We start from the raw sequence: 564,124 nt of genomic DNA, 5'->3' as shown, positions 1-564,124 counted from the left end.
GAATCATTAATCCACGAGGGACTAGCATTCTTACAATGCATTAAATGTTTTCGGAATACAGACAGCAATGGATGGTTTGAACATTCCCGTGTAGATCCTTCTTCCAACTCTTTTTATAAAACACCAAAGAAGAACATTTTGATCGGAAATAATAAGGATTTTGCAAAGGTGCATAGAGAGTACCATTTCATTCAATACTGTGTCATCTGATAGGATGCACACACACACTCTGATTTTTTCTTTTTATTAGATAGAATAAAACATATCAAATGAAACATAAAAAAAAAATGTGTTACTCAATGCAACGTGTGGCTTATTTTGCTCAAGGGAATGAGTGGAGAGATGTACTCTAGTTTCAACACAAGGTTTTGATGCGGTTAAGACTGCATTCAAAGAAACGTTGTCTGTTTTGGAACTCACCCATTCAGCCACCTTTAAGTTACTCGTAAAAGAATGTGCAGAGAATTTAGCCTTGCTTACAGAGAGCTCAACTATGAAATAAACCATTAGGAAAGTCAATGAATTAGCATTAGCAGTTATTTACAGACCGTTTCGATACTAAATAACCCCTCCCCTAAACCAATCACTACACATGGTCAAAATTCTATGGGTAGCATAAATGGACAGAACACCTAGTGTCTAATAATATATCAATTTACATTTTATTTAATTTGTGTTAATATTAATCTGAAATGATTATTTCCTAGTTTCATAAATGTATTAAATAAGATTTGTTGAATTTTGTGGTATGCTCATTTTATTAAGTAAACAATTTGTTGAATGTGTCCTGTCACTCAAAAAATAGCTCTTTGGTGGAACATGAATCAGTGGTTCCACATGTTTGTGTCACGTTTCCTTAACATGAAATGAACAGGTACACTCTACTCAGATACTTCATGTAGTGGGAACATGAAATAATCAAGTAAATCCAACAAGATTTACAAACATCATAAAAACTTGAATGAATCACTTTTGATTCATATTCTTTTTTATTAAAGTTAACATTTTTCAAGGATGCAAGTCTAGAGCTGAGACTAAAAATACAATAATCACAAATGCTCTACTCTTCAGCACAATGGTAACCTCTTAAAACCACCAACAGAACAAAAACATATTTTAAATACAGACAAAACAGAATACTGAACATTAATAAGTCTCCTTATCTCATCTTCATTAAAAAGCATAAAATAACACTTTATTTCGACATTATTCTGGCAAATGCAAAGCATGATGGGAACTGGCAGTTGTGACAATATTTATTAATAATTTGTTTTGAATCAACATGTTTTAATCATGTAAACTGAATTTTACCAACTTGATTGAAACATGTCCTTTCGAACTGAAAACATTGTGTTAAACCAAAATTAACCATTTTAAGTCAGTTAACACGATTCAATCTCCTATAAATGGCATTAAATCAAAAACAAATGTACAATTAAAATGAATAGCATCAAAAAATCCTGTTTTTGTGTAGTTTGGTTGCATTAAAAGAAACCGTCTGATACATCGATATCTAGCGGTTGATCTTGGTATCGCACTCTAAATTCCAAATACTGGAGAGACAAGTTTAGCCAAGTAACAGTTCTTCTCGGTTCCTTTTGCTTGTTATCAGAAATAATCTACAGTTACTCTATTGTTTGTGAATGTGTAGTAACATTCGTTTTTGTTGTCACTTTCCATGTTTTGGAATATGTAACTGCATGTTAATGTTCCACATAGCCAAGTCACATGGATGATATATTCAATTTAATTTCAGCAGAACATGCTTTGTTTTCCTCATCCAGTCTCACAGTATTCTTTTGAAAGCATTTCCATTAGTCACTTTGGTGTGTAATTTGTCTCCTTGGCCAATTACAGCTGTTCCAATATCCTCTGGTTATTTTGCAAACACGGACAGCATCTCCAATGTGGTTAAGAATTCTTCCCACTTTTTAATTGTGCTTAATTGTGTTTATTAAAGTTGCTTAGTATAGGGAAAGAGCTCTCTATGACAAGTGGATTGAGGAGAGGGTTTTGGGTGCCATTTGTCAAAAGGAAGCCATTACACAGTTATATTAGTACTCAATGAAAGTTTATGCCAACTTCTTTTGGATTGCAGATAATGGTTCCAGAAAGATTCTTATTCTTCAGTAATGACATCCATCCTATCATTGTCCATGTTCCATGTTGCTTTGTTTCTTCAGAGATCTCCACCTCATCAGCAACAGACTGGAAATCTGAATTCCAATGCCTGACTCCTCTTTAGCCTGTCCAGTGCTCTCTTTAACCCCTCATCCAAAGTACTCACTCTGGTCCCAAAGCACGCTTTTATGGACCCTGATGGGGCACACAGAAAGATAACACAGAGTTCTGTCTCTGGCAATAGGCCCGCGGTCGACTGTGTTCTCTCCTTGAGATAAATTTATAGAGTTATAGGTTTGCTGTCTCCAAACCTCTCCAGCACAGACTGTCTTTGACAAGTAAACAACTCAATGGCCTCTCTGGAGATGCACAGATTCAAAGAAAAAGAGGAAAACGGTGGTTGTGAAAATGGGGGAACGTTATGAATCACCTCGATGAAAGATTGTGATGCTACCAATTTTCTAAAGTGTTCAGCGTACGTGTTCTAATGTGTGTTGGGTTTGTGTTACGGTGTAAAAGATACTACAATTACAGTAGCCTATAACCCTAAGAAGTCACTCATAATGATGACAGGAGTCTTTTATTCTTAGAAATAGAATAAAAGTCACTGTAGAAATTATTCAAATAATACAAAATTATATGAAATAAGTGCCCTAAGTGAAGTACTTAAACACTCTGTCGCTATTCTTGCTCACTTCTAAATGATGGATTTAAACTCATTTTCAAATATGCAGGTAGTTCACTACCACTCTTGAAAGCCTTAAACCACCAGTCAAAACACTTATAATTTATAAAGCCATCCCTGGAATATTTGACCTACACTTGATGTGTGATCTCTGTTATGTAATGAGGTGCTGTATTGATCTGTTGAGTACAGAATACAGTGCAGTAAGCCATCAGGCAAACTTGACTAATTCAGACCGATCGCATCCGCATCAGCATCAGAACAATGATCCAACACCAGCACAACATAGGCCTATGGGAGCTGTTACCATGGTTGCAACCATAAGCTAGCATCACAACTTTAAAAAATGTACTTACAAAGCATTTCGATTTTTTTTGATGTCATCTCTTTTGTTGTAATAAAAGTTGAACATTATGCAGTGCATTTGACTAAGAAGGGGAACAAGATGCAAACACAAACGTGCTGCTTATGCAAACAGTGTGAATGCTGTCATCTGTTGATTTGGTTGCCAAAATAAACATGCTGCTTTAATAAACAGTGTGAAACAAACATTACAAAGTACCGAAATACTATATTGTCATGAATTTGTACTTTGATCAATAAGTATGTAAAAAATAATAGTTTTCTTTTTTTAGATTTGTTAAAGGTTGAGGATATTTCCATTAAAGTGATATTTCAACCAAAAATAAAAAAATCTGTCATCATTTACTCACCCTCAGATTGTTCCAAACCTGTATTCATTTCTTTGTTCTGCTGACCACAAAGGGAGATATTTGGAAGAATGTCATTAATCAAATAGATCTCATCTCCGTTGACTTCAATTTATTTGTCCTACTATGGCAGTAAATACGGGGATGAGATGTTACTAACAGTCTTCCAAATATCTTGGGTTGGGAAGCAGATGGGGCCTAGATTTTTTTACATCTACTAAAAGAATTCCCAAGCACCCCTAAATATCCATAAAAAATCCTAAATAAATGTTATTTCCAAAATTACTTGCCATATTCTTGGGAGAATTTGGTTTCCAGAACAAACCTGATACACATTCTGTCCAATTCTACATGCTGCTATAATTTAACAGACTTTAGATTTCCCTTTCAGGTTTTTTCCATCAGATTGAGCGGATAGTTTTTACAATGATAGTAAATTATGCAACTCTGCAATTTTCCTCAAGGGCTTTCCATTAGCACTGTAATTGCCAACAGTTAATTTGCCCCAATAGAGCACAAATGAGAAGATGACAGAATAAGAAAGTGGGGGGGCGTTATTATAACATTGCCTGTTCTCACATCAACACTAACAATAATTTTTTCATCGGTGAATGCGCTCATTTGCTTGCTTAAAATTTCATAAAAACAACAAATTAAACTTTGTTACCAGTGTTTTGCTCTTGTTTCACAGTATAACAATATAACACATCCCTAAAACAGCATTGTCCAACATAACTTGTTTTCACAGAGTATATCATAAAGGGGTCAGATGGCGCCAACACATGTTTTTCTGTGTCTTTGGTGTGTTATAAGTTGCCCATGCATAACTTTGCAAACTTGCAAATATTAACGTGTCGGAACAAAAGATGAATTCTATCTAAAAGTGAATGCTCACCCAGACGTGCCTGAAACGCCTCGTGTAACCACACCCCCACAAATCTACGTCATTTTGTGTTATGATTTGACTAAGACCGCCCAAATATATACGCAAGTAAGATGGGCATACCTGTCAGTACTATTGCTTTGGAACCTGATGTTCCAAATATGGTAAGAGGCGTTACATTTCTGTCACACTTGCAGTATTCAACCAATCACTACACACTGGTTAACTGGCCAATCATTGCACACCTCACTTTTCAGAGCGATGAGCTTTGTTAAAAATCTGCGCGTTTTAGAAAGGTGGGTCAAAGAGGAGATACAAACATGCACAGTATGTGGAAAATACTGTGTTTTTAACCTAAAATCGTGTATGCATCGAAAACAATCGATAATACTTGTTTTAGCCATTACATTTACATTTACACATTTGGCAGACGCTTTTATCCAAAGCGACTTACATTGCTTTATCCTATACATTTTACATAGGTATTTGCAATCCCCTGGGATCAAACCCAGAACCTTGTGTTGTTAACGCAATGCTCTTACCACTGAGCTACAGGAAAGCATTTAGGAGCCATGTCACATGAGTCCTTTAAAACTTTGTTTTAAGCACAAAGTTTAAGCGATGATCCTGAAAAATGATTTTCAGAAGAATAGCAGATATTTAAAATGTATTTATGATATGCAGAGCTGTTTACATCTTCAGATTTGTCACTTCACATTCTGTTCTAAATGCCTGCTTTGTTTTATAGAGCACAGTTCTCATCAAAATAGAACGCTGCTCATATTTTATATCAACGATACAATCTGAGTTGAATCTTTTTGGCTTCGATAAACCTGTCAGAGGCTGATTCATGTAACACTGCATATTTCAGGTGGAGAAAATGATAGCCTCAAAGCTGATCCATTTCCTTCTCTCTTGCTAATCTTTCCCAGTGGCCATCCTATCCGATAACACTGCTGAAATGCACTTTGCAGGTGGGAACTATATGGCTTATAAGTCACTGGGGATGTCGATGTGTAAATTCAAGAGAAAAATGTTGAACACTGTTTAATCCAGTTCATGCATTAGGTTCGATAGCATTGCTGGAAGGTTTCCATTACAAATATGAACCATCAGATGTTCAGCATTGAACTATTACCAAATTCCTTTCTGTAGTGTGTTTAAGGCGTTACTCCAGTAGAATTTTACAGTGTGCTACACGTTCACACACATTTCCAATAGAGACCAATCCACTGCCCATTATACCCCTTTCAATTCATTTTCTGTGAAGTTTACTCTTTAAAAAAAAACTTTTGGTCTATTTGGGGATTTCTGAAGCCAAAGACACGCAAAGTATTTCTTGATAGTTATTTAATTACATGCAGGTTAATGTCCAGTCAGCTGTACTGTCCGTGCAAAAATACAGACAAGTGAACTGTACATTCACCTTTATTATATAGTCTGTGGTCTTAATAGCATTTTAATAAACAAATACACAGTTGTTTGCTCAACAGTAAGCAAATATATATATCTTATAGGCAATACTTTTTTTCACATGAACAGCAAGAGATGTTTTTCATGTTTATATCTTCCTTTTCCAGACTCTCTCATGTGTAACAAATATAATATATCTACACTCCACACTAATTGACTGGAGATGTTCTGAAGCATTTTGACCAATGAATAAATGATTGGGAAGTATCCGGCTATTGCACTCAGAGAAAATCAAAATGCACTTTAAAAGACACTGGCTTTACTGTGGGTTTAATGAGAAAGGAAATGATTTCCCCCTGATTGCCTCTGTTTGGACCACCTTTGGTGTCAAAAATAACCTGCACACAAAAAAGACACTTACTGTTCATGTGACATTCTACTGCCATCTAGTGGCTGAAAGCTGTATTAAAATGAAACGTCTATTGACACTTGGAGAGGAGTAAAGATGATATTGTATACAAGCTCAAAATAAAAAGACAGAAATTATATTATGCCTAAACACCGGACAAAATTATGACAGTTAACAACAACAAACAAAATATTACAACACTTTAACATTTCAATTTTATTAAAATCTAAATTACTGACAGTATGACAAAAATAATGTATAAAACAATTAATTTGATTATTCATTTTATATGTATCATTAAATGTTTTATTTGTAATTTATGATAAAAATATGTATATATTACATTTATGATTATTAATAATTCATTTTGCAGTACAATAATGCAGGGAGGGTAGAAGTGCTTAATTTGGATAATAATATTGCAATAGTTCTTATTTACATCTATACGTTTATAAGTTCTGTGAGATTTCCCAAGAAATTGTGAATTTATATCACCACAACCACTTCACCACAGAGTTAAATCCATGCACACGGACACACACACACACACAAAAGAGAGAAATGACAGTAGACAGTAATGAAACATAAGTCAAAAATGTTTTATTTATTTGGACTCAAGTATGGTTCACATCCAAACAGTGGGGTTGTGTACGACAACATCACGGGGGATCCAACCATTCAAACACTCATTTGAGAATATCATTACCAGACAAAAAGTGTTTAGAGGAAAAACCCAAAATGACAGTTTTCACAAACCACTATTAACAGACAAACGGCACTTTTGCCCCGTGGAACACTGCGTCCAGAGAAGGAATCTTACTGTAGCATACATACAATAAACACCCACAATGGCATACATACAATACACGCCCAATGAAGCATACGTTCCCAAAACATACTTCCAGAAATATCACATATAGTCTGTTAAGAACAGGGATGCACCGAGTGCCTTAGTAATCGTGCAAGTACCATACAACATCCTATTATCAGACCGGTGAGGTCTCAAATACTGCAATGCATTAGCTTGGGTAGAAGGTTTAACTCAACAGCAAAAGGATAAGCTTTTCACAGAACAGCCTCGGATCACTTGGCAGAGGAGAGGTAAACTGAAAAGACGTGAATTATGGAAATGTTCGATTTATTTAATATGATATCACCTGATATTATTTATGATGAAATAAGCCCTGCTATAAAGTCTATGTACTATCCTTATACTAGATGAGTCATACAACAGATGTGGGAATGTAATGCATTGAATTTCCCAGCAGCAGAGAGAAAGACGTCAATGCTAATGATACTCAAACACACGAGTTATTATAACTCTCAAAGGCAGCGGAAAACAGCATTAGTGAAGATACTATGCAAATCCAAGAGTGTGAATTTAATATTTGGTGCACGGCTGCCAGTGCAAGTAAGAGTTAGGAATGACTATGATAACAAAGACGAAATATGATCAAAATTAAGAAATTCGTTTAGAAAATGTCAAACAAACAGTTCTGTGTCTGCCAACTGTGGTGGTAGTTGCCCATCACCCTTTATCCATTTTTTTCCTACAGAGGGAGTGAGTAAGCCAATTTTGGCCACTAGAGGGCAGCATTTGTTTTAGCCCTTTTAATGTGAAGGAAGGCAAATAATCTGACCATCAAACTAAACAAGATCAATCTGATACTTTCAGGGTTATACTTTTATATTTTATGGAAGCCTATCATCATTAGGATTTTTCCATTTCTTGCTAATTGTTATTTAGATCCAAGGAAATGGTGCAAATTTTCAAATTGGTGTGAATTTTATTTACAAAACATCAAATTAAAAATCAAATACAATTTTTAGATATCTTTGAGTTTTCTATTCACATGGGATCCATATACTGCATATCAAAGTATGAACTTTTTTGTTTGTTTTAAACAGCATTGCAGTATTACGCACACTATTCTTACTGTAAACACATTTTTCCTGTAATTATATAAATTAGACACACGGGTGTAAATTCAGATGAATAGTAAATTTTAGTCTTATGTTATAAGTAACGATGCCTATTGGGAAGTGATACTTGCAAACATATTTGTGAATGCTAAGAGTTGCTACAAAATCAGAATCACTTCCTGAGATGAATTCAGAGCAGCTAAAGTTCTGGTTTTCTCAAAATATTTAGTGATGTGTGTTTAATCTAGGAAAAGGCACCACTAACAGTCCTTAAACTGTTTTATCGGATGGTGTTACTTGGTAAAGAAAAGCATGTGCAAGCTGGTCACCCTCACATGCGATCAAAAGACCCATGCAACTACAAAGCTGAGGCATTCAGACACCAGACGTTGCGAAAATCATTCGTTGAAAATGATTCAATTTGGCAGCGACAAGAAGTGATTTGTTAACGTTCCTTATGCAAAATAGTATGGCACGTAAAAAATGTTAGGCAAATAAAGATAAGACATCTAGTATACTTCAACATATTACAAAGAAAAAAACTGTGCGCAGAAACAGTACTTTTCAAGCAGAACTTTTTTGTAATCCATGTTTACACTAGCTTTTTCACATACTGTCATTCTGATTTGAATACATGAAGCTGTGTCTCCTAAGGCAAAGTGTAAAGTCGGCAAAAATGAGATTAAAGCTACGGGCTCAGTGTTTGTCCTGTATGGGGATATGTAGGTCAGTCGGGCAAATTTTGTGCACGACTGGGTATTCCCTCTTCAAGCACAGCTCGTGGAGGAGGGGAAACGCTGAAGATGAACTGGAGATGATATGACAGATTGGGGGCAGCGGAGTTTCTTGGAGCTTGTTTCTTTAGGCTGTTGAATATTCACATCGGAAGCCGGAAACATCCTCATCAATTGAGATTTATAAAAGAATCATTCATTACACTGGGAAATAAGCTTCCAGTAGAAAGTCATATAATTGGCAAGACCCTTTTTGGGCGACTTAAAAAAAAAATAACATCCAGATCACATTTCACTCGAAGCAAAAAATCATAAAATTGATAAGATAATGGATTATGACACGATTTTAAAGGTATATTCACCCAAAAATAAATAGTCATATCAGCGGTACCCATTGACTTGCATTGGTTCCGTGTCCATACAGTAAAAGTGAATGGGTACGGCCGTTGTTCGGTAACCAACATTCTTTAAAATAACTTCTCTTGTGTTCTGCAAGAAAAGACCATACAGGTCTAAAATGACGAGAGGGTGAATAAATTGACAGAGTTTTCATTTGTGGGTGAACTATCCCTTTAATAACATTTCATATTACTACAATGCATCCCAGTGTTTAATTTAGCTGTTTTTCATTTTTACCATTATTTCACACTTCTGTAATGTATTAATGATTAAACACTGATATCATTTGAAATATGTTTCTTATGACTTTGAGGCAATGTACGACCCAGACATTATTTCCAGGTTTTGTGAGATTCAACCTTATAGGAAATCACAAATTTAGGGGACACAAATCTATAGCAAAACCATTTAAAACATCTTTCTTTAACATATAATGAACCAAACAAATTTGTTTTCTTGTGACTTTAAAAGACTATAACTTAAGTATCAAAAATGCAATTATGCTTTTGAGTTTAATACGCTTTAACCCGCATAACTGGGGTATGAAGAACTGCTTTCTGAATGTATTATTATTATTATTATAACTACTGTATTCAAAAGAAATGCAAAAGGATGGACAAGAAATAAGCAGAACACTCCCAAAACTAACATTAATGGCTCAGACTAACTGATTCATTATTTATGTCCTTACGATTGTAAAGGTTTTGTTTCGATTCTAGTCATTCGGTTCTAGGCCTCCCTGCCTTTTCGCTCCTAGGCTATACAAGATTGACACTAAAAAAAGATTCTACCCAAAATGTATATACAAGTAAAACTACATTTTACCACAGGTTTCTTACAATTAGTTGGTATATTGGTTTTCTGCATCTCATATATGTTTACAGCTTGGCTATGTTGTTACTTAATATATCGCTTATTCTACAAACGAAAGGTATTACAAGTTCAAGTACAGTATATCTCTATATACAACAACTCGGTTGTAGGCCGGCCTTGTTAAAGACGGTCTTTAAGTTCGATGCTATGTTATATGTACAGTCCAGTTCTGGAGGGCGGGGCTATACCACAATAGTCCTCCAATGAGAGGAGTTTATTCCCCTCTAAATAAACAAAACTTTTGGCCAGTGCATGCAAACAAATGCATGTTTAATCTTGCTCCAACTGAAACAATGTCTAAAACGTTAGTAAAAAAACATCTGAGGTAAATGAAAAGAAAAAGTCAACGGGAGATGCATTTAAGCATTTCTTTTGTCTCAATTTTCCTTCCATACTTTTCTCTCTTACATATATTTCAGACTTTTTGCCTCTTTTATTCACAGAAAAAACAGAAATAATGCGAAGAACAGAGCAAATCACCTGAGCCAGACTCGTCTCGTATCTCCAGCACAAAGGCTCAACATGTCAAAGCACAAGCATTGACCAACAGGACACGGCTCCACCCGGTGGGCATTTCTAAAACTTTCAAAGGCTCAAAAAAGTATAAAAAGAATAAAAGGGGGTGGGAGAGCTTTTTCTGAACCTGAACCTTCCTGGCTTGGGCGTGAGTATCACCTCACCGACACAGGCAGCTACACCTCACCATCAGCCTGCAAGTGCTACATGGTTCCAGGTTTTTCTCCCGAATTGGCAGAGGCTGCAGCGCTGCTCGAGTTGTTCGGAAACATCTTCTCTGTGGGGGTCACGGCTGGACTTCCCACCCCGGAAGAGCTGGAGCTGCTGGATCGGTGTTGTGTGGGTGGAGGTCGTAGAGGCCTCATGGGCGGGGGTCTGAGTTGGGCCCCGGCGAACCTCGCCGACAGCGCCGGTTTGAAGGTCGTCATCATCTCTGTGGTGGAGCTGCTGCTGCGTCTCAGGGCCGCATCTGGGTCTCGAATCATGATGGTGTGTAAGGGACTCCCTGGCTCTGAGCTCAGGGGGTTCTTGAGGGGTTCAAGAGTATCCAGAACGACGTCGGGAGCCTGTTTGGCCGTGTTCTGACGTTCCAGTTCGCGTAGCTCATGAAGTGCAGTGTTCATTGTTTTCTCAATGTCCTGCAGCACAATATTATCCACAAGTTAATAACAGCAAGTGGTTAGACAGTTGAATAAATCAAGTGGAGCTATTTGTCAATTATTGAGACTTGTCATAAATAATGGCTGTTATGTAATTGTAATAAAGCATCTCTATGTCATTTTATTTTTTTGTTAAAGATGCTTGGTCAGGCAAAACTTTCTGCCATAATGCACAATGGTTGCTAAGTTGGTTGCTAGGTGATTTCTAAGGAGGTTGCTACTGTAGGGCATTTCTAAGGTCCTGTTACACATCTACAATACAAGGTTTGGTACTAGGGTATTGTTTTGTGATGCCTGAGCACTGTTCGGGGCAGTTTTAAAAAAAACGATTTTTGACACACTGTAGTCTTCTTCCGTGTATGCCTAGGGTTTATTTTGACCTGTTTATGGTCTGCCAGTTAAAAATAACAAGTCTGATTATTATCATTCAGATTATAAGGCACACCTTTCCTCAAAAGCCGCTTGATTTGAGGTATCATTCAAGGTTATTAGTTTCCTAAAACTATTAAAACATTACTATTAATTGAAATCATATCAAATATCTTAATCATATAAAATAATTTTATTTGAATGTGAACTAAACAAAAATGAGAAATATTTAAAAACTATACTAAAACTGAAATAAAGAAACTTGTATAGCAATAAAACAAATAAACAAACAACAAATAAAATTATGAAATCACCAAATCGCTAAAAAATGTAATTAACATGAACAAGGTTTTGTACATTTTTGTCATGTTTTCTAGTGCAAATTTCTAAACATTCTTAAATCAAGATACATTTTCTTGAATTAAAAAGTGACCTCAGATATAAAAAATATTTTCAACAACCTTAATCAAGGTTTTTTCTCACACCATTGACAGATTTGTTTTGCTAATTCTTATATTTTCTAAAAATCTTAGGTCATTTTTCTTGTGACGGAAAATCTTTCTTGATTTAAGAATGTTTAGATATTTGTACTTTATGCTTAGCTAAATAATTTTTTGCATTATAGTCAAAATACGCTGTTAAAAATCTATTAATATTATTTTTGTAATGTTGTATGTCTGTGACCTATTAACCTTCCCAAAAAGTCAATACAAATTAACATTAATAAATCTAATTCATAATATAAAAAAAAACTGAAAACAAAACAATAAATCTGGTATCATTCACATCCAGAACAGTATGCTATGGCAAGTTACGCAACTTAATTCTTATATTTAAGGGTTTATTCAGCGTTAGTGATGCTTGCCTTACCACTAATACTGTACTAATATGGTAAAAGAAATGACTAATAATTGTAATTTGTCTGTTTCCGAAAAGTTTTTCCTGCTCTATAACCTTACTGATATTTAATCTCGCACTTTATTTGAGGGTTTTGTGTAGTAGATCATAGCAGCAGATTATGTTTCAGATACACACACACAGTGTCCCGGCCCATCTCATGGACTATAAATTGACTCCGTGCATTTCCTCGTTCATCTCTCTACTCTCTTACATCTGAGTAGACCATAAAAATGTAATGCCCAGAAGATAAAAGGCTTACAAAGACCCCCACACACATACAGAATTTTTTTTTTTATTACGGGCAGATGCTACACGCACCCAGACACATTTACACTACCCGCATGCCTTAAAACAGATATCAAGCAGTAGTATAAATCAAATAAATCAATGTGTTCTTACAAGGCAGTTTATAATATTGTTTAAATACACAAATGTCTTTGAAGCAATATACAGAATTTGTTCATTTTGATATCTCTATCCGTAAACTGTAAATCACTTTCATTTATTAAAGAGAGCAAAGACAAAAAGAAGCTATTATGAAAGATCATTAACTGTTCCGTGTGTCACTGACTTTATTATTTAACGGAGTGTAAGTGAAACAGATGGATTAGTGCCAGCCCATCCCGTTCACGCTGATATTCGCTCACTAGTGCCAGCTCTTTGTTTCTGCTGGAAACATCCTGCCAGCTTCTGCAGGCACATAGAATTCGAGGCTAATTGCACGGCTGACAAGAAAGAGCCAAACCGCTTTTATAAATACAACTTTAAAATCTCTTTAAAATTAGAGCCTTGATAATGCTACAAAATATAAGAGGATTTATTTATGTCACATTTACATTGAACATAAAAAAAATATCTCGAAGTAGCATGCGCTAGAGATTTCTGAAAGTATTATTTTTCTGACAATAACTTTGCCGTTTACATTTTATTTTTTAAGGATTCTTTCAAATTGTTAAGCGTGTTGAGGAGAGGGGTGTTTTCAATGTGATTTGACATTTTGATTTTCACCCTTCAGATGATAAAATGGGAAAAAAATCCCTAGAGCATAACAGCTAGAGATGAGAACATCCAGACACTATAGTGTGAAACTTTCCTACGGAAGGCATTACATTAAGCAACCACCCAGAAAGTAACACGAATGCCCTGGCAACAACCTAGAAAATATTACAGCTCAAAATACATAGCAAACACTGGGGAACGGGGGAAACTTCTTTTGGAAAAAAAATGTAAAAAAAATCGAATACTTTGGGTTGCTCTTAATTATGTACACATCATAAATTATGTATTAATATACATGCATATTAATATTTAATACAGCATGTTTTTATTTTAAAATGTAATATTTTATGCATCTCTATTAATGAGGTCATGAGAACAATTTAACGATTCAAAAATGGATGGAGGAAAACATGTTACAATGAGACATTTCAATGTATTTTAATGTATCTTCAATAATAAAATATATAACTAATGCATAAACATGTAAATATACCATTTAATCAAACTGAACAATATAATAGTGTGATTTTACTGTATGGATTGAGGAACACCCACCTCTGCTAAAGCTTCAGCCTCCAGAGACTTATGGTCTCCTAGACTGCTATGCCTCGTCGTGCCTGGGACAGGTCTGAGCGGGTGGCCCTCAGGATAGATCTTTCTCTCAGGGTAGTTAATGCTGCCCGCACTGCCGAATGTGCCCAGACGTCTCTTCTCTGGACTTTCTATATGGCCCCTACTAACGGCCACCTTATGGGGGCTGCTGGGGCAGGCGGCGGCCCGTGGCGGCGTGTCCCGGGGAGGGCTATGAGAGTCCGTGCCGCTGCGACGGCGGGGAACAGCAGACCCGTCAGAACGCAACCTGACACTGCAGAGACATATAATTAGACGGTAACACTTCAACCCAGAGCTTTAATCACACAGTTTTAAAGTTCCCTCAAGGAAGTCAAATAAGAAGGAATATTTTAAGTATGTGTGTCACAAACAACCCTTAAGAGAAGAGTAAGTAAACAACCGGGAAATGGAAATAGAACAAGATGAAACAGTATAAGTGGGATCATTAATTCATCCGGAGGATGGAAATACAAGCATAATTCAGTATAATGAGTCAATGGGCTACTGACCGGCCCATAACCCCACTGAAGTTGTAATCTGATGAGGGTTCACAGGGTGAATGAAGATCGTTTTTGGATGAGGCTTTGTCGTCTAGTAAAGGTCCGCTACTGGCCTCGCTGTCCGCCTTCTGGCTTAGACTATCAGAGAACGCATCATCCCTGGAAAGATGTTACGAAAATCATCAGAAACAGAAGCTTTCAGAAATGATACAATTAGGGCTGTCAAACGATTCTTTTTGACTAATCGTATGCTAAATAAAAAATCTGCTTATATAATATATGCGTGTTTACTGTTTATAATGTTTATGCATATATAAATACACACATACATACATACACATATTAAGGAAATATTTAGGGCTGTTAAACGAATAATCGCAATTAATTGCAATCGGAATAAAAGTTTGTGTTTACATAATACAGTATTTATTCTGTGCATATTAAATTCATATTTATAAACACATTCACATCCATATATTAAAGAAAAGTAATATAAAAATGAATCAACATTTAAAACATTAGTAAATATAAATAAATACATGTGAATTTTTTCTAAATATGTATACATGTATGTGTATAGAATGTGTTTAGAAATACAAAATGAATATGCACAGTACACAGACATATATTATGTAAACGCAAACATTTCTTCTTGATGCACTTAATCGTGATTATATACATTTTCATCATGTTTATTTCTATATACACAATTATTATACACAGTACACAAGCTTATTATGTAAACAAAAACTTATCCTGCATACGATTATTTACGTATAATAGTTTGACAGCCTTAAAATACACAATATAGTAACAGCTATAAAGAAATTAATTCACTGCTTTCCATCACTCCTCAATACCAATAAAAGACAACTATTAGCTTTGAATTGAATGAATCTGATTAATATAATATTTTATTCATGTTAATATTAGTAGCCAGATAAGAAGATAGATTCGATTTTTCTTTGTTGTTTATTTTTTGTTCAACAAATTTTTCTAGCAGTTTCTTTACAAAGTGACTTTTAATACTATTTGGTGTCCTTTTTTATCCGTCTCCGTGTTCCTTGACCTTGGCGTTATTAGAGCAACGCTGTACCAGCAAGTAAACATCCACCGCTCACACATACACTGCATGTTCACATGCTGTTTTTACAGTTTCTCTGTGTCATCCTCTGTGAGTCGGCAACAGAAGGCGTGTGGCAATCCGAAGCTGTTGAATGTGACTTTCATGGAAAAAAGCCTAAAGCACAAGCGTTTCATTATGTAACCATTCCGCAAACTTGTTTACTGTTTAAAATGCAATGCATGATTGTTGACCTTTAAATATCTGCTGCCTGGCAGTCTCCATTTTTTCGATCGATGGGTCAGATTCATTTTAGCAGCATCAATTTTCCTTGTTTGCTGTCAAATTTTGCAATATTGGAAATAGGTCTTAGATTGACCGATTTAATAAACTCTTTTGTCAAACTGACACGGGTTCAACATTACAAAGAGATAATGAGCGTGTCGTCATTTTAGCAATTACTGAAACCTAGTAGAGTAGTTAATATCAGTCCGGGGCTTAAATATGATCAACCCGAGAACATTGCAATTCATTTTCTTCACTTTCCTATTAACTCGCATATAAAACTGCATCTACAATGCCTTTAAAAATTATGAGTTGAGTATGTCATGTCCAGTTTCAATCACATGCCTAGGTACTGTATGAACCTCAAACCATACATTAGTACACCACTAATGTTTTCCTCACAGACCACACACACACAGACACACATACACACACAACGCTGGTATTTCAGATACATACTCAGATTCATTTAGACCCTGCCAGGGACATAAAAGCATTCTTTAACTGCCACTCAATGGTGTTTAATTTTAATTAAATTCTAAAGTGTTAATGGCAGAAGCTATTTGATTCTCACTTATGACTGTAAGCTATTACGAACAGAGCAGCAGATGGCCTTGTCCATTAGTCATCTATTACCCAGAGGGCAACACTTTGGCAACATGCATTGAACTGTATATTGCAAGTATCATCCAAACTCCTTTGCATTTTGTTATTTCCTGTAGGGTGTTGAGGTTGCTTGGCATCCTACTGCTATGCGGATGGAAAGGCTTTCTAAGTGATTTTTAGCACGTTGCTAATCTGTTACTAGGGTGTTGCTAAGTGGCGAGTTAACCCTTCTCTATACATACATAGTTTAGATACTCACATGTCTTGTACTACTATGTACTGGTGAGGTATAAGTCCATCAACGCCATTGTGCCGTCCCTCCCACCAGTCTTCAGACGCACGGTGATACAGCAAGAGGGACGCGCCTTTTTTAAAGGACAGTTCTCGAGGGGTACGACCCATGTAGTCAAACTTTGCGATGGCTTCGATCTGTTCCACCTCTGAGAGAGAGAGGGAAAAGAAGAGTGAGGACTGGAGGAAAGGCTTTGTGGAGAGAACCATGTCAGTACATTTGCAGAGGGCTATAAAAGATGTAAACTGACTCCATTCGGGTGAACTACCAGCTGTTTTGTTGCATGAAAAAAAATACTCATGGGAGAAACAAATTGTTTTGACTGAACGTGAAACCGTCATTAAACGTCCAGTGAATGAAATTTAGCGACATCAAGCGCTGAGGTTGCAAATTGCAACCAACATCTCTGTCCATCTCTCACCGCTCCTTTTTGAAGCACTAAGGCGGCTGACACAGGACAAAGATGTTTTTCTCATTTTCGCTTCTTTGCCGAAGGAGATAACGTATTAACAAAACGCTTTCTGTAGAGCAGTTTGTCCCATAAGGGCTACTATAGAAACAACAAGGCTAATTCCATGCAAGGGGACCCGCGGTTTATGTATATAGAAATAGGTCATTCTGAGGTAGTAAAAACATAGCAGAATAACATGCTGCCACAATGACCACATCAAAAAGGGTGTGAGCACTTACTATTGAATCACAGACCCACCCTGAGGACAGAATCGTCACGTTAAGGTTATAAACAGCAAAGGAAACACCCTCATATTTTATCCCATCAAGGCAAGATCCTCAGCTGCTAAAAATGCAAAGTGGACTTTATCTAAATCCTATCAAAACTGCCACCCAGCTTCCATTTAGCATGACCACTATCATCACCATCATCGTCACAGATCAGTTAACACCCTTCATCTCCCAGACACTGACGGGGGGGGGGACAAACACACTTCTGGGTCAGTCTGGGTTAAGAAGATATACAGAGCAAATCAGCGCTTGGCAGAAAATCTCCAAGTCGACTAGAAATATCAATCAGTTTCATTAGGGTCTCCATCCAGGGGTGAAATTAAATGCAGGCGTCGCACAGAAGGGGAAGAAAACATCAGAAATGGAAATGGAAAGATAGAAGATGTCTCAGAAAGTATGCATGTCGACTGATTGTTTCTATGGCGACTGAACCCTATTGGCGGAAGTCTAAAAATCCTAATGGGGATGTTTAAGAATGTGTTGAAGGTTACAGGGTAGGGCTCCACGATTCATCGAAAAGACAACACACGATTTGAACTCCACGATTCATCGAAAAAACAGCACGCGATTTGACAGTTGGCTGCGATGTTTTATGCACAGTTTGTCAGTGAAAAACTGATAAATGCAGCTGCATCCGAAAGCCAGAGGAATGAAACACAGAAACTACTATGCGCCATAGAAGAAGTACCGCATGTATAACCAGGAAATGCCTTCTTCCTATCTGCATCTGGCATCCTTCTATCACTGTTTTTCAAACCTCCTCATGTATTTTCATGATAATAAGTACATTTATAAGGATGATGTTTGGCGGGTGTTACTCTTTAAAATGCACGTTTTAAGCGAATCAAACGCGCAGTGCTTTCAATTGGAGTAGCATTACCAAAAGATCACAGAGCCGTGCTTCATGAACAAGCTGCGTATAAAACACTGTCACAGCCTTTAAGATTTTACAATCGCTACAGCCACATCGATTTAATCACGTTTTGAATGGGAATTGCAATTAATTGTGCAGCCCTAATAAAGGACATGCGATGCTCCTGTTTTAGAGCTAAAGGTAAAGCGTGTGACTTTAAACTGATCTGAGGATGGGTTTCCAACGAGCCAATCAAATTCTAAAGAACAAAATCAAGCTTCGCCCTACATTTCATTTTGCAACCCAGAAGCTGTTTGATGCAGATATACGTCACAATTCTTAAAAAACAGTTGCAACTCAGGACGACTTTAAATACTGTATGAGTAATAGTGAGTAATATTAATAGTGTTTTGCCTAAATGAGTATCGGGATCATTTCATATCAGTCTACCACTACTTTTCATCCAATGATTTAAGGCTGAAACTGAAGTAAATCCCGTCTCCCTCCACGAGGAGCCAGCTGCATGCAAGAGATGCTATCAGTGATGTGTCTGGTGTTCTGGGTTGTCAACAGAGTGCAGCTCCATCAAACAGTAAATGAAGGGAGAAGAAGGAAACCCCAAGAGACCTGTTTTCTCACCCATGAACAAAGAGAGAGAGCAGGCGTGCGTGTGTGGCGGGGGGACAAAGTGATAAAAAGCAAGGGAGGAGGCAATTAAACCGTGAAACTGAGAAGAGAGATAAAGTGCATAGAGTACTAACACTGAGCCGATAGAGATATTTCTGTCACGTCTTGTATGTACCCTTACTACTGGCATATGGAAAATACTGTATTCTATTCTTTAAGAAAATATTAAAGTTTATGAACGATTACATTATTTTCGTATATGATATAAATACCATCAGATTTGTTTGATAATTTATTATTTATATTGCATACCAGAATATTACATGTTTTCAAAGTAGAACTGTTATGTATGAGTGTGTTTTAATACAGTAAAGGCTCTGAATAGACGTATCTAATATGTTCCAGTTCAAAGACCAGGACTTCCCCCTTAAACTATGTTTTGGTTCTCGGCCACCTCTGACTACCATAGTAAGAAAAAATTGCAATGGTAGTCAAAATTGTCCCAGAACTGTTTGCTTTTTCTACATTCTTCATAATATCTTCTGTTGTGTTCAACAGAATAATGACATTTATAAAGCAATTTTTCCTACCATGGTAGTCAATGGTGACCAAGAACTGTATGGTTAGAATCATTCATCCTAATATTTTTCTCCTTGTTCACCAGAACAAAGAAATGTACACAGATTTGGAGCAATTTGAGAGTGAATAAATAAAGACAGAATTTTCATTTTGGGGAAATTGTTCCTTAAACGCTGCATCGGAAAATATATATATTATAGAAAGTACTATACAAATACACTGAATTAAAATAAAATAATATTTACATGTGCTTCTCCTTTCTAATCTAGACAATACATGTACATATTTACGTATGGCGAATGAACAGGAAGGGAGAACAAGAATGAAAGAAAATTTGTTTCTAAATCCCTACCCATTGCTTTATAAATCGGTGTTGCCAGGTTTTAATTTAAGATCATCCCTCTTATCTCCCCATAGCCCACTAACCAATAAGAATGGAAATTGCACTTAAGACACTGCTGTGATTGGCTGAGCTACACACCCATCATGAACAATATAATCTGGTAGGTATTTATTTCGCCTCCATTTCTTTTAGTACAAAACACACTCGTGTTGGCTGTGGGTGTATGAATGTTTTTTGTTCATGAAAACTGTGTTTAGATCAAACTGAATATGACCCAGATTTCTCCAAAGCCAGGTTAGACATTTGATTTCAATTGGTTGACACGCATCTGCATGCACACACATGAGCCAAAAAGGATAGCAACACCGCAATGCTAATCAGCACATTATCTTTCAAATACAGGGAAAAACAATGTGTCTTTAAAAAAAAAACAGCTTTTGGATCCCAAAGACTTGGATCTAACCGTGCTTCCATTTATTAACTAAACAAACAAATCATAACACAGAATTTTGCCTCTGTTTATATTCTGTTCTGGTTTTCCAAGACAATAAAACATAAAATCATGAGAGACGGCCGTGGGTGTGTATAAAGCGATGGATGGATGCTCAAATAAAAAAACAAAAATAATCTTGCTCTCGTCTGAGCGTACCGTCATCGCTAGTGTGCGGCTCAGTGCCATTGTCTGCTTCATCAATGGTGCCTGGTTCACTGTGAGGGCTGTCACTGTATGAACACACACAAACAGAAAGAAAAAGAGAGAGGTTAAAGAGCACTGTAAATAGTCTCCCATGGTACATGCAAAACAAAGCAGAGCATTAGTGCATTTTGCAAACATGATTTTCGCAAATTATAGTACAAACAGGCTTTCCAAAGTATTCCAATAAATATAACATAAACATAGTTAAGAAATAAGTATAACACTTAAGCCACCGCTGGCTTTACTGTAAGAATGATGACATTCCTGAGTAACACCAAAATCCAGATTAAATCCTAGAGCTCACCAGTACTCCTCTCCTCCAGTCATGCATTTCTCATAGACAGGGCCATCCAGCTCCCGGTGGTTGGGGAAGATGACCTCATTGTGGATGATGATGGTCTTGATGACCTCATTAACTTGAGCCTGGCAGGCCACGGGGTCCTGACCGTCCGGAATGGGCATCAGAGTGGGTCCGAAACAGATGGCTAGGTTATAAGGGTCCATCATGTTCTCATCACTGTACTGGGACAGACTAAGGGATAAAAGGAAGAAAGCGTAAAAATAATGTCTATTTATGTTGCAATGTGTTAAATGTGACGTGTCAGCAAAAAATTAATGGTTTCCCAAATATTCCTTAGCATTGATACTTCTCTTCGTAGGAAAATCAACCTACGAATAGATTTTATAAACTTGTCTCATTAAACTTTGCTCATGGTAAAAGTATCATTGCTATTATTGTTCCTTATACAGAAACTGTTCCACATTAGCATGCATCACCACAAAAAGTTGTGGATGAAAAAAATCTGTAGACACATCTATCACAGAGTGAAGCTAGAAAGTCCAATACTCCCAATACAATTTGTATTCAGTAGCCGGTTCTGTCTTTGTTATGATTTGTGCACACAAGCAAAGGTCAGAAAATCATTCTTACAAATGTATCTTGTATTCGCAAATGAAGTGATTACTTGAATAAATTAATTTACAAGCCAACTGGACAGCAACGCCTTTTAATCCACTAACCGAAGCCAATTTTGAATTGCATTGGACACGTTTTAGATCCTGGGCGGAAGGAATGTTTGGGAAACCTATTTGGAAAATCTGATTGGTGCCCACTTCCCCTTAAACTTCAAATCTGTCTCTTACACTTCACATACAGTATCTAATTTCAGCTGCCTGTTTCAATACATCCATCCGTAACTCTGTCCTAGGGAATTCATCTTTGTGCACAGTGCATTATCTTTCAATAGAGCTGAACTCATTCAGTCCCTCATTGGATGTTCTTCTGAATGCTCTAATGAGTCACAGTTGCGAGAGCTGTAGACATGAAAAAAAATGAAGGGGGGAATTCATATAGAAAACTTCAAATTTTTGTCCGGTCGGGCCGGTGGCGAGGAAGCATCAATAAAAGGCTAGCAAAAGGGGACCGGTGAAGTACAGAGTTAATATCCTCCAAAGCAGTCCTTGACAGACAGGGTCATAAATTAGCCTGGAATTGAGGGGGGGTGTTGAATGGCGCTTTGTAAACAACTTATGACTTTGCTTGTGAGTGCTTCTATTCATAAATGCTGATTTGCTAGATTTATAGTCTTAAAACAGAGATAATTTTGAGGCCGTGTCATAAAATTACATATTAGAATTTAAAGGGCTCATTGGATTAAACGTTTAAGTGCTATAATTGGGTGCTCAATGCATCTACCAACTCAAAAACAGGAACCCAGTAAGTTTGTTTCGGTGTTCCTTTCCCTGCAAGCATTTGAGAAATTGAGCAGTTCAGATTTCGTGCCTGTTGTGACATAGAGGGAGGCTCTCCTTATACTGTTTCCGCCCCTTAATCTACACAATTCCGAACGAAACGAAACTAACCACAGAGGAGTTCAGGAAATATCATATAGCTAAGCGACTGTCCTGGCAGTACTACGTTTGTGTTGATACACCGGACGGAAGGGGGTGGGGTGCGCTGTAACTCATTATCATTTAAAGAGACATACACCGAAACGGGTTGCTGTGAGCATAGCTATTTTTAACGAGGCAAAACGGTTTTGTTTACACAGCCATTGAGTTTTTTTAAGACATTTCATGAAGACCCTAATAAATCCTACCAACTAGTTGAAAGTGCTCATCCGATGAGTCTTTTAAGCGTATATAAAGTATATCACCTTGATGCGAAGCAGTTGAAATATAAAGCTTACTGATTTAGGAATGCAAACAGGTATCTCATGACGATGATGACGGTACGGGGAAGGGTGACCACTATTTGCTGGATGTGGTGAGCTCTCTCCACCGACAATTCGAGCTCTGAAACGAGAAAGAAACATCAACAATCGTACGATATACAAAGAACACAAAGTCAATATTGCCTATGACCTCCACAGCAAGACTGAATACTTTTTATATTTTCGTGCACACTGCCAAATTACTTTGCCAAGTAGAAAGAAAACAAATCAAAGATAAAGTCAGCCAGCAATAAGGCCATACAACAAATCACAAAACAGCTATCTCTGGTCTCATATCAGGCCGGAACACGGCGGTGATATTTTGACCTATATTAAATGCTGGAGATGAAGGCAACACTCACTGACGGTGGACATGAGATCTAAGAAGCGTTCCTTAGGGAAGAGGGGGTTCTCCAGGCCTCTAAAGTAGAGCTTCAGAACACCTGCCACTGAGTTAATGTCGTGATCGCTCTGATCATCCACCAGTGGATCTTCGCCTGAAATACATGGTTATAAAATGTAAGGTGGCTGCTGGAGAACACGACCATTATTCACAATGATTGTTATGGAAACAAGAGCTGAATTGATGGCAAACTTCTGTATGAAGCTACTATGCTTCCATGACATGAGATGTAAAAATATCACATTTTTATGAATATGCAGTATTGATATAAATATTTAAATTTATTTATTTAGCACATGCTTACAAAATATTAATGGAATTGAAGTTAATATAATGCAAGCAGTCTTCCAGTGACACAACACCGCTTCGGTGGCAGGGAACCAAAACCCCAATGATGAATCAATGGAGTAAAAAACTTGGTAGAAACTAACGCTACTTTTTAGTGTGTTGACAAAATGTTTGTATGCTCTCCCACTTTAAGTCATTTTGCTAAAAAGTGTCTGCCAAATGAATAAATGTAAATATAAATGTGAAACCAGTCTCAGCCGGGGGGGCAGTTCTCCTCTAAAATCGTACATATTCGATAACATCTTAAAGATATTTGATTAACAATTTATGTCGATAATGAAAACCTCTGTTGGTTTTATTTTACATCTACAAAGTCGTCTATACTTTAGTACAGCGGTTCTCAACGATTTTGACTTAAGTACCCCTTCGTATGATTTTTTTCAACCTAAGTACCCCTTGACCAGACAATAACATTTTAGTTTAAAATACAGTGAATTGAGAATCAAAATCTAAATGTATTCATTTATTTTTATGCATCTTTGTGTGGTCCTTATAATATAAAAATACTATTATCATAATTTATTGATTTTCATTATTTATTCCTAAATATCAGTTTCTCTAATGTACCCACTGCTTTAGTATACACTACAGTAACGCAAAAACATTATTTAGCCTTTTACAACACATAAAATAAATACATGCAACGAGTAAGAAAGGGTATCAGACTATATTAGGTTTGAATTTGCAAATATCACTCAATCTATCCATCTATCTATTTGTTTAACAGGAGAGCTTCTTACAGTACATCAAACCCTGCTGTCATATTTAATCTCCCACCGAAATTTACACCGTGTGTTCTCAATAAACATCAGATGTGCGGAAGAGACAAATTCACATTTTGAAGAACACAAAGAGCAAAGCATAATTACTGTTTCTCTTGAAGCGACTAACCTCTCTCGAAGGAGTTTTTAATATCGTTCACTTCCACCTGAGATCCAGGAACTCGGAATATGCCTTGCTGTTGCAGCCCTGACAGGGGAAAATAAAAAGAAGGCGCAAACTTGTCAGGGTTTGACATCGCATTATTTCAGCCGCACGGCTTTCAGGCAATCAGAAAACAACCTTTTTTTGACTCGGCCTGTTTTTTTGGGACAGGTGGCTTTTGTTAGAGGGGTTTTAATCATTAGCAATAGATATACTGAAATAAAAATAAGCTACAGCAGATCACGCTGATCCCTGTTATAAGTCGTTTTGTCTTTACTTGACATCTGTAAAATCCTATAGTCTTATAACCAGCAGGCCGTAAATTATAAATCACCAAAGCATGTTTTACAGCCAAACTGATGTCATTCCTTCAATTTACTGATTTGAGTTTTACCCTGACAGATGGACTTTATATGAAACTATTTGCAGAGCGTCACGGGATCACTAAAACGTACAACAGATGAGTTCTTATTCAGATCAGCATCTGTGTCTGTTTCAGGTTCAGTCTGTAGGGCCATCTCTGAATGACAAGAGCTCCTGTTGTTTTTTGAGAGCTCTCTAATGGTTTCCAGTAGATTTCAAGTCAGCACGTTCAGCGGAAATCAATTAGTGACCTTTCCTTGAACCTCTTACCGTATAGATTAATGTACCGAACGCAGCTCTCCACCACTACAGGAATGGGTTGACCTGAATCCTGAAAGACAACAAGTATTACACAATGGTATCAATTTTCGAGCAGTGCTTGAAAGTCTAATGGTCTCTAATGATTAATAAACACATACTGAACGATAAATATATATTTACCCTTACGAAATTTACCATGGTTTAACTACAGTTAAAACCAAAAGACCATGGTTACTGTAGTAAAACAATGGTTATCACAAAATAAAAACCACAGTAAACAATGGTTACTGTAGTAAAACCAAGTAATCAATACACCAAAAAAACATGGTTACTACACTAGTACCACAAAAAAACATGCTTAATTTTCATAAGGGTATGTAACATCTGAAAATGTGTCATTAATGTATAAAGGTGCCCGAAGTAATATTGTCTTTATTTGTTTGTGTTTGCTATTCTGCTTTAAAGATGTAAGGGACGGTTCACCCAAAAATGAAAATTTGTTATCATTTATTCACCCTCTTGTCATTTCAAACATGTATGACTTTCTTTCTTCTGCAGAACACACGTCTATTGTTCGGACACAAAACTAATGCAAGTCAATGGGTACCGCCGTTATTCGGTTTCCAACATTCTTCAAAATATCTTCTTTTGTGATTTAAATGACAAGAAGGTGAGTATACATTGACAGAATTTTCATTTTCAGGTACACTTTAATCCCAGTGTAACATACAGGCACAATTGTAGGTAAGCCATTTATAGGTTATTTTCCCCAAAAAATTGGAACCCTGTGGTTTTGGGACTTTAAAACAAACTTTGTTTGAGCATCCAGTGCGATACAACACCATTGGCTCAATTAATAGTGTTTGTTTGTCAAAACTTTCTGTTTGTCTAACCAATGACACACTGTTAGGAAAACTCATTCTGTGATGGAGAAAATACATACTTCCGCTTTGTGAGCAATTAACTTTCAACTTTTAAAGAGAAATTTATTTAGAGCACCTTCAAACAACAGGAATGTGTTTTACAATTTCAATAGCTTTAAAAACAAACATTGAGTAGTCGTTTTAGTAGAGAATAAAGCAAAGCATTAAGCATATCTTTCCTCAAGAGCAAACAAAAACATTAGAGGTTCAGTCAGGGTTGGAGCAGGACTATAATTATTAGAAACATTTCTGCTACTCACACAAGGTCAATACAGAACACTTTTGCGGTTTGTTTTTGAACTCTTGGGGAAAGAGGCGATGACGTGCCATTGAAGGGAATGCATTACAGTGCTATATGACAAAAAAAGACAGTCCATGCCTGGCCCTATTCTAAAGTACCTGGTTGCGGGTACGAGCATTCCGTCTTCCCCTAGGACAAAAGCAGCGTAGAGCAGAGCAGCGTGAAAAGAGTTGAGAGATTCACAGTTAGAGAGGAAGTGACTACAGAATCGCCATGGAGACGACAGTGTCGCCGTGGTGACTGGGTAGAATAGCATTAGGGCAGCTGCTGGAATGGCTTTAGATGCAGCAAAGGGAGGCGTGAGGAGAACATGATGTCCCTTTAGTTCATTATTTTATACTTTTAAATATATGGCGCTAGCAACGCCAAGGTCATGTGTTCAATCCCAGGGGAGTGCATATACTCAGAAACAATGTGTAGTATAATGCAATCCAAGTTGATTTGGATGAAGGCGACTGCCAAATGCATAAATGTAAATGTACAGTATCTTTAAACCAGTTCTAAAATTAGTCAAGCACTCAAATGCATAAATGAAGTATTTTATTTTGAAACTACTTAAGCGGGGGGCATCACATGCCACCCTTTTTATCTGCATCATGGCCACCTGGTGAAAAAGACTGAATGAAATTAACAGGAGCAGGTAGAGTGCGTGAGGGCATGAGTCAGGGGTAGGAAAAGTTCAGAGACAGAGCTTGTGTCAGCTATCCCTCCAGCCCACTAGGGGCGCCACAGTCGGTTATTAAACTACCTTAATGAAACTCTCCATATTGCCGTTAAACAGCTTATGGTTATAGATGGAGCGAGGCCTCGGTTTCCGAAATTTCTGTGGTTTTGGGGGAAGGGTCGGGGGTCTGAAGAATAAAGATGGTTAGGTGGAACAAAAATGAGGACATAAACAAACGTAAAATTATACATCCTGTATTATATTCCGTAGCAAAATTTCATTGTGATATCTATGCACTCATTCTTTTAAGTACTAACTTATGTCTCAGCAGAGGTAAAAGCCTATAATAAGGGGGTTTAAATAAGCAACAGGCATTAATTGTTGTTTCTAATTACATCCTAATGCGTTTGACCTCAAATTAACAAATACCAACTGCGGGGAGTTTTCTACTCCCTGAAGGTGCCACAATTGGCCCCCTATTAAAACATTTAGCTATGGAAACATAATCGCTGTTGTGACAGGCTGGTCAATTTAATCATACTGGAAAATGAAATGGCTCAGTACTATGGCTGTAAACATGAGGGCATAGCATATGCTGTTGTTTATATTTGCCTATTATTAACATTAACAAGATGGAAGGTCGTTTTCAGTGGAAATCAATGCCACATTGAAAAATATCCAAAGGCAACAATCCTAAAAACAGATCTCAAACATTTACTTCCTCACTAGTTCAGGTCTGAAAAGCATGATCAACAAATGTGTGAATGCAAATCGTTTCATTCATTAAAACATTACGTTTTAAAATGTCATCATTCATATCCATAACCCAATGCAAATGTGTTGCATTCTCAGCGCCCCCACAAGGGGCAGTAGTTTGACCATTAGCATAAATGCATTAGAAAGTTTAGATCAAATATTACTTCTTGAACATGTTTTTTTGAACAAGTTTTCTTGAACATGATTTATAGGCTTCATGGTGCAGTCATCTGAAGGACACTCTATCGCCCCCTTGAGTATTTTGAGGTTTGTTACCGCCACAGTGATGCAAGTACACTTGCAATGCATAAGTCAAGCAATCACAGTTGTGTTATACGTGTGTATATCAAGTCCATGAAGCCCATCTTTTATGAGCATCATGGACTTGACATTTCAAAATAAAGGCCTTATGAACATACATCTGAACAGTGGTGTGTGTCAACCAACTGAGAGGTAAGAACGGGTGCAGATGTGAAAATGATGCTCTGCATCTGTTTATCATGAAATTAGTATCCTCAGCATTATTTGACTGTCTGAGGACATTCTGGACGAGCCAGCGTGAGCTTTTGAGCGTGAGTCCTTGCCAGTGACAGCTTGAGGACAAACCTCTATCTGACCGTTGTGCAATATCTCTGTGGGCTGCCAAACTTTTATTTGTCCTTTTTGGGTTTTACTATGGCTTGTTATGGGTTTATGAGTTGTTTTATCAGCTAAAGTCGCAGCAAATGGACTAAAATGGATTTTTCCAAGTACAAAATAACAAAAATATCACACAGCTCTATAAAAGCCTTCCTGATTTTAAGTCAGTTCATGAGGGGGAAGGAGAAATGCGGGAATCTTAATTCACATCAATCTTACCTTGTAGTTCCACATTCGGCTCTTTCTCCTGGAAATGAGATAGAAAAGAGGGCGGAGTCAGAAACAGCATTATTAGTATGATCTCATGCAGGGCGTTCTAAAGCTCAGTCGGATTGCACTGACAGCTATGGTGAGAGTGGCCAGCCCCATTGAAGGAGAGATGAATGGCCGAGCAGCCACACTGCGACTGAGACAAAGAAGAGCACTGGTCACCGTAGAAACCTCGGAAGGACCCTGTGGGGTGTCAGACGGATCACAGAAGGGACCTTAATAAGCGTGTGTGTACGTGTTTTTATGTGTATGTGTATGAGAAAAGTAAGTGTGGGTGTGGGGGGATTACTTCACACACTGGCAACAATGACTGACGTTTGTGACGGCTCACTAAATCCTTTTTATCAATCTCAATCTACCCAAAAGGGTCCCCTGCTATCAATACGATGAAAACAGTGGACAACGTACAACCCCACAAACCAAAATACGCAGGACATTCACAAAAATGTATCAGAATATTAACATCAGTTTTTCAGAGCCAAATTTTAACAAGATTTTTGGAACAAAATACGATTTTAGTGATGCTAGGCCACCCAATGTTGAATGTTGTGGCTGGTGAGGCAGTGATGGGTGTTGATATACAGTTGCTTAGGTGTTCAGAGTGGTGTCAAAGGTGTTGCTATGTGGTTACTAGGGTGTTCTTTAGGGTTGCTTAGAATGCTGTTAGGTTGTTGATCACCATCTTTGGTCAAAAATATAGAAGTTGAAAATGTAGATTGAAGTATCAAGCGTCCAAGTACTATGCATTCTGTATGTCAAAAATATAGCATGATTTTCTGCATTTATGGTTTTAGAATATAGAATATTCCCCCTCATGCAAATCTCAAGCATTTCCACCACCGAATATATGGGATTTTTTGCTGTTTTGTCAACACCTGGCAAAATAGGTTGGGAAAAGTAGACACATATTTCTTTAACAAGCCAAGCAATTTGAAGAATATGTTGTGTCCCTTGCACAGTGAGGGATCATTAACATGAGAAAACGTGAAAAATAGTACTAGTAAAATGTGTATAATAATGCTACAATTCAAAAATATTTTACCATTCTATTTATCCGAAAAACATAAAAACATGGCATTGGAAGAATAAAACAGTCTTTGGACAATTACTCAAGACAGGAGGTTAAAAGCCAAAGTAAAGCTGTAATTTTATGCGGCGCTATACAATGACAATAAAGGCTTCCGATCTAACTAAACACAAGAGTCTGCTCACTCTCAGTCATTACCAATCCAGCCAAAAACACCCAAATTACCATCTCGAAAGCACCTGGCCATGTCTCCACATAATGCAAACAAAGCTCTCCGTCTGATTCTGAAGCGTCATGTAATGAGGTGGAACTACAGATGTGTCTACATAGGGTCTGCAGCAATGTGAAGTGGCCCTCAAATCATTTCATTTCATTAAATCTGCATATCAAATGAAGTGGTTCCAGTCTGCGTAATATGCTTGCCCTCTAGAATCACTCCAATCACTAATATACCCTTTTGTCCGGACAGCTGAAGGGTTAAAAAAAGATTCAGAGCCCATTCACATTTCTGTGAAATCTCTTTTTTAAGACACTTCGGTTATGCAGATGCTTGGAGCACATTCGTGATACTCATTTAAATGTCCATTTAAGCCAGGTGGCTGGTGCCGTGGCAACCCTTGATAACATTAAAAGATGTGCCAAACTAATTGGCTTAATGGATCTAGGATCAATTAGGTGAAAAATTAAAAACATGGGCGGAACCTGCTGCAACCGTATGTGCCAAACTCGTGTAAATGCACCACAGACACACACACCTGAGCTCCAAATCGCTTTGTGTGTGTGATGTTAATCAGCCAATGATGTCAAGAGTAAATGAGCACACGGAGACTGGTGAGGGTTGGAGAGCAGGACTGGTCAACGATCGTATTAGTGGATGGCTGGACTCAGCTGTGCCATCCCACAGCATGTCGCCATTAGATTGGGAGCAACCGCACATGCAGCTGCCGAAATACGCCCCCTCAGGTGCTGCCGGCTGATTGATTGGGCGTAAACTGCCCGTAACCGAAGAGACAAGAGGCCTTGTGGGAAATGTGGCCGTGAAAGCAGGGTCTCTATAATGATCTGACAAACACATGATTCACGCTTAAAGGAACACTTTGGGTATTTTTACAATATTGTCTGTGGACCCCATCTGTGCAATTCTGTCAATTACCAAACACAATAATTATCGGTCTATTGCTCAGCTTCCAAAAATGGCTGAAATAAAAATACGTAAAGTGTTAATGCACTTTATGATTATGAATAACAATTTCTATCATCTTAAAGGGACAGTTCACCCAAAAATTTTGATTCATGTCATTCCAAACCTGTATGCCGTTTTTTCTTCTGCCAAACACAAAATAATATATTTTGAAGAATGTTGGTAACCAAACAACATTGGACAACATTAACTTCCATTGTATGGACACAAAACCACTATGACATTTCTCAAAATATCTTCTTGTTTCTTTTCCTTTTTTTGGTAAACTACCCCCACTTTGGGTAAACTTTTTTCGTGTGCTTTATTATAAAATAATGCATAACTACTAATGTTCATTAGCAACAAATTCCTGTTTTGCATCCAACTGAGAACAAAGTTTCATCCAGACAGTTTCATTCCAGACACTTAACATGCTGGCAATGCTGACGCTTACAATTTCCACAGAACGGAGAGAAGCTTATTTAATAAAGGGACTGCTCACCTTCCCCCAGGGTCTGCTTCAGCAGGTCATGCTTGGCCTGCAGTTTAATGATGAGGTTGCTGCCGTTCAGGTACTCCTTGAATTTCTGCGGAAACAGATAAAGGCGTCAATGAGCTAATGATTTTAATAGGATGTGACTGAAACAGTGGACTGACGTCTGCTGCGGGCAACAGAGAACAGATTTCGTCGTACTTTGCACGCCACAAATTTAATCTGTTTCAATTGGAGGATTTAATTTCCGTCTCATTGGCGAGGCATGGGTGCTGTCGCCAATGTTTTGAGGCTTCGTGTGTGATGCGTTTGGACAGATAGATAGAATAGGATGGGTAGACTTTCATATCGGTACGCGCAGGTGATGAGAACCACGTAATAAAAGATTAACAGATAGCTCAGGGATCCTGGAGACCAGGTCCCCAAGAGTCTCTATAAAAAGAAGATATGAGAATCTTATCAAACAAACTTTGAAGTAACTACTGTGTTCCGAAACCTTATAAAATGCCTACAAAGTCTCAAAAGATAGGATCTTAATTGTGAGTAATATAGACATGGAAACAAATAAGATCTGCATTTCTAGATTTATTTTGGCTATTCCAGTCGTTTGAGGAATTTTAACAAAATCAAACCTCAGGAGTGAAAGTCCTCCAACAGCATTGTGACTGACATCATGACAAGAGGTCATCACATAACTTTTTCTAAATACATGTACAAATATGACTATAAATGAATATAAATGAATATAAATATTGTATTGCTTAACAGTGAATATTAACTTTTTTCTTTGCTGTATTTGAGGTCTGAAAAAATACAAAGCATCTTTTCTGTTATATTGATCGTTGTCTCCAGTGTTCATTTTCTGCAGAAATATTTCTTGGGAGAAATATAGTTAGTTGTTCACAGAATTAAACAAAAATGTTCATTTTACTTAATCACATACATCAGCCAATAATCGGTATTGCCTTATTTTATGATCAGGGACGATATATCCTGTCAATCAAAAGAGGACAAAAAAATCCGATGAATTTGTGCCAGGTCAATAGAAAATGTTCAGAAACATCACCAGTTTGATGTTAAATATTTATCGTCATTATATGAATAAATAACATATTAAGAAAGTTAAGAAATATTAATTCAATCTTCAGATTCGGTATCGGCAGGTTTCACGCTGAATTATCGGCTATCTGTGTCGGTGGAGAAATGTTATTAATATTCATATACTGTCATAAAGAACTACATAAAGTCTCGTTGGTTATTGGCTGAAAAAATAAGACCACTCACAGTGAAGTAGAAGACTTCCGTCTCCTGCTGATTGGCTCTTCTCTTTGCGATGTTTAACTTGCTCATGTAGCTCTCGGAAGCCACCGATTTAATGGACTCTGTGGAGCGGCTGTGCTGAAAGGCGTCTGACACATCAAAGTCCTCCACCGTCAGCATGTCTTGTAAGGTCTGCATGGTGGCATCCAGGGTCTTGCGTACCTAATTTAAACACAGCGGGGATGAGCCGAAAAAGAGGCCAGTGTGAACTTTGGAGTGAAGGTTATATTTAACTTTCTTAAAGTTTGACAGTGACACACTGTAAATGACTTTGCGATGGTACAAAAATGTTTCAAACATACAACTCTGACTGAGATCACCTACTTACATCAGCATATATTTTATATAAGTTGTAGATTTTTTTATTATAACTTTGTGGAATATAGTTTTGTTTTTTAAAACATGTAGCACTTTTAAATTACATTTTCTGTGCCCACATTCGCTTGAAAAGCACATAATAACACGTAATAACAGGCACTTGCCATATTAAAACCCACAATGCGATCTTAAGAACATTGAGATATAAAAACTATTATTATAGAAATATTAAACTTCCATACAAGTATAACAGACAAATAAAGATTGTGATAAATGTGCTTCACTGTAACATCTGCAATAACACCGTGTCATTTTCTTACATGTAAGCTAACAGCATTAAATATGTTGCTGCTTCTCTTCATATAAAACCAGATTCCTGGAATGTTTATGCAGGTAAAGCTTTTACAACCTTTGAGTGAGGAACAGCTCAGACAAAACAAAACAAATGTGAGCAGAGCCATTTAAAAAAGTCATTGATTCCAAATCACAAGTGACCTTTTAGCAAATACTGCAGTGCCGAATACCCCAAGCAATCCCCAATGATCTTTTCGAGGTCGGATTCCATTCGACCCTGGGTTTAAAGATCACTCACAGCAATGTCTGAAATGAGGATTGTGTGAATGCTATAGGGACCCGTGTGTAAATTGGCCGTGGGCGCCGGCTGCGTGGCTCACAAATTAATGTGGCACATTCCCTTCATGACACAAAATCATCCATTACAAGCTGGTTATGAGACGCAAAATGATAAGGGCAAGATGAAGTCATCAATACACACAGACGGCAGCTATTATAAAATCCATTAGCACCTGCATACACTTAGTTGCTCGGTAATGTGCCCGAGTTGTATTCTGCTCTCTAAAGACACCGAATTACCCTCACCAAAGCCTAAACATGGAGATAACTGTTTAATCCCTAAAGAAACACACAGTTACCAGATGAAAATTCTAAAAATACACTCTGAGTTCCCAGGAAAGACAGACTAAATTGCAATGAGTGTGATTGCTAGTCTGAAGTATTCTCTGGAGCGCTTCAAAACAGCAGAGAAGAAATGTGCGCGATTACAGCTGAGGGCTCGATGAGCGCTAAACACTCTCTGCAGTCTTATGAGTTAAACCCAAAAAAGTTTGACGGCTTATTAAAGTGAGCAGGTGTAGCATCCATATGTGTAAATGAAGCTGTACAGTTTCTGAAGCAATTGGTTCCAACAGTGGGATATGTAAATTGTACAGTACTGAGATATTAAAGCAAAATCTGTTAGGTAAATTTAAATAAAACATTTTTATGTAAAATATCTGGGCGCGTATTCATGAAAAATCTTAGTGCAAAGAGTTGCTCCTAGTGACAAATTCTTAGTGTCTGTTCAGACCAAACGCGACTTGCGCCAATGAATCGCGCGTAGTTAGACGCTTAAACATTTTGACTTTACTCGCTTCATTCGCGCGTCAAATTCGCTTCATTCGCACGTCCAATTTATTTAACTACAGATGTGAAATCGCGTCATGGGAGGGGCTTCTGCTACTCGCGCCGCAAGTAGGTCTATAGCGTCTTTGCATTGACTTAACATGTAAATCACTCGCGCAATTCACGTTTGGTCTGAACACAACATCAGATATGTGGGCGTTTCCCCTTAGAATTACAGAAAAGATTCTAGTAAAGAAAAAAAGTAATTCACAAACCATCTTAACCCTTAAAAGTTAAGGGTCAAAAAGTTTACGAGTTGCGAGAAGGACTTTTAAGAGACTTAGAGTTACTTTAGCAGAAGAGAAAATGGATGAAACACAAAAAGTAAGAAGAAATTGTAAAAAGTGCTATAAAATAAAATTACATTGAATTGAATTACAGAGAGTTTATAAGACGCAACACATTAGATCGTGCAGGGTTTATGTTTGTGACCGATCCTATTAGAGACACGCTAACATCTCCAAGACAGCGCAGAAAGGACCAGAAATAGAAGAAATCACTGCATTAACATATATAGCAACTGCAGAAATGCAGCTATGCAGAGATGATTTGATTCTGTCGTAACCTTCTTTGGTGATCACAAAAACAATTACAGCACTTAAGGAAACGTATTGTGTCACTGTTCATTTTCTATCAAATACGTTGACATTATTTAGATTTTATTAAAATAAAATATATACATACTATATATACAGTCTGTGTACTGCGTGTATATGATGCGGTAAAATAGGAAAAATACATGTGCAATTTCAAACTAATGACCCTATACCTAAAAGCGTTCTTTGTCCTTCATGGTCACCCAACCAATCACAGTTTTTAAAATACTGTGTCATTCATAGCAATGGGGTCAGCCCCGCCTTCTCAATAAATATTAAAGTTTTTGTCTTTTTCTTGCTCAAAGTTTCTCTTAGGTTGGTCCTGAAAAGATTTTAAGCTAAGACACCTACACAGAAGTATTATTTTTGTTTAAGCTACATAAAGAGCTTTCTTAGAGGATTCTTAGAAGCTTTCCGTGTGTTTTATTGTGCTGTGTTTTATTTTAAATGTAAAAAAGTGTTAAATAATCATGATCTTAGTACTGGTCAAAACAATCATGTTTATACTTTTTTTGTCATAATCGGACGGCATTACTAAAAATCGCACAACATTTCACCATCAGTTTAATACTAGCTCAACTAAGTATGCTTAATATTTTCGATGCAAACAACCTAGTGTCTGATCGCTCTCAGTAGGTACCAACCTCTTCGTTCTCGATCTTGAGCGTGGCCAGTCGGGACTGTAGCTGGTGGTAACGCATCAGTAGTTCTGTCTGCACTGGTTGCTGGGCACTCACCTGGCACACCTGGGATGCACCGAAGAAAATACACAGCAATAGCATCGTCAGTTGTTATGATCTATATCAGGTGTCTGCAGTCAGTCTGCGGTTTTACAGTACACATGAATTAGATCATTCTATTTTAAGATGATATTGGAGACACAAGTTGAAGTTCGATACCTCATCTCCCATGTGTGGCAGGAACTCAAAGCGCATTGGTGGGCAAAAGACCTGATTGTACATATCCATGATCTTGTGCTTATCATTGCGTGGGTCCAGGTTGTCTACAGCGTTCTCGATGATGTCCAGACCCTCGTGACGGGAGGTCTCCAGGTTATACTCAGCAGACAAGTACGTCCTAAATGTCCGTGCCAAGCTAGCGTGATATCCGAGGTCACAGCACTGTAAAAATGAGGACAGGAGAGATGAGACACATTTCACAGCGAACCTGTCTGACATTTAGATGAACAAAACGCAATCATTATCTCGGTGAAGGTTGGTTAAACTAAACTTTATTTGCAAAATATGTTTCCATGGTGATGCCTATTTTTAGCGCTCACACGACTTCACAATTTCACATTCTCTCAGGGCGAACTGTACAACAGGTAGCATCTCCTGAGTGTGGATGGTGGTGTCATAAAATTGACATGATCTAAATTTGTGAATAAGAGCCTGACGAGAAATTAGATCTTCTATGTCTATAGTTAGAAACACAAGCACAGTGGGATATCTTAGCTAATTGGTTTACCTGCTTAACAAATGTCCAACTAACCTCTTTTAGCAATGTAGAGCCAGTTTAAAACCTATGTGAACCATTAGGATGTGGCACTTATCTCTACTGTTTAACTGTTAAACTATAGGAAGCCTAAAAGGGTTTGCATCCAAACACAAGATGGTCAAGTCCTTAAGCATAGACTAGATGGCATTACAAGGCAGCTGGAGACAATGTGTTTCTTTAGAAATGTAATCTTTAAATGTCATTACATTCAAGTGTGTGCGTGTGTGTACAGCATATACTGTACAAAGCAATGCTACGCTCATCTCAATTGTTGATACTCATCTGTCCCTATTTTTTTAATTTACAGAAACGTATTTGGTGGCATAAAAAACTGTGAAAACGAACAATTGTCAAGCATTGAAATCAGTTAAAAAAAGTTGATCATCATTTTAATCACAAAGCTCTACTGGTTCAAGTTGTCTAGGTCACTTTGGAGAATGTTCTTAATGTTACATTGTTCAGATCAAGTTTTAAAAGCAAAAAGATGAAGTCCCACTTTTAAAGAAACATAGAGCTTAAAAGGACCTCCAGTTATTTTGGAAAAAAATTATTGAGAGCATGCGAAAGCTCACCCAAATTTTCACTTAAAAAGTCCAACCATTTAAAAGATGGCAAGTGTCAGTAACAGGAGGAAACAAAGAGGAAAAAACAAATTGCACTACAATGAAAGAAATATAAATATTAACTGCACAATATCACATTCTTGTTGCATGTTTAAATAAATGCACTGTTAATGTTTCAATGTACTTAAAAGCACAGTATCGCACAGTATTTGCACCGCAATATGCACACTTTACACACAACACTTTGTGTGTCTTCCAGCAGTAGCATGGGTGGTCACATTTTTTGGACCAGCAGGCTTAACCTGAATTTTTCTGGTACAAGGTAACCTGGAACCCTAATACACCACAGCAGCCCACATGTACCACATGAATTTTTATATATACAGTGGTGACTATAGAAAGTTCTGTGAGTTTGGGTTTAGAGGTTTTAACCAATTAGCGGTTTTAAAGACAAACCCATGTTTACATTGGCTATGGCAGTGAGTCGGTAAAAATATGTTTTCCTTTTCTTTTTTAACCTGTACAACCATGCAAAACAGTTTTTCGCCTCAATGAAATTACAGCGTATAGCAACTACTTAAATGATTGTGTGATGGTATTTCAATACCTGACATGCAAACTGTAACTGAACGGTTCTGTGCAAAAAAAAAGTAAATAAAACGTATCATCTTGGGGTCCTGCATAGTACTACAAAATGCTAAGTGAGAAAGACTTGGCTGTGTTGCATCGTGAATAGTATAAATATTGAACGAACATATTGTACATATATAAAAAGCTGCAAAAAAAGAATGCATCCACTAACAATCATTTTAGGTGCTTATCTACAGCAGCGATTCCCAAACTTTTTCATTCCAGGACCCACCTAGACAGGTATAAACTACCACCAAAATAAAATGGTGGAAATATGGGGAGAAAATACACATTCATAATCTATAAGTAGAAGAGTTTTTATTTTCCCTAAATAGAATAAATAAAAAAAAAGCTGCAATGTCGAATTATATCTAATGATAAAATATAAAAAGCTATTATTGCCAGTCATTAAATGGACTAAACAGTTTATTGGTGTGTCGTTCAAAAGCCAAGTGACTTTCCACGACCCACCTCATGCCACTGTGCGACCCACAAGTGGGTCTTAACCCACAGTTTGAAAACCCCTGATAAACAGTATAGTTTCTTCTCCATTTCGTTTTGTTTTATAATGTGTGTGTGTTCTTAATCTGCCATAGGATATCATTGCATATTGACGGACAGCAATGTGACAACACACTTTGCATCTCTCAGCAAAAAGCCACAGAGGTTTGGTTTTGATTTACAGCACACATACTACTGTAATTCTAACATGACAGCAAAGATGATCCAACAGAGTAAATACTTCAGTACACTGCACATCACTGCATACTTTCCTAGCTTTAGCAGATTTTTCACAGTATAATATCTGCTGTTTGATATCTGTAACAGTTAAACTAATGCCTGTTGACAAACATCCGACAAAACAACTAATACGAAGAAAAATCTGAAACGGAATCTCCCAATTATCTGTTGTGTTTCTCCTAAACAGAAATGAGAAATAATCAGGGAACAAATAATCCCTGTGAACCGGAAGTTCCGATTGTTTTTACTTCTGTATTTTGACGAATTTTCGAGTGAAATGTAATTTTGAATGAGAAAAATAGTGGGTGTGGCTTTCGTCTTTCTTCGCTATTTGATTGGATCTATAAAAACAGCAGTTGCAAGTGGCAGCAGACTGACAGTTGAAGGGGAGGAGTTAACGGATGCTTCGCCCAACCCGTCTAACATACATCATCTAAGATGGATAGTCATTACAGGACATAAGTGCATTTCAGATTTTAACTAAAGATTCATTTTTAAAAGAGAATGACCCACATTGATAAACAATTTGCAATAAATGTGCAAAGTTTCATGATAAAATAGGAATTTAATGGACTTGATTATTCTTCCCAAACGTATCAAGCAATAACATTTTTCCATCGCTTATTTGCAGTTAAGTTAGCCAATTAAATGCTCATCTTTTAGATCTGACAAAAATAATTCTACATGGCACAGTAACAGTCTTATAGGCATTTTGCTACTGAATAAAACCAGATTAGGTGACAGTAATGGAGATTATGAGTAATAAATCAATAAACACGAAATAACATGGAAAGAGGAATAAAATCAAATTCACAAACAATTACACTCTAGAAAATGCAAAGCAAACATTTCGACAATGCATCCAAGGCAAACCATGTTAGAACACACAAAGAGGGCAACAGATGGAGTTGAGCCCTCAGCAGTTCAACAGTGTTAAGACAACACGTTTAAACACCCCTGCTAATACACACAAATAAACACGTGACTCATTTCACATACTCACATCAATCATATCCGAAACGTCATGGATGTAATATTTCGCCACAACGGCATTGGTGGCTGCCAGGTTCAATAAATAGTCATTGCGAGCTTTTGTGCATTTCAGTTTGTTCTCCGAGTACTTGGCTTGCCTCTGAAAGACATAGACAAAAAAGAGAAAATTATATTAAGATATTATCTGTTTTCACAAACAGATTTTGATGTGACAAAAGCAAAAGCTTTCCTGTAGCTCAGTGGTTAGAGCATGGTTCTAGCAACGCCAAGATCATGGGTTCGATCCAAGGGATTGCACATACTCTGATAAAAATGTATAGTATCATGCAATGTAAGTCGCTTTCGATAAAAATATATGAATTAGCAGAGAAAATAAAAGCGTTTGCCAAATGCGTAAATGTATGTAAATGACTATATGGGGTAAGTTGTTTTTGGGTGAGCGGTCCCTTTAAATAAATTACTGTACATGTTATTTGAATAGATTTTCAGCATAAATTTAAACTTCATAATAATGAAACATACATACATGTAAAATAAAACAAAAGCATTTATTTACATGTAGTAAATGAAAAATTATAAAAACACGTAAATATGCAATGAAGCATACACAACTAAAAAATATAGTGTAAAGACATAAAGCATGAATAATTATATATCGCTTTCAAGCTTTTGATGAATATTAACAGAACATACAGACTGAGTCTCATCTACTGATAAGTTCCAGATGGGTCCTGCTGAATTTTTCAACAAAACACAGGAACACTCAAAGCAGACAGCTGCTGTAGTACCATTAATAACGCTGCCCAGCTGACAGCTACATGATTGTTTTGACTAAACAAAATATTTAAAGGAAGAACAAACATGTAAGTACTAACATATTTGATCACTGATCAAATGAGTTGAGTTTCACGCGATTACACAATTACTGTTAGACAAGACATGTCATATTCTGAATCATATTAAATGTATGTCCACTTGATTGGATATCAAACCGTAATATTAGATTGCTTAGTATATTAGATATTATAGTTTATCAAGGTCATTAGGGTTGCCTGCTGGGTGTATTAAGATCATGCAAGCCTGCAGAATCAGGTCATGCGGCAGAGACACACACAGAGAGCATCCATGACTATGGTGGTTATAAATAGTGTGAGGCTGAGCGACTTTCATGCCAATATCTCTACGCATTGCAGGCAGAAAACAAAGGAAGATAGAAAAACGTGATAAATTCCTCCTATGATAAAACAATTCATATATATTTATTTATAGATATTTTATACGGTGCTGCAGTCACTAATAACTAGCTTCAACTGTAGAGCTTGTTATGAATTAGCATGAATTAAGGGATTTATAGCTGAAGTCAGTGACCTGAAATGTTGAATCTGGTGTGTGTGATTACCCAGCCATTCAGACTCCAGGCTGTCTATGGTCTCACTGACCTCATTGTCCATTCTTAGATAAATCTCAGAACAAACTCGTTTTTGTAACCGTCCATCAGGTTCATTCAAACTTTACTTTCAAACTTTACTGTGTGCATTACTTTAGGGGATCTGAGAAGAGAACAACTATTCACTGCTTTTTGAACTATAGCCACTTAAGGATCATCCTGAGGACCATTTTCCACTAGTTATGTGTTACGACTCTGGCATTACACTGAAAACATTTTTGGAGTAAAAATGGCAGATTCCGTTATCTCACTAAAGGCTAAAATACACTACGAGACTTTGGCTCAGATTTTGCCCAGATTTTCAATCTGGATTTTTTGCAGAAAGTCTTTGCCAGTCTGCAGATTTGATCAGTTTGTGTATTTCTATATGAAACTTTCAAAAAGTCTGCAAGTGTGTGATGTCTAGTTAAAAAAAAATCTGTTCAGATTTTACAAGTTTTGTAGTGTATTCCAGCCACAACACTAATTCAAAGTGATAGTTTATAACAAAATGGAAATTCTCATCATTTATTAACCCACTCGTCATTTTTAACCTGTATGTTTGGACAACAATGCTCACGACACATGCTCACAAATTTTTATGTTAAATTTCTTGACTTTGTTTTCTTCAAAATACAGTAATTGTCTTACATTTCATGTCACATTGATAACAAGGTACACTAGTTTAAAAAAAAAAATTGTGGCGGTTGCTTGATCAATACATTGTGCCACAAGAACCCTTAACCAGATGCCCCGGGGCCAATGTAAAACTCCTTTCAATATGATTAATGATAATGGACATAAACTTCAACTTCAAAGTCATGATGTGATAGACATCATTTGAGAGCCTGTCTGACCCTCCCTTGTATAGACCCACTTGAAATAACGTTATCTTTGTCTTAAAGAGTCTTAATCATACTTAAGACTGTTTTTAAAGAAAATAGCATGGCATTATGAGCCTGGCAGCTCAGGAGAGCGTTCTCACCTTTTCCTTCATCTTCTCAATCTTTCTGACAGAGCTGCGGCGCTGGGGTCGGTCCTCGTGGCGCAGGAGGTTGACGTTGAGGTCTCCAGACTTGCTAAATTGCTTCTCTTCTTGTTTCTCAGCCTCCTTTAGCTTGCTCTCCGCGCTGATGCTCTCCGTGTGATACATGTGATACGTCTTCATCACCTGGAGGAGAGAAGGTGCACAGGATGATGAATAACGCAAGTTAAGCTCGAGTTACCGCGAGTCATTCCATCGCATTCATTCAGGATCAGCATTCATAATTGAGATATGACTCAGATGAGCTTGCTAAGTGGACGGCTCATTCAGAAAGTGATTACTTGTGTTGAATATTTTGTTAATCAGTTCTGTCGCTGCACTGTTTAGCTCTCACCCACAACATCTTATTATCATCAAATATTGTCTAAACTGATAGTCTGGCATTTCATGCATTTACATGTACATTGCAATTGCATTTATGCAAAACACTTTGCGACTTACAGTATTGAACATTATTCAATAATGTTTTGGATATTTGCATTGCCGGGGGGCTGTTTTATATGAAAATGTCTTTAAAGGCATATGGTATCATTTCTGCTCCACAAGCAGCACCAAATGGAAAATAATGATTATTTCCTAGCGTAAGTATTTTAAATATTTGAACATAAAAGATATGTAAACTGTAAACACATGTTGGTTCTTTTATACTACATGGAACCAAATCCTGAATTATAATGTTTCATATTTTATTATGAATGTAAATGTTACTCTGTGTTGTGGCAATAACACTAGGTTTCGGTTTAATGTTCACCAACAAACGAAAATGTTGAACAGAAATGTTGTTTTCACATTTGCAAGACAGTCTATGCTTTGATCACGAAGAGGAAAAATCTCAATGAAATGATCTCCAAGAGTTGCATTCCAGGGCAGCGTTACAGTTCAACGTCAAAGAGACTCAGTTGTATTCCCATCAGCACAACAGAAGCAGGCCACCTCATGAATATGCATGAGAGTATAAACTTGGCACCAGAATTACCCATAATCCTCTTTTCCACTACAACTCCAAGGCTCCCATTCAGACTCAAGAAGACACAGAGCACTGAACTAACAGTGGGTGACAAACACAAATCACAAGCTTGAAATGAATAAGAATTCAATCAAAACCATTTGCTTAAAATCGCATTTAAATTAAGGATGGGTTGAGATGGTCGACTAGTCATCCAATAACTGTTAGCCTAGTTTTTTTATGGGTAGGTGATTTGAACAGAAGCATTTACCATCATTTATAAACCTCATGGTAGGTCTGTCTTTAACAGTTTAAGGTATGGGTAAAAATCAATTCCCCTAATGGGATTTTAACTTCCGGAACCCGTCCGTTGCGCTCTATTGGAAATTTGTCAACACAGGAAAGAAAACTGCCCTCTTCATGCCTGTTCATGGCGACCATAAGACAGATTTGACTAACTGTTTGGGGAACCCATTAACAATAGAATGGAGACAGACATGGGCAGGGAAACGGAGAATGAGAGAAGTGAAATGAGAGAGGGACCGGTGCCCTGCTTTATTCTTATCCCCATAGCCTGCAGACGCCTGTCTGAATTTTTTTTTTCAATAAAATGCTTATTAAATCTGCCAGCCTGCAGGCGTCCACTGACTTCTCTTCAGGACTGACCCTGACACTAATGTGCATACAACTCAGCATTTTGACTATCACTTTACACACACAGATCATCACTTTATACCAAAGGTTGTTGAGTGCATCCACAGGATGGCACTGTACTATATATTCAATCGGCCAATAAGGTATTTTGTAATATATACAATTTGTGAGACTTTGTGGTCTATATTTTTAGCATAATATATTAAAAATGATGAACAACGAAAAAGCCGAAAAAATGAATCATACCAAACTATGCAATGATCAGATTATAGGTTTTCGAATGTTATCCAAGCAAATATTTAAACCGCATATTATGTTCCACCTTTTAGCAATAGCTTACCAATTCGATGGACTTTTACGCCAACATTATGACTTTAGGTCTGTTTAACAATATTAATGTTAAATCAAATTTAATTTACAGTTTTATTACTTCCATAAAGGGAAAATAAATGAGACAGAATATAACCCATATTTATAAAAAAAAAAACATATCACTCAATATACATTTACCCAGAATTCCAAATTAACTTATTCCAAACACAACATCTTGTTGGAAGTTTCTACAAAGACTTTTTTTATATGAATTGCACACATCATTTATATCTGTAAGACTAAAGATGCCCTTTTTAAAAAAAAAATCCATCAAACCATTTTTCCCTTATTTTTAACTAGACCATCAGTCCTGTTCTTTAAAATAATACAAGATCTTCTTATTATATAGTACACAGGATCCGGACCCAACGTCCCTAATAATTCCTGTTTCCTCAAACCCATTAGGAAGAGGATGCAAAGTCTAATTCTCAGAGAAGCGCTGGCTGTGTCTTGCCTCAGGACGGATCACCAGCCCTTTAACAAGGTCTGGTAAACATTCACAGATGTGAGAGACGTCCAACAGCTAACCAATGCCAGGACTTGTGTACTCTCCTGATTCACATGTAGTTGTTTAAATAACGTAGCTGTTAAAAGGATGATTAAACATCAGTGTTCTATGCCTCATGCTACATCAATGACATTACATCCAAATATTCAAAAAAATCCTCACTGACAGCAACATATGTATGTACCTTCATATCCATAAGGATATTTTGACCACCATTTTATCATTTTCAATCACATTCTTTGTATCCCTCAGCATAATCTCTTCTCACTTGTGGCAGAAGAATACCCTGTTCACAAAACCCACCATGAATGAAAATCATAGCTGCCCAGTAAAACTAAGGGAGTGCCTTCTGTTCATTGACTTGACAGGATCTACGTTCTCTAGCACCAAAGAAAAACTAGGTTAGCACTCAGCACCTCCTATAGCTGTCAACCATCAACTCATAGCCCTAGACGAGAACACATCAAAGGCAAATATTTACAAGCAGGTTCGATGGACATGCCTGGCAAATCTCCAGCAACACAATCCTATTACAGACATGGTGAGGTGAGGTGAGATGACCTGAGCTTTGAAGAACAATGTTAGGGCAAGATTGACATTAGATACAGCAGTGGAAGCTATTGCAATATGCACGCTAATGTTCAAAACTTAAGGGTCACTTGACTACTAAACTACGTTTTTGTGATCTTAAATGAATTTCTTTCATTAAAGACATAAAAAAATTATGGAAAACTTGGGACAAATAATGAAGAAAAACTAGTCCTGTTAAGCGAAAAATTTAAAGTTACATTTGTGTTTAATTTTAGGGTGAACTGTCCCTTTAAGTTTCACCGGACGTCTTACCTACATTTCAAAGAAAAAATCCCATTTTCAAATAAACAACCAATATTCCAATGCAGTTTTGCTTTGATTTATTCACAAGCAAAAACCGCTGAGCAGTCACCCTCCACAAATGAACAAGCATTGCGGTACTTTCAATAACAAAATACATAGCCATACCTCGACTTCCTGTAGCTTTCATCAGATTAATCTGGATGAAAAATCATTTTTGTATTCCTCATCAGGAAATCAAGGCCCATCTATCAGACTAATACACAAACACAGCTGCACCGCAGTGCAAATATTACACTTTGTGAGTCGGGGCAGCAGAATCTTTACATTCATATTTCTTATAGCCCATTCCGAACACATAATACCAAGCACAGGAAGGAGGTAAATGGATCAATACTTGAGGCTCTCAGCATCAATTGTTATGGTCTATAGTTCAAGAACAGCTGATCGTTGAGCACAAAGTATGTTGGCTACTCAGAAACCTATTCTTTTAAAGTCTATTTATTCCATTACCGACAAAGTTTACAAAGGCATAAGTGGTCAACCAATATTTATAAATCATTGTAGTCAAGGGCCAATAAATATGATATTAATCTAACTAAAAGGCATTGTTATTGAGCAATATTTATCTCAGAATTGCCAAATATTATCAGCAGAATTTTTGGTCAATGTTGATCAATAGGTCTATTAAAAGGATATGCTTTGATTTTAGTTCAACTTAATTTGTAAACCATACAGAGTTTATACTCCACATTTCATTGTCTACTTAACCTAGAAACAACACAGAAATAATTCCTAACCCCAATGAGGCAGAACGTAATAACATGGATCATTCTGCAGGGATTCAGTTTAGCGACACAGTCTATTTGAAGGGAAGAGAGGAGAAAGGAGGGCTAGCAGAGGAAGGATAATGATCCTCTCCCATGTCTTCTTCAGCGATACATTAAATTGCCTGTCAGTAACCTTGAAACACACCAGCATCACAGAGGCAGAACTAAAACGCATATGTGTGTATTTATGGGAAGAAACAGTATCTACCTGAATTATAAGCATTGTGTCTTCCCTCGTAAGGTTTTTAAGAAGGGTTGTAAGACTCTTTTACGGAAGGGGGTAAATGTGTAACGTGCCATACATGATTTATTACAGTAGGATGACCAGAAATTAAATTACTTGCAGACGCAGTAAAACGATGACAGGAAATAAGGAGAAGTAAAAACCAGATGGCTGGTGAGCAGGACACTATTCAGGCAGTTGTCAAATACATAAAATGTGCGCTGACACAGTGCTTAAATGTCCAAACCATTCCTAATGCACACACGACCAAGAAAATGATCTAGATTTGTGTCAGATTTTCATCAAGGTCCTTTGGACCCCCTAAGAAGAGAAAATTTGTTTTGGGTTCCCTCGTCACACCGTAACATTTGCGAGAAAATACATGGAGTCATGCAAAATGTGCCTCAAAGAAACATCAACAATTTCTAGGAACTCCCATTTTTAGGTGTAGGGCTCAATTTTAAATATATATTTTTGCACAGAATGTTATAATTAACAAATGAAAATCAAGTTGATGATAGGAAGCTATTTATCTTTGCATAAGTTACAAACAAGCTTGTAAAATATTTAATTATTTATTTAATATTATGTACCTCAAGGTCTAAAGTAGCTATCTAATAAGTGAAATAATGTGCAGTACATACATTCAGATTGTTATTATCACAAAACAACACCCTTTATCTCCCTACCAGGATAACAACCAGCTGAATGTACAAACATTATCGTTTACATATGGGATTAATAATATACATGGGTTCTACCAATTCACCAATAGCAGACAGGGGAAATGTTCATGAAACCTCAAAATACATTGAAACTGGGATTAGTTCCATTCCAGACTTTAAACGGATGAAGCATGCTGTTATGCTACCTGCAAAGAGATGCTTGGGGACATCTGGAATAGGACAAGAAATAGAGATGTGTGACAAATTTCTCTCTGATGCCCCATCATGAGTGACAACATTAATCTCAGCCTGCTCTTCTGCACTTTGGATTACATCCAGGGCAAAGGATCCAAAGAAAAACGCCTTTTAAGGCCAATAGATTTTTTTTACAATCAAAATACTACTAAAAATAAAAACTTTATTAAATCAAAATAATTGATGTTGTTGTTGTAAAAGAGAGTATAGATTATGTAAGAAATCTGAAACAGATGTACTATTGTACTGGAATCTTACAAACAGACCACGTTTGATTGTATCATCTATCACATAGTCCAGATATAATGTAAACTGATCAAGTTGCAATCTGATCTCAGGAAGAGGTTTAAAAAGCACACAAGAAAGACGCAACTGTAAAGAAGATGATTGTTTAGGCCACATGCTCCTTTCAAACGGAACCGCGTCAGCACAGCGACTTGACATCCCCACCAAGGGCCAAATGGGTCATATCATAGAAAGTGTTGTTGTATGGCTTTACTGTAACATCACTATCAGCAAGTGAATTCTCTCATAGCTGCGAGTAGTTCAGCAATAATGGAACAGATTTAAATCCATTATATAGAGACACATTTAGATGGCTCAATATAACTGAAATGTGCTCATTACTACCACCACTTAACATTTACTATTCCCTTAAAAACATCGTAGGTAGTTCACCAGAAAATGAAAACTCTGTCATCATTTACTCACCCGTTTGTCATTTTAAACCTTCGATCACAAAAGAAGATATTTTGAAGAAAGTTGGTAACCGAACTGCACTGGACCCCATTCACTTCTTCACACAAAGCCAATGCGAGTGAATGTCCACAACATTTTTTCAAAATATTTTCTTTTGTGTTCTGCAATGCTAAAAGTAAATAATGACAGCATTTTTATTTTGGGGATAACTATCCCTTCTATTTGTTTTTTCCATCCATTGATATAAACCTTATTGATGGAACGGCTTCTTTCTTCCCAAACCTGTCGTACAGCCAAAATGTTTTTGTTTCTGGCCAGTGTCTGCATAACCATGATGTAATCTTAGGGCATAGCGGCTGAAAGGTCCATTCAGAGAGAGAGAGAAAGAGAGAAAAATACAGAAAGAAAACAAGGGAGAGAAAGATTGAGAGATATAATACTCACAGTGTACAGCTCATTCGTCACCTTCACTAGCTCCTCGTGCATCTGAATCCCAATTTCTTTACTCTGCAATAGAAAGAAAATGGGTTATAAATATCAGCCAAAGTCTAAACTAAGTGTCAGGTAAAATTTGGTCAACATGGTAAAATGTACAATAGTCTTTCATTTGCTTTATTAAAGCCTTGAGCTTGAGAATTCGGGCTATTTGATTTGGTTGAATTTTCTTAGATTTTATATCTTTAAATCTGTTAAATCATCACCCGACTAACAATCTCAAAATGGCAAAAAAAGTCTCTAATGTTCACTTTATTGATAATAATTTGAATAAATATTTAAATGACAAATCTATAGAGCCTTTCGGTAAACAAAGCATTCAGATAATTGGCAGCACACAGTCAACCTCTGACCAAGACTATCAAAACAACTACATATGTATTGCTGTTCTAAAAAAACACTGCATATAATAGTTATACAATTAAGTGAAGCAGAAAAGAAGTCAAATCTAAGAGAACAGAAAACATTTTCTCCTCCCACACACCCCAGCTACTCATGCATGTGTGTGCGAACGAGCGGCCATGTGACCGAAAAGCGAGACAATTTTCTGCATTTAACTTAAAGTAGGTGAGACAATCTGGTAGAAACAGGAGGACTGGAACTCCAGGGAAGCTAGAAATCATTCACTGCAGGCACAAGTTGTTTCATTAGTCACAAACCAGTGAGACCGGGCCAGATTAACACATTCTCAGACTGACGCTGAAAAATGTCTGGTGAGGAAACCAAGTAAAACTTCAACACCGACAGGTTTAACGGGTTCAAGCATCCTCAATCTTCACTTTTGTTATCACACGAGGATGCATGAATGAACCAAGACTTTCGATTTTGGGATAATTGAGTCAAATAAAATCTTTGTATATTCATTTCACATTTTATATGTCTGCTACAGAGCTGATGTCGATCCCAATGTTGACTCAAACATCATTTATACATACAGTATTGACTGTATTTTTGGGCAACAGCTAGAATCAGTATAATAAACTGCATCTAATCCATCTTAAGAGGAAGATATTTCTGTAACCTATTGCTCAGATGTTGCTCTTTCAAAGCGTTGGATCCACTGGAGGAAATAAAAATGAGGAATACAGAGCTGGAAAGGATAAGCCAGATTGTTTTGTCATGGAAGTGTTTAAAATGTAAAATATTAATTCCAGGTTTTTGTATGTTGGCAAACCTGAGCACAGTATGAGGCATCGATAAGACCTTTCATGAAACTTCTCAAAAATTAAAAAATCTGTGATTTTGTCTGACAGGTACACATTTGAAGCACTTGTTTGAAAGCTGAAATTAAGCATTTATATTATTCTGTCATGCCCAGAATGACCAGGCAACAAGCTTTAATAGCTAAAGTACTGTTGGCGATGCTTGAATAGTGCACTACGCCTAGATTTGATTATGGCGGAGTAGAAAAGACACCATTGTTACACTTAGGTTACATTAGCCTATTTGATACACTTTAGCGTACAGGTGTCAATACACATATTCCGACTTCTTTATTAATCAGAATCATTATTAATTGACTCATGGGAATTGGGAATCTGTATTGCTGCCGTGTACCTCACATTAACAGCTGGGAATATCTAGCAATAGCTCTCTGATGCAATATTAGGAAAGAGCCACAAACTCACTGCAGTCTCACACCGGTACACTGTTCAGAATCCTGTCAAGCTACATGTTTCTCAGAGGCCCTTCCTGCTCATTCATCCATAACCAAGCCACCAGAGAGATAGCACAAGTCAATGTTGATGTTAGCTCAGCTCAGGTATGTTACACATTTCTCATTCTGTTTTCTAACATTTCTGTCTCAAACACATAAAAACGAAGTACAAAGAAGATTTTAAGAAAGCTACTAATTGTCATTGCAGAGCAGTCACATTGTGGTGTTACTTAAGAAAGGGTTTTTTGTTTTGACACCCTGAAAGTAATTTTTTTTTTAACTTCTGTAATTTCTACCCGGGCATACATACAGTAGGTTGGGAGCAATATAGTTAAAAAATTACGAAAAAAGGGCTGGCTTGGGTGAGAAAGGGAGATCATGACATTGATGGGAGTTGGATTTGAACCTTTTTGCCCATAAGCACGGAAAGAAACCAGCGCACATTGGCTCCATATACTATCTGTTTCGACTTCAATGTGTCTGGTTTCAATATTAGTGTCTAGTCAGTTAAAGAAGGATGGAAGGCCGCTGTCAACTAAAAACAGTGGCACATGATGGTGTGATACTATTAAACTGACAAAAGCTTTGCGAGGTTTTTTTTAAACACTGCTGTATAAAAATGATTTGAATAAATGACTTATTTTCGCACATGCCGTTTGTTTAGACAATGACACAATGATTTTATTCTGCGCATCTGTTCTATTGCAACACTCTCCATAAATCTTCATGACGAAACTAAGCATGTCATATCACAAAAACATTCAAACGTAGATTCATTTTTAGCTGCGGGCTGAGATGGGCGACCTCGATTAGACAACAATCAATTAATGGTTTCCCAGGATGCCCTAGGTGTGTTCTACTGATTTGCCTTCAGCCCACCAAAGCGTTTTCCTACTGTATGAATGGCAGCTGGAAGCGGAGGGCTTCACCTACAGGAAAAGCAGCCAGGTGTAAACACGCTAGTGGTGTTTGGATTAGACCACAGGAATCTGGGCTATGTGTTGACAACGTGCCAACTCATATAGCCTAGACCCCATAAGGCATACTACTGAGAAAACTGCCAGTGGTGGCACTCCTCACCGCAGTATGATTTGACTCCAAAAGGGATGTGCATAAATTGGGTGTAGCCACGCTGTGAAACAGCGTGTGTTTAGGCATGCCCATTCATTTTGGCGCATGCTGGCTGTATTCCCCGTCTGCAGACATTGAAAATGAAAGGCCTGGAATTTCAATACGCCAGCTACTGTGGGCAAGAAGGCAGGAGGTTGCTGTGAAAGAAAAATTTCTGCCAAGAAAACGCAAGCAAACGTCAAAAATACATGGTGATTTTTGAACAGGGGTAGGTGTAGAGGTCTCCCACATTTGAGGAAGGTCTGTGCTTTACTACTGCAGGAAAAATACACTTTTGTGCAATTTTGGCTTTTTTCCTGTGTATGGATTTTAGTGCATTTGTAGGCTACATAAGCTCCTGAAAGTTGATAAAAGAACCATAAGCAGACCTTAAGCATATGCATTCAAAACAGTCTAAAGGCGAATTCACATTGATCCGACAAACGGCGACAAACTTGTTCATCCTAAATCCAACAGGCAACTGCAAGCGTTTGTGAGGTAACAAACCTTTTTGAAGAGCCGGATGACATCATCGCTGATCTGAGCAAGGCGAACGATGACGTTGTTGATATAGATGTCATTAAGCGTGGCATGGTCTCTGCTCTCTCTTCGAGTCTGGTTCAGTACCAGATACCAGCAGTTTACTGACGAGAGAAGGTGTTGTTCTTTCCTACAGAAACGGACAATACAAAAAAAAGTACAATTACAATACAATTGCAAGTTTGCTTGGTGTTTGTTTGCAAGCCCTGATAAGCTTATAATTCACCTACATGATGCTTATGATTAAACATTCGTTAAAATAATGACTTTGGGGCAAAGGCAAATCATATTAAAACAAACAAATGAGAATGTACAAATTCATATAAAAGGTCCACTGTATGATAAATTTAGCGGCATCTAGCACCAAAGATAGAAATAGCTGTAGATGGAAATGGGTCATTCTAAGAACAGCGCTTCAATATGTAAGGTTGTTATCCAACTCTGAAGACATAGTTATGTATAATATATCGCATTTCTGTCAATAGATCCACTAAAAAGTTACACATTGTACCTTATAATAAATATGAATTCTTGTAAGATTGTGCTGACACAGTACATTCATGTAAAAGATACTTCCTTTTGTAATACATCAGATTGGAAGTCGATTGACTTTACTCAATTACTTCAATTTCATACAATGAGATTGACACGAAAACGCAAAAATTGGTGTCCATGAACACAAACCAGTATAGATTATAAATTACATGTCTTTTTCATGAATTCCTATGAGATTTTATTGCAAATATAACAATAACATAACAGAGCAATAATATCATGGAAATCACTTTAAGGGCGATTTTTCCAGCAAATTAACAACAAAACATTCACAGCCAATCAAAATTAATTTGAGTTAAAAGGGCTACAGGAACTACAGCGCGCAAGCCTAGAATAACTTAAACGTTGTCCGTTAGTAAATTGCTATCCTCATAGTTATTGCTTTTGGTGTACACAGACCTTAAGTCTTATCTCCTTAACCAATCAACAAGCTGAAGTAGTGGGAGTGGAAAAAATAAAGTAGAAAGTATTGAAACAGGAGAGAGAGAGATAGCGGGTTGAGGTTTGGGATAAACTACATGAGGAGCAAAAGCAATTACTTCAGAGAGTGTGCAGATTGGGGAGAGAACATCAAAGTGTGGCCTCTTGCGAGACTTAGTGAAATGCTAATCGCTGCTAATGAGGAACGTATATCTCTCTGCTCCATGTGGCGAGCGATATTAGCCCTGTGATCTGCCCTCAAATAGGGATAAACAGTAAACAAAGACGAGTGTGCTAACAGGCATCCTATTAATAATGTTCTTTTGGGATATGACAAGCTTACCAGAACAGTCTAGATGGTTTTAGTCAATTATGGTACATATTTCTGCCACAGAAATCACAACTTTAAGATGATTTTTTTATGTTTGTACGTCAATTAACCACACTGATGTGGATCAAATTATCCGACAATTTCATGTGACTTGCAAAACACAAAGGCAACCCAGTTTACACAGTCAAACTCGCAAAAAAAGCAGAGCCCTTTTAAGTGTATTATCAGAAGATTCGCATTGAAATTATGGGAAAGGAAGAGATATAGGGAAGAGAAATACAATGTGAATGATCAAACACGCAACAGAAAATAAGAAGGTGTCCATTCAGAGAGCTGAAAAGCTTTTGGCTGAAAGCAGCTCAAATCTGTGGGAAATTACGTCGGTTTTTTGGCCCATCTTTTGAAACAGGTTATTGTAGTATTTGGCCAGAGGCTAGATCTACAGCTGATTGAAATAACCCCATTTCACCCAGAACATTTTCTCCTCATTTACTTCTTTGTCATTTGCTATTTTTTCAAATTCAGAGAAGAGATCAAAAGCACCGCTCCAATAAAGGCCAGAGAAAAGGGATAGGATATCATATGATTCATAATCTTTTTCCTCCATTCCTTTTCTTAATGTTCACGGTCTACAATCCATTGAACGGGACAAAAGATGATCCCTCACAACACTGAATCGAATTTCAATCCATTGGGGGAAAAAAAGAGGGAAAAAGCTGTGGTGCTCATATGAACTGGTGTTACACATACACATACTGATGCACATTATAAATTGGGCAGTTCCGATTTATTAATTTACAAAATATTTGTAATTTCTGTGTGTAATTTTTTGGATGATCTGTTGACGGAAATGCTTTTTTTTCTTATTTAACGCCTTGATCAATGTATAATACACATCTATGTCTTAAGAGGATTATAAAAACCTTACATAATGAAGCCTTATGTTTTTTTAACCTTAGAATGAACTGGAAGATTCCCTTTTTAAGAGAGGGCTGGAGTGAGCCATTGGTTGGAATTCACAAACCTCACCGCTAGATGCCGCTAAATTATATACACTGGACCTTTAAGTTCAATCTTCATTGGTAAATACTGTATAGAACACTCTTCAAATGTTTAGACTTCAACGTTGCAGATCTGTGCACCTCCACAGAAAATCTGACCACTCATTCTGTATTCTTGCATAACTTTATATAAAAAAATGATTTGCAGATTGAAAAGCCCTTTCAGCTTCTAAATATATAGGCAGCTGTTTTAACATGACAGGAGCCTTGAGCTTGTCACAACACACCTTACTGTTATTGTTTGTGACAGGAGAGACAGGCTTCTGGATTGTAGTGTTATCCTTTTTGCGGACCACTTTAGTCCCCGGAAAGCTTCTGGCACAATAGCAACATTTTAATCCTTTTTTTAACGCATTGTGACTGTAAACATCACAGCTTTGATTATTCAATAATATATGCATCTCAAAAGTTTTGTTTAAAAATGACTTCTTTACCCCCCCCCAAGAATTAAGTATCTTATAAAATAAAGTTAATCTGATTTGGTTTCAAATGGGAGTACTTGTGAACCTGACATTCAACAATTTCTAGTGGATTGTTCACTTTTCTTATTGAGTTTGTTTTAACATTTTTACTGTATACTGCAGTGGAGGTCTAGAGTTTTTTTATGAACATGTGTATGTAAGTTTTGTACCTAAAAAATATCTGACTGGGGTTGGAAAATCACTTCACACTTTGCTTAAGTATGGCAATACAAACCAATAAACACAATAATACACCCACCCCCAACTGCCTGCCACAATATTCATTCAAAAAAGCGCTGCCTGTTGTAGTGCCAAACTCAATATAGCTATATCAAAGGGCTTTTAATCCAGTCTGTAGTGGCTTATCTCCTGACGGAAACGCAAGGGAAGAAATCACACGCCAAATCCAAGAATCGTAGTAGAGAGAGAAAAGGTGACACACAAGTCCCGGTTCAGACACATTTCCGCCTTTTAAACAAACTTCAATACGCCACAATGGCCATGCATTTGCACATCTTTCACCAAACCCCCAATCCTTCAAATAACTGACAACACACCCAACCCACAAACACACAAAATAAGGCCAATGTATGATTGCTTCCAGCTGTAGCCCCCATGACAGCAAGAAAAAGAGTACATTTCGTGTGGGGAATAGAGGGGCGAAGATAAGATCAAAGCGAGTCTGAAATCATTAAGGAACACTTGGTTGACCCAAAATGTTTAATGCTGTCATCATTAACTTTATCACCTTCATGACAGTGTATACTAGTTTGATATTCTTACTTCTATGAAACAGGAGAATAAGAATAGGAGAAAGGCTGTACTAAGTGAATAAAAAAGAACCACAAATGCATCATATGACTTAGTCAATCATATGAGGGTTGTCGAATGACGTGAGTGTGAGTAATTCGTGACAAAATTTTCATTTTTTGGCCTAAGATGATATAACAGTCAGTAAACGATGACAGATTTTTCATTTCGGAGTAAATTAATCACTAAATCTCACAGTCACACATACAGGAAAGGTAGTGAATAAAAATGGAAAAATGGATATCTATCAAAAATCAGCTTAAAAAGAAACCCGTTTTCAAGTGTTTAGATGCATTGTAATAAACCGCCTATGCAGAAAACCGCATCTACACGGAAGTTTGAGACTTTCCAGGTTTCTCGCGTGCAGTTACGTCATCATCGATAGTCTGTTTTGTAATTAAAAATGCAGCGGGAAAACGGTCAGAAGCTGTATTTTTATATCTCTTCTCATGTCCGCTGTACCTGAGATCAAAAAGCGAGTCTGCATAGGAGTACCTGCTTATTTAAAAAATAGTTCTTAATTTTGAAGTTTCTAAATCAACTGCATGATTCGAGAGCGGACTTTACTATTACTTCTGTTTGGGACTTTAACTACTGCGCTTTCATGCGCACATAAACAAAACAGAGAAAACCGGTAAAGGCGTTTACATCCAGCGCAAAATCGGAGTAATGGGCAAAATACTACCTCTGCCGATCGTTTTTTTCTTAAGCCATTCATGACCTTTCTCCGATAAAAGAAAACCGCTTTACGCGTTTACATGACCTTACATATAACAGCTTATTAAGCATAATCGGCGTTAGACTGTGCATGTAAACACGCTCAATGATGTCCCAGAACTGAAAATGGCCAACATTCTTCAGAATAACTTTCTTCGTGTTCAACAGAACAAATAAATGTATGCATGGTTTTGAACAACTTGAGGGTGAATAAATGAAGACAGAATTGTAATTTTTGGGTGAACTATCCCTTTAACCACAGGCTGCGTACAGCATGACAAACTAGCGCTGAACCTTTATTTTGCACTGAGGTTTATTGTCCGAGAGATCTACTTTCCTAACATGCAAGAGCTCTGGCACGCTGTCTGAGTGGCCTGGCGGCAAGTGAATAAGGCCAGAGGTGGAAGGCAGGTGGTGCCGTGCGAGGAGCAGATTGCAGCAGGAACGTGCTGCAGGACAACTTTATTTCGGGCTTGTGTCCAACAGGCTGCAGCAAATCTAGCCTGCATGCCCCCCCCATCTAAACCAATCCCCAAATCATCTGCATCTTCCTAACGCTACTCAAAATGTCACCAGTTACCCACGTGGTTTCTTTCTCCCCAAATTAGAATTTGATTGCATTAATATTCATGATGCAATTTACAATATGTACATGTACAATGAAAAACAATCACAATTCAATATGCAAATAGATGAATGATAGCATGGTTAAAAAAAGATTCTGGCAGATTGTAGGCATTGCTTTGCCCCATTGGCCAATTGTATAAAGTCCATGCATACCTTATAGCAATCAGTATAAACTCACATATTCATAAGATTATTAATTTTTTGTAAGGAAATAAATGTCATTAAGATCATGAATTATGGAATATGTAATTTTAATGCAGGAGGTTTGACAAACAGCTTATGGGTCAATGACGTGTTTTGTGTCCAAATTCATTATTTTCCTAAAAAGAATTTGAATAAATACATGTCATATATCAAATGGATCTACAATATGTCCTTTATAAGAAACCCTTTTCATTTTATTGAAATTCAATAGATTTTTTGAGTTTTGGTGTTTGAAAGACCAAAAATGTCAGGTGGTGCGACCGTCCGAACATACAAACAGAGAACAAAACTGAGAAATAAATGTTAATTTTCTCAATAAAATTCTTAATAAAATATTTTGGCATGATTTTATGTTAAATTTCTTATATATGAGGGGAAAAATACTCAGTGCTAAATACATTAAATGTATATTATTTTAAATTAATATATGGTCGCACCACCTGACATTTTCTTATTTGTCATTGACCCTTATACCGATTCAAATGCACTGTACATTTATGTTGGTTATATAAATGAATACTCTCATACATACATCAAGCCCCTTTTTGTTTTGAAATAAAATAATAAATAAATAAACAATTCAATTTTTCCTGTCATATCCAATTAACAAAACCTGGCCGAGTAGTTTAAATTCCTTTCCTTTCTGTCTGCCTGCAAAAAATGCGGCAGCCCCACTTCTCATTCATGTATAGCCCCTAAGTAACCTATGGATGTCTGAATGTATAGAGACAGTGCAGAACTGCAGAGCGCGTTGGATTAGTATTCAGACAGTCTCTGCAGCAACACGCATCAAATGAGAATGCAGTAACAAACATGCAGGCCGTGGAACGAGGCTAGATAACCACAGGAAACAAGGTGAAAGTAAAACAGAGTGTGTGCAAACACATACACACACACACAGAGTAAAGCTCAGCGTGGGCGATAAGTCTGCTTTGTGGAGATAGCAAATGGTATTTAATGACTTAAGAAACAGAAAAATAGCCATTAATGACACTATTGTGAACAGACTCTTATCTTCTCTAGACATGTTATAGTCTGTGCAGAAGCACATAAGCTTTGGTGGGTTTGTTTAATGCAGGGATTTGTTTTTACTTCTTCAATAGATATTTATATTATCTATTGTTTTGACTTACTACACAGGTGACGTTGAGCTCTTTAAGCTAATCTTGCACAACCTGCAAGTCTATAATGTCTATGAAAGAAAAAAACATACCATTGAAGCATTTGGTTGTTGTGAGGTGGTATTCCATGTCACTTCCTGGACAATTATGTCATTAAGGAAGTGGCAATGATAATGCAAGAACATGCCACTGACTGAAAACACGGGTAAGGAAACATAAAATGTTTACCTTGAAAATACCTTCTAATAAAACTTACTATGAATAAAAATGTCTGTCAAATACAGAGGACTAGACTAGACTAGGCCAGACCAGACCGGAACAAAAAAGAAATAGAAAAGGGAAACAGTTTAAATGCTTTACTTTTTCATTCACTTAATTGTACTAAAATAATTTCTTCCTTTGACATGTACCTTATATTTTCATTTACATCTATCTAGTTACAAAAAAAATATATAACATAATAAAACGTTTTTAATTGTATGCATTTTTTAAAATATTATGTATGCGTGTGCACGTACGTGTATTTATTTTTTGGCATTAGTCAGCTGAGCCTGTGGTCAACTCAAAAGCTGACAAATAATGAAAAAAGGAAAAATGAGGAAGCAAAAACATTGAAAAGAACCACAGAACTGCTTTAGTTAACAACCACAAAAAATGGTAAGACCAGATGCAGGGTCAGAGAAGCAGGAGACATTGGCACTGGCATTTCTCATTGTTATCTGCAGTAATGCAGTCAGTGATGCAGAGAGACTGGCCCACAGGAGCACACACACCCCTCTTCTACCAGCTGCTATTCATTTAACCCCACCAATCCTCCTCCTACATACATGATATACAATTATGATACAACATATGCACAATATGAGCTCAGCAACATGCTCTTTAACACAAACTTCATCTTAAAACATTGCTAGTTTATTGAATTTCTTATTAAACTGATACGGTATGTGTTTTTCAGTCCCATTCTCAGAAGAGGACTCAATAGTCTTGTTAGCAGACGTTTTAATGCAGACTCTGAATTTATTGTTGTCTATAGCCATAATGAAAGAGAAACACCCTCATACGGTTCCCACTTTAAGCCAAATGTCAAATTCCCTGACTTTCACTGACTAAAACTAAGTTAAATTTCCATGACCTATGAAACCCAGTCTTTGAAGTGGTCGTTTTTAAGCCAAATCTCTTGAAATGTACATTTCCCTGGCATTTTGCCTTAGTTAAGAGCTACAGGTGACTGCATTTGACTCAAGTGACTCAAGGGAAAACAATGGCGCTGAATATATCCATAACTATACGCTAAAAATTATAAAAAACACAATTAAAAAAAACAGTATAGAAAATTAAAAGTGACAAAGAAAAAGCCCTGATATTCCATGACTTCAACAAAACATATATACATTTCCATGACTTTCAATGTCTGGAATAGACCTTTTAAAATTCTGATATTCCAGAAATTCCATGACCCGTTGGAACCCTGTGAAGAGTGAATTGTGATCGGTTTTAGAGGAATTAGGTAAAAATAGTTTCACTATGGAACCGAGTATCTTGGAGGAACACAAAGCAAAGCAAAATTACTTGAGGAAACAATGAATTTAAACAAGCATTTAATTCAAAATACAAGGCAAAGGTAACTAATGCCTATAGGCGTGTAACAACTTTCTAAAAGTCGATGGAAAAAGGCTAGTGAGAATCAATCCTTGTGTCAAGGACGACAGCATGAAGCAGAAGGAGAAATTTACCAGAAGCAATTTCTGCTCTGATAAAAAGAGAGGCAATTGGTAAAGCCCACTGAGAAGTTAAAATAAAGGAACAGTTCAACAAAATTGAAGAATCTGTCACTGTTTCCTCAACCAAAGTTATTTTTACATTTTTAATGTGCTAATTGAAAATATACCATTTGATTCCTGCATATGCAAGAACAATTTGGTCCTCAATTTAAAAAAAAATCATTTCAAATGTGGTGCATAACTCATGATGGTATCAATTTGTGTTTGGAGTTTGACAACCGCTGGTCACTTTGCACAGGAACTGCATTGAAAATAGTATTATGTCTACTTAAAGGGACAGCTCGCCCAAAAATGAAAATTTAGTTTGTTCCAAACCTGTATGTTTCTTGGTTCCGCTAAACACAGAGGAAGATATTTGGACGAATGTCAGTAACCAAACAGATTCACACCCATAGTATTTATTAACTGAGGGATGAGATCTGTTTGGTTACTGACATTCTTACAAATATCTTTCTTTGTCTTCATCAGAACAAAGACATTTATATAGGTTTGAAACAATCTGATGTAAATGATGACAGAATACACATTTTGGGGGGAACAATCCCTTTAAAAAATGAAATGACAACATTTTTTCAAGTGAACCGTTCCTTACACACGCTCAGATGCAAACAGATACACATCAATGAGTCTTACCTCGGGCCGCGGATCTTTGAAGAAAACCTCTCTGCTAGTTTCTCCAGACTGCGTGAATACTCCAGCTGGATCTCAGCCTTGCGGCGGAAAAACTCCTGTAGGTCCTGCAGCAGCTGGATGCGAGCCTCCGACTGTTGCTCCAGACACTTGAACTGCTCCACCAGCTGATTACGGATTTCTGGGTAACAAAGCAAACAAACTCATCAGTCTGACTCAGCACACTTCCCAAACATCTGCATATACCTACTTGAAAAATGAGACTGAAAAAAGCAAGTTTGTATTACAAGCAAAAATGTTGTACTTCTGGTTACAATTGCAATACGATTATTTGATGATTCAATATTTTACAGGAAACACGACAAAATAGTGATTTTCTGCAGTGTGCTTTCTGCAACTGAAATTCTACCCACAATATCAAAGCGCAGCTGCTGTAAGAGTAACCTTTACAATGGAGGGAAATATCAATACTCTGACCTATGCTGTCCATATGTTTTTTCCAATCTGTCTGTGTCAGCTAAAATAGGAGATGCACCAAGTCTGGGATCTATTGGTACTTTTGAAGACCAGGTAGCCTCTTTTTTTAGATGCATGAGGTCTTCAATTTGCCTTGTTAAAGGAAATGTAACATTTTCTGTTCTGCAATAAATCCTAAAATGAATGACATGAGGGTGATTAAATGATAAAAAAATTCATTTTTATGTTGAATTTTTAGTGTTTTGTGCTATTCCTTTAGTAAAAAACAACTTGATCCCCTTGTAAAATTACAATAAAAATGTATTCAAAGTACCTTCTTCGTTTTATAGCATCAGTCGTCACTCAAAGAATCTACTATGTACATTTATATTACATACATTTAGTCATTTGGCAGACGCTTTTATCCAAAGCGACTTACAGTGCACTTATTAAAGGGACAATCCCCCTGGAGCAGCATGGAGTAAAGTGTCTTGCTCAAGGACACACTGGTGGTGGCTGCTGGGATCGAACCAGCAACCTTTGATTTACCAGTTCAGTGGTTTAACCCACTAGACCACCATCGCCAATGTAGAAGCAAAGCCTTTTTTACAGAAATACGAAAGGTTTCCTGCCATAAACGTGGTATGTTCTTCAGATGGCAAAAGAGAGCAAAATAAGAACGAAAAGCGTGAATTATACCAGCATGATAGCAAATTACAATTACAGTAAGTCACGTCCCTTGGGCAACCTGTTTTCACAGTGTTTAAACAAAGCTTCTTTCATGTATCCTTTGAAAGGCAACCTACTGCTTTAAAGTCTTCCTTTGATGCAATGCTTTATTATTTCCCATTCTCTGGTCTAATGTTAACAGTACAATTAGAAAACAAAATGTAATTTGGCAAAGTAAATCAAAACTATTGCTAAGCTATAAAAAAATACCACAAGTATTATTGACTATAGGGCTGAAACTAGAAATCATGGGGCATAGGGACCAGACACAATTATAAGGATGTGCGTCAGTCTCAATACACCCATGTGTCCCCGCCACCACAAGGCCCGCTATTAGTTGTCCCCTGTAAATGCACTTTTTCACAAAAACAATGACTTTTCTGAGCTATTTCCCATTTTGTTTGCACAAAATGATATAAATTTTAAGGATGTTTTATTTTCCTATGACATTGTGCTGGGATGTCAAGCCACAGTGTAGTATTACCATCTCTGGTACACCACCAAAGCTAAAGACTCTTGCCTGCCAGCACTACATGTGGTTAAGGCCCATGTGGGCTCTATTTAGAGAAATCTTACGTATTGAAGAAAAACGCCAACCAATCCCAGGCCCTGCTGATTCCATTCTCTGAAACTCAGACTGCCTCAAAACTTCAGCATTTCCCCAGACAGTTCTTCATTCTTTCTCGCCCCTTTTTTATTTGTAAAGCCTTTTCAGCGTGTATTTGGTGACAAAACAAGAGAGCCTAGGGGAACGCCCCGGCAACATATGACACTGCTTCGCATGAATGGCAGGCAGGACATTTTAAAAAATACTCTCGTAAAAGGAGTGGGTTGAAAAACCTGCAGCAGCGCATGAGCTGTCAGCCAAAGCTGGAAAATAGGTCACGTTGTAAAGGAGCCTCTCGTGAAGACCCCGAGCGACAATTATTCAGGAGAAATAGGATTCCAAGTGTGCCGCGATTTACTGTAGCTCAACCAGTAAAGGACGGCGTTAACATCGCCAAGGTCACGGGTTTGGATCTCAGGGAAAGCACATGCTAGAAAAATATATCTTGAGTGCACTGTGCAGTAAGTCAACAGCCAAGTACTTGAATGTAAATTATCTGTCTGTGGCTTCAGGTTTTGTCCCGAAGTCATAGCTCCACTCACATTTGGTCTCTGAGAGGGGATTATTTTGTCATTTCCCGAACGGTAAAATCACAAAATTACTCTTCCAAAAGATTTCTACCGAATACCCTCATGCGCTGAGACGCAACTCAATCGCGACCACTGCCTCAGTCTCTGCAAATACCCAAACCGACTACATCATCACCAAATGACACTTTAAAGGGAACCCAGTGTATAGAGAGATTTATTGCTTAATACGTTGTAAAAGCCTTACAATACTAGCATTTGTCGATTAAAAAAAACCTAAATCTAATACTCATTTTAACCTGAGGACGCCATGTTCTTTTTCGATGACGTAAAATAGTTGCACGCACTGGCAGCTTAACTTGACAGAGACACACTAATCAGCTCTTCAGTAAATACACGGTGCTGTAGGATTAAAATCTATATATATAAATAATGCTAAAATAATAAAAAAACGCTGTTTGGAGTATTTTCGTTTATTTTAATATTGTTCGTCAGAAACAATACAAACATACATATTAATAACCAAAATCATTTAGAATTTAATATATACACAATGTTTTTAGCCATTGTTAAATGCATTATATCCAGATTTTGACTTTTTGATGTTGTCTTTTCTCTCTTTCTGTTGTAAACAGACGGGGGCTAATTTCACGTGTGCTCTAATTCAGAATAAATAACCAAACCGCAAGCAGTTTATCAGTATATTCCATTATGTATAAAATATACGTCTTAAAGACAGTCGCTTAAAGCTATGATTTAATGCATGTTTCCTTGAAAAAGATGCTTATGCATTCTTCTTTCATGGCAGGCTGGCTGGCTTGTGTCAATAGTACATAAGGCCACCTACTCTCCCTGTGTGTTTGTATACATTATCTGATCTTATGTTTGACATATCATATTTTACTGTTATATATGGAAAACGTGTGCTCCGCTGTTTCAAAAGAGAACAGGTTGCAACCATTTGACGTCACGGATTTTGACGCAAACGAAAATATTTTTTCAAAGTTTATGAATACTGTGACAGTTTCATAGATTTTTGATTTCACATTTATAAAGTCAATGCCATTATTAATACATAAAGCCATACATCTCTCTATACCCAAGGTTCCTTTTAAAAACAAACACAAAGTCATGACCATTTGATTTCCATGAAAAATAAATAGTGTCTCGAACATAAGCAGGGCATGATGACTAAGCCATCTGAGTAAATAAGAAGTGATGAACCCTTATTACAGAGTAGACAGAAAGCAGAAGTGAAGGGTCAAATACACACAAAGCTCATCATAACTTTTAATTTAAGGGTTTCCCAACAGATCTTGTAATTTGATTAAGTAAACCTGTAATTATCCTATATACCAAGCACTTCCTCTCCCTATTAAACATTTCTATCTGAACCTTCTGTCCTTCTGACTGTGGGGATTGAGATCTTCTTCTCAGTCTTTAAGAAATGTTCACTGCAATTACAACTCACCAGACGTGTTTTCAATAGTTGTTGGTCTACAGTTAACCTTTCCTCTCAGGAGGACAGAAATGTGTAATAGGGAGGGAGGCAATATTTTCTTTTCACAAACACTCCAGGATACGTTTAATACTCTTCAAAGTATTGCCTTAGCAAATACTGATTTAATGATTTCCCCTACAAAGAGAGAAAAATGTGCAAGTCAGTGAGGAAAATCTAAGTTTTGCGTCGTGTGCATGATATAATAAGAAACTTGTCCATGTCAAATACAGAATCTGTACAAATGCAGCACTAGAATTCATTCAATTCGCTTAACAATAGTACAATTTGTGGCTCGGGCACTTTTCGAGCAAAATAAATCGATACCAAATGGTTCCACCGAGCAAAAAGCACTTGACAGTTTCTACTGCAACACAATACTAGTGATGCACACTTTACATGTAACTGAGAGCGCTTAAGACCCTAGTCTTTGCATATATAATGCGTTTACTGTATATGCACAAATGAATCTCAGACTCACGATCACTTCCTACCCCCAACGTCTCCAACCGCTGAATTTGTTTATATTATTAGACTCAATTTAACAGCTTATCTATCTTTTCATCGTGGGTACTGCTCATCCATACAATAGATATCCTGCTAAAAATCCTCTCCAGATAGACAGTGACTCACACGTACATTAACTGTGTCAATGAGGCTCTCTGTGCTGGAAAAGGGCAAACAACATCCTTGGACAAAGAGATGAGGGAAATAAAGTCAGAGGAAATATTTAAGCGGATGAGCATGGGTGTTATGTACTGTTTGTCACTGTCTTTTCAAAGGAATGTAAAAGCGTGATTCATCTGTGCTCTTATAGCTGAAGCCATTTTTTTTTTAAATTACAATATTTTCTTTGATCAAAATATAAAACTTAGAGAATTCTGCCATGTACGTCAATGAAGGTTGAATTCCTGAAAACTGCACTATTGAAACATGGCGATTAGATCAATAAAGCTTTGTTTGACAAATGAAATAAACATCACCAAATGTCTTTCACTACCATCGTCAGCCCACAAACATGAGCATTATGCTTCATATGCACCTTTAGAAAGGAGAAAAGTGAAAGGCAGAGGCTTCACTTTCACAATTTCTTCCGGTCTGTATATAGTCTCTCCTCCCGAAACGCTCTGATTGGTAAAGCTGACCAGGTCTTTTGTGATTGGCTTCTGCTTCTCAGGCTATTCTGATTGGCAGGTGCCCCTCTCACGTGTATTCATGAGCTTTGGCTTTTAGCAATAAACAGTAACAATGGTGTCAACTTCACTTTATCAGTTAAAAACATGCGGATTGATCAAAGTGTAACGAAGGTCTATTAGTGCATGACCAAATGTCAATCTTTGATAGAGATCTCACATATTTTTCCTACTATGGCGAGGGAAATAACACCGGACCGAATGACGTCAGACCGGTTATATTAATTAACACCATTGAGAGAAGCGTTAGTTTTGCTTTTTTATATTGGACCAGAATTGGATAATAACAGAAAATTGGTTATCTTAGAATGTGTGTAGCCGAATTCTTATTACCAGCGCGTAGCTCAATCAAATGTTTACGATCTCTGATAACCGAACACTACTCCAGTTGCTCTTCCACTTCTCTAAGGAAAACCTCGCCCCTTTTTGGCGTATTCGTGAGGGCGGAGGTTATTAAAACCACTCGGAATGGTGACATCATGTACCCGGGAAGTAAAGGGCTGTAGTCCGATCCAGCCGTTCTCTGTAGTCCTTGAAAAGCTAATTCTGTTAAAGACAATATCTCACTTGGCACTGAACTTTGAGCTTCATCATTTTGCAGGTATTATTTATGCTCTAACAGCAACATTTCACACTAACTAAAGGTCGAAAAATGGGATCGCGGGGAAGGGGTTTCTTTAAAAGTGAAAGTTGACAGAAAAAATTAAGATTCTGTCATGATTTATAATTTATCATATGACTTTCTTCCACATAACACAAATGAAGATATTTTATACCGAAAAACGGCAGTACCCATTGACTTGCATTTCTTTTGTGTCCATGAAACAGTGAATAGGTACAGCTATTGTTTGGTTACCAACATTCTTTAAAATCTTCTTTTGTGTGCATACAGGTTTGAAATGACTGGAGGTTGACTAAATGATGACAGAATTGTCTTTTTTGGGTGAACTATCCCTTTAAGACACCAGTTTTATATATACTTCAGTACTTTACTAACTCAGTTATGCAGTTCTTCCTAATACTTCTCTACACACAGCTTTAACTAACAATAGCTGAATCAGCATCCTTCCCAATCGCTGCTCACATTCACCAATAAAAATGTGCAAGCAGTGGTCATGAGTTAAACAGGGGTCACTGCTGACCAATATTTAAACCTTTGGCAGGGAGCATTCGATCTCTCTCGACACCACGTTCTCTCTCTCTACCTCTCAGCACCCACTTTTCTCCAGCCATCTGTAAAGCGAGTCCATTGCAGCACTTTCGAACAGTTCACACTGAAGGTTACATAACACGCACCGCAGGCAATTAACTTCAAACCGAATCTAATAAAGCCCCCTGTTGGTTCTACTCACGGCCATTCATTAAAGACAGCAAACCTGACCTTATAAGACCATTAGCTGAAATGATTACCCACGTAGGAAAAGGTGAAAACAGACCGATGGGGTGAGATACGGATTTACCTTATGGAAAAAGTGCAGCACTCCGGAGAATAAAACTATAAATGACATGTGAGCCATCTACATACAGTAGACTAGTCTGCATTCTATCATTTACTGAACAGAGCTCCTTGAAGTGCCTCGAAAAGGCCACAGATTTATGTTTATATGCTTGAAATGGACCGGTAGATATTACAGCCATCTGACACAATGTCGTTAAAATGATGCTGTTATGATGAGGATGATTCATATTGATGTGGCCTCATTCTTTAGAGCAAAGGACCTTTGATGGGCATTTATATGAAAGTTGCAATTACAATTAACTATTATGTCATCGCGGTGCATTGAAATAGAGATGAAATGCAGTGAATAAGACGGAAGTACTTTTTTCCCTCAATATCTAAATCTTAGCAGAACTGCTGTTACATCGAAACATTAAAGGGACAGTTCCCCCCAAAATGACAATTTTGTCATCATACTCTCATTTCCATTGGAACATTCCGTCATGTTCCAAACCTGTTTAAATTTTATTTTACACAATATAAGACATTTTGAAAAATTGTGGGAAACCAAACAGTTTGGGTCACCATTGAATAACACAGTTGTGTTTGTGTTGTACCCAAACCCTGTTAGATTGTATTATTTCGAGGTTAGCCTGGGAAGTACCTACAGGTTTCATAATCCAATATCATTCCTGACTGAAACCAAACAGTCTCGCACTCCCTTTAATGCAGATATAGATCGCCCAACTGATTCAATGCACGAATGTTTGCATTCATATCTGAACATGGAAATTGTCCATTACATGCCTGATGCAAAGTGCCTGGAACAGAAATTAGCTGAAATGATACGATACAGTTTCAATATACCTGTCCAGGAAAAGGATAATGCGTTCAAAACACGCAGAGAAAACAGGTTAAAGCACACAGAAACAAAGATGCAGACACACAGGCCGTCTAACTTCCTCTCCATTTAACGCATTGATTTGTCCTCCCCGGCTGGAGTATTACCATCAGCATAATGTCATGTGATCTGGTTGCTTTAGAGAACTCGAGACGTCCCTTTAGGCAGTGCTTTCAATCACAGCTGTCTCCATGCCAGCCACACTCAGAGAGAAAAATGACTGTACATTGTCTCTACGGCAACGGACGGGGTATTCTCCCGGGAGAAGGTCTGAAGCGGAGAGAGAGATGGAGGGCGCCGAGATGTTGACACGTGCACATTTACACAAGGCAACATGACAAAACAATCTGACCTCTTTTGTTCCCGCGTGCCTCTCGTGTAGCAGTGATTTTCCATCCACCCCAACGTCTTTATTAACTTTCAAATTTCAACATATTTATCAAGATAACAAGATTTTTTATTAACTTTAAATTGTTATTAGTAACAATATATCACAACATAGTAGATGTTAAGTGTTTGCTTTAATGGATGATATTATAACACGATACAAATAAAAAAGAATACTTGGATAAATTATCAGAATCACAGTATTAAAATAGTGTAGGTATTAAGTATTTATATCACTGTACCAGTATATAGTTGCTCTGCTGGAAATCCAACCATAAAATTTGCTATATCTCACACATCCGAGTAGTAATTAATATTTTTTCATAACTGAATGACTTTACACATTTTTTTTCAACATGAAAGCTTTTTTACCTTTGCACAGTATATCCCCTCATACCATCCATCTCATGACTCACATTACGAACATTTTTGTTACGAACTTGATACAGTTCCCATTCCTATTTATTAAGTACCTTTTTTTCACTCTACTCGAAGATGCCAAATATCAACCCCTGGCTGACTGACATATGGTACTATCAGGCAGTATAGCACAGTGGGGCAATTCACCACAATGGAACGATTCACATTCGATTAATATTCTTCTTCAGATTCAAGACCACATCAGAAAGTCCAGAAGTCTGCAAATGTAAAAATATCTTCCTAACTTCATTGGTCTGGCTTTAACAGTCCTGCTAAGAGGAACAAAGAGGACGATTCACAAAATGCCTTTGAAATAAAGTTCAGCAATGTGTTGCCTTGTTTTCAAGACATAAGTGGAATTTTAAAACTGTGTCTTGTCAATTATGTATTTAAGGAGAAAGAGAAGCTGTATTTAAAATGCATATCAGCAAACGCTCACGATGGGCATGAGCTCTTTTCTTTAAGTGCTATGAAATGCTTTTAGAAGGATGCAAAAGGGCTTCGTTCATTAATCAGATGTAAATGATGCATATATGCTTATCTGTTCAAGTAAGATTTTAGGTTTAAGTATTGTGTTAAGCATAAAATGTAAACTGCTTAAATGAGCGATGTGGAGATTTTAGCGGCATCTAGTGTTGAGGTTGCGAACTGCAACCAACGACTGACTCCACCCCTCCCTTTCGAAGCACTACGGTGGCTGACACAGTGCAAAGATTTCATCACGTTTTCACTTCTCTGTAGAGCAACATCCCGATGTATGGGGCAATGTAAGATTCTATGTAAGGGGACCCGCAGAGTATTTAGAAATAGCTAATTCCTATCAATAGATTCTGCTACATATTACACACTGGACCTTCAAAGGGATACAAACATGTTTAACTTAGTCTTTTCTCCTTGGAACATCTGCCTCTTTTTTATACTATAGAAGTGAATGGTGACTGCGAGTATCAGTCACAGTCACTTCCTGGCATTCCATAAGGAAGTAACATAATTTTGCATCAACATCAGGATATGCACATTACAAATATAATACATGACTTTTATTTTATCTTCTTTCTATATTGAAAAACATGTGGTCCATAGTGTATTACCATAAACACTTGCCAATCCTGACTATTCAAGTTTTGCTCCATGATCTGACATAAGAAAACTCTGAAAGACTTGGCTGGAACTTTTTGTGTTGAAGTCATTTCAACTTCCAGTAGGAAAGGCCCTTGAAGAACGGCAGCTGCTTTTGACTTTCTAATTATGAAAATCTTCAAGAAACACTGAGAGAAGAGCAAGTTCTGTCAACCACTAAGCAATCTGATAAATTTAAGCAATCTATGTTTAGCATCTCAGAACAAGGAAGCCTGTGTAACATTTGCAACAAAAAAATACAAGTAACACATGAAGGTGTGTTGACACAGGAAAATGAACAGAAGCTTGCTGGACGATGATAAAAACCTACCACACGTACACAAGTATCTTCCTAGTCTCTTTATGTAAAACTTATGTTAAGTTTAGCAATGACCATTCGGAACTGTCTATACTCTTACAGAACAGCGTCAAATTAAGGAGATTGTGAGTCCCAGCCATGAGGTTTTAAAACAGTTTGGCGCCAAAGACCCCGGCCAAAAACACAAACCCCCTGCTCTACCCCTAACACACACATCGGAGAAAATATATATGGAAAATGACAGAGGTGGAGTTGAAGACAAACCGAACTCAAACCCATAAAAACACAAGCTTAGAGCGTGCCACATGCCTGACACCATACGACCATGAGGACATCAGTGATTTAAAGAATAATTCACCCAAATATGTAAATTCTGTTATTGTTTACACCCCCTCGTGTTGTTTCAAATTTATATTACTTTTTCCTCAATAAAACAAAAACGTGCAAATTCGGAAGGTTTGTGCTGCTGGTTATTTATTTACGTGTTTATTGGTTTTTCGCAAGTGACTGTTTATTTTTCCACTTTTAGGTGAACTATCTCTTTAAAGGTCCTGTGAGTAATTTTTTGGAAGATCTATTGACAGAAATGCAATATAATATACACAACTGGAGGTGTATAAAGTGCTTACACAGTGAAGCGTTGATTTTATTATCTTAGAATGAGCTATTTCTATCTACATACACTGCGGGTCCCCTTGCATATAATTTGCCATGTTCTGTCACCCGTCATAGTGTTTCGACCTGAGGGGTGGAGTGAGCAGTTGGTTGCAATTCGCAACCTTGCCACTAGATTTCACTGACTGGACCTTTAAGACGGTCTAAAAACGTGCATTTGGATTCCCAGAAAAGTACTGTATGTCATGTAATACAAAGATACCATATATCAACTATTTCCAGCACAATCTCATGGCGTGTGTAACTATTTTACAAGGTGGTTAATTTGTATGATTCTGTAAAATCTAGGGATATAACGATTCACTGTTAGCCGGTTGAAAATGTATTATAATATGTGACGATTAAAGCCGGTTGAGATGTTATTTGAATCGCAATACCTGTTTTGAACTGCAGGGGCCGCTGTGTTTACAGTAAACTTGGAAAACGTGGATATGCTAATATTTCTTAAATAAAAAAATCCAAGAAAAGCGACTCTTTCTGCATTAAACAGTTTCATATTTCAAAACAAAATTGTCTTTCCCAAATAAATTTCCACAATCTGGTATTGTGTCTGGCTACATAAACACCTGCGAAGCAAAAAAATCTAGTATCTTCATCAGAAATTCATTACAATTGTAATTGAACTGCTTAATTCCATTGTGTTTTAACTGCATTCCTTTGGATTAAAGAATCTGACGAACGCATAAATGCGATTTTCAAAACACTTAAACAGACTGAAAGCAAATCCTACATACAGTATACAGTATAACAGTACATCCAAATATTGGAATCACAAAAATATCTTCACTGTACTAAAGGAATTGTGAATCTCATGTAGCAGCGCTAAAGGGGCAACAGGAATGCAGCAGGCCCTCACAGCCAAATCTTGACCCATTACATAATACGCTTCCTTTACTGAGAACCTGATTTTGACAAGACTGAAAAGGACAGAGGACAAGCAGGAAGTCCTCACCCATCCTCCCCATTGCACCGTCCTCTACGTGAGGGGAAAGACTAAATGTTCAATTCTGGATCTTAGCTACTTCTCGACTTGGAGCCTCTCTATTTAAATGCAAACAGAGCTGTGCGACAGCTGAACAGCTTGGATGGAGGTGAGGTGCACGGCCCCCTGGTCCCTCTGGGAACCGTGGCCAGGCTCTCATCCGTGGGGTCCTAAAACTATTTACCAATAAGCGAGCAGCTATTAGAAAATCAGCTCACGACTCAAGGACCACAGATACTTTTAGATGTATGTATGTGAGGAAGAGATATCGTCCCCTTAAAAATGAATAAAACTCAAACGCTAAAGGAAAAAGTATTAAAAAGAAACAGTCAATAGTTAGGAATAGGGCTCTGTCATGTAAACTGAGGGAATAAGCCCACAAATTCTGTACACCCTAACAGGACTGAACACTGGACGGGTGTTGCTTTTGTCCGATAGATATCCTTGTACAAGGCTTTGATTGAATATGAGTTGCTATGGCGATACTCACTGTCCTCTCGTATTCAGAGTGAATAGGAAGGGCATTCTATGAATCCCATGAGTGTGTGGTGCTAAAAAACCCTGCACAAACTATTAAGTGTACGAGCGTGTGTCTGTGTGCCGTAAGAGCATGAATCTTTGGGTCTGTAACACATTAACCTGTCATTTACATTCCAGCTGTGTGATGTATGGTCAAACGGGGTTCACAACCCAGTTTAAGAGCAGGTAGACCAATTCATAGTCCACATATGATGAAAGGACGCCGTTAAAGCCAAAAGGAAAGCCAGACGCTGAGGCGCACATTTTTCCCACTTGTATTGTAATTTCATAATAACAGGGAATTCAAAGACATTTTAAGAAAAAAAGCTATTTAAATTCAGATTGAGAAGAAAACAGTTTATTCACGCACTAGCTGTTTCCACTTCAAAAAGAATCTAACACCTCATGAGATAAAGCCTCAAGCCGTTGACAGACACATATCGTGAATCGTTTATCTTGTTTTCTTAGTAAAGAGGAGAACCTGTAATTCATCAAGGTGAGAAAAGTTTCAGGGTTGAACAGACATCTGGTTAAACCCGTTTTATAGACGTCACGTTTGCACATACCACACATGCTCTTAATGTTTGACATGACTAAAAAAAACGTTAAGCCTGTAAAAAAACTAAAAAGACTAAGAAACAGGCATCATATGGGGAAAATATGGTTTTATTTTTGCTTGCACGTGAAATCATTTCAGAATAAGCAATTCTATAAATGCACAGAAAACTCAAAGCCCGCACATTACAAACTCTCTTGCACGAAGAAATGCGCATTTGTAATGTTAATTTGCAATATATATTGGCATGTATTGACAACCCTATTTCAAACATACCAGACTTGACTGATTTTCAGTGAGCAACGTATTAAAAAGGATACTAACCCCATAATGTATTTCTTTCTTCATGTATGTTGGTAACTGAAAAATGGCGGTAGGCCTCCCATTCCCTTCTATTGTATGGACACAAAACAATGAAAGCCAATGAGTCGCACCGTTGTTCAGTTACCAATATTGTTTAAAATATCTTCTTGTGTTGTGCAATAGAACGAAAGACTGACAAGAGGGTGAGTAAACGATGACAGAATTTTCGTGTTTGGCTTAACAATCACTATAAAGCTATATACATTTTACTTGCATTCCCTGGGAATCAAAGTCATGACCTTGACGTGGCTAGGATCATCACACATAGATGCTCTACTATGACATTACATAAATTCTAAAGATATCCAGACCAATTATGGCCCTTATCATGATAAAACTACGACGTCAACTCTTCATTGGACTAACAAATTATTAATCATCTCATCTCTGACACACAAATCAAACCAGGTCGCAATATCTCACGGCATAGAAGCTTTTTAAATCTGCATTTCATTACTAGCTTCTTAAACAGCCCTAAAGAGACTCGACCTTCATAAACCAATCACAGCGCAGAACCGGCACTATACGCGTTCTGGCGAAATCCCCGATTACGATGATAAACAATCCTTACAAGCTGTCGAGAGCGAATTAGCATAAACCCACCCACACCCTGGTCTTGCCTTTCTTCCATGTGGAACGTCGGCTAATTAAACAAAAGCAAAGCTGACACGTGTACGTGCAAACTACATAATTAATGCTAAAATTCACAAGAGCATTTCAAGCTGTCAGGATATGTACAGAAGAGGGTCAAATGCAAATATTGTATCATAAACATGCTACATACTGTAATCGACAATTACATTGCGGTATTGTAATTTGTCAGGCGAGGGTTAACCAAAGCAATAAAATGACTATAGTTAAATACAATGATTATTATCATTTTTTTTGGAAACTTTAATGTTTCATATGATTTAGTATGAGATGACACCCTTTAAAGGAATATTTGAAAATTACTCTCTTGCTCCAATCTCCTTTCTATCCTTTCAACCTTCATTCTTACATAATTCATTCTTAAGACTTGAATTATTCAGACCATTTTTTGAACCGCCAAGCTTTTCAGCGCTTTGCCAGACTTTTCTCATCTTACTTTTCGAACATTACGCAGGTGAAATGTTCGATGATGATTACACATGCTGCTTTTCTTCACCAGCTTACTTATCTGAATACTCGCTCAACATGGATCTCTCGGGTTTTATAGCAACATGTGGTTTTCAATAGGTGCCAGACAGACCGTGTTAAGAGTTGGGCGCTTTGCTTTAGTAGCTTCAGAGCTGTTTCCACCCTCTGAACAATGGCATATCAGAACAGGTTACACTTGGTTCATGTTTAAATGTATTTGTACAAAGAAATCCGCTTTTTACAGTATATTAAAGGGAAGTTCACCCCAAAATGAAAATTTTGTCATCATTTACTCATCCTCTTGTCATTTCAAACTTGTATGTTTCTCTTCTGCAGAACACAAAAGAAGATATTTTTAATGAAAGGACGTTTGGTAACTGAGTAATGGCGGGACCCATTCACTTCTACTCTATGGAAAAAAACTAAACAAATCAAAATAAAAGCAGTAATACTGACTACCATCATTATTTACTTGTTTCTGTGCATGCAAGACGGGTTTTTCAGGAAATCGGGGGGCTCGGCCTGCTAACTGAGCCCTAACATGGGACTGCGTCACAGAGGCCCATCTGGCATTAACAAGCCACTCAGTGTCATTTGAAGCTTGCTGCTCATAGTGGTCTTTCCAATGATAGACCAGTGCAGAAAATACTCATTACTATTCCAGACTACACCTCCCCTATGGAAATTAAGACCAGACTATAAAGCTTCTGGCTATGGTGACCTTCCGAAGATCACAAAACATGTCTACAGTACCAAACTTCTACCCAAAAAAATCTATGCAGCACGTTGAATACTTTTATAAGATAAGATTTTTACTATTACCAACAACTTAATACTAATGTTTGTACACAAACACAAAAACCATCCTAATTCTGAAAAAAAAATTATATCATTTAAATGAAGTTCAAAGCATTTTATTTCAGTCGGAAGGAGTGCTGTTCCAGATTTTAATGTTAATAGCATTTGTTCAAGAAAAGAGGGCCCGTATTATAGATCACAACAGTTATGTAAATCAAAGTATGGGAAGGGCCCCTTTATGCATGAGAGCTATGTGGCCTCCACAAACAGCTAGGGCCAAGACTCGCTTTGAACAAAAGCTACTCAAGCGAGAATCACATCAGACATTTGCTCATCCCTTAAACGTGGAAGGACTCTTGAGCTCAATCCTGCCAGCATGCTTCAATAACATTTAATAATTTGATTATCCCTGCTATTCATTTTACAAATAAATACAAATCTGGAAAAGAGATCTCAATTGAACATAAATGCAAATTTCCGTAAATCTAAATCCACCAATGAATCCAGCTCTGATGTCAAAACGCTTTGCACTAAAGGGTTACTATAAACCATTAATAGCTCTTAGAGAATCCAAGTTACCGTTGACACCATTTTTTTATGGGCTTTATTATTCACTCACCCTTTTATATAAGTGAGTGTCTTCAGCATCATTTATGGGGTTGTTTCTGCAACGCCCTTTCAGACCAAGCCTAGTGAATATCATGCACATATGCAATCGACACTGGAGCTCTTCAAATGTTTTGTGAATGGAAATATCTGACAGAACATTAACAGACATTATTTAAATTAACTGAGACGGGGAAAACCTCAATAAATAGGGAGAACAATATATAGCATCTTGTCCACAACACCGGATCACCAGAATACGCTGCGAGCCTTGGACAGGATCTGCACGAGCGCACTTGGAGGTTATTTTTATTGATGTTAGAAAAGCTCTTCGTACATTCCCTGTGCTTAACTGACATTTGATCTGCTAAAAGGTCTGCAAAATTGTAAACAAAGGGGGAAGAAATTAACGGAGCTCGCTGGTCCACCCATCTGTGCAGAGAGCGCGACACTACAACACCTCATTCTACCCAGCAACAAAAACCCTCTTTTCCTCTAAAACACAATATATGCACAAACACTTCATGTGCAATAGCGGGAATGCGCAATGGAGCGAGTGCAACTGGTATAAAATATATATGTCCACATTACACCGTTCCTGTGGTTCGCGACACCCCAGCAAAACAATCAAAGTTGGGCTGCTGATGTTGTTTTCTTCGGAAACATTTCTGAAAGGACCACAAAGCGGCGAGGACATCCCCCTGTATAACCGCACAAAGACGCAACTTCGACCAAACAAGCACAAAGTCGTACAACGCGTTAAAGATGGACTGCAAAACGACCAGGTCTCGATGCGCAAAAGCCGAAGCAGTGCAATGTGGCACGGACATCGTGATCTTGGCTTAGTGATGTTATGCATCGATCCAAACTTAAAAGCATCTAGCCAGGCCACCTGAAACTATCGGGTCAATCCCACATACCTTTCACTTGCGTTTCATACTCCGCAATGATCTCCTTATCTTTCTTCATCCTCGTTTGAGATGACATTGTTCTTGAGGTATTAATGTAGAATCCAGTGATGTGTTGAGCCTTGCGCCAGAGCTCCTGAGTGTCACCGTTTTGTTGCCTTTCTCCCCCTTCGCCACTTCGATCAAAAGTGTCCCTTTATGCGGTTGATAATCCTCAGAAAAGACCTCGGCCAGCTTGAAGGCACCTCGGGCACACCTGCGCTTTCTTAGATCTATTCCCTTGCGTTTAGAAGAGCTGCCACACTCGGGGAGAGGCTGCAAGATATGCCATCTGAAGAGAAGGAAGAAAATACAATTCCTGCCTACAAGAAGAGGACACTATGTGGATGATGGGGCTTTATTTCTGTGCCCATGCCGTTAGTATTATCCTCAGGTACGCATCCTTCAGAGGAAGAGTTGAGATGGCATAATCTGTGCTTGCTTTTTGGCTCCGCAGCGTTAGAATCTCAGCAGCAGAGCGAAGAACAAAATTGCGCCCGAGCGTCGTATGTGACTCCTCCTATTGTACAATGCACTCGCTCGACCAATCCAATCTGTTCCATATGCACCCCTCCTAGGACACACACACACAAACTCAACACACACAACAGTGACTTCTCACAGATGCAATTGTTTTCGTGAAAGATAATGAGTTTTTCTTATTTTCTATGCTGTAAAGACGTACATGATTCAGCTGATTTATGTGCCTTATAAATAGTTTACACAGATCCAAAGGTCCTTTGGATGTTTTTGTACATTAGGATATTTTGAAAATGTATGCAATCCATAGACACACAAACACGAGGTGTTTCATAAACAGTTTCATTTTATTGCCAATTTGTTTGGCTGAAGGCATTATTCATCAGACGCATTAGGGTTTCATTAGAGTTATCTTTCATAGATGTGGCAGCTTTTAAATGAAATGTGACTGCCTACACATAACTGATCGACGATAGCTGCGAAAACTGATTATTTTATAGTCAATACATGCAACACTTTCACAAAATGACTGGAGAAATAAACAAACGGCACAAATAAGGGGCTTTATATAAGAGAGTGAGATAACATAATGAAGTCAGAAAGGGGGTAGTGTGATAAAAATGATAATAAACGGTATAAAATAAAGGTTTTTAAGGAATTACTTAGCACTGCATTTCTTAAATTTGTCAGAAAAGGGGTTGTTGCCTCGATGATTGACAATGGACAATAATTATTAAATCACACTCCATTCGTTCCAAAAATATCAGATCAAGAAGACATTATGAAGTCTAAAATAATAGTGGCATGTAGTAACGTTTTATACTGTTGCTAAGGGGAATAACAAAAAGGCATAGAGGTTAAGTTCACAGTTTCATAAATGTTTAATTTACATATAATTGTATAAACAGTATATGCAGCATGCATTAAAATGCATTTGGATGTGTTTACATGTTTAACTTTTGTGTATACATTTGGGGAAACATCCAAAACACAATTGAGAGCTTGTGACACAAATTCTGTTCATTCAGTCAGAGAAACAATATTCAACATTTTGAAATTCTGAGAACTAAGGAGGGGGTCTGACAGTTCCTGTCATTGAGATGCTTAAACCTGTGGTCTGAGAGACCCACATCACACAGTATTTTTTTCTTGCAGAGCAGAAGAAAAGCTCTCAGTTAAATGGGTTGTGACCAGAGTGACAGTGCACGCATGTGTAGCAAAACTTGCAAAATTTTGTATGCTTGGTTTTCCTATAAGAACCATAATGTTCCTCAATGAATTCTTAAAGGTCCAGTATGTGATTTTTTTAAGTATGGTACAGAAATGCAATACAATATACAAAACTTTGTATTCAGAGGTGTATAAAGACCTCCAATAATGAAGTGTTATGTTGTTTCTACAGTAGCCCTGAATGGCCTCTACAGAACGTTTTCGTAAATATGTTTTCTCTTTCAGTAAAGATACGAAAACTTGACAACATCTTCTTTGTCAGCTGCTGTAGTGGAGAGATCCGTTGGTTGGAATTCAGAAACTCACCACTTGATGTTGCAACATTTCATACACTGGACCTTTATGTTTACTTAAAGGGGACATATGTGAATACGTGTTTTTCTGTGTTTTGGTGTGCTATAAGTTGCCCATGCATGTATTAGACACGTAAAACTGCAAAAATTAAAGTGTCGGAAACAAAAGATGAATTCTATCTAAAAGTGAATGCTCACCCAGACGTGCCTGAAACGTCACGTGTAACCACACCCCCACAGATCTACGTCAGTACGTGGTATGATTTGACTAAGACCGCCCAAATATATATGCAAGTAAGGTGGGCATACCTGTCAGTACAATTGCATTGGAACCTGATGTTCCAAATATGGTAAGAGGCGTTACATGTCCATCACACGCTTCAACCAATCACTACGCACTGGTTAACTGGCCAATCATAGCACACGATGAGCTTTGTAAAACATCCACGTGTTTCAGAGAGGCGGGTTAAAGACGTGATGCAAACATACACGGTATGTGGAAAATACAGCATTTTTGAACCTTAAATCGTGTAAACACATTGCATTACATCTTAAACAAACGACAATATTAATTTTAGCCGTGTCTTGTAACCCCTAAACGATCACAGATTTGTTTATTTTTTTCCAAATGCGAAATTAGAATTGCATAACTCAACTAATATGTTGTTACTCGGTACAGCATGAATATGTGTGTGTTTTCCTTCTACGTTGTTGTGTATTTGTAATTTGTCACTTATTTATTTCATATAAATAAACAAAGGTCAGACATTTCTGCAGCCGACCTCCACAAGAGTCTTGAGCGTTGTTTAATGTACAACAGTTGACCTTTTCAAAGAACACTTTCACCAGCATACCACAGGAATTTGTAGTGCAATAAGCAAACCAAGCCAGATGTAAACATTTCTCTGCAAAACTCTTTTAAAACAGATGATGTTTGTGTGAACAAACATATGCAGAAGCCTTCGCATGAGTTCAAAAGCTATGGAACAGTCTGAACATCGATGACTTCTCTTAAGGGGGAACACAACAGCTCAATCATTGATTCATCTTTGATTATTCCAACAAAATGTTTTTTTATCTTTAGCATCAAGGTGAGAAAATTCTAACTGCTTATTTCTCAGCTTGAACATGCCGCTATAGGACATCATGTGCTCTCTGTGCCAATCAGCTGTGATTGTGCGGCAGTGAGAGTCCCTGCAGAGGCACAAGAATGCATCGTACCCTTTTGTTCGTTGCAAAAAATTACCAAGCAATTTATCCAGCCCTGCGCCCCTCCTCTCTCTTCATCACATCTAGTCATCTCAGGGGGCATTAGCCTGGGAAACTATGACTTCAGTGTTTTTCAGGGACAAAGCAGCATTGTGAGGTTCTTCTCAGTATTTCAGCTTGAAGAATTACTGAGATAGAAAGCTTCATTCAGGAGGTTCGGAACACCAGACTGAGACGCAGTTGAAAATATATATCCCGGAAAGAACTCTGTTTGGATGACTGCCATGCTTTTAGACAACTGAAGCTCATTTCCATTTGGATATGAATTGACTTAATTTCAGCAAATTTTGATTTTTTCAAGTTGTTCAATTTAAACAATACTCAATTTGCAAATGATGCTCAATGTAAGCAGCTGCAGCTAAATACTTAGCATTCATTTATCATCCACGTATGGGATTCAGCTGTATTGACCTACTCTGTTACTTTTCGTCATTGTGTAATGAGCCTACAGGCCAAAGCTTATTATGATATTTCAACAGGGGACAAAATACTGCGTGAACCAGTTCATGAAAACTACATAAATTTGTGATTTTCTATATAAAATTATACATATTGTAAAGAACATTCTGTAAAAATCGAATCTTGATATCTTTCATTTTGACTGCATAAAGGTCAAAGATTCAAATCATAATGAAATGAATGGTTGAAATTAAACTCATTATCTCATTATTTTCACAGACTGAGTCAGGTGTTATTACAATATATATAAATATATATATATATATTTTACATTTACAATTGAAGCATAACTTAAGAAAGCAGGAGTCATGCAGAAGACAATCTCTTATCTAAACAGTACTGATCTTGTGATAGTTTTGAGCTAGAAAGTCAACAGACAACAAATATATTGAAAATCAGAAAAAAAGCAAGTTTGTTCCTTAAAGTAAAAAATTCAGTCACCATTTCCTCACCCTCTTGTCATTTCAAACCTGTATGACTTTCTTCTGCAGAACACAAAAGAAGATATTTTGAAGAAAGTCGGTAACCCAACAACAGCGGTACTTATTGACTTGCATTGGTTTTGTGTCCATAGAAGTTAAAGGTATACTTCATGAATTACTCAACCTCAAGTTGTTCCAAATGTGTGTTCTGTTGAGCACAAAGAAATATATATGGAAGAATATTAGCAACTGAGATTCCTGGGGCACCATTGAATACCATTAAAATGGTTGTCAAAGGTGTCACAAAACTGTTTGTTTTCTTAAATTATACAAATTATTAAACGAAGTAAAACACAATAATTTTTCCTACTATGATAGTCAAAGGTGCCCCAGAAATCTCACTGGCTAACATTCTTCCAAATATCTTTCTCTGTGTTCAGCCAAACAAAGAAATGTATACAGGTTTCATACATGGAGTAATTCATGAAAGAATTTTCATTCTTTAGTAAACTATACCTTTAATGGGTACTGCTGTTGTTCAGTTTCCAACATTTCTCAAAATATCTTCTTTTGTGTTCTGCACAGGAAAGAAGACATACGGGTAAAAAATAAATACGGGGGAGTTAATGATAATAGAATAATTTCTTTTTGGGTGAACTATCTTTTAAGGGCAAAATCCTTAACACGTACACCTGTAGAATATAAGAAATAAAAATACCTTTTCGGGATTTTTAGCATTTTTGTATTACTTCTGTCTTATGTTGATGAATGTTGTGTCTAATGTAAGCTTCAGGAGGTAAATATTTTAAGGGTATTGCACTCCTCATTTATGTTGAATATTTTGTGTTGAAATACTTAGTACAGTCCCTTTGAACTGTGCCTTGTCAAAAAGTAGCAGTATTTGCAGTTTCTTTAAACGTTCAATTGTCTGAGTTGAACTTTACATCATCATAAGCCAACAAATCAAAACAAACTTTCTTTTCTTGGCAGAGATCACCAGTTTCCCATAATTACACACACAGTGTGAGCTATTATCACAGAGTTAAAAACCTGGGTATGATATATGCAGTAGTCTGCTTTACTTTTATTTTTTACCCTGGTTTATTTCTTCATTTACATACTTTTCCTTCCTCTTTTGCTTCTTTTCTTGTATCCCCACTTTCTTTCAATTCATATTTTTTTGTTTCACTGTTATTACCTCATCCATATTTTTAGATGGGGTGAGGGAGGGTCCATGGTGTCCATGCTGATTGTCCGACTGTGTTTTGTGGTAAACACATGACTTGCAGTTGAGTCATGTGCACTGGTGCTCACAAATAGACTGCGGCTACATACTGCAATCCCTGCAGCACACAGTAACAATCAGTCCCATCTGGCTGACAGCTCCAGGTCACCCTCCCCCACTCTATTCTCCTCTCACAATATCTCTGCAGCCTTCTCCCTTTCACTCAAGACTAGTGCAGACATCTCACAAAGTCTTGTGGGAACTTCTCTCTTTAAAGACCCCCAGTTTGAGGAACATTTCAAAACATGTATTCAATATTATATCTCTCTCTCTATATACAAGATGCATTGTTATTGATAACAGTTGTCTGTTGTTATCATAACATAAAGCATCTTGGCAGGACCATTGTTATTCGCTCTTTTATTCTGTTTCTCATTCATTGTTTTGCGTCCACACACCCATTTATATTTGTTTGCTGGTGATGTTGTCTTTTAATATATCATTGCATCAGTAAATTAATGACTCAGAACTTTTAATGTCATTTAAATAACTTTTATTAGCAATATGTGAGCATTTTAATACTCCAAAATTGGCATCTCTAAACATAAAGCAGTTGCGCCCTCTGATGGTCATGTTAGATCAACAGTTTTTAGGGAATTGAGCCAGACAATTCAACAAGTTTAATAAGATCTATTTAAAATGTAATATGCGAATGATGTTGCTATATACATAAACGTTTTTGTTTTTAACACTCTAGCACACGGACTGTCAACAAGATGCTTGTCGCATTGATCTATAAGAACTTTTATTTTGAAATCTGTCAGAACTTTCATTATGTATGTGGTTCATGTGTGAACATACGATCTGAAGCATGCGCTTCAATGCAGAGGATACTGTGTTTTTATTTATATTAGAGTCCTTCTAGTGTCATTTGTCAGACGTCAAATCAGCCCTAAATTTAAGGCATCCACGAGTCACCTACCGTTCGTCACGATGACGTCAAAGAACATGTGGTTTCTCGGCCGATTTATGCATCGACACAGAGGAGTTTCACAACTGAGCGTAAGTGCTTGTCTGACGCTCTTTGTATTTGATCGTTGCTTTACAGTTTGCGATTGACAAGATCGTGTGTGATTCATGTGTGACAATTCATACAGAGTTTTTTTAGTTCTACGTCATGTGCAGCAGAGGGCGCTGTTGCTCCTCCAGTAGACTCCAGTGTCACAGCAGAGCAGGCAGTCAGACTGTGGGCACAACACTTCACACTGCACGGCATCTCTGAGCCCCTTCTGTCCAGTCAGTACATCATAGCTCATGTACTTGGCCACAAAACGGTGAGATTTGGTTTTAGGTACCTTATGCACGGAACAATTTCATTTGATATAATATCTTAACTTATAATAAGATCATACGGATCTTTTGATGTGGGTCGTTGACAAATAAAGTGCACATGTACACTATGGTGTGACAGCAAAAATAAAAATGAAGATAAATCTCTCTTATGTTATTTTATACTCTACATACAAATATTAATAAAAGTAAGTAATATATTATTAACAGTTTGTTTTCTAGATTTTTAGGACACATGGTATATTTGTTACCTACCCATATATATTTTTTAATCAAGTCGGGTTATTGTAATTGCTGGTTATAAAAAGATGTCTTTTGTTACATATGTTGTGTACAGAATCGATCAATTCTTCTCTCTCCTTTTCTCCATCAGAAATATTTCTCTTTTCTTGTAACTCACTTTCCTGGTTTCTTCTCTGATTAAAGTTCGATGGTGTGGACAGGAGACAGCTGAAAGACCCACTGACTGACACACAGAGAGTGAGCGTGTGGAAACTATGCACTAAACGTCTAACAAGGTATTACATATAGATTTTTTGCTACAACAAGCTGGAAGTAGATTGATGTTTTTTGGTCTCACAAATCACATAGGAAAAGATAAGATTCCAAGGCATCCACACGTTGAAGATTAAAAGCATATAGCTTTAAAGTCAATACTAGCCAAAGAGTTTTTATTTTATCTTTAGCAAATAAATTCCTTGATTTGTTTTTTCGAGGGTTTTCTTATTCATCTAATAATAATACAATTAGATCATATCAGAGAAGAGTGAAAGTCTTTTAAATGAATTTGTGTGTGTGTGTGTGTGTGTGTTAGTATGCCAGTACAGTATGTGATAGAGGAGTGGGACTTCAGAGATCTTACCTTAAAGATGAAGCCCCCAGTTTTCATACCCCGTCCTGAGACAGAGGTGACAAACAATTTTACACTTCTCACAATTCTAAGTCTATAAATGTGTCATAGATTTTACTCATTCTGTGAGATATTATGGGTGGGGAGATAACCTTTTAACAAGGATTTTTATTTCCATATTTTGCCATACGAAGGCTTGGCATTTATGTAGGTCATTATTTACTTGTATATAAGAAACACAAAGATGACTAATCAGAATTTTGCAACAAACTCTGATGGACTTCAAATGAATGCCACTTTTTGTATAAACACAGACTGTGTTTTTAAAAACATATATTTCCGTTTGGGCTACTGAATCTCATGAGCGTGTGCTGTATGTGTGTATGTTGTTCCAGGAGCTGGTTGGTCTGGTTCTAGAAAACCTCCGGTTAATACGAGGAGAGTCGTACGGGACTGATTTACGATGTCTAGAGTTGGGCTGTGGATCTGGAGCCATCTCGCTCAGTTTACTACACAACATTCCACAGGTTAACACTCCCTGCGTGTCCCTCCTAATTATTTATCTTGCTGTTCTTAGTAATGTACCGTGTCATCCATTACATGTGCACCCATAATTCTTTAAGCTCAGGGTATTTGCGTTGGACCAAAGCCAGGCAGCAGTTTGTCTTACGATGGAAAATGCAAACAGGTGATTTCCTGCACAGACTGTGTAAAGCATCTGCCTATATTCAGATAATTGATTATCATCTTTAAATACACATTCGTGTCATATTCTCTTTTTTGTATGTTGCAGATTGGGTCTACAGGACAGACTAGAAGTTCAGCAGTTAGATGTGATGGGCGGTAAGAGTGTCATTTCTAGATGACTAATAGATTTGTTTTTTGCCCTGTCTACATAAATCATTCTTTTGGTTTGAGTGACAATATAAATGGAAAGTATGTTATTACTTTAATGATGCAGAAGACAATAATTATTTCTTTGAAATGAATGAATCATGCACAATAAGACCAGGGCCGTATTCACAAAACATATAATCTTAACACTTAGAGCTCTACTAAATTGTTTTTAGTTAAGAGTTTCCACTTAAAGTTCCCACCTTGCTGAGAGCAACTTTACTAAGGAACAGAGAGAAATCTTAAGATAAGAAAAAGGGTGGGGTTGACCTTGTTAGTATGGATGATGTCAGCAAGCTTACCGACGTTGACGGCATGACCACAGTGATCGGCTGATAGAGGATGGTTCTCTGTCCGTCATTTAATCATAGAAATATTAATGAGGTCTCATGCTGATATATTTTAATTAAGATTTTAAAAATAAAAATGTTGTCATAGTCAAATAAAATATATTGATATATAATTATTGCCGTATTCAAATTAAGATTATAAAATATACACAAAATTACTAATTCAACAAGTGAAGAATTCATTTACAAAAACAGATAACTCTTTTTTGTTTTTATCATGCATTTCTATTAATATCAATAAAACCATTTAATCTTTATTGTTTTTAAGAAACAATAACTTGTAACAGCTCACAAATACAATTAACACATGATTACGCAATAAACAACTTGATTTTTGAATTATTTTAAAAAGGAGTTATCTTTTGCCCACAAACTGTATGTTCATATAAAGTACATGTTCAGCTAATTGTAAGCATTTTGTAAAGAGTCTTATAAACAGTTGGCAGATATTAGTAGTCTTTTTGGTTAAACTCATTGTCATGAAATCTTTCTAAAATGATTACGTTTCAAGGTAAAATGCCAGTGTTTCAGCCATTTTAGGATTGTTGTGAGTTGCTCTTAGTGACTTGGAGTCCTCTTCACTACTCCTAACGTCGCACAGGTTTAGGGGCTAGTTTTAGTGCTATAAAGCTTTGAAATTCTCCTAGCACATACATTTAGGTGTATTAAAATTAGCATAGACAAGCCCATTATTTTCATAATCAGCAAGTACTTTGCTACTTTTAGAAATGTATTTCAGGAAAATAAATAAGTTGCATTTTGACTTTATGGATTTAGGATTTAGGATTACATCTCATTTTTATTCAGGTTTTATTCATGTGTTTGTTGTTAGTAAATTTGGTGGAGAGATTTTGTTATTATAATTGATACAAATGACAAATCTTTAAAATGCCACATAAAGGTTCAGGAAGGGCAGCAGATGAAAATACACAAAGGACAAAAGTCATTAGAAGTTCCATTCTAATTAATAGGTTTGGCTCTTTCAGTTATTTCATTAAGGACCTTGATGCATACAATGGTGTTCTACAGAATGTTTTCAAACTTTGAGGAAACTGTTTGGGCTGGGCCATTTTCAATTCCATGAAGACGATTAGCATAAGCATAAAAAAGCAAGGCTCACACAGAAATGGTTTCTGGTCTCCTCAAATCTGACTTCAACTGATATTGGTTGAATTGGTTAAATACAGAATGTAAAACAGCCTGTGAGACAAGCCCCATTTATTCCAAGGAATAGTTACATTTACATTTACATTTAGGCATTTGGCAGACGCTTTTATCCAAAGCGACTTACATTTCTTTATCCTATACATTTTACATAGGTATTTGCAATCCCCTGGGATCGAACCCACAACCTTGCGTTGTTAACGCAATGCTCTTACCTCTGAGCTACAGGAAAGCTGTAGTTCACTCGTCCACACTTTTATCTCCAGAACACAAAAGAAGATATTTTAAAGAACGCTGGTTGCCAAACAATGACCCCCATTGACTTCCATTGTATTGACACAAAACCACTGAGACGTACTGAGATTCTGTTCCACGGATAAAAGTGTCATACAGGTTTTAAACAACATGAGGGTGAGTTCAGCTCAAATCCTACAGAGGTCTCCGAGGCAGTGACGTGGAAATGTTTAGCTAATTCCAGGGATTTATTGGGCTTTTCCTGTTACAGCGTGTGCTTCTCTTTCCACTACACAGCATTAAATGTCAGGTTTGTAACTGCGGTAGAGTGACCTACCTGCATTCTGTCATTATCTGAACTGATAGACACATTTTCCCTTAACTGCTGCACTTCACTGGTTGTGTAAATGGAAGTAGTTAGACAGAAATGTTAGTTCTAAGGACGCGTTTTATGAATGATTAAAACATTTGTTTTAAAGAACCAGTCCATTTTATACGCCATATTGCATAATACATAATTATATATTGCACATTTATATACTACCACCATATGCTTTAATTTTGCATATGGTATTATCTCTTAATTCAGATATAAACCAAATTCTCTTCACACCTTATGGACATCAAAATAGATTTTTATAATTATTTTTAATTAGGGCTGTCAAACGGTAAATATGTGAAATATGTGATAAATCGCATCTAGAATAAAAGGTTGTGTTTACATAAAATATATCCGTGTACTGTGCATATTCATTTTGTGTTTATTAACACATAAATGCATATATTTATGAAAAATTCGGTAAATATAAATAAATACATCTAAATATTTCCTAAATATATAAACACATATGTTTATATACATATATAATTATTTGTGTATGTCTATATATATATATATTTAAACTGAATAAGTGTGTGTGTATGTATACAGTATATAAATGCATAGTAAAAATATATTTATTATGTTAACACAATCTTTATTCTGGATGCGATGAATCTTGATTAATCGTTTGACAGCCTTTTTTAATATCATTGGTTGGCTTTGAATTCATATACAATTGAATTCCCTATTTAGTATTTTCGGTCTGTTCTAATTTTGGTTATATATTCACAGCTGTGGAATTGTTTAAGTTTTATATAAGAGATGTGTTTTCTATTCCCAGATTCAGATGCGCTACTAAGCAAATGCGGCCCTGTCCACTTTCTAGTCAGCAACCCCCCGTATCTGCTCACTCAGGAGATGCAGTCTTTGCAGACGGAGATAGTCAGGTTTGACACTTCAATACAGTTTTAACCTTTGATGTGTTTGATTCCATCATGTTACCATTTAACCGGCCTGCCCGTTTTTCTGGAAGGTTTGAAGACCACGCGGCATTGGACGGGGGTTTGGATGGCTTGTCTGTTATTCGCTCAATTCTGGTTTTAGCCTCTAAGCTCTTAATAGAGAGTGGGTAAGAAGGAATGTGTTTGTGTTCGTACGTAGCCATAATATGTGGTCTGGCAGTGTGTTGGGTTTCTTTGAATATTCTCTCTTGAAAGTGTCTTTTTAGACAAACGCAGCTCAAACAGGGTGAGGTAATCTCTCTAAGAGGCATTACCGGCATATCTTAAACGATTCAGGGAATCCAGCGCTTCACAGTTCTCTGTAGTTTACTAGATAACAGTTTTCCAGGGACCAGAACATTCTCCCTGTACTGCTCCACACCCTCATCTCTCCCAAGACACAAATACACACGTACACAATAATTAAAAATATAATTGGAGTTGGTTTGGTAATTACAGTTGACAAACCAGGCATGAGTTACATGCTCAAACAATGACAGATTTAAGAAATATTTAATTGTGTAGCAATAAAGTTGGGCTTAGCACGGTTGTGAGTACTGCAACTTTTCTTTCACCTTGTTACTGTACGACTCGTACCTCTTACAGTCGCTATTCTTATGACTAATGGCTTGTTTAGGTTGTTTACATCCTTATCACCCGCCCATTTCCTCTCCATCTCTTTTGATGCCTCTTTTGTTTGCCCAGGCGTGTTTACCTCGAGGTTGCCCAATGTCATCCTCCGGTCATTCGGCAGATGATAGAGGAGACGATGCCGGGCTTACTTTATCTGGAAACTCGCTGTGACCTCACTAACAGGTCAGAATGTTATACAATGTAGCTTGTGATTTTCAAGGAACAGTTCTCCATTCCAAAAGTATTGGAATTTTTCATTGTCATGTCATCAAGTTCCATAAATAGAAATAAACGATGAAAAGGGAGGGTAATAGATTAAATTTTTTGCGGCGAGAATGTTTTGCGGTCTCTCGTGAACAAGAGCTTTCACTGTTTGTGCGAGAACGCAAGTATGTTCGCAGGAGAATTCAAAAGCATTCAAACATATTTTTCCGTCCCACCTCATATATATATTAATCGATCTTGTTCCTTCCAAGAATAAAAACAAAACCTTTTTAATAGATTAAAAACACAAATGAGATCATACAAATTCCTTAGTTTGGATTAACATAGATTGTGGGATAGTTCACCAAAAATGAAAAAAAATGTCATTTACATTAGTATTTTCAAACCCGTATTACTTTCTGTCTTCTAGAAACCACAAAAGAAGATATTTGGAAGAAAGTTGATCGAACAGCGCCGTCACTCATTCACTTCTATTGTATGGACACAAAACCAATGCAAGCGGGTGCTGGTTAACAAAATTCTTAAAAAAAACTATTTTGTCTTTTGCAGAAGTAAAAAAGTCAAACGGTTTTGAAATGACAAGAGGTTGAGTAAATGATGACAGAATTTTCATTTTAGGCTGAACTATCACTTAAATATAGCATTTGGATTTATCATTAATATATATAGGCCTATATGTAGATCAATAAAACACAAACTACATTTCAAAAAACACTAAGGGTCTTTATCATTCTGTGTCAGCACACCACATTTCGCACACATTTCATACCATAAAACCAAGCTGAGGAGATAGACTTAAATGATGAAACTCGGTGGTGTGAGCAACTGTAACGCCCTTTTATCTCTATGTGTCAAGTCAGCAGCATTACATGTTTACACTACACCTCTTCTGTTTTACAGGCCACGATTCTGCATTATACAGAGGAGAGCATGACAAAAACAAAGGACAAAGACATTAGGAAAGACCAGATATGAACGGTTAAATGCTGTATAAATAAAACAAGAATAGAAATAACACATTAATAAGCAGAGATTCTACCATTATGAACTGCCAGTATTAGTGGCCTTTACCAAATTGTTGATGGCACACTGCCAGTCACCTGGCTGTCCCAACCAACTCCCAGCATGCATTGCTTTTCGAAGAATTAAGAACCTGCCGGCCCTACTGAGAAACCTCTTCCTGAAATCCGGCAACCGTGTGGTTCTGTTTTTTCAACCTACCGTTGTTTTTTACGTTTGCGCGCGTTTTAATTGTTAAGCGTACTTGTGGCTGTGGTTTGTTGTGGTTAGATTGCATTGATTGTGAGTATGCTCACAGCGTGCAAGTGTCAGTGTGCAGTAGGCTGAAGGTAATTATTGAGGCCTTTTCTAAGAACTCCCCCTCCCAGTCGCACACTAGTCTCTCCCTAGAAGTAATGCACTCGTTCTGCGAAACAGCTGGCCCGTTGCCGCCAGCACGCTTACTCAGCTAGCCCACAAAAACAGACAAACAGACAACCTGACATGCCCCGCCAAGATAATGTAAGTGCACACAATAGCTGTCTGTTGTAGTCTATGAATGAGTGACACAGGATCACACCCACACATGTTGTTGTTTTTAGTTCTGTTGGAAAATAAATGAAAGCTTTATTATTTCTGTAGGCTTTTTGTAGACTTCTTTTGTTCAAATTTGTTGTTTACTTTGTTAAATAAATTCAGGATCAATGCATTGCTGGCAACTGCTTAATGTACAATCTTGCTAGTCTGATTTTTAAACAAGAATTGTTGTGTTACAGAAATCAATCAATTATTCCAATCGATATAGGCGATTGTGGATGTTTTGCTTATAATTATTTACATATTTTGGCTGCCAGGAAATTGATGTGAGCTTGCGTTTCACTGAGTTCCAGAAAAAGCTGTGCCTCTGTTTCTAGGAAAGACTAATCGCGGTATACTGAAAGAATGTTTCGCTATCGGGAAAATGGGATCTGAAAACAATGCTGTTACGTCCCTATATATGCCTCATTCAATTGTTATGTTGAAAATTCCATTATGCTTGGCCGTCCTACGACTTGTTCCTATACACAAACATTACATGCATTTTGTCAGAGCCCGGCCTATATTACATTACACGTGGTGTGTTGCAATACTCTTAAAATTTAAATATTTCATCATTTTTATATTTCATACATAAAAATCGAAAAGAAAAGTGTGAAAAATCTCTGAAAAATATTGTTGTATGTATCTTTGCAATAGCAAATGCATTGAGTTTATATCCAAATACACATTAATTAGATTTACTCAGAAATTGAGCTGAGAACCAGTGCTTTTAAGCAGAATACATCCTGAAATAACGTATTACAAGGAAAACATGTCCACTGAATTCCGCAGCAATTCCATGCACATTTGTTCATCTAATAATCCTATTATTCTAAGATTAGAGCTCCGAGTGACCTTGTTTGACATGCTTACTGGAAGGCCAGTACTTCGCTTCAGCATTCTGTATCTAGTTCCTTCTGTGAAAAGGGTCTATTTTCGTTCTCTAGTTAATCTCTAATGCCCTCTTTTTTTCTGCTGTGCTTTCTTTCCATTACAATCTTTCACCACGCCAAAGTCATCCATGTTTCTCAGATGTGACAAATGACACCGATGTCAAGTAATTTGATTGTCAGTTTTATTATAAAAGATGAAAATATTTTTATCCATAAATAACATACAAACTCCACATTGTGGGGATAGAAAAAATATGCAAATCTTCATTGATTGAAACATTTCACTGCATTTCAAGAAAAAAGTCCCAGTCAAGGCACCTCAGTAAATTTCCTCTGTTCCGGAGACCGAGCTATGTGCTCCTCGTATGCTCGCCGTGATGTCATTTCGAAACCTTTTTAAGGAGGTCACGTGACCCACACAAATTTCACGAACATTCATCATGAAACCTCTCTCGAGCTTATGGCTTCACTTTCAGCAGTTAGACATCGAGGTCGATTTATGACTTGCCACTGATCAATATTTGGACACACCTTGTCTCAATCCCTTTTCATGTAAAGTGTCTTTCTGCTGACCATCAAAAATCTGCTCCTGTATCGAAACAGTCAAAGATGACATCGGAAAACTGGTTTTAACACTGGTTTTGGGTCCAAACATCTTGTCTCTTGGGGCTGTGAATCCAGGCCCCGTTTGCTTTCTTTATACATCAGAACCATGTCATTATGTTGGCTTTGTGTTTCCAAAGCAATATCAAAGCTGGAAAGGATAATCCTGTAAGTACTGTAGTAACGGTTTTGGTAAAGGCAGATTCTCAGTGCTGGTTGAGTGTCTGTTAATAACCAATCGTGTGAGATGTTGCAACGAAGGAAACGCTTGGCGACAGCGGATTGGTTTTTTCAGTTTCAGCAACACGGCACATTGCTTGGGCATTGGTGAAGGTATGGTTTCGAACTCTTCAGCGTTTTCCCCCTTCTCTCCGCTCTTGGAGCCCACGTAGTGCTGCACAAGACTAGGTACGTCAATGAAAGACAGCAGGCGAGATTTGGCAGGGGAACTGGAGTCCAGAAAGAAACGTCCAACGTTGTACCCGATGCGAACATTGGTGGGTCCGCGGCCTGTTTTAACAGACAGTGTCAACAAGTAGAGAGGATGACTGCTGTCCCGTACCAGAAACGTCCCCTCAGATGCCCCCTGTAGGACAGAGTGGGCCTCGCTGGCAGAAATGGCACCCCAGTACCAACCTGACGGAAAAAATGAAGAGGATTATTAAAACATTTGTTATGACCCATGACGGTCATGCAATTTGTATCGGTTATTTACGTGGTTAAGGAGAGAAAGTGTATTCCACCTGAAGCTTCCAGATATGAGAAATTGCTGTAGATCGATGTAAAATCTTTTTTAGGTTCCCACCGGATGGTAGCTGAAGGGTCGATAATTGCTTGAGATACGAAGATCGGCTCCGTTAGGAAGGTATTGGGCAAACGCATCCTTGGGCTGGAAAAGAAGGGCGTCAAAATAAATTGGCATGCATCGCTTTTGTGTTCAATTCGTTTTTGCATTAATTGTTCACATTTAATTTGGGTGATTCTTCATTTAATTGGTATAATTTAAATACACAGTCAGCAGATTCGTAATAAATAATTGAGCATACGAGGGGAAAGGTCCCAGTTTGAAAAAGCCCATTCTGAAAGCAACACTATAGCTAGATTAATCACGAAATCACGGTTCTTCATTATGGCTCCTCAAAACCTATAAGTATCAGAACAGGGTGAATGTAACATACTCCGTCTGAAAGAAAATACATTTAAAGACCATCGCCTATATAGTATTTGAAGGTCTTTTTGTTCCTATTGTTTGAATATTAACAGGACCCTAAGCAACGTTAACAGAAATGTGTGATCTCACTATAGAATGTGCAGATAGCAAACTTACCCATCGACGCACAGAATCATTGTGTCCGGTTTGATAGAGTAGTAGTCCAGAAAGTTTCTTAGTTCGTGAGGTTTAGATCGAATAATCTCGGCGATGACAAGCTCAATGGTGTTTCTCAACCTTAGGCAGGACGTAAAATAAGGTCATGAATCTACCGCCGTCTGTCATATAACAGCGCCTTGTTTGAAAAAGTACTCGAGTTGATAACAAAACGAGTGGCGTTTCTCTCAGGCTCATGCCCAACACTAAACAAGAAGCGGAACACGGCACGGTTTGGCTTGTTCGCTTCGTCTGACTTCCCAGAAGGGCTTTTCTGAGAATCATTCCGCGTTTAGCGCCTCTGACGCCATCGGCTCTGTGAAACCCAAAGAATCGATTCCCTTTTCTCACTCAGTCAACCATACAGACTAGCAGCAGAATGATTCTGGAGTGAGTCATTTGGGAGTCTTTTTGTGTGGTTATGATCGGTAATTGTTTCCTGATGTTGTGAATGACGTTTCAACGTGAAAACGGCGTTTCTATTGAAACTGCACTGCTAGCGTTCCAAGAACTTTCCAGGAAAATCGAACGCCTGTAGGGAGGTGAGCCAATCAAGATCCTCCCATCGCCGAGGCCCCGCCTATCTGTCCGTGCTCCAGACTTAACCATTTGCTCACTGTTTAATTAATTAACAAAAATATTAAAGTCCAATAAATTGCATTCTGACATCTTTATAGTTTGCGACACACCACGGAGATTGTTTAAAATTTGTATTATTAATAATTACAATAAAAATACGCTTTATCATTAAAATTATTATTATTATACAATTGATTTGACTCTTTTTTTTACAACTATGTAATAACTGATAATCTGAGAAAAATAAGTAACTATTGCTATTGTGGTAACTATCGTTGTTAATGTAGTTAAAACACTGTTAATTTTATTAAGGGAATACCCTTGAATTTGACACATTTTTGTCAAGTTTTGCGTTAGTTTCTGTTCATTTTGATATATTTTCTATTAATGGTTTTACACGTGTTGAGTTTTAATGTAAAGTTCGAAACGCTTGCATTTTCTGCCATCTAGAGGATGTCGGGTGTATCGTATTCTTTCCCTTTACTCCCCCTGTATTTTGTGAAACAGAAAAAAATCACCAAACATCGGGTTTAAATGTTAAATAATTTTTATTTATTTAAAATTATGTTCATAAGCATTGCAGAACTGTTTGTGGTGTATGAAATTGCAACATAGTCTGATTATTAACCTTGAGGAAGCCTTTTAGATGTAAAATAGAAAAGGAACATTTTGGGGGGGATCACAGATCAGTTGTTCTGTCAAATATTCATGACATGCCCGATTTTAAAAAGGTGTTGATATTTGATATATTGACAAGTTTTATAATCAATTATCTTTCTACTTGAAGGTGATGAAATTTAGAATAATTTTGTAAATATGTCAATTGATAGGTTATTATGTCAAAAAGGAGTAAGAAAATTGTTACTATAAAATGCATGTCCAGTTTTGTTTATGTGTCAGATTTGGCTATGTGTACTGTATATGCATATGTGTGTATAGATGTGTTCGTCGACTCATAACAGCTTCAATGTTTAAATGTTTGTCAAAACATGTCTTCCTTTTTCTTTACCAAACTATTAATACAAACCTCAAACATGTTTACCACATTTTAAGCTCCTTGCCATCTTTCACAATAACACTTTTAAAATTATGAATTCTATATCAAAATTATATAGAAGAATTTGAAGAATTTGAGTACCTGAGTGTTCCTCTTTCTCAAAGATATACATGTAAGCACACAAAATGAAAAATATCTAATGAGATACAAGAGTAAATACAAGCCAAAGAAAGTAAAAACACAATATTCCAATTATCGACTCTCTCCAGCTTGAGCAGGTTAGAAAAGGCAACTGGGGAACATTTCGGCTACAACTGAAGTTCATTTCTCTAGTTGCCTCCCCCTCCCTTGATGAGACGTTTGTTTCCCCTCTTCCCAGCAGGCCCGCGGGGTTTGGCGAAGGCTTGCATGTGAGCGTGCTGTTTAGGATGGACCTCATCGTACAGATACTGTTCTGTCAGTTCCTCTCCGCTATCTATCTCCAGCTAAATAAAACCACAAAAACATTTAACACATTTCGGAAAAGCTGAAGTAACAATGCCTAAATAGTTTTTTAACAACATCCCAACCAGCCTATGTGACGTCAGCCAAAAAAGTTGTGACTGATGTTTATTTTAAGAAGAATTAAAGGAAAAACATTTTATTAGAAACAAAAAAATGCACTAGAACGTGTATCTGTAAATGGGATGCCTCAGTGTGACATCAAAGTTTCTTCTGAGCCTTTCACCAAAATAAAGTTTGCTACCTTTTTGGCCACTTGTAGGTGGAAATCCCTTTCAACATCCTCCAGCAGTCGACTTTTGCAGCTAGAATACAGCATCCTTTCCTTGATACTGCAGCTGTATCCAGGCATGGAGTATATAAACACTGTGAAATTCATAAGAAAGTATTATAAAAATGAATATAGATGAGGTCTGTATGAGAAACAACTAAGAAACAACTAACCCACAGACTCCAGGTATTCTCCCTCATGTGAATGTTTGTAAAGGAAAAAGTGATATCTGGGTGTATCCAGTGGGATCCGGCACGGTAGATCGCGGATGTCTGTCGGGCTGGTGTGAACCAGGTCAATGGTTTCCTTCTCTGTGTCCAACTTCTATAAACACAACACATAAACGTGTATAAAAATGTCCCTACTGAAAAGCACTTTGACGGTTTTCGGGGGCAACAGAGAGTGGTTGCATGTGTATCGTACCAGTTGGATGTAGTTGATCCGTCTCTCAGCGAGCTGCTGTAGGGCGCGTTTCGCTTCAGCCTTTAAAGGGAAGGCAAGACCCTGTAGAGTTTGATGTTTAGGGTCCACGCTGATCTCAGTTTTCACCTAGACACCCACATACAACAACAGAACCAAGCATATGGTTGAAAAATGTTCTGCATTAAAACACTCTGGTTTGACATGATATCGTTTTAATACAGTGATACAATTTCATGCAGAAAAGTTTAATAAATGGTTCATATTGGCTATCCAGGGCTCAGAAAAACTGTTCGGTTCAGTTTAAAGGATCATTTTATGTCGGCTGAGAGTGAAAAAGTAATTGAGTAAAGAGTTGTAATATAGTGAGTAAATACATAATCACAGATACACACAACATTGTGTTTCACCATGAATAAGGTGAACGATGTGCTTTATGCCAACCATTGGGTTTACAGGCACTCACCTGTTTAACTCTACCCTGCAAGCACAGAGATTGAACAAAAAATGTATTAAAATTCATATTTACCCTCTCTGAGTTCTGTTATTCACAACTTAAAGACAAAACGCCCTAAGATATGCATTAGGATTCTGTTAGGATTCATAAAGGTGTAGTGTTGTTTCACCTCTGAGATTTTTATTCGCTGTAACTCCTGTTCAGCAGCTGTCAGGGGGGCTGGTGCAGAACAGGATGTCATGTGATGCATGTACCCCTGAAGACAAACATCTTCCTGGTGATGATGAGAGAGAAAAAGAAAAAGCATTTATTTAACTTTTGTTTCAAACCAAAAATGTTGGGTTTGTCTCTTTTTTAAGGCAACACTGGGTTGAAAATAAGCCAACATTTTTTTAGAGGGGTACAGAAGATGATTGTTTTGTATTCATTCCTTCGGCACATGTTTTAACCCAATGTCACTCCGTTAGTCTCGCAAAGTCACTTTCAAAGCATTCATTTTATCAGTGTGTTTTCTAGGAATCAAGCCGGTGACCTTTGTGCTGCTGACTCAATGCTTTACCGAGCTTCAGGAAAATTTGTGTAAGGATGTTGAATATGAGTGTGTGAACAGTGTATATTTAGTTCTCTCTGTGTTGACCATGACAGGTAATCAATTCCAAGAACATCCCTAGAACAGTCCCAAGTGTCCCGTTTCTAAATATAGCAACATGGTGGTCCACTCTGTAAACTTTTTCAACTGTAAATAATACAGTTTCAGGGTATTTGACAGACAAGTGAATGCTGATAACAGGTGGAATAGTACATTTCGATTTCAGCATGTGGTCTTTCAAAGAGATAGAAATCATGATGTTTTACTTGCAGTCAATAAATCACATTTTGAATTTACAGACACTATGAAAACCTTTGATCAATAATAATAAATGTGCTTTATTGTTAAAGTTGCAGTGTATGTTAGTACCTCGGCTGTGCCAAACATCTCATCTTTTACATGGCCACCACCAAACTCTTTTTTCACTGTGGCTCGGGTGGCCGCATACAGCATCTTTTGTCGGACCTGTACCAAAAGGAAAGCATTTATAACCAATTCAACAGAGACAGAACATATAACAATTACCTAGATTTATACGTTTTTGATAAAAATCTAAAAAGTATAATGCTAGCTTGTCTCTATGCAAAGACGCTCTAAATGTTGCCATGTGGTTGCTAGGTTATTCTTTGTTGAACTGGTTGTCGGTAATATCCAGTAACAAAAAAAATAAAAAATCTCATGAAAATTCCTAACTTTTTACAGCATGGCTATGAATATGCACATCTTTATTCATGAATGAATTATTTATTCAGTTCTGCTTTCGCACAAATGACTGTTAGATTTCGTGGTATGGTAAGGGGTGGAGATTCATGTTGTATTTTTTTTAATAATTGTATGCTTATCAAGGTTGTTTTAGTTTACTCACATTTAAACTAAATGTGTCTGATCATTGAAATTAAGTAAAATATTGGTCTATTATTAGAAGTGAATGAAAAATGTAAATCTTGACCCAGAAATAAAAAACTAAAATAATGCACTAAAATTATAATAAAAACAAAACCTAAATTTAAACTAAACTAAAAATAAATTAATCTTTAAATTTAAAATATAAAATGGCAAAGGAATATAACAAACAAAAAATAAAAATATGAATACAACTAAAAACAAAACTATAGTTATTATTACTAAATTAAGAATGACATATTTAAATATAGAAATAAATATGTTGGAGCCGATAGCCTGCTCTGACACGTGGCACGGTTGTGCATCAGGTGACCCGCCTTTAGTCTTTTTTTTATATATTACTGCATTATGTTTATCGCAGGTTTGGTCCTCCACACAGATTTTTATGATTCCGATTGTACATGTTCATACGAGTTACCTCATAAAAAGGTAACGATTTCAACAGCAAACATCAGGCATTCGGAACAAATGGGTTTCCCAGCACAGTGTAAGTTTAAAGGTTGATTGTAAGACTTTATTTGAACCTTTGTTTATCAGAGGGTGTTTATGGACAGTTTTTATTGTTTATATGCTAATGACGAACGGAACAAACAATCTAGAGATCTTCATTCCATGGATGTTGAACCTACTGGTGACTGGTCAGGTGACCAGGAGATGAAGAGCCACTCATATCCTTGAGCGTTCTTCGAGTCCAGTCGGTATAATATGTAACAGGGTTCGTGGGGATCCAGCAGGGGGAGCAGGACGTGGTCATAGTCTTTATCCCAGGTCTGATGCGGCTCTCTGTACGCCCCCAGCACCAGCTGCTCTGAAACACAGAAAAAGCTCTCATCACAAACCTAGTTTCATTTCATAATGCATCGTGTTGATCACTCCAAACATGTTTACAAGGCTGGGCACATACTGATAACAAATAAGTGAAATATTATCCATGATCTACCTTGTGCTATAAAAAGTTCAAGATACACCTTGTCTCTTACACCCAATATAGCAAATGCAGCTTAGAGACACATTAATCTGCAGTTATTTATAGATCAGACAGTCCAATAGTGGTGGGCGCCCTCAATTTTGGACATTACTAAATGTACAGTTTCACATTATCCTAAAATATTTTTCTGTTAAGCTCTTATGCAAAAAAGTTTGAAATTAGTTTTGTTGTATATCCAAGATGGGCAACAAAAGAAGTTGAAACATTGCATTGCCAGCCTGTTGAAGGATTTCTTGCCTTCACTGGAGCCTTAAAGGGATAGTTCACCCAAAAATGAAAATAGAGAAAGATATTTAGAAAATTACAGAAGGCAAACAGATCTCATCCACCATTGATTCCCATTGTAGGCTATTTGTTTCCATGCTATGATAGTAAATGTGGGAGGAGATCTGCTCGGTTACTGACATTCTTTCAAATATCTTCCTTTGTGTTTAGCAGAACAAAGACATTTATAAAGCTCTGGATAAGTAAATGATGACAGAATTTTCATTTTGGGGTGAACTCTCCCTTTAAGCCATCACATAATGAAATAATTACGCACTAATAACTCCCATATTTCCATTTGTAATATTTCACACTTTTGATGTCTTTATACTAACAGCAATATTATGGGTAACAGGGGCAAACAACAAATCTACTTTTACACATCATATTTATGTTTTATAGTGTTGATATACTACAATATAAAGTATATACTGTAATATGTTTATAAACTTTTACAATCTTTTATAGTCTTATATTATTTGACCTACTTTTGTGTTGACTTGAGCCAATGTTATAGATACAATATAATATTTTATACGGTATGCCCGTAAACTCCATAATTTCTATAATCGTTATAAATCATAAGGTCAATTGTTTTTTAACATACTAGATCAGTTTATTCTATGAAACATTATAGAAAAAAATAAAATTGAAAGTAGAATACAGAATTGTTGCTACAATTGACACTCCTGAAATTTACTATAAAAGAAGGAATGTGTAGATGGTTTCCTGTTTATGGAAATGCTTTCTTGTTTTACAGCAACTTTGATAAATTGGATAATGGATTATGGTTTGATACACTTTGCATAAAACCACACATAACACAATGAATACAGTACTCACATCCCATCATATGTAGCAAGTAAAATAACATTATTTTTTCTATTATACAAATAAGCAGAGACTAAAAGATCAAAGCTAAAATATAAACGCCAACATTCTGAAAGGTTTGTGTCAGCGTTAACACTGAAAGCAATAACATGTAACGTGTGATTTTTAAAGCCCTTTTGCCATAAAACAAGCATTATTGTTTTTTATGATACTGCCATCATAAAGCCATCACCACAATACAGTTCCAAGAATCAATTCAACCTCGAATGAAAAGAACGATAGATATATAACACACAAGCATCTATAAATGCACAGTAATAAGGGAAGTTTATTTTAGTGCATGCTGTCCATCTAAATTCAGTTAAAAAAGATTAGCCAGTAGCATGCTAAGTCTAAAACAAGATATATTAAAGAGCAGTTCACTCAAAAAGTGATTTAGAAGATATTTTGAAGAACAATGGGTACCAAACAACACTGACCCCCCTTGACTTCCTTGTAGAATTAAGGGGATTTTTTGAGAAATGGTTTAGTGTCCATACAAGGTTTACCAGTTTTCACACCACTGTATTTAACAGCCAACATCAACACACAGGAACTCACAGTCAGATAAATACAGCACAACACATAAATGATGTAAGCACATTTAGTGTTCCAGAAATCCCATCTGATCCTACTGGTCCTCCGTGTCATTAGTCTACTGTCTCAGCTTAAAACTTTACACGATCAGATCACACGTGAATACGTCACTGGGTTCCTGAAACATTCAGACAAACACAACCTCAGTAACCCTCATAATGAAGAACGGGTTACCATTCTCCGAACACTGCCCTGGATTCTATTATAGTGCGTCTCTTATCATGTCAATAATCTACAGTGGTCAACAGTGTATCTGTTTACCTGTTTCCCAGTTTCTCTTTTTATCTACATACTACAAATGTACTAATAAACTAAAAGCTGCTATCTAAAAATGTATCTATATATATATATATATATATATATATATATATGTCAGAGCTATATTAGTATGGAGCCCAATTTTAATTGACATTGGACAAACATTTTTAATCAAGGTAGATCATGGATTAAAAAACATTTAATTTGAATGCAATGACATTCAAGTGGTCAAGGCATCTATATGCTGTGTAGACTCATTGAAGAATATGTACCTGCACTGATCTTATAATGTGCACTTTGTCAATAACAGCATATCAATAATCACATCCATCGCAAACCCCATTTATCTACATAAACGTAACCAATGAGAATGACCTTGGAGGGGGATTTCCTGATGCTCTTTTGCAGAAGCTGCTATTCTGAGGTCGCACACATTCCAGCTTTCAGCACTGACACATAGTTTCCATGAGCTTTTTGCATACCCCTTAACACACATGTTTGCCCACACGTATGTGCCAGTTTCAAAAGACAAACATCGCCCGGGACTCTGTCATACAAATATATTTGTACCAGCTGAGTGTCATATTTTTGCTTTGTCAGTGTTAACAAACAATATCCTATAACATGAACGTTAGCAGCTGACCGTGTGACTAGTATCACTGGCCAATCAGAGTTGAGATGACTCAGGAACCGTGTCAACAAAGGTCCAAAACTGCGTTGGCCTGTTTCTCATTCCAAATCTCCCTGAAATATCATCTCTGTGAGACCAGGTTTGAGATGAATCCGTTACATATTAAGGTCTAACAAAATACACTGTAAAAAAACGGAAACTATCTGTCAGCTGGGGTGCACAAAATACCGTATATCGCGTACTATTATTTAAAAGCTGTATTGTAAATCTGCATTATTTTCTTTATTTTGATGTAGACAGTTTTTACAGCATTTAAAAAAAATACGTGAAAAAGCAATAAGCAATACAATTCTGTAAGTAAATTCTGTGATAAAAAAGTTATATTTGAGTTTTTACACTATACGTGGAAAACCTGTAAAAACACTGTAAATTTACAGCTTTTACATTATACATGGAAAACCTGTAAAAATTCTGTAAAATTACAGTTTTTACATTATACGTGAAAAGCCTGTAAATAAATAACAGTAAAATTCTGTAAAATTACAGTTTTTTAGTGTAGTATCTGTGTGACAGCAAATCGTCTGGCATAGCTTGTTGAATTAATGCAAAACAACCAAAAGCTGATTGAACAGTCTGATTATAGAAACGGCGAGAAGACCTACACGCTCATTCAGAAGTGAAGTTAGGTAATGGCAGAGTGACTTCACACAAATTCGATAGTGTTTTGATCTTTCCTTCTAAGCAATTGGATCTTGTCACCTGATAGTGAGCTAGCGTTTCAACAGCACTTGACACTAACGGCAAACGCACATCCACAGCAATAGAGAATAGGTCATCGTTCCTCTGACCTCTGCACAGTTAATCTCTCCTGAACCTTCCAGTTTCTGCGTCATCTGACCGAGCTTGTGAACTCGGATGTTTCACAATCAAAACACATTGTGAAACATGTTTTGTTTCTCTGTCCTAATATAACGGCAAAAACATAAACAACAGCCAATATTAAATAAAAAATAAAAAATATACAACAAATAATTGGTTATAAAACGAAAATGGGATAAAATTATATAGAATATTATGTACATTTTGGTGTCTTTATTTTAGTTTAAGTTTAGATGTTGCTTGAGAACACTCTACATATCGTCGTTGTCCTTCCTAAACCTATAACCTGATATCCAAATTCGCTGTTTTTAAATGATGAAAGACTGTGTTGTCAAAGTTGACAAACACTTTTTAATAGATTTTATTGGTTAGATATTTGCAAAAACCAGGGACAAACATAAAGGTTGACTAATAATAATGATTAAAAAAACACAAAATATTGCAATTTCCAAAGGACATTAGTGATATTTTATTTATAACGGTCCTATTTTGTCCTCAACACTTTAAAAAATATAAAGATGCTTAATAATGCCATATAGAAGAACCTTAGTCTGTATATGGTTCCATAAAAGATAAATTAGCATTCAAATAATCTTTCTGTGGCACAAAAGGCTCTTTGTAGTGAAACAAGATTCTTTAGACTATAAAACTGAAAGAAAGAAATGTTTATTTTAAAAAGTTTTTCAATTTTAGGGGGAATCATAAATGATTCTTTATGGCATCATGGTGAGGGAACCTTTTGTAGCAGCTTTATTTTGAAATGTCTAAACTTTTAACTGAATTGTCTACAAAAAGCCACTTAACTACAAAACTAGAATGGAAAATCACTGCGTTTGGTAAAAGATATCAGAATTGCAGGTGAAACAAAGGTTACATGTTCATATATTTCTGAAAAGTCTTTACTTAGTTCCAAACCAATATGTTCAAGACTCCATTTTCTATTAAGATTTCATTGGTACCACACAGGTAAGAAAGTTAGAGATTTAATTTTACTCAAAGTTAAAAAGGAACTAGTGCTCTACTGTAATTACCAAATATTTATCACCATTTAATTTCCATCCCACTTCCATTCTCTTTTCGATACTGTATCTGTAGATGAAGACAAAGTGAGTGATCACATCAGAGGCTCTGCTCACTCACCGTCTCTGATCAACACCTGGATGAGGCGGACAGTTCCACTTCTTGCCTTGGCCAGGAACTCCCTCAACTGTTCTGTGACCACCAGGACCAGAAACATGGCGGGTCAGCGTGGTACCTTCCTACCCGCCAAGCAACCCTGAAAGTCGGATGAAGCTGGAAGCACAGGTTGGTTCAACTGGACAATCTTTTCGAAAATCTCGGCTTGTTGTGATCAGTGTGTTAAAACAGCATGTAAAAACACAATATACAAGTGACAGGATGAACCAAGAGTTTGGTGCGTGACAGTGTGTGCGCTATCCGAGCTAGAGAGAATGTGAGAGGAGCAAATGTGTGAGAGAAGGCTCCTGTAACTGGGACAGGATCGTGTGTGCTTGCTGAAGAAACCTGATCCCTCTTGCCCCAAATTTAGCATGCACACTGTCTGGCCATGGGTGACGACCCGACCATCCCCCAGCACAGCTTGCTGTTTAAGTTTAAAATGTAGTCTTTACGGATAAATTCACCGGTGTAAGTGTGAAGCTTTTAGCCAAAACGACTTGACTGAGTGTAATATCACTTGGTTTGGATTATCACCCTCTGCTGGGCAGGTAACAAACTGCACAACTGAATAAGCTATAATGTCATTTGACAGTATTCATGCAGCATTTCACGCAGACACAAAGTTTCCTCAAAAGGATGTCCTATTATAATACGAGGAGTAAAAGCAGGACAGCATCTAGTAAATGCCTATTAATGGTCACAGAAAATAATTGACTTTTACAGTAATCCACTTGGAAATCTATACAGGCCAGGGTATGCACGTGACGACACCGCGCTCGAAAGTCGTGCCCACTGAGTGGCAGAAAGACTGAATGCAGCTGTTCTTACTGTTATTTGTACTCTATTTGAATGGAAGAAGTTATCGTGCAAATTATTGTACAAACTAATTGCTGGAATTTGCTGAAACAAATGGAATACTGAAACGTGAATGCTTGCTAGCCGTTTCATATCAGATTTATCAGTTTGTTAAGCCCCTAAAGGGGTTTTCCTCAAGCAGAAATTTTAGTTGCGGTTTCTTTCTTTCTCCTGTTGAAAGCAGCCATTTTGCTGAGTGATGCCACTCAAGTGGGTGTGTTCGGGCGTGTTCACGTGACAATAAATAGAATATCAGATGAATATCAAATTTTTTGTTAAAGCACTTTTTATAGAAAATGTGTTTTCCTTATATGATTAGTTAGATTGAAATAAGATTAAACAAATTGCACACAAATTGGGCACTAAAACCGGCATATGTAATTTTGCAAAAATCTATCGAGTTCTATTAAAAGTAAATCTTAATATAAATTTGTTTACACACCACATTCACACACTATAGATGACAATCTATGCAAAATGCATGATTCCTCAGGTCTCGACACAATTGTATCATATCGCTGATGTCCTTCTGAAAGCTTGTATCTCCATATTTTGTGATTTTAGTTTTTGTCATTAAACAGTATTAGTCACCCTTAATGTTTGTCAGTGGGTTTTGCAAACATCTAACCTATAAAATTATTAAGACGTTCTCGTCAACTCGGTAGTAATCATTTAAAAAGTAAAGAGTATTTTAATTTCCTGAAAAACAGCAAATTTGAAGGTACAAGGTTTTGGAGAGCAATGATATTTTATACTTTCATTTGCTTCACTAACCTTTATATCGCTGCAGTCCTTCTGAACCCTCGTATCTCCATTTTTGTAAATCATCATTATCATTAGTCACCCTTTATGTTTCTTAATTTGTTTTGCAAATATCTAAGCAACATTAAGAATTTAAAACGTGTCAATTAAGACAACAGTTATAATCATTTAAAATGTTTAGTTTTCCATTTCCTGAAAAATAGCAAAGGTACAAAAATTGAAAGTACAAGATTTTAGAAGGACAGCAACAATATTTGTAAATATATTTTTCCATACATATATTTTTCTGTTATTATATATAGATTTTAATGCAAGTGTTTTTCATTGTTACCCGAGTACACCATATTTTCCAACTTGGATTACCCCTCATTGTCCCCTTAAATTATTGTGAAATGCCAAATAAATAAACAAATAAAGTTGTGTTGTCAGTGTATATTGATTCATTATGAGATTGCATTTAATAAAAAAAAAATCACAATATTGCTGGTATTACAAAAGTAGAATATACACACGCACATATATATATATATCTATATAAAAACAAGCCGAACCAAAAACTCCATTAAAGTAATCTTTCCTCACAGACGGATTATATGAGGATGCACATCAGCAAATTGTACAAACACGTTTATTAAAAAAAAATGTTCCAATGAGATTTCTTAGGACTGCACAAGATACAGGTGCTGAATTCTGCCATAATGTTTGATTAGCGATCAGTACAGATCCACAAAAAACTGTCGTCATACCTCTTGCACACATTTGGTTCTATAGAATACCAGCTACTACATCACAAACAAAACAAAGCAAACAGATTATTTTACAATGTTTTACAAAAGAACAAGGTTTGGTGAAAGATTGTATCTTTATCACAGAATGATCTGAAATACAACAGCATCAAGACCAATATATTTACAGTTAAAAAGTCCAAATATAAGCTTCTCCTATGTGTCAAAGATCAGGGTGTCTGTCGCCACCTGCTGGAAGATGATATCAAAAACGTCCTGAGACATGCTCTTTAGTCATCGATCGTGGGTAACCAGAATGCCTACGGAGGTGAGATTTTGGTGAGACATTTCAAGCAAACTTGTACACTATGAATACTCAAACTATGTTCAACACCTTTTACATTTGATTTATACACCTTACTATTAATAGGTTCTTACCATGTTAGAACAAGCGCTGGCAAAGGTCATGAATTTAGGGTTAAACTGTAAACAGGTCACGGGACCGGTGTGCTTCCCATCAAGAAGTGCTACTTTCAACCCGCTCTCGGCATTCCACACATGGATCTTCCCGTCCTCTGACCCTAGAAATTTCACATAGTGAAGAAGTCATCACTCTGTATGTCATCTCTGGTATTGTGTTATGGTCACGTTAAGACTTACCAATCATAGCGAACTGGGAATCTGGAGTGAACGAGGCCTCTAAAACTACGCCTTTGTTATTATTATAGCCCTGTGGTAATAGAAAAGAACTCCATGAGACACCAGCTACAATGCAATAAAAAAGCATGTTTAAAAATAACTGTATATTCTCACCCCAAATGAGTGGAGAATGGCTCCTTTGAAGGCATCCAGCACTCGGAGCGTTCCTCCGTTTGTGGAGACTAATATGAGCTTTCCGTCGTTGCTAAACTTGAGACCCGTCCACTCGCATGTGCGCTCGTACTGTAGTTTAAATGTGGCAAATGGGCCCTAATGTTGGAGATAAGACAAATTTGTAACTTCTTATGATATTTTAAGGATATGATATTATTGTCTCTAGGGTAGTTTTATGCAACGTGCTCTTATGTTACCTTATCAAAGGAGCGTAGGTCGTAAAGTTTGACCATCTCAGAATTAACCCCTGCAGCAAAAATCAACCCCTCGGGATCGAATGAGCAAACAGGCTTCCCTTGGAGATGCATGAGGCCCTGTGAGGAGAGCCAAGATTTGAGTCAAGCTTACATTATCTGCAAACTCGACAACTAGAAACAAGCAAATTGCGAAACTGCTGAAATAATGTGACTGTGACAATTAATGTAAGTTACGAGCAGCTGGATTTTGAACCAGTGGGGTTACACTATGAGCGGAGCTACTCAGGACAGAACAGAAAAGTGATCAACCAAATGTTTATTACTTGTCATAGTCATGGCTGGTTAGATCAAAATGCTTGGACGAAGTTAAGGCAAGGACCAAAGAGTTACAAAAAAAACGAAACGCCATTCAATTTCAAGGAAGAATATTGCTTACCTGACAATTTGGCGATCGCAGATCCCACAGGCGAATAGTTTTATCAAGTGAGCCAGATATGAACGTGTCATCAACAGGAGACATAGACAGCGCAACAACCCTGTGAAAGCATGAAACACACAAACCGAACATAAGCCAAATTACACCATAAGAACAAAACGTTGCTTGGGCATTGAAAGTAATCGATTCTTACCTCTTATTGTGTCCCGGAAAGTAGCGAATGTACTTATTGTCGTGCAGAGAAAGGTATCGAATAGTATCTGCAACAACACATTGGTAGAGGGACCGTTTTAAATAAAGCACGCAACACAAGATATAACCAATGAATTTCATGGTAATGCTGGAATCTGAGGGTATGAGGTGTCAGACGAACAGGCTCAACCCTGGGCAAGGCAGTAGTCTGTACAGTTAGCTCCATAATAGGGCCGAATAACAGACCCTAAAAACTGTACAAACAACTACCTCAGGCCAGAGCGGGCAGGGGGTTTGAGGAACACCTTCATCCATCTTCACTTCATACAAATCAGTGAAGTTTGCAGACTTCCAATCCCCTTATTTAAACAATATGAAGATAATACATAACACACCGAAAAAGCAAAGCGATACTTCAAAAATAACATCCACTTTCCATTTCTCATCAACATTTTCTATATAAATGATCTGGATAATTTTTTGCAAGAGTAAGAAAAGCAGCCGCATTTGTAAAGCCCACTTCACAAGATGATAACACAGGCCTAATTTATTTTAAAATCGAACATATATAATATAATGCTCCATGATATAACACACCAAAAACACGTATTTGCACCATATGACCGCTTTGATTTGGTTATAAATATTCAGTTTATTGTATTTTGTTCAAACGTTTATGTTTGAAACAGCGTTGATTATGTTTTCTGAAGTGGTCTATTGATAAATCTCATGCAATAAAATAATATGACTGATCTATATTATAATCCTACACCTACCATCAATTTTATTGGAGCTGTAGACGACAGTGTTGGCAGCATGAGTATAACGGATAAGATCCACACCATACTTCTTACTGTAGAGGGTCCGTTTTGGTCTGACACAGAAAACACACAAAAAAAGAAAGTAAATTCGATTACTTAAACAAAAATACACTTATCTATAACTACCACAATAAGTCAAAATAACAGCTGACCCTCCACTTAGGCTTTCCAATTAAACCTTTTTTATAATATCCATGTACATTTTCATAAACATGCGCTTGGTTTTGTTATGGCGAAAGTGTAACCATGCTGTTGACTTCAATGATTTATTACCATGGTATAATAATAGGTATTCTTGTAAGATAATAGTAAATCTGAGGTAAAAAGGGAGGTTAAAGAAGTGGTTTTGACTGCTAGGCGGGCTAACTGTATAGTGGATCTCAGAGGGAGGCGTGGATGCTAACAGTTAGCACACGTTTAGGCTAACGTGTTACACACATGGATTCAAATCAACAATAAATGTCAGTACAAACAGATTCACAAATGTGTTTTTATATTGCGGGTCTAAACTATCTGAATCTGCCGCTTCTCGCATAGTAGCACTGCTGTAGCAAAGATCAAAGCTGTATATTCACGTTAAGGCCAAAGCATCGCGGAACATGTAACGTTATGTTCATGTATAACGCATGTTATAGGGGACTTACTTTCCTTCCTGGCAGTCGTACAAGACAATCGAGTCGTCGTCGCTACTAGATATAACCGTCTCGCCGTTCGAACTAAAATCAAAACAGTTTATTTTGTCGGAATTCTCCCGGAAAACCTTTGCAACCCTGAAACTCCGCAACACATTGTCTGTGAGTTTCATTGTGGCCTTTATGCCTGGCCAGGCGCGGGCGATCGTCTAATTAAAAACACCGAGTAGATCGGCCTTCTATAAATCAGTAATAGATGTTACAAATGTATTTGAATGCTTTGTAGATGAATAGAGGCTTCAGATGTGCATTTCTGTCATGTTAAAAAAGCCCGCCGACTAAATTCGTCAATGAACCAGGTTACGGAAGACGGGGGTGACGGCAGGAGTAGTAGACCGGTTTGGAAAATGGCGACGATGCCTGCGGAAGTTTTAGAATAAAAGTCCCACTAGTTCAGCTGAACGTTGGCGTGACATATTTTAAGATTTCAATCTGTCACTAAAGCGTTTGGTTTTTCCTTTTTATAACAACCCTAAATTTAGTGCCAAAATAAATAATTACAACACAAAACAAGAAGACTTGTTCTGACAGCTGTGACAAAGACGTAGAATGTCACATCAGCTCTCTAGCTTCTGTATTTGTGTTCAGTGTTGCTAGGCTTAGTCACAATACTTCATAATCATAATCTATTCTCACATTTACAATCATCCAGTATCATATTAAATTTCCCTTTTAATCTTCTTGAAAAGATATATTTGTAAAGATAGGATTCCTAACAGACCTTCTCAAATAAATATAGGGTTGAACAGACACAATTTATGGATATGACCTCACAAAACCGATTTCATTTTCTCTCCCATTTAATAAATTCACCACATAGACATCATGCAAGCCTCACCCACCCAAGTGTGGCCACTCACCAATACTCAGCCAGTAGTATAAAAGTCATTGCACTAATACATCATAAAACTAAGAGTAGAGGATTGGGAACATAAACATACAAAGTGAGAAGACAAAAGCATTTTCTTAATTTTTCTTAGCGAGCACTTTTATAATGGAAAGCTACGATTCACAGGTGAGTTTTGTTATATTGTCAATGTTTGTGTGAAGACCTCTGAGAACAAATGTTAACACAACAAAGTGTATGGTAGTTAGAGTGTGCATTAAGTACATTAATATGATAGTATATACTACTAACCATGAATATCTTTTTCAAAGGGTAAAATGTGTATGGTGGGAGATAACTACATATTTACAGTGTATGTGGGAGAGTTTGCACCAGAAGAAGTGATAATAACGTCCACAAATAATTCCATACAAGTCTTTGCAAAAAAGGTAAGCAAAGTCAAATCTGATGACAACATAAGCTTTTACCCTTTATCTGATAACACAATGCATATGGATCTTTGCATAGGAAAGATACTTATCTACCATTGGTCTTTTGTTTAAATTAATTTCTCTTTTGATTAATTTATAATTTGCCAATTTCCCCCTACTAATACATCAGTTGGCCCCAGATGGAACAAGTGACAACACTATTTGTCAAAAGTGCCAATTCCCAGCTGATGTGGATCCAATGTCAGTCACGTCTTCTCTAGGAAAAAGTGGGATGTTGAGTATCAAAGCTCACAAAGCCTGACAATTATTGATGAATATTTTGAATTATATACTTATATAATTTTAAGATCAGATGTCTTGATTGTTCAACTAAAAATATATATTTTCTTTATTTACATTATATGTCACTTCATGTATGCATTTGCTAAAGCATTGTTTCATTTGTTACAAATGTCTTGAGAAGTAAAATATTTAAAGGTAAAAGGTATTTTAAAAAGCAGCAATATTGTGTCATTGATTAAGAAACGTCCTGTGTACACATGAATGAATTCAGAAAACATTATATACATAATATTTTAATATTCTTCAATACTATACAATGATCTCCGTGTCTGTTTGCGTGAGGCCCGCAGTGGCGATAGACACAGATGAAGCAGCTATACAGTCCTGGTACCACAGGTTTTCTGCAAGGGCATTTAGGAGGGGTGCTACCTCACCAAGCCCTGAGCTCACGTCACCTCCCACGCGGAACACCGGAAGACCCCACACCTCTTTAAACCGTGTCACATCACTCTCAGTCACATCTGTGTGCATAAATAAGTCAAACCTGTATTGTTAAGGTCCATGTCAATGATCTGATTTAAAAAAACAAACCTGATTTATGTCAACTAACATATTGCAAAATAGATGCTAAAGCAATGTGTTCCAACATGTCAAACACTGCACTCAAGAAAATCTGAAAGGATACTTTGTGCCAACCACCAATTTAACCACTCGGTCTGAAGATTCTGTTATCCGTGATATCTGATTGGAAAGATCTTCAAAGGAGCCACGGTCAGTAAAGGAGAACAGGAAAATCATTGCATCCACTTGTTCCTTACAGGACTGCGAAGAGAAGGGTTGACATCAAACAGATGTCATCACAGAAAGTGTAGTTTAAGAAAATCATGTAGGGGTGCCTCACCGGTAACATGTGATCAAATCTTCGCATGGCACTTTCTCCACAGTCCCAAAACTCGAAGCGGAAAAACAGAACACGGTCACTGTCCTTCAGCTTTACAGGCCAAAACGTCACTGTTGTCTCTATGCCTACAAGAATTTATTACAGTTCTGAGATAGTAAATTTGATTTTTTATTAAACAAAAAATTCTTATATTCTTTCGTAAATTTAACTCTCTAATGTCATTCCTCAGATTTATACACACCAGCAATAAAAGACAGAGTTATGTTATCAATGTTTTTGTATGATATTCAATATAAATGTTTTCCTTGTTCCCATTTTGAACAATGCACTTATCACACACCTGTGGTCTCATAGTGCATTTTGGGAATATCAAGGCCAGCCAGACGGGCAGCAAGAGCGCTCTTCCCCACTCCAGTTTTACCGGAGATGAACACCTTGTAGCGAACGGTGTCCACATTCATATGAGGAGGCATCATTGGAGCCTCCAGGAGACCTTTGCAATATTTAAACGACATTTATTACAAATTACAATGCGTCTTGCTACTGACACCTACTATGGACTACACTAGAAATATACGATAGAAGGTACGTATTAATATAAACAGTAACAGTGATGCCTGAACTGCTGTATCCATGGAGATCAACCATACCAAACTTCCGTCGTCTCTTCTTATGCAGTATTCTGCTGAAAAACTCTTTGCTGTCTGGGAAGCGATGCCAGTCTGACACGATAATAGACCCAGGCAGGACAGACATTTTGTTTAAGATAAATACAGAGATTTTTTGGTTTATTTTATGTGACGGGAACTAACTGGATCCGGGCGAACGTGAAGCTTTAATCAACATAAGCTCTGACGCCAAATTAAAAGTCTGGTCTAAAAATGTGAATTGAAAAGAAAAACGTATTTACAATATATGTACATATTTTAAATATTTTTTACAAGGTAATAATTGTCTAACTACGCAACAGACAATATATTGGACGTCAGACACCTAAGTCACACTTTGAAACGTCATAGCATAACATTTCAAAATAATTTATGCAACTTAACCAGCAAGGTATTAAGCTATTTACAAGCTATACGTTATACATTTAAGCTATGTACAAAACAATCTAGTGGATATATAAAGCTAACTTAATATTCTGCCATATGCAACACAACCACAGGGTGGAGCTCAATTTATTGTCCGTAAATATCTTTCTGTAGGTTTGATACAACCACATTATTTTCCAAAAGTACATTCATACTTATTGTTTTAAATAACTTAAAATATTTCTTCATGTCAATTAATGTTAAGTGTGATTCACGTGTCCAAATAATTATCGGGAGCACTTTATTGTATAAAAATCAGTGCTCGAATTGAAGGGGGACTGGGGTGACCCAGGACCCCCCATAAGGCATTAGGTACCCCATAAGAAGTTAAAAACAGACTTTGTGGGGGTCCCTCAGATATTTGTACTTGAGTAAAAATTATAATGACAAATGTGATTAAATGCATGCAATGGATATTGTCAATTTTGTAAATTAATTATTTACAATCATTTAAATTAAGTTTATTTATGGGCTAGTTGTCATTTCTCTTTAAATTTGAAATGCCCCACCCCACGTCTAAAGAACGATAAGTGAACGAATCAGTGAAGAAATTTTAATATAATATATATTTTGTGTTTTTTGTATAAATTGTACATCGCGAGACTAACCCCCACCAACAAAAAGTCTTATGAGGGGGACCCTCCATAAGACCTGATTCAATTCGATCACTGATAAAAATACTAAACACAGTTTAAACTGAAACTATAGTTCAAACAGATCTAAACTGAATTTCAGAAAAACTTCCAGTTGAAGTTGTAAATCCGGCTCCTAAAAGACACACAACAAAATCTGCTGGAATATCAGTACATCATGTTATCTTTATTGAGGCCACAGCTCTTGCATATTACAACTGTTGGCTTTGATAAGGCAAACGCAAGAATGAATCCACCAGCTAATTGACACAGAAAAACAAAATGCTTTTGGAGAAGGTGGATCCCAGAGGCATGCAGCAATGGCTCAGAATGCAATGTACAGCATCATATATACAAAACAATAGTGAGACCCCCCAAAAAATGGCACGTTGCAATCTCAACAGATCTATGAACATAAGCAGAATGGCTTTGACCGGACTTACAAACTTAAAAAAGAGAGAGAGAGATCCTCTGTAAAAATCAAACCGAACCCAAAATATACATAGTTTTGTTGTCATTTCTGACATCTAATTAAAAGACGTCTCCAAAAGGATATCAACATGGAGGTATAAGGATATTGCATTTCTAGAATACCAATTCGTTTTCATTTTGAGATGCCCGTGACACGATGCTTAGTTAGTTATTTGCAACACAGGGTCAAAGAGCCTTGACACGAAAAAAGGAAAAAAAACGTACAATGAAAGTGTGCAGACACAGAAGACATTTACAGTTAACAGTTCCGAACTTAAATACAGAAGTTCGTTTTTAGTTTCGAAGCAGTTGGCATCCACTTTAAAAACAGACAAGACAAAGATAAGGGTCCATACACTCATCTTCACAACAATGTATCATCAATGTATGTAAGAGTACGTCAAAGAAGCGCCATATATGTTATCGCATGGGACATAGGGACACATCTAATAATCTCACTCGACATTATCAAACAAATGGTACTCCATATTGCTTAGGAACACATAGAAACAAACTGCTCAAACGAATGAGTTCAAAAATCGGTGCTAGTTTGTTGTTCTTTATTATATTATGACACAGCTAAAATTGCCAATCATGGTCTTTGAAACCTTTTTATTCACTACGATTCTTTGATTTTTATTGTTTTTCAGCTTTGTTTGTGGGCAATTCCAGCTGATGGGGGAAATCCTAGAGTGGCTAACTGGGTAATGAAAGTTGTTACATGCATCTTATCAGGCTAAGTTTAAAGTGTTGGGATGGGGTAGGGATGGATAGACAGGTCGGGTACGGGGCGGTGGGCGACACCGGATGGCTCGATACTCTAATCGTCATCCTCGTCCTCTTCATCGCTGTCCTTCATCGAGATGCCCTGCATTCCTCCCTCTCGGACGGAGGCAGTGGCTTCCTCAAGGGTGAGCCGGTTTCGTACCGTGTCATACGACTTGCTGTTCAGTGTGGAGTCGAGAACACCTTGCAGCCTAAAATCGCGGTATTTTTTCTAAAAGAATGAGACATCGGCAAGTGTTATACCCTCTTTTGCACATTTCGTTGTTGATTATAAGAGAATATACTTTAGAACCAAACTTAAATTCAAAATTGGGACCCCTTTAGGCCAAGATTAAAGGGATAGTTGATCCCAAAATAAAATCTGTGATAATTTACTTACCTTCTTGTCATTTCAAACATGTGTGACTTTCTTTTTCCTGCAGAACACAGAAGAAGATATTTTGAAGAATATTGGTAACCGAACAACGGTGGCACCTATTCACTTGCATTGGTTTTGTGTCCGTGCAATAGAAGTGAATGGGTTGTTGTTCGGTTACCAACAATCTTCAAAATATCTTCTTTTGTGTTCCGCAGAAGAAAGAAATGCATTCAGGTTTAAAATGACAAGCGGGAGAGTAAAGGATGACATCATTTTTTCAATTTTTGGTGAACTATCACTTTAATGAAACAACACTGCGGTCAACTTTTGAGGACTGGAATGATTCATAGACACGATTTTGTGCTACTGAACTGTCCAATCAGAAAGCTCGACTTGAAATATCATTTTAATTGATAAATAAAACGTAGGAAATACATTACTTGCACCTTATATTGCACAAGAAGGGTTATAGATAATTTGTTGTTTTTTGATCAAATTTTGCTTTGTTGCTCCTGATTATTAAGTGCCAAACAAGACCAGGAAATACTTTTAGCAGCAATATGTGAAGAATATAAAACTAAGTGATCTTACCATTACTAGAACCCTTACATTTACAGATTTGGCAGACACTTTCGTTTTTGCATGGCTTGGAGTGTCATTCGGAATGAAACCCATGAGCTTGTGCAATGTTCTCAGAAACCGACTCAAGCCCAGTTTTACAGTACTATAGAAAATAAGATGTTAGAAATAATACCTTTACAATCCTGATGAGGATTTTGAGTTGATAGACATGAAGCTGTTGTTCCATGCGTTCAGTCAGCCAGGTCGCCAGCAGATTCATAGTGGCTGTATACCATTGCTGCAAAGCACAAAAACACAGCCTTCTCCAGCAAAACACAGACAGACAAACAAACGCATGCAAGAGACCAGCATGTGTAGACATACATATAGACGTAGCCGAGGACATACAGAGAAAACACAAAATTTGGGGAAACAAACTCGCACGCACCACTCATTCACACTTATCCACGTACGCACAACTCATACCGACATTTACACAATCACAATCTTACTGAAAACCAAGGTTAGTCAGACACTTTAAAATTAAATCTCAAGAGCTGCTAATATGGGCATCTGAAAAAATAAATAAATCATGCTTTAAGAAGTTGCAGAATTAACAAGAAAACAAACACTTAAAGGGATAGGCTACCCAAAAATGAAAATTCTGCCATGAATTACTCACCCTCAAGTTGTTCCAAACCTGTGGAGTTTTCTGGGGCACCATTGACCACCAAAGTAGAAATAATTGTTGTATATTTTTTGTTACGTTAAGCAAAATATGTTTTAAAGAATTAAGGAAAACAAACACCATAAATCTTAGTTGTCTTTCTTTGTGTTCAACAGAACAAAGACATTTATACAGGTTTTGAACTACTTGAGGTTGAGTAATTCATGACAGACTTTTCCTTTTTGGGTGGAGTATCCCTTTAATCTGCCCTAGATACAGTTTAACCTGTAACCTAAGGTTCAGATTACTTAAATAAAAATAGCGGGAATTTAAATAAAAAAAATTCAGATCAAAAGTCTTAAAGGCTAGGAGCAAAATTCAACAGATGAAAGAAGTTTGTCTTAGAATTACCCATGCTGAATGTTATAAAACAGCAATAGAGAATTATCACACTATAACACTTACAATAACCTCTAGTCCCCAAGAATCTAAATAAGTGCAATCATAGTCTGTATACTAGGACCCAAACTAATAAAAAGAGGAAAATATGGCATTTGCAGGCAAAGGTGTGTTGTACTGTTATCTTAAACCAATTCTGAAAAATACAGTAAGATTTTAGTTTTAATCTGAGCATCATGCATATTCAGAATTCTCAATGCACGGATGAAATTGTACTTGTAGTTCAAAGAGAACAGCACACGTGTGGTTCAATGGATGACGTGTTTTCTAGAAGGAATGTGCTGTATCCTATGGAGTGAAGAGATAGATCTGAGAGTTTTGAAGTGGGCTATTTTCAGTTCAAGCTTGTGGTCATAGGCTATACATTTTAACTGGGCATCCAATTCATTAAGAATAAAATGTTTTTATACAAGTATTTCCGGATTTATTCTTATTCTGATAAACTTTCAAAAACCAGATCTTTGTTGTTGTATTTAGGTCATTTTATAGTTTGATAAGTGATAATTTTTTTGCCTGTCCACTTCAAAGAGTTTACTGGTTGGAGCGTGCAGTGCATGCATAGAGAGCATGTGAGTGTCTAGGCCAAACAACTGTGTGTGTGCATGAGGTGGGATTTTTAGGAGGTGGGTCATGCTAGAAGATGTACACAGGAAGATTATTTGATTAGAACTCATGCCACTCGACAGAATGTGATCAAACAGCAGGACATTTAGAGATAAGTTCCATTTTGTCTTAGAAGGAATGCAGAATGAGTTGGGATGCTGTCTTAGGGTTAGGCTGTCGTGAGTACAAAGTGTTTAAAGATAGGGATGATGTAATGAAAATAATAAAACAGACATACATAAATGTAGCTGTGGGCGACCAGAACAGTTAACACAGGCATTACATAAAAAAGTATATGTGTACATTATTACAGTACTGAAAGGAATAGTCAGCTGGGATGTTGTAGAAAACGGCAGTCTTAAAAGAACTTCTGTTCAATGTATATCTGCATATAAATATATTTTATACAAATATGTGTTTATGCAATAGTAATAGTGATGCATCTGAATTTAAGGTTAATAGTTAAATAAGAACGTGGACGCAAGTAATCATTACTTTTAATTGTTTTTGACGTACAGCCCTCAGCTGAATATGTCCTTGGACCTCATAAGACCACCAGGAACCATACACGCTTCCACATTTTCAGTCTGTTTGATAGAACTGTCCAAACAAGAATTCAAAGCCAACTGGCATGTTCCGAAGAGCTTTCCGTGAATCACGGCATGCTGCTGGATGCTTTCTTTAATTTGATAATAAAACTTTAGGCATCGATGTTAACGCTACAGCAGACACCATCATAGATTTTCCTGTTTTAATAATTGCTTTTGATTTCATGCCTTTGGGCACCATTTTCAACTGCTGAGTCTTTCACTGATTGTGATTAGTTTGGACAGAATTCTTGTGAAGACGGCGCTTTTACCGCAACAGCGACAGACTCAAATTATGGACTAAAAACAGATGCGTCGTATTAGATCCATTGTGGGCCTTTAAGGTTGGATGCATTACTACCAACAATAACCAACAAAAAATGAACCAAACGAATAAAAACAAAACAAAGCATAATCGGAAAGCAAAAGTACAGAAATGTAAAGAATAAATACATAACAGCAGATTTTACAAAAAAATCTGCAACAGGCATGCATTAGATGTGTGTGCATTAGAAATCTTAAAAACAAGCAAAACGGCAAAAAGTACAAAAGATCTTGCTAGTTCTCAAACAGACACTCTCTCACACACAAACACACTTTTAACCACAGTAGACGAATAAATACAGCTCTTTACATTATGATATTACACACAACCGAATACTCACACGCATACAACACTCGCTAATGAAAATATAAAAAAAAAAATATAATTACGCACGCACGCACACACATATCTGAATCACAACCACTGGTCCACACATCTGTCACATTTCTTAATATATGAACACACATGAATGCCATTGTGTAACAAAGACACATGTTCACAATTCACACAGGATTATTTCGCTAAATCGAACAGTGCTCTCCTTCACCCTAATAGGTTAATACATCAAATCTTTTCTATGCATTTGGGTTTAAATTATAGACACATCTTTTGGTTTGTTTACACCTCTCATTAAAACTACCTCGGGTGACTCGACCGCAAGTCAGGAAAACAAATCTTAAATATGAAACAGAATTATCACTTGGAGTGGTTCATTTTGGGTGTCACGTGACTTGTCATTGCAAGTTGATATCAAGCAAACCTCAGAATAAGATGTACAAGACTTAACAAAAATGCTAAGTATTTTGTCATCCTTCCTATCTTTCTGCTGTTTGGTTTATATCTTTATGAGTCATAACTTGCATTGATTTACAGGTGAGAGGTGGTCCTGTTTTCCATTTTAGACCACACGTTCCAGACATTTCGAATCGTCCGAAACAGATTTTAACGCCAGGAGTAAACACAGTCCTTGTGTCAGGAAATGGAACCTATGCCAAAAATTTGTTTAATGAGATAGTTCGCCCAAAAATTTAAATTCTTTCATTATTTATTCATACTCATGTCATTCAAAACATGTATGTATTTCTTCTGCAGAACACAAAAGAAGATATTTTGAAGAATGTTGGTAACCAAACAACATTTGGCCCTACTGACTTTCATTGTATGGACCACCATGACATTTCTCAAAATATCCTCTTTTGTATTCCATATAAAAAAAGAGTCATATACAAGTGTTGAACTACATGAGGGTGAATTAACGATGACAGGATTTTTATTTTGGTGCGAATTATGCCTCTAATGTCACATTTTTTGGTATAAAGTTCACTGTTTGGAGAGCACTGTCTTTAAAATAATCCGCTGGGTGGTAGTGGTGACACTTTGCCTCTTAAACAAGAAACCTCAATGGTGAGCAATAAAGTCCAACGCACATTAGCTAACACAACACCAGAGCATAAAGGTCCAATGCATCGTGGCTAATGAAACAGAGCACAGAGAGCTGGAACAGGAAGTCACAGCAATGACACATTAGGGAACTTCAGGTCATGCCTGGCCCGGATGTAAAATCTCTAGGCTCGGCACTCAAAATGTGACTTATCCCTCTTATGCCACCTTGTTTTGCCACATTTTGGATGGGCCCTCCATTCATAGGCACGGAGGTAACGGCATCTTACTTACATCAAATAACCTCTCTATATACACCTCCTCATTGACCTTATCTCTCAGAATGTCCTGAGAGTGACGGACAAAGGTCACATAGCCATCCGCAACATCCATTCCTGGTTTCTGTGGAAGTGGCATTGGAGAGAAAGAGAGAGAAAGAGAGACGGAAAGATGGTAAATTCATGAAGTTTTTCATAGAAGGAATGTGAAAAGACAGGAAGAAGTATGTATAATATTTAATACTCACAGGGACATCCACATACTTTGATGCTGCTTTGACCTGAAAACAGGTTTAGAGAAATATTTTTATAAGAGATTAAAAAAATATTTTTTTTATCAGCTCAAACTTATATAAATAAAATAACAGACTTTATGCTTACCGTGAAGGAGAGAAAAGACGAGAAGAGAGTTCCCTCATCATACCTGGAGATCTTGGCAAGAACACTCTCCAGAATCACCACAAACTGTTCCAGTGGCACAAAAGCACAACCGGTTTAACAACAACCAGACAATTCAAATAAAAACTGATTTCTACACAAACGCCTTGGGTCCATTTGTGTGGACTGTTATCCCAAAACATACCTTTGCCACCAAAAAGGAAATCATCTCTTTTACAGTCTCCTCAATAAGTTCATCGATATGAGAATGGTACTGTTTCTGAAAGGTGGAGACAGGTTCAGACACTTAGACAAGAAAATACAGAAGCAGACAACAGCATTCAGTGGATTTTGCAGTCGCCTGGTGCATTAACTGCACAGCTGTACAAACAAAGTCTAGATGGAAATAGAAGAGATGACTCAAACACGGCTAGTTATTTTTATATTCATAAGAACAGCATTTGCATCTAGATAAAACTAGATCAAGCTAAAGGTCCAGTGTACGAAATGTTTTCGGATCTAGCGGTAAGGTAACTTTGACAGGGACTGTTATTCAAATCTAGCCTGGGTTGTGTCCAGGTCCCATTGTTTCTCTCTCTCTGAACTTATTTTTCTGCTTGCACTATGTTGAGCCTTCTACACGCATACTGATACACAATAGTATACACTTTTATATATTTATGCTTAGTTTTTAAATCTGATGATTTTATATAAGAAAATCCCTTATAGACCAAGCACTGGTCTATCACAACACTCAGAAAAAGTTTAGGCAAATACCTCCTGGCCCAACTCCATGGCACACAGTTTAGCAGACTGGTCCTTGGCGTCCACCATCACATTAAACATGGTGCATAAGGACAGTGGGATACGGAAGTCTGTGGAACGGCTGCTTTTGGTCAGCTTAGATTCAAACGCTCCCTTGGTGCTGTTGACCAATGCATTGAAAAAATGTTCTGATATTTTAAAGCTTGGTAAGAACTTTCAAATCATATGTTATGCTGGTACGTACCGTTTCACACTGGTTTCGATCATGTCGCTTGACATGAGCCTCATGCGGTTGTCAAGGTGCTTGGCAAACTCTTCCTCTGGCCAGTGTAAGTCTCGGATGAAGGTTTGTAGGGCATCCAACTTCCAGAATAGATCTTCCGACGTTCCTGAGCCATTGCTGCCGGGCACAGTGAGATATTAGAGGTCAAGGTTCTGTTGACCTGCTACTCAGGAATGGAATGATAGAAAGATGCTACACATCACAGACTTTATTTATGCATTTTTTATTTTAACCATACACCAACTGGATTTATTTACCAGGGATCGCACCATTAGTGTATGGTAAAATAACAAGACAGGTGTGTTTCTGAAACAACTTTATAGAACTGACCTGAATTCATGCATACTTTGCTCTGTCACATTGCTATAAATGGGAGGGGTCTTGGAATGTCATGGTGAGAGAAGGCTCGGAGAGAGAGAGGCAACAAAACCCAGCCCCCTGTCTGTCAGACCAATATAAGCTATGTTACCAGTGGTTTTAAAGGGATAGTTCACCCAAATATGACAATTAAACATTTTACTCACCTTATTGTAGTGTTCCAAACCCAGATCCATTGACTTCATGTTCTCTTATGTCCCACAGAAGAAATAAAGTCAAAACAATTTTTGGGGTGAACTATTCCATTAATGACGTCTCTGGACACAACAGTATGAAAAATAAAGCTTAACAGAAATTGATGTTGAAGAGTTCTTAAAACGCCATTTGAATGAAAATTCTGTCTTTATTTACTTGAATGACTTTCTTTTTTTCAGCAGAACACAAAAGAAGATATTTTGAAGAATGTTGGCAACCGGCGCTCGTGCCTTTACATTGGTTTGGTGTCCATACAATATAAGTGAATGGGTACCAAATTTCTTTCTATAAAATATCTTCTTTTGTGTTCTGAGAAAGAAAGAAAGAATGTCATACAGGTTTGAAATGACAAGAAGGTGAATAAACGATGACAGAATTTAAATTTAATTTGAATCCCTTGAAGTAAGACCGAGCCCTCTCTCACTATTCATGCCCACCGAGGCTAAAGGAGCTTCCAATATCAAAACACATCATGCAGTTGACTCTTAGGACGCTGCCATCCCGAGTAGAAATACTTTAGGTGAGGGGTCATACGGCCAGAAAAGAGTTAAAACATTAGAGTGACCTGTGTCTTGTGGAATTGCTAAAATTGAGAGTAAGATATATATGTAAAGTATAGGTATCACTGGAAATGCCAAAATAAAGCCAACTCTGATGTTTGAACTCTAGGGGGTCAGTTTCTACTGCCTTGGATGCCAGCTACACTGAAGTACCATCTACTTCAGAGCATCAGCTACCAAAGCTACCAAACCCATGACAGAGCTACTGTACGACCAGGCAGGGAGTTCTACCAACCCACACCCACTAGAAACTTTCACACAATTTTCTTTAGAAACATTCTTTCTACCATTGACATAAAAAATACAAAAAACCTAATGTCGCACCATACTAGACACAGACCTGCTAAAATAGAGCAACTAAACATGGAATAAAATAGGATTGAGTTATAAGTACCAAAGAAACTTTTACATGAGTTATCAATGAAAGTTGTTAAATATCTATAGAAATGATGGAGATAACCTTCAGATGTTTGTAAAACTTAGGATATCCTGAGTTGTCTGACTTTGGAGATGTAAACAGATTGTGCTTGGATCGTATTGGACTAAATCTACGCACTGGCCTGATTGTAGGTTTGGGTTGCAATCCAGATCTCACCACCTCAGTCCAACCTCAATGGCATGCACATTGAGGAGGAAAATGAAGAGCTTTTCAGTTCTCATTTCCAATAACAAATCACATGAGCCTGTCTGGACCCTTCACAGGCTACTTGACATGAGAATGATTTTAGAGGCACGTGTTCTTGGCCAGTAGTTATTCTACATCCGTTGCTGATGATCTCTAACATGGTCTTATATGTCCTTCAATTTTGGCAAAAGTGTAAGAGTACAACAGTACAGTATCTGACCAGCGATAATTACCTTAACTCAAAACATTTTCATGCCAAGAAGACTTTTGAATGCATCAGATCTCAGGTAAATGCATTGAATACACACTCAGAGTCATAAATAGCAGCCATCCAGGACGGAGTGGAAAAGCTAGGCATTTGTGGAAGGTTAACAGATAGTCCTGCTACTGGCACGGGAAGATTTGGTACTTTGGGAATTTGAAGGTTCACATTTGGCAGATTCACATTGGGCAGATTACTTGTTAAACTCCTGCAGAAACAGACAAAAAAAAGAAAAAAATCCATAACAGTGGCAAAGTGGAATGCTGCAAATAAGCAATGTAAGACATACAGTACAAAAAAGAGAGAAACGTAGAAATGAAAAACACCATCTTTAGACGTAAACAGCACACACATCAACAAACCGGTCATTAAATGTAGGGAGGGAATCTAAAGCACATTTAAACAGAAGACCTGAGTAGAACGAAACTCATGATCGATAATATTGATAACAGCACACGTGTATATGTATATAAAAGGAAGTAAAAGCAGAAATCTTTTAACAGCAAGAACAAACAGCAGCTTGGGATGTTTGGGGACAGTTGTGACGTTTCACACATACAGACAACAAATAAATGAGAATAAACATGTTGGATATATTTCTCAAGGGGCATCAATTTGGTTTCGAATATTTAGACAGGCTATATCTTCTCTAAGGATTCCAGCTTATCTACAGAATGTTATCGTCACCGGGAACCGGCGGAAAATCATTAAAATCAACATGCAAACCAAAATCAAGCATGACAGAAGAATTGATTAGGACATAAAAGCATTTTGTTTAAAGCACACAATATGAGTGTTAGTTCATAAAAAAAGGATGAAAACTTGCAGACGACTTAAATCTATCCTGATAGACGGTGGACTCTGTAAACTCGGATGCTGGGCAAATTTTACATCTATGACTGGTGATGATGTCATTACACTTAATAAATACCATTCGTTATGAATTAGAAAATGAATAATAATAGTTCTGATGGCATCAAGGGAGTCATTATAAATATATATTTTTGAAGAACACCTCTCTAATAAAAATAACTTATGATTGGGATGTCTATGCCCCGCTACATGGGTTAATTTGTATTTGTTTGATGTTTTTGTCCTGAAAGGCCCCGGCTCCCGGCCAAAGCCCAATTTCTTGAGGAAGTGGTGTCTTACTTTACAGGCTCCCATGATTCCCGCTCAAATCCCCTGTTAATGGACTGAGCAATGGAGGACTCCATAAGATCCACATATCGCACCACAAGAGGGGCGTACAGGTCCTGCAGATGCTTGTGAAACTTTCCGTTGCACAGGTGATCTGTGAAAACAGACACAAAAGAAAAAGAGTAACTCAATAAATCTTGAGCAGTTAACAAACAAACAGCATCTAAGTGGCATGTATGTGTACCGTTTACACATATTTAGACAAACATATTAGCATCCATTAAATCAAAATTGGTTAAAGCAATAGTTCACCCAAAAATAAAAATTCTGTCATCATTTACTCACCCAGAAGTTGTTTCAAAACTATATAAATGTTCTCCTTGTGCTGAACACGAAACAGTAACCATTGACAACCATACTAGCAAGAATAACTGCTATGGTAGTCAATGGTCAACTGATTGTTTTTTCCATATTCTTCAAAATAGCTTCTTTTGTCTTCAGCAGAGCAAATACATTTATACAGCTTTGACGACAGAATTCAATGATGACACTATGGGTGAAATATCCCTTAAGATACATTAAATCATTGTGGCAATTATATCACTTGGAACTTAGAACAAAGTGTCGTGCTTACAGTCGTTACGGAGGAAATCATTTAGAAGTTGAAAGAGCGGAAAACTGTCCCAGCTTTCAGGAGACTGGATCTCAAGGGCGGCATCCATTTCGACACCGTAGAGAGACAGGAAGTTCTCAGCATGTTCCACCATCAGGTCTGACCACCATGCAAAGGCCTTGACGTCCAAAGAAAAAGTTGGAAGTGTTAGATATAAAGAGTAAAAGGCAATGTCAGACCATTTAAAGCTAGTGAACTGGTTATGTGTCCTCTATGTGAAATGCAGATTTCACAAGCTTCAATCTCTTTCTAATTACTCTTTTTATTAAAGAAAATGTTAATGTATAATGAACGTGTGTTCATTATCAAGCGTACACAACATTTAAGTAACCAGTTTACTAGGGTAAAGTTGACACATTTGCCGTTATGCCATTTGAAACCTTCTTAAAAGTGTTTATCAATTTGCAACACAGAACGTTTTACATAACATATTCCAAACTAAATGTAAAAAAACATTTCACCATAAGAAGACATTTTTAATGGATCCTCTATATAATAGTTACATATCTCAATTCTGAGACCTTCTAAGCCCCTTCCATATGTAATGAAGAGGGTATTCAATTTATTTATATAAAAAAAAAACTAAAATCTTGTGTTGCAAATATATAGGTTTGTATATACTGTAGGTCACTTGATTTTAAAACAATGCTTCCCTTATCAGATTAATTCCCGGTGGAGTCAAGATGCTAGCAGAGGTGCAGTTCTCATGCAAGTGGGGTAGAAATCCCTGCATGCTTTTGCCCTCCAAATGGACGATGTGATTCAACTTTTCACATCACTGCATCCCTACCCTTGGGATGGGGATGTGTTTCGCGATCATGCAACATTGCAGTCCCTGATACGCCGAAGACTGCAAGCAAGCAGCAGGATTCTTTACATGGTTAATGACTAAATAATTCTCCAATACTTAGCTTTAATCTCTTAAAGCGATAATACATTTTCGACCGGTTGCGGGATGTTGAATTGGAGTTTCTTAGATCAATCGGGGTTGCTTGCAGTCTTGGCATAAAACACTTTATGTCTATTAAAAAAAAACTGACCAGTGATTAACCCATTCAGGTAACTGATCAGCCTTTTCGGAGGCTTATTCATTACATCTGGCTGCATGCTATGTTCTTTTAATGCTATGTACTGTCATAAACCCGCAGCTTTTATGAGCCCCAAAACGTTTCCGCTAAATCCCCTGTGCTACAGAGGAAGTAGTAAACACTTACCATTTCACTTACCTTAAGTCTTTATAAATAACTTGAAAAGACTATATTGATCATAACGGTCCAATGAATATAGTATTTGCTAGAGTAGCAAGATTTCGTAAGGCTTAACTTAATCACCAAATTGAAGCAACCCATAAATCCTTTCCGAAGACCCATCTTGCACATCGGGGAGCACTTGGTAGGCAATAGCATTAGCAAACACCTACTGTACGCATTGTGTCCACTTTGACAGAATGCAAAAAATTCAGTTTAATTTGAATATTACAGCAAATACTGTAATTCTGCAAGATTGGTCGTGAAAGGACGGTTCTGTCATGGCATTAGTTTGGTCATTCATTGAGAGAGACACTTTAATTTTGAAAGGTATACTAATGGAAAGGGCAGAACAGCTAACTAAATATACAAAAAACATTCCCCTGGAAGCAAAGGAGTCATTGTGCGGGTTGGCCTTGCCGGTGGGGTTGCAAGCCTCACTTTAAAGGGAGAGTCGACAGACACAAGCTGAGGAATTCAGACAAACCCATTTTGAACATGGGGATAAATGTCCTTACATTGACTGTGTGGGACGGGAAAATATAGGGTAAGGGAACCCTTCATAGCTCATGCACAAGCTGGTAAGGGGCTTTTTCCATTGCATTCACTTTAAGCACATACCTCTTTGCCTCCCTGCTCAACCATGGATCGAATGGTGAGAAAAACATGAAATGTAGAGTGATGTATGTGCAAGGTGTTAATGTACAAAATGTTTATTCTGAACAAAGGTTCAAACTTTTGGATCATGAATAATTCATTGTGAATTCCCCTGTAAAGGCTGCACAACGATTAGTCACGTTCAGAGCCGTTGAATATGAGAGTTACGACCTCTATTGGAAGAATGGAATGCTGAAGCAACTCGCGTCATGGAGCGTCCGATAGTTCCAAACATAGCACAGGAGGCCATTCATTTCAGTGTTTCCCAAATGCATTTGTTGTACAGTTGGTGAAATTACTGCATGTTTTTACATTTTAACGACATGGCAGTTGAAATGAAATGTCAAAGTTAGAATACAAAGACTGATCTTATATTTGCATTACTTCCAAGATAAAATGCTGCTATAAATTTAGTCAAAATTAGTAATCAAAGAACACAATGTGAATATGTTTTAGCAAAATAAATGCAAATACAGTCCAGCTTAAATCCATTTAAATAGGTTGACAGTATAGAGCGCTCCATGAACCACGTGACAACATGGTGGCGAGATCGAGTATCGTAACTCTCATATTCAATGGCTCTGGTAACGACTAATCAAAAGCAAAATATTAGTTTTGGTTTACATAATATATGTGTGGATAATGTGTATAATAATTATATTTATATTTATAAATAGTATGTACCTGCATGTATAATTTTTGGAAAATATATTGATATATGAAATAATTATATACAATATAAATTATATATAAATATGTATATACACGTGTAAATATTTCGTAAATATGTACTGTACATGCATGAATGTGTGTATATCTATATATGATTATTTTACACAATACACACCTATATGTAAACAAAAACTTTTATTTTGCTTTCGATTAGTCTTGACTTATCATTGTGCAGCCAATTTAGCTGATCTCGGAAACCAGTCTTTTTTATTAAAAACTGTAAATTTGCTTCAGTTTATTCTTTCAGCAGGGACGTTCTTTATGTGAAAAGTGAGTTTGTAAATGATTCTGTGTAAATGTATTTTGCCTCATATAGTGCAGTCTACAGCAAGTAAAATTTGACAACAGTGAAATTCTATGCAGTGTTATTCTATAAAATTGAACGTGGCATATTCTAAAAAACATTTAAAGAAAGCTTTAAGCATTTCCAAGGCATCCAAGAGACCAAAACTAAACATTTAATGTCAAATCTGTCATATGTATATTCCTTCTGCAGATTTTTGCAACTGTCCCCTCCACCCCGACAAAACAGAAAAGCCTTTATCTGCGTGAATCGACATGCTTGAGGGAAAAGGTACACTATGTGATGACAACTTAAGAAAAAAGAAACATGATACTGTACCGATTGGTCTCCTGAACTTGTGACCGCAGCCTGTTAAGCATATTCAGAAAGATACAGTAAATCTATCAATCTCAGGTAGACCGTTATCTAATATGCCAGTTATGTACTGGTTTGTAGTACTGGTAATAGTCAACTGCTGGAACATGCAAATTGACCAGTTACTGCAAAAGATTAGTTCTGAACACCCTGGTTGTCTCACTATTTATAATGCTTTGGGATGTTCCTTATGCATTTTCATGTTTCCCAAAGGAACTTGTTTAACATCCAGAATACAGAAACAACCTGCATTCTCATGCTGCCTTCAAGGTGTAGATCCAGAGAAAGTGGTTGAGAGACTGGATCTTATGGGTGAGTTAGTGTTTGATATTTTACAAATTCGCTTCTAGCTATCAACAAGCATGTATTATAGGGGAGTCATTTAAAGGAACAGTTCACATGAAAATATAAATTCGCTCATCATTTACTCATCCTTACGTTTTTTCAAACCTGTATGATTTCATTTCCTCCATAAAAGAGAAAGAAAGAAGATAAGTGAAATGCCAACCCATCTGTTTCCATACAATGAAAGTGAATGGTGACCAGGTACTATATTCCAAAAGTCTCCAAAATTACCATAAAACAGATCAAAACAAAGCCAAAAAAGTATTCTAAAGCCATACTGTATTTATAGACTAAGTTTATAGTGCTTTAATTGTCATTTTTAGCGTGACCACATCGGTTACCATTCACTTTCATTGAATGAAAAAGTACAGTGTGACATCACATCCTGCCTTCTTTTGTGGTCTACAGAAGGAAGAAATTGATACAGGTCTAAAACAACATAAGAGTGAGTAAAAGATAATACAATTTATATTCCCAGTCCTACATACGCCATTAACTAGATAAAAAAAGAAGTGAGAGAATATTAGATGAACAAAGACATGAAGCTGACTCACCTCGGCGTGATGATCCTGGTTCTGCTGTAGTACCTCTATGACTAACTCTGCCAGGCGGATCACATGCTCCAGTTTCTTAGCCGGCGTAGCTAGGTTAGCTACATTCTCTGGAGCAGAGCAGGGTGATGGGGAGAAGAGGAACAGTTAATATTAAAGCGGTCGATTAATAGATTTCTTCCAGTTATATCTAATGTCATGACCTCTGGAATGCAGTCTGAGGAAGTCATACGTGCTTAACTGAGCATGCAGGAATGACAATATTGTTGATGACACTCATAACACAAAGATGCGTAATTGATGTCAGAGAGACTGCTGAGGGGTATTTTAGTTATTTGTGATCTATCACACTGGATGCATCCAACCACTTTCTAAGTGGGTAAATAAACCGACTTGCCACGAAGGGAAACTTTATATCGCTAATGTGGGGTATTTACAAAGTATGGAAGAATAAAAAACTATAAATATTCAGAAATGACAATCTTTCATTAGATTAGCTAATTAGATTTAAACAGAAAAAAAAATGTTTATATTACTTTGGCAAGCATGTATTAATAAACAATGGGGTCCAAGACAATATGTGAATATATTTCTGTCACATTTTTCTTATTTAATTCAATTTATTACAAAAGATTTATTACTCAAGAATTTATTGTGCAAGAAATGTCATTTGTATTGTTTATTTAGTATAATTTATTGAACAATTACATAACCAGCACAATCGTTCCCCTCTGCTTATGTGGAAGCAAAGAAATCTGAGCTATGGTGCAGACAATGCGGAACCTTACCCTTAAATTTTTATGATATATTTATTTATATTCTCAATATTTCATATTTGTTAAGTTTGAGGTTTAAAAAAAGCTTTAAATCTCATTTGTTTAGACTTTTGAACCCCACTGTGTATATCGGCCATTAATGTTCATATTTTAACTAGTGAATTTGGCTGAAGCTATCATCTAGATGTTAAGGACAACACATGAGAAAAAGAGCAGACCTGATATAGTCAGACAAATGCAACATTTTGATGGAATGAAAACAGAGGGACACACCTAAGTGCTTCTGATTTGAACATATAATTAAGTTTCGCCCGAACAAGATGAAATGAATACGACAGAAAAGCAAAAAAGCGAGACAAATACGAGACCAACTCAGCAATTCTGAGCTCTCCACTGAAGGAGAAAAGAAAATCTTTAATTTATTGACTAAAACGCTAGACCAGTCATGAAGGAAATGACTTATTTATCATTTTGTCTGACTCCTCGATCTTGGAGTCTAGAGTGTGAAAGGTTCACTTTTATGCTATTGGTTTATTGCTCTGTTGCATTCTTGGGTTATTACTGAAGGAAAGGGAGGAATGCGGGGAACTGTGCAAGTATTTACTACTCAGTGGGCTGTGAACCATATGTGACCCTGGACAACAAAACCAGTCTTAAGGGTCAAATATAAATAAGCTTTTCATTGATGAACGGTTTGTTAGGATAGAATGATATTTGGATAAAATCTGGAATTACAAAAATCCAAATATTGAGAAAATCGCAAAACGAAGTCCTTATCATACCATATTACTAATAAAAAATAAAGTTTTGATACATTTACAGTAGGAAGTTTACAAAATATCTTCATGGAACATGAGCTTTTACTTAATATCCTAATGATTTTTGGCATAAAAGAAAAATCTATCATTTTGAGCAATACAGTGTATTTTTGGCATGTTCTAAAAATGTTCTAAAGCCATGATGTCATCAACATAACACGATAAAGTAATGATGACGGATGCGATGATAATCTGTCATTATCATCATCCAAGTTTCATACTTTATCCATTTTCAATGTGTCCAAAATGTTCTGGAATGCTAAACAAGACTAGGGAATAAAAAGAAAACTACTAAATGGTGAATCCGTGCATGCAATCATGTAACGTGTTTTGCATCCTCACTTTTGGACACAGAAAAAATTTGCAACAGAAATATTTGTTTGCATGAAATAACTAATATAATGGAAGATTAGTCTTTACAAAGAAATGTATTGATCAAATAATACTATCTTTACAAAATACTGCACAATAGTGGGCTGGATGTCATGGTGTGCACAGGATTTTCACACTACAAAAGTTTTTCCTTGCATGTGCCGGGATGTGTTAAGGCATAAAGGATGATGTCATAGCTTCACCTGGATCCTTCTGATCCTTTAGTGTTTTTTCAACTTGAGAGAGAGAGGAGAGAAAGATAAATAGAACGTCAGAGCAACATAAAGAATACTGAAGAAAAGAGAGAGAGAAATAAAGAGAGAAAGAGGAAAAGTGAAGTTTCCTCAGGGTGGCATGTTTTCTCTGCTAATTTCACTCTTGATTGTTCTCCAGAGGATCTTGGGTATTGGATATAATTATAAAAAAAAACAATGGAAAACAAATACAAACACTAAGATTTTTACCTGGACATAAAAACATGGCAAGGTAGCAACAGAATGACATACTGAACAGAGACAATAGCCATTTGACAAATTGACAGTCATCATAATGACAAACGAGACAAACTTGTGATGTTTGAACACATAAGTCATAGCTCGTACACATGTACTATTCTCCTGCTCTCCCGGTAGCTCTGTCACCTGTTGATGTGTTCTGGAACCCCCCAGTGAAACCACCTACCACACCACAGCAACGATACACACTCAGACAAAGTCAAACAGCGAGCAAAGTAAAAATGCATTCAAGTCACAAACATGAGCCTCAACCAAAAGCGAACAAGAGGAAGCTGAACGGATGCATTAGTCATGTCATATTACAAACAGATGAAACATCTCTGCTAAATCGTACGTCACGTATTCGTTCTCTACTCAATGTCGGTCATCTGTATGGAGATGGTAAAACGATAATTGACAGTTCTGGGAACGACGTGACATGGGAGGTTGATTTCATGGAAGAGGTAGAGAATAATGGGGTGATGGGTTGTTACTCACGGATGGTTAAATCCATCACTTGTGTAGCCAAGGAGTAGACAGGGTGATCATACATTTCCCTCTTTTTTCCTACAGAAAAAGAGGATTCCGGCATGCAAGAGTTTGGGGTCAGGAAAGGGGGTTCAGGGTCAAACATGGAGAAGCGATGTCTTGTCTAAAGGGAAGTTCTCATTAAGAAAAATAAAGCAGGTTTTTGAAAAATGCTGAGTAATGCGACATGATTCGATGGCTTAACTCTTAAACCACAACCACTCTTCTGTTTTACTCAAAATGAGAGATAAAGTAAACATTTTAGTAACACTTTAACTTACAGCTGCAGTCCACAACTTTTATCAAATAAAAGTATAAAATATATGTGAAACACATTTTTTAAACTGTCTCCTTATTTAACACCAATTCACAACAGTAAGCTTTTAATAATGATTTATAGTTTGAGCTGTCAGGTAACATTGACCAAAAAAATGACAGTTTGAGTATGTAAGTATCTTGCAATTTTGTGTTTCAAACAGAGATGGCGGTATAGAGAATAAAGTAATGGACTGCTGCTATATTGTTCTATTTTAGTTTAGTTGTCAGAATTTAATATTCTTGGTAATGTTAACTTACAAATGCACTCTTATATTTTAATATACTGTATACCTGTACATTGTTATTTGGCATTAACATATATATCTAAATATAATATATATTTATAATGTTATAGTGCATATAGAAATTAATTTCTACAATGTTTAGATTAACATTAACCAAGTTTGTTTAACTTTTGTTTTTGTACACAAAGTGTTGCTAACAAGTGGAGGTGGAAAAAGTAGCTTTTAAAGGAACAGTTCACCACAAAACAAAAATCCTTTCATCATTTACCGTAATGTTCTTTTAGCCGTATAAATGTAGACATTTTGGAATATAGTTTATGAATCTATTGCAGTTTTTGTATCTTTATTAACTTGTCAGCCAACACCCATTTGTGTATATGCTTTAGGAAAAAAAGCCAACAAGGGTTTCAATCAACATGGCAGAATTTTCATATTTGGGTAAACTGTCCCTTTAATGAAATGATGTCACTTTATTGTCATCAGGGAACAAGCAGCCGAAGTCTTTCAGAGACTTGAAAACAGATACACTGCGTTCTGAAAGATGTCGGCCATTTGTCGCATTAGTATCATTGGTTTGTCACCCTCTTTGAAATAAAAAGTGCCACAACCAATGATCTGATGAAGTAAAAGGCATTCAGAGAGAGACAGAGAGAGTGAACAGAATCAGCTGTCACTTTTCATTATCACAATTTAATGTAACACAATCACCCTCCTCAAAAACAGCCCGCAGTGCCTTTCACCCCTCCGCATGCAGACATCTCTCCTTATGGCCCATCTTTAGCTTCTTCGTAATCCTCTTTCACGCTTGTTGCCCAACATGTTATTTTTCGAGGTGGCACTGCCTCCTCCCCCTGCATTTCACAGCTTCTTTCACTCGCTTTGCTGTAATGTGTTTTCAACCGTTGACTCTTTCTACCAACACACCTCATAATTCACCCTCATTTCTATCTCGCTTCCTATTAACAGAGTTATTCTTGTAGACTCATTTTCGTCTTCTGTAACTATCTTTCTGTAGCCTGATGTCCTTTCTCATTCTGATCCAAGCCACAACAATAATAGAAAAGAGAATGTGTGAAGAACATTCGAACAAAAGTCCCTTGTGTCCCATTTTTCAGCGTTATCTTCTGGAACAGATAGGAAATGGTAATAAGCCATTTCTTTGTGTGGTTTTGAATGCATTTTTACACACAAGTCTACAAAAGGAAAATGGACGAGAAGACATTTAAATTTCTTTGTAAAAGGCAAGAAAAAGGCAGACTTTAGAACTTTGTGACCATACTGTAGATTAAACAAGGTAGAGGCAGGACAATTGAAGGATGACTGTACTTAAAGTCCCCGTGAACCGGAAGTTGCGTTCTTTTTTACTTCCATATTCTGACACATTTCAGAGTGAAAAGAGAATTTCGAGGAGAAAACTAGTGGGTGTGGCTTGCATTTTTCACAGCGAATTGACATTGATTTTGTAATGAAACTGGCATCAGACTGACAATTGGGGGGAGGAGTCAACGGCTACTCTGGCCAAGCCGTCTATTTTACGTCATGTGAGATGGATACACATTTCAGGGTAGAAGTGCATTTTCAGATATATCTGAAGATTATGAGGGTAATATTTCATGAAAAATAAGAATTGTCATTTTTTATCTCACTGGGACTTTAAGTAAAAAATCCAAACAGGCGAATATATCAAACCCTCAAATAACCAACAAACAAAACAAAACCTTACAGTAACTTAAAGGAAAATCTTACTGGGGCAAAGGCAAATAATCTTTTTTTTTAAGTGTTGGCAAAATATTCCAGTATTTTGGGAGGGAAATGAGATGACCTGTATTCAGAGATTGACTGTGAGTAGGCAAAATGTTCTGTAGCATTCGAAAAAAGAACACAGTTATTTCCCTTCCATCCCAGTTACTTACCTAAACAAACAACCTTTGGCTCTCACAAAACAATTGAAATATGGACCACAGTTAAACCCATTTGCATTATCATGTTCAAAAGAAAACTGCATTATGATTGAATAAAAAAAGACGGCATCGATCATCACCTTCAACTGTGGCGTAGTCTGTGATGCGCTGATAGTTGATTTGAGCTGCCTGCTCTAAGCATTTACGAATGACCCCTTTGACTTCCTCCTGCGGCACTGGGGTCACAATGTCCTTCATAAGCACCTGTGAGAAAACACAAATCAGTTAACAAATCTGTGTTATCCAGAGTCAGAAATGCATCAGAATGTGTATGAATCAGCATTACGAAGCAAACATTTGTTTGAAATAATGATGGATGGAAGAAAACGGAAACGTAAATAAGAAGGAACATCATTTGCTTTTCTTTCGCCTTCCATCGCTGTCACACCTTTGACTATGAATCAATATAAGCGGTATGGATATTATTACCCGCTCCAGCAAAGACAGAGTGGCTTTCAAAGCTCCCTCAGGGCGACCGAACGGAAAGCAATACCTACAAAAAAGTAAATAAAAACAGTGTTGAGACTGAAGAAAGTTCTATCCCGTTTTAATTTTGGATTTTTGTTTAGTAGATAACAAAAAGGTTTCTACCAGTGGTTTTATGTTAAAAGTTAGAGTTTAAAAGGATAGGGGTGCGATACAGAAAATGCAAGTAATAAAATGTCATTGCCTATATGAAAATGCATATTTAATAAAGAAAATCAAAAACAGGCCCATCATCACAGCAATATCATTCATTCTGCATTAAAGGGATAGTTCATCCCAAAATGAAAATTCTTCGACCATTTACTTACCATCTTGTCGTCTCAAACCTGTATGACTTTCTTTCTTCCGCATGACACAAAAGATGATATTTTGAGGAATGTTGTTACCCATACAGTGGATGTATTTTCACTTCTATTGTATAGACACATAACAATGCAAGTGAATGGGTACTGCCTCTGTTTGGTTGCCAACATTCTTCAAAATCTTCTTTTGTGTTCTGCAGAAGAAAGCAAGTCATACAGGTTTGGAATGACAAGAGGTGAGTAATTCATGATAGAATTTTCATTTTTAGGTGGAGTCTCCCTTAAACATCTTTCCTTGCACATTGGTATATTAATGGTATATTAGATGTAGTGACACTTTTAATAAAACCCTTCCGTCTACATACCTAAAGTTTGTGATCTGATTTTCCAGAAGAACACGTAATCGTTCTTTGATCTCCTCAAAACGCTCTTTTTCCTCCACCGTAACCGTTCCGAGACCATCAGGCCTGTTTGACATGCAAAACATGACATTGCACATCGGTTAGGATTCACTTGCAAAAAGATCAATTTTGAAAGAAAGTTTATTTACACACCCCCCCCTGACAAATAAAATCCATAAACAACTAATGATGACACCGTGTTACTACATTTCAAACGGCCTGCAGTATATACCCGCTGAAAGCAAATCAAATCACATTAACATTTCAGTAAGCCGTCATACTTGAAACAATAAAACACAATAAAATATAGCCCTGGCACACAAAGTCCAAGGAGAACATCTAACCAGGAGCTATGTCTGGCTTTCTTTAATCTAATACGGTGGCTATAAATGTATTTGTACCCAGCAGATGGGACCCTTCTGTGATACTCGTGGGGGAGATTGTTTCCAAGCCATTTTTAAAATTTACAGCTATCGATGTCACAGCACTCCACTCGGGCATCATATTACATTAAAATACATTTAATACACACCCAGCCGCAGAACAATAATAAATATACCTTCAACAAGTCAGCGGGAACAGAATCATAGCTTGTGAATGGTTACAACAAAAAATGTTATACGAGTGCATATGAAAGCGCTTCTAATGCTTAAAGTCAACATGAAACAATTGACCAATCAGCATCAAGGACAACAGTTATCCATTTTTAAATTCAAAATGTGAACGACGTTTCATGTTGACTTATTGAGTCAACATGGCTCAATAAGTCCAATCATTAGAAACCAATCATTAGACATTTGTACAGGATATGATGTGAGTATGTCCTCGATAAACCCTCTTACCTTGCACATTCAGGGGCCAGTTGTGTTTTACATTTCCTCTTTTTTTTAGACTCCTTTTTCCCTCCTGGCTTTGAGCCAGCCCCCTGTAACTCAGACCCCCTCTGACTATCAGGAACATGTAATGAAGTGAGCAACACAATGAGATTTGGAAAGTAAAAAAACTGAAAGAGAGAATGGAAGGCGTAGTGGTTGAAAGAATACTGCTGAGGTTTGGGAAGTGAAAAGAATGATAATGATCGAGAACAAAGACACAACAAAATTTGACAAAATTATAAAGAACATTCACGGGAGAAAAAAACGCGTAAGCAAATCAAAGTGCAAAAATGGGCTGATGATGTAATCCGCCTCCTTTGAACCTGGATCTGTATCCCGACCAACGCTGTGTATCAGTGCATTGGATGTCCAAACAGTCGTGTGATTTATATTAACATATAACGTGAAGATGTGATATGTGGTACCTGTTGCCATGAACGTGGGACGCACAAAACGCGAAGCTGTAGTGGAGCAGCGTCGGGTCGATCATGTGTCCCGTGTCTGCCCTCTCCAGCAGGTCACCCAGGTAACACAGATGTCTGTGGCACCCTCTCACCCCATTCCGAGCGCAGTATTCATCCAGGACAAACACCTGACCTGGGCTAAACCATCCCTGGAAACAACAGAGTAGACAGTTTGGAATTGTTGGAGTAAGCTCTCGTCACATTCTTTGTTAATCATAATTTAAAGGGATAGTTCACCCAATAATGTAAAGTCTGTCATTTTTACTCTCCCTCAAGTTGTTCCAAACCTGTGTAAATTGTATTGTTCTGCTGTACACAAAGAAATATATTTGGAAGAATGTTTGTAAGCCAAAAGGAAACTAATTAGTTCTGGGGCACCATTGACTTCCATAGTATGGAAGAAAACTAACATTATAGTCAATGGTGCCCAAGAGCTATTTAGTTTCCCACACGCTTGAAAATATCTTCTTTTGTGTTCAACAGAACAAATAATTTGATACAGTGTTGGAACTCTTCTGAGGGTGAGTAAATGATGACAGGATTTTCATTTTTTGGTGAACTATCCATTTAAATTCTAGCTTTATAATGTGTGGCATGCCGTCTATCCATTAACCCTCAAAAATATATCTTATTTCTTATTTTAATAATAGAATATCCAAATCCAACTAAATAAAGCGTTTTGAATGGAACTAATAAGAACCTACAGTATGGGTTTAGAATGACATAAAAAGTAAATTATGACACGAGTTTCAATTTACTTTGAAATGTATTTTATTTGAATACTTACCAAGCATGCAAAGTTGTCATTTAGCCTGTGGTCCAGCGTGAGCCTTTGCACCATCTCAAACAAGGAGGCATGATCAAAGCTACATGGGTTAGCTGAGATAAACTCATCCATGCCATGCTTCTGTGCTCTGTCAGCGTCTATCCAGCCAATCACGGGAGAAGGATCAAGGAGAAGGAAGTTAGCATACAGTAAGGGAAATGAATTATTCTCCTTTCACCACAAAGCTAAGTGCCTAAGGAAAGTTGTCTAATGGCAAATCAAGAACATTGAGCTTTCACATTGTCAACTTGCAGCAGAAGTCAAGCAGAGTTCAATCGGACTTAGCGATGTGGTACTGAGCGGTAACCCTCAGCTCACATTCAGTCTGGATGTGCATGCACGAGCTGGACTGTGCGTGATCACTTCCTGTTCTCGCAATCAAAGCGCTTGAACGTACGGCAGGAGGTGGCGGAATTCCAAATGATGAATTTGAATTGGTCTTTTACATGAACACAATAGATTCTGCCATTCGCAATTGATTCATGAGGAAGAGAGAAGATGGATTGTGTGCTCGTGAAAATAAAAAAGCCAAAATTTTAAGGGCGAAGGGTTAGCTAATCATTATAGTATTGTAATAAACCAAATTTATTTACTCTCAAGTGATCTAATACTAGTAAAGCAATACGTTTTCTATGGGCCATCGATGGGGTTCATGTCATAGTCATGATAATAAATTAAGTTTGTGCAATTTGTCTACAACTTATGCAATGTGGTGGGATCTGAGATCACTAGAGAAAAAAGCTTGTGCTTTGGATTTTTCAAAATACAAATTATATTATCTGCAATAACAATTCACATGTAGCAATTTGAGTGAAGGTTTAAAAAACAAAAACATAATTATCTTTTTTACGTGTTCTCAGACTCTTCCACCCCACTGTGTTAGCTGTGGAGTAATGGTGTGGGAAAAATTAAAACTTATTCCTAAAAACTTCCCCCAGATGAATGACTTCATTAGTGAAGCAATGATAGAATCGAAGTCTGTGCAGTGATGATGTGTTTTAATGAGGGAAGAACGTGGAGAAATATATTCATCGTGTAACAGCATGATCGGGGCATGTGTCGAGATAGTGACATAATGATCTCTCACCATTTCTGTGAATGCAAAGGGCTAAATTAAGTGCTTGATCTAATACAAACACATGTCGTTTGGAGCCGGATCAGGTTGTATAAAGCTTCGCTAGAATTACAGACTCTAAAAGTTTGGACAAAAAGTAAGAGGCACAAAAAGGACATGTAAAAATAAGAAGAACGGTGAGGAAATGAGGAAGAGAGAGGATAGACAAAGGACGAACTTAATGAGTAGAGAAAAGATAAACATCAGGTATAAAAAGCCATCTGTTATGATGGAAAATAATTAAGAAAAAGTATGTTTAATAGATAACAGAATATGAGCTTTGGGAACTATGGAATCGAAAGGAAATAAGAAAATTATACTGGTGGCTTAAAAAGGTATCCTACTTAAAGTGTACATACGTCTTTTGGATTTATTTCATAATTACATTTATTGAAATACTAATTCCAAAGTGAAGCACCATACAGTTTTAAACTGGACTACGTGCAAACGATTCACATAGGAATGTGGCCAACAGAGATGAAAATATTTTACGAATTTGCTAGTCTAACTCATTATCTACTTGTTGTTTTTGTAATGTTTGTGATATTTCATTAAAAATGAATGTCTGTAACATGCAGGGCAACAGTGAGACATTACCACTGTGCTTTGCAATAACATGCAAGTAAAAGGAACAAGAAAATGTGTATATCCATTAGCATTCCGTATTTTCTCTTAGCATTTGCAAGTTGACAATACTTGAGAAATAGTTCAGCGTGATATTAAGGCTGCCGAGCACACTGACAAGCAAGCCACCTCGGTGGCATGCTAACAGGCTAGCAGTACAGTTCTGCTGCGACTTTAGCATTAAGCTAACATAGGCTAAAAAGTAATTCATTCATTCTCTGGAAAAATGGAGAGTAAGTAAAATGTAAGGAAATTGACTTGTCTTTCCATCAGCATCTGAATGGATAACATGACATCAAAATGCTCACCTACTCAAGCAGTAAGGGCGAAACACACAGGTGCAAATGGACTAGATCTTTTGCTAAGTTCTACATTGGGTTTAGGGTCTACTTCACAGAGGCCCATATTCTATACTAAACATATTCAGGAGTATTTCTTGGTGAGGAGGGACGGCAGTATATGCCCCTTCACATTAGCATTCAGAATACTCCGCTTACATATTTGCCAACTCTTTTAAACCAAGTTCAAAAATAAAGAAATAAGTTTCAAGGCAAATGAACCCTCAAGAGTAAAGTTCATACAGTCAAAAATGTAAAATGCTTTAACAGACGCCTACGCGTTCCAATGAAAGACCCCATGAAAATACTTTCAATGTAAATTGATTGTGTTTTTATTGATGCGTTTAGGTACAGTAACGTGTTGAAATGTTTGAACCTTTTTGCAAGAGGTCTTGCAAAATGAGCCCAAAATATATTTTGTCTATTATCCCAAAAGAGAAAGACTATACATTTGAAATGCATATCTGAAAATATGCTAAGCGTCATATTTCTCAATGTTTACATTTTTTGTCAACACTTCTTTTTATTTCATAGGGTCTGTAAGACTGGCTCAAGCTTTTCTAATTCAAATAAAGTTTGGCATAGTTTTCTCAAATACATTTATCTTCTTATTTGATTTATTGAACAAATCAATCATCCATTTCAATTGTAAACAATACGACAACCTAAACCCCGTCCTTTACTCTGAGGGGTCTTAAAAAGGTCTTTATATAGAGAAGGCAATTATGCAAATAAATCATAAACCATATTAACGTAGCTAAATGATAAATACAAACGCACTAATTTACATGCAGCCTAAACTGGCAAGAATAATGAAATTTTGTAGTTTTATCCTCCAAAAAGTTCAACGGAAAAGTAAAGAAATCTACTTGTAGGTCTAAGGCATGAAAAGTGAGATTTGAAAGGAAAAGAACTCCAAAAAAGGATAAAGAGAGCACATTCAATTGGTCAGATAATGGTTTTAGGATTATCTGACTGGTGCTAGCTAACAGGTTAGCACTTACCCTTGAGTCCAGCTAGAAGACAGCAGGGTAAGAAGGGACAAACCAGAATAACATAAAGACTAGCAACAAGGCTGAAGAAAAAGCAGACACGAAAACCCTGACTCCACTACAACTGCAGGACTAAAGAAGGGTACAAGCAAAGCATGAACGTAGAAAAACGTAAAATACAACCACCTGCACTGACATTTAGTGCAGCCTGAACTGGTGGGTAAGAGAGACAGAAAGAGAGAGAGAGAAAGAGAGAGAGAGAAAAAAAAGAAAGAAAGAAACTATTTTCTGATCTGCTGCAGATGATTTTGACAGGATTCTGAGCTTTGTGCAGGTGCACTGGAACACTAATATGATGAACATCAGACTACACTCCATCACTAATACATTTACTAACACTGTACTGGCAAATACACTTACCTTCTGACATTAAGATTTCAATGCTGGTTAAATGTGTATTTGATGCCAGTAACAGCTTCTAAACTGATTCTATGAAGGTGCTGCATTCGGTACAAAAATGTAGTCAAACAAATCAAAATGATAAAGTAATTGTTATAAAACAATTCAGGCTGCCAGCAAACAACATTCACTGTCTGCAAAAGTACAAAGAAAAAAACAAAGTGTTCGGGTATTATATATATTTTTTTAAGATATTATGCACTTTGTACTCATTTGGAAAAAGATTTCTTAATACATTCGTATTGTACTTTGATTATTTTATTTTACAATTAAAACATTTTCATAAAACCTTCATAGTATTCTAGAATCTGCAAAAACCTTCTGCAGCAAAGTGCTGTGAAGTCTGCATGTGTGTATGTAGTTTGTTGTATTTTCCACTAGTCTGTGCCATTCAAGACCACCTAAGGGTGTGTTAAGGTGGAGGGTGAAACATTTACACAACGTAATAATGTTTCAGACTGAAGAGGGTCTGTGTTACAGTGAAAACAAATTGAATGGCATCTGAACTTGTGAGGGAATCATCTGACCACAAGAAACATTCACAAACAGGACAAAATCAATGGAAACACAACACAGAACCTCTAGCTTTAGATTTTGTTTATGCATTTAAAACGTATGTTACCACTGGTTGAATGTATTTTGAGGTGGATCGGTTACATTGCTATGGACAGATGCGGAATTAGATGCACACCGAAAGACAAGATTCTGAATAGCAGGATCTATTATTATTTACACAATAATGTAAAATAATGTTTTATTTTGTGGAAATAATGTTTACTTTAGCAACAGATGGTTCAGTTGTTCGTGAGAACTGTGGCACAATACTGGCTGAATTGTATTTCAACGCAATTCTGCGATTATTTAAAAATAATGACACCATTATATTATTTTTAGAATGTGGGGTATAATTCATGTAGCAGAAAAACAATTTCTGTATAAATCATTCATACACCATTTTTTGTCACATTGATTTGAATGCAGCTCTACCTGAAAATATATTTATGAACGATTTACACAGACATTTGTTATTTTAACTTCGATTAAATGCGTAAAGGGAGAAACCAGTGTTTGAATTATTGGGTTGGGGGATGTGAGACCCTCAACTGGCAGTCATAGACCCCCTAGATATCCTTTGTCTGACCTTAAAAAGAAGTTTAGATACCCAACTGCACTGTGAAGCATCATTCACATTTACTACAGAATTTGTTAGTAGAATTTCTAATGGGAAATATACCAACATTCTATTAACTGTAAATATGACCCTGGACAACAATACCAGTCTTAAGTAGCACGGGAACGTTTTTAGAAAAAATACATTGCAGGGGTAAAAATGATAGATTTTCCTTTTTGCCAAAAATCCTTAGGATATTAAGTAAAGATCATGTTCCATGAAGATATTTTATAAATTTCCTACCTTAAATCGATTAAAATCCTTTCTTTTTGTGAGTGGATGGCCTGCTACAGTGCCTCAGATTAACAACTTCAAAGGCGATTTTCTCAATATTTTGCTATTTTGCACCCTCAGATTCCAGCTTTGTTAACAGTTGTTGTTCCGCCCGATAGTGTCCTATCCTAACAAACCATTTATCAATAGAAAGTTTATTTCTTCAGCTTTCCGATGACGCAAAAATCTCTATTTTGAAAAAATTACTCTTAAGACTGGTTTTGTCGTCCACGGTCACAGATATGAAACAAAATTATATTTATATCTCTCAATCATTATCACTGAGCTGTTCCCAAAACTAAAGGATTGTGAGTTATATTGACAATACAACACTACATAATAATACACAACAACTAGAATTATTGTGTACATATTGACATATTTATTTGCATTCACAAACACATGCTAAGAATTATTTCCCTAAGAGCAGAACATATATATATATATTTATTTATTTATTTATGTGTGTGTGTGTGTGTGTGAAGCTTCTACATAGTTTCTAAGAACTAGTAGCTGCGCCATTTTCTATAAATTCCTTTCTTACAAATTGGGCCCCAACACCCCCCAAGACACTTTCAAACCCTGGAAGAAACAAAGACAACATCGAATCTACCAAACTGCTTTACACTACACATTCACTCTTACCTTTTAGTACGCTGAGTTCAAGGTGACATCACTAGGACATCATGAGTTAATAAGCAATAATACTTTGTACTTAATTTATGACGTGGTGTCACTAATAGACGGTCCTCAGTAATTATTTTGTGGATCTACTATGTGACTGAAATTATGCTGTCAATTATACAATGTCACTGCGCGTGAGTAGTTAAGGTTGAGGGCTAAAACATAAATAGTCACCAGTTTACAAAAGGTTTGCCTTGCTCGCTAATAATTTATTCGCCATGTCAGCTTCATTGAATTATTATGTAAAAATAAGAAAAAAACATAAGGGCAGCTTTATCAGTTTTTGACTGTAACGAAATGCTTTATTTATTCGTTTACTTACAGAACTGAGAAATGGGGGCATCCATCTGTGCTGAAGCTCCGCCCTTAGAATTCAGTTTCTGGACCTGGGTGGGCGGGACGGGTTTGTGTGATTGTCCAGTTGCCCGATACATGGCCTGCACCCATAGGATGCGGTCCTGCTCATCATCGCTGGCAAAGATCACAGTGTCGCCCTCTTTCACTGCGTTGAAGAATGTCCGGCCTCCGTCTAGACCTGCGAACATTCGAAAAATAACGAGATCGACTTCGAAAAACTTCAGCTTGGGCTCATCAGAGGAGGTTGGTAATAATAGCAAATGATATCCACTTGCCATCACAATACCAATAGCTATTATAAAACAAATCTTAGTCATGCTGTGTAAAGGTACGAATGTGTGAGTTTTACCTGGCTGTGGGTCAGTGTAGTCCACGGTATAGCCATCCAACTGAAGCAGCTCCTGGGGTTCTGACTTCTTCTCCCGATAGCTGCACATGGCAAAGGTGTACTGACTTACCTATAGCAAAAGAGATGCACAGCGAAAAAAACATTTATATGCTTGAATCGATTACGCAGACAAAAACATGTTTCACCATTGACAGCCACTGAAAAGTAACCATGTATCCGCATAAAGAAATTTCAGGATATAACAGAAGTGTTCTCATACAAACTAATCATTTATCACAAAACATACTAATCCATCCGAACATACCTGGACCAGAACGAAGAAGCGTTTCTTCCAGCGTTTCCAAACATTTTTGCCAACAGCCCATAAATACCTAAAAGAACAATCACAGGTTTCATCAACACTGCATTTTATTCATTAAAAACCCAAACCATGAAACAAAAACAATCACGAAATCCAAAGGTAAAATGGCGTGAAGAAAATTTGATGTCATGAATATAATATAATAAAGGGGCTTATTAAACTCATTATAAACGCTTCGCTGAGATGATGGAAGAAAAGTTGAAGAAACATGACAGATAATACATTTCCTGACCTTCTAATGACACTGGAGGAAGGAAAGTGGTCTAAAAGCAGCACACAATGTCTGCTTTACCTCCAGCAAATACTCAATGAAGTTGGAATCTCTTACCCACAAGCCTTCATGTTCTGAGGCTTATCCATGCGGACAGCGAGTTTGATCTTCAGATCTTGATCAGGGCAGGCCTTGGTCACCGTCATCTTATGCAGCTCTGCCTGCTTTGGGCTGTTTGGAGTCGGGTGAAGGACAACCTAATCATTCAACATGAAAAAAAAACATAAGACCATCAAATGACCAACATCAGACCAGACCAGTGTAAAAGGTGTTTACCTACCCATTCATATGATTGTTTTTTGTAATTTAAGGAACACTTTATGGGCCTTATCAGCTTGGCTCATGACTGTTAATAAGGTGATGTAATGCTCGCTTACTGGACATTTTGTAGACAAGGCAGAGTGCACGGCCCTAAATCTGTATCACAGCCACCTAAAAAAAATCTTACATTTGAATTTATGAAATGATATTTAATTTATGAAATGAGTTATGTCCCTGCTTGAATCTTAACCTTTGTATAAAGGTCCAAATGCATATATTTAACATGTAATCGTATAGCGAGCGCTTGCCCCGGAAACTTTTTCATTTTCACACACTCAGTAACCGGATAAAGAGTGGGTGTGGGAAAATATCCCCAGTCTGTGTGTGAGCTGATAATGCCAAATTACTTCACCAGTCAGCGTTTTGCGCGAAATTTCTCAACACTCAATTAATTTTGGCTCATGTGTCTATGTACCGAGACTTAGAAGCTGCTGTTCTTCTTTTGGCACCTTATCAGAGAGTTTCTCTCTTAGTCTCCACTGTGTGTTTTTCATTCTGGTTCTCTCTCTCTGATGAGTTGGCGTAATCTTTTTCTCAGCAGAGCTAAAGGCTTAGAGATGCCTGCCTACCTCAGCCTTCACAGAGACACATTTATGAAATCTGAACCAAGCATCCGGCATTAGTCACAGTCCAAAAACACGTTAGCGGATCGCAATTAAAGGACATCCGGGATCTATCTATCTATCTATCTATCTATCTATCTATCTATCTATCTATCTATCTATCTATCTATCTATCTATCTATCTATCTATCTATCTATCTATCTATCTATCATCTATCTATCTATCTATCTATCTATCTATCTATCTATCTATCTATCTATCTATCTATCTATCTATCTATCTATCTATCTATCTATCTATCTATCTATCTATCAGAAAAGTCAAGTTAGGGAGGTGCATGGGTACACGGACACGACAGCGACCATCGATGATGAAAACGATGATCGTTTCACTTTGATAAACCTGACGATTAATCGATTAATCGATTAATTAATCGAGTACTCGTTTTTCAAACCTGTCCTGTACTCGAAATGAAATATGATAAAAAATGCCCATCCCTAAGTCAAGTCAAGTAAGAAGTGTTGAATAAGTGTTACCCTGCCGAGCTCCTTGTCCTCCAGGGCCAGAACTCCAGTGCTCTCTGTGAAAAGTTTCACTTTGACTGCTGGCAGAGGGTGTGTGGAGGTGAAGTCTCCTTGAGTTCCCCAGCTGTGAACACACATACACGAACACTTTTCACATCTTTGATTCATGGCCTTTTGCACTTGCCATCTTCTGGCCACTGTTACACACATTTCTTCTATCTCACACACATCATACTCTTTTTTTGATGCTATGTGGATATCTCGCTGCCCCTTGTTTTCATTCTGTTGCGTTTGGCGGTGAAACAAACACTCTCCGAATTCCTGCACACCCACACGACGGTGCTGATGAAATCTTTCGCTAACAAATCATTTGATAAGGTCAGAAAACTCCAGCACTGAATGTCAAGTGCATGCGAGACAGACGGACAAGTAAAGTGTATCATTTGAAGTTTTATACAAAATACGTTCAGCAGATGGATAGGCTTTGGTGATTACAGGTACGAGATTCGCCCACACAGCGGACAAGGCTGACATTTGAAAAATAGACAAATAACCAAGAGAAGATTACTAGAGTTCACAGCTACACTAACATTTATGCTAGAGCTGTCACGATATCAGATTTGAACAACACGTTTTTTTGTGGTCAAAAGTATTCACTATAACAACATTATTGTTATAATGATATCTACTGGATTTAAACAATGAAATATTGCTCAGTTAAATTCATCTGTAAGCTTGTTTATTTTTTTGTCAATTAAATAAAACATGAGTAGAGGAAGGTGGAGAAAGAGAAAGTTTGTAACTTTTGTGACTTTTAAAGGGATAGTTCACCCAAAACACAAATTCTGTTTATAGTTGCTCACCCTCCTGACATTTTAAACCTGTCTGACTTTCTTTCTTCTGTAAAACACAAAAGAAGAAATTTTGTAGAATGCTGGTAACCAAAAACGGTTGGTCTCTTCAAATTTTAAATGGGTGCTGGATAATTTATAATACAGTATGATCATATATAGAGTATTAACACAAGTTCAATAGTTATTTTATTCATTAAATATATCAGTTTTAATATATCACGGTTATTGTCAAATTTTGGAGAGTTACATGACTTATTATTACACACCGTTTGGAATACTTGATTCTGACTGGGTATTTACAATATTGATTCTTGATTCTAATTGTCTAGTTTACGTCATGTCCCTATCAACCTTTTAAGGTTTATTCTGCAATAAAATCTTATTTTGTACATTATCCCTCATTTTTTACACCCCTAATTTATTCATCTATACGCCACTTTTTGCTGTCTCTGTAACCATTAATAATTTCTGTCTTCACTGCATTACTTAATAATACTGTATATGTATGATAAAGCCATTTTAAAGATGAAATATAATAACTTAAAGTGTTGTTCTGCTTTGCTTCAAGCTTCTGGCTTCAATACAGCATATATTGACCGCAGCGGATGAATCCAATTTAAAAGAACTCAAATGTGCTTTACATGATCGTATTGACTGTGTAAATTATGTATACGTAAGAAAAATTGAATCATGCATTTACATTCACCTAACAAAACATCGATACACTCTCTCCCCTTCACACACGCAGAGTGAGGGGTACAGAGTTGGCCTACTAAAGCTGGAACACGTGACTCGATCCGCTACCGTGGAAACAGGCTGCACATTTCAGAAGGAGCAGTCAAATGCGACAGATCAGAAAGTGGGGAGGGAAAGAGAGGGGGGAAGGAAGAGATGGAGCTGGTGTTAGAGGGAAATCTGCTATGTGTGGTGGGAAGTGTGATATATCACAGAGACAAGTGACAAATTCAGATTCAAATGATGGGTGAGCACAATCGTCAATCTGCTTGAGAACCACCAGGGGGCAATAAAAAAAATGCCTGGGCTGTGGAGAATGGATTGAGACCATTAGCAACCACCCTTGCAAAACTGTTTATCCGTGTCAAACTTCTGAGTTATATGTGTCATTTGCATGCGAAGATATGAGCTTGTACGGAACATTGCTCGCCAAATGTCTGCCAGAGGTTCGCCACTATATTATTGTAAGGCTTTCTGAATATTTTATGTAGCTGAGTCAGCCATCAGGACAGATTACGTTTATAAACTGGTAAAATTTTCGTTTTCTGGTCGAATGTACTGTATATATGGTCTCCATGGAGACAAAGTAGTTAGCATTCTAACATCGCTAACGGCAAGTGTCAGAAGGTTGCTGATGTTGCACATGGCCTGGCTTTGCTGAACTGTGTGTACAGTATTTCTAAGGCCCGGGGGAACATTTTTATTACTCAAACGTTGTTCTTTCAAAGCGTGAAGGATTTCATGAAGACTTTTATGGAGATTCATGATTCTTTTAAGTAACGATTTTGTTCTGGATTTATCTCCTAAAGAAGTAGAAACAAACACAGAAACAGACATACAGTGTGTGAAATATAAGTGTGGATACCTATAAAATGAATTTAGTAAGAAATATAATTTTTAACTTCATATAAAAATCTTAATTTTTACACAATTTGCAGGTATGTTAACAAATTCTTGAGATTGTATAGATATTTTCCTCTAATGTTTTGAGTTAAAAACAGACCGTAAAGAAGTATAAATAATTCAGCTCTCATATGTCTTATAGCTGTGTAAGAGAAACAACAGAGATATTAAAGAGATCTCATTTCAAATGTTTCTTAAACTTCTGATTGTTAAACTAAAAAAGAATCGTCAGAATGTCCGATTTGATGTTCCCGTTCAGCATCTTCTGCCATCCACAGTGCTTTTAATCTCTTTCCATCACTATGTCTGTTTGATGTGACACATTCTTGTGTGTCCATTAGCGCTGTTATGCTTTGCCAAAATGAGCCAATTCTCCCTGTTTCCAGCCGGCGATGGCAGCATGAATACATGAATACAGACCAAGTTCCATGACTCACACTCATGAGGCTTTTATAAGAGCTAAGTGATTTATTCTTGAAAAAGAAGTGAAAAGTGAAATTTGAGAAACCAATGGAGTGCTGAATCAGAATCATGGATACAGAAGAATAGAAAGGCATGGAAACTGATTCGGAAAGAAATTCAGGCCGGGCATTACACAGAATATTCACAATACTGTGTGAATGTGTGAATATCAATATTAATATGTGTATCAATTGAGCAGTTTCTTATTTTACGACACTAGCATATTCAATTATGATTTTAAGCATCTTTAAATTTTAACTTCAACATCGCAAACAAGCTTGTATGGTCAACGAATTGAGGAATCAATTCAAAACTATAATTAATTTGCATCATCAATCTAAAATACTGTAAGCAATTTGTCATATATTAAAATGTTTTAGTAAAAGTTAAACCCATGGTAAATGTAGGTAAACTACTAGGCTATGCACTGTACTGTATTAGGAAAGGTCCCATTTGTATTTTTTGGGAGAATCTATTGACAGAAAGTCATTATAATACACAAAAACGTGTCTTCAGAAGTGTATAAAGACCTTATATAATGAAATGTTGTGTTTTTATTACCTTAGAATGAGATATTTCTATCTACATACACAGCGGGTCCCCTTGCATGGAATTCGCCATGTTGTTTTTACAGAAGCCCTAAAGGGACAAACTGCTCTACAGAGCGCGTTTCGTGAAAATGTTATCTCCTTCGGCAAAGAAGGGAAAACAGCAGGAAAGAGTATAGAAAAGAAACAATGTCCTTTTACAACAATGCCTCATTCTAAGTCTTCCTTTGTGGGCCATGAAGGTGACCTTGTTTATAAAAAATGTATCCCCATCCAATGACATAATGTGTGTATGTGTGTGACTTTGCACAGAAATGCTAATTCTCACGTGACGTCATTATTTTTCTCTCTCTTTTCTTCTCTCTCTCGAACCTCCACAGGGATACGCACTCCTAATAAGTTTCTTCATAGCTGATTACTTTTCCGAGAGTACATGGAGGCTGTCTCTTATTCTGTGATTCCGTTCTCTCTCTCTCTGCCTACAACATTGGCCCTCCTCTCTCTTTAGTTCATTGTAAATTGGCATCTGATCCAATGATGGAACGCGGGGTCTAAAAATAGCCCCACATCATGTGCTTATCCCTTGAGTATCAGCCCCTGGCCAAATAAAAATAATTTTACTCGGAGGACATAGAATCTGAAACTGTGTTGTCATCGTGAACCGTCCCATGTTATGGATGTAATCCATACCGGTAATGTTAAGGACTAACAGGTATTTGCATAAAATGATGACCGGTATTGTAAAGCAACACATTGCAAAATGAGGGCATTGAGTGTACTCCAGAAGTGTTACAATGATACATAATATAACCGATATATGAATGTATAATAGCTGTTAATATTTGACACCTGATATGACAACCCAACAGAAGCAATATTTTGCTCATGTTTTTTTCCAAAATTTACTGTTATCTTTACTGGTCATTAAAGGGATAATTCACCCAAAAATTTAAATTATGATGTAATTGACTTACCGTCTTGTCATTTCAAACCTGTATGGTAGAATGGTGATGACAGAATTATCATTTCTGGGAGAACTATCCCTTTTAAAGAAGGCGCTGCACCACATTTTGTATGTTATATGTTATATTATAACAATATAAATGGAATTAGCATCCATTTAAATATAGTCCTCAATTCCAAATTAACCTACAAATGACACAATAGAAGAAAGAATATGGTTGGCCTACGTTGGTTTGGAAGCCTCAGCCTGGTCCGTCTGTAGCTTCTGTCCACCTTCCACCTCCATTGTACAGTAGACAATACGGTTGGGTGCCAGCGACTTCAAACCCTGAACCTCCATAATCACCACCTGCACAGGAGGAACATTCATCCCATGAAGAACATTCATCTGGTTTCCACTGGCAGTTTTACTTTTTTAGCACTTATATAAGAAATGATTACTTGCATGCTGTTGTTACAGCACAGTACTGCGTGTTCCCCTTGCTTTTACATTGTTATTAAACACCGTTTCTGACACTCATTGAATAAGCGTTGTTTACATCTGTCCTGAATCAATCCACACCCAGAGCACCTGTAACTTCTGCTACAGTAGCTTAAAGCGCCCCAAAACAAAAGAGACTCCAAAGACTCAAACCCAGCCTATGAGATCTATAAAACACTGTCACGTCTGCCTCTGTGACTCCTAAAGCTCTGCCACATTATTATCAACTGCCCTGAAATGGATCTAGCTCAGGGTTGTATAACTAAAGCAAAACCTTGGACCTGAGTGCAGAGATTTCTCATCGGCATTCGATATTCTCTGGGATCATTTATCAAAAATGCAGTACTGTATAACCCTTTTCTAATATGTCGCAGCCCTTTCTGTCTGCCGTCTCCTATCTATAATTTATGCATTAGCAAGACTTCAAACCCCAGAAAAGATTAAAATCTCAAAGAGCCATGTGTTAAACTAACACCGCAGCTGGTAATATTGCTATATTTATCACTCCTTCACACTCTAATGTTCTATCAAAGCTCTGTTAATTCAAAACAACGAAAGGCAACCTTTAGACTATTTACTGTACGATCTTACGGTCGAGGTTAAATTTGACATTATGCAACATGTTTTCCCACATTTTATATAAAGTGGGCTACATACATTTATTGACAAATTATTGCTCAAGTCAGCCTATTAACAGCACAGTACAATGACTTAACACCAGATAAACCCCAACAATAATTGAAGGTGAAGTGTGTAATTTAAATAAAAGTTGGTTAAGGTTGAAGCTACTATTGCATAAAACTGGTTGAACTATTAGGAATTATGGGCAGTTGACAAATATACTGTAAATGTGTCAGCAAAGATGTAGAACAAAAAAAGAAAAAATGAATATAAATCTCTCTTGTGCTATTTTTTGTGAGAAATATAAATATATAAATAATATAAAATACTATATTATTAATAGTTTGTTTTCTATTTTTTTCATGTCAAACCACAGGACACATGTACGGTATTTGATCATCAAAGATGAACATTCTCATAAATAACTCACTGACATGCCATCCCAGATGTACATAATTTTCTTGTCTCATGACAAAAACATATATATATATATAACAAATAGGGTTATCACGGTACCATAAACATACAGTATTTTACGCTACTTTACCAGCTGAGGAATCAAGATACAAAATAGTATCACGATACTGTGCCAAGTTCTTGATTAAAATATACAAATGAAACAATTTTCTTTATTCTTTAATACACATAGGCTACACAATACAATAATCTGAATGAAGCATTTTGTATTTACTATAGAAAAGATTATGGGTAAAATGATTATCACGGTTATTTTGCTCAACATTTTAATTGCGATTAATAAACACAATTGTTTTGCCAGTTCAGAACTATGGTTTTAAATTTAACTCCAGCATGTTTATTAGGCCTGTACTTTGGAGCGATGGAACCATCCTAAAAAGCTAACTCGCTTCCGGGGTTTGCAAACAAAAAATCATCATCTCTGCGGCACCCTATTATTGAACCGATTCGTTCAAAATGGCTGATTTATTCAAGAGCGAAGCAAAGTGTCTTGACTCACTGAATCATTATCTTTTTCGAGTCGTTCAAATTTATGAGAGAAACACCACAAAAAGACAGATATAAGTTGTAAAAAAGAACGTTACACATTCAACATTACTTCAGGTACTACGATACTACCGTTAAAAAAAAATCAAAACAGCATCGCAGGTAGTTTTAGTATTTTGAAGCTTTAGCATCGTGATGATACTGTAGCAAGACACAGAACAACCAATGAGATTTAAAGTTATTGACCTGCAGCCACATTTGAAATTAGAACTGAGATCAGCTTGTTTACATTGAATTTAGCTAAATAGTAAATCTGCACAAGGGTGAGAATATTATGGGGTATATTACATTTTTATAAAAAAATTAATAACAATTTAGGTATCCATAAGTTCAAATAACTTACACGAACCTATTAAATATTTCGCTTTAGCTCTACAACTTTTAGGAGATGATTAATACAACAAGTCTATATAGGCGGTTCAGAAAAGGTCAGTAGATGACAAGTCCAAGGAGCACAAAAAGAAGCACAAAAAGAAAACACTGCCCGAGGGTTCCTACCTCCAGCGTAAAAGACAGCACAACATCAGACTTGGACAGCTGGTTTTCATCTTCCTGTCCCATATCAATGATGGAAGTGTTGTGTCCCCTCTTTAGCTTTTGCAGTTTGAATTCTCCTCCCTTTGAGACAGGCATGCTCTCGAGGTTAGCCATGAGCTGGTTCACTGAGCTCTTGAGCTCTTCAATATACATAGCCTCCATCTCCTTTGACACAAACTTGAGAAATTTGCCAGCCTGAATGAAAAGAAAATCATCAATTTCAAATATTAATATTATAGACGTTTAAAACTGTTATTTGAACAATTGTGCTTTTGAAATGACTGTTTCGGATATTTCAGACCTCCCGATCATCACATAAGACATTCGTATTAATGAATACTATAAATGGTCATGTAAAATTACTAGCGCTTAATAAATATTCATAAACTTTGCCATTTCGTAACGTCACAACCGGAACATCTGTGAAGACCACCCACAGCCCAGCTGTCCCCTTCACTTTTAAAACAAAGTGACGGCCGTGGTTTGTTTGACAGGAATGTTGTTCCAGAACCAGCAAAAGATATTGATTTAGGACCACGTCCTATTTGGCAAAATCACATCCAGCCAGTCTGAATTATGAAGTAAATTTGGGTACTTAAACTGAATTGGCGGAGATGCAACAGAACTGTTGCCAGTTTTGTTTACAGCACCTCGAGTGCTTCTCTGTCTACGTGTGAGTGATCAAGTGATGAGACTTACCCGAGCAATCTGATCAGCCATCTGCAGACGCCCATCCAGTTCTCTCCTTATCTGAGCGGCTTGCTCGTCCAGATTATCCAACTGTGAGAACACAGATGCATTGCATTAGGTACCATCACACCTCAAGGCTTCATGCCTTTCTATACATCTTCAGAAGGCAGATGATCAATTCTGACTCCTGTAAAAGCATCCCCGCACCCCATGATTAAATTAACTGGGGTCACTGGGGTCACACTTTGAAGAGCTAAATGGTCACACAAATCCTGAATAGGGCTGAAAGGGTAAGCTCCTGTTCTTCATTATTGCAGGTAATTAAACTGTACCCCCTATTGTATTTTGGATACATTTCAATCTCATCAATCTGTCCAGAAATTAAACACATAGAGTGTGTGACTTTACTTTCATGAAAAAAACCCGCCTCCAGTTTTATTACTAAAATGCAATTCAAGTTATCGTAAAAATGCAATGATATATAATACTCATAATATAAAGTGATAAAAATATTATGAATGAATGAATTTTAAATAAAAAATAATTATGTATAAAATCAAAATACATTAAATATATATATATATATATATATATATATATATATTATAAATAAATAATATATTCACATACAAATATATAATAGAATATAAAAACTAAGAGTGCATTTGCAAAAACAGATAACTCCAAATAATATTAATCAAACTGCATTTGGGTTGTTTTGATTAAGTAATTACCACAAAAAATATATTTACCTAACACAATAAAACATAATAGCATAATTAAAACATAAAATGAGTTTTTGCAAATAATCTCTTCAAATAAAAACGAATATAAGAAAACTGGAAGAGGGAGTACAAATTAAACGGAAACTAGCTTTTTCATTTACACTTTATTCTCTTATTTATGTTTTTTTATGATTCACCTAAAAGAAAAGGTAGATCTTTTCTTCTTTGAAGATTCTGTAAACTACACATACCCATTAAAAAACTCATACATTCCCATCTGTAACCATTTTTTCCACTGCTCAAATATACAACGGCATCTCATACATACATATATGGCTATAAATTCAACAGTAAAGCATAAACTACATCAGCATGCCATGGACTCCGGGAAAGCTTGGAAACCCCTATGGAGAAGTAAATCTGATGTGTTGGAACAGAGATAATCTCTTCACCCCTGATAACTCTGTTGAGTGTGCGTGGGTGTGCGAGCGTGTCACTGCCTGTTAGTGTGTGTTATGACATACGAAGCGTCCCCATCACTTCCTGTCTATGTCACTCTCCTGCTCTGGTCCTGACAGAAACCAGGGGCGACAGCATCACGGCAACCCTTGCCATGGCGACAGTCATCACGGTGTGGGGAACCCTGTCACATGGGAGTCTTTGTCCCCTAGAGTCCTGTCTATCTTCTACTCCGCTCTCCAGGGGCTGTGTTCTAATTAAACATGGCTCAGCAAATAAAGGTGTGTGTGGCCGTAAGAATAGATCCAGCGAAATCATGCTATTGAGATAAGGAATAGAATTCACATTTAGACTATTATAAGGCACAACCCTCAGATCAACTAAAAGCTTTTGTTTAAATTATTGAGCATAACCCCTTTTTTAACATCTGTCACATTGAGTATTTCTCTTTAGCTCTCAAAGTTCACAAATAGGTCATTACTTAAAAGCTGGTCAGGAATCGGCTGCATGTACAGTATGCAAACTGAAGGTGAAAGAAGCAGGATTTATTCAGCAGGTTTTCGTTTTTCTTTTAGTACAAGGTAAACGTCTCTTTCATCAAAAGTCAGTTTAAATATTAAATGCCAAACAAAACATTGAGGCTAAGGTCTCTGGCTTTTTCTTTATAGAGGTCATCATTCGTGTATTTATTTATCTCTGTTTATTTAAGAGACGGACCAGCTGCAGCTCTAGTCTGGCATGACATGGACGCGCATTAAAACATGCAGTGCCTTCAGAAAAGTATTTACGGGTAATTGATTGAGTTTTATCAAAATGTATAGACGTTTTCATCTTACGCACATGCCCGCTCTGAAGTTAACTTCTGGTCTGAGTGTGGTTATAATATAGCTATTTATTTTATATTTAATCTATATAAATATTCATTTAAAAATACTTAATGTATTTTAATTGTATTAAATTACATAAAAAGTACTCAACAGTTATTGATTCTTTGTGGAGGTTTAGCGGTTACGTTTGGGTCACATAATGTTTGTTTATGGTGTTGCTGCCAACAGAGTCTTGATTTTGCAAGACTCAAACAAAACTGGTCCAGAAGAACTTCCTGTTTCAGTTTTTTAACACTTCACAAACATTTGAACAATATACAACTAACAGAACATTTATAACCAAATCAAAATGTTAAACTGATATTTTTAAGATTTAACTATACTAATAATAATGAAACCGGAAGTGTTTCTGGACCTGTGTTTACATCCTGTGAAGTGGTCTATAGAGTAAAAAACTGAAATCGTCATAAAGTCCCCAAACTACATAATTTTATATAAATAAAAAATACAAATAAAATGAGATAAAAATAATTACATTTTCACCAATTTTTCAACCTGTAAAAAACGAGCATGAAAAACATATACATTTGGAGCAATTATTATTGAAGGGATTTCCTCAAATGAACACCATATACTGTATGTGATAATATGTGAAAAATGTCAAACACAAAGTCTAAGTAATTCATTAGTTGGTGTGTTGTTTATCTGTGGAGAGCAGTAAACAAAATTATTCAGTCCTGCTCGAGACACTGAAATCAAATTCAAAGACTCCTAGTTAGAGTTTGAATCCTCCTAAATTATTTTCAATTCCAAACCTTCTGTCTCATGTCCAACATTAACTCATTTAGCACCGGCAAAAAATCGGTGATTTACACTTTGAGTGCAGTTAACCTGATGGAATGAGACACGGTCTCAATCCGAATGAGCTTCCGACAGCTGTTACCCTAGATTTCTCCTAACAGAGACACACTGCATCAATAATACATTCACACATTTAGATTTGCTGATGGCAGAAACTGTGCTCAGCCTCACTTCTCTCCTATCCCCCCTCTCAATGTTTTCTGCTGTCACCACTCTTGTTCACAGTGTTTCTCTCTCTCCATCACAACCCACCCGCCCCCCCCCATCTTGTTTTCTGTCTTCCTTAAAGGCTACTGTGTGCGTGTGGGAGACTGACATCTGTGATACCTTGTGAAGTAACAGGACAGATAGCACGAGAGTCGAGTGACTGCATCCTACAGTCTGACCTTCAGCTGTCCAGTGATATATTCAAACCCTGAACATCTTCCTCACTTTATTATTGATCTGCTGGCCAATCAGGCAGATAGGAAGTGACAGACATTGTGTGTGCGTGTGTGTATATATATAAGTGGGGTGAAAAAACTGAGAATCAATGATTCAGTGAATAACACCCGCTGAAAAAGAGACTTTTCCAAGTTTTCATTTAATCAGCATTTCTAGATGTATTGTGGCCATACCAGTCTAGTGTCTCTTGAATTTCAACAAAATCAAAGCTCAGGAGTGACATAAAGTCATCTAACAGCAATGTGAATGACTGACAGCATCACAAGACATGTGAAAACTGTGATAAAAATGATTACACAAAAAAAATATTTGTAACTTTTTCTAAATACATGTACAAATATTGCTGTTGTATTGCTTAAAAGCAAACATGAACTTGTTTTCATTGCAGTATTTGAGGTCTTAAAAAATTCAGAGCATCATTTATGTTATTTTGATCTGTTTCTCCAGTTTTCATTTTCTGAAAATAAATGGAAATAAAGACAATATTTTTATACGAAATTTATGAGAAATTGTTAATAGTTCACAGAATTAAAACAAAAATAATAATTTTCCACAAACACGTGACTTTAAATAGTACATTCAGAAAATAATTTTGAAATGGTCTCTTAATTTTTACCGCGACTGTATATACATACTAAAAATATACTATTATGAGAAACAAATGCATTGTTAGCGTGAATGTGTGAATGATAATTTGCAGACGCTTGTGTGTGTATGCGTGCCGTAACCCTGCTGGTTCATTCTGAGCTGTTGATTAGTGGAGCACATAATCAGCTCCTGTCACAGGCTGCATTGACCCAGCCACTCTCGACCTCTCTCTCTCTCTTTCTATTGAGAGTCTGCTACTGTTTCCTCTATGCAGTACACACATACACATTAAGGAACCGCTTCGGGTTGTTGGGTCAGCGGGGCTGCCTGGCTAGAATTTGTAACAAGTTTTTCAATTGTTTTTAAGGAGCTTTAAATACAAGCACTTTAAATGCAAATCAACTGGCATCACAAATAAAAGATGTTGAACTTTCACAGAGAGAGAAAGAGGTTGTCTTGCCTGTATTTCAAAAACACACTATAATTATACAGTCTCCCACACTAGGGATTTCCAACCAGGCCTGCCATAGAGGAAACTTAAACAAGTTTCAGTGGGTTTACATTTAATTCAAACCTACAGAGTAGAATTACAACATGTGTTATTGACTTACAAAAGTAAAATCCCCATATAATAAAAATTTGAGAGTTTTGGGTGTTAGTATGAATCTGTTAGCCTTAACCCTGATCGCACACATACAGTACATCTCAGGGACGTCTATTTAAAGTCTACACTTTTTTTGACGTTTGCTCATCTGCAATACGTCTCTGAGACGTTTCCTGCCACATTTCATATAGACATCTAGAAAATGTCTGTAAAACGTTTAGGATATAGAATCTATGTAAAACTGCATTTTTTCTACATTACGTAATGTTTATCAAATGTTTCTACAAAGCAGATTTTTCCAGATCTCCTTTAACAGACATCTTAAAGACGTACCAGTGCTATCTGGGTAAGGATATACAGTACAGTATATAAACTAGTCTCAAAATGGGTTTTTAAAAGAAATAAGCATTCAATCTCGTACTCTCTCATTTACATCAAGATGGATTAACGTTGAACATTTTTCTGACATCATTCTGGACTTGAGCTTCTCATCAAAATCTAGTCTGTGGGGTGAACTAAAAGCTATTGGCTATTTTTAGAGTTGAGAAGCCAATCAATATGTCCCGCCTTAACTTCCTGTTTCAGTGAAAATGAATCCGATGCATCAGACAGAGCTGCACATTTCATGCTTAGCTGCACATTCAATGCTGCGCAATGCTTGGTTATATTATGTCCAGTGTGCATAAGATAAAATAAATATTGCCCTAAACAACAAAGAATAGAGAAAACACGAGAGAATAAACAGGAAAGGCTATTGTATTGCTGGGGCTTGCCTGGTAATTTAATCAGCCGGCTCTTGAGAGGTGTGTGTCGCAGAAAGAATCTATTTGTGACTGCAGGGAAATGAGTGTGAATGGGCCGGTTTATGAGCTAGCACTAACTAGGCCTATAGTGCTCAGCATATTCGGTTTTCTATTATATCTGTGCGATTTAAGCTGATGATTTAGGCAGTAAAGATATATTTATTAGTGATCATTATAATATTCGCATAATTCAAAAACTATAAATCTTATATTTATATAATTTGATATTATAAGATACCAAAATGTAGTTTTCTGTCGCTATGACACCGACAAGCATTAAAATGCTGTGTTTGCAAACACCATTTGCTGAAACACTCATGCCCGCCATAGTTCATTAACCATTGTGTGGCAAAATAATCAGAGAGCAAAGCTAAATTCCTATTCATTCATCCTCCTTTGACAGGCATCTTTTAAAAGGTTTCTGTCCATTAATGCCGACAATGGCCGAATATTGCATCTGAATTTAAATGGCACACATGTGCAATGAAATATTCAGCGTAAATGTGCACGTGTCACAAGTCCTTGAACTACATGTACTCGAACCAGACGGAGTTAAACAGATCATAATTTATTTATGTTAATACAGTGTGCCAGACAATTTTGCCCATTAAGTTTGATTATGCTTTCATTAAATACACCACAGGTGGTGTATGAAACGTTCTTTTGACAGCAGAAGAGAAAACGCCTCCCACGCAAGGCCTTTCGCGACCCGCATGGCAAAGTCCTTCCTGAGGATGAACTGAATGAGCAAAAGATGCTTTCGGTTATCCTACAAAGGCACAATATACTTGGTTTGATGTGGAGTGGCCTCAGCTGTTGCACATTTTCACATGTTCATCTAAACAGCTAGGGATGCATAAACCTGTAATAATGGAGGCGGTGAGAGATATTGTTCTGTAACACACTTAAAGGGATAGTTCACCATAAAAGAAAGTCTGTCATTGATTACTCTCCCTCGAGCTGTTTCAAATCTTTATAAATGTTTTTGTTCTGATATACACAAAATATGGAAGAATGCTTGTAACCAAACAGTTCTTGGCCACCATTGACTATCATAGTAGGAGAATATATTCGTTCTGGTGAACACAAAAGAAGATATTTGAAAGAAAGTAGGAAAGCTAGCTCTTCTGGGGCACTAGTAATTTTTCCTACTATGGTACTCAATGGTCACTATGGTACAACTGTTTGGTTACAAGCATTCTTCCAAATAGGGGTGGGCGATCTAGAAAAAAAATTCAAATCACGATTTTTTCCAGATAGATCACGATTCACGATTTTATCGCGGTTCTTCTTCAAGTTGGTTTTAAGACTATTTTGCAAATTAAAGGGGCTTCAATACAGCCAAACTAAGTCCCCATATAAAAATATACTCTTTACCATTTATATTATGAAGAATATTTTAATCAAGTTAATATTTAATGCAAGTGCAAGACCATAAATCAGCTGTTAGCAAAAAACTTTACATTTTGAATTTGGTTTTTCATCTTGTTGCGGCACTCGGAGTAAAGCTGTTGAATGGACGTGGATTTCGTAACGTGGATCTACGACTTTGAGCAGTTTTTTAAAGCCCTCATTTTCCACAGTCTTTATGGGAATCCTGTCTTTGGCCAGGTAAAATGCGACCGCGTCAGTGACATCTTTCCAGCGCTTGTTCATTCTGTCATACGGATACGTGTTTTTTTTTTCTCAAATGGTTCTTTCGCTAAAGTCGTTGTTTAAGCCTTTTAGTTTCCGTATGCTTGGTTGTACCTGATTTACTCGCGTGGGATCCCTTTATAATTTGACTGTCGGCATACTCTTTCAGTCCCTTTTATTTTGAGGTGGTTAAAAAGGTTCGTTGTGTTGCCTTACGACGCTCGAATCTTATCATTGCCACATTTGCAAATAACTGTTGTTTGGGCCGTGTCAGTTGGGGAAAACCCAAACCATTTCATTATTACTGATGGAGAACTTTTTTTAGGGACCAAGTCCTCCGTTTTCCCCTCCATCTTCACTGACCGCGTCACTTAATCTTCCTGAATTCACAAGCAACGTATACGAGCTTGTTAACATGGCGCAATCTATCGCAAGTATGTTGACGAATTCTATAGAACAGCACTATATAGGACGATTTAACAATTTTCCCGAAAAAGTGGATCGTGCAGTCATTTTAATCGTTCGCGATCTAATATCGTCATATCGCACACCCCTACTTCCAAATATCTTTCTATGTGTTCATCAGAACCCAAAAATCTAAACAGATTTAAAACAACTTGAGGGTGAGTAAATGATAACAGAATTTTCATTTTTGGGTTAACTGTTCCTTTAAAGGCAGAGTAGATAATTTAGAAAATGCTAACGTTTGTCAGCTAGCAGTGCAATCCTACGATCCTGCCCTCTCGCGAATAACCATCCAAAGCCACGCCTCCTCCAAAACACATGAGAGCTCACAGACCAGAAGTTGTTGGATCAGTTCCAGTGAAGCCATGACGTATCATTGATGATCCAACGTTTTTTGATCCTACGCCTTTCACAGACGATATATAATAATAAAAATACCAATGTTTCGCTATACTTATTGATTGATATCAGGATGTTAAGAGACTTCCAACCAGCATGACAAAAATGTTACTGGACAGGATTGCCTACTTTGCCTTTAAGCGCTTTCGAGGTAAAAAGAGAATCAAATCAATATGACAAAACAAAATACTGACTTAAATACCTGGTGTTTTATTCAATAACATTTACAAGTCTCTCATTTCACAGGTCATTCACGTTTTTACTTGTTCAAACGCATAGGATGTGGTTTCCTCTTGTGTCCTTTATTAATAATTTTAACCCTGTTTATAAATCTCGTTTTAACTTTTATCCGTTTAGTACCTACAGTACCATCTGCGTTTGATAAACAAAAACCTGAACATGGCAGAAAATTAGAGGAAAACCTTGTTTGGTTCATATGGCAAATTCGTTTTATCTCGCTACCTCTACTTGTCAAATGGAAATGGTAAAAATGGCGGTTGTTGTGGGCTTTTTTGTCAGCAGATGCAGCAATTTTGCCCCTGCCAGCACTGTGATATTTTGACTCCACTGACATGGGCACCGTCAGCGTTGAGCAGATTTTTATGCTGAACTTCCTCTTTAGATTCTCATTCTGTTCCCATCATTCTGTCTGTCTGTCCATCATGATGACACTTTATCAGGTGATATGGACCTATTTACGATTTTCTCCCTGAAAGCATTTTTAGAAATGATATAGATCCCCTAAGTGCTTTCAACGAATGGCTATTCGTTCGCATTTACAAATGAAGGAGAATTAATTTGGACGAGAAAATAAACACAGTCTCTAAGTAAAAGCTTCGTGTAAACTTACATCCCATCTGAGCAATATAAGATCCATTAAGACCAAAATGGACTAACCCTGATTTTCTGTCACTTTAGCAGTGGTTTTGTTGGCTTTCTGAGCGACAACGTGGGGAGACTGAATGCTAATTCTCCACCCTGAAGTCTGAGCTTCCAGCAAAGCAAAAGTGGGTTAGTCATCTTCAAAGCACATTTGAGAGAGAGATTTAATGGCTGGCTGGTGTGATGGGAGGGGTGCTGCTCAGATGAGATCTCTCTCAGCACAGCTGAGGAAAAAACGGCTGAATTATGAAGACCATAAGATTGTGATGCTGGAACTTGTTAATGGTCGAGGTTTGAACTGAACTTTTGGTAAGGCTGTATGTACCCTTTGGGTTAAGACGTGTCATTTTTTTGGAGCCTAAAGACTTTCTCCTACTGCAGGTGAAAACTATAAAGAATTCATATGAAATGGTGTTGTGTATTTGGGGAGTTGGAATTCACTTTCGTTTTCCATTTTCATCATTACTTTTGTACCCCATTCCCTATGGTTACATTTTTTTCTGTACCTGACAGGCCTGGTACAGAAGCTGGTGCTCAAACTTCTTGATTCCGAGGATCTGCTGGAACATCTCGTAGAGCTGGTCTTTGCTTAGGATGAGCTCAGACGCAGCGCTGGCCGTCATGCGCTGCTGCGCCTTGCGTGGATCCTCGTCTCCGCGGTAGATGGTATCAAACTTAGCCATCCAGGAGCTCAGAACCGTCTCCTTGCTCAGACCATCGATCTCCGGCAGGCTACGAACTCGTTTCTCGATGTGGCGCTTGAACACCTCGCGGCAGTCCATGGCAGACAACCCTCCCGTCTGGACCATCTTAGCCACACGGTCGCTCTTTAGAAAAACCTGCGGATACATAATTAACGGCATTGATAAAAGCAGAAAAACAGTTCTGACCTTCAAAACGCTTCGCTTAGGTGACTTCAAAACATTTCTCATCTTGTTTTCAATCAGTCCAGTCTGCTGGAAGAAATTATGACTCGGTGGTTTTCTTTAATATTCTATGCCGTGATAGATTCAACATCATGTACAGTGATATACTGCAGTAATATAACCAACGGCATTAAACACGTGGACGGCAATGGCATCTGTAAAATTTTAGAGCTTTGAAATTATGGGATGAGTGTGGAGAGAAGTGTTATATTTGTACGTGCTCCTCCCTCTAAATTATTCAGTGCATCTTTGCTTATTCAAATTTGAGCAACATTTGTGATTTTTTTATGTTTTAGCCAAACTGAAATGGCTATTGAGAATAAAGCAAAACATCTGACTGCCATCCAACTGCCACCTCTCTGGTCCCACTTGCAGCATTTCACATCAACTTTTATAGAGTTGCAAGTAAAATGTGATTTATGCCGTTCCTCAACAATTGGAAGCTTGGCAGCTGCTCTTCTTTGTTCCTTGTAAAAGCCCGTCAATCCTTCTCAGTTCAAGAAGACAAATAGAACTCTAAATTGCTATCTGGTTCGAATCCAGGTTGCAATTCACCATGGACTTCTCTGCCTGTGGCCTGTTATGTCAAACTGATTTGTAAATTAACTGTTCTGCAAACAGACCCTGCAATGACTTCAGTCTGACGTTGAAACATTGTTAGATCTTGAGACACTGACAAGTAAAGACAGGAATGATTATATTCACTCTGATTTGTCATTTAAAGGTCCAATGTATGAAGTATAGGGACATCCAGTGATGAGGTTGAGAATTGCAACCGACAGCTCATTCCACCCCTCCCATTTGAAGCACTACGGTTGCTGACACAGGACTAAGATGTCGTCAGGTTTTCGCTTCTTTGCCGGAGAAGATAACATATTATGAAACACAATGCATAACGCTTCATTGTGTAAGGTTTAATTTAATAAACATAACTATGTCTTCAGAGGTGTATAAAGACCTTACGTAATGAAGCGTTATGTTTGCATTTCTATCAATGGATCCTCCAACAAATGACACATTGGACCTTAACTCTTTCACCGCCATAGACGAGTTATCTCGTCATTCGAAAAAAAACGGTTCCCCGCCAAAGACAAGTTTTTACGGCAATCAGTGTTTGTACTGTTATACATCAGGTGGCGCTATTACACACCTTTGGGAAAAAGTACAGAATCCCAGAACCTAGAACGTATATGTTTTAGCGGTTTTTAATGATTGTTCTGAGTGGAATCTGGGCAGAATATTTGACAAAAAACGTTAATTATCATCTACGGAGTGATAAAAAACGACCAAATGAAGATAGAAGAATACGGTTTCTTTTGATTAAAAGCTGAGACTTTGTTCTTCCATTTGACATATTGTTTGTCCATATATTCTTTACAGAAAATGTACTGTGAGCCATTAAAATTGGGTGAAAATGTTCATAAACACTGGCGTAGGCTGGCATTTTTTTTTTAAAAGGCTGGCGGGGAATGAGTTAAGAATCCAATGTCAAAGAAATAATGTTAAGCAGTTCACATGACAAATATCATATAATATTTCATAACTTACAGTTGACACTCTTACACACCACAGACAGCATCAATATGTATTTACTGCATGTGCATATCATGCATTTATAAAGTTCTCAGTTAGTGATTACATAAAAAAACTCTTGAAAACTTTAAACTGCCACAGGCACCAAGATAATAAATATTTACTCTAATGAAAATTAAACAAAGTGAATAAGGATTAAAGTTTGCTAATTGGCGGTAGCTCTCAGCTATTCAGCATCCCAAACACTAGCAACAGGATGCAATGTGGTGACCTTACCGCAATCCTCTAATCCATTAGCATAGCAATTTCTCCGCATAGCATGTGTAAACACTTGAATTTGAGATGTGTTTTTAGCTAAGGAGAGCCTTCCCTGAAGGGCTGTTTAAGCAACTCTATGGTAATTCACTTATACAAAGGCGTGCCATCATCTAAATGTTTCGTCTAATCGGCAATGCGGTAACTACATCTGGATACGTTTCATACACACTGTAGAATAATCAAACGCTTGCTTTGTAGTCGTCTGTTTTCGTTGGCCTGAGCTAATGGCCTGAAGGAGAGGTTAACGTTGTGCCTTGACCTCACATGGGCAGCAGAGAAACTACATTTGTGGTAATGAATTCAGTGAACGTAACACTCGAGGCCATGAGAAAATCACGGGAAAAAGTGTATTTCACCTTGACTCAGGTTCAGCCAGACTTCACTCTACTTCAGTTTCTTCACACAATAAAACACAATAAATTTTACTTTAACAATGCCACAACGTATTTACATATTTTATAGCTTAGAAAAAATGCCTAACATATGACAAAAAATTTGTGTTGAGACATCAAACCGGTTGTTTCTCACCAGTCATGACAGTCAGGGCCCAATTGATTGGCTTAAAAAAGAAACATCAGACGTACTTGAGGTTTGGTAAGACCGAATTTGCGGAAATGTCTTGGGGGACGGACGTCTCATATTTCAAATCATTCATCCTCGGGCTCAAGAAATCCCTAACAGCATCCAGCGACTCGTGGTAACATGTGTGTGTGTAAACTTGTCAATGTCTGGATCCCTGCTAAATATTTTGTATACCATAAAGTACATTTTTAGCAATTCCTTCTTTTCCAAATAGTGACTTATATCTGAGAGAAACGCCTTCTGAAATGAGAAAAAAAGTAGGGTGGGACTTGATTTCGTCCATGGAGAACTAATTGGATTGTTGAAAGTGCTGCGTTACTATCAGGAGTTTGCTTTCAGTTTGCTTTGTCCGTCATCGAAGCCCCACCCTCACACCATTACTCATGACCGAAAGTGTTGAGAGGTTGTTTCGAGGGAAGTTGATGTTAACATTTTGGATTAAAGTCCCCGTGAGCAAGAAGTTGCGATCGTTTTTACTTCCGTATTCTAAAACATTTCCGAGTGAAAAGAAGTTTCAAAGGAGAATATAGTGGGCGTGGCTTGCATTTTTTTGAATTGTCATTTTTAATATAACTGGGACTTTAAAGATTTTGAGGGCACGTACTTTAAAAACATGAAACGCACAGATGAGTCATTTATAAAAAACACTACAATATTCCGTAAAAAAAAAAAATCACTTTTAATTTCATGGTGACTAAATATACATTTCTGCACTAATCCCATTTAAAAGAATTAACAATGAACACACCAAATATTTATGTGTAAGTGATTTCGTATAAATCATACACTGAATTACACAAAAAATCATTTGACTATTACAAAAAAGCAAGTGTGAAGACTATCCCTAAACCTAACCATCATCGGGTTGAAAGTATAGTGTACGGTAACGTGTGAATAAGATTGCATTAATTCATGCAAATTACCCTAAAACGTCATTTTCCTCTTTTCAAACCAAACACCAAACTAAAATAGTCTAACAAGTCCTCACTTAAGTTTGAGGTCAAAACATTTAAAGTCCAGTAAACAGAGTAGCCTATAAGTGTTTACTTGAGCCAGACAAGAGTCAATTTCCTTCACCCATAATACAGTTACAATGATACTTCACCTCAAAGTAGCTCTGAACTGCGTTGATGAAGGCTTCATCCGCCACAATCTGTGTGTCTCCTTTGAGAAAAGACTCAAAGCGATCCTTAGTGGTCTGCAACTGCTGCTTGGTGATCTACAAGGAGAATAAAAAAGAAAACAATAGCACAATTCAGAAATTGATATCATCTGCACGCTGCACAATCCATTTTTTTTGTGAAGATAATACAGTTTTTGAAAGACAAATATTCAGCCAATGTATGATGATCTGTTACAGCAACAGTGCTGGTTATTCTTCAGATAGAAATGACAAAGAACAGTGGGGATCTTATCTTAGCCAGGGATGCCTAATGCTTCCTTGTTTTTCCCGAAACACATAAAGATACACAAAGACAGACAGTCTCTTCTCAAGTCTACACTTAAAAATACCATTTCTTCTTGAAGCAAAAAAAACCCACCCACCTTCTTCTTCCTCAATAACACATAACACACGTTCTCTTCATCCTCACAGCCAAATCTTTCTCGCACTCACTCTCTCGCTCAATTTCGCTCATTCCAATATCAACTCTCCCTCACTTTGTGTTAAACTGTATACATAAATCCTTGATATTTTTCAGATATGCTGTTTTTTCATGCATAATACATATTATTTCACCACCAGGCTGCTCCTCGCTCTCCCCCCTCTATCTCTCTCTCCCTCTGATTCATCATCATCTCTGAATGTCATCGGGACACAGGATGACTGAGTGATGAACAAGTAAGCAACAGAACGAGAGTGTTATGAAGGAGAAAAGAGATAAGCAAGCCAAACTGTATCCTCCACCTCCTCACATTAAGCACAAGAGCAAAACACTGACGTTTGTAGTACACTATAAAAAAAGTAGTGCTATATAGCACTAAAAGTGTTCTTGGTGACCGAGGTGATATATAGCACTGTTTCCGTATACAGAACCCGGTATGGTTCTTCAGCGGGTATATAGCACCTCAGTCATACCAAAGAACCATTGAAGCATCAAGATATGGTGCTATATAGCCCTAAAAGGGGTTTCCTATGATTACCACTGGATTCTATGTATCAAAGTTGTACCAACACAGGATCAAGCTAACGGGACAGAAGTTGACAAAAATCATCTTGACCATGCAACTGAAGTCTAAAAAATATTATTACCAGAACACTTTTATAAATGCATAAACAGAAAAAGAGTTACCTATCAACATATGAAACAAACACACTCAATGAGAAATGTAAAGCCATTAAGCGCATGAAGACATTAACAACATTTCAGCGCAATTAAAAAACAGCGCCTGTAATTCCCTACACAAAAACATTGTGCTCGGCACAAACCGTGTCGAATGTTTATTGTCATGTGAATCTGTAATGCAGTCGTATTGAGAAATATCAGATAGCTGGACGGCCCGACTGACCAATCACAATCAAGTATTTTAGAATATGTTTGTGTGTGTGCTTCACTGTATAAATTAGAATGGTAGATTTTCAACATAACTGTTACTTTCATATGTATTCCGTGTCGCTCTGTGGCCTTTCCCACTTACATAATAATATAATTGTAAGTCATATCAATATTTAATGCCCATTTATTTATTCATTCGATAAGTAGCAGAGTAAAACCGGGAAAATGTAGCCAATAATCAAACAGTCACTTCAAAATAAATCCATTCAGGGAGTCTGATCGGTAGTATGTTGGAGTTTTGTTATGTTGTAAATTCTGTATGCATCATTTCTGCAAAGAAAAGTTATGTATTTTTTACTAGCTTAGCTTACACCCCGGTTTTCTCTTTAAACATTTGCTCTGTCATGCATATGATTTACCAAGCATCTAAAAAAACATTAAGGTTAACAGCATGTTGTGTTTATGCTGAAAGCACCAGTGTGACAAAATCCAAAGGAAACAGGGTTTTCTGTGTGCGACTGTGTAGGAGGAAGGTGGAAAAGTACAAAGTAGCATGTGCCCGTGAGGCATCGCAGCACCATCTGTGAGTTCGGCTCTTTGCTACCCTGCTACTGTCCCCTCTTCTTCACACACACACACACCCGAACATACAGAACTCTTGACTTTGTCTGCTGTGTATACACAGAATACTATAACATTGAAGGACATCATGCATACCTCAATATTCTATTTCTTTACTACTCTAGAAGATTTATAGATTTTTTGTTATAACAACAGTTTTTTTCTTAAAAGCCATGAATCACCCAGCATATGATGTCTGGTGACACAATCATGTGTGTGATTGCAACATGTCACAAGTGTAGACACGTGTACATAATGTAAATCTTATTCATTATCTTATATCCTATTCAAATCTTATTCATCAGAAGTATGTCCCAAATAATAGTATGCTGAAATGAGTATTCTAAAAGTACCCGGATGGTCTGCTGAAAGTGTTGTTCCAGGGACACTCAAACGACTGATATTACCCACAACGCACCGTGAGGGGGTTTAGTCAAGCGTCACTGCATTTATAAAACTAAATAAGAGATGCCTGGCTGAGTAAATAAATGTAAGTATACAGTAAACATTACATACATTAATAAATAGTTACATACAAAGAAAATCTGCATTTTAATGTTCATGACAGTTGTCGATCACAATGTCATCTAGGCAACAATGACCTCGTCCATTTCAATCTAATCTCAAGGGAATTCGTAACAATTTTACGAGGTGGCTTTTTCATATAAATTTGTAAGCTGCGAATCGTGCGATTATCCAAAAAAAAGGAATTCCTAACCTCTTCTCTAACCCTACTGAAATGTACGAATGAGATCGTATGAATAAATACGAATTAGCTAAAATTAGCCATTTTGTAAAATAGTTACGTTTTTGCTGTGAGATTGTTTTGACCATTTTGCGTCAGTTAGCCTGTACAGAATATCTCTGTTTGAAACATGAAATCGCAGTTTAGCTCACATCCCTATTTTAATGCGCCTTGACATAAAATGATGTTAAACTGAAATTTCCATCAAAATTGTACCTGATAGGTCAACTTTAATATTTAATTTTTAAATTTAATTTAATATTTATAATTCTTAGCTTACTTTTTTATATAGTTGGTCATCCATCCATCCATCCATTTTCTACCGCTTATCCGAACTACTTCGGGTCACGGGGAGCCTGCGCCTATCTCAGGAGTCATCGGGCATCAAGGCAGGATACACCCTGGATGGAGTGCCAACCCATTATAGTTGGTCATTAGCAACTTTATTTTGAACCCTAATAAACTTGATTGTAGTTCTACGTCAAAACTACAAACAGCAGCATATCATTTCATAAAGGCTTTATGTGTTTTGGTGTCAGATTGGTGTAACACAATACAGAACATTGCTTTTCTTTGTATAATTTAATTAGGCTGTCCAAGCAGTCCTATAGTTCTCTCTATTGAGCACTTAGACGTACGACTGACCAATTTCCATCAGCAGTTTAATACAACCTCCACCCCCAACCACCCTATCGATTCCTTTCGGATTCCTCTTATCATGATTGCACTGTAACAGCCTGATTCATTCGTACACACATCAGAGAAGCCAAACACATATTTCAACCTTCGTACGTCAGGAGAACGCACACAAGCGTGTTTCTGTGCGCAGTTCGAGACGTAAGTTGTATCCTCCTATTCCCATATAATTAAGGAAAAACACCGAAATCAATTGATATTTAATCTTAAATTGGTTGGACATTTCTTGTTTTAATACATCGTTTAAAAAGCATCCTGGCAGTGAGAGAAATGTCTCCAGAATGCAGTTCTGCAGAATCAGTTAAAAGACATCAATAAAACCCCAAGACGGTTCGTCTGGGCTCTCATGTTGTCGACTTACATTGTCTTTTACAGTAGCTAATCAAACACGAGACATTTGAAATACAATCACAGAGTTTTTAGTTGAACCTCACCTGACGAAACCATAAATTCTCCTGCTATAACAACTTCATCGCCGCAGGCTGTATGTCATTTATAAGCCCTATACATATTATTTGGGTGAAAAACAAAAGTGTACGTTTTCTACTGTGTGAACGAAGAGCAGGTATACAGTGCGTGTTCGCGTGAACACTCAGGACCAGACTGCAAAGTCGTTAGTAATTATGATAATTGCATGAGTGCAGTACCTATTGCTGAGGGCCAGAGATGATGCATGAGAGATAGACAGAAAGAAGAGAGAGAGAGAGAGAGAGAGAGAGATCTATAAGGTTATTAAAAAATTATAAAGTTATTTTAAATTTTACTCCACTGAGGGAAAATGTATCCGATCAAATGCATCTTACTACTTTAAGATATAATAAAATCAAATTAAAGCTTATTTGATTTCAAGTCATCTAAACGTGTTGTTTTGGTATGCTTAAGGTTTTTCTACATGCATTGCCAAACAAGGGGTTGAGGAAAAAAAGACATGTTACATAACTGAATGGGGGAGATAAAATGGAGGTGCCAAATTTAGATCCAGACAGCTAAATGAAATAGAACAAGAGGCTGAATTTAAATGAAACACAAGAGCAGATACCTGTAAGTCGTGTAAGCCTGTGACTTTCATCAACTACATAATTACATACTGTCGATCTCACCCGCCGCATTTGATTTTGATAATTTATTTATAATTTATTTATTATTTATTATCCTTTACAGTGTAAGTTTTATGTTGGCCCAGAGCTCAGACATTGGCACGAAAATAGACAAACATGACAAAATTATTTGTTGGACAACCAATAAAGAGTGAAAGAAGACTGTTATGATGCACCAGATATTAAAGGTGACCTTGCGTTATGTAATGTTTCATAATATTTCTATACAATGGATGGCTATTAAATAATGAGGACAACAAGACATTTCATAGAAAACTATACTCCACATAAAACTAAATGAATAAATAAGAGGAAATAATACAATGCAGCATCAAAGTGATACTGCGTGTTCTACATGATCCCGGAGCCAGTCGCGCTTTTACGCCTCTCCCCTCCCTGCATTATGGCTTTTTTCTATGTTTAGCATGATGGTGAGAGCGCAGAGGAGCGAAGACCCATTTCACCGCTGCTGACGATAGCAGCTGGCTAGTTTTGGTGTGCTCTGAGCCACAAGGCAGAGAGACTAGTCCTCGCCGTACAGTCCCCATGAGCACGTTACAGCTAAAATGGATAACCATGCAACCACCATAATGGCCCAGGCTTGCATCTATTATCCTGTTTGAAGGGCATGCTGGGAGCTCCATTTTGGATTTCATTTTGAATTCATGTCCTTCAGCATAACAGCTTATTATATATTCACCTTAGTTAATGTGATTGAGTTAAGCATGTTTTATTCTAGAAAAGGAAAAATATTAAGATAAAGCATATAAAATTTGCAAAATACATTTCTTAAGAAAACATATAAATGCTTGTGAGTCTCCAAAAGAAGAGTTGTTTCTTAACATTGTCATGTCTTGTTTTTAGTCATGACCAGACATGTCCAATCACAATTTAGCATGCTTCAAAGTCATACAACAGACTAGCAAGCACTGTGACATATGATTTGCTACCTGCTAACTGCTAATTGGTTGCAAGACACAATGAAAGCCTATTGGCTGTTCGAAAAAAAGGACCCCACTATCTAACCCAAGTAATTTCATGGTTCATTAATTGGTTTAGACCAGTTTAACCCTTTTCATAAAAACAGAGTAAACCATTAAGAAAAATAATTTTTCTACACACTGAAATAAAATGTGACTCTCTTGTTTTCTAATGCAAATATCTAAAAAAATTAAATCAGGATGCATTTACTTACTTTACAAAATGTAAATTCTGACTAATTGATCAATTTCTATTATCAGTTACGCACCCTCAAGTTGTTTCAACACTGTATTTTGTTGTTCTGCTGAAAAAAAAAGAGAATATTTTTAACCCATTACCAGATTTTTTAAAGCTGTCACTTAATTTTGAGGATTTTGTTTTCATAAAACAAGATTTAGGGTGGTTTCACATTTAGTTCGAATGCCTGGTCCCTCCTCCCCCTCCTGGACTTCGTTCATATTATTTGATATTGGTCCGAAGCTCGGTTAATTTGCATCAGCAAGCCAGCAGCTGTTTACCCTGTCGCTTATAACAACGACGGGACTGTAGTACATAACCGCACTTTCATCTGTCATACGAATGTACTGCAAATGCTCTTAAAAACTCAAAAGAGATATACAGCTCTCTGCTTGGAGCACGTCAGTCAAAGTGGGTGCAACACACAAAAACACACATTTTTACCCAATAATATGTTATAAATAGCAATTGACTTCCACGATTTCGTGAGATTGCGTTCATAGGGCTCAACATAAAGAACTCCCCGATGGCCCGGGGCCAGCATGGGAGATTCTCGGGCCAGTTGAGAGAACTGAGCCTTGCCCGATCGGGCCAGTGCTGTATTGTAATGGAAAATTATAATTTGTACATTTTTGATACGTGTCCTTTTAAATATTCCCAAGAAGATGCAAAAGAGAACAAGATTCGGTTCTCACGTCCTGTTTGAGAAATGTGCGCTGCCGGAACGCCGCATCAGACAACGGGCAAAATACTGAATTGAATTCTCTTTCACGTCTTCTTACTCTTAATCAGACATATCGACACAAAATTATGCCAAAATGCCAATATTACCAATTATCATTGTAAAAAGTAATCAATTATGTCTTACGGGAACAAAACACATGTGGAAACAAAACAGGTTTGGTACATTAAATAAGAACGTGCATCTCTTAATTCATCGCCATAATTAATGTCTCAGTTTTATTCATCAAATAACAAAGAACGAAGACAAAAAACACATTAAATTATAACTTTAGTAAGGTTAAAATAATATTATATTTAATACAGTGAAGAATTTATAAAGTATAACTACTATTATAAAATCAACCTAAAACACCTGAAATGCACAGATTATTTGTATGTTTGCTTTATTACATTTATCTGTGCTATTGCAAATACTTTGATTACTTGATCTTATTTTATTACTTAGTGATTAGTTGTCTTCAACATTATTTGAAATTTTATAGTTAATAAAATGTTATAGTCTAATAGATTAATGGTGTCATACCCTTCTTTATTAAGATTACATAGGTAAATAATAAAAAACAAATAACTAGATATTATTGAATACTTTTTTGTGGTGGGGCCAATAAAAATTTGGCAGGGCCAGTAAAAATTGGGATCACCTGTCCGACTGGGCCAGTAGAAAAAATCCTTACCGTTGAGCCCTGGTTCATATTAATAGCATACCATATTGGAGTTCACATGAACCGCACCCCAGATCTCCCTTTTTAAGCGGACTTGGTACAGTTTCCGTGTGCGAACCAGGGTTCTGTAGACAGCATTCACATCATCCAAACAAACCAAACTTTGATGTTAATCTAACCCGGATGCTCACAAAATGTGCGATTGGGAAACCGCCCTTACAATAGTAATCGTGCAATTTGTCATTCTTAAGTAAAAGAATCCTAATTTAAGAATGTTGAGATATTTATACACGAAAACAAGGCAAAAATACTAAGAAAAACACATTATTTTGCAGAGCAGTATGTTAAAAGAAACGCAAAGGGATTACCTTGCATTTGCTTTAAGCCAAACCTTAATGCACAGCAAAATGCCTCTTAAATACATTCAATCCCTTCATGTCACCTGGTGTGTGTACACTACACGAGTCATGTCACATGTGCACATCATCTCGCACTCTGACGCTTCATTTGCATACTAACAGCCAATAATACTACATTATAAACTGATGAAGTATCTTTTAGGGTAAACAGGCGAGTAAAGTAATGTATCGTGAAAATATTTAATGGCAGAGCGTTGTATTCACATCCAAAAGACAGAGCTTACATCCAAGCACATGGAAAGAAAATATGATCAAAGTGAGCCAGGAAATAAAAGTGAAGAAAATAATGGGCGAAGCTAAAAGTATCGTGTGATGGAAAGATGGAGAGAGAGTGGCTGGAAACTTGGGCGCTCGTATGTGAGCTGAGAGGATCTGTGAATGTGTGTGAGAGACAAATCAAAAACGGGCGAGATAATAGGAGTGAGTGTCTCAGACTGTCTTTGAGAAAGAAAGAAAATGTGTGTGTGTGGTAGGTTGTGAAAGTACTTGCCTGAGACACCACTAATCCTAAAAATAAGAAACTGTGACATGAAGACATGTAAAATGGCTCCCTGTGAAGAATGAAAGATGTCTGAACCAATCAAATTTGGAATTCAAATCCGGATCAAAAATATAAGAAGTACTTACATTCATTTGCATGATTATTTAAAATTTACAAAATAAGGTATTTTGAAGAACCGCCGTTGTTTATTTACTAACATTCCTCAAATATCTTTTTGTGTATTCTGCAGAAGAAAGTAAGTCATACAGGTTTGAAATGGCAGGAGGGTGAGTAAATGACAGAATTTTAATTTTTATATACAGTATAGAATATGGGGACTGCAAGAGTATAAGATTCTCTTATTTTAATGTGTTCACAGCCCTTTAGGTAAAGAGAAGGTTTTGCTGTCCTGCCTAGAAATGGAGGAAGAGTAAGTGAGGGAAAGAACTGCTAGTGCTACTTAATGGATTATAGGATATGAAAAAAGCTGGGTGCATGGGGGTGTGTGGTTGCAATGTGAGGAGAAAAATGTCTCAGAGGCTTTAGAATAAGGGCCCAGTCAGCTCTCTAACAGAACAGTGTTATACTGCCACAACAACTAGTATCTACTGCTGTTCATCACAAGACTGTGACACCATCCTCCACCTCCACTCCTGCTAATACTGTTTCCCCTCATCCTACTCTCTTCATGTCTCTAGGTCAAAACACCCCGCAGGCTACTTGCTTATCCAAACTACTGTTCTGGAGCGAGGCTGGTGATAGACCAATACATTGCTAAGTCAAGTAATTGGCCGATATTTGGCCATTTTGAGGTTACTGGCATGAGCAAAGTGTTAGGTCTTAAAAACTGATAATAAAAATTTGTTTTCTTTTATGGATTATGGCAGATGCTTTCACTAATAAGTGTTTTTACACAGTGACATACAGTGCATTTAGGATTGGGACTCAAACCCATTACCTTGATGGCACAATGCTCGACCTGAAGCTTGAAAACGCAGAATATTTACCAAATATTGAGGAAAACGCATATAATCTAGTATTTAATGTGCATTCATTTATTTATTTGGAAAAATCCAGTGTAAACTGTGTTAATATGCAGTCTGTCCGTCATTAAACCCAGCAAAGTGATCAGGACCTCCTTGTGAAATGAGAACCCCTCAAGGGTTTTATTTTATGTTACGATCAGCTGACTGTACATTATCACCTACTTAGTATATATATCAGCAGAACATCAGACAGCAGCGCTTTAGAAAAGTGTTGGCATCAGCAATTGAGAAACTCATATTAGTTAACCGCTACTCAAGACATAAATGGATATTAATATCATTTAAATTTAAACATTAAACATTCAGTGACATTCGTAAAGTAGTTTTATTTCCAATTCCTAATGATTGCACCATTACAATACAATTTAGTCAACACAAGAAAACATTTAAATGCTTTCCTGTATCAGTTTGGTAACACCAAGGTCATGGGTTCAAAACTCAAGAAATGCAGACATATGCTGACAAACTAGCTCTGGATAAAAGTGTCTGGTACATAAATGCATTTTTTATATGGAGTCTGCTATTGATGTTTCATTGACGAGCACAATTATAACCATTTATATTCAACATATTCCTTTATACCTCAAAGCAAAGTTTGGTTGAGGGTTAATGTCTGAGCTGTGGTAACCAAAGAGGGTTATTATCATTTTTCCGGCTTATATAATTGAGTCGTCTATCTTCAAAGTGCCCAAATATGAGAGGCCAATTAGTGCTGAATAGCAACATAAATTAGACACAAGTTTTGCCTCTAACTGATCTTGGCCAGGACACCCTGTTTTCATGAATATTAGGGAGTCTCATTAAGAGTTTTTATTAGAAACGAGGCTAAAATGTAAATGCATATTCATAATGTTAAAATCATGCATTTAACAGCCTCCACATATTTCAAACCTGAAAATTACAATAAAGACAAACACACATGTAAACTTGACCTGTAATGTAAATGCACTTCATAATATTGAATCTTTGGGACTCTTATTTTGCTCGAATACTGATAGGACCCGAGCTGACAGCTAGTCTGTTATCTAAACACCCCAGTTCTCTCAGAACAACACTTCTTTAAATAGCCGTGAAAATAACACAAATTCAAACAACACACATCCCCATGGACCACAAAAACCAACAAAGATTTTTTCTACAAAAGCCGGCATTTTTTAATTTAAATTTTTAGTCTAACCATTGGGTTTTATTATTGGCATTTTATAAATGTAAACATGTTGTTCCAACCAAATTAAAAACAGCCTGCAAAACAAGCTTCAATTAATGAATTAAGAAACATAAAACCTTCCCTTGTTTACATTCACACAGCTGTATGCACGGAAATAAACAGTGCAATGACCTCTGACAGCCGAGACTAATCTAAAAGAAAAAACCTCATCCATCTCTATATTCCATCTCCATCTACCCATCCATTCGCTAATCAATACATCTGTCTGTCTGTCCTAAAATATTGCTCCCAAATCTACATTTAGAGCTTCAGGAGAGGCTAAATTTGTTCCCTAGTTGGGTCATAAGTTAATTAAAGGATCCCTTAAAATAGCCACCATTTATTCTGCTATTTAATAATTCACACACAAAATGTGAAAGAGCTGCTATATAAAGCAAATTTAGGGACCTTCCAGCTGGATGTTTATTACTTCGGACAAAATGAATCTGCCCGTCTCTTCCGTTTCTCACCTGTCCTTTCTCTCGGTGTGCCTAATGAACCGATAAATTCCATCCCTCTTACCCTATTATATTAATAAGGTAATTTCAGAATCTCCAAATCTCTTCTGAGGAGATCCAGCACCGGTCTTTCAATCAAACATCCTCTTATCTCCACGGGAACCTCTCCTAACTAACTCACACGTCTCTCATGGTCTTCTAATCTCCTTTATGACCTCCACTGCTTTTCTATAACAGTCTGTCATTGTTGTGTCCTTTCTGTTCACTTTACATCAGACCATATTCTTTCCTGCAGTATATTTTCTCTGTATCAATGCCCTGTGAAACTTAAGAATGTGATTTTTCATCCGAACATTGTGGAGCATAAGAATAAAAAGAAATGTATAATCATTTTTTGAATTTCAGTGAAAACATCTTAAACAACTTAAAGAGATATTTCACCCCAGAATGTAAATTCTGTCTCTCTATGGGCCCTATTTTAACAATCTAAGTGCATAGTCTTAAGCGCACAGCACAGGTGCACTCAGGGCGTGTCCGAATCCACTTTTGCTAGTTTAATGACGGGAAAACAGTCGGCGGGCCAGGGCGCATGGTGTTAATGGATTGTCCCGATTCTCTTAATGATTAATGGGTGTTTTGGGCATAATATGTAGTAGACCAATCAGTCTCATTCCATTCAAATTTCGCCATTTAAATAGCGAATCCACTATGGCACGAACACAACTGGCTCCGGGGAAGGGTAGATGAGACCCTAATTGGTGTGCATGTTTTGCCCAAAACAAACCCATGACTCATCTCGAGATAGGGACAACCCGTTAAGACCATGCGCCCGGTGCGCAGACCGTTTTTCCCGTCCTTAAACTAATAAAAAGTGGATTCGGACACGCCCTTTGTGCACTCGCGCCCTGCACTTTAGACCATGCCCTTCGATTTGTGAGGTTTGAGTTGGTCTATGGCGAAGTCTATTTTCAGTTCCTCAAAATAGCAAGGCACCAACAATGCGCCTGAAAACACCTCTTTTTTAGACCAGCACGTCCATGGGTGCACAAATGAGCGAAAATGCATTTGCTATTTAAACAACGTGGCGCAGGACAAGAAAATGAGAACTACGTCGGGCTGAAAATAGCAAAACACTTGCGCCGGGTGTACGATAGGGCCAATGTTGTTCCAAACCTGATTTAATTTCTTTGTTTCGTTGATCAAAAAGGGAGATATTTGGAAGAATGTTAGCATTTGACATTACCGGCGCATCATTTACTACATAGTAGGAAGAATAAAAAATATTTTTTGTTCTTGGGGGTGAGTAAATCATGACAGAATAAAATTTTTGGGTGAACTATGTCTTTAAAGGTTTTTTTAACAGGAAAAACAAGAGAAAAATACAATTAAGATTAATACCACACTTGAATGTACTTCATAATGTCACAAATCTGCCATCTGCAACAACACTAAGTCATTATTGAAGCCAATCAATCTGTTCCCATCTCAGGCAGATGTTTTTAAGGCATAGAGGTACAGCTTTAACTATATAGAGATTGAGGAAGGACTGCAATCTCCAAAACTATAGGCCAAAAAAATGTCTAACCACACACTTACGTATGTACTGTGTAACTGGTGCTACTGATCATGTTGCTATTTCACAACATACACAAAAAAAAACACAGTTTGAATAAGAATTTCAAATGACATGTATCTGGGCTTATTAAAGCAAACTCAATTTTACAACTATTTTTTTTAAAGCCAATCATAAACAAGACCAAATGCGACCTGTTATTTCCACAGTTTTCACTGCTCTGAAAATCCCATCTACATAATATTAAGATGGTTTACATCCGTACTACTTCAAAGCTCGTTTTATTCAGCAAGATGAGAAGTGGAGGATAAGACTTTATGAAATGTTCCATTTTGTAGAAGCTTCAAACGGACACAAATCAAACCAATGATTTATTGGTTTAGTCTTGTTTAATAACCTCCTGAGCTTTTTTTATAACAGTCTTCATGTCTTTCAAGATCTTAATTTCTCCTCTTATATGTTTCAAACTGTGTCACCCTCAGTCTTTCTGCATTAACAGTTGTTTCCCATTTCACAGACTGCCCTGCAATTAAACATATGTGTGCATGTGTGTGATTGTGGCTGATGTTTCACACACGCGCACAGCCGCACACAAGCGACATGCTGGTAGCGCTGCTCTGTAAAAGGCCTCAATTGGAAATCAGTGGAGAATGAAACTGAATTTGTGAGCCTGGCAACTCGATACAGGCACACTAACTTCATTCATCATACAAAGCTGCTCTGATTTGCCTTCATGTCAGAATCCTTCCTTTGAGAATAAAATCATGTGGCCAGCAGCCGTACCCGCTGGGGCCCTAAGACCATAAAGCAGACCTTTGGGGTCAGTCTTATTGGGTTTGATTGCGCTAAAGACTCCGATTGAACCCAAACCATCTTGTTCAATAAAAGAAAAAGTACATCAGTATCTGCTTTCTCACGTATCTTCTTATTTGGAACTGGCATTATTTCAATGTACATTACATACAGGCTCCCGTTTTAAGAAATTGCATAATTTCTAGATGCTGCATGTCATTATGACTGCACAGCTTCACTGAGACCAGCAATTTGCTCTGGGTAGCTGTTTGCGACGTAACAAAACACATTAGATGCACAGCACATACATCCCGGCATCTAAAATCTAGCCAAAAGCAAAAGCCTTGCAGGAAAGTAAATAGTCTAGCAGTGAGTGACAGTGCAATACCGCAGCCCCTTTGTGCTCTTTTCACAAGGTCAACAGCCTTTCTAAAGGTGCGGCGATGAGACCCGAACAATAGTCAAGCTTAGCCTGTCATCATGCGTTATCACATACGCACACTGTTACTGTGTCAACGAACCTCGATGCTGATGTGAAGCTTCAATACAGATGTTTATATCTTATTCTGAGCATTGAAGCTTTATTCAAACGGAATTTAATGCTGTTGAAAGACATGTAATTGATTTGATGCTGGTAAATATGAAATTCAACAACACACGTTTGTGATTTGACATGTTCAACAGGAGAAGTGTAATGCTTTTGTAATTTAAACTAGAACATATTGAGCTTGGTTGGCTGGTTCGCAACCCCTTAGTCTTGGACTATGATCGTACAACATTTTTAACCTCCACAAGATTATCATATTTCAGTTTCCTTTGGAACCTTCCTCCAAAAGAAAGGTGAACTGATAAAAGAAAAAGATACAGATTGCAACCATATTGCACTTCCACGAACAGGTAATGGTCCGAGATCTAAAATAGCAGGTAATTAGTTAAAACATGAAAGAAGGTCAAAATAAATACGAGGAACAGGGGCGAGGGGCGGGAAAAAAACTCATCTCCAGATAGGCTGCTGCTGAAATGACATCAAGATTTGTTTCGCCAGCTAAGCAGAAGACAATAAGCCCTTGAGAGCTGTCACTGCCAATGTTGTCCTGAGAGGAGTCACTGCTCACACACAACTCAGCATTTTGTAAAAGAACGAAACAAAGCTCAAACAAAACATATTTTCATGACTTACACTAACATATTTAGTAGATGTTTCCTATCCAAAGTCTCTTGTAGTGCTTTCAAGGTATTCATTTTTATCAGTATGTGTGCTGCCTGGGAATCATACCGAGAGCCTTTAAAAAAAATCTTCTTGTTCATTGATCTCTTTTGCTTACTCCAGCTTTAATTCTCTTAGTAGCGTGGCCTTGTAAACTAACGGTACTGTTCGGCGTGTTGACAAAATATTTATATGCTCTCCTACTTGTAATTCTCTTTAGATATAAGCGTCTGCCAAATTAATAAATGTAAATATAAACTACAGGAAACTTTAGACTTCAAAGCTAACTAAAATAAACAGAATTCAACAGAAGTGGAAACTAAAAATACTGATAAAAGAGTCAAGCAAAGTGTGAAATCATATACAGGATTGTGGTGGCACGTATCATGATACAAATAATACAATATTTAGTGTAGCTTCTGCAAATTTTAAATATTTTTTGATGATGCTTAATGCTATTGCTTGAGCTGGCAACACGTGGCCTGAGTTAATGTGTTTTTTTAAACATTTATTTTTGGCCTTCATTCAGTGAGAGAGAGGACAGAAAGTGGGAGAGGATTGGGAAAGACAATGAGACGGGAATTGAAACCGATTACCCGATGCGCAACAGTACCAGGTATCCGAGCACTTCCCACCTTAAAAAGTTCTCTCTTAGGGTTTAGCTTCCCTGATTCCTATATGAATTCAAAATTATGCTTTATTTTTCATGCTTTATTTTTTATTAGTATCTTCTATTCAAATTGTGTCAATTCTGTAACATGTAGAGACAAAGAAATGCGTCTTTACAAAGAAATGTCATTAAAATTGTCAATGTTTTGAAAACAAATCTGTTTTGTATTTTACATTCATTTTTCAAGTTATGTCAAAAAAAATTACATCAACGTATTGTGAACCTAGTATCGTATTTTGTATCGCATCACGAGCTGATTGTCAATGGTTGTCTCTGCTGGTTCTAGAGTTGACAAACACTTCAGTGTAGGACTTTGCAATCTGTTAGTTGCTCGACATCTTTATGACGTGTTCATGTTACGGGACCACCTTATCTGCTGGAAGGGGCGTGCATGTACAATCAGTGATGAAATCAAACACGGGAAGGATACAGATAATTGAAATTCTATCTTCCCTCAAGGCCTAAGACCAAAACTGCTGATAGATCTCTATCATGTGCCTGCATCATTTAAGGTTCAAGCCAGGGCTGCCGGCCCAGACCAGGAGCTCATGAGAGGAGATACAGAGATGCTGTGGTCAGCATACCAATCAGTCAACGAGAGAGCAACAAAGTGACTGAAGGGAGTAAAAATGTGTTTTACATGCAAGAGACAACAAGGTTCTCATTTAACGGAAGACCACATTACTGTCACATAATTGAATGTTAATGGATCAGGTGTGGTAAACAGTTTGAGCAGTTAAGGACATTAACCTTTCAGATTCACCAAAGATGAATGAAACGTGGATACTGGGCACTAGGAAGCTATAATGCTTTTGTGAATAAACTAGAATTGAATGTTAAGAGTTAAGTGTTTATGTTCCATGACAAGCTTGGATGGAGCTTATGACAGGTTTTTGTACATTCGCCAACAGAACAACAGCTAAACTCAATGGAGCCCAAGGGTTGAGATGGATGTAGAATAAATGACTTCTTCATATTTAATCATAAAAACCCAAAATCAGGGAATCAACATTTGATATTCTGGTGGTCATAAAAATAAAGCAGCATGCATAATGTTACTGAATAACCAGGTACTTTCTATTTTTTTGATGCACATTTTCTTTTTCTTTTAGATACTTATGGCTCGACAGAAAAACTCTGAACGCCTTATGAGTAAAACATAAACTGCATTAATTTACTTTCAATCCCACAAGCTCCTTTGAAATTACATTGCTTGAATACGAAATCATTAAACAGTTATTTTCTTCAAATATTAAAAGCAGCCTATATAGAGAAAACACATTTAATTATGATTTTTAAAAACGATTGCATAATAATAAATGAGTTCTGATATAATTTACTATGAAGTTAAATGGAACGGCCGCTACCCGCCTGCAGCATGAACATATGGAAATGCCATTGTTTTTTGATAACACATTTTTTCACCCGACATACTACTTAATTATATTGCTGCCCTTTAAGACACCGTTTGAAAAGACTTTTCTGCTTTGAACTGGCATTTAAGCCAGTTTTAAGTCATTTTTCATACTTGCCGAGTTATTCAAAGAACCTCATATAAAGCACAGTTGAAAAAAAAATCCTATGTGTCTTGCATCCTAAACACAAAGAACAAAATGGTATATTTCCTTTTCCCTCTTGATATACATGGTGAAGATTCACATGAATGATTCTGAGTCACTAAGGTGATTGACTGAATGACTCTACTAAACTAAAGAGACCAAAACACTGACTCACTCAACTCTGAGATTCATTGTAATGACCTAAATACCAGCAGGGCTGATTCATTCAATTGAATCAGCGCCTATTGTGCGGATCAAAGCTTTGACCTGTAATAAGAGTAAAGACAAACAGCAGGTATTCCAGTGCACGTCGTATTGATCAAAGCTTCTGCATCTATAATGGCTTCCGTGACCCAGTGAGAAAGCTGAGCATTGAAAAACAATATGGAAGAATAAATGCACGCACAGCTTTTCAACAAGGTCTATTGTATACTGCTCTGAATAAGCTGTATTGCACTAAACCCAGGGCTGTTCGTAGCTACCTTATAACAGTAACTCTAGCTGTTAACTGCAGTTTCGGAGCATGTTGTAAATAGTCAGGAGGATCACCTTGGATCAATACCCGAGGGAAATTGGATGGGACCTCTGATACCTCTTTGAAGCGTTTTTACGGTCAGTAACTGAAATCTATAACAAATTTCTTTTTGTTTCCTTCATTTATAAGTCAATAGTTTGCCAATGGGAACAGTGCTCGTAAAGTCTCAGTGTAAATGATGAGCACAGATTTGGTCGATTTTAAGATGTGTTACATTTTATTTGTAACAGATAAATACCCTCAGTAAAACAACAGTGCGTCTTTACTGAATGATGAGGGGGAAATAATAATATGGCGAAATATTTGCCTCGGGTCACATGACACATCTATCGATTGTGTTTTTTGACCTTGCGAACAGTTGCATCGCACATTCGCATCTGTTACACCAAAAGTCACCTTGGAAGATGAATGAGCGTAGCGTACGCAAACGGGGCTGAATATCCCATCACCGCTTGACTGCACACAACCATTGACTTCCATTGAGAGCGAGTCACATGACTGTACTACGGCAACGACACCGCTTTATTTTGGTCCATCACCCTCTTGAAGAATATCTATTATTAGAGCTCGTCTCGTGCGCCCGAATGTGACCGAACGTGGCCGAATTCGTTCGCGACAGGACGCTCCGAGCGGCCGTGATTTCGCAGCCCAACATTTCCGTTTGTTCCGATCCCATGCAGGAGTCCCATTAAACAATATGGTGCATTCACTTTAACATTTAACTCATCTCACGCATGCAACGGAATGCAGCGTTGCTGATAACGACACGAGCTTCAAATAAAGTGTGAAAGACGCATTTCTCAAGGTGAGACCTTATTTCCACTTTCCACATTCTTACCTTCAGCTGTCGCCTGGCCATATCGGTCGGCTGTTTGGCGTTGAAGGGATAGGCGACGCATCGCATCACAAAAACATAGAGTTGCAGCTTCTTTTTTCGTTCATCTTCTTCCCTCTGCAGTTTCTCCACGTCCTCCTTCTCCTGCTCGCTGACGGCCGACGGGCTCGGGCTGGACGGACGCACGCTGGAGCCTCGGCTGGTTGGTTGGAGCCTATCTGAGCTCTCGCTGGTCCTGCTGGGGGAGATGCGAGAGGATCCGGACTGAGGGGCCGTCACCTCTCTGCTTTCCTCTTCCACTATCCCGTCCGATTCTTCCTCGCTGGACGACGGATCCAACATTTTTGCTCTCGACTAACCGCGCGAGCTATTTAAACGCAAGTCGGGATATTTGCAGCGTGAAACCTTTCAATTTGTTGAGGTGATGCTCGGCATTCAGAGGGTCTGTCGAGCTTCGGTTATTTTTTTATATCCTGAAACACTTCGCGTGCTGTAAGAATGTGCACGAGCAGGATGCGGAAACAGACACTGCAATCTCTTCACACGGCTTGAGCAAAGATGCTGGTGCTGCTGCATACGTGTTCCGTGCCGTGCGTCCGTTCGCCAGTCATTGCGAGGGAATCGAGAGGAAAGGGGATGGGAGGGGCGCACGCAGTGAAAAGAGCGAATGGTGGCCACTTCCTGCTGAGGCTCGCGTGAGACGCAGGCGCTGTCCGTGGTGCTGCTGGCGAGAGCGGGTCATCTCGTTCGAAAAAATGGTGAGCTTCGTTGACCCTGAGTAAGTGCTATTATTCAAATGAACCGACACAAGAAGGTCCTTTTACATCTCTTTTTGTTCACAAAATATAGGCCACAAAACAAAACCTTTTTTACTGCACCTGCCATGTTAAACTCAAAAATATATTAAATATTATTTAAATGATTTATTTAGCCAATAATGAAAATTCTTGCCTTCATGTCATATCTTTTTATCATCTGTAAAACACAAAAGAACATATTCTGAGAAATGTCTGAGTGGTTGTTGTCCATACAATGGAAGTCAATTGGGGCCGATGTTGTTTGGTTCTAACCTTCTTTAAAAAGTGTTCCGGAGAAGAAAGAAACAAAGCCATAAAAGTTAGAATGACATTAGAGCGAGTAAATGATGAAAGAATTTTCATTTTTAGGTGAACTATTCCATTTACCTTACTATGTTATGTAACAATGACAAAATGATTCACTGTTATATCATGTCAAGTATAAATACTCTCTTGAGGTAAAACACCTGGACATTTTCACTTATTACAGTGTGTTCTTGGAAAAGAAATGTCACCTGAGCTTTTAAATGTCTGGGTTGGAATTACATCCTCATATGATTTCATTTTGTGCAAGGATTACTAAATATGTGTAAAGTTTCACAAAAGGTACATACAGTCCTCATGAGCTGTTTTTTGAAGGGGGAAGGGGACATTTAGCAGAAGCTTTTATTGGGGTATAGTGTTTTGCCCAGGGGATGGATGATAATAAAGTCACTACTTAACACAACACGCCTTTGGGTCATTTTAAGAGCATTTCTGAAGTAGAAGTAAGCTATAAAACACTATATAAAGGGCTGATCCCATAACAAAACTACCAGGGAATGTTACCATAGTCACTATAAGAATAAAATCAATAAACAGCAAATCAGTCAAAGAGAAAGAAAAATCTGATAAATAACAGTAGTGGCTGATCTGAGGACAGTTTGATTAATGACAGACCAATATGTCACCCCATATTTTTTATGTGAGATTTGCTTTCCTAATCTTTTGATCTCCTTATTTTTACCTCTTTGTCTTCAATCCTATTCAACTATATTCACAGATAAACATGTCTTATTTCATGTCTTATTTCTTGATATCAAAGAATTCACACTAGAGGATTAAGGATTTGTTGCCATAAAAACAAATGCTTATTTGTATTTATACAGTATACATACTGTACATATACTGTATTTGACAATATTGAATTTCAAAGAGCTCTGGCTTACACTGTAATAAATTCCCCAAATCACACATCCCTGTGGCACTGAATATTTGCAGTCCTATCCAAAGGCGTATGGGTTGTGCATTTTCTTGATGGATTGGAAAAATGTATTCCAATCATTTTAGATTAATACTCACTCATATCACATTTGTCAAGATTAAAAATCCATTGTGAAATCACATGTAAAGCCACAGTGAAAGGTTTGTATTGCACTGTCCTTGGATAGATCATATTTAAAGAGAGATTTGAAAAGGGGCTACATAATAATTATACAAAGGGGCTGCAAGATTCCTGGCCATAATCGTGAAGAATAAGAGACAATATCCAAGTAAAAAAAAATCCTCATAAACGCAAAAATGCTTTAAATGCAGCACATACGTTTCCCAATGGGTTTTGTGGGAAAATTAGCAGTTAGAACTATAAATACAAAATCCCAATGGTTTAGACTATCATACCAGATGTTTCATAAGAGTGGTGCTTTCCAAAACACGTCTGCATGTTCACACATTAGCTAAATATAACGGAGTGTGTTTAGTTCTTTTTTTGAAAAATCACGCTCCCGGAGTGTTGTGATGAACCCAGCCGATATGAAAATATGTCTCACTGCAACAAAAGCAATTATAACTACAGAACATATTTTTTTTTCTCTTCCTAAGGATACCTTGCCAAACAGTTCTTTTGTTCAGGCATACACCAGAGTTTCTGCTATTCAAGAAGACCTTTTCCACTTTTCATCTTATGATCTAATGTTACTTTCATTTGTGTTTTACCCTTATTGATTCTCTAAATTTGTGTTTCTGTGGCTCAACTGTTAAAGTGCAAGCAACTCCAATGAAAAAAAATCCACTCTAGGTCGTTCTGACTAAAACAGCCACATACAAAACTGTAAACTATAGATCTTTAATGTAGCTTATCAATGCTCTCATCAGATCATACTGGTGAGGAAGTTTGCTTGCATGTAGCACAGATATTGGCATTCTAGACCGCCGAACCCACTGGATTCTTTGTGGAACAATAGGACCAGTACATCCTGTCCAGGCATTCTCGAGTAGATTCTGGCACAAATGGTCCAAACACCCCCATCTGCAGCAGCACACTCTCTGCATCTTAACCATCAATAATTGATTGAGTTTCTCTCTGCCCTGCTTTACTTCAGCTTCAATGTATACAAAGCTGTAAATTGGAGAAACCTGTAGGGTAAACTAATATTGGTTCTCCAATAGCTGGTAATGTTTTACTTTCTGTTAAATGCTTAAAGTATATGTATAAGTACATATGTTATATGTTTACTATACATTCATACAGCTGATGCTATACTATTACTGTACATTACTTATCTTATGCATTAAAGACCATAACCTGTCTGGTAAACATGTAAAAGTAAAAAAATTGTATAACATTTCAGAGGCATGTTGTGTATTGTTAATTTGGAGTTTATTGGTGTTTTGTTGGTGGCTGCATATTTTATAATTCGATTTTAATATTTGCCAATATGTCCACGATTAACAAACAGCAGAAGCAGAAATAGTTCATTATACTTCCACCCTGTCTTTTTCTGTGAAAGGAAAAAAATGGGTTATTAATAGAATGATTTAAGCTGGCCTTGACCCTGTCCTTTTTCTCGTCCTCTCTTACTTTAATACCTCAGTGCCATGACAGTTCCGTAATTGCATTCTCTGCAGAAGTTTTATTCAAGTTCTTTTTCTTTACCCTTCTCTTTCTCGATCTCTTCTTCATTTTTACATCTCTAACAAATTAATACTGAACACTAATCCCAAGCTTGAGAGAGTTTGATGTTCCTTTAAACACCATGTTCCTCAGTGCCAGCCAATACTTATTATTGGGTCATTATTAGAATTCTGGGACATTAGAAAACATTCCTACTGTGTTCATTTAAATTCCTGTAAATTCTCATCACTCTATAGAGTAAGTAAACAGAAAATATCACGATTTGGCCGATAATGATAAGTGATAATTCTTTGACATTGGAAGCTGAAAACCGATATTTTGTCCGATGTACAGTATATGTACTAAATATTATTATAAAATTCACTAAGACTGAAACAAAAGGTAAAAAGTGGACAACTTTTAGCTTATGACAAGATCAATGCTAGATAAAGGTTACAAATTATTTGTTATGAAGGTAAGTGTTTTGTTTTCATTTTGTGTTACTGAAGGTGCTAGGATAAGAACTTAGATATGTAAATTCTAGCGAAGTTCTTCTTCTTCTTGTTTGTTGCAAATGGATGTAATGATGCACTGCTTTGCGAAAAGGCGTGAGTTAAGTTAAGGCATTGTGAAAAGGGCCCATAGCAGTAAGTGAATGATCATGACAGAAATATAGTATAGAAATATGTTTTTGACCTGTGAGCAGCGTGCAGCTGAAGATATTTAACCAGAGGAAATGATTTATGATTTATCGGCTATAATACTATATAGTGGCCTAAATGTTATTATTGGCACATAATGATAACATTAAAATTTACCATTTCACTTTATCGGCCCCTAGTGTACAATCCTTTGTTCTCTCTTTGCCTTTACATTATTCATACACATTTGTGTTCAAGATTCAGGCATGCTAGACACGTGCATTCCACAAATATCTTCTTATAAATATTGTTTCCTCAGTATGTGTGAGGCAATTAGACCTATTTGAAATGAAACAACAATGAGGTTTCACGGGGAGAGGTTTACTGTTCTGGTAATCAATCAACTTAAAACCCTTCATTTGCATATTAATCAAACCCAGCGCTCATACCATGGCAGCCCTAATACATATGTATTAAAAAATATATTGTCATAAAGGTTTCTGTTGAATTTCTATTTCTGAGACTGAGCCACATCACCTTTGTGAGTGACAAAACTGTTGTTTTCAAGCCATTTCATGGTGTCTTTAAGCCAAAAACCTTCATTAAATCGTAATACGGTTTTGAGCACAAAACAAGCCTTTCTTTCAAACTGTGTAATGTTGTTAAAAATGCATGTGTGTGTTTGTCTGAGTACAAGGGAGAGTCATGGGAAAATTACAGGACCTGTGAATTTGAGCAGGTCCATGGCGAAGGCTGAGTGCTGGGTTTGTGCTAAAAAAAGCTCTATAAAATATTAAAACATTGAAAAAATCAATGTTTTTTATTCTCCCACACTCAACAGACATGGTGAAATGGGATAAGTGCACTGTACTGTACGAAAAAGGCACCTATCAAACGGTTTCCATGAACACAGTCGAGGGACCTTTACGTGTATTCCAAAAATGCAAATGCTCAGATTTTATTGATGAGAATTAGCCCTATGCTTCATCTATCAGATGTTTATTGTTCATCAAAGACTACGATGATAAAACCAGCTTTACATTCATCCGAGGCATTCCCTCTCCAGCACTTTTCTTCTGGCAGAACAAAGTCGGATTTAAGAGGACAAGTGTTTCCAAATATGAAGCAGTAATGCACTAGTCCTTGATCTGGTACAGCACCAAATAGAACACCAAAGGCCTTCCTTTCCACATTTTTATCTGGATTGTAAAAACCAAAACCATTATGTTTAGATCAAAGTGGAATTACAGTGAAATATGTATTCTGTTTATCTAGTCTTTAACAGCATGGGATCATTCTTTCGTCTCCCTTTTGCACCAAGGCTAGATAGAGACAGAGGAGAGGAGAGAAGAAAGCCTGAAAAAAGAGTCATTAAATGTGCAATGAAGAGCAACATCCTTCCTCACTTAAGGCATAGTAAAACAATCTCACTGATGTGAGAGCTTCAGACCTGCCAACCACCAGGAAACACAAACTCCTTCCACGCAAAATCATTTCATATTTTAACACATCAAAAGAGTGAAATAAATCAGAAATGTTTTTATGCCTTATATGCACAAGATGCAGTTTGGAACATTATCAAGTCATGCTGGGATCACAAGGATCATTAGGTTTTTCCACAACCTTTTGGAGTCATGCCAGTTTGAGTGGGCATTGCCATTAAGCCAATTTAAATATTTTTAATATGTACATTTTACGTCCAGTTAAATTGTTGCATATATATATATGTCATAAAAAGCAAACATTTTTCTATATAACAAAAAGCGGAGATCTTGGGACGTATAAACCTTAGCACAAGTAATGGATATACACATGCTTTGAAACAAAGGATGCTCTGAAGCGTTAAGATAAGGATCAATACAAAAATACCTGTAAACAAATCTATAAAATGACAGGTTACCCAGTCAATTACATAAACCCAATGCTATACATCAGTCTTCACCTCTAACATAAGCTCTCTTCACCTATTAGTCAATCGCAGTGTATCGCCTTATAAAAGATTTATACCGCTGACATGCCCAAGACAAGCACCAACTGTGCTTTGATTCATTGAACACTGTGCACCATTACATACAGTACGTGAGATAAAGGGAACCTGTAAAATTGCCTACAATTTTCTCTTTTCAAAAGCCCTTTTGTTACCTGCATATTATGATATGTCCAATTAGGCACTACACAATTCTTTTGTGTAATCAATTTTTTCCTTTTCTTCCTACTTACACAATCATTGATATTCAGTACAAGCATAATTAAATGAATATGCCACATTATAGTTGAATATTTGAGTTTATGTTTGTTTTCCCTCTGCCTTTAGAATAGTTTCACAGATAAGCTGATGTTCCAGCAGCAGGCCATTTTATAGTTCTCTGTCTCCCTTGTCTTGGCATGGGGTTTGCTTGCCAAAGGAAGCCCCCATCACTGGCGTTATTCTGGAAAATATAGTTGTTGTCTACCCTAATGCAAAAATTCCACCGTATGTGAAGAGTGAGGCTGATAGGAAGCCAGAATGAAATTAACATCGAGTGGATACTGGCACATGAGCGATCTAAAGCAACAATGAAAAACAAGAGACAAGCAACAGAAAAAGTCAGTAGAAAAGAGAAGGACAAAAGTTGTAAATAATAGTAAAATTAGACAATCGTGAACACCTAGAATTGAGACTATTTGTTAGTATGTTTTTGACACACCCTCTGACGTTGAAGCTGTTAATATGGAGCATCAGGGACATCATCCTACAGCTTTTAAAAGATTTGAAATCCATTGGAGTCAACATTAGAAAGGTTAGAGGCTATCTCACTGAGCATGCGGCACAACTCCTTGTCCAGGCCCTGGTATGTTTTCAAGGTTGAACTACTGCAATGCTCTCCTTGCTGTTCATCCTGCAAAGGCTATCAAACCACTCCAGCTGGTTCAGAACGCAGCATCACGCCTCGTCTTCCAACAGCCCAAAAAGGCTCATGTGACACCCCTTTTGATCTCTCTCCACTGACTACTGGTGGAAGCCCGTATCAGATTCAAGTCACTAATGCTTGCCTACTGGATCACTGGATCTGCACCGGCATACTTTCACACCCTCCTACACTCCTACACCCCATCAAAAAGCCTGCGTTCAGCAAACCAGAGGCGTCTTGTATTGCCTTCTCAAAAGGGCAGTAAGCACTTTACCGCACATTATGCTTCACAACTCGTTTCTGGTGGAAAATTCTTCCTAACTTAGTCCGGTCAACCACATCTCTCACAACATTCAAAATACTACTAAAAACCCATCTCTTCTGTGAATACTTGAAAGACAAAAAAAGAACCCTCTCTCTTTCTCTCACAGGTAGTAGTCTAGCTTTTGTTGAAACAAATAACTTTGTATTAGCACTTGTATCAGACTTGTATGCCATATCGCTTATTGCTCCCTGAACTCTCTGTAGGATAAAAGCGTCTGCTAAATGACCGAATGTAAATCCAGCTGACAACAGGATCAGGGCATCACAAAAATAAATCTTAATTCAATTAAAATACGTTTCCTGGTTAAAGCAGAGACAACAGGCGATTAAAGGGGTCAAAGACACGGTTAATACTGATATTTTCATTTTTTTTTTTAGATGTAATGCAACACGATTTAAGGTTTGAAGGTCCGGTATGTTCCAAATACTGTGCATGGTTTTAACTCCTCTTTCCTCGCCTATTGGGAACTATTGAAACTGTGTAAAATCTGTTCCATTGGAGTCAAAGTAGAAGACGCGACTCTCTCTACCAATGGCTCTGCTGCAATCGTGTGACGGAAATGTACACCTCTTCCCATATTTGGAAAATCCGGTTCCAAAGCCACTGTACTGACAGGTTCGCCCACATCTGGGCGGTCTTTGTCAAATTATACCAGAACTGACGTAGATTTGTGAGGGTGTGGTTACACAAGCCATTTTTGGCATTTGTTCCAACACTTTATTTTTTGCAATTTTACGTGTCTTATACATGCATGGGCATCTTTTAATACACCAAAGACACAGGAAAACACGCTTTGGGGTTGTCCAGCACCAGGGTTGCGTTCAAAAATGTTGCAAAACGTTGTTAAACGGAAACGGTGGTGCGGTTGAACAACCTGTTGGGATGACGCAAGAGTTGAACTATGGCAGCTGAAGCCGGAGCTGATGAAATCAGTAGAAATACGTATTGAATACTGGAAAACGCATGTCTTCTAATATCTTAAATTGTTGCCTATACCTAGCGGACACATTTGTAAACAACTTTACTTGGACCCATTGTGCGAGTTGTCTCCTCAATACCGGTGTGTATATGTTGCTTCGGATTGTTCTGACATTCTTGACACACCCACCAAACATGAGAAAAACGAATCTCAAGCCCTGTTGCACACCATTTCCAGGATACTTATTTACGTTGATAAAACAACATTATTTTAAAAATTATTTCCAACACAACATTCCCCCTAGTGGTGAAAAATATTAACTGCACCTTAAGATTCGGGAAGTAGTCTATGTGTAGACAAAAAGAAGAGGAAAAAATGACACTAGTAAACTATTAAGTAGTTTTAGGGACTTTTTCAAGAAAGTCATGAACAATAAAAAACACAACCAAGTGCATCTGATCTGAATGAGACATGAGTGTGAAGCAGCAGATGGCAGCATTGCATAACAATACAGGTAATGCATCAAAGTATCAAACCAGCCTCTCTCTTTCTATCGCTCTCCATCCCCTTATGCCTTGTTTCACGTCATGTTTGCGTTTATATTTTATATATGTGAAGAGAGGAGAGAAAAGAGAGAAACTTTCCAGAATGAAACATCTCGTGTTTGATCATTGAATAATGTTGAATACATTTTACTGTAGGCTTATACTTAAATACTTTTATTGGGTTTTTTAAATGCATGAGCCCCATACAAACGAAAGAATGTTAACTAAATAGTTACATAGTTCCAAGCAATCCAAGCTGAAATTATAACTGTCACAATTGCCATGGATACAATTTTATGTACCCTTACCTGACAGTAGCACAGAGGACAAGTTTAAACTGTGCGTGGTTAAATCATTTGCATTAAAAGCCCAGATGTCTAGTCATTAGATGGTCAAAAATATGCAGGGAAGAATACATTTACCAAAATAAGCTACATTGCATTGTAATCATTTGCTGTAATTAAAGAAAATTGAGGGCCATTATTGTGGAAGACTTATCATTTATATTCATAATCATTTTGGTCTTGTATGCAAATGACTAAGATGATGCCCGGCACATCCATTAAGGTTTAGATTAATTGGGGTAGATAAATACATACTTCCACATGTAATCCTTTACTGTAGCCAAACTGAAGTATTTTTTTGAGTACATGTGCAAATGCATGTATGATCATGTGTGTACCCAGTTGTGTATGTGTGTGCGTGTGTGTCTTTTCTCTGCCACACAGAGCATCTCCATGGTGTTCAGTCACTCTGTATCTCTGGGTTTGGCTGGCAGAGGAGCTCAACACTCCTTCATATACAGACACACAGGCTGATGCTCAATCCTCTTCATCAATGTGTATGGTCATATTTGCTCCGGTAAGACTGTTTTTCTAAGAACTGGTTTGTTTTAAAACATTTGTAATTGTTGGCACCACTTGTCTAATACGGCATAGTGTGGTAAACTTTGCAGTGTTTTTGTGTGATCAGTAAGGGAAAAAAAACGTATTGTAAATAATTGATGTTGGTTTTTAATGACCTGCATAAAATCGCACAAGTTTTTAAACAAGACAATGCTTACAATTTGTGTGCAATTTCTCGCAGTATTCTCAAAATGGCGTGCTTATGTGAACACATCAAGAAAATCAGATTGAATTATTGTCTGCTCTTTGGTACCTTCGCCCTCTCTGTTTGAAGTCTATCTTGCTTGAATAATTAATCTGCTCTTGTTGAAATGTGCAAAAGATCGATGACAATCAGCTCTTAACACACACCTTAATGATGTATATGTGCTCAAAAGAGCACAACTGCATGTGTTTCATATGTATATTGTCATGCATGTATGTGTACATGTGAGTTAATTAGTGCGTGTATGTGTGTTTGTGTGTGTGCGCTGGCAACCCCTGGGTAACCTTTGCATAATTCACTGAGTCTCATCAGAAACTAATCAAAGAATTGACTTTTTCTTCTGTGCTGATATGTAGTCTGTCATGATACTGTAAAGACATTATTATTCTTTTGGGATATCATTTGACTGTAGTTCATGAATTTCCGAAGCACTTGCTTCTATCAGGAGATAAAAACAACATATGTCATTGAATCATTTTAATTGTAATATTCTGTGTAAACACCCTTTATGCTTGTTGTCACTCTATATGTCAATTAATGTATGTTACTCTTTCTCTATCACACACACACGCGCACACACGCACACACACACACACACACACAAGTATTCAACTATTACATCAACATACACAGTGAAGGCATTAAATCTTAATTAAAAATGCCTGCTTCCTCTCACCTGCTGTATCATAGTATTGGACAGACAGACAAGACCGAGGGTGAGAGGAAGGAAGGGAAGAGAGAAGAAAGGAGACAGAGGGAGAGGGGAAAAGAGAGAATAGCAGGGGACTGGGACACATATCTTATCAAACACCTGTGTCCACAGAGAATAAAGGCCTGGCACTCTTCCAGTAAACCTCTAACCTTTTAATTTAATAATCTGAAGACAACTGGTGAACATGATTAAAATCATCTCACATCATCTTGTTTGCACTTGTTATTCAGACTTACAGTAACTATACATTTGTGTCAAATTTTGGATTGTTAATTGTGTAGCGGTTGGATAACAGGTCACTGAAACTTATTAAAAAACTGTTTTTTAATGTTCTGTGGGGTTAATTTAAATCAGACTTTGTCTGATGATGTAATGCGTAATTATGTTAAAGAGAGTGAAGGGAAATAACCTTTTTCACCCATGTAAAATAATTGTACAGTGTATGGGCAAAATTAACTTGATTTGGGTCAATTTGATAAAATCTTTGATTAAATGAGATTTTTAAACGAAATCTTAAATAATATTGACTTTCGTGACTTGGAAAATATGAAATCACTTTGTGACACTGTTGAGAAATTGGAAATTCTAATGGATACTTTGGTGTGATTTCTATTTAAGACGCAAGAGACTTAGGCAAACATTTCATTTTCTGTCCATTTAATCTATTTGTCTATGTCTAGGATAAATAATTGAGACATTAAAGAGATCTCACACTGTATGTGATGTTTGTTCTTATGGAATCAGAGACAGGTTTATATGTTAATGGAACGGTTCGCCCCTAAAAATGAAATTTTGTCTTGTTTACTCACCATCCAGTTGTTCCAAATCTGTATACATTTCTTTGCTCTAAAGGACACAGAGAAAGATATTTGGAACACTCCTTGTAACCAAACAGTTCTTGGTCACTATTGACTATAGTAGAAAAAATGCTTTATTAATTTCTTTGTTCTGTTGAACACAAACAAAGATAGTTTGAAGAATGTAGAAACTCAAACAGTTATGGGACACTTTTGACAATCATTGTAATTTTTCCTACTATGGTAGTCAATGGTGGCCAAAATGTTTGGTTACAAGCATTCTTACAAATATCTTTCTCTGTGTTCATCAGAACATCAAAATGTACACAGATTTGGAGCAACTCAAGGATGAGTAAATGACAACAGAATTTTAATTTTATGTTGAACTGTCCCTTTAACACAGGTCTTATCACTTTTCTGTTGTGTTCCTTTTTCGCCACAGCTTTGTGCTGTTTTAGCATTCGCAACATGTGGGGGATATTCAGGCCAGATAATGGTTAAAGTCGAATGTTTGAACAAAACCCAAAACAACATCAGCATCAGTTTCAACTACCCATTCAGGCAAGTATTCTTAATCATTGCAGCACAACATAAGTATTATGTTCGTTTTCTGTTTTGGGGTATTTACCTATTTTTTCCCATTCTACCTGACAACATAGAAACTATGCTGACGTGATTTCTTTATTTTGACTGTATATTTCTACAGATATTCTTGGAAAATCAATAACACATTATATTGAAAAAGAAAGTAAACATCAGCGAGAGCTGAAAGTGGACAGAGAAAATCTGATAATGGCAAGCAATTCACCATGTTCACCGTGATCTTCCCCATGGACTTATTGAGAGATAGATGTAGCTTGCAGTTCTGGTAATGCAATGATAAAAGGAAGATAAAAGGTTGATGCCATAATGAAAAAATTGGTACAGAGTCTAAAAATCGTTTTTGTTTATTTCTGTCTTATGACAACATACGAAAGCACATCCTAGAAAAATACTGAATGTTCTGTACATGTCAATAGGATAAACATAATTCAACTGCAGTCATGTGGATACAATGCTAAATAAATAAATTAACTGCTTCAGCTGTTAAAATAATAAACCATGAATTCATTTCTTCTCCTTCTAGACTCCAGCAGGTGCATTTTAATGCTCCTCTATGCGAAGGCACCAGAAAAGAAACTGTCTTTCTCGAAGGGGATTATTCTTCATCCACTCAGTTTTTTGTTACCGTGTCGGTCCTGGCTTTTCTCTATTCTCTTTTGGCCACAATAGTTTACATCTTCTACCAGAACAAATACAGAGAGAAGAACAGAGGCCCAGTAGCTGTGAGTTCATTTGGCAATAAGCATTCGGAAGAAAATGTCTCTCTCTTTCTCTCTCTCTCTCTCTCTCTGTCTCTCGTGTACAGACTTTCTTGTTTTCAATCTCTACAGGACTTCCTGGTGACTTTAGCGTTCTCTAGCATGTGGCTGGTTAGCTCGATCACCTGGGCGAAAAGTCTGTCTAGTGTGAAGGCGGCCACTGATGTGAATCAGATTCTGCTGTTGATGTCTGCATGCAGAGCCCAGGAGAACTTGTGCGAGGTCTTAATGGAGCCAGTTTGGACAAATCTTAACATGTCTGCGGTCAGTAGAAAAGAAAAAGTGTCTGTCTGTAGTATTAAACCGTTACACCAAATAAAGTTGTACAACTTTTTTTACCTAATGTCTTTTAGGAAAGGCTTTGTCAAGCCAACATAAAAATTTCAGACTTTCTTTTTCCAGCTGGTACTTTTAATATTAAATGGTTTCTGTTTAATAATTCTAATTCATCTTTGTCTGTTCACAGGCCTTTGGTTTTTTAAACTTCTTCCTTTGGGCGGGTAATATTTGGTTTGCCTACAAAGAGACAGGTTTGCACAAGTCTACCCAGCGCTACCCATCCCGGACTCCCTCTGAGAAACGCGGCAGCTTCAGGCAGTACAGTCAAACCAGTTTTGATCAATCCGGGACTGGCTTTGGCCAAAGGCTCTACAATCAGGGGAGTTTTGACTTATCAAGTGGAGGTTTGAGCCTACCCCAAACCAATCTAGGACAGCCAATGTTTTACCGACAGGTGGGAAGTCCTACGTCCAGAGGCCCTCTTATATTTGTTAATGAGATGTGAAAGAGGAGGGAAGGGAAAGAGAGAGAGACAGCGAGAGAGAGAGAAGAAATGTCTTCTCAGTAATAACAGATCATTTGTGATTGAGAATTTGATATAATGTGATGCAGAATATTTTGTAATAGAAGTTGGTATAATGTTATTTATTTGTTAATAATGAAGTCCTGTAAAAGTGAATAATCTGCCTGCATCATCTTTTAACCTGATCTCATGGGAGTTCTAAACTATTTTGCGAGGTAGCTAACTCGTATGATTGTGATTGTGTTGCATCTTTTGTATCTATTATCAATCTAAATATGCATACAAAATTAATTATTACTGTCTCAAATCTAGATTGTGTTTTCCCAGTGATAACTCTGCAGTTTTTGAATGTGATTTTAGCATAGCGTGTCTACAATCTGACAGTTTACACTTCATGTTTGAATTAGGAATTTCAAACAATTAATCGCGATTAATCGCACCCAGAATAAACGTTTGTATTTACATAATACATGTCTGTGTAATGTGCATATTAATTTTGTATTTATGTAAACACATACATGTATATATTTAAGAAAAATATAAAATATAAAAATGAATAAACATTTATTATTGGTAAACATAAATAAATACATGTAAATATTTTTAAACATGTATGTTTTTGTCTACTGTATGTTTTTATAAATACAAAATAAATATGCACAGTACACAAACATATATTATGAGAACACAAACGTTTTATTAATCGCGATTAATCAGCAATTAACCACAATAAATCATTTGACAGCTTTAGTTTTAATATCATTTTAAAAGAAGTTCTGTGGTAATATCACAGTACTTTAATATGTTTGAATTGAATAAACATATACATTTAGCATTAGTGGTATTGTCATGGTATGTCTATACCGCTGATTTGTTGCGTCTGCTCTGTTTTGAAATGTTAAAGAAACCAGTCCAAGGCAAGCGGATTTGTTATGAATAATGATGAATTACCAGTAGATAGTTGAGTCTGTGGATTAAATTGGCACTGTAGACTAAGGGTGATGTCTGTCAGAGATGTTTTTTAATGAAGCATATTGTCTTACCGCACAGTGGTTAGTATCAGCGGATGCATACATAAGCATGCAAGTGTCTATCACATAAAATCCAACACAATACAGTCTGACTTTTCCAATGTATTGTAGAATTTAAATAAGTAGAAACGTTCCTATGTAAGATGATTGGAAATAAGGTAATAAAATGATGCTTATTCCAGTTAATGTCTGTTTTATGTATTTCACTCGATCCCTCTTCTCATTACCATTTTCATGTTTCTTGAAAAACTAATTGCAAAAGCCAGCGGAAGAAACTCAAACACTCAAACTCTAAAACATCCCCAATGGGGTTCCATAATGAATTATCATGTATTGTATCAGCGCCGCTCTTGTGCGGTTTCTTTGTTAGCAGTGTCCTCTCAACAAGAGACAACATCCACTTGTTTTCTCCATTAAGCCGTTTAATGAAGGGTTGTAAAGGGGCAATTAGAATCTTTTGGCCTGTCAGAGCCCAATAACAGCCTCATGGTTAACATCCCTGTATATACAGAATATATACAACACTGTGTAGAGCAAACTGCTTGCAGCTGCGCGGGCTTCAAATTGCAGCTTTTGGGTGATCAGGAGATTTTATCTACTGGCATTTAGCTTGTGGGAAATTAAAGGTTACGACTGAGAAACTCTACAGATGTTCAATTACACGTCTTGGCGCGTACTGCAGTGTGGAAATGAGATTCAAAGAGACAAGAGGAAGAGAGATGAGACTGTGAAGGTGGGTTGAGTATGTATAATTTTGCTTTACAGGTGTCAAAAAAGTCATGTTGTGGAAAACAAGCTTCAAAGGTGGTCATGGATTAATTAAAAAGAGAAGTTTTGTCGACTTTATACACCAATAGCGTTGCTAAGTGTCAGAATCTCTGATGCAAATGGACTGTTATTTATATAATGGCAGAAATTACATCCAACATGATGACACATGATTCAGTACAGCAAGAGAACGTATGTTTTACTCTAGGGGATTGAGCAAAAGCTCAGACTTCATGGTGTTAGATTAGTAGGTACAAGAGTGTGGGAAGAGAACGTTGGAATGACCCTCACTGCTTTTCTTCTTTAGGCCAGATTCTTCATTCTGTTCATCCATCTGTCACTACTGGCTCTTAGACAGGACTTTGCTCAGATGCTTAAAAACAAAGAAATCTAAAGCTATAGCTACATATCTGCTTTTAAAGCTTAAACCCTTGGGGCTTGTGTCTGAATGCAACCACCACTGCCATCATCTATAACATGAAGCTGTATTTTAAACTTGTACTTGTAATGCACTTTGAGTTAAGTAAATATTAAATAACTATCTATGGCTCTGTGATGGGTATTGTAATTGTCTTTTAAAATTGTTTTTTTTCAATAATATAATTTTACGAAGTTGATTGTAATTATGACTGCCAGAATTAAGAGGCCGGGCTTTTAACTGGTCAAACAAAAGTCCTTAAATGTCTATTTCCATATGATTTTTTCACACCAGAGATGAATTCTCAGACATTTTTCCCATCAGCCAAATCTCAGTTTCTTGCGTTATTTGTTAAAAATAGAACGGTCAAATATGTACTAATAATCACCATCACAGTGAGAAACGGTGTGCAGAAGGATGTCTGGCCCTGGCATAACTGGGTATCTGTCACACAGAATGAGAGAAATTATCAAAGCCTTTGTCACTTTCCAGTTTGTTTTCTGTTCTTCTGTTTCTCCGTACAAATCCTCTTACAGTCGTATGCAGAAATACTACTGGGTAAGGAGACAGATTGTGTTTGACGTTAACACATTGTGAAGCAATGTTTATTTCCGTATAAGTTTTATATAAAATTGTGTTTAAAAAAAGAGAGACTGCCCAGCACAGAATGGTCTACTAATGTTTGTAATTGGTTCTCGATTGGTTATTTTTCAGAACATTTCTGCGAACGCTTTTGAGGCTTTATCTTTTGCAATCATAAAATAGCATCTCCAGAGAGCAGAATGTATGTGAAATATAGGAGATAACTTATAATTATGTTTTTTACTTTCATTAGTCTACAGGGCAGAAAGTATTTTAAGGTTTGCATAACTATTAGAAACATTGCAAAATGGTTTTAGTTTTAGAATGATTTATTATAAACACTCTATAAAAAGATTTCATGTAAATTCCATCTGTACTAAAAACATCTGCTAAAATATAACCAAGCAAACGTTAAATAAATGCAATGCTTTACTGGGGAAAAGAGGAGACATCTTTATTTCTTTATTTAAATAATGTATCAGATACCATTTTATGCTTCAACTGATGCGGAATCAAGTGCAGAGGATTGTGGGATAAAAAATGGCTACATCAAGTGTGTAGCTACATTATGCTTCACTTGTAGGAAACCGTAGAGAGAAATACATCTGTTGTGAAAGGGTGCTTTGTGACCATTAAAGTTGAATTTGCCATGATGCCATTCTATATGTACTTCTGACATTTTCTTATTTCTTTAAAGGTTATGGACCCCCTGGATCGCTTTTGCTTTGTTTGACAGCCTTTTTCATATACTGTGATTCACTGTAATATATTTGTGTGCATGCTGTTCAGATATTGTGTATAGTTAATCTGTATGTGTGCCAGTAGACATTGCTTTAAGTGCAAAGTTTTTTATGTTAAGACTCACATCACCTCTCCTACATTGTGATTCAGTTCTGGTTCATTCAGCTTTCCTGTAGCTCAGTGGTAATAGCATTGAGTTATCAACGCAAGGTTGTGGGTTTGATCCAAGAGGATTGCACATACCTATGTATAAATGTAAAGGATAATGCAATGTAAGTCACTATGGATAAAAGCGTCTGCCAAACGCATAAATGCAAACTGACACACGGCCGCTTGTGTATTGGTATGACTTACACTGATCCCATGAAGCGGAGCATGTTTGCCAGCTGCATCCCCAACCATTAGCCCACATTAAACAAACAGCATCAGCACAAATATGGCCATTTTATTAATTTTAGGTCATTATTTTGTTTTCACTATTCAAAAGGAACTAGCGTATTGTTTCAGCTGAAACGAAATCTTACTTGTGAGTATTTTTGTAACTGAACACATTAAACATTTTTGTTCTAGCCGATGGCGTATCAAGTCAAACTCTTGATTTCTTTGAGTTTAAAAACGATACCACTTACACAATATTTGAGAAGCACAGCTGAGCTTTAATGTTTGGAAATAGGCAATGAATTCAGATCTCAAACCTAAGCAATTTAAGTGTGACACTGCCAGGAGAAAACAATTTAAGCATTTTGTAGCACAATTGGGCAATTGTCCCTATACTATATAGTATTCTGTATTGCTGCTATTCATTTAAATAGAAATTGGTATTTTGATCGTAGAATAGAATAAATCTCAATGTGTGGAATGAGATTTGTAAATATAATGTAATGAAACTATACAAGCTGTTTGCATGCAATTGTTTATTGAACTATTTTACAAAAAAATATACAAAAAATGAATCAGCTGCATTTCAATGTCTGAACATCCATCACCATTTATAAGACAAACAGGCTTGCTTTTTGCCACGATGGAGAAGCAAGTTAAACAGTTTAAACATGTTATTTCTTTAGCCAGAGAAGTCAGGTTAGCGTTTAATAGAGACGAGCACCTTTGCAGATCGGATTAAATAGATCTTCGTCTTATCTTTATCTTGTTGTGTCTTGCCCACTGAAAAGTAAGTGTTGTTCCTGCTGCTGTCAGAACTGATCTTATAATCCTATTGGTTGTCTCAGCTAACCGTGAGTTCAATGACTGTACATTAACTGTACATGACAAGAACAAGTAAGAAGGGGAGTAAGTCTCGGGTGCATAGACAATTTTCTGTTATGCCGGAGAAACTGAGGACACCTCTGTTTTGCTTGTTGAAACAGAAGAAGCATCGTCATCACCGAGCGGGTTCTTGCCACAGAAAAGAGTGGTCAACATGCAGCTCCGGAACTAGGAGAGAATGAAATAGTATTAGTATGCTACAATATAGCTCTTATGGTGAGGAAAATAACACTTAGTGAGTTGGAGATTTAGTGAATACCTGCTTGTTTAGCAGCACATAGATAATGGGGTTGAATATTGAGGAGCTCTTTGAGAAAAAAGCAGGAACAGCCATGAACTGAGCACTGAAGGCAGCTCCCTTATTTAAGAAAATCCAAGCTGCCACACTAGCATAAGGGGTCCATGCCACCAGGAAACCCAAAACCATCAGGATGACCATACGTGTCACTTCCTTCTCAGCTTTTTGAGTAGATGCTGAGTCTTGCTGTTGAGCTGCAGCCTAACAGAGAGTATAGTTCGTCTAATAAAGTGTAAGAACTATGGTTGGAAAATATGTAAAAAATAGACAAAAACTCACCGCTCTCACAGTGCACACAAGGCATCCGTATGTGAAGAATATTATTGTAACAGGAACAAAGAAGTGACAGGCGAACATGTACACAACGTATGATTCATTGTGATATTCAGGGTTTAATGTGTAATAATCTGGTCCGCATGAGCACTGCATTCCTTCAGGAATATACCTGTGTGTAAACAAACAAATCTGATTTTTAGGCAGGTTTGTAAATGAAAATGTGTTATCTTGATAGACTCATTAGCAGAGTTAAATTAAGTGGATTTATCAAGTTCATGGGTTTGACACCAATCAAATACTGACAGTATAGAAACTGTACGCACAGTAATACTCATAATATTAACTTAATTAAAGTTAACTTATCAAATCTATGGATAACACACAGATAATTTAGGGAATTACTCTAACGATCAATCAAACCTTTCTAGGAATTTGCAAAAATGTATGCATGCATTTTATCAACCCTTTTCTTGAAGTCTCACTCAGAGATTATCACATAGTCTGAACCCTTACGTGGCTGCTTTCCCATTATTCGGTCCAAGTGCAGTGAAAAGTCAAACAATTAACCACGATTAATCACATCCAGAATTAAAGTTTGTGTTTACATGATTATGTGTATTGTGCACATTTATTTTGTATTTATAAACACATACACACACATGAGGAAATATGAGGAAATATTGACATGTTTTTATTTATTTTTACGAATAATTTAAATTATGTAAACATTTGATTCATTTTATATACAGTAAATACAAAATTAATATTCACAGTACACAGGAATATGTTATGTAAACACTTACGTTTATGCTGGATGCGATTAATCGCAATGAATCATTTGACAGCCCTACATTTTATTTTGTAGTAAAATAAATAACCCTTGTGTTGAATCTGTGTAACCCACTGTTTACTAAATAATACATTTCAACCTCAGAGATTTAATATTTATTCTAGATAAACATGTTTTTTTACAAAAAACAAATAGCATCTTTTCAAAAATTATTTGCCAGTGCTGTTTATCTTTTTTCTAATTTGGTTAAAGTTAAAATCTGAAAAAGTATGTATGCATAATTTTTGTGGCTGTGTTGATTTTAAAATAAATAAGGTTATGGTTCAATGTATAGGCACAATCATATTTTACTACAAAAATCATTTTTAACATTCACATTTAGATCAAATTACTTTTAGGATCATGAGAAACATTTTAGTAAAGTGACTTTTATTAAAGACGTTAGTAAAAATGTAAGTTCAAGGATGTGCAGTACTAACCTGGACCATCCCACAAGTGGGGGAACAGCGCAGCTAGCTGCCATGATCCAAGTGAAGGCAATTCCTGACAAAGCATGTGAAGATGTGAATTTGAAGCTACCCATGGGCTTACACACAACAATATACCTTTCAACAGCGAGCACCACGAGTGACCAAAGAGCGACTTGACCTAGAGAAATATCAAAGAAGAAAAACATAATTGAGATTTTAGGGAACTACCATCAAATTCAAACAAACGTTTTGAACTTACCTCCAAGCGTTGCCATGAAACCCTCAATAGCGCATCCCAATGGTCCAAAGACAAAGTAACCATTAACAGCAGAAGCGAGTGTGATAGTAAATCCAAAGACGACCATGATCATTCCAGCCACAGCAAGATTAACCAAAATAAAGTTTAATGGCTGTCTGAGCCTTTTGTGCTGAGCTGTTACTAGCAACGTCAGACCGTTGACAGGGAGGCCCAAACAGATGAGAAAAAACATATAAACTGCCAGTAGTTTGAATTCCCACGGCTCACCCAAATAATACTGAGTATATTCAAAGGGGCTCCGCACGAGCCCTGTCCTATTGGACATCGGGATGTAAAAGTTATTCCCCTCTGTCCCGTTCATCCTTGCGCAGAATAAATCGTATTGATAGGGAGGTCAGACAGCAATGAAGTGAAGAAAAGCAAATCACTGGTCTTCTGTCTATTCCTATGGTGACCCTTGTGGTTTTTATACCTTTCTGAGAGATTAACAGCAAGTGGCCAGATCAGGAAGGAAAGAAAAGCAACAGCTTATAGTCTAATCATTAGCCTGCTTATTCAATTTTCAGCACATGAAACTTGCTTGAACGTTGCTTTTTTAAATTCACCCTTTCGCTCTTGATATTTGTGATAGTGATGGTTCACCCACAAATGAAAATTCTTTCATCATTTGATCACCCTGATAACAAACCAGTATGACTTTCTTTTTTCTGCAAAAGACAAAAGAATGTAGTTTGAAAAACATTACTAACCAAACAACATCGGACCTCATCGACTTCCACTGGAGACATTTCTTAAAATATCTTCTCTTGTGTTCCACAGGAGAAAGAATCATGTGCAAATTCTGAACGTCATGAGGGTGTATAATTGATGACAGAATACATTTTTTGGGGTAAACTGTACCTTTAATCGTATGTTGTTTGGCTAGTATTGTTTTGATGCTGTAAACATCACCGTAAAACTTTGCCGTAATTACGCAGCAGGTTTTCCAGTAACTTACTGTAAATTTTGTTTTATGCAAATACTTACCTAGTTTATATATTTTTCTTTTATAAAATAATACAAAATATCTTGGGTCATTTTTCTTGTAATTTATATCTATCCTAATTGAAGAAGTTTAAAAAAAATTAGAAAACAAGAGAAAAATGCATAGGAAGAATGTTTTTTTTGCAGTGTTGCTGTGCTAGTGCCAGTCTCTGCTTGCTCATTTTAAATCTCAAAAGTCAAAGTGTTTTAATTTTGATTAAAGTAATTGAAAGCAATACTAACTGGAAAGTCAATTAAGTAGTAATTAAATCTACAGTAAATTACTGGCAAACCTGCTGCAAAAACTACAGAAAAGTTTTACAGTGGATGTTTTTTGTCTACCAGAAAAAACTGCTAAAAGGGATAGTTCACTATTGCTATATTCAGTTCATGAGATTATTAGAAAGATGCCATTTCTAAAGTGAGAATCTATATTCTATTACTGTTGAATTTAAACAACTGTCAGAAAGGATGTGGCCCTGGGTTAAGCTCCTAAAGAGATAAACAGTAGTCAGTTTTCATATGGAAAGTTTATATATGGGTATAGATGGTGCATTCCATATATAGTATTTGTGTTAAATGCCAGAACCACATACAGTATGTGTTTACAAAGCTTCTGGCTAAATTACAACTCCCTACTTGATATAATAGGTCTAATTTGTACACATTTTCTGACCTTTATCCTTTTTTGTCCAGCCTCATGTTGTTCAAGCAATTACATGACTCACAGCACCTTATTCGTAATAATATGTGGTTTAATTTATTTCAACACTGAGAAAAATTAATCCGTGGGTTTGTAATTGTAAAAAGAAAATTTGGTATTTTGCTTTTATATTTCGAGTAACCAACTTAATGTCAAAGCACACACACTGTATATTTTTAAGAATAAAATGTTGTATGTATTTTCTTGAAAAAAACTTGACAAGGCTTTTGAGATCTGTGTTCTTTTGACATACTATTTCATTTCCTTTCTTTTAAAAATTAGATTAAACGTTATAAAGACATGACTGGGCAGATGATTTCCCATCATGCCTTGCATGACACTGAAAAAAAAATGTAGAATTGCATTTTTAACATAACAAGAGAAATAGTCTTTTTATTGTTTAGGACTCTGATGTATTGATATATAAAGAGTTTTGGTTACATTGGTGGTTTTACCATTGTGCTGAAGAATAGATTTTGGGATGTTGCCTTGATTGAAAGGCATTATGTTAAAAATGGATGTGAGGTCATTCTGTGACAAATAAGATCTGAAATGTGAAACTGGGAAATATGTAAGGCTACTTAAAGGACAATAGACAATGTTTGGTGAATTTGAAACTATAGTTTGTAAATTTATACATTTTAGTTTCCATTACTTAAGAATACAAGTTGAAAACATGAGATTTAAGGGCATACAAAATTAAAATGAGTTCAAAATATTCTAAATTAAGTTTAGTAAATCAGGCTCTATGGGGGAGTTTCACAGACTGGGATTATTTTAAACCAGGACTAGGCCTTAGTTTAATTAGCAAGTAGTTAAGCAGTTTTAGCAAATAGAACTTCCTAAAACATTACTTGTGTGCTTTTTGAGAAAACGCAAAGGCACTGATGTAATTTAAGATATGTCAGTGCAAGTTGTTTTCAGTTTGGACAGCTCTTACATTTATTTAAATCTAGGACTAGTCTAATCCCTGACTGGGAAACTTCCCCATATGTTTTACAGTAAATAGGCTATATCTAGTTCTCATGTTAGGACTACAGTTAAAGGGACAGTTCAAATTACAGCGATGAGCTTCATTGATTAACATAAATATACATACATTTATTAATTTAAAAGCTGCTTTTATCCAAACTTACTAACAATGTCAAACGGTGTAACTGTGTTACTATTTTAAATTTTTGGTGAGTTTCTGTAACTTGAAATAGCTTAAATGTTATTTTGTACGTTTTGAAGTTTGTGATAATTTAAGTGTACAAATTTAAAACAATGAGATGAAATGACTTGTAAAGCCTATCTGCACATAAATTGAGGCAAAAATAATACAATAAAATAAACAATTTATGTTTAAGTCAAACTATATTTTAGTGACTAGTTTTGTCAAACGTCTTTGTTTATGATTTTTTTTTAACTTTGTTTTTGTTTTCACAAACCAATTTTCAGAAAAGCATCTTTTCAGAGGCAGATGTGTTCATTGTTTTTCATATTGCAGATATTGTAGCCTAACTCTGTATTCCTTGGGTTTTCTCTTGGACCATCTCTTGGAATGCATTCCAACTCTAATCCAGATAAAGCCCATTACAACGGACTAATGCCACAAAATACATTTGCTCCTCATATAGCATTCTGAAATGCAAACACTGTGTCACTATTCATTTTTCAGACTTAAAAAAATCCTAATGTACCGCTAACAACAGACTATTATATCAATTGAATATGATATAAATTAAAACCGAGATTTATGGAGCTCCCATTAAGAGTCTGATGCAGCAGTCAGATTTTACAACGGCCCATGAAACAGACATTTGGCCGATGTTCATGACATAAATAAACTTTCATCGCTTAAATTCCATAATGTGCTTTTAAGTGCCATCTGTTTTGCACCAACTAGCAAGCTTATACGTGTAAATGCACAATCAAACTTAAATAATGCTGTGATTGAAACAGAATGTCCTTTTTGGATGTCAAAGCTCAAGAAACATGTTAGCTTATACAGAACATTGAGTTTGGACAAACAGGAAGGAGCCTCCCATCTGTCAGATCAACATCACTGAAGTATGTCAACACCTTCAAGAAGGATTTTCAACTACAAGTAGCTTGTGATGATCTCATTACAGGCACAGAAATCACTGACAAGCTCTTAACACCATAGGCGATTCCATCCTCTCCTAATGCTTCAATCCTAACTGATTGGATTCACACTTTGTGCACAGTAAGAAACTCCTTAGTATGTTGGACGGTCAGAGCCAAACCAAAGCATGCCCATGACATCTGGTCCATTTATAATTAAGGCAGCAAATAAAACACACAACAACATCTACATTCAATCGCTTTAGAAATGTCCCTGTATTTCTATTTTGTAAAATAGATGTTTCCTATATAAAGCACTGCTAGTATTCCTATTTTCAAGAAAGAACTACAAAAAAAATCAACCATTTTAAATAGGTCCTTGAAACTGAATTAAAGTACTGAACGTAAGCATTACATGAAAGTTAACATTTATATTGTGTGTACAGTGTATAATTTATAGATTGATACAATCTACATAATATTTTGTTTCAAACTTAAAAGCCCCTGCATGTTTCTGGAAAAAAGACTCCTCTACATCCTAACAGGTCAACCTAGATGTTGTTAAGATGTCCATCAGTCCTTTCGATTTGAAGACCGCAGAAGTTTCGATAAAATCCCTTTTGTGGTATATATTCCCTCTATCACACCGCTTCCCGGCGAGGTTAGAGCACATCCGAATGTCTCGACACTGAGACTTTAACTCAAAGTTAAAGCTCCTCTGTTCCCTTTTAAATTTCCAAATAATTGTATTAGGTGTCGTAATTGAATTTCTTTCAGTAATTAATCTGAATTAGTTTCTGATCCAGAGCATGTCACCGGATTAGATAAATTAAACATGATTCTCCAGGAGAACTCACAGCTAGTTTCCCAAATAAATTGACAGAAACAGTTTCTACTGCTTTATTTATTTTATCCATGGGCTTCTGGGGAAAACATAAGTGTAGAATTTAGAATGGTATGCTTTACCTTTGAACAAACGCTGGCACATGTACTGACATACACACATATGCCTGGACTTCTCAAAAGCTGAACAATATTCTACAACAGAATCCAATTGCAAATTTAGAGATGCACACACCATCAAAAACAATATATATTACATGTTTATTAAAACACAACACACACACACAGATACTGTAAATGTCAACATGTTAGACAGCTTGGTTCTTGGTTTTGATATTTTCACTGACGAATGAGACAAAACTGCTGGTCAAGTAAAAAAAAGTTTAGGGGAACTAGTTGTGCAGGTCGGAGGGAAAATATTCAATAAGTACGAGGCGTGAGAAGTCACACATCCCATCACAGGGATTAACAGTATGTTTGGCTTTGAAAGAGATGGTTTGGAAGGATGCCATCATCCACCATCGACAGAAGCTTTTCCTATCAAACCAGGTCAGTGTCTAAGGCAACTGTCTACCTGCTGTTACTGCACCCTATAGCCCGTTTATATATGTAGATCAGTAGTTTATTTTAAGGTAAAACACATTTCACTCATTGATTAGGAACATATAGAATGTTTGCCATACTATGTAAAATTTGCATTTCTACACTTCATACAGTAGGTTACATAATTAACATAGACAAATGCTATATTTTAAAAAGGATTATTAGATTTATAGAATTATAGATCCAAAGAAAAGCCAAATTTTTATTTTTAAGGTGATATCAAAATAAATTTAAATAACTTTATTGCTTGGGTGCAAAGGAAGCTCATTGCGAAAGCAATATATAAGGTCACATCATATGGTCACACTGATCCACATGGTACATATTTTCGAGCCTATTGCCATTATACTAAATTACACTGTAAAAAAACTATTTTCTGAATGAAAATACTACAGTAAAAACGTATAAACTATATAAAACTACACAAATATATTGAAAAAAATTATCACAAGATAAAAAACGATAAGTTTTAGTTAAAGATATGAAATATCATGTATTTAAGGTGAAAATATTTAGATGGTCTGAAATATTTGTTTAAATATATTAATAATGAAAATATATTTTTATATTATAATACAATAAATATAAATAAAATTAATCATATTATAATATTTATGGTGAAAGACATTAAAAGTATACTTTCCCCTTTTCCTGTGTGACTCTTCACATTTAATTTTTATTTATTTAAATTATCGTGTTTCATATATCTGTTATCCTATGTTATGTTGACCTATGTTCATTTTATGTTGTTTAATGTAAGAATGCACTATTGCAATGCTTATATTGATAACCCTGCAAAAGCGAAACAGAAACTTTCTTGTCCAGTAGATGTCGCAAGAACGACACTTCATTTGTTTTTTTGTTGAACGTAGAGTTGCACCATCGTTTTAAATACATCATTTTATATTCATTTTAATTAGATAAAATAACTTGTCTTAAACAGGTTTATTGAGAGTGCAAAAAGAAACAGTTCTGCTCCACAAAATAGTATTTCACTGCTGTACATTTGTACACTAGGTACATTTTAAAACATGAAGCCTATTATACAGGTCAGAGTTTTTAAAAAACAGTAAAAAGCATTTCCCTCTTACTGCTTATTACATGGCGATATTTTAAACATACACACACACACACACAAAGATACGCACACAAGCAAACACACACACACGCACTCACACACACACACACACACACACACACACACAGACATATCTGCACCTGTGCTCCATATTGACTCACAGGTACTGCATGAACATTTCAAAAACAGTTACATTATTGAACCTAAACTTTATGAGAAAAACATTTTTATTGACATTCAAGTCGCATTACTATTCCCAGTTTTTTAGATGTTGTGTAAACAAAACAATGTTTTCTGTGTTACTTTGAGAGTTCACAGGACTGCGGACAGAAATGCTGGACAGTTAGATGATGTCTGCTGGATGAATTGAGTTTGGTGTGTGAACAGTACGTAAGGTCAGCAGGTCTGTGAAGGTCTCAAAAGTCTGACTGTTTCGCTCCTTTTTAGGACATTTAGGATCTGGCAGGTCTTTAGCAGGTGTACATAAGACTCTTACTCTCTGATAAAAAGGAAAATTGCAAATTATAATAGATAAATTATATAATCCTAATAGCTAATAAAAACATAAATGATATTCTTAGTACTTAGATTTATATTGTTCCAAACATGTATTATTTTACATACTGTAAGCTCTAAGAGGCCCGGTTGCATCTTTCAATCCACAAGCACAACACACCTTTTAAAACTTTAAAAATGACTAAAATGTTAAATCTGTACCTGTCGCATAGAACCAGGCGTAGTGCAAACCAAATAAATCATCCACAGTGGAACCAGCAGAGTGGAAGAAAGTGTGAAGAAAGCCCCAATGGCGTAACCCCACCAGGGGTACTCATACACATTGTTGAACTTCAGAGGGGTGTATTTAATCAGGGAGAAGATAAATGTTCCCTAAATACACAGGAGAGGTGATAATTCGTAACAGGGACCTATCAGTTGAGTTTGAATGTTGTCACAATAAGTCAAATCCACATGAGAAAAGTGTTTGTTTTGAAGCACTGTCAGTATAAAGACAGACACAAGTGACAGGTTTCAGGCACAGACCGACAGGTGGCAAATGCAGGAGTGGATTCTTACTTAAGGTCTAGGTGTTGCTCTGAGGGCGGTATCCATAAATACAGTACACATATATATACAACATTTACATTCTTATCCAAAGAATCTTGAAATCATTTGTGTTGGAATTAAACTCACAACCTTGGGGCATTTTAAAACGTGTTAGACTTGATACTCACTGTGCATATAGCTGGTGTTAGATATTTCCAGCAGCACTTCATGAACGGCCAGGGCCGGTGTCCAATCATGTCCTCGATTCCATCATACAGACGATCTGCACCTAAAATACAAAACACAAGTGAAAATGATATGTTACAAATAACTGTCATGTTTGAAATTTCTGTTTTACACTTAATTAGCAAAAATCTATGTTATTTTTAAAATGAAAGTACTGTTAGGTAAACTCCAGTAAAGATCTCAAAACTTTCAACACATGCTTTCTGTCTCTAAATATCAAACTCAAAAACGAAAAACAAAGTTTGTAATGTTTTTACCATAAACCCATCCAACACAGATAGACTGTAATATGCCAAAAGTAAGAAGTGTCATTCCACTGCATGCGTAGTAGTCAAACAACTGGAAAACGTACAGACCGCCCTGAGAGTACCAGACACACAACAACCAATCAAAATGTTGTCTATTAAAATGAAATGTGTCATTACCATTTTGTGTTGTGTACTCAAGCGTGACTTTTATACCTCTGTTACCATTAGCAGGCCAACAAGGAAGCTGGCAGCGCATATAAACAGGAGAAGAAATTTACGCCGATGTCCAGTTTGGAAGAAGGAGGGATACATATCTGTGATAGATGTTACCAGAGCTTCATGATACACAAACTGACGAAGTAATAGAAAAAGAGATGCTTTAACGAAAACATTTCTAAAGGCTTTACTAGTGTGAGTTTTCACAATCCCTGACAAAAATATATATATAATAGACCAGTGCAAAATTCAGCTATACCGTTCACATCCCAATATTCCAATTCCCAATATGGTGGTACCATTGAAATATGATTTAGATGTGTATGTCTACGAACCAGACAATTTGTATAGAGCAAGGCATAAAGCAGTCAACACTTTTTTGTCATAAATGGAACCTTAAAATATTCACATGCCTAATACAGTCATTAACATTTAGGCATCTGGCAAACACTTTTATCCATAGCAACTTACATGAGTGAACAAAAAATCTATTATATCTGTGTTAAGTTAATCATAATTTTAGTTAATCATAATTTTTTAATGTTAAAGTGCTGTGTTGCTGTTACTGAATTGTTTTACCTCACTATCCAATCCCAAGAATATGATCATGATGAAGAAGAAGACTGCCCATAACTGAGGGAGGGGCATCAGAGACACAGCACGGGGGTAAGCAATGAACACCAAACCAGGACCTACCACAAACATCACAAGTCATTAATAAAAAAAATAATTCTTTTGAAAATCTTGACATGTCCATTAAAGGTCCAGTGTATGAAATTTAGCAGCATCTAATGTGAGGTTGTGAATTGCAACCAATGGCTGACTCCCTTTCGAAGCATTACGGTGGCAGACACAGGACTAAGATGTCGTCTCACCAAAGGAAATCATTTATATTTACGAAATGCGCACTGTAGAGCAGTTTGTCTGTTTAGAGCTACCGTAGAAACAACATGGTGAATTCCATGTAAGGGGACCCGCGGTGTATATAGATAGAAATAGCTCATACTAAGGTAATAAACACATGAAGCTTCATTACATAAGGTCTTACCTCTGAAGACATCATTATATATTTTGCAATTATACATTGCATTTCTGTCAATAGATCCTACAAAACATTCCACACTGGACCTTTAAGCATGTAAGTGTAAAATGCAAAAAACTACTGAATTACTTTCAGTAGCTAATTGAAATTGTAAAGGCCAAAACTATTTCAAAATGTTAAAGGTTTATATAAGACCTCAAGCCCTAAGTTTGGCTTTACCTGACTCAGCCACCATTGAAATATCCATCCCCTGTTCATCTGCCATAAAGCCCAGGACAGAAAATATAGCAAAGCCAGCCACAAAGCTGGTAATGCTGTTGAGCAGACACAAATATACACAGTCTCTGAAAGCAAAAAAGCAAAAGAAAAGCATGGACAATTATATGACTCATTTATTTACCTATTTATTAAATACATTTATTTAAAAATATATATATATATTCCTCAGCATCAAACTAAAGATACATCACTGTGTGCCACTAGATAATCTAAAGTACCTGTAGCAGTTGTTGTCATATTTATTGTAGCTGCCCAATGTGGTCAGTACCCCGGTACAAAGTCCATAAGAGTAAAATATCTGGCTGCCTGCGTCCATCCACACCTTAAACAAAATATTTTGAAAATGTCTCAAAACAAACAGTGGCTATTAGCAAATATGTTTGCAAAATACACAGAACTTAGAGGAAAAACCAGACTTCCTTCTAGAATATTTTTAGTAAAAACATTTTAAGGAATACAGTGGAAAAAAGTGCCTGAGGGTCTGTGAGACGCGCTGGATCTGGGTAGAGGTAGAACGTGATCCCATTTTTTGCTCCGGGGAGAGTGATTCCTCGCACCAGCAGCACTATTAACATTAAATAAGGAAAGGTAGCAGTGAAGTAGACCACCTAAGAATAGAAAACGGAAGATCATTTCTGTTTGTTCCTGTAGTGGTGCTACAGTATTGTATTTACAATGCTAAGGTCATAATGAAGATAATGTAAGATGTAAAGCAAATGAAGATGTAGGAATAATATATACATTAAAATGGGAAATTCTTGTTTTTTATTCGCCGAGTTATAAACATTAAAAGTAAAAAGTTCTCACCTTGCCCGTGGACTTCACTCCCTTCCACACGCAAAAGTAACAGATGATCCAGGCCAACAGAAGGCAGAGAGCCAGGTCCCACCGAACATTACCAATCTGTTCTATTCCCTCAGACAAACCCAAAATTCTTCTCCTGGAAGCATAAAGAAAATGTGGCTTTGGAATTAATTTCGACTTTGTGATTAGCTGAATCAGCTGTTCGGTCAACTTACTCCCAAAACTCAATAACAGGAGATGTGGTTTTCTCTGGAAAATAATCGGTAACGTTGCTCTTGATGAACTCTTTGCAGTGCTCTATTATGTGAAAGAAGGCGACAATTCAAATCACATAACACCTGAAAAAGGTCAAATGCAATAGCTGTTAATGTTTGCGGTACCTGTGTTCCAGTAGTTTTTGCAGCTGGCCCATGGAAGCTCTGAACTAAAGGAAGAGAAGAGGTAGAGGAATGCCCAAGCAAGAATGATGATGTAATAGACTCCAGTATAGAGAACGACAACTTGGCTGCCATAACCAATCCCTATAAAATATTAAAAGCACAAAGTATCAGTATATTTATTAATATTTAATTTCTATCACTACTGTTCATATTTGCACTATTGCTATTGTGTACTTTTTGTATTAATAACTGTTACATTTGCACTGTCTACTGCACATCTATTTCCATTTGCTGTTTACTGTTTACATTCTCTGTGTAATTTGTATGTATGTATTTTAACTTGAGAGCCTAAATTTAGTTGTAAAGCCGTATAATGTCAATAATAAGGTATTCTATTCTGTTCTATTCTATATAGAAATTATTAAAATATCTGCAAAGTAGCATTATTGATGTTGGTAGTAATCCATGACAATAGTCTCACAAACCCTACAGCAAATTATAATAATTGACCAATTTAATTTAAATATTAAAATCTACAATTTGGAGAAAAATATATTGAAAAAGATCAAATAATTGCATTCTTCTCTTCTAATTTGGTATAAAATACTGAAAATCAATGTTTGTAACGTTATAATTTGATTACCTTCAAAAAGTGGGCAGATCTTCCGCCAGCATGTGATTCCACCCTGACTGGTGAACTGACCCAATGATGTTTCCAAAAAGAACAGTGGAATTCCACAAGTGATAAGAAACAATACATATGGCACAAGAAATGCCCCTATATGACAGAATGGAAATACTATGAGTGTTGACCATGTCTATCAACAGTGCAGCTGCAGTTAGACGCTTGCCCACATTATTTCACGCTCATGAAAACATTTTTATTCTCCTTATTAGAAGTATACAGGCATAGCCGCGGGAAATAGGGGTGCTGTGAGCGAAAGAGAAAATCTGAAACAGTGACAGAAATAAATAAATAAAGGCATTGACTATTTGCAATAGGTCTGCCCACCAATATTTGATTGGATTAGAGAAAGTGTAAGAACAACGCCATTTCAAACACCGACTCTAGCTGTGTAATAAGCGGGATAATGTACAAGCAGGCCTCCGCTTCGCGTTGGGTCCTGATCACACTGTCAGGGCTTATTTCTGCGATAACAACCGGCTGCGCTTACATTATCCCTTCCTTAATGTGTCTTTTCACTAATATGCATTGAAAACATTAATAACATGACTGTTTTTGTTCTATAACATTACAGTTACAATGACAACATAAGTGTCTTATGACGTCACGGGCGGTCTTGTCCATATGGCACAAAAACTATCCTCATCAACCTCATGCAGGAGTTCATCAGTGTCAACCCAGAAAGAAAGGCCACTTTTGGAGTTTTGCATGAAGGCTAACAGTAATGGAACACAATTATTTCTTTATTTGAGACCGTGGCTAAAAGGTCTTTACATGCAGAATGTGTACGGGTTGATTTCTAAGTGCTGTCACCGTGCAGCATGCAGTTGTGTTTAATCGTGAGACTGGTTTGCCCATGGTTTATTATTTCGCGATAGTCATACATACTGTATAACATGCGTTTATGTGTTTGTTTCCATGCTGTATCCTATACTGGCATCATTCTTTAGGCAACACATTTTTGCCTACGTTATTTATTAACATTAAACTTAAGCGGCTCGCCCATGGCACAGTCATAACTTCTGCCCTGGCAAAATAAAATAAAAATCCAACACCCCCTGCTCAAAATACGTTCCTATATATATATATAATATAAACATAAAAAAGCAGTTTCTATATGAAAGACTACAATTTTTTTATTTCACAGTAAAATCAGCAACTTACACACTGTAAAATAAAAAAATGTGCTTCATACTCACCTCCACCATTCTTGTAGCACAAGTACGGAAACCTCCACACGTTTCCCAGGCCAATAATGTGACCCGCCACGGCCAAGAGAAACTCCAGCTTACTGGCCCACTGCTCTCTTTCGTGAGGTTTCTTGGGGTGCACTAAGGCACCATCCCCATTCCTCAAGTTCAACCCGCCCTTTGGATCCATGGAGCTGTGTGGATGAAGACGGTTGGTATGACACTTTCTCTTTTTCGGAAGGTGTCTTACATTTATTATCCTAGATATCACATATGGGCAATTTGTTGAAAATGTCAACCTTACCACAAAAAAAGTATGTCTTTACCAGCGGTTTTTTCTATGGTAACAGTGCAGATTTTAACATTTGGTGGTTCAAGTACCCATGTGAGATCTCTCTTCAAATTAAGCATTTGTTTCATTTTTAGTGCATGATTTTTCATAGTCGGGTAAGTGCCATTTTCAGGATTGTCAAATCCATAATGCTACATATTCCTCATAAATGTACACACGAAAAATTAATATAAAGTAACTATTTGATGTTCTATAAAGAGGCATCCCTACTCCATTCATTGGGTATTATTGCTTCAGGATTGTGCATTTTATTTTACAGAAATCCTACAAAGTTTATCGTCTCCCAAAAACTGCGTCCTTTTTTGTCACATCCATAACGCATGTTTTTTTCCCTTTCTTAAAAATATATATATTTTTCATAGACTGACGTTTTTGATGTTTAGACTACCAACAACGGTCCGGCAAAATATAAACAGATGGTTCAATATAATCTTAACAAATTCATTCTCTGAGCATTTTATGCGACGTCCACAACGCAAAATGTCACATCCACGCTGGAATTGACCATATATATTTGTAAATTAATGGATTTTGTATAATTCGTGTTGTATTGTTATTTAAAGAAATACTTACTATACTCTTTTCTTGTTATAAATGTTCCATTTAAAACTGATGAAATATGTTGCACACATTGTAGTCAAACGTTTCACCTATAGTACATCAGTTTGCAGTTTACACCTTACAATAAGTAAAAAAAATGGACTTAATATAAGCTACACCCACAATAGGAACCCCCAAAAACAACAAGTGTTCATAGGCTACCGTTCTTTAGATTAAAACTTTTATTTCCTCAATCCTCCTCTGTTCTTGATGACTAATTCAAGCCTCCTGGGGCATGTAAGAAATCAGTGTTGCAAAATCTTTGGGGGAGATGCTGTGAAACTGTTTGCTGAAGAGGTTTCTTTACCTTTCTTTTAAAATAGCTCAAAGGCATTCGGTTCAAGTCAAGCTACATACTCGGCATGGAAAGGTGACGCCTTTTACTTTTTTACTCTTGCATTAGTTTGGCGGTGTGCTTTGGATCATAACCATGCCGAGGTATTCCTTTTGATATGGGTTGATATGCCGGAACCCATCTGAACTGAACAAACTTTTCTTGCAGTTTTACACTAAAGAGCAAGAAATAGTTATTTCTTGGAAACTGTTTATAAAGGTTTGAAATGCATTGCTTACACACTTCTCAACACATTTTTAGTTTTAATACCTTTTCCTTTCTACAAGTAATTGTTATATGCTGTGTTTACAACACTATGTTAAATGGGGCCTGTGCGTGTTTAAAGTTTGGGCCCCATGAAAATGATCATATCAAGGGCATCTGTGAACAGTTTCACATTATCTCACATGTTTCTTGCATGAATTTGTACCACTGGGTAACACTAATATAGGACCAATGTTGATAAGATGTCCATTTGCATCTGGTTTTACTGTTATAAAAACACTTTAAAAAGATTTTTTTAACCCAAGACATTACTAAATTTTGTTGTAAAAAAACATTGGGAGCCATCTCCAAAACTTAGTTAATAGATCAATTGAGGTTTATGTTAAATGATTCATTATAATGAGTAAACAACTTTCTGAACTGCAAATTCACATGTGCAAAAAAAAAATCTCTTCTTTAATTAGTTACAGTGTTTTGGCAAACTTGTAATACGTTGTAAGCAACCCACAACTGTTTAAGAAAAGTCTGTGTTCATCACTGTCTTTTGGAGAAATAGTGAAACAAAACTACTGCCATCATCACTACACATTTCAAGACCTTTCACAATGCACAACCCACACTTAAAAAACCAAATACAAAGGTTGTCGTGTATATCTCATCCCAAACCGGTTTTCCTCCTATAGATGTTTCAGTGGCAACAACAAACAAACGTGATGTGGCCCAAACCTTTAGTAGTTTTTATTAAATTCAATACAATTAATATACAGTAAAATATTATAATAAATTCATATTAGTATAATTTTATATCAAATAAATTGTTATAACCAAACACAGAACGGAAGTTAAGTTAGACCCATGCACGTGCGCCAGATGAAACCTATATTGATACCTCAGTTAAAGAATATTTTAGGAATTAGTTTTATATCTTACACTCTCAGAAGAAAGGAACAATAGCTTTTAATGGGGTAATATACCCTGGTGGATTCAATTTTTTCCTCCAGGTACAAAAACCTGGCTGTTGTATTCTAAGGCCCCTTTGCGTACATCGAATCCCCTAACAAAACAGTACCTTCAAGGTACCTTTTCCAGATAACAAAGGTGATAATTAGAAAAAGGTTGTATTTTTTTAACAGTTGTACAGTACATGGTTCAGATAACAGTACTAACAATGAGCAACATATTTTTTCGTTATTGAATTATCTTTTTAATGTTAGTTAATGCCAATTGTTCATGTTAGTTCCATCTGCATTAACTAATGTTATCAGATAACATCTATTAATAAATGCTTAACTAACATCATTAACCGAATGGGAAGTATAATCCTTATAAAAGTGAATGTGTTCTTGTCGTCACTTGTCTGCTCATTTCATGCATGCTCGGCTAAAAATTCATAAGAAAACTTCAATATAGGCAGGATTTTGCTGAAACCATGGCAGTTACTTATTTTTTAAGAACACTAAAGTATTTGTAATGTTGCACAACAATAACCATAATGACACAATGCGGCAAGATGCAGTTAAAACGTACCTGTGATATGAGAGGAGCTGTCTTGCTTGACACCTTTATCCAGTGACTGTATGTAGGTTGCCGGTTCAAAATAATATCCTCAAAGAGAATACCACACTAAAGGCGTGGTCCAACCAGCTTCAAGCCTCTTCTGTTTCTGTGCTCAGGTTTATTGTTCAAAAACCTTCTACAGCATTCAGTTTTAAACATGACCGTGTCAAGATCGAAACTTTGTATCTAGAGTTTGTAGGATCATCCCCCTGTTTTATAACATGTTTTGAAGAGATAAAACAGAAATGTCTTATCAGTAAAGCAACGCTCTCTCTCTTTCTAGTTATTTTCGTCTCCTTCGATATCTACAAAACATGCATAATGACTTGAGTGATTCTACTCTGATCCAAGTGAAATGTAGCCTACTTAGCGGTGTTTATTAAGGTCTGGATCACGACAATGCCGTTGTTACTTCCTTGAAAACAACATCCTAGTGAGTTTCACTTAAAACCTGTTGAATTTGAAGTAACTGGACACCTGTGATCTGTATTATCGAAGCCTTCAGGGAAGAAAGAATGCTGAATTACAAGAATAAAATGTGCTTTGTTGGTAGAAATTTTAGAATGTAATGAAAGGTTATTAGGAACCAGAAACAGTTATAGCTCAATGTACAGATCATAGCACTTGTCTTTAAGAATTAAGGATACTGGAACCTCAGCTTATGTTGTGACTGCCAACACCAAACAAACTGAAGAAAAAACAGAAAGAGCTTCATTGCCAAGTGTGCTTGGACACACAAGGTATTTGTATTGCAGGTTGACAAGGCACAGGAAACAAACGTTATCATAAATATGTGTGTGACAATCCACATTTGTCAAAAAGGACAATATAAGACAAAAGGCAGTATATTGTATGTACAGATTATGCCGTGTTATAAATAAATTATGCAGGGGAATGTGGATAGCTGAATATTATATCAATGAAATATGAATACTAAATAGGAGTTTATATAGTTGTGTATTGCACATGTTTATATTTCACAGAACATTTAGCTGTTCATTATGGCCTAACCTGAGGGAAGAAACGTTTCCTAGGTCTGGCTGTTTTGGTGCTCTGTAGCGCAGACCAGAGGGGAGCAATTCAAAACAGAGAGTGTGCTGGATGTGAGGGTTCAGTGATTTTGCGAGTTCTTTTACTCAGTTTGAGATTAAGGAAATATTAAAAGTAAGAATATAAATTCTGAAACTGACTCTTTTAAATCCATGGTTTTGCCTGTGCTACTATCTACCATGTTAGGAGTGATATTAATTGAGAATGCTTTCTTTCTTTCCTATCAACGCAGAACACACAACATACATAAACGACAGAGGGGCTTGGTTTATACACTCAACAGTGGCCTCTACTGGTAGCCTCTAGTATCTTCATTTAAAGGAATGGCAGTGTTGCCAGGGTCGCTGTTTTCCCTCACAATTGGGCTATTTTGAAAATGTAGATGCGGGAGAAATTATGGAGCCGAGGGTTGCTGGTTTTTGGGCTACTTAATGTACTGCGCCCGCCAACGCGTTTATCTATATTCTAAGGATAAATGTTAATTGATGGGTTTCTTAACGTATATTCACACTTAGAATGAATACCTGGCAACTCAAGAACCGGACCCGTTCTCAAAAGTGTGGGGAACGAGTGTCTGACAGGTATGTTGCAGTACAGGAAGGGACGCAGCATACCTATAGAATATTTAAGCAGCGCTATACGCAGTCTAGAACTACTAAAACAGCGAGCTTGTTCACATTATACATTAAATTTAACCATGCTTATTTATTAGGCAAGTTCTTGCAGGTCTTACAAAGAGAAAACACGTTTTTCATCCATTTCGGTGCGTGCCCTCGAGCACACATGGGATTTTTTTTTAAAGGGACACTCCACCCAAAAGTGAAAATTCTGTTATTAATTACTCGACCTCTAATTGTTCCAAACCTGTGTACATTTCTTTGTTGAACACAATTATATTTAGTTGAACGTTAGCTACAAATGTTTTGGCCATCATTGACCACCATAGCAGAAACAAATTAAATGGCAGTCAAAGGTGGCCCAGGAATGTTTGCTTTCCTATATTCATGAAAAAACATATTTGGTGTTCAACCGGACAAAAATTATATATAATAGGAAACCATTCAGAAAAGTCAACATTGCAATAGAAACATATTCTGGTGATTGTTAACCTTGATTTGACACAGGAAAAAATTTGGCTAGTTTCCATTCTTTTTGGGCACTTAACACAAAATGAATTCATAATTAACCTAATTTAATCAGAGTGGTCCCATTTAGCTTGGCAAAGAAAAAAGCAAAAACCGAAGCGAATAGTCATCACATGTCTGCCGTAGTCGGGGAGTCTGCTATTTAGCCTGTTACCTTGTTTTAACTGTTGAACTGGACTGTTGCCTGTTAAGATTATTTGAGCTTGTTTATTTAATTATTCGTTGACTGATTGCTAGGGTGTTAGCGTTTTTGTTCCGTTGGTACTGAAACTACTGGATGACAAGCAGTCTGGCTTCAAAACAAACCACTCCACTGAGACTGCAATAGAAGCACTGCGGCTAGCCAAGGCAGAACCTAAATCCTTGGTCCTGATCCTGCTAGACTTACAGTATCTGCAGAGTTTGACACTTTCAATCACCAGATACTACTAGCAACCCTGTCATCTCTATATCAGGCTCTCCTCTCCGCTGGTTCAAATCCTACCTCTCCGGCAGATCCTTCAGGGAATCATGGAGGGGCTCGCTGTCCACTGCTCACCACATGATCACTGGGGTCCCTCAGGGATCGGTGCTTGGACTGCTGCTTCCCCCCCCCCCATCTACACAACATCCTTGTGACCCATCATACGGACACGTGGCTTCTCATATCACTGTTATGCTGACGACACCCAGATCCTCAACTCGCATCACCCAGACAATACGACTGTAGCAGTTCACATTACAACCTGCCTAGAGGACATATCAGCTTGTTTGAAAGATCATCACCTCCAGCTGAACCCGGCCAAGACTAAACTACTCGTTTTTCCGGCACATCCCACGGTGCAACACGATCTCACCATACAACTTGGCAATACCACAATCACTCCTTCCAAAACAGCCAGGAACCTCAGAGTTATATTTGATGAACAGCTGTCCTCGTCACAAATCGCAGGGTAAGAACCCAGATGCAGCTAGTGGTACGGGGGTCGAAAAACAGAAAATTTAATAAATACAAACAAAAACCCACGATGGGGGAAAACCAGAATATATTACATATATATACAAAACTAAAACAAAACTTCTCACAAGGGAGACAAGACAGGACAGGCAGATGAAATAAAACTAAATACCAAACAATAAACAAGACTAGACAAGGAAAATAAATTAAGGTAATCAAAAAGCGTATCCACAAGACCAGGTAACGAGACCGTGAAATACGGACACCATAAAAAACGAACGAGCACAGGACTACATACACGAGGGCATTTTATAGGGAGACTAACAAAGGGTAATTAACAAGGGACAGTTGTTGGGTATGAAGCACTGATGGAGAGCGAAATAAGGAACGATAGGGCGGGAACAGAGACGAGACAGGAGAGAGCATATGTATCACCAATTGGGACCAAAATACCTCTCTTAATGACTACTTTCTAAACCGGTGGTTCTAAACTCTGGCCCGCGAGATCCATTTTCCTGCTGAGTTTGCCCTAACTCTGATATAAAACACCTGAACCAGCTAATGAGCGTCTTAAGGAATAGGAGCGTTCAATTTAATGCAGCGCTGCGCAAATCTATCAGCGTATGAGATTTAAGTACCGCGATAGCGATTCAAGTGCAGATTGCTCGGTACGCATTTGAATCGATCTCGCGGTACTTTAAAGCGCCATGCCAAACAATCTGCGCAGCCCCGCATTAAATTGACCCCGTCTGATCCTGAAGTCACTGATTAGCCTTTTCAGGTGTTTTATCAGAATTGGGCCTAAACTCGGTAGGAAAGTGGATCTCGCGGGCCAGAGTTGAGAACCACTGGTCTAAACTATAGAATAAACATGAATGAAAAATACCTAAATTTGATTTAAGAAAACAAATGAAATAACAAATTATTAATACATATACAAGTAAACATCACATAAATCCAAGCTTTATTTCAATTTATTGTTGTAACAAATTATCCTGTATCTACATGCGTTGAACCCACATCCTACTGCCATCTCGCAGCTGCCATTTTAAGGAGCGTGCTCATCTGTCCCTGCATTTAAATGTGGAGGTAGTTGCAGATGTGTTAACTAACTGTTTATTCAACTCACATTTTCCTGAATTCATCAACGGTACTTATGGACAAATAAAATATCTACATTATGTTTAGTTACTTAAGTAAATGTGTTTATTTACATTACTTATATGTAGGCTACAGTGAGGTAAATAATTATTAACAAGCTTCTGGCTGTCGCCTATTCAAGGTTTGTGCAGGTGTACAATCTTGTCACTGACATCCTTTAAAACCTATTTGGTCTGGACCATGGTGCTGGAGAAGTTGAAATGGCGGTTACAGATTCTGTTGGCAGGTATCTTTTATATACATAACAAGCTGATTTAGGAGTACTTTCTTAAAGTGACTGGACAATCTGCGGTCCATATAGGCACAAAACTAACCTGTGGAGCAAAAATTCTTGCTTATTGGTAGGGGATCAAATACTTATTTTACTGACTGAGTTGCAAATACATGTATAACCTTTATATAAAAAATCATAATATTTATAAATATTCTGTATCTAAAAGTTAAAATAAACCTACCACAAAATTATACACCCTTAATTTTTTATAATCAGGCAAATTTACAAAATCAGCAGGGCCCTGTTTTTCAAAAGTAATCCAGTGGGATTTCGGATCACGGATTGGATCAAATGTTGGAATGGGTTTTTAAAAGCAAAAGAGGGATTCCGAATTTAGATCAGATCATGTAATCCGATCTAACATTTGATCTGGATCAAACCTGCCCTTTGGGTTTTTCAAAACTTTTGACTCGGTTAGGGATCTATTTGATTAAAAAAAACAGGATTATCATGATCCCATCAGAAGGGTGGATACAGTTGTCATTTTTCAAACCAAATAAAATCGGAGAGGTTTTTTACGTGAATGATCACAAAACCAATGTTTACTGATGATATATACATCATATAACGTTCCTCAGCTACAAAACAGGCTGGTGACGGCTATGAGTTGCTTCTATAAAAATCGTATAAATACATCTCCTAAAGGCAGAGATAGAAAGAGCTGCTATCTGTCCTGTAAATTATTTTATTATAATAAAATATTGGATAGTATTCTTTTTGTTTTGTTATTTAACATTTTAGCAAAATAAGGAATGTAAAATGTTTCTGTTTATTACAGTGTTTCTGTTTCTCACAATTAAAAAAAACAATGGCTATTTGTGGCTACCGGTATTTTGCCTACATGTTGTTCTTTGCTAAACCAGTAGGCTACACTGTTGGTTTCATTTAAGGCTCTGGTAAACAGGATTTGGTAATCCTGAAATTTGGTATTTAGATCACAGTGATCCAATCCTATGTTCCTTTAAAAAACGTGCATGAAAGTAAGATGGATCACATGATCCTGGATAGCAAAACATAGGATTTCCAAATCCGGATCAATTTGATCCAGATTTCAATTTTTGAAAAACTTTGCCCTGGGGATCAAATAATTATTTCCCTCACTGTATCTATGCCAGCACTGAACAATGTTTGTACCACATATTAACAGACGTATGCAACGTGATGTGTATTTCATGTTGTTTCATCTGATGCTCATGTGCAATACTTATTGAGAAAATACCAGGTCACATGTTACACAGACATTAAAAAGTGTCTTTAACTTGCGTATATGTTTTAATATATGTATTGTTAAGTCTACTTAGAAAACATGTGTGTTCATGGAATGCCCTTTAGGCTAAACATATTTAAATACTGCATTGTCACAGCAAAACCACAAATGTACTTTACTATGTAGCATCTTCCATGTTAAATTCCATGTTAATTAACAAATGTAACTGCAACGCGAAAAAAAGGCGTTGTTGGCTAGTAATTCTCACTGTACTTGTTCGCCTACTGCTTTTCTATATAGTATGGCAGTATGCCATTTCAGACTCAGCCATAGAAACCGGTTCGCCAGGGCAGCTGGCATGAAATTTAGCCTGCACATTTTACACAGCGGGGTTAAGGCTTGATTTGTTGCAGTCTCCGCCCAACCAACCCTCTAATCAAGCATCCAGAGAATGAACTAATCAGTCAGGAATGAATTGGTATCATAAAGCTTAACTTTAGTTCATGCGATCCTACTAATTCGAACGAGGCTCAGTAAATCAAGATAATAGAGTGCACACGATATAATTCATATAAATGTATTCATACAGCCTATTTCAATACAAATAAATTAAATCATACATAATCTTATTTACAAACATTAATTCAAACAGTAAGCAAGGAAAGGGTTATTAAAATATATTGTACAAAAATGTTAAACATTCGTTACTTGTTTTATAAAATGTATTACAATACAGTGCTGTGCAAATGTCTAAGGTTACCTCTAGATTTCAGCAACGGTATAATGTGCATATAACGATATCTTAGCCTTAAAAATCAACCAGAGTAAGAATTTTGGTATTAAATAACAAATCTACTGTATCTATGTCTTAATATATGTTCACAGAGTTCTAATTTACAGTACTCACTTTGCATATTAGATTGAAGGCCTATTTAGTCATATGGTGCTCATTGTGTGTTTTCCAAATATTGTTGTCAGCAGGAAACCACTAGCCCCTCTTAGGCTGGGACCACATGTTACAGGGAATATTAAGTCATTACATCAACATGTCAAGAGCGTCCCATCAAATAATTATTTCTGTTCCAACAGAATGAGACAAAGAAGGATACAAGCTGTTTCTCCTCACAAAAAGGAATGCTCTGTCTGGAACATGCAATTCATTTTTTTTAAAGTTTAACCTGAAAATCCAACAACTGGAAAAAAATGCAAGAAAATCGCCATAAGAGAGTGACACATGCGCAGTTGTTTCAACACGGTTTAATAGTATGCTTACTCTCCCAACAAGCAGCCTCAATCTACAATTAAATAATTGTATTAACCTGAAGGAAAGTGAAAAATTAAAGATAACATTTTTTATAAATGCTTGTTTAATTGTCATCAAAAATCAGCTTATTGCCACTTCAGTCCTTCTCAACAACCATCACTGACAGCATCTCTCTCAGACAATAGACAACATACACAAGGCATCCCATTTTAACTGGCCATTTTTGGTAAATGTAGGTCACTATAAATTATTTGGATTTAGATACTAGATCATTTTGGACAGTACAATTGTTTGACAATTCTGTTTCTAGCTATTATAATATTTTTGTGGAAATTTTTAAATCAAAACTTTATTGACATTAGTTTAAACATTTGATATCAAATCAATATAATCCAGCACACATGACAACAGACAGTATATTCCTTTAGTATTGTGGTCTATAATTTATTTAATTGATCCAATTCTTTAAATGTTTAATTATAATGTTCAATAAAGTATAATATTGCATCATGAGAATTAATGGTAATATTATCACATAACAGGTCAATGTTAACTGACCTCTAGTTAAACAACAACTACGGCTTAGCCTGAAAGTTAGCTTACCCTGGACCAGGCTAGTTTCCCGGCATAAGTTGCCATAGTAACTGTGTTATGAAACCGATCGACGAACAATAAGTCTGACTTAGCAAAATAAGCCTTGCTTATTATATTATCTTGTTTTATGGAACAGCCCTCTGTATCCACAGAAACAGAGGCAGCATCAACACAAAGCTACATAAAAGTGGATTTTAGGGCAGGCACAAGATACCAAAGAGGCCTGATGCCTCGTCCTTTGTTCAGAGCCATGATATAAACATAAAATAAATCATTAAACATAATATAATTTAGTATCAGCAATCAGCCTCATCATAAACGTGCAGGACAAAGGTTTATTTAAATCACATTTAAACCTGTAATAAAAACAGATTCTTTAAAATGTTGTTGCAAACTCCACCCTTGTGATTGTGTGGGAAAGTACGGGATTCGTGATATTCATTTAGAGCAGCTGCATTCAGAGTATTTTAACTGCACCAATGCGCATGGAACACCAAATTGTCCCTACCAGTAATTTTGACCAACAATCAATGTACATTCATATGTAACCTCTGATGTCCGGCTGTGTCTTGTGGTTTTTACTTATTAGTTATTTTATTTAACATTCATGTATCCAGGAATCATTGTGTATAAAATGAGAGCTTTGAATTGATTAGATGTCATGCACCAGCAATTGTCTCACTTTGTCAGGTGAAAGTAGCCTTGCCAAGCTTTTACCTAGGTGGAGAGACAGGGGCAGGGTCACGTGTGATAATGACTTATGAAACATGATTATTACAGTACGTTATTTGTTGTGCACCATAGTAAGGTTTCACTGTTATAGAGGTCTTTTAAGCACCGTGGTTTATACAGTGTAGGCATAAATAAGTATGCATATAAAATGTAGTTTAAGCCAGACTGTAGATGCAGTTTAACATACAGTAGTTAATACTGAGTGGCTAATTTCTAAGGAAACTGATCCATGTGTAGATCCTGATGTAGACAGCAATAGACAGTGTAGCAGGTGACAAAATTTAAGAACTGTGTTTTTATAAAACATTTTTGAATAAAGCTATTTTAATTATTGTTAAAATTATATTGTCAAATCATAATTTTATTCTTTTAAATAAGTCAAGTAAACGAGGCTAAACTTTAGGGAAAGTGCGGCTTTGCTGACCAATTTCATGCCACTACCTCAGTCAAAATTAAACTTACACCCTTAAACGTAGGCCTATAACAAAAATAGATTCAAAATAGCACACGCATGCTTTTCAGAATTCAGAAGCAAATGAAAGTGTTCTTGGGTGTATTGCAAATAATCATACGCCTCAAAATGACAAGACGATTGTGTTTACCCACGTGTTGTTACGTAGTGCTTTACAAACTGTTGTGTTTAGCCCCGCCCTAAATTTACACGCTCTCTCACGCACACACAGACACGCATGCGACCAACACACTCTCAGTTCTGTATGGACTGCTTTACCGCACAAGTAGAAGGAGAGGGGTGGGCTTCAGCAACATTACAGCAACCAAGCGACTGAATTAACCTTAAAGTTTATGGCCAGATTAAATACGGTAGAAGCGGCGTTCACAACTTCCTGACCGGTTGCCACAGCGCCAACCTTTGCTTTCTGTTTACTTCATTGTAACGCTTCTTAATTCACTGAGGAGCTTTGGTTGAATGATGAAATGAACTGCGTAGTTTGATCAACGGCGTTTATTTCAGGAGTGTTTCGTTTGGTCCCGGCGTCTCATCGGCGTGGGTTCGAGCGCATTTTTAGACTGAACAGCCCAAGTGTCCGGCTGCTGAATGTAGGATAAAGGTCATGAACAAAAGCTCCGTCACAGAGTGAGTTTCTTTCTTCATTTTCACATCTCTGGGTACTGTATGTGCGATGAATATCACGAAGATCATTTATGTGCGCAAAGCCTATAAATACAAATAAATGATCATTCATTCCTTCATGTGTTTCTTAAATATTCAATTTGATAAAGTAGAATGTAAATATTATAATTAGCCGGAAGTCCAAAAAAGGACATTTGTGTCCGTTCATAGGCGTAATTGTAAGCGCAGTAGCGCAGTAATCTCTATAAATATACAATGTTGGTTGAAACAGTAGGACTTCAATGTATGGTTGTAATTGTTAACAGTAACAAGGTTTATCTAATCAGACTCCACCAGAATTGCAGAATATATGAAGAGTTTGGTTCCAAAATGAGACTACTCCCGTTTTCAAAACTTTTCAAAGATCATGTTTTTTCATTGTGCTTTCCAATTAATATAAATCAAACTGAAGGTGTTTTGTTTTGATTAAGATAACGTACACAATAAAACACAATAAAAACATGAAAACATAATAATAAAAAACGTGATTTTTGAAAAAAAAATTGGAACCAAACTATACACTAAGGATATGTTAACACGAATTGTCATTGACAATTCATAACAGTTCATGACTTAACATTACATTTAAGGGACACAAAAATGACACACAAAAATGAAAATTCTATCATTAATTACTCTCCCTCTAGTTCTAACAAAAATTTATATTTTGAAGCATGTTTGCACACGACAATTCTGAGGCACCATTGACTACCATAGTAGAAAAATGTATTGTGTGATTTTATTCTGATGAACACAAAATAAGATATTCTAAGGAATTTAGGAAAGCAAACAGTTCTGGGATACCTTTGAATACTATTTAAATTATAACTACTATAATAGTATGGTTTGTACTACTATTGCATGTCAAAAATGTACACAGGTTTGAAACATCTACTAGAGTAAGTTAGTAATTCTTGACAGAATAAAAAATTTGGGTTAAAAAAGTTATCCCTTTAAGACTATGATCAACCTTTAACTGTGTGATTTAGATTATAATGAACTTCCTGTTATCCAGTATTGAATTGTGTTAGCAGTGCAAGTGTCAATGGTCCGATTCCAGGGAACATGCTGATGAAATGAATAGTTAATGCACTGTAAATTGTTTTGGATAAAAAACGTCTGTCAAATGCAGACATGTAAATGTAAAAGACTAGTTGTAAAAAGTGCTGTACAAGTTTGGATAATTAATGTCTTCACATTTATGCAAATATTAGTAAAGATGTATTACGGTGTATAGTTTGTGAATAGTGTATAGTGGCATAGTTGTTCTATGCTCAGCTTTAAGAATTGAAAAAGGTGACTTGACAATCAGACTTGATTTAAGGAGACTTGACAAAAAATTACATACAACCCAAACAAATGCTCAAACTTTATTTAAGTCAAGGCCCAGAAAAAAATCCCTTTTTAAACAAGAGAGGTTAAACCCAATATTTATAATGCTAAAAGTGTATGCATTCTGTGCTTTGTGTAAAACCTATATTGGCAGATATGCTTTAGTTTGAGGTTTTTGCTCTACAATTTTGTCAATATATAACATCTCAAATCAATAAAAAAATGTGGGAATCATTTACTCATCACTATTCTGCTTGGCAACACTAAATAGCAAATGTTTCATATCTTTCCCATTTGTAAATCATATGCTGTGTGTGAATATGATTAGTCTTAAAATTTTTCTTTAATCATTTGAAACTTTTAAAGAGATTATTGTAGTTAGTTTGTATTCATGCATTATAAGGATCATAGGACGAAGTAGTGAAGGCAGTAGAAGGAAATGTATTCCCCTGCAGTGCCTCCTGTTTACGGGACAGAAGATTATTCCAGCTGTGAAGAACTGCACAAGCGCCATGTAGACCAATATTTGTCTTTAAAGCACTGTTAAATATGAAATGTAAGGGCACAGGTTAGCAGAGTGATTATAGTAAGGGTTCACATAGTAAAGTCAGGGTCCACTACAAAGTTTTAACAGTGACAAACACGTTTAGTTATGGGACGTTCGTGTCCATGCACTTTGTCCATATAAAATCTGATTGTTTCATAGGGCCTGCCCAATTAAAAATTATGTTACCCACATATTCCTGTTCTGTGACCATAATGTACATTATGTGGTGGGATTTTTTACAGTCTGTACATTTTGTGACTTCTAAGAAGCCACAAATCAACCAAGTCAAATAGAATGCAAAAATCTTATTTCAAAAGTGCTCAGAATGCAAATACAACTGTATCATTACATATCATTTGCAATAAGAAGAGCTATAAGTACAGACACTACAGAAAGACAACTACAGACAGCATTGGAAAACTGAAGACGTATCCTGACTTCTAAACTTGTTATTTGAATTCCTCATTACAAATGTAAGTGTTGGATTAACCAGATGGTTCTGGAAAGACAAAGTCATTGATGTTTTTGACCTTTCTGTTCTAAACATTTTTGGGCTTCAATGGCTTCACTGTTTTGACAGATGTTTGCAATGCTGTGCTTGTTTTGCAGTTACATGGAGATGCAGCATGGTCCAGAAGTGCAGTTTAAACTGGCTTACCCAGATTCAGAAAGAATCGACCCTGGGCCCAAAACCCGAGTGAGGGGCCAGTGGTCCAGTAAAGTGGAGTTTATCTTAGCTGTTGCGGGACAGATCATCGGTTTGGGAAATGTGTGGAGGTTTCCATATCTCTGTTACAAGAATGGAGGAGGTTTGTGAGCTCTTGAAACAATCCAGTACTATAATTCCAAGTCACTGCTGTCTTTCAAAAATAACAGCTAAGGTTCTCTTTTTAGGAGTGTTTTTCATTCCATATGTGGTTTTTCTGTTCGCCTGTGGCATTCCTCTGTTTCTCATGGAGATTGCGTTGGGTCAGTACACCAGCCAAGGGTCTATCACCTGTTGGAGGAAGATTTGCCCACTATTTGAAGGTGAGCAGCACATAAGTGTTAAAAATGACTTGTTGTATATCATTGTGATGTATCTTTACTGTTAATATTTGCTTTAGTTTTACATTAAACACCCGTACAAAGAAGCAACGAACAGTGGTGGTATGAAATGCAAGATTTTTCCTGCGTGTATATTGAGAAGAAAAGAAACTTGAATGAGGCTGCTTTGGGTTCTTGAGTTCTCAAAATTCCATATTTGTTTGTATATCTTTAATTTGGTATGATCTTGTTAATCGGTTCATGAAAAACATATTTACAGAAACTGCACTGTGATTTGTTTTAATTTGTTGTTCATAATTTATGTGTTTTAAAATGCTTTTCATTTTTGTAAAGTTGAGGTATTGATGTTCCCTATCAAATGAAGTTTTCTTCTTTTGGTACATTTACATTTAACATTACCTTTCAGTTTAAGCCTTGTCAGTAAATGTAAGCGATCAAAATGTGCGGACGAAAACAGAATAATTAGTGTTGTGACCGCTTCTGTTTAGGTCTGGGTTATGGAAATCAGGTGGTCGTCTTATATTCCAGTATCTACTACATCATCATTCTGGCCTGGGCTTTCTTCTATCTTTTCTCTTCTTTTAGTGGTCAATTACCGTGGGCCAGCTGCAGTAACTGGTGGAATTCAGGTATATGTTGCAAAACTAGTTTCTGTCATAAAAAGTGGTTCTCATTTCTGCATTCACATCTATCACTCGCTTACAGACACCTGTGTTGAGTTTGATCGGAGGGATGGCACGGGAAATTTGAGCTTTGCGGAGAATGCAACATCACCTGTTAAAGAATTCTGGGAGTGAGTGTTAGCCAAACCCAAAAGCACTTACGTCCACATTATCATACATAATCATTTAAAGATTTGCAACTGACATACAAATAGAAATCTCTAGAAATTACAATGACTGAAACATTGTTTTTATAGGAGGCGGGTATTGAATATAACAGGAAGTGTGAATGAGCTGGGCAGTGTGAGGTGGGAACTTGCTCTGTGTCTTCTGTTGGCCTGGATCATCTGTTACTTCTGCGTGTGGAAAGGAGTGAAGTCCACAGGAAAGGTATGCTCAAATTAAAAGTCAAATTAATAATGCTCAGGGAAATTGTATTACTCCAGTGGAATTCAGTTGTCTACTTATTAATAGTAACAAACAGGGTAAAGAAATGTGGCTGTTGTCTCGAAGCGCTGGAACTTCTTTGCACCGGAGCTCACAAATTTGCCAATGGGCCTCTTTTGTACAAGAATAGTAAGCTACAAGCATGTCACTGCAGTGTAAAGCAAGTTCCCATACAGATTTAAACCCATTGTAACAGAATGCACTTGTGTCATTTAAAGCTCCCTATGTTTATTTGAACTGTTTTTTGCTACTTAAATATATTTTTAACATAAAATTGAATATCTGTTTGTTTATCTGTTTTGTGCACTCAGACTGCTAATATTGTAACAACAATAATAATAAAATAAATAATAAAATAATATTATAACGTAGTGTTTTGAGCTTTACATCCTAGCTCGTGTGTTATTTAAACATGACCGTGTCACTAACATAGAGTGCGACCAGGGGCGGACTTATAATAGCGAATTCACGCAACGCAAAGGCATTAGCGAGTTCGACACATACAGTATGCATGAAACTAAATGCAAACGTTACATACAGCACCCCTACCGACCCCTCAACTCCCCCGTCGACAGTTGTGATGGAGGACCGATCCGAAACCCACAGCACCTACCCCCTCTGAATTTGCTTCCTAGTCCGCCCCTGGGTGTATCTCGTTAATATTTGTAAGAACATAAGATATCATAAACTGCTAAGGTAAGGTTTCTTTTTTTATTGTAAAAAAAATATTATTTTTAATTCATTCATAAAACCAAATGTAAAATGGTATAACTTAAAGTGTGAAAATGTAATAAATGTGGAACTTTAAAATTAACCAAGGTTAAGAAATATTTAGACTTTATTATTAAATTCTTATCATAAAATGCTTTATTGTCCTTCTCCAATCTTTTAATGGGTAGCTTTCAATACTGCACATAAGATTATAATGTTCCTAAATAGTCATGGTCTTCCGATTATTTTAAGATACTGTATAAATAAACAATTATTCACTTCCCTATCACAGTATCCCATTGCTCTCGCTCATAAAAAGTCTGATGTTATATAAATATTTTTAATAATGTCATAAGCACTAGCGAGAACAGACAACAGAAGACATTTTTTGTCATTTTCTGAAACAGAAAGTGTGATGCTAGTCTGACGGGAGGGATTGGGTGATGTCATTCCAGCACAACGCGCTGGCTTTACTGTAACGGTAGTTTAGTTTATCTATAAAATGCAGGACCAGAAAGACCTAAAGAATAAAATGAGACAGAGAACATCATCTCTCGATTTATTACATGCAGTTCAGTAGTTAAAATCAGCAAGTACCTGCCTCGGGTTGCTGTCCTGTAAACAGTACAAAGCTAAAATTAAGACCAAACAGCAGTACCAGAGCCCCTCTTAGCTGCGAGTTGTTTTTAAATTAAGATCGTTACTGAAGATATTTAATCCAGACACTCTTGTTAGACTTGGATACTGCTGCAACCAGAACATTGTTTATCCTGTGTCGAATGATATGGAAGTCAAAAACCTGGAAGCGTGAAAAAGGGCTATTAATGTCACAACAATTTACATGTTCTTACAAGGGCTATTTGTAATGACCTAATTTGTGTTGTTTGATGGATATTGACACGGATTTCAAATGGGGGCTTGTCTTTTGTCTTTCAGGTTGTGTATTTTACAGCTACGTTTCCTTATGTCATGCTGCTGGTGCTTCTGATTCGAGGTCTTACGTTGCCCGGGGCCATAGATGGCATCATCTTCTACCTCTACCCTGATCCAACACGCCTCGCAGACCCACAGGTAAACAAATCTAGGGACATGCTGAATGGTAATGACAAACCATCATATCGGTACAGATCTTTTAGGGCACTAACCTTAACATTTTTAGGTTCATCTAAAAATACAGTAGCAGTTGTTTATTACAGTTTTCGTACTAATTAAGGACTATTCCTATACCCGGTTAAGCTTTTGACATAATCATTGATAAAAAATACACTATTGAACATACCCAGTGTATCTCAGTATGTTCTGTCTTTATTTGACTGTCTGTGAACTTGTTCTCTCTCGGCCTGTAGGTGTGGATGGATGCTGGAACACAGATCTTTTACTCTTATGCTCTTTGCATTGGGTGCCTCACAGCTTTAGGAAGCTACAATAAATACGACAACAACTGCTACAAGTGAGAAAACTCATGAGAAATTACTTACAATTTTAAATGTTTTAAGGATTATTTCGTTTCCATATTCCAACTCTAAAATGCAGACAAAAGCATTTAAAAAACGGACCTTAAACTTCACTTATCCCATCCTACTGCGAGAGCCTATGGACAGACTTGACCATCACAGCTCAGGCAATTCCAGCACCGACCAAGAGCAAAGACACACTACTTGTTGTCACATAAATGCTAAACAGTTTTTACAATACTTAGTATTTAATGCTAAACTTACGTCACATGACAGCAGTTTGAAGTTATAGCTGCACTCAGTTCCATTATGCCACTACTATTTTCCCTGTTTATAACATTCCTCGGTTGTCTGTTATCGGTCACAAAATTAGACCTAGACAGTTTCAACAAAGGAAATTTCCTAGATCATAACTAATAAGGGTCTCCCTGTTATTCATAAACATTAACTTCTCAGTAACTTTTAATCAAAGTCACTGAGTGCAGCTGTGACATTTCAGAGGGGACCTGGCCCTCCCGACTGAGATGGATTTCTCACAAGGTTTTTTTCTGCATTTATTTATCATTGGAGCTTGGGTTCCTCGCCACAGGGCCATGTTGACTTGCTCTCCAGGAGATTGTTGATATTAGATATATTCTGTTTTTATTGAGATTTTCTCCTGTAAAGCTGCTTTGGAACAACGCACATTGTGAAAAGCCCTTTATAAAAAAAAATGAAATAAATGGTGGTGTATGTGCAATAATGGAAAGTTGGTTTTCAAAACGTGTTCTAAATATAGATGTTTTTAAATACATTTTAAATTAAAATATGAAATCTATTTGCGTTATTTTAGTAATAAACTTGTGATGATTTTTGTTAATATTTTTTCCTGCAGAGATTGTATTTATCTGTGCCTGTTGAACAGTGGAACCAGTTTTGTGGCTGGCTTTGCCATATTTTCAGTTTTGGGGTTCATGGCGTACGAGCAGGGAGTAGATATTTCATTGGTGGCTGAGTCAGGTAACTCAAAGCTAAAAGCAGCTCTTGCATGTCACGGACGCTCTTAATTTGTCTGTGATTTCCCGACACTTTAAGCCTCAGCAAATTCCACTTGTTTTGCCAGGTCCTGGTTTGGTCTTCATAGCGTACCCAAGGGCCGTGGCAATGATGCCTATGCCTCAGCTGTGGTCCATATGTTTCTTCATCATGATTATTCTGCTGGGGCTTGACAGTGAGGTGAGTGATTGAGATGGGTGATGATATGTTTGGATTTAGGTCACTGTTGCTGTCAGTAAATTCATTTCTCTTTTTTAGTTTGTATGTCTGGAGGCTCTTATGACAGCCATAACGGACATGAATCCCAACTTTTTCCTACAAGGACAACGTCGCAAACTGTTTCTCCTCCTCATCTGTGTGGCCAGCTTCCTCATTGGCCTTCTGATGGTGACAGAGGTATTGTTTTATCATGTTTAAATAATTTGGTTTTGGACCTTGTGATTATGGTCATGTTCTGCATAAGAAAGTCATACAGGTTTGGTATGACATGAGGATCAGTTAATGATGAAAGTGGTTTTATTTTTATGGGGACTATACCTTTAGGATACCTTAATAATAATATGAAGAGCCTAATTTACAGTGCTGAAACCTTTATTACAATATGCAAATAACAATGACATAATTTAAATACTGCACCGCACATTTTTTATGTTTAAAGGAGCTGTATGTAATATTATTTACTGTATTAAATCAAAACAATACCTTAATATGTTCTTATACATTTAGGAAACATGCCAAGTTTTTATATTGGTTTGTCCAAAAAACAATGCTATTGCTAGTTATTCCCCTCTGAAATGTGCGTTCAGTGCCAGAATGTCTGTTTTTGTTTTGATCTGTGTGACCCCGCCCACTGATGATTTACCCACTAGTGCAGTGGTTCTCAAACTGTGGTATGCGTACCACTAGTGGTACTTGAAGAGATCCTGGCTGTGCATTTTGTGTTTTAAATACAATGTTAAATGTTTCATACATGATCGATAGATATGGAAAACATCTCAGCCTATGTGCAATTTGAATATAAAACTTGAATGAATGATTGTTTATTTATCATTGGTGGATGTAACTTAGCGCGTGACAGGCAGCTCAAACACAGAGCGGGAGCAGACAGGTGCTTGTGAGTTTCTCACTCTCTCTCTTACGACAAGCTTCGTGCAAATAAAGTTTCTTAAGAATTTCTGCACTTGAAATGCGGTTTAAAGTTGTTGCTATGGCTGTAAAGTGCTAATTCAACTTGCGTCTGCAGCGACTCAAGGTAAAATCAATGAAGCGTGCATTTTGATTTAGTTTTGACGCTTTGAGAAGCCGCTACGGTAAAGTGTGAGTCTCTGTTTGTTATATACAGCGGTTCTCTTGATGTTTAAGTATACATACAGTTTATTTATTTATCTTCTGTGTTAAATATTCTTTCCACATTGTTTGTCTTTAATATAAGTTTGCAGTCTTACCGCAAGTCCCCACAGAGTTAATAAATCCCCCATACTTACCTGTGCACTACAGAAAGTGTTTTTTGTCCACTATTACTCCTGACTAACTTGAAAAACTTCTTTAGTTTAAAAACTGATCTGAAAAGTTTGACAACCACCGCACTAGTGTGCCAGCTGGTGACAAGCACAGCATATTGCAGCAAACAAATGATCTGGGACGGAGCAGATTCCACCCTTTCCGGTACTTATTACTTTGCAAACTTAGAAAGAACTACTATATTATTTTACAACTTACAAGGAGTAATATACAATTTTATTATGGTTATTTAAACGAAACAACAATATGGCCTGTAAATGCAACCTCCAGAGGAAGCAAACTCTTCAACGAGCTGCTGACTGCAAATGTATAAATAATCAGATAAACTTACAGTGTAAGAGTTGATGCTGTCCATTACACTCCTGTAAGTGTCTGGCAACTCCTACAAGCGTCCAGTCTGAGGAGGATTGGCGGGGGAAAACCCTCCCTAATATTTTGAATTTGGACTGCGATACCAAGCTCAACCGCTAGGTGTCAATGTAACATACGGCTCCTTTAATAATATATACACCTTTATGAGTAATTGATAGATAGCAGGATCTTTCAGATTTTAGATTAAAATGTATATGCAGGATAAGACATTGTAACTTATGGTAAATGTTTAAATGTGTCAGAATATATTGTCACACTTTTAGACATTTGCAATTTTACTTTAATAGTCCTTTGGTATGACAAAATACAAGATTTTTAAACCATCAAGACATAGATTCACAACCACATGACATGCTTTCCTCATGCCCACTATACTCTTAGGTAAATGTAGTAATCTTTTTCTTAAATCTGTTCCACAGGGTGGTCTGTATATCTTCCAGTTATTTGATTATTATTCCTGCAGTGGAATGACCCTCCTGCTGTTTGCAATTGCACAGTCAATGTGTATTGGCTGGTTTTATGGTGAGTATAACATGTATCATCATTGCTGGTCTGTAGGTTGGAAGGATATTCAACACATCCGGCTATTAGGGTTAAAGTATGTAGCAAATTATTTTGTGTTAGGATATTTTAAACTGTAGCGGAATCGTAAAGTTAGATCTACTATTAGTAGCACATTCTTCATGTGTCACATCAGTGTTGCAAGCTTCAGGGTCACCCTTACTTGGGTTTGAACCTGTGATCTTTGTTTTGAGAGAGCAGATTCTCAAGCAAAAGCCTGCCTTCACCATACTGCAATGTTGTGTTTATAGTAATGTTCAGTCATGTGATGAATCATGAATACTAGGAACTAATGACAAAACCGAGTATGGTGCTAGCAACACCATAGTCATGGGCATAATTCCCATTGAATTCATGGACTGATAAAATGGATATCACAAATTAGTGGTTATCAGTGTCTGGATTCGAAAATGAGTGTGTATGTAAATGACATGATCAGTTGTTCAGATACTCGGGCTCAAAAATTACAATACTATTCCCTATTTGTTTACAGGTGCAGATCGTCTTTATGAAAACATAGTAGACATGATCGGCTACCGCCCTTTGACGCTAATGAAATACTGTTGGAAGTACATCACTCCTATTGTGTGTCTAGTAAGTAAAGCTATATTCTTAGACCCACTGCCCTAAGTGTAACGTTATGGTACAGTATATTTTATATTGCTTTGCATTGGTGTTAATAGTTAGTAGTTTATTCACATGACAATCTGATGACACACTCATCATCACCCCACTTCCCCTATGTGGTCTGCTCTGTAAATACAGAAAACCGTCGGCAAGTAAACATGTCTAAAAATCTTCTGATCGACTAAACAAAGGATTCGACTTTTGGCCTAGTCACATTTTTGTCTGGCCGCAAACAGCTGTGGTATCTGTAAGGTATTAGAGGCATTTTCTGCATGTCGTAAGGTCGTGTGCAGTTTTATGACGCTCGAGGCGCTGCTGGAGGTCAGCAAGTGATTTTCCTCCATAGGAATTCACAATCTCAAAGTACCTGAACGAACTGAACAGTAATAATACTAAAAATTACAACTACGGAAAACCAAAATAAATCATTTGTTTATCGCTGATATCAAACATAAACATAATAACAGAAAAGGTTTATATTCTCAGTTTGTCGCTGCCTTAAGACACATTATGTGGTTTCATTATAATGAATTTAAATGAGTAACATGCTTAATGTGCGACTATTCTTATTCGTGGAACAAGTGCTTGTTCTTTTACCAGTTGCTACTCAACTCAACTTTATTTATATAGCACTTTTACAATTTTCATTGTTACAAAGCAGCTGTACATGAGACACATTGAATACAAGTATGAATTCTAAAGCAGCCCCCCGGCCAGGCAGATAGTGCAAAACAATATGCAAATGGTGGTGAGGAACCCAAAACTCCCATCGAGAAAAAGAACCTCAGGGGAACCCAGGCCCAACCAGGGGATTCCAGTTCCCCTCTGGCAAAAGCTGCTGCCTCTGCACAAGCTCAAACAACTAAACACTAGTTGCTAGTGTTTAGTAAAATTAAGGTTTAATAGAAATTTGTTTTTAAGTGGTTGTTGTTTCGGTACGTTAAGCGGTTTCATTTTAATGGACTATAACGGGTGAGATTTATCATTTTATCCGTTTAATCAGGACTCGATCTTTGCAGCACCATGACACGGTTCTTGAGCTGTAAATTTGAGCTCATCTGTTCGGTGTTTAGAAAGTCATCCTGCTAGGCGACTTTTATTCTCGTTTCTGAGTCAATACTCGTATTTTCCCCCTTCATAAACATCAACTTTTGCTACACAATAAAAACACCTTTCACGGTTTGATCGATTTGAACTGTCAAAAACAACGCAAAACACAGGTATTTTGAGATTGTTGTAGTGAATTCCTATGGAGAAAATCCCTTTTCTGCCTTTCTGGTCATCTGCACACGACCGATTGCAGTTGCTTTGAATATGATATCTGAAATAGCAATTTTCTTAGTTTCCTTAAGTAGTATTTTTTGACGAAGAACATCGAACCCCCTTATTTATCTTATGCTTGGAGTTCAAAGATTGTTTTTCTTTTCTAGGGCACATTTGTTTTCTCTCTGGTTAAATTCACTCCTCTGAAGTTTAACAACACATTTGAATATCCATGGTGGGGCTATGCTGTCGGCTGGTGGTTCACCCTCTCCTCAACATTGCTGGTTCCCATATGGATGATCTATGTTATCCTCATCACACCTGGCACACTGAAACAGGTAAGATACGAAAGTAAAATGACAGAAGAGATCTCTTAGATATCTCAGTTGTTTCTTCTAAACAGCAATGAAATTAAGTTGATAGCAAATGAAAACACTTGCTTAAACTTCTGTGTCTCATAGGTTCTCCTTAGAAAGACCTCTATCTGTTTTGTGTTCCAACAAATTTAGGAGAAACACCTGAGACAAAGTTGATTATTAAAGTAAACGCATCTGAGTGCATGATTCACGAATCAACATCTGAGCAATAACATTTTTCAATGCGTTTTCAAGCATGATAAAGCACACTGAACATTTTAATGATTGAAGAACAAGGTATACAGATACGTTTAAAAAGGGACTGGTAGATTGGCTCTGACCCACATTTGAAAAGCTTTGCCTTTGCACCCGGTTAATCTTCTGCGAGGTTTAAGCTTTTTACTTTCAACTTTTTCAGAGATTGAATACCCTCTGCACTCCATCCAGCGACCTGCCAGCAACATCAGCAAGTCCGAAAGAAAACCTGTGACCCAAAAGTGGAAGTACTGTATACAGTATACTGTCCTGATAGAGAAACTGTATAAAATATTGGCTGTAAATGGACAACTGTAGATAGTGTTAATGCTTTTAAAAATACACGTTAAAAAGCTCTGAAGAAGGCATAACTCAAACTGTAGCTGACTATGACAATCAACAGTATTTTAAGGTTACTTAAGGGCGATTTTACATAGTTACTTTGATTGTGCCCACCAATAGTTTGGTTTATTTGCACATGTTATGTTTTTTTACACCAGAAATGCTGAAGGAATCTTAAAAGTCAGGTAATGGCACAAACATGGCCAAAGTTGGTGTTTGCATGGCACAGAATGCCAGTTTGAAGGCCGGTGTCATAAACATGTGAGTCTCCCCAGATGAATGAGTCTGTCATGGGACACCATAATGATAATAGAGCTGTGTACTCTAGTCAAGTGCCTGATTATAAAACCTTATCTTCAGTACCGTATGACCAATCATTTTAAATATATATATTGAAAAATAGTATAGAAAAAAGCTACAGATCATATAATGGTATAGTCAATAGGACTGTCTGACATCCCTTTAGCACATAATAATGAAAATCTTAATATGCCTTGTTCTTCATTATCTGTTGTGATCAGGAGATCATCTTGCTAAAATAATCTATTAACCACTGCCAAAAGCAAATAGCACAAGGTTTTGCGAAGGACACACAAACTCTAAAGAGTCTAATTTACATAGAAAAAAGTAAAATCGCTCTGAAAAGTATTTGTGACTTAAAAATATGCATCTAACAATGACTTTAGAAACGGCATAATTTGTATGTGAATTGATAGATTTTTTTGCTTTCATAAATGAATGAAAGGTACTTAGTTATGAGGCATCTCAACCTTTAGTGATCTGTAAAATGTACAAGAACATCTTCAATGTCATCTGTGATGTCATCACGACCTTACTGGATTATAAACAGCTGCAAGATATGCGACAAAACACAACTGATACGAAAAACATCACAAAAATGAGGGAGTGGACCAGTGACATTTTGAAAGGACCAATGTTTATTACAGTTGGTATACAAAACTTTTTTACTTTTTCAGATAGAGAGACATTTATTGTTTAAACCAGAGTGGCTAAAAAACAATAAATTCGAGGTATGTTCTGTAAATCATCTAACTTTCATTTTAATAGCTTTACAGATGATACTGAAGGGTAGCAAAACGGTTTAATAGAAAAAACATTTCACACAACTGTCAAGTCCACTCAAACCTGAACAGTATTTTAAGTAAGGAATAATTGGTTACGGGCAGTCGGTTCAATTATTCGAATGTTAATGCACACCCTCAGGTCGCGTCTTGGCCGTTACACCTCAGGCGTGCATTAACTTTTGAATAATTGAATGGACCGGAGTCAATTATTCTGCTTATACCACGGTTACCACACCACAGGACATTGTTCAAATGTTTAATTTCAACGTTTGTCATGTTATCGTCTGTGGAGGGTAGGACTACTTCCTTGTACATCCCCTTTCAAGCGTCCATTAGAGCGAACAGACTCGTAGGCCTGATCCGCTGCAACGTGGTGTGTGTGTGAGTGAGTGAGAGAGGGGAGAGCGCCCACACCTGCGTGTTTGCATTAATATGACAGAACATAATAATATGAGTTATTCCTCTTATTGTTTGTATCACCAGCAGTAAATAAAATCACACATACTTTTGAAAGAGTAGGTCTATCAAAATATATTTGTTATCAGTCATAGCCAGAATGTAGGAAAACAAACCAGTAGGCCATCAGTGTTTATTAATTCATTTAGTTTCTCTATTTAGTTATTTTATTTATTCAGTATATGTATTTCCATGTTGTTTTTTTAAATGTTTTGTTTATTGAAATGAAACTGTGCACGTGAAATGACATGGAACTGTAATGCGGTCGGCAGACCTGGAACACCTTCATATGTGTGCATTTACTGAAAGTTAAAGGGGTCATATGACATGGCTAAAACTAATATTTTATTTTTTTTATATGTAATGCAATCTGTTTAAATTATTTAAGGGTAAAAACACTGTATTTTCCACATACCATGCATGTTTGTATCTCCTCTTTGCCCCGCCTCTCTGAAACAAGCAGATTTTTTACAAAGCTAATTGCTCTGAAAAGCGAGGTGTGCTATGATTGGCCAGTTAACCAGTGCGTAGTGATTTGTCGAATACTGCAAGCATTTGACGGAAATGTAAGCCCTCTTACCATATTTGGAACATCAGGTTCCAAAGCAACTGTTCTGACAGACAGGTACGCCAACCTTACTTGCATATACATTTGCCCGGCCTTAGTCAAATCATACCACAAACTGACGTAGATTTGTGGGGGTGTGGTTACACGAGACGTTTCAAACAGGTCTGGGTGAGCATTTGCTTTTAGATAGAATTCATCTTTTGTACCGACACTTTTATTTTTGCAATTTGGCGTGTCTAACACATGCATGGGAAACTTATAACACACCAAAGACACAGAAAAACACGTATTTGCACCATATGACCCCTTTAATGCACACCCATAGAAAGTTTGTTAACCAATCAGATTGAAGCAATCAACAGCCCCGCGCTATAATATTATAATAAAGTACTGTAAATTATTTCATAATAATTTTATATTATTATAATATATAAATTAAATATAATAGCACATCTTTGTTGACTTTTTACCTGGTCTTTTCTTTTTTGTAGATCATGTTGTGGGTTCACAGGGTACTTACATCATTTGTTTTTTACAGAATTTAAGTATGTATGTTAAATAGAGTCATATTTTGCTTCTTAAATCTTTTTTAATGTATAGTATCTTTATCTTTTTAGTAAAATGCTAATTTCTAGGGTATTTCAACTAAGATGTAAATGCACTGATACTGTATACTGGAAAGAACTGTTAAATAATCTGCCATACGACTTCAATAAATGCTCTTTTGAAAATTCACAGTCAAATGACTTAAACTGGTTGCTCCATGTCTGCAGGTGAATGAGTAATATCTCCAGGATCTTTGAACATTGGTTGCTCTTTCACAAAAATCATTTACAAGATTCATTAGACTGGTAGGCCTAGTGAAATTCTAAATGTAAATGCTCAGGATTAAATTTGTTAGATGGTCTGGTATGGGTTGTCATCAGAGATGTCAGATATCCGGTTAGATACAGCAAAATTGTATTATGCTGCCTCAATGTAATTATCAACGTCATCGGAATGACAGGATTGGAAGTGAAGTTTACTTTATCAGCATGACAATGAAATATAAAGTGATGTTTCATTTGCAATTAGAGGAAACATCGCACAATAGCCTACACTATATGACTATTAGTACTATATGTCATCAGAATAGTTATGAAAAAACGTATGTATTTTTTCTGTATTTAATGTGTTTTTATCCTGTATTTTGTGTAAAATGCATTTCATATTGTTCAGTTTTATTAACATGTTCCTCCACTTAAACTTACCCACTGTAGATGTTAGTTGTTATAGAGTCTGATTTGAGAATATTACAGAAACAGAGTTTGAACAGTCTGTTGTCTTTTGTTTTTAAATATTCATTGACAGGCCAGCTGTAATGCATCAAACAGTAAACACCAAAATTGTTAACAAACAATTTATTATTATTCTTTCAAATGTCTGAAACATGAGGAACATAGTGAAAAAAAACATGCAAACCACACTAGTTAGTATTTCAACAAATAAACAAGTGGGTTTCGAGAGGACGATTATTTGAAATATTCCTTTCTTTTCAAAAGATTTGTCTAAAAAGCATCCGAGCCCCGAAGCTTCAAAGGGTTAACGGAACTCGGTTCAAAAATAAAGGCATTGAACTTCAGTCAAAGATTCCAGGTTCAAACTAACCTGTTGAAATATATTCCCAAATTTAGGATGTTCCCAGGATGCAGAAGCATGCACTCACAAGTATCAAATGTGTATGTGTGGATGTATGCCTGTTGCAGCTCTCATCCTCGAAGCGTTCAGGTTGGAGAGCTGTAAATTAGGTTTTTCCAGTAGGGAAGATTGCACTTCTAAATCCAGCTATCCAATACGGTCACTTGCATCTAAATATCATACACACTTATACAAATATAATACAAAAAACATCAAGTCTCCAGTAGACGCCTCACCACTGCAAGTTTCAACCCCTAATCTGATTATGCACAACGTCAATGCATTAATATTGAATACTATACAGTACAAGTTAAGGTACTAAGTTGTATTCAAGTCTATAATGAAATATATCAAACTGTATATCACATTAATGCAGCTGATGAATGCCTTTTTAGAGCTGAGGGGTGCACCTTCGAGGTTTACAGATGGTTACAGAATTGTGCGCTTTGGTTGTTTTTTGTAGGAATGTCATTGAGGTTGGAGCTCTTCAGTGCCAATAAACCTTTATTAGAATCACTTCTCCAACATTTGTTGTTACAGTCCTAGGATAATGAGGTCGTAGGTCAAAGTGCGTAGGGGCTCGTCCTCACCCCTACTGTTGCAACGAGGAAGGCCCAGCCATCCCCCAGCCTGACCCTCTTACTGGGGTCTCCCGGTTATTATAGTAAGCCTTAGGGGTCATCCTCACTCAAACACTGTCTCTTGAGACCCCGCTTATTTTGATCAGAATGTCCGCTGTCGTCTTTCTTCCTTTTCAATTTGACCACCTACAAGCAGAGACAAACATACAAACCAAATTAATTATATGATAACCGTGCTTGGCCAAGACATGTCAGATACAAAATAAAGTTATCAACGTATATTATCATCTCATTTACTGTCATTGATTTGTTTGATTTACACTACAAAACCATTTAATATTTTATATTTTTATGCATTTGGTAGAGTACTTGTATTAACACCAAATATTTGTAATAGCACAAAATATTCTATAGATTTTGTAAACCTTTTTTTTTATTTTTTCCTACACTTTGATTGCTTGCATTTACTTTAAAGCTGCTTTAATACAATGCAATATTGTAAAAAGCACAAAAGAAATACATTTGTATTTAATTAAATTGAACCAATGAAAACGTTTGTACACACCCACTAATTATTTAGCACATTCTATTTGTCAAATCTTAGAGAAATATTAATAAAATTAAAAGATTAAATTAAAATATAATTAAATAATTAAAATTATAAAAAATTAAGCAAGTCAAAGTTTGTCTATTTGTGACAACAACAATTCAAAACTACACTGATTAATCTTACAAAAGGCCTACGTCAAAACCAGTGTTGCTGGATTGGGCAGGTTCCCGCCCAATTGGGCTTCTTTTGAACAGGTTAGACCGGAGAAAAATGCGTTGGCGGATGGACAAAATTTGGGCTGCTTATGATATTAAAAACCTGCCCAAGCAGCTTGCCTTTTCTGTGCTTTTGATTAGTCGAAGATAATGTGTAGTGCAGTCATAAATGCATTATTCCTTAACACAGCCCTTATTTGTTCAGTTTAACCAATCAGGTCTGTGATAGGAAGACCTCACTCGTCAATCAATCTACAGTTGAGATCATGTGATGGCCCGTGAGTGACAGGGTTTTTGGTACGGTTAAGGACCAGATTTTGCATACCGATCGCAATGCCAAAGTGGCCCAAATAAATTTTGCATTCAGAATTCGGAATTCGGATTTTTTTTTTCAGAGTTAAAGTCATTGGATAATTTCTTGATTGTCGTTTTGGACATATCAGGCATATTTTCTAACTCTCTTTAATGCATTTGCTATGTTTGATCCGTTTTACATGTTTTCCTGGTTTAATTATATTTTTTCATCTTGTCATAGTTCGTTTTAAGGAGAGTCAATGGTCATTATCATCGTTGATAGACATTGCAATTCATTTCTATCACATTATTTTGGCAGTTAAAATTTGGGCTGGTTTTTGTTAGAGTGGGTTTTATTGAGCCTCTGGGGTGGAAATTGCCCCCCCAATCTGGCAACACTGGTCAAAACGTCAAAGAGCTTTACCGCAGAAAAAACCTCTGAGCCTCTCGACTGTGGTTTAGTTTTGTCGAGTACAACAAAGATGTTTGTTCCAGCAAAGAATTTGGCTGGATAAAGCACGTACCAAAGCTGCATTACTTAAATTCCTCTTTGTATCTTATTAACAGAAGGAATTTGTCAATAATAAAACTTTTCCATCTGGCCCTTTAGACAGTTTGCTTACCTTGGCGTCGTGTTCGGCAAACCTCTGGAACATGTTTGCATAGATCATCTTATCACGCTCGTTGTGCTCGCGGATCTTGCGTTGACAGACGGCTATTTGACTGCGGGCAGCGCGGTTATAGGGATTGACCTGCAAGACCTGCTTGAAGTCCTCGAGCGCCAAACTGAACTCGTTACGCAAAAGACGCGCTTCACCGCGCCGATATAGAGCTTTCTCGTTGTCTGTGTCCAGCTCCATCACCTAGACACAATGAAACAAGGGTCAAAGGCTTTTAACAACCATGTCAAAATTGAAACCTGGTATTTATTTTTGTGTTGTATGTGACATTACCTTGTCGCAGTTTTCCACGGTCTTAGAGTACTCGCGCAAACGCAGATAGCACAGGGCAAGATTCAGATGGGCCACTAACATCAGAGATTGAATGGCCTGTAGCTGCTCGGTTCCTGACCCACACTCCATCTCCAACCAGGTAACAATCTGTTGGTACTGAATAACAGCATGGCTGTACCGTCCAGCCTGAATAAAAAGTATAAAGAGCTGTCAATCACCTGCATGATAATAATAGAAAATCATGTATGAAACATTTAAAGGGATGGTTCACCCAAAATGTCAAATAATACTATAAACCTTGAAATACTGTGTCCCCTTCTGTTTGACCAAAACGGCTCGTTCAAGTTTCTCTTTAAGGTCCATTTCCCAGGATTCTTTGGCCTGGGGAAGCGTAAGAGAAATTGTAAGTTTGGTACGCTTGCGTTCATGCATAACTGCAATTTGACCATTAGAGGGCGCACTTGATCTGTATTTTGGGTTTTCTCCTGTTTCCGTTTCTAGATATTTGTTTAAAACAAAAATCGAAATAACTTAAATGATCCCTTGTAATATTCCATTGTAATATAGAATAACAGTATATCACATATTTAAATGTATATGCAGGGTAGTCCAAAAGTGCATTTGAGAAAATGTATCTATTTTGTACATTTCTAATTCAATAGTTTTCCTTACATTAATTAAATTGTCAGTGTAACCATTTGAATGAAAATAGTTTCTTCCTTAATATTTCCCTCTTTCGTCTTCAAGACAGCTGGCATAGAGTTAGAGCAAAACATGATGATTAATGTGATCCCAGGATGATTTGAGAATGTAGCAAAGAACATCTCGTGAGCTTCAGTAGAAGCCGGTAAATCTGTCATTTTGTGCAAGAGTTTGTTCATATTTGATTAGTGATCTTATTATATAATATCTTTTTTATTTACTCAAAATCAAAATAATTGTTTTTTTGTTTTTATCTTAAACTTTTTTATGATGTCAATCTGACCTTTTCAAAGTTTTTAAGTGTGACCTCGTATAACAGTTCTGCATTTGATCCAATGTTATTTTCTGGCTTGCCCTCTTTGCCATAACCATACCTGCAAATAAAAATAAATTGTAAGATGGGAAAAGCATGTAAGATTATCATGAGCACAGTTATGGTTGATGGTTTGATTTAAATATGGTCAAACAGTTGTAAAATAGACTTATTACATAACACAGCAGTTTAGTTTTACATATGATGTTAAGAGCTTATGTAGCCTATTACAGTAGTATTTCAACTTATTACCAAATATGAATAGTGAGCTACAAATAAAGTAGATATGATAAAGGACATGAGCAACACTAAAATAATGCAATAATTGTCTAAACAACATACATGTAACTTAAAACACGACCAATATATCGAACAAATTACCATAATATGAAGTGTTACAATTTTTTGCTTTTACTTTTAGGAAATGTCCAGCTATATTTCATGTAATTGTCAAAATGATTTGGGCTATCAATAAGTACGCAAACCTATTTTCTTGTTAGATAAAAATGTTCACCTTTATTTAGAAAAAAGTTAGTTTTATTAAAAAAAACGCTTTATTTACAATAAATTATTTTTATACATTTATCAGTTAGCAAGTTTACTGTTTCTACTCCAGAAGTTTTACATGAATCCGTTAAAGTTTCTAACATGTTTGCTTACTTGGGCTTTAAGTATAGCAGGCAGCATTCCCCCTTTTGCATTTTTTCCATGGACCTGTCTACACCTAGTGGGACACCCGCGTCCACCGATTCACCCACCACAAATGTGACATCACGAGACTCAAACAAAGAGCCTCCGCACCAGCCCTGTAAGTGTACTGAAGAACAGAGACGAAACCACGTTGTAGTCCAAACAAATATTTTATCCAAAAGACATCAGGAATAACAACAATGCATTTTAAAAATGTAAAATTCTGAATTACCATGGACTGTGGCCCCATCATTCGGATTGTTATAACCTTCACCTTTAACCTTTATTCTCCTAACAATTCCACCATCTTCTGTTAACACCTCCCCTCTGAAGCTCAGCAGTTCAATCTAATTTTGTGAAGAGGAAGGATTTGTATTTTAAAAAATGTTCTGGATCTATAACATCGTATACAGTACAGCAAGGATTTTCAATGACTTTTATAGAGGGCTACCGTCCTGCTGTTTAGTTCCATCCCGATCTTGCCGTCTGTCATACTAAAGTAGTCCTTAAGAGCTTGGGATGGAGCTAGACTGTGTAGGATTTGGCCCTCTATGAAATGAATAGTTCTGAACGTCAGAGAGACAGTTATCTAATATATAGACTACAGTTTATATTAGAAACGGTTTCTCTATGCAAATCGTTCAGAACAGTTTTTCATGAATGAATCTGGCATTTACTCGATACCTACCTCAAACACAAGTGTGGCATTAGGAGGAACCTTTGGGGGATTTCCAGCAGAACCATATGCGTATTCAGGTTTACAGAGCAGCATGCACACCTCTCCCTTCTGCATGGAACACACGCCGATGTCCCACGCCTTGATAACCTGACCTTTATGAATCAACCAGACATTACTTCATTACAAATCAATCTGTAAATGTCATACTGTTACAAAGAATTCGGCAAGGCATGACAGTTTGCATTGTTAATCTAATTGCATTCATTAACTTCCTTTCCTCATCAAACAAAAGGTCTAAAAAAAGTAACAACAAGTGTGTTATTTAGGAATTTAACCTGTTATTAAATGGCAACAATACACAACATTAAATTGACAGTAATTACTTTAAGCGATTGCTCTAAGGAATTATATAATGTTGCAATAACTTGCCAATGCTTAAATGAAGAATGAGAAAACACTTCTGGTACAGTGTTAATAAATCATGTGAGCTAATACCATGGCAGTGTAATGGAGCAATAAATACATATGACTTATTTAAAAAAAAATGTAACAAAAAATGTCATATTTTACAAAATACATGGCTCAACGTCAACTATTTAGAATAGAATGCATGATTTTTTTTAAGAAATTGCTGTAAACCGACATCTATCTTTCTTACGACACGTTTCTCATTCTTATCTAAGAACGCCTAGGAAACAGAAAGCAATTAAAGGATTTTTATGGAAGAAATCTATGGAATCTATTACCTTTGCCCACATTGAAAACAAAAGGTTCCTTGCGGTCAAGACTGGAGTCAAACTTCTTTCCACTGAGTAGCCTGCCTGTGTAGTGGACACACACCTTATCCCCAATCATCGGCCTTTCTCCCTCCACACCATGCTTTTTAACAATCTTTAATGGGAGAAAAAAGTTTCAGTTCTGGAATTACCTCATAATTATTTAGATTTAAATATTCACTGGATTATTCTGACGATACATAGTGCCTAAACAAAAAATCCCCTTTATATCTAAAATGTTCTTTATTTTAAACGATTCAATGTACCAATATATTGTAATTTTAGCAAGTTCTGGTGTTTATAATAGGTTTTATATTATATTTAAGCCAAGGTCCAAAAGACTAAAATGACCATTACTTGAAAAGAAATAATAAAGCTTTCCTGTGTAGCACTCGCTATGCCAAAGTCATGGGTTCGATCCCAGGGGTAGCGCATAGTCAGAGACAAATGTATAATACATTGCAATGTAAGTCGCATTGGATAAAAGCCGGAAATATGCGGAAATGTAAATTAAAGATTTTGTAAACAAAGAAAAGATGGTCTAAAATGACGTAAATATTTATAATTTTGCCATAATTTCTTTTAGCTTTCGTTGATGCTTTATGGGAAATTCTCATAAAAAAAGTAACTGTAAAAATGTTTTCATCATCATTTTTCATGTTTTAAGAGATTGTTCAACTTAAAACACAATGTCTGTAGTTTTGCCTCGATTTTATAAATGTTCAGAGCTTCAACTATTTCTTCATCAGAAATAGAAAGATTATACTCCTGAAATCCATTCCAGATTAAATGCTATTCTAATTAAACTCACTGTTTTTATAGGAGGACATTCTGTACTTAACACTGACATTCATGTAAATTTACTCTATACTTAAAAGGATTTATACAATTATTGAATAATTATTTTAACACTTAAATGTTTATATTACATTACAAAATAATTCAAATCTTTACAGTGACTTTTGGACCTCACTGTATTCTTCATAAAAAACATTTAACATTTAAATTATATTTAAAATTAATTAGAGTTATTATAGCGACTAGATTACCTTACATACTCCACTGTCCCTGTTTGGAGTTACATCAGTGCCTTGGGAGGTAATGACAGCAGTTGGGCACTGGTTACTGGACAAAATATCCTCTAAAGATGACATTTCATCACTCGTACATACCCGTGTCCCCCTGAAAAACAAACATACAGCGTTTAAATAAGAATCTCAGTTAACTCACACAAACTTATTAGGGAAATATCAAAGGGCATCGCTAACATTCAAATGTTCCCTTGTTTCTGGGGCATATACAGATCACATACTGGAACCTGTTTGGTTTATGTGTATTACAGTACACATGAAAGCTTGTGAACGTGCGCAAGAGAACACTATGTTCCTTTTATTCAGAGTTCCTGGCACACGTTCATATTGTGAAGAAAGATGTCTTGTGAGATTTATGTCAGTAAACCTTGTAAAAAGACATAGGAACAAAACAGAACCAAGCAGGGAACATTCAGTGCGGTCCACCATACTTGTGCCGTGATACATCCATGTCTCAAGGCTCTGAATAAGATATCATTTTTATCCACACACACAATTAAGGTAACAGGAAACTGTCAGTTGAAAATCTTGCGAATATGAACAGACATAGAAGGAACAGATTTACAGAATATGAAGACTAAAAAGCCCCTATAAAAATGTGTATTGTTTTTGGCTCTTCACTTAAAAGCAGCCTGCTCTAGACCAAATTCATGAATTGGAATGTTTTAGACAAAATATACGGCAAAGACATTGTATCACTAACCTATCACATATATGTACTTATTGATATAAATATTTACCCTAACTGTGCAAGCGAGGTCACTGAACTTGGATGATGAAAAAGTAAAAATTAACAGGCTACTGACATAGAAATTCCCACGGTTGACATTAAACTAAGCATTTGGGAAAGATCTAAATGAAAAGTTGAAGTAAACTTGTCAGCATGTAAGACAGTAAGCAAAAAACACTTAAAGATGCTGCGTTGTTTCAACCCATTATGGACGAACCCAACCGTTAGTTTAAATGAACTTAGATTTCCTTATTTGACCCATGCATTTTGGGTTGAAACAACCACCCTAGGTTATTTAAAACCCAACAGATGGGTTTGTCCATATTTTACCCAAACATGGGTTAAAAAAGCACAGATATTTTGGACAAAAAATGTACAAGTACAGCTTTTTTTACTTTAAGTCTCTCGAATTGCTCTATTTGACATTAACCCTTTCATTCTTTAATAATAATTAAGGTCTACATTTTTATTTTAAATAGTTAAACACGTTTACCTATTTCTGACCTCAGACTATACACATATGAAGTACTGGCTTTTCTGCCAATATTTCAACAAACGTGCACTCAAATGTTGAATTCCTTTAACATTTATTATAGGGCACTATATTAATATACTAACCATAAGGCTTATAAGGAAATGTACACTGGTTTAAAAATATGTCTCACTATCTATTCTCAGACCTTACATGGTTCTCAAATGATAAAATGTCTGCCTGTTTCTCACTTTATGTCTATCTTCATGGTCTGTTCCACATCTGACCAAGTATCTGTTTCTTGTCTATTTGTCTACCTTTGTCTCTTCCTGGTTATATTCATAACTTTTCAGCCAGCAGTCCTTAGGTCTTGGGTCGCTTTGACTGGTTTAAAGGTGGTGTGACTTTGCCAAGCTCTTATTGAGTTTATATCTCAGATGTCCTCAGTGTGGTGAGATTACAACAGGCATTCCCATCGCAAAGATGATCGTTCAGCAACGGTTGACTCATTCCATCCTTGAACATTGTGTCCGCAATGAAATACACTATGTGCTCACAAAGATTCCTTGTAAATCAAACTGTCACATACCTAGTCTTTTTCTATAAAACATATATTTAAATGATTCAAAATAATAATTAGGGATGTCTGTCCTAAAATCGAGAAGTGTCTTTCTTAAAAGCAGCTTCTTACACTCTAAGGGTCTGAGGAAAAGCACCATAGACATCATTCTAATATTCCTAATAAATGTATATTTACAAAAAAGGTTTTTTTCTGCTGCTGATTCTTTAATTATTGCATCTGGTTCCTCCCAATTCTACGTGGCAACATCCATGTCTAAAAGGGACTTGTGAAAGACAAAGACAATAAAAGACAAATCCACTTCAAATTCATATTGATGTTTCAACATGAGCTACATCAATTTTATAAAGCAGTTCTTCACGCGCTTGATTCACTAAAACAAGTTTTAAGCCATTTCTGGTCAGTGCTATAAGGGGAACGTGAAACAGCATCCTTCACTATTCTAAGAAAAACCTCCGGACCAGTTCCTCGGGGCATTGCAAATTAAAAATAAAAATTGAAGCAGGAACACAACACATTATCAATCAATTAACCAGCCTTCTGATTTTACATCATGAGCTCTTAAGCAACAGTCCCTATGGTTTTCATGAATTAATGAGAAAATGTCTGAGAAGATGAAAGAAAAAGTAAGTTCAGCATAAAATAGCATATAAAAGATCAATACATAATATTGAATCAGTTCTTTCAGAAAAGATGATAAGGATGGTTACCGTGTCTTCTCAGTTTCGTACAATCTGTACAATATGACACGTACAGACTAAAATGAACAGCAGCACATTACAGAACATGCTTATTAAACTACTGTTTTCTTCAACAGTATGTATTCAGATATTATCTTAAGAGTTTTAAGACGTTTTGAAAAAGAAGTGGCCCATTAATTGTAGACTTTTATGAACAAATCACTTACCTGAAGCATCATGTAAACATTTGTGATAAAGGATTTATAAAACCACCCTGCGTTCAGAAACCAGAATTTCTACAGCATCAATACTTTTTCTATGGAAAGCTGAAAAAAAGAGCGCGGTGGATAAGAATGGAAATAAGCTTTAAACGCAGACTTACAATATTTCCCTTTTGTTGCTCGTTCCTTTCATGTGTTTCACCATATATCCGTCCGTACGTGTGTAACTTCAGATAGTCTTACCGGCAAACACAACCTGTGCCTAGCGGCTTAATGGGAAATGAGCCCGCCCTCTCCGCGCGAGAGTACTAGATGTTCTACCGGCAGTATTTTGCACTTCTGCACAACAATAATGATCAACACACTACGCCTCTACGAGACATTTGGCCAGGGGAAATGAAATGATGAAAGAAGGAGGAGTAAACGCGGGGGGTGGGGGGGCGTAGTGTAAAAATTAAAGGCAGGCCTTGGAAACTGTCCACAAAGTAACACAATGTTCCGGCTGTACTGTAGCTCGCGCTGATGAGAACACAGTGTCCTAGTAGACACCCTGACCCGTAACCCGTTGTGTGCTGACTGAACAGCTCACGTTGGGAACAGCATGTACAACCGCGCAGAGCACAGCGATACGCTGAAAGAACAACACGAATATATTACGTTGTAAGCGAAGGAGTTTATAGGGCTGTTACCCGTGATAAAGCTAAGAAATGTTTTACGATTAAGAAGACACACTATTGCTTTTCAGAAATTGACAGACATTGGGAACATCTTCAAGTGATGGAATATGTTTTTATAGCTTTTATCTTCATTGTTTTCATTTTTTACGTTTATTAAATTGTTTTTGTTTTATTTTTACGCAGTGTGTTAATCCTAGATAACAACCTCTAAAACTAATATCACACGGAAGCCTAATCGAGATGCAATTTTTGACAAATTAAATACAAATATGTCTTGTAATAACATATAGGCTATGACATTATATTTACAAATGATTAAACCAATTGCCTGTTCGTGACATTTGCACGTTGTTTCTTACCTTAAAAATGAAAGTAAATTGCTTTTCCTCGCGGAAGGTCTGCATTCGGTAAAATGAGCTGATAAAATATTTCAAATTCACATTTCATGTCCATTTTTTGTAATCGTGTAATAAGCGCGATAATGTACAAGCTTCCGGCGGTTATCGCGAAATAAGACCCTTCAGTGTGATGAAAGACCCTCCGCTTCCCGCGGGCACTGATCAAACGGTCGGGGCTTATTTCTTCGATAACAACCAGCTGTCTGTACATTAATTATACCTTACATAACGAACTTGCAAACGTCGCGACTGGCCAATCAGAATCAAGCATTCCAACGAGCCTTGTAATGTTCTCATATCAGAATTTCTAACATTAAATAACACTGACAATGTGTTATAAAAACACTTTCCGAGTTGTAGCTGTCGTCTTCAAAATATAGTTTTTTTCAACATTTTTTAACTTGGATTGTACATTTTACACGGTACAATCCAAGTCAGGTTGACTTATTGAATAACAAGATCGAATAACGCCATTACTTGTTACCTGCCTTAAAATGCTTTCTCAGACCTGAATGGTAACATAATGTTCCCAACCCACTCACTAGAGCAGAGGTGTCAGCGTGATCACAATAGGTGTTTGTTTGCATTTAAATGTTTCCCTTTTCAAGCCTGGTTATTTAAAACAATCCTTTCAGATGAACAGTTAATCCACATAATGTGGGAACAGATAAACTCTGGCAATTAAATAATTTGTGCCAATACTTACAGGATATCTGATTAATTTGATCTGTGTGTCTCTTAGAAAACAGTTAATAAAAAATCTTACATGCTGAAGTTTTGAGTGTGCATGAAGTTACAATGACTAAACTTATTCGTGAAGAATGGAGAAGAACTAAATGTTGCTTCAGTTTGGTATCTAAGCAGCACGGAACATAGAATGTGAAACTGCTCAGTATGGAAGGCACAAGCAAACAAGTGGGGGGCATTTGAGGATAAGAATTCAGACCAAAATGACACACTGCTGTAAGGTGCAAGAAGCGACACTCTCTCGCATTACCTTTTTGTGTTCATGTGCTGTTATCGTAATCTTTATAATCAGTAATCATGTATCATTATTATTTTATTATGCTATAACACATCTATTCATTTCACCAAATGAAATATAAATTGCGTCATAAGCAAAGGATTCAAAACAACACCTGGGACTCATCTGTTGACTTGTTTTCAATAGACTATATGTTGGTAGAAATCATATCTCTCTTGCCTGAGTTATTCAGGGTGCAGACAATCAGAACATGATCACATTATACTTTTCTGTCACAGCATGATTAGTGAACCTTCTGAGTCATAACCACAGTTGCATGTATGAAGTAACAAACACTTGTGTTCCTATAGAAACATATTACTTCACATGAGGGCGATTAGACCTTAGTGGTTAGGAGAATTGTGAATTATATGAATCATCTACTTATCAGTCATGAACAGTTATTTGTTGACAAGAAAACTGATCAAATTATTCATCTCACTAAAAAAATACATAAAGTGAAATCTGAATTGTGTTACAGAAAGTAATTGCAGTAGGCCTATGTATTACTGTTAATGTGGCCTATATAAATATAAATTAATATAAATACTCAGGTAAAATGTACATAAATTAGTAAGAATTAAGACATTTATTACACACTAAATGTATTTTAACCTTTTGTATTTACGATAAGACAAAAGTGGATATTCACAAAAGCATTTTTTTACTGGGTGCTTTTTACTAAGATGAATGGACGGAAATATGCGAGGATGCTCATGGAGGCATGGGGAGCAACAAACTGAGCCAAATTTAACTTTTATGTTTATACCTCTGCAAATAAAAAGTAAAATAAAAGTTTTTCAGAGGTTTCTCTGATAAAATGTCCGCTTGTAGTGAACTAACACTAAATGTTATTGTAGTAGCCTATAAAAATTGAAAATGCGTCTTTATTTTAAGCCTGAAACTAAAGCATATTCAAATACGGTATAAACATTTCTGTTCATACATTTATAACGTTGCATAGATATCTAAATGTGTCAGTGTGTTCATCCCACTAACTTCAGCCCACAACCCACTGTTAAGGCAGGCGTTAAGTCTATTAAGACTTCCAGCATTAGTCCCTGGGAAATAGATGTACTAATGCCTATACGCCGCAACGCGTAACACAGAAACACACAGTGTTTATTCAAAAAAATTAATAAAAATTCTAGCTTACTATAGGAAAATTGTGAATAATACATTGTCCCTTCTATAATTGAAACACTAGACGTTATGCTGATAATCGTTTAACATGCAAATTGTTCTGGCACATAGTCTTGAAATAAATGTGGTTGTTTTTAATCTAATTTTAAATCAGTTTTGTGTTTAAAAACTATTTAATTTGGTCAACGCAATCAGTCAATTAATGAATGTTGTTTATTTTGATAGGCCTGTTATTTGGATAAAAGCATCTGCTTAATGAACAACTAAATGTTCTGGTTAATGGAACGTTACATTGGCGCATTGCATTGTGGGATGCAATATTCACCTGGCCTTTGTAGTATTGCATAATGTCTTAAGTGCATTGGGTCCAGTGGATATTTCATGCATACAAACAATTGCATGCTGTGCACATTATACCTACAGTACTGTGAAAGAAGTACTGAATGACTATGTTAGTATGTTATTCTGCACAATTATCTTTGTCCCTGAATTAGATTGCCCCTTCTCTATAAAATGCCACTGTGCATCAAAAAGACACAATACTTTCCCATGCTTATAGATTCTTATTGTTTGTTTGTAGCTTTAACACGGACACTTTTTTATTATCTGTATGGTATATTGTATGGAACCTCGACAAAAAAAGACTTCCACAACTGCTAAAATATGCATATTTATATATCTATATTGTAATATGGTTCTGATAATCACCCCCCTAAACAACAAATAAAAAGAAAACCTGATTGATCACACTATGTGTGTTGCTCAGTATGCTCATCCAAGTGGGCCATGCTTGGTAAGTTTACGTCACAAATAGCACGCAACCTTTTGCCTCCCAAGACTAGGCACTCAAAAACCAATCAAAATTCATTATGCAAATATGCAAGAAAAAAGATCATTTCATTATAATAATAAAATGCACATTTTTCAGTGGTCATTGCTATCATTTGAATTTTGAACGAAAAATTTGAATGAAGCAAAAGTTTCTTCCCTTGCTTTTAAATCTCATAAAAAGTGTAACTTTTACAAGAACAAAAGATTGAATTGTGTCTGTATACCAACTCCTAACCATCAGATCAATAAAGTTCTACCTTGCATCAAATAAAATGTATTAATCATGGGATTAATATAAATGGTATTCAAAAAATTATATTTTATAGAATGCTTTTTGGGTTAACATGATTTGTGCTATACATGTTATCTACCATGCGTGTTTACATTTTAAACCAAACAGGCATGTGATGTTTAAACATTTTCCTTTTGAAAACAAAACCCGCTTTCTTTTCTATCCTTTCTGATAATATCCTCATGCTGAAAGATGTTAAAGATAAACTATCTAAATCAATTCAAAGTATATTTTTTGTTTAATATATGGACATGTAGTCTGTGACATGTCATTGTAAGTGTACCGTTTGTGTTTAAGTATGCATACAGTATGGTTTAATGGAGAGCATGAGGGCGGGTTCATGGGAGGCTAACCAGTCATCAGGAAGTGAAACAGAACAGAATGTGCAGTACTAATCTGGGCAAAAAAAAAAACATTGTGTGCCGTGTGTGGTAAAACAAATTCACACGCAAAAAATTACACATACAACATTAGCATATGGGAAGTAGGCTAAATATTGCTTTCTCAAATATGTACTTTTTAAACATCCACGAAATAAAAGAAAACAAATTTTACTGGCAAACTGGGAATGTCATAAAAGAGAGATGGATGTAAACATAGGCGCCTGACTTGCCAAAACTGACTTGCCCAGTGAGACAAAAATAAAGGTGCGTAATGCTCTTCATTTCAATAGGAGGCATTTGTGTTGCATAACTCATATGGTGATTGCTAAATCAACAAAGGGGTGAACTTTTGGCACCAAAATTTACATGAGTTGTTGGATTTGCTACTACTATGACCCTTTTAACACTTAATTAAGTGCTTGACAGGTTACAGATCGAATAACTCCACGGTAAAATACTTTGAAATCCATTACCTGAATACACAAATATGCTACAAAGTTTACTTTTGTGGTTTTATCTTAACTAATACATATATTTTTTTAAGAATTATATATAACAGTGGTATCGAAATTTGGTTATTTGAGCGAACTAAGATTAGTATATGTTTCGCAAACCTAAAATATATATTTCATATGAGACTGGAATTAAATGGTTAATCTATAATAAACAATAAGACCGCACGGTTTTAACGTTACTTGTATCTATGCACATTTTTTTAAGGCGGAGTTACAAGTAACTTCATTTAGTCAAACATGAGAATTATTATAATATTTAAAAGACTCGAATACGAGAGCTTTCCAGCGCGATGGCTGTTTGAAAACCAGTCGTACTCGTCCTCCGCCATTTCTTCGCGACAGAACCTTTCTGTGACGTCGCGTGTTGTTGGCGGAAACCGGAAGTCCGTGTACTTTTCAATTTGCGCTCGAGAGCCCTGTGTACTGTGTAGCGTGTTAGCAACGCAGCGCTAGGCAGTCGTGTGTTTTTGATTTTGCCGGTAAGATTTTTTTCATATATCGCTTTGGGAAAAATGTACGTTGTATTGCAATTATTCTGTTGGTTTTGTTTATTTAACTAACTAATCTTTGATGCTTTCTCATGGTTACGGCTTTTGTTTGTTTTTTTCATGTAGCTGTCGCGTACAGGCCTTTAACCCTTAGCATGTTAGCTTAGTCTGTACTAACAAATCTATTACTAACCAGTGCTTTGAAATGTTTAAAACGGCAAACTAAGAAAATACGTCGAGTTTGGCGTAACATATTATTGATAATATTGTAGTCTTTGCTTAGACCCTTTTAGCTAACGTTAGCCTGTAATTACGTTAACGTTATCTCTTATGAATAATTCAATGCTGCCAGTTAGTGTTTTCATTGTTTACTATCCAACATAAATTTTATTACGTACTGTACATTTACATAAACGCGAATATAACGATAATTGCTTATGTCCGCTCACTCTCAAAACTAACGTTACATTTTAATTTTATTTCATTCAGGCTTTTTCTACTGTGAACTTTGGACCAGTGTAGACATGGGAGGCAAGTCCTTATTTACTCCAAAACCCACCCTTTTAAATGCTTCAATAAGCCAATTTTATTCTCTGTATGTGGTGAAATAAATTTGAGACACAGTAATCCTAAATTATAAACATTCTTGTCATAGCAGCACCATTGTGTGAATCTAAACTCGTTTCTCCTCCGGTTTGCATAGATCCTTCCTTACAAAGGGACTGCCCACTGGATTGTAAGGTCTATGTTGGCAATCTGGGAAACAGCGGTAACAAAAATGAGTTGGAGAGATCATTTGGATATTATGGTCCTCTGAGAAGCGTATGGGTGGCCAGAAATCCTCCTGGCTTTGCCTTTGTGGAGTTTGAAGATCCACGAGATGCAAGCGATGCTGTGAGAGAGCTTGATGGAAGGTAAAGAGCATTTTTAAATGTATTTATTTTTCTGTTCTCTTAAACAGGCATTGCAATGAAGAAGCAAACAATTCATTAAATAATTGCATTTGTGTCCTAAAACATTCAAATGAAATGAAATCGGTTGTGTTCCATGAACAATGAAATGCAAACGGCTTCTGTTTCAGGACAGTTTGTGGTTGTCGGGTGCGAGTTGAAATGTCCAGCGGCGAAAAACGTTCAAGGTATCGAGGACCACCTCCATCTTGGAATCGTCGCCCACGTGATGATAATAGACGCCGCAGTCCAGCCCCAAGACGCCGGTACAGCTTTTCTATCCGCTCTCCATGAACATTTACTGAGCCAGATGTCTTGATCATAATAAACTGGGCTGTGTCTGAACCCAATCACTTTAAGGTTGGTGGAGTAATAAGCATAGGTGTGGACTTTGAAGAAAACCGCATCTTGTCATAAATTTGGCTGATCTGTTCGACCACAAAACATTCTTGGCACTCTGCTTGCCCTTATTTGTTGACAGGTTTTGTGTCTCAGGGTAGATTAGACATATGCTTCATTCCCAAAAAAAGCCTCATGACCTCTGCTTTAAGGTGCGTTTTGAACAGGGTTATTCATTACCTTGAACTTTAGTGGCAGATGTGCAGTGGCATAATTTGGTAGTCTTCTCATTGTTTGGGTTTTGTGTCATTTCTATCTCTATTAATGAAGCTGACCACCCAACCCCCCCTTTCAGAGACATCACCAAGCCTCTTCTCATCTACCTCTGAGTCAATCAACTAGCCCTCTTTCTGCATCATGTGAACAGCGTGCACCAATCGGCTCACATGATCCAAGCATGGCCACCAGCCCATTGGTTCAAGAGCATGCCTCTCTCAGGCTCCTTCACCTCTTCCAACGTTAACCTGATCGGCAAACCCAACCGAGCCACACTTACAACCAATCAGCGGGTTTTATGCCCTCCCAAATGTCTACATGACAACATATCCTCAGCAGTCCTCATCTAACTGACATCTTCAGCCACCTACTGTATAGCTGTCAACAATGTTAACATCTAGCAACCATCTGGCAAAATCTCCCCGCAAATTACGTCCTCCTGACCAGCACTCAGCTTCACTGCATCATAACTAGCTTGTTGAAAACCAATCAAAATAGTAAGTTAAGCTTTTTAATGACATTTGAATTTTTTATTTTGGTGGTTTCGAGGTGTGACCGTGTGCCCATCGTGGTAACAGTATCCAAAGAGTGAGTTTTTTAAAACCATATATTTACATCCTTCTGAGTTTCAGTAGGTTTTCTGCTAAAATCATCTTTGATTAGGGCAGTTACCGTGAAGATATGCTGAATTAAAGTGCGAACTAGAATGGCTCATAGGTAGTTAAAAGTGAATGTTTAGTTGAATGGTAATGGTTGGTAGAACAAGCATCAAGGGTCAAATAATATCTTACACAAAAAAAAGAAAATTCAGCTTAAACTGTCATTGCGTGGCCTCTCGTGAGTTCATGAATGCTTTTTGACCTAAAGAAAATGCTCAATAACTAATTTTTTTACTTGTCGTCCTTTCTTGTTGCTATACCTAGGTCTCCCAGGAGGCGAAGCTTCAGTCGTAGTCGGAGCAGGTGAGTTGTAGATTTTTACTAAGCTGTGTGCTATGATTGATAAGTTAACCAATGAGTAGTGATTGGTCGAATTCTGCAAGCGTGTTACCGGTATATAAATATTTGGAACATCAGGTTACAATATAATTGTACTGACAGATACGACCACCTAACTTGCATATACATTTGGGTCATAGTCAAATCATACCACAAACTGACGTGGATTTGTGGGTGTGTGGTTACACGAGAGATTTCTGCCAGGTCATGCTTAGTATTCACTTTAAGATAGAATGCATCTTTTGTTCCGACACTAAAATGTTTGCAATTTTACGTGTCTAATACCTGCATGGGCAACTTATAAAACACCAAAGACATAAAAAACACGTGTTCAACCCCTTAACTTATGTCATATGACACATTATTGTCATGCGTTATTTGTGCCTCAGACATGAATTGATGGCTTATAAAGAGGTGCCATTATTCTTCTAAGCAATCTTAGTTTGGGTTTTCACCTGGCAAGCGATTAAATGGGTGATTTAGATTTGTATTCCCATTTTTCAAGCCTCATTAGCCGTTATATATCTTAACTTGCCATACGAACAACAGAACCTGTACATAAAGTAGAAAAACAAATGTATGCATATTTACTTTGTTTTCATAGGTCCCTTTCCAGAGAGAGGAGACGAGAGAGGTCTTTATCTCAAGATAGAAACTATAAACCTTCTAGGTCTTTCTCAAGATCACGCAGGTACATTAACACTTGTGTATAGTTACATAATTGCATAGATCCTGTGTTCACAGTGGTGTTTACATGACTCGTCTTTTGTCCTTTCTAGTCGTTCACGATCTAATGGCCGGAAGTGAGGTTGGTCACAGCAGCCCTGTTGGGTAAAGCATGTATGTATACGTGCTCTCTCAACATAATAGGATTGTGGAAAAGAATGATTGATGTTTTTTTTTTGCTCATGAAGTCTTTTAAAATGTATTTTTTCCCTTAGTATTCCGAGTTTCATTTTTCCCCTTAAGATGCGTGTACTTCAGTGGGTAGCAAGGGCTTCATCTTGCCTAAATGTCTGGACTGTAATTTTAAGCTTTTGAGGCAGTGAAGACTGAACGGAATAACACTGTCTGACTAAGATGTTAAAACCAGTTTTGTATGCTTTTTGTTTGTACTCTGATTAAACAAAAACTCTTCACTCATTTCCCTGTATGACTTTTTTACCACTAACTCATACACAATGTTTCAGTGTGCCCTTCATCAAAACAGTCCTTTGTGCATTTCAGTGTGTTTTTAAAGTCTTAAAATACCCTGACTGCGATGCCAAACTTAATATTTTAGTTGAGTATTATAGACCTTCAATTCAATTGAGTATTGTGTAGTAGTGTTAGCTTTAAATATTCACAGAGGGGCCAGTAGGGAGCAGTACTGTTTTAAAGATGCTCGGAAAATGTTTGTGAAACTGAAAAATATATGTGAAATGAAGATCTCACTTGAGGTACTGCTCTAAACTTTGTGTAAGAACAGCTTATATGGCAAAAGTGCATGCACAAACATGCAAAAGAAGTTTTAAAAGATAGACTTTTCGAGTGGTTTAAACAGGAAAATCAGTCAGCAGCTCTGTGAACGTACACTTCACACTTCGCCTATGATGCATTGTGTGTCAACAGCGCAGGAAGTTGAGGGTAGCAGTGAAAAGGAAGCTACACGAGCTCAGCCCGTAATAAGAGAAATACCCAAAGCTATTCTGCTCTCATTGCTTAGCAAATCCCCAAGACGGCAAAGAAGATGGATCATTAAAGGGTCAGCAGAAGGTAACGTCTCAGTTTGTCATTTTGCAGGTGTCAAATTTACACTCTGTTACATTTTTACATATGCATTTGGAAATGCAATGTAAATGTGTGGTTTGGGTGAACCTCATAAATTATTTGTTTTTCCTAAGCAAGACGTGTTTCATAGTTTTGAAGTGTTGTTAAACTGTTGGTTTTGAATAAACTATGAACATTCAATCTGGTGTTATTTCCGACATTACATCTCATCATGTTTTTAGTATTAAATGTTCACATTTATGTATTATTCTGTAGTTTTACAACCGATGGAGTGTTTTACCATTTGTCATGTATTTTTCACATTCTTGAGAACTTTTAAAAGTATCACTGTACTTTATGATGTGATAATAAAGCAAAGTGAAAAGCGCTTTAATCACTTTAGCAGCACTGTAACTCTTTAAAACTAGGTATCAAACAAAACATGTTAGATTTCTGTTTTAAAACATTTTATTATAAATAATCACAACCAAAAGACCTGTGAGAAATCACCACTTTTAGCTCATTCGTGACATTTGCAATGAGTCATATATATGTGACGCATCTGTAATGCTCTCTTGGTTTCCTTCTTAATCATGTTCCTATAAATTTAAAAAAAAAAATTAAATGAGTTTTCCCCCATTGTGTGTCTTATCAGCCCCATTTGAACAGCCATGTCAGGCCGAAGATCCAAGAAAAACCAGAAACTTGGTTCGTCTCGACGAGGCAACAGAGGTCTCAGAGTTAATGAGGAAAAAGATAATGAGTTTGATGGGCCGGATGAGGTTCACACCACCAACCCATCTGATGACACTGTTTTAGAAGCCCAGTTTGATCATCTGCCATGCATGGAAACTGATAATCAAACCACAGCCTTAGAATGTTCTCCACGTGCAGAGTCAACAATTCACAAGGCTTCAGATGTGGAGGCCGATCTGCCAGAAAGAAAACGAAAAATAGGATCAACGCGTAAGAAGGCTGGCGAGTTAAAAAATCGGAGGAATCTTGAACCATGTGATGAGGTGAGGACAAGTGAAGAGTTTGGTGAGGAACAAGAAAACCAACTAAACACATCAACCACTGAAGAGGAACACACTTATCAAACAAAAAATGAGCAACAAACTCAGAGATCTGGGTCAGGAGGGGAGCTTGGGGTTGCACAAAACATTATGGTTACTGTTTCACAAAGTAAAGAAACCGATGCTATACACCATCAAGAGATATCCTCGTATGGTCAGACTTCAAGACTTGAAGCAGGAAGCAATATGGCGATGGAACAATCTACAGCCCAATCTAATGTCGTCACAATGTCTAGAACTGAGCATGAAACCCTTTTGGTCAGCAGCGTACAAAAAAGAAAAATGGGGTCGACTCGTAGGCCTCTTGGCGGCAATAGAGAACAAAACAGAGAAAATGTTGAGGTAGAAGAACTTTTTAGAAACACGACAGATGATGTATGGAAAGCAGAAGTCAAAAGCAGTGAAGCAGAGTTCAGCATTTTAGAGGAGATGATGCAAACGTGGGATGATGTGAAAAGAATCAGTCCCACAAACACACCATCCCACACAGAATCAGCTTTAGTTTCAAATCAACCTCTCTCATCTGAAAGAACTGAAGAACTTGATGTTTCAGTTGAAACTGAAACCAACAACCGATCGGTTGCTTGTTCGGTTATTGATTCAACAAAACCACCATCTGACAGATTCGGCAATCATGAGAACTTATTTCCCAATAAAGAGTTGGTTTGTTTTAAATTGGGTTTGGAGACAGACAATCACGCTGAGGATTTTAACGTGTTTCAAAATGTGTCTGACTTACCCCCCACTCGGTCAGAGAATTTTTTGGAAGAAGTGGGTGGTTTTAGTGATACCTATCAAGATTTGCCCCATTCAAGACATAACACATCAGAGGACTGCGGATCTGTTACATTAGTAGAAACTAAAGAGGAACCATGTAGAAGTGATCCAAATATCATTATTTCATCATCAAAACAAGATACAGAAATAGATAAACTTCTGGTTAATGTTGAGGAAACTCTTTCTTCACCCTGCCCTCTTGATGTTGCTACAAAATATGGTAACTCTGAGATTCCCACGGATGAACTTACAGCGAAAGTCGGCAGGATTTCTGAAACCCTTGAGTCTGATATCACCCATTCTGAACCAACAAAGATAGAATCAACACCTAAGATGACCGATCCTGGGCCGGACAGGCATGGTTTAGAGGATGAGGAAAAAGAGACACTTATGGAGGCAATCACTTCAGGACAAGAGATGAAAATGGAGGAAGAGTATACCCAAAGTGAAAGATTGGAGCACAAAGAGGAAAATATGAATATACAAGCAACAGATGACTTTGTTGAACAAGAAATACAGTCGGACATGCAGCAGGGAAAAACAAGGAAGGGTTTACATTCAGCCAATGAGACAAATGTAAGTGACTCATCTCTTAGTTCTGCAAACTGTAATCTGGCAAATGTATCACCTGTAACAGAGCATTTACATAATGTCAATATGAACTTCAGTAGTCTGATGCCTGAAGACTCTAAATTGTCTGGTGGTGTCATGGTCGAGACTGTGGTTTCTTCTGGATTAAATGATCTTATTATAAATAATCAAGTGTCACATGTGATTGTTCCGGAGGCAGAAAATCGAGATATTTATGTGGAAATTAAAGAAGGAAATGATATTGATGTTCTCGAAAGATCAATAACATGTGACGTTACTGTGACTGAAAATGTCTTGGATGTAGAGAATTTTACAGAACAAAGTGTAGATCCTCAAACTTTAGCTACAAGGGAAAATGAGAATGTGGGTACTAAAACAGGATCTGAAACAGATGCACTTGAAATAAAAGACCAGGACAATGTCGAAAATAATGCCAAAGATGACATGATAATGCAAATACTTAAGAATAAAACAGAGAATGAAGAAGATGAGGGAGATACCAAAGATCGGGAAAAACAGCCTGGATCTCAAATACAAGGGAGTCCATCACGGGTAGATCCTGACAAAGAAAGCTATGACTTCTTTCAAGATACATCTGTGGAAAATGCAGAAGAGAGTCTTCTAAATGCAAAATCAGAGTCAGCTTTTGATAGAGAAGGTAAGACCTGTGAAAAATACAAAATGATTGAAGAATCAGGAGGCCATGAGAAGATGGATGCATCAGCTGTCTCAATGATAGGTGTGACAGAACCCCTTGCAAACATTCCGGATAATGATATCAGATCGGATTTACAGCCGGAAGAGCATTCCTCGCATATTAACTTTGAAGGGTTGATGCAAGATGCTGTTACTGAAAGTTCGCTGGAGTCAAGTGCAGTTCCTGAGCAAACTGAACTCAGCATAATCCCAGAAGATTCTCAAGGAGTACAGAAAAAGGACGGAGCTAGTGAAGGAGTGGCAGAGAAGGACAGAGGACTAGAATTTCAAGAGCAGAATAATGTGATGGATCAGAACATAAAACAAACTATGATGGTTTTAAAAGGCGACGAACATGAGATGACAAAGAAAGTGCGAAGGTCCACAGAACAGTGTGATGATGAGGCTGATAAAGCAGAGGGACATGCAGAGATAACATCAGAACAACAGCAAAGATCTTCATTGAATATTTCTCAGAAACAAGATGGTCCACCACACGATGATTCTGAAAACATGTTTGAAAGTGAAACAGAAGAGATGTTTCTCAGGGCAAACACTGTACATGCAGCTTTTGAAAGGATGATTGAGACAAATGATGAAAGCAAAGAGATTGAGGAAGACTTCAAAGAAATAGAAGCAGCAGAACATTTAACCAACGTGAACATTCAGGATAATGCCAATAAGTCAGATTTACAGACAGAAAACCCAGAGCAAAACAAAGTATTAACAGAAGGGCCTCATATAAATCTGGAAGAACTTCAAGAAAGCACACATGCTAAGAACGTGACTGATGTGACTGATTCTGGTCTCTCCTTTGAAGATCCAGGAGAGTCATACATGGAACTTGAAAACATCAATGAGATCCTAGAAGATTTCCAGAAAGAGGAGAAACAATCAACAATTAAGCCACTTGTTCACAAGCGAAAAATGAGAGGAAACAAAAGGCAACGAAAAGACAGAGAACAAGATGATGACAGTGAAACACTTAACAATGAGGAGAAAGAAGAGGAGAGAGAGAAAAGTGGGGGAAAAGATACCGGTCCTGTTGAAGAGTTGGACTCAACCATCATTCAGTCGTCATGTAATGCTGAGAAATCCACTGAAGAGAGTAGCTGTGATATCACAGAATCACAAACTACCACAAAATGTCATGGAGAGTCTCAGGAAAATGCTGGAGATATTGAAAGTTTACCAACAGGGGGAGACACAGAAGCACATTTGGAAATTCAAACAGACATTGGCATGCTTGACTCAACAATGAATAAAGAAGGAACAGAAGAAAACATCTGTGATGATGATGTTCTCATGAGACAAGTCGTGTTTGTTGGAGATACAGTTACAGAAGAGAGTAATATGACTATTGAGTCAGATCTTCTTCAAAATAACACATCACTTGATACTCACCAGGAATTATTAAAATCATCTGAAAATGTTGAAAATGTTTCTGCTGTGACTGACTCTGGTCTTCTTCTGCAAGATGTTGTTTTAGTTGGTTCAGGAGAGACTGAAGCAGTTTCTGAGGAACCTGAAATTAGCAATACTTCAGAAAATTCTCAAAGAGATTCATCATCAACATTAAATCTACTTGCTCACAAGCGAAAAATGGGCTCAACCCGTAGACCGCTCAGAGGAAACACAGGGCAACAAAAAGACAGAGAACAAGATGATGAAAATGAAACACTTAACAGCGAAAGTTTGATCAATGAGGATAAATCCACTGAAGAGAGGCTCTGTGATATCACAGAATCACAAACTACCACACAATGTTATGCAGAGTCTCAGGAAACTGCAGGAGATGTTGCAAGTTTACCAATAGGGGGAGACAAAGAAGCACATTTGGAAATTCAAACAGACATCAACATGTTTGACTCAACAATTATTGAAGAAGGAACAGAAGGAAACATCTGTAATGATGATGTTCTCACGAGACATGTTGAGTTTGTTGGAGATACAGTTACAGAAGAGAGTAATATGACTATTGAGTCAGATCTTCTTCAAAATAACACATCACTGATACACACCAGGAAGCATTAAAATCATCTGAAAATGTCTGAAAATGTTTCTACTGTGACTGATTCTGCTCTTCTCTGCAAGATGTTGTCCTAGTTGGTTCAGGAGAGAAAACTGAAATGAGCATTATTTCAGACAGTTCTCAAGGAGATTCTCCATCAAAATTAAATCCGCTTGCTCACAAACGAAAAATGGGTTCAACTCGCAGACCACTCAGAGGAAACAAAGAAAAAAGAAATAATGCAGATGAAAAAGAGGCTGGAGCTAGTGAAGGAGTGGCAGAAGTGGACACAGACCTACATTCAGAAACTCAAGAGCAGAATAATGTGATAGATGACAACATAATACAAACTATAAATGTAAGCGATAATGAAGAACATGAGAGGACAGAGACAGTGAGAAAGTCAACACAGGAACTGTGTGATGATGCAGTTGATAAAGCGGAGGTTACATCAGAACAACAGCTAAGATCTTCATCAAATGTATGTCAGACACAAGAAGGTTCACCACAATATGAATCTGAGAACATTCTGAAAAGTGAGATGGATGTTCGAGAAGAGAAAGAAACTGAAAATAATGATGAGGAAATATTTGCTTTTGAAGACATTAGCTCAGAAGTTACTGTCACACCTCAGGCACAAAACAAACTCTTCATCCAAACTACTGATGCAGACAGTCATGACTATATCCAAACAGTTAAAGATGTGCATGAGGAAAGTCAAGGGGAAGAGATGTTTCTCAGTGCAAACGCCAACCTTACCATTCAGGACAATGACAGTCAATCAGATTTTCAAACAGAAAATTCTAAGCAAAATTATGTATTAACAGACGATCAAAATACAAATACAACTCCACATATAAATGTAGAAGAACGTCAAGAAACCGAACCGAATGTTTTAGCTGTGACTGATTCTGGTCTCTCATTTGGAGATTCAGGAGAGTCACAAAAAGAACTTGAAAACATCAATGACGTCCCAGAAGATTCTCAGGAAGAGGAGAAACAATCCAAAATAAAGCCACTTGTTCACCAGCGAAAAATGGGCTCAACCCGTCGACCTCTGAAAGGAAACAAAGGGCAACGAAAAGACAGAGAACAAGATGATGACAGTGAAACACTTAACAATGAGGAGAAAGAAGAGGAGAGAGAGATAAGTGGGGGAAAAGATACAGGTCCTGTTGAAGAGTTGGACTCAACCATCATACAGTCGTCATGTAATGCTGAGAAATCCACTGAAAAGAGTATCTGTGATATCACAGAATCACAAACTACCACAAAATGTCATGGAGAGTCTCAGGAAAATGCTGGAGATATTGAAAGTTTACCAACAGGGGGAGACACAGAAGCACATTTGGAAATTCGAACAGACATTGGCATGCTTGACTCAACAATGAATAAAGAAGGAACAGAAGAAAACATCTGTGATGATGATGTTCTCATGAGACAAGTCGTGTTTGTTGGAGATACAGTTACAGAAGAGAGTAATATGACTATTGAGTCAGATCTTCTTCAAAATAACACATCACTTGATACTCACCAGGAAGCATTAAAATCATCTGAAAATGTTGAAAATGTTTCTACTGTGGCTGATTCTGGTCTTCTTCTGCAAGATGTTGTCCTAGTTGGTTCAGGAGAGAAAACTGAAATGAGCATTATTTCAGACAGTTCTCAAGGAGATTCTCCATCAAAATTAAACCCACTTGCTCACAAACGAAAAATGGGTTCAACTCGCAGACCACTCAGAGGAAACAAAGAAAAAAGAAATAATGCAGAAGAAAAAGAGGCTGGAGGTAGTGAAGGAGTGGCAGAAGTGGACACAGACCTGCATTCAGAAACTCAAGAGCAGAATAATGTGATAGATGACAACATAATAAAAACTATAAATGTAAGCGATAATGAAGAACATGAGAGGACAGAGACAGTGAGAAAGTCAACACAGGAACTGTGTGATGATGCAGTTGATAAAGCGGAGGTTACATCAGAACAACAGCTAAGATCTTCATCAAATGCATGTCAGACACAAGATGGTTCACCACAATATGAATCTGAGAACATGATGAAAAGTGAGATGGATGTTCGAGAAGAGAAAGAAAATGAAAATAATGATGAGGAAATATTTGCTTTTGAAGACATTAGCTCAGAAGTTACTGTCACACCTCAGGCACAAAACAAACTCTTCATCCAAACTACTGATGCAGACAGTCATGACTATATCCAAACAGTTAAAGATGTGCATGAGGAAAGTCAAGGGGAAGAGATGTTTCTCAGTGCAAACGCCAACCTTACCATTCAGGACAATGACAGTCAATCAGATTTTCAAACAGAAAATTCTAAGCAAAATTATGTATTAACAGACGATCAAAATACAAATACAACTCCACATATAAATGTAGAAGAACGTCAAGAAACCGAACCGAATGTTTTAGCTGTGACTGATTCTGGTCTCTCATTTGGAGGTTCAGGAGAGTCACAAAAAGAACTTGAAAACATCACTGACATCCCGGAAGATTCTCAAAAAGTACAATCAAAATTAAATCCACTTGTTCATAAGCGAAAAATGGGCTCCACACGTAGACCTACTGGAGAAAACAAAGGGCAAAGAAAAGACAGAGAATGGCATGCAGAGTTTCAGAAAAATTATGGAGACTCAGAAGCACATTTAGAATTTCAAACAGAGATTAAAACGTTTGACTCAACTGTTGATGAAGGAATAAAAGATCATATCTGTGATGATGATGTTCTCATGACACAGGCTGAGTTTGTTGGAGATAAATTAACAGTAGAGAGTAATATGACTATTGAGTCAGATTTTCTTCAAAATAACACATCACTTGATACAAACCAGGAAGCATTAAAATCATCTGAAAATGTGGAAAACATTTCAACTTTGATTCATTCTGGTCTTGTCTTGCAAGATGTTGCCACTGAAAGTTCACTAGAGTCAAACACAGTTCCTGAGAAATCGGAAAGCAGCATCATTCCAGAGGATTCTCATGTAGAAGATTCCCACTCAAAATTGAATCCAGTTGTTCACAAACGAAAAATGGGCTCAACCCGAAGACCACTCAGAGGAAACAAAGATAAAGAAGATTTAAGAGAGGTGAAGGAGGAAGACATGGAACCACACTCAGAAATTCAAGAGCAGAATGATGTTGTAGATCACGACACAATGCAAAAAAGAATGGATGTAAGACATAATAAAGAAGAAAACTCTATATTGAGATTACCGGTACAGGAACTATGTGAGCACCTGTCTGAAAATAAGGAATGGCATAGTGATATTACATTAGAACAAGAGCAAACTTCATCAAATATATCTCAAACACAAACTGCACCATCACAAGATGATGCTTGCGAAAGTTTACCAGAGATCCAAGAATCAAATACTTTTGTTTTGTCTGAGGCATTGTCAATGGAAGAAAACCAAATTCACGTGTCTGAGCCTGTTGTCACGGTTGGAACTCCTCAAATAGAGGATGGGAAAATCCAGTCAGTGTTCAGCAAATCTGTGCAAAAGAGGAAGATGGGGTCAACCCGCAAAACACAGAGAGGGCAGAGGAATGAGAAAGAGAGAGAATTGGGAGAAGAACTAGATGGTGAAACTAAAATTGCTACAACCAAGGAAGATACCATTAAACCACAGGAGAACTTTATTCTTGAAGAGGTGATGTCATTAACTATAACAGAAACTCATGCGCATCAGCAACCATCTAGTTTACCTACGAATAAAGAAGGCCATCTAATTGAGAATAATGGAAGTAAAATGAACAATCAGACAGAAAGCCCAGAACAAAATGAAATGCAAATGCAAAATGATCCAAATTCTAATACAAACCCTCATCAAAATCAAGATAAAAGTGAAATCCTAATTTCTGAAAAGTCTCACACTGAAAACATACATTCAAATATGAATCCAACTGCCCAGAAGCGAAAAATGGGATCAACCCGTAAGACACTGAGAGGGAATGGGCGGAGAGCACGAGAGGTAGAATCAAAAGAAATAGATGGAGATAGTGAAAGAACACTAGAAGAGCACTCAACGGAATTTGCAACCATTGAAAGAGCACATGAGACGAAATTGGATGAAAATACACAGTTGAAAGAGACTAGAAGCACTGAAAGTCTCACCCATCCAGTAGCCACTTCAAAAATATTTTTTGAAACAGAGGATGGAGAGAAAAAAGTTTCAACGAATATTGTCGGTCTGTCTGTGGTGAGTGAGGAGATCCGCTCCAATGAAGCGCCTTCAGAAGCATTTTGTACTGATCTACAATCAGAAATGTTAGTCAGTGCAGATGAGATGAAAGTATGTGAAAAATATGATGGACCATCAGGACTTGAAAATCTTGACAAATCCAAAAGTCTAGAGGAAGTTGAAAGTGAACCTCAGTTGCAGTTAACAGTGTTGGATCAATCACATCAGATGCATTCAGGAAAACATCCACGATCAGAAAACGTTACCCCTGAAAGGAGAAGAAAGATAGGCTCGACTCGCAAAAACTTAAGAGGGAAACGAGGAGATAAGAAGAGAGAAGAATCTGAAAGCAATCAGTTTGCGCCAGAAAAAGACCAGGACGGTGAAACTAGCATGATACGAGAGGCAGAACCTGATCAAATAATTCACAATAGTTTTGAGGAGTCAGACACGTCACTTCTCGGAGAGATAGAGAGAGCGTTGCGAAAGACTTCTCCAAGTTTACAAAACACTGACTATCAATTAATTGTCAATGAACCAAACTTAGCAGAAACTCCTGAAACATCTCATTTCAATACCCCAGAAAACTCAGAACCAGAACAAGGCTCAGACAAAGAGAAACATGGATCTCTCCAAGTGACAGAATCACAAAATCAATCTGAAATCGGCTCACCGAGACGGCGAAGAAAAATGGGTTCGACTCGCAAGAATCCCAGACAGCAAATTCAAGCAAAAAGAGAAGATGAAAATGAGGAGGATGAGACAGAAGAGAAAAACAAACAAGAATCAAAAAGTCTCAAGAAGGACCTTGAAGCAGCTGAGGAATCTAAAGTGCATGATTCCAGAGATAATGTAGAAAATAAAGAGTATCTTGATGTACCCGTCGCACTTACAAATAGCTGTCAGACAGAGGAAAGCACTAACTCTGTTGGCAAAGAAGGGACTTCACCATCAACTAAAAGAAAATTCGGGTCCAGGCGAACAAATGTAGGCAATAGAGACCTTGGTGGGATGATCCCACCTGATCTTACGGTATGTCTATCCTGTATTTCTTATGCCTTTTATTTGAGAAATCCTGCTTATATTTTCAAGTCTGCTCCAGAAATTAAGAACCTTTACAATATGCTCCAAACAAACAGGAAGACACTGGCGCCCGGCTGGTTTCTTTGGACCAGATGATAAAGGCATCACAACATGATGGACAGACAGCCGGTTTAAAAAACAGTAAGCATCATGAATTTGATTGATAAAAATCACATTTCTAATACGAACATAATCTCTGTTGAACAGTTTCAGATATGGAAGTCGTTCAGTTTAATGTGGTGATGGTGGGAAACAGCTCTGTGGGAAAAACGTCTTTCGTAAGACGCTTTCATGGAGGAGAGTTCAGCTCGGATTACTCTTCTACGATTGGTGAGTCATGTGACCAAACGTGGACATTCTCGTCTTCTGAGATGTGTTGATTAATTTCATGTGCTTTACACCCAGGTGTTGACACCTGTGTACAGAACATTGTGTTTCATGACAGAGTTGTTAAACTGCAGATATGGGACACAGCAGGTCAAGAGAGGTATGACATAGCAAATAAAGCAGATAAAATACAGAAGAGGTTTGTTGATTTGTGTATTTAACTAAAATAATGTTTTCAAAGGTTTCACAGCATCACCACACAAGTGTTTCACAGGGCAGATGGCCTTTTTCTCATGTATGAAGTCACATCATGGATGAGTTTTATTTCTGTGCGAGACTGGATTTCTCAAATTCAGGTAGCTAATATTTTTAAAAAAAAAATCTTATAGGAACAACTCAAATAAGAGATGATTTCAAAGTTATTTTCAGTTTTTCTCAATTTACTATTCATAGGAATGTGTTTATCTAGAATAATAATTTTTGTTTAATTCTGTTAACTTCTAACAATATAGGGATGCTCTGATACCATTATTTAAAGGCCGATGTGCGAGTGCAGATATTTTTTATAGTACTCGCCGATACCTTTTCTTGGTGAGGTTGCAATTTTCCAAGCACAAAACACTGAACACTGAAACTAATAACTAATAACTAAAAAACACAAATATCAGTCAGTTCTGCCAGGTATGTCACGTGAAGTATTGGCCTTTGGTATCGGTGTATCTTTATGAGTACGAGTACATTAGCTTAATATCTATCACGAGCCTGACTCACCTTGTCATGATTTTCTAGTCTTGTGGCAGGATCATGTCAGTCCCACGTGTTTTGTGTGGAAGCACATGGCCATTGTTTGTTAAGATGGCCTTGTCCTCCCCTGTCGTGCTTGAGCGCGTTTCCTCGTCTAGCTTCCCGCCTGTTATTATCCCCCTCCAGCTGCCTGGTGTTGTCCCTTGTTATTTTTTCTAATGATTTATGACAATGTCACACAGGAAAAGGCTCCTGATGATGTCATCGTGATGTTGTTAGGCAACAAGAACGATTGTGCTGGGCGTGAAGTCCAGGTTAAGGAAGGGGAGGATCTCGCTAGAGTAAGAAAACATTGTCACCCCAAGGCAAATATAGCCCTGGATGTTATGTAATAAGGTTTTGTGTTAGTTTTTTGTTCCACTAACCTTAAAGGTGTTTTATATAATTTGTGTCTATTCCTTCATTAGGAGTATAAAATTAATTTCATGGAGTGCAGTGCTGCAACTGGAGCTAATGTGTCAGAATGCATGAAGAGTTTAGCTGAGTAAGCTTTAAAGCAAACAACAACTATCATAGCAATTGCTCAACAAGTTTGTGTGTGTTGTGTGCTTTATTTAATGACCTGTTTCTTATTATCATTAGGATGTTAATGCAGCGGAAGAGAAAAAAGATGGAGGAACGCACACCTTTGAAGAGCGTGCAACCACAGAAGAAATCTGGTTGCTGTTGAGATAAACTCATATACAAACACTTAAAAAAAATACAAGCACACACATAAACTGCTAATATTTTGTTGCTTAAAGCCCATGAGGTTTGTATTTAATAAATATGTACAAAGCACAATATAGTTTTTACACCCTTAAAATATGACTGTTGATAATATATCAAGAGGTTTAGTTTTAATGCTTTTTAAACGCCTAGCTGTATGCTAAGTGAAGGTGAATCCAAACAAGAGAATGCAAAAAAAGCTAAAACCCTTTTGTTAAAGTTTATAAATGAAAAATAAAAGCAACTGAAATTCATGGATTAACAGTATATAGAGTAAATCATTGAGGTATAACAAGTGAACCTTCCAAACAAAGACAATACATTAAAAATCTACTTAACCCAACTTAATAAATGAACGCCATACCACACAAGTGCTTTTGTAGGGGACATGGTTTTTCTTTGTGGTAGCATGTGATGAATATTAATGTATATACCTGAACACATGCACCCAAGACACACATGATTTATTGCTTTGGATTATTAATAAACATAAACATGATAATAAGTAGACTGAGGAAAAGGGCAAATACAATGAAGAAAATCTGAGCAGGCCATTGACTGTTTGGCACCCCTGTTATTGCTCTGGAAGGTTCAGAGGGAATCAGATTGGTCAGGTTTAACATATAGCCCAATGTCCAACCAACATCTGTGTCTGCCACCTGTTAACATCATAAGATCACGTGAGTACAAAATCCATGTTGGTAATACATGAAAAATTTCACAGTGTGCAAGTCACTTTTTGTTAGTCCATAAAATTTCTTCAAATTGTTAGTTTAACTGCATTCAACACTATCACATTGTATTATGGTAAGAAGTAAAATTAAACTGTAAAACATTCCCCAAAAACAGACATTTTCTGGCATATATCCTGTGTAAATTATAATTTTTCCTCGTAAAAATACATTATTCCCTGTTTCTCTACTAAATTTTCAGTCTTTTTCTGTAAAATGACATTTTTTGACCGTGTTTCATAAATGTGTGGATTAAATGGATAAATGTGTAAATTTCATAAAATTACAGTTTTTTTTTCATTATGCATGAAAATTCAATTGCATTCAAATTCAAAAATCTGTCAAAAGTAAAATTCTGGGGATTTTTTACAGTGTGCATTTGAGCATATTATTTAATAACATAATAATATTACATCAGGTTTTTAATCATTTATAAATTACAGAGTCATGTTGATCTTCATAGTATTGAACATGATGTACAAAAAAGTCTAAATCATGTTTGTAAAATATATAAAACAATAAAACAAAATAAAATAGAATATGAAAAAAAGTTAATTTGTATAAAATTTACTTGGTGCACTATTTTGTGCAGTTTTGCTTTGAACGTTTAAATATTTCAACTAGAAAATGCCACAAATTACTTATTAATATAATGTAACTTGCAGAGATATTAAGGCCTGCTCACCTGTTTTTCAAAAGAGATTTTATCCCATGTGTTATTGAACTTGTATCCATCCAGTAGAATAATCATTATATAATGAGCAGAAGCACAGTAGTCTTTCAGATATTTTTCCTTAATTTTTGGATATTCAGCAACAAGCTGCATAAAGAGCTTTAACAATCAGCATTGCAAATAATACTTGACAACACACATACAGCCATGGAAACAAAACGTGAGACTACTAAAGTTTTGCCTTTAATTGGCATTTGTGCATCTATTGTGCCAATTCCAGTGTCTGTAGAATTTCAATAGAAATAAATCTCTGGAATGAAATAGTCACACAACAGAAAAGAGAAAGACTGAGTAAACGCAAAATCTGGCATATCATATATTGTTTATTTACTGTTCCTAAAATACATGTACAAACATTAGTATTATGTTGTTTAAATATGAACTTGTTTTCTTTGTGGTATTGTAGATCTGCAAACAATCTCTTAATTTTTTCTATGGCTGTATTTATATAATATTATGAAACATAAATAATGCATACTATGATGTATAATCTTTGACTTCTATTAGAATTGACTGTCACGGTATTCTAAGTGTGGATGTGACTTACTGGGATCCAGGATTTGCTGCAGTGACTGTTTATAGTGGCATGAACCTTGTCCAGTGGAGCTTTAGGGACAAGGCCGAAAAATTCAAAGGTGTAAAAGTATGCTGAAAAAGCCTGAGACGAACACACAAAATATAGTTATAGTTGCAGACACTCAAATCATAATGTTTTTGTGAGTAAATTATGTATTGATTTGACCTCTTTTGTTATGTGTGAAGAAAAAGAATAGCACACAAAAAGCACAGCTATATTGCACAATAAAATGGTGAATTAGTGAATGATATAGTTTAGCAGTTAAATATTAGACCGCACAATGCTATGATTGTCCAAACAGAATCAAGTTCCAAAATAATATCAGCACTATTTAGGGTCGTGCACCGATATGTACATTTTGGCTGATAACTGTTGATTCTTTAACATTGGATGTCGATAACCATTATATTGGCCGATATACAGTATCTTGATATTATTATTAAATTTCCTAACATTGAAGCAAATGGCAAAAGTGTACAACTGCTTTTATATGCAAACAATTCACTGCAGGAAACAAGGTGACCGTTAGTTCGCTTTTTTCCCCCTAAAAATCATGTACCAAGCCTACTTCACACTAGTTAACGATTCTTTAACCTTCAATCTTTTCTGGTATATTTTTTATTAAATAAGCAAATTATAAATGTTCTTCCAGAGCAAGCCAGATTTTTTTCTTAATAGCCACAAGTCTAAAAGGCCTCAAGAGAGAAAGCATTGAGACAGCAGTCTGATTCATACAATATGCTTTTGTTCCTATAATTTACACATTCATAAATACTGTATCTACATACTGCACCTACATCAAGAATGTTTTGCTAATAGCAGTAATTAAATGATCATTTTAGAAAGACAGTACAGTATTTTAACTGCGAGGTGCGTGCAGCTGTAGAAGTTTAACCAGAGGCAATTGATTTATGATTTATTGGGTATAATCAGCCTAAATGTCATTATCAATTATTTATTTCACAATTTATTGTGCATCCCTAGATATAATATATTATATAACACTTGATTATTTTCACATTTGTAAATGTTCAAAAATTGACAAATACTTTTTTTTCTATATAGCCACATTCTCACACTGTTATACATATTTTAATGTCTATGAGGTCATGTAAAATGCATGATAAAAAGTGTTTCTATATGGCACATCATATCCATTATATAGCTCCCTACAATGGTGGAGTTCTCATTCCTAACATTCCTTAAAATCCTTGACGTAAATATAATAATGCCCACAGGTCATGAAGTTAAATTTGATATAGCAAGAAATACTCACAAAGAACTCCCCATTGACCGGAGGCTGATAGACTCCATTGAAGCCACAGTCTGGAGAAAATTTGCAGCCGGTCACGTTGACAATGTCTTCCATTAGAGAGCGACAGAGGGAAGAGTTGCTGGTCCCTGTGAAAGTGATTGTAGTCGTAGGTACAAAGTTGTTTGGTTTCTCCACACAAGGGGAGTTGTATAGGTCATCCAAAGTAACATTAAACTTATATCCTTTATGATAGCATGGGTGATCAATAACAAATGATGATCCGGCAGTCTAGATAAAATAAAAAACATTATACCAAAAAATTCAATGCGAATGTGTAGGATTCAATTATCTTTCTTTGCAATTGTTTGTTAGACTTGTATACATAACAAAACCAACCTTGTGAAGCTGCACCTGAAGTTTTCTCATTGCCTGGTCTTTCCCATAGCACAGATAACTATGTGTGTACACCTCATACTTGTACCCGTAGAGCTGGAGATTAAACTTTGATTCTGGGACTGTGACTGGGACGTTTGGGATAAATGAGATCTGCGTTGATGAGCCACCCAGATCTAGAGCTCCAAGGATTTGTGCCGATTTGGGGTGGATCCATTTTCCCTCAAATGTGTGCTGCATGGAAAACCATTTAGAGAGTTGAAGCACATGAGGTTTCAAATAAAAGAAAGGTCAAATCTTTTGAAACCTATGGATACCTATAAAAAAGGCTTTTTGGAAAATGTTGCATTAATGTTAAATGATCAGTCATATTTGTATCCGAAAGCCACTGTTACCTTGATAAATCTCTCCGAGAGGTAGTTGATGGTTATCCAGCCATAAGTCCCCTCCTCCGTGCCGGGGAGTATTCGGGCCCCTCGAAAATCAAAAGGATAACTTTGGATCGTGTTGGTGACCTCTTCGAGGATAGTGTCTGCTTGACTTTGATTCTGTAAGCTGCAAAACAAATGATACAAATTTTAATCAAAATGCTATACAGATGATATAAAATCTAGCATGAATCATTTCAGGAAATATGGTCAAATATTTTCCCATAGCGCTACGTCAAAACATTGACCTAAGAAGTCGCATGCCTGCAGTGGCACCTAGATATACAGGTGTGGTCTTCTGATTTTCTGCTGGTACAGCTGCTTTGGCAACATCTAAGCATTTCTTAAGACTTTCTCCAGCTGCAGGAGGATTCTTGACATAACTGGATATGCCATCACCTACAGTGGTTAAAAATAATATGAACAAAATGTACTTTGACAAATATAAGTGTGAGTAAGGGTATACTTAAATAGAGAACTATATGAGTATGCTTAAATATGGATGTATAAAAATTGTTTTATTTCATTATTTTTTATTTTATTATTCAATTCTGGTACAGCTCACCATCGACATCACAACTCAGTTTTTGTGAGACTATTCCTGTATTGTTGTCTTTGTTCCCCAGCCACTGGTACAGGAAGAGGGATGTGTGAGTGGAGCCGGCGTCAAACACAATCCCATACTGAGGAAGTCAGACAAAGAGTTTTTAAAAGTTTGGAAGAATCTAGACTTATTCGATGTGAGTACTTTCCTGGAACTAAACACGCCTAACACACATCCTGAGAGAAAGAATTTACTTAACAAATTCATGTTATGGAATTCCTGCTACAGGACTAGTTAAAGAAATAGTTTAATGTAAAGAAAAACACATTTGAATAGACACACAGTTGTTCATTCAACACACATTGTTATGGTACTTGAAATGTCAAATTACAAACTATCACAAAGAGAATTTGTGAGGTGATTAAATAAATACTTTTTTATAATATTACTTATATTTACCAAATGAACACAGTTAGATTTTATAGATTGTATGCAATTTAGAATTTCAGTGGAGAAGACAATATTTCTAAAAAAAGAGAAACTGTGTGATTTTAAAACCAATTTTGAGCATAAAGATGCTGTCTTTAAATATAAAATAGATTAGAACATTTTCCTAAAAATATTTTTTTGTAAATAAGTCGAACGAATCATACAAATACATCATAAAATGTTATTAAATAATAACAGTTATTTGCATCTTTGACCCCTTCTGATCCAAATTTTTCAACCTATTATTATAGTTTTGTAATATTATAACATATAATATAATGCATAACAAAAAGAATGACATTTGTTGTAAATTATTTATATTTAAACAAAAAAAGTAACTTATTTTACTTTTATTTTACTGTTTACAGATATTTGTATTCAAATATCTGTAAACAGTATTCCAAGATTTTGAGATATTCAGCGCTGCTGTGACCCTTCAGAGGACAAGCGGTTGGAGGATAGATACAGTATAGACATCTAGCAATAAATTGCTAACATGACAATTTCAAAGATCAGGAACGGTTATATTTGGAAGAACAATCTGATAAAGAGAAAGAACATCTAGTTCAGGACATCCACATGTATGTGTACACAACCAGCAGTTTCAGCAGATATGAAAATTAAGTTGGCGTACAATCTGTCTGTGGAATATTTTCTGGTACAGTTTAATGCAAATGTTAAACAAATGCCACTTATGCTTATTAACTTCACATGAATCGGCAACACTTGACAATAAGGTTCTACTTACCAACATAGTTAATGAATTATCTAATATGAACCAACAATAAGCAACATATATTTACAGCATTTATTAATGTTTGTTTACACATCTTTTTATTGTACATTAACCAATTTCAATAGACATTATTAAAGTAAAATAATGTTTATATAAATAACACTATAAAACCCTATTACATAATTTAAAAGATACTATTAAATACCATTAAAAATACTTTTTAAAATATTAATAAATGTTTAAATGGACTTGAATTAATAAATGCTGTAGGTTCATTGTCAGTTTGTGTTAACTAATGTTAAAAAAGCATCTTGACTGACAGTTGTGCGTCTTTTTACCTGTTCAGAGTAAGGATGATCCAAAGTCTGCCGATTAGCAAGAGATAGAATCAAAGCGATGATAGTCATGCAAGCTACAGCTGCGAATGCAGTGCCCAGCAAAATCGGCTTCATCTGCAGTCCCATGTCTGTGATATCTGTCCAAAAGATAAACCAAGCACCACATCTACGACAAAGTCCAAAACTGAATGCCAGTGAGAGGAGTCCATGATAGTCGATTAATTCAAATCCGGTTTAGTCACATACAGTTTAAACCACATACATCAGGTTTTAGAGAGTCAATATTTAACCCAGAGCTGCATTAGATCTTTCCCATTTAAATAATGATTGGTGGAAAGAAAAACATAACAATCCATCATAATCCATCATAGAGAAAGTAAATGCCTTACCCTGTTTGCCCTTTCTTACCCTAATGCTTTCTTAATAAACACACTTCTATGCCCAGGTGAGAACACACGTTGTACATACACACCTTTACACCTGTCGAGACTTCTGAGAACTGAAGCAATACTCCAACTTCCACTGTATATCTTCAGCCCATTACACACATACACAAACACACATTTTCCCTCACTCACACACACACAAACACACTCACACACACACACAGAGAGAGAGATTGGTACTAACACGCACACACACTCTGGGTTACAATCACAAAGCTTTATTTAAAGTTGACAGGATGTCCTCCAGTATCTGGGAACTGATAGATAACCCCGAAACTAACCTTTTTGAACAGTAATGTTTGTTACTTAATAACTAACATCTCTGTTACTCTCTGGTGTCAAAAACTGTTACACATTGACCTGTGTGTTTAGTGCTTATCACATATATTTACACTGATGGATTTCAGTGAAACTAACTTATTTCGTCATTTGACGCTGAAGTTGGAAACACAACTATCTAAAATCAGCTTAAGAATACAACTGTTACCTATCTTTTTAAGTCAGTCAGTTCTTGTTGAACAAGAACTGGTAAGTTGTTCATTGCATTGCATTTTTAAAACTTAAAAGTTTCAGTTCACCCGTACTTTCGAGTCGGTGACTAAATATCTGACTTAATATTATAAGCTGTAGGTCAAAGCTGTTTTTGTTGTAGTTGTTGTGTTTTATGCACTGATTATATATAGGATTTTCATTTTTCTTCACCATTTACTTCTTTATATTTATTCTCAGATAGTAACTGTTTAACCTACATCATCTTATCATCGCTGTCCTTCTGAACATTGGATGCCCAACTTTTTTTCATTTTTAAATGAATAAATACTATGTTATCAAAGTTGCCAAGCACTTTTTTGTACGGTTTCTGAACGGTTCTAAGCATATACTTTCTAACTATTTCCATGGCAATGACCTGTTAGTTTAGGAATACGAATGCAAAACACTCTCATGTGTCCTTTTAGCTCACGCACCAGCATCCTGATTAAGGTATTACAAAGGATTTGCGGCTAACCGTATACTTCAACACAATGACAACTCCAATTGCTCTCGGTCACACTCAATTATAAATTAGCAAGAAATAAAGACGTGGTTCGCTCTGGACATATTGTACATTACCATTCAAATCTTGTATGAATGCCTTCTACTTTCTAACATGCAAAGCTGTTGTTCTCAATCACGCAACACCTGTTGCTCACTATTTTTCCACACAAACTTAGAAATACATATACACTTACCATTGTTGAGTAATTTACTCTGCAAAAGTAATTAATTACTAGTAACTAATTACATATTCAATAGTGTAATTAGGTTAGTGTATAAATAAGAAATTTACTCCAAAAAGTATTTAATTATTACTTATTACTTTCTATATCCTATAGCTTTCCTGTAGCTCAGTGGTTAGAGCATGGTGCAAACAGCGCAAAGGTCATGGGTTCGATCCAAGGGGATTCCACATAATTAGAAACAAATGTATAGTATAATGCAATGTAAGTCGCTTTGGATAAAAGTGCATAAATGTAACTCTAAATCAACCTTGATTAGTTAAGTGAGTTAAGGATAGACACGAAACAACTCTTAATTCATTCAAATAAATAATATAAAACTACATAAAGTACTCTCATTAACTGACCAAAGTATTACAAATGTGGGAAACATTTTTGACCATTAATGCAAGCATTTTAAAGTTAGACTTTGAATTTTAATGTCAATTCCACTTTTGTATATTACACAGTGATTAGTTCAATTACATCCTGTAATCGAATTAGAGTAATCCCTTACTTTACTTTTTTATGGAAAAGTAATTCAATTACAGTAGCTAATTATTTAGTAACTAGTTACACCCAACACTGGCGCGTACACACACACAAACACACAATTTTATTATAGCAAGAATCAGCACCTTGAGTCACATAATACTCATTTCTGTAAAAACAATATCTTGTTTGAAATATGAAACGTAATTTGGATAGTTGTTGTCCTTGTTCTTATGAAACGTGTAATATTATTATTAGACAGAATTTGAAATGCTTACTTAACAATATTATTTGTTTAGATTATAAGACTGCACCACACCTTAAACATTACATCAACAGTGGAGTGCTTCTAAGTAAATAAAAAAAAAAAATAGTAACAGATAGTTATACCTGTGAAGTCTGAACTGCAACTATACATAAGCAGTACATTGATTAAAATAATCTATTTTGTGCTTCATCTTTCTTGTATTAATTTGGCTATATAACACCAAGTGTCAAAACTAAAAAAGGATCTCTACATTCTTGTCTTGAACTCATATAGTTTATATATAATGTATCATATATATATATATATATATATATATATATAATGTATCATATATATATATATGTGTGTGTGTGTGTGTGTGTGTGTGTATATAATGCTATAATTTACCCCCACGTCTTGGTAGAACTATACATTAATAGAAAGCAGATAAATATATTTAGTTTGTAAGGGTTTCATTTAAATGATGTACTAATCCCACGTGAAATAATACTGCCGGATATATAGTAAACTAGTAAATGCTGCCAAATGCTGCCCTGTAATTTGTCAGAACAAAATACATAACGTTTGTGTTGTTGGTGGTAGGTCTGGCTAGAAGTTATTTATGACCTGAAACTTTAAGCAATAACGTTCACACATTTACAACCTTGATAATCATAATGAGGTGATTCAAGATAAGAATGTAGATATCCTTTTTTAGTTTTGGCACTTGGTTTTATATAGCCAAATTAGCACAAGACAGATGTAGCACAAAGTAGGTGATTTTAATCAATGTACTGCTTATGTATAGTTGCAGTTCAGTCTTCACAGATATAACTATCTGCTACTGCTCTTTGTTTACTTAGAAGCACTCCACTGTATTTAAACCCTGTGAAGTTTGTGAAGCTCTGGATTTTAGTAGTTGTCACTGGGCGAACGTCTCTCTCATCCAGCAGGGGGCAGTCATGTGACTGTAGTGCTAAAACACCGGCAGAAGAAAAATGACATGCATGTTAGCCTCTTGTGGTTTGGAAACAAGTCTCGTAACAATTCTATAACTGACGGTATATTTATTGATTATTTTATACCGAACAAAGATGAGCACCAAAGCTGTGCGTCTTTTTCGTAAACTAGACGGATTGTTCGCTGTGTACAAACCGCAGGGAGTTCACTGGAAGCTTGTGCGTGACAACATAGAGTCACATTTACTGAAAGGTAACGTTATTATCTGTTTCATTGTCTATAAACTTGTGATGTTTCTTATGATAACACTTAACAGTAAAATGACTGTGGTATCATATAGTAAAACATTAAACGGCAATTCCATGATACATACGGTAATGAGTATAACATTTGTACTGGCATGGCACTCCTAGTTACTACTCTATAAAAAATGTCATGATGGTAGAACTGATGATTATGGAGAAAACTTTTTTGTACATTTTCTCTCCGAAGAACTAAACTCCTGCCCTCCACCACCACCACGGTTAACTGTGCAGTTTCAGCTTTTGACAAGTGGAGAGAACAGAAGCTCTACAGATCTTATATTATCGCCCTCTATGGTCCCTTCACTAGCAGACCACCCTCAAGGTTAGTACATTCTCGTTTGCTTAACACCTAACTTTTGCTAACCTGGTATACACTGTTACTTTCAAAGTGATACTCTGTTTTTTACGTTTTAGTGACAGGGCCACAGTTTCACAAGGTTCATGTTGGAATTGGTCATCGCTTGGATGCTTTTTCCTCTGGAGTATTAGGTGAGGTTTTGACATTTTATAATAGGAAATTATGTGATCTGCTAAAAAGCTAAAGCTTTCTTGTATTTTTTTCTATATTTCAGTTTTAGGGTTGGGGAAAGCAAATGGATTGCTGGAGCATCTGTGCAAATCACATGTGACTAGGGTAAATGTTTAAATTGTGTTAAATTGCATGCCTGTTTTGTGTTTGTTTTGATATGAGAATTTTCATAGGATTGTTTTTTACGAAGGATTACACACTTGAGGGGGAGTTTGGAAAAGCCACAGATGACTTCTGTCACACAGGTCGAGTCGTAGAGAAAACCACATATGGTAATGCTTATGATATGAAAAATATGAAACCAAATATACAAAAATGACTAACTAAATTTGTGTCCTTGTTCATTGTTGTGCCCTTCAGACCATGTTACTCAAGATAAATTAGAGAGAGTCCTTGCGATGATGCAGGGGGCCAATCAGAAAGCTTTAATTATGTAAGTCATCATAAAATGTTATTTGTTATTTTAAATGTTATGTGCTGTCAGACTTCGTTACCTGCCTAATGCACCATGTGTTTATTTCTGAATATGTATATATGTCCTCTATACAGGTATTCTCAGGTGGACCTACAGACTCAAGAGGCTTATGAGCTTGCACTGAAAGGTTTATTGTACCCTCATGGTAAAAGTCCTCCCATTCTGACTGGCCTACGATGCATACATTTCAATCCACCACATTTCACTTTGGGTTAGTACACTGTATTGTGTTTAAAATATTAGATAAAGATTGTGAAGCTAAACAATCGCTGTTCTTTAAATACGCTTTCATATGTTTTTTCACACAGAGGTCCAGTGTGTGAATGAAACTCAGAATTACCTGCGCAAATTGATTCATGAGGTGGGATTAGAGCTGCGGACGTCTGCGGTCTGTTCTGGAGTTCGTCGTACAAGAGACGGTCCCTTTAAAGTAGAGAATGCACTGACCCGCCAACAGTGGACTACGGACAATATTATACAAGCTATTGCTCACTTTCGAAGCACTAAACGCAAAATCAGAAAGTCTGGAATCTACCGACAGACTGCTGCCCAATCAAACACAAGCATCCAAGAGCAAAAAAGCAAGGGGCATGATGATGCCCAAAACTTTTCTTGTGATACGATGGTCGGTAGAGAGTCAGCTGAGAAAAGGGATGAAGAGAGTATGATGAAAAGAGTAGATGAAAAAAATTCAAGCAATTGTAGTACTGTCCTAAATTGAGATTATTTTGAATGTCGATGGTCACCAGGTTAATGTAAAGGTACTCACTTAGTTTAATTTATTACCGTCTTACATTCTCTCTGATATACATCATTAAAAGATGTCATAATGTTAAAACATCCAGGTAATATCATTTGACGTACAATTTACAAAGTATTTTACTTTGCTTACATTCATCTCTGTACTTTCTTATACTGTTTTTTTCATCTAAAAAAAATACATTACATTACTTTTCTCTTTAATACTTCAAACGCATTTTTTATGTTTTTAATAGTAGATGAATATGATAAATCTAGCACTTTAACTTTATGAATAAAAAAAGTTAGTAAAAGGATAGAACTGGAGTTTTCATGTGCTCTAGTGTTAAAGATAAAAAACGGCAAGAATGAAATGAGTGACTGTGTACTGAAAAGTATGATATAATGCTTTATAATGTAGTGACGTGTATTTTTCCAAAATAAAACAACATTTAAAATGAAAACTTCAATATATGCGGAACTTCTGTTGTGGAACCTTTTAACGTTTGTAGTCTTGCACGGACATGTATAACCTCGAACTCAATTACGCTGCCTTAGAAATAAAATTGAGTGGAATTGCGATAATTATCGAACGCAAAGAGTTGAAAGAAACGAGGCGTAGTTGCACAAACGTGGAGTCTCTTTATAAAATGATATTTGTATGTCAACTTTATATCAGTGTGATTAATATAAATGTATATAAAATATTTTAATAATATTTAAATATCACGCAAAAATTAAAATCACTTCCTGATTATGACTGTCGTCTAGTGTGGAATTTGGCTTTTGAGCCACCAAGCGCCCCCTTGAGGGGAAAGCAGTTTACACCTTGCACCGGGGAATAACTTTCTAACCAATTGTCAATTTTTCGTATTTCCGGATTTAGTACTGTAATGCATTTTGAGTACTAGTCACAGAGCATAGGGCGAGTTTGTGTCAATTTCGCATATTAAATACATCTATTTATTGCTCTACTACAAAGATATGCGGGGACCAGTGCGTTGGGTATTATGGGATGTGAAGGACACGTTGTTAAAGGTCCGTCGCTCTGTAGGGGAGCAGTATTGTGCCGAGGCAGAAAGAGTCGGGGTGAAATTGCCGGTAGCAGATGTAGAAACCGCATTCACACAGGCTTATAGACAGCGATCGCAACTCTTTCCTAACTACGGCAGAGCTCAGGGAATGGGCAGTCAGAGGTGGTGGACTGGACAAGTGAAGGACACTTTTGTCCAGTGTGGGGTCAATGACTCAGCTGTGTTGGATAGACTGGCCAGCAACCTCTATCAAAACTTCTGCGGAGCAGAAAACTGGGAGGTATTAAATAATTTTAGTGTACATATATTTAATCTTATGATTTTCCATCGCAAATTAACTTTTTGAATTGTGTAATTTCCAAATTTACCTGAGGAGGGCGCACCCCGATTACAAGTGAACTGTGACGTACAGGACAGATAGCTGACGTAATGCCATTGGAAAAAAAATAGTATTGTATGTAATCTTAAATCATGCAACTGTTCACTTTTTATGAAACATTCCTCAAAATACCTTCTTTCATGGTTTTACAGAATTAAGTCATATAGGTTTTGCATGAAATGGGGTCATTTTTTATTTTAAGTTACCATCCCTTCTAAAGTCCTTTTATCTGTTCTAACCGCCTAATCTCAAATTTACAACATCAGGTATTTTCTGATTCTAATGGCACCCTGAAGATCTGCAGCGCCTTGGGATTAAAGCAAGGAGTCGTCTCTAACTTTGACAAGCGTTTGGAAAACATCCTGAAGGAATGTGGTCTCCTCACTCACTTCTCATTTCTTCTGACATCAGAGGAAGCTGGGGTGGCTAAGCCTGACCCTGACATTTTCAGGCAGGCTTTGGTGCGGTGTGGCATGTCAGCCTCCAGTGTAGCTCATGTGGGGGACCACTATGTGAATGACTACTTGACCTCACGCTCACTGGGTATTCAAGGTTTTCTGCTCGACAGACAAAATAGGCTTGGACACCTTGATATCCCCCCTCAGCATAGACTACAGAGCCTAGAAGAATTACCAGCTCGTCTACAACAAGAAATCAGCTGAAAATACTCAAATTTTACAAGCAAATGACTAAATAATGTGTCATATCATTGTGGGCCATTAATCAAACAATATTTGGAAATGGTCATTTCGTTTGCGTATCCTGGATGTTGTAATATTAAAAATGCGTAACCCTTTTCAACGTAACTACATATTACGTGAAGTCATGAATGTGCATCGCAGAACAGAGCAAGGCAAGCATTTGTGTTTATGAAGCATAAACATGTTTTGTTGTTGTTGAAAATGACTGATCGTTTCGCTAGATAAGACCCTTACTCATCATCTGGTATCATTTAAAGCTGCTCTAAAACTGTAATTTTGACCTTTAACTGTTTGGAATCCATTGAAGTCCACTATATGGAGAAGAATCCTGGAATGTTTTCATTCACCTTAATGTTTTTTTGTCTAAAGAAACAAATACATAAACACCTTTGATGACATGGGGGTGAGTAAATTATCATTCAAATTCATTTTGAAAATGAACTACTTTAAGTCAGCGGATAAACAAAATCGAGCAAACGTTTAACCTGCTGAATAAAATACAATCTTCAGCAACATTCTGCTTAGACCTGGCAACCTCGATGGTGGTTATTTTCTATGATGAATTTATTAATTTAATTAAATAAATCAATTAGGATGTTTACATTTGTGAATGATCAAATAAAAAATCCAAAAAACATAAATTGGGAATTCTTTTATTGTACACATTGTTATCTCACTATTATAGGACACGGCACACACTCATGTTTTCTGTGTCTTTCTTCAAATAACAATGTGTTCTTCAGCTGTCTTTCAGATTTCAGTGCACCAAACATTACTGTTGTGACTGAAAATTCTACCATAATTTGTAATGTCAATAAAAATGTTATTTAGAATAATTTAGATATTTTTTCTTTTTCACCCAGTTGGTCAAATGAATCCGAAACATAACGTTATATTACAGTACGGAAAACAAAAACATACCCCAAGATTATCAGGAGGGTGCCGATTTGTGTTTCAATACAGATGGGAGAGGCTGTTGGGCACAATCTCTTAACCCTAATACTCTTATTCCTTTCCATCTGCTCGGTCACAGATATCAGCTATGCCTGGACAGGAACAAAATGGGATGGAAACTAAAACAAATCGTAAATTACCAGACTCTTCAGTTAATAGGGAATTAGCGTTTAGATCATAAAAGATTTGACAATGTAGTCAGACACATTTCATAGACTGCATGTGCACATCCTTTACAAAATTACTATCCGCTGGGTGTTTCCCCAGGAGATGTTCAACACAACTGGAATGTGTCCGTGCTTTTATGCTTCTATTTCAATTTTATAATCTTATTGCATTTCTTTTGGGAGTTCCCTGAGCAGTGCGCTTAAAACAAAGCTGGCTTTAGAGGCTCAGCCCGCCGGCTATGAGGGGTTGTTCTGCAATCCAATTGAAACCTTTAATGGGATTGGCAAACCCAACAACAGAGGATCATGGCAGGGAAAAGAAAGGGAGAGGAAATTGAAGTAGAGACGTAAAGGGGGGAAAAATAAATAAAGATCAAATCAAAGGAAATGTGGCACACGGCATGAGAGCAAGATTCTTGGCAAAGATTCTGAAGCAGAAAACTTGAAACACAAACTACTTATTCAAAAATAAATAAATAACCACTATGAATTGAATAATGGGGAGAGCATTGCTGCTGAAAGGGCATAGATTGATGACGACAAATAGGTATACAAAATACTCACGCAATGTCCACCAAGCATTCACTTTACATCATGTGCTCATTCATGCACAAGCTAAATTCCTTTCTGCCCCGATGTCTAGTGGCCTTCTGCTCCTCTCACAAAAGATTTAGCCAAACAAACAAATTAATTAATAGCAGAGTAAAAGAAGCCAAGCATTTCCTCTAGCAAAAAGAGCACTATGGCAGCCGACTCTGTTCAGCAGGGCCCAAGGTTGTCTTGTTTGATATTTGCAGCTGTTGGAATATTCAGAAGATGGAGGATACACACGGTTGGAGAGGATAACATACAAAGAATAGAAAACGAATTATGACTTGATTATTATGTTTCCTATAGGTCAAATGGTAGGGCATGACACAAGAAAAGCCAGGGTCATGGGTTTGATTCCCAGGGAGCACATACAAAAACTCCTTTAAAATAATAGCATCTGCTGAATCCACAAATGAAAAAGGATCATAATGAGCTGGAAAAAAATCATGACAACTCAAAAATCTGCAGCACTTTGTGTTATTTGGAAAATTATGCAAACTTAAAGATTGAACAGACTCAGTCATACTGAAATCACCCACCCTTCACAATTGCAATACCTGCAATCTGCATGCCTGAGTCCGTAGAAAAAACTCCTCCATATACAATCAAAACAATATTCCCACACTATTTACAAAGCTTTGATAAATTAAACAACAGCATTTAAACAAAGATTTGCTGACAATGAATTATATAAACTGTATAGATGTTATGTTAAACAGTAAACCAGGGCAAGTATAATTGGGATTCAGTTGAAACAAAGAAAGAGATAAAACACGGAACATCATCTTTGGTGTCATCACGAATTACTGAAATTCCTTCTCTGGAAATTATGCAATGACTGTATGATACAACAAAACAAAAAGTCTTTTTTTACAGACCAACCAAAATAAAGTTAGTGATTTGATTATAATAAATTACATTTTATCTTCAGTACTTTAACACCTTTTCTCTCTTTTTTATTATTTTTTATTTATTATCATTAGATCAATCCATCTTAGTTTATATAAATCAAATGGTTAATTAATATTGAGTGGCATTCTAGGATCAGCCAAATTATAAATAAATAAACATTGAAACATAAATTTCAACCAAAGCTTAGGCTGAACTCAAGGGTCATTCTTACAAAACTTCATCACTGGATAGCATCTAAACATGACATGAACATGGCCAACTCCAAACAGGCCAAAATATTACTTACGTTTTCACTGTTGGACAATCATTCGCCTGAAAGACGGTTGATTGATAGCGAACACAGTGGCAAATTTTGTATTTGGACAACTTTGTAGTTGTTAAACATAGTATAGTAAAGCTTTACAAACATATCGCCCCCCTGGGAAATACCTTCCAGAGGGGTCAAACATGAGATTATTGACAAAAGCTTGTGGACAGAAGAACAAAATTAACAAATGGTTTAAAATATTTGTGTGTAAAAGCTTCCATCTTGCATATAATGATGTATGTTGATAAGGGTAATGTATCAATCTCATATAACTACCATTAAAACTGCCTGTTTAGTTACCATAACATATGAGGCTCTGTATGTGCATGTGTGCCACAATTGCTGTGTAAAAAGTAAATGCGCATGGTGTCATTTTGATCATAGTGATCATTGCAATGACAACCATCATGGTGGTAAAGCATTCCAAAATAGTGTCAATCCAAGATTAGTTTAAGTGTGCATTCAAAAACTGTCCACAGTGGGAAAATGTGAATTTATGTGATCATACATGCACCCAATCTCCCCAAAGTGAATATCCAGATTATATTGTAATCTTGATGTCAAACCAGTGCTAAATTCAGTGCACATACAGAGTCTCGGTTTACAATCCTTACCACGTTGACACATACCTTACAACACACTCCATATTATGCAAACAAACACACTATTTGTGCATGAAGATATTGTGTTATATTTGTGAATATATGCATAACTTTTCAAGTTACATGTCGTAGATGTGTTCGTTTGTTAAATAACAGCATGCATTTCAATAGCTTTGATAAAAGCATAAAAACTGATTTTCTTTATGGTAAAATGTTTTCATATTATTTGCCCTCCAACGCCAGCTTTTGTCTCTCACGCTTGCTGTTAATCTCTGGTTCTTTACCATTATGATAAAGAGATCAAGTTAAAAGAAATTGGCAAAGGCTACAATAGGTCTAATACATGCTGCCAGACTGGCCAAAATACTCAAATGAAATTAAACACATTTTCCAAGACAAAAAGGTTAACAAAAGGTCTTGGAATCATCTCCCATTCTTAAACAAAGACATGTGATAAAATGTGATATTAAAAACTGTATCTTAAACTTGTCTGTAGTGTGTTTTACATCCCGTTACGCCATGTTACAAAATAGTGTTTTTATATACTGTACAATTATGGTATTTTAAAAGACAAAAATGGGAGAATTTTGAGGGATCTTAAACATCTAGAAGGATTTATCTTTATCTTGAACTCTATTAGTAATGATATTTTCAATAAAACTTTGCTTAAAGTTTTTTCCAAACCAGCTGTTCCGTGGATTTTTTTAATGGCCCTGTCTCTACCTCACTATATCCTGCATCTTAACTCTGTGGTCAGTCTTCTATTAGCAGTAAAAACTTACAAACATGTCATTGAGTTTCAAGTTAAGTCTATCTGAGTTCTTCAGCCAGTGTTCTCAGATTTTGAGTTCCATCGTTGTTTAGTTTTTGCAGTTGTGGTTCCAAAAACCCTTTTGGAAAGACTCAGTCTGTCTTTATGCAAGAGTTCCACTTTTGGTTTGCATTCTCCCATTGGCCACATCGAAATGCTCTCAGTATTTGTTGCGCGTACCAGCTTAGAGATTCTGTAGCTTGAATAAAGCAGCCACGGTTTGGTCCAGGTTTAGAGTAGAAGATATTGAGGAAACATTTCTCAGGAAGCATTTTGAGCAAACGTGTGGGCTCCAGAAAACGCATGTCAAACCACTGCATGAAAAAATAAAAAATAAATCAAACTACAAAGATGGATGTATCAAGTCACATTACTTCCACCTAAAAATGAAGCACTAAAACCTATACTAGAAACACTTCACAAATTGGTACCTTGTGCATAGAGAAAACATTCTGATAAGAAGGATGAAGTAGATGAGAAAATTGACAGTTAAATAAATGGAGGTGACACAGTTAACAATAGGAAATGCCTAACAATCCTGACCAAATATTTAACTAACATCCTCTTGACAAATCGAATTAAAGGTCCGTCAACAAGACTAGACAAGAACTGATGACTGAGGCTATTTGTCTGAGCAAAATACTAACAATTCCATTTCAAATTACATAATTATGTCTGGGAATATTCAGCTCCTCCTGCGATGAAGCAATGTACCCAAGAGACACTCGCAATATAATACGAAAATATACAGTTAAAAGGTGTTTTTTATTTTAGTTTTCTACATAATTCCGTTTGTGCTATTGCAATTAATATCATACCAAAATGTGTAAAATAATAATAGTGTGAATGTGACACCAAACCTTTGAATGGTAGTGTACATCAAGATGCTTTTGCATATAACTTTTCTTGCAGCAGATTTATAGTTGATTTGATGAATTAAGAGTTGATAAAAGACAGTTTTTGTTTGTTATACAAGAAAGTATTTGCGCTTCTATTAGTTAGTGACAACAGAAGCAAACTCCTACAGCTCATACCCTTGAGCAAAGACAAATCGTAGGGCATTGAAAGTGCCTCACACATATGCTAATCTCACTATGAAATATCCCTCCAACTGGTTATCATAATTACTCACTGCATGACACTTAACACATAAAACCAACAGCTCATCAAAACAAAGGAAACACAGAATAATACCTGTTTCTGAGTGACAGCAGGAGGTCCCACTCGTCAGAATACTCCTAGGCTTCTCCGTCCAACACATGATGGTGTTAGCTCGCCGGCAACCTCCGCGTCTCCACCAACAACTAGAGAAAATAATGTGTAAAGTTCACAAATGACGCCTTCATAGGAAGTCTTTAGCAATACAACAAACAGAGTGAACAAACCAGGTTTAATACTGGCATTGGGGTGAAGTATATCAATACTAAATGTGTGTGATCATTTTAGCTCGTCACATGAAAGAAGAAGAGTCTCACTTTAGTAAAGTGCAGAGCAGCATGAGCAGTACGCTGCCCACCACGCACATCACCAGCATGGTGGCCACAGTCTGCTGTCTGTGGTTGGACGCTACCACTGCCAAGAGGTCTGCATGTTCACACCGCATACCCACGAAGCCAGGGTGACACCTAAACACGTACAGTTGTGCTATTTATTCAAAATCAGTATTAAAATACACAGGAAAATATGTATATTTTTAGCAGGTAATAGAAAAACGTGTTTTATAAATTCAAATGTGTAATCCAAATGTGGTTAATATAAAATCAATAAATGCAACTACAAAAAGCTTATGTGTCTTCATAAAGAACGAATAACCGTTGAGTACTATTAATTGAATTCAATACAATTCCTTTACAATAAAATATTATTATAGATTAAACATAAAACACATTGTTTACTCATAAAACACATAATACTGGGCACTAGCCAGACCGATAAAACAGACCGGAAGTTTACTTCATGTGTCCCATGAAACCGTATATAGATATTTTACGGTGAGCTACTACATATGAATTTGAACATTGAGAACAATGAATCCTAAAGCAGCACTCATACCAACCCAGACACTAACAAACTTATTTAGTCATGTCAAATGTATCCAGGGAAATGCAATTTAGAAAATAACAAAACATGCTTGTCTTTACAAGCACAGCTTTATAGAAAAGCTACAAGCAGGAATTTATTCACGTAACTCAGCCAGTCTGCTTAGTCTTGTTCATAACATTTGATTGGAGCATTTTTGTGAATGACATCTAAAATGAATATTTTTGTCCAATTCAGCATAAAAAGGTTATTTGACATGTATCACACTTTATCACGCTACAATACTTTTTAATTAATCTACATGAAATGTTTGACACACAAATTGTCACTGTGATGTCTTGACATACAAAGGCAGAGGACAGTTTTCTGACCTTCTGCCAGTGTGTTGCACTAAGTTGTTGCAGAACAAAGCCACTTGGCAGCATGTTGACAAGTCATTACTGCAACAACTGACGCCATAAAATAATTAGACCGCTCCAACACAGATCCCACTAGATCACTCGCAAATGACAGAACAAGAAGACATTTTAAAGGATCAGATCTGGTGAAAATATAAACCCGAGAAAATTTTGATTGAAGTTGAAAAGATTATAAATAGACTGAATAATAATTGTATTATAAAAATTCTAAAACATATTGTTTTTAAATCAACAAATTGCATAACACGCATTACACATTTACTTTTAAATTAATTTTGTGGTTAAAATATATACATCTTTGATGTAAATCTTTGATCTAAAACAGCAAACGAGTGCTTTCTATTAACCCAATTTCATATTCTTTATTTTATATCGCTGGTGTCCTTCTGAAACAAATTTCACATCTCCATATTTCATAATTTTTATTTTTTTCCATAAATTTGTCAATGGGTTTTGTAAATATCCAACCAATAAAAACACACAGTTTTTAATCATCTGTGACCCTGGGTCTTAAGTAGCACGGGAACATTTTTAGTAAAAGCCAAAAATACATTGTATGGGTCAAAATGATCCATTTTTCTTTCATCTCAATAATTTCGAGCATATTAGGAAAAATATTTTGTAAATGTCCTACCCTAAATATATTAAAAGTTTATGTTTGTGAGTGGATGGCCTGCTATAGTGCCTCTGTACGGTTGTATCTCTGCCAGATATGGTCATATCCTAAAAACCCATACGTCAATAGAAAGCATAATTATTCAGCTTTCAGATGTTTTAAACATATAGATTTGAAAAATTTACCCAAAAGACGTATTTTTTCCATATTCTGAAAAACGCAATTTTGGACATCCAAGGTTTTGAAAGGACAGCAACAATATTCTACATAAAATCTGGAGATTTTGGACTCACACACACGCAGGCGCTTCCTCCAGGATGAGAAAGCGGCACGTGCCGTGGAAACAGAACTGGCTGTGGGAGTCCGGACAGTCATCGAAGTGAGAGTGAACTGCAGCTGCTATAAACTCTTCAAGTAGAAAACAAAGAGAGAAAGAGTTGACTGTTGAAATCAAAATCACATTCAATGTGCATAAAACAAAACAACATATTAAGGTTGTTAAGACGTTAATGGATTTGCGAAAGACTGGAGCTACATTAACTTCAACTACATTGCAGCTCTTAATATAATCAGAATTACCAGCAATTGCGCGATAGATGATGATCCTTCTTTTAAATAGTAATTTGTTAACTGCTGAGAATTTCTTTAAAGGTCTGTTCTTGTCCTCCATTATCTATGTGTAAAATAACAGCCCTTTGGGTTCTACTATGGACTGGTTTCCCAGACTTTATTCATCTTAAGGACCACATTTGCTCAAAGGCATTCTTAATACTCTTACCAAAAAAAGTACAAAAGCAGACAGGACATGAAAGAGCAACACTTTGCCAGCAGGTATTTTCTCTATCAGGACAAACAAGATCAGAGGGACTTGGGAAAAAATCCTCACTATTGTAAGCTTTGTCTGCAGATGGGTTACATTTATATTTGTCATAAATTAAAATGCAATAATTACAGGGACAACCTCTCAAGCCAACCTGGGGAAAAGCTTTGATAAAGCATAGCATGGTATTACAGCACCACTATGATCTTCGTCATTCATTAAAGGACAATGAACGAAATCCAGATGTTGACGTTTCCTACCGATCCCTGATGCTACTTAACTCCAGATGTTCATTTAATGAAAACCTATGTTGTTTTGTAGGTTTATATTTCAGTTAGCCGAGAGATCGTACTTCTGACGCGTGTAGTGGTAGATGTAGTCGTTGTGCTGGAGGTGGTCGTTGTGGTCCTGATGGTGGTGGTGGTCGTTGTGGTGGTTGCAATAGTCGAGGTTGAGGTAGAATTCTCTTGCACCTGGCCAAACGTAAAAAGAGAGCCTACAAACACAACACACAAACATGTGAAACATTCTATATTCGTGGAAGATAGGAATGCAGATCCAAACCCTTTATAATCAAATCATTTGAACCCTTACAAATATGTGAAAACGATGATCCAACAAAGTGAATAAGTGCCAGACTCATAACTATAGTAAAGGGCAAAACAGCGGAGGACCAGCATCACACAAGAGAATTCCAAGTTCAAGTGAAATAAAGTGTAAACAAATTAAAAATGGCTACTTAAAGCCCACTTGCGTTAAGAGATCATGGTGGGAGTTTATGACCTTTAGGCTATTCTGAGAATTGCTAAGGAGAATGACCGGACTAAGATAAATTAAAGTGGATTTGTGATGTGGATCACATCCACATCTCCACACACAGTGTGATAGTACGGGAGGATAATACACTTTGACATTAACGTATGATGCCAGAACCAATACAAATACAAAATATTCTTTATAGACACATCATTGCATATGCGTGCATACAGAGTCCTGGTTAAAGTCTTATGAAATACAAAGCATTAAAGATTGATTTAAAGTGCATCCATCAATCAAAGAACTGGTTCGACACAGCTCTGTGGTCTTAACAAAGGTCTGAAGCAGTCTATCGTTTGCCTAAGAGAAATATCCATACTGAGGGTGCTATTAACGTTGATGTCTAGCTTATGTTATCCCTCGACTGAACGTGAACCCGAGTTTTTCCGGGTGAAGAAAGCTCCCGCATAAAGGAGGCGGCATCCTATTGGAGCAAAACGAAAAATGCAGCATTCGTCAACAGAACTTACAACACGGCAGCACCGGAAAAACAAGCCTCAGGTTCACGTGCAACTAAACATCAATGTTAATAGCCCTGTCGTTATGGATATTTCTCTTAAGCAAATTTATTTTGCTCCAGAAGACCTTTGTTAAGACCACAGAGCAGTGTCAACCAGTTGTTTGATCGATGGATCCACATATCGGCGCTTCAAAAAGTCGACGCCCATTCACTCCCATAACTCCGACTGCATAATTCTTCAAGAACAAAATCTTATTCAGTTGGGATGCCTTAGGGGTGGGTAAAACACGTGGAAATTTTGATTTGCAGGTGAAATATCCCTTTAAAGAACAGCATCAGTGTAAAACATCCTGTTAAGCAACAAAATGTATGTAAAAAAACTAAGAAAAGGTCTAACAAAAATAAAATCAAGGCATATTTTTGTCCTAATCTGCTTTAAGATTCTCCGTTATACAGTTTCTAATTCAGTTACACCTATACAGTAGTCAACATCCTGCAAAACTACCACAAAACATGACTCACTGAAATGCGTTTTAAACTCAGATGTTTCATTTCATCTTTTATCCTATTTCAAACCATTATTACTATAACACAGTTCAACCTGATAATGAAGTGTCTATAAATCCCTGTATACTGTATAATTAATTGGGAATCTCTATGAACGTTATCAGACCATCTTATAAATCATCAGGGATCTCGGCACCACTGACGGATATAAAGACAAACGTTAAAGAAGGGAAATTCCTTCAATGAAATGTTAAACACGATATCTATGAGCAGGACACCTGGATATACAAGGACAATACAGCTGTTCAGTCCAAACCAGAATCACGTTATGAGTTTTGATTAAGCAACATTTGGACATGATGCACTTCATGTATTTGTTTACGGTTTATCTGTGTGGGGTGCCAATGTCATTGCCAACAAGAGAATCAGACAAAAAAATAAATAAATCATGTTTGGTTAGACTACATAGCTGTAATCAAAAGCAACACCCAAGCTTTAAAATTTGTAGTCTTGAGATAAAAAATATGCCTTTATTTATTTTACAAAGCAATAAAGGATGGATGCTAAAGAATAAACCTATATTTAAACTAAGCTCTGTTAACCCTGTTAATGACAGGAGAGGGAGAACGCTGAGCCTAAGTAGTTACTAACCATAAAGCAATGCAACCTGCTTCTTCAATTTATTTTTACAAAAGGTCTCTAATATCTATGGGTGTCATATGTTGACATCTCATAATGTGATATGGATGACTTAAATTACGCCAAATTATGATGCTTCAGGAATCTTGAAACTGTAAAAATCCCTAGCAGATCACAATACACTTTACATCACAACACAACACAACACAAAAAGTTAACAGCCCACAATCTAATGGTTCATATTTTAGCTTCAAAAAGCATATAAATGAACTCTGCCATACATTTTATGTGTTTCGAATACCTGATAGGACACGACAGAAACAGAACATTTTCTTTTAAGCAAATGTACTTACCTGTGAGAATGAATATTGTGTCCCAAAAAGCACGATACATCTTTATAAGGCGTTCTTCGACTCAGGGATTCGTTGCGTCTCTTAAATGAAGTAATTTCTCTTTGCCAACATAAATGAAGGAAGGCACGCGAGTATTCTCAAGTCACCTAAATTATAATAAATCCGTCGCATGGGTCAGAAATCTGACATTTATAGTAAAAATGTTTGCATCTTTCATCGTTGGTCCACTCACAAGACGCCATGCCATGCGTGGATCCAGGTATTTTAAACTCGACGTCAACTTGTCTTCCCACAGACGTGATGTAAAGCTAAGAAAAAGCAGTTTTTACTGTAGTAGTTTTGCCTCTTTGCTTAAGTATAAAGAATAAACATCACTTTTAAAAGCGTCACACAGATGAACACAGCAATATCTAACAAACAAATCTAACTCATCTGTGCCTGTCTCACAACCATGTCAATGTGTTTGCGCGTGCGTGTGATGCACGTTGTCAGCCTCCCTCTGCTCACGTCTGTTTCTTGATGTCCTAAAAGAAGTTGAACAGTCATCAGAGGGATGACAATATGGAAATTCAACATTTTTTTTATTTTTTCTTATTTTTTCTTTTATAACCTCTAAAGGTGTTGTGGAGTCTTTACACTCATCTCCTTATTTGTTTTAAAATTGGCCTTCACGCTACTGTGACGTGAATTTCCATGTGATTAAATTAAATTGAGGGGCAAATTAAATTAAGAAAAATAATACATAAACAGTGTGAACAGACTTTCACAAAAATTGCTGTCAATGTTTTAAGACATTGAATTATAGCTAACTTGGGTTATTAAAAACATGCCCTACTCCTTTTGTTAAACGATTTTCTGCTTTGAGCACTTAGATGATTGCACTTAAAATGAATGAAGATTTAATAGCACGTGCTATTTAGATTATTTAGAACCTGGTGCAAAAATAAACTTTCCTATAAATCCATTTTCGTGGAAAGTTGCTTGATTCTGATAAATGTCGCCCCCTAGTGGAATGATGAGCGCACTGTTATCTCAAGTAATTGTTGATTGAAAGTCCTGTCCTGGCTAAATAAAATGTAACAGACAATTTACGTTAAAATGGGAAAGGAGCAGCCTAATGAGATCAAGGTCATAAAGAAGATAGCGTGCTATTTTATAAAGAGTTAAAAACGTGAACTGACACTGTACACAATACTAACAGTAAAAAGATTATATAAATTTCTGAACGCTTCCGTCTTCTGCAGGACTAAGTTAATGTACCACTTACTGGTTCATCTCATTGGTTAGCTTATAGAACAGGCAACTGTGCTCTTGCTATCTCATTGTTCTTGCTTATAGGTTTATAGTTACAAAGTAATATAACATAATATAAACACAATATAAAAATTGTTTCTTTCATTCGCATTGTTTATTAAAGCAATCCTAAAGGAGTTGGTACGATTTGTGTACGATCCAATACTTTTACGAAAGAAGAACCACGTGCCTTCACTTTAACAAGACGTGAGAGACGTATACGTAAGGAGACGTACGTGCGTTTTCTCTTCTCTGGGAGGTTTGTTTCAACGTTATTTTATTCAGTCAAGAAGTCGGGAAAACTGCAAGGCTCGCGCTTGGCTAGTCAAAAATGATTACTTTTTATTTGCTGTAGCATTTGAGCACTTGTGTCTCTTTTTATTGGACTCCTGGAGAACTTTCCTGGTTTTTTAATGCATTCATCTCTGTCAATGAATGAAGGTTCATGACTGCTGGTAACGTTAGCTGTCGAACCTTTATTCATTTTGTTCACTCTCGATGCAATGCATTAACCACATATCAATAGGAAAAACATGTCTTTAAAGGAAAAGGTAAGCATGTTCATGTTCTCTTATTTACTAGTAGTCCGGTGATATTTATAATGTTATTTTCTGTTGCATTTTTAACGATAGAAATAAAAGCAATAAAAAATAGCACCGGCTTTAAAATGTCTAAATTAAATGTTAAAAAAAGAATTACCTACTTTATACGAAATGTACACTTTTTAAAGACGTATGTGCACGCATATCGACTATTTTTAAATAATAATATATAATTCAAACAGGTTTTATAATGCTATAGTAATGGCTTTGCACACTAATTGATTTACCTGAACAGGGCTTAACACGCACGTTGGCTTTAATGGTGACCTCTGCAGCCATTGGGGGAACGTTACAATATGGATACAACCTGGCCATTATGAACGCACCCACTATTGTAAGCAAACTATGTCAGTCCGTGAAAATATTTACATTTATTTCACTGTTTTGTTTGTCTATTTGTGTGTTCCTGAAGACTAATGGCCAGTTTCTTTATTCATTCCTGCAGTTCATTCAGAGCTTCATTAATGAGACCTTTCAAGAGCGATGGGGGATCCAGCTGGAGGTTTATGAGGTCACACTGATATGGACAGTTATAGTCTCCATCTTCTCACTGGGAGGCTTTGTGGGGGCCCTAGTAGCAGGTCCAATGTCTATCCGTTTCGGGAGGTACTACATGTTATTGTACATGTTTTATGTCAGTATTTTGTGACTATGGTTTCATGGTTTGTAAATTAGATTTACATTTTACAAGGAAGTTTGAATCAGCGTAGATTGAATCAAGTTCTCACACTATTTGATCCTTATAGGGACAGTTCATACAAAAATTCTGTCTTCATTTACTCAACCTCAAGTTTTTACAAATTTGTATGCCTTTCTTTGTGCTGATGAACACAGAGAAAGATATTTGGAAGAATGATTGTAACCAAACAGTTCTTGGCCACCGTTGACTGCAATAGGAATTGTTATTTTCTTAGAAAAGAATATATTTTGAAGAATGTAGGAAAGCAAACAGTTCTGGGGCACTTTTGACTTTTCCTACTACACTCAAAAAAATTGAAGGTGCTTGTCGATGCCATAGAATAACTTTTTTTGTCTAAATAGTTCCATAGAGAACATTTAACTTCCGAAGAACCTTTTTGTCTAAATGGTTCCATAGAGAACCTTTAACTTCCGAAGAACCATTTTGTCTCACAATAGCTTCTTTGTGGTGAAAAAAGGTTCTTAAGATCATTATGGTAAGACGAGATTGTTCTTTAAAGCACCTTTGACTAAATGGTTCTTTGTTGAACCAAAAATGGTTCTTCTATGGCAGGGGTGTCCAATGTCGGTCCTGGAGGGCCACAGTCCTGCAGAGTTTAGCTCCAACTTGGCTCAACACACCTGTTTGGAAGATTCTAGTCTGCTTTGTGAGACCTTGATTAGGTGTGTTTGATTAGGGTTGAAGCTAAACTTTGAAGGACATAGGCCCACCAGGACTGACTTTGGACACCCCTGTTCTATGGCATCGCTGGAAGAACCTTTTAAACACCTTTATTTTTAAACGTTATATGTATGGCTATCCATGGTGACCAAGAGCTGCTTGGTTACAAGCATTCTTCCAAATATCTTTCTCTGTGTTCATCAGAACAAAGAAATGTATACAGATTTAGAACAACTCGAGAGTAAGTAGACTAAATGATGACAGAATTTGTATTTTTGGGTGAACTGTCCCTTAATCTTTTAAACTGTTTCATTCCTCCTCTCAAGGAAGAAGACTATGTTGCTGAACAATGTCTTCCTATTGTCAAGTTCACTGCTAGCATTGCTAAGCCGAACAGCAAAGTCTTTTGAGATGATCATTATTTCCAGAATTATGGTTGGCATAAACGCAGGTAAATATACTTTCAAAGAAATAGTAGGCATTTTTATTTCCTTGTTTCTTTTTGGTGTGACTATCAAAAGCATTTTCCTTATTTATACACAGGCATTAGTATGAATGTCCAACCCATGTATTTCGGTGAGAGTGCACCGAAACATTTAAGAGGTGCTGTATCCCTGTCCTCAGCTGTCTTCACTTCATTTGGTGTGGTGTTGGGACAGGTCGTAGGCCTGCGGTATGTCTAATGCACATGCATTTGGTGTACCACTTTGGATGACCTAAAATAATTATTTTCTTTAAAATCCAAACTTATAGGGAGCTATTAGGTAATGAGTCATGTTGGCAGTACTTATTGGCAAGTAACGCTATCCCAGGCATCATCCAACTTCTCACCTTACCCTGGTTTCCAGAGAGTCCCCGCTACCTCCTCATTGACTGTGGGGACAAAGATGCGTGCCTACAGGGTACTTAAGGCTGCTATTTCATTCATATTTCTCAAAGCCACGTGAATATAATTGTTCAAGGTCTATCCCGTAGCACTGCAGCGTCTGCGAGGCTGCGATGTGAGCACGACAGAGCTGGATGAGATTCTGGAGGAACAGAATGAAACCAAAGGAGAGCGAGCGAAACAGCCATGGGACCTCTTTTGTGACCGCAGCGTTCGCTGGCAACTCATCTCTGTAGCAGTACTGAGCAGTGCCATGCAGTTGTGTGGTAATGATTCGGTAAGACCAGTTCTGTGCTTTCATTACACTTACTTTTAAAGTTCCATTGTATGAAATTTTGAAGCATCTTGTGGTGAGGTTACGAATGGCAAAACTCTCTGTAGAGCAGATTGTCTGTTTAGGGCTACTGTAGAAACCACATGGGGAATTCCATGCAAGGGGACCCGCTGTGTGGGAAGATTAGAATAGCTCATTCTAAGGTGATAAAAACATAAAGCTTTATTATGTAAGGTCTGAAGACATAGTTACATATATGATATTCCATTTCTGTCAATAGATCCTCCAAAAAATGTCACATTGGACCTTTAATTGGACTGGAAATGTATCAGTGTTGTATAGAAGTATGATATATTAATTGTGAAATCAAGAATGCTTGCACATTTTGTAAATGTGACATTTAACCAAGACCCATCAATTATTCAGAAATCTTTTTGGGTTAATTGTTACGTTAGAGAATAACTGGGCGAGTTGCCCTGCATACAGCTTACATAGCTCAAACTGGCTCAGAAGGATTTCATCCAAAGCTTGTGCTGGTACATTTTGCACACTGAGAAATTCTAAAGATTAAGCACATTTCTTTTTTCTCATTCTTCAGATCTACTTTTATGCATCATATGTGTTCCAAGAAGCAGGTGTATCTGCAGAGCTGATCCAATATGTGACCATTGGCACGGGGATGTGTGAATTCAGCACTTGCATTCTGTGTGTGAGTTTTCCAATAATCTGTTATGTTCCAAAATATGTAACTGTCCCAGAACAACCCACATGCAGCGCGAGTAGATTTATTTTTCCACGCATAACACAGGATAACATTTCTTTGAGCGACTTATGTTGCAGGATGTATTAGTATTAAACACAAAATAATCTCTGTGTAACGTTTTGTGTGTGTGTGTGTGTGTTCAGAACTTGTTGATAGAAAGGCTGGGTAGAAAGATGATGTTGATGGGCGGCTATGTTCTTATGACAGGCTGTGCTATAGTCTTTACTGTTGCTCTTTCACTAGAGGTATGTATAATTTCATTATTCCAGTTTCCACACATACGATGGTGCATGCTCGAAATAAACTGTATTTAAACCATTTTCCCTGTTAGATGTTCTGTTGACCCCTGAGAGGGTGTACATAATGTCTAATCTCAATACACATAGCAATGTCTCACTAAAGTTATCTAGTGTACAGCTGAGTTTGCTCCATCATCGGTTAACTATACCAGAACAGTAATATAGCCTACAGTAGAAGACTTTAGACTATGTAGTTTCAATGTGTTGCTAAATAATTCAGTAAGTGTTTTACATTCTTTCCAAAAGCATATTGTTAACTGGATGCCTTACTTGAGCATGGCTTGTCTATTCTCTTATATTCTCAGCTTTGGGATGGGACCAGGTGAGAATCATTGTGTACCATAACATTCTATAGCCCAAACATTTGTATAAAAACTTGATTATCAATAATTGCTGAATATGTTTCTGGTAGCTGGTGTGACTGGAATCCTCCCAACAGAAATCTTTAACCAGACAGCACGTCCTGCCGCTTACATGATCGCAGGTTCTCTGATGTGGCTGAATCTTTTCGTTGTTGGGATGATCTTCCCTTTTCTTGTGGTCAGCGAACAACATACTTTTAAAACATACATTACAAGAAACTTGCGAAGGGTTTAAAAAATGCCTGGATTTCAGCATTGATAGCTCATATAATGTAATCTGATCTTTATCTCAGTCACAGATGAACTTGATCTAAATGAAAGACAAACAGACAGTATGTTTTAAATTATTATAGACAATATGGTTGAGGTGTTTGGTGTCCACATCATTTTGCCCGTGCAGTTTATCTGTAATTGCTAAAACAGAGCTTAACATTTATGTACATAATAAATTACACAACAAATGCCTTATTTAAGACTACACATTTCTGCACAAAACATATATGGTGTGGTACACTGCACTAAATGAATGAAATCCGTCTCTGTGTTTGTTGTTGCAGAGTGGTTTGGGGCAGTATTGCTTTGTACCTTTTGCGGCGGTATGCATCCTGTCTGCAGTTTTTATTTTTATGGTTTTACCCGAAACCAAAGGAAAGACCCTACCAATGATCAATAAAGAGTTTTACCAGCTTAACTGTCGTGGAGAGGAGAAGATGGATTTTGAGGGGAAACAAGCCCATTACCAACTAGGGGAAATTTTACGTTCGACTGCTTTATAGAGAATGTCTGTCTACTGTGTTAAATCTCTCAATGTTTAATCTTCTACAATTCCCTCCCTCTGGCCTTTTTCTTTAAGCTGGATTTTGCTACACAGTCTACATTAAGTGATGTATCTCTGTTTTCATCTTATCTTATTAAAGATATATGGTTAGAATAGAGCAGTTTTTGTATCTTATACATTTTCTTTAGTATGTAATTACGTGTCCAGGTAACTGTATAGAATCCAGAACTCATAGACCCAATCTGACTTTTTAATACATAGGCGTCTATTCCTGTAAAGCAGTGTCAAAAAAAAGTTAAATCCACTATGATTATTTTAAATTAAAATATAGAAATATCGAAGGTCAATAAATACTTTTGTAGACAGTGTCTAACTACAAAACAGAAAAAGAAAATAATAAAATACATGACAATTGTTAAAAAACTACCATATACAAATCATGTAACCATGCACATGAAAATAATCATTCACATTTAAAACATGTTTTTATACATCCGTCCACTGCAATTGAAAAGGATAGAAAAGGGAGTAATGCAAAATCATTTCTGTCAGACAATTATTAGTCAATAATGATTCATTTCAAATTCTTTGAATTAGTTACATTTCTTTTTATAATAAAATAAATAATATGAAGGCAAATGTCATGCACTGATTAACATAGAGAAGCACGGTGTGAATCAATCTTGTATTCATCCTCGGGTCTTCTTGTATTCATGTGTCATGATGATGTTTCATTCCTTTCATGAGTAAGCACACCCATATACAGAACTGATCACTACTGTACACTCCACCATATTTACCATTCTCTACCAATCAATATTTTAATATACTATGACGAAAAAGTAAACGCTGCCTGGCCATCTGGAATTTCTCCATGGACGTCAGCCTGAACCCCTTTATACAAACCTGTCTATACACTTTACACGCATGTAAAAAATCCAAATGAAAAAGATTTTCACATTTTTACATTTCATGACACATATTTCACACATTATTTAACGCAGGTTTAACACATATATATTTTTAGATAATATCATCTGCAAATCATCTTTTTGAGTAAAATGGTTCATTACCAAGAGACAGTTAGACAAATTAGTTATTTATACAGTTCATTCATGTGCACATTAAAAACAAAAGTATCACACTTTACTCCATGATTTTAAAAGACTACACTGTATTGATTAAAGTTTGCACAAAAGCTACAAAACTGCCGAGATAGGTTGAAAACAGTACGTTTATTATTGGTATGTAGAAAGAAGTTGTTAATTTCACAGACCACCTCTTTAAGTGAATAAATGACGTTTGTTGAAATAGTGCCACCTGCTGACAGGATCAGGTGGTGTTTAACCACGCGCCACAACGAGCGCTTCAGAGATGCTTTTAATGGAATGAACCTGTAAAATTACGCTCATGTACCACGACTTGCGTCGCAAAATCATTTAAGCCATAATATTATACTCTTCTTGTTTGTGAAATGAAGTGTTGTAAATCCTCAAAAAGATGAGGGGCTTTTGGTGAAACGAGGATTAATCAGGATCCGAAACAATTATATTGAGACTTCAAATGTCAGACAAGTGAATGACAAATGTACTTGTCCGAAGGATAACCACATGACAATGCTTCATGTCAAGGGCACTGTATGATCATATTGAATATTGAAAATCAATTTTGATGTAACGATCAGTTCCTTTATTTGGCTTCTAGCGAATAAATTAGAAGATAGTTTTGTGAAGAAAAATGCTAAATGTAAATAAAAATGATAATCACAAAAATCTCTTTTCAAAAGTTTCTTCATGAATCCTCTATAAAAGCACACTGTATAAATGAGTTAAATCACTTGCACATTAAAAGAGGGAGCAGATGGAAATATACTCTGGGTTTACCGAAGAAAACCTGCTCCCGATCAGGTTAGGTTCACAGAGTTAGTTACAATGATTACTGACTCAAGAGTAAAAGTTACCTCTCCTTTAGAAACAAGGACAGGGTTAATATACTCAAGAGTTTTCACTAAACTTCCTTTCTGAAACAGGCCCCAGTGGTTAAAAGCTGGAGTTTAAAACGTAATGTTCAGACTAAGCAAGGTTAACATTTTTTACATTTAGACTTCTATAGAGCAAGTTAACATAGCCTTCATCTCTGTAACAAATATTTATCAGGGTCACAAATGCAGTTTGGCTCTAAATAAATGTAACTGTTTTAAATAAACATGTTAAGTAAAGTCAAAATAAAGTTTAAGTAAGCGTTGTTTTCTTGATGTCAAATTAACAAAAAGAAAATTCTCAAATAACCTACAATTTTATTGTATAACCATCTCTGTACCAAATATACAGAGACACAAAAACAGTGTACAAAAACAAACATCAATAGAAAAGTATGCTTATATCCAAATGTTCAAAAACCGATGAAGGTTTTGTGACACGAATTACAGAGAAACAACATTTTCTGTCTGAAAACATAAAATAGAATACCAAACAAACAAATGTAGACTTTTCTATGTGCATGTCTTTATACAAAAGTGTCAATGCAGCTGGGTTTGCACATGGTTATTATAAGATAGGTCCTTTAAATGACTGAATTTCCAACCCGTCGCTGTTCAACAATCAGTACTAGGAAGGCACTTTGCAACATCCAGATAAACAAATACACAAAGATATATATAAAAAGAAAAAAACTTTCCAGTGATGTAAAACCAAACTTGACCTACTTGACAAGTCATAACATTTAAAAATCACTGAGTGCTAAATAAATTTGCAAATAAATTAGGGTGGTCAGGTTATCAGGATATTCTAAGGAGACAAAAGTTGTTGTGGAATATTATTCTGTATGATTTGAAATAAATGATGGGATGAAGCCAAATTGTGCTACGGTGTTGGAAGAATCTGCAGAGGTTTTTCACTTCTGCATGAAATGATCCTACTACATAGAACAAACGTAAGCCTGACAAGTACAAATATTAATGAAATAAAACATGTGTATGCATTATGTAATTGTCAGCATCTATTGTCATGAGCAACCGCTTGTAACACTTGTTGCATTGTACAAACCGCCATAGCGAATACATTTACGGTACACTACTAGGCTATCAACTTGAAGGGTAAAATAAAAAGAAAGGTAACCAGCATTTACACCGCATTTAGAGTAATGGGAACGGGTTAACACCGAACACAAAACACACACTCAAATACTTGCATAATATTACATCAAAAACAACAGAAATATGGATTTATCTGTACCAACTTAAAACATTTTTTTTAAACAAATCATATTCCTCCAATCATTCACCAGGCCGAGGCAAAAAATATATATACACAAGGATCCCAATCACATAACATAATTGGCCATAGAACAAATTTGTTTATATATATATGAATATATATATGAGTGAAAAGACTTTAAGTTAAGAAGGAATGTAATGAACCTTTTAAAAAACTCTGATATATTAAAAAAAGATTACAAAGCCCTCTGTTTATATTACATTCTAGAGATAAAAGGACATTGGAGAGACCGCAAGCGCACACACATCTATATTCACGCGCACACACACACACACACGTCCTTGCTCTCATGTACACACTGAATCTCTCACACTGTCCTTGAGTCAGGTGCATGATTCAAGAAGAAAATAGCATGTCGCAGCTTTAAACAAACAAACAAAAAACAATATATACCTTTTTGTGAAGGAAAGTCGGACACCAGTATCAATAAGTTAATAAAATATATTCTTTGCTTCTTGCTATATCTTACAGTGAAACCTGAAATTGGTCCCTGTTGGACATTATTAAAACGACACTTTTTGTGACCCGAAGCAACTCAGAACTATCAATAACATCAAAACAAGAAACAAACCACATTACTGATCAAACAGCCACTACTTGGACTGACGTTTTAAAAACATTTATACTCAAGATTTAAATACTTGAAAAAATCTGAGGTGGATCATTTTACCCACAAAATGAAAATTAAGAAAGTTTTTTTTTTAAGGATTGCTCCCCCTTGTCTTCCATTGGCTGAATAAACAGATTCCAACACAAAATCTCCCTCTTGGTTCTCGCTGTGTCGTGGTGGTCGGATGCTCAAACAAACAGAGCAATGTTTTGAGGGTTTACATATAGTTGCTTCTGTATATGGACCTGGCTATGCAGACAGTATCCTCAGAATTGTGGGTCTCAAATTTGCCCCTGTGTGTTTGGGTTTTAAACTGTGAGAGAATTAAACGTTATTCTGAATAAGTTTAGGGTTAACCTATGAGATTTGTCAAAAGTTGGGGGGTAGATTAGCTGCTTCATAGCAACATGGAATCAAATGCCATCCATGATGGTCAAAACATTAACAAACATTACAATAATAATAAAAAAATGCAGACAAAGAAGTCTACAAATGGCGTCAAGAAGTATAAGACAACAGTCTAAACTTGCAGTTATCGCATGTTTGGTTGTCCAGTAAGCGCAGGATTACAACAAAGTCTCTCCCAAGGGGGTCATTTGTCCCCTAAATCTATTCCACTACCCCCCATCTCAGAGTCCACCAGAGATGAAGCAAAGGCTGACTGGACGATCTGAAAGCCAAATGATTCAAGAAGTGACATGTTCTGTTGGGGTGAAAAGGGTGAGCCGAGATTACCAAGATTGGATCCGGCCGCTGCACGTTTCTTGTGCACCCGATGATGGTGCTTGTTGAGGTAAGACTTTGTACGGAAGGTCTGTCCACACTCGGCGCAAGCAAACTTCTTTTCCGGGTCCATTTTTAGTTTGGATCCTCCTGGTGTCGTCACCGCGTTGTCAGACTGTCCATTGAAGATGAACGACGTGACTTCCAGGTCTTCACCCGTGGGTTTTTCTTCAGGCTTGAGATCGGTTCCGTTGGGGAGGTCGCCGAAAACTGCATCCGAACCATCAGAGTCCTGGTGAGGGCATTTCCCAGCATTCTCCTGCCCGTCTGAAATAAACACAGAGTGGGGAGGGGATGGCGAGATCAGGGCGCAAGAAGGAAGGGGGCAGAGAGAAAGAGGCCACACATTAGGCAAGAAGTTAAGAAAACAACGTTCATGCATCATTGATGCCCCTTATGACTAGAAAACATTTTTAATAATTTAATTTCTGTTTTATTTATCTACTTTTCCAGAGGCAACAAACAGGGAAAGGAAAAAAACAAAGTAAGACTTTTTGTGTGAACCATCTGTTCCCAAGACAGTTGAGAGGTTGGTGTTGTTGGCAAATCAAACGTATAAAAACATAGCACCACTTAGAATACATTTTTGATAACACAAAAAGCATTAGCAGTTGATTCATAAGGAACGAATACAGGCCGAACCATTTATTATGCAAGGATTAAAATCTTCCCAACATCCTCAACCCTCTGGCTCACTCCGTTCCCACCCTCCACACGGCCCGTACTGACCTGTAAGAGGCCCGTGAAGTGGAAACCCATGTGCTCCAGAAGAGCGGCACTCCCAGAAATAGGGAGTTGGACCTGGTTTGCCCAGGAGGAGCTCAGGCTGGAGGCTCAGAGCAGGAGGGACAGGCTGGGGCAGAACCGGCCCAGATATCCCCCGAAATGACCCCTCTGTCTCGGGAAACGTAACCAAGAGCCGGCGACTGGTGCAAAGGTCTACACCGCCAGTAACCACCCCAACATGAATAGAGAAGATAGAGAGGCCAGGAAGGACAATATTCACAGTCAGATGACCGTTAGCTTGACATCAGTTCAGAAACCACCAGAAACGATAAAAACACCAACTGTCTTTAAAAAGCTCAAATGACCATGAACGTTCATTGAATGAATCTTTTTCTGTCATTAAATGCCAAGCCAGCAGCTGATACTGAAATCAGTGATAATTCCGTACTGATGTAAAGATAACAATGTCTCCTGATGTATTTCTGTATTCCTTAAGCCTGATCTCACAAAAATGACACCTTGGCAGGTGTCCATTCTCTCTCTATTCTTCTGTATCCACAATTCATTTGCAAAAAATCTAACTGCAAGGCTTAAATTTCAAGGCTAATCCTTTACTAACCAATCCTGGAAATCCAGATAGTCCTTCGAAAAATGCTAATGCCATTTTAATTTGATATTCATGTCTAGCAAGAATATTCCCAACAAGCTGCTGGAGTTTATGGCAATAATTGTTCGAAAAAGGTCCATTGATCCACAGAAATAATGCACAAAATGTCATGTGCACTAACGTGTGGACATGCGTGAATGGAAGTTGTTCGGTTAATGCTTGTTAAGGCAGCTTATAATGAAAATGATTGACAGCAACAAACAGAATGGAGCATGTGGCCATGCTAGCATTCAACAGCAGACGAAGCTCAAGGATTAGGTCTAAAACTATTATTTAATGTAAAAAAATAACCCTTAATATCCATAATACAATTTATGTTGATAGAATCACTGAAAAAGTAATCACTCAATTTTGTTTAACCTTAGACTATCAAAAACCTTGAAATCTGCCAAACTGAAACCACATTCTTTGTATACATTAATCTGACATAAATTAGTATTACTCAAACAAAGATTCATTCTTAAAGTAAAAGTGCTGTCATTATTTTACCTCTTGTCATTTCAAACCTGTATGACTTCTTCTGCAGAACACAAAAAAAGGATATTATGAAAAACGTTGGTAACAGAAGACTGTTGACTTGGATTGGTTTTGTGTCCCGACAATAGAAGTCAATGGGGACCTTCGGTTTTTGGTACCCAACATTCTTCAAAATATCTTATTTTGTGTATTTCAGAACAAAGAAAATCAAACAGCTTTAAAATGAAAACAGGGCGATTATATATTGACAGAATTTTTTGAAGGTGAACTATTCCCTTAATCTGTGCACCTTGCATAAACACACTGAATTTCTAATGGTCCATTTAAACTTCCTAAAAGATCCTTAAAGAGGGTAGCTTTTGAAGAACAAAATGATACAATGACATACAGTCATTTTAATCACAGTCTTTTACCGAAAAAATTTGTAATAAAAAGGCAAAAAGGCCAAAATTGTAACCCCAATTAACGTTGCAATAAAGTAAAGATGACTACACTAAAACACAAGTGCAGTGCTACAATCAGTTTTTGCGGGTGAGCATTTATGCAAGCGGATGCAGAATCTGATAAGCAGCAGTGAGCGAGCAACAGGTGACGCTGTTGGGAGAGGCTTGCTTGCCTTCCACTGCGCACGGGCGTCCTGAGTGGTAGGGGGCACCGTTGTGCATCTGCAGTCTGTTGGTGCGTGGCTCAGGGAACTGATGAGCTGCGGAGGAAGGGAGCACGGAGGAGCTGTGGTGCGTTTTTACGTGCACCTTTAAGTATGAGGCGGTTGAAAAACCTGAGACCATCGAAAATAGTAGGAAAACAAGCCAAAAAAAAACAGAACAGAACAATACGTAGATGTATTAATCAGAAGATTGCTTCAAAACTATCAAACAGGGGCTGAAAGGTGAAATCCAATGTTCATTGCATGGGGTCTTTAAACTCACAGAGATTTATTTCCCTATAGATCACTTTAAGCCATATTTATGTTGCAGGCTCTGGTGTGCATATGTTTATATAATCACTCTTTTTAACATATATTTGAACGGTACCTTTGTTGCATATTCCACAAAAGTTGTGCGGTCCTTCACTGTGTTTTTTCAAGTGGTCAGTCATGTAGGCTGCCCGGAGGAATTTCCCACACACTTGACAAGGTATCTTATCTTCGTGGCACGCCAGATGGGATCTCAGTCGATCTCGTGTTGCAAAGGATGCATTGCAAATCTGTGAATCGTCAAGATGCTTTTAATAAAAGCTAGAGAAAAACATTTGAATGTTTGTGTAAAGGTACAGATTACCCAAAAGCGATTTCATTGTTCCAAGTGGCTTCAATCTGAATGTTATTTGTGTGATATTTATTTTTAAATAAACCCCTGCTAAAGAAAATAATAAAAACACTTATAAAAGGCCCCAAACACAGTGCTTTTGAATTTCATAATGTTCTTTGTATAGGAACCATTAGATCCATTTATCCTAATGGTTCGTTGTTTTTGCGCTGTATGAATAGTTTAAAAGGTTTATAGACTTTGGGTGCAAATACGTTTAAAGTTCTGCGTTTCTCACCTGACATTTATGGGGTCTCTCTGTGGTGTGCACCTGTTTGATATGTCCATTCAGATGGTCTGGCCTACAAAAAAGCAGAATGTAATTTAATGAGGTCCCACATACACACATGAACTAATGTTCTCATGAATAGATGCATAAAACAGTTGCAAAGACTCACCGTGAGAAACCTTTACCGCAGCTTTGACACACATACGGTTTACCCACCGACCCGTCGTGAGACCGCACGTGGTAAGACATCCTATCCTTTCGTTTGAAACGCAGCCCGCACACCGGACAAGCGTACGGTTTTTCGCCCGAATGTGACAGCTTGTGTCGATTCAGGTGATACACGTCACGGAAAACCTTTCCGCACAGGTCACACGCTACGTGCCGTCTCGTCCTCTCTCGCTTGCGGCTATCCGCCGGGAGCCCGTTTTGCTGAAACCTCGCTTGGGATTGAGAGACCAACGTCGGACCGTTCACGGCGACGAGATCCACGCCGGAGCTCACGCCACCGGAAAACGTCCCGTGCTGCGTTTCGTGGTTTCTTAACTGGACCTCGTCGGGACAGACCTTGCCACAAACTCCACACGGGAAAAGTTGATTATTTTCATTATGAGCAGCGCTGTTGAAAGTTATCGGCTCCGACGCGGACTCTTTTTTGGGTCTTCCTCTGCCTCGTTTCGATCCCGGGGATCCCTCGGAGTTTAGGTGGTTACTGGGAAACTCTAATGGGGAAACTGGTAAACGATCATCCGCTTCTGGAACCGCCGGCTGGGAGCTGTTGTTTGCTCGTCTCGGATCGGCACTGTCGCTGTCATTATTGTTGGTAAACACCGCGCCGTTGGACACGCTCCCGTTTGACATGTCCACGGGGTGTGACAGCTGCTCCGCGGCCCCGGGGCTCCTAAACAGGCTGTGCTCGCCTCCACGGGAAGGAGGCACGAGGATCTGTACGTTGGATTGTTTAATGACCTCCTGACAGATCTCGATGACAGATCGCATTAACAGAAACTTCGCCGCTGTCATCAGCTCCGGAAAACATTCCAGACGCACCACGATCTTGGAGGTGTACGCGAAGTCCAGGATGTCTCGAAAAACTTTCGGGCTAATCGTGTGCATCTCCAGCTCCTTGCCTTCGCCGCCGTCCACCGCCTGACAGCTGAACACCGCCTCGAAATACTCGCTGCACGCCGCCAACACCGCTTTGTGGGCAGGGAAGCTTTCCTCTCCGACGCGTAAGATAACATCGCAAAACCTGCCACCATCTTTTCTCTGAGTGTTGAGGTTGTGTAGCATCTCGGCGCTGTGTTTGCTCACCTGGTACGTGTAGGAGGAACTCCACGGCTGATCGGTCCTCTCCATGCCGTCTTCATTCAACAACCGAGCCTAACGCATGCGATGGAAGAGGTAGACGCAGGCAAACGGAAAGCGAACACCCGCGACGGGGAAACAATAAACAGAAACGCTTAGCGACGACCACCACTCCTCGCCTTTTTAGCATCTAACATGTTAGCAGGGGAAAAATGGCAGCCCCCCAGCTTCCTGTGAACCTTGACCTCTGGTTGAAGGGAGGGGATGTCGTGCGTTTATGTTGTTTTATTCCCGTGTAAAAGATTAATAGAAGTCAAACGATGTGGCATATAAGGAAATTTTGATATTTATCTTTCGAGTTTGGTTATTGAATGGTGGTCGTCTTCCTGGTTCTCGCGTTACAAATTTCACATCCTTGTTTTCCAGCGAGCCAAGCCCCCTCCCCCAAATGCACCACAGACGCTGAATACATGACAGTAGAATCGCTCTCTTTCTATTGGACAGTAACCACACTTGAGTTTTTTCACGGGAAAGAAATTCACGTAAACAAGAAAAAAATCCATAAGTGAGATTCTGGTTTAGTTCAGATATCAGCCTCAGCTGACAAGTCTCGCCTGAATCGTATGTAGTGATAAAGACACAAAATAGACAGAGCAAGGTATTATTAGATACAATAAACTATTTATTTTCTTAAAGGGACCGTTACACTAAAAAAACATTTTATTTACCTTGTTATTCTTAATCTTGTGAATGACAGGAGTAAATTATTAACTAATTTTAATTTTCGGTGAACTATAATGTATATATATAAATAGGCATTTTGAGGGTGTACAGTGTGCCATACATTCCATTTTGACCTTCTCTCATCATGCTTCAAAAGAGAACCATTTACAAATGGTTTTGGTCTGCTTTTTAGCTTTACAATCAAACCCTTTCCTATACCTTAAAGGGACAGTCAACCCAAAAAATGAAAATTCTGTCAGGAATTACTCATCCCCAAGTGGTTCTGAACCTGTATACATTTCTTTGTTCTGTCGAACAAAGATATTTTGAAGAATGTTAGCAACTGACCATTCTGGGGTGGTCAAAAAAAAAAGTCAAAGGTGCCCCAGAACGGTTTGCTTCAAAAAAAAATGTTTAACAGAACAAAAAATATACAAGAATTGTCTACTACGGTTGTCAATGGTGCCTCAGAAATCACAGTTGTTAACATTCATCCAAATATCTTCGTGTTCAACAGAACAAAAATTTATACAGGGTTAGAACAATTTGAGAATTAACAATTCATAATAGTCTACCCAAAAATGAAAAGTCTATCCCTTTAAGGGACAGTTTCCCAGACCAGGCCTTTAGGCTAGTCGAAGACTAACTTAAATATTAGAGGCATCTCGATCGACAAAATGCACACAGTCATGTTCGTTTATTAAGTGCGTTTTAAAACAACTTCAATATCCTAATTTAACTAAGGCCTTGTCCTGTTTTAAGATAATACCTGCCTCTAAAATACAAAATATGAGTTGCAATCCACACCTATTAAAGAACCACTTAAGTAAAGAGTCAGTTTTTTTATGTGAATGATTTTTTATTAAATTTTTTCCAACTTTAACTATCTGTGCTTTTTAATTAATAGCACATACTTAATTTCCAACCCCAGCCACCCTAAAACAAATGTGATTCAGAGCAGTGCTTCTCGTATCCTAAGAAGACTGGCTAGAGGGGGGATGTGGGGTGGGGTTTCTTAAAAAAAAAAAAAAAAAAAGGCACATCTAGCAATCACTTCTTGGGTGGAAGAGTGTCCCTGGGCCCTGTTCTTACAGAACATTGTTGCTTTAGTATTCCAGCCAAGTTTCAAGGGCATTTATCTCTGGATCAGCGATGCATTAAATCGCCACACATGCTGACGTCTCCATTCCAACCTCTGTGCAGCCCTTTTCCACACAGATCAAACTGCGATGGGAACTGTGGAATATTGTGACTTGACAAAGAAAAACTTTTCATTGCCTCGAAGCAGGATAAACCTTCCCCACATACAGACAGGAAAAAAAAAATCTATGTACAACGTGGAAAAAGAAGTCTATTCCCATAGTCTGTACAACTCAGGCCTATACATTATTTACTTTCTTAACTGTATGAATCAGTCAAAAACAAGAAAAACCAAGAGAAACTACATTACTTGACAAAAGCGGCAGGAAACTAAATAAGGTCCAGAACTCGTCTTTTCCCTTATGTCATATTAACTTTTAGGCCTTCGAAAAAAACTTTAACTGCAAGACAGAGCACAAAAAAAATAGCGGGGCTCAGTCATCTGTACATAATGATAGAAATCAAAGTTCACATCTCTCCAACTAGAGGGCAGTGGGGAAGGGAAGGTGTGTCTCAACTCCTGCTTGGATGGCTACAGGATGTCGTCACTGGCGGAACTCGAGCTCATCAACACTGATCACTTTAGCTGAAGGCATGGAAGGGAGGGGCTGCTGTAGCATGTCAGAGCCAAACCACTTCGCCAGGCCCAGAGTAGGGCTGCCCCCTCTTCGCTGGGAGTGGTGTGTCCTATGGGGACCGTGGTTCTGTGACTGGCCTGATGGACCGATATGCATATCTGTGTAGAAAAAGAACACTTGCTCTACAAATAATTTATCTTTAGACATACGTAATGTACACAGATAAAAGAGTGTTAGATGGCTATATCAGGCAATATGTCATGAGATCATAAGAAATACATTATAATCATTACAGTTCAACTAATCTATAATATACACAAAAAAGCATTTATGTTGTTGCAGGTCACATGCATCACTTCACTTAATTTATCAATGTATGTGGCATAACGCGATAAACACCTTGGAACAGAAACATCAAATGATCCATTTAAAAACCCATGTGGGCCAACTGCCCCTCAACTGTACTTACTGGGTCTCTGCTGTTGTTGAAGCTGTTGCTGCAGGACTGCTAACTGTATGTTTGGGCCAGCAGCTCTGGGGGCCATAAGTGGATGCCCTGCAGGACCAAGAGGATACAGAGGTTGCCCTAAGAGGGCAGGGGGCAGACCCTGGAGCTGAGACAGGTCTACAGTCTGAGGAAACATGCCTGCTCATGCAGAGAAATATTAACAATTTTAGTATTCAAATAACTCATTATGGAAAATCTGCAAATAAGTTGATAATCTGCTCATGATCAATCACCAACCTGTCTGCAACAACGGAGGTCCAAGCTGAGGCTGAATGCCCTGAACCAGCATCCTCTGCATCACACTGGGGTGAAGCTGGGGTGGAGGTCTGACCAAGGGGACGTGGGGAAGCAGAGGGACCGGGTACATCTGGGGTCTGGGAAAAGGAGAGGAGGGTCCAGGGGACAACATGGTTGGAGTGTGGTGGCCGGTTGTGGAAGGAGGTCTTGGTCTGTCTGAGTCTTTACAATGACGATTCTGGGAAGGTACAGGGGTGGAGCATGCCTTTACCCCACCAGTCCGAGGTCCACTTGTGTCCACATCTTCAAGAAACGAACTGGGTGATGCAGGGCCATCTATGAAGATATAGTCGGGTTATAAAATAAGCAATAGAACAAAAGAAAATTCGGAGCCACTCTGGTCACTTGGAGTGTCCTGTATGCATTGTGCCGTACCCTCCTGAGAACTATGAGAGTTCACAGTCTCCTCTTTGCTTCCTGGTCGGCTCCCAGGATCATCACGACTTTTCTCTTTTGACTCGTACATTTTTTTGATCACAGAGGTGGGAGTGAAAGATGCAGACAACTGCAGGGTGAAAAAACCTTTAAACATTGCTCAAATGCACACATGGTACTACTGTCAGGTCAAATATCTACAATATGGGTTAGTTTGTTTCATACACAGTCGTACAATGTAGTGTTGGGCGATATTCTCTATATTCAGATTGTTCCATCGCCACTCTGTGGATCACCGATACAGGAGCGGGGCAATTTATGCATGTATCTATGACAAGCAGGATTTTTGACAAAACAGAAACTTATGAGGCTAGAAAATGCTCATGTGTGACTGAAATTATCATTCTATCAGAGTGTAAGGTCAGTGCAGTTGGCAACATTGTTACTTCCCACCACAAACTTTTAAACGAATGAAAGTAAACTTGCTGCAAGTCAATATTATAAATCCCAATGCGTCCTTGATGCCACCGTGAACTGTTATTACTTGATTGCCAAACAGGAACAACTCGTGCGCTGGTTTAAAACTCTTTAGGCATAGGAATTCCTGCAAGGAAAAGCCAGAGCAACGCGCATCACAAGCCCTATTGCGTGCTGAAAACTTAAACCCAGCACATTACAAACTCTTTCTGGGGCAAGGAAAGCATTAGACACGTGCATTGCAAGCTCTCTTGCAAAGAAATGCGCAATGCACGTTTGTAATATTAATTTGCAACATATATTGGCAAACAGCGAACTACAGTCCAAGGAATCCGGTATCGCCGATTTCTGAGTATCGTCGCTCGGAACAACCCTAGTACAATGTTTACATTTATTTTTGGATCAACTTATGCCTTATGAGTAAAAAATCTGTTTTCATAAATTTAACTCACCACACTAGTAACTGTAGGTGAGGTCCGGCCAGGTATGTGAGGCACAGGAGAACAAGTCATCCTTGGTTGTCTCAAAAAAAAGATGAAATGCACACAAATCAGTCATTGTCATTTTATTAAATTGAATGAAATCCACGGGACATTTCTTTTCAGCATCACTTTTTAGTGTAAAATCTGAAAATATATTTGGATTCAACTGAAGATTATAAAATGGCTCAATGATTCAAGAAACCTGCTATAGGTTCAAAGTACCTGTTGCGATACAACTTGTCTGGAGCGTGTTTGTTGTAGCTGTACTGTGGGTGATTATGTACGGCCAGATCCTGGTGGAATAAAGCTTCCAGACTGGCCTGGTCCACTCCCATCTGCAAAGCTCTCATCTATGAACAAAGGATTTAGCGCCATTGAACAAAACAACCAATATAGAATTGTTCTCGAAATGAAATCTGTAGATGCTCTGATGTCGTTTCATTGTAACATTGTCAAAGACCAATAACCTGTGGTGTTGTCCTGGCCCGAAGAAAGTCTGGAATTTGATCCAACACAGTCTGTGAACCAGCTGGGAACCCTGATGTACCAAGAACACAATGTAGGATGGGAAAGTAAACATACTGCTTAATGAAATACTACATCCCTTAAAACCAAACTACAGATTTTCAAACAAGATAACACATTCTGTATTATTCACAACATACAACAAACAAGAATAAATTTTAAAATGTTTCATACAGGGTTCTTACCGGTTACAGGTGGCATTCCTTGATAAAAGTCTGGTATAGGAGATCTCTGTGGGAAAAGTGGGGGAGAAGCGCGGTGGTGCATGAGGCCAGGCACAGAGGCAGGAACAGGACCATGAGATGGCACAAACAATTCCTAAAGCACAAGAGATAGATAAAAGTAGTAAAATGCCTTGGCCACACAACGCTAAAACTTCCAAATTAAATAAATGGCAGCACGACACTATATAAATCCACTTTTGTGCCTCGTGACTTGCTGTCATGTGACCACTTTGACAGACACGAAAGAATCAATGAGCTTCATATAAGAACTAAGGTCATTCATCTGGGATGTCATGAGGGTAAGCAAATTCACATAAGTGGGAGTTTTCTATCTGTGTGAGCATAAAATAACAAAAAACTTAAACACGAGTCAAGATAATTTTGGAAGTGAAAGAAAAACTACTAAAAGCTGTTGAAAGATATGAATGTTGTATCTGGAACATTCATTTAACATGACAAACAGTAAAACTTTGACAGATCACCTGAAAGATGTTTTTCTGCTGAGGAGCAGGTACCTGGGCCTCACGTAAGGGCACAAGAGGATCCACTGATTGCTGTTGTAACTGAACAAGAATGTGGTCAAAAGTGGATTGTAAGGACTTTGTAATAGAGTTATGGAAATCAAACAACATGTAATTCCACATACACCATCTGGTCCATCAATTTGTCACCTGAACCCTAATAGCATCTACACAAGTGTTAAAAAGCACTAGCCTGATAGCAAACAAAGCCTCTGACAGCATACTTGCTAAAATGAACAGGACCCTCACCAATGATGCAAAAGTTCTCTGACATTTAAAATTCAACCACAACTAGCAAATACAAATTTATGCCCATCACTGGTTAAATTAAACGGCAACACGACAGCACTTTTACCCCAGACTAACTAGCCAGCGACTTGCATTGCATGCAAAATGCATCAGCTTTGAATACAGTCACTTTGCATTGTTCACCCAGCTTGTTTCAACCTCGCGCATGCAGCTTTACCTGACACTGGACTGCATGCAGGAAGTGCATACACAAACATGCAAGCGCAATCGTGGCGGCACACTCACATTGCTCCCGCTGGCTTTGGGGTGGGTGGGCAGGGTTCCACTTGCCTTCATGGAGCTCACCAACTTGTTAAACGCAGACATGTCAGGGTCCCGCGATTTTGTCACACCTCCAGCTCCTCCTGTGAGAGCCTCTTCAAGGTGCTCCGCCATGAAGGGAGTACCGCCTCCTCCGCTCAACTGCCTCTGAGGTAGCGGTTGAGCGGGTTCAGGCTGAACTTTCAGTCCCTTCAGACCCACCTCCACCTCCTCTAGAGACAACACCACCCCCGAGTTTGCTACAACAGGGCACACAGGAAAAACAAACAACTGTCAAAGAGGGCAATATTAAACAATGTCAGATGAAAAGTCACAAAAGGCCAATAGGTCTTATGGCAGGAATATTTGTTCAAATGTCCAAAATTTACTTTAAGGGACAATATTTGCTTCATTTCAGTTTATATTTCAATATTTAAGTTTGAAGACAACCAAATTCACAGTCATCACAGTGCCGTCATATGTACAGTTAAATCACGGCATTTTACTATAAAATGACACTTACTGCTCTCCTTTAGTCGAGCCTTGTTGACATTTAAATTGGACAGTAGCGGTTTCAGGTCGATATTGGCCTTATGAAGCAGCTCCAGAATGTCAACTTTCTCCTTATGTTCCGCTGAAGGAATCGGGGTGAAAAACTGGGACAACCCTGGATTTAGTGCACCTGTTTGAGGATCAAGAACTGAAACACATCAATAACATTAGTACATTCATCCCCAATTCCGGCCAAAGAGAGCATTCTCCAGACAAACCAGACTCGAACACATTTACCTGCTAGTCTCTCAAGCTCTTCGTGAGGGGTAGAACGTAGACTGCTAGATCGGCTGCCTGCTGGACTTTTCATTGGGTTATTAGAAAACCAACGGCTGAAGCGGCTGGCTGAGACCGGACCCTCCCCAAGAACGTCCTCAATCATCTGGAAAGAGAAGAACAGTTAGACCGCGTGTCATAGCATAGAAGACCAGGAAACGGTGGAGTGGATGACACTTACGTGAGGAGTGTCTGCAGGCGGCTTAAAGCAATGGGGTGAAAAATTGGCGTTTTGGAGAATGCTTGCATTCTCCACACAATTCATAAGAAAATCGTAATTTAGGACCAATCAAAATACCCTTTTAATTTATTTACAAAGGACTTGTGCCTAGCCTAATACAACCCTTATGAGCAAGATGGGCATAAATTTGTATCACATGGAACTTTCCATATAAACCAACAAAGAGCCTGATGCACAACTGCAAATTTCAGTGCAAAGTTCCCCTAAATAACGCAACAGATATGAATCCCAACCTTCGTAATATTCCACAATTCACGAATGTCCAACCACTTGCGGTTACATGAATTCATTTTACAGGCATTTTTGTTCACTGACAAGCAAAGAACTTGTAGGAAGAAACAACATTAGACTGTGATGAAGTTGCTCAGCTCATTTCAAGATGGTAAACAAATGTAACAGACCAATGGATAAGACCAAGGGAAATTTAAGGAAAGTTTAAGAAGCTTTTGATAGACCTTTAAAACTCAAACCAAAGAACCTTATACGTGTTTAGATTATTTCCTCACCCTTTAAATATTGTGCCCAGCACCCTGATAAAGCATGCAGTGCTCCCCATATCTTACCGAAGCCAGGCCAGGCATGGTCTTTTCAAGGTTGAAGAACTCATTGAAGTCAAATTCTCCAGGGGGTTGCTCTGGAAGAACCTCTGCATGTGGGACTTCTTGATCAGCTCCTGATTCTTGAACCACCCCAGGGTCCAACCCACCATTACAATCAACTGTAAGAGAAAGATTTATCTTGAGCATCCTGAGACATATATTTTGTATGCTAACTAGGCACTTGTCATGCATAGATCTATACATTTTGTATAACTATATACATGTATTTGTATATAGATTTTGTTAGTTTTTCCATATAAGCTAACAAAATTAGTTAGTATTATCACACACCTTCTCTGACGGATTCTGGCTTCTTCCTGGAGCGTTTGGTTCTCCTTCTGTCATCCTCCAAGATCTTGTCATCAAAACCAATAAGCTCAATGGTCTCGGACTGACTGGTGGGCCCACCAGAAAACCATTCTGGTTCCTCTTCGGCATAGGAGTCATTTCTTCTCCTTTCACTAAACACTCTTTTGTCCCCAAAGTCTCTCTGAACCAGGACACAGACAAAGACATTCAGAAACCTAAAACATCCTAAAAGAAAAAATTAGCAAGTAGTAGGTCCTTTGCTCAATACCCTGAATCTTTTGTCCTTGAATTCACGGTCACGGTCTCTGTCTCGGTCTCGTTCCCTCTCCTTTTCAACTCGCACTTCCCTCTCGAACACACGTGATGCCATGATGCGGCCGCTTCCTATGCGGCGTGTACCACCCAGCCGAAGAGATTCGTTCTCTTTGTTCTCCAAAGGGCTGATGGGACGTCGAGGGATGGCAGTGGGTGCCACTTGACAACCACCACCGAAACTACGACGCTGTGGACTAAGGACCACCTCCAGATCGTCATCTTTAACACGTTCCCTAGGATCTGCAGCACAAAGCTTTAAGTTGAAAAACAAAAGACAAAACTGCATCCTGCAACCTTTTAGTAGCAAATTGTTTTTACCCCCAATTCTGCGTTTTAGTGGAACTCTATCATCTATAAAGTCTTTCTTGTATCCTTCAGCAGGACAGTTGTTTTCTGAGGAGGGATATAGGGAGGCATGCCATTTTTCAGGGTCCCAGACCCCGTCACTATTAGGAAGAAATACAAAGTAATGTTAGTAACTACAATACTTTCAGCAAATTAGCTCATTTAAGTCAATGACTGTTGTATACAAGCATGAGAACTACAAGTGCTACAAGACTACAGATAAAAAATAAACTAGACCAAAAAATGGTGAAAGGAGTAGTTCACTTTAAAATTGCAAGATGATTCACTCACCGTCATGTCATACAAGCCATATGTGTGTTCATTCAATCGAAATCAAATTGAGGCTTTTAAGGAAAGCTCACAGACATCTTGTATAACATGAGGGTGAGTGAATTATCGTTAAATTAAAATTTTAGAAGGAACTACTCCTTTGTCAAAAATTACTGATGTTTAGCTGTATGGAAGAAAATTTACAGAACCCCAAAAAAAGTTTTTTGCTTAAGCTCTTTATGCAGATATGGTGTCACATTAAGAATTAAATTCCAAATAAGGAAGTTCACCTGTCATATTCACTGATAGACAGTCTGGCCTCTCATTTGAAACTGGCAATTCTTTGATTTCCAAAAGCTCTTCCTGCAAAACAGACATTTGATTATCAATTTGAAAATCTCAATTACTTGACATTAGCAATGTATTAACATTAAATAATGACAGCATTCATATTTTGTTACTTACCATTTTGTCATTTAAACCTGCATGACTTTCGCAGAACAAAAAAAGGTATTTTGAAAAATGTTTTTAACTGGACCCCATTCACTTTGTGTACATACAATAAAAGTAAATGGGTACAGTCCTGTTCGGTTCCCAACTTTCTCCAAAATATATTTTGTGTTCTGCGATAGAAAGTGATGACAAGAGGGCGAATAAATGATGAAAGAATTTAAATTTTTGGGCTAACCATCCCTTAAAATTACATACGTGAACACTTTACATCTGAAACACAATTTGTTACTTGCCATAATCCCTTTTTTGGGTTTGACAGCAAAGTGCAAAGCAAAGAGAGGAATGAAACTTGCATTCAACCTCGAACCAGGTGTAGAACGTGGCCATGTTCGACTCCTTCAGTCGCGCTATTTATTGAGAGCTGGCCATGAGTCTATTGGCCCCAACATTGAGTTTTTATTAACCTGTTAGACCATTTTTTAGGTCTTATTTGCAAGTTGTGGTTTTGTTATCAGGTCTAATATTTGTCTTACAGCCCATTCTGCAAATACAGCCTTTTTGCAAGGCTTTCAAGTTTAATTGACAGGATCCAAACCATCAGAACTGATGGGCTATAGAAGCTAAAAACTTTCACTGCTTGCTTTGAGAAAAAACATTTGACTATTCCCAACATTTCACATTTGTTCTACTAATAGAAACTATAACCTCAAGTTATAAAAGGAGTCTTCATACTTTGCGGGCCAGATTCCAAAAGTATAAACAAGATGCAGGCCATTTTTTTACCATATCGAATTTCTTCTGTTATTTTGTATTTCTGTTATTTATTGCATTTGTTTCTGTTTTTGTTGCCGTTTCTTATGTCATATTAAAACATGCACACACATATTGCACCAAGTATTTGGTTTTATATATGTTTTTCAACAAGATATTTATAGAATTTGCCTAATGAAAGTAAAGTCAATAATCCAAAAAGGCCAATACATTCAGCACATATGTAATCACTGCCCATTGTGACATTAAACTGGCGTCTTTAAAGCGAATCAATTGATCTGTGCAAGAAACTGAACTCAATTATGGCATCTTTGGGTAAATTCCAATCACATTCATGTGCCCCACGCACTTGGAGGGGCAGAACCTTTGAAGTGCAAGGTCTGGAGGGAGATGAACAGCTGTTTTCATAAATATAGCCGTTTAAAATCATAAATGCACAAATTAAAACAACAGTTTTTCCCTTATCGGAGAAAACTGTTCACACAGTGTACCCTTTACCTTCAAGGGCACTAGACGCATTTTGGAACATGATCTATAGCATGTGTAATCCAAATGCCTGGGGCTGTTGATTGCAGATTATAACGTTGTATGTAACATTAAAAGCCCCTCTGCAATGCCTTGGAACACAAACCATTATTTGATGTGTTGACGTAATTTTGATTGAAAATTGCAGAGCGCGCGAGATATATGGAGGTGCTCCTACCCCCTTTTATAATGAACAATAGCGTTTCGTTTACGGCACATGATCAGCCTGGCAAAGCTGCATTTAACAGCGTAATAGCCACAGTGGTGAAAAGAAAAGGGGGACCAGTGAGGTGTTATTTGAACCTTGTTTTAACTGTTGTCTGATCTCTTCCATAGCGACTGAACATTCAATATTCTGTGTAGACTGAAGTCAGATATGTTGTGTTTTCTTAGCGGATTTGCAAGTATGATCAGGTCTGTGGTATCATGTCTCTGTACCGGAGGAAACTTGCGTCCAACTGCTGGTGTGACACTAACGAAACTAAGACTTTAATTTTAATGTTTACACTGTCTGGATCATCCCCAACCTAGTGCATCATGCATCGTTCACCATGTAGGACTTAATAAATGTGCAAACAAGTGGCTGATTTGAGGTGCCGCTTCCGCAGACCTCAAAGTGAAGGGGGCGAGACTCTTCAGACAAAGCGTATTTGATTGGACGAGAACTTTGACGAGAGGCTGAAGTGTGGGAAGGTGGGCCAGGGCCGCACTTGACTCTGAGGGACACCAGTCAACTAGCCCGGAGTTATGAGAACTGAATTAGTGTTGCTGTGGTCTTATGTTTAAATTAGACCTTTTCACCACGTTTACACATATATTTGTGTAATATTACACATATATAAAACTGTCCGCCAACATCATTTGTTTATTTTGCTTTACGACAACAAAAACAAAACAAGATATTAATAGTTATTGAAGATCGTGTTTCTTAAATGTGACATTACGCCTTTAATCCATTTTTCTCACCTTGGAATACCTATAGGCAGAGGTTGCTACGGAGTCCTTTATTGTCTCCACCATGGTTTCACCATTTTCATCCTTCTCCATGACTCCGGTGGATGGTGAAATAAGCGAAGTTCCAATATCAGACACTATGGCCACCTGTGGATGAGTAGTTGTGTAGTTAATTTACAGTGATAAATGATGCAGTGGTCCTTTAAAGCCAGTTAAAAAAAAAAAACACTGCAAAATATTAAACTACATATCAAAATCCAAAACAAAGCAACTCTGTAATGGGGGAATTAAACAGGCTCATCTTAAACGAGCCTTATACAAATCCGCTAATGACTATTTGAACTTCATTAAATTGAGATTTAAAACGAGTTGCGACGTGAAGCTGGTTTAATGTATTGCTCCTATGTAATCTGAGAGCCTCTGTTAGCATATGACGAGGCAGACAGACAGGAAACTACAAAAAGCTAAACAGCTTGATACAATAACATTAAGGTAACTAACCCAGAAACTACACATTGATTTATCAGGTATAAGGAAGTCAAGCACGTTTCTGAAAACCCTTAACTCACCTGTTATTAGAAACGGTGTCACAGCACCTTCTCCCTCCCGCCTGGATACCTCAGCTAGCTGCTGGCTACCTGTCCTACACCAAACTAACGTTACAAGAGATGCTGCAGTCAGTCCAGATTTCAAACAAGATACCGGCCCAAAAAATAAAGGTTATCTGTTGACTTGATTTCACCGCAATCTTGGCAGGACTCGATTTCCTCGCGAACTGACAAGAGATGGGCTTCATTAGCCAAATGGCTAAACTCAAAAAGCCGACGCCGAGGATTTAATTCATTTCGTGTGAACAAACGGCTCTGTTTGCGCCCCTTATTTGAATTCCTGCATTTGCCTTCGAGAATAAACACAAAATAGGTTAAAACGTAACGTAACGACACATCCTGTGTTTATTTGCGTTTGTTTCTGAGCTAATGAATCAGGTTAGCGGGCTAGGGAACTCATCAGCACTCAAAAAGCCGAAAAAGCTAATAAAGCGCGTTAGTTCCCTTTAACCTGGTTACGTTAGAATCAAGTCCCACAGATAACCGCGTTCTAGATCTTAAATTAAGCTCGTAGACCGACGGCTACCACCAAAGTACCTCGGGGTACTTTCTCTAAGCTCTCTCTTTCGTCTCTGTTCAGTAGCAGAGCGGCGAATTTCTTCAGATCTCTTACTGGTTCTGAGGGAGGCCCCAATCAACGATTATATAGCGTCTAATGACGCCTTTCCTAAAATCTTAAGAAACCATCACTTACATCTTATTGTTCTTTTCAATAATACATACCGAGCATTAGACTGAGACTTTATAATTGTATATTTAGCGAAATGGGGTTTACTAGGGTCAGCAGTTGATTAAAGCAGGAATTGATTTCAGGCAATCGATTTGGCCACCTATTGTAAATTGTAGTCACGTGACAATATTTAAAACGCTCATCAGTTTTGGGCTGTGTGTCAATCAAGATCCCTTGTTCAGTAGTCAGGGCACTGATCAGGGAGTCAGCCATTTTAAGGGCTTTCTCATGCGTAAAATCCATCCAGTGCACTGAAACAGTCGATCCCTAAAATTTTCAACAATAAACCGCAGAAACCAGGGAGCATCGACGCTTCCAATGTTCCCATACCGGAAATCACGTGACAACTTTTGAAGACGTTTCAAACCGAAATCGTTGGAGCCAACTCCATGAACTTCATGAAACGCTATGTTGCTTTTGAAAAGACAAATTTGTTTATACAAATATGTATAAACAAACGTTGCTTGACAGGCAGGCTACACAACAGTATAATTTAATCATCGACTGGATTTGTGCACCGTTAAGTAACAGAATAATGAAAGTGTTTCTCATATGTACTTTAACCAGTATTTACTAAATAAAGTCAGAGATGTCGGTTTTGCCGGTTGATGAATACCAGGTGTGAAGTATCGCTTAAGCAGTCACGTCACATGAAAATGTGAACGGTGCCTCAATGAGAAGGGAATCAGGGTCCTTGCAGTCCCCGGACCCGTGTACACGATATATTCACGATCTCGGTAGCAAGGGAGCTTGATCGAGACACAGCGCTGTTCTTGGGCCATCACACTTGCAAATAAATTGATTTACTTGCATATTCATTTGTTTAGTTTTCATATACATGTTTTTATGCGCTACGTAAGTGTGTAAATTTATATTGTTACATAAACAAAAGAACAAAGAAATTGTATTGGTAACACACATTCTGTGTATTTTTACTCATAAAAAAAAATATGTACATGGACCTATTTAAATATTAAAATATTTCAGTTTTTTTATGGATTACACAAAATGTTTGTATTGTGTCAAATCATGTAGTGTGTCTTATAAAAACAGTATTTAGACGACAAAACATTATTGTTGTTTTATTTTTAATTATTGCTGTTTTAAAATTATAATTTTATATTGAATAAAAAACAGGTAATAAATACATAATGATAATTTGATATAAAAAACAAGAGCAATCTACTGTGACAGGATGCTGCAGAGTCTTGGCAGAAGTGAAGAAAACTGGATAGACGCAATAAAGGGAAGGGAGGGATGAGGTTTTTAATCATTGCTCCATCTGGTGCAGATGTTTTTTAAAATAACACATCAACACCTAGCTGACTTTACTACGTTCTTTGCAAAATAGTACAGAAAGTGGCACAACATGTAAAAAATGGTTATTTTCAAGCTAATACTGATTGTATGTGTCTAAAGATTTCCAAAGTTATCAGGAAACTTTCACACTAGGGACTTCGTACACACAACACACTTATCTAGATGTGGACTGTGGTGACTGAGGCATGAGGCTGAATGAAAAACTAATGTTTTATGTACGTCAAAGTCATGAACAATACCCAAGCATGCAGTTTCAGCTCAGTTACTGGTAGAGATAACAGGACTTGACAATTTAATTCAGTTCATTGACTTATCTAAACCTAACTCAGTAATCACTGATATAAACGCATTAGTGCAAATTGGGATACAGTGATTATGGTACAGTACATTACATTACTACACACGATTACGGTATATTTTATTTTTTGACTTTTATTATGACAGGATGTACCGGAAGTATGTCTATGCAACATAGACGAGCGGCAGTTATGGTTTGTTGTTCTTTGTCATTCAGGTACAACCGAGATGACAGCTTTACATTTATAATTTGTTACTTTGACTGAGTTAAGTAAAATCTAGAAATCCCTGAACGTTAACCAAATGACTTTACATTGACCAGTTAACTCAATCACATTTTGTAAACCCTCGGTGAGGAATTGAAGGAAACTTTTGCGTGATTTTTCAACGATGCACACGGCAAGAGCAAAGGGTGCAAAAAAGTTGTCCAGTGGTGTTGAGAAAACCCTGTCACGTAAAACACCGACACGCAAAAACACTTACCGGGTAGGATATACTTGGAACCGCGGAGGCAGACTTAAAGAACTGAGGATAAGGTAACTTACACAATATTATATATTAATGCCAACGTCAATTTGTATTTTGTGAAAGTCATTAAATGGGAATGTTGCTTTGGATTGTAAGGCACCTGGCTCGAAAGTTCCTTCACCTTTGGATACAAAAGACGTTTGGACGAATAACAACATCACAAGCCAGGTAGCTGTATACACATATAGTAGCCTATATAATTCGTATGCATTACTGCAATACTGTCATTTAATGCTGCTCCAAACTATTTCAGAGAAAAATCTATTTATTTAGATCTCACTACCGTAAAGTGGTCTTAAAAAAAACATTAGGAGCTTGGAAAGATGAGTGGTGGCAAGCAAGAAGGGAATGGACACTCAACATTAGAGCTGGCTGTCATTATATGTAAGTCTGACCAGTTACAATTTTTTCTTATAATTTATAGATTTTCATAATTGCTGTAAGGCAAATATTGTTGTCAGTTGTCACTCCAACTAAGCCTTGCTTTTATTAGCTAAGACCTAAGTGATAAACTCATGGTTTCTTCCTCTTATTTTGCCTCTTCATGAAGGTATATGCTATATAGCAAAACATTTCAGGCCTGGCAGAAACATGTGGCTGTGCAGAGAGAAGAAAAAAAGAAACTACAGCTCGCAATCCACTTTGGTATGTGGACTGGGTTTCTTCTAATATTTTCGTACCCACACAGTAGATACAGATTTTATTTTAAATTAAAAAAAAAAATTGCAATGATTTACATAAACTTGAAAATTGTGAACTGTGCTGCAGAGATGAGACACAAACTGTGTCATGTGTTGAATGGCTGGGAGATGTATGTGGACATGTGTCGCATGAAACACAAGATGCGAGAGACAGCAGAACGGCACAAAAGACTTGCTGTACAGAAGTGAGCTTTTCCTCAATGCAACCTTGATGGCTCCTAGACACTATTATTGTCATTAGATAGTTATGTATGTGATAAATATATAAACTGCATTCTTGCATGTGTAAAAACGGAAAAAAATAGTGTCCTGCATGCAAGATAGCAATGATGTGAAATAATTTTTCCTTGTGTGTGCATATATGTTGGTTATTAAGGTGGGTTTGGATGGGTTGGCATGCTGCCCTACAGCACAGGGATGTGGAGTACCATCAAGAAGATCTCGCCTTACAACACTGGGCTCACACAGTACAAAGCAGAGTGAGTATGAGTGTGCATGTGAATGTAACATCTAACTTGAATGACATCAAACATTGCTGTTCTTCACAGGCATGGGAGAACTGGAGAGAGAGGATAAAACATGCATGTGCTCTGAAGGAAAAAGAGTCCAAAGCTCATCATCACTATTGCCATCAGTTGCAAAAACATGCCTTGCATGGATGGATTAGACACATACAGAACAGGCAGGATAAGAACAAGAGAACAGGTACCATTCATGGGTTTAGTCTGGGTGTCTCTTGAATTCAGTTTATGATGAATATGAATGTATATTGTTTGCTGTGATGCAGCGGTTGCTCAGGATGCATGGTGTATCTCAGTGCTGAAGAAGTATTGGTGTGTGTGGCACAAGGTTCTTCAATCCAGGCATGCTGAGAAGGAGAGAGACCAGAAAGCAGACATACTGGCACAGCACGGATCCCAACGTCTGGTTCTCGCACACTGGAAACAATGTATCTTTGCTTGTACAGATTTCCACATCACATTACTACTTTAGTTTGCATTTAAACACAAAAAAAGCTAACTGTATCAACTATATGATGTTTTCCTGAGTTGACACACAGATGTTAGTCTGTGCTCACAAAAGGCTAAGAAGGAAAAGGTTGCCTTGCAATACCGTCATTTCAGTCTTTTGGTTAGTCGTAAATTTTGTTAAAAGCATTATCATGTTTTTGTTGTTTGTATTGTGTATGATTACGATCACCTTTGTGTTTCCTTTTAGCGTTTGGGGTTGAAAGGCTTGGCCCTAAATGTCACACAGAGTAAAACTTGGCGCATCAACAAAAATATTAGTGTCCAGCATCATCATCACATTGTAAGAGCATGACAATGTACTTTCAGAATTTGGTTCAAATCAAGCTGCAAAATTATCTTTAAAACATGCCTTAAACTGTAGTTGTTGGTGAGATGTTGGAAAGCGTGGCAGCTGCGTCTGGATCAGGCGGAAGATCAAAGCTTACAGCCTAAGATGAGCATTGCACAAACTCGTCACAAGTTAGTCAATGCGTAGTTTGAGTTATATATGTTATATACAGAAAACTATAAATACTGCATATTCGTTTACTAACAAACATGTATTTGTGTAAGATATAATTTGTTTAACAGTTTTAAATATTTAACAGGATCTCTGTGTTGAGAGTTTGCCTTTATCATTGGAAAGATCGGCTTATGCAGCATAAACAGATGCAGGTAGTGCCAGACTTTACTAATCTAAATCAAATATTTTACCATTACACTATCTTAGCTAAAACCTATATAGGCATATTTTGCTTTTTATATAAACTAATTGTTTTCTTTCATTAATAGTTAAGATCATTTTGAAAAATTCCATCATGATGTTTGATCTCTTTGTGTATGAATTTGGATAGGATTTGGATTCACGTGCTGACGCTTGCTTTGCCAGACGTGCTCTCCCACAATGTATAAACTCTTGGATGGAGTTTACAGCACAACGGGCAGAGAAACGACAAAGAAAAGATGCTGCCAAACAACATTACAAGTAAGTATCTGTGATTATAATATGTAGGTAGTTTCTGTTTGTACTGTATTGAGAATCTACATTTTTTCTATATAGGCAACAGACTTGTGGTTCTGCATTTTACACCTGGTGGAGAAATCTGGAGCTACAGAGAGATCACAGACTAGCCGAAAGAACTGTAAACTTGCCCTTCATATACATACAGTGCATCTGGATTCTGGAAAGTATTCACAGCACATCACTTTTTCCACATTTTGTTATGTTACAGCCATGACAACGTGAAAGAAGTTTGTACTCAGCAAATGTATTAAAAATAAAAAAACGAAAAATGCACATGTACATAAATATTCACAGCTTTGGCCATGACACTCAAAGCTGAGGTGCATCCAGTTTCCAGTGATCTTCCTTGAGATGTTTCTACAACTTGATTGGTTTCATTCCTTAAAGTCCAAGGAATTGTGTGTAGACCTCCGAGACAGAACCTTCCAGAAGAACAACCATCCCTGCAGCACTCCAACAATCAGGCCTGTATGGCAGAGTGGCCAGACAGAGGCCACTCCTCAGTAAAAGGCACATGACAGCCCGCCTGGAGGTTGCCAAAAGGTACCTGAATGACTCTGAGACCATGAGAAACAAAATTATCTGTTCTGATAAAAGAATAGCAAGTGTCATGTATGGAGGAGACCAGGCTCTGGACCTCAGACTGGGGCGAAGGTTCATCTTCCAACAGGACAATGACCTAAGCACACTGCCAAGATATCAAAGGAGTGGCTACAGGACAACTGAAAATGGCTGTGAACCTAACTGATGGAGCTTGAGAGGTCCTGCAAAGAAGAATGGGAGAAACTGCCCAAAAATAGGTGTGACAAGCTTGTAGCATCATACTCAAGAGGACTTGAGGCTGTAATTGGTGCCAAAGGTGCTTAAACAAAGTATTGAGCAAAGGCTGTGTATACTTATGTACATGTATGTTTTTTATTTTTAATAAATTTGCAAAGATTTCCAACAAACTTCTTTCAAGTTGTCATTACGTAGTATTGTTTGTAGAATTTTGAGGAAAATAATGAATTGAACCCATTTTGGAATAAGGCTATAACATAACTAAATGTGGAAAAAGTGAAGCACTGTGAACACTTTCCGGATGCACTGTATATCTTTCACTTTTCATTTTTTGCATATATATATATATATATATATATGTCACATAAATAACCACATACAGTATAGCATATAAGGAAATGCTTTGTAAAATACTAATCCAGCAAAACTCTTATTTGTCATCACAAAATGTTGAAGGATGGTTGTGCATTGTATCACTTACTCAGCAGTTTGTATGTTTCTCATAGGCTATCTTGCATAACGAGTATACGTGTGTTGCTCACGCCTGGTCTAAGTGGTCTGACAGAGCTATACAGCGCAGAGAAGAGAGATCCAAACATGAACAAGCGAACTCGCTTTACACGCAAACTCTGCTACGCAAGGCTCTGAAACAATGGGGAAATGTTGTCACAACCGTACAGATCAGGTGTGGCTAAGATTAATCTTTGCTAAATTATATAGATGAACCTACATCTGAAGTTTTGTTCAATAATATTTTTTTCTATCAGTCAGAGACATTTCGAGCAGGCAGAGGGTCATGATAAACAACAGTGTCTTAGGAGAGCCATGACGGACTGGCATCAGGTACGAGTAAAGCTAAACTCAGAAAACACCCGAAGGATGAAAATTGTGCAGTTGTTATGAAATATTGTCTAAGATAAACATGAGCTTGTTTTGTTACAGTATGTAGATCACAGAAGACAGAAGGGGAAAAGATTTGCACAAATGGAGGAACATTTTCAAAGCAGACTGCTCAGAAATACTCTAGAAGGTTGGAGGGTATGGAAACAAAATTACGAAAACTCAAAAACGCACAGACTACAGTATGCTAACAAAATTGTAACAATAAGATGACAAAATATATAGATGCATACATGAAAAAAGTATTAATAGGAATAACAGAAAAAGATGTTAAAGGTTTGTGTGCATGTGTACAGCGGTATCATTCGCAGACTCAGTTGATCAAACAAGATGTGGAATGCCGCTACAAGGAACATCAGCAGCACCTACTCAGGTATTTTGTCAAAGTGTGTGATTTGATAGATTTACAAACTTTTATTAATTTTTTTGTGCGATTTTCAGAAAAATGTTCTGTCTGTGGAAAGCAAACGTGTCACATTTGATGGAGGAGAAAAAGAAGGAAATCAAAGTGCAGTGCTTCTATCAAAACAACCTTTTGTCTCAGGTACAAATATCAAGATTATTTCTTATATAAGACAGTTATTTATTCAATGCTATGACAGTGCCATAGTCTACTCAAATACTTATTAAATAATTTAAAAGTTTAGATTTTTAGGTGTGTGATGTCATTTTTTATTCATAGGTGTTTCTGGCATGGCGACAGAAAACAGTAACTGCAATTCTGCACCGCCACCAACAGGAGGAAGCGCTGAGACAAGCACAGACACATCTGAATAAATGTACTCATTGTTATATTAATCTCATTGTTCGTTGTATGTTTACTTAAACTATAAATTAGATTCCTGTATGTTCGGAAAAGATCTGTACTACGGATATGATTGATGAAATGCAGTGTCAGTATTGTTTGTGCACTGTTAGTGCGCACACAGGTGGTTTTGAGGAGATGGAGAGAACGTAGCAGGGAGGTGAAGAGTGAAAGATTGGCGAATGAGAGAGCAAGAAGACACTACAGCAGAACCCTGGGTAAAAGAGTCCTGAGCACATGGAGGATTTATATTGACCATCACAAAAACTATCAGGTACGATTCCAGCTCTGCATGTCTAGATACAGTACATTTTATTGTAGTCCTTTTTCATTTTGACATCATTGATATAAATATGTATGATTGTGTGTCAGGTCATGAAAGACAGAAGCTTTGAGATTCGCAGATTGAGGATTTGTGAGCGCTTTTTTGTCTCCTGGAAGACAAAGGTATGAAGTGTTGAATAGCTCAAATAATCTCATTTTTTCTCATTTTTTTTCGGTGCTGCTGTGGGGGAAGAAATTACAAACTGTTAGTTCAAAAGTTGAAATTTTAGGTGTATTTATGATATGAAAGCTCTTTTATATGGCCTTACTTATTTTGAATGAGCTCCAGCTGTTGTCATTTTTAAGGCTGGATGAATTTCGTCTCTCTTTGAAGTCTCTGTATTTTAATTTGTGTCTGAATGTGAATGTTTTACACACAGCTGCAGAGCAGAAGAAGAGAGGCGGAGCTAACAGAGACCTCGCTGTGGCATTGGTCTCTTAACCTGCAGGGCAAGGTCAGATTACAGCATTATATCATGTCAGGGATAAATCAGATTGCATGTATTTGCATTGTCTTAAAGGGGTCATATGGTGCGAACACGTGTTTTTCTATGTCTTTGGTGTGTTATAAATTGCCCATGCATGTATTAGATACGTACAATTAAAGTGTCGGAACAAAAGATGCATTCTTTCTAAAAGCGAATGCTCACCCAGACCTGCCTGAAACGCCACGTTTTACCACACCTCCACAAATCTACGTCAGTTCAGGATTTGACTAAGACCACCCAAATGTATACGCAAGTAAGGTGGCCGTACCTGTCAGTACAATTGCTTTGGAACCTGATGTTCCTTATATGGTAAGAGACATTACACTTCAGTCACACGCTTGGAGTATTCGACCAATCAATTCGCACCGGTTAACTGGCCAATCATAGCACACCCGCTTTTCAAAACGATGAGCTTTGTAAAAAATCTGCGCGTTTCAGAGATGTGGGGCAAAGAGGAGATAAAAACATGCATGTTATTTGGGAAATACAGCGTTTTTGAACCAGTATATCATATCTAAAACCAACGATAATATTAGTTTTAGCCTTGTCATATGACCCCTTTAAATGATGTGATGTGATCATGTTGGTCTCTATGTTTTCAGGTGTTTTCCGCGTGGCGGCTCTGGATTGCAGACCGTCACAGGAAGCAAAAGCGATTGGCAGAGGCAGCACAGTTTTACAGGGATGAACTGTTGAGAGAGGGTGTCACACACATCCTCACGCACACGGCACACATGAGCGCTTTCTCAACAAATATGGCCATGCACAGCTTTGAACAGGTTCGGTCTGTTTCCTGTTTGTCATTTATAAGCAAGTTAAAAAACGTTGAATCATTACAACTGCATTCAAAATATAGAGTTGTCGGAGGATACAGGAAGTGGTAAGGCGGTGTGCCATAAGATGGAAGCAGAAGGCACTGTGTAAGCCTACCGAAAGTAAAACTATAGTGTCCAAAGACAGCCACCCCAAGAAGAGTGTGTCTTTCTTTCTGCTTGAGGACCAAACCCCTAGTCCCGCCCCCTGCCCAATCAGGACCCAAGCAGCAGAGGGGAACCAAAAAGACTCAATCATCAACCAGCTGTGAGTGAAGGCCATTCTTATTGCATCATCATACAATTTATATTGTTTAATTATTGATTTTTCCAAATATATGAAAAATTCGTGTCTACAGGTTGCTGGTTCGAGCAGCTAGACTACAACCAAGGAGACCAGATGATCTTCACCAGTCCCCAGCCAAACTTCTGCTACAGCACTCCAAGATCAAAAGGTATAGTACACTTACACACTTCTTTGTTCATTCAAACATGCCTGTTCTTAAACAATGTTCAAATAGTAAACTTTTTTTTTTCTTTGGTGCTCCAGTAGTCAGAGGTCATCTGTAGGAGGGAAAGAGTTTGCCTCACTCTCTTCAAAGAATTCTCCTTTTCTCACTTCATTTATCTCAGTCCCTGTTACCCATAATCCACTGGAGCCACATACATCAGCACTAAACCCTAAAATCATGCCCCTCAAAACTGATCCTCCAGGATATATTGTTACTACCAGCCATGACATACTGCTGCCTCCTTCTTCATTTACTGTCAGGAAAATACATGGCAAGGTAATCAGTAAAGCTTCAAGAATAATTATTCATTGTGCAAAAATCCCCAATAAAATAAGTGTTTTAATGTAATTTCTAAGATATGAAAGAAATTACAATGTCAAGGGAAATAAGCAACAGAAAGTTATGAGATTTAAGAGAGCATTTCACTTAAAATGTTTTTCTTCCTTATAGGACAAACCATTAATTTAAAGATTGATATATATTTTAATGTATTATTTCTTACAGAAAACAAGTTTAAGCAATATGGAACCTTCACTTGGATCTGGATTTTTGACTCCAAAAGGTAAATAAACAAAAAATACATTCTTTTATGTTCTTAAGAGTTCTTAAGTAGTTTTAAACATTGAGAATCCTCATTGTCTCCCTGGTTGTAGGTGTATATAAAAGAGCACCAGAGGAAGAGGAGAACGAGGAAGAAGAGGCTTTGGATTTAGAAATAGACTCAGAGCAAACTCAAAACCTCACTAAAGAGCTGTTAGATATTAGAATGGAAATGCAAAGATATCAACAAGACAGAAAACAGCTACAGTAAGTGTGAACAAATGTACAATATTAAGAATTATTGTTCACTTTCTAAATTTGGGTATTATTCCTTAAGATTTATAGTCAGATTTCTTCCCAAATATTTTCAAATTATTTGCAAATGCATGAAGTGAAAGTATCATGCTAAAAGACGCATCTACTATATTTGGAAAAAAAATTGTGTTGTAATACAGGAACTGTTTTTGCATCAGACCTGTGAATAGACAATTCTGCAGTGTTTGTCTGGTGTATCAATTAAAGTGGGTAATTATTCTTAAAAAAAAAAAAAACTCAAGAAATCCTGGCTTTGAATCTTGTGAAAATGTCTGTCTGCTCAAGTTCAGAGTGAATATATTTCTGTATGTGCTTTTGTGGTAAATAAGAACAAAAGGAATCTTTATCGTTGCCATTTTGTGATTCTCCATAATACTGTGTATGTATCTTTAGTGCATGGCGTCAGCTCCAGAAGGTCTTGAGAAACTGGCTCCAAACAACAGGCATTGAGGGAGAACCCGAGGAAAGAGAAAACATATTAAAGGAATTAAATGAGGTATCAGTCTTTCTCTCTCACACTTATCAGTAAAGGTACATGAAATGAGAGGATGAGAGTCTTTTGGCTGCTTTTTTGCACACCGGTGGTTCACATTTAACACGCATATTTTGGTAGAAACAATGTAAACATAAATCTCATACTCAAAACCATCTGTGAGGGGTTTTCAGACGATTGCCTAACCCCCTACTCCACATAGTTTTACGATGCGTTATAATGAAAATTTTATAATGCAAATATTGTAAATTCTTGATATTAAATCCTTTATTATGTTAGTGACTTCATAAGAGTTTACTTTTTAATTTTAAGCTTGTCATCACTGCCTCAGAGGTCTAATGACTCATGTTTGGGTCTAATGTGTATGCAGGACCATTACTTTCCTGATTTCATTTATTTATGAGTTTTATGATGTTTTTGCAGCTTGAGAGGCGCATTTCTTCTCTGTCTGTGAAACTAAACAAGCAGAAGCCCACTATGATCTGCCATGCTGCAAGAGTTGACACAATCAAGATTCAACTACTACCGCCAATGGTTAACACATAGACATGGCGTTATACCACCAGTATGCCATACAACAAACAGTCCCAACTGTGTGGCAGAAATACAAAACGTCTCAACTTGTTCTGTATGTATAGATCCATATCAAGTTGAAATATGTGGTTATTGTGCATTCTATCAGCATTCGATGGCAACTATATCCAAGAACAACTTTCTATTTTTTATTGTACTTGGGCGATCTTATTTGGGGAAAATTGAGGTATTTATTTGTTCTATAATCGTGTGTTATTTATTTTGTTTAAACTGTTGTAAAATGTGTTCCTTTTTTAACAAATCATTAAAAATATATTTGAACTGTAAAATGTTAAGGTATTTGATCTTGCAAGCTTAATTTGGAATTATAATATTTTATTGATAATAAATAGGAGGTCATTCCACACAGCATACGCACTCTGGAAATGCCTTCAAAAACGGCAGGCAAGGAAAATCTTCCACGTGACATGAGAGAGGACCACTCTAATATTTTCCACATGCGCGCATTTATAAGCACTCTTTTCTTTGAAAACACTCTCTTACCCAATGCACGTTTTTAAAACTGTTGCAAATTTTGACACAGATCTTCAATAGGCGACATGTCTGCTCCATTGTGGATTTCACGGCTCGTTGAAACAGGTTGTGTCCTCTTCTGATTCTTAACATTTTCCAGCAGTGATTATTAAAACTACGATGAAGGAAACATGTGTTGTTATATTACTGTTGTGCTCTATCACCTGTTTGGGTAAGTGTGATTTGTCATTTACATAAATAGAAATTAGTTTGGTTAGTTACGTCGTTTTGGTTGATTTATTTATTTTTGGTAACCGTGATGTGCATCTCTCTTAAATCACTGAAATCGTTGCTATTGGTATGTGCACGTGTTGGCATTAAAAAAAAAAAATTTTTTTAGAATACAAATGCACGAAAGGCAAACCAAACTTTAATATGGTTTCTTTTGGATATTTTAGATCGTTTATTTGAATTGCATGCGCACGACTGTTATCTTGGGCAGGTAAATTTACCTTTCGGAGAGTTTTTATTATGCCTCATGTCTAACGCTTTTATTTACATATGTAATTAAAGTATAAAAAAATGTTTAAAGGTGTATATATTTTTCTATAAAAAATGGGTTTTCTGTGACGTGGTATAGTGAATCTGTTTTCTGTGAAGCCATTGGCTAGTAAAAAAACTAGGTGCGTTTTGACTGAATTTGGCAAGAATTGGCCATTATTATATAAAATATTATAAGACTATAAAGTATTTTGTAAGTGCATTTGTTCGTTTAGGAAAGAAGATGCGCTGGTGTACTGTATCAGAGCCGGAGCAGAAGAAATGTGCGGAGCTCGCCAAAGCGCTGGCCAGCGTCCTTCCACCCGCAGCTCTCGCCGCCTTTGGGCGTCTCTCATGTGTGAAAGCTTATGGCACATCAGACTGCATTAATAAGATACGGGTGTGTAAACCTTATTTTTTTAAACTGAAAAAAACTCGTTTTATTAATTTGCAAGAATTACTTTTCATCTCCTGTCAGGATAATAAAGCTGATTTGGTGAATCTGGATGCTGGAGAGGTTTATTCTGCAGTGAAACAGTTTGGTCTCACAACAGTTGCAAAGGAAATCTACAAAGATGGTATTGTGCCACAACCTAATGGTTTAACCTCTTTCTAGATTTATATTGAATTATAAATCTGTATGTAATTAGGGTGTATGTAAATCAAATGTTCTTCAAAGTGAATTTGCAATATTGTGTGCAATGTTTGCTTAAGACATAATTTGACTTGTATGTTGTTTTTTACTCCATCTCTCTGTCTCTCTCCCTCTCTCTGAATCATCCTTGTTTTATATCTCAGGTGGTTGTATTCTTGCAGTGGCTGTTGTGCGGAATGATAGTATACTAGATATGCGCTCTTTGAAGGGCAGTAGGAGCTGTCACAGTGGAGCACGCTGGACTGCGGGCTGGAGTCTGCCTTTAGGACATCTGCTCTCTCGCAATCTTCTGCCCTGGGGAGAGAATGAGCCTCTTAGTCAGGGTAACCCAGCTTATCATGACAAGACATTAAGGAACTATCCAGAAAACCGTCGACTTTTTTAGTAGACTTTTTTAACCGAACAACATTGGTACCCTTTGACTTTCATAGTATGGAAGTACTGAGACTAAAAAGAGAATGGGTTGTGAAAGCTGTTTCATTCATAGATCTTTACTGTTTTGTCAGCTGTTAGTGGTTTCTTCAATGCCAGCTGTGTGCCCGGTGCATCTGCAATGGGAGCCAGTCTCTGTTCCTTGTGCAAGGGTCAAAGATCATATATTCGTCAGAAGAATTTTCATTGTGAGACCTCTCACAGCGAGCCATTCTATCACAACCAAGGGGCACTCAGGTTAGAAAGCATACCTAAAATAATATTACATACAATACATATACTGTATATAACATTGGAGAATCTTGATTGGACACTTTTATTATCTCGTATTACTGTCTCAGATGTCTGCAGTCAGGGGCAGGAGACGTTGCCTTTGTGGACCATACAGCTCTAGACAGCATAGCTGGTAAGTGAATTTTTTTAATTATTTTATAATAAAACATCCAACTTATTTCTATACCCTCAATTTCCTTCCTCTTTCCTCAACAGAAAGCGAGAAAGACGAGTTCAGACTGTTGTGTACGGATGGTACACAGGCCCCCTTAAGTAGTTACAGTAAGTGTAATCTTGGACGAGGCCCTGTAGGAGGTGTGATCACACGTATGAACAGCCGCAAAATTGCTCGGAAGTTCTTGTTAGCTGCCCAGGTATGATTGCATGAAGATCTGTCTTAACATCGGTCACATTTGGCTTAAACCTGAAACCTCTCACTTCCTTTCTTTTTTTTGTACTATTTCTGACAGGTGGCATTTGGCTGGAGGGGAAAGGAACGCCAGCGGTTCCAACTATTTGAATCAGCAACTTATGGTGGAAGTGACCTTCTCTTCAAAGATACGACTGATAAACTCTCTGTTTTGATGGATGACATGGACATTAGCCAGGTTCTTGGACTGGACTATGTGGCCTTGCTTAAGGGCCTTGGACATGAAGGTGAAAAATGGCTTCTCCTGTACGTGAAACTCTCAGTTATGATAAGCTTAGACTTGAATTTGTGTGTGTCTGTGGTCAGGTAGCTCGCTGGAGGACAGCGTGGTGAGGTGGTGCTGTATAAGTCATGCCGAGCAGAAGAAGTGTGAGCAGTGGGCTCTTAATATAAAGTCAGATCCTCTTGTGTGCGTGAAAGCCTCATCAATGAGCGACTGCATTGAGAAGATCAAGGTCCAGTAAGACCATTTTTGAAAAAAAATTACATGTTTACTTAATGCCATTTTCTGCAGGACAAATATATATATTTTATAACAATCACTTGTCATTTTTTTACCTTGCATACAATTTGCAAATATGGTAAAATGTAAATTCAGAGCCCTGTATGTAAGTAATTTTAATGTCTCAGTATTACCTTGAACACAATAAATTGTTTATGTTCACAGAAAGATGAGGTGGATGCTGTGTCCCTGGATGCCACTCATGCTTTCATAGCTGGAAAATGTGGCCTTGTCCCTGTTGTGACTGAATATTATGGTATATAATTCTTTCATCACCTTCGAAGTAAAAATTCAGCTATTATTTACTCTTGTCATTTTAATCCTGTATGACCCTCTTTCTCCTGCAAAATGCAAAAAAAGATATTTTGAAAAATGTTGTTAACAGAAAACCTTTGGTCCCCATTGTTTTGTGTCTGTACAATAGAAGTAAATGAGGACCAACACTTATTTCAAAATATCTTCTTTTGCGTTTTGCAGGAGAAAGAAAATCAAACTGGTTTAAAATGACAACAGTGTGTGTAAATGGTTATAGAATTTTCATCTTTAAGGTGAACTATCCCTTTGACACGTTCTTCTGATTTATCTTTCTAATCTCACTTTTTTATGCCTGTTCATCCTAAATTAAGGAGAGAAGTGTGACCTTGATGGAGCAGGAGGCCATTATGAAAGTGATGGTAATGATGAACAAAATGAGTTGTGTAATTTATACACCGCTTTTATTATTTTTACACCAAATGTTTATCTCCGAGTAGATTTGCCGCCGGTGTATGGCTTGGCAGTCGTACGTCGGATAAGCAAAAGTCTGAATTTTGGAAGCCTGGGAGGAAGACGCTCCTGCCATGGTCACATGTACAGTCCTGCAGGCTGGGTTTTACCTGTTAGACACACGCTTAGCACAGAACACAACAACAGTGCCACCTGTGAGCCAAGTAAAGGTACTACATCTTGTTGATCTAATAATTTATCAATCATCTCTGAATGGTAATGATGAAGATAGTTTTCTGTTGTTAGTGTACGCTGAGGTGTTTTGGAAAGGTTGTTTGCCAGGAGGTCAAGGCAGTCTATGTAAGGTGTGTATGGGTGGGACTGAGGAAGCCGCCACCAGACGGTGTACTGACAACCATAATGAGCGTTACTATGGCAATATGGGTGCATTAAGGTGAGGAGCTGCTGTTATTTGCACAGTTCAACTAAAAGTGTTATGAAGAAAAATGTCTCACAGAAAAAAACTAAAAACGTAACTAAGCAGGCTTTAAAATTTTTAAAACTGTTCCTGTAGGTGCTTGGTTGGAGACCCCAGTGGGAAGAGCTTTGGAGATGTGGCCTTTATGGACCACCACAATCTTGAGATCAACATTAAACGTATTGGAGGATGCACAGACGTATTAATTGTATATACAGTAACTCTTGTTTCTCATATTTACTCTTGTTTCTCATTGTCTGATTGATAGGTCTAAACAGCAGTGGCTGGGCAGCAGGGTGGCTCACCTGGGACTTTGAATTGCTTTGTGTGGATGGAAATCGTGCTCCTTTGACTGAATGGAAAACATGTAACTTAGGAGCAGTTCCTCCAAATATTGTCATGACACGTCCTGTTCTTACAGCTCGCATTTATGACCTTCTGATGAAGTCACAGGTGTGCACTTTGACATAGTTGTTAAATTGATAATTCGCCTTCAGTTTATAGCATCATCTTAAACATCGGGATGGTAATGTCCTTCAGCAGGGCAAATTGCCTGCGGAATATAGAATATCACAAAGATGTGTTTTGTTTTTTTAGGAGACAATAGCAGGTCATCCAAATACTGGATTCCACCTATTTGAGTCTGAGCAGTATGGCGAGAGCGACCTTCTCTTCAAAGATGCTACAAAGTGCCTTGTTCAGACTAGTCACAAGGACTACCGTACTATACTGGGAGAAGAGTTCTACCTACAGGCAGAGAGCATCTTTAATTGCACACATTCAAGTATAAATGAAAAGAAAGCATGCATAGCAATAATGTTACATTTATCTTGCAACCAATTTTATTTTAAAACTGCACATAGGTTAAATATGTAAACAGTTTTTTATTTGAACTTTCTTTCCTTTTACAGAGATCTTGCAGTTCTGCAATAAAGACGTGTGCAGCATATTCTAAAAACAGATGAATGGCTGGCCGATGGCATTTATGACAATAGGTTGTCATCCAAAACCACGGAGCATATCCTGTATGCATATCTCTGGGGGAAAAGAGACCACTACAAATTTGACTATAGTTAGCATTTCTATTATGTTTTTCCATCACAATGTTTGTCAAATTCAGGCAAAACTACACCTTAGGTATGGCATGAAGTCACCCTACAGGAATGTGAGGGACGGTATACACTCAAAGGCTTAAAAATCAGGGTCATTTTATAAGATTAATTGTAAAACTTTAGTAGTATGGTGTTTAAAAACGAATATGAACATATTTTCTTTGCAATATTCAAGCTCCGAAAACAATACATATTTTTGGTCCCGTTTTCATTTTCGGCATAAATATAAAAAAATGTTTTTATTTGGAATTCAGAGAATTAAGCAAAAATCAAGCAAGAATAACCATTTGTGCTCGAATACTTACCTGTTAAAAGTTAATTCAGAAAAATAAAAAAAATCTTTCATTTTGTAATTTTCAGTCTGTAAATGTTTCATTCTTGTCATACGATAAAATGCTCTTTAAACGGTTAAAGCTGCAATATCAGTGAACAGACTTTTATGTCATTAAGTGTTATAAATAGCTTAATACTGTTTATGTTCTTATAAACGTCCCAAAGGAAAGATTTCCGACTGCAAGCTTTCACTACATTTCCCATAATCCATCTTTGTTACAACACGGAAGTTGTTATTTTGACGACCTCAACAACTGAGAGCTCAATAGTAATTTATTTTGAATCAACGTAACCTTTTGGTGTTGAGGATTTTGTTAATGCAGGTAGGTTATAATGTCATTAGTTTTACGTCTCAGTTTATGCATAAGATCTGTATTCGGACATAATATCCATCGCGTGTTTATTATTGGTGTCTGCATAGCATTTGAATAGTTTCAAAGTTATTCACTTTTCACCTAGATGTTTGTTTTGTTCGTAAAAATTCATAAAACTTAATATTCAAGATTGTTCCGAGGTCATGTTTTTTTAACGTAATAGTTGACCTTGAGCTTGACCAATCTATTTTGTGGGAAAAAGCGTGCTGATGTTATAATGAAAAGATTTTAGAAGTCCATGCGCCTTTTTCAGCTCGTGTTCTTATGTCAGAAATAACTAAACAGAATTGTGATTATCATGTATATTTGGTTTTCAATTTTTGTGAATATTAATCGTCGAATTTTTCACTGAAAAAAATCACGTGAGAAAAATAACTATATTATTTAGTTGTCAGTTTTGCATCATGTCTGCAGAATTGTGACGTCCATATGTTTTCTGAATATGAAAAACCATAACATAATAAAAAACAAATGTGATTTTTCTTATGCATCAAACACAATGACATAGGTAGACGGCCAGTGGTATTTTGCCATTTACGCACTTAATTTTGCTGTGGGTGGGTCTATAGATGCTGTTGTCATGGCGATCCCTGCCTCCAAGTGTGGCACTAGGAAGACAAGCTTCTACAATACAATCGGCAGTCCAGAGATTTGTTCCTGCAAGTGGCTCAGTTGACTCCAGCGCTATGGAGCAGGTCCAGGCTATCGTGTCACAATCTTCCCGTCTATTTGTAATCAGTGGGGCTGGACTCTCCACTGAATCTGGCATCCCAGACTATCGGTCAGAAGGTGTTGGACTGTATGCACGAACAGACAGACGGCCTATGCAACACTCAGAGTTTGTGCGCAGTGCGAAAGCAAGGCAGAGATACTGGGCACGGAATTACGTGGGGTGGCCACAATTCTCTTCCCACTTTCCTAATTCTTCGCACGTTGCCTTAAAGTACTGGGAAGATAAGGGAAAATTACACTGGCTTGTCACTCAGAATGTAGATGCCTTGCACTCAAAGGCTGGTAGTCAGAGATTAACTGAACTACATGGATGTTCACACAGGTGAAGTAAAACAGATATGTAACTTATTTTTAAGATCAAAAATAATTGGAAGACCAGCAAAGGTTAAAAAATAGTGTGTTTTTTTGGTTTAAGGGTTGTATGTTTGGGCTGTGGGAGTCTGTCTCGGCGAGCAGAGCTTCAAAAGCGGTTTGCGGCATTAAATCCAGCCTGGGCAGTAAGTGCCGGTGCTGTGGCTCCAGATGGAGATGTGTTTCTGGAGGATGAGCAGGTCATGAACTTCAGAGTACCTGCTTGTGACGGCTGTGGTGGTATCCTTAAACCTGAGGTGACGTTTTTTGGTGATGTAGTGAACCGGGATACAGTTCAGTTTGTGCATACCAAGCTGGCCGAATCTGATGCTGTGCTTGTGACTGGATCTTCTCTTCAGGTGAGTAAAGCCTGTGAAGTTTCCATAGAAATTAAGTGATTCAGTAAATTAATTTACTAAAAAAACAACTCTCTGTCCTTTTCCAGGTTTATTCAGGGTACCGTTTTCTCCTTGCAGCCAGTGAAAGAAAACTTCCAATTGCCATAGTAAATATAGGACCTACAAGAGCCGATCACCTTGCTGATGTCAGGCTGAGCGCTCGATGTGGAGAAGTCTTGCCAGCCATTCAACTCTGCTGAGAAGGGGTTATTACGTCACTGGCTCAGGAACCTTCATTCATGACCATGACGGTCAATTTCATGTTTTACAGTCTACAATATGAAACATAGTTTTGATTTGGGTCAAGGCTTCTTGAACAATGATCTGAATTCTACCTCAAAGTACAAAGGTACTGCAGAATTACTTTAATATAGGCTCTATTTTATTTTAAGCATCGTGACAAAGTAACTGTATACTTCATGTATCTAGCTACTGTTTGAACCATGATTTATTAAAAAGTAAATCACCATGACCCTCAATAATTTTGGAACTATTGTCACAAAAATCATGAAATATTTTTATTTCAATCGCTAACGGCGGTAATGTTAAAGATTAAGCCCTATTTAAAAAAATAAATCCTAAATGTACGGTTGTTTGATACAGTGCTTTGAAACACATCAGAATAACGTACCTGTTAATAATATTTTGTTCTACCTAATAAACAAAATAGCAAAAACAAGTGTGCTTATTAACGCTACATTTTTCAAGACTTTATCTTTAGTTACCATTAAGTTGCCACATTTACATTATAGTAATTTACAATTGCAATATATTTTTTATTTTTTAGGTTGCTTTGAAAGAATACACTTACGAATACGCTACCAAAAACGAAAAATGATAAAAGACTGCCTGCATCCTTAATACAACAAGCAATAATTAAGAGACAATTTAGCAAAAATGTCTATTATAGGACTGCATTATAACTATGTATTTTATGTTAAAAAAAATGGTCAAAGTGTAACAGCAGGTAAAGAGACAGTTTCCCTTGAAAAGCAAAGGTCAGTCAAAACTGTCTGTTTGTTAAATCTCTCTCTCAGACACTCAATCCACCGCTTCATACGACTTTCTATTTCCATCCACAGTTCCTCGGGAACACTGAATGAGTACAGACAACAGTAATGTTTGATGTCATTTATCTCCCACTTGACTTGAACTGTGCACAGGATCAATGGTGTCATAGACAAGCAGTTTCCAAATCCTTTGGTTTGGTCAAACCAGTAAGTGGCAGGATAACCCAACAGGATTCCAAAGAGAGTGCACAAGTTCCACTCATCATACAACTTCTCTTCCACCACAATGACTGAGGAGCTTTCATTCACTTCATTCCTGAATAACCCTAAAATAGATTTGATCATTTCTTCGGTTCTTTTCTCAATTCCAGTCAAGACAGGTTGTTTTCTAGAGGGGCATACGTCAATAAGAAAGAGACTTTTGTTTTGAAGCAGTTCATCCAGGTAGGACTCCATTGTAGCAGGGTTAAAAATGATGATGTTGTCGTCTATGGAGAACATTCGAAGTTCGTTGGTTATAATTCCAAGATCCGGTAGTGAGTTAAGGAATAGATGGACTTGCTCTGGTGATGCTGCATTACAGTCGTACAGCAGAGCATGTTTGACGCCCAGATCCACAGCCATTAGTTGAACGGTCAAATTAAGACATGTCGACGAAGAAAAACGTTTCCTACCAACACACAAGAACTTCTGTGCAGCAGCGACGAGAGCAGAAGTCGATGCAACCATTTCTTATTGCACATGGACTCTTTAAAACAAGAACTAATCATCCAAATTGAGATGTTTGTTGGATCCCAAAGTAGGACAACATGGGTTATTAACTAGAGTTGTTAAAAACCTTACTGAATTGTGATTTTGAGGAGCATGAAGAAGACACTTCCTGTTTGAACGTTAAAAGTCCTGATATAAACTACAATAAAACCAGTGCTACAATCATCGATTTTGTACTTTTACAGAAATTATGAATACTTAAATATGAATCAATTAGTCTCGCTTACTCCCTCAAACCGATAGTTAGAAACGCCCACGATAAATACTTTTATTTTGAAACCTTTCTACAGTGAGGCGGAAGTGTACTTTATTTGACAAGCTGGCAGTTCTACATTGTGAAATCCAATAGGAGTTTTACTGAAAGTAAGCACTGTAGGCTACCGTGTTGGTGAAATGAAGTGGCGGTAGTAGAACTTTCTTTGTCAACGCCGGCGACTTGAACAGTGAGCTTAAGAACTAGTTAATTGAGTTTAACAAGTATATTTACCATGGGCTCAGAGGATGTACTCAAGCGTGCATCGACACTAGCATCTTACACTGTTCTGCTTCAGGTACGGTTACCGTCACACACGTACACGTCCTCTAAATACAGCTCTGTAGTCGATATTTCTATTCTTAATATACTTTCTATTGCAGGTCATGTTTCGGTTGTTGACGTTTCTTTTAAACGCATTCACTTTGCGCTATGTATCTAAGGAGCTGATAGGTGTAGTAAATGTGAGGTAAGCTTACCCTTACATGACACAAAGACAAGTTTTTATATTGTGTTTTCTTAATAGGTAATTAACTGTAAAGTATGTTTTTGTTACAGGTTGATGCTGCTCTATTCTACGTTGGTGTTTCTGTCCAGGGAGGCGTTTCGGAGGGCGTGTTTAAGCGGTGAAGGGGCGGGGCGTAACTGGAGACAGGTGATCAACCTGTTATGGCTAACGTAAGTTGGAATTCTTTTGTGATGTGATCTTTGGTTGGAACAGTAGAATTTTTTTGTTTGGCTGTCACATGTAGGTGTCTAAAAATAAATTTGGCATGTTTATAATTGAGGGTGTTTCACATTTGTTATGATTAAAATGTTTTTTTTTTCTTATTTTAACATCATCCTGCAGCAGGCACTGATGATGCAATTTGCATGTATTCAGCAACTTTTCTGTATTTTGATACGGTAGCTTTAAAGAATGGTAGCTTTTCTGCCAAAATACATCACCTGAGCTCCAGCGCTTTTATTTGAGACTTTTAAAGGTCTGTTAAGAACATGACTCTGGTTTTCTCAAATTTTCAGATTCCCTCTGGGCTGCTTGTGGGGTGTGTTGTTGGTCTGTGTGTGGTGGTGGATGCTGCAGGCACCTGATCCGGACACCATCCCGCATTATTTTCCTGCTGTTGGATTGTTCTGCCTAGCTGCACTTACAGAGCTGCTCGCTGAACCTCTCTGGGTTCTTGCTCATGTGCACATGTTTGTTCGTTTGAAGGTGTCAAAATCTTTTCTTTTATTCTCTTATTGTATCTTGCATACACTTCATGTTGAGTTAGAACTGATGTCTCATCATTTAAATGTGCTAAATGAATATTTTTATTTGACAGGTGATTGCAGAAAGTCTAGCCATGATCGCAAAGTGTCTTATTACCGTAGTGATGGTGGTCTCAGCACCTCATTGGGGGCTTTATATCTTCTCTGCAGCCCAGGTGTGTATGTTTGCAAATTTACACATTGAACATACGCAAAGTCTATAGTGCCTTTCCATATGTAATCTTAAGTTTGTGTGTTTTTGATTCGAAAGTGTGTTTATGCAGGGTTTTTGCTCCTTTGTTACGTGCTGTACTTTGTCCATTTCCTTGGCTCGGAGGAAGCAGAGAGTAAATTGTTCCCTTTTCGCCGCATCAAAGACCTGCTCCCATCGAGGGTGGACCATGAGGTGAGATTAGACCATTTATCTGTTAAGGCAGTCGTAAACATGATTGTTTCAGTTGAACTAAGGTGTTTTTTTTTTTTAGCCACTGCTTAACTGGAAGTTGACCACACTAACATGGAGCTTTTTCAAACAATCCTTCCTAAAACAGATACTTACAGAAGGTCAGTGTAACTCATATTTATTTAGATATTTACAACTGCTTCATACACAAACTACTTTTCTATAAATTGTTCTTGGATTACATTTGATAAAAGGTTTGTTTTGATTTTGTAGGAGAGCGTTATGTGATGACGTTTTTGAATGTTCTTAACTTTGGAGACCAGGGTTAGTGTCAAACACCCAAATGATATTCCCAATGCACAAACAATGTATTCGTATCAATTTTTTTTTCCTGGTATTACTTTACAGGGGTTTATGATATAATAAATAATCTTGGTTCGATGGTCGCACGGTTTCTTTTCCTGCCTATCGAAGAAAGTTTTTACGTTTTCTTCGCTAAGGTCCTGGAGCGTGGTCGAAGCGTACACTCTCAAAAACAAGTCAGTGTCCATTTAATTGTCTAACTGTAGTTAATGCAGCCAGTCAGATATATGATTGTGAAATTTTGATTTGACCACAGGAGGACATTTCTATGGCAGCTGAGGTACTGGAATGTCTTTTGAAGCTGGTGCTTTTGATTGGCCTGATCATCGCAGTGTTTGGTTATGCATATTCCCATCTAGCACTGGACATCTATGGTGGAGAGCTTCTAAGCAGTGGATCAGGTTTAAACACAACTGGCAATAATTTTCTAATGTTGAAATACCACATTGGCAATTTTTTCCTGACCAATGGCAGATGAGAGAAAGCGTTTAGAAAACATAATTTTTGCTATTTTATTTGCTTATGGTAGTGGCTAAGAAATAACACAATTAAGCTTTGAACTTTTCAAATAATATAATGGCACAGTTTTATTTATGTATGCAGTGTTTTTTGTATTTATATTTTACAGGGCCAACTCTCCTACAATTTTATAGCTGCTATGTTTTGCTGTTAGCTATTAACGGAGTAACCGAGTGTTTTGCTTTTGCTGCCATGAGCAAGGAAGAAGTTGACAGGTAAACAAAACAATACAATTCAATACAATATTTTTAATTGTAAAAATAACAATAATTGAGTGCCTGAGTGCTTTTTAGAATTATAAAAATGTATATTTTTACATTTACTATTTAACATGGTTTCTTTAGATACAATTTAGTGATGCTGGGCCTGTCTGCATCCTTCCTGCTGCTCTCCTATTGGCTAACCTGGATGTTGGGCGGAGTTGGCTTCATTTTAGCAAATTGCTGTAACATGGCTTTACGAATAACTCACAGCATTATTTATATACATCGGTATTTCCTGCAAAGTGAATACACACCCCTGTGGGGGCTCCGCCCACATTCGGCTGTCATAGTTGTACTTGGGATGAGCTACGCCCTCACAGCCTTTTCAGAGGTATTGTAGCAAATTACTTTTTAAGTTTGAACATGGATTAATGTTGTGTGATCGACACATTTATTTTTTAACCTCTTTTTCTTTTTAGAGAATGTTCTGCTGTGATAGTGGCTGGTTGCCCAGACTGATTCATGTTGCCGTGGGGGCAGTTTGTCTCCTGGGTGTGGTCATCACAGTGTTACTAACAGAAACGAGACTTGTGCAGTTCATCAGAACTCAATTGTTACCCAAATACAGCAAGAAACGTACATAAGCTGTATTGATTTTGAAAACCATTGACACTAACATGTCATGGACCAAATATTGCCTTACTGAACATGGGCAAGTTTTATTTAATATTGTATGAAGTAAATGTAAACAATCAGTATGTTTTCAAATGTAGTTTGGAATCTTTACTTCAAGATCAAAGTAGATCTTGCGTTTGCATCCTTGGGACATACACATTTAAAAAGGCAGTGCTTACGGTTTAAAAGTTATGTCGACTGTATGTAATGTTTATATGTAAAACAGATGTAAACGGTGCTGGTTACCATTTGAATTTAAGACACTATTGTAAAATATTATCTAGTATTATCATGCCTAGATACAAATAAAATAGTTTTTGATAAAAATGTATTTATTATTTTTTGTTTTTATTTCACATTATAGACTAAAATTTGACATAACTCTTTGAAATGTTGTGCTGAGTTTACAAACAGGTTATAGATTACACAGACTTATCCATGGCTGGATATTTAGTCATTTCAAAGCATATCTCCTTGCAAAAGATGTCATTCCAAAGGAATACGGAAGACGGACAAATAAACAAACAAACATCAAACAGTTCCACAATTCCAAAAACACGTCCTCTCATTTAGAGGCATTTACAAGCATCTGCACAGACAATGTTTTGACATAAACCATACCCCGCTGTTAGCATTTCTGAGCAGCTGGAACCAATTGTATTGAAGATGTCATGCTTTTAATAATGGCTTCATGTCCCTGAAAGAACAGTGACCCAAATTAAATGGGAGGAGTACCAGTATGACTCATTCTTTGGCCATAAGAAATATGGCCCACTTGGGATTGGACTTTGCAAGGGAAGGGTGTGTGTTTATAAATCCATATGTGACGAGAAACAGAGGAAGAAACTTCAGCAGAGCTTTGGAACTTAAAAACTTAAGTGCACAATGTCTCAGGTAAGAGATACAAGGCTGAGAAACAGAGGTGAGAAATGTTCTGTTTGTTAATATTTCCGTGCTTCTTTCCGCAGGAAGCAGGAGATGAGGGGACGATGAAGAGGCCTGAAGTAAATGCGGAGGAACTGATTGGTGCGAGGGATAAACTTGCCTCTGGGACAGAGATGAAGAGCAAAACCTTTGAAGTGATGCAGGAATGTGGTTAGTCAAGCAGTAAATGCTAGTAACAAAAACATTTTAAAAACTAATTTAAACAGTCAAGAACTGAATCCAAGCTTGTTTGTATTTTCCTTCCTGTGTGTATACATGTGTGCGGTTTTATGATGTTTCCACTCCATATATAGTAGAGAAGTCCGAACTCAAACACAGTTGGTGAAGGGAGTTTATGTAGTGTTCCCTCTGCAAGTCAAACCGTATTGTCTTTTTTTATTAGCTTTTAAATATTATATCATATATAAATAGTATTTTAAATATTATCTTTTGAAATCTAGTTAAGCTGTTTGTTAAATTAGGATAATTAAAATTTTCAAAGACTTTACAATCGTGTCTCCTTGAAAGCATGTCAAATAACACATGAAAGACCATTAATACTTTAAGTTTGAAATTTTTGAGTACTTGCTAAATTTGATCATGATATAAAAACACAAAATGCAAATTATGTTACTGTTTTTTGTTGTCAGAACGAGCTGGGAAAGTCGCTCCATCAGTATTCAGCAAAGCACGCTCCGGATCTGAGACAGTTTTTAACACATCCAGCAAGAGAAAGTGACATTGTACGACCACATACTCTACTCTGTTTAAGTAAATTATCGAGCTGAAATTATGTTATGTGCATTTCTTAAATATAAAAATGCATTGAGATTTTGTGATGTCAGATTTTGTCCGAAAACTTAGGACTTCACAATAATAAAACAGTTTTTTTTCTGAACCTAAAGCCTGATCATCACTATGCACATATGAAATGACTTGTACTTTTATATTTGATGTGGATGACATCAATAATTATATGAAATGCAGATTCCAGTCATATCAGGAATCATACTGTAGAATAGCGTGTTTTATTCTACATGGGTGACATGTTGAAAACACATAAGCTACAGACTACAAAATATTTGAACCACTGATTTTGTTTCATTATAATAAAAGGACATGTAAAAAGCTTTATAAATGTAACAAATTATATGTTTAATTCAATACCATTTGTATTTCACATTGCTATCAAAAAGATTCCTTTTCAAACAAGAACAAGTCCTTTTCAAGAACAAACCAAAAAGACATCATACAGAACAACTGATAACTAATAACAGAAAAATGTATGAGAGATAAAACTTCAATGAAGAATTCAGTTCATTTAAGCAGAAATTGAAAGACTTAGTCTGAAGAGTGTGTAGAACAATACAGTAGCCGCAATTTTCTCTTTGACTGTGTGACCACCACACAGTTAAAACGTATGATAAATTGGATTGAAAGAGTCAGTCAAGCAAACAAAAGGAGGGCGTACAAAGCGAGAGAGACAGAGAGAGAGAGAGAGAGAGAGAGAGAGAGAGAGAGAGAGCAAGAGAGCTTGAGTTATTTCATAAACTTGGTGTGCTGGTCTTGAAGAATCTTGGCAGAAGACTTGGCATCATAGAAGAGTTCATTAATTTCTTCGATATTTTCTTTTTCGACTACTTCCTTCCCCTGAACTCGTGCCAGCAGACTGGCAGGGGTCAGCAGCTGAACAGCATATCTGCATGACACAAAAAATATTGCAAAAGTTACAAAATCCCTGTTGTGTGACAGCTTAATGTATCTCAGTAATTTATCATTTTTGTTGCAAAACATAGTCAAAGTTAGATGTGGTGTGCATCTAGGTATGAATGTTACCTGAGTGTAGTTTTGGTACCAATATCTCCAAGGTGAGATAAAGCCTCTTCGATGATGTTGATGCCCTCTGTCTGTGCTCGAATCTTTATAATCTATATACAGCATGCAAAGCAAACAAAAACATGTAATGGCAAAAATATTTACTCCAATGCTTGTCTCCAATTGTATCGAAAACTTGTTAAATATAAGTAAATCGTGACTAAGGTGGTTGTCCATACAATTCTCTTGTTTATGTTCCAAGAAATTAAAAAGGTTACATGGGGGTGAGCAAATTATTAAATTTGGGGAACTGTTCATTTAAGAAGCCCACTAAACCATTGCCGAGAGCACACCTGTTTCATTTCTTGTGGCGTGTACAGCATTGTCCTGATAATCATGACTCGATCTAGTAGATCCAGTGGAATTCCATGAGGGGAGCTGATATCCTCTGTGCCCCTAAAAAAATTGACATTTGTAACATTGTTGAGCAACTGTACAGCAAAGAAACTTTAAAATGATTCTGAAACTGCTATTTAAATAACCCAAAGTATAAGAAACACACCTGATAAGGCAGTTTCCTCGGTTGGATGCAAACACAACAATGGGAGCGATGGAGCTCTCCAGTGCTCGGTGCAGATAGGTGAAACACTCAATGTCCAGCATGTGAACCTCATCAATAAACAGAACCCCTGGAACCAGCTCTGCCACTCCCTGATCTATGTACTTGTTCACCACTTTATTGATCTCACCTCGCAGTTTATCTGCAAAAATATACACGACATGCATTATACAGTTTAAGAATGATAAGTGTGGCCAGTTTATAAACTAATTTCATTTATACCAGTTTAAATAATAAAGTGTAATACCAGTGATTTCTGTCTTTTTGGGCTTCATCAGTTGACCCATCATAGAAAGTATGTCCTGACCTCCCTGGAAAATACAAGACACATGCATAAAATTTTTGCATTGTAGCATTTGAGGTCTGTTTTTAAATGAGCACATTATATTAAATACATGAGAAGTTTGTGTGGATACCTGAGGTCTTGCATTAGCAATATCCAGGTCATGAAGTGTAACATCCTGAATAATCTCTTTCTTCTTGTGAACGTCGCCTTTCGGTAATGGTACATACTCTTCTGCTTCTAAATCGAACTCTGTTGCAAATGTATCGCATCGACCTTGCCTCTGTAAACCAAAAACATGGATTACAACCACACACATATGTATTGCAGGAATGAATGGTCGGCTAGCAGCAGGAAGCATATCTACCAGCCCACCTGCACTGAAAGAAAACATTATCCAGGTGGACATCTGAGAGAGAAAAAATATGTTTGTACCTTGACTGCCCCACTGTTGGCTTCAATGTAGATAACATCACCGACCTCGACTCTCTCCTTCTGCAAGCTTTCATATATACTGGGATCCAGCTGCATACACACAGGGGATATGAAATATACACACTACAAAGTAGTATAGTTTCAACCTTTAAACATGCAATCTGCTCACATCCTTATCATTGCAATATAAGCATCCACGAAAATTAAGACACTTTCACTTTCTTACCTTTAACTGTTTGGTGCCCTTTGCTGTCTTCAACCCAATAATGACATGACTGACAGTTTTGCCATAGCCCCCCATTGGGTTCTCAGTCTCGCACGGGGTCAGTTCAGTGACCTCACCTTCATAAACCTCTTTAGTCTCTTTGATACGCAGACCTGCATGCACAATCAAAACAAACACCTTAATAAGAAGAATGAATAAATAACCAATTATACAGCTCACCTGACCTAAGCATGCCATTGTTTATTACATTTATACAGACTTCGGTCACAATTTGTATGGTGTGTACAGGTGTGCTGTCAACCAAATTGGACAAGTATTAGATCTGTCAAGTGATAGCTTACCTATTGCTCTTCTGAAGTTCTCCATCAGCACTTCAGTTTTCTTGATTTCTGATGAATAGACTTCACTGCCCACCATAGGACAGAATGGAACCTTATTCCCCAGTTCCTGTGCCATGGCCAATGCTAGGGCAGTCTACATGATACAGAATTAGAACAATCAATTAAACAATCACACAATAACTAGCTCTTAGTCTATTAGTGACTACCAGTGACTGATGGGATGGAAGCCACTGTATTTACCTTTCCAGTTCCAGGAGGTCCTGCAAGTAGAACAGCTCTGCCAGCCATCTTCTTAAGACGAATGAGCTCCACAATGATGCCACAGGCCTAAAAAGCAACAATGTAAAAAATATCAATATCCTTGTCTAAAAATAAAACACTGCATTGATTTTTTTTATATTGATAATAAATAGGACTAAAAATAACAATGTCTGGTTACAATCCTATTTAAAGCTATAAATATAGTTTTCAAATGCATGTGTATTTCTAATGGACTATTATCCCTCTATTTATGGATATATCACATATATCAAATATTTAAACTACAGTTCTTTTCTGTCCAACTTTAATGACTTTCTATTCTTATTATTTAATAAATTGACATGTGATCTAAGCAAACAACCAAAGGCAATGTACGTAATTCTTTATAACCAATAATTTGGTTACCTCTCTAGCAGTCTCCTGTCCCACCAGCCCGGACGACGACTGTTTAGCATTACCGGCCTCGTCCAGCCCCAATCCCTTCACATGGCTGTGAGAGGCAATGCGTTGCGTCTTCGTTGTGCTTTTCACCTCCTCGATCTTCATGTTTCTTTTAAGTTAATCAAACTCTTTTAAACGTGCATAAAAACGTTCAAGCCTGTCTCAGGAAAGACCGTTGAAATCAAACACAAGAGACCCGCGTTTCCATGTGGGTAACCAAGGGAATTTGAGGAAGTACCGCCTTATTGGCGGTATTTAATAATTCTTTGCAACGATTGGTCAACGGACTGATTCTCTGTTAATCCATTGGATAGTTTTAATGTCTGTCAATAGCTTGAGATCGCGCCCCTTTTACTCATTGTGTCTCTGTGTGAAATTATGTACTGAAACAAAGGTAACCGATAACGGTTCCACACGATTTATCTTTATATATCTTCGCCCCATAAATAGCTAAGCATGTAATTTATATATTGAAACTAAGGTGCATATATGTTTTAAGTTTAAAAACCAATAAGACTGGTTAGATATGTTAAATCAACATTTGAGGAGAAGTGGAACCTTCGAACGGAGTTGTTTTTACGTCAGGGTTTCATTTTTATCAGCGCAGGAAGATCAGCTGTCAAATATTAGCAAAGTTTGTTGCTTGGCTTGCAGTACAAGTAAATATGCTTATCGCGAAGTTTAAACCCTTAAATCAGAAACTGAGGATATATAGCTGAACTCCACACAGTTGAGGAAACTTGGTTTATTATTGAGCTGTCTAATATTGTGTAGTCGTCAGTAGTTCAAAGTCTGCGCACTCTCCTGCTACCCAACAGTCGGGCCGTAGCGATGGCAGATGCAGGTAACAGACCTAAAACGCTCAACTTTAACGTAGGTGTCCTCGGTCATGTGGACAGCGGCAAAACGTCACTTGCCCGGGCATTGAGCAGCACCGCATCCACTGCAGCCTTCGACAAGAACCCTCAGTCCAAGGAACGGGGCATCACTCTGGATCTCGGGTTCAGTGCGTTCACTGTGCCTTTTCCCGAGCACCTGAGTCAAACCTGCGGGGACCGAAAATATGACAGTCTGCAGTTTACACTGGTGGACTGCCCGGGCCATGCCTCCCTCATACGCACCATCATCGGGGGTGAGTGGTATACGGTCGAAGGTTACAAGACCACTGAGGTTTTGAAAGTAAGGTTTTTCATAAATAGATCAATTCAAGGGCCTGTTGGTATTATTACCAATTATTACTTATTTTGTTACTTTTATTGACATAAACGGGGCAGTTACTTGGATGTTCAATCAAATTATATACTGTGCACTAGCAAAACCTAACAGGTTACTGTTATATTTTACGCCATTTAATCCAAATCCCCAATATATAACCAACTAGTAGAATAAAATGTCAGAAAGTTTAAGACTCTGCCCCGCATCACCACTTGTAGCCAGAAGGTGGAGTAGGTGTTTCCCTAAAATATAACAGTTCGTGAACCTTAATATCAAGTAAATGGCAATACATTTTTTCATACTTTTTCTACACGTGTGTGGGACCAGATCCTGATTTAAAATCTGGCAAATCCACGAACAACAATAATTTGCTTAAAAAAAGACCCTATTCAAGATCATGTCATGCCCATGTGAAGGAATGTACACCTGAAGTTTTTGTCTCATAATTGTTCAAATATATATATTTTTGGAACAACTTTAAAGTGTAAGACATGTTGTCCTTTGGTGTGACGCCCCAAAATTATAATTTTTATTAAAAAACTATATGTCAAACTATATAATCATGGAATATTATGCTTACAATTCTTGCTAACTGCTGTTGACAGGTTAGCTAGAAACAACAAAGTCATTACATGAGACAAAAGACTGAAATGTCCTTTGGTGTGAGAACTGTAATGTCAAACAACAGGACAAGGTATTTTTAAGAAGCATTTTAAACAATTTAATAATATATTTTTAAACAATTTAATAATAATTGTTTAACTTATTTATTATTCATATTTGATCATTATTAATTTTCATTATTCACAAATTTAATTGTAATATTTAAAAAAATCTGATGTTTTTGCAGAAAATGTAATGTTTTAACCGTCATGAAAATAAATAAAATGTGATAATTCTTTGGTTTTGAGACAGAAGGAATTGAGGGAGAAAATTACAGGGATTCACAGAGAAGGGAGGAGATCCTAAGATAATGACACAGAAAGAAAATAGAATCATAATCAAAAAGAGTAAACGTATACTTTATTAAATTAATTCACATCTTAATGAATATAGTTTGAATGTTAGTTATCTGTGCTGTGCAGTAGGGAGAAACAAGAAAAGTTTCGGTTGCATTTTATTTTACAGAACCTGTAGTGTACTTACCTAAGAAAGTACAGGGCAGGTAACTACATGGTATACGCTTAGGTTTAGGGGTAGGTTCAGGAGGGTTAGTACCTAGTTATAACCCAGTTATAATATTTACTGTAGTAAGTACACTGTATGTAGATGGGAAACAGGACTGTAAAATAAAGTGCTACTAAGTTTCAGTAACATGACTGAATGACTGACATAGAAAATTTTCCAACATTTTCTGGTACATTTTGTTTTTAATTTTATTCTTATTTTTTACGTTAGATTCTAATGTTTTATCTATACATTTATATCTATACATTTTTAAAACATTGTCAAAGTTAGATAAAAATGAATACCTCTCACTTTCTCATTTAATGCAATAACTACCATTTCTGTGCTTTGGTGTGATATAATAAATGTCCTTTGTTGTGAGACACATAAAAGAACCACATATTTGTTTTACCTCCAAATATCTTAAAGAACAGTTTGGCAATTGCAGTAGGGAATTTTTAGTCCTTACTCACTTAAAATAGTATAATTTTAGCAGTTTTCAAAGTATACTATATAAATAAGACATAGTCTTAAGTAAGTCTAATGATGAATATAGGTCTCTCATGATTTTTGTATATTTTAATACGATTTTTTTCTTAATTATTGCCAAGTCAAACCAAAGGACATTTTAGTAAAAATGCTAAAAAAAACTACAGTGAAAGAGTTGTGACATAGTGACACCTTATATTTTCTAAAACTTCAGACTTCATCTCACATAAATATGTTTATTTATACTTCAGAAATAGTGCTTGAGTGAATGAGTGAGTGTGTGTGCCCTGCGATGGGTTGGCACTCCATCCAGGGTGTATCCTGCCTTGATGCCCGATGACTCCTGAGATAGGCGCAGGCTCCCCGTGACCCGAGGTAGTTCGGATAAGCGGTAGAAAATGGATGGATGGATGGATGGATACTTCAGAAATGTTTTTTTACCAAAAATATTTTTTTTAGTGCATATTCGTCAACTACCCATATATTCATTATATAAAATACAAAACCACTTTAAGTAAAAAATTGTCAAATAACATTTTGAACAAACCATTAATTATACCTATTTGTTAACTCCAAAGTTCATCTGCGAACAGCATACGTTATTTACATATAATGTTCATATAAATATTCTTTCAAAATATAACCTTGTTTTAATATTGACAAAGTAAGGCCATGTCAAAGATGGGAATTAGTGAAACTAATGTTTGAAATAAAATTTTGGTGCTCCTAATCTCAAATAATGAGATTTCACCAACAGGGTCATAAAAAGACAGTCACATGATGTTGTGACCAGAGAGGGCAAATAAATAAAAAGGGGAAACAATGTCTTTGAGGCATTAACCTGTGAGTATGTTTTTTGTGTAGGTGCTCAGATCATCGATCTGATGATGTTGGTGGTTGATGTTGTCAAAGGCATGCAAACGCAAACAGCAGAGTGCCTTCTGATAGGCCAGCTCACCTGCTCCCAGATGGTCGTCATCCTCAACAAAATAGACCTGTTGCCTAGTGACAAGAGACAGGGGGCAATGGATAAGATGACCAAGAGAATGCACAAAACTCTTGAGAACACTAGGTACACACTTTCAAGAACACGTTGAGCTGTTATTTAACTTTGGTACTTGTTCAATTGACTTTACAGACCATCATGAAAAGAACAGCACAAACCTGCACACATTTTAGGTTAAGCTTCTTGATTTGAATATTCTTTCTGGTGAATAATGAAGGATGTCTTACCAGCACTCAAGACACAACATATACTTGTGGACAAGCTTTTTCAACACCACCGATGCATTGGGGGTTTAGCAAAGCCCATTTTGTAAACGTGAGCTGCATTGTAAATGTGCTCAGACTTTTTTATTTTTGCTTCGCAGATTTAAAGGCTGCCCTGTTATTGCTGTGGCAGCTAAACCAGGTGGTCCTGAGGCCCCGGATACAGAGGAGGCACAAGGAATCTCTGAACTTATAGAAGTGAGTAAGTGGGCGTTATGTTCTCAACAACACATTTAAAATAGGGGCAGATTTAAACTTTGACAATCAAAAGTTTAAATCTAAACGGAAGGTTTTAGTAGCTCAAATGTAAAAATGAAGCTATGACTTAAAATTAGCTAGAAACATCTCAGATTTAAAATTTTAGATGTTTTACATGTTGCTTATTAAATGAAAGCAAATTTGTGACATGGATGATGTAAAACCTTTTTACAAAAGGTCAAATTTCCTTATTTTCATTGAGGTCCACAAAATGCTTTATTGAACATTCTTATATTAATGTAATGTAAATGATCAGATTTGAACATTTGTGAAGTTCATCTTTTCAGTTTTGTTGATGATAATTTAAATTATTAAAAAGTTAAAAAGTTAAGTATTAATTAGAAAAGGCAACTTGTGTTTCTGTCTATGTGTGTTTAGTTGCTGAAGTCCCAGGCATTCCTTCCTCAAAGAGATCCAGCAGGTGCCCTTCTGATGGCAGTAGATCACTGCTTTTCCATCCGTGGCCAGGGAACTGTCATTACCGGCACCATCCTGCAAGGGTCTGTCAACGTCAACGATACTGTGGAGATACCGGCTCTGAAGGTACATTGACATTCATCTACACAGAGAACTTTAAAAAAACAGTGAGGTCAAAAGTCCCAAAAAAGAAGACAAGCAACTCACCATTTCATTTCTGATTTTTATTTTCTCAGGTAACCCGCAAAGTAAAATCTATCCAGATGTTCCGGAAACCAGTTCCCAGCGCCATGCAAGGAGATCGGGTTGGTGTGTGTGTGACGCAGTTTGACCCAAAACTATTGGAACGAGGTGTAGTATGCACACCAGGTTCCTTGCGAACTCTATACGCTGCTGTCATATCTGTCCGAAAGATCGAATACTATCGTGGAGTGCTAAGCAGCCGCGCCAAGTTCCACATCACCGTTGGACACGAAACCGTCATGGCGCGTATTTCGTTCTTCCATCGAGTGCCGCCTGAGATTCAAAATGGAGACTGTATCCCTTCCTCTCAAAAGCAATGCTTAGATTTTTTCTCGTTTGATTGGGAGTTTCACCACTTGGATGAGTATTTGACGTGTCCGGGAGATGGTGAGAGGCAGGAGGTACAGCAATGGGCGTTACTCGAGTTCGAACGGCCCGTCACGTGTCCGCCACTCTGCTTAGTAATTGGCTCACGACTGGACTCGGATATTCATGGCAACACATGCAGGCTTGCCTTTCATGGGAAGTTGTTGGAAGGGTTTGAAGACAAAAACTACATGGAAACAGCACTGCCTCGACTTAAAATTAGCAAAGACAAGCAGAAGGAAGGAGGAGTGGAACGGGTATGTTTCATTTGTAAAATTATTGCATACGTCATATTTTATTAGATTTTCCCACATAAATAAGGTTTACATCCAATTTTCATGTTTTTCAATCAACTTATTGTCTTTTGTTAGGTGACAGATGACTACACTGTGATTGGTCGGAACTTGTTTAAGAAGGAGACCAACCTTCAGCTCTTCGTGGGTTTAAAAGTTACACTGTCGACTGGAGAAACAGGGACCATTGAAGGCGGCTTCGGCCAGAGCGGCAAGATCAAAATCCGGATACCAGGTAAACAAGACAAACACACTCTCAAAACACGCTGCAATGTTTTCATAGAACCGTAGCTAATACAGGAAAAGTTGTCAGGCCAATGTCAATTTTCTTTTTCTCATTGGTCAGAGGGTCTGAAAGAAGAAACCAAGCAGCTTCTGTCCTCTTCCTCTAAGAAGAAGGGAAAGGGCGGGACCAAAAATGAACCATCCAAATGTGAAGAAACCAAGCCTGAATCTCAGCCTGTCACCATTCACCTGAACTTCAAACGTTATGTTTATGACCCCCACAAAAAAATGGTGCAATCGTGACACTCATAATGATCTTTCTGGGTGAGATGATTTGAGAAGATCTGAAAGGGGAGGTTGCAGGAATAATCATGTTCTGAGCAGATGCTTAGTATGATGCTGAGCATATACTAGTATAGAGTGAGTTGGCAACTCTTGTGTACGTTTTCTTTGTGCTAAGAGATTCTTTTCTTAACTTTTAATTTCATTATTCTTTTATGTAAGGAATAACAACAATCAACAACAATGTAAAGGGATGTTCCTTCAGTACACACCATCCTATTCAAAGTCATGCTGTCATGCTAATTTGCTAATAAAAGCTATATTAGCTAAACTTGTGGATTAGAATTTATTATAATATCTAAATGAGAGGATTTGTAAGCATAGTGAAAGGGGTTAGGCAAATGTGCTGTATGTTTAGGCAAATATTTATCTGGCAAGTTACTTTCCACATAGTCGTGGAAGTCGCGGCCCTAATAGTTAGACAGTCGGACTCGTGACCAGATCGTGACCAGAAGGTTGCCAGTTTGATTCTCAGGGCCGGCGAGTAAGGACTGAGGTGCCCTTGAGCAAGGCACCTTAGGCCTTCTTGCTCCCCGGGCGCTGCAGTGATGTACGTGTGTTCACGACTTGCTGTTCATGTGTTCATCACTCTCTGGATGGGTTAAATGCAGAGATCACATTTCGGGTATGGGTCACCATATCTGACAAATAGGTCAGTTTCACTTAACAATTATAAATATCAATTTTTCCGTTCTACAACTCTTTGTGCGTGTGTGTGTCATTGGGTCCGTTCTGAATGTGGAAATGTTTCTAAATTTTTAAGCCAATTAAAAAGGAAAAAGAGAAACAAAAAAAAAGAAAAGGGTGACTAATAACCCATACAACAATATTTTCATTGTTTGTCATTTTACATTACAGATTTGCATATCTATTTCTGTTTCATTATGCCAAACTGTACTAAAATACTAAATTCCATCTGTACTATACTTCCTTGTTTGTAACTGACACTGTAGGTGAGAACAAAGTCTTTACTGTTATTAACATATCTGAGAATAACATTTGACATTTTGATACTTTAGGAACCATTTTAAACGTCTCACACACAGTTTTTGACTAACAAATGTGCTGTCACGGGTTGATTTATTGTATTTGCAGTTTTTACACTGGTTTCACTTTGAAGATCTAACTGACTAAAGGCCATGCTTTTAGAAATTTCGGTTAGATCTAGTAAACCTAATCTAAACATATTACAAACATTTAAAATTCTACTAGAATTTAATACTGGATTTCGATTGGATAGGTGCATATTAACTTGTGTTGAACCGAGATAGGTCATGAGCTTTATCTGGATATGATTTAATTACCATCTTTATTTAAATACCACAGAGAAAAGTCATACGTCTAATATATGCCCCTATTTGTTTTAGCTATATGATATCTTTCCTTTTCTATCATTCTGAATGCTTCATATTTGTCCATCACATTTGTCCCTTTCCTTTGCAATTTGCTTTCAGGATTTAAAGAATGACTTCAACACTCAATACTTGTTATTCTTGTAATTTCCAACCTGTATGACTTTCTTCTGCAAAACACAAAAGATATTGCAAAGAACGGTAACCAAACAACATTTTCCACTATGGACTTACATTGTTTGGACACAAAACGACTGAAACATTTCTTAAAATATCTTCTTTTGTGTTCCACGGAAAAAGAAGAGTCATATGCATGTTGTGACCTGAGGGTAACAATAAATAATACGATTTAAAACAAAGGAAAGACTTTATATTTGGGGAAACTGTTTCTATAAAGCTGTGGTTTAAGTTTAACTCAATGAAGTTTTACTGAAATAAGTTTTAGTGAAAAAACATAAATAAACTGGAAGTATGTGGTAATATATTTGTATTTTGCGGTTACAAACTAGAACGATGTGGTCTGTAGATCGACTGACCTCTTCACTTTTCTGAGGATCAAAAGTTCATTGTATGTGTGGTTTTTACTGTGCATTATTATTAATGAAGCTGAGTTACGTTTCTCTCATTAATTACAGGAGGAAAGAGACTGAACACTCAGTTAAACGCTGCAGGCGTCAGAACCCTGTGTGTCGAACTCAGTGTAAAGGCTTTCATGCCAAATTCGGCCCACTAGGTGTTTGTGACGTTGACTCCTGACATTTCCAAATAAACAACACACACAGTCTCTCTCTCTCTCGTTTTCCCTGCAGTGAATCTGATAGTAATCTCTGTTTTTTTATTTTGTGTGTAAGTGCATGCGTGTACTAGCCTTTGATATGACAGCTTGAGTCTGTTAACCTCTCTAATCAGGGTCCTTCATCAGAGGGGTCTTTTAGAGTGCCTGCTTAAAATTCATAAATGAATTGAAAGAGTAGAGGGAGAGAAAAAAGAAAAGAGGGGAAAGGAAACAAAAAAACACATGATTTCCCATGAGGTAGAAACTGCAGATTGTCTCCTTCCTGACCCCTGGACCTGCACCGATCTTGAGATGAGACCAAATGGGGGTAAAGTCACGCTCGGTGTTTGAAATACCACAAACTTTAATGTTATCTGCTTCATCAGCATGGTCTGTTGGCGTTCTTGTGTGTGCGTTTTTAATTATAATTTACTTTCTTTGAACTCTGAATTGTTACCTTAAAGAGCAATCTTCATTTGGCTCTTTCTCTCTCTCTCTCTCTCTCGCTAAATGTATTCGCCAATCTTTGGTCATATGTCATATACTGTATGTAGAGGGCAGTAGCACCCCCAGAGTCAAGTCATTTACCATGCCAAGTATCACTGACTATTGTGAGTCCTGAGGGTAAGGGAAGAAATCTCTAACCCTATGTATAAAACTGGTTTGTAACCTATTTTATACAGTTTATGTTATAGATGTGAATGGTAACACAGATTGTGCTGCTTTATGAGCAAGGGCACTGGATGATAAAGTTCTTCTAATTATCCCATACATGTATTCGAAGGAGGGCCATGAACCACCATTTTGGAACAGTCTACATTGAAGACATGTGAGTGGACTATCCTGATTTAGGAAAATGAGCTAAAATTTAAAAAAGCAACCTAGCAACCACATACACACAAATTTGGGGTTATTTTTGGTTGTAAAATAATCAATGCTGGGTTGTTTTAACCCATTGGTTCAGATTTTATGTGTTATTTTAATCCAATGACTAGGTTTGTCAGTTATGAACGAATGCTGGGTTGAATTTGTTTTAGTGTATGTTATTGCTACACTCCTAGAAGAGATTGAATATTTGGAATTAGAAAAATAACTTTAAAGTTCAAATATGAACTTTAAATTATCAAAAAGGTTTAAAATTGACTTCAAGGTATACAATTTTATCATTAACCTTTCAAAAATTTGTTGTGTCAATTTATAATAAGGCAACCTATCACAAGCACATTTTTGAGTTAACTCAACAGACAGAGATCTAAGTCCACCTAACTTAAAAAAAGTCATTTGCTGTCACAACATAGTCAAGTTTACCTAATGAGCAACAGAACAAAATATTATTTGTTGGCTGAACATAAATGGAGAATGTAGATTGGTTATTTAAAAATAATCAAATTTATTTGTCTTTTACCACAATTGCATGTGTTTTCTCCGTTAAACAGACCAAAACTATTATCAAATAACCGTTTAAACAGTTTTGTGTTGAGTGCATTTGTACTGGTTTGGCTATGGTGTCATGAATTTACACCTCAACATGTGCAACACCTCCTACTTGTAAATCGCTTTGGAGTAAAGCAATAAATGTAAATGTAAACATTGAACACACAAACCTCAACCATGGTAACAATCAAAAACGATCATTCATTAAAAAACTCTAAACTCGACAGATAACTTACCGTAACAACGAAATTAAAGCAAAAATTAAGCCATCTTTCTTTAACAGAAAAACAAATAATAACAGAATTGAACATGCTACAATGCATCTTGGGAACTTTCAAATTTCGAAGCAATATTGTTTGTCCTGAATTCACTGTTTTGTAAGACGCATTTTGGACAAATACTTGATCATCTAAATCCATTCAACAACAAAATCTTTGTTAGAAAATGTGCTTCTTTAACTAAAAATGCTATGTTCAAGTTATTTATTTATCTTTGTATGGAGAACATTTTGCAAGTAGGATTTTTTTACAGTGTTGCACTGCTAATGCAGTGCCCTAACAATCGAGCTACATGAACACTTACATTTTTTCTGCTGAGTTTCTAGGATATCAATTAATCAATCACTTGTGTGATTGAGCAGTCATCAATCCATCTATAAATCAATAGGCTACTGTTAAAGAATCTGTACTAATTTCATCATTGATAAAAGAGCTTTTAGTCAGGTCTGCTAGTGTGCTTGTTCTTGATTTTAATGGGAAAACTTCAGTGAACCATACAAAAAAAACGTAATATAGCTAACTGCATTTTAGGTTAGCAATGCTGATTTTATATGACGTCTGAGGTTCACTTTTGTAGAAATTGTAATTAATATATTTTTAACAGCTTTTCTGTAGATCGTGGTGAAACGACACCAAGGTCGTGGGTTCGACTCAGGGAAATGTGTATTCTGTAATGTATAGCTTCAAGTCACTTTGGATAAAAGTGTCTGCCAAATCTAAATATTTTATTTAGATCTTATTAAAGTCTGAAATGAAAGTGATTTCAGACTGAGATATTGTAGGCACATATATCATGTTTCCCTTTGAGCTAAAGTCTCTTGTCTTCACAGAGTCATTAAGTAACACAGTCAGTTATAGCATAGAGGTACACTTCCACACAAAAACCACAGTCATGTAACACATTCATTCAAGAGGTGTTTTGTTCTGATCCATTACCCCCCTTTCTGTCCTTTCTTCTAATGCACTTTATCACTGTCACTCGTTTGTTCTTTGTTACCTATCCTGTATAATTGCTTTGTATGGGTCTTTATGTCCATACAACCTTTAGCCCACACCTTCCTTTCTCTTGTTTCTCTGTTCTTCACATTTCTTTCAGGTCAGGCTTCCTCACAGCAGCGTTGCGATGAGGCTTTTATTACACAGGTATTTTGTATGGCTTGTCTTGTGTAGGGGAATTTGATCATTTAATGGACATTAAACATTGATAAAAGAACAACACAACAATTGTAGTTGTTAAATGTTATGTACACACTGTCTCGCGAGTCTGGTGTAGACACAGTGAAAGGCACATCGGTTACACAGCATATTGCTTTATAAACAGCCATATGTCAGCAATATGAGGAAAGGCAGTGATGTTTAATGATTAATAATGTATAGTTGCTAATAATCCTTATATACAAAGTTTGTCAATTAATGTAAACATGTGTATTTACATTTCCTAAATGTTCACTCTTCGAGAAATTGTGTGATCGTTTAAAAGTGTTTTTTTCTAAATGGGTTGATAAGTGTTAAAGATTGAATTCATTCAATTGTTTGTGGGTGCATCAATGTGTCATTTTACATTTTGTGATCAATTCGTTTACACAAGTGACAAGCACTTCAATATAAATCAGTGGAGCAAAAACGGGAATTACAGAGGTCATTCTGTTTCCGTTCAGGTCACACACATCCACTGTCAGATTCAACAGACCAATTAGATGATGCGGTAAAAGCCACCCACATCCTTTACTAAAGAAACTAACCTTATTAGTAGGCTCTCCATCATATCTTTGAGCGATAAACAGGCAGCTATTAGATTACAGCTATTACATTAGAAACAGTCTCTAAACAAACAATTACCTGATTGTAAGTGTGGTACGGGTAAAGGGGGATAATGTATATTCAAGAAATGTCTCTACTGTATGCTCTATTCATGTTGCCTAGTTTTCTTTTCCCAAATGTTTCTATGACTAGCAGTGAGCATTTGTAGTAGTAAAATGTGTTTTGGAAGTGATAAATGCAAGATGGTTTTATTTAAACGTATCATTTTTGTTTTGTTTTGTTTAATGGCTTGAATTAGTTTGATAGCATCAGTACAATACAATAGAGCAAAAATCTGATACCAACTCCACATTCTCTCTCTCTCTCTCTCTCTCTCTCTCTCTCTCTCTCTCACCCACATTCACCTTGCACACATACATTGGATCTGAAATTATACAGCCCTGAAACAAATGTCATTTAGTTAGAACAGAGCAGTGTTTTAAGAAGAGAATGTATGTATAAGGTTAAATTGCATTTGGGTTTAAATATGTATGCTAATTACAGTTGATGTTTTAATGACCCAGCTGTCACTCAATACAGCTCTCGGGTTACTGTAATGACTGCTATTCTACCCATGAGCCTCTGAGCTTTATCAATCAAACAATAAAAACACGATAGCAGCTTACTGACGGAACCGCCTGGGTTTTTGTACAAAGAAGTTTGTAAACTTGTGTGTGAATTTGATTTTCATTCTTTCGTTCTTGCGATCTTACTTTCTTTTTTTCTCTCTCTCACCCCACATTTTACAAATATTTGTCAGTCGGCCAGACTTATCTTAAATCTATATCCGGCCAGCACTCTGCTAGGTCTCTTTTTTGTCATTTTTGATTCAAAACTAACCTTGACTGTGTCAACTATGTGAAGCTCTCAAAGTTTGATGTTAACATGAATTTAGTGGTTTGTAAATGCCTGATATTTTTTTCTTTCGGGGTTGTCACATTCCACAGTTAAATAATATTTAGGTCTTTGTGATTTGTCATTCATTCATGCATACCAGTTATAATACTTTAGTTGGTTTAAAGGGATAATTCACCCAAAATTAGAATTCTGCTATCATTTATCCACCCTCTTGTCCAAACTTCTGTGACTTTCTTCTGCAGAATACAAATGAAGATATTTTAAAGAATGTTGTTAACCGAACATTGATGGCATCAATTCACTTGCATTTGTTTTGTGTATATACAGTAGTAGTGAATGGGTACCGAAGGTGTTCTGTTACCAACATTCTTCAAACTACCTTCTTTTGTGCCGAAGAAAGAAAGTCAAATAGGTTTGAAATGACGAGAGGGTGATGACTGAATTTTCATTTTTGGGTGAACTATCGCTCTATCTGTGCATTTATCGCTGTAGCCAGATAATCTCAGTGTATTTAGATACAATCCTCTCCTGCCTCCGGCCTACTTTCCTGCCTCTAAGGTTTCCCTCAGGACAAAACCAAATGGGAAAATAAAAGAGAGGGGAGAGAGAGAGGAAAGCAGATCTGTTACCCTGTTCCATGAGTATGGCAGTAAAACACATATTGTATACTGTATACTGACACACACACCTTCACCTCTGCACAAACTGTCCCTGGAGAGGGGAACTGAGCGCTCACAGTTGGTGTTTGTCAAATAAGTGATTGTTAGAAGACAGAGGATGAATTAATTTACCCGCTAAACAGGAAGATAAGGACAAAGAATAAAAGGAGTTGAATGGTGCCCAGGCTGTGTTGGATAAAAGAGTTCTGTTGTGTCCAAGATTTAAAAGAGAATGTTTGCATATACATCAGTTAGGTCAGATCTACAAATCATAGTATGCCTATGTGGTTATTCTAGCCTTTATGAAAATGAACAGGGGTTTTATAATAGTAAAGGTGCATAGTAACCTTGGGTTTTGGTGGATTAATTAGCATTTGTATACAACCACAGTTTTACAAATTGGTTAAACTACAGTGACCATACCAAGGCCATGGTTAACATGGTTTAGCCATGTTTCCCTTTAGTTTATTTGTAGTAAAACCGGGGTTCATTTTCATAAAGGAGGCTTAAGCAAAAGGTAAAAATTAATAATTCGTAAAGATTTTGTCTGTTTATGTCTATCTTAAAGTGTTAGCTCTTTCGAAAACAAAAATTCTCATCTCTTGTCATTTCAAACCTGTATGACTTTTTCTTCTGCAGTACAAAAGAAGATATTTTGAAGAATGTTCAAAAATAACCATTGACTTGACAAAACTTGGTCTAAAAGGGAATGGGTACCACCAATTTTTGGTTACCAATATCATTCATCTTTTGTGTTCTGAAGAAGAAAGAAATTCATACAGATTTGAAAAGCCGGCGAGTCAATGATGACAGAACTTCCATTTTTGGGTGAGCTATCTATCCCTTCAAGGGAGTAACTTTGGAGTTTTTTTCTGGCTTATCATAGACTTCTGTATTTTTAGAAGCAGACACAAAAAGAATATTATTAATGTTTTGCTCATGTTTGGTAAATAATGTTAGTCTATCTTAAAAAAAAAATGTTTTTTTTTTGCTTTGTATACACACCTAACAACATTTACACATTAGGCAGACACTTCTATTCAAAATGTATATGTATTTCAATTAATGTGTCCCTGGGTATGTTAGCATTGTAAGTACCATGTGCACGTATTTAAGCTATAATGCAGAACTGTGAAAGGCTGCTCTTATCACAATCTTTAACACAAACCCTGAAGACTTTCTCTGCTCTTGTATTTTATCTTATCTCTCTGTTTCCTCTAGTCTCTCAAGAGTCCTGCTCTGCCTTGGTCCAGTCAGCACGCTGATAAGGTATTTGACTGTGCAACCTTGAATAGATCCACACTTGTGTGATTGTTTTTATATGTTGGTTGCATAATCACCTCTTATTAATAGTTACTTTTAGAAAAAAAGGAAAAAAGTCATACAATATTAACATATTTCAATTCTTTATTAAACAAAGCTTTACACAGTAAAAGTGTGTTGTTTGTACAGTTTAGTGAGAACATGAATAGTTTAACAGCTGTTAAGGAAGTTGATAATATCATTCACATATATCACTTTAAAGTAAGAACAAAGAAAGAAATAAATTATAGCAATAATAATATAATTACAAGTGGTATATTGACAAATCTTGAAAACTCTTTTTTTATATTAAGATCTTTAAAACGCAGGAGTTGAAGCCTCATTTGTTATGTATAGGCAAAAATACTATCCTCCGTCTTGTCTTCACAGTTTCAAAGATACAGTGCACCCTCAGTATTGAGGTGTTGGGGTTTTCAGCCAGGAAAAAAAGTTGTTATACTGGTGATTTTTACTTTGGGAATATTTACTATAAATCAATAACTGGCTAATTTATTACATGTGATGTACTAGTCAAATATGTCGGCTTAGAATACATTTCAATAATTCACAAAATAAAGTGCAAATTTCTTATATTTAATCAATTAATATAGAATTTAAATTTAAAGTTTTAAATGACCTCGAAACAGACTTTTAATATTAAAACAAACCATGTTTGCTATGTTTTACACATAAATAACATGTAACAAGTTTAGTAAGACAAGGTTAAATCATAAACAAAATGTCCTTCAGTCAGTCACAACTATCCCTCTTATTACTCTATTATGTTTTATACATAGGAGATGTGTTACAATTTGGGACTAAATGTGAAAATCCAAGCACAAGAATGCAATGGTGTATTATAATTTTAATAGTTGGATCTTTCTCTTAGCCTATGGCGGTGACTAAGCTAGTATGACTAAATGCAGGATGTAATTGTATTGGCCGGGTCATATTAAATTGATGGGGCATGTTGACCATGTGGCTTAATGGTTTATTTTGCACACAACTGTCAAATTGTTGAAGGTCCCCCTTCCTTTTCTTAGGTCTGCTAGACATTTTCCTATTGCGGGTCTGAATCCCATCTTTCTTCATAGTTAGGGGACGGTTAACCTGAATGCACGTAGAGGAAATATGAGACGAAATACAGAATTTGCAAGTATACCAACAACACTGCACATGTAAGTACAAAGTGCTAAGGTGAGACAAAATAGATAAATAATAAACATTTACTCACATTGTGTAGTTTGTAGTATAGACCGCAGGCATTACAAACAGGTTCCCCGTTGGCATTGCGTCTCCAAAGTGTGGTGGTGCCAGTCTGGCAGTTTGCACAACAGGTGCCTGCTCGCCTGGAGGCTGACTAAATTATACAGTATATAACACAAAATACAGTTAAAGTCAAAACCAATGTCTGCTTTGATTTTAACATAAGGGGAAAAAATCATTAAATTAAATTGAATGAATCCTGCAGTAATGCAGAATTGTGCTATATAGAAAGATACTATTTGTTTATTTGTGTTAGTGCAATATTAAAATGTGATTAGAATTGAATATGTGGGGTACATGTATAGTAAGTGTTAAAAAACTCATATCAAAATATCAAAAAATAAGAGATATGTAATAGACAATTTAATATTTTTCGCTATGTTAGACTGTAGACATTAAGAAAAATATAAAAACACGATACAGGAAGAAGGAAGCCGTGATCAAAGACACAATAGCATGAACTTTTTAAGAAAATGCAGCTTTCTGGTTTAAAATGGTTTCTGGTTTCAAACAGGGAGAAATGAGTAGCTGTGTATTCACGCAAGACAAAAATTCACCACGTTTCCTATTCACATCTCTTATCCTATATTTCTTCTTTAACGTCTGTCCAGTGGAGTGGTGCTCAGTAGCCTAAGGTGAAGTAGACTCTCCACATGCCAAAGCAAAACAAAGAAACCAACCACGAACGGAAGCGCTGTCGGGTCTCGCGAAGCTATCGGTACCGGGCAGACATCCTGCCACGGAAGCAAATTGACCGACCTGTCTCTGCACGCGCTCTACAAATATACGACGTGTATCTGAGACCCGAAGCTCGTCAGCCTAAAATTTACAGGTTGCAAGGTCAGGCTGCTTTATTACGCGTTTTCCTTATTTTTAATTCTTTAATAGTTTAAAATGTTTAGGCTACATCCTAAAGCCCTTAAAACGTCTATACAAGTGAAGTTTTGTGTAAAAATGTAGCCTAATAAATTAGACAAAAAAACAAGAGCTTTGCGGGGTTCGGTTGTTTTTTTCTTTATCTGTCACCACGAGGCCTATTAAATGTTTTAAATGACTAATTGATATCTTCCAATCAGAGTGCAGTCAACGTAAAACATTTGTTCTTACATATAACTTACATTTAATACAATTATAAACCCTTGCACTGTTTTTAAACACAAAAAAATGTCTGAAATAATAATTTTAAATAATAAGAATAAAAATATATTAGTTGACACAAATTTATAACATAATGAAATATTCAAATTGAATAAACATGAAAAAGGTTTGCCTTATACGAGGAATAAAATAGGTATCCGATTTCTGCTTTATAATGTTTACACTTATTTATGCAAATGAATTCTAATTCCTTACCTGCTGTTTAGGCCATTTAACAGTGCCATGGAAACTATGGTTCATGACACACACTCAGTCCCTCTTTCTCCCATCTCTTCATTCTGTGTACTCATTTTCTTCCAGTGCATTATTATTTAATTATATGTTTATTTTTTTAATGGTGTCTAGCTTAATAAACCGTGTTCTTTTCTAATTGACATTTGGACAACCCGCTTTTAACAAAGAAAAGCATAGCAGACGAACCTATCAGATTGCTGTCTGGAAATTTGTGTGTACAGGTGAAAGGTGTGTATAGACCTTCTTACCATTCGGCGCTTGGGTCTGATGAGTGGTCGGTTCTGTCCGTTCATTTTGTGGTAAAGCCCACATGCATTGCACAGGTAATGACCTGTTCCATCCCTTCGCCACAAAGGAGTTGACGTAGCTCCACAGTTCACGCACTCACGGCCTTTCGGCACACATGCAGAAAATGAGGAGAGGAAATAAAAACTTGAGCAACTTATTCATGCTGAGTGGAATGAATGTGGTAATGCGGTTGTGCACAGGAACATTATGACTTCGTTATCTGTTTTATAAAGAATTTAAAAGGGTGAAGTGCAGTTTACATAAACATGTCAAGATTATGCAACACATATGCAGAACTTCTCCAGGGACAACAGAAACACATTTACGCATTGAGGTGATCTCGAGGTGTGTCCTCATAGCAATCTAGTCCATAAACAGATTCCAAAAGGTTTACAATTTTTACTATAATAGCATAATGAGGTTATGAAATGATGTAATATTCTACATGAGTGTTGCTTTTTACTAATTGTGTTGGAATAGCAAATATTGGTTATTTATTAGCTGCTCCATAAAATAATTTTAAAGAGGGCTACATATTCAATAATATTACTCAGTAGGCAACTTAATGTAATCACTGTGTTAACTGTGAGTTTGCCACCAATTGTTTACCGACAGCAGATGTTAGAGCCAGACACTTAGCATCTGAAGGTGTGGGTTCCTCTGTTGGTGTGAACTACGAACTTTGAGGTTACCTGAGAAAGCGTGGCTTTTGCTTTTGCATCTAGATGGCGTGTTGCTCGCACAGGACCCGAGCAGACTTCTGGAGTAAAACACACTGCCGGGGTACTCGTTCGCTCCAGGTAAAGCATAATCGGAGTATGAGGGAATATGTGTCGTTGTATGCGCCAGATTGCTGCGTATTGGGCTTGAGTACTCCATCTTCATTCCGTCAACGAAATGCAAGTGGTACTTTCCAGTGTCTCTTATAGCCGCAGCGCTCGCAGGGTCCGGGGAAGCATCTTTGGGTGGAGTAGGGGGGAGGCAGTACATTTGTGGGCTGCAGCGTTGCGTCATTGACAGGCATGGCATCGAACCTGGAGCAGACGTACTACTTCCCGGGTAAAGACTGTTCGAGTTTTCAACGCCTGTTGAATGAAGAACCGCTTTGCCCAGGTGACCGACGGCCCATGTGTTGTGTTGGGCCGATTTGCTGTTCTCCAGTATCGGAAGACCTTGGGTATGGATAAAGTGGGGTCGACACATTGAGCCACCAGTAAGGCGAGCTGTCAAAATAAACGAAGTTAGTGTTAACATTTGCATTCCTATTGTTGCAATATTGTTTTAGTCTACACGAGTAATTTCGAATCTACAGTTTCTATCTGCGCTTTTACGCGAAATTACGCACAAGAACACAAATTAACCAAAAATTACAACACCAGGCAAATTTCTAACTTTTATTTTGTTAGTTTTGTTGATCAGATCAGTTAGAAATGTTACATTTTCTTATTTTTTTATAATATAATGTCTAAAACGAAGTTAACATTTAGTGTTTGATGGAAAACTGGGATGTATTTTACATTCCCCTCAAGAAAGCAACGTGCGTAAAAGCAAAGCCTATGCAAAATGGAAATAAAATCCAAACCTAGTTGCATGCAAACAAGTCCCTCAGGTTAAATTTATGACAATAATATCGAGAATATTTTTTTGGTACTGTTGTTGTTTTGTGTTATTGTATTAAAATACTTTAGCCATCAATGTTTTTAAGTTGAGTGCATCGACGCCAATCAATCGTTAATCAAATACATGAAATATTAATTTATTGCACAATTATATTCAATTACATATTATCATATTATAAAGTATATGTATTGATATGATATAAAACATTTTTCTGCTAATTATTCTGACACAAACGGGATAAGAAATTAAATCCAATGAAGAGAACTCAATTCCAAATGGTATTTTGCCAAATACAAGTGCCTTACTGACACCTGCTAAAACGCTAATAAAAAAAACCTCAAATAGAATATTCCAGGCCTACTCACCATGTGTCTGGCTGTAGGACATTCGTCCACGAGTGTGAGAGTGAGCTCCGTGTGTGTGATAAAAGTTGTTTCCTTGAGAGTCCAAATGATTGAGAAATACATCCACCTCATCAGGTGGTAATAAAGGAGCACTTGACTCCATATACCCAGAACCATGATGTCCTAAACCGACGTGTGGAGTCAATGAATCTGGGGTTCCCATTAAGGCTGAATGGTGACCGTGCATCATCCACCGGGGTTCCGCAGGGAGCTCCATCTCTATGTCTTCTCTCTTGTTAGGGATGTTTTTATAGTCCTGTGCGTTTGAACAGGGTAAATAACCTTTCGAGTTATTCCAAGATTATTCGGCGTGGAAGTTTTTCCAAAAGTTTTTTCCGAACTTATTCTCCTCACCTGCTGTTAAATAGGCTATACATGTGTATTACATCCTGAGAGCGAAAGCGATATTAATAGATAATAAAAGATGTTTAAAAATATTCTAAGAAATCGCGTGTTTGTTGTTTGACCGGAGTCACTGCTTGCACCACTCCACACTTGCAAGAAGCGCACGAGCGATGCTCTGAAAGATAACGATCTCGCGCGTACAAATACCACACTGAGCTGTGTATCTTAGCTATTTGTGCTGATACAGATTTTTACGACAGACAGCTTAATATATGTGACCATTTCCTGTATATTCATGGAAAAAAATAAGGAGAAAAAAGTTGCCCAAACTGTCTTGTCAGTTATTGGCGCGCGCGCGCGCGTCCCCATAAAAAAATCTTGTCGTCCGCTTTGTTGCAGTGCCTGTAAGTGTCGGGAATGATAGACATAGGACAGTCACACTAGCGACTAGTCTCTAAGCTAATATGCATGACTTCTATAAGAGGCAGAGGCCAAAGGCGGATCCCTCCCGCCAGCATGAGGGATTTTCTAGCCAATTAGAGTTCGTTCTTTTTCCATCTCGACACCTGAAACCCCAATTTACATCAAGCATCAATTCCTTTCTTATAGGTCTGCCCTGTTTACAGAAAATCTACATTTTTCGTGTAGGCATCGATACTCTGTTAAAAATAAGCCTGAAAAAAATATCAGCACAAGAAAAGTATGCATGCTTCCAGAAAACACTTTACTTTTCAATCTAGCTAGACACTGTGGAGGATTTTTAAATAAATTCCAAAACAAAGGGTAAATGTCAACCTTCTTTGCATTATATGACGAAGAGGTTAATAAGGGCGATAAGGAAGCAAAGCAACGCCCTCCATCGACTTCTCCCTGGCTTGAATTATTTAGGGAATAAGTTTCTGGCCGGCGCGCGCGTATTGTCTGTCTCGGGAGACACTTCTCGTGCGCGGTCAGTGACAACACGAAACCACTGACCACCTTCGTTCACTCTCATAAGATCTTTCCATCACTTTGATGAGAGAGGGAGAGAGTGAAAGGTAGACTGGCAGATTGAATGAGAGAGGTAGTTAAAGAGAGATGACAATCCTTGCTGGGATCTTTTGTGGGCGGCAAATTCATCAAAAACATTTATTTCATAAGAAAGTTGCATAAAAATATAACAGCAGTGCTTGTCTCTTTCCACTAGCTATTTCTTATGAAGTTATAAATGGTTACGTTAATTTCATTCCAAGTTTAATAGACAGTTTTTTATTTAAACTATACCACAACTATCACTTATTTCATCACAAGTTATGAGTTACTCAGAGTCAGATATACGTAGTCCACCAACCAAGGAAGTTTTACATTCAAAACACATAGTAAATGGCTGTATTAAATTAGAAATACAATCATCCAAGCACTTATATTTAGTCCATGTTGAACTGTTGGACTGGATAATGCTGTTTATATCCAAAGTGGGAAACATATAAACACTAAATTTAGGAGAATGACCAAAATTTCAATGTAGATGAAGAGGGATTAGATTTACTGTTTAGATCAGATCTGATTAATGGTGTAATAAAAAAAGACAGCAATTGTCTGAATGTTTAATTAACATTTTAGAATCAGATACACTGTGTTTTACTGGCAGAATTCCTTAGAAATGTTTTCTCCTGTAACATTGGCCTTACTTTATCTTCTTTCATCATCTCTTCCAAAGATTTGGATTTCCATTGAAAATTATTATTTTATTTGAAAAAAGGTGGCAGGCTTTCTGATCTGTTCTCATGATACAAATCATAAGGCTTTAAGTCTGTTTATTACATCAAACATACGAATATAGAACACACAAACTCTCTCTTTCTCTGTGTGAGGGTCTTGACAGTATGAGTTTAACAATGCAGCATATGGTCCTTTAATTGCCCGTTCATTTCCTCCACAAAGCACCAGGAAGGCAGTATAAACAGCATACTGCAGTAACAACCTGTCAATCATCTTTTTTTCTCAGACAAGAGATCAAAAAGGAATATTAAACATCCACACACATTACTTGTGAGCATAAAGTATATTTATAGATAGGGTACTGAGCTGGATTTAGCCCCAAACTTAGCACATCATGGAATTTTACCTTCCTTTCCATTGAATTGCTTTTTTGTCAAATTTACTTCAACTGAAAGATTTTCTAGACAGTTGCTTTGAAACAATCCATGTTATTTCCTTGTTTCTAACCTTTAAACATGTACTTGTTATATAAGGAAATATGTATTATTATAGATTTTTCCTAACATGAACCTGATTCATGCTGTCAATCATTTTTATGAAACCAAAACTTACCAGAGCTGTTCAGATTCCGGTTGTTCCTCTAAAGTCTAATCTATACATTCTATACATCATATTTTGATATCAATAGTGGAGTTAATGACACCTGAAATCTTAAATCCCTCGGTCAGACCCACAGTCTCTGTGGAAGGTATGAATACTTGTAAATATTTGAGTGTGTATGTGTAAATTTATGTGTGCATCTGTAATTGCAAATGAGTGTGAGTGAATGTGTGTGAATAACCCTCTACCCCTCCCATACCCAGAATGCCTTGCAGGCCTGATTTTCACCACATCAGGATACAGGCCTGCTGGCTTAATTCCGGTGTGAAACGGAGCGCTGGTGCACCGCAATGTGTGTGTCATACACATGCAATCCCTCCTCAGACAGATGGACAGGTGCTGTAACGGACATTCACTTTTTTACGTTCATTACATTCAACCACTCGGTAAGTTTGTGTCACATACACAAAGTGTCCATACGCAAATCTACACATTGATGTACCTCAAGCAAACAATTACTAGACCAATGTTACATTTAGGAGAGATGATGCTTCAAAATGGAAACAGGGCATCAAGTCAGCAGTTATATTAATGATCAGTGGTCCTATTGATGGACACCTCCTTAACTCCACATCCTTTAGGTATTTTGCCCCACAACGTGCACTACATAATAATGTCCATAGAAATAGTAGATCTCTGTATAGTGAGTAAAACTAACATCACTTGATTTGTGAATTTTGTTCAAACCAAAGTGCTACACAGGCCTGTAGTCCCATTTAGAGTTCCAAGCAGTGTGGTAGACAATAAGGATAGTTCACCCCCCCCAAAAACGGCCATCATTTATTCACCCTCACGTTTTTCAAAATCTTTATGTAACTCTTTCTTCTGTGGAACAAAAAAGAAGATATTTCATGAAACTTCTCAGTGGTTTTGTGTCCATACAGTGGAAGTCAATTGAGGCCAGTGTTGTTTGGCTACCAACATTCTTCCAAATATCTTCTTTAGTGTTCTGCTGAAGAAAGAAATTTGTACATATTTTGAACAACATGAAGGTGAGTGAATGATGAAAGGTTTTTTTTATGGTGAACTGTCCCTTTAAACACATCTAAAGTGAAGTTCACAATAATAACAAGGTGATATCTGTATCTCATTTATGTCTGTTTTATTGAAAATATGCTTTTAAAGGTACTGTTAATTTGTTTCATTGAGTACTTTAACTTTATTATGTAATTTCATTCATTGTTTACTTACTTATAAGTGACAGTTTTCAAGACCATAAGCCCTTTTGCCATTCATCCGAACCATTTTACATCACTGTTTGATTTTTGGGATTGCATCACATGCAAAAACAAAATGAATTATAACAAAAGCCAAAGTTAACATGTTGTCTGGTTGTCGGGACATTTATTTGACAATAAAAGATTGTTCATAACCTAACCATCTATTGAATCTATGGAGGTTTGATCAAATAGACCTACAGATGAAAGTTATCTGTCATTTTTAACCCAAAGCTGCCATCTTCTGGCCATTCTTGAGGTATAGAATCAAGACAATTCACATGAATTAGGGCCCTCTTTTTGTCATTGTCACGACAGGTAAAATACATAACGGACATGCTGTTTATAAATATATTGTGTTTTGTGGAAGGTAACTCAATTTAAAATGCAACATAACTTTGTTTGTTATTTTAATTAGACTTGAGCAAGATCTGCTCCTGGAACAGAAACAGTATTAAGATGTTGAAAGTGTTCTTGGGGACAAATGCACATGAGCGTGTAACGTGTGGTAAGAGAGTAAGTGTATGTGTGCATAAGTGTTTTCAGCTTTAAGGGGATGTGCTGGGTAACTGTTGCCCGCTTTGGGTTTCCGGACTGGGCGCCTGCAGACTGCCAGTTCCCCCTCTCCCTCTCTCTATATCTCTCTCTTCATCTCTCCTTTTATCTCCTTATCACACCAGCCAGGCTCTCAGCCAGGATACTGTGGTAACAAGCAAACTGATTTTTGCTTCACCCTATTGATGTTGATGGAGAAGAGAGGAGAGGAGAAGGCCCGTCCGTGTCATTTAAAATGACGATTCATACTTTAATAAAATAGATATATACATAAACAAATACATAAGATTAGAACAAGGCTAAGTTTGAAGCTTCAATCCTTTGAAGAGATAAAATGATTTCCAAACCACAGGATAAATAATACGTTGCCTTTATAGACCTTGGGCAGACTTGATTTCGATAAAAATAATCTTTATACAGGAATACACTTCTGTATTTCTGTATCTATGAGTTTGAATATGTGCTTGTGAAATTTCATATCTGGTTGATACTCAGCAGATCATAGGCAGAGAGTATAAATAGATACTGGCATCCCTTTGTGAATACAGCTAAACAGAGGCAGATTTGACAGAGTCTCACACACACTTTCTGACTTTCAAGCATCAAGATCAGAACCAGACCTTATTAATGTCATATTCCTGTGAGTTTGTTTGTGTGCATTTCAAATAACTATGATGCCATCACACTAAAATTCGAACACCAGACCGCAGTGGCTCACAACAAACTTTTAGATTTTTTTGTTTCCAAACCCAAATCATCCACAGTTTACTCTTATCCCTTTCGTGAAAGATGTAAAGAGGATTTTTGTCTTTGAACGTGTCGGTGGGAAAGATGTCAGCACAATTGAATGTTTGGCAGGATGGCTTTGGTATGGCAGCCGCTCACCTGGAGAGCGCACAGAGAAGGTGGATGAGCATGTGCGTGATCGGCCATTTGATACCAAGTGGTTCAGCTTGTTGTAACATCATTTGTGCACAGGATTTGGGAATATCATATTGATTGGAATTTAATTGTGAGTGATGCAAAGCTTCTGAACTTTGACCTCTCTTCAATGTGATGCGTGCCATCCTTTACACCCAGACAGGGTTGAAAGGTACTAGTATTGTTCTTTTTTTATATATGATCCAGTTTAGTGACCCGTTTTTATGTATATTAAACAGTTAAAACTTTTTGTTATATTTTAAGATTTAATTTAGTCATTTTTGTCTTTATTTGACAGACAGTGATTTTTGGAGAGGACAGGAAGCCTGGGATTTGAACTTGAGTTGCCCGGATGCATCGGCGCCATATCGACCATCGGCTCCGACAGTTAATAGTATTTCAAAACTTAATGCAACACAACCCTTTCACGCATGAATCTATAACAACCCCAGTGCGTAACATGGTTAAAGGTGCTTTTTTTGTTAAAGGTGTAATTTGTTTGGATGATCACACAGAAATGCAATATAATACAACTATGTGTTCAGGGGTGTATAAAGACCTTACATAGTCCTTACAAGCATTATGTTGTTATTACCTTCTAATGAGCTATTTCTATCTACACACACCGCGGGTCCCGTTACATGGAATTCACCATGTTGTTTCTACAGATCGCACTTTGTAAATACATTATCTCCTTCGGCAAAGAAGCGGAAAACATGACGACATGGCATCTATGGCAGCCACGGTTGTGTTTCGAAATGGAGGGGTGGAGTGAGCCGTTTGTTGCAGACCTAGATGCTGCTAAATTTCATACACTGCACCTTTAAAAAATAATTTAATTTAATAGAATTTAATACATGCATGCTTTTGAAAAGGGGGATATACACCAAAACTGTGACATTTAAAATTTATTGTCGAAGAAGATGTTTATAAACATTCTCATATACTGTCTCCTACCACCTAAATTTGTCCAGGTTACAGTACAATTAAAAGTCATTGTCAAATATTTTAGATAAAAAAGAATGCATGTTAATGGCTACAGTAAAAATCATAAAGATTACATCACCAAATGTTGTCAAAAAACATCAGTTTCTACTTTTCTAGCTACTTCTTGGTCTCGTTTTCATTTCAACACTTTTGAATGAGTATCTTTCTCCTGAGCGATAGTCGGTCAGGATATACCAGGTACCCCAGTAGATTCCATCTGTGATGCCACTATAACGCCCCTGATAGTAGCGTCCATTAAGGTTAGCTGCCAAACATGAGTCAAACCACCAACCTGCACCATAGTACCGGGCACAGTTTCCAGCGGCATAGCGGTCGTAATCCCGATCATACGTACTGAAAAATCTGCCGTCGTGATTATACTGTTTACTATAACTGAGAGCATTGCCAGCATCACCGTGGAAATCTCGAGCAGTTAGGCGGAACCTTACAGAGAGATTACAACATGTTGAATGAAAAGTGTTGATCATTAAAATGAAGATTGTTATAGGAGGTGACTTTAAGTGCATGTACCTCTGGTTTTCTCCAGCCACTTTAAAGGTGTTATAGTTTGCATGCCGCTTTTGTTCGTGCCAGTCTTGGAGAGTTATGCGGAGGATGTGATGGCCACTGGAGGTTAGGGCATGGAGAACGGCGTTGCCTAACCAGTGCTCTGTCTGTGGGGAGCCGAATCCATCACGGTACTCCTGCCATGTTCGATTAAAGTCCGTTTTTCCATCAAACCGGCGTTGGAACACTGTCCACCCGCCACCGGCTGAAGTCATGTCACACACAGCCTGAAGAGAGAGAGGCTTTATTTGCACATTGTTAGATCAAAAGGTGGCCTTCACAGTTTTACCAGAAATGTATATAAGCAACTAAGCCACACTTCAACAAGAACATTTGTTTATTTGTTTAAATAAAGAAAGCATATAGAGTAAATTTACAGTTTGGGCAAAATGTATTTGGATACTTTCAGGTCATAAAACACACCTGAGGTCACCTTGCTGAACTTGAGGGGAAATGACCACATACATTCGTTCAATAACATCACAAGACCAGTTCAATAAAAATTGCGAGATGAAAAAGATGAAGTCTTTATTTTTTAGAAAGTGCTGTCAAAACCTGTCCTCTCCTTTTTCTGAGAATGAAGAAGTCGGAACAATTATACTAGTGTGTGTGGCTTTATTGTACCTCTAGCGCTGGCTGCTTTGGATCTGGTTGTATGGTGTAAATTCCATTCTCTTTGATTCCTAATTGGTAGATCTCTTGACAATCTTGAGGGTAAAGCCCTGCTGTGGGAGGAACTGCCATATACACAAAACATATGTGAACATTTTTGCAGTAAATGGACTAGAGCTGCTGGAGTGCATAGGTGTGTTTGTTCTGTGTGTTTCTATTTGTTTATCCGTGTGAATGCGTGTCTCACCTGTTGGTTTGGGGCTGTTTGGTGTAGAACGTGTGATGCCCTTTAACAACAGCAGCAAGTCCTTCTCTCCACCTCTGCCCACCACATTTTCTATGAAAGAAGAGATCAGGAAACCAATCCTCATAGATTCAAACACATATATATTTCCGAAATATTTAGACTATTCATAATTGTCTCTCACATTATGACTTGAACAATTAAGAAAATGGCCATTCAGGACATCAAAAGTAATTTAAAGTAGGATTTTTTGTTACGGCTCATTCTAACACTTCAAAACACAATAGCCACAAATCATATAACATATTTTAAATAAATAAAGGTTTCAATTATTTAAGTGAAGTTCTAGCTAAACTAACTTTTGTTTTTATTGGGATAAAAATGGTAATCATATTTGTTATAAAAAAGGTTAAAAATAAGAATACATAATAGAACAAGATATTTAAAATATTTGCATCTGACAGTGTTTGCTAGTTGAGTATTACCCTGTGATAAGGGTTGTTGTAAGGTTATACAAAGGTTAAAGAAAGGTTATGAGAGGGTCAGTTCTTCAACGAGCCTGGCATTCCTCAGAACACCTTTGTTTGCCAAATGAAAATTTGGTCTTAAGTTAATTGAGAGACTTGTTGAAGTACTGAAATCACACAACAATGTGCTTTTTTAAGCCTATCAGTGTAATATATGGGGGTTTGAGTGGATGGTGGAATGACACATGTTGTGGATTGTAATAACCGAGTCTGGTGGACATCTCTCTGAGTCTTGGACTATGGCAGTGGAGGTCACATTCTGTCAACACTGCTGCCATGAGAGCCAGAAAGGCTACGAGTGAATCAGACGCGTCGGTCCGACTCAAAGCCACCGATTCGTGTTGCAGCATACACCTCTGGAGCTGGATGAGACGTTCAGATGCATCCGACACCTACACCACGGGAGAAATACAAACACATGCAAGAGCATCTAAAATTTCAGGTATCTCACTCAACAGTTCATTTCTGTAGCATGTAAAAGCATGAATAAATGAATCTCCCATATGTTATCACCTATTTCAAGACTGAGAAAGTAGCACTGATGCATTTGTTTTTGATTGATTGAATGATTTTAATAATAATTGTTAATTAACCACATGGCCATGAAATTGTAACCATATAGTTTAGGTGTTTGTACTGATCATTTACAAAAAATATATCAAACTACATAACACATGCACATCTGTTATCTCATATGTGCTTATATGCACAAAGTCTTACCTGTGCACTTCTGCGATTCTCTGAAGTTTTTCTGAGCCGCGAGTCCTGCGAGTGATGCATTTTAGGGGGTGAAGCTGTTGCACTGCAGCTACCCTCACATATGGCGTTGGGGGGTCCGGCCACCAAGATATCCCTCTGTCCATGAACGAACATGCACATCATGTCGGCTCCTAGCAAAAGCAAGGGCAGCACACACATACATGCACGCATGGTGCTCTGTCCACCAGTGGGAAATAACTGTCCTGAGAGATAGTATGCACCTGTTCCTTCGATTTTCCTCTCTTTAGTTTAGTTTCTCCCCTAATACCTATCCTTAATGTTTTTTTTATATCGCCACACTCTTGTTGCTCTGTTTTTTCTGTCTTCTCAGATCTAAAGTTGTACACAGTTGTGTAGTGTCATCTGTAGTAAATTTTTCACTCAGTCCTCCACATTGTAATCTCACTATGTGCTCCTAGGTGTCTCTTCTCCTGTTTTTCTCTTTTATTTGATCTTCTCTCGTCTATCCCTCCCTCTCGCTCTACTGCGTTCCTTTTTTGTTTGTGAGACTCTTTTGGCTCAGATTCCTAGATAACTGTGGCTCTTTGCTGTCTGACATGCACCGGTACACCCGCCCCCTAATAGACACACATACTCAGAACTATACACTCACTTTCTAACCGATCATGGTAATGAGTTCACCATAATAAAAAAAAAATTGAATTACTTACATTACACTAGAATCTATCAATAAATAATATGCTTATATATATCACATAAAATGCTAAGTTAAATACATTCTTCGTTTATCAGATTTTAATTCTTTAACTCTTCAGCATATGTGTTTGGCTTTGAATATGTGTAAAGTTTTGTACCAAGTTTGTTAAAGGTTGTAAAAACTTGAGGCATTCCTCTTTTAACAGTCATATTAAAAGACAGACAGACAGACACACCGACTAATTCATATACACACATAGGCAGAGCAGGACAAAACTCTTGAATAGGTTGACCCATGCTACACTTTGACCTCTAACCTTTCCCTGTCTCCTGGAGGAAGGTGCTAGACCTGTTTTATTGAGGGATGTTTGCTCTTTTTGTGGATGTTACAGGAAATGGTAAGAACGACTATAAATATAACTGTGCAACTGTAAATGTGTTAAAGTGCATATTGCAGTAAACGTGTGATTACCTGTTCAACTCATTTAGGACAGAATGAAGATTGAAAACATACACTTAATGCAACAAGATAAAGTTTAGATTTTTTGTGATTGGGTTCAAAAGTATCTGTTATTATGCAGCATGTGCAGCACAGACATTGATTATTCATTTGTAAACAAAAATCAACCAGGAGCATAATAATAGCCAGTAGATATGGTTGAGCTGCCATCTAGTGTTGAACATGTGCAATTACGTCATCCGTCCCTGTCAAGTGTTTACAAAACAAAATAAACACTTTATTGAATAATTTGTTTTATAACAGTTACACAATAAAAGTAAAAGTGAGTTTGAAGTAAACAGGTTGAGAGAAAAGTCAATGCTTTAAAAAAATCTTGAACACTTTCTACAAAAAAAACCTATAGAACAGAGATGTTTTATTATGAACGTCAAACATACTGTAAAGTGGCCATCTGGAAATTATTTATTCTTGAGAGTATTCCTTATATACAGTAACACCATATCAATAAATACATAGAATAAAAGTAATGAGCTGAACAGAGACTTGCGAACAACTGAACTTTTAGGAAATAACACAATAACTTGCACGAATAATTCACAGTATTGTATTTTTATAAAACTCTCAAGATACCCAAATGTTAATTTCCACCTCGTAACAAAAGATAATTCCTTTTAGATTAGTTTCATTTCTAAAAACATAGGTATACACAGATCCCTTACTTTGTAACATAATCTCCCATGCAAAGGTATTTTGAGGTTCAGAGAGTTAAATTGTTTTATATTTAACAAAACTGCATGGGCAGGTTTTTAATAAACTTTTCTACTCTTTGGCGACCCCTTAAGTAAGTAGTTAATACAACACTACAGGGTGGGGTTCTCACGTTTTTTAAACATGCCCCGAACTAAGCCCCCCAAGTGGTGCACACTGTTATTCAAATTATATTATAAAATATGTCCATACAAATTTTATGGACAGCTGCTCGCTGTCTAATAGTTTTTAGTTTATGTTAACAGCAAGTCGAAAATATTTGAGGGGACATAAACGTTTTCACATCAATTTAACTGAAGTTGACTGAATTCACTGCAGAAAGGTTTCGACAGTCTTCAGTTTTCTATTTTTGCAACTCACAGTAACACCATAAGAAGCTTTGAGATGTTTACTAGCCTATAAGTTGCATCCTCGGTGACCATTATAGAGGCACATAAATATTCAGGTATTACAACCGCTTTGATATAATAAACCAATTTAATCTTGAAAATTTAGTTTATTTAATTTCATAAAACATGTCGATCCGACGTGTGTTTATTTTCCCAGGGAGACGTCATTCTAAATAGTAAGCGATAAGTTTCATTTTACCAGGAAGACAAGAGAGAAATGCAGAGAAAAGAAGTTTGTCAATACACAGCCACGCGAGGGCGTTAAATGTGCTAGTTATGTGCAATTAAACTTTTTATACATCCAAAGCGTGTCATAATGTGGAACAAGCAATACAATTCTAGCTTCTTCTGGATCTTTATTTCCATCGCCCGATCAATACATTGACTGACTTTATATCCAAAAAGAGATTTTTATACGTAAAGTTGATGCCCCTACCCACAATCGCAAGGTATTCTGTGGGTGCGAACTTTTCTTTGCCTTCTCTCGACATCGTTTTGCGTTTATGTCACGTCTTTCACATACTGCTCGAAATAGCATCGTCTACACTCCCTGTGTAAATAATCCACTTTTGTAAAATACGTTTAAATAACAAGAAAAAAGCGACCAAAGTCGTGGAAGAAAACACAACTCCACAAGCGCCTCTGTCGAATGTGTTGTTGTTCTCAACCACGTCCGCGTACCGCCGTTAAATCTCAATCATGAAACTCCGTCGTGATGCTCACTGACAACTCATAGCAGACATTCTCACGTTCTCAATAACCATATTTCGCCTATCATGTCTGCGAAGATGGAAGAATCAGCGCCAGTCCTCACTCCGACAATAACCAAAACGAAGAAGACACCGACGAAAAAGGCAAAACCTGCATTAACTGGCTCACCAACCAACAAGAAGCAAAAGAAGAGCAAGAAAACGCCTGGCAAATACAGCCAGCTCGTCATTAATGCGATCCAAACCCTTGGTGAGAAAAACGGCACGTCTCTTTTCAAGATCTACAATGAAGCGAAGAAAGAAAGCTGGTTTGATAAGCAGAACGGTCGCACGTATCTGCGCTACTCCATCCGCGCTCTCCTGCTCAACGACACGCTCGTGCAGGTGAAAGGACTGGGAGCTAACGGCTCTTTCAAGCTCAATAAGAAGAAATTTGAGACGGAGAAAAAGACAAATAAAAGTGCCGCTAAGCCAACCAAGACAGAGAAGTCTGTCAAACCCGCGCCCAAAAAAGCAGAGGCTAAGAAAGGCGGTGCAAAGAAGAGCACGAAGAAGAGCTCCGGCGGTAAAAAGAGAACAACCAACGCTGCCACAGAGAAGCCGAGTGTGAAGAAGACGTCCACCAAACCGAAGAAAGCAGCTGCCAAAACACCTAAAGTCGCGACGAAGAAAGCAACCAAGGCAAATAAGTCAACATAGAATGAAATATCGGAATCGTTTATGTAAATATAAGAAGTGTGAGATGCGAACAATTTGCCATTTTATATTTTATCTTTAGGAGTTTATACTTAAAACGCATATGTTGAATTTGGTTTTGTTTTCTGTTTGAGGTTTGCGGTAAAACTTCTAGAAATGGCTTTATAGAGACACACCCACTTATGTTTATGCGCTGCAATGTCATGCTTTTTTGAAATGCGATTGCTGTTGATGTAGTACCCTGAAAAGATGAATTTTCAAATTTTGTTTAAAAGGTGAAGAAAATGGCGACACTTTGTAAATTTAAGTTTGTACATTTTTTTCTTTTACTGTAACAACTGCTCTGTTTTTGCAACCTTCTGTGTAACCTTTTTTAAATGGATGTTAATAAGAGATGCCTTTTGTTTGTTCAGACAATAAACTTTTGATATATGAAATTTGTTATTTCTGTTTCGCGCAGTGGGTTTTCTATACAATTATAAGATTTGTATTTTTTATCAAATTTTGTAAAACATTATAGGACTTAATGATTCCATACAGCTAGTGCCATGATTATTTTCTTTATGAACACTGTAAAAAGTACAATAAATAAGACAAACTCAACAAAAAATCAATAAAAAGTCATTTTAGAAAGAAAACTACAGTAATATCATAAATAATGCATTATGTAAGGAATAATGTGGGCCTACAGGCATATGGTTGTTATCGCAGAAATAAGCCCCGACAGTGTAATCCTCGGAGGCTCTTGTTTCGCAGTGAATGGGTTTATTTCGCGATAACAGCCGGCTGCTTATACATACTCTCGATTACACGCTACTTGGAACATGAGAAAAAAACTGGACATGAAATGTAAATTTACCAAATTTTTACCGAATGACCTTCCACGAGGAAAAGCCGTTCACTTTCGGTTTTAAGGTAAGAGACGACATTCTAATGTCATGAACAGGCAATTTGGTTTAATCATTTGTCAGTATGTCATATATGTTATTAAAAGACATATTTTGATTTCTTTTCTGTGTAATATTAAACTGCCTGTCAAAATGACTTGCAGCAGCCGGGCTACCGTGTGTTATACGTTTTGAGCGGTTGTTATCTGGGAATAACGATCCTGAAAATGTCTCGACGGGCCAATCAGAACAAAACATTCCTACGAGCCGTGTAATAAACGCAATCAACAGATATAATCAGCAATAATATCTCACAGATTTTTTTTAAGTAAAAAGATTGTCTGTTGGATTTGAAAAGATTTCATTTTTACCTTCTATAAACAGCAATCAGTGGGAGAAAAGAGGTGCACCCCTATTTAGCGAAATAGTGGTTTGTCCCAACGTGTGGCGTTTACTCGTCGCGGAAGTCGCCCGGTGTTTGTAGTACTTCCGTCTTCTGCCCCAACTGGTACACAGAAATGGTAGGATTTTCTTTGAACACTTCAGAAAATCATATATTAATATAGCAGCAATTGTTTGAATTACGTGAAAGATACCACTGGGGTAACCTAATTTTTAAATTTCTGGTTTTGTTTCTGCACTGACGGGAAGTTGCTCAATTTGCGCCTTCTGCTAAATCACTAGCTAACACCCACACCCATATTCTCCTGCCCGGGGTAGTATGAGATTAATTTGGCATTGTGTATTGGTGTGTAGTAACATCGCTTGCTTTTTTGTTGTTGGATTCGTGTAACGTTAGTAGGAGAAAACCAATTCAAATTGACCTCCCTTCATGTGCACGGATAGCGAGCTATGATTTGATGGTCCCGACACTGTGCATTGACTACACTATTATGTTTTTTTTTTTATCCCGTAGTAGGATGTCGGCATGTAACCTGTTGAAAAAAGTTATCTCCGTATTAACCTGTTTTATTTATTCAATTTATTTAATAAATAAATCTCACATATACAGTATTGCAACATTTGAGATATAACGCATATTTGTCTTAGAAGTCTAATGTTCCCAGACCCAGACTTGCTCTTATTTATTTATTGTCTTCTTCTTTATTGTACTTCTAAAAAAGGTCAGTTAGGTTTGTCTTTCATGCATATATGTGGACTTCCTCCGTGGTTTGTATTTAAATTCAGGAAGTGACTAGATTTAGACTGTCCTCTTTTTTAGACAGTCTATTCTAGAACAGTATATATGTTAAATTGCAACATGAGAAAGGTTGTCACACTTAATGGTGTTTAGTGCATGCCTTTTTTTGGAGCACAGTATCCCAAGAATTCCCCTGCAGGTTCAGACGTGCGTTTAAAATCCACAATATAGAACTTGTGAACAGTTTGCTAAACTGCATGCAGCCTTCGAGGTTTGGCACGTACTGATTTACTTCCTTTATTTTGGCAGACGGCAACTCTGCGTCCGTACCTGAATGCAGTGCGTGCTACACTGCAAGCCGCTCTCTGTCTGGAGAACTTTTCCTCACAGGTGGTTGAACGACACAACAAACCCGAGGTTGAAGTGAGGTAAGTGTGTGCGACTATTAATTGCATGTGTTTTTTGTCTCTGTGTAAAAGTTACCCACATCTTGTTTTATGGTTTAAACTAAGAATCTTGTCTCTCTCTTTGTTCAGTTTTGATGCATGTTTGCAATATAAGCCACACAGTTACATACTATCCATGCATGCTATCATACAACACATTTTACATTGGATTCATGCTTTTATTTTTAGATTAAGTTTCATCGCTTATCATAAGAACCTCATACTATGCGATGGTGTCTGTTCCTTTAGTTAAACTTCTTGTAGGTCATGTGACAGAAATTAAGCATGCCACTACTGTTTCATATCATGTTTTATGTCTTTTACTTACACAAGTATCTTTATGTATGTATGTGTCACCAGGAGCAGTAAAGAGCTGTTGCTTCAGCCGGTTGTGATCAGTAGGAATGATAAAGAGAAGGTTCTAATAGAAGGATCCATCAACTCTGTAAGAGTCAGCATTGCTGTTAAACAGGTAAATGCCATCTGAAGGTGCAATTGTGACCCAATTTTTCTGAGATCTTCAAGATCTAAAAATATCGACCATGCTATTGTTAAAATAAAAGTGGAAGTATTGCAATAGTAATACAGTTAAAGATACTGCATGGTTTCACTTTTTTGACTGCAATCCAGTAAAGGTGCTACCAACTAGAACAAAGCTGAGTATTGTTTCTCTTGTAAATTGTCTATGATCTGATGATGCACATTAATTGGTCCCTTGAAGGCTGATGAGATTGAAAAGATTCTGTGCCACAAGTTCATGCGGTTTATGATGATGAGAGCCGAGAACTTCTTCATTCTGCGGAGGAAAGCCGTTGAGGTGAGAATTTTCACTTGCTTGTTAACATTGCAATTTTATTTGTTTCGATTTACTTTTACATTGCTTGGCTTTTGCTGATAAACAAATCAGGTGTCAAGCCTCTAAGGGGCGCAGACCGGAATTGCGTTTGTTAGTTTACTTCTTCTTCCACCATTGCGTCTATGGCAGCCCATAGAACCGTACATAGGAAGGTTACGAGATTTGGCACATAGAAGACAGCTCACGCCGATTTGAATGGACCCACGTCATTTTCAGTCATGAAAATTTTCCCGGCATTTTGAATTAGTCGAAAAACATAAGTTTTCGAACTCGTCCTAGAGCTTTTCACTGACTTGTACGAAATTTGTTATGGAGTATTTAGAGACTGTACTGCCAAAAAGTTATAAAAAGGAATTTTAGAAACAAAACGCATTACTGTGAAAATGCTCTGAGAAGCCTGTAAAGTTTCAGACCAGCGCCGCCTAGGGGTGAGGAGATATATTTACAGGCCTTTAACGTTGTCTGCGGTTGATGGATTTTTCCGAGTCCAACGATACCAAACATGTCAGGTTTCCCCTTACGGGTTTGCCTGTAGTGTGATTTAGTGCAAAAAACAATTGTGAATAACTTTCAACCGTTACTTGGATCGAGACCAAACCAGCGTAGGAAACACGGAACATTTAGGGGTTTACTAAATTCACGTGCTAAATCTCAACATTTCCGGTAAGTGGCTGAAAAATGCAAAAAAAGTTTTCTGAGTGTACATGCTTATAACTTCTAAACGAAATGAGATATATTAATAAAAATGTACACATTGTTTTATGGGCACGGTCTGAGAACACACAAAAATGTGGTGGGGCTGCGCCATGCATTGGTCTTTTAATTAAACAGACGTTATATAGGTTCTGATTGACTTAAAAATTGATACTACAGAAAGTTTTGCATTGACACTAAAGTTTGTAAGTATTACTATTGGCACATCTTGTTCATCCCATAGAAATTTGGTGACAGAGCCACCTAATGGTCAAAAGTTATAAGCAATTTTCTTGTGGTCTAACTGCCTTTACCTGTGTTTTAAAATGTGGTAATCTGGCATGTCCAAAATATTTCCTTGGTCTGCCATTGTGGGCGTCGCCTATTTGGAATTTTGTCGTAAAATGCAGTATTTTAGAAACGCAATGACAGATCACTATAAAACTTGGTATGGTTCATTAAGGTCATGTTCTGAGAGAACCTGTAAAGTTATAGGACCACACACCCTAGAGATGTAACTAAATGTATTCATCTGCTTGTTAACTACGAGGAAATCAGCATAATGTTATTCAATTCACATTAGTGTATTTGTTGGCTCAAGGCGAGTTCATTGATATCGGAGTTGTCATATTCCACCATACTTCCTGTCTGTCATGTAGGTTTACATAAAAAGCATACTCTTACAAAACCTGCGTGATATGCACTGAATTTTGTATATATTTCTAGGGACACCCCTAAATAAATTTGATTGATCAAAAGGTTCTCAAATAGAGCCTTAACCCACACCAAAGAGTCATGTGGCTGAATCTTCTCGACACTTTTTGTAATGACACGAAACTTGGTATGCATCATCACTGGTATGACTTGTTCTCCTTACACAGGTTTGGTGACCAGCGGTTTAATTTATAAGCTATTATATTAGGCTCTTTATGTTTTTAAATATCTACTGTGTAGAACCTAATCTTCAGAAATGTCTACATATTTCCTTTTGTGCCCTTGTAGGGCCCCTTTATTGCAGACTTCAGCTATATTCTTTAAAATGTATTCATTTTATAAAAAATCTGCTTCTTCTTAGACCATTTTTTAAAAGAATGCGCTATTATGTTAGTTTCACAACTTGACACTCATTTAGACAGAGACATTTTAGAAGCATCTCTCTATTTTCGACATTTTGTTTATTCAAGGATTTCTGTGTTCAGTTCAAACTGTATATATTTTTAAATATGCCTTGACTAATGAAATATAAACCTTTGTCAAAGAGGTAAGATGTAATGTAATATTTTACCAGTAAATTTTCTCCTTTTCTCTCCTCAGGGATATGACATCAGTTTCCTCATTACTAACTTCCACACTGAACAGATGTACAAGCATAAGTTAGTGGACTTTGTCATTCACTTTATGGAGGAGATTGATAAAGAAGTCAGCGAGATGAAGCTGTCAGTCAATGCCAGGGCTCGCATAGTTGCAGAGGAGTTCCTCAAAAATGTCAGTCTCTCTGTAATATGCCAGTTAATTGATTTTATAAAAAAGGAGATTAATAATTTTGTCACACCAACCTGTTCTGTATTCCTTTGGTGCAGTTTTAGGAGATTATCAGCGCACTCTCTGGTGGCTCCAGTACCCGTGTCACCTCCGAATAGTGGATGAAGAGTTTTGGTGCCAGTGAGGGAGGAGTTAAAGTGTGATTGACGACCAACCTGGAACATCACCAAAGGGGAAAGAGTAAAGGGTGTGGCCTCTGTCAGAGGATTGAATTCAGAGTATTGCAGTATTAAAGAGCAGACTGATGGATTTCAAAAATAGACGTGGTACTCCTTTTGCTGTTTCAAACGGTTTTATTTTGTATTTGATTTGTCAGCCCACCCCATCCTGCCCTGTCTTTTATGTCATTTTTTTGTCAATGCCCTTTAACTAATGACCTCATTTATTAAAAGTATTCTGTTCTTCTGAAATTCCTATATTGTTTTTCTGCTTGATAGCTTATCTAAGACCCCTTAATTTTTATTTAGTGGTAGGAAAGTGCTCACAACGTTGCAATATTCTGAATATGCCTCAGCTTTCCCTTTTGCTCATGAATATGTATATGTACATATTAAAAATGCATAGACTCATTTTACCTCTGCCTTTCTAACAAACTTTAAAATCAGGGTGGGTCTATATAGATAAAAGTGAATTGATGCTCATGAGCAAAAAGGAAAAAATGTTCCAATAATTTAAACGCTCTGTTTTGTCAGTGTTTTTTATAAGTATGTATACTCTGTTCAAATAACCATTTTCATGTTGTTTTGATATAAATTGACCCACACACTGGTGCACATGGAACATACCATATCAGTGATGGCAAAATGATGATAATGATTAAATAAATCCCTTTATTGCTTCTATGTTGTTTGTGTGTGCGCATTGTGCAGAAGCCAACTTTATGTTCAAGCATAAACCGTGATAAATGCAGTCAATATCACATGTTTCAGTTGTAAATGTGATCTAGCACAATGAAGATCCATATTTGAAGACATAAAAAAAAATGACATTTTGGTCGGTTAAGTCATTTTATACAATTGGTTTGGGTGATAATTGCACTTTTTTTCAAACCAAACATACTTTCTTGCTGTCACTTTTGGGTCACTTTTTACGCATTGAGTAATACTTTTATTCATTCATTTATCTTCTTTGGTGTTCAGAATAAAAAGATTAAGAAGATTAAATGGCAGTATAATACAAGACAAAAACGGTTTATTTTGGGATGAACTTTACCATTAACTGTTATGAGAAAATCATGAGGGACATGTTTCTCTCCATTCTTGATTTAGCAGGGAAAGATGCTTAATTTTGGGTGTCGTTTACCTACAGATGAGGTCTACAGGTGCCATCTTTCTTCTGTTACAAATATAAAGGCTTTTATAATTTCCTATTCTAACTTACTTAATTTGCTTGGAAAATAAATTACACAGAAAATGAATGAATCTATAAAGAAATAAAGGTCTGTTAGGCAACATTTCAGTCAGCTAAAATATTAGAAACTGGAGAGAACCAGAAAGCGGAAACAATAAGACATGGGATAGCTGTAACCATATAATAAAAGAGTTAGGACCATTAAAAAGAACATGCATTCAATATCATTAGAATTTTCAGTATGTATTCAGTTTTTTTCCATTGAAGCAAAGAATTTCCTCTTCAAACGACAATTCTACTCGATATAATAAAAATACAGGACCCAATAACAAGTAGGCTACTTAACACTCTTTAAGCTCTTTTTTGGAACTGTCTTCACTGGACAGCTGCTTACACATGTCTATATTAACACGTGTTGATCCTTGCAAGTATAATATGAATTGAAATCATATATCCCCTTTGAGCTCATCCTGAAGAATAGCTACTGTAAGAGTAAAAACACTGAAACCATAAAGTACTACTGCTATAAAACACTAGCAATTTGGTCTTACTGTACAGTAGGTATTCTAGTCGCCACCATCATCAGATTATCATTAAGTTAGACACTTTTTATTGTTATTGTGCAATATTATACAAGTAATTACAATCAAACAAATTGACAAAAAATAAAACTAAGACTGAGAGGGGTCAATATTAAAGAATGGCTTTACGATATGGTGTTTTGGTAGTTCAGTATTTGTATAAATATTTGAAAAAGTGATAGGGAATTGCCAGCTCACATAACTCATAACACTGTTTATTACTCATTGATTTATTTAGAAATATGACTGTGAATACCCAGTGAAAGTCTTCTTTTGAATTCACACCAGATTTACTTACAGCTTGTGAAAAGCGCAAATTACTCTTCACATTACAAAAACAACTGACAGTATTTATTAAAGAGACGCACTGAAAATTTGTGCTGAAAAGGTGTGGACACAAGCTGTTTTTGAGACTGACCTTATTGCATATGCATTTGTAGTTTCCTGTGAGGAGTGTATTTAAATGACTCACACATTGGGATTTAATAAGGTTGGTGCACTGTAAGTCGCTTTGGATGAAAGCGTCTGCCAAATGGCTTAATGTAAATGGTGTTTGTGATAGTTCCCCCAAAAATGAAAATTCTGTCATCATTTACCCACCCTCATTTCATTTCAAAACCTTTATGACTTTCTTTATGCACAAAAGAAGATATTTTGATGAACGTTGGTAACTGAACAGCCCTGGCCGCCATTCACTTCTAGTATGGACACAAAATCAAGTGAATGGGAGCCAGTTAACAACATTCTTCCAAATTGCGTTCTGCAGAGGAAAGAAAGTCATACAGGTTTGAAAGGAGAAGAGGGTGAGTAAATGATGACAGAATTGTCATTTTTGGGTGAACCCTGCGGTAATTTGCTCTTGGTACTGTAGATTGCGTCGGTCATTACGGGAATAAGATCCCCTGTTTAGTAAATCTGGCCCTTAGTGTTTTCTGTACATAAAATTATACATGTCAAAAACATTCTGTGAAAATATAACCTTGATATCCTAAATATAGACTGAGTGACCATGTTAAAAATCATAGTGAAATTAATAGTTGAAATCAAAATTTGATGCTTGTTATCTCATAATAAGATTTTTAGACTTTAGTCTGCATACATGCAGGGTCACATATGGACACTGAGTTGCACCCTAAATGCATTCCCTTCCTCACTGTGCTCAGATTTGACAAGAAAAATGTAAACAATTGTTTTCAAATTCTTCCAAGAATTTGTTTTCTGCTTTATCCACATTTATTTGATATTTATTTATCATGTCAACATTTGTCTTATTTTATCTTTTGCATCTGAGAAGTCCATTACACCAGAGCTGATACTAAGCAAGAAACTGCTCTGGCAGGGTCTCTGGTTTAGCAGCCCAGATCTTTAATCGCAGTTTGGCAACACCCCAAAATTTTGTAGTTCAATTTTGCAATTTTAAAGTTTAAATTGCGTTTTGAATTATTTTATGTCATTTTTAAAAGCACAATGGATTCCACTTGCATCCTTGAAGAGTAGCAGTAAAACTATAACATTGAATTCTCAAAATATATCAAACCCAAGTAATAACCCATATCTTAGCCATCCGAAAACCAAAGGTCTTATATTATATTTCAAACTCCTAAAAAAAGAAATTACATGGAAGGACGATATGTTCTGTCTAATCCAAGATCCAAGACTGACATTCATCTCTGACACTGCTCACTTGCAGGATCGTGACATACACTGAAACACTTGGATTTTGTTTGGTAACGTAATGCAGGAACTACAAGACAAAAATCTCCCCTGATAATGCTGCCATTTGGATGGAGAAGACTGCAGTGGTATCTATATTCGTATTTTGTCCAAATAAGAAGTAACTGTTATGGGTGAGCTATCATGTTTCACATTTTATCCAATGCGGAGGGGTATGTTTTATCTCAAGAGTGAGTCCCCAACATTTTATTCGTCTTTCTCCTCCTTGCCAGTTTAGGATGACCTTTCTAATGGAAAGCCTGACCTTATGGCCCACAAAGCCCACTTTAAATCGTAGTATATCGCCTTACAAATAGAGGAAACTCTATAACAAATGTTTATAGAGAACTGTTAATTCACTGTTCTGGAAGCTTCCTATGAAGCATCCCGTTAGAAAAATAACTTTCTGACATAGTCAATAAATGTATTATATTATGTCTATATTGTGTCTATATAATCTATAGACACAAACTTTAACTAATTTAAAGATATTTAAAGTGCATTGTACACATTATCTCACCACCCTGTGTCGAAAGGCACGGATAAAAGCACACAATGACTCAAGAAGAGCTGATGGGACCAAGGATTTTGTCATCACCTTGGACTTTGTGTACTACCCATGAGAGTCCTGGGTGCCTCAGCTGTTCTTAGCATAGACAGGCATAATCTCTTGGCATCCCCCTTGTTTCTTAAAGCTTGTGGGATGAAGGCATACCAATTTGATTTCTTTATAATACTTACAACTTCATTGCATTCTTTTGCAACTTTATACCAGTGACATTTGCTTTCAATAGAGGTCGATGCATTATTACAAGAAGACACTAAAAAGGCAGATTTACAAGTGCCTTTAGAATTTTATCTATTGAAGTTACAATTGAGGACTTTATTTTTATATTTTCATAATATATGTAGTTTCTGCATGTAAACATACAACTCTGATCAATAGAAAAAGGCTATTTCACGGTTTCCTACAAGTTTTTTCCTGAAGGGCTTTTACAAAAACAATGAAACAATGCATAAGCATCTTGTTGCTGCTCTGTGCAGGCAGGGACTTCATTACTCAAAAGATAAAAATAATACAGTGATGCTGCTCAAGAAGGGAAATGTAAATGGTGAAACAGGATTCATGACCAAAAATGAGATGCTTAAATATGCCGACGGGTCACTTACAGCCCTATATAAGAGACAGGTTTTGACCCCTCCCAGGAATCACAACTACACAGCAAAGGTTAGTGACTTTACTTCAACTTCATTCTCTTTCCTGTCCTTTTCTATTTCTCATTAAAATCTTTACAAAATTGACTGAAAAACGTTCTTTGTGAACAATAAACAGAGGTGGGGAAATAAACATCAAGATCATCGCACCAAGACTTTGTGAAAGACCAAGGTTAACATGGGTGCATTTTTTATTATGTCTTCTAAATTATGTGACGAATGTTGTTTGTTTGTATGCATCATTGAACATTTTTCAAAATGTTCTTTATTTTAGGAGCTCGATCATGTCGTTGGAGCCAGAAATGGAGTGTTTTGGCCCGGCAGCCATTTACCTCCGAAAACCAGAGAGGGAGAGAATTGAGGCTCAGAACACACCGTTTGATGCCAAAACTGCCTTCTTTGTGACTGAGCCCAAGGAGATTTACCTCAAAGGGGTCCTCAAAAGTCGGGAGGGTGGCAAAGCCACGGTCACAACCCTGTGTGGGAAAGTGAGTAAAAAAATGTAATTCAGACACATTCTCCCACTTACATAAAAAAAAACTTACATTAAAACTTCCGAATGACATTTCAGACCCTCACAGTGAAGGAGGATGAGATTTTTCCAATGAATCCCCCTAAGTTTGATAAAATTGAAGACATGGCCATGATGACCCACCTCAGTGAGCCTGCTGTGCTGTTCAACCTCAAAGAGCGTTACGCAGCATGGATGATTTACGTAAGTAAAGAAGCAACTTGTTAAGAAATGCTAAAATGTATATTATACACATTACAGAAGCATATAAAGTATACGTCTCGGCGGCCGTGCGATACCTAAAACAGACCTGAATTTAAGCTTCAACCGCTGCTTACACTTCACATGAAGTCATCTCTTTAAAATTCATAATTGATGTTTGTAACGCCCCCCACACGCTTTAGATTTTCTACACACCACGCTGTGTAACTAAAATAAACACAGTTTGGAAAATAAAATGTATTGAAATCTGTCTTTTTTTAAGACTTACTCTGGGCTGTTCTGCGTCACCGTGAACCCCTATAAGTGGCTCCCAGTGTATGATGCTAAAGTTGTGTCTGGATACAGGGGCAAAAAAAGAATTGAGGCCCCACCTCACATCTTCTCCATCTCTGATAACGCCTATCAGTTTATGCTCACTGGTATAAACTATTATTTGTTAATCTGAATGAAGTTGATTGGTTAAATACAACTGCTAAAAATGAAGAGTCAAACTTTGATAATATTTTAAAAGTGTTTCTACTTTTTTTGTAGATCGTGAGAATCAGTCTATCCTGATTACGTAAGTATTTCACTGCTAATTTTTTTAGGACAAAAAAATGGAGTTGGAACAATGGAGCTATGCAGTTTGATTTATAAAAGACTATTTTAATGATGTTGTACTATATTTCAGTGGAGAATCTGGTGCAGGAAAGACTGTTAACACCAAACGTGTCATCCAATACTTTGCGACAATCGCTGTGGCTGGGTCAGGACAGAAAAAAACAGAACCTGTTCTTGGGAAAATTCAGGTATAAGTCCTGTTCTGTGTTGGGTGTAACTGGTAATTACCAGCACTAAGTAATTTAATTGACTTTTTTAATGACTTTTACCTTAAAAAGTAAAGTAAGGGAAAACTCTTATTTGTTCGCTAATTTAATTACAGTTACTTCGGATGTAATTGAACTAAATATTGTGTAATGTACAATAGTGGAACTGACATTAAAATTCAAAGTCTAACTTTAAAATGCATGCATTAATGTATTTTTCTCAGTTAATAAGAGATCTTCATGTAGTTTTATAGTATTTATTTGAATGAATTAAGTGTTGTTTTGTGTCTATCCATGAATCACTTAACTAATCAAGGTTGATATAGAATATATAGGATAGAAAGTAATTCGTATGAGTAATTAAATACTTTTTGTAGAGAGTAATTTGTAGAGTAATCTAATTACACTGTTGAATATGTAATTAGTAATTCATTGCTTCTTCTTACTTTTTACCAATACTGGTTTATCAATATGATAACGATGCATGCATTTATTTATTACATATAATGCATATTAGTAAAGCCCTTATTCGACTTGAAAATCTGTTAATGCCGTGTCCATTAGGGGTCGCTGGAGGATCAAATCATTGCAGCCAACCCTTTGCTTGAAGCATATGGAAATGCCAAGACTGTGAGGAATGACAACTCTTCTCGCTTTGTACGTGATGAGTCATAAATGTCATCCTCCACTTTAACTTGGTGCTGTTGTGGTTTGTTTCTTTGTTAATTTATGTAATGGTTTTGATCTATTTAAATTCTAGGGTAAATTCATTCGAATTCACTTTGGGTCAACTGGAAAGTTGGCCTCAGCTGATATTGAAACTTGTAAGTCCTTCCTCCATTCTTTTTAATTACAACTGATTTTAATAGATGTTAAATTATCGTTCTCATAATTATGTGATTTTCCATAGACCTGCTGGAAAAATCCAGGGTAACTTTCCAGCTGTCTGCTGAGAGGAGCTACCACATCTTCTACCAGCTCTGCACTGGCCATAAGCCAGAACTGCTGGGTACAAGACCTTTCACTATTAGGATTATTATGATATTTTTAAACTATCTGTATTGCTGTCTGTAAAAATATTATATTTGAACCACAGAATAATATCTTTTTATTTTCATGTTCTTTTTTTTAGAGGCTCTTCTGATCACCACTAACCCATATGACTATCCCATGATCAGTCAGGGTGAGATCACAGTCAAGAGCATCAATGATGTGGATGAGTTCATTGCAACTGATGTAAGTAAACATTAAATTTTCAGAAATAAAAAAAAAACTCTCTGTCAATTATTTTAATGATATACAAAACAAAATTTATTTCCTTTGTGACATTTGGCATTTGACTGTTTTCAACTTGCAGGCAGCCATTTCTATCTTGGGCTTCAATGCTGAGGAGAAAATAGGCATCTACAAGTTGACAGGAGCCGTGATGCATCATGGGAACATGAAGTTCAAGCAGAAGCAGCGAGAGGAGCAGGGCGAGCCTGATGGAACTGAGGGTGGGACTTGGATATCATACAGCAGTGTGGCTCAAGAAATGTGGGCACACGGTTGCAATATGGCAACGTGAAGTCAATTAATTTTTATCTTTCTTTTCCAGTGGCTGATAAAATCGCTTACCTCTTGGGACTAAACTCAGCTGAGATGCTTAAAGCTTTGTGTTACCCCAGAGTGAAGGTTGGGAATGAGTTTGTGACCAAAGGTCAAACCGTTCCTCAGGTATATACATACATTATTTTGTATTGTATTTGTATAAATTGTCAGTTCGTAGTGACCTATCTTTTTTAATGAATCAGGTGTACAATGCAGCCATGGCTCTGTCCAAGTCAGTGTATGAGAAAATGTTCTTGTGGATGGTTGTCCGAATCAATGAGATGTTGGACACCAAGCAGTCCAGACAGTTTTACATCGGCGTGCTGGACATTGCTGGGTTTGAAATCTTTGATGTAAGTTAATAAAATTCTGAATAAAAAGATGCTAATATTAAAACATACAGTATTATTAATGTTTACTTGTTAAGATTAACGATTCAAAAATGTTTGTTCAATATAGTATAACAGCCTGGAGCAGCTGTGCATTAATTTCACAAATGAGAAACTGCAACAGTTTTTCAACCATCACATGTTTGTGCTGGAACAAGAGGAGTACAAGAAGGAGGGAATCGAGTGGGAATTCATTGACTTTGGTATGGACTTGGCCGCCTGCATTGAGCTTATTGAGAAGGTAATAAACCTTTTTATCTAGACTTTGTCGTTTTTCGTAACATATCTTAGTCCCTTGTTTTGTCTGAGGGTATATGTCCTCTTTCTTGCAGCCAATGGGCATTTTATCCATCCTCGAAGAGGAGTGTATGTTCCCCAAGGCAACAGACACGACTTTCAAGAACAAGTTGCACGACCAGCATCTTGGTAAAAACCCATGCTTCCAGAAACCGAAGCCTGCCAAAGGCAAGGCTGAGGCTCACTTCTCTTTGGTGCACTATGCTGGGACTGTGGACTACAACATCACAGGCTGGCTGGATAAGAACAAGGACCCTCTGAATGACTCTGTGGTTCAGTTGTACCAGAAGTCTTCAGTCAAACTCTTGAGTCACCTGTATGCTCTTCATGCATCTGAAGGTTTGCAAACAAATCCACAAGATTGCTGTAAATTATATAATTTACCAGAAGTTGCTTTTGTTATTTTGCTTAACCGACAGCTGATGCTGCTGGAAAAAAAGGTGGAAAAAAGAAGGGCGGCTCCTTCCAGACTGTGTCTGCTTTGTTCCGGGTAATATTACTGTTTATTTGACCCTTGAAAATATTACTTGAAATAACAGCTTGAAACTTTGTATGTTCTGTTTGTCAAACTAATAGGAGAACTTGGGCAAACTGATGACCAATCTCAGAAGCACTCATCCTCATTTTGTACGTTGCTTGATTCCAAACGAGTCAAAGACTCCAGGTCAATATTTTCTTTCACATTTCGAAATATAGACAAAATATCTACTACTATCCTAACATAGGTTCATATTAAATAAACATGAGTTATTTGTCAGGGTACACTATAATAATTTAGTTTTCATTCAACTTTAGGTCTCATGGAGAACTTTTTGGTCATCCACCAGTTGCGTTGTAATGGTGTACTGGAGGGTATCAGGATCTGTAGGAAAGGTTTCCCAAGCAGAATCTCATATGGTGACTTCAAGCAGAGGTTTGTGTTCATTGTGTATTAAATGAATATTTCAATCCACAAAGATATGCAGCCCAATGATTTTAAACAGTTTTCATGTATCCTTAATTTAAGAACTTTCAGTTGGCTTGATTTATATGCTGATAATAAAAGGTAAAATATGTTTTTGAATGTCTTCTGTTTCAGGTACAAAGTACTTAATGCTAGTGTCATCCCTGAAGGTCATTTCATTGATAACAAGAAGGCTTCTGAGAAGCTTCTTGGCTCCATTGATGTAGATCATACCCAGTACAAGTTTGGACACACCAAGGTCAGAAAGGTTCTTAAGATTCAAGATTCTTATTTCTTTCGACTTTTAGGAATGTCATTAATAACAATGTTCCTACCACATGTTAGGTGTTTTTCAAAGCTGGTCTTCTGGGTCTTCTTGAAGAGATGAGAGATGAGAAACTTCTAATCCTTGTGACCATGACTCAGGCTATGTGCAGGGGCTACCTTATGAGGAAAGAGTTTGTCAAAATGATGGAGAGAAGGTATTCTTTCATTTAAATTTATTTTGCTCAATATGCTTTAATGCTAAGTCTGTGTAGTTCTGAACATATCTAATGATTTTCATATCAGAGAATCCATCTTCTCCATCCAATACAACATCCGCTCTTTCATGAATGTGAAACACTGGCCATGGATGAAGCTGTACTTTAAGATCAAGCCTCTGCTAAAGAGCGCAGAGACCGAGAAGGAAATGGCGGCCATGAAAGAGAACTTTGAAAAAATGAAGGAGGATCTGGCAAAGGCACTTGCCAAGAAGAAGGAGCTTGAGGAGAAGATGGTTTCTCTGCTACGGGAGAACAATGACCTTCAGCTACAAGTGGCAGCTGTGAGTCTTCTACGAATGGTCACAAATAAAATAACACAAATCAATTGTAAAAAATATTTCTGGTGCCAAACACGGCAATGATTTTTCAATCAACAGGAAAGTGAAAATCTTTCTGATTCTGAGGAGAGATGTGAAGGTCTGATCAAAAGCAAGATCCAGTTTGAGGCCAAACTCAAAGAAATAACAGAAAGAATAGAGGATGAAGAGGAAATCAACGCTGAATTGACAGCAAAGAAGAGGAAACTAGAGGACGAGTGCTCTGAGCTCAAGAAGGACATTGATGATTTAGAGCTCACCTTGGCCAAAGTTGAGAAGGAGAAACATGCCACTGAGAACAAGGTTAATATGGAGTAAAAAAGGAGTTGTTAATCTCAATCTCAAAGTAAAGGTTGTACGCCTTTGAACATGTTTTTTTTCTAGGTTAAAAACCTTACTGAGGAAATGGCAACCCAAGATGAGCTTATTATCAAACTGACGAAGGAGAAGAAAGCCCTCCAAGAGGCACATCAGCAAACTCTTGATGATCTGCAGGCAGAGGAAGACAAAGTCAATTCTCTGACCAAAGCCAAAGCAAAGCTTGAGCAGCAAGTTGATGATGTGAGTTTAATCAAATTTAATACTAGTCTATCTTAATTAAATTATAACAAAAAACCCATAAATACACTATAAAACCTATTTGTCTATAAAACTGTGAAACAGCTGGAAGGCTCTCTGGAACAAGAGAAGAAACTCCGTATGGACCTTGAGCGATCCAAAAGAAAGCTTGAAGGCGATCTGAAACTTTCCCTGGAAAGCTTAATGGACCTGGAGAATGACAAACAACAGCTTGAAGAAAAGCTGAAAAAGTATGGAACAAAAAAATTGGTTAATCTATTATTTAATTATAATTTATTACAGAACTTCCAATGTTTTTTTAAATAGGAAGGATTTTGAAACCAGTCAGCTTCTGAGCAAGATTGAAGATGAGCAATCTCTTGGTATTCAGCTCCAGAAGAAGATCAAAGAACTTCAGGTCATTTAAAGAGTGATTATGATTTCTTTGTCGCTCCTTGTAATAAATCATAACACATAAAGGTTTCTTATGCGATCGCAGGCACGTATTGAGGAGCTTGAGGAAGAAATTGAGGCCGAACGTGCTGCTCGAGCTAAGGTCGAGAAGCAGAGAGCTGATCTCTCCAGGGAACTTGAGGAGATCAGCGAGAGGCTGGAAGAAGCAGGTGGCGCCACCTCCGTGCAGATTGATATGAACAAAAAGCGCGAGGCTGAGTTCCAGAAGCTGCGCCGTGATCTTGAGGAGTCCACCTTGCAGCATGAAGCAACGGCTGCTGCGCTTCGCAAGAAGCAGGCCGACAGCGTGGCTGAGCTGGGCGAGCAGATCGACAACCTCCAGCGTGTGAAACAAAAGCTGGAGAAGGAGAAAAGTGAGCTTAAGATGGAGATTGATGACTTGTCCAGCAATATGGAGGCTGTGGCCAAATCAAAGTCAAATCTTGAAAAGATGTGTCGTACGCTGGATGATCAGGTGAGCGAACTGAAGACGAAGAATGATGAACATGTACGACAGGTGAATGATCTGGGTGGGCTGAAGGCGAGACTTCAGACTGAAAATGGTAAGTAGTCGGCGTACACAAACTAAGTGGGCCTATAAACAGCTATAAGGCCTGCAGTGATTGATCAGCATCCTTAAACATTTTAGGTGAAATGGGACGTCAACTAGAGGAAAAAGAGGCTTTGGTTTCTCAGCTTACTCGAAGCAAACTGGCCTTCACTCAGCAGATTGAAGATTTCAAGAGGCAAATTGAAGAGGAAGTAAAGGTGACTTTCTTTCTGAATGAACTTCTAAACTTAACACAAAACGTTATTTATAAATAAATCCAATATATTGGTTATTATATACAGGCTAAGAATGCCCTGGCCCACGGTCTCCAATCCGCTCGTCATGACTGTGATCTGCTCAGAGAGCAGTATGAGGAGGAACAGGAAGCCAAAGCTGAGCTCCAGCGTGGCATGTCCAAGGCCAACAGTGAGGTCGCTCAGTGGAGAACGAAATATGAGACTGATGCTATCCAGCGTACCGAGGAGCTTGAGGAAGCAAAGTAAATGACCTCCAGTTAATATTCTCAAAAAGTGAAATAAAGTGCAATGACTAAGCTTTGCGTGTCACTCTTAGGAAAAAGCTTGCTCAACGTCTTCAGGACGCTGAAGAGTCCGTTGAGGCTGTAAATGCCAAATGTGGCTCTTTGGAGAAAACCAAGCAGAGACTCCAAGGTGAAGTTGAGGATCTCATGATTGATGTGGAGAGAGCTAATGCACTCGCTGCCAACCTTGACAAGAAACAAAGAAACTTTGATAAGGTAAATGCAATCAATTTTTGTACCAAATTTCAACCAGTCGAGTCTGTCTAGTTTAACAAACCGTTGTGATGTTGTAAAGGTCTTGGCAGAATGGAAGCAGAAATACGAGGAAAGCCAAGCAGAGCTGGAAGGAGCTCAAAAAGAGGCTCGTTCTCTTAGCACTGAACTTTTCAAAATTAAAAATTCATACGAGGAGGCTTTGGATCAGCTGGAGACCCTGAAGAGGGAGAACAAAAACCTGCAGCGTACGTACTATAGTTTACTGCAGACTTTTTCTTGTTAGGCCCTCCTCCATCAAATGTTTGAAGATGTTCAATAAACTGTTTAAAAAATCCATGGGTCTTCTCATATTTGCAGAGGAGATCTCAGATTTGACTGAGCAGCTTGGCGAGACCGGAAAGACAATTCATGAGCTGGAGAAAGGAAAGAAAACTGCAGAAGTTGAAAAATCTCAGCTCCAAAGTGCTCTTGAAGAGGCTGAGGTAAGGTCACCTTTAATACTCACCTTTGGGTTAAAACTACATCTTAATTTTAAAATGTTAAATATTTCCATTTCAAAGGCAACCCTTGAGCATGAAGAATCCAAGATCCTTCGTGTTCAACTTGAGCTGAACCAAGTGAAGGGGGAGATAGATCGTAAACTGGCTGAAAAGGATGAGGAGATCGAACAGATCAAGAGGAACAGCCAGAGAGTCATTGATTCCATGCAGAGCACTCTGGACTCTGAGATCAGGAGCAGAAACGATGCTCTGAGAATCAAGAAGAAGATGGAAGGAGACCTCAATGAGATGGAGATTCAGCTGAGCCATGCAAACCGCCAGGCTGCCGAAGCTCAGAAACAGCTCAGGAACGTCCAGTGCCAATTCAAGGTTTGTTTTATTGCAAAGCATTAGCACTTCATTAATAATTCACCAATCAAAAGATCTTATTGTCTTTCGATTGCTTCAGGATGCTCAACTACACCTTGATGAGGCCCTACGAGGACAAGAAGACATGAGGGAACAGGTTGCGATGGTTGAACGTAGGAACAACCTGATGCTGGCTGAGATCGAGGAGCTGAGAGCTGCTCTGGAGCAGACAGAGAGAGGTCGTAAAGTCGCTGAGCAAGAACTGGTGGATGCCAGCGAGAGAGTGACTCTCTTACACTCCCAAGTAAGAGAAATTATGTCACATGGAATATTTTTTATATGAATTGACATACTATTTACATTATTAATTAGACACTTTCATCAAAAAAATTCTGGACGTTCTTTTAATTTCCTCAGAATACTAGTCTTATCAACACCAAGAAGAAGCTGGACGGAGATCTTATTCAGATTCAAGGTGAGCTGGAGGACATGGTCCAGGAAGCACGAAATGCTGAAGAAAAGGCAAAGAAAGCAATTACTGATGTGAGTAAAAAATTATATTACTCAATCATAATGTCCATTAATTGATTGATTTACTTAGATTTTGTTATCATGTTTTGAATGATACATTATCCTTTACCAAACTAACAAATAAAGAAAACTGAGAAAATATATATTGCAGGCTGCCATGATGGCAGAGGAGCTGAAGAAAGAGCAGGACACAAGTGCTCATCTGGAGAGAATGAAGAAGAACCTAGAGGTCACAGTCAAAGACCTACAGCATCGTCTGGATGAGGCTGAGAGTCTGGCCATGAAGGGTGGAAAGAAGCAGCTCCAGAAACTGGAAGCTAGAGTATGTCCCTATGAATATCAGTTAATATTTAGGTTTAACCTCAGGTCAGCTGTAATTTAGATTCATGATGTCGGTTACTATCTTTTGTGTTTCAGGTTCGTGAGCTGGAGGGTGAAGTTGAAGCAGAACAGAGACGCGGTGCTGAAGCTGTGAAAGGAGTTCGCAAATATGAAAGAAGAGTGAAGGAACTCACATATCAGGTACTACGTCAAACGACAATACACGTGGATGGATGTTGGCATAGTTAATTGTAAAATTTAGACTCATTGTAATATTATGAATATTATAATATAATAGACTGAAGAAGATAAGAAGAACTTTATCAGACTGCAAGATCTTGTTGACAAACTTCAACTGAAAGTCAAGGCCTACAAGAGGCAAAGTGAAGAGGCTGTGAGTCATTTAAGTTTTACACTACACATTTCTAGTAACTGGTATAATGTGGATGAGTGTTTATCAAGTGTCATTTAATTGACAGGAGGAACAGGCGAACACTCACCTGTCCAGGTTCAGGAAGGTACAGCATGAGCTGGAGGAGGCTCAGGAGAGGGCTGACATTGCTGAGTCACAGGTCAACAAGCTGAGAGCTAGAAGCCGTGAATTCGGGAAGGTAAATATTGTATCTATTAAGCAAAAAAATGAATGGTCATGGTACAACCAATGTGTCCAATATACAATGTTATCGCAAGTAAAGTAGTCTTGATTTTATGACCCTTCATTTATATATATTTTTAATTCTTCACAGACTAAAGATGCAGAGGAATGAACGCTTTTGGAATTAGGGAATGCTGAAACCAAAACTCATATAATATGAGATTCGTACAAACATTTGCATTTGATTTGTGCAACAACTAATAAGAACATGTGATCTGAACAGGTGATTCTTTTAATAAAGAACATGTGATCTGATGTGCATTTGTGTTTTGTGTGTATATCTGTCTATTTCTGTCATTTGTGTGCATTCACCCATTATTGTGAAAAAATACATGCATGTCATGCATTTTGACTTAGGACAAAAAAATAGAACTGTCATGAGCAAAATAAGCAAAACTCACCAAAAGTCCCACCCCTAATCAGAATCTCTCGCCATAATAGTTGCTGATTTCCAAAGATACGAGTAAAATGAATGTATAATATATTTAAATACTTAAAATATTATTTTGTTTAATCAACCGGCTCAACTAATATGATAATAAAAATTTAAATGGCTTTTTTTACAAAAAAGATTTTACAAACATTGAAAATGATTTAGCTCTACATAATCCAGAAGCCACACTGATCAAACTTCTACATTTCTAAACGGTTGCACAAAAATATGTATAACCAACATAATTTATTCACAAACATAAGCAAAACAAAAAGCCTTTCTCTTACATACAGTAACCCTGCTGAAAAAAAATCTTACCAGGGACCAACCGAGATTATTACAGATACCATTGACCCACTAGTATGGCTGTGATGTTTTTTTTGGCATGGATATGTCATAAGGTCGTCCCTTTAGATGTAACGCTACTGTATTGGACCACTAGGGGGCATCTGTGATGTGATCTGCTCGCTAGGCGCAATACTGGTGCTGTGAGTAGGACACACGAGCCGTGCGTCGGAGATGCCGCAGTTGTAAGGGGTTTGGCGTCCCTGGAAAGTGTAGTCTCCTGCAGATTCACTTCCAGGTGCGTATCCGAGGACGCTAGCCAATAGATCCGAATTCAGGACTACGACGTTTGTTGGCAACAAGGATTTTGAGGAGCACGTATTTCAAAATGGTGTTTAAAGGATGAAGATGCGAGAAACTGCGCAGCTACGACTCTAGATGTAAACAATGTTGACAGCTGGAGGCGCTGAGATTGTCATGCTGTCACAACCGGAGGTGGACTCATACAGACAACAAAACTGGCCGTTCTTTAAAGCAGCCGATGGTCTCTGTCTACTGATACATTGAACGCTGCGTCTGTTTAAATGCGGAATTTATTTGTAGGTGCGATCTGTCAAATAAGCTGGCAATCAGGTCTTCAAGCGTTATGATATTTGGAAAACAGATAAATTAAGTACTCTAAACATATCAATACAAGTGTCCTCAAATACAAAATTGTCAAAATAATGGAAGAAGAGAATTATATTGAGGAGGACGATGCCGCATCACAACCAGTCCGACCTCTGCCCCGCCAGCGAGTCTCTCTGCAGAAGAACAGCGTGTGTTCCCGCTCTTACTTCATGGTGGTCATGGTCTTCTTCCACGTGTACATCATCAATGTTATTGCTCTTCTGCTGTACGTTCACTATAATAACGGATCCACCCCGAGCACCCAGAACCGGGATTTTAGCAGGAGAGATAGCATTCATAAAGTTTCGGAAGCCTCGGATGCGCAGACCCCCGCGGACTCAGGATTTGCTCGGGATATGTATCTGCCGCGCATTGAAGGGATACGGGTAATTACAAAATTGATGTGTTTTGCTGACTAAGTGATGTTTTTTTCAGAAGTCTTTAACACTGCAGGTATAGGGGACAGGTAAAGGGACAGTTCTACCCAAAATACAAATTCTGTCATCATTTACTCACCCCGGAGTTGTTCCAAACCTGTATACATTTATCTGGTGAACAAGGAGAAATATATTTGGAAGAATGCTTTTAACAGTTCTTGGCTACCATTGACTACCATAGCAGAAAAATTGCAATGGTAGTCACTAGTGACCCAGAACGGTTTGCTATCCTACAATCTTCAAAATATCATCTTTTGTGTTCAACAGAAAAAAGAAATTTATAAAGCATTTTTTTCTATTATGGTAGTCAATGGTGGCCAAGAAATAAAGGCATTCTTCCAAATATGATAATGAACTGTTCCTTAATGTGTTTTTTATGTTTAGGTGGGACATATCCAAAAAGTGTCACTGGTGCCAGGCAAAGTCCATGAGATGAAGACACTCAGTCTGAAGCCGCTACTGTTTGGTAAAACACCTTGATTTACTTTAAGTTAAAGTGGTAATAAAACTGCGAGATTCTAAAAATGACATAAATTACCAGAAAATCCTGCTGGGTAAAGATAAAGTGTTAGAATAACATAAAACAATTAGAATAAGAGCTCATCCTTTGCCTGTGTGTAAAACATTGTTTGTGGATTTGTTGGTCTGTGTCTGTATTTCAGAGATCCCTGATTTTCTGTCAGGGGAGGAGTGTAGTGTAGTTGTGCGACTGGCTCAGCTCAAGGGTTTAATGGAGAGTCAGGTGATGGTTCCAGAAGGTCAGGAGGAGCTTAACCAGCAGCTCAACCTCAGTCCAGAGGAAATCTTCAATTTCCTTGACCTCAACCAAGATGGACAGCTGCAACCTCATGAGGTTTGTGTGTGTCTCTGCCAACACATCATTAGTGTCTGTAACTGTTGTAAAGCATTATCTGTCTATGGTTGTTAATTTATGTGTAACCCGTTAGTTCAATCCGTATTTTTTGCTTTAGATTTTGACACACTCTCGAGTGAGAGATGGAATCTGGTTGACTTCTGAGAACCTTAAGGAAATCTATGATGGGCTAAAAGTAGATCAGGATGGAAATGGTAAAGATCTAATTGACATCACAGTTTGTCAGGCACATTATATTCCAGTTTATGTATGTGTTTTGAACATGTCGGTTTTTTACAGGTCTCCTGAGTCTAGAGGAGTTCAGGCGTCTGAGGAGCGACGCCTTTCAGCGTTTTCTGATGCAGCGTGGAGTGGAGAGGAGCCAGCTTGTGAGGAACAGCAGACACACTTGGCTCTACCAAGGCCAGGGAGCACATCAGGTTCTTCAAGACCTCCGCAAAAGGTTTCCACCTCCCATCCTCGTCTGTGCTAAATTTATGCAGCTTTGTCTGTTTTTCTAATAAGTTGTATATTTATATTGGACTACAAAGAGTCACTAGTCTTACACGACTACCGTCATCCCTGGTGGAGTTAAGTGAGCCGCTACAAGTTGTCCGCTATGAGCAGGGAGGCCATTACCACGCTCATCATGATAGCGGGCCGGTCTATCCCGAAACAGCTTGTACACACACTCGCCTCACTGCCAACACAACCTCCCCGTTCCAGACTTCCTGCAGGTGAGCAATAGGAACTAATGTATATGTCTACATTTCTACCAATGCACAATGGCAATAGATTTACAGCTGTTGATTTTTTTTAAACCATTTCAAAATTATTTTCAGTTTTTCTGAATTTACTATTCGTATGTATGTGTTTAGGTAAAATCAGTCTTTTTCATTCTGTGAACTACTAACAATATTTCTATTGTTTCAAATTTAAAATCTAAATATTTGCATTTATTTGCAGAAAATGAAAACTGGAGAAAAACGTCAAAATAACAGAATGCTCAGTATTTTTTCAGACCTCAAAGAAAACAAGTTTAAATTCACTTTTAAGCAATACACCGGTAACATTTGTATATGTATTTAGGAAAAATTCAAAAATATTTTTTATGTGAATGATAACCTCTTTCACATAAATGTCACAAATATTAAGGTGCCAGTAATGTCGATTGCTGTCCTGTTAGTAATTATTAGTGTTCGTGTTGTCTTTGCAGGTATATCACAGTTCTGTTTTACCTTAATAATGTTGAAGAAGGAGGAGAAACTACCTTTCCAGTGGCTGATAACAGAACTTACGAAGAAGCGGTGTGTTTTGTGTAATAAAATCTGTGTTTTTATCTATTTATGTGATTGTTTTGCACTATTCAACCAATATCTGACAGAAATTATCTTCTTTTCTCAGTCACTGATACAGAATGATGTGGATTTGTTGGACACCAGAAAACACTGTGATAAGGGCAACCTGAGAGTGAAGCCTACTAAGGGGACAGCAGTATTTTGGTATAATTACCTCTCTGATGGCAGAGGCAAGTATAACGCTCTTCTTTATTGTATTTTACAGCACCACAACCTTGCAAACCATATTTGCTGTTGACCTATTTAGAACACATTTCTCGTTGTGATTTTGTGCTATGCTGCTCTCTGCAGGTTGGGTGGGTGAACAGGATGAATATTCTCTTCATGGTGGCTGCGTGGTGACACGAGGGACCAAGTGGGTCGCAAATAATTGGATCAATGTCGATCCAGATTACCAGCGGCAGGCACAATACCAACAGCTTGTTTCTCAACAACAAGAGATACAGGAGCAGGAAGAAATCATTTCAGAACTGAAATCAGAACGGCATACAGAAACACATCAGGAGCTGTAAATACATTTGCACCCACTCACAGGTTTGTAGACATGCTCACGTATGCAGTTACAGTGCACAACACATGTACACACATTCACTTAATGATGATGATCTGAAGTACTGTACATAATCTGTGACTTTTACATACACACACATTCCAATACATCAGATAAAAACATTACATACATACAATACCTCAGCACTCATATATCCCATGGCATTTAGATATACTGACCTCAATCACAGACAAATAACAATATACACCAAAATACGAACACGCACTAGTAATGTAGCTCCACTGATGATGTACAGCTCTCATATTTTAAACTGAAAGAGGCTTTACCCGAACTGGGGTTGAATTCAGGGATAAAGAGACAAAGCTTTATGCAATTGTGAAAGACAATGGTACTGTTCTTATACTGTAGATATTTGAAGGTAATATTGTTTCTTTTTCATGGGAATGCAGCCATATTCGATAACTTTGTTTACATACAGTTTTGCACTCTACTGTACCAAAGGCCATCTACCCACTGCAGTTAAGTATGGGTTGCACTTTATTAAACAACAACTTCGATATTATGACACCTTGGTCGATGTCTAACTAAAAGGAGCATTTACTCTGATACATTGACTGTAAATGATACAGATGATATTGATGTGCAAATAACTTTGGCAGTCTTAAAATATTGCAGTGTGTATGTGGCCAACGAGTGTAAAATATAGAAAATTATACTTCACAATTAAATTGGTATTGTTGTCATATTGTTGTCATATTGTTGAACTACCTTAAAAACATTTTCTGGGTGAAATACAATTTAAGATGTAATGTTGTTTTGATGTGGTGAATGTGTAGTGCCATGAAATAACTTTTTTAACTCTGAAATGTTCTCACTTTGTAATATTAAAATGTAGTTAGTACACACCTAAGTAGCAGAACAAAAACAACGACCATTAGATATCTGTGTTTTCTTATTATAAGCCCGTAGACTTCTACAGCATTAATCTCTAAGTTTATTTTTTCTATTGTTCGACCGATTGGCATTTAAATCCACATAGTTACACACATGTACATATTATACATGTATTTAACCCAGAAAATCTCTTCGATTTGTAAAAGTGAAGAGTTTTAGCAGTTTTACCAACCTGATGTTTCTCACTGATCCCTTCTCAGATACTTAAGAAGAGAAGCATGTTAAACTTGCATCTTGTATGATTTTTTAAATAATTTATTTTGGAATGATTTTGTACTGTAATTGGTTTTGCCTGTTTTTAATTGCATCCAAAGAAATCTGATTGAACTTTATTTATTTGGTTATTTGTAGTATAGTCAAAACGTTGCTGTGACCTTAAAATGCACAAAATCACTTTCTTGAATTAAATATGAAATTTGACCAGTGCTATGTTTGCAGTTTTCTTAAAAAAGACACAAATATTATGCTTTTTACAATCAATTTATACTTTATTGTCTTAGTTGTTTAAAGTAAAAAATTATACATTAGCATATTTTTTTGATCATTCACAAAACTATGATAGATTCCAATTACATTTCAAATATTTCCTTCCTAGTAACAAGAAATGCACAAATACATTTTAAAAACAATTCACCAAATTGGCATACCATACAAGTAACAGTCATACCTAATAATCACTTATTACCACCAACTCAAACCAAATGGTGCTATCAAATAACTTATAGCTGAAGTTTAAAGCTTGAATAAGACCATGAAGACAAGAAACCAGACATTTACTTTCATAGATGGGTACCGCTCATCTCCTGAAAGAAAAAGTTTTATGGTTTAAGTTTCAGGTTTGTGCATTTACAGCTTTGTGATATTAATACACATGTCACGGTGTTTCAATAATTTAGAGCAGTGGTTCTCAAACTTTTTTTGTTTTAAGGCCCCCTTTATGTAGAATGCATTGCTTTGCGGCCCTCCAAATACAGACATATAATTTTAAAATAATTTTAATTAAACAAAAACATATTTAGTAATACAATGCTGGAACATCAATTCGTTTGGTTTGTGGTCTTATTTTGTATGTTTGATTGCATAAAATCTACGATGAATTTCTAGATTTCATTAAATGCCACAAAATCTGTGGCCCCCCTCAGATCCAAACTGGCCGCTAGTTTGTGAACCACTGATTTAGAGAACCTACCAAAGCAATCTCATAGCTGTGGATGGTCATTGCTCCATGATGTTTGAGACAGTACAGAACTGCATCATGTACAGTAGCAAACACATGTCCTTTAGTGATGACATCAGAAAAGAAGCCGCCACGCTCAAGCTGCTCCACCACCAGTTCTGGGGAGAGAGGCATAGATTTTAGCTAATGTAATTTGGAAGAAACACCAGCACAACCGATGGACTTGGTTGAACGTATAAAAGTGGGGGGTGCACGTACCTTGACAGCCTGCTAAGTAGATATACACATCTATCTCTCCAAAATCTTGAAATATCTACAATAAATGATGACAGAATTTTCATTGTGATCAAACTATTCTTTACAATTGAAGGGATAGTTCATCCAAAATGTCAGTCCAAACCTATATGACTTTCTTCTTTGTAGCACAAAGATATGCTAAAGAATGTTGGTAATCAAACAACACCGGCCACCATTTACTTCCATTGTACAGACAAAAGACATTTCTCAAAATATCTTCTTTTGTGTTCCACCGGAAGAGAATCATATACATGTCTTGAATGGCATTGAATAAATAATTACAACATTTTTGTTTTTGGGTGAGCTATCACTTTAAGATTATCAGACTCCTTGAACTTTGTATTACTTACATTCCTCAGCGTTTTAATGCCCACTGTATCAATAAAATTAGCAGTAGAGAAATCTAAGATGATGGAGTGTATATCCCAGGTCCACTTCCCCAGGGATCCCAGAGAAACTCTTTCCAAGTCCCTGCTTAGAGTGTCCTCACTGCTGGAGTCCAATGTGGTGGTGTCCCCATCCTGTAGATCAAACGACGACCCCAGGGTGGTGGTGTCAGGGTCAGTGCCCCTAAGATACACCCATGTGTGATGGCCCTCAGATGTCTCTGGCATTACAAACACTGTACTGTTTTTTCGTTCTTTCCATCCAAGCTCTTCTTCTCTCAGGGTGTCTCCATCTATTTCCATCAACTGTCCTGCCACTTCTTCCACTGAAAAGACAACATTTCTGGATCGCTGAGAGGCTGCCCTGAGAGCTCTTTTCTGTAAAAGGAGAACAGAAAATATTGGTACAAGCTTAGCACATTAGCTCATGCCAAACGAATAAACTGTGTAAGCAATTTATAACCTTCATCTCCGTCCAGTAACCACGGAAACATTAGAGACGATCTACCTGTCTTTTGGCCTCCCTTTGTGCTCTTCTCTCTGCTCTCCTCTCTCGACGTCTCTGCTTGGCCTCTTGTCTGCGTTTATAGGTGAGCATTTTTCCAATGTCCAGACCGCTCTGTTGACACAGCAGCAGTTATTACTCTTATTAACGAACATGATCTATAGAATAGGTACTTTATAAGATCTTATTATGATCTTCACGTTCCAAACAAAGTATTTTACCTTTTTTTTAAGGGCCTCGAGATAAAGTTCAGCATTCGCAAAATACATGGTGGCAGATGACCGAAATATGGTTATACCAGGTACATCCGTCACCTACAAACATAAAGCACAGATGGTATTGTTCTGCACAGATCAAACCATTAAAAATACCAGAGACAAATATGTTCTTTTTCATCGAAATGCAGTGCTTATGTAAGTAAATTGTTATTTATATTTATTTACTGGAATTATTAGATGAACCAAATACGAATAGCCCTCACCTCCTTGTGTGTTTCTATGTCTAGATAAAGCTCAGTACCAGGAAGATGTCCTAGCAGTGAGTAAGTAGGGCTAAGAGACAGAAAGACGATTTTAAGCGATAAGATCAAACACGATGCCAGAACCAGAAAGGAACAGTTGACAGAAGTGAGAGAGAGAGCTCACAGAGCAAGATTACAGGTCTAACCTTTGAGTCCTGAAGATAACTGTGAGTAGAGCGAACATCATGGAGGCTCCCAGACCCATATCCAAATTAAAGAGCACAGTAGACACAAAGGTCACCAACCATATCAACTACATACAACAAAAACACAACAGAGGATTGACTCAAATCTCTAACCCTAATGAGCAATTGTAATAGTCATGCTTGCTGTGGCAAGTACCTTAAAAATTGATAAATGAGAAGCGGTTCGATACTGTATAACCTACCAGATCAATCTTGCTACTGCGCCACAGAGTAACTATATCATAGTACTGCTTGAACATCCCCTTCAGATTCACGAAGACGATGGCAGAAAGAACTGCCTAGAAACACACAAAGATTGGAAAATCTAAAGAAGTTTGTCATAGTAATAAATCTTACTATAATCTGATTCACAGGATTGTACACGCACCTTAGGCAGCTCTTGAAAAAGTGAGCCTAACTTTAGAATCGTCACCAGCACTATCACACCAGACACAACTCCTGCAATCTAAATCAACACAATATGAGACAATACCTTCCAGAGTAGATGTGCATGCATGGTGGGTTTGTTTGTGTTTGTCTCACCTGTGTCTTGCCACCTGTGCTTTCCTGTATGAGACTGCGGGACATGGAGGAGCAAACTGAGAAGCATTGAAAAAAACCTCCAACCGTATTACTGAGACCCAAAGCCACCAGCTCCTAGAACACAAGGGTAGGGATAGAGGTCACTTATACATTTAAATTAGGGGATTGCCTATAAGATTATAGGTCATTTACTTACCTGGTTGCTCTCTACTTTGTAACCATGTTTGAGAGCGAATGTTTTGCCTAAAGAAATTGAAATTGCATAGCCCACAATGGCCAGGGCAAAAGCATCCACCACCACCTCGGAAAAGACGCTGACATTTGGAACTGTAGGAGGCTGAAGTCTATGTAAGAACATCAGAAAAAAGCACAAAGAAAGTTAAATCGCCAAAAACACGAATACAATAATGCAATCCTATTTTATTGTTCTGAAATGTGTTGTGACACATGTTCTATTGAAACTATTTTTTAAAATACTAATATATAGCTATCACAGTTATTGTAGTTTACTAAAACTATTAAAATATGTTTATTTGAATAAAATATCTGGCTAAATAATTACATTTTAAAATTAAAATTTAGAAATTTTACCTAAGAAATAAACCAAAATAAGTTTAGGTTGTGGCACTAAATTATTAACTAAAATAAATAAAAAATTAAAGGCAACATAAAAAAATTAAACCATAAGTCTGATAGCTATTCTGTATTATTTTAGCATTTATTAAGCTTCAAGCTAAACATCTTAGACGCTAAAACTCACCCGCTTGGGATCTCCCCAACGACTGATATCTTATAGCTGGCACCAAACCGGGTATAGAATGAAATAACAGTCGCCACTACAATCTAACAAAAAACACACACACAAACTTTCAGAAATGTCATGAGCTCAGCCTAAAATGATGTTAATGATTGTCAAGAACAAGAAGTAAATAAGAAACCAGACAGTTTAATTAGTTATTGCTAAACATTGTTGTACAAAACAGCAGACATAAAAAACGCTGACTTTTCAGATTAATAATACAAACAGTTAAAGCCAACCACTAAAAGCATCTACCTGTAACACATCTTAGGAAATGACAAGTCTTATGACATAAGATTTTAACGGACAAAACAAACATGATATTACGTACAGTACAGAGCTCCACTGGAATAGGCACCAGGAGTTTTTGTCTGAGTGCATTGTTAAGCTCCTTTGCCAAGATAAGAACCACAATGGACACAACACTGACCAGCACAGTTGGAAGATGAGTCTCCGGCAACAGTGCAAACAAGTCTGCTAAAGTCTGCATCGAGATTTGAAAGATCAATGCTTAATATTGCATTAGTCCGCATGCATTATGCCATATACATACAATGCATGCATCTGTGTGTTTAATTGCACTCACATAGATTACAGACAGAGGTCCATTGAAGCGTTTGGGCGAGACACCGACGATGTACTTTAACTGGGCTACTACAGCATGAACAGAGGCTGCCGTGGTATAACCTCTGACCAGCGGCTCTGAAAGATACGTGGCCACAAAGCCAAACTGCACCAACCCTAATACAACCTAAGAGAACACAAAATTGGAGTCCCAACAGCAATTATAATACATGCAAAATGGTAACTATGTTAATATATAGATGCATGTAATGTAAATGTAATTATATACTTTAGTGAGTCTATATATTTGTGTTGGTGTGTATTTACAGACCTGAATAAGACCTCCAAGCACAGTGGTGGCCGCTGCCACCTGTACTCTATATAGATCTCTAGATACAATATCCACCTCTTCAGTCACATTTGTGCCATTAAAAACAAGGAAATTTGCATCAGGGGCGAGTCTCTCTGTCACACTACCAATCATAATACTGAGGATGGTAAACGTGCCTATGACACACACATAAACACATGTGAAGTGCTGGAATACTTCATGTGATCAAAACACATATGGGTCAAATAAATCAATTGACATGATAATGTCCATTAATATTTCATTAATAAAAGAAGGACAGATTTGCTCCCACCTATGGAATTGTGTCTTGAAGTTCCCAAAATTAAATATATTAATGGTGGATAGAGGGATGTGTAAAGTCCAAACACTGGAGGCAAAGAAGCCAGCAATGCATAGGCCATTCCTAAAACATACAAACATGAAAATATAAAGATAATTTTAAAGTTAAAATTTAAGTTATTGAAAAAGAAAAGTCCAGATGTGTGCATTTACCTTGTGGAAGGTGCATGATGCCCACACTGATGCCAGAGATGAGGTCGGGCATGCCATAATCCCAGATGGAATAGCGTGGCAACCACGACAAAATGGGCAAAAAACCAACTATGCCACGTTTCAGTCTGGGTACAGAACAACTAAAAAAGAGATTGGCATAAAGTAATGATACTTAATTAGCAAGTCTTTAAACAATGCAGACTTATTCCATATTCCTTATTTTACATATCGTTTACCTGAGGGATTTTTTTAGTCGATGGTGGATGGGAATATTGGATTGGGAGTAGTCCAGTCTCTGAGATAACTCCTTCAGCCTATCTTCATCTATAACCTCTCTCTGTATACGATACCCTACTTGTCCTGTGTCCATTTCTCTTTTTAATGAATATATGCTATAATTCCTTTGAATGGTCTATCAAGTTAATAGATCAAGACCTGAAAATTATAAACTACTTTATGCAAAAAATAAATCTCCATCTCGGTAGTTGCTGATATACCTTCATTCTAGACCTGTGTGAGATATTTAAAGGGGGGATAATTGGGTTGGTCTGTGCAAAAAGAGGCGGTGTTTTCTTCCAATTATTAACTTAGGAATGACTAATAATAAAATAATATTTTGATAAATACAAAATAAACACAATAATCAAACAGATTGTAAACGTAACTCCAATGTGCATCTTTGTGTATTTACATAATAAAAGATACAAATTCTTGAACTGAAAAATATCTTGAATATTGTCTGATCTTACTGACAATGCTGACTCAGTCTTTCCTCCAGTTAGTATTAGTTAGTCGTATCCGCTACTTTTGGAACTCCAGGGTCAATTTTAATGGAAAGTTTTACAGTTCAAATTTCCGATGTGATGTGCAGTACAATTTGTTGACTTCATCAAAGACAACAGGAAGGAAGTTTTGACGTCATTCATTCCTAAATAATCAACACAATCATTGCAGTCCTTAAATTGCTTAAAAATTGGAAGGTGGTGCAATGGGTTGAAGGTTAAGTGTCTTTCTTTTGTGGTTAATATATTAAATAAGTCGTCTATAGTTTAGACATTTTATTCCTGTTTTTACTGAGCTCACACAAAAATATGAGTTCACAGCAAAACTAGGATTTAAACCAGTTGTATTTTACACATTTGTGTATTTGGCACATGTATTTATCCCAAGCATAAACAAACCTATGACCTGGATGTGGCACAAAACGTTTTATATTAATTTTGCATCTATAGCTTTAAAGTAGCATTATACCTCATGAAGTTTCAAAAGCAACTATTGCATTTGCACATGACAATTTATGTATTGAATTGATTTCTCTGTATATGGATCTATACAAGCACATTGTGTCTTTATGCACAAAGCCGTATACTTCTTAAATAAAAACACAAAGAATTTTCATAAAGTTGTGTTTTTTCCTTAGCATCTACATAATGTATAATAAAAAATGTATATCATTAAAAGTTTTCTGTTTTATTCTTCAGTATTCCCATATTTATTAAAAGTAAATAAAATACAGTTTTCCTGTAGCTCAGTGGTAAGAGCATTGCGTTAACAGTGCAAGTTTGTATGTTCGATCCCAGGCGCTTGCACTTACTTAGAAACAAAAGTATAGGATAATGCAATGTAAGTTGCTTTTAAAGCATCTGCCAAATGCATAAAAATGTAACATCCATTCCAAAAGAAACAGTTAAGGTGCATTACTCTGCACTAAGTCCCAAATGCTTACACCTAGATTGTGCTGTCACTTTAAAAGAATGATGGGGTGAAATTTGATCTCAGTGCTTAGAGGGCCTTACCTAAGATTATGATAAAACACTAAAATATAAACAATGTAGGAAAGTTACCTTTCAAATTGTCAAAATCAGCCTTCTGTGCAGGCTTACATAAGCATGTTCCATTTCCTAGATACAAGAATATTAGTTTCATAGTTCATGTCTCCCCCTTTGGCGGTTTGACAAGTCATGGTCTATAATTAGCCCTGTTGCTTAGCGGGGATGGTCATGGAAGGTTGAGTACACAGAGCTCCCTCTCCCTGTGTTTACTGTCAGAATCAGAGCAGTGTGTTTGCGTCGAGTGTGGCTAATGGACAAATGGTTGCCCGAGGCCAGAGACCATAGGAAGCGAGCGATCTGGTACGATACACTGTTGCATGTTGTAAAACGCAATAGACCTGCATGTTTGCCTCACTGCTGCCAATACTGTAACTGATATGACATTGAAAAGTCAAAGCATTGATTCATTTAAGCATTTGACTTTAAGAGCATGTTAAAACTCAAAAATAATGTTATTTGACAAGATTACATTTTAAAGAGGGTAAAGTTCATGCTTTATTATTGGGTTATGAAAACAATTGCACTTATAACATAACATATTGTTAAAAAGGTATAGTGCCATCAGACTTGCAATTGCTTAATATTCACTTTTATCTCCTCAGAACCTCCAGGATGTGTTTTATCCAAGTTTGAAGCTTTAAAAAAAACCTCTAAAATGGATCTGAGAGCCAAGCATGGTTTGATGATGTTGGAAAAGCTAAACCGCATGCGAGAGGCCGAGCAGTTAACCGACGTGGTTCTGATAGCTGAGGGTGTCAGCTTCCCATGTCACCGCGCAGTGCTGTCCGCATTCAGCCCCTACTTTCGCGTAATGTTTACCTGCGGCTTGCGTGAGTGCACCAACCGTCAGGTGGTACTAAGAGACATGCCGGCACAAAGTTTGGCCCTTCTTCTAGAATACATATACAGCTCCAATCTTCCGCTCACTGCAGCCAACGTGCAGGGGATCTCTGTTGCTGCGTTTCTCCTGCAGATGGATGACGTGTTCAGCCGTTGTCAGGCCTACATGATTGATAACATGGATATGTCCAACTGCCTGGGCATCTATTACTACGCCCGGGATCTGGGGGCAGAGGAGTTGGCTGATGAGGCTCAACGCTACCTGCGGCAACACTTTACCGAGGTGTGTCTCAACGAGGAGGTGCTGGAGTTGGAGGCACACCAGCTAGGGGCGCTGCTCAGCTCGGACGACCTCAACGTTTCACGGGAAGAGAGCATTTTGGAACTGGTGATGCGTTGGGTGAAGCACCGCCCTTGTGATGTGGGGTCAGAAGTGGAGAACCGTGCCAGGCACCTTCCAGAACTCTTAAAGAAAGTACGTCTGGCATTGGTTGGTGTAGATTACTTAAAGGGGACAATGAAACGAAACACAGCGCTCCTATCTGATGCTGAATGTCTGGAGATGATGGAGCAGGCAGTGGAAACAGCAAGCATGGATTCTGATGCTCCACCTCGCAGACTGAAACTGCGTTATGGGATGGAGACCACAGATCTTTTACTGTGCATCGGTAATGACGGCGGAGGGATACGCTCGCGGTATGAAAGCTACTCCGAGCGCAGCTTCTGTTACTCTCCCAACACCACTCGAACACTTTTCATAACCTCACCACGGTATGGTGATGCACTTGGATGCGTCTGTGCCGGGGTGGTGACCGAGAGGAATCAAATTATCGTGGCAGGAGAGCTTGGAGCTCGAAGGATGGCGAGGCAGAAAGAAAGAAACGTCGAGATTTTCATGTGAGGGTTCTGCAGAAGAAAATGACATTTATACTCCAAATGCTTTCAAACTGAACATTTCAGTTTCTGCCTACATTACAAACGTTTTTACAGTACAAACTTTTAAAAAATACTCAAAATGTTTTTTACTCTATCTAGTGGAAATTTTTGCTGTGTTTTTTAGGTACAACAAGGAAGCCCAGGGTAGCTGGAAAAACTTGAGTTCAGCAGAATATCGTGACTCTTATGCCCTTAGTTCTCTGGGAGACAACTTGTATCTAATTGGTGGTCAGATGAAGCTGAAGAATCAGTTCCTCTTCACTAATAGTGTCGAACGCTGGTCTCTGAATGGTGGGCCTTGGCGTAGTGCTGCCCCTCTGCCCATGCCACTTGCCTATCACAGTATAGTTCGGATGAAAGGCCGCTTGTATGTGCTCGGGGGACGAACCCCACAGGTAAACTCCAAGACTGCAAACTGATTGTCTTCATATTATAGTACATATTGTAGACTGAAGAAAGTAATAAATTTATCATGTATAATATAAAATATGAAGGATATGAAAAAGGAATGCAAACGTGTATGCAGTAGCAGCAGAGGTGCTGTCTTCATGATGTGTCACAACATACACAAACAACGATCACAGCAACTGAGCCAGTTTATTGCATTCACCCTTCTGTTTTTCTGTGCTCCACCTGCTCTGCCATGTCTCATGAACGACAGTCATACCGCACAGATGACGAGCCTGACCGTATGAGTAACCGACTGCTTGAATATGATCCAGAAACCAACAAGTGGAGTGAACTCGGTCCTATGAGATATTCAAAATACCGTTGCAGCGCAGTCGCACTCAATGGGGAAATCTATGTTCTCGGTGAGAATTTCAAAAACAGTGTAAATGTCAAAAACATGTACTCCATTTATCTTAATTTATCTAAAGATATCTTTACAGTATCTTTAAAGACAATTTGCAAAGTGTAGGATTACCTTGTTACTTAATACTGCTAACCAATTATAATAATTGTATAATATTAGTCATAAATACAATGGATCACTCAACCTCGCTTGCTTTTGTATTACTCTGTTAAATTCATACTTGTTCGAAATTTGCATATTTACACTAACTGGCTAATCCTAAAAGCATGAATTGTGAAATTAACTATCAAGTTAATGCTGAACTGAAAACAATCTGGTGTAAAATTAATCTTAAATTCTACTGCTCAAGGTGGCATTGGGTGTGAAGGTGTGGATCGTGGCCAGTCGCGTCACTGTTTAAATGTAGTGGAAATCTACAACCCTGATGGAGATTTTTGGAGAGATGGTCCTCCTTTACCCTACTCTCTCCTATCGCTACGCAGCAATGCTTCAAATGCTGGTGTGGTGGATGGAAAACTTTACATCTGTGGCTACTACAAAGGAGCAGGTAAATATTTAAACACAGTAATATCAAATTTGTCCCTGAAAACCCTTGCTTATTCTTTTCAGTCACTATAAATTATAAAACACAATCTGGTCTGTTGGAGTTTAAAACTTAATAAAAAATGAAACATTTTAATCTAATTATTCAGATTTGTAAATATTTCACTCTTTTTCAAGATCGTCATGATATCATCACTAAAGACATCCTGCAGTTGGATCCCTGGGAAAATATATGGACTGTGGTGGCAAAGCAAGCACTGATGCACGACAGTTACGATGTGTGTTTGGTGGCAAATATGAACCCTCGTGGACTCATGCCCCCTCCTGCCGACTTGGTAGATGAATGACATCTATTTGATGTGATTTCTCATAGAAAATTGCTTTACATGTCAGATACTTGTATAGATGATAAAAAAATGAATGTAGATATTAAGGGGGAAAAAAATAGGATTTTTAAAGAAAAATTTAAAATTCTACAATTATTTTAAATAATAATGTTGACTGAAGCCAATGTTATGTATGTCAAATGCATGTGTCAAATAATGCAAGAAGGTAGATGCTATGCTAAAATATAAACTTCACTAGCAAAGTAAAATTGTATTGTTTTGAAGCACACAATATACGAACTTTGAGCAGTTGATACATTTTATTAAACTAGGATGCTACATAGAAATTTTGATGTTACACAAAAATATTTTCAAAACCATAACACAAGCACACATTGTTCCCAAACATACAAGATAGCTGTTAGAAACAGGACAGACTATCACAGCTCATACATGAGTAACTGAACATACTAATAAGATCTGAATTGCTTGCAGTGAACAAATATTTAGCAACTTATTCTGAGTCATTATTTAATTCAAAGAGCTGCCACAGGCCATCCTCTCCGTCTGCGACACTGACCACAGGTTCAGGCACCATTGTTTCCCACTTGGTCATCTTGTATTCCACAATCATTTGAGGGTTATTTGTGTCTTGAGACCACATACTGAAGGGGTTTAGTGGTCTGTCAGCTTCACACATACTGACTGGGGCTACAGTGATTTGCGGTTGAGGTTTTAAATTATTCTCAGCAACAGATTTGTTGGTCATTTTAATGCTGTCACAAACAGAAGAAGGAGGTGCAATGTCTATTTGTTCACCTTTAAGGTCTTCGTTCTGCTGACTGTTGAGCTTCAAAGCCCCTTTTTGTCTCGTTGACTGTCTTTGTGGAAGAACCAAGGCTCTCTTTTTCCCCCTGTAATTCACAGCCTTTTGGCGTCTTCTGAGGATCTTTGGTGGTGGCAGAGCATCAGTGGACATTCTCTGTATGTTTTCAATAGCATGCAAAGGTTTTTCTGGTTCTATTTGAACAAGAGGTCTTTCTAAATACTCATTTCTAGGATCCTCCAAGGATGAAATGGATTGAGCATCAACAAGTGGGATTGTTCTGAAAAACTTTGACCTGACTTCTGTTTGTTTGACTTGCTGCTGCCCCTGCACATGCAGGACGTGTGTATTTTTGTTTTGTGCTTTAGGTGTTTTAAGTGGACACAGCATCAGGGCTTCGTGTTTTTCAGCCGACATGACACAGAACCTCTCTAACAGTCCAGGGGATGTCTGGACTTCACTATCAATCATTCTTGCAGGGCTAGGTGCTGCTGTCGGATTGTGAATAGCAATCAAAGTGCCAAGCTGCGACAGAATGTCTCCCAGCATTCCTTGCTCCTTGCTCTGCACTACTTTCAGATGCTCCAGATCCCCTTGCAGGTTACGGATGTTTGAGTTTAAGTCTTTTGTAGCCAGACTAATCTTAAAGAAAATAAATATGCCATTAATTATGTTAGCAATTAATACCAGATTTTGGCCAGACAATATGTGCAAATGTCTTACCTTTGCTTCCCTATCCTCCATCACAATTTGTGTTTGGCTCTGCATAGTCTCAAATTGACATGTTATACCCTCTCTTACATTGTTTAAAAAATCCTCAACTGCAATAAACAGTATGGTATCAATGGAAGTAGCATTGTCTGGGGTCATCAATATTTTACCATCTGGATACTATAAAATGTAAATAAAAACTTACTTGTTTTTGAAAAGTTATCCATTTTCTCTAATAATACTTTTCTGGATGTGTCATTACTTCCCTCAATGCGATTTAACAATGTCTCTCTGATCTAAAAGAGTTTAAGGGGTCAAAAAGAGATGTTTGTAGTATTATGGTAGTAGTAAACATATGGAACTGTGACTATTTGCAAGCTAACAGTTTGTTCTACTTACACTTTCCAGAGAATCCTGCAACTGTAGAATTCCACGAGTGAGATTTTCTCTGAAAGTGGAAAATTATATAAAGACATCAGGGTGGAAGCAAAGCAATGTCAAATATTTCAGAAGGGAACTGAGCAGCAGATATTTATATGGTTACATAAGTTTTTATTGAGTTTATGAGGCGGAATGGACAGATTACCTTTCATGTTTTTCTGTGGCGCTTCTCTTCTCCTCAACAAATCTGTCCAACGTGCCTGCTGCTTTACCACCAGTGAAGTTTGGAAATTTACCATCAAACAAAAAAGGCTTCGAACTGTAACTACTAGACACCGTTGTTTTCTTCATCTGCAAAAGAGAAAACAATCTGAATTAAATTGCTGGAAAATGTGAATCTAGGGAACAAAAACACTTACATAAAACCGATACATAACAGACAAATTCATCAAGAATAGTTATTTACCTCTTGTGAGTTTTTCTGAGAGCCCCCGCTCTGGCCACTCATATCTTGAGAAAAGCTATGTGAACTTTCAGGCCAAAATTGAGAGCTCAACAGAACCTGGGAGTCAGTCAGTCTGGAGAAGTCATTGTTTCCAGCCCCTTTACCAGTTTTAATCCCTCTACAACAGAGTTTTGAGTATATTCTTCAATTGTGCACTCAGTCACCACACGAAAAACATAACTAAACACAAATACAATGTAATAAGGTTCAAATAATGTTAATTATAACAATTTGGTAAGCTTCAGTTACTGTACATAATAATTTAGTGAAGAATTAATGTATAAGACATAAATTAACGTTACCCAGAAGATGAGGGGATGTTCAAAAGCTCGTTTATATTCCAGACGTTGGGCTTCATTTTACAGACTTCCACAACCACAGGAATTTGCACTTTTAAAACACACAACAACACTTCAACAAGAAAATAGTTCCTCGAAACAAACACTGTGTTATTGGTGTTTAAGTGTCTAGAAATTCTACAATTGATCTGTGCGTTACGTCAGTCATCCATTGACGCACAAGGCTGCTCGGTAAAAACTATTTCTGACAAACTAACTCCAGGTTAGACTAATTGCGCTAATTTCACAAACTAAAAGCTTACCTGGAACGATGTATGTACACGTTTTATATTAGCGACAGACATGAGTTTAACTAGTCGTTGTGACGCCGGTATAATCCTTGCGCGTTACATTATAACGGACAGCGGCATTTTTCCCGGGCTACAAAATTCAAACAGCTTCGCCACATTCGTGCGTTATTTATATCTAATTTTGCACCATGATTCACAGCTAGGCAGCAACAGAAACTAAATTATTATTATTCCTATGATGTTGATGAACTACATCGCTAGGTGTCACTCTTTGAATACTTAAAATAAATGTGTTATTTGTTTGTATGTTTTTTGTTTATTTGGACTGATGCAGTTTCTTCACAGTTAATTAAGTAACAGGTGTTGTTGTTATAATACAAAGAATGTTATAATAGAATAGAATAGAATAGAATAGAACATGTGTTCTGTTGAGCAGATCAGGTGTGTTTAATATAACATTATCAGTTATATGATTTTACTTTTTTTTAAAGAAATCACAGCATACTTAGTCATTGACGTAAACAAAAATAATAAAATAGTTATAATTATTATCATTATATTGATAAACGTTAGCCTGCTCAACAATAAACCGTTTTTAACACGAGATATCATCTTTAAATCTGAGAGGAGTATAAAATTCTAATTCTAGATGGTCGGCTATTGATAACTAGGGATAATAAATGGTTTCCTAGCAACCAAAGATACGACCGTCTTCATAATAAAAGTCGACGTGATTTGAAACTGTCAAGTAAATCTGTTTCTGACACAACACCTCTCTACAGCATGTCACACAACTCCATATAAATTCCATTATCAAATACACAATAATATGTTTTTAAACGGCAAATCTTAATGTATGTTTCAGTGCATTCCACGAGGCATCAAACCGTCATTGACTGGTTACAAAACTGCCTTCCAAAGTGTTTCGTACATATGGGTATTTTTATTTATTTAATAATTAAATAGTATTATGTTATGCAACCGTTGAAATAAGGGAATACTGATCGATAGATGCAAAGCTGTGACACAGTCGTGACACAGACCTGTATTTTGACAGAGTGCACGGTTTATTAATCAGGAAGTAAACTGAACTCTCGTTGGCAACAGATTTGACACATTACAACTTGCGTTTCACAGGTGAGTTTACGTTTTTATTATCATTTAAAACCAGGAGAATGTCGTCAGCAAAATCAGAAATTGTCAAAGTCATTGCTGCTCTTGTATGATGCATATTTCAAAGGATAGCGTTCAAAACAGTCGAAACCTTAATTTGCCAGATGCTCAGATCACGAGTGAATAGACTGGTTAAGCTTGTTTGCGAACTTGTTTGCGAAATGACGTTGTACTTGGTGCTAAAACACAGAGTTTTACCAATGTGGTTGGAAAGAAAGTAGGCCATTCTTACAGTAAAAAACGCAGTGTGAAGATGGGGATCCTTGCAATGTCTTAGTGGCTCACTCAACCCAACGTTTTACTCTTACAAAATGGCACGCTAAATATAATGACATCTCAATTTGAGGCAAATATCAAGGGTTTCAGATACATATTGACTCAATATAACCCACAGGAGTAATGCCATCATGAGTAGAGTCTACTACATCCTCAGTGCTGCTCTTCTTGTGTTTGAAATTCCAGAGACCAAGGTATCTCTTGTCTTCTTTTCAGGAATTTCTAGTCAACTCTCAATATGTGAGAGTATGTAACGATTGAGAAAACATTAGATGCTATAATTCTGAGTCGTACTACGGCTTACACAGTTGGAAATAATAAAGGATAATTTTATTCTTTATGCATCTTTGTGTGTGTTTCAGGCATTGCTGGAAAACTCCAATGACTGTTGCGAAAGAATAAAGAAAATGAATGAAACCTGTGCAAATAGTACACTCTGCGATTCTGGTATGTTTCATATTTAGTGGACAATGTTAGTGTTCAATATTGCTTTTAAAAATAATGTTTATACTGTACATGCAGTGGGGTCGATCGAAAGCAAAAAATATATATTTATGATTCTAATCTACACTATTGATAGGTCACAATTCAAATGTAAGAAAATCTTTGTCATTTTCAGTCAGAATGTTTTGCTTTAATGTATAAATATAATAAAAATGTATATATAGTGAACATGATACATATTTTTCTCTGTTATAAATATTTTTTCTTTCTTCAAATAAAATCTGATTTCTGTATAAATCTGCTTTAGGGCTTCTTCATCTTCAAGAGAACCATACAAATTTTTGTGTGTCATGTGACTCGCCAGAGCAAGGGAATTCAACACTCAACAATAGTAAGTTCTGTGCCATGGACATTGATGTATTTTATATACTATAAACTAGACATAGAATATAAAGTCATACAATGTTCTCGCAAATGGAAGAGCTCTGTGCACCTTTACAAAATAATAGTACAATTTGTTTCTATATTATTCCTCTATTATATATAATAGATTGACCTCATTTTACCTTATGACTGTATGACGGGCTCTTTCTCTTGGTTCTTGATTTGAAACGTTTTTCTTCGCCATCTAGCGAGGATCAGTCAGACACCAGTACCTGTAATCACAGTAATCGGTATGTTAAACAGGATTGTGTAAACAAAAGCTATTGTTGAATTGTTCTCAGTTGTTTTATTCTTTGTACATTATTTGTGCAATTGCAGGTGGTCCAGGTGTAGCAGCCTCTGTCCTTCTAGGAACTCTGCTGATCAGCCTGGGTCTCATTCTCTCTGTTGCATCTTTCTTTTACTTTAAGCGCTCAAACCGCCTCCATGGGGTCTTCTACCAACGCAACAAGGGTAAGAAGTGTTGCTTACTTAATTGACATTAACCTAATTGACATCTCTTAGTGATATTTGTTGATATACTGTATGTTCATATTTTTCAGCTTTTATATTCCAACCAAGTGAGACGGTAAGATCTGTTTTCTGAATATTATATAAATAAATACCTAAATCCAGTATTGTTCTTTAAACATTCAATGGCTAGAAAAATTACTAATGAGAGAATATTTGTTTTTTAAGGCCGTCATGATTCCTGAAGCCGCATCTTCAGGTATTTGGAATAAGAACTACTACCTATTGCTTTCATCTATTGATCTACTTTTGTACGATTTGAAAATCCAATTTTGTCAAACAAACTGTACTAAACCTTCTGTTAATCCATCTTTTGAAATTATTTGATGAGGGTGTTTTTTTATTTCTTTAGTTCGCAAACCAAGATATGTCAGAAGGGAGAGGCCGTCAGCGACTTCAACATCCAACAGTGCTACCGTGGCAATGGGGGCAGTAACAAAGGTATACAATGTGTGACCAGCTTCAGTATGGCCCCCTTTCAAAACATGAAAAGGTCTGTCATCCAGACCTAAACTTTTTAGATTAATTATATATTTGTTTTCTTTTCACATGTTAAAATGCCAGTAATTTATTTATATTTATATATTTTTCACACAATATTTTGTTTATTTTTTAAGAGACCAGGTGTTGCACTACTAGAGTATTTTTAAGTGTTGATCGGTAAATCAGTTAAGTAATTTGTTTTCTCAATTAATTTTGTAATGTTTATATTTATTAGCAGTAATTTCATGTGATGTTGTACTATTGAATCTTGCGTCATTGAACCGAGGATCCAAAACGAGACTTCCACAGTTATATTTGCACACAACGTCTCTAAACCTCATTGCATTAAAAAAGTCATTGTATTTTTCTAGTTTGGATGATGAAGTTTTAATGTTTGGTTTCCAAAAACAAATGTAAACTTTTCCATTGATTCTGTACCTTCTCCACAAATTCCATCTGCACGTATTAACGCCACATACATCAAAATACCTGTATGATTTGAAGCCACTTTTGGCTTAGGTTTTTATAAAGCGTTAACTGTGTATTAATGTTGTACTATGCCACATGTTAACAATAGCTAGTTTGTCACTATATCCAATATATGATTCCGGCATGCACCAAAGATGTTCCCAGATATATAATGAATAAATACAATTTTGTAAGGCCTTAAAGTGACAATTACGCTGTTAATGCACAAAATATATAAGTAAAACTGAAGTGAAAATATCTCGAATAAGAAGTTACAGTTTGAGATTTTTTGACCACTTTTAATTGTTATATATCCACTGGATAAGACAAAGTGCCATTAACTGAATGTGCTAATGGATGAAGATTACCTTGATTTTGTAAATTTTTATAGGAAATTAGATTATAAAAGAACTGTGGTAAATGTACAGTATATTGTTTATGGAAAAAGTATTGCAGCATAAAAGAGAAAGTAAAACACTGGAATGTCTATTAAGGAGATGGAGACGTCAATTACTTTGTTTTGTAAACATGTATAGCGGCCTTCAAAATGCCATATCATCTGTATATTTAATATTTTCTATTTTAGGTTTTTCTCATTTGTATGAATTGTTGTTGTTCCATTTTGCTACACATTTTCTACTTTATTTTAGTATTTGAATCTTTGTTTGTTTATTATTGTAAAATAAAAAAATCTTCAGAATGCTGGGTTAAGATTAAGTAGGGCGTGTTTACTTAAAATAAAATGTAGATGCCATTGGGATACAGCAGTGAAAAGTTAACCAAGTAGGTGCCATTTTTATCAGCTGTTGTGCAGCAACTGGAAAGCATGGTTTTGTATGAATTGTGTTTAGATATCAGCTGCGGAACATTTAAATGTTGATGTCTTGGAGTGTATATTAATCGCCCTATTGAATTGTATTTTATGATGTCACTGTTTACAGAAATAAAAGATGTTTTGATTGATGATAAAAATTTGTTGACATGCTGAATTTAACTTCCGGTAGACCTCCAAGAAGAATCAGTAACTGTTGAAAAGTTCTGATGAAATTTTGTAATATTAATATACAATGAAATATTATTATGAATGAAATCAAACATAAATTGTTATTTTATAATCAAACAAAGTCTAAAAATTAACTCTGGCCCAGTGCGATGAAGAAGACTATATGACATAACATGGTGCAATACAAATCAATAATAAGAGTTTTAGATGAAAGTAATAAAAAGCTTTTTAGACTTACAATTAAAAATCATCACTCTGATCTGGAGAGTAATTGCTAATTATTTGTAGATTAGGTTGAACTTCACGCCCAAAGAAATTTCCTATAATCAAACTTTACTCTTATTATTGTCTGGAAACCCCACCTGAACGAGACCAGCTGCCAATTTACAACTGCCTTTGGTAAACAGACGGGGAGACTTTGAACGCATTTGCTTCTAAAGACATAACTACTTCCTCATTAGACCAAAATAAAGCCAAGATAGCTATATTTCCATAACCATATTCCACTACATGTTTGTTATGCATGGATTTTTATTAAAATATTTCCAAAGAGTTTAGTTCAAGCATTCGATTGAAGCCATGCAAACATAAAAAAACACAAATGTGGGAGACTTAGTAATAACATGTGATTTGGCACTTGTAGGAACAACCTTGCCATTTCTACTTTTCCTCAAGTGATGGGAAAACAGAATGTGATAATCATTACATTATGACACATTTTACAACTTTAAAATGGTTTGATTTTAGACCCATTTCTTTAGTGCTATGTTTTTATTATACAGTCCTGCTCACCATTATTGGCACCCTTGGTAAATATGAGCAAAGAAGGCTGTAAAAATAAATCTGAATTGTTTCTGCTTTTATTTAAAAAAATCGACAAAATTCCAACATTTCTTTGAAGGAAAACAATTTGAAGTTGCGGGAAATATCACATTGAGAAAAAAAAATCCATATATGTTGACCACATTTATTGGCACCCTTAATTCACCCCACATCCTTAATTTATAAGAAAATCAGCTCTGAGTGTTTTCTTTTCAGTCTGATGAGTTTTGAGATTACATTGAGAGTCATCTAAGTCCATTCCTCCATAAAGAATTTCTCCAGATCCTTCAAATGTTGGTCCTCCCTCTTCTTCAGTTCTTATCACTCATTTTCTATAAAGTTCGGGTCAGGGAACTGAGATGGCAGGATCTTAATTCTGTGTTCAATGACCAATTTTTTATTGATATTGATGTTAATTTTGAACCAATGTGCTAATGGAAGATCTTAACACGACCCATTAGAATATTTGTAGCAGAGCAAGTCAGGTTTTGATTTTTTACTTGTTGGTATTTGATATAAAATATGACGACATGTATCTGAACAAAATGTCAGGAACCTCTGGTATAAAAATAGGTTCACAACAATGAAGATCTGGTGACATATTTAACTGTGGACATGGGGCATTCTTCTATCCCTGTGTGCACCAAACCTATCTTGTGTTATTTCTGCCAAAAAAACTATTTTTCATTCCATATGGCCATAACCTCAGTCCTGGTTGAAGTTACGGTATGGCAGATTAATATGGTGCAGTTTATTTTTGCATAAGAGCAGAAGATTTGATTCTTGAACAGTGTCCCAAACAACTTGTGGTGATGGAGGTGCAGTTTTCCTTTTCATATTTTTATTAAATGCTTTCTGAACCCCAAATTCAACTGATTACTGCAATTTCCCATCTGTGCTCTTTGAAGAGTCTTTGGCCACTCAACTTTTTCTCCTAGCTATGCATTGAGACAATATAGACATCAAGCTGATTTTCAACATCTCCAGTCCATTAAAACTTCTTGATCATTGCCCTGATGTTGGAAATGACATTGTTTACTGTTTTAACTATTTACTTAAAGCCATTTTGTGTAGCTCAACAGAACTATATTGCACATCAGAACTATATTGTTTGGTTTTATCCATTGTGATAAATGATGGGGGGTTGGGCTTTGTGTTACTAATATTTATTCTCCTGTGCAACAAGAAGTCATAACTGGACAACGTCATGTTTCTAGAGACCTTGGTGTAGTAAGAAAATGTAAATATCAATGGGAATATACTTGGGAGGTATTTTACTCAAATGTTGGAATATTGTATATTCTTTAAATAAAATATCAAAAGGAGAACCAATGCAGATTAATGTTTACAGCCTTCATTGCACCATTCTTTTAATGGTGAGCAGGACTGTAGACATGTATAATAAAATATTTGATTTCTTATCATTGATAATGGAGCAATGGGGATAAATCCAACCAGTGTAAACTGATATTTCATGATGAAGTACAACTTTTTTGAATGTAATTTCATGTGTATAGCCCTTTTTTACAACTGTTTTACAGTTGTATTGTCTCGAAGTAGCTTTACAAGAAATGAAAGAAATCACAAAAACAATGTTCTAAATAAATAGCATACATATAGAAAATGCACAATTTTAACTCCAATTTTAACTCCAATGATGTATAAATGGAGAAAAACCCTCGTGAACAACAAAGTCAATAGAGAAATTGTTTCTTTCTTCAAATTTAGAGGCAGGTGAAACTCTTAAAAACTTGCCCAACCCAAGTCACTTAAAATGCTTTGTCATTATTACGTTTCCCTATGTCTACAATGACTGCGCTGTAATCCAATCCTATCAGAAAACTGCTTCCTACTTCCCTCTCTTTGTTTCATCTGTAAATCCTAGATTTAAGTGTATTGGTCTTGTGTAAGGATGATTGAGGATTATAGAGAGAGAGAGAGAGAAAGATCATAATATATGGTTTTATTGACTTGAGTCACAGTTAGTCAAACGTCTAAGAGCAGGTGAGAACAGTTATGTTTTACTGGAACACTGAGAGAGGTTTGGAAAGTGACTGAAGAAGTGCTTGTTTGGAAAAATTTGGGGAGTCTGTCATTGAACAATCTAAGAAGATCTGAAGAAGAAAGTTTACTTCCTCTTTAAGGTAATATATGCTCTAAAATAAACTTTACACTCTTAATGTTTTTTTATGTTAATTAATATTTAAATGACTACGTTGAAGACGGAAAATTGTAGCATGCCGTAAAGATTGTTGAAGTACATCTTAACAAATAAAAAAAACTTGTGAAGTTGAATAACGTAAAATCATATTTACTGTGACAATCAGCATTCAAAACACGTGTTTCACACTTGATTTCTAGACATTTGCAGGCGTTTTATTTCACTATTGCCTTTATCATCTGCACTGCAATAAGAATGACCATAGCAACCACATCAACACTTTGGCGTTTATTATGTCAGATACTGCTAAACTACCAGATAACCATTCGGGATAATGAAACTCAAACAAAAGCCTCTTTTAAAGGGACCTGAAGAACACTGAGGAACACTGAAGAAACAGCTTGTATAACTGTGTAAATTTGCTGTCCCCTCAAAATATCTCAACACACGACCATTAATGTCTTAGCCGCCGGCAACAAAAGTGAGTACACCCCTGAGTGAAAATATCCAAATTGGGCCCAAAGTGTCAATATTTTGTGTGGCCACCAATACTTTCCAGCACTGCCTTAACCCTCTTGGGCATGGAGTTCACCATTGCTTAGCAGGTTGCCACTGGTGTCCTCTTCCACTCCTCCATGATGACATCACGGAACTGGTGGATGTTAGAGAACTTGCACTCCTCCTCCTCCTATTTGAGGATTCCACACAGATGCTCCATAGGGTTTAGGTCTGGAGACATGCTTGGCCAGTCCATCACCTTTACCCTCAGCTTCTTTAGGGGTCCTAATCATGTTGGAATAGTGCCCTGCGGCCCAGTCTCCAAAGGGAGGGGTTCATGTTCTGCTTCAGTATGTCACAGTACATGTTGGCATTCATGGTTCCCTCAATGAACTGTAGCTCCCAATGCCGGCAGCACTCATGCAGCACCAGACCATGGCACTCCCACCACCCTGCTTGACTGTAGGCAAGACACACTTCTCTTTGTACTCCTCACCTGGTTGCCGCCACACACGCTTGAAACTATCTGAACCAAATACGTTTATCTTGGTCTTATCAGACCACAGTACATGGTTCCAGTTATCCATGTCCTTAGTCTGCTTGTCTTCAGCAAACTGTATGTGGGCTTTCTTGAGCATAATCTTTAGAAGAATCCTTCTGGAATGACAGCCATGCAGACCAATTTGATGCAGTGTGTGACGTATGGCCTGAGCCCTGACAGGCTGACCCCCCAGGATCTCCTGATTTTACCAAGTGGTGGATGTCCTTTGGGAAACATCATGTTGACGCTAGGACAACATTTAAATCAACCAATCAGATTTCAAAATGAAGTTTGCAGTTTATTTTAAATAAAATTTTACGACCAGGATTAGGTGCTTCTAGACTATTGTTTTTCACTTATCATTTCCCTCTGATTTTAGGGGTAAGTTATGGTTAGGGTTGGGGTTTGCTATGGGTTTAGGTTTTATTTATAAAAATGTTGTCGTTAGGTCAACAAAATATGTTGCCCTAAGGACATCAACCACTTGGCAAAATCAGGTCGAGCGGGTGGTGTATCCCTTTAAGTTAGTATAGATGGTTTCTGCGGTAACATAAACAAATGTTACATGGTCCAAACTTAACTTCTTGTAGACCTCCATGAAGAATCAATAACTGTTGAGTTTTAATATAATTTAATACAATAAATAAACTATTAAAAACTAATGTCAATTAATATTAATATTAATATAAATTTAAAATTAAATTATTATTAATAATAAATTATTATTATTGTATTATAACAAAACACAGACTGGAAGTTAACTTCTGGCCAAGCGTGTGCGTCCGATGAAGCGATGAAACTGTCTATATTAATCTTGGTACTGTATGTAATGTAATCAGATTTGAACTTTTCAGAACTACTGTAGTTTCTTCTTTTTAAATAAGCAGGGCATCTAAAACCAATATTTGTGAAAATAACCCTTGATTTAACTACATAGTAACATAGTTTCGTTTTTGTAGTAAAACTTGAAAACACTTTTCATGCATTAGTTCAAACCTTTTTTCTCTCTGTGAGTTTTAGCTTTTTTACTCTTTTTTTGCACTAAACTAGCTAAACTGGCTAAAAGCATAATTTTATTTAATTTGTATTTTTATGCATTTTAGTTGTGCTGACCACTCGCCATAGGATGCAGGAGCCACCACAGGTGTCAACAGTTACACCATCCAGAACAATACGTCACAAACAAAACACAGCGCCCTCCGAAGACGTCACAACCCATGAATGGAACGATGGACCAGAATGTTCAATCTGCTTTTGTGCATACGACAACACCTTCAAGACTCCAAAGCTTCTCGATTGTACCCACACATTTTGCCTTGAATGCTTGGCACGTTTTGTGGCTATTTCACTAGAGCAGAAGGACTCCCAGATCACCTGCCCGCTGTGTCGGCACCCAACGTCTGTCCCTGAACACGGCCCACCAGATCTGCTCACCAGTCAGGAAGTTTTGGATCAACTTCCAATGGACCAGCAACAAGTGGAGAATGTTTTCATGGATGGAAAAAAACTGTGCTACTCGAACCCAACCGAACCCAAATGTATCTGTATTAACATTGGGGGGAACAAACAAGAAGAGAACGAGGGTAGTGAAGAGACAAGAGAGGGCCTTGGAAGCAGGCTGCTGCGATTTGGGGTTTGTTGTGGTAACTGGAAGAGACTCATACTGTTTTTAATGGTAGTTCTTGTACTCCTCTTTGTCACGCTTTGGCCTCTTAAGTGTTTGTCCAGCAAGGGTTCTCGGACAGCATGTCTCAGTGAAGCACCAGTGACTTTGGCACCTCTGACCGTCACTAGGTCTGCAGAGAATTCCTAAGGCACAAGAACTTGTGAAACAGAGCAAACCCGGATGTCGTTGTCACGATTTAAGCAAAACACTTTGTTGATAAGTCTGATAGAACGCTGATAGCAAAAACACACCCACTTTATTTACACACTCAAAAGTTGATACGTCTATAAACACCACACATGTTTAACTTCCTCCTTTAAGTTGAATATTGAACTCTGAATATTTGTTCATTTGCTTTTATAATTTTATAATTATTCATAAACTGATATTTTTTTACAAACAAACTTCCTTGCAGGTGTAACTTGGCTAAAACTCTTTACACAAAAAATAAAAAAGTTGATTAATTCCTGTCATTTTTGCCTTTTCTCTTATTGGAGATTCATTATTTGTTCGATTGTGCACCTCACAAATGGCAAGAAAAAATAAAAATAAAACATATGTTTTATTTTTACAGAATTTGTACGGACATAACTGGAAAAATCAAACCAGGTCTACTGTCAAGTTTATTCTCATCTCTTCATTTTTAATCTACATGACAGGCTTCACTTGTAATTCACACTTGAAGATTTTACATTTAATGAGTTAGCATATCGTTGCTGTCCTTCTGAAAACCTTATAGAGCCATATTTCATGATTTTTGCCATCAATCATTATTATTAGTGACCCTTTATGATCGTCATTGCGTTTCGCGAATTTCTAACCAATAAATAACCTAAAAAGTGCTTGTTAACTTTGACAACACTGTATTTAATCGTTTAAGAAGTACTGTTTTTCTATTTCCTGAAAAACAATAAATTTGGACATCCGAGGAAAGCGACGGTATGCTTTTATGCAAAGCAACTTCAGACCAGCCATTCAAGAGCAATGAATGCAGTATAATACTCTCAAGTTGCTTTGAACATACTTAAAATATTATTATCCTTCAAATTTGTTATAATTTTAACCTGAAAATCCTGATATGTTTATAGTAAACCAGTAAACCTGACACACGTATACCTGGCATTCAGTAAGCATTTTATCTATAGCTGATAAAACAGCTTAATCCTAAAGCCTTGTTTCTCCCTTTAAATTAAGCGACAGGCCTCAGTCACATACCCCTCTGCATGTTTTACCCTTTCACAGAGGTTTAACCCTGTATTGATGAACAGCACACACAGGCTGATCAGTGACAGATTCATCTCCAAAGAAACTTTTTTATACAGTATGGGTGAAACACGACTCCCATCTGAAAATGTGAGTACCCAGGAACACTAACATGTGATCACAGACACATCTATTTATAACAGACCTGGACAGTGGGCCCCTCTGCAAGGGCAGAGGGACTGTTGAAGGTGCCATGCCAGTACTGGATCAAAACTAAAGGGTTGTGAATTCGTATTTAACTGCGAAAGGTAGGAAAATTATAGATGAGATATGCTAACGACTACATGCAGATGTTTGTGTCTTTTTGTGTTATATTATATTAAAATGACAATGCTATTGAAATAATGTATATCACGTCTAAATCTAATTGTATGTTAGGTGAATGCACATTAGAGTGCCTGTTTTAAATTACAGTTTTTATTAAATTATTTATTAGTTTATGTGACTGTTTATTGGATGCATTATACTGGAGGAGTGCCTGTGTTCTATTAGAACAATAAATCTCTCATTACCCTGTCTAACAAATATAGTACACTACACAATACAGACAATAATAGAAATAGACCTTCTGTAAGGTCATGTAGGAAAATATTTGGAGCGTGTTAAGTGCTATTGAAACTTTGGGCATATCTAAAATGATGATTACATATAGCTGCAATTATGACTGGAATTTCCTACACAGTAAAAAAATCTGTAAAAATAGGGCACAATATATTGCATTAATATGAAGGGATTTTCGTATTCCTTTATACAGTTGTTTAACCTGTTTAACATTTTTGCACTGCATTAAATTGCATTTTTGCAATTACGGAAATGTCAGTAAAATAAAGGAAAATGTACTGGTAATTTCCTGCCAATACTTTCTCCGTTTTTTTCGGGATTTTTATTTTGACAGTGTACATAAGGAATTTCCTGCCTTAAACATTGTGGATTCTGGTAAGGAAAGCTGGGCATGGGTTGGCACTGCAATGGCATCATGGAGTTATTACAACAAACAGAGAGGTCAATTAATCTTTAGCAAACCCCAAAAATCAAATCTTTTTTTAATGTAAAATCGTGTTAACTTAGAACATACTTTAGATGATTGTAGCTATAGAAAACAGACTGTAGCATAGTTTAGTTATGCTAAATGCAGCTACAGAAGTGTTTGTACGGATACACTCCACACACCAGATAAGATCAATTTTATTTTAAATGTTGTAAATCAGAATCTGCATTTTAGGCATCTAAAGAAGAATTTCCAAAAAAGCCTATGCCAATGCAAAAAACAAATAACATATTGATTTATTTTGTGTGACTTGTGTGCATAGCTTTTTTCCAGATTGACATTGTTGTCCATAAATCAACTCTTATAGTGTCACAAACACAAACTGTGGGTCAGTTTACAGCTAGACCAGGTTTTGCACTAAATTGAAGCTCATTAGACAATTAATTGTACATTAAGTAGATTACATTATATTAACTTCTACTGAGAATTGAAAGACAGTTTTACAGTTTTTGAATCATGAAAACATGACACAATATTATATTATATTATATTATAAAAATGTTATAATATTAAATAAAAAGTACAATACTTTCCCCAGTATTCCCACATATGTGGATATATTAAACATACTGTATTTTATTTTAGATGGTGTAACAAATCATCCAGCTGCAATGGATGACTTAGACCACAGTGTGCTGATAGCAGAGCAGGACTGGGACTGTTTCTATACAGAGAGTGAGGAATGCTCCATTCAACAGGCTGAGCTTGCTGCACTGGATGACTCTGGTCTCAGTGACACTGAAGATGATAAAATCTCAACCCATGTGCTTTCATATACTGGTCAGACCACAGAAGAACAAAATCAGTGGCCAGTAGTAGAGTGTGAACCAGGACATGCATCAGAGAAAGCACAGAAATTCACAGAAAACTCCGACTTCAAAAACGAGTCTGCTGGACAGACCTGTAATACAACATTGAATAAGGAGAAGGTCACATCCGAATATTTCAGTCTGGATCACAACAATAGTAATGAAGAAAGCAGCCAAATGGAATCACGACCCTTAGTTACAACTAACTTAAAAGGAAATAGTGAAGGTCTAGGAGAGAATAAATCAAGCCAGGCCCATATCACGTCAGAAGCATCTTCTCTGTTTTGGGATGCTAACCATGAAAATGGGACAGAAAATACACGAACTGAGGTGTCAGACAGTTTACCACTAGTGAGAAAAGAAAAGGAACGTTGGTTTGTTACTGTGAATGACAGCCCGGTTCGTCTGAGAGAAAAGGTTGTCACTTCAGGCCAAAAAAAAAGAAGAAAAAAAAAAACTTCTAGAAACGGGAGTAAGCAGAGTGCAGCCGATCGAGAGAGACACTCTTCTGTAAATAATACAGAGGAAGAGAAAGAAACTTTTGAGAGACAATCAGTGCCAGAGAACTTCGAAAAAAAAAAAAAAAGAGATTCCACACACTTACTATCCACAACATATCTCAACGATGTTCATAAAGAAAATCTCTTATCTAACTCGCACAATATTCAAGATCTCCAAAGTTCTTCATCTATTGAGCCTACACCTAATCATTTAAGCCACTTTATTAATCACACAGAGGAGGGAAGTCCTAGATTTATTTTGGGTCCCTCCACGACACTTTCCCCTGCCGATAGTGATGGAGAAAGAACTGCAAAACAAGAATTATTTGGCCAAGAATCATCTTCACAAGAGACGGCATGTTTAGAATCCTCCAGTAACAGAGCTCAGACTCCAGATGAAACTTCAGGTCCAACTCGACCCATATTTGCCATTTCTTCCTTTTGGGATGAAATGGAAAAATGGACGATTAATGACATTTTGGAACTCAGAATAGCAAATAACAAACCTCTATTGAAAGAAGGCTTTATTCCGGAGGAAGATGACAGTTTGGACACCATTGATCCTCATGTAGATCAGGTGGATTCCAAAGATGATAACATAGATGATAGTGGCGTGATAGACGACACAGCAGATTCTGACTATTTCACATATCTTGATGACTGTAAACCAGACAGATCAAGCTGCGAATTCTCAACCTTTTCCGATTATGATAGAGAGTTTCTACAACTTTGTGGAAGTACAAATTCCAGCCCTGTACCCTGTAAAAGTAATGAGCAAACACAAACCTTTCTTGAGCCTACATGTGCAAGAAACCCTTTTCAAGAAGACTCAGACCAAATTTTGCCGAGCTATCTAAGTGAATCAAATGAGATCGTGAGAATGTATCCTGAGAGTGATCTACCACTCTTTATGTATCCTGAGGTGGAATCTCTGACGCATGATGTGCTTCTCAAAACGACTCAAGACAACAACATGAGTAGCTTTCTGATTGACCACTGTGACGTCAGGAGATCATCATCTTCACCAGTTTTATCCATGTCTGATGTTTTAGATGATCATTGCCGGATGTCTTTCTTTGAAATATTGAATGACGACAAAGATTCAGAGCAATTACAGACAAGAACCAACATTTCGGTTTCATTTACGTTTTTACAAAACCTACCATCTGTGCCGGAGACTTACGATAACTTCTTCTCGGAATTTGAGGTTGGGAATTTTCTCTTTCCTTCAGTTAAAGGTACAACACAATGTGAGAAAAACATGGTTCCTATCTATTCTTCCTCTCGGTCAGTGGTGAAAGATTTAACATTTCCCGAGGTGGAAGAAATTATAGAATCGGACAGCGAAGACGAAAGTATGCCGATTCGAGTTGTAACTCACTTGTGTGCAAGCCCTTCTGGAACACCAAACCTGTGCTTTAACACCAACCAGACAAATACCTGGAGAAACCTTTCCTTGAGACGAATCAAATTTTCTTTTATGGGGAGGACCTGGTGTAGGATGGCCACCTCTTGGGATTCTCAAAAGAATTCAACAGGTAACACAGCCTATCCAGAAAATTGGGACATTTCAACGACATCAAAATCTCCTAAAGCTCACCCAAAGCTGCCAGTCCTTCTCGTGGAGGACCAAGCCCTTCAACATTCGACAGACCGGGAGATATATTGTGAACAGACTGTCCGAGGATCAGGTACGAGGACCAGACCACATTTATAAATGAATATACATCAAAAGTTTTCTTAAGGTGAACAAACGAGTCTGGCTAACACAGCAACTTTTGCTTTCAGGTATAGAGCGCTTTTGTTGCTCCCTAAAGCAAGCAGACATGTGTCTTGTTTGTATTGCTTTCGCCTCTTGGGTATTAAAGTCAACCAACCCACAATCTACAGACATGTGGAAAGCAGGTAAGACACAATGATCAGTCGGTTACATATTAAATTAGGCAATTTATTCAGATAATATGCGCACATAAAATTAACATGATCCTTTGTTGTTCTGTTAATTCTCAGCTCTTCTGGCAAACGTGAGCGCCATATCTGCCATCCAGTACTTACGGCGATACATAAAGGAAGAGGATGAACCATAGAAATCTACTATTAGAGCTTTCTCAGGAGTTCTCACAAGGGGCCAGTGTACAGGAAAGGGTTAATTTTGCACAAATACACACCAAACACTCTTTAGCAAATACACATATTAGGCGTTTTTTCCTAACAGTCTAATATTTTCATGTTTAATGTTACAAAACAGGAGTTCAATCAATAAATAAGTTATCAAAGGACAATTTTGTTAAAGTATACAAAGCAAAGGGCAAACAGAGTTCTCCATACAAACACAAGTTAGAAGACATGTATTGCTTTAGATATTAGGTTGATATGGACCAGAAGTGACAACTGGTAGGTTTTGCGTCAGTCATGTTCAAGACTCAAGCTCTGCTCTACATATTTATGTAATTCGCATAAACGTAATAAATTTGTGGTGAACAAATAAAACAAAATTATTAATGATTATCACTCTAAATGCATCTAATAAATGCAAACACATCATGCTGCCAAAGCTTTAAAAAAAACATACAGGTTGAGTAAGGAAACAGATTTCGAGCATTTCATAAAGAATACAGTTTGCACATAAATTATAGCTGGAAGTTTAGTAGGTATCAGAAATTCCATAAAGATGGCTGCATAATGTCAAATCTTTCTATCACACTGGTTGTTAAAGGTACAGTCCACTCAAAAATAAAGCATCATTTTCGTGTTTGACATCTGATAGTGACAGCCTTAGTCACTGCTCACTTTCATTGCATTTTGTAGCATACAATAAAAATGAATTGCGACTGATGTGGTCCGCTTTGTGCTTTTGTGTTCAACTGAAGACACTATAACGTATGGTTTGAAACCACATGAGTGCCTGATGGCAATGCTTTTAATATTAGGTGAACTGTCCATTTAAGACAAAACTGATGTAAGTGTGATAGAAAAATAAAAAGCATACCAAAAAAGCCATTAATGAAAAACATGAAAATATTAATGCCTACGAAGAGTAATAATGATCCGAGTGGTTTGTAATCATAATAATTAATCAAAATGACATTTTTAACTATAAGGGTAACTGCATTTAGACAACACTGTGCATGTCAAGATAAGAATACATACAGACATGGATACTAAAATGAGAATGTATTTCTCATTAAAATACCCATATAATTTTATAAAATGCTAGTACAAATATTTAGTGTTTATTTGAAGAAAATAATGACTTTTTGGCAGTTTGGGGTTAATAAATAAAAAAATCCTACAATAATGGTTGACAGTTAACGCTCCTTTTGAACATATGATGCAGTGACACCCCATCTCATCTTTTATATTGTTCTTTTAACAGTTTAACAGTGCACAACAATATTCTTGTATTGTATAAAACTGTCACAAAATTTCTCTTTCTCTCTCTCTGTTGTGTTTACAATAAATTTTTATTTATTGTGAAAATTTCCTTTCAGGCTGGTCACCATTTATTAAACAGCAGCCCGACTGTTGAAATTGCCTGTACAACAAGTACAGATGCTCAGTTAACATTTCACTGGTAGTGGGGTTACAATGAAATATGGGATTTTTGTGTTTTATTGCAAATATCATTTGAAAAATTGTACCCTTGCAAGTCTATTGTAGAGAAATTATTTTGGATATGTCCTCCCTCATTAGAGTTAGGGTTATTGTTTTCATAGAAAAATAACTGCACTACAGTCAACATGCTAATACTTGGGCTGCATTTGATCCGTAATACAACAACAAATGGTGAATAAGCTAAACTGCTTAAAGGTATTATGGAGTTCACTGCTGTCGATTATACAGTATATTATGAGCTCTGAGGTACAAATGGAAAAGGCTGTCAGAGAAAATTATGTAAATCATGCAACTTTTGCACACAGGTCATCGGAAGTTTTCGTATCCAAATCTATCATTGCAACTTTTAAATTCAACAGTTAATATATTATTTTAAACATATAATATATATACAATCTTGAAACAGATGTTTCAATAAACTTTGAAACTAAATTGTGATAAACTCTGGATATTGGACAGCACTTGTCAAATACTTAGTAAATCTACAGTGCTGTGCTTTCAGCACAGTAACAACATTACATGGGATGTTCATTTCGGACAAAAATTATTTCTAAGTAGTGTTCATGCAAGGGAAGCAAATTCAATGTGCTTCGAAAGGCTGGTTATTTCATGAAGCACAAAAAAAGAGTCAGTCAAACTTTTATAAGTGCCAAAGAAGGGTTAAACCCATGCAGGGTTTCCTGAAATAAAAGCCCTGATACCCTGAACACAGAATTCCCTCTGTAGTCCACAGTGTAGGAGTCATTCATTTCAGGACTGCTTGTCTCCCTCTTTCTTCAGACGGCTGTTGAAGACACAACAGAAGAACTAAGCGAAAAGCTTATTTAGCTAATCTAAAACCTAAAAAGCACAGCAAAATGATCAATTCAAATATGGCGTCATCATCGCAAACCAATTAGAATTTAAGATATAGACTACATCTAAAGACAAACAACGCTGGTCCAGAAGAACTTCCTGTTTCAGTTTTTGAACACTTTAAGATTTAATTATATATGAAAGATTTAGAAAAAAAACGACTTGGTTTTAAGTTCACTAAATAAGTTCACCTTTAAAATGAAAATTCTGTCATTATTTACACACCCTCTTGACATTTCAAAATTATATGACTTTCTATCTTATAGGATATTTTGAAAAATGTTGTTAACAGAAAACCATTTTGTCCATCGGTGTTGGGTGTAACTAGTTACTAAGTAATTAGTTAATGTAATTTAATTACTTTTCCCTTTAAAAAGTAAGAGATTTCTCTTATTTTTTCTGTAATTTAAGTACAGTTACTTCTGATTTAATTGAACTAATTACTGTTTAATATATTAAATGGTGGAAAGACATCAAAATTAAGTAGTAACAAAGTAATAAAGTCTTACTTTACTTTAATGTATGCTGCTCACATTTGTATACTTAGGTTAGTTAATAAGAAAAATATATGTAGTTATTTATTACTTATTTTAATTAATTAAATAAGCCGTTTCATGTCTATCCTTGACTCAATTCTAATCATGATGCAGGATATAGAAAATAATTAGTAATAAGTAATTAAATACTTTTTGGAGAAAGTAATTTGACAGTAATCTAATTACACCATTAAATATGTAATTAGTAACTAGTAATTCATTACTTTTTCAGAGTAACTTCCCAACACTGGTGTCCATACAATAGAAGTAAATGGGGACCAACAGTTCACAAGCATTTCTTTTTGCAGAAAAATAAATCACACAGGTTTAAAACACAAATGTATTGTTTCACTTCAGAAGTCATTTATTGACCCACTGAATTATTGTTTCTTCAAATTTTTGGACATTATGCGTAAAGTGACAGGAAGTCATATACTGTACATTTGGGATGGCATGAGGGTGAGTAAATTATTGGAGTATTTTTTATTTTTGAGTAACCTTTATATTTTTCATCAATTATAAGTTGTCAACCAAAGAATGATTCCAATATATAAAAATGAAATCCTAAATTATCTTCTTCCGGCATGTTTCGCTGGTAATATTAGATCACAGTAAAGCGGTTATTAATCCACGTACTTAAATACAGAAAGTTAATGCCTGTGTGCCTCACCTGTAGTAGTCTTCTTGGCTTGGGAGAGGAGCACTATGCAAGTGTGCGTGTCCATGTAGCCACTGCTGTTCTAATGCCAGCCGCTGCAGCTCCGCAGACTGAGCTTGCATTGCCTGCAGCTGATGCGCCGCTGACATGGGACCCAGGGGTCCAGGTAAATCTCTATGGAACGGTACTCCTGTGAACAAACACACAACAGCATTCTTCATTGACTTTTCAATTCACAATTCAAGTATTTACACTTGGTACAATTACACACATTGAATTGTCTTTTAGAATTGACAGTGTAACAGGGGAGTCTATTTGGTGACTCACCAAACAGAGGGTGGCGCAGCATATCGTGCTCATGTGGTAACTCACTCAGTAGGGGGTTGGGAATGGCACCAGGTGGGTAAGGGAATCGTGCCAGAGGCGGGCCAGCAGCCAACGGGTCCACAAGAGGATGGGGCCCTGAGCCTAGAAGACAAAGACGACTACATCAGACACAGCCCTTACTTTCTAGAAAAATGATACAATCTACAGTTGTCCGACTAATTTTGAGATAATCCAGCTCTCACCTTGGTTGAGCGGGTCCTGCTGGTGCAGATGAAGATGAGAGTGTATGTGCGAATGTTGATGGTGGTGCGGCGTAACATTAAGCAACTGTAGCCGTGCAACAGGGTCAGTGGCGGCAACAGAAGCCATTCTTTCGGCATGGAGCCGTTCAGCCGTTAGCCTCTCTGCGTAGCTGATTTCCGGTCGAGGGTGTCCCGCTACATTCCGTTCCATGGCCGGATGGAACTGGGCGAAGGGGTGAGGTCCAGCGACATGAGACAGAGGCAGGGCACCATGGCGGGCGAAATGCTCCATAGGATTGGCCGACGGATGCAGAGGGTTCTCCAGCTCCGGAGGCTTGACCTCGAATCCCGGCTTCATTCTTTCACGTATCTCTCGCTCTCTTAGCTCACGAAGCTCTCGCTCACGAAGAGCGGGGTCTGCTGCATAGAGTCCTGGCATGTGGTAGGCTAGCAGGTGCTCACCTGGACCAATAGGCATGAAGAAAGGATGGTTGCGATTGTTGGGAGACATGACGTGGGGGCGGGCGTACTCGCTGAGCGTGCGGAGGGCCGGTGTGTCGGGGCCAAGATAAGGTGGAACGGCAGCCACTGTAGTGGGAGGCGGTTCGAATGATGGGCGGCCTGATTGCACATGGGCTGCGAGCAGGTGATCGCTCATGCGGCCATCATGAGATGAGCTAGACGCACGCTATGAAAACACAAATCAAAGAACATTTTATACACCAACACACCTTTGGCATTGGCTATACATTACACTATCTGGTTGAATGTAGCGAATTCAATTCCAGAAAATCTATCTCTGTCCTATTATTTACCCTCAGAAAAAGAAAGAAAATATATTATACAATAAATAGAAACCTATACAATTTTGGGGACAATTAAATACATTTTCCACCAAAGCTTTTCATTTATTCTTAATTAATGTAATTGTATTTTTTAAATCATATTATAGTGAAAAAAACTAATGTTTCAAATAATTATGTGCAGGCTATCTATGTGAATTCATGTTAAATCTAAACAAAACGCCAAAACTTACAGATGCTTTATCAGAGTCTCTCTCTCTTTCTCGATCTCTTTCTCTCTCCCTCTCGCGTTCCCTCTCTCTTTCTCTCTCTCGTCCCTGGCGAGCACTTAGCTCTGCCTCTCTCCTGGATCTTTCGGCAGCTTCCTCACGTTTTTTGGCCAGTTTCGAGGAGGCAAGGGGAGTGAAGTACATGTCTGTGCGAGCGCAGGAGTTGTAGCCTCGGCTTAGATGTTTGATGAATCTGCAATTGCAAAAAACAGAATCAGTCCGCATGTGATGAAAACACCAAATAAATATACCCATTTAATATCGAAAGGAAAAAAGTAATTCAATCAAGAGAAATAATACAAACTTAGAGAAATGTAATAAATAAGATGAAAGATTGTGTCATTATACCTTGCTGACTGACTTGCATGGCTGGGTATGTCAACAACTGTCGGCTCTGGAGAGGGACTCCTGCGCGGGGGAGGTGGGCTTTCACACTCCTCCTCCTCATCGATTGGCTCCTCTTTGATATTAGCTTGTCCAACAGGAGTGCTTGTTGAGGAGGATGTGGAAGGCTGATGGGCAGCGACAGGAACCGAAGAAGGATAAAGAGAGAATGGAGCAGTGGACTCGGGTGCTGAGCGGTTTTGAGGAGGTGGTGGGTGAGAACTGCCAGCAGTTTGAGGAGCACCACTGGGGTGACCTTTGACCTGCTGGCTCTGTGAATGTGTCGGAATGGAAGACTGAATTTGTGGAAATATGTGGAGTGGAGGAGGCTGGGAGCACGGCATGTGTTGTGAGGGTAATGAAGCGAGAGGTTTCAGGGCAGGAGGTGGAGGCAAATTGGGGTGGATCTGCAAGAAATGGGGCAGAGGAGCAGAAAGGTGAGGGGGCTGTTTGTGCGAAGGTGGAATTGGTGTGGTTGGAGGGGGTTTGTTTTGGGAAGCTGATGTAGGGGGAAGAGGAGGAAGGGGACTTTCACGCTGAATGTGTAGAGGCCTGGAAGGAAACCCAAGTGGCTGGTTTGCTCCAGCTGAAGGATTCTGCATTTGGCTTGGATGTTGTTGATAATGTGGCGACGGTACAGGGAAAGGTTGTCCCGGCACTGGACACTGCACCTGCTGAGACGAGGAGGTTGAAAAAGGGGTGGGAGGTTCTGGTACCCTGGGACCAGTCCTGAAAGCGGTAGGAGATGGAACCTCCTGGGAGACATCTACGGATGTTGCCTTCGGGGCGGCAGTAATTGCTCCAGGTGATGGTGCGGATGAAGATGCAGGTAGAGAGGGCTGAGGTGATGGTGGTGTCTCAGAGAGAGTGTGTTGAGAGGGTGTGGCAGCAGGCTGCTGGGGTTGAGCTTGTGGGGCAGGTGGAGGAGCAGGGGAGTCTGAGTCGCTCTCGTTGGCCTGCAAAGGACTGGCAAGGCTGGGCGAAGAGCTGCGGTTGTCCTGATCAATGTCTTTAGTGTCGCTGCTGCCATCGTCATTGGCACTGCGGCTGTCTGAGCTCTCGCCTTCACCCTCACCTTCTGATGGGGAATCGGGTCCCTCCTGGGTTATAGAAACATTGCATAAAATCTTTGTTGATACTTTATGCAGACTATGACATAGGTCAGACTCTTAAACGCTTCAATCAAAATAGTTACTGTTAAGAAAAATCCCATTATTATGAACAATAGTAAATACAAGCACTGACCTGAGTCTTGAGTCGTTTCATGCTTTTTCTTTCTGGTTCATCGGCATCGGGAGCAGTTGTCTCTCTCGGTCTCTTCACACCCTTTACTAGAGAAGCCTCTACTTTCATTTTCTGTTCAAAACATTACAAGAAGGATAAAGTTGATATTATGCACTATAAAGTTGTTGTTCAAAGTCTAAACTGACTAGGTTTATTCTAAGTAGCACCTTGGTGGTCTTCCCGGCCACTCCGTTCTTGCAATCAGAGCTGGATGCCCTGGTTGCCATAGTAGTAGAACTGGTTCTGGGCGACTGTCCATTAGATCGTACATCCTCCAGATTGGGAGACGTGTCCCTTTCAGGACTTCCAGTTGGCCTATTGCGCCCACTCCGTAGAGATGACATCTACATATATAGATTCAGGGAGACTGAACTAAACTATACCGCTCTTAACACAGATAAGCAAGATAAAACAAGCACAAAGGCAGACATACATGAGCCGGCATCCGACTTCGACGGGTCTTCATCCCGTGTCTGACCCCAAGCCCCTCCTCCTCCTCTTTGACAGGTTTGAAAAGGTAGGGCGGATCAGCAGGTTTGGGAACAGGCGGCAGGCGTCTGTGTTTGCTGAAGTGCGAGTGGCAACTGGAGCACAGCAAGACGTTGTCTCTGCCCCCATACTGCCAGTCTTTGGAATCTAAATTTTTTTTTGCGTGAGCCACAATGGAACACAAAACTTTTACAAACACAAAAATAACTGTATGTATAAATATAGCAACCAACATCATTGGTTTTGAGACCCTGATGGCTACACTAAATGTAGTTAAGTACAGTAAGTTCACGGGGGCTGATCTACCGATTAAAGCATCCAAAGTACAAAGTACAACCAGAATTCAGTTTTTCAAAATGGATAAATGGCGGAAATGAACTTACTAGTGGTCAGACAGTGACTGCAGGCTTGGCCTTTGACCCCCTGCTCACTATCCTCACTGTCCAGGTCATCTTCACTGGCTGAACTGAGTTCCACTGCAGACAAATAGAAAATATACAGTCAACCAAACATCACAAATAAAATAAGGACATAATCATTACTACTGCAGAATTACTTCTTTTAATCTATATTAATGGTTTTTAGACTTTTTCAGGTCAAGGACCTAAACCTGGACTTTAAAAAATCCCTGCTGTACATAATATACAGCACAAATTTTCCTTTATCATATACACCTTAAAACAGCTCCCTTTACAGTTTTTTCATTTAGCTAATGAAAAATCTGTTTGCATCTTGTTGCATTCAATATTTATGTAAACTGACACATTACTGTCAGTTACATTGAAGTGAGAAAGCAGAAGCACTAGTTTATTGTGTTAACGTTTCATTTAATCTTATAGGTTAATTTAGTAATTTAATTATTCAGTCAATCAAACTAATATTGGTGCCTTGTCAATCAAAACAGTTTTTTACTATTTATGTCTTGTTATAATAAACAATCATGCTTGGAAAGACAGCATGCTATAAATTAGCAGACATATGGCACGTTGTACTACACTTACTGGAGGAGGTGCGTGACGTCGCATTGGCTGCAGCTGTTGCGTTGCGCGTTTTCACCTTGCGAGACGCCGTCTGCCTTCTTTGCTGGCGGTGTGGTCGCGAGCCCACAGCTTCTGGAGTTTTCTTCCAGTAGTAGTAGAATGTGATAAGCTCACACTGAGAGTACAAATGCATTTTTAAAATCCTAAATTTGACATAAACAAAACATGAACAGTATTATAAATTAATGCCAGGGATTTCCTACCGTTTTCTTACTAGGTAGGTGCTCCTTGCGGATTTTAAAGAAGTTTTTGCCATACTGTCTGAGGCCTTTGATAAACCGTTTCTGAAATTGAAGATAAAGTATATTAATGGAATTTATTGTTCATTTGAAAGATTTTCTAACATTTTAGCTCAACCGAAAATCTTTGAAAGAGTTGAAGTGTCTCATGTTTATGATAAATGTCTACACTACAATACAGAAGACAGAACTGTGTTATCAATTAGAATCTCAACGGCTATGATATCAAACGGTGAGAGTTGTCATTCTGGAAATATAATAATGATCACTGTGAAAACACATTTGTTAAATCCCTAACATCATCAGAAAAAAACTCTCTTCTCACCACTTCGTCTTCTGACCAACATTTCTCAATCAGTTTCGGAACCGGTTTCTTCACCAGGCACTGCAGAGCTTTAGCGGCATCATATTGGCTTTCATGGAGCTGTTAATAGAAGAAAAACAGAATAAAACACTCCTAGAAAGTTTAGTTTTAGACAAAACTGGATTAAATACCATAAAACCACTGTAAAGAAAAAGAGATAGCCTGCTAAATAAATAAATGTAGATGTAAATGTGCTGTTACAGATACGGACCGTATTTAAAGCGTTTAATGTGGTATCATCCCGTGAAGCTGCAAGACAGCCATCCTCTGTCGAACCTCCATCACACATCCCTGCGAAAGCTGCCATGCTCCTGTTTATTCAGCAAAAATCCAGAAGGTGATGTTCCCTTCTTAGACACAACCCCAAGCAATTATAAAGATAAATCTATAAAGTGAAAAGGAGATGACATCCATCTGAGCAGTCATTACCTGGCAGCCCGGAGGTACATGAGAAGGTCGCAGTCATTGACTCCAGGTGCCCACACCAGCTCCTCATTTTCAGTAACAGACTCTGTTCCCAAAGCAGGTGGGGGCTGCAGTTCAGGTAGTTTTGCCTGTAGACATTTGAGCATTTAATTAATGTAACTGTTGTTACAATATTACAGTCAAAAAGGTACAGTATATGCCATAAATCAAAAAAAAAAAATGTCTAACCTGGTGACTTGGTCCCACCCGAATCTCTCCTTGTGTGCTGTTCAGCTGCCTAAAATCATGATATTATGATAAGTTGAAACATACAACATGGCAAAGTATCATCAATATATTAAAATACATTTTAAGTTAAAGCCTGACTTAAAACACCAACAATTTTTCCAGAATAGGGGATTTTACAAACACCCACTACATGTACACATATGAGTAAGAATATAAGAATATTTTAATAGTACCAAAAGTTGGCCAACTTCGGCCCGCTGTCATCTGTCGCTGTTTTCCACCCTTTTAAATCGCCTTCTATCAATGTTAATCATAAAACGTAATAAGCCTATCAGCAGTCGTGTTAAACAAGCCAAAACCCGCCCAGTTCGTGGAACAGCAAATCAACGTCCGACTAATCTGTTCCCTCCAAAGGTTATATAAACGGGGGCTTGGACGACCATTTAATATATTTGCACATAAATCATTGCAAAGCAATGTGCAAAATCAATTAAAGTGCAAATCTAGCAAGTATCTCATTTACACTCCAAAGTGCACAAATTCATTTCCGTGTCCGGACATTTTCCGCAAAAAGAAAATGTAACGCGAAAACGGAGAAAATGACACATATTTGCAATCAGGCGAAATAAAAAAGGTCTCCGACTAGAAACAGGTTCGACGTGCACGAGATATTTAACGGTCACCAAAAGCATCGATAACATCTGCCCCGTTTTATCTCGTAAGGCTCCTGACTGGCCTTTGCGTGTGTGTGGCCGAGCGAGACGAGCTGTCAAGTTCAAAATCATCTCGATTTGCACTCGAATGCAAAAGTATTCGCGGCGTCGCAAAAAGCTCCGCTGCGCCCAAACGCATGAAAGTGTAGAAAAGAAACGACAAACCTTCGCGGACTGAACAAGTCGTCCATGGCAGAGGCTGTTTCGCTAGTGTTTACAGTTTCTTTTCTGCGGCGGCGGCTCAAAACTACGCTTTCCTCTATTTCATACTGCTCAAAATGGAGGCTGCGCCGAGTATTTTTTCCTCGGCGCAGGCGATGACCTCAGTGTTCACGCACAGCCTACTGAGATCCCCTTCAACAAGCATAACTGAGCATGTGCCGCGGCAGCCAGCGCTAATGGGATCATCACAGTGTCCGCTGTCTATGGAGATCAGCTTCAGGGAAATGCCTCTGGCCGTCCTCCCGTGTCAATATTCTCACATAAATATGGACGTCGCGAAAAATGTAAACAGCTCACACTTGATGGGATTCCTTTGCATATTTAATAGCAGACACCTTGCAGAGGGAATACCTATATTGTCGTTTCTCCCTCAGTGTATGTGGGCTGTAGGATATAAATACAGCGAGTGTAGATTTAAAGAACTGCCACTGTTGAGACGGTGGATTTATTTCGTCTCAGTGGATTGAGGCTAATTTACCATCCTGTCAGTTTCTTTGTCTTCATAGTGTACATTCTATACCACTTGAATGCACTAACGATAACTGTTGAACAACAATAATGGGAATCATATTAACACCTGCCCCCAATTTTTTAAAAAATGCATTTGAAAGACAATTATCCAAAACAACATGCAGTGGTTTAATGGTATACATTTATTATTAGTTGTATTAACAACATTTTTATTGTAACTGTAAACACTATTATAAGCAAAGACCTCTGGAATCTGCCAAGCAGCATATACTGGAAAATACTGTTTCCTTATTCTTTACAACTCCTAACAGTCAAGTATACAACACTCAAACAAATAAGTAGAGTCAAAAACACTTAATAACTGTTTCTGGTACTTTGATGTCGGATGTAATTCTTACAGTAATAGCCCAAAAAATTGCATTTCAACATAACACATACTGACTTCTGTTGATATACTGTCACATTTACTATGGAAGATTAGGTGGTCCTAGATGTAACTAAGACCATATACTTATAGTTTCAGTTCAATGGGTTTCTGAAGTTTTTCCCAGCAAAGCGAGCTTTATCTCCCAGTTCCTCTTCAATTCTGTGCATCAAGAAAGCAAATCATGAGTAAACGATAGTCTTCTCACAAATACACAATATGCGGAACAAGGTGTGCAGAGAACCACAGAGATTTTATATGATTTGGTCTTTTATATGATTTGGTGTATGTTTAAAATCAAATAAAACAAACAATACATTTGCATTCTGTTAAAACCCGGTGTTAACCTACCTGAGGATCTGGTTGTACTTTGCCAAGCGCTCAGAGCGACAAGTGGCTCCTGTTTTAATCTAAATGAACAGAAAACGGTCAAATAAGAGACCACAATGAGTTAATTGTAAACGGAAATGCAAAACTTAGACCAATCTAAATGAAGAGCACATATCAGAAAAATACATTGTACCTGGCCAGTGCAAAGTCCCACAACTAGGTCAGCAATGAAGGTGTCCTCTGTTTCTCCCGAGCGATGACTCACCATTACACCCCAACCACTGGACTGAGCCATCTTACATCTGTGGGGTGACATTAAAGAAATTGTTCACAAACTTGTCGTACACCAACTTTGGCACACCATAGCCCAAAAAGAGTATACACAAATATTCTGTTTGTGGGTAAAAATCTGTGAAATGATTTAACAATAAAACAAGTAGTTTTGAACTCACGCCTGCAGGGATTCAGTAACACTACCAATCTGGTTGACTTTAAGCAACAGGCAGTTGCAGGCCTTGCTCTCCACTGCTGTAGCAATGCGTTTAGGGTTGGTAACTGTGAGATCATCTCCCACCACCTGGATGTTTGTGCTGTTAGTAAAATTTGTCCAGGCCTCCCAGTCATCCTGGTCAAAGGGGTCCTCAATGGAGACCACTAAAGTAGTGATAGAAGACAAAAAAATGTAATTAACTTCTCTGTTTTCCCACTATCACGTATGCCCAATGCTATGTCTAAATAAGTCATTACTATCCCAAAGATAAATGTTTTCATTAGCTATGACTGATGGGTACCTGGGTAGTCCTGAATAAAACTTTTGTAGAGGTCAGCCAGTTCATCAGGGCTGATATAACGGCTGGGGTCATCAGGAGACTTAAAGTCCAGGTCATACTTTCCATCACGATAGAACTCTGACGCTGCCACGTCCATGCCAATCACAATCTCATTTGTGTATCCAGCTTTACTGATGGCATTCTTCAACAGCTCCAAGGCTATCACAAAAATGCAATGAAGTGAAATGTTTAAGTGAAGACATAAATCTTTTTAGTGTCAGTGAGATTTTATGTGTTTTATTACCTTCCTTATTCTCCAGGATGTTGGGTGCAAATCCTCCCTCATCCCCAACATTGGTGGCATCCTTACCATACTTTTCCTTAATAACGTTCTTCAGATTATGGTACACCTCTGCCCCGATGCGCATGGCCTCCTTAAAGCTACTAGCCCCAACAGGAAGTATCATAAATTCTTGCATGGCCAACTTATTGCCTGCATGTGAGCCACCATTGATCACATTAAAGGCCTTTATGGAAACAGAAAAAAATATAACTATACAATTTTACCACATTAAGACAAAGAAATGAAACATGTAACTGTACTTTTTTAGTACGATTGCAAATATCAATGTGCTCAATTCCTCACCGGGACAGGCAGGATGACCTCTGGGTTTCCAGCAAGGTCAGCGATGTGGCGATAGAGAGGAACACCTTTTTCTGCCGCTCCAGCCTTGCACACAGCGAGGGAAACACCCAGGATGGCATTTGCTCCAAATTTAGCTGATGTTTAAAAGTAAAAACATTATTTCACAAGAATAAGATAGACACTACATAACTATTTCAGGTATGCTTGTTATAAGTATGATATCTTTAACAGATAATTTGTGGCGTATCTGCATTTTTCATTACAATATCTCAAACACATGTTTGCCTGAGTAAATAACATTAAAAGGAAATCTTCTAATGTGATGTCCATACCATTTCCTATTATTAAATGTGTAAACATAGAAATATTATGAATTACACTTGTTTTCAGTCCCATCCAATTCCAGCATGAACTGGTCAATCTTCTCTTGCTCAACTACAGTTATACCCTATGTGGAAGAGCAAAGAAAGAGAAAAACAGACAAAGATCATTACCAACCATTACATTTTATAAGAAGTACTTCACTTCAGATTTTAAAATACTCACCTGGCTGATCAGTGCAGGTGCAATAGTTTGATTCACATGCTCAACAGCCTTTGATACACCTGGATTGCATAGAAAAGGACAGCAAATATGAACAACGTAGGATTACATCTATGTACTATGAATTAAATATGAAGTAGTTATTTATGATTAAACCTTTATTTTGAGTCATGCCTGTATTCAGAAATCTACAATTTCTTGCCTAGTTCAGCTGATTTAGTAGGCATTTAAGCATTCAAGCCAAAAACGTTAAATTTTCATTACATAATTCCATGCCTTCCTACATTGTGCATTAAATAAAATTAATAATATTATTACTATTCCACATCAAATATCATTGCATCGTTCACTGTTGTGATTTGCATGCTCGACAATCATTGCACAAATGTACACATTAAATAATTTGGCACCGCCTTCCACATGCTATACAAATTAAGATCCACCAAATCAAAATTGAAAATTGAAAACACATTAGCTCCAGTTAATTTTCACTTGCCAACTGAGTACCTGTTCACACAAGGCTGAATCTGTATTTAAACAATACATGTAATAAGTCCACCTTTCCAGTCTAATAGAAAAAGAGATCCGAGGAGAGAAAATGCCATTGGTCTGTAAATAAATCTTGCTTCACAAACACCAAGAGTATATTTAAGATATAAAGTAACCTTTGCCCAGGTAACGGGATTTATCATCGTCTCTTAGCTCTAAAGCTTCATAGATTCCAGTAGATGCCCCACTTGGGACAGCAGCTCGAAACAGACCTGATGAAAAAACAGCCGCATTAGGGGGAAATATTTGTGCAGTGCCACCCGATTTAACTTAAGTTCAGTACACCAAACCATCCGCACATGAGTCACTTTTATTCCATCTTAAAAAGAACCTTGGGTTGAAAAGAGAAGTCAGGGGAATTACCTTTTTCTGTGTAGAGGTCCACCTCCACAGTGGGATTACCCCTAGAATCAAAAATCTCACGGGCATGTATTTTCAGGATAGACATTCTTCTGAAAAATAAAGAAAGGTTAGATAACAAAAGATATAGTGTTGGCATCATTATCTGTGAAACATATATAAACAGGAGGACACATAAGGACTCATCACCTCCTATGTACAGTTATACAAGTGACCCACAGTAAGCAGATTGTCTTAACTGTCAAATCCTCTTGTTTTATGTGTCTGGAGGAAAGTTGATTATTAGCACCCACTATCATCAATGGGAAACATCTGCATTTTTTAATACACCACGAAAAATAATTCGACGATTTAATAATAATAATAATAATTCGATTGTGTATTGAAGGATGTGCATGATAAGCTCCAGTCTAATGTAATTGGATTAGCAAACTGTCGTTCACCTTTCATCGTCCAATGAAACGAGGAGAAGAAACCTACTCGACAAGTCTAAACGTTTTTCGCATAAATACAAAAGACTCAATTTAACAATATTATTTGTCCAGTGTTATGGGTACTAACGGCCTGTTTCATAAGCACACATTTCCTGGCTTGTGTCTTCAAGGAATCGTATGTTTTGTCGAATAGTTTGTTCTACAAATATTTAATCTCTTTACAGCTCGTATGAAAATGTGTGGGCGTGATGGAAAGCACGACAGACCGCTGTAATTGACACTTTATGAGAGTCATGCTCAAAACGAACATGTGGGAATAACGTTTCAATGTTTAACATGATAATTTACAAACTTCCAATAACATATTTAAAAAGGATACTGCGACTTCCCAAGACTACATCAAACGACATTTCCGATATTAAAATATGTGCAACTAAAATTGGGTCATAATTATATGTTTCTTACCTCGCAGCAGGTGTAACTAAAGGACAAATTGAAAGAATCTGCGTGAATTAAACTGCTTGATGGTTCAAGCTTAAATTCAACCTCACAGCCAGCAGCCCTGTAGAGAGAAGATAAGTCAATATGCTCACTGCACAGTGCACACCGTCATTCATTGGGGCCCATAGAAATAAACTCACCTAGAATCTAGAATGGCACACCATTTGATGAGATAAAGTGGGCGGGGCTTTGCGACCCGGATGTTGTCCCTCATTGGTCAGATAGCAAAGACGGAATAAACCTATTCCTGTTTTAACCATTCACTTAAAATATGAATTTAAATGGTCGAACTTCTCATGAAGTAGTCTGTTCTCAAGTAATGTACAATTCATTAGAAAACGTAATTGTTTTAAGAATACTGTTATAGTATTTTATGTCAAATTTTAAAATAGATAAAATGCCTGTAAAAGTCGAGCAGCACTTTATTTTTACAAACCGAGTCATTGTTGTAGGCTACACACACACAGACAAATGAGCAACATAAATAATATTTCAAATTAGTATTGTATGTGTATCTTTGTTGGGGGGGGGGGGGGTGTGGGGTTGATGCAACAACACAAGGCACAATAGAGTGTTTGTGTGTTGGAGAATCCTGGCAACTCATTCCCTTGGGCCAGAAATCCCTCTAGTCACTGACCCCCTCCTTCCTCCGTCTTTTCATCTCTCTCTCCCGTCCCTCCCATACAGGTGCACTTCCTCTCGCTAAACACTCTTATTCTTCCGAGAATCGGTTGCCAGTCCGTCCAAGTTAGTTTAGATTTGTCTCACATGGAGTTTCGGTTCCCTTGTGCACATTTTGTTTCGTAGAACTGCTTGATGTTGTTGGTTGCTTCTCTCAGGTACATGGTTTCTCAGGGGGCCTTCCTGACAGCCAGATGATCCCCATGTTCTTCCATCCTTTGCCTCACAAATCAGACCTCAGGGATCTCATTAACAATCCACACAGATTGTGGATATAGTGAAGCAACGACCTGTTGCCGAGGAAACACTGTGGTCCTTGTGTCCCAGCATGTACTCCTAATATACTTCTTCGATCTTTTGTCTATTGCTTTGTCCATTTTCTAAATAGTTAATTATTAGTAGTAAAATGATATTTTAAAGCTTACAAGAAATCTGCATTTCTTAATCAACTACACAAGCAATTTACATAACTTTTTATAGAAGCATTGTATTATAAACAAAAAGAGTTTATAGTTTTGTAGATTTGTGTGAACTAATTTCAATTTGTCTTGCTGACTTTTGCATCTCTGTCCTTTTCGAAATGGTCCATGCAAATGCTGCTCCTGATCCTTGACACGTCATCGAGTTCTGAACAGACCTTAAACACTTCATTGTCCCATTAAAATGTTAAATTTTACTTTAAATGCAACACTATAGACTAAAATAAGAATTCAGTTGTACATTTATAAAAAAAAGTGGGGTTGTCTCTAAAATCTACTGGTAAAATGGCTTTTTCGATCTTAAAAAATGTTTTCTTTACAAAGGTATTAATTTAATTTTGAATGAAGGTTGACAAATAAAAAAATAGGCTTTATCACTATTTTGAGTTTCTCCTAATCTCTGCAATTCCCAAAATGTTTTTTGTTCATTCGTTTTTTCATAGACTATTTATTTAGTTATAAAACAAGAACACACTTTACAATTTAAACTTCTAGGTCAGTCTGAATTTAACAGTCAAATTGACTGAATCTACACAAAGGAACATATGATTCAGACCTTTGTTTTCTCAATAGAAGAATTTAAACCTTAAGGTTTTCATAATTATTCTCAAACAATCACAGTTATCTCTTTTAATTTCTGATTATGCATGTGTGAAATAGTTCATTTTTGATAATCATTTTCATAGCCTTTTAAGTAAAATCAGGTAAGTGGTATATGAAAAAGATAAGCAATATATAAAAGTGCTATGAAAATGAACAAAGTTGGTTGCTCTTTTAGTTTAATTTCTGCTGTTAACATGCAAAATGCATTTATTGCCTCAACAAAGATTATTATTAGTGTAAACACTGGAACAATAGACCATTTTTATACGTGTGTCATATTTATAATTCCCAATAAACTTTTTAAAACACTATTTATGATTTCATGATGAACATACGAAAAAATATGAATTCAAATAAAGAGTAAAGGAGGCTTATTATTGTCTCCAGCCCTAAAGACGGACCCAGAACAAGAGACACGGAGTATTAGGCGTGGTCTTTTTGAAGGTTAAAAGCTTTCCTCATATGTGTACTCAGAAACCCAGAGGCCCTGCCACACTGAACTAACCAATCACAGAGCAAAAGACACACCTGCTCATAGAAGAAGAGAAAGGATTGGTCGCAGCGTAAAAATGACACCTGGGCAGGGCTCCAAGGTGTACCTGAAAACCTAGATGTTTTGTAGGAACAGTTTCTTCGCTTCAGGAGGTTTAGGAGATTCTGTTTCTTGTCGTGTTTGAGAATCCATTCCCATTGTCCTTTTCTTCACCGGCATCTTCATCAACGTCCTTCAGACGGGTTCGAGAGGTTCGGCCGAAAAAGCAGTCATACCCTTAACAACTGGAAAGAACAGGAAGTTTAGCTGCTTCAGCTAAAGCAGCGCTGCGACACAATGGCATCTCTTGTCCCTGACTCCATACTGAATGACCGCAACAGGAATTGATAGGGTAATATATTTTTGTTCAACGATTTAAACAAATTTAACTGCTAATTGTATATATTTTTATCCATATAAATTAGTACCAAAATAAAAAATGAAAACCCTGCTTTAGATTGTTATGTTAACCATTACGCAAGACTGAATAAGACTATAATTTGTGTTTTTTTGTCGTTGTTTCTTTAAAAACGTTTTTTATATATGTATAATATACATGAATAATGTACAATATTTAGTGTGCAATAGTTTTGATCTTGATTTATCTGTAAAATCATTAAGTTGTATGACACATAAAGGATTATGGGTGCTTGACATGTTAACTTCCGTAATATGTCAAACCTGTTTGATCAGTTCAAAACAAAGGGGAACGAAACAGAATAAATTTCATTTGCAAAGATTTTTAAAAAATGAAATACCGCCTCATTAAAGAGCACTTTTTAACGTTATATTAACTAAAATATGCTGTACAGTTAAAAATGCCTCGTTTTTATCTGAGATGGGCTGTACAATATTTAGACACACACCCATCTCACGCACAATAATTGTGCTCATATGGAGAAAACATACTAACTCTCTGTTTGCTTGTTTCAGTAGTGAGTTATCTAGTCTCATCTAACGTACAGGTGAGAGGTCAGTCAGGTGCACGCTCAGGTGTAAGTGACAAAAGATCAGCCATTTTGATTAGCATGACTAAGCGCTTTTCTTTGCCACCTACACTGTTTGGTTGAAATGGGATTTGGCGAATGACACAATTTGTTTTGATGAAGAAGCAACCAATTAATTTAAGTCTCCCAGGCCGGTGGTTCATCAAGTGATGTCTCAGAGGTTACGGTTGCCAAGGATGCAGGCCAGGGCAACGATTAACATTAAATATGTATGAAATAAACCTGTTGGGTTGGATTGTGCATTTAGTGAAACTAGAAAGGGTCTAGCAGGAACGGGCATGAATTGCAATGTGCTTGTAAAAAAGAATTGTAGGTCTATTGAAAGATAAGTTTCCATTTATAGTATATATAAGTTATAAAACTTGACTACAAGGCGGGACGAGTAGATAATAATTAACAATCTCGCAACGCTAAGAAATCTACTAAAATAGCCTACAAAGAAATCCACAAAGAAAAACTATTCAAATGGATCATTTGGATGTCCGTCTCCATCTTACGAGGCAGTTTTGGATGTTATTTGTTTCTCTAATACTGCCTGGTAATGATGCAGATGGTCGTCTACACGCATCGTTGGAATCGCTTTGCATCTGGGTGTGGACTGGCAAAATATGCAAATACACATAGACAATGGAAAGTGTGTCCTACTCAAAATTTCTATTCTTCAGGTTGAAACTTACAATTTGTTTTGATTTGGATATTTTGATGTCACAGAAGTTCACTTCATCGCCTCTAGGATACATCTTACCCGACAGTGCTTGGCTGTGTATTGAGGTTCTAACACTGTCTGGTAACGATGCATTCTGGGGGCTTTATAACCAGAAGTCCTGAAATTCTTTTAGTAGAATATAAACGCAAGATGTAGTATCAGTTGGCTACACCAGAATGATTAAAAATTAAGGAATGAAAGAATAGCACTAAACAAATAAGTGAAGGAAAAGAGGTATAAATTGTCTGTACATATATATACTACATATATCATATATTCATCTCATTATTTTCAAGGGATTCCCACAGCCATCACCATAGTTTTAAACCCCACCCTGTTTCGTAGAAATACCTCCATGAATGTCACAAAAGTAATTCCTCCAGACTCACACGCCCTCTAATGTGTATGTCAATGATGGGTTCATCCTGTCTTTCTAGTGTCTTATTGTGTTCATGACACCTGAGATCTGTGTGAGAAAAGCCCTATTTGAAACATCCGCTCCAATGATGTTCACTTTTTCCATTCACTGCATGAAAAGGAAGTAAAATATGAAATGCTCCAAAGCATTCTGAATGTGAATAAGTCAGGGTCAATATCAATAGTTTAATAGAACCTAACATTCATAACTTATTCCATCTTTGGGTGACACCTGTTACTGATTCTTTGGGTTTACTACAGAATACTTACACTGTATTCTTCAGTAATAAAATAAATGTGTTTCCTTTAAGATCTTTTTCCTGAAATACAAATGCTCTAATTCTGTCATTCTCTTTATATCTGTTTTCCTCTCTCCTACAGTCACATGATTACAGACCTATCTTCTGCCTCTCCGGTGCAGTAAAATCCTTTGATTTGTGCCTTACCAGGCAAGTTTAGATGTTGCTATTCTGTCTAATACTGCCTGGTAATGCCATCAATCACAAGGAATTTGATCGCCATATTTCTTTTTCTTCTGCACCTACACGACAAAATTAAACAATGTTTTTCTGTTAAAAGGAATGATTACATCCTGGATATCAGACCCGACACATTCTTGTTTTTGTGATGTGCTTTAAATAGGAGTATTGTCGTGTGTTGTATTCTTATATTGATTAAATGTATAATGTTAATTCAGTATGTATGTCAAATAAAAGGAATAAAAATTTAAATTACATTCAAATATGTATTTAACTTTGTGTGTTATTTTCTGAATGAATACAATTAGGTCATTCTAATGTAGGCTATACATTTCTTAATTTACACATGAAAAACAAAAACATATTAACAAAGAAAATGAATAAAATGATAAATTAATTGTAATGTGAAGTACAAAGACTTGAAAGTTGAAAGGTATTTCAAGGCCACTAATAAGCAAAGTATGGGCAAATGTAAATTTGTTTTAGTGACCAAGCAAACAAATTCATACAAAACACCAAGTTGTTTTTCACTTGAAAGCTCAAGATGTTCTATGGAACATTTAAAAACATAAATGAGGGATAATACGTAAGGATGATCAGGTTTTGCACAAACTTCATGCACAGTTCATGCATGCATGTGCATTCTGTAATTAAAAGTGAAGCATTATAATTCAAATGCTTAGAGGTTCAGAAACTTTGACATGTTTTTCGTTTTTATATATTTAAAAATATATTTGTTTAAATGGTCCTGGACTCAAAATCAAGTTTTGCTGTATGAGGCAACATGCTTTGTCATCCAGTCCACTAGATGGCAACATCCGCATCGTGCGTTCCACTGTTTACTGCCACGAGGGAACTCGACCAGCAAGTAAACTACTTCCTTATTACGCCTGGGACAAATTTTAAAATAAAAATACATTTTTCTTTCTTAAGTATTTTAGTCAGTCATCAAACATGTCTGGAATTCCACCGGATTCGTGGCAACCCCCCACAGTATCTCTAGAGACGACGTAAGTTGAAACATATATGTGTTTATGGATGAATGAGCCACCTTTTGATAACACAATACACGAGACTCATTCTAATGCTGATCATTGTCGTACCTATATGTGAATAAACGATGATAAAGGGTGCAAAAATATATTCGAGGTAAAACAGAGTGCATTACCCTTTTGATATTGTTATGGTAAAAGTGTAGTAACTATGATTTTGGCGGCTTGATTATCTTTTGCATTGCCATAGTTTTATTACAAATATCGTGTTCCCCAAAATTAACGTTTTCCTGCTTTTAAACTTGTTTGTTTACCTTACCTAAGGGTAGTCTTTTACAAGTTGATGTATTATAAATGTTTAGGCATAGTTTAATCTTTTCCATAATAACCATCATCTTTTAACGTTACATTTTTTACCAGTATGGGAATTCTCGTGGTAGAACTTTACTGGAATCACGCACCAAAAACATGCAAGAATTTCGCAGAGTTGGGCAGGAGAGGATATTTCAACAACAACAGGTTTCATCGCATCATCAAAGACTTCATGGTTCAAGGGGGCGATCCGACGGGAACAGGTAGGGACAATGTGATGAGAGCCAAAAACATTCCATCTTTGATGCCTTTTCTTATCATACGTCCCATTTAAATCATAGTATAGATTAATCTAAATCGAACATGCACGGTGAATGAAATAAAAGAGTAACATGTGCGAATGTTTGACAAAAATAAGAGATGTTAGTAATAGTATCCTATTTCTGCAGGTCGTGGAGGTGCATCTATATATGGCAAGCAGTTTGAGGATGAATTGCATCCGGAATTGAAATTCACTGGTAAGCAGTATCAGAGACTCAGCATTAATTTAATCATTTTGAAAATAACAGTAAAGAACATTTTACTGCTGGAAATGTGACAGAAATTGAAATTTGCTTGTATTGTAGGTGCTGGAATTCTTGCAATGGCCAATGCAGGGCCAGATACAAATGGAAGCCAGTTCTTTCTCACACTGGCTCCAACACAGTGGCTGGATGGCAAACACAGTATATTCGGTCGGGTCTGCCAAGGCATGGGAGTTCTAAATCGCATTGGCATGGTTGAAACTAATAGCCAGGACCGTCCTATGGATGATATTAAGATTCTCAGAGTGACTTTACCCATCTGAGACATTTCTGCTTTAATTTTGTACAGCCATTTTATTACATTAAACTTTAAGTTTTCATAAAACAGGGTCTCTGAAGGTTTGATTATGTTCTGGTCTATGGCCACATGGTGGTGTCATAACATTTTGTATAGAGATTCTAGTATCTATGTGTACATATTGCCAGATTCCACACACATTATGAAATATTTTAAAAATTATTTTAAGAACATACTATAGACTGAAATTTTTGTTTAAAATCTTTTTTTGCAATCTTTGTTATTGCACCAATGTAAGGTAGACTAGGTCCTAGCAGCTTGTTTTATAACTTCTGGTCATGTAGATTTTGCTGTCCTTCTAGTGGACAAAGCAGTAAGTAAGCTCATAAAAAGTTACAGTACACATCTGTCTTCGTTCTCTGTCATTCAGACATGTATCAGAGCAAACACTTCTTAACATTTGCAGTTTTAATGTTGACATTACATTTAATCACATTCATTTTTATTATACAAGCCTTTCTCTTCAAAAGTTTATATGACTGAAATTAACATTCAACATGGGGCATGCCTGCTTTGCATTGTAAGAATGGAGAAGGGTTGCAATCGCAACATCAACAGACTATAGGAGATCTCTGATCCGTTTAAAGAGACTGCAATGTCTATAATGGAATGACCGTTGAGGCGTTTCTCTTTCTACGAATGGCAAAAGTCTGTTGCGCCAACACAAACGAACACAGGAAAAGCTGACCGCATACCCATATATGTTATGTACATACACAGAATTACATACAAGAAAATGTAAATACTGTATATAAAGGAACGTAATCGGAAAAATCGAATTGAAATCGGAATTCTTGAGACGAAACAGTAACAACAGAACACATCTTTTCATCAGGGAGGATAGAAACATTGAGTGTAAATGACCTCATAATCTGAGCATTTTACAAGTCCATCTCTGTGGGGTACATTCATACAGAGAAAAAAAAACAGTTTGAAAGTCAGAGAGTGCGAGGAGCTTGCAGTCTCCGGTATAGAGTCCATGCATGGGCGGCTCTCTAGAACTCCGACACATTTGAGACACATTCACATTAATTTACAGTACATCGCAGTCATTAAGCTTCATCTAAGCTTTATTACGACAATGTAATTCTACCGCCAATAGGACAGGTTGTTCGATTTTCAGTTAGGTTACTGCAAAACCCTTTTCAGCTGGAATACCATCTCAGATTTAGATAAAATGTATGATTTAGATGAGATGTGGATTTCCATAAATGAGATTGCTTTAATAAAAATAAGAAAGAAATTAACCAAGAAATGTCATAGGTGCATTTAAACTTTTTGCTGATTTTTTTTTAACACAGGGATCTACAGTAATGTATGCGATTGCTCACCCCATTACAATTTCATTGCAGTAAACCTGGGTTTGTAACTCAAATGGGTCAAAGGGCTTATCACATTTACCCTGATGATGATGTGTATGGAAAATATAAAAAAAAACATAACAAAACAAGTAAACAAACAAACAAAACAAAAGCATTTACACTCCAAAGCGACCCCACTATCAAAGTCAATACAGGAATCTAGTAAGTATGTGCTACCGTACCTGTAAAATTCCACTAGAGCTACACATTATTTTAAAAGTGGACGAAAATCACTTATGGCACAATCGAGTTCTATATGATCCCACAAGTACAAACAAAACGACTAGATTTTTTTCCTCTTGAGCCTTCTTTAAATACACAGATAACAATGGCCTGAGAAAGACAGTAAACCCACCACTGATCCAGTCCTTTCTGAATGCACATACAACTGTGACTCGTATCACAGAACACCTTATCGAAGGACGCAAACAAATTTTGATATGAATCCATTAGCTGTTATTGCAAAATGTTTTATCATAGCACAATACCAAAATATAGATGTTAAAAACTAGATTGATCTCTGAAAAGTGTCTAAAAGTGTCCAAATAGTTAATCATCGCATTCTTAAAGTACAATAAGTGTATGTGATTGTGAGTGTAGTATGTTGATTCGATTTGGATTTACTATTAGGCAGCAATATTGTATTGAACTGCAAGGCTCTTCGAATTTACGCTGTCATAATGATAATCGACTAAAAGATGTAGTATGTAATCTTTCAGTTTGAACATTTTTAATTAGTCTGTTTTGCATTGAACCTTTTGGTGATAAAAAAATAAATTGCAATCATTACTCTTAATATTCTTTTCTAAAAAAAAACAAGGTAACTAATCCTTTAAATATTATCTTTCATTTATGGCTTCTCCCGTTATACATAAGTCAATATGCAATACATAAATCATTCAGCACATCGTCTCTGAGGCAATTCAAATACTAAAAACAACACATCTAGATATTTTTAGGTTATTTGTTGCCACTAAGCTAAATTTACTGCTAATATGTGTACAATTCTGTACAAATGGCCCACAAAGCCCTGCACTCAGAACAATATGGCTGCCAGTAAGAGTTTGAAATAGGCCTACTGGGCGTATCATAACGCCCGCAACTACGATTAAATCCCAGCTTTTGGAGATCACTATAGTACAATTTTAGAAAATGTTTAGCTACATCAGTATTAGGCATGTAACGATTCACCATGAGCCGGTTGAAAATCGATTACAATATGTGACGATTCACGTCTGTTGAGATGTTAATTGAATCGCAATACATGTTTTGAACAGCGGGGGCCGCTGTTTACTTCAAACTTGGTATCTCGAGATCATTATCTTGAATCGTTACATCCCTTGTTGATGAGAAATTGTCAGCTATTATGAATGCAAATCTTACATTTACACTCCTAATTGTTTATCTACGGTATTAAAAATATACCAATGAAAATCGTGGTAACAATTATGCCTGTCATTTTAAACTAATTCGAGATTTGACTGGGAATATATTAACTTGTATGTACTTGTAGACAAAATATTATCAAGCCCTGAAATGATCATGATGTCATTGTGGAGAACAGCTGCATGTACATGTTGCTGATTGTTAGCCCTAAAATTCAACATTTACCAATGGCACATAGTTGAGTGATATAAGTATATTTTTTGGCACAATATGTTCAAATAAAAGTATTATTATAAACGAAACTGCACTTTTAAAAATGAGTATAATAATACCAAGGTATATCCATAACACCTTTGGCATCTTTAAAACAACTAATCTAACAACAGGTTACATTGAATTCATATACCAAACAATAAATAAATAAACACATACTGACAGACAGTGTGATATATAAATAATTTTAAATTAAATAAATATGTGTTGCCTTATGAATCATGGCATGATATATTTAAGATATAAAAAATAATTCACATTCTTACATCTGATTATGGTGCTTTAGTTAGCATTACAAAACATAGAATTACATAAATACACTTTTGGTGAGAATTCTCATTTTGGGGATGTAAATGGCAGTTAATGTTAACCTACTTTGACCTTTTTTATTTGATTTTATTTTTAGATTAAGTTTAAAGACATAAAGAGTATTTTTTCTCTAAATTGAGTCGTTTAAAATATCTATTTTTCAATGTAGATATCCGCCTTAAATTGGTATAAAAATTGCTTTCCCTCAAGAAAGGAGCAAATTTTGTGAGTATAATACCTGATCATGTCCTAATGGCAAAAGAACAGCAAAATAAAATAAATAGCACTAAAAATGGAGCCAAAGCTTGATCAGATCTATTCATACTCCATTTCCATGTGTTTTATTGGGTCTATGTTTTAAAGGTACTGTAGATTTCTTTAACCAAATTCTGAATAATGACTTTAAACTTAATGTGAAACCATGGCTCAGTGAGGACAAGTGAAATGGGGAGGCTCAGTTACAATTTGAGAAAAATACTGTAGTTCTAAACTGAATTAAAGGGATAGTCTACCCAAAAATGAAAATTCATGAATTACTCAACCTTAGGTTGTTCCACACCTGTAAATATTTCTTATTTTTACTGAACACAAAGAAGGATATTTTGAAAAATGTTAGCAACTGAGATTTCTGGGGCACCATTGACTACCAAAAAAATGATAGTCAAAGGTGCCCTAGAACTGTTTGTTTTCCTAAATTCTTAAAATTATCTTTGTTTTTCTTGTGTTCAACAGAACAAAAACATTCTTTCAAATATCTTTCTTTGTGTTTAATCGAAAAAAGGAAATGTATGCAGGTTTGGAACATTTTGAGGGTGACGAATTTATGACAGAATTTCTATTTTTGGTTAGAGTATCCCTTTAATTGGATCAGTTCCTGAGGATGTGAGGTCCGTTTCATGTGGCATTCAAATACTGAACAAATGCCTTTCTTTATTTTGTTTCAGTAACACATGACAACATGAGAGACTGTTAGTTTTTGATCATGATGAAAAGTTTGATATTTCCATCATTTTTCATTGGAGGAAACCTTTGTGTTGTCATGTAATTATCTTACATGAGGTAATGAAACATTTTGTGTTTTTAGAGCTGTTTAACTCGAATTTCAAATGTCAAAATATACAGTATAAATGGAAATACTGTCATATGTTACCCTCATGACACTGAAATTACATACAAGTAGATGGGCACCAGTGCCTGTCAAGCCAAAAAAAAGACAAATTATAAAATATTTTTATTTAAATTTTATGGGCTTGACAGCTTTTACGGTGTGTTTGATTTTATTTGTGTGCACTTTTGATATTCTGTTAAAAATATAAATTTTGTCCCCCACAGAAAGACAAAACAATTATTAAAGAACATAATGATGAGTGGACAGAACTGTCAGGTCAACTAACCCTTGAAAAGAATCTATAAAGTTATATTTAAAAATTCTGAAATAAAGGACACTTTGACTTAAAAAAATAGAACCACTACAGTAAACTTGTTTCCTGAATGAAGGGTGGTTTTCCAGTACCCAATTCTTTGGCCCAAAGCCCAGACGGCAACCTAAAACCACGGTGATAAGAATCATCTCCATACCCTCCCACACACAATGTGAAAAAAAAATGCTTAATGCTTGGCTCAATTTCAGTTACTATTTCATTAAGCAGCAATTGGTATGAGTGCGAGAATAAAGTGTAGACAATGAGAAAATAGAGACTTCGATATAGAGAAAAACACCACACGAACTCTCTTTCCAGAACCCTCATTTTTCCCTGTCATACCTGTAACTCTCCCTGTTCGTCCCTTTCCCTCTCACAGAGGCAAGTCGGTGCTGTTGTGGCGGGTTTTCCGTGAGGTTCCGTCATCCCGAGGCAGGGCCTTCTGGAGGTTGGACATGGCTGCTGTTTTCTTCAGGTCGATCACGGCGTAGCATTCTCCACGCCGGGGGGGTGGAGCCGCGGCGGCTGCAGCAGACATGCCGCGTTTGAGAGGGGGCGGTCTCTGTGGTATCGGGCCCCCTCCCCCGTGTCCCGAGCAGCCGGAGGGTTCGCCCTCCAGGTCCACCTGGATGTAGTTGAGCTGGCGGGAGGGCGGAGGAGGCGGGTGACGACCGTACTGCTCGCAGGTACCACTGCCACGTCCCCCTCGCTGACGTCTGAAGTCAAAGTTGAAAACGCGGTTGGCCCTCTCATGTGGGTGAGGATGGGGTGGGAAAGCATGACGAAGACGGGTAGGAGGCTGTAGCTGTATAAAGGAGAAGTTTACGGCAGTTCAATCTCAGTGTTAATACAATCTGTACATAGCTGACCTTTACTGGATACCAACAAAATGCAAAACATGCTACCATTACACAGTGTCAGACAAATGGTAAAAAATGACCCAAGCTGTCAATGGGGCAGTACCCTTCAAAAAAGCACACCTTTGCCCTTTAAGATTGCATATCAGTACCTTGAAAGTACATACTGGTACAAAATGTATACATTTCTGTACCGTAATGGAATATATTAGGGTATTTTTAAAGGAAACCATTCTAATTTTTTTTTTCAAAATACCACAAAAATTCCATGGCACATTCATTTCAGCATCATGGTATCCATCAAAGTACTGTAGTGTTACCATCTGATAACATTAACAACAAATTTTCTGCTAATTTAAATCAAATAAAACACCGTCCTAAATGGTAAGTTATAAACTAATAAAAAATAAGAAACTAAAGGCTTCTTTTAGCTAAGTCGTACCCAACGCGCCAGTTTTTGATAATACTTGTGCATCGTTGTCCGCTTTGACAGGCAATGGTCACTAGGTGTGAGTGTCCAAAGGCGTGTTTCTTGTTCATGTAACCAAGACATGAGCTGAAGAAGAAGCGGTTCCTTCTGTATGCTGTCATTATGCAGTGATAGTGGCAAGTAAACAGTCACTTTAGCAGCTTGAGTTTTTAAGGGGTCATATGGCGTGACTACTTGTTTTTTGTGTCTTTGGTGAGTTATAAGTTGCACCCAGACCTCCCTGAAATGCCTCGTGTAACCACACCCCCACAAATCAGTTTGTGGTATGATTTGACAAACACCTGTACCCATATGGGGGATATGTATACGCAAGTAAGGTTGGCGTACCTGTCAGATCAATTGCTTTGGAACCTGATATTGCAGTATTCAACCAATCAATATGCACTGGTCAACTAGCCAATCATAGCACATCTCGCTTTTCAGAGCAAGGAGCTTTGTAAAAAATTCTGCAAATTTCATAGAGGCGGGCAAAGAGGAGATACAAACATCCAAGGTATGTGGAATAGTTTTTGAACCTTAAATCGTGTATACACATTGCCTTACATCTAAAACTAACGATAATATTTGTTTTAGGGGGGGTGTCTTATGACCCCTTTAAATACAGAGAAACACATGTAATTTATTTAGACAATTCATTCAGAAAGGTGTTTGTGTAAACCTGACGCTATCGCAAGTATTTTTACCTAAAGGGATGGGGTTCAAGCAGAGCAATCACAGCGCTTGCATTCCGCGTCACATTGACGCGCTGTAAGAGGTGCGCATGAGGCTACGGTGTAGGGTACGCGTCTCTGAGTAGCCTACGCCGAACCTTCCGTGTACACAAGACACATGACTATAAACAGCACTTAAGACTAAAACTAAAATGAATTCTATTGAAAAATAAAATCAATATAAAAATAACAAAAGCACATAACGCAATAGCTTAAATTCTCACTAACATGAACAGAAAATTAAATATTATTTAAACTACAAATAAAACTGAAAACACAACAAAAATGGCTCTGTATTGTACCCCAAAACCCTTCCAGTACTTTTTCTAGAGAAAGTTGTAAAGAATTTATATTTAAAATGATTATTTTTAATATATTTAATCTTTTTTATATAAAAATAGTTGATTAAAATGTTTAATTATTTCAGCTAAATAAGTATCACTGGTTACAAGGTTGAACTTCTCTAACTTACATTCATTTCTTTAAACTGGATAAGGATTTTTAAAATTAAATAAATGTATGAAAGTTGCCATCTCTAAGACCGATACATAACTTAAAGCTGCGGATAACAATGAAAATGTCTATTCCCTATAAAATGGCTTTGAATTTTCTGTGACAATTCTCTAATACACACCTGTTCAGTGTTGACGTAGTTCTGCAGAGCATCTCGGTGAATCCCGCCGCCGCCTCCGCTTTCCTGGTGATATCCGTTTGGTGTCACAGGCCCTTCGGAATACTCATACTCATCGTATTCCTCCTCCTCTTCCTCCTCGTACTCGTCCTCATCTTCATCTTCATCCTGATCCTCCTCTTCCTCTCGCTGAAGCGCACGGTATTCCCATACCGGCGGTAGCGACGGCAGGTTCTCGTAGTTAAGTAACGCTGTGCGTCGGTGACCCCCGACCCCCATTCCCCGTTCGCAGCCGTATCCCTGTGGAGGCAGCGAGGAAGCGTGCGTGTGCGTAAGTGGGAGAGAGTGTGGATGCATGTGCGTGCGGGAATCGCCCGTGGTGCTGCTGCTGCTACTGGACCCCAGAGACTGTGATTGCGACACGGTGCTCGGGCTCAGCCTCTGTCTGCGTACCCCTCGAAGTCCGTTGATGTTCTCGTATGTTAGCTGGCTTTCCGGGCAGGGCTCCATACTGGGATGTCGGTGCATTAGATGGTGGCAATGGTGATAAGAATGCGTGTTGCACATGTGTACGGACGGAGTCTCCTCTCCTTCTGTTTCCGAGCTGACGTCTGGCGCCCGAAGTGGGTGAGCCATGTGACGCTCCCTGTCTCTCTCCATTAAGTGCCGCTGTGCTGGGGTCGGACCCAACATGAACTTCACTTCCTGGGCTCCGGGCTGGAGGAAGACCTGAGGGTCTTTGTGAGGGTCGTCCAGGGGACAGCAATGCAAGCCGGGCTGTCCTGGGACTTGGCCGCCCCCGCGGATAGTGGTGGTGGTTGAGGTTTCGGGGTAGGTGGTGGGCCGCACTTCAGGCAGGGAGTGGACACAGTGACGGCTAGAGAGGTCAGTTTCCATGCCTACGGTATTCACATATGTATGGGTCTGGAAAGAGATGATAACAGTTCATTAGTTAGCTGGTATTTATGATGAGCAGCACACTTACAGTGTGTTATGAATATTTTTACACATGGAATTACAATACAGAACCTATACAGTATTTAATTGTTAAATAAGCACAAAGTTATATGATTAAAAAAATAATATATAAAAAAATCACATCCAAATTATAAAAATGTGATCAAATACATACAGAATATGGTTGCTAGAACTCAAACTTGAGGGTAGCTGATTTCATACATCTATAAACTAAAAATGACTTTGAAAACCTCAGTAAGGTTTAACATAATATGTTTACAAATGCCAACTGGTATTTTATTTGCCATTTGTTTTAAGCATCCGTTAATTTTAGAGCCACTGTATGTGTGCAAATGTTTGCACAAGCAGGTGTGTTTGTGTGTGTGTGTGCGTGTGTGTGTGTTTACTTGGTCATCCAGTCCCATGAGGCTATGTCTGTGGTCATTGGAGAGAGAGGGCTGAGATGAGTCTGCGCTGATTGGGTATCCTGGGTATCCATTAGGAAAACCCTGCATTGGGAATCCAGGGGCTACACACACAAAATCAAAGTACATATAAGCAAATGATATTAAGATGCTTTTCATATACGTTTTTAGAAAATGTGTCATGTGTACTGTGAATGCAAGATGACATACAAGTATTTAGTTTTAGATTTAAATTTAGATTTGAGTTGTAAAAAACATTTCTTTCTTTCTGCAGAACACCAAAGAAGATATTTTGAAGAACGTCGGAAACAAGACAACACCGGCCCCCATTGAGTTCCATGGTATGGACACAAAACCCCTGAGACATTCCTCAAAATATCTTCTTTTGTGTTTGACAAAGGAAAGAAAGTCATGCAGGTTTTGGACAACATGAGGTTGAATAAATATTGTTTTTTTGGGGGCGTTATTTTCTTTAACAACTTTATTATTTTGCACACATTTTTATGACTTCATGGAACATTTGTATGTAAAACTTGTGAGTTAATTTTTATCAAAAACATAAAAGGTGGTTATGGTAAAACAATGGTGATGGTGAACATTTTACACTTCATTCACTTTTTCGTATGCGTTCAAATACATTTTGCCATGCACTTTAATATTGAAAAAATTACCATCAAATCTGTCAACTGTGCATTTACACAAAGTAATACTTTACAGCACAAAATAAAGTTAGAAAGGTAGCTGTTTAACACATGGAGTATAAAAATATGTAAATGCAGGTGACCGAGTGTGTGTGAAAAGGTACTGGCAAAAAGTTTTTTCACTGAATTTAAACCAATATAGCTCACCTTAAACTGAACTTGTATAACAGTATTTACCATTTGTTAGCTAACTCTTATTCTCAAAATATTCTTCATATTATATATAAACACACAAAGTATATGCCTGTGACTCACTATTAGGTGTCTGTGGAGTTCGAGGCATGTCCATCTCGGCTGCGTGCCCTGGCCGGGTCATGATCATGGGCTCCTCCACCACATTAATGCTGTTACACTGCATCAACTCCTGCAGGAGGTTAAAGATCTCCTCTGCACGGGAGCACTTGAATGCAAAGATCCCTACCAGAACACATACAAAAATAGAGAAAAGTTAAGTTACACAGACAGACAGTTGCTAGAGAGTTGTAATTGTTAGGGTGTTCTATGCACTTGGGATTATCTTAAGTAAGAGCAATCTCACCCTGTCCTGTCTGACAACGGCGACCGCTCTCGAAGGAGAAGAGGTTGGAATCATAGCCGTAGCGTCGCAGGCAGAGGTATGGCCACCGTATGGCGTCCCGTTTGCGTGTGTGCAGAATGAGCTCCGTCTGCGTGAGCTCCATCGTTCCTGAGCCCAATTCATTTCCCTCATCGTCCACATTAGTTACCTGTCAGGCACAGACCAAATGGCACGGACACAAAAGGTTGACCTCTACTATGTCAACGTATATATGCCTCAAAGTAGCATGGTATACATTAAAGTACCATGGTCTCAATATATCTCTACCATGGTAGCAATATAGTGCTTTTGGTGTCTTATGAAATGCACCTTGAATTTGTTGGGATGGTTGTCTTGGATAGCGTCTCTGTATAGACAGCTCCAGCAGCTCCCCATAGCTTCAGCAGGCCAGCTGAAACCTTAAACAGGGACAAAAAAAGAACAGATAAACTAAGGGGAAAAAATGAAATATAGTAAATGTTCCTTTGAGATAACCTTTCTACTGCAAACAGTTGGAGAAAGCAAAATTTCTGCCTCATAAATTACTTGATGCTGATGGTGGTAATTGCATGTAATGGTTATATCTACACTCACCTAAAGGATTATTAGGAACACCATACTAATACTGTGTTTGACCCCCTTTCGCCTTCAGAAATGCCTTAATTCTACGTGGCATTGATTCAAGGTGCTGAAAGCATTCTTTAGAAATGTTGGCCCATATTGATAGGATAGCATCTTGCAGTTGATGGAGATTTGTGGGATGCACGAAGCTCCCGTTCCACCACATCCCATAGATGCTCTATTGGGTTGAGATCTGGTGACTGTGGGGGCCATTTTAGTACAGTGAACTCATTGTCATGTTCAAGAAACCAATTTGAAATGATTTGAGCTTTGTGACATGGTGCATTATCCTGCTGGAAGTAGCTATCAGAGGATGGATACGTGGTGGTCATAAAGGGATGGACATGGTCAGAAACAATGCTCAGGTAGGCCGTGGCATTTAAACGATACCCAATTGGCACTAAGGGGCCTAAAGTGTGCCAAGAAAACATCCCCCACACCATTACACCACCACCATAATTTGCATTTATGAGAAATTGAACAGGTGTTCCTAATAATCCTTTAGGTGAGTGTATACAGATGTATTAACACTTTAGTTAGTTAAGCTTTATGATTGTTTAATGTAAAATAAATAGTGTACTGCATAAAATGTAAAAAATTACATTATGAATGAACATGCTCACCTGGCCATCAGTGGGAGTGATGCTTGCGTCAATCCCAGAATCCTCTGCTGGGTGTCATGGCGGAAGTGGGTTGTGCTGGTAAGAACATCCAGTCCCAGTGGACAAATGTTTCATTTCTCCTATCAAGCAGAGAAAAGAAAGGACGTCAAATCCTCTGTGTATAATGTCCTCCTTTTTTGAAAAAAAAATCATTACTGTGGTGCTGTGATTAAGACACGGGAATGAAGTTGCTCTGTGTCCTCAGACTCCCAGTGGATAAATAAAACATAATTACTTTATACTCATAATCTTATTCTCAAGTGGAAATCCATAACTCGTGCCTGTGTGCATAACACAGTTCCTTAATATATATGACTTCTTGACTTTGACTTCTTTATATGGATATACTATTGTATACATTTACCTCTGTTTATGAACGGTTTACAACATTCAATGTACTGTAAGGTATCATTGCGGTATTAAATCTCAGGGACAAACATTTTTACAGGTGTCATGGATTATAAAATGATCTTGAATACTGTCACTTTAAAATGTCTTTTGACACATTTAGACAATTCTGTGGTTTATTTCTAGCAGGTCCTGTCATAATAAGAGTTACTATACACTCAAAATAAAATTATTGAACGGTACTCGCGCATATAGGTCAAAGCACCGTCACAATAAACCCTGAAAGCAAACCTTTAAACACATATATAGGTTGAGCTCAACTGTTAAAATGAAATAAAAACAAAATATCTTGCATAAATAACACTAAAATCATAACATAGCATTGCATAAAACCCAAAATCACTGCAGTTTTAATCCAAGGTGTTTATAGAGAAACATGTCAAAATCTTTACTTGTGAATGTGCCCGCAAATTTCAAGGAGCAAAGGAATGAAAACAAAAGTTCGGTGAGATTGGGACTATTTTTGACAGTCATCTCAATGTCAAAAGTTCCTCTTTACATGTATACTACTATAATTTTTGAATTCAATCTATCAGTTTCAAAAACATAAAACAAGAATAAGATTATTTTAAAGTATAGCATGTAATCATGTATTACTCTTCAATATTCGCATCTGAGTTATGACAGGGATAAGCAGGCGGCTTCTGCTACAGAAACAAAAGTGAAACAAATCAAAATCGATGTTTTAACAGTCGCATAACTGCACTCAGTAACCATGCATGATTCTAACAAAAAGGGTTGATGGTGGATGATGGCATGTAAATGTGGGCCATGATTAGAATCACAAACATTTGCATTAGATGTATATGCAAATAATAAATAAAGATTGTAATTCACGTAAATCAAAAGCAAACCATCAAAAATCTAAGATTAAGAGATGTGAATGATTTATATTAAATTTTATGTATGGTTCTTTTTACAATGTCAATTTCCAAACGAGCATCATCAACATCAGGCCACACAGTCTCTCTTGCTCTGGTTCACTGCCCCATACAGCAGTTTCTGAATCTGCAAACCACCTGAAGTGTCATACAAGACCGAATGAATGAAACATCTTATTTTGGTCTTTGCTTTAAACAAAAGGCTGAACGAGAATCGTACGTCTAAATGTCGTATGGGACCACGGTGTGACAAATATGTCAGGTGGATGCAAAGCATCTCTGGAACTTGAATGTCTTGCAGCGCATAAACGCTACGATTCATTGGCACAACAGCACACACGCAGCATAAATATTTGACAGAAAAACAAAGTATATAACTCGAACCAGTGAATCCAAACCCGCCATCGAGCACAAACTCACTCGCGGAGTACAAGGAGATGGCTCGCTATGTTTGATAAAGCCTTTGTATTATCGTTAGTGTAACAGTGACGGTTTGCAGCTGGATGCTAGTAACTAGTGAATCAAACACATCACATGAACTGAAGAGATGAATGAGAACAGGACCCGATCGGGGTGCGCGCTGTACCAGCAGCATCAAAACACGTTTAGGTTACTGCAGAACAATTCGGCTGCGGTTGCTACTCACATGTTTGGCAACGATTGCGATACGAGACGAGACGGATCAAGGATGCGAACAGCAGTCCACGGCGGATGCTACACCGTGCGATTTGACGGTCGGCGCGGTGGTCGATATTGACGCGCACGGTTGACACAAGACTAAGAAAAATTGAATTGCGTGAAAATATGACAATAAAGATAATTGTTTTTCCCCCGTAACGCCCCCTTGCTGCGGCACGGGCCTCCCTTTGACATTTCCCGACCACCAGGGTGAGAGTTCAGGCAGACAACGAGGGCTGCTGGAGCGACAAGAAGGTAGAATCTGCTGGAGGACCAGAAGATGAGGTGTGAATGTGTTTGAGCATCACACGATGACGTGCTGCCAGCAGCTCTATTTAAAACCACCTTGCTGCAATTTAAGCCAGACGAAGCAAACCCGTAGTCGTGTGCTTAGGTCGCTGTGAGAAACGTCTCAAACAGGTGTTTTTATGACTAAATTAGAAATTGACTTAGTGTGTTTGGTTATTTGATTCTAAAAGAACTGTCCAAGGGATAAGTGGTGAGAAATTAAGAATTTAGCTCTGTCAATCCTCAAGATTCAGTGTCAGTTCTATGTAAAGAAAAGCATTTGACTGTTCATTAATTTGCCATTAAAATTACATTTATAAGAAGGTACTGTTAATGTTATACAACAACAGAAGAAATATTTTCTATTAATTAACATAATAAAAGCACTAACCAAAAAGTAGGAAATAGTGGGTTTTCCCAACGTGTGGTAACATGAACATTAACCAAAGTGTTAACATCTTTCCTAAACATGGTTATAAGTAGGGTTGGATATCGAAACTTATTACCTTTGGTCAAAAATATAGCCTATTGTTAGGGCTAGCTGTACTTTGTCTATGTGTTTTGGATGGTTTTTTGCTGTTGACTTCCATCGAGGAGGAGAAGCAGTTGTTGATGCTCACAACCAACTAACTTTCTGCCATCTGACAGGGGATGACATAAATCAATGCCCTCCTGTGAGCGGAGGACCAGAAGAGCCCCTCCCATTGGTCTAAAAAAGAGGGAAGTTCACACTTACTTTAAAATTATCCTTTTGTGTGGTTTTGAAAAATATAAATCAATTATTATTCAGCATTATTTTATTTTAAACTGATGATTTAAACACGATTAAGACTAACATATTCTGATTATGATTTCAACAACAGAAAGTAGAGAATAATTCATGGTTTAAGTCCCTAATGAAGGCTTAGAACCTTTCTTCCAGTAGTTTTGCAAACCAGTCATTAAGCAGGCTAAATGACCATACAGTAGACTAGATATCCAAATATTTTACTTCAATTGTCAGAATCGAATAAATTCAATACCCAACCCCATAAGTGTAATAACCATCTTTCGTGACTGATTACCATTTATATTACAATACACTCTTAAAAATAGAGGTGCTTCACGATGCCATAGAAGAACATATTTTTTCTAAATGATTCCATAAAGAACCATTAACATTTGAACAACCTATCTGTTTTACAAAAGGTTCTTTGTGGCGAAAAAAGGTTCTTCAGATTACAATAAGGTAAGAAAGAGATGGTTCTTTGTGGAACCAAAAATGGTTATGGCATCGCTGTGAAGAACCTTTTAAGCACCTCATTTTTAATTGTAAGGTAAAAATACCAATAAACTACAACTACAATTATTATTAGTAAATTGTACATTTGTGGTTGCTGTGGTTTAACCACAAATAAAAAACACGGTTAAAGTTAAATTACTTTACGTGATCTTAATTATTGAGTGACATTTTTAACTATTGACATTCTTTATTTTTAACAACAGACAAAAATACAAAATATAAACTAGACTGGTAGAGCAATGCCAAAGGGTTTGATTCCCAGGGAATGCACATACAATAAAACAAAACCATGTAAGTTGCTCATAAATGTAAATGTACGTTCTAACAGCATGTACAGGTCAACAGTTTGCTGACAGTTTGATTACAAGAAATCTCAGTGTCCTCATTTCATAAACTGTATATCCAAAGAAACTCCCCTTTTAAAGTGCAGTGGGTGTATAATAAGAATGAAAACGTGTCTACCGCCATAGTGATGATTTTGGATTATTTCGACATGCAGCCAGTGGTCTTCAAGTGCATGACCCTTTTGAAAAGAACATAAAAACATAACTTTCAGTGGAAAATATCATATGGGGATGAAACCTCTTGGGTCAAAACCCGAGACACTAGCAACCGGCGGGTTGTTAATGATGCAACGTGTGGACGACATAATTGAAGGAAGCAGCTTTTATCTCTTAATGATACCAATGCTCCTTGATGATGACCTCATGGCTAAACAGATGCTTGTCCTTTTTCTCCTCTTCCTCTGTGATGGCAGTAATCCCAGACTGTCTGTCATACCCATCAACATATCCTCATCTGCAACAGAAGGTGGTAGTGGTAATATCAGTCTTAATGGAGGTATGGCAGAAAGCCGGTATAGAGCTGTGAACACTTCGGAAACTTGGTGAACCAAACATCTCTGAATGTGGAGGATTCTGGATCACATCTAAAAAGAAAAACATATACATGTGTTTTCCTGGGATTTCAACATATTATCTACAACACTGATGTGCAATAAATGCAAATAAATATAATATATCAGGGGTCTCGCATTCATTTGTTCTTGGAAAGTCCATTGTGTATTTATAAACTTTATTTGTTAAGCTTTAATAAAATATTTGTAGTCTTACTATCAAAACAAATTCACTACGTTTTACATTTTACTGTCATCTTTTCACTCCCATTATGATTTTTCTCAAGTAAAGTAAAATCCTTAATAAGTCCTTCTAAACATTTTCAGATAACTCATAACTCACACTTAACTTAATTTATATATTATTAAATCTGCGTATTATTCAAGATTTCATACTTGGTATTAGGATCGTTCTCTATCCTTTAAATGTCGTCTCTGTTTTTTATTTACAATCATTAAAAAGCAAGAACAAAACAGACGGTGTTTTATTTCCTTTATATAAGTGTAATTGAATTTAAATTTTGTAAAAGCTATGTGAAATTATTTAAGTAGTAATTTGCATTGAATAAACGCTGACATCTGCTCCTTGGCAGCGCCGCGTTGAATTGCTTGAACACACCATTCAGAACGGTTTTGACGCGTTCCAAACGGGTTATATTGCCCTCCGAAGGGGCCTTCGGGAAGGGGACGCCCAACAAAACATAGCTCAAAATAAAGAGAAAATGACATTGCTTTAATTGCTCTTTTTGCAAAATAGACACATTAGGAGATACAGTTGTGTTTTTCCATCCTGAGTTTACGCATCAAGAGCTTTACTCTTCAAAGGGAGTAGGGCATAGGGATGAACACCATGGAATGAAAAGCAATCCTTGTTGTGAAATACAAGGAAGCTGCAGATGTTTGTGCCTTTCTAGTGGACGACGTGTCAACCCAGAAGTAGCGCTGTTTATACCTATGGTTAATACACTAACCCGGCCTTGATACACGCCCACTGGTTGTTACGTGAAGTTGTATAATGATTTTAAGAGCACTCCGGCCATAGAAGGACATCGTCGAGACTTCTTTCACTACTCTGACAACACCGTTCACGAATCGGTCTATCAATTCAGGTGATATTGTTTCCTTTTTCCTAAATACTTCATAGTTTGTTTTGCAAAAACAATAGCACTATGTGTAACATAACTTAAATGACGTACTTTAGAGCGCGTGACCACCGTAATAAACAAGCAAGGGTGTTTACTCCTGGCTGTAAAAGTTTAATTGTTGACGGTGTTTTTTGTGTTTAACGTTACGTTACTTGAAATGTTTTCATCACTATCACTCCATCTTTCTTTGTTAAAAAAGACGTGCGTGCATTTACCCGCACCTGTTCGTTACGATAAGGTGGGCGGACACTGATCTAAAACGTAATGCTTTACTCTCGAACCCTCATGAATTCTTGTTAAATTCTTAAACATTTTGTTTTAAACGTTTAACGTGTATTAGAGAATTAAATTGCAAGTTTGTTTTACAAATGCAGACATTACCTTATATTCCTAATATTTCCTAATATTGTATTCTGTATTTATTCACACTGTATATCCTGCACTTGCTAATTGCACTTCTGGTTAGACCTAAACTACATTTCGTTACACTGTACTTGTATATGTGTAATGACAATAAAGTTGAATCTAATCTAATCTAATCTAATATTGTACTATTTAATATCATAGCCTGCATGTGCAATAGAAAGCTGCTGATGTATGGCTTATAATGAGAGATGGCTACCACAATTATTTACTACATGGACTACTGCTTTCCTCTTTGTCTGGCATGCTTTGATAATATTGTCAGACTTGAAGTGTACAATTAACAAGTGTTATTTATCTGTTATAATGTACACAGAAAACTTCAAAGGTCTTTAGCCAGATTGTACTGAAAGGATGTGGATTCCTATGCTGGGTCTGACTGCACTGCCTCACTTGGGTGGGATATTTGGAGGTTTAATCACAAGGAAGGAGGTGAAAACATGGTATACCACGCTTAAAAAACCTTCATGGAGGCCTCCTAATGCTGTTTTTCCAGTGGTGTGGACCACTCTCTACACTGGCATGGGGTTTGTGAAACAATGGTTGTTTTCATTTCAAACCATCATTAGTTTGCAGATACCACTTTGTTTGATATCTTTTTATATAATGAATTGTCTAAAATATAAACGAGTCTATAAAATATTAAAATGTAGACAGAAGCAGTTCAGTTCCAAAGTTAATAAGTTACTACAGATATTTACAAAGTAAGATTGCTTGTGGTCCGCAAGTGCCACACCTAGGGTTAAGACTGTAGATGTTTGTATATTTTATTCTTTTTTTAAGATATGGATCATACCTTGTGTGGAATGAGCTTGGAGGCTTCACACAAGATTCAGTGGTGCCACTGGGGCTCTATGGGACACAGCTTGCGTTAAACTGGGCCTGGACCCCAATCTTCTTTGGAGCACACAAGATTAAGCTGGTAAGGATTTCTGTTTCCTCATCACCTGTGATAGACTTATTTTTAGGTTAAAACAAAACTCTGTGGTTTTAAACATCTACAAACCATCCCAAATACATTTTTATGTTGCTTCAGTTTATGTAGGAAATATAAAGAAACTAGACCACCTGGGTGGTATGACCTGGACAGTTTTGCCTATTTATCCCTCAATCTTAATAAGTCTTGCAGCTTAAGTACGTACTAAATGTTTAAAACATGATAAAATTATAAACATTTGTTTTTTTTATTAAATATGCTGCTTATTTTTCCAATTTAGGGTCTGATAGAGCTAGTGCTGCTCACTTGCACAGTGGGAGCTACCATGGTGTCTTGGTATCCCATCAACCGCACTGCAACACTTCTCCTGGGACCATACCTGGCCTGGCTTTGCATCGCTACCACCCTCAACTACTGCATCTGGAGAGACAATCCAGAGCCTAAAGAAGATTAAAGAAGCCAATAAAAATGAACACTACACTAACTAACGTCATTGATTTGTTTTTAAAAAAAGTGCACACAGGAAATCTTTAGTTACGCTTTCAAACTTCACTAGGTAATTACATTTTTTTTCTATTAGTCTAAAAACAAGTTATACTGCCTAAATACCATAAAGCCAACGAATAAACATTGCACTGTTCAGTTCCATTTGTTCACTTTGGTTCGGTGCTTTACACAGATGTAATTAACACGTTTTTCCAAATATGAAATATCTCTGATTATTGACTTGAAAAATCGCTTGGTTCCTTGTTCATTTTAATTAATAAATGTATTTTTTTGCCTAGATTCTGTTTTTCTTTCTAAAAACATTTTTCTTTTTCAAACACAATCATTCTAATCATGTCCCAAACTTTTGTTTAAGTATAAGGGTGGTGCTCAGACTATTTTATCATGTATCTTTTGTGACCACATTTTACATCATGGCGTGGACTGTATTATCAATAACTGCCAAAGAGTAGCTTCAACCGGTTCATTCTTTTCCCTTAATATTCACTTCCCTATCTTAACTTTAATCGCCTTTTTTCAAACTATATTGTGTCATCTTAACCCAAAGTCTTGAAAGTAAAAAAAATGCATTTTAGTAGCTGGACATTTATTTTAAAAAGCTTAACAGTTGTGTAAATAATAGGAATAAATAAAACTCCCATTGAACAAAAACACTTGTGTGTTGAAGTAAGTGCAATTTCTTACATTCATTTTTTATATTAAGGAACATTAAAACTGATCTATTTAAAATTCCTGGTAGTTCCATACCTTTCCAAATGAGAAAAAAAAAATCTTGAACAGTTATAAGAAATGAGGATCTACACATTTACATCTTAATCGTTTTATTTGAAAAAGTGCAAAGGGTAATAAATACAGTCTGTACAGTGTGATTATTTTTCTGATTTCTCAGAAGTTGGCCGATCTTCAGGTTTGGAGGAGAAGCGATCCATTACAGTTTGCCATAACCCCTTTTTCTCTTCATCTGTCTGTTGCATGTTTCCTAGAGAAATTATATACGCAAAACATGATAGATATATTCATAAAAAGCATATGAATTGTCAAGAAATGAAAAGGCACAAACATAGACAACTATCACAAAAAAATGCCTTTTCTCACCTGTTGCCAAAAGCATTCGACACTCTTCCACTGTTACACCTGTAAAACTTGTATCTTTTGCTCGTGGGAACTAAAAGCAATTAAAAAACATTATGCTCACACACTTCAAGTAGTTTTGGTCAACCCAGAAAACTAAACTATATTTAAAAAAAATTCTTGAACTACATTACAGGGTGGGAAAGTGTGTTAGAACACCAAAACTAAAACAATAATCAAGTTTTGTAGAGATTTTCCAGATATGCCAGCCCCTAAACAATACATATAATCTTTGATATATGGATTTTATGACCTACTTGTAAAACTACTATTAATATACACGTTCACAAAAGCTTCCATACAAAGCATTTAGAATAATGAATTACATTTAATATTCAAACTCACCTTTTCTTTGTACATGTTACTGTTGATGCGGGCCAAACTTTCATACATCATGTCACATTTTTCTGGATCTGAAATCTTCATTGAGAAAACAACTTTGAGTAACGTTAGTAGCATCATTGCCTCAGATCTTGTCTTAATTGTTGAAAGCATTTCATGTGTTTGTTTATAAACTCTGCCCAGTGTCAACTGGTTAAGAAATACATGCAATTACATTTTGCAGCAGGGACATAGGCGTTATTGTTTAATGAAAGAAAATATACTATGTTGAATAACACCTCAAATAATATTTGACATGACTTCCAAGCTACAAGGTCTTGGCTAACAATGGTAAAAGCAAGCAGTGAATGATTCCTACCTGTGTATTTTCCCCTTCCCTGAAAGCACTGGCAACCTTTTGACGTAAAAATGTCCCTAAATCGCGACCTCTTTTCGATTCGTCTTTTGGCCATTCCTCGCAAAGCTTAAGAAAACGACGATATCTGGTTGCAGCCATTTTTACGTGCTGGAACCCTTGGTTGTTTGTTTCACAATCACAACTCAGTTCAGTGTGTTGAAAAGTGTTGAAAATCTGTAAGCCGTGGAGGGTCAAACCGAAAGCGTTTCAAAAGTCATCGTTGATAGAGGGAATCGCAGACCTCCCGTAACGGTTTGTCCCAGCTAAGGATCCGTAGTGCAAGTTTGATAACCTCGTGGTTTGCCGTAGATATTTCAAGGTAACATCAAAGACAGATAGCTCGGTCTTGCTAATACTACGTTTTAGTGACAGATAAAATGAGCGGAAAGAAAGCTGATGGACGAACGGGTGGCGTCATGGGATGGATAAGCACTGCTTGTAATTTCGCGGCGGACAGAAATGATTTTAGAAGGTTTGTTAACATTTTAACTGACTGAAAGCGACGGGAGCATCATTGATTCAGCTAACGACCTCCTTGTTGACTAACCCCGTGGTCTCTTAAAAATCACATTATAAACGTGTCTTCGATAGCTGCGATTTTCTAATTTATTTAACCGTCATATAATTTCATTGTTGACATTCGTTTATTTCCGTCTCGCATATTCTCCTTTAATGTCGTTGACCGGTATCGTTTCAGATAGTCTTAACTTCATGATGCATTTGACTGTCTTTTGTATTACAGGAATCTCCTCGTAAACCTTGGTTTATTTGCAGCTGGTGTTTGGGTCGCTAGAAACCTTTCAGATTTTGACCTGATGTCCCCGCAGCCAGTCACGTAATGCCTGATAAACGATCATCATTTTACAGGTAAAGAGGGATTTAAGTGTATTAAGTATTGTTTGTTGATAGCCTTCTTAAACAGATGAGACTAAAGAAACTTTCTCTTTTCAGTACAGGTTGCTGAAACTGAAGAACAGAGACATTTTCCACAGCTGGTCTTATTGTACAAGCTCATTTAACCCCAGGAAATTCATGACTACAACTGTAAACCTTTTTTATACAATTGTTTTGTTGAAATAAAGCTGACATGTCTGGAATATTTCCCTATAAACAGTTTATTTAAGGAATAAATATACATAACAAAATTGCAACTAGTCACTTGAAAGCCTGAGTAATTTAAAACGTCCATAAACATGTATATTCAAACCATCTTGCATATATTGTTTCCTTCTGAGTGCCACTCTTCATGGCATTTCATTTTTGCTATCTGAAGATAAACGTTTGATCCAGGTCTCCTTTTCCAGTCTGAGGACACAAATTTACAAAACCTAACTACACTCAGAAAAACATCCGGACAATACATGAGTGTGCCGTATAAATTACCGTGTGCGTGCAGCCAATATAATGGAGGTTGAAGATTTGTTTTGGTTCTTGGTCAGATGGAGTAGAAGAGAATCAGGGGGTAGGCCGAAAATCTCAGTTTTAATTCCCTCTGCACGAACATTAGCAGGGAACAGAGCATGATCCTGCACAATGAATTGCTGTCCACTAGAAGCATATAAGATCAAGAGTTACAGATTAAGTTACTCCAAACCTTAAGAGAACGATTAATATACCAGAAAAAAAAAATTGCAGCGTGTGAGTGATTTCTTAAACATGTCATACCTTTTAAGAGACAGTAGCAAAAGATCATTAAAGAGATGTATGTAAACATCTCTGCGGGAGACCACAGAGACTTTCTGATTGCCTCCAAGAATGAGTTGTTTTAGTGGTCCCTCTTGAAGCAAGTGTCGTCCTTTGGTGATTAATGGAATAGACTATTTTAAACAGAAATATATGCTTAAATCAAAATCACGAGAAGAAAAGGTTATTAAGAGATTTAAAAGATATTTCATACCTTGACACTTCTAAAATCCAGAAACTTCTGCAGACAAACAAGAAATTCTGTACTTTTCATTTGCTGGACGTTTCTGTCACACTCTGCCACTATCTGCAAAATCAAAGTTATTAACATTTGTACACGGCAAGCCCACATAAAGATTAAAGACAACCAAAGCGTGTAAATTCTGAACATAACAGCCAATAATAAACGAAATCCCAATGACACACATACCTTACGTACAGCTTCAATGGCTTCCTTTACATTAGACACATAAAGACATAAAGCTCCAACTCGCTTGAGGATGTTCTAAATAAAATTACATTAGATGTTCACACTACATAAAATAACACCATTCAAGGTTGTTCATAGGATTTTTATTTCAGAGTGAGAAAGTCAACCTCTAGTAGAAGTATCATTCGTGTGATCCTCTGGAAGGGAAGGATCAAGAAGGACTTCAGTGTTTGTCGTTGGCACAATGGATCTTTCTCTAGTTTGTTCAGAATCCGTGCAAATTTCTTGTTGCTGTGCCTGAATGGAGACCGAAAATGCCAATTTTGCATGCAATAACATCAAAATCAATGACAATGTTTAATGTAGAAGATACACAGCAAAACAGAACATACAACAGCTGAGTGATGAGAGCCTCCTGATACATCATGTTGGTGACATACGGCACATAGACTTGTTGAAAGCTTTTCTGATTATTCAAAACAATATCACCAGCCTGTGACATCATCACATCCTGCTTGAGGTGGGACTCCAGATCCTGCAGAAATCTGACAGCAAATTTTTGTTACTTAATGAACACACCCACATTTGGCGAAAAACAAAATCACGACCACCATACAAGGGTTAAGTGACGCTCCACCACATTTCATGACAATGACAATAAAAAAGCGCAACATATTTATTAACTCCAGCAGTGAGACTCATAAAGTGTGGTTACCGTTCACTGACTTTACAGACTTCCTTCAGGTTGGAGAACAGAACGTGATGCTCTACACGAGAGAGGGTCTGTTTAAGTTCTGCAGACCATTGAAACACATTCACTGCTACTACCAGACTCTTCTGATAAGAGGCTTCTGACACGATCAACTCAAACATGGCCTATTCCAAAAACCCAAAAAAGCAGAGGGAGTGTGTGGCATCAGACATCTGTACATGATTTGTGTGTTGGTGTCCTGGATTGCATACCTCCTGAAGCTGTATCTCACGTGCAGTGAGGGAGTTCAGCAGATCCTTTGCTTGAGGAAGCTCCTGCCATAGAGCATAGGATTTAACCTGCTGGTCAGATGGACTCGATACAGAAGAAGGACCTGATGGAGGGGGAGTTTTCAGACCGGGGAGATGTACAGATGACACAAATTCTGAAAGTCCTTTCTGCTTTACTCGGTGTAAATCCTTCCTTACAGAATTCATCCAATACTCCTGATACAAAGGGACCGCTAGAAAAAAAAATTAGGTGTATGAGAAACTTTTCGACTTGGTTGTTTGTGGGGAATTAAAAATTTGGCAAGATTTGATTGTCCTTTTTCTAGACAGTTTCCATTTTTTACTTACAAAAGTTGATGTACGCGGATTCATATTTAGGATGATATTCTTCTTCTTGAAGTGTGTTGACCTCCACTGCATCTGGGCTTTAATGAAACAAGGAAAAGGTTAACTGCTTTGTATCGACATCCATACATGGCATTCTCTTTTGCTGCAGCTGTGGCACCATACCTTTTCACTTCATCCTCACAATGCATACCGGAATAATTCAGCTGACTGGGACTCTCTTGAGAGTGCATGGACAGAAAAGATGAACGAGGCACAGAGAACCCAATTAAGCTCCATAACTGTGAGCTTGCAACAGATCTAAGAGCTTCGGCTAATCCCCCAGAAGTGCTAAGAAAGAGATCAAATTTAATGAACCAGCTTACTTAACCGAAGCCTTGAACCTTACTGCAAGAAATAAATTGTTTTTTGTTACGTACCAATAAAATTCTTTAGGCAGGTCACTTGTTTTAGAATCGTTTTCATTCAGCCCCACACAAGAAGTGTCACCTGATGTTTTTGTCACAGCTGAGGTTGTGTCTCTATTGTCCAATGACCTTTCATTTTCCTTGACATGAGCCATGGTGTAAATATTTTGTTGATCAACTTTAGAATTGGTTTGCACCCAAGACTAAGGTTAATGGTAAATTATTTTATTTATACAACATTTTACTGTACAAAAATGCACTGTGTCACCTCAAAACCAGTGATTTGAGAACTGACCACACAAATCTTGTAAATCCCATTGATTCCCAAGTGTTCTCACCTGTGCAATTGCAAACAACCAATTACACTTAACAACTTCAATCTGATTGGACAAATGTTCATATTGTGAAAAGGGCTATAGTGGTAAAGATCATGGTTAATCTCAACAAAAGAACATGTCAAGCATGTTAGGATTCTTTACCCCATGGCTATGTTTTCAATAAAGATTAAAGAAAAAGTATAGATTTTTTACATAATTTACTACAACCGATACAAAAATTGTAGCACAAATGCAAGTCATTTTTTTTCCTACAATATTTTTAATTTATGGGTGAAATATGACATTTATTTAGAAGACTTGATCTATCTGTGAAAAGTTTATTCTAAAAGATAAGGCCACAAACAAACACTTGTACAATTGAAATATAAAGAATCACTTTTTTATTTTATTTGGTTTTTAAACTGTATACAAGATGTAATAGTTTTCAAATAGATTGAACTCAATTGATATATGACTCAGAGATTACAGTAAAAAAATTACATGTAGACATGACAAAACAGTACAGACTGCTGAAAAGGGCATGTCAGGGTTTTGCTAAAATCGAAACAGTCTAGACAAAGGACAACAAATAAGAGATAACAGACAACCCAACAAAATGTAGTGGTAGCTGCTCTTGAGGGCAGATAAACAAATAAATCTTTCCATAGACTGGTTGTCGCCATCAACTTATCTTTTAATTCTCTCAAAAACACAATATAAAACACTACCACTAAATCAAGAATCTGATTAAAAGATACGCAACAGATGATAAAAGCGCTCCAAAGTGTTCTCATACCTTCACACTCAGCTGTTCTCATATGTCAGTACACAAATCACAACTATATGTCAAAGATGGATTACGAACACATACAAAAGTTACGGTAAAGTCTACACTTTAATAATTTTCAAAGGCAACCTATTGAAAACGTGTCAAGTTATACAGGATTGGCAACCATCAAATAAAATAACAATTCAAGAGAAAAGACCTCAGATTATTGCCAATTGAAATTATGACTCTGTAATGGATGTTCTAGCAGTTTACCAACAGCTCGTATCTTGATCTTGAGTTTTCCGTTCAAGGTCACATCTAAAAACCATGCAGTTGTTGTATGAATGAGGTTGAAGTAAACTATTTCTATTCCTGTTAAATGTCTGACAGTGTATCACATTGATTCAATTCAAACCAATAAAGCGAAAATCAATGAGGAACTTTTGAGTCAACATGCAAACCTCTTAAAAAAGACAGCGTTCCATTAAAAGGGAAATATGGCCAGCTTCTCGAAAAATCGATGCATGTTGTTGGCAAAGAGCCACAATAAGACCATCAAGTACAAAACAACGAGGACCGCTAAAGGAAACCACATGATGAAAAAGGCTCATATGTTAACTGATGCCACCACCAGTTGATTGTGAGTCTAGGTGGGCACAGTGATCTTTCTTGCTAGCAGCATCAGTAAGGCAATCTCCACGCTGCCTTGAGCCTGTTCCAGTGCCTCTGCAGCCTCGTTGACAGAGAACCCCAATGCCTGGATCCTCTGAATGTGCTCTAGTGGAAACTGTCCCATTGAGGGCTGTGGTCCAGGCTGGATGGAGTCCCCAAGTGAAGAATCCACGTCAGGGGCTTTTGTTTGAGGATGAGGTGATGCAACAGGCTCAAGGTTGAAATCGGTTGATGAGCCAGATGCTACAGACAGGGGGTGCTGCTGAGACGGGTCAGCTGAGTTGAAGGTGTCAATGCCTGAGGTGTTTTCATCTGCAATGTTCTGCTTTTGCTGACCTTTATGGAACTGTCTAACATCATGATCTTCCTTGAATATCGACAAGCCAAAATCGTCCTTATTAGTAAGATCCTGATTTTCTTCAGGGGTAAGTGGGCACTGCATCTTTTGTTCATCAACAAGTCTTGTAGTTTGGTTCTCTAGGTTCCTTGGATTGCTTGACGTTGGTAAATCCGGAATCTCCCCCACTGATTGAGAAGTCAAGTCAGATTTGGCAACACCATCCTCCGTGTCATCTGTTGTGGCAGTTATACACATCGCGTCTCTAGTTGGGTCCAGCATGAATGAGTTTCTTGCAGCAGGATCCTGTGCAACCTCGTCAGCATCCTGTCTAGGTGTTGGAGTATTAAGATCCGACAGCGGGCTCCTTCCACAACCTTGAGGGCTACTGTTAGACATCAAAAGATTATGGAGCTCCTTAAGAGCCTGAGCCAGGGATGGGTTGCTATCCGCCTCCCGCTGGTCTATTTCAAGGACTAGCCCACTCTCTGTACTCTTTCCAGAGTCTGAATGGACAGGAGCGTGCTCAGAAGAGGTTGCTAGTTTAGAATGACAGGGTTGAAGGTTCATATCTGGAACATGCATGAGTTGTGGTTGAGCCCCTGAAACATCTTCCATATCTTCCTCTCTCTGAAGCTGATGAGTGAAGTCACGGGCAGTTTCTAATTTGATTTGAGATTCTGCATTTGTGGTAACGTCCATGTCCACTTCCTGATCCTGTGTCTGTGAGCTTGGGTTAAAAAGAGTAAGAGATTCTGCTAATACAGAGGAAGTGCTATTCTTCCCCATATCTATAGAATCTACTGAAATAACGCTGCATGTCGCTTCGTTGTTCTCTGACACAGTATTGGTAAATGGTTCCTGAGAGGGAAGAGTGCTTGTGACAGGAGCATCTGCATCTTTCTTAAAGCAAGATGATGTGGAATCAGCTAGTCCCTGGGACCGAGGTCTGAAGGTGGCATCAGGGGGATCTGAAGAGGGTTCACCCACTTTCAAGGGCTGAAGAGAAGATTCAATTGATTCAGGTGTGGGAGTATTGATTGGGGACGGTCCCTGGTTAATAGAGACTGGGACCGACTTGGAACGGTCTAGGATAAGACTAGGGTGACTTGACGCTGAAGTACTTGCAGGTGTGTTGAGGGGATGTTTAAATGGCAGGGATTGTGGTGAGGTAGTTTTTCCGTCTTCAATATCTATGAGAAACAAAGCAACTGTGATTACATTTAAAATGTTCATTAAAAACACATCATTTGATGTGAAAAAAAAACCATGCAAACTCAGCAAACTTTACGAAACATGCATAATATTTTGCACCATAATCAGCCAAAACCAAACTTAAATCATAGTTATGTGGAGGAGGGGTCTTACTCACAAAATGGATGCCCTTCCAGTGCGTACCAATGAATCATGTTTGCTATTTACAGTTTGAGTTCAGATATGGTATTGAGATAATTTAACTTCCATTATGTCCATGTATCTGCAGTACCTGGTGGGTAGAGCCCTCTCCGGCTGTCTGTCCATATGACATCAGTGCTGTCCTGCTAATGGTTAGCACACAAACACCACACGTCATGCAATAAGAGGCAGAAAAGTTATCAAAAATGCATCCAGAGAAAGTGAGAGTGACAAGACGCATGCATCCGTCAATCACATCAGCTACACAAGGTGGCCTATGTCAAATTTCAATTTTGCAGATATTAACATATTGCTACAAATTATGCAAAGTCAAGAGTATAAAACCCCAAAGCTTTTGTACTGATACAAGAAGATCTTCTTGACTAGTGAATCCATGACCACCAGTATTTTCTTAGATTGTATTATTTCAATAAAATAAACACCACCTTGTGAACTAGGTGAGTATCCTGCACTGCAACCAGAATAAACAAACTATACAATGGCAAGCATATTTCCTTCCCAAATTGTTAAATGTTACATTATTCCAATTTCAAACAAATACATTTTATACTAAACTGTTGAGGCCATTTCATTCCTCACATGAAAATTGTCTATTCCGATCTGATAGCCATGCAATTCTGCACATCATGCATCATACCACTGTCTTGCACAGATCTTTGTATTGCTTCTGCCAGCTCTCTGTCTGCAATCTCCTCAGGTCGGGCTTCGTCTCGTCCGTCTGGCCCATATGCCAGCCGGGCACAGTCGGGCAGCTCTGCCTCAGGGAGAAAACATGTCTCCGTCCCCGTCGTCCCAATCAGGAGGACATTTTTCTTTAAATCGATGGAACACTAAATAATGCACAAACAAGCTATGAGATGAATGACAGCCCACAGAATGAAGGAGGCATGGTAGTTCAGATTTACAGCACTGAATGGAGAAAGAACCACTAAAACGTCCACCTAAATATGAAATATTTCTGTTTTTAGAAACAAGCTAACAAAATATCTAGTAACTATTATTTTTTAACACAACTGACAATAGCTTGCAGTAAATTAACTTAACGTGCTAATGATCTAGATGTCTTTGTAATATGAAGCAAGTCCACATTGAATAAGTTTCATTCCATTACAGCAGCATTTATGGCCAAGTTACACCACTTTTATTACAAAAAAATATATATTTTTGATTGGCTAGAACTCAGAGTTTCCAAACAGACCTGGTGTCTCTTTAGCATGTCGAGTCCTAGCAGCATGTCCATAGGTTGATCCTCCAAAATGGAGAAAGAGCAAGGAAGGAAATCTCCTTCAATCTGCACCTGGGCTATACAGTAAATATATACATATTTAATGTCCTTATCATAAGATTCATGCAATTGTAATAGCATTTATTAAAATGCATTGAAAGCAATATAAAAGGAGCAGGTTTTGTTAAATGTCATACCTAAATGTACTCTGCCAATTATTTTCTGTGTGCCCACGCCTTTGGCAATGCCAGCCCAGCGCCTGTCTACCAGACGCATGATATTGCAGCGTTCTGCACATGCTTGGCTCATAATGGTCATCTGAGCTCCTTAAAATATATATAAATGGTCAAATAGTAAAGTTATACAAAGACAATCTGTATTATTGGTTAATATATGGCAAAAGATGGTAATTGTTTATAACAATATTTGTGGTTACATAAAAAAGACAAATATTTACTTTAAAAATTACATTAAACACTAGGATGAGTCCAAAAAAATCCGATTGCATACAAATTACAAAACATTATTGGCTACCTGAGTCAACAAAGGCCTTTACTGGGTGCCCATTGACTATGCAGTTGATGTAGAGCATGACCACCTGACCAAAACTCTCAGGTGCTTCTTCCATTGCAATGGTCATATTCTCCTCAATATTGTGCTGTCTGCAATTAAAAAATAAAAACATTTATGCATTTTATGTTTGCCATATATTCTTAATATGATCCATTTTACTTAATATAACCCAAATGTTTATTACCTTATTTCCTCCTCAATTTTGGCCTGAGCCTCCAGGTCAAACGGATCTGCAGTCAGCAGTCGGATTCTCTCCTGCTCTCTTTTCGCTCTGTCTTGTTGCTGCTCTAATAGCACCTTCGTGAAGCGTTCTGAAAAAATGGATCCACAGTTCTTTTGTGTTCAAGAGATAAAGACATATTCAGGTTGTTCTATCCTATTGTCTACCACACTTACCAAGGTCTCCACTAAGAAGAGCCTCAGCAAGAGCAGGGTTTCGCTCCTTCAGCAACGACAACTCATGTGGATTTGCCAGCAGCATATCGCGTAACAAGGCCGGGTTGTCCAATCCCTGAGAAGAAGAGGCTGAGGTTGCCTGGGACTGCCGTGACTGGGTTGCACTGGGACGCTGGGCTTGCTGCTGTCTTGTTTGGCCTGATGAGCTCCCAGGAATGGCGATGGAACTAAAATCGATGCGAGGCAGACCTAAGAGATCATTGCTGTTAATGGCATGATAATTTGGTAGTTTCATTAAGCCATGCCTAATACAGAACCAGTCCTACTGGTTTACCTGGAATCGCTGGCTGTGGCGCTCGAGCCCTCTCGGCCTGTCTTAACACCACCACATCTCCATCCTTCAAGCCATAATTTCCCAGGGCACGAGTGAGATCTTGTAAAGGCTGCTCTGCATATAATATCTGTTAGGAGTGTTACAGAAAAGGAATCCACTTAGAGTCAAACTTTGTTTAATTCGTGTAAACATAGCGAAAATCTCTCTGTTATTCAATGAATCCCGCTTTATAAAAACAGAGATAAAAGTTTGGATGGTTGTTTGTTTAGTAAATTGCTTTTAGTTTTACTTCAAGCACGAAATAACAGGCCATCCAAGCAAATAGTTTCTCTTTCAATTTCCTCAACGGGTTTCATCTGCTACCTTGACACATATTTAGAAAAGAAGCAAATTATCTTCTGTGAGGAGGCATCTTTCCCGTATATTACGTCACACTGTGTGCATTGCAGTTGTCCAACATGATTAAAGCTCAGTAAAAAAAACTAGTTTAACGTTACTTGTTTAGCTTGAAAATAAACTAAATATTAGCCACGAACTGTTAAATCCATATAGGTTTTGCGTTTTCCAGGGGTGTTGACAAGGGCTCAGCATGCTATTAATAGCACGAACCCGCCGTCTTGTTTCGAAATTATTTGTTTAGTCAGGTCGCTTAGCATAGTGGCTAACTTAGTGTTGCAAGACTTGGCAGATGTTTAACGTTACCTGAATCTCCCCTGCAGGTATTCCTGATTCTAGTTCGCAAAGAGCCACAAAATCCCTGAGTTCAAGCTCTGGGGACACGTCCAGGTTAAAAGTGGTTTCCGAGCGGTCCCTCGGTGCACAAAACACGGTGAGCAGCATTGCGCTCGGATCACTGGAACCCGGTTAATGCTTCTCTCGTTGTCACAAACTGCCTCAACGCCGAAGACTTATTTCAAATATGCCCAGGTTTGTTCTGTTAAAACTGTATGTGAAATGTTGTTTACGAAAATGTGAAACACATGGAGAAACAACGCAATAAACAACCTCGATTCCCTAGTTAGGAAATTCCCTTCTCGTTCACTTCCTTTGCGAAGCGCTCTCGCCACTGCCGTAAACGGATCACGTGTGTCGTGCGTTACTACAACAGGAAGTCAAAACCATCTTATTTCTATGGTAACAAGTCAACGGAGTGTCAATGATATACAACCTAAAAAGCAATGAATTTTGATGCAATATATCCACAAATTATTGAAAATAGTAGTAAAAATTTGTGTTTGTGAGTATATAACACAAATTGGCTACAGGGTCTCTGGTCTAAGTTTTGCTATAAATATATTATTCTTGGAGAAACGTATCAAACATAGACTAATAAAAAATATAACCGGATTTTTCTGTCAATATACATTTAGAATAACATACGTATGCTTATGGTTTTTAATGAATGAACAGATTTGATTTTTCCAGGACGTGTTTCAGCAGGTTCCAACAGTAGAGGGCGCAATGCTACAACATATAATGGCACATTTCACGCTTTTCAGTAATCTTCATTTATAATGAAATGACCATAGTTATATTGAATAAAATAAAGGACCAACCAACTCTGTGTTTTTTATCAGTGTATACAAGTAATAGATAGTAATAAAACGGTAAAACCCATGTGGTCTGTGACAAAATATTTTACATATACCCCCCACCTCCCTCAGCCACATGACTGACCTGCTTCAAACGCTACTTTTACTTTACATTTATGCATGTTACAGACCTTTTTAAGGGAATATACTTTTAACGTCTGGTTTCTAAGTTAGGAATGTTGTTTTACATTCACACATCATACGATCCAAACACATGTACAAAAATATCAACATGCAGGGAAAGCAGATATTAAAGGAGCAGTTTTTTATTTACAGCGACCTCTAGCGTTATATTATAGATTTGCAACGACAAAAAGATGTCGTCGGTGATGACTCCCCTTCGCTTAACCTTAGTGAAAGCTTATTGAATAACGCCATTGGAAATGAAAGTGTTCCTGGCCAATGTGGTCCAAGACAGCACTTAGGGGCGTGGTCTTCACCACTATAAATCACACCGTCTGGACCACATAACCTCAGAAGGGGTAGTAAGAGGTAGAACCGCCCCATTTACCACCTACGACCGCCTACGGGTCGCGTAAACCTGCAAGGTCAAAATCCCATATGATGTAAATCCCATATGTGCAAAAACAGGCAGGGTATTTACATGGAAGCCTCTTCAACAGATCGCATTCATCGGCTCGACCAGAGGGAGAGCTAGAACTCTCAAAGCAATCTTAGGCCGGATGAGGACAGAGGGCGAAGGGTCTCTGCCGTTCTGTTACCCTCACAGATCTGGATTCTAGATCACGCTTCCCACTAAACCTTCATGCATAAAAAGCAGCATTAGCCGCCGCAGTCATAGGGGTTTAAAATGTTCGACACTGGACCGTGTCGTAGCCATTCATAATAACGTAAAATACACAATTAAACACAAATTAAGAGCATGGAAACCCCTCCTAGAGGGGCTAACGCTCCATTGTGTATACAACACTCATCGCAACAATGCGACTAGTCCTCGTCCCAAACATTACCCACACATGCCAGTGTGGAACTCGGAGTTGGGGTGTTCTATCGACTCAATAGGAACGGCTAAGAGAATCTGCAAATTTTATCAGATAGGGGGAATCATTTTGTTTAAACGGAAACAGCAAGCTTGTACTTGGCTAGACTACTATTAGCACATCCCCTACAGGTGGCCTCGTGACAGGGTGACAAATAAACGCAGTGCGCAATCTCCTCCATCGCGAGCAGACATCAGTTGCCCACGTGAACCTTCACAGATGAGCTCAAACCGAGACTGAGTCTGGAGAGCGTGATCATATGTTTACACCCATGCTCACCACTGCAAGACGCTGCACTTGGGGCCTTCTCGGAACATTACACTAACGGGCCACTCGACAGGACAGAGACCTCAAAAATAAGCGAACGGCGCCCGACAAGTGGTGTAATGGCGCACATGATAAGGGCAATAAACCGAAAAAAGGGCGCACGTTTCTTTAGGGCGCTGTGGCGGCTGCAGAAATCAGGCAGCCAGCTTACTCCTCACCGACTCGCGAGGGAGACACTTGGGGCCGAGGTCTCGCACAGCCTAGGTGAGGACACAGAAGACCTCCACTCCACTTGCTCCCTCTTGGAATCAGACAGGTCGCTGTCGGAAGCTGCCAGCAACATTAGCTCATCCCTGAGGCGCTAAACAGGACTCTAATCGGTGAAGAAGACCAGCGCTGATGGCAGTCATGCACTTCATTTCCCCGGGGGGAGGGGCGGTAGTCCCGACGGCAGCACGATGCCTAACAAAATCTCAGAGGGTGGCGACCCTCCGAGCCCTCATCAACTGCACCGGAAGGCAGTAGAATCGGAGAAATCGCCTCTGCATGTGCCAGTGATCCTGTGTGTCCTTTGGGTCGATGGGCCCAGAACATAAGGCACACAAGGGCATGCTGGAACACAAGAGTATAAGGATCCTAGTTCTTCCAGATTCTGAGATTATGTGGTCCGGACCGGACGGTGTAATATATAGGGGTGGCGACCCAGCGCCTAAGCGCCGTCTTGGACCACATTGCCCAGTTACATTTCCATTTCCAAAGGCGTTATTCAATAAGGTTTATAGAAGGTGAGTCCCCTAACGTTATCGCAATGTTGAGAGACCTCTCTCGAAAGGGAACTAATAACACCCTGTAACCCGGATGCTGCAAGTCATTTTTAGAGGGGCAGCTTAATATTACACAAAAATGTATTATAAATTGGTCTTTTAATAACATATATGACATTATATTTACAAATGGTTCTACCAATTTGCCTGTTCCTGACATTTGAATGTCGTTTCTTACTTTAAAACCAAAAGTAAACGGCTTGTCCTCAAGGAAGGTCTGCATTCGGTAAAAATTTGCAAATAAAATATTTAAAATTCACATTGTATGTCCTGTACATTATCCCTAATTAGCAGAGATACTCTTAGAAATCTATGGAGGTACTTTCCAGCAGAGACGTTGAAGAGAAAGATTGTCTAAAAACTACTCCGAGGAGGTTGCTTTGATTCGGATCAGTATGTGAGAAATATTGTTTCTTCTGTTTGAACCAAGATATGTTGTTGTTGGAGCAGTTTTGAGCGTCATTTTTTTTACCTGAACCCCTTTAATATATTGTAGGCTAATGTTACTCCCCCAAAAGCTGGAGAGAGAGAGAGAGAGAGAGAGGGAGGGAGAGAGCGCATTGGCGCTCAAACTGGAGAGAGAGCGCGTTTTACTGTTTTACTCAAAAATGAATACATTTACAGTTAATCTGTGGGTCACATACATTCCGAAACGTAGATCGTGATCCATTTTACCACTATACTGCAGGGGAGAGAAAATGCGCGTTGTAGAGTTGTTTGTCCATTGAGGGCTTCTGTACAAAACATGGCTGCGAATTCAATGTATGTTGGCCCGCTCTGTATGTAGATATAAATAGCTTATTCTAAGGTATTACAAACATACCGTTTCCTTATGTTAGGTCTTTGTTCACCTCTGAAGAAATAGTTTTGTATATTATATTGCATTTCTGTCAATAGCTCATGCTAAAAACCACTTATTGTTCCTTTAATTTATTAGTGTTCTAGCTATACCACTTTACTGTAAAGCTGCAAGTAATGATGAAATCACGAAATGATTTATTACGTGAATTTATATTATGATTGTGTAGAAATATAAATGATAGTCCATTTCAGTCTTTTCACAATGAATATGTTTATTGGACTCCGTGAAATGTATCATTCTCAAGCAGTCATGTATGGGATTTCATCATGTGCTTTCTTAAGTACATTTTATAAAAACAATCTTAAAAACAACAATATACAGACTAAAACGTCAAACATATGACACACTTTTACTAGGATAGCAATACCTCTGTACCACAGACTTTTTCCATACGAATTAAAATACAATATATTTATTATTTAATACTATTGAAATGCAAATTCTGGTTGCACAAATGTAATTATGTACACACACACATACATCTGGAACCGACACACATCATAGCAGAAACATACACCATAGTTGTAGCATGCAGATGTTGATTTAAAAAATACTTGTATATAATCTGACTTTATTCGTTTTCTTTTTTATACTTCTTTGAACAGCTTTTCTCCCAGAATGAACAAAGAGCACTGTTCATGCATTTCTAGTTGTACTAAAGTCTGTACTACACCCTACTTAAATTATTTTTGACATCCTAACTTTGCAAGAACAAGTTAAAAATTGCAGCAAGATTGGGGCACCCTTAAATCCAACAGAAGTGCAATCTTACTGACACAATGTACAGAAACCATCCCGGCTTAAAATTCATATTGGTTTAACAGGACCCATTAACAGATGACTGGGCAGCTTTTATGTCATTCAAGTATTAAATTTGCAGGAGTGCTCCTTGTTGGTTTAGGTATAACAGCAATAATCTGACAGAATATTATAATTACAGGATCAAACTAGATGTTCATTTTTCACTTTTTCAGAAGATGCTCCATTCTTGGATTTATGAATGAAAAGCCAGCGAAAGCATTCTGGTCCATGGAATCAATTAGTCCTTTCTCGCAGTGTGAGAGACGGGGTTTCTCGCTTAAAAACTCACGGTCGAAGTTACTGCAGTCATTTGGAGCTTTCTGCAATTTGATCAGGAGAAAATTAGCGAACAAAGAAAAACACAAAAGCCTCAAGAAGAACGAGACGGAAAGAAATTAAAGAACACACCACTTTTGGTTTGAAGGGTGGGTCAACTTCTCTCCTCTCCAGTGCAGACCAATTGACAGACTTGAAGAATGATTGGGTTCGTAAATTACCCACAATCCCTAATCGGCGTGATGGGTCACGCTCAAAGAGCTGTACATAAACAACAGCAAGCAAGAAAGGAGGAAATAAAACATTTAAAAAAGAAATCATCAATAATCTTCAAAACATAAAATTAATTCGACTGCGTGTTAACCTTTTCCAGCATTTCTCTTGTATCCGCTGTGATCCAGCGTGGATAATGAGGTGTATCCATTCGGATCGATTCAAACAGCTCGTCCTCATCATCGCCATGGAAGGGAGATTGACCAATCAGCATCTCATACACCAGAACCCCAAATGACCACCAGTCTACAGAGAACGTGTACTGCTGACCCAGCAGAATCTATGATTTCCCACAAACACATCAAGTGTTAATAACTGGCAAACGAGACTGTTGGGTACTGTAGATCAGAGAGTGAACCAACATCAGATTTTATACCTCAGGAGCAATATAATCTGGAGTTCCACAGAACGTTGTGGCCCGATTCTCCCCGAACACATTCTCCTTGCACATGCCAAAATCAGCGATTTTTATGTGTCCGTTGCCATCTAACATCACATTATCTAGCTTAAGATCCCTGACAAGATGAGAGAGCCATAATGTAAAACATCAGAAAAAGGGCATATGAATTCTTTTAGAAAAAGAAAGAGGATATAGAAATAATGCAAATACCTATAAATAATGCCTTTGGAATGGAGAAACTGCAGGCCACAAACTATTTCAGCTGCATAGAATCTGAAAAGAGATAAGAACATTTAACAGAATTTAGTACATATGATCATGTGTACATACATAGGCCTATAAATACAGTATTTATAGCTGAGGCTGAATGATAAAATGGCAAGAGAGCTATGTTGCAAATTCTTGTCAAAATGTAGCAACTTTGAAGATTATAAGATTTTTTCTACCTTTTAAAATAAGTAAACTCAAGAAAGAGAAAGTGTTGTCAAACTTTTTACTGGTAGAGTGTATATAAACATTTTGTTTTTGCATGAGTGACATACGTGGTTCTGAACAGGTCAAAACGGCCTTTTTCCTGTATATGGAACATCAGGTCTCCACCATTCAGATACTCCATCACAAAGAACAAGTGCTCCTGTTAAACATCCATAAACATGAGATAAACATTCAGTGAATAACACTTAAAAGTAAACACCAAGAATGAAAAAGACAGTATAGTTTATAGCAAATCAAACAATAAAAAAAACCCAGACAGGTTTGTATTCAGAAACCTGGTTAATAAAAAGGTGTGGTGGCTGTGTTATTTAGCCATCCTTTGTTTGCATTTGGTTTAGAATAAAAAAATGCATTTTACATTGCATTAAAACAATCCAAACCACATTTTGAAGGCTTTTGATTAACTTTGTTCCCCAATCCAATTTGGTTTTTAAACAACGTGGTATTAAGTCTGACAGTTATTTTGGAAGTAATCTGACCCATCTATTCAGACAGTATACGGTGAGGGAAATAATTAAAAGTACTCTTAAGTCAGCTTGTTTTGTATATAAAAGATGCCTGGCAACAGAATCTGTATCTTCCATTTCAACCTCTCTACCACCATGGTCCAGACCAAATAGGTTTTAATGGATGTCAGGACCAAAAGATTGTAGCCCTCAACCTTAAATAGGCTACAGACAGAAGCTCAGAAGGAAACAACTGTTGGTGCGATTATTTGGAATTAGAAGAAATACAAAATAACTATCAAGTGCCCTTGGTCTGGAGCTCCCTGCAGATTTCCCCAATGGAGTAAAGATGATCAAGGTTAAAGATCGGCCCAGAACTACACGAAGAAGCTTGTTAATGATTTCAAGACAGTTGGTACCACAGTTAGCAAGCAAACCATTGGTTACACGCTATGCCACAATTGATTGAAATCCTGAAGCACCCGCAAGGTCGGCCTGCCCAGCTCATCTGAAGTTTGACAATGAACATCAAAATGATTGATGAGAAAAGGCTTTGACGAAAGTGCTGGCACAGCTGTGAGACCAAAATTGACTCCTGTTTTTGGAGGGAGAGAAAAGCTGACGATGACCCAAAGTACACCATCCCTACAGAGAAGCACAGTGTTGGAAACATTATGCTTTAGGGCTTTTTATCACTGCTACGGGTACAGAATGACTTCACCGCATTGAGGGGCTGAGGGACGGGCCAATGTACTGTAAAATCTAGGACGAGAAAATCTTCCCCTTAACTAGATCACTGAAGATGGGTCGTGGATGTCCCTGTAACATGACAAAGACCCAAAACTTATAGCTAAGACAACCAAAAAAATGGCTTAAGACAAAGCACATTAAATGTCCTATTCAGTCTCTAGACCCTAGTCCTATAGAAAATCTGTGAAGGAGGCCAAAACTCCAATTTGCTGAGCGACAGCCAAGAAACCTTAAAGATTTACATAGTGGACTAAAATGTATCCTGACACATGTGCAAACCTGGTGACCAACTATCCGAAATGTCTTTTCTCTCTGCTTTCCAACAAGGGTTTCTCCACATAGCACAAAGATATTTTTTCTCAGGGATCAAATACTTATTTCACTGATTGAAATGCAAATCAATTTATAACCTTAATATACAATTTTCCCCCCTTCTTTTTTTTATATTCTGTCTCGATCAGTTAAAATAAGCCCACCATAAAAATAATAGACCCCTCATTTCTTTGTAAGCAGGCAACTTACAAAATCAGCAGGGGATCACCCCTCACTATAGGTAGTTTCAGGTATATCAAGCTACATTACATGCAGCAAGAATCAGCAAAATGGCAAAGACGTTTAGAAAACTTGATTTTCTTAGAAAAAGATTTGTTATGACGTCTCATCTAAACTCTTGAGGCACACAACCGAACATCAAAGATGAGCTAATGGAGAAACTGTACCAGGACTGTGTTGCTGCATGTGCATTTCCTTATTCTGAGACGTGAAGCATACCTGTGTGAGCACTGTGTGCGCTCAAATATGTGCACAATTTACCTTAGACTGAAAAGTGGAGTAGAGATGTGTAAGGAACGGATTGTCCCAGGCGAGAGCAAGCACACGTTTTTCTATCATGGTGCACTCAATATCGTCATCAATCAACACCACGTCTTTCTTCAACGCCTTTACTGCAAACCATTCACTAGAGCCCTTTAACTCGGCTAAAAACACCTAACAGAAAGAAAAATGTTTAAATGCATACTTTTTTTGTGCGATGATCCTGAGCCAGTCTCATTGTGCTTCTGAATGCTTTACCTTGCCAAAGCTTCCCTTGCCCAGTACTTTATGAAAAGTGAATTGCTCAGCAGTGATACGTGTTTGGTGGATGATTTTAGACGGTGGGCGAGGACTTGATCCCTCCCACAGAAGCCCATAAGGAGCCCCATCTACAACACAACATAACATTACTGTCAAATTACAATCACATTAGCAATCACCACTGAAGTCAAATGCGCTCACCATTAACATCTAGTCCTGGGCTTTTGTTATAATCCTGGTACACCCCAACATCCTGGCTGTTGGACTCAGGACGCTTAGTGGATTTCTATAGCAACACACATTCATGTTTAATGTTGCTACGTGCATACATTACATGATATCAGAACACATGCAAGTCTACACACCTGACTGACTTGAGTTAGAGCCTCTGCCAATAGTTTCTGGTTGATGCCACACAGGTTGGCAACTTTAGTTTGACACTTATGATGGACATTCATGGAACATTCTGAGAAAGAAGACAATTATATAATGCAAAGTATATAACCAGGGTCCAAAATGAACACTTCATTTAACCAACCACTGTGTATAAAAGCATACAGTCTGTAAATTTTGTCTGTGTAGGATTTGTTTACCTTCACATTTGAGGCCCTGTTTGACAAGACCCCATAGCAAACTCCCACAATGGTCACAAAAGGTGGGACTCATGTAGTTGTTATTCTTAAACCGATGTGGCATGTCAATCTTAAACCGCTCTTTCTGAAACTGTGTACACAGACAGAGTTAAAATTATTTGTATTAACATGATACACTCACTTGTACAAATCATGCAGAACATACCACAGTGTCACGACTATTTGCTGCTGTGCCTGTGCACCTTCCAATAATTTTATCAATGCACTTCTTGTGAATCGCTGCATTGCATTCTGGGAGAGAAAAAAAATATTATTGAGCTTCTTATATTTACATTTACACCATTAAACTATTTCAAAAACATCCCTTATACATTTCAAAATATCTAAGTATCCGTGTTTGTGCATGTATATCGTCTATATTTTGGAAGATGGCAAAAATATACGTACGTCGACACTTGTAACCTTGCTTATTGAGACCCCTGTGGAGCAAATGACAACTTTAGAAAACTCATAGATGATTGTGTGGAAAGGTCTGCCATAAAGATCAAATCTGAAACCAGAATTATGTGAAGTGTAAACAAAGTCTTAGAACACTTAGGACTGACCAAACAAATTCTCTGCAGACAGAGCAGAAGGTGGGCTGTCTGAAGAAGGTGGCGATGAACTCATGGTTTTTGATGTTGTGAATCTTAGCTTGTTTAATAGCTCCACGACGTCGATTAATAGTCGGTGTCTCTTCTTCTACAACCATTGACTGCCGACTTTCTGATTGGGACAAAGAAAAGAAAAGACTTGGCTTCATGATTCGTTTTCAAAACACTTCAGGTGTTACACATCTGCATCTTTTTAAAAAATGCGAAATCTGCGGTGAAGCATTTGGGCAGAAAATAGCAGCTCTGACATGTTCACAGTGACATTCCAACACACCAATGTCTTTAAGGGGCCAAAGAAAAGGATTCACACACACCCACTCACAACAAACAAGTGATCAGATAAGAATGGTTCCTCCCACAGCTTAAAGGTATGAGTTTGACTCAAGCCGAAGTTGAAATGGGAGTCTCCATAAATTATAGGGGTTTCAATGAGGTACATGCCGTTGAGGTATCATTACTGAATCATTAACTCGGGGGAAACTTACTGAGCTGATATAACACAAGATTCAAGTTAATTTAAGGGAGGGGCCTTCACAAACTCCTTGACAATAGGCACTGGTCCGACCAATTAAGCCAGATGTTTGAACTACTTTTCTAGCCTTAGGCTAGACTTTCAAAAAAGACAAAAAAAAATGCTGCTTATCCTTATAACCAGTCATTGTAGCGATTTTGGCTTGTTGCAAAATTAGAAATGCATAGGGTCACTGAGCAAAAATAGCTTATTTCAATGATGTTAGTGCGAGTTTACAGTCCCAAAATTGTAGTATCTTTAAAAAACGGATAATGGGTTCCAAATGGACTGGGAACATAACTTGAAATCACTGCACAAAAAGAGTGAGAATGCGTGGTAGCGTCTTACCTGTATCTGTATCCTCCAAAAATAACTGTACAGACATCATTACCTTCCCAGAAGGCTGCAAATCAACCTGAAAATGAATTGAGAGGTTTATGCACATGCACAACTGCAAAGTGCGCACATGCGCAACTGCAAAGTGCGCACACACACTGACATGCACAAATGCAAATACACAACTCCAGTATAGCGTACCCAAAATTCTGCACACCCGTTAGCCTTTTTGCATCGCTCTGCCAAAACGGACACGCCCACTGTAACTTCAGCTAAAGGTTCCTCTGCAGTTCTCATGAGCAGCACTTGTATGACACGTCCCTCATAAATATGTGCATCAAAAGGGGATCGCCAGGTAGGATACATGGTGGGCTTCTTCTGAATCAATGTTTTTCCTCGCTCTTTAGAGGAAAGAGCAAAACGTTGAGGTCAGCAAACGTAACCTTACCCTAATGCTTTATTTGGATACCAACAGCAGTAGAATAAATGCTGTTTTTGAACAAAGTCATGCACTTGAAACTTTCATACCATACATACTCTCACCTACACTCACATGCACTTACCGGTGCTCAGAGCTTCCTTCATTTTGACGGCGCAGAAAGGTGACTCAGCCATTGGTGAGAATGTGCCAAGATCAAAGGCGTTAAACGCAATTCTCAAGAAAGGGGCCATGGCAACCTTTCATGCACAGCCTAAAAAATACACAGAAAAACAAATCTTTAGCTTCAGTGATGCATTAGGTTTAGTAAGAAAGGAAAATTTGAGCAGTACTGCATTATGCAATAATAATAGTAATATTATTATGAAATAATAATAATAATACCGGCTCTGATTTGAGTTTTGAGCTTTTGCCAATTCAGCTTTGTTTTTAGTCAAAATTCTAGAATTATACATTAACACTTTGGTTCATTTACATTAACATTACATTTAGCAGACGCTTTTATCCTAAGCAAATTACAGAGAGTTCAGGGAGCAATGTCATACAGGAGCAATAATACATTAGGTTCTACAACCAAGTTACTAGTTTCAACAAAAGCCAGAACAATACCCGTTGAGAAAAAGAGCGAGGGTTGGTTTCTCATTTAAAATAATTAATTTAAACTTAATTTATGTGGATCACAAAGTGAACTATAGTGGATGTAAACAAACCAGTTATCTTTGCATTCACACAGTCTCTGGCCTTGGAACTATTTTGGTCCATTTTAGTTGTAAAAAGGGTCTTTTATTCATGTAATATAACATCTATTATATTATATATTATAAAATATACAATAATAATAATATTTTGCAAGCCAGAGCACTTTGTGCCAATAATAATATATAAGTTAATGTTCTGAGGTGCTCTTGGTTCAGTTCACTAAGAGTTTTGTGTCAAAATAAATGTGAACTGCTGCCCCTTCTGATGTGTCCATATTTTTTATCTATATTGTCAATACAATAAATCATTAGATTTGACTAAATATCGCTACTGTCCTTCTGAAACCATGTATCTCCATATTTATATTTAAAAAAATATTCATCTTCATATCATTATTATTAGTCAACCTTTATTTTAGTTGCTGGGTTTTGCAAATATCTAACCAACAAAAAGTATTAGAAGTGCTTGGAACCTTTGACAACACAGTTTTTAATCATTTAAAAAGCACAGAGTTTTTCTATTTCCTGAAAAACAGCAAGATGCGTCTCAGGTTTTGAAAGGACAACGACGATATGCAACAATATCTTTCAATCAGTGTATTTTTCAATCATTATCGGTTTTATGCATTTAATTTCTTTATTATTCGAATGCAATATATGTGGAATCTCATTTGACCCAGATGAGCTTTATAGGTTAAGCTAATAATCGAGTTTAGTCTTCTATAATATTAGTGCCCCACCCTCTTGTTACAATACAAACAATATGACTAATGCTCTGCCTGCGTTGTAAAATGCCAAAATAAACAGACACTCATGCAATATTTATAAACAATTATTTATTCATATTTATTGCCCACACTGTACTTTAATTCTTATCCTCTCTAGTAATACAGTTTATAGGAAGAAAAATACATTTTCACACCAATACAAACACAGATCCATTTTGAACTCTACTTGTTCAAACATGTCCAAAAATGCACGGCAACCATTTAAACAGGCCACGCACCACATTTCAAAAACCTAAATCTGTCCAAGAGCCAGCGAATCAGTTGTTTGGAAGACTGTGTCAATAATTTAAGCTTGCAGCATAGTAAAAGTCGATCTGTAACAGCACATGACATGCCAAACATAATTTCAAACACACACACAGGGGAGGGATGTGTCGAGTAGGCAGGTGTGGTTAACACAGACTCCATCTGCTTTTCTGAACATGTTTAGTGTATTTATAATAGATAACTAAGCCTAGATTAAGAGTTGCATTTTAAAGCTGCAGTTCACCCAAAAATGAAAAATTTTCATTTTTTACTTACACTTATCATGTCATTGCAAACCTGTATAACGTTCTTTTTCTGCAGAACACAAAAGACAATATTGTCAAGAAAGTTGTAAACAAACAACACTGGACCTCATCTACTTCCATTATACAGACTCAAAACAACAGAGACATTTCTCAAAATATCTTATTTTGTAAACCACAGAAGAGTCATGAAAGTGCTATGAGAGTGAATAAATGAAGACAGAATTTTTGTTTTTGGGTGAAATATGCCTTTAAGGGGTTTAAAGGACAGATCGGATGTGTCAATCCTGCACCCCATGCATCACTATTGCTAATGGTTAAGATTTTATCATATAACATTTCACAAGAACTTTACTTAGTGCGTTGTCAACAATGTAACTATATTGTCATTTTATAACATTAAACCTATATCAAACCAGACTTTTCATCTGGCACACCATCTTCTTCAGTACGAACATATCAAAGAGACTCTTCTGATTTGGGTTAGCAACAAGAGCAATACCAGAAACAAATTGTCATTTAGGCCATGAAATGCTTATACTGCAAGTACAAACCATACACTTCCCGGCCAAGCTTAGTCTCTAGCAACACCGTTTATGTTTTTACTTAATATTGGTGTCATCTGAAGCATGTGTAAGAAATCCATTTTCATTACTGCACTCTTACAGTATCATTGCTGATTTCCAAATTCACATACAATATGTAACGTGTACAGGACAGGAAGGAACTATCGACACACTTAACAGAGTGAAAGAGTTGTATGGCGTAAACTGTTGAACCACAGCAGGATGTATGTCTTCACTGCATACATGACACCACGTAGCCACATAGTGGGGTAATGATTGATAGTCTATTGGAGAAATAATGAAACAACCACAAAACCCTTCCTATGTCACTCATGAAACGAAACGTATTCTCAAACACGCACCGGTGCGTGTCAACTGGAAGCACGATCAGTCTGTATTGTAGGCTATATTAGATCAATAATATCGATAATAGAGAACAGAGTCAGCGGTGTTTTAAACCACTCAATGTCATTAACGTTACAGTTCTGAGGTTATTTAAGGATAACGAATAGGAAATACGAACATTCTGAAATAACGTTCAGTTAAACGTAAAAAACCTCGTCTCAAACCTATTGGCTGCCTACAAAGACAGCATGTTTGAACACTAACGTTATGCTCGCGTGCAGTATATGACACCATGCAACTTAAAATGATTTGACATATAGAATTGGTTTCCATATAAACTGGCAAAGTTGTCTATATTAGTTTTGTCAGGGTAGGACAAAAACGATTTTTAAAACTACACGTCACAACTAATATGTCAAGGTCCAGTAGGCACCAGTCTGCACAACAGACGCGACAGTGTGTAACGTTAAGTCATTCTGAAACTGTGGGTTGCACTGCGCCCCTACTTTAAATATCATGACCATTATATAACTTCAAGCTTCGAAAACTTTTTCAACAAACATACGGTCACGTTAACAGAAACACTCCCGGCCCTCTACAAACACTAAAACACCTCATTCAGTCGAGCGGCTGGTGTCCAATAACGTTGCACACACAGCCTGCCTTTCCGCGTCGAACAAGCAAGAAAAGATAACGTGTAAAACGCTCAAAAACGCCACATAATGTTTCATCACGATCGATCAATACTCGCCCATAACACCTAGAAAAAGGCTTGTTAAAAACTCACCTCCCGACGAAGAAATGTTATTTTCTCCGATCCGACTGATTTAGTCTGTGATTGAGCCGTTTGAGGAAGTACAGTGCGCTCTTGGAGTTCGGAGTAAAGTAGGGCGGAGTGACGTCGCACAGGTGCTCTCTTTTCTTCGCGCGATCCCTTTTCTTTCACGCGCGCTGCGCGCACACGAAGGTGCACCTTTAATGACCCAGCCCGCTGAATAGAGGAAACAGGTGCGTTTTGACGGATATTTTCTGTGAATTTGGGACGCGCATGTGGGACGCGTGAAGGGCACTGGTGGAGCGACTTCTCTCAGATGTCCCCTGCATTGATGTTAAGCCAGCGTTATTTCCACTGCTGGTCACACACATGTGGAGAGAGACAGTAATGGGGGTTGCCCGAAATTTATATGGTTTATTTAGAGGTGTTGAGATGAGAAACAGACCTGTTTCTGGATTCAGTATTGTGTTCATGGAATGTTATCTATACTGAAGGGCATACAACTGTGGATATTAAGGAGGCGTGATCTATAGACCCTAATATATTGTCCTGCTTTTGGTCCGCAGTGCTGTGGAGTGAATGTCCTAGATTTAAGTGTGTGGGTGAGATTTAAAATAGGCAAGAAACAACAGTATGTTGCAGAGCCAACTTTATGTGTGTGCAGATATCTGGTGCAGTCTTGTGGTTGTGAGGGGGTTGTTTCGCTATCCCTTGGCTGCATGTAATATCTTTGAGTGAGCAAACCTACACTGTGTATGTAACAACTGTGCCCATTTAATAATAGCTGACTTTGTGTGAAAAAAATACAGACAGTTTAACTGAGGGCATAGGGGAATTAGTTGAAATGTACTAAGAGGGGCAGTTTAGAGAGCTACACACATAATCTCTTTCTTTTTCTCTCTCACGCACACCATGTAAACAGATGTCGGTCAGATAAGTGATGTCTTATACAAGTTATCACCAGTAGTGGACAAAACAGAAACCAGATTTCTTTCGCACCTCACCACAAACATATGATACATTACAGTACACCTACCAAGTACTATTTTCAACAGTTTAGAAAGTACGATGATATAAGCATTCAGACTAGATATACATACATGGCATGGACTGTTTTTTACTCAAAAGTCACTACTGCAGAGGAGAACTGGCACTCCTTGAGGCTGGTTTCTCCAAAGGTTTTTTCTCTATTTATTTATCATTGGAGTTTTGGTTCCTTGCCACTGTGCTGTGTTGGCTTGCTCGCTCACCGGGAGACTGCTGATATTATAACAACTTCTACGAAATCCCTCATCATTGCTTTTATTAGGATGGTGTTCACTGTTTTTCCTTTTGACACTAGTTTTCCTCTCATGTGTTTTCTATTTTATGTGAAGCTGCTTTGAAACAAAAAAGACTATTTAAAGGGCTATTTAATTAAACTTCACTTGACTCGACTATTTGTGTCTTCAGAGACCAAAAAGAGACTTCTTACAGATTGAGAACAGACTGTCAGGTTACTTGGGATAGAAAAATAATGGATTTGATGCTTTTCGTATATTGTAGGAAAATTATAAATCTTTGTTCCTCCCTCTGTCTCAACTTTCTCGCTGCTGCAAAGCAGAGGAACATAAGGCATTTTAAAGACCCAAAAGTGTCATGACAATGTCACTGTGACATGGCCACACACAAACATTTTCTGTGTCACATTTTCTCTAGATCTCAAAAATTGCAGTCTCGGGGTATTGAAGACTCAATGAGGAGATTTTTTTATAAACTGTCAGTATTTTGTCCGTGTGGAGAGAACCCAGATAGGCTCCACACTCCATGACCTCAATAGGAATAAGGGGTATAAACTATATTTTACCATTGTTTTGACATTACTTGACGTTAGATAGGTTTATTTACAGTTAAAATGAAATATCTGGTATTATGAGATCTGATGACTTTGATGAATCTGTTGGTACCATTGACAAGTCACACTGTTTATTTATAAAAGCCAATTTACTTCTCCATGCTAATGCAAACAACAGGAGTAGACCATTAGTGTGCATCTCCTTGCAAGAATTGCAATGGGTTGGCCTACAAACGGTCTTAATAGAGATTGATTTAATTAAAAATAATTATCTTCTTTCAGAAGGTTAAAAATCAGTGTGTGGTACAAGGTCAAAAATAAAGATATAGAGAAAGTTGAATGATAAATGTTTCTCTTTTATTTGGGGCAAGGTGCCCGTAACTTTCAGGTACTCCAGAAAACAAACTCCTCTCACGTCCGTGCTCTCTCACTCTGTTCTGGGTCACACAGACTCTTGGGAACATGGAAGGAGGGCAACGTTTTTTTTCACATTCCTCACACACACACACACAGACTCAATGCGTAATATACTCTTTAATTACTCAGTTGAAGCTATTTAATCACAGAATCTTATCTCAAAAAATCATTCTCTGCGGACACAACCTGGCTGTCAGTAAAATAGGTCTGTAAACTGCTGAGGTGTCCAGATAAAAGTTATACAGTTAACATAAATATGCAGGTGGTGAGAATAGTTGCTTTCAAAGTTTCTTCCTCTTACCTTAACATTTTGCTTCATTTGTGAGAGAACTACACAAATGAAAAACACATAAATATTAAATGACTAAAAATATGTTTTTTAGTTCTTATGAAATTGCTGATTGTAACATTTTCTGCCATGGACATTTCAGATATTCTACATTGCAAGTTAATTCTATTATAGTCTGTTACAGTGGAAGCAAGGTAAAGAAATGCATAATTAGATCACCAGAAATGCAACAAGAATTCCAGCTCTGTTGCTTTATGACAACATTTGTCATTGTTTAAATAAAATACATTAGTTTAGACAGTATTATAAATATTAAAAAAAAAAGACAGGTCATTGATTGAAGTTAAAAGTTTTAAATTCCACCAGCTGTCATGACCTCATATTTTCATAGCTTTCACTTATATTCAAAATTGTTTAAAGCTCTAAGATATTATATAATATATTATATACAGTATAATAATGTGTTTAGTAAAATAACACTTAGAAGTCTGTTGGTTAGGTTAGGTTCAGCTATATGCGATTGGTTTTAAACTGTTGAAAAATGAATAGTAACAAGCTGGTCCACAGCTCAACGACAAGGTCTTTGGAAAAAGAATTTGGCACAAGATGCATGTCTGAGTGTGAGCATTTTGTTCCCTTGCCATTTCAAAAATATGTATGTTGCGTCACGTTTACAGAGATCAACGATTCCACACTTAGACTCATTCAATCTTGTTGGTCACACAGTAAGTTTGACGTTTAAATGCATTACTCAGTGACAGATATAACTGCTGAAATGAAAGATGGCACAACCAAGACAGCTTATTCTATAGGACCGTAGCCTCTTCCATGGCGTCGACCCATCTGCAGGCACAAAATCTTTACATTAGCTAAAAATAGCGATATAATTAGTTCAACAGCTACTAACTCTGTATAGCCCAACCAGTATAATGTAGTTGCAACACCAAGGTCATGGATTCATTTTGTTATAAAATGCACCTTAAATGGACTGTAAGCTCCTTTAGATCAAATTATCAGGCAAGTATATACAGTAAATGTAAATATGTATATTGTTTCAAACAATAATGTCAACCAAGACAGCTAGGAAACTATTTCTTATTTCTGCTTCAGTTTACTTTTGAAACTGAACATTGTGGTACTATGAGTATGGTTGTACCTTGTTTGTTAAATAACTTGACGTTCCTCATTTGTAAGTCACTTTGAATAAAATTGACTCCTTAATAACAAAATGCAAATGTACCTTGTGAACAAGAAAGTACACGGTGTGTGTGTGCGTGTTCTTACCTCTGTGCAGTGTGACTGTCTTGGGCCCTGAAAGTGTAGAAGAGTGTGCTTTTGTGGTACAGCTGGAACACACTGCTCTCACCTTCAACCTCTGACCTCACGGAGAATCCCAGCAGAGGTAAAGTCTCACACGCAAGCCTTTCCTTATAACAGAAAATAATAGCGAACAAGTGAGAGAGAGAGAGAGAGAGAGAGAGAGAGAGTTTAGTTGGATGTTGTAGGCAATGTAAATAAAATGTCCTTGTGCATTACCTCAGGCTGTGGGTACGTGTAGAGAACTTTGTCTTTTAAGAGGAACCACAAGCTTCTCCAACTTCTCTTGCTGTTTTTGTAACGCTGCAGGGTCCCACTCATCACACCATCGGCCCCTGTCACCTAGTCAACAAGACCCTATATTTGTACAAATCTCAAAAAATCTGTTCAAACCAAAAATGAAGTAATAAAGTTTTGCATGAACAAACTGATTCTAAAATGTGTTTTCCATGAATCACTTTATCCTATTTATTTGATAATAGACTAATAAAATGTAATTTTGTATTATTGTATTTTCACTTTGGGGTAAGATATTTTTGTGAAATTGAATGTCACTTATTATGTTTCTTATATCATGGTTATTGACAATATTGATATACTGTAACAGGTGCGTGGTGCGTGGATGAAGCTACCTGGTTAAAAGACATCTGACCCTTACGGCTTCTCCACAGACTGGATGGATGAATGTTTTGGAACATGGCAGAGAGCGGCCTGTTGGTGCCCTCCACTACAGTGACAACATCTTTCCAACAAAAGGACACACAAATTGTCTTCATAAGGACATACAGATTGTGAACATAATAAAAATGCTTTAACACAGATTCATATTTGCTATAAGAAATGTATTAATTTGTACATACCGTTCTTACAGAGCTCAGTGTAACAATAATCACATACTTTGGCTCGTCTGTTCTTCATGTATTTAAGGGGAAATTTGTTTCTGCAACAATCTTTGCAAACAACCTACAAATGACACAAAACGATACAATCATCGTTTGTAGAGCTCACGAGTGGTTCTCTATGCGTGTATGTTCCTGTAAGATTGTACCTTTCCACATGCATGACAGTGATGTCGTCTGTTTGTCAGACTGAAATGAGACGGACAGTTCATGCAAGCTGTCACCTGGGAAACAGACAGGAGGGGCGGAGCATTCTCGCCCAGACACATCTCTTGCCCCTCCAATAACTAAAGCAGAAAGCACATGGAATTTCATCATCAATTTCATCTTTAGGTAAATAACAACCACCTGTCATTATTGTTGGATAAATGTGCCTGTTTAACAATCTGCAAAATCCTAGACTGTTATATACTATTATTTAGTAGCATCCTAACCTCAAGACAGCCAACTGGGCCCCCTGACACCGGGCCAAGATCCACAAATGTCCGGTTAAGTGTAGCGAACCAACCATCTCTCTCGACGCAAGAGCTATAAACAGTAACATGCATCTCATACATAGCTAGAAGGACTGCATACTTAAGTATGTGAGTACAGTAGGTTATTTACCCAGCAGACAGGGTGATGCTAATGTCCTTTACTGCTATCTTCAATGCATTTTCTATAGGTGGTTTACCGACCTTAAAGACAATTAGCATAATGGCTGTTTCCAAAAAACATTTATGATTAAATACGTTTTGCAGGAACTGTTGGTCATACCTCCATTCCAGTCAGTGGCAATGTGTTGATGAGTCTGTATTTACCATCTTGCTGAGGGTATGTGTACAACATTAAGTCATTCATCTGAAATTTTCCAAATTGAAGGATTAGAATAAGGCTTATGGGATAGCTTATGGATACTTGTTGTGTCAAACTTTCCCCACAAGGGGGGGTATTAAGTGTTGACCGCACAATTACAGGTACACACTTAAATAGACAACAAAAACATGTACACCTTAATGCAATAGAATGACTTTGATTATGAAATAAGCAGCCATATGACACATATGATGTGCTCACTAAACCACTTATTGCCCCATAACAACACTTCTTCACTTTGGGTTTGAATTGCTTTTTTATATAAAGTTACTTTAGTTGAATTGCAAGCCAGAGAATAAATCAAGAGGTTAATCCACTGCGTTTTTATGAAATGTTATTCTTGGACGCCTACGACTGCTTACAGACTGTCTGATACATATTGCACAACAATTAGCAAAAAGGATATCAAGGTTTTATTTTCCCAGAATGTTCTTTACATTATGCAGGATGGTTTTATTTAGCAAACAGTAAATCACAAAAATTACTTTAGGTTTTTAAACATGAATATATTTGAAATGTGAGGGACATTTGAGTTCAGTACTCTGGACACATCAGGGGCCGGTTGCATTAACTACTTAGACTAGTCTTACAAATTAGTCATCCAGTTTTTTCTTCAAGACTGGCCGTAACTTCTTAAAGTCAGTAACATAAAAAGGAAGATTGGTTTAATTTAATCATTGGTCATTAAATAATTGCTAGTCATTCAGACTAGTCGTTAAAGGAGTAGTTCACTTTCAAAATAAATGTTCATGATAATTTAGTCAAACATGATAATTTAGTCAAGATATTTATGTATTTGTTCCTTAAGTTGAAAAGGAATAAAGGTATTTGATGAAAACATTACAGGATATTTCTCCTTATAGTGGACTTCAAAGGACTCCAAAAGGTTGAAGGTCGAAAGCTTCAAGGGGCTTTAAACGATACAAGACGATGAATAAAGGTCTTATCTAGCGTTTTTGACCAAAGATAAAAAAACATTAACAATTTGGATTACATGGGGGTGAGTAATTGATCATGAAAATGTATTTTAAAAGTGAAGTACTCTTTTTAAGACGCAGTCTTAACTTAGCTTCTAAGTTTATGCAACTAGCCCCAGGTCTCACTGCAGAACCATCTGTCTGACAAAAAACCTGCACAACATATTATTTTTGACAACACATGTCATGTCCATCCTGTCAGCCTCTGTTCTGTTATCCTTAAAACTTTTATCACCATGACCTTGTTCCCACGGGCTTATTTTGGGCCGAAAGCAGCCCGGCAAAACAATAGTACACGTAGAGACATAAACACACATAGGACAACATCCTGCCAGGAAACCTTCTGTGTCTCTTTGTGTAGAATCAACAGCTGAACTCTCACAATCTCATCATACTAAACATGTATCAAAAATATCAAACTAAATGATATTTACCAAGAAAAGGTGACGTGGCTGCTTGCACTTCCTGCTGACCTTCATCAGGGTGCCCTCTTTAACAAACACCTTGAAAAGTTATAAAAATAAGACGTATATTAATTACAATTAATTGTTATTATTAACAAGATAGTTCATAGGTTTATCCCTAATGCAAAGAAAATATATTCAATCATTTATTGTTTATTTTAAAATATAAGGAATAATACATTTTAATATATTACAATATTACAATGTCATAAATTGAATAGATAAAATGTTTTTTGCTTTTCATAAAAAAATATAAGCACTTGATTCTATCATATGTAAATGTATTAGTTAATGTTATTTATTAGCAGTTATTTTCATTTCGTACGGGATACAGAAATTCCTGAAACCATCATAGAAATGCACCATTTATAGGCAGCCACGATTCATTTTTTCTGCAAGCCAAAGTGTCCAATACTAAAACAAGATGCACTTTACATGATCTGAACATGTCAGCCCTTTGTGAAATAAAACCATTTTTATTAAGGCACTTGTGATATCATTTTATGTGAGTGTGTATGATTTAGGCATAAGTGATATTTATTTATGTGAAAAATATTTTATAAAATACTCGATAACTGAATTTGATCGGAAAATTTGTACACAGTGTTACATAATCAATTGTTGCATTACTTACTCTCCCAGGCTGAATGAGATCTGTCAAACCAAGAACACTGTGCTCAATATTGACCAATCGCAAGAGATCCGCCTGACAGATAAAAGACAGAGTGATGTAACTCTCTTAAATGGGACAGCTGTTACACACCTAATGCTTTGACTCAATACCCATATTTCCTAATATGATCTCTCTGTGAGCACATTAAAACCAATACACAAACATTTATTGAACTCACTCCATTCTTGAGGCTGTCATTAACCTGATAAGCAATATCAGAGACCACCACCAAAGCATCTGAGCACAAAAGAAAAGAAAACCAGGTGTCTAAATCAACAAGTAGCAATATTGGGCTAACTAACAGAACTTACACCCTTCCTTATATGAATAACAGAGGTAAGAAAAAGCCATACATTTTTTTTTTAAATGAACAAAAACAGGATTAGAAACAATGACTAACTCATGACAACAATTAAAGACAATGTGACAAGGGCAAACATCAGCTGGTAAGATACTTTTGTATTTATGGGAACTTCTGCACTTTACCTTGTGTGTCTTGGTACTGCTTGGAGTCTGGTGAGAGATTATTCACATAGTCTGTTTAAAAAATGGAAACACAAAAATGTGGGATTGGGTTGATCTTAATACTTACACACTTTGATGTTGTTCCAAACGCATGACTTTCTTTCTTCAATTGAGCATGAAAGCAGTTGTTATGTTCTGTATGTCACTAACTTGGATAACATTTACTTTTACTGCATGAAAATAGCTATTCGAAAATTCTTCCCAAAAGGAGAAAATAACAACATGTGATTGAGTAAATTATTACAGATTTTATTTTTTACATTTTTGGGTACAGTATTTTCTCACATTAAGAATTCAGGTGGCAGGGTTACCTGTCAGTAGCATACGGTACTGCAAGATGCGCACAATGACCACCAGCAACTGCTTTTTCAGGCTCATTGCATCTGAAAGCTGAAAACAAAACCACACAACAAACTTAATACAAACATATACACACATGCAAATAAATCGGTCACTGCACTTTCAAATACACTTTCACAGAAATTGAAATACATTCACAAATATTTTATAAACATTTGGACATCTTTAAACACACACTTACAGTAGACATGCATTTTAAACATATGTATAAAATATATTAGGTTCAATTAATCATAAAAAAAAGAAAAAAAGAAAATTTCTCCCTTACTGTGCTTTTTATATGTTCCACATAATTGAGTTTTTCATCATAGTTACTGATGAAAGAGGAGAAAAGGTAAAACTCTGTTTTCTTTGCCAGGATGATTTCAGCAATCCCTTCATTCTGATGCCTGACAAGTGAACAGATAAAATTATGACAAATGACATTAAACCACCGTAAAAAACTCACTTTAGAGGACATTACAAATGTTACACACTAACATAGTCTGTGTGTGTGTGTGAGGGAGAGGGTTGTGGCTTACCATTCTTTCATGTGGGTCTCTAGTAGTGTGTGTATATTTTGGTGGAGAGAATAAATATCGGGTATCTCTGTCCACACCTTCATCAGCCTCTCATCTGCTTTAACAGTCTATAAGGAAAGAGAATAAGAGTAAATATCTTGGCTTCATGTTTTGTAGGACACCGATCATAGTACTTCACAGTAACAATGGTTGATGTATCAGCTACAGTAAGCATGAGGTATTTAACATTTAAATTTGCATGGCTCACATAGAGGATCTCTGTTAAAAAAAACTCAAAGATAAATCTTATGTTTTGATGGAAATTTGATTTATGTGATTAATAAATTATATCACTTTTATGACAAAAAAGGACAGGTAAGAACAACATTTATTTATGTCTCAAATTAATATATAAACAAACCCACCTCAAAGAGAAGTTGTAAAGCCCCAACGTGCCTTTAAAGGAGGAAAAGAAAGGAATTGTGATCTACAAGTTAAAATGGTGGTGTACATGTTAAATCAACAATTTATGGCACTATCGTCCACTTATAATATTTTGTATGACTTACTGTGCCTCGCTGTCGAGCAGCTCTTTAGCATTATAAAATGCCCTGGAGCAACTGATAGTCTGAAATATAATAAAAAATTGAGTATTCTTTAACAACACAAAGAACCTCCCACAAACAAACAGCTCACCATTTTGTCAAGTGTCTTTGTCTTCTCTTGTGTACAAGCCACACCCACAGACACACCCACTGTTCCATCAGGCCTCACATTAGGAGAACAGAAAGTGTAGGTGCTATGTAGAATCAGGATAAACACAAACCAAACCATTAAACCGAATAAGTGCCAATTAAAACAATTCACGAAAAAATCTTCTTTCCCAACACAAATCATTTCAAAAGCCCTCCACAATTATGCAATTATGCACAAAACATGTTTGCAGAAAATTCATTTTACCAGTAGATTCATATAAACATAAAAACAGTTTACATAAAAACAATACATGAGAAAATTATACTAAATACATAATAGTAAAATAAAATAAATACTTTGGCTTGTTGAATTTATAGCAACTGATTTATATCAACTACTGACCTCTCAATGCTTTGTCTTAAGAAAGTATTGATTCTACACCTGACTGATCAGTTCTGACTTCTTCTCTTTTCTACTCAAAATAATTAATAAAAAAAAACGTAGCTATGTATACTGCGGTAGGCTATATGAGACCTGTTTTCTTTTATTGCACTTATGCTTTTTGTTGTCCTTATGTTGTTCCAATTGTTTCCATTGTTTCCCTCATCTGTAAGTCGCTTTGGATAAAAGCGTCTACTAACTGACTAAATGTTAATGTAAATGTAATGTACCTATCTGTCTCTTGCTCAGATGACTGACTTTTGCTCTGGTAGCTTGTCAGACTGCTCATATCCACATAGCCATCAGTATCACTGCTTGAACCCTGATTTCGTTGACTCTGGATGACAGGGTTCAGAAGACGAATCTGTACGTTCTCATAATGAGACGAAGTGTTCGTGACGTTCTCGTATTCTGATGAATCGGGAGATGAAAAAGATCGAGGTTTAGAAAATGGTACGGGTTCAAAAAGGGGATGAAACATATTATCAGGCCCTATAGAAGTGGTGCTGGAAGCCAAATCTTTATGAAGCATTAAGTTTAGTCCTGTTTTCTGCCTATTCTTGTGAAAGACAAAGGAAGAGGGGGACATAGGTGATGTACAATCTGGAGCTCTGTGCAACTCGGGGCTGCCCATGTTATGCCTGATAAAATCCAAGCGTTTGCAAGACCCTTGTGGGCTAGACTCAGAGGAGGACCTGGAAGAGATCGAGCGGTTATCGATGGGGCTTTTCCGATCAGATTTCCTCAGGAATCGTAAAGGCAAAAGGTAACGCTTCAACCCGAAATCAGGCTTTTTGCAAGTGGCTAAGATTTCGCTCGACAGGGATGGGGAACTCTTTCTGATTGGACGCTTTGTGATGGAAGCCAGTTCAAATGGTGGCGGTATGTCCAATTTTGACATTTTATCTACATTTGCTGAGGTGTGGAAACGTTGAGAAAGACATCCCAATGAGCCAGTCAGTGCAGGCCTGCTATCTCCAATAAAACAATGGTCTGTATAGAAGGAACGTGGGTGTAGCAAAAGTCGCCCATTTCCTGATGCTGGGATACTTGATAGGTCAAGGTTTTTACTGGGGGTTTCCACAGATATAGAGCGAGTCATAAAGTACTTCCTGTTCTGCAGGAAGCCCTTTGCTTGCATTATGGGCTCTGTCTCTTCATATAAATCCTCTACTGTAATAACAGTTTGGTCCAGTTCCTTCGTGTCTCGGTTCTTTATAACCCCTTCTTCTTGCATAATGTTGTCTTCCGCTTTGTTCTGTGTTAAAGTTTGATGGTTAGTTTCAGGCAGCTGTTGAACAAGTGAAAGGATACTGTTGAGGTCAGGATTTAGGGTGACCTTAAGGTCACAGTCAGCAGCCAGTGATAGGGTGGCTTGCTCATTAAGAGCATAATTTTGCTCCACTTCATCATTGCTACAACACTTTTCATTTGCATCTGGGACAGTATCTGACGTCTGAGAACTTGAGACAGACAGACGATCTCCTTCGAGATACCTTGAAGAACTTATGTCTGACAAATGATTTCCTTGTTCGTCCATTTTCTCGATTTCCTGCTGCACTTCATCGTCATCTTCCTCAATGGAAGATGAAGACAGAACAGAGCTGTCCGATCCCTCTTCAATGCTGATCGCAATAACATCTCCAACATTCTTCGCTGTCTCTGTTACTAGAAGAGGATCCATGTGGTCAAAGAGGTCACACTCAGAAAGTCCATCTTTGTCCGCCAATGCCTCACCTGCATCACAGATGTCTGGGAACATCTCATCTGTGTCTTCATGTGAAAACATGCCATTCGTGTAGATTTGATTGGGGTAAAATCCATCAAGGGACGTTTTATCCACACGAATGTTGTCGTTGAATAATATGCCAGTCAACATCCCTGTTATTTGTTTAGAAATTCCATTAGGAGCCAAATGAGCATCACTTGATCTTTTATATGATGTCAATACACTATTTTCAGTCCATCCCCATGCTCTTTGGTCAACTTGCATCTGCTCTGCCACTTCATTATAATCTGTTTCTCTCTTATAGCATGAATCAGAGTGAAGCACAGTCGACTCTTCCTCTGACTTGTTTTCTTCTAAACCTTCCACCAAATCTAAGTCAATTCCCTGTGCCAGCTCATCTCCGCATCCCAACTCATCCACCTGGTCAAGAACAACATCCTGTTCTGTCTCATCTCTTTGTATAGACTTTTCTGTATGCAGGAAATGTTTTGTCTTTAAGTCCTTCCTCTCTTGTGGGCCCCACTGGTCCAGAATTATTTTTCGATGCGTTTCCGTCATATGCTGTCTGGGAGATTTTTTAGGTTGACCCAACATTACAGACAAATTTACACTGTGATGATGCTGGGGAAGGTTTTTAGGTTTGAGGTCTGCTTTATCACAGCACTTTTCAGGCATAGGCAGAAGACACTTGCCCTTGAAGAGTCTTTTTGCTTGGTAGTGTGCTCTGGTCCCCAGGGCACACTCCTGAAACTCTGTGTAAAATAGAATGAATAATTTATTATTAATATTTAGTGTAAAATTATTACCATGAACTCCTGTATGTTACTGGAAAACCCATTGGACAAAAAATCAATTCCTTCACACTTTTTTTACAGAATACCAACAGTTAAGAAACCCCCCACTACACTCTTAAAAAAATAAGGTCCTTTAAAAAGTTTCACTAAAAGGTTCTTTGTAGCGAATTTTTTCTTCTTCTATGGCATCTCTGTGAAGAAACTTTGAAGCACCTTTATTTTTAGGACCTTTATTTTTAAATGTTTAACTTAACAAGCTTTAAACTTCTTTTTGAATGTTTAATATTTATGCTTAATTGGATACAACATTGACTTACAATCAGATTCTAGAAGATTATAACTTCTTATCTTTGTCTAATAGACATATACTGTAAAACCCTGAGAACTGTATAGTATAGTACTGTACTTTATGAAAAAAGTTGTTGTAAATGTTTGCTATAGTTGTATCTTTTTAGACTTGCTTATTGTCACAATTTACTTACGAAATGTTTCTAACCCCAATATTTCTACTTACTACAATATCACAAGTTATCAGTGTCAGTTATTCTTACTGACAAATATTTTTTTCCAGAAAGTATATTTGATGTAAACTCACCTGCACTCATCCTTGAGCATCATTCAGGTATCTCAATAAATGTCAAATCCATGTGGACATAACTTGATTGTAATCCAGGAGGTTTTATAAAAGATTATATCAACTTAATACTACATTCTCACAATACATTTTGCAGGACGGCAGGCGTTTAGTACACACTCACAGACACTCTCGGACAACGCTTAGCCTTGGGTGGGTGGAGTTGGGGGTGGTGGAGTGTCCTCTCTTCCTGAGGAAAGGGCGTCAAGACAAGCAGCAAAAATACTTTTTTAAAATAAAGCAAGAGCTTGTAATTGAAAATGTACATACAGAAGTTGGAGGGGGGTCATTTAAAAGTTTAGAACATTTTAAACTTTTAGCCACTCACATCACACATTTTGATTTAAGCCTATCCAGAACACCAATTAAACCTCTAAAATAAATAAAATATACATTTCATTTAATATATGTAACTTCTCTGTGAATAAAACAGGCAACAAGTATAATAGCTTCCAACGGTGCTACAATTAGTAAGTGTTGAATCATTGTGGTCATTTAGGTTTAACCACATAAATAATATGGCAATAAGGAGTAAACTCTGTGGCAGTTATTTTTACATTTTGTGATTAATAGTAGGAAGTGATTTCTATAGGCCCAAATAAGGCCATGACCTTTGCCCAACAGTTTTACAAAAATATCCTTCCTTCCTCAAGGATCAGAATGGTTCCAAATCCAAAGGGTAGGCATGAAAATTATATTTTCTATGTGGGTGTGTATGTCTACCAAAGGAGAAATAAAATGAATGTGTTAATGTACTGTAAAGTTATTTGTACAAAGTGCTTTTTTGGGACTTTTGGCTATAGTTATTTGGACTGGTTGATGTTTCTTCTATTGTTAACAAATTATGGTTAAACAAGACCATGGTGTTCTCAAGAGAGGTTGGCATGGGACAAGTGTCTTAATCCTTTAAATTGACTATATATTAATAATAACCTTATTACTTTTAAAAAGCAAAACATAAATCTACTCCTATGCATAAAGTATCTTTAGTCCAACACAGAGAGTTTAACATACATACAACACATTACCAACTGAGGGAAAACACTACCAACAGAGGCCAAAAAACTGACACAAAATCCTAGTTTGTCGCTTGAACAAAGAGGGGAAAAAACACCCTTAAAACTCCACCCATTCCAGTTCAAGCAGGAAATGCTGAGCATGATAAAGTAGGTTAAGTGTTTACAAGGGATTCTGTGTTGTCTGACTGTAAAAGACTGTAAGTCTAATCATGCGTTAGCATGTGTTTGTTAAGTCTAAATGATAAAACAATGCCATTAATGTATTTTCTGCGCATTTCTGGTGATAAGCAGAACAGTGGATAATGTCACCGTTTAGATACTTAAGTTACTGGAGTATTTTAAGTTCTACAGAAAATGCTATTTTGAAGTTGTTCCATTTCAAGTTTTATTAACAGATTGCACACGTTTGTAACATTAATAATAAATATAAAAACACACACACACTAGTGTAGATACACAAACCCTGAAATTCACAGCATGTTGAATAGATCACTGAGGAAGACATTTTCATCATCATCATCCTCAGCCCCAAAATTATAACTCCATCCTTCATAACTTGGTTCTTCGCCCAAGAATAAGTCATCATCTAGCTGTAGCATCTGAAGCAGCTCCTGCAGACTTAAATGTTGGAAACCGCTTTTGCTATAGAAACCTCCTTTGTCATTGAAGGGATTATTCCCCATGGTCTTGCTGTCTCTGCCCTGATCAGGGTCAGTTATGTGGTCCATTTGGTCATACACTCTCCTCTTCTCTTTATTAGACAGCACCTCGTATGCTTAGAAATGGAAAGGACCAAATAATTAACCTTAAAGCGTAGCGGCTAGTATACAAATAAATCTAAAATCCCTTCAAGTAAATGTATACAAGGGTGAACACTTGTGAGTGCCCTAAATGCATGCAGGTGTTTCGGTTTATACATACCATGAGCAATGTGTGTGAAGGCCTGCTGTGCATCTGGGCTTTGGTTCTTGTCAGGATGGTATTTAAGAGCCACTTTGTGAAAAGCTTTCTTAATCTCTCTCGCAGATGCAGAGCGCGAAACTCCTAGCAACGAGTAATAGTCACTCGCACAACAACAGGCGCACACGCAGAGCAGAAGCATAACACAGAAATGCTCTGGGGTTGCCATCGACCACCTAAAGAGCAAACAGGAACATTTACTACACAAGGGCAAACTGCACATGGGATTGTGCATCAAGCCCATTGAGCCACATGTATAGAGACTGACAATTCAATTCATACAGAGACAAGCTGCTTCTTTCCTCTTGAGTTTTCACATACGCCATGAAACAAAATTAACTATAGATACAATAACACACTAATAAAACTGGTTGGGAAATGTAAATGTTGGTGTTTTTTTATGAAAAAAAACAGCAGCTCCCTCCTTACTCGTATGTGTTTATGTGGAGCCAAGCCCTTACCAATATGGCGGCACCGATTCAGCGCCAATGCGAGGTCTATGCGAGTAGACACAGGTGCAAGTATTTACATCTAAAAAAATGTTCCATTAAATTTTGCAAATAGCATAATGAATCGATTAATAATCTGGACGCGTTTTGCTATTGTGTCTAACGCATAATATTTATACAAGCATGTCTTAAGTGTCCACATACAATGCTTACGAACTTTTTCGCTACAACTATATATTCCAGCACACTTACCAAAGTATGTTATTGTTAATGACGGTTTAATCAGTGGAAATACCCACAAGAACTGAGAAAACGCTTTGATGCAATTATTTAAAGCAAACGAAAATTGTATTAAGATCTTACGTTTACTACACTACGCTGTTTCTACGTTGTAATTTAAAGCGTTTGTGTCTTCATCATCCATCCACACGAGGGCGCTGTTTATATTTTCTGCCCGTGTTTCTTCATGCTTGTGCTGCTGCGGATTGTAAACACACGGACTATGGCTGCTGAGAGGGGCGGAGGCGACAACGACAACAACTTAAACGACGAAATGGGGAACCAACTACAGCTTCTGCCAGGTACATCTGTAGGATACTCCCCTATTAAATAAGGAGCTTTAGCAGAATTAAAAGCACGCATTTTAATTGTGCTCCTCAAAACAGTAAGGGAGATATTTGCACACATTCCCACATCTGCAGCAGTCGACGTGCATGACAGCTGAGCGACTTTTCATTAAAACTGATTTATTTAAAAGGCACTGATTGATTAGTTAAAGATACGGAGCTACGCACTTATCAGTAAAGGTATTTATGTACATCAGTGGCATATACATTTGTAAACGGAAGCTTTCAGCATGACCAATGTCCTCAAATGATTAGATAATACACGAGAAACCGAAAGCAGGCTTGAATAAATGAAATTGAAAGCATTAGTCTGTAGCAGGTTTTATATTTGTCTACAGAAAACGAAGAAGAAGAGGAAGACGACATGGAGACGGAGGATCGAGATGGTGAGAGAGCAGAAAAGCCAAGTATTATAAACTTTGACACGAGTCTGCCCACTTCACACGCTGTGAGTTTCATCCATCATCAATACACATAAACACTAAAGTCATGTGATCACACCTGAGGAGGTCAACAAATTATATTTTGAGTGTTGTCTTGTTGTTGTTTATTAACATTGCATAACATTATTTTAAATGTTATGAAATAATTGATTTAAGAAGTGTAGCTCTGTCCAACATACAAAATAGTATTCATGCCAATAAAATTTTGTTTTGAGTTTGTGAACATTTCTGCTTGATTTTGTTTACATTGATCTAGTATCTGGGCTCAGACATGGAGGAGTTTCACGGTCGTACCCTGCATGATGAGGACAGCGTGCAGACTCTGCCAGTTCTTCCTCACATTTCTCTCATACTGATCCCAGGTCAGACGTTGCCCTTGCAGCTATTCCGACCACAGGAGGTCAGCATGTTTCGCAACCTCATAGGTCAGGATCGCACTTTTGCCGTGCTAGCACACAGGTACCGTAAAACCACAGTAATATACTTCTATAGCTATATACAGTATCTTCTATAATAAATAAACTTTAGACATTGTTGCAGAATTTGTACAAGTATGATTTCTATCTGTTTTAGTCCTGATACAAGTGGAACAGAGATGAAGGCAGAGTTTGGGACCACTGCCGAGATCTATGCATTTCGTGAGGAACAGGAGTATGGAATAGAGACTGTGAAGATCAAAGCTGTTGGACGGCAGCGCTTCAGAGTGCATGACATACGCACACAAGCTGACGGGTGGGAATCATCCACATAACACTGTTGTATATGTAATACACATCTACTTTTTATTTATTAGCTTATACTGTTAAAATTTCAGAAGCAGGTTAAGGTAAATCGAGGTATTGTAATAATATAGGCTAATAAGCCAGTTTTAATTGAACACGCTGAAACATTGAACAAAACTTGTGTTATTTATAGGATTCGTCAGGCAAAAGTGCAGATTTTACCTGAGAGGATCCTGCCAGACCCTTTATGTGCTTTGCAATTCCTGCCACGTTTACATTCTCACACGGCACAGTCCAAACACACTCATATGACACCCCAGCAGGTGCAATGCAGCCAGACCTGTAGACAGGTAACACAAAACACTGACATACTACTAGTGTGTTTTAGGTTTTCTAAGTTTAAAACAGATTTTAATATCAAATAATTTAATATTAAATTATTTAACTTAGTTTTACATACAGCTTTGCAAGTAACATCATTTTTTGAATACTCATTATTATTATAGGCTTTAAAATCTGCTAAGGGGTAAATGTAACAAATCAGGAAATATGTTTCATGTTTTATTGGAAAATTATAATGTTATAATAATTATCAATTATATAATTAAAGAGAAGTGCCTTAATCTTAGATAACTAAGAAGATAGTGATACAATTCTTAAAATATTTTTTTATTATAAATGTTTTATATCTCATTTTGAATGCAGATCCTGCCGTTAATAGTAATGAAAATTACTTCTTAAACTGTTGTTCCTATATTTCCCCTTTAGCAGATTTTGACTAAGATCTGTAATAATAATGAATTACAATAAATTATAATTATTAAATGAATTACATTCGTATTATCTTATTTTCCTCATAGAAAAAAATGAGCTCTGCTAGTATGACCTCATGGCCCCCTTGGGTGTATTCCCTCTACGACTCTGTGAGTTCAATTTTGGTATAGACAAAGTTTTTTGCAAACTTATTTCAACTTAGTGATGAGTGTCTGTTTATGTCACACTCAAGAAAACTCTTATGAGCAGAGTAAAGAAACAACTACATGAATGGGATGAAAACCTCAAAGATGAGTCCCTGCCCACAAATCCCACAGGTATAGGACATCTACGCTTATAATTAAAGCATTTTGTCATTTGGGATCCTAAAACACTCACAAGTAGTTCTATATCTCCACTCTGTAGATTTCTCGTACAGGGTCGCTGCATGTCTTCCGATAGATGATGCTCTCAGACTGCAGCTGCTGAAGATTGGCAGCGCCATTCAGAGACTTCGCTGCGAGTTGGACATCATGGACAGGGTATGTCTGTCTTTTTTTGCATGCACAATTAACTTCCATCATAGTTTTTTTAACTGAATTTTTTTTTTTCATCTGTATTTTGATATATTTTGTCTATTTTCAGTGCACCTCTTTATGCTGTAAACAGTGTCAGGATACTGAGATAACTAGCAAGAATGAGATATTCAGGTCAGACTTTGATGTTTCCAATATCTGAATTTCACAGTTTGCAGCTGAATTTTCATTTATTGAAATCTAATGAAAATGGCACTCCCTCTGCAGTCTGTCTCTGTATGGGCCAATGGCAGCATATGTGAATCCTCATGGTTATGTTCATGAGACACTTACAGTCTACAAGGCCAACAACCTCAACCTGATTGGGCGTCCTTCCACACTGCATAGTTGGTTTCCAGGGTGAGAATCAATTTTTCAAGTATCCGTTTGAGTTGAAACTTAATTTTGATTATTAAGGGTTTAAGAGTTTAAGAATCTACCCAAATAGATTTTAGTTAGCCAGCATTAGGAGTCATTATTTTATTATTATACTTTTTTCTTTAGGTATGCATGGACAATTGCTCAGTGCAGAACCTGTGGTTCTCACATGGGCTGGAAGTTCTCCGCAGTGAAGAAGGACCTCAGTCCACCTCGTTTTTGGGGTCTAACCCGTTCTGCCCTGCTACCAACTATCCCGCAAGGCGACGAGGGTGTAGAGGGGTCACGCTTGCTGTGCCTGTGATATGATCTGTGGATAACCTGTGACCTTAAACCCAAACCCACAAGCGTATATTCCCATGCAGGGTCAGTCTAAAAACATGAGACTCCAAAACCTCACCCAGAAAGGAAAGTTTGTTTGTGAGATTGATTGTGTAGATGAATGCATGAATAGGGAGAGGAAGGGAAAGGAGACATGGACGCTTAGGACACTGGAGTAGAAGGTACAACAGAAAGCAAGTAGTTGCATTTACACACCTTCTGCCGTGTGTAGTACAGCCTGAAACGTGCAATATCAGAACAGGTGGGCTCTTTAGGAAATAACAGTCTGTTGTAATGTAGATAATTTACTTTCTAAGCACACAGATAACAGGTATTGATTCTGTCATAGAAACAAATATTATATGCCAGTGTTTCTATATCATGTCATATGTGACCAAAGCCTGTGTAGTTGTAAAAACCAAAGTGTGATTGTTTAATTTAGTTGACAAAAAAACGAGGGAAATGTTCTAGGGGTGGATTTATCTCAACAGCAAGAGTCCTTTTTCAATCATTATCAGTAGAGTACATCAACCAATCAGATGCTCTTGTACCTGTTTTGCACAAAACGATAAAAAAAAAACGCTTGAACCAATCATTCTCAAGATGCTATATGATGTTGTGTTTGTGCTGCAAGTTCACGTGACGTCACACAACTGGCCGAATTTGGCAGCCGGTTTTATAACGGGAAATATCAGGGAGATCCGCTTTATGACATTAAGACCCAATATCATGACTGCTACTAAAAATATTGTGTATATTAGGGTTTGCTTTGTCTTTTTTCAGTTATTTTTTGAAACTGTTTATTTGGAGAGTATGATATATGTGTCATGAGATTCAAGCACATGCTGAGGGCTATGTGCATCCAGGGGGTTGGTGTATTGAAAAAAACTGCAGTCTGCATTTAAATCTATAAAAATAACAAACAGTTCACATCTTCATGAAATGGAGTACAACATACACATTTTATACAGTGAATTTATCCTACTCATGTGTACATTATACAGTAATCAAATACGTAGGTATGGTAAGATAAGAAAACACACAACATTACACGCTAATTTACAAAGATGGAATGCTACTGTTCAACAGGTTGACACTGTTAAATTGTGTTCATTACTGATCAATTCTTGACAATAAACCACTTCTGAAAAGAGAGTGTTTGATCAAACTCACTTTTAGCAATCACAATTGTTAAAGTTTGGCATCATGGCATCTGCAGGCTCTTAAGGGGTTTACTATTGTAATGCATACGGGCAATATTATGATAAACATTGATTTAACAAAATACAATTTTTTTTACTTAGATGTAAACGTCAACTAAATATTTTTTTACTCACAAACAATAACAATTTGTATTTACGTATTAACATTTTATATGCATTTGGCTCTAAAATACATCAAGGTACAGAAATAACTATAGATATAGGATTAATTTAAGTAACACTTCTTAGATTTTTATGTCAGTTACGTCATATGTTCCCTAGGTTTATCCCTTGTCCTGCTAACTCAATGCATTTGCATTACAGGAACAATAAAATACGTTATTTTTGTAACGCGCTATTTTAGGTCAGATGTAAAATGCAACTTATTTTACGCAACATTGTCTACAATGGACTGAAACAGAATAACGATCTCAAAAAATAATTGCGTACCCCAGAGAGTTTTTATTTCTCTTCCAAACCACTAGAGGGGCATGTTGCAAACTTGCACAGTCGTCTTCGTTGGCCCTGGGATAATCACGTGATCACAACAACATACAGAAGAGAAGTGGATAGTCACGTAGTGCGAGATGAGATCTAGGTACTTCATGTTCTTTTCGCTTTGTATCACTCCCTGGTTGTCTAGGCCATTTCACATAGGTTTATTCCTTTAAGGAATTACGGTATTTTTATAGCTATACGGAAAATTGCCTGTGTAGTTTTGCATTTATTGGTAGGCTGTCAGCTGTATTTTGACGATGCCTCAAGAGTTTCTGGAGGGGGAGCCCCTGCCCCTGGTCCGATCGCTGGTAAGCCGCCTGCCTGCTGACGTAGTGTTTTGCAACCGCAGTCCGCGCGTCGTAAAGCCAATCTGGATCAACTTCCGCGGAGAGCCGCAGCCATACGTAGATATTCAACCTTACACAAGACGAAGAATGACAACTTATATGGGTGCGTAACGTGAAACAAGCTACTCTCTGAATTGAACGTATGGTCGTTGTGGCTGCACTGTACTGACGCTGAAGTAAAGTTATTTATCTGAACAGATTTCTATTTTCTGGCAGGTCACCCATGGATGTTTCGTGATGCAGAGACGGACGATCCAATGCTGGTGAATAATAAAGAGATGTACCTGCCAACCCCCCTTGGAAATGGACAGGTCTCAATTGCCAATATCACATTGCCTGGTATACCATATGTCATTGTTTCCTTTCATAAAATTGTACATTGATAACAGGTTCACTTTGTGAATTCATTTAATGAACACAAGTCATTACTAATCTTTTTTTAACCTGACATGGTTATTTTACATTAAATGTGTTCTTAAATGTGCTTCAGTTATCAGAAAGAAATATCAAACCTTTAAACTTAAATAAAGCTATATTGAGCTCAGTAAAGATGAATCAGTCAGCCAAGCTCTATAAAACAGTGCTGAAAAGGAATGCCACAAAAAAAATCATTTTAAAGACCTTGTGCAACAGGAATCTTTGTGTCCAGTGCTTCAGCAAACCATTTGGTGATGCCAAAAAATTTACTGTTTTTTTGTGTGTGTTTTCCAGTGTTTACTTTGCGAGAACGATGTCTGCAAGTTGTGAGGCAGCTGGTTCGCAGTGAAGATATCTGTCGGTTGGAGATAGGTCGATGCCTACAAGAAGACCTTGCTCAAAGGCCCAGTATTCACGCTGATCTACGAAGGATTAGTCAACGAGTAGAACAGAAATTATTGGAGAACAGAGAAGAGCAAAACGTATAAAAATCTTTCAGTCTGCTCAGCATGCCTGTGCATCAGTCCCATATAAATGGACGACCCTACCACTGTAAAATGTGACAAACCTGAAACCATGAGGAACCTTTTCTCAAGCATATGGATGCTTTCAAACAGGTCTTTGCTGAGAATACCATAAAGCAATGCTTTCAAGACTTTCAAGTGATAAACGAACTGATTCTGATAAAAGAAAATGCTGATTTTGTGTGATTATCTTTAGTAGGCCTAGCAATAGCTGAGAGCAATACTGTATATAAATTCTTGTTTAAAATTCTCTTTATATGTACCTTAACTTTATATTTTGTAAAAACCAACTTCGTAAAAAGATTTGTAATAATAAAGTCACTTAAATTGTATAAATGTGTGTGTCGTAATATGTGTGTCAAAAAAAAGGTTGCATCAAAAAATTAAATAGTTATTTCTTTTACACAATTATTTGTTGTGGGTTTCTTTTAATTTAAACCTGGAAATGAGGGCGGAACAGCAGCTCAGTGGGTACAATTGTCTTCCAGCAAGAGGGTTTGTGGTTTTAAGTCCTGAGGCTAGAAGGATTTTCTTTGTGGATCCATGATATAATGTTGTAGGTGAAAAAAGATGTTGTAATAGTAAAATGAAGAAGAACCTTTACATCATTCAATATATCAAGGTCACTCAACAAAAATGTGACCATGTTTTTACCATTGTACAGCAGACTAGATCTTGTTAAATGTTGAAAGTAATAGTTGTAATAAACTTTATTTTTTTTATAAAAAAAGGGAAATATAGAATAGTTGTTATTTTTAATGTTCTTATGAAAATATTTGATTATTTTTATATTTCGAGCATTGCACCTAGGTACATTTTTATAAACTTATTTAAATTCAACTAAATTTTTGTCTTAAGAACATTTTGGTGAATCTGGACCCGTGACGGTGATGATGATTGACACAACGGAACTCATAGCTAATTGCGCACGCACGTGATCCACCTTAACGTTCTTCATCTGTGCATGTCTCAAGGTTTGTAATATAAATATCGACCTTTAATGGATTAAATCGGGTTTAATGAAGACTATTAAATTTTTGATCGGTGTTATGTACTCCAGAGCTCACAGTGTAGGTCCGAAATGAGGTGTCTGCTAGTTGCTAGCAGTTAACCTGTGTTCTGTAGTTAACTGATTGTGCTTTACGTATACACGTCAACGCGTTTTACGTTATGTTATTTGTATATAATAGTGTATATAAAGATTAATATAACTGCAAAAAAGTCGTTACCTTGCGATGTTTACCAACCCTTCATATCACGTTTTAAAGACGTGTGAATAGTGATTAAATTCATCTGTATCCATATTGTTTAATTTGACTGATTCTGTTCACCTTTTACCATTAGTTAATATGCTTTGCACTTTATAAATGTTTATAGATTCGAGGCTTGATTTGTTTTTACAAGATAATCGGTGTTTCTCATTGATCTGAAATGATCTTTATGGATTCTTATGTTTGTTTCCTGTCTTTGGAAAGATCCTTGTGTGATGAACCGCAAAAGGGAAAAGGTGAAATTTACATGGTTTCATAAGGCTGTGGATTCCCCCAGAAAGCTTATGAAGAACAGTGTGGGTGTGGCACAACCCACATGCTGGGATGGAGCTGGGCAGGATGATGCTGTGAGCGAGGATGGGCCTGCCTTGAACACATCCACTGGGTCAGCCGGACTGGGTGAAATGGAAAACATGCGACTTAGCACACCACAGAAACAAACAGCACGGATTATAGTTACGCCCAAAACACGCTTAAAGATGACTGGATGCCACAAGTCTTTGAAGAAAAGACTCAGTCTTGGAGAGGTAAGCCTAAGACTTAGACTATTTTTCCACCGAGCAGACTCCTATGCAGTGATGCATAGAGCAATCCTACTCTATATAAAAAGTTGAATCAGGAGGGTGGTCATTTTGCCTGTTTATTGTTGCAAATAGGGTGCTGCTTTGGGCACTACACCTCCTGCTGATAGGAAACGCAGCAGTCCCGAGGAGGGGTTAAAGGTAATTTACCTTAAAGCCTTGAGTGACGTGATGGGGAATGTAGAGAAAAAGTCATCCAGCGATGGGTTTAAGAAGCCGCCTTCTCGGAAGACTCCTGACAAACCTGTGAAGGCACAGGAGGAAAACAAGTCTGTGGATGTCCATGGCTGCTGCTCATTCAATGAGAAGAATCCTCCTCTGCTGGAGTCCATAGACTCTGAAGATGACCAGACTGAAATAAAATCAGACACTAGGGTAAGACTTTTTTGGGACTGTTTACTAGTTATTGATTCAAATGAGGTGGATTGAAAAATAAGTAAATTAATAATTTTTTAGTTATGGTTCCATATGTGGTTAAAATTGTGAATCTCAAGCCGGTTCGTTGGAATTTTTTTCTTTTTGTTTATTGTTTAAAATATAGTATTGTTTAAAATATACTGTTTTTATTTATCAAGCATTGCTTTATTTAAGCACATATTGGTATGTATACTTACTTTGCTAACATTACAGTGTTTTTATATATAGTTGCATTAATCCCCTTGATCTCTATTAGTAACATGTCTTTGATGCACAGACTGTGATCTTAAAGCGGTCAGAATCGCCAGATTGGTCGGATGTCGAGGACCCGGAGCAAGTTGAAGTCTTCTCCCAAGAAGAATTCCTTGAGCCAAAGCTGCAGCGAAAAGCCCATGAGTGTCTGGATACACTTCCACCATTGGAATACATGCCTTCACGTGCCTTTATGCCTTCAGAATTCCCCCAAAACCTCTGGGAACTGGAATCTCGGGAACACCGATGTAAAGTAGTTGATTCTAGCCGTAACCCTCCTGCCAGGGAGATTTTGTCAAAGCATTCAACACCATACACAGCCTCTGCTCTTGAACCTACTGAGAACTATTTGCGTTGTAGCACGCCTAGAGGTTCCCCTTATTTACAGCAGTCAGTCATCAGCGCCTCTTCTTCTCCACTGTCTGATTCCTTCCTTGTACCCGACAGGACACACAGAATCATATCCTCTGCCCCATCTACACCCGCAAACTGTAGTTTTTTACCTCTTTCTAGACGGAGGATTTCAGAGTCAAACGCGTACGCATCCTTACAGACTTATCCTGCTACGGATGATGCCACCCGCAGGGTGTCGGTTGGCTCGGAACCCCTTTGGCTGCCAGACTACTCCGATGCAGACGTTGGATTTTTCGACACGCATTGTCACCTTGACATGCTTTACGGGAAACTGGGTTTCCAGGGAAGTTTTCAAAGATTTCAGACCGAGTATGCAAGTAGTTTCCCAATGGAGTTTAAGGGTTGCATTGCGGACTTCTGTAACCCACGAATTACACAGAAAGATGCCATCTGGGAGGGACTTTTAGGAGAGGAGAAAGTGTGGGGGGCTTTTGGTTGCCACCCCCATTTTGCCAAGGAGTACAACCAGACTCATGAACAAAGCATCATGGGTGCCCTGCGTCACCCTAAGGCCATCGCATTTGGAGAGATCGGTCTGGATTACTCGCATAAGAATTCTACTGACTCAAAGAAACAGAAAGAGGTATTGCACACTGAAATGCGACATTCAGACTTAATTTCAGTCCTATAGCAAATTCAAAGCAGCTTTATAAAAACATTTCAGGTTATTGTACAGGTGTTTACAATGCACAGTTAAAGTATTTGTCTTTGTTTATTGAGGTGTTCAAGCGGCAGTTGCAGTTGGCCGTGTCACTTGGAAAACCTCTTGTTATACATTGCCGTGATGCTGATGACGACTTGCTGACAATTATGAAGAAGTGTGTTCCCCGAGACTACAAAATACATCGGTTAGTTTCCTTCATAGCTCAACCCCTTTTTTGCATTGAGAGACCACTTTTATAACAATGTCAACGGCCCATTGTATGCAAAAAAACAACAACAACAATGGTACCAATACATGGAGGTTGTATTTTTCGTGTCTAACCTGTATCTGTTTGTGTTAGACACTGTTTCACCAACAGCTACTCTGTGATTGAGCCGTTCCTAAAGGAATTCACAAATTTGTGCGTGGGTTTCACTGGACTGATCACATACTATCGTGCTTTGGAGGCTCGGGACGCCGTGAGAAAAATTCCACTCAACAGAATCTTACTGGAAACAGATGCACCGTATTTCCTACCTAGACAGGTAACAGTGCATGTGTGTGTTTCTGAGTGCACATTGTTTGCTGACAACAACATGTATTTCATTAAATGTATTAATCATTTGTAACCTAACAAACCTCTTTTTGTCCATTTCTTTATGTTCGACTGTATGTGCATGTCTCATTAATTTTGTGGTCTGTCTTAAACGCGTATAGTTTTCTCTTCTTTGTAGGTGCCCAAGTCTATATGCCGGTTTGCTCATCCTGGTATGGGCATACACACACTACATGAGATCAGCTTGCTGAAGGGAGTGCAATTACCCACAGTTCTGCAAACAGTCCGTCAGAACACTAAACATATATATGGTCTGTAACTGACAGCTCCATTTCAGTACCTTATACCCCTGCTTCTGTACGCCTTTTGCATTTAAACCTGTTAGCAAATGTTTGGCAAGCTTAGTCCTGCATCAGTTGGTCAGATAAATAGTCTGTTATTAAGTACATGATTTCTTTGACATTTTCTTGGGTGTATATAACACTGTCCGGAAAACCGTTTTCAACAGTTTAAATTCCTGTGTAATATAGTTTGTTAGTAAGTGCAGCGCTTTTGCAGTTTCTTGCGTTGTTGTGGAAATTTCACATCTGTTATTCATTTTAAAACCTTGTTAGTTTTAATATTGTTGTCTCAGTTCTTGGGTTTTGTTTAATTCGTCCACTTACATTCTTAAAAGTTATGTATGCATGTTTGACATGAGTGACATAAAATGCCTACTTGTGTCTTCTGCTGTATTATAATTATATAATTTTTTCTAAGCGTCATCACGTAAATGTTTATATAAACAAAATAAGTATAACCGATTGCGAGAAACCAAAACCAAAAATTGTACGAAGTTGTTGGTTTTATATAAATGTAACTTTTTCCAAAGCTGAAATATTAAATAAATGTATATGCTTATGCAACAAAAATGGTTTTGTGATTTGCTTTAGAAGATATTGATTTATGCAGGACTTGTTAAATATAACAGTCTGATCATTGGCATTAGAGAAAATATTATATATTAGGTACAGTAATGCAGTACAACAGTAGCCAAACATTTTCACACATGAGACTAAACAAAGAAAATGGCTTAAGACAGAATATTTTTATTTATTTATAACATTTTTTTATTTTATTCCAGGTAATGGTGTTGGATCATATTTTTAATTAATATATTCAGTTGTTTTAAAGGGATTTGAGTCCTACAGGACCAGTAGGTAGTCATTCTGAAACAAACAAACAAACAGTAAACATGGTGGCTTTATTTAATAACCCTCATCCAGAATGTATACAATATACCACGTATAATTTTCCCCACACTTCTAAAACAATTTAAATGTACTTGTTACATTTTTTTTCTTAAACGTGTCTAAAAGAGTGATTTAGGCTTACCGAAAGGAGAGTTACTAAGAAGATTCACCACTATCTTCTGCAGTACAGGGCCGTATTTCTCATACTCCGCTTCACTCAGAGACATGCCCAGTTCAAATGGAGCACTAACCTAAACAGATGGTGAGAACAACAGGTGGGTAGTACTCACTTCTTAACACCCAGCTCAAATTATCTTTGTTTCACATAATATCTGCCAATGCCGAGGTTTTACCATAAACTTCCCATCTTCTCTAAGCACAGAGATCTCAGGATCACCAGCATCCCTTCTGCTTGTCCGTGGTGGTCTTCTTTCTCTTTGACCCTTAAAAATGAATGCTTCCCTATAAATGCCAATGCTAAGAAACAACAAGTTTTGTTGATGTATTTATGGTGTATTTCATGGTTAAAATGGGATTGACATACTTAAGGGTGGATTTATTAGATCTTTCACTCACCTGTGGTTTCTGGGCCGGGCTGAGGAAGCTGGTTCCACAACTTACAATCTCAACACATAGCGAAAAAGCACATAAGAGCACAAACACGTGGCTGGCACGCCAATGATGTTTCATCTTTGTCTTGGCAAATGTACGGTTTAGTCTGTAGGATGTTATAAAATCATAGCACTTAATTTGAGAATCTTTGTTATGTATTGTGAGCATAGAAACAAAAGAAATAGAAAAGTTCTGGTAAGATACCAGCCTCACCTTTCAGATGATCTAATAGCTTCTTTTGGTCTACACACAAAGGTCTGCTTCTCACTTTTATAAGAACATCTGTTTAGCAATTAACATCATATCTACAACTGTTAAACTGAACGCAAACAAATCCATGCTTTTGAATGCATAACATTTTTTAAACTCGTAAGCGTTACATTACTGAATGTGTAGTATGTGTGAAAAATATATTTGCTCTAGGCGTATTGAATATGATAACAGATGATATCAACCTTGGAATTTCAAACATAATTTGGTGGTACACCACTTATGTGTCCGATCAGGTCAATATCTATATTGTCAGAGAGGGTGTTTCTAGACCACTGAGCTATTGCCACAGGTGTTTTGTTTGAAAGTCCTCACAATTCATCTGAAACCCACAAGAACTCATACACAATATAATAAAGTATCACGTGATTTTGTCTTTAAAATGTATTATTTAACGACATAATAACATACGGCGTAGTGAGCAAAGGATTTTATGCATAGGCCTACTGAAAGTGGTATCTGGTGTCCAAGGCTGGTGTGCTAGTCGTTTATAAGAGATAGATATATTTGATGATGAAAACATATTAGGACTTATTTATTTGACTTTTTTACGTGCGATTCTATAAATCACCAATCAGCATGCATGAATGCGTAACGTCACGTACCGTTGAGTTAATGTGCCATTCAGAAAATCCATACAAACTTAACACACCAAATAAATAACATACAACCTTAACTTTTTACTAGGGCTGTCAAAAGATTAATCGCATCCAGAATAAAAGTTTGTGTTTACACCATATATGTCTATGTACTGTGCATATAAATTTTGTATTTATGAATACAAACTCATACTCATGTATGCATATTTAAGAAATAGCTACATGTATTTATTTATATTTACCAATTATTGAAATTATATATAAATGTTTATTCATTTTTAGGTTTTTCTTCAATATGTGCATGGATATGTGTGTTAATAAATACAAACATTTTGTGCACAGTTCACAGATATGTATCATATAAACACAAACTTTTGTTCTGGATGCGATTAATCGCGATTAATCTTTTGACAGCCCTACTTTTTACTTTAGTGCCATATGGTCTTGCAGAGCAGAATATTAAGTACAATAATATAACTTGAAATGTCAAGCAATACGAGCAACTCTTGGAAAACAACTGTAATAATCAGCACTTCGCCTCAGGTTGTTGGTTTAATGTTCTTATCTTTGTTTAGTTAGTTGAGGAACATTTTTGATTCTACCGTCTTGTTTACGCAAATGCTAATTGTTAGCTAGCTTTGAGTGATCGACTGAAGCACTGCATAAACAGCTATGATCTTATTATTAGATTGTAAGACTCATTTAACTAAATTCTATAATTCACTGTTTAACATATTATTGTCTTTGTAGTGCGATAAACCCTCGAATATGTTATTAGCACAGCAGCACAGAATTCGTCGCTCGGACAGCATTCTGCCCTCTTCTTTTGTATTTCCAACGTCAGGTAAATGAAGATAGGTTTATCCAATTACATTATTAGATCTGATGAGACATTAAATTATGTTATATCAGGTAAGCATGTCGTAAAGTTATCTGTGGATTGTATGGCATTTGTTTAATTTGGAACACTTAGTAGTGGTCGAGCTGACGCCGAGTTCTGTTAAGTTAACATCAATGGCCTATTTGACATATAGGGGAGGTCAAGACTTTCTTAAATGCAAACAAGTAAACGGGAAGGTGTGTTTTTATATATATAAAGCACAAAAGCATTTACAGTGTATTCGTGATTGATGGTTTGTCATCTTCGTGGAGTACAAAAACGTTCTAACGGCCTTCATTAATCAAAAACCTCAGTCTTGTCCTCACTAATATGGCGTCGCGTTGACATCGCTGCAACAGGCCAAAGCGAGCGCGGGACACACTAACGCCTTGGTTTCACCTCTCTGTTGCACAGGCACAGCATTTTTGCTTGTCACACCCGAGGAGTTTCCTGCAAATCTTGAGAATGGAGAAGTTTTTGAGAGGGTTGAAAAGTTTATGCAGGTCCACAGAAATAGTTTCCTTTTGCTCCAAGCCCCAGTCTACGGAATAAGGGAGTGGGAGATTTTATCATCAGTGCAGAACAGGTGCATGATTTTAACAGGAAATTCATACCTACATGCATGGAAAAATAGACGAAAAGGCATCTGAAGATTCTCTAATTAAACTCCATGATGCTATTTACCATGATGTAAATATGTAATATTAAATCATATTGTTTTGAATAGCATGCATTCTGCAATATTGTACCATGTTTTGTTTAAAAGTAAAGAAAAAGTAAACAATTTAAAATTTTGCCACAGATTTCTCGGCGGTAACCTCAGAGTCTTACCTGTGCATAATACTAGTGATGTAGTCAGAGGAATGCTGGTCATCGCTGAAGTAAGTTTTGTTGGTTGTCTGTATTTTTGGTGCTTTTCTGATGGGTATTTTAATCCATTCATTTATTTGATATGGGAAAATGTCCAGAGGTTAATCAGGCATGCTTAATGTTCATGTTAACTGTTTAACATTATGAGCAATAACTTGTGTACATTATAATATACATTATTAGGCGTCCTATACCAGCATGTCTCCCTAATTTAGACAAACAATACAATGTTTGTTAGTATGACATCTGCAAAAATGTAAATGCCCTTTTTATTTCAGGCCACAAGTAAACCCCGTGTAGAGAATTTAAGAGGTCAGATGGTTTTGGCCTGTGCTCACATCATTGATCACTGTCCTGTTTGGCAAATGCTTAAGGAGATGCAGCTCCGTTGATATTCAGCAGTGTGGTCCATAAGGGTGGTCTTTGATTTTCTATGCTTCTTTTTAACAGCAGGTGTCAGTGTAATACCATAGAAGCCTGTTAAACTCTTACCAGCGGCCCATAACTTTTATTTAAATGTTTAAACTAATAAATAACTTTTATTTAAAAAAGAATACCACGAATGTTCTTCTAATAGGATTTAAAGAGAAAGCTATTTTTATTTGTGGTGAAAAGCCCTTAAAAGCAATGATTCACAAAACATTATTCAAGATACTGTTATTGCAAAAAGCATAAATAAAAAATGCAGTGTTCAAGTTTAAACAGATGTAATTGTTCCACTTCGATCATTCTTGATTCACTTTCTTGATCATTCTGGATTCTTTATGTTCTCCTCTATACGGACCACAAGGCTTTCCATTAAGTCATACGTAACCAGGGCGCACTGCAGAACCTGCAATTGATATACGTTTGTGTTATATGACCTATCGAAACCATTTGTCTTTATTCAGATTATTTGCTCTGATAAATTCACCTTGTCCTGTGTATCACGTGGCATGCTGCCAAGCATCTCAGCATTCACAATCATTCTCTGGACGTTTCTATTCCCAGAGGCTTCTTTAAATTCTGTGAGAAATTAATGTGTTACTACAAGGAAAACACTTTTTTTATTTCGCATGATTTAGTACATTACGATAATGGAAAAATGTAAGAATAACAATGAAAAGGAAAGAGACCTGAAATAGGCCATTGATAATTAATGAGTGTGTGTTACCTTTGGCCCGTATCTTTTTATCCTCTCGTAGATTTTGTAACTCTGTCCTGTAGTATGATTTAGACATTTTCAGACACACTCGTAATAACTGTGTGTAACTGTTTGCAATGTCACACAAGTCTGTCCACATTCGGGTCTGAAAACAAATACATGCATGCAAAGATATGAGGCTTAGTATTAAAATAACATAAGAATGATAAAATAGATGCTGATGTTGTGTGTGATTCAGTGTGAAAATCTTACACATCTCTCTCGTTCCAGTAGTAACAAGTACCTCAGAATATTCAGAGACTCCATGATCCTTTAAAATAATGAATTATTTAAACAACAAAGAAAAAACATAACTTCATTGCTTATTGTCAGAACCAGCCGACCTTGTGTGTTTGATGCAGTTACATACATTGTGCTAAAAGTGGTTAAAGTTTTGTAAATCGGCAAAAGGCCTAATTAATTAATCAGGGACAGGCTATCCAAATGAAGTTTGTCAATCACTCAGGTTTAGTATCATTTTAGAAATGACACAGGATCTGCCTCAAAATATCGGACTGCTTACCATCTGCTCTGTATTGAGAGATTGTGACAGTAAACCTGGACTACACTTATAAATAAATGATGGTAGGGATGGATTGTATCTTGTTGGTAGGAGATCTAACATTTAAAATAGAGACAGCTGCCATATGTGGGGTCTGTACTTGGGTTACGACTCATGTCAATGATTTGTTGATATGAAAGATAATGAGATCCATCAAGTTGCATTATGTTGACTGTGTGTCATTTCGGGGTGTGATGTCTTGTCTTTTAAAAAAATATACAGGGTCTGTCCACCTGTCCATTCCATGTAGCAAGTCAGTTTCATGGCCCTGTGGGAGAATGATGATGTCTCTGAGCAGTGAGACGAACCGCGTCCCCTCAAACCAACCGCCCTGGTTACCTGACTTTAAAGCAAACGAACATATGAAGAGTTTGGGTCCAAAATGAGATACCTCAGTAAAAATGATTCAAAAATCATGTTTTTTTATTGTGCATTCCAATTAAAATCAATCAAACTGCAGTTGGTTTGTTTTGATTTAAGCCATAATAAGGACCGAACTCACAAAGTAGTTATATCCGATTAAATCGATTAGGAAAATAAAAAAACTGAAAATATGACGGAGGAATGTAAGGCAACAACCTTTCTTAGCAGTTCCACTTGATTCTTGATGTTTTTGATGATGATGCTTTCTACTCCTGCATGATGACTTGTTTTCATGATGCGTCTGCGTGTACACAATAGAAAAATACGTCATGCAGGGACTTGAATGTTCAATTGTTCAATTTTAGTTATATAAACTATGTACAGTACATTCCTTAAATAAATCTTAAATAGCATCACATATCATACCTGAAGAACTTGTGCTTGGCTTCACTATTAAGCTTCTCTATAAAGAGCTGGAACACTACAAGACTTTTCCCTTTCTGGATGGAAAAGATAAAATAATCACAAACTTAAAATCTGTCCACTCCGTTCACAAAAATACGATGAAAACGTGAGCTGTGTTTCGAGTACTTACTAAATGATGAATTGGACAGTCTGTCATGATTTTAACTAAGTTCTGTAAATTACAGAAGGTGTCTTAAAACATGAAATTATAATTAAAGTAAACAACCAAATTGTATAACACTAACACTTTTAAAATATGTTATATTCTTTATTTTGAGTAAACTGATACATAGTTTGCATACCTGCGGAACCTCATGAAACGATTTCAGTTCTAAGAGCTCTGCTGGGAGACTGCTGTCTGTAACTCTCTCCAAACTTTTTACTTTTAAGTCCTGAACCCCCCGCCCCGAAAATACATGTTTTCTAGTACAATATACACATTTAGTGTAAATTCACATTTGTTTTGGTGTAATTTAACGTCTTACCAAGCCTTTCAAAATCCATGATTCATCCTTTCTAAAATGAAAAAGGCAGGAAGGGAATTGTATTACCATAATTCAATGTACTACGTTGTTATTTTAATTAAAAAAGTATATTTACACACCTACTCAACAGAAGATTGATGTATTCCATATTACACTTCAGGATAAAAACAGGGCTGAAATAAAACATCATAAATTTAATTTAGTAAAATGTTTTAAATGTGTTGATATCTGTTGACGTTAAAAGTATATTAATATGTGGCTTTCGTTACTCCAGTTCCTAAATTCCATCTGTCAACAACTTTGTAATACGTTTAAATTATCATAAAATAATTATCATAAATTGTCGGAGGGGACTAAATCCTTGTTGTTTACAATGAAAATGTTCAGGTAAAAAAAGAAAACTCTGCAAGTGAATTTTTTTTTTTAACTGCTTTATAAAGCCCATGAGATTTGTGGTTTTAACAGTCCTTACTCTCGTAAAGTCTGGTAAACACATGGAGAGACATTTTGAGGTCTAACTGCAATTTAACCTAACGCAAACACTTCCTCTGTATAAAGATACAACTCTAAGAAAAATGTAACCACAGTTTTATTGTAGTAAAGTTTGAATAATTGCAGATTGATAACCATTTGTATTACCATACTTTTGGACTAGTAACTAATCCTAGTTTCACTACAAATACTATGATAAAACTTTGGTTATTGTGGTGAGAACATAGTAAATTTGTGGTTAATATGGTTTACAAACAAAAAATTATGGTTTAAACTGCAATTTGTAACTGCCTCTCTATCGCCATCTCTGTTTGAAAGATAAAATAGCAGGTTACTTAACACAATTATCTTAAAATGTGTTGAAAAAACACTGTAAAAGTTTTTTAACAACAAAAAGTTGCTGCATCTTTAAATTTCGTAAGGACTGCAAGTTAACCATACAAGCTCATGACGTACCTAAACACTGCAGGAAATACCTCCATAGCAATAAGCTGGACAAAGAGCAAGTAAGCAATACAAGCTCTCGATTCAATTGGGTGACAGGCAGCACTTTTCACAGCAATGCCAAATAAAATGTTTGGCAAGGGCTCTTGAATCATTGCTAGGATTGCCTAGAATGAAAAGCATGAGTTATTAGATTTAAACATAGAATGTCTGAGGCTAACAACTGATATGGTGAGTGTTAAAAGTACCATAATTTCTGTAGCAAACTTCCACAGGGGTGATTTTTCCATTGTATTCAGTTCTCTGTCTAGTTGAGCTTGAAGAAGAGGTTCTCTCAAACTCGCCATGCAGCTATATCCGTTATAGAAAAAGTGCCATCCTGTTAAAGCATGACATGAGGCCTATATACTTGGTTTAAAACCACTATGTTGCCCAAAAATTAAATATTCTGTCATCGTTCTGTTATTCAACCCTTTGTCATTCAAAACCTGTATATGACTCTTTCTTATGTGGAATACAAAAGAGAATATTTTAAGAAATGTGGTTTTGTCACCATACAATAAAAGTCAATGGTGGCCAGTGTAGTTTGGTTGACAACATTCTTTAAAATATTTTCATTTGTCTTCTGCAGAAGAAAGAAAGTCATACAGGTTTATAATGACATGTGGGCAAGTACATTTTGGAAATAATTGTAATTTCTGCGTGAATTCTCTTAAGGATAACTCTAAACATCTTACAGTATTTAGCTTAGGGCTTTTTCCATTGATAAAGACCGATTTGAATGCATACAATTTTAGAAGAGTAGGTCTTAGGTTTGTGTCTTGGTTGGTGGCTGCTGAGTTCAGGTGTTGATTCTTGACTTCCTGCACAAAGGGTTGTACAAAGGTCAGTGCTGCGTTGCAGCATCGACAGAGCCCATACTCATCTTCCTGTTCCTGTTTTTGCGAATATGGTACTGGCAGCTTTGAAATCTGATTCTGAAGAGAATCCATGGCCGAAGCGAATCCAAATGCCCTTGACTCCATTCTCAACAGCACTGATGGGGAAAAATTACCTTTAAAATGCATTCAAAGTGTACATGTATCTTTATGTGTGGTTCAGTTACCTCTTACCTGTCTGAATAAGAGGCATGAGAATAGTGATGGAGTCTGCAGTAGCGTCCGGATCAATGTCATCCATTTGCTGTAGTAAAATATCGAGGAGCTCTTTGACATTGCAGACCTGCAATAAAAGTTATCTTTGATATCTTCTTATACTGGTCTTTAAAAAATTACATCAATCAATATATTCCAACTAAAGCAAGTGCTGTCTTACCAGTATGAGATGATCGAGGATAGCCTGACCATGAGCACAACTGTGATTTTTCACCAGTGCAGGCAGTAGTCTGCATGCCATAGACCTCACTATGTGCTAGAAATGTAAGATTTAATCTTTTTTCTTTACAGTATTATTGCAACACTTTAAGCATACTAAATAAACATTTTTTAATGTGTGTGGCAATGTCATTAAACTCTTTTGCAAAGGCAATGGTATTTCACAACAGTAAGTCCAGAGCAACACCCCCAGAGAATCTTTAGTCTTGATTGGCTCTTTTTTCACAGGAAGGCAGAAATATTAACAGAAATCTGACAAACCGCTGGTGTCCATCTGAAACCTTGTATCTGCATATTTTGTGATTTTTATTTTTTTACCATCAATCAATGTAATTAGTCCCCCTTGTTTTTCACTGGGTTTTGCAAATATCTAACAATTAAACGTATTAACGAGTATTCTTCAAATGAATCATTTAAAAGTACAGTGTTATTTCCTGAAAAACAGCAATATATTTATTTGTTCATATGACCATATTTCATATTTCTGTATTTGGTTAACTATGGATACAGCATTCTTAGATACAGAATTTTTAATGTTTGCTACTTGTATCGCAAAGTGAAGAGTGCAAGAAATGGGTACATCAACAGCACTTCTTTAAGTGTTGCTCTTAAGAGGGCTTCTAGTGGAGCAAGGGATATAACTGCTTCTCCACTAAATTACATTTCCACACCCAAGGGTCAAGGGAACAGTCAGTTATGAAGAATAACAAAGTGGTGGTTTTAGAGATTAACAGCCTATCATGTTACCAAGTAGACTGGTGTCACAGAAATGTCACTGCAATATTTTATAATACACCATTTTACTTCGAGAATCTCTGTAAAATTGTATTAAAGCTTTAAAGGAGCAGTTCACCCTCATGTCATTTCAAACCTGTATGGAGATATTTTGGAAAATGTTGGTAACCAAACAGTGTTGGACCTCATTGGCTTCTGTCATATTATCAAAAAATTATCTTTTGTGTTCCACAGATGAAGGGAATTCATACAAGTTTGAAATGACATGAGGAAGAATAAATGATGGAGGGGAGTTGGGGGGGGGGATTATTCCTTTATATCATGAAGAAATAAGAAATGCATTTACCTGATTGGCCTCCTGCTTTATGAAGTCAAGCAGTTGAGCACTGTTACCTTGGGCAATGGAGGTAAGACCTGCGTTTAGGAAAAGGTCATGATCCTCTTTTCTGAAGTCATTTTCTTCAGTTATTCTCTGTAAAAAATAGAATATACTCATTTTCGATTCCCCCAAAACAATACAACTCTACAAACCATTTAAATCATGTTATCTTTTTGTTATGCAATTTATAATAAATAAATCTGTAATGAGTTAAATTTGTAATGCCTGGTTTAACTTTTTATCAGTGTAAACAAAACTTCAGAGACAAACCAAAATTTAATATGATTTCTCTATAGGTTAAAGAAACAAAATAGTAATAATAAAGAAAACAAATGCAATAAATATAAGCACAAACACAGTTTTTGGCAACATGATAACATTTTGCAACAATTTCACTCTTTATTTCGAGTTTGCTCACCCATCTCTGAACTACGTCCTCAAATTGATTCGCCGCCATTTTCAGCTATAGTCTTTTAAAAATAATCAATGCAAGTGACACATGAAGGTTAGGATAATAATCAAGTTGCTTCTCTTCGGTATCCAAGTGACATCTGCTATAAAATTCTGCACAAAAGAAAAGATTGGCTAGGTTTATAACACAGGTCAGGATGTATAGAGAGAATCTAGCAAAAGGCGATCTGACAGAGGACCCTTTAAACCTCTTAGTAAGCACTGCAGCTGAGAGTCGGCTAATAGGATTAAGGCAATCTGACAGAGATGGAACGAAACAGAAATCTCTCGAATGCCCTAGAAAGCAGTCATTTAATATGTACACAAACAAATGATGTTTGGTTTTGGGGTACAGTAATTAAAATCTCTGCTGTAGCTGGACGTGACCGAACAATATGGGATCATAGAGAGATCCACACTGACCCACAATAGCTCTCTCAGACAGCCATCAAATGAGCCCTGACGTTAATTAAACATGTCCTGCTGTATTGAAAGCACACGTGAAATTGCATTTGTGTACTGTCCGCTCACTCTCATATAAGTCCAGCATTTCTCAAATGCACATGTAACCTGAGCCGTGTCTTTGACTTCCTGTATGGATATTGTAGACCCTGATTTCAGGTGTATGGAGACAAACCAGGTTTGAGCAATAGGATTTAACCATGCAGCAGCTGCGAAGTTGACGCTGTCTATTACGCTGTGGTGAAAGGCTTTAACAAAAGGCACAATGTAAATATAACAGGAAAGGACAAGCTGTTTGCACGCTGGCTTCAGATTTGCCCCTAGCTAATTGAGGACTGCTGATTTAGTGTTTTGACAGCGAACAGTCTGTGTAATGAAAATTGAGGACATAAAAAATGATGTCTGTGTTGACAGACAAACAGGTTTGTTGCCTTTGACTGGTCCTCCCGCATGGCCTTTTGCAGTCATTGTGTGTTGCAGATGCAATTTGTGATCGTTTAACTTATGACAAAAAATGGCACTATATAGCAACATAGGGCTTCAGTGTGAAGTTCTTTGGGTCGACCGATACGATTTCCGCATAAAGAACCTGTTAAGCCACCAACATATGGTTCTATATAGCTTTTGCATATGATTACGAGCCAAGAACCACTTTTAATGCTATTTAGCACAATAATTTTTTAAAGAAGTACTGTAGATTTTCATAGGTGAACAGCATTTGGATCAGTTTGCAACATTTTTGTTCATTAATTGATAGGCATGTAATGGTTCACTCAGTTCATGATGGGATGCGATTCACGATTTTGATCTCACGATATGATTCATTTTTCAAGATTTTTTTACTAAATGAGTTGAGACAAATTAGAAATGAACAACTGTCCTTTAATTGTTCTTCAAATGCTGCACATTTCTTTGTAAAATAAAAATATATTTTAATTCAAATAACGTAACTAAATTGTAATTTTAAAACAAATTCCAAATAAAATAAATTTCTCTTTAATATACAAAAATTAAACTTTGTCTGTTTTTCCTAACTTGGATTTTTTTACAATTATTTTAGAAATATCAGCATATCCGCGTTTAGCAAGTAAACTAAGCGGCTCCTGCTGTCAAACCGTATTGCGATTCATTTGACATCTCAACCGACTTGAATCGTCACATATAATCGATTTTCAACCGGCTCATGTTGAGTCGTTACATCCCTGATAGTTGATATTGTTCAGATTTAGAAGATTACAAACCTGATTTTACAGGGAATTCTGATTTTTTTTATAAGGTGGCAAATTTCTATAAATGCGTACGATTTAAATTGCACATAAACAGACAATTAATAGACAAAAGCAAACATGAAACCAAATCTCACCCCTAAACCTAACCGTCACTGGCACGACAAGAGATCTTACAAAATGTACAAATAAAATGTATGAATTCATAAATTGGCCCCTTCTGCAATTTGTACTTGAGGGGACTAATTTGTAGGAAATGTTTACACTTTGGTATATGCTTCCTTATTGTTTTTGTCTTATAATAACATATGAATTTGAATTTGTCACCTCATAAAATAGTTACGAATTCCTGTAAAATCAAGCTGGACAACATACTTATGATGGGATTCATTAACTGTAAATGTCTACTGTAGACATGATAATCTGGTTTTGGTGACTTTTCAGTTGAGTTACTTTTCAAGTACTTGTATTCTCCAAATTCACATTTTGAAGTGTAGCCTTCTATTTCACTTTATTTTTGTTTTTGTCTTATAGGGCTGTCTCAGGTCACTACTATCACATATCCATGTATTTTTAATAGGCGGCAACAACAGGACAACAAAGTGTAACCTTACTACCTGACGGATACATCAGCTTTCCAAGCGAAAACATCTCAGTGGAATTTCGCATTAAGAAATGAGTCGGGATATTTTCTTCATCAAATGATTTTTGTGTGATGGTTTTGCATAGTTGCAAGGAAACCATCGTTTTTTACACATGACAGGCATTCTCACTAGGGTATATTTGAGGTAAATGCTTCCTCGTCTCAGATACACACACATTCAGAGACATGACGGTTGACACAGTTCACCTTTTTAGCACTTAGTATTTTTTTTTAAATGGCATCCTGACAAAACGGTTTACTCTGCCACTTTCGTTCTCCTTTCTTGGCAATGGAGTGGCCTCTAAGGCCCCTAGAGGCCATGTCTCGAGCTGATGCTGTCTGCCAAAATCCTTCCCCAAACCCCAGCGACCATGTCTTGTTTAGGGGTCTCTCTACAGAGTCTTCCTTAGCTTTCATTGCATTGCCTAGAGAAAGACTTTTTGCATTTGATTTTAGACAGTGCACCTAACATGAACATAGCTCAGATTTTCGAGCATAAATCATTTCGAAAATGATTTATGAAATCTTTTCAAGATTTAACTGTAGTTATATAACAGTAGCCCCAATGTGAATATTTCTATTATAGCAAGATGCTTTTGTGCAGATTTATTTTGTTACATGAATAGTTCAACCAAAAATGATGTTACAACCATAGTAGGAAATATGTTATGGTAGCCAAAGCTGCCCCAGAACTGTTTGTTTTCCTAAATTCTTCAAAATATCCCATTTTGCATTCAACAGAACAAATTTGTTTTTATATGGTAGTGTATGATGTCCGAGAACTGAAAAATGCTAACATTCTTCCAAATATCTTTTCTGTGTTCATCAGAACAAAGAAATATATGCAGATTTGAAACAGCCTGGGGGTGAGTAAATGACAGATTTTTCATTTTTGGTGAACTATCCCTTTAAATGATGAAAGAATCTTTACTTATGGGTGAACTATTCCTTTAAATGATGACAGAATCTTTATTTTTGGGTGAACTGCCCCTTTAAATGATGACAGAATATTTACTTATGGGTGAACTATTCCTTTAAATGATGACAGAATCTTTATTTTTGGGTGAACTGCCGCTTTAAATGATGACACAATCTTTATTTTTGGGTGGACTGTCCTTTTAAAGGAGTTAACATTTATATTTAACACCATTTCATGAGAGCATGCCGTGTGAATGCAAAAATGACATAATCAACTCAAGCATTGCCAAAGCACTGAGTCTGGAGACCGGGACCATGGGGACAAGGAAACAACAAATCCATTATACCATACCCCTGCTCTATTGCTGTAGCCTGGTTGCCCTTTTGTAAATCGGCATTTTCATGGCAAACTTGTGTTGAGTTGTTCCCAATCAATACGTACAGTGTGAGAACCTTAATTGACATGAATAACACCAGCCCCTTTTCTATAAAGGAGACACTCCGTCTGCCTGTGATCAATACCAAACTGTGTGTCAGTGCTCACCGGCGCAGAGGAGTTTGTTTGTGAGGTACCTTGTGCCTTCCGATCTGTGGGCATCCCCCGATGAAACAAGGCGGAGATGTTACATGTGAACAGACTGTCAAAGCGATTTTGTCAGTCTGCTCATTCTCTGGTGTTGAGAGATGCTGACACACTGTGCACCGGTTCCCATGATCTTATTGAGGTGATGGAAGCTTTTAGGCTTGTTTTCTCTCGCCTGTTATCCGTGGGTGTGTGTACAAGGGATTTTTCTTCCTTCTGCCAAAAATATGTCTTTTTATGGTCTCTCGTTCAGGTCAAAAGGTTTACCAGTTATTTTTTTATATTATTTTATATGGCATTTAAACACACAGAGTTTGAATACAGAATACAGGTGAGGATTAGATCGTAAAAGATTACTGACAAAACAGACACAATGAGATTGATGTGATTTGGAGGTCAGTAGCTGCAGACACGCTTCTTCTTTGATGTCATGCAAGCATCTATAGCTGGCCTGTGTAGAAGGAGTTAATTTGAGCAGATCAGGTAAGGTACTGGTTGTGATCATTAATGATTTATCATACAGCAGCAGGGAAATGAGCAGAGCCAGTCTCATCTATCTCTGAATCGCAGATCTTTGTCTTTGTAATGCTGTTCTCTAGCTCTCTTTAGTCTATTACCAGAGACCCTGAGTGATTCTTCACTTTAAG

At 37.2% G+C, this 564,124-nt stretch overlaps 59 protein-coding genes across 104 annotated transcripts; 30 read left to right on the top strand and 29 right to left on the bottom strand.

Annotated features, from left to right (window-relative positions):
- Window positions 1-6,799: 6,799 nt before the first annotated feature.
- On the bottom strand, window positions 6,800-77,299 carry srgap3 (SLIT-ROBO Rho GTPase activating protein 3). 2 transcript variants are annotated; one of them, XM_056750317.1, is made up of 22 exons: window positions 76,785-77,299; window positions 60,656-60,833; window positions 51,899-52,061; window positions 48,574-48,636; window positions 42,087-42,272; window positions 39,686-39,814; window positions 36,151-36,372; window positions 35,896-35,997; window positions 32,841-33,038; window positions 31,566-31,650; window positions 28,806-28,833; window positions 27,276-27,378; window positions 25,313-25,373; window positions 24,647-24,724; window positions 23,367-23,501; window positions 22,981-23,086; window positions 21,096-21,323; window positions 20,744-20,817; window positions 16,919-17,099; window positions 14,715-14,864; window positions 14,149-14,458; window positions 6,800-11,304 (listed from the first exon to the last, which is right to left on the bottom strand). In XM_056750317.1, the coding sequence occupies exons 1-22, from the start codon at window positions 76,849-76,851 to the stop codon at window positions 10,870-10,872; spliced, it is 3,282 nt and encodes a 1,093-aa protein (XP_056606295.1). In that variant the 5' UTR covers window positions 76,852-77,299; the 3' UTR covers window positions 6,800-10,869. The 2 variants fall into 2 exon arrangements, with proteins under 2 accessions (XP_056606295.1, XP_056606297.1); XM_056750319.1 differs by lacking the exon at window positions 27,276-27,378 and adding an exon at window positions 26,626-26,656.
- A 5,746-nt stretch (window positions 77,300-83,045) lies between these two features.
- hemk1 (HemK methyltransferase family member 1) lies at window positions 83,046-90,920 on the top strand. 2 transcript variants are annotated; one of them, XM_056750486.1, is made up of 11 exons: window positions 83,046-83,251; window positions 83,347-83,523; window positions 83,966-84,057; window positions 84,354-84,447; window positions 84,785-84,916; window positions 85,013-85,077; window positions 85,183-85,232; window positions 88,195-88,300; window positions 88,387-88,482; window positions 89,060-89,170; window positions 90,113-90,920. In XM_056750486.1, the coding sequence occupies exons 1-11, from the start codon at window positions 83,183-83,185 to the stop codon at window positions 90,144-90,146; spliced, it is 1,026 nt and encodes a 341-aa protein (XP_056606464.1). In that variant the 5' UTR covers window positions 83,046-83,182; the 3' UTR covers window positions 90,147-90,920. The 2 variants fall into 2 exon arrangements, with proteins under 2 accessions (XP_056606464.1, XP_056606465.1); XM_056750487.1 differs by lacking the exon at window positions 90,113-90,920 and adding an exon at window positions 89,622-90,074.
- A 923-nt stretch (window positions 90,921-91,843) lies between these two features.
- cish (cytokine inducible SH2-containing protein) lies at window positions 91,844-94,362 on the bottom strand. The gene is made up of 3 exons (XM_056750488.1): window positions 93,614-94,362; window positions 93,030-93,175; window positions 91,844-92,922 (listed from the first exon to the last, which is right to left on the bottom strand). Exons 1-3 carry the CDS (start codon window positions 93,631-93,633, stop codon window positions 92,432-92,434), a joined length of 657 nt encoding a protein of 218 aa, XP_056606466.1. The 5' UTR covers window positions 93,634-94,362; the 3' UTR covers window positions 91,844-92,431.
- Window positions 94,363-94,760: 398 nt separating this feature from the next.
- Window positions 94,761-104,348, bottom strand: LOC130424652 (twinfilin-2). 2 transcript variants are annotated; one of them, XM_056750483.1, is made up of 9 exons: window positions 103,997-104,348; window positions 98,999-99,177; window positions 97,836-97,931; window positions 97,047-97,151; window positions 96,887-96,901; window positions 96,424-96,549; window positions 96,174-96,324; window positions 95,974-96,095; window positions 94,761-95,713 (listed from the first exon to the last, which is right to left on the bottom strand). In XM_056750483.1, exons 1-9 carry the CDS (start codon window positions 104,091-104,093, stop codon window positions 95,558-95,560), a joined length of 1,047 nt encoding a protein of 348 aa, XP_056606461.1. In that variant the 5' UTR covers window positions 104,094-104,348; the 3' UTR covers window positions 94,761-95,557. The 2 variants fall into 2 exon arrangements, with proteins under 2 accessions (XP_056606461.1, XP_056606463.1); XM_056750485.1 differs by lacking the exon at window positions 96,887-96,901 and having other exon boundaries at window positions 103,997-104,347.
- A 1,735-nt stretch (window positions 104,349-106,083) lies between these two features.
- On the bottom strand, window positions 106,084-109,941 carry wdr82 (WD repeat domain 82). The gene is made up of 9 exons (XM_056750516.1): window positions 109,541-109,941; window positions 108,852-108,949; window positions 108,077-108,143; window positions 107,884-107,983; window positions 107,448-107,564; window positions 107,191-107,346; window positions 107,038-107,107; window positions 106,816-106,958; window positions 106,084-106,697 (listed from the first exon to the last, which is right to left on the bottom strand). Exons 1-9 carry the CDS (start codon window positions 109,699-109,701, stop codon window positions 106,668-106,670), a joined length of 942 nt encoding a protein of 313 aa, XP_056606494.1. The 5' UTR covers window positions 109,702-109,941; the 3' UTR covers window positions 106,084-106,667.
- Window positions 109,942-111,451: 1,510 nt separating this feature from the next.
- On the bottom strand, window positions 111,452-112,877 carry cplane2 (ciliogenesis and planar polarity effector 2). The gene is made up of 5 exons (XM_056750857.1): window positions 112,700-112,877; window positions 112,390-112,542; window positions 112,050-112,174; window positions 111,834-111,970; window positions 111,452-111,692 (listed from the first exon to the last, which is right to left on the bottom strand). The coding sequence occupies exons 1-5, from the start codon at window positions 112,803-112,805 to the stop codon at window positions 111,458-111,460; spliced, it is 756 nt and encodes a 251-aa protein (XP_056606835.1). The 5' UTR covers window positions 112,806-112,877; the 3' UTR covers window positions 111,452-111,457.
- A 1,064-nt stretch (window positions 112,878-113,941) lies between these two features.
- Window positions 113,942-186,493, bottom strand: cadpsb (Ca2+-dependent activator protein for secretion b). 15 transcript variants are annotated; one of them, XM_056750838.1, is made up of 32 exons: window positions 185,899-186,488; window positions 167,941-168,054; window positions 163,983-164,315; window positions 154,794-154,874; window positions 154,056-154,289; window positions 151,660-151,781; window positions 146,980-147,091; window positions 145,616-145,755; window positions 145,231-145,297; window positions 144,927-145,035; window positions 144,543-144,755; window positions 141,646-141,657; window positions 138,527-138,663; window positions 137,701-137,888; window positions 136,365-136,466; window positions 135,641-135,704; window positions 135,292-135,415; window positions 132,658-132,726; window positions 129,703-129,809; window positions 128,768-128,797; window positions 127,378-127,389; window positions 125,471-125,627; window positions 124,849-124,990; window positions 123,743-123,904; window positions 121,638-121,793; window positions 121,406-121,553; window positions 120,834-120,908; window positions 120,632-120,715; window positions 120,499-120,531; window positions 120,267-120,374; window positions 116,145-116,249; window positions 113,942-115,243 (listed from the first exon to the last, which is right to left on the bottom strand). In XM_056750838.1, exons 1-32 carry the CDS (start codon window positions 186,235-186,237, stop codon window positions 115,067-115,069), a joined length of 4,056 nt encoding a protein of 1,351 aa, XP_056606816.1. In that variant the 5' UTR covers window positions 186,238-186,488; the 3' UTR covers window positions 113,942-115,066. The 15 variants fall into 15 exon arrangements, with proteins under 15 accessions (XP_056606816.1, XP_056606819.1, XP_056606817.1 ...); XM_056750841.1 differs by lacking the exon at window positions 132,658-132,726 and adding an exon at window positions 131,869-131,901 and having other exon boundaries at window positions 185,899-186,487; XM_056750839.1 differs by lacking the exon at window positions 141,646-141,657.
- Window positions 186,494-186,539: 46 nt separating this feature from the next.
- Window positions 186,540-200,106, top strand: synprb (synaptoporin b). 3 transcript variants are annotated; one of them, XM_056750856.1, is made up of 6 exons: window positions 186,540-186,653; window positions 195,614-195,746; window positions 197,947-198,065; window positions 198,631-198,829; window positions 198,938-199,129; window positions 199,332-200,106. In XM_056750856.1, the coding sequence occupies exons 2-6, from the start codon at window positions 195,723-195,725 to the stop codon at window positions 199,647-199,649; spliced, it is 852 nt and encodes a 283-aa protein (XP_056606834.1). In that variant the 5' UTR covers window positions 186,540-186,653; window positions 195,614-195,722; the 3' UTR covers window positions 199,650-200,106. The 3 variants fall into 3 exon arrangements, with proteins under 3 accessions (XP_056606834.1, XP_056606833.1, XP_056606832.1); XM_056750855.1 differs by having other exon boundaries at window positions 186,547-186,673; XM_056750854.1 differs by lacking the exon at window positions 186,540-186,653 and having other exon boundaries at window positions 192,606-195,746.
- A 4,136-nt stretch (window positions 200,107-204,242) lies between these two features.
- Window positions 204,243-206,924, bottom strand: LOC130424363 (green-sensitive opsin-3). Its single transcript, XM_056749955.1, has 5 exons — window positions 206,564-206,924; window positions 206,314-206,482; window positions 205,048-205,213; window positions 204,730-204,969; window positions 204,243-204,638 (listed from the first exon to the last, which is right to left on the bottom strand). The coding sequence occupies exons 1-5, from the start codon at window positions 206,922-206,924 to the stop codon at window positions 204,525-204,527; spliced, it is 1,050 nt and encodes a 349-aa protein (XP_056605933.1). The 3' UTR covers window positions 204,243-204,524.
- Window positions 206,925-212,732: 5,808 nt separating this feature from the next.
- Window positions 212,733-222,267, bottom strand: slc6a22.2 (solute carrier family 6 member 22, tandem duplicate 2). 2 transcript variants are annotated; one of them, XM_056750514.1, is made up of 15 exons: window positions 222,053-222,267; window positions 219,024-219,274; window positions 217,783-217,917; window positions 217,140-217,280; window positions 216,975-217,056; window positions 216,763-216,895; window positions 216,429-216,563; window positions 216,174-216,277; window positions 215,896-216,020; window positions 215,214-215,326; window positions 214,632-214,769; window positions 214,428-214,530; window positions 214,113-214,213; window positions 213,598-213,768; window positions 212,733-213,379 (listed from the first exon to the last, which is right to left on the bottom strand). In XM_056750514.1, the coding sequence occupies exons 2-15, from the start codon at window positions 219,202-219,204 to the stop codon at window positions 213,224-213,226; spliced, it is 1,818 nt and encodes a 605-aa protein (XP_056606492.1). In that variant the 5' UTR covers window positions 219,205-219,274; window positions 222,053-222,267; the 3' UTR covers window positions 212,733-213,223. The 2 variants fall into 2 exon arrangements, with proteins under 2 accessions (XP_056606492.1, XP_056606491.1); XM_056750513.1 differs by having other exon boundaries at window positions 219,024-219,208.
- Window positions 222,268-231,128: 8,861 nt separating this feature from the next.
- slc6a22.1 (solute carrier family 6 member 22, tandem duplicate 1) lies at window positions 231,129-247,528 on the top strand. The gene is made up of 15 exons (XM_056750820.1): window positions 231,129-231,542; window positions 234,067-234,266; window positions 234,352-234,486; window positions 234,993-235,133; window positions 235,210-235,297; window positions 235,424-235,556; window positions 237,261-237,395; window positions 237,671-237,774; window positions 238,653-238,777; window positions 238,881-238,993; window positions 239,072-239,209; window positions 241,126-241,228; window positions 241,761-241,861; window positions 243,325-243,495; window positions 243,932-247,528. The coding sequence occupies exons 1-15, from the start codon at window positions 231,520-231,522 to the stop codon at window positions 244,001-244,003; spliced, it is 1,782 nt and encodes a 593-aa protein (XP_056606798.1). The 5' UTR covers window positions 231,129-231,519; the 3' UTR covers window positions 244,004-247,528.
- A 76-nt stretch (window positions 247,529-247,604) lies between these two features.
- fkbp5 (FKBP prolyl isomerase 5) lies at window positions 247,605-257,803 on the bottom strand. 2 transcript variants are annotated; one of them, XM_056750821.1, is made up of 11 exons: window positions 257,585-257,803; window positions 254,699-254,831; window positions 253,620-253,764; window positions 252,883-253,025; window positions 252,427-252,541; window positions 252,165-252,321; window positions 251,475-251,565; window positions 250,787-250,870; window positions 250,490-250,675; window positions 250,160-250,399; window positions 247,605-248,663 (listed from the first exon to the last, which is right to left on the bottom strand). In XM_056750821.1, exons 1-11 carry the CDS (start codon window positions 257,626-257,628, stop codon window positions 248,568-248,570), a joined length of 1,434 nt encoding a protein of 477 aa, XP_056606799.1. In that variant the 5' UTR covers window positions 257,629-257,803; the 3' UTR covers window positions 247,605-248,567. The 2 variants fall into 2 exon arrangements, with proteins under 2 accessions (XP_056606799.1, XP_056606800.1); XM_056750822.1 differs by lacking the exon at window positions 257,585-257,803 and adding an exon at window positions 256,260-257,383.
- Window positions 257,804-262,254: 4,451 nt separating this feature from the next.
- Window positions 262,255-266,880, top strand: srsf3a (serine and arginine rich splicing factor 3a). 4 transcript variants are annotated; one of them, XM_056750662.1, is made up of 8 exons: window positions 263,006-263,165; window positions 263,664-263,705; window positions 263,878-264,088; window positions 264,256-264,390; window positions 265,663-265,701; window positions 266,342-266,428; window positions 266,517-266,577; window positions 266,679-266,880. In XM_056750662.1, exons 2-7 carry the CDS (start codon window positions 263,699-263,701, stop codon window positions 266,542-266,544), a joined length of 507 nt encoding a protein of 168 aa, XP_056606640.1. In that variant the 5' UTR covers window positions 263,006-263,165; window positions 263,664-263,698; the 3' UTR covers window positions 266,545-266,577; window positions 266,679-266,880. The 4 variants fall into 4 exon arrangements, with proteins under 4 accessions (XP_056606641.1, XP_056606642.1, XP_056606640.1 ...); XM_056750663.1 differs by lacking the exon at window positions 263,006-263,165 and adding an exon at window positions 262,255-262,435 and having other exon boundaries at window positions 266,517-266,880; XM_056750664.1 differs by having other exon boundaries at window positions 263,003-263,200; window positions 266,517-266,880.
- Window positions 266,881-267,375: 495 nt separating this feature from the next.
- LOC130425007 (myb-like protein X) lies at window positions 267,376-272,660 on the top strand. The gene is made up of 2 exons (XM_056751037.1): window positions 267,376-267,492; window positions 268,142-272,660. Exon 2 carries the CDS (start codon window positions 268,158-268,160, stop codon window positions 272,658-272,660), a length of 4,503 nt encoding a protein of 1,500 aa, XP_056607015.1. The 5' UTR covers window positions 267,376-267,492; window positions 268,142-268,157.
- A 58-nt stretch (window positions 272,661-272,718) lies between these two features.
- Window positions 272,719-279,766, top strand: rab44 (RAB44, member RAS oncogene family). Of its 2 annotated transcripts, XM_056751611.1 has the most exons (8): window positions 272,719-277,861; window positions 277,969-278,053; window positions 278,120-278,242; window positions 278,318-278,399; window positions 278,481-278,595; window positions 279,226-279,324; window positions 279,451-279,527; window positions 279,626-279,766. In XM_056751611.1, the coding sequence occupies exons 1-8, from the start codon at window positions 272,756-272,758 to the stop codon at window positions 279,711-279,713; spliced, it is 5,775 nt and encodes a 1,924-aa protein (XP_056607589.1). In that variant the 5' UTR covers window positions 272,719-272,755; the 3' UTR covers window positions 279,714-279,766. The 2 variants fall into 2 exon arrangements, with proteins under 2 accessions (XP_056607589.1, XP_056607590.1); XM_056751612.1 differs by lacking the exons at window positions 279,226-279,324; window positions 279,451-279,527 and having other exon boundaries at window positions 279,626-279,753.
- A 430-nt stretch (window positions 279,767-280,196) lies between these two features.
- entpd8 (ectonucleoside triphosphate diphosphohydrolase 8) lies at window positions 280,197-286,631 on the bottom strand. Of its 3 annotated transcripts, none has more exons than XM_056751625.1 (10): window positions 286,365-286,631; window positions 285,976-286,112; window positions 284,434-284,551; window positions 284,117-284,267; window positions 283,836-283,995; window positions 283,444-283,674; window positions 283,069-283,335; window positions 281,763-281,873; window positions 281,168-281,302; window positions 280,197-280,410 (listed from the first exon to the last, which is right to left on the bottom strand). In XM_056751625.1, the coding sequence occupies exons 2-10, from the start codon at window positions 286,099-286,101 to the stop codon at window positions 280,216-280,218; spliced, it is 1,494 nt and encodes a 497-aa protein (XP_056607603.1). In that variant the 5' UTR covers window positions 286,102-286,112; window positions 286,365-286,631; the 3' UTR covers window positions 280,197-280,215. The 3 variants fall into 3 exon arrangements, with proteins under 3 accessions (XP_056607603.1, XP_056607602.1, XP_056607604.1); XM_056751624.1 differs by having other exon boundaries at window positions 286,384-286,631; XM_056751626.1 differs by having other exon boundaries at window positions 286,448-286,631.
- A 2,778-nt stretch (window positions 286,632-289,409) lies between these two features.
- Window positions 289,410-291,881, top strand: trub2 (TruB pseudouridine (psi) synthase family member 2). Its single transcript, XM_056751627.1, has 8 exons — window positions 289,410-289,628; window positions 289,869-290,003; window positions 290,096-290,170; window positions 290,254-290,315; window positions 290,401-290,482; window positions 290,571-290,643; window positions 290,760-290,896; window positions 290,994-291,881. Exons 1-8 carry the CDS (start codon window positions 289,511-289,513, stop codon window positions 291,404-291,406), a joined length of 1,095 nt encoding a protein of 364 aa, XP_056607605.1. The 5' UTR covers window positions 289,410-289,510; the 3' UTR covers window positions 291,407-291,881.
- A 436-nt stretch (window positions 291,882-292,317) lies between these two features.
- Window positions 292,318-294,096, top strand: hdhd3 (haloacid dehalogenase-like hydrolase domain containing 3). The gene is made up of 2 exons (XM_056751630.1): window positions 292,318-292,737; window positions 293,103-294,096. The coding sequence occupies exons 1-2, from the start codon at window positions 292,408-292,410 to the stop codon at window positions 293,496-293,498; spliced, it is 726 nt and encodes a 241-aa protein (XP_056607608.1). The 5' UTR covers window positions 292,318-292,407; the 3' UTR covers window positions 293,499-294,096.
- Window positions 294,097-295,694: 1,598 nt separating this feature from the next.
- Window positions 295,695-305,036, bottom strand: tgfa (transforming growth factor, alpha). 2 transcript variants are annotated; one of them, XM_056751633.1, is made up of 7 exons: window positions 304,784-305,036; window positions 304,552-304,697; window positions 302,129-302,272; window positions 301,250-301,364; window positions 299,357-299,506; window positions 299,076-299,185; window positions 295,695-298,195 (listed from the first exon to the last, which is right to left on the bottom strand). In XM_056751633.1, the coding sequence occupies exons 2-7, from the start codon at window positions 304,589-304,591 to the stop codon at window positions 298,188-298,190; spliced, it is 567 nt and encodes a 188-aa protein (XP_056607611.1). In that variant the 5' UTR covers window positions 304,592-304,697; window positions 304,784-305,036; the 3' UTR covers window positions 295,695-298,187. The 2 variants fall into 2 exon arrangements, with proteins under 2 accessions (XP_056607611.1, XP_056607610.1); XM_056751632.1 differs by having other exon boundaries at window positions 304,552-305,036.
- An 819-nt stretch (window positions 305,037-305,855) lies between these two features.
- slc2a11a (solute carrier family 2 member 11a) lies at window positions 305,856-311,323 on the top strand. Its single transcript, XM_056751623.1, has 12 exons — window positions 305,856-306,395; window positions 306,682-306,780; window positions 306,892-307,052; window positions 308,133-308,257; window positions 308,350-308,479; window positions 308,560-308,708; window positions 308,782-308,969; window positions 309,565-309,675; window positions 309,873-309,974; window positions 310,275-310,350; window positions 310,441-310,568; window positions 310,948-311,323. Exons 1-12 carry the CDS (start codon window positions 306,378-306,380, stop codon window positions 311,164-311,166), a joined length of 1,506 nt encoding a protein of 501 aa, XP_056607601.1. The 5' UTR covers window positions 305,856-306,377; the 3' UTR covers window positions 311,167-311,323.
- A 2,121-nt stretch (window positions 311,324-313,444) lies between these two features.
- Window positions 313,445-321,536, bottom strand: patz1 (POZ/BTB and AT hook containing zinc finger 1). 3 transcript variants are annotated; one of them, XM_056751615.1, is made up of 6 exons: window positions 319,412-321,536; window positions 319,252-319,315; window positions 318,741-318,912; window positions 318,323-318,484; window positions 316,566-316,775; window positions 313,445-316,103 (listed from the first exon to the last, which is right to left on the bottom strand). In XM_056751615.1, exons 1-6 carry the CDS (start codon window positions 320,596-320,598, stop codon window positions 315,646-315,648), a joined length of 2,253 nt encoding a protein of 750 aa, XP_056607593.1. In that variant the 5' UTR covers window positions 320,599-321,536; the 3' UTR covers window positions 313,445-315,645. The 3 variants fall into 3 exon arrangements, with proteins under 3 accessions (XP_056607593.1, XP_056607594.1, XP_056607595.1); XM_056751617.1 differs by having other exon boundaries at window positions 315,921-316,095; XM_056751616.1 differs by lacking the exons at window positions 316,566-316,775; window positions 318,323-318,484.
- Window positions 321,537-322,129: 593 nt separating this feature from the next.
- Window positions 322,130-333,788, bottom strand: eif4enif1 (eukaryotic translation initiation factor 4E nuclear import factor 1). Its single transcript, XM_056751635.1, is given in 20 exon segments — window positions 322,130-323,146; window positions 323,458-323,634; window positions 323,734-324,069; window positions 324,169-324,298; window positions 325,098-325,167; window positions 325,350-325,477; window positions 325,595-325,665; window positions 325,838-325,970; window positions 326,359-326,439; window positions 326,932-327,206; window positions 327,470-327,646; window positions 327,736-327,880; window positions 328,579-328,733; window positions 328,906-329,104; window positions 329,192-329,478; window positions 329,557-329,684; window positions 330,144-330,156; window positions 330,159-330,216; window positions 332,569-332,703; window positions 333,126-333,788. Coding segments are annotated over 19 exon segments (2,835 nt in total). The 5' UTR covers window positions 332,650-332,703; window positions 333,126-333,788; the 3' UTR covers window positions 322,130-322,955.
- Window positions 333,789-335,697: 1,909 nt separating this feature from the next.
- Window positions 335,698-345,606, top strand: sfi1 (SFI1 centrin binding protein). Of its 2 annotated transcripts, none has more exons than XM_056751614.1 (31): window positions 335,698-336,047; window positions 336,136-336,207; window positions 336,313-336,423; window positions 336,590-336,684; window positions 336,808-336,925; window positions 337,117-337,219; window positions 337,289-337,445; window positions 337,528-337,689; window positions 337,801-337,871; window positions 337,959-338,051; window positions 338,133-338,230; window positions 338,359-338,425; window positions 338,605-338,735; window positions 338,811-338,892; window positions 340,061-340,239; window positions 340,322-340,397; window positions 340,497-340,592; window positions 340,751-340,827; window positions 340,896-340,998; window positions 341,137-341,233; window positions 341,373-341,533; window positions 341,632-341,706; window positions 341,964-342,038; window positions 342,674-342,850; window positions 342,928-343,151; window positions 343,243-343,338; window positions 343,437-343,671; window positions 343,900-343,957; window positions 344,049-344,202; window positions 344,644-344,746; window positions 345,167-345,606. In XM_056751614.1, the coding sequence occupies exons 1-31, from the start codon at window positions 335,902-335,904 to the stop codon at window positions 345,287-345,289; spliced, it is 3,615 nt and encodes a 1,204-aa protein (XP_056607592.1). In that variant the 5' UTR covers window positions 335,698-335,901; the 3' UTR covers window positions 345,290-345,606. The 2 variants fall into 2 exon arrangements, with proteins under 2 accessions (XP_056607592.1, XP_056607591.1); XM_056751613.1 differs by having other exon boundaries at window positions 343,434-343,671.
- Window positions 345,607-345,705: 99 nt separating this feature from the next.
- Window positions 345,706-351,233, top strand: sxph (saxiphilin). Of its 3 annotated transcripts, XM_056751621.1 has the most exons (18): window positions 345,706-346,022; window positions 346,249-346,292; window positions 346,567-346,730; window positions 346,809-346,908; window positions 347,129-347,308; window positions 347,492-347,654; window positions 347,759-347,823; window positions 347,907-348,064; window positions 348,161-348,347; window positions 348,427-348,575; window positions 348,788-348,878; window positions 349,249-349,296; window positions 349,375-349,557; window positions 349,634-349,781; window positions 349,902-349,984; window positions 350,074-350,258; window positions 350,403-350,589; window positions 350,717-350,763. In XM_056751621.1, the coding sequence occupies exons 3-18, from the start codon at window positions 346,575-346,577 to the stop codon at window positions 350,758-350,760; spliced, it is 2,127 nt and encodes a 708-aa protein (XP_056607599.1). In that variant the 5' UTR covers window positions 345,706-346,022; window positions 346,249-346,292; window positions 346,567-346,574; the 3' UTR covers window positions 350,761-350,763. The 3 variants fall into 3 exon arrangements, with proteins under 3 accessions (XP_056607599.1, XP_056607598.1, XP_056607597.1); XM_056751620.1 differs by lacking the exon at window positions 346,249-346,292 and having other exon boundaries at window positions 350,403-350,558; window positions 350,717-351,233; XM_056751619.1 differs by lacking the exon at window positions 346,249-346,292.
- Window positions 351,234-351,431: 198 nt separating this feature from the next.
- Window positions 351,432-353,734, top strand: sirt4 (sirtuin 4). Its single transcript, XM_056751628.1, has 4 exons — window positions 351,432-351,573; window positions 352,194-352,678; window positions 352,772-353,066; window positions 353,153-353,734. Exons 1-4 carry the CDS (start codon window positions 351,568-351,570, stop codon window positions 353,303-353,305), a joined length of 939 nt encoding a protein of 312 aa, XP_056607606.1. The 5' UTR covers window positions 351,432-351,567; the 3' UTR covers window positions 353,306-353,734.
- Window positions 353,735-353,910: 176 nt separating this feature from the next.
- c6h1orf74 (chromosome 6 C1orf74 homolog) lies at window positions 353,911-355,006 on the bottom strand. The gene has a single exon (XM_056751629.1). It carries the CDS (start codon window positions 354,842-354,844, stop codon window positions 354,056-354,058), a length of 789 nt encoding a protein of 262 aa, XP_056607607.1. The 5' UTR covers window positions 354,845-355,006; the 3' UTR covers window positions 353,911-354,055.
- Window positions 355,007-355,195: 189 nt separating this feature from the next.
- Window positions 355,196-358,880, top strand: rft1 (RFT1 homolog). The gene is made up of 13 exons (XM_056751622.1): window positions 355,196-355,437; window positions 355,523-355,608; window positions 355,698-355,817; window positions 356,163-356,352; window positions 356,465-356,566; window positions 356,662-356,796; window positions 356,876-356,954; window positions 357,067-357,117; window positions 357,202-357,332; window positions 357,413-357,557; window positions 357,785-357,890; window positions 358,020-358,269; window positions 358,358-358,880. The coding sequence occupies exons 1-13, from the start codon at window positions 355,375-355,377 to the stop codon at window positions 358,520-358,522; spliced, it is 1,623 nt and encodes a 540-aa protein (XP_056607600.1). The 5' UTR covers window positions 355,196-355,374; the 3' UTR covers window positions 358,523-358,880.
- A 129-nt stretch (window positions 358,881-359,009) lies between these two features.
- On the top strand, window positions 359,010-360,375 carry mustn1a (musculoskeletal, embryonic nuclear protein 1a). The gene is made up of 3 exons (XM_056751634.1): window positions 359,010-359,447; window positions 359,522-359,648; window positions 360,128-360,375. The coding sequence occupies exons 1-3, from the start codon at window positions 359,439-359,441 to the stop codon at window positions 360,214-360,216; spliced, it is 225 nt and encodes a 74-aa protein (XP_056607612.1). The 5' UTR covers window positions 359,010-359,438; the 3' UTR covers window positions 360,217-360,375.
- A 232-nt stretch (window positions 360,376-360,607) lies between these two features.
- Window positions 360,608-364,261, bottom strand: ruvbl1 (RuvB-like AAA ATPase 1). The gene is made up of 11 exons (XM_056751118.1): window positions 363,863-364,261; window positions 363,437-363,523; window positions 363,197-363,329; window positions 362,856-363,007; window positions 362,630-362,719; window positions 362,328-362,477; window positions 362,159-362,222; window positions 361,855-362,053; window positions 361,646-361,748; window positions 361,314-361,405; window positions 360,608-361,176 (listed from the first exon to the last, which is right to left on the bottom strand). The coding sequence occupies exons 1-11, from the start codon at window positions 364,001-364,003 to the stop codon at window positions 361,017-361,019; spliced, it is 1,371 nt and encodes a 456-aa protein (XP_056607096.1). The 5' UTR covers window positions 364,004-364,261; the 3' UTR covers window positions 360,608-361,016.
- A 213-nt stretch (window positions 364,262-364,474) lies between these two features.
- eefsec (eukaryotic elongation factor, selenocysteine-tRNA-specific) lies at window positions 364,475-371,108 on the top strand. Its single transcript, XM_056751117.1, has 7 exons — window positions 364,475-365,030; window positions 367,634-367,841; window positions 368,140-368,236; window positions 368,675-368,839; window positions 368,950-369,579; window positions 369,694-369,850; window positions 369,962-371,108. Exons 1-7 carry the CDS (start codon window positions 364,730-364,732, stop codon window positions 370,141-370,143), a joined length of 1,740 nt encoding a protein of 579 aa, XP_056607095.1. The 5' UTR covers window positions 364,475-364,729; the 3' UTR covers window positions 370,144-371,108.
- A 7,747-nt stretch (window positions 371,109-378,855) lies between these two features.
- Window positions 378,856-384,411, bottom strand: gata2b (GATA binding protein 2b). The gene is made up of 5 exons (XM_056750814.1): window positions 383,572-384,411; window positions 382,279-382,809; window positions 381,547-381,689; window positions 379,875-380,000; window positions 378,856-379,750 (listed from the first exon to the last, which is right to left on the bottom strand). Exons 1-5 carry the CDS (start codon window positions 383,825-383,827, stop codon window positions 379,526-379,528), a joined length of 1,281 nt encoding a protein of 426 aa, XP_056606792.1. The 5' UTR covers window positions 383,828-384,411; the 3' UTR covers window positions 378,856-379,525.
- A 5,511-nt stretch (window positions 384,412-389,922) lies between these two features.
- On the bottom strand, window positions 389,923-397,692 carry si:ch211-157b11.8 (fibroleukin). 2 transcript variants are annotated; one of them, XM_056750695.1, is made up of 7 exons: window positions 397,644-397,692; window positions 392,667-392,801; window positions 392,152-392,338; window positions 391,423-391,512; window positions 391,188-391,300; window positions 390,528-390,790; window positions 389,923-390,440 (listed from the first exon to the last, which is right to left on the bottom strand). In XM_056750695.1, the coding sequence occupies exons 2-7, from the start codon at window positions 392,724-392,726 to the stop codon at window positions 390,110-390,112; spliced, it is 1,044 nt and encodes a 347-aa protein (XP_056606673.1). In that variant the 5' UTR covers window positions 392,727-392,801; window positions 397,644-397,692; the 3' UTR covers window positions 389,923-390,109. The 2 variants fall into 2 exon arrangements, with proteins under 2 accessions (XP_056606673.1, XP_056606672.1); XM_056750694.1 differs by lacking the exon at window positions 397,644-397,692 and having other exon boundaries at window positions 392,667-393,603.
- LOC130424776 (histone H1.10) lies at window positions 394,846-396,829 on the top strand. The gene has a single exon (XM_056750696.1). It carries the CDS (start codon window positions 395,756-395,758, stop codon window positions 396,386-396,388), a length of 633 nt encoding a protein of 210 aa, XP_056606674.1. The 5' UTR covers window positions 394,846-395,755; the 3' UTR covers window positions 396,389-396,829.
- arpc4 (actin related protein 2/3 complex, subunit 4) lies at window positions 397,690-402,792 on the top strand. Its single transcript, XM_056750697.1, has 6 exons — window positions 397,690-397,793; window positions 398,723-398,841; window positions 399,220-399,331; window positions 399,581-399,676; window positions 401,723-401,893; window positions 401,989-402,792. The coding sequence occupies exons 1-6, from the start codon at window positions 397,791-397,793 to the stop codon at window positions 401,992-401,994; spliced, it is 507 nt and encodes a 168-aa protein (XP_056606675.1). The 5' UTR covers window positions 397,690-397,790; the 3' UTR covers window positions 401,995-402,792.
- Window positions 402,793-406,931: 4,139 nt separating this feature from the next.
- On the top strand, window positions 406,932-417,328 carry myhb (myosin, heavy chain b). Its single transcript, XM_056750296.1, has 39 exons — window positions 406,932-406,981; window positions 407,084-407,297; window positions 407,381-407,524; window positions 407,805-407,961; window positions 408,074-408,101; window positions 408,213-408,330; window positions 408,913-409,005; window positions 409,109-409,172; window positions 409,259-409,357; window positions 409,481-409,584; window positions 409,706-409,844; window positions 409,946-410,064; window positions 410,142-410,291; window positions 410,398-410,568; window positions 410,660-410,963; window positions 411,044-411,114; window positions 411,201-411,288; window positions 411,420-411,537; window positions 411,703-411,826; window positions 411,913-412,049; window positions 412,138-412,393; window positions 412,490-412,732; window positions 412,814-412,990; window positions 413,093-413,238; window positions 413,315-413,405; window positions 413,487-414,003; window positions 414,090-414,208; window positions 414,293-414,489; window positions 414,564-414,747; window positions 414,827-414,992; window positions 415,105-415,229; window positions 415,308-415,616; window positions 415,696-415,899; window positions 416,013-416,138; window positions 416,278-416,448; window positions 416,544-416,648; window positions 416,746-416,841; window positions 416,927-417,058; window positions 417,194-417,328. Exons 2-39 carry the CDS (start codon window positions 407,094-407,096, stop codon window positions 417,212-417,214), a joined length of 5,817 nt encoding a protein of 1,938 aa, XP_056606274.1. The 5' UTR covers window positions 406,932-406,981; window positions 407,084-407,093; the 3' UTR covers window positions 417,215-417,328.
- A 707-nt stretch (window positions 417,329-418,035) lies between these two features.
- On the top strand, window positions 418,036-423,017 carry p4htmb (prolyl 4-hydroxylase, transmembrane b). The gene is made up of 9 exons (XM_056750297.1): window positions 418,036-418,875; window positions 419,311-419,392; window positions 419,589-419,779; window positions 419,898-419,994; window positions 420,080-420,242; window positions 420,331-420,516; window positions 420,996-421,086; window positions 421,184-421,307; window positions 421,429-423,017. Exons 1-9 carry the CDS (start codon window positions 418,546-418,548, stop codon window positions 421,647-421,649), a joined length of 1,485 nt encoding a protein of 494 aa, XP_056606275.1. The 5' UTR covers window positions 418,036-418,545; the 3' UTR covers window positions 421,650-423,017.
- A 58-nt stretch (window positions 423,018-423,075) lies between these two features.
- Window positions 423,076-428,904, bottom strand: slc26a6l (solute carrier family 26 member 6, like). The gene is made up of 19 exons (XM_056750416.1): window positions 428,659-428,904; window positions 428,423-428,562; window positions 428,223-428,333; window positions 427,910-428,085; window positions 427,601-427,765; window positions 427,346-427,498; window positions 426,976-427,058; window positions 426,412-426,559; window positions 426,216-426,329; window positions 426,061-426,138; window positions 425,876-425,971; window positions 425,634-425,740; window positions 425,449-425,518; window positions 425,189-425,281; window positions 424,971-425,081; window positions 424,427-424,840; window positions 424,038-424,092; window positions 423,792-423,937; window positions 423,076-423,405 (listed from the first exon to the last, which is right to left on the bottom strand). Exons 1-19 carry the CDS (start codon window positions 428,790-428,792, stop codon window positions 423,382-423,384), a joined length of 2,418 nt encoding a protein of 805 aa, XP_056606394.1. The 5' UTR covers window positions 428,793-428,904; the 3' UTR covers window positions 423,076-423,381.
- A 1,510-nt stretch (window positions 428,905-430,414) lies between these two features.
- Window positions 430,415-433,880, top strand: kbtbd12 (kelch repeat and BTB (POZ) domain containing 12). The gene is made up of 6 exons (XM_056749697.1): window positions 430,415-430,554; window positions 430,857-431,991; window positions 432,155-432,425; window positions 432,692-432,842; window positions 433,194-433,391; window positions 433,565-433,880. The coding sequence occupies exons 2-6, from the start codon at window positions 430,910-430,912 to the stop codon at window positions 433,732-433,734; spliced, it is 1,872 nt and encodes a 623-aa protein (XP_056605675.1). The 5' UTR covers window positions 430,415-430,554; window positions 430,857-430,909; the 3' UTR covers window positions 433,735-433,880.
- Window positions 433,881-434,014: 134 nt separating this feature from the next.
- LOC130424225 (uncharacterized) lies at window positions 434,015-437,358 on the bottom strand. Its single transcript, XM_056749698.1, has 8 exons — window positions 436,738-437,358; window positions 436,439-436,526; window positions 436,098-436,254; window positions 435,837-435,982; window positions 435,650-435,698; window positions 435,456-435,546; window positions 435,263-435,360; window positions 434,015-435,181 (listed from the first exon to the last, which is right to left on the bottom strand). The coding sequence occupies exons 2-8, from the start codon at window positions 436,492-436,494 to the stop codon at window positions 434,228-434,230; spliced, it is 1,551 nt and encodes a 516-aa protein (XP_056605676.1). The 5' UTR covers window positions 436,495-436,526; window positions 436,738-437,358; the 3' UTR covers window positions 434,015-434,227.
- A 396-nt stretch (window positions 437,359-437,754) lies between these two features.
- On the top strand, window positions 437,755-441,489 carry c6h1orf159 (chromosome 6 C1orf159 homolog). The gene is made up of 9 exons (XM_056750744.1): window positions 437,755-437,862; window positions 438,293-438,368; window positions 438,537-438,621; window positions 438,926-439,009; window positions 439,251-439,292; window positions 439,381-439,515; window positions 439,605-439,630; window positions 439,741-439,771; window positions 439,925-441,489. Exons 2-9 carry the CDS (start codon window positions 438,306-438,308, stop codon window positions 440,026-440,028), a joined length of 570 nt encoding a protein of 189 aa, XP_056606722.1. The 5' UTR covers window positions 437,755-437,862; window positions 438,293-438,305; the 3' UTR covers window positions 440,029-441,489.
- Window positions 441,490-444,285: 2,796 nt separating this feature from the next.
- On the top strand, window positions 444,286-447,520 carry LOC130425112 (RING finger protein 223). The gene is made up of 2 exons (XM_056751178.1): window positions 444,286-444,492; window positions 446,652-447,520. Exon 2 carries the CDS (start codon window positions 446,675-446,677, stop codon window positions 447,359-447,361), a length of 687 nt encoding a protein of 228 aa, XP_056607156.1. The 5' UTR covers window positions 444,286-444,492; window positions 446,652-446,674; the 3' UTR covers window positions 447,362-447,520.
- Window positions 447,521-448,639: 1,119 nt separating this feature from the next.
- Window positions 448,640-454,143, top strand: LOC130424563 (PPARGC1 and ESRR induced regulator, muscle 1). Its single transcript, XM_056750340.1, has 4 exons — window positions 448,640-448,725; window positions 450,111-452,525; window positions 452,623-452,739; window positions 452,845-454,143. Exons 2-4 carry the CDS (start codon window positions 450,137-450,139, stop codon window positions 452,919-452,921), a joined length of 2,583 nt encoding a protein of 860 aa, XP_056606318.1. The 5' UTR covers window positions 448,640-448,725; window positions 450,111-450,136; the 3' UTR covers window positions 452,922-454,143.
- A 136-nt stretch (window positions 454,144-454,279) lies between these two features.
- Window positions 454,280-463,741, bottom strand: rereb (arginine-glutamic acid dipeptide (RE) repeats b). 3 transcript variants are annotated; one of them, XM_056750338.1, is made up of 17 exons: window positions 463,472-463,741; window positions 462,594-462,642; window positions 462,369-462,493; window positions 462,151-462,250; window positions 461,901-461,999; window positions 461,540-461,620; window positions 461,298-461,451; window positions 460,680-460,772; window positions 460,241-460,443; window positions 459,975-460,151; window positions 459,769-459,879; window positions 458,488-459,623; window positions 458,104-458,332; window positions 457,068-457,755; window positions 456,871-456,966; window positions 456,511-456,688; window positions 454,280-455,233 (listed from the first exon to the last, which is right to left on the bottom strand). In XM_056750338.1, the coding sequence occupies exons 1-17, from the start codon at window positions 463,495-463,497 to the stop codon at window positions 455,200-455,202; spliced, it is 3,579 nt and encodes a 1,192-aa protein (XP_056606316.1). In that variant the 5' UTR covers window positions 463,498-463,741; the 3' UTR covers window positions 454,280-455,199. The 3 variants fall into 3 exon arrangements, with proteins under 3 accessions (XP_056606316.1, XP_056606315.1, XP_056606317.1); XM_056750337.1 differs by having other exon boundaries at window positions 456,826-456,966; window positions 463,472-463,740; XM_056750339.1 differs by lacking the exon at window positions 463,472-463,741 and adding an exon at window positions 462,827-463,447 and having other exon boundaries at window positions 456,826-456,966.
- A 419-nt stretch (window positions 463,742-464,160) lies between these two features.
- Window positions 464,161-468,715, bottom strand: eno1b (enolase 1b, (alpha)). Of its 3 annotated transcripts, XM_056750300.1 has the most exons (13): window positions 468,697-468,715; window positions 468,521-468,617; window positions 467,625-467,713; window positions 467,378-467,473; window positions 466,716-466,774; window positions 466,548-466,617; window positions 466,170-466,303; window positions 465,828-466,050; window positions 465,545-465,742; window positions 465,206-465,407; window positions 464,947-465,055; window positions 464,775-464,833; window positions 464,161-464,585 (listed from the first exon to the last, which is right to left on the bottom strand). In XM_056750300.1, exons 3-13 carry the CDS (start codon window positions 467,707-467,709, stop codon window positions 464,519-464,521), a joined length of 1,302 nt encoding a protein of 433 aa, XP_056606278.1. In that variant the 5' UTR covers window positions 467,710-467,713; window positions 468,521-468,617; window positions 468,697-468,715; the 3' UTR covers window positions 464,161-464,518. The 3 variants fall into 3 exon arrangements, with proteins under 3 accessions (XP_056606278.1, XP_056606277.1, XP_056606279.1); XM_056750299.1 differs by lacking the exon at window positions 468,697-468,715 and having other exon boundaries at window positions 468,521-468,662; XM_056750301.1 differs by lacking the exon at window positions 468,697-468,715 and having other exon boundaries at window positions 467,625-467,710; window positions 468,521-468,662.
- Window positions 468,716-474,306: 5,591 nt separating this feature from the next.
- On the top strand, window positions 474,307-475,673 carry ppil1 (peptidylprolyl isomerase (cyclophilin)-like 1). The gene is made up of 4 exons (XM_056750865.1): window positions 474,307-474,470; window positions 474,873-475,027; window positions 475,214-475,282; window positions 475,391-475,673. Exons 1-4 carry the CDS (start codon window positions 474,415-474,417, stop codon window positions 475,609-475,611), a joined length of 501 nt encoding a protein of 166 aa, XP_056606843.1. The 5' UTR covers window positions 474,307-474,414; the 3' UTR covers window positions 475,612-475,673.
- A 384-nt stretch (window positions 475,674-476,057) lies between these two features.
- On the bottom strand, window positions 476,058-489,190 carry frs3 (fibroblast growth factor receptor substrate 3). Its single transcript, XM_056749734.1, has 8 exons — window positions 488,942-489,190; window positions 486,968-487,086; window positions 486,054-486,142; window positions 485,706-485,892; window positions 485,423-485,584; window positions 484,449-484,570; window positions 483,088-484,008; window positions 476,058-481,201 (listed from the first exon to the last, which is right to left on the bottom strand). Exons 3-8 carry the CDS (start codon window positions 486,117-486,119, stop codon window positions 480,770-480,772), a joined length of 1,890 nt encoding a protein of 629 aa, XP_056605712.1. The 5' UTR covers window positions 486,120-486,142; window positions 486,968-487,086; window positions 488,942-489,190; the 3' UTR covers window positions 476,058-480,769.
- Window positions 489,191-492,334: 3,144 nt separating this feature from the next.
- tspo (translocator protein) lies at window positions 492,335-494,727 on the top strand. The gene is made up of 4 exons (XM_056750478.1): window positions 492,335-492,547; window positions 493,323-493,533; window positions 493,790-493,928; window positions 494,224-494,727. The coding sequence occupies exons 2-4, from the start codon at window positions 493,361-493,363 to the stop codon at window positions 494,395-494,397; spliced, it is 486 nt and encodes a 161-aa protein (XP_056606456.1). The 5' UTR covers window positions 492,335-492,547; window positions 493,323-493,360; the 3' UTR covers window positions 494,398-494,727.
- Window positions 494,728-495,254: 527 nt separating this feature from the next.
- On the bottom strand, window positions 495,255-496,486 carry LOC130424934 (ubiquinol-cytochrome-c reductase complex assembly factor 2). The gene is made up of 4 exons (XM_056750924.1): window positions 496,282-496,486; window positions 495,927-496,001; window positions 495,546-495,615; window positions 495,255-495,429 (listed from the first exon to the last, which is right to left on the bottom strand). Exons 1-4 carry the CDS (start codon window positions 496,417-496,419, stop codon window positions 495,320-495,322), a joined length of 393 nt encoding a protein of 130 aa, XP_056606902.1. The 5' UTR covers window positions 496,420-496,486; the 3' UTR covers window positions 495,255-495,319.
- Window positions 496,487-496,583: 97 nt separating this feature from the next.
- tomm6 (translocase of outer mitochondrial membrane 6 homolog (yeast)) lies at window positions 496,584-497,474 on the top strand. 2 transcript variants are annotated; one of them, XM_056750927.1, is made up of 3 exons: window positions 496,584-496,792; window positions 497,063-497,187; window positions 497,277-497,474. In XM_056750927.1, the coding sequence occupies exons 1-2, from the start codon at window positions 496,698-496,700 to the stop codon at window positions 497,157-497,159; spliced, it is 192 nt and encodes a 63-aa protein (XP_056606905.1). In that variant the 5' UTR covers window positions 496,584-496,697; the 3' UTR covers window positions 497,160-497,187; window positions 497,277-497,474. The 2 variants fall into 2 exon arrangements, with proteins under 2 accessions (XP_056606905.1, XP_056606904.1); XM_056750926.1 differs by having other exon boundaries at window positions 496,599-496,792; window positions 497,272-497,417.
- Window positions 497,475-500,867: 3,393 nt separating this feature from the next.
- On the bottom strand, window positions 500,868-507,257 carry ddi2 (DNA-damage inducible protein 2). Of its 4 annotated transcripts, none has more exons than XM_056751231.1 (10): window positions 506,908-507,257; window positions 506,206-506,332; window positions 505,872-506,120; window positions 505,660-505,786; window positions 505,437-505,564; window positions 505,100-505,228; window positions 504,876-504,979; window positions 504,315-504,507; window positions 503,748-503,802; window positions 503,358-503,454 (listed from the first exon to the last, which is right to left on the bottom strand). In XM_056751231.1, the coding sequence occupies exons 1-9, from the start codon at window positions 507,043-507,045 to the stop codon at window positions 503,789-503,791; spliced, it is 1,209 nt and encodes a 402-aa protein (XP_056607209.1). In that variant the 5' UTR covers window positions 507,046-507,257; the 3' UTR covers window positions 503,358-503,454; window positions 503,748-503,788. The 4 variants fall into 4 exon arrangements, with proteins under 4 accessions (XP_056607207.1, XP_056607208.1, XP_056607209.1 ...); XM_056751232.1 differs by having other exon boundaries at window positions 503,748-503,799; XM_056751229.1 differs by lacking the exons at window positions 505,100-505,228; window positions 505,437-505,564; window positions 505,660-505,786; ... (1 more) ...; window positions 506,206-506,332; window positions 506,908-507,257 and having other exon boundaries at window positions 500,868-503,454.
- A 3,692-nt stretch (window positions 507,258-510,949) lies between these two features.
- On the bottom strand, window positions 510,950-521,777 carry prkcda (protein kinase C, delta a). Its single transcript, XM_056750988.1, has 18 exons — window positions 521,492-521,777; window positions 517,923-518,051; window positions 517,561-517,760; window positions 517,372-517,438; window positions 516,465-516,624; window positions 516,307-516,338; window positions 516,065-516,150; window positions 515,860-515,989; window positions 515,632-515,732; window positions 515,468-515,552; window positions 515,264-515,394; window positions 515,006-515,179; window positions 513,044-513,135; window positions 512,712-512,774; window positions 512,478-512,616; window positions 512,193-512,381; window positions 511,961-512,089; window positions 510,950-511,872 (listed from the first exon to the last, which is right to left on the bottom strand). Exons 2-18 carry the CDS (start codon window positions 518,029-518,031, stop codon window positions 511,714-511,716), a joined length of 2,046 nt encoding a protein of 681 aa, XP_056606966.1. The 5' UTR covers window positions 518,032-518,051; window positions 521,492-521,777; the 3' UTR covers window positions 510,950-511,713.
- A 1,871-nt stretch (window positions 521,778-523,648) lies between these two features.
- LOC130425162 (FYVE, RhoGEF and PH domain-containing protein 5) lies at window positions 523,649-535,011 on the bottom strand. Of its 2 annotated transcripts, none has more exons than XM_056751251.1 (21): window positions 534,845-535,011; window positions 531,957-534,207; window positions 531,286-531,388; window positions 531,159-531,217; window positions 531,015-531,045; window positions 530,611-530,717; window positions 530,358-530,478; window positions 530,041-530,119; window positions 529,691-529,741; window positions 529,383-529,441; window positions 529,166-529,237; window positions 528,502-528,570; window positions 526,992-527,075; window positions 526,842-526,912; window positions 526,670-526,763; window positions 526,385-526,522; window positions 526,197-526,299; window positions 525,969-526,078; window positions 525,556-525,678; window positions 525,304-525,446; window positions 523,649-524,862 (listed from the first exon to the last, which is right to left on the bottom strand). In XM_056751251.1, exons 1-21 carry the CDS (start codon window positions 534,852-534,854, stop codon window positions 524,826-524,828), a joined length of 3,915 nt encoding a protein of 1,304 aa, XP_056607229.1. In that variant the 5' UTR covers window positions 534,855-535,011; the 3' UTR covers window positions 523,649-524,825. The 2 variants fall into 2 exon arrangements, 1 of the variants encoding a protein (XP_056607229.1); XR_008907038.1 differs by having other exon boundaries at window positions 524,852-524,862; window positions 525,304-525,441.
- A 1,361-nt stretch (window positions 535,012-536,372) lies between these two features.
- zgc:152986 (uncharacterized protein LOC101884054 homolog) lies at window positions 536,373-537,716 on the bottom strand. Its single transcript, XM_056751292.1, has 3 exons — window positions 537,675-537,716; window positions 536,824-537,038; window positions 536,373-536,677 (listed from the first exon to the last, which is right to left on the bottom strand). Exons 2-3 carry the CDS (start codon window positions 537,029-537,031, stop codon window positions 536,373-536,375), a joined length of 513 nt encoding a protein of 170 aa, XP_056607270.1. The 5' UTR covers window positions 537,032-537,038; window positions 537,675-537,716.
- Window positions 537,717-537,772: 56 nt separating this feature from the next.
- crbn (cereblon) lies at window positions 537,773-541,886 on the top strand. The gene is made up of 11 exons (XM_056751290.1): window positions 537,773-537,892; window positions 538,276-538,385; window positions 538,637-538,839; window positions 538,954-539,112; window positions 539,296-539,452; window positions 539,963-540,025; window positions 540,109-540,193; window positions 540,282-540,397; window positions 540,501-540,565; window positions 540,659-540,790; window positions 540,935-541,886. Exons 1-11 carry the CDS (start codon window positions 537,778-537,780, stop codon window positions 541,110-541,112), a joined length of 1,383 nt encoding a protein of 460 aa, XP_056607268.1. The 5' UTR covers window positions 537,773-537,777; the 3' UTR covers window positions 541,113-541,886.
- Window positions 541,887-542,872: 986 nt separating this feature from the next.
- Window positions 542,873-544,525, top strand: vhl (von Hippel-Lindau tumor suppressor). The gene is made up of 3 exons (XM_056751291.1): window positions 542,873-543,279; window positions 543,393-543,515; window positions 543,888-544,525. Exons 1-3 carry the CDS (start codon window positions 543,087-543,089, stop codon window positions 544,079-544,081), a joined length of 510 nt encoding a protein of 169 aa, XP_056607269.1. The 5' UTR covers window positions 542,873-543,086; the 3' UTR covers window positions 544,082-544,525.
- A 465-nt stretch (window positions 544,526-544,990) lies between these two features.
- On the top strand, window positions 544,991-549,135 carry tatdn2 (TatD DNase domain containing 2). The gene is made up of 7 exons (XM_056750832.1): window positions 544,991-545,091; window positions 545,593-545,915; window positions 546,045-546,344; window positions 546,664-547,635; window positions 547,773-547,900; window positions 548,057-548,240; window positions 548,430-549,135. Exons 1-7 carry the CDS (start codon window positions 545,082-545,084, stop codon window positions 548,568-548,570), a joined length of 2,058 nt encoding a protein of 685 aa, XP_056606810.1. The 5' UTR covers window positions 544,991-545,081; the 3' UTR covers window positions 548,571-549,135.
- A 186-nt stretch (window positions 549,136-549,321) lies between these two features.
- Window positions 549,322-551,047, bottom strand: ghrl (ghrelin/obestatin prepropeptide). 2 transcript variants are annotated; one of them, XM_056750769.1, is made up of 6 exons: window positions 550,971-551,047; window positions 550,309-550,377; window positions 550,060-550,201; window positions 549,837-549,926; window positions 549,626-549,734; window positions 549,322-549,459 (listed from the first exon to the last, which is right to left on the bottom strand). In XM_056750769.1, the coding sequence occupies exons 1-6, from the start codon at window positions 551,000-551,002 to the stop codon at window positions 549,455-549,457; spliced, it is 447 nt and encodes a 148-aa protein (XP_056606747.1). In that variant the 5' UTR covers window positions 551,003-551,047; the 3' UTR covers window positions 549,322-549,454. The 2 variants fall into 2 exon arrangements, with proteins under 2 accessions (XP_056606747.1, XP_056606748.1); XM_056750770.1 differs by lacking the exon at window positions 550,971-551,047 and adding an exon at window positions 550,551-550,741.
- Window positions 551,048-551,333: 286 nt separating this feature from the next.
- On the top strand, window positions 551,334-553,359 carry LOC130424822 (protein SPO16 homolog). Of its 2 annotated transcripts, none has more exons than XM_056750767.1 (5): window positions 551,334-551,507; window positions 551,715-551,808; window positions 552,259-552,430; window positions 552,647-552,725; window positions 552,993-553,359. In XM_056750767.1, the coding sequence occupies exons 1-5, from the start codon at window positions 551,448-551,450 to the stop codon at window positions 553,104-553,106; spliced, it is 519 nt and encodes a 172-aa protein (XP_056606745.1). In that variant the 5' UTR covers window positions 551,334-551,447; the 3' UTR covers window positions 553,107-553,359. The 2 variants fall into 2 exon arrangements, with proteins under 2 accessions (XP_056606745.1, XP_056606746.1); XM_056750768.1 differs by lacking the exon at window positions 551,334-551,507 and adding an exon at window positions 551,533-551,655 and having other exon boundaries at window positions 551,743-551,808.
- A 103-nt stretch (window positions 553,360-553,462) lies between these two features.
- Window positions 553,463-559,652, bottom strand: glmnb (glomulin, FKBP associated protein b). Its single transcript, XM_056751036.1, has 18 exons — window positions 559,614-559,652; window positions 559,163-559,288; window positions 558,023-558,118; window positions 557,821-557,929; window positions 557,498-557,744; window positions 556,957-557,059; window positions 556,721-556,875; window positions 555,892-555,945; window positions 555,773-555,803; window positions 555,590-555,679; window positions 555,418-555,459; window positions 555,249-555,322; window positions 555,039-555,123; window positions 554,693-554,802; window positions 554,111-554,168; window positions 553,868-554,003; window positions 553,628-553,719; window positions 553,463-553,546 (listed from the first exon to the last, which is right to left on the bottom strand). The coding sequence occupies exons 1-18, from the start codon at window positions 559,650-559,652 to the stop codon at window positions 553,463-553,465; spliced, it is 1,731 nt and encodes a 576-aa protein (XP_056607014.1).
- Between the last annotated feature and the right edge of the window lie 4,472 nt (window positions 559,653-564,124).

The sequence above is a fragment of the Triplophysa dalaica genome, chromosome 6 (assembly GCF_015846415.1).
Source record: "Triplophysa dalaica isolate WHDGS20190420 chromosome 6, ASM1584641v1, whole genome shotgun sequence".
In the NCBI taxonomy this organism is placed as follows: Eukaryota; Metazoa; Chordata; class Actinopteri; order Cypriniformes; family Nemacheilidae; genus Triplophysa; species Triplophysa dalaica.
This window is presented reverse-complemented; position numbering and strand designations above follow the sequence as displayed.

Bases quoted from the DNA above. Each gene is read 5' to 3' on its own strand.
- entpd8 (XM_056751625.1), bottom strand. From the start codon at position 286,101: ATGGGACTGCAGATGAAGCCGATTTTGCTGGGCACTGCATTCGCAGCT. The intron at 284,552-285,975 runs GTAAAAAGACGC...TGACTTCCTCAG, and splicing joins ATCATCCTTACTCTGAACAG to TATGGGATTGTGTTTGACGC. The intron at 281,303-281,762 runs GTAAGTCACATC...CTCTTTATGCAG, and splicing joins GCAGCAAATCCTGGATCCCA to CTTGTTGCTGAATATCCAAA.
- slc26a6l (XM_056750416.1), bottom strand. From the start codon at position 428,792: ATGGACACAGGACAAGTAGGGTATCGTATACAGAGAGAGGTTATAGAT. The intron at 426,139-426,215 runs GTGAGACAAACA...GTGTTGATTTAG, and splicing joins GCACAGGTGGCAAGACACAG to ATTGCAGGAGTTGTGTCTGG. The intron at 425,082-425,188 runs GTAAAATACTTT...CTGTGTCAACAG, and splicing joins TCGAGGCCCTTAAAAAAAAG to AGCGGTCTGGACATTGGAAA.
- srgap3 (XM_056750317.1), bottom strand. From the start codon at position 76,851: ATGTCATCTCAAACGAGGATGAAGAAAGATAAGGAGATCATTGCGGAG. The intron at 24,725-25,312 runs GTAAGAGGTTCA...TTCCCCTGTCAG, and splicing joins TCGGTACATTAATCTATACG to GGCTGCAACAGCAAGGCATA. The intron at 17,100-20,743 runs GTACGCTCAGAC...TCTCTCTCTCAG, and splicing joins GCCGCACACTAGCGATGACG to AGGTGGAACAGATCGAAGCC.
- glmnb (XM_056751036.1), bottom strand. From the start codon at position 559,652: ATGGCGGCGAATCAATTTGAGGACGTAGTTCAGAGATGG. The intron at 557,745-557,820 runs GTAAGAGGTAAC...TTTCCCCATCAG, and splicing joins CATGCCTCTTATTCAGACAG to TGCTGTTGAGAATGGAGTCA. The intron at 553,547-553,627 runs GTGAATTTATCA...TATCAATTGCAG, and splicing joins CACGTGATACACAGGACAAG to GTTCTGCAGTGCGCCCTGGT.
- p4htmb (XM_056750297.1), top strand. From the start codon at position 418,546: ATGGAAGAAGAGAATTATATTGAGGAGGACGATGCCGCATCACAACCA. The intron at 419,393-419,588 runs GTAAAACACCTT...TCTGTATTTCAG, and splicing joins TCTGAAGCCGCTACTGTTTG to AGATCCCTGATTTTCTGTCA. The intron at 419,995-420,079 runs GTAAAGATCTAA...GGTTTTTTACAG, and splicing joins AGTAGATCAGGATGGAAATG to GTCTCCTGAGTCTAGAGGAG.
- patz1 (XM_056751615.1), bottom strand. From the start codon at position 320,598: ATGGAGAGGACCGATCAGCCGTGGAGTTCCTCCTACACGTACCAGGTG. The intron at 318,913-319,251 runs GTGAGAAACGCA...GACGATTCACAG, and splicing joins AGAGACCCCATAAATGTCAG to ATTTGCAATGCATCCTTTGC. The intron at 316,776-318,322 runs GCAAGCAAGCCT...CTGGCGGTGTAG, and splicing joins ACGCCCGTGCGCAGTGGAAG to ACCTTTGCACCAGTCGCCGG.
- eefsec (XM_056751117.1), top strand. From the start codon at position 364,730: ATGGCAGATGCAGGTAACAGACCTAAAACGCTCAACTTTAACGTAGGT. The intron at 365,031-367,633 runs GTGAGTGGTATA...TTTTTTGTGTAG, and splicing joins CATACGCACCATCATCGGGG to GTGCTCAGATCATCGATCTG. The intron at 369,580-369,693 runs GTATGTTTCATT...GTCTTTTGTTAG, and splicing joins AGGAAGGAGGAGTGGAACGG to GTGACAGATGACTACACTGT.
- cadpsb (XM_056750838.1), bottom strand. From the start codon at position 186,237: ATGTTGGATCCGTCGTCCAGCGAGGAAGAATCGGACGGGATAGTGGAA. The intron at 137,889-138,526 runs GTAAGTATTCAA...TGTTGTTTCCAG, and splicing joins ATGACAACTTTGCATGCTTG to GGATGGTTTAGCCCAGGTCA. The intron at 121,794-123,742 runs GTGTGTATTCAA...TGTGCCCGGCAG, and splicing joins GCTGCTATTTATGACTCTGA to CAATGGCTCAGGAACGTCGG.
- crbn (XM_056751290.1), top strand. From the start codon at position 537,778: ATGCTTGTGCTGCTGCGGATTGTAAACACACGGACTATGGCTGCTGAG. The intron at 539,113-539,295 runs GTGGGAATCATC...TGTTATTTATAG, and splicing joins ATACGCACACAAGCTGACGG to GATTCGTCAGGCAAAAGTGC. The intron at 540,566-540,658 runs GTCAGACTTTGA...CTCCCTCTGCAG, and splicing joins AGCAAGAATGAGATATTCAG to TCTGTCTCTGTATGGGCCAA.
- srsf3a (XM_056750663.1), top strand. The intron at 265,702-266,341 runs GTGAGTTGTAGA...TTGTTTTCATAG, and splicing joins TTCAGTCGTAGTCGGAGCAG to GTCCCTTTCCAGAGAGAGGA. The intron at 266,429-266,516 runs GTACATTAACAC...TGTCCTTTCTAG, and splicing joins TCTTTCTCAAGATCACGCAG to TCGTTCACGATCTAATGGCC.
- cish (XM_056750488.1), bottom strand. From the start codon at position 93,633: ATGATTCTGTGCGTCGATGG. The intron at 93,176-93,613 runs GTAAGTTTGCTA...CTTCTTTTCCAG, and splicing joins ATGATTCTGTGCGTCGATGG to CCCAAGGATGCGTTTGCCCA. The intron at 92,923-93,029 runs GTGGAATACACT...TTTTTCCGTCAG, and splicing joins CTCATATCTGGAAGCTTCAG to GTTGGTACTGGGGTGCCATT.
- sfi1 (XM_056751613.1), top strand. From the start codon at position 335,902: ATGCACACGGCAAGAGCAAAGGGTGCAAAAAAGTTGTCCAGTGGTGTT. The intron at 340,593-340,750 runs GTATGGAAACAA...GCATGTGTACAG, and splicing joins ATACTCTAGAAGGTTGGAGG to CGGTATCATTCGCAGACTCA. The intron at 341,534-341,631 runs GTACGATTCCAG...ATTGTGTGTCAG, and splicing joins ACCATCACAAAAACTATCAG to GTCATGAAAGACAGAAGCTT.
- tgfa (XM_056751632.1), bottom strand. From the start codon at position 304,591: ATGTATCGTGCTTTTTGGGACACAATATTCATTCTCACAG. The intron at 299,507-301,249 runs GTGAGTCCAAAA...GTACGTGTTTAG, and splicing joins GAGGAAGCGCCTGCGTGTGT to GTGTCACCCTGGCTTCGTGG. The intron at 299,186-299,356 runs GTGAGACTCTTC...TATTTTCTCTAG, and splicing joins CTGCTCTGCACTTTACTAAA to TTGTTGGTGGAGACGCGGAG.
- hdhd3 (XM_056751630.1), top strand. From the start codon at position 292,408: ATGCGGGGACCAGTGCGTTGGGTATTATGGGATGTGAAGGACACGTTG. The intron at 292,738-293,102 runs GTATTAAATAAT...TTACAACATCAG, and splicing joins GCGGAGCAGAAAACTGGGAG to GTATTTTCTGATTCTAATGG.
- cplane2 (XM_056750857.1), bottom strand. From the start codon at position 112,805: ATGTCTGTCCTGCCTGGGTCTATTATCGTGTCAGACTGGCATCGCTTC. The intron at 112,543-112,699 runs GTATGGTTGATC...AATATTGCAAAG, and splicing joins GAAGAGACGACGGAAGTTTG to GTCTCCTGGAGGCTCCAATG. The intron at 112,175-112,389 runs GTGTGTGATAAG...AAATTCTTGTAG, and splicing joins AATGCACTATGAGACCACAG to GCATAGAGACAACAGTGACG.
- c6h1orf74 (XM_056751629.1), bottom strand. From the start codon at position 354,844: ATGGTTGCATCGACTTCTGCTCTCGTCGCTGCTGCACAGAAGTTCTTG.
- myhb (XM_056750296.1), top strand. From the start codon at position 407,094: ATGTCGTTGGAGCCAGAAATGGAGTGTTTTGGCCCGGCAGCCATTTAC. The intron at 410,292-410,397 runs GTAAGTTAATAA...TGTTCAATATAG, and splicing joins CTGGGTTTGAAATCTTTGAT to TATAACAGCCTGGAGCAGCT. The intron at 414,490-414,563 runs GTAAATGACCTC...TGTCACTCTTAG, and splicing joins GAGGAGCTTGAGGAAGCAAA to GAAAAAGCTTGCTCAACGTC.
- synprb (XM_056750854.1), top strand. From the start codon at position 195,552: ATGATCATGTGTGTACCCAGTTGTGTATGTGTGTGCGTGTGTGTCTTT. The intron at 198,066-198,630 runs GCAAGTATTCTT...TTCTCCTTCTAG, and splicing joins AGTTTCAACTACCCATTCAG to ACTCCAGCAGGTGCATTTTA. The intron at 199,130-199,331 runs GTCAGTAGAAAA...GTCTGTTCACAG, and splicing joins CAAATCTTAACATGTCTGCG to GCCTTTGGTTTTTTAAACTT.
- tatdn2 (XM_056750832.1), top strand. The intron at 547,636-547,772 runs GTATTGCACACT...TTGTTTATTGAG, and splicing joins ACTCAAAGAAACAGAAAGAG to GTGTTCAAGCGGCAGTTGCA. The intron at 547,901-548,056 runs GTTAGTTTCCTT...TGTTTGTGTTAG, and splicing joins CGAGACTACAAAATACATCG to ACACTGTTTCACCAACAGCT.
- slc6a22.1 (XM_056750820.1), top strand. From the start codon at position 231,520: ATGAACAAAAGCTCCGTCACAGA. The intron at 238,778-238,880 runs GTAACTCAAAGC...TTGTTTTGCCAG, and splicing joins TTCATTGGTGGCTGAGTCAG to GTCCTGGTTTGGTCTTCATA. The intron at 243,496-243,931 runs GTAAGATACGAA...CAACTTTTTCAG, and splicing joins CACCTGGCACACTGAAACAG to AGATTGAATACCCTCTGCAC.
- LOC130425007 (XM_056751037.1), top strand. From the start codon at position 268,158: ATGTCAGGCCGAAGATCCAAGAAAAACCAGAAACTTGGTTCGTCTCGA.
- tspo (XM_056750478.1), top strand. From the start codon at position 493,361: ATGTGGATTCCTATGCTGGGTCTGACTGCACTGCCTCACTTGGGTGGG. The intron at 493,534-493,789 runs GTTTGTGAAACA...TCTTTTTTTAAG, and splicing joins ACTCTCTACACTGGCATGGG to ATATGGATCATACCTTGTGT. The intron at 493,929-494,223 runs GTAAGGATTTCT...TTTCCAATTTAG, and splicing joins GAGCACACAAGATTAAGCTG to GGTCTGATAGAGCTAGTGCT.
- sirt4 (XM_056751628.1), top strand. The intron at 352,679-352,771 runs GTGAAGTAAAAC...TTTTGGTTTAAG, and splicing joins CTACATGGATGTTCACACAG to GGTTGTATGTTTGGGCTGTG. The intron at 353,067-353,152 runs GTGAGTAAAGCC...GTCCTTTTCCAG, and splicing joins TGACTGGATCTTCTCTTCAG to GTTTATTCAGGGTACCGTTT.
- ddi2 (XM_056751229.1), bottom strand. From the start codon at position 504,404: ATGGGCCAGACGGACGAGACGAAGCCCGACCTGAGGAGATTGCAGACA. The intron at 503,803-504,314 runs GTATGATGCATG...GCTAACCATTAG, and splicing joins AAGATCTGTGCAAGACAGTG to CAGGACAGCACTGATGTCAT. The intron at 503,455-503,747 runs GTACTGCAGATA...TGTTTCTCATAG, and splicing joins GAGAGGGCTCTACCCACCAG to ATATTGAAGACGGAAAAACT.
- LOC130424563 (XM_056750340.1), top strand. From the start codon at position 450,137: ATGGATGACTTAGACCACAGTGTGCTGATAGCAGAGCAGGACTGGGAC. The intron at 452,526-452,622 runs GTACGAGGACCA...TTTTGCTTTCAG, and splicing joins ACAGACTGTCCGAGGATCAG to GTATAGAGCGCTTTTGTTGC. The intron at 452,740-452,844 runs GTAAGACACAAT...GTTAATTCTCAG, and splicing joins TACAGACATGTGGAAAGCAG to CTCTTCTGGCAAACGTGAGC.
- ruvbl1 (XM_056751118.1), bottom strand. From the start codon at position 364,003: ATGAAGATCGAGGAGGTGAAAAGCACAACGAAGACGCAACGCATTGCC. The intron at 363,008-363,196 runs GTAAGCTATCAC...TTGTGCATGCAG, and splicing joins GAACTTCAGAAGAGCAATAG to GTCTGCGTATCAAAGAGACT. The intron at 362,054-362,158 runs GTATTACACTTT...ATATTTTTGCAG, and splicing joins CAAAAAGACAGAAATCACTG to ATAAACTGCGAGGTGAGATC.
- LOC130425112 (XM_056751178.1), top strand. From the start codon at position 446,675: ATGCAGGAGCCACCACAGGTGTCAACAGTTACACCATCCAGAACAATA.
- fkbp5 (XM_056750821.1), bottom strand. From the start codon at position 257,628: ATGGTGAAACACATGAAAGGAACGAGCAACAAAAGGGAAATATT. The intron at 252,322-252,426 runs GTAATTCAGAAT...TCTGTTCTTCAG, and splicing joins TGATGGGGCCACAGTCCATG to TACACTTACAGGGCTGGTGC. The intron at 250,676-250,786 runs GTTTATAGTATT...CTTTTTATTCAG, and splicing joins AGGGGACACAGTATTTCAAG to GCTGGACGGTACAGCCATGC.
- kbtbd12 (XM_056749697.1), top strand. From the start codon at position 430,910: ATGGATCTGAGAGCCAAGCATGGTTTGATGATGTTGGAAAAGCTAAAC. The intron at 432,426-432,691 runs GTAAACTCCAAG...CATGAACGACAG, and splicing joins TCGGGGGACGAACCCCACAG to TCATACCGCACAGATGACGA. The intron at 433,392-433,564 runs GTAAATATTTAA...CTCTTTTTCAAG, and splicing joins TGGCTACTACAAAGGAGCAG to ATCGTCATGATATCATCACT.
- LOC130424363 (XM_056749955.1), bottom strand. From the start codon at position 206,924: ATGAACGGGACAGAGGGGAATAACTTTTACATCCCGATGTCCAATAGG. The intron at 205,214-206,313 runs GTTAGTACTGCA...GTTTACACACAG, and splicing joins CCACTTGTGGGATGGTCCAG to GTATATTCCTGAAGGAATGC. The intron at 204,639-204,729 runs GTATTCACTAAA...ATTCTCTCCTAG, and splicing joins ATGTGCTGCTAAACAAGCAG to TTCCGGAGCTGCATGTTGAC.
- zgc:152986 (XM_056751292.1), bottom strand. From the start codon at position 537,031: ATGGCAACCCCAGAGCATTTCTGTGTTATGCTTCTGCTCTGCGTGTGC. The intron at 536,678-536,823 runs GTATGTATAAAC...TCCATTTCTAAG, and splicing joins CTTCACACACATTGCTCATG to CATACGAGGTGCTGTCTAAT.
- vhl (XM_056751291.1), top strand. From the start codon at position 543,087: ATGCCTCAAGAGTTTCTGGAGGGGGAGCCCCTGCCCCTGGTCCGATCG. The intron at 543,280-543,392 runs GTGCGTAACGTG...ATTTTCTGGCAG, and splicing joins AAGAATGACAACTTATATGG to GTCACCCATGGATGTTTCGT. The intron at 543,516-543,887 runs GTATACCATATG...TGTGTTTTCCAG, and splicing joins TGCCAATATCACATTGCCTG to TGTTTACTTTGCGAGAACGA.
- LOC130424934 (XM_056750924.1), bottom strand. From the start codon at position 496,419: ATGGCTGCAACCAGATATCGTCGTTTTCTTAAGCTTTGCGAGGAATGG. The intron at 496,002-496,281 runs GTAGGAATCATT...TTCTCAATGAAG, and splicing joins GGGAAGGGGAAAATACACAG to ATTTCAGATCCAGAAAAATG. The intron at 495,430-495,545 runs GTGAGAAAAGGC...TAATTTCTCTAG, and splicing joins TCGAATGCTTTTGGCAACAG to GAAACATGCAACAGACAGAT.
- slc2a11a (XM_056751623.1), top strand. The intron at 308,709-308,781 runs GTACTTAAGGCT...TCTATCCCGTAG, and splicing joins CAAAGATGCGTGCCTACAGG to CACTGCAGCGTCTGCGAGGC. The intron at 308,970-309,564 runs GTAAGACCAGTT...CTCATTCTTCAG, and splicing joins AGTTGTGTGGTAATGATTCG to ATCTACTTTTATGCATCATA.
- arpc4 (XM_056750697.1), top strand. The intron at 399,332-399,580 runs GTAAATGCCATC...GGTCCCTTGAAG, and splicing joins TCAGCATTGCTGTTAAACAG to GCTGATGAGATTGAAAAGAT. The intron at 399,677-401,722 runs GTGAGAATTTTC...TTCTCTCCTCAG, and splicing joins TGCGGAGGAAAGCCGTTGAG to GGATATGACATCAGTTTCCT.
- ghrl (XM_056750769.1), bottom strand. From the start codon at position 551,002: ATGGATTTTCTGAATGGCACATTAACTCAACG. The intron at 550,378-550,970 runs GTACGTGACGTT...ATTGCTAAACAG, and splicing joins AATGGCACATTAACTCAACG to ATGTTCTTATAAAAGTGAGA. The intron at 549,735-549,836 runs GTAAAACCTCGG...CCATCTGTTTAG, and splicing joins GAGAAGATGGGAAGTTTATG to GTTAGTGCTCCATTTGAACT.
- hemk1 (XM_056750486.1), top strand. From the start codon at position 83,183: ATGACGTCAAAGAACATGTGGTTTCTCGGCCGATTTATGCATCGACAC. The intron at 83,252-83,346 runs GTAAGTGCTTGT...CAATTCATACAG, and splicing joins GAGGAGTTTCACAACTGAGC to AGTTTTTTTAGTTCTACGTC. The intron at 83,524-83,965 runs GTGAGATTTGGT...CTCTGATTAAAG, and splicing joins ATGTACTTGGCCACAAAACG to TTCGATGGTGTGGACAGGAG.
- LOC130424776 (XM_056750696.1), top strand. From the start codon at position 395,756: ATGTCTGCGAAGATGGAAGAATCAGCGCCAGTCCTCACTCCGACAATA.
- LOC130425162 (XM_056751251.1), bottom strand. The intron at 528,571-529,165 runs GTAAGTAATGCA...TAACTTTTCAAG, and splicing joins ATCTCATTCAGCCTGGGAGA to GTGTTTGTTAAAGAGGGCAC. The intron at 524,863-525,303 runs GTAAGAACACGC...TTGTGCCTGCAG, and splicing joins GACAGTCACACTGCACAGAG to ATGGGTCGACGCCATGGAAG.
- prkcda (XM_056750988.1), bottom strand. From the start codon at position 518,031: ATGGCCCCTTTCTTGAGAATTGCGTTTAACGCCTTTGATCTTGGCACA. The intron at 517,439-517,560 runs GTACGCTATACT...ATTCATTTTCAG, and splicing joins ACGGGTGTGCAGAATTTTGG to GTTGATTTGCAGCCTTCTGG. The intron at 516,151-516,306 runs GTACGTATATTT...TTTCTCTCCCAG, and splicing joins GCAAGGTTACAAGTGTCGAC to AATGCAATGCAGCGATTCAC.
- ppil1 (XM_056750865.1), top strand. From the start codon at position 474,415: ATGTCTGGAATTCCACCGGATTCGTGGCAACCCCCCACAGTATCTCTA. The intron at 474,471-474,872 runs GTAAGTTGAAAC...ATTTTTTACCAG, and splicing joins ACAGTATCTCTAGAGACGAC to TATGGGAATTCTCGTGGTAG. The intron at 475,028-475,213 runs GTAGGGACAATG...CTATTTCTGCAG, and splicing joins GGGCGATCCGACGGGAACAG to GTCGTGGAGGTGCATCTATA.
- slc6a22.2 (XM_056750514.1), bottom strand. From the start codon at position 219,204: ATGGATCCAAAGGGCGGGTTGAACTTGAGGAATGGGGATGGTGCCTTA. The intron at 217,281-217,782 runs GTAATCAAATTA...AATATTTTATAG, and splicing joins GATCTGCCCACTTTTTGAAG to GGATTGGTTATGGCAGCCAA. The intron at 213,380-213,597 runs GTACAGATTTAA...CCTTTTTATCAG, and splicing joins CGCCTGGTTCTATGCGACAG to AGAGTAAGAGTCTTATGTAC.
- LOC130424225 (XM_056749698.1), bottom strand. From the start codon at position 436,494: ATGAAGCCCAACGTCTGGAATATAAACGAGCTTTTGAACATCCCCTCA. The intron at 436,255-436,438 runs GTAACGTTAATT...ACTCTGTTGTAG, and splicing joins AACATCCCCTCATCTTCTGG to AGGGATTAAAACTGGTAAAG. The intron at 435,182-435,262 runs GTAAGACATTTG...ATTTTCTTTAAG, and splicing joins TGGAGGATAGGGAAGCAAAG to ATTAGTCTGGCTACAAAAGA.
- gata2b (XM_056750814.1), bottom strand. From the start codon at position 383,827: ATGGAGCTCCCTGCGGAACCCCGGTGGATGATGCACGGTCACCATTCA. The intron at 382,810-383,571 runs GTGAGTAGGCCT...TTATTTTGACAG, and splicing joins GTCCTACAGCCAGACACATG to CTCGCCTTACTGGTGGCTCA. The intron at 380,001-381,546 runs GTAAGAAGGTCT...TGTATAATTTAG, and splicing joins TCAGACCCAAGCGCCGAATG to TCAGCCTCCAGGCGAGCAGG.
- tomm6 (XM_056750927.1), top strand. From the start codon at position 496,698: ATGAGCGGAAAGAAAGCTGATGGACGAACGGGTGGCGTCATGGGATGG. The intron at 496,793-497,062 runs GTTTGTTAACAT...TTTGTATTACAG, and splicing joins GACAGAAATGATTTTAGAAG to GAATCTCCTCGTAAACCTTG.
- LOC130424652 (XM_056750483.1), bottom strand. From the start codon at position 104,093: ATGTTTCTGGTCCTGGTGGTCACAGAACAGTTGAGGGAGTTCCTGGCC. The intron at 96,325-96,423 runs GTACGATACACA...TTGTGTTTATAG, and splicing joins GGATCAACTACATCCAACTG to AAGTTGGACACAGAGAAGGA. The intron at 96,096-96,173 runs GTTAGTTGTTTC...TGAATTTCACAG, and splicing joins AGAATACCTGGAGTCTGTGG to TGTTTATATACTCCATGCCT.
- rft1 (XM_056751622.1), top strand. From the start codon at position 355,375: ATGGGCTCAGAGGATGTACTCAAGCGTGCATCGACACTAGCATCTTAC. The intron at 355,609-355,697 runs GTAAGCTTACCC...TTTTTGTTACAG, and splicing joins ATAGGTGTAGTAAATGTGAG to GTTGATGCTGCTCTATTCTA. The intron at 356,797-356,875 runs GTGAGATTAGAC...TTTTTTTTTTAG, and splicing joins CATCGAGGGTGGACCATGAG to CCACTGCTTAACTGGAAGTT.
- mustn1a (XM_056751634.1), top strand. The intron at 359,649-360,127 runs GTTAGTCAAGCA...TTTTGTTGTCAG, and splicing joins TGAAGTGATGCAGGAATGTG to AACGAGCTGGGAAAGTCGCT.
- c6h1orf159 (XM_056750744.1), top strand. From the start codon at position 438,306: ATGAGTAGAGTCTACTACATCCTCAGTGCTGCTCTTCTTGTGTTTGAA. The intron at 438,622-438,925 runs GTATGTTTCATA...AATCTGCTTTAG, and splicing joins TAGTACACTCTGCGATTCTG to GGCTTCTTCATCTTCAAGAG. The intron at 439,293-439,380 runs GTATGTTAAACA...GTGCAATTGCAG, and splicing joins ACCTGTAATCACAGTAATCG to GTGGTCCAGGTGTAGCAGCC.
- wdr82 (XM_056750516.1), bottom strand. From the start codon at position 109,701: ATGAAACTCACAGACAATGTGTTGCGGAGTTTCAGGGTTGCAAAGGTT. The intron at 108,950-109,540 runs GTAAGTCCCCTA...TTTCTGTGTCAG, and splicing joins TACGACTGCCAGGAAGGAAA to ACCAAAACGGACCCTCTACA. The intron at 106,959-107,037 runs GTAAGTCTTAAC...TGAAATTTCTAG, and splicing joins TTCCCAGTTCGCTATGATTG to GGTCAGAGGACGGGAAGATC.
- frs3 (XM_056749734.1), bottom strand. From the start codon at position 486,119: ATGGGGAGCTGCTGGAGCTGTCTATACAGAGACGCTATCCAAGACAAC. The intron at 485,585-485,705 runs GTGAGATTGCTC...GTGTTCTGGTAG, and splicing joins CCGTTGTCAGACAGGACAGG to GGATCTTTGCATTCAAGTGC. The intron at 481,202-483,087 runs GTGTGTATTAGA...TCCTTTATACAG, and splicing joins ACTACGTCAACACTGAACAG to CTACAGCCTCCTACCCGTCT.
- rereb (XM_056750337.1), bottom strand. From the start codon at position 463,497: ATGGACGACTTGTTCAGTCCGCGAAG. The intron at 461,621-461,900 runs GTGAGAAGAGAG...CTTCAATTTCAG, and splicing joins GTTGGTCAGAAGACGAAGTG to AAACGGTTTATCAAAGGCCT. The intron at 460,773-461,297 runs GTAAGTGTAGTA...ATTTGTCTGCAG, and splicing joins GACGTCACGCACCTCCTCCA to TGGAACTCAGTTCAGCCAGT.
- eno1b (XM_056750300.1), bottom strand. From the start codon at position 467,709: ATGTCTATCCTGAAAATACATGCCCGTGAGATTTTTGATTCTAGGGGT. The intron at 464,834-464,946 runs GTACAATGTATT...CTGTTCATTTAG, and splicing joins TGGGACTTTGCACTGGCCAG to ATTAAAACAGGAGCCACTTG. The intron at 464,586-464,774 runs GTAGGTTAACAC...CTTGATGCACAG, and splicing joins AAGTACAACCAGATCCTCAG to AATTGAAGAGGAACTGGGAG.
- sxph (XM_056751619.1), top strand. From the start codon at position 345,971: ATGAAGGAAACATGTGTTGTTATATTACTGTTGTGCTCTATCACCTGT. The intron at 347,655-347,758 runs GTTAGAAAGCAT...TTACTGTCTCAG, and splicing joins CACAACCAAGGGGCACTCAG to ATGTCTGCAGTCAGGGGCAG. The intron at 348,065-348,160 runs GTATGATTGCAT...TATTTCTGACAG, and splicing joins AGTTCTTGTTAGCTGCCCAG to GTGGCATTTGGCTGGAGGGG.
- trub2 (XM_056751627.1), top strand. From the start codon at position 289,511: ATGAGCACCAAAGCTGTGCGTCTTTTTCGTAAACTAGACGGATTGTTC. The intron at 290,004-290,095 runs GTTAGTACATTC...TTTACGTTTTAG, and splicing joins ACTAGCAGACCACCCTCAAG to TGACAGGGCCACAGTTTCAC. The intron at 290,897-290,993 runs GTTAGTACACTG...TTTTTCACACAG, and splicing joins TCCACCACATTTCACTTTGG to AGGTCCAGTGTGTGAATGAA.
- LOC130424822 (XM_056750767.1), top strand. From the start codon at position 551,448: ATGTCAAGCAATACGAGCAACTCTTGGAAAACAACTGTAATAATCAGC. The intron at 551,508-551,714 runs GTTGTTGGTTTA...TTGTCTTTGTAG, and splicing joins TAATCAGCACTTCGCCTCAG to TGCGATAAACCCTCGAATAT. The intron at 551,809-552,258 runs GTAAATGAAGAT...TCTGTTGCACAG, and splicing joins TTTTGTATTTCCAACGTCAG to GCACAGCATTTTTGCTTGTC.
- si:ch211-157b11.8 (XM_056750694.1), bottom strand. From the start codon at position 392,876: ATGCGTGCATGTATGTGTGTGCTGCCCTTGCTTTTGCTAGGAGCCGAC. The intron at 391,513-392,151 runs GTTATTACAATC...CTTCTTTCATAG, and splicing joins AGAGATGTCCACCAGACTCG to AAAATGTGGTGGGCAGAGGT. The intron at 391,301-391,422 runs GTGAGACACGCA...TGTATATGGCAG, and splicing joins AAACAGCCCCAAACCAACAG to TTCCTCCCACAGCAGGGCTT.
- rab44 (XM_056751611.1), top strand. From the start codon at position 272,756: ATGAGCATTATTTCAGACAGTTCTCAAGGAGATTCTCCATCAAAATTA. The intron at 278,054-278,119 runs GTAAGCATCATG...TCTGTTGAACAG, and splicing joins GACAGCCGGTTTAAAAAACA to TTTCAGATATGGAAGTCGTT. The intron at 278,243-278,317 runs GTGAGTCATGTG...CTTTACACCCAG, and splicing joins GGATTACTCTTCTACGATTG to GTGTTGACACCTGTGTACAG.